At 39.8% G+C, this 470,804-nt stretch overlaps 18 protein-coding genes, 2 long non-coding RNA genes, 1 other non-coding gene and 1 pseudogene across 40 annotated transcripts in view; 10 read left to right on the plus strand and 12 right to left on the minus strand.

Moving 5' to 3' along the window:
* The window catches only part of LOC132152903 (ly6/PLAUR domain-containing protein 6B-like), a 19,731-nt gene extending 15,102 nt beyond the window's left edge, over positions 1–4,629 (minus strand). Inside the window, exon 1 of one of the 3 annotated variants that reach the window (XM_059561876.1) lies at positions 4,474–4,629. In XM_059561876.1, coding sequence (XP_059417859.1) covers positions 4,474–4,510 — 37 coding nt within the window. In that variant the 5' untranslated portion in view covers positions 4,511–4,629. The remainder of the gene's footprint in view (positions 1–4,473) is intronic. The other 2 variants (XM_059561879.1, XM_059561881.1) reach the window with 2 other exon arrangements.
* A 19,393-nt stretch (positions 4,630–24,022) lies between these two features.
* LOC132152887 (cyclin-T2-like) lies at positions 24,023–34,369 on the minus strand. Of its 2 annotated transcripts, XM_059561828.1 has the most exons (10): positions 34,187–34,363; positions 31,518–31,599; positions 30,582–30,710; positions 29,172–29,232; positions 28,585–28,647; positions 28,321–28,366; positions 25,859–26,022; positions 25,685–25,755; positions 24,529–25,597; positions 24,023–24,436 (listed from the first exon to the last, which is right to left on the minus strand). In XM_059561828.1, the coding sequence occupies exons 1-10, from the start codon at positions 34,342–34,344 to the stop codon at positions 24,369–24,371; spliced, it is 1,911 nt and encodes a 636-aa protein (XP_059417811.1). In that variant the 5' UTR covers positions 34,345–34,363; the 3' UTR covers positions 24,023–24,368. The 2 variants fall into 2 exon arrangements, 1 of the variants encoding a protein (XP_059417811.1); XR_009436594.1 differs by lacking the exons at positions 24,023–24,436; positions 24,529–25,597; positions 25,685–25,755 and having other exon boundaries at positions 25,889–26,022; positions 27,949–28,366; positions 34,187–34,369.
* A 397-nt stretch (positions 34,370–34,766) lies between these two features.
* Positions 34,767–38,932, minus strand: acmsd (aminocarboxymuconate semialdehyde decarboxylase). The gene is made up of 10 exons (XM_059561864.1): positions 38,794–38,932; positions 38,176–38,220; positions 36,971–37,067; positions 36,725–36,774; positions 36,276–36,512; positions 36,037–36,130; positions 35,771–35,866; positions 35,448–35,620; positions 35,152–35,250; positions 34,767–35,043 (listed from the first exon to the last, which is right to left on the minus strand). The coding sequence occupies exons 1-10, from the start codon at positions 38,848–38,850 to the stop codon at positions 34,981–34,983; spliced, it is 1,011 nt and encodes a 336-aa protein (XP_059417847.1). The 5' UTR covers positions 38,851–38,932; the 3' UTR covers positions 34,767–34,980.
* Positions 38,933–40,292: 1,360 nt separating this feature from the next.
* On the plus strand, positions 40,293–68,431 carry LOC132152898 (transmembrane protein 163a). Its single transcript, XM_059561868.1, has 8 exons — positions 40,293–40,649; positions 44,451–44,570; positions 58,606–58,649; positions 60,595–60,686; positions 61,605–61,701; positions 65,775–65,886; positions 66,770–66,911; positions 67,019–68,431. Exons 1-8 carry the CDS (start codon positions 40,460–40,462, stop codon positions 67,077–67,079), a joined length of 858 nt encoding a protein of 285 aa, XP_059417851.1. The 5' UTR covers positions 40,293–40,459; the 3' UTR covers positions 67,080–68,431.
* On the minus strand, positions 53,937–294,754 carry LOC132152888 (zona pellucida sperm-binding protein 4-like). Of its 11 annotated transcripts, none has more exons than XM_059561838.1 (11): positions 294,571–294,753; positions 294,478–294,519; positions 294,057–294,255; positions 293,794–293,981; positions 293,622–293,719; positions 293,395–293,552; positions 293,132–293,324; positions 292,912–293,059; positions 292,757–292,829; positions 292,586–292,680; positions 53,937–53,947 (listed from the first exon to the last, which is right to left on the minus strand). In XM_059561838.1, the coding sequence occupies exons 1-10, from the start codon at positions 294,721–294,723 to the stop codon at positions 292,604–292,606; spliced, it is 1,329 nt and encodes a 442-aa protein (XP_059417821.1). In that variant the 5' UTR covers positions 294,724–294,753; the 3' UTR covers positions 53,937–53,947; positions 292,586–292,603. The 11 variants fall into 11 exon arrangements, with proteins under 11 accessions (XP_059417821.1, XP_059417819.1, XP_059417816.1 ...); XM_059561836.1 differs by having other exon boundaries at positions 294,057–294,393; XM_059561833.1 differs by having other exon boundaries at positions 294,057–294,423.
* LOC132152904 (ADP-ribosylation factor-like protein 4C) lies at positions 90,919–92,517 on the minus strand. The gene has a single exon (XM_059561884.1). The coding sequence runs from the start codon at positions 92,147–92,149 to the stop codon at positions 91,571–91,573; it is 579 nt and encodes a 192-aa protein (XP_059417867.1). The 5' UTR covers positions 92,150–92,517; the 3' UTR covers positions 90,919–91,570.
* LOC132152886 (SH3 domain-binding protein 4-like) lies at positions 102,727–131,161 on the minus strand. The gene is made up of 5 exons (XM_059561827.1): positions 131,035–131,161; positions 128,339–128,550; positions 125,906–128,247; positions 107,303–107,491; positions 102,727–103,510 (listed from the first exon to the last, which is right to left on the minus strand). Exons 2-5 carry the CDS (start codon positions 128,457–128,459, stop codon positions 103,286–103,288), a joined length of 2,877 nt encoding a protein of 958 aa, XP_059417810.1. The 5' UTR covers positions 128,460–128,550; positions 131,035–131,161; the 3' UTR covers positions 102,727–103,285.
* Positions 135,859–146,856, plus strand: LOC132152894 (zona pellucida sperm-binding protein 4-like; annotated as a pseudogene).
* LOC132152884 (contactin-associated protein-like 5) lies at positions 204,322–277,460 on the plus strand. The gene is made up of 24 exons (XM_059561824.1): positions 204,322–204,539; positions 225,002–225,112; positions 226,273–226,466; positions 234,155–234,302; positions 237,414–237,617; positions 237,818–238,002; positions 239,825–239,968; positions 241,263–241,536; positions 245,029–245,172; positions 247,362–247,533; positions 252,580–252,686; positions 253,155–253,274; positions 254,056–254,256; positions 260,003–260,159; positions 261,088–261,215; positions 261,399–261,569; positions 267,971–268,189; positions 268,353–268,592; positions 270,053–270,277; positions 272,201–272,334; positions 273,779–273,863; positions 274,396–274,599; positions 275,537–275,611; positions 276,060–277,460. Exons 1-24 carry the CDS (start codon positions 204,458–204,460, stop codon positions 276,254–276,256), a joined length of 3,921 nt encoding a protein of 1,306 aa, XP_059417807.1. The 5' UTR covers positions 204,322–204,457; the 3' UTR covers positions 276,257–277,460.
* Positions 281,075–282,042, plus strand: LOC132152896 (taste receptor type 2 member 60-like). The gene has a single exon (XM_059561865.1). The coding sequence runs from the start codon at positions 281,120–281,122 to the stop codon at positions 282,014–282,016; it is 897 nt and encodes a 298-aa protein (XP_059417848.1). The 5' UTR covers positions 281,075–281,119; the 3' UTR covers positions 282,017–282,042.
* Positions 294,755–322,428: 27,674 nt separating the features above from the next.
* LOC132152908 (glycophorin-C-like) lies at positions 322,429–344,790 on the plus strand. The gene is made up of 4 exons (XM_059561888.1): positions 322,429–322,664; positions 325,272–325,427; positions 342,793–342,822; positions 344,244–344,790. The coding sequence occupies exons 2-4, from the start codon at positions 325,343–325,345 to the stop codon at positions 344,438–344,440; spliced, it is 312 nt and encodes a 103-aa protein (XP_059417871.1). The 5' UTR covers positions 322,429–322,664; positions 325,272–325,342; the 3' UTR covers positions 344,441–344,790.
* Positions 344,791–346,676: 1,886 nt separating this feature from the next.
* LOC132152433 (uncharacterized) lies at positions 346,677–349,217 on the plus strand. Its single transcript, XR_009436506.1, has 2 exons — positions 346,677–347,456; positions 348,974–349,217. It is a non-coding gene; the product is annotated as an uncharacterized LOC132152433 (long non-coding RNA).
* A 16,403-nt stretch (positions 349,218–365,620) lies between these two features.
* On the minus strand, positions 365,621–367,132 carry LOC132152434 (uncharacterized). Its single transcript, XR_009436507.1, has 3 exons — positions 367,046–367,132; positions 366,577–366,685; positions 365,621–365,849 (listed from the first exon to the last, which is right to left on the minus strand). It is a non-coding gene; the product is annotated as an uncharacterized LOC132152434 (long non-coding RNA).
* Positions 367,133–382,972: 15,840 nt separating this feature from the next.
* Positions 382,973–398,819, plus strand: LOC132152435 (fas apoptotic inhibitory molecule 1-like). The gene is made up of 6 exons (XM_059561201.1): positions 382,973–382,985; positions 383,600–383,730; positions 384,227–384,455; positions 394,539–394,588; positions 397,891–398,575; positions 398,630–398,819. The coding sequence occupies exons 2-5, from the start codon at positions 383,617–383,619 to the stop codon at positions 398,044–398,046; spliced, it is 549 nt and encodes a 182-aa protein (XP_059417184.1). The 5' UTR covers positions 382,973–382,985; positions 383,600–383,616; the 3' UTR covers positions 398,047–398,575; positions 398,630–398,819.
* Positions 398,820–400,860: 2,041 nt separating this feature from the next.
* LOC132152910 (protein mono-ADP-ribosyltransferase PARP9-like) lies at positions 400,861–407,368 on the minus strand. 2 transcript variants are annotated; one of them, XM_059561890.1, is made up of 9 exons: positions 407,062–407,278; positions 405,039–405,956; positions 404,571–404,795; positions 404,266–404,481; positions 404,031–404,100; positions 403,327–403,872; positions 403,069–403,193; positions 401,833–401,989; positions 400,861–401,745 (listed from the first exon to the last, which is right to left on the minus strand). In XM_059561890.1, the coding sequence occupies exons 2-9, from the start codon at positions 405,927–405,929 to the stop codon at positions 401,459–401,461; spliced, it is 2,517 nt and encodes an 838-aa protein (XP_059417873.1). In that variant the 5' UTR covers positions 405,930–405,956; positions 407,062–407,278; the 3' UTR covers positions 400,861–401,458. The 2 variants fall into 2 exon arrangements, with proteins under 2 accessions (XP_059417873.1, XP_059417874.1); XM_059561891.1 differs by lacking the exon at positions 405,039–405,956 and having other exon boundaries at positions 407,062–407,368.
* On the plus strand, positions 407,296–418,421 carry LOC132152913 (protein mono-ADP-ribosyltransferase PARP14-like). The gene is made up of 17 exons (XM_059561895.1): positions 407,296–407,473; positions 407,709–407,809; positions 407,891–407,924; positions 410,294–410,527; positions 410,658–410,885; positions 410,968–413,237; positions 413,480–413,713; positions 413,801–414,022; positions 414,154–414,232; positions 414,409–414,555; positions 414,710–414,772; positions 414,918–415,094; positions 415,840–416,046; positions 416,229–416,894; positions 417,042–417,184; positions 417,565–417,739; positions 417,852–418,421. Exons 1-17 carry the CDS (start codon positions 407,296–407,298, stop codon positions 418,130–418,132), a joined length of 5,439 nt encoding a protein of 1,812 aa, XP_059417878.1. The 3' UTR covers positions 418,133–418,421.
* Positions 418,422–418,741: 320 nt separating this feature from the next.
* On the minus strand, positions 418,742–430,767 carry LOC132152909 (extended synaptotagmin-3-like). The gene is made up of 23 exons (XM_059561889.1): positions 430,088–430,767; positions 429,257–429,298; positions 428,982–429,116; positions 427,507–427,583; positions 427,302–427,371; positions 426,530–426,619; positions 426,338–426,393; positions 425,665–425,785; positions 425,374–425,550; positions 425,204–425,286; positions 425,071–425,119; positions 424,815–424,904; positions 424,535–424,597; positions 424,337–424,396; positions 421,967–422,044; positions 421,749–421,835; positions 421,438–421,587; positions 420,432–420,838; positions 420,250–420,348; positions 420,026–420,157; positions 419,829–419,934; positions 419,679–419,728; positions 418,742–419,113 (listed from the first exon to the last, which is right to left on the minus strand). The coding sequence occupies exons 1-23, from the start codon at positions 430,403–430,405 to the stop codon at positions 419,074–419,076; spliced, it is 2,580 nt and encodes an 859-aa protein (XP_059417872.1). The 5' UTR covers positions 430,406–430,767; the 3' UTR covers positions 418,742–419,073.
* Positions 430,768–431,879: 1,112 nt separating this feature from the next.
* Positions 431,880–431,992, minus strand: trnal-caa (transfer RNA leucine (anticodon CAA)). Its single transcript has 2 exons — positions 431,955–431,992; positions 431,880–431,925 (listed from the first exon to the last, which is right to left on the minus strand). It is a non-coding gene; the product is annotated as a tRNA-Leu (tRNA).
* Positions 431,993–432,346: 354 nt separating this feature from the next.
* LOC132152912 (dehydrogenase/reductase SDR family member 12-like) lies at positions 432,347–435,488 on the plus strand. The gene is made up of 10 exons (XM_059561894.1): positions 432,347–432,501; positions 432,609–432,742; positions 433,039–433,121; positions 433,221–433,313; positions 433,666–433,747; positions 433,993–434,054; positions 434,349–434,453; positions 434,575–434,665; positions 434,774–434,911; positions 435,048–435,488. The coding sequence occupies exons 1-10, from the start codon at positions 432,446–432,448 to the stop codon at positions 435,158–435,160; spliced, it is 957 nt and encodes a 318-aa protein (XP_059417877.1). The 5' UTR covers positions 432,347–432,445; the 3' UTR covers positions 435,161–435,488.
* A 121-nt stretch (positions 435,489–435,609) lies between these two features.
* Positions 435,610–444,309, minus strand: LOC132152911 (WD repeat and FYVE domain-containing protein 2). Its single transcript, XM_059561892.1, has 12 exons — positions 443,929–444,309; positions 442,221–442,288; positions 441,832–441,905; positions 441,658–441,712; positions 439,135–439,285; positions 438,317–438,429; positions 437,687–437,813; positions 437,483–437,588; positions 437,257–437,358; positions 436,565–436,695; positions 436,380–436,488; positions 435,610–436,291 (listed from the first exon to the last, which is right to left on the minus strand). The coding sequence occupies exons 1-12, from the start codon at positions 444,063–444,065 to the stop codon at positions 436,262–436,264; spliced, it is 1,203 nt and encodes a 400-aa protein (XP_059417875.1). The 5' UTR covers positions 444,066–444,309; the 3' UTR covers positions 435,610–436,261.
* A 1,834-nt stretch (positions 444,310–446,143) lies between these two features.
* On the plus strand, positions 446,144–457,659 carry LOC132152914 (integrator complex subunit 6-like). 6 transcript variants are annotated; one of them, XM_059561896.1, is made up of 18 exons: positions 446,144–446,279; positions 446,365–446,442; positions 446,850–446,999; positions 450,447–450,536; positions 451,063–451,246; positions 452,238–452,363; positions 452,847–452,995; positions 453,149–453,301; positions 453,433–453,565; positions 453,797–453,891; positions 453,997–454,107; positions 454,192–454,407; positions 454,762–454,888; positions 455,075–455,217; positions 455,307–455,478; positions 455,654–455,992; positions 456,344–456,437; positions 457,187–457,659. In XM_059561896.1, the coding sequence occupies exons 1-18, from the start codon at positions 446,169–446,171 to the stop codon at positions 457,278–457,280; spliced, it is 2,565 nt and encodes an 854-aa protein (XP_059417879.1). In that variant the 5' UTR covers positions 446,144–446,168; the 3' UTR covers positions 457,281–457,659. The 6 variants fall into 6 exon arrangements, 4 of the variants coding, with proteins under 4 accessions (XP_059417879.1, XP_059417880.1, XP_059417881.1 ...); XM_059561897.1 differs by having other exon boundaries at positions 455,660–455,992; XM_059561898.1 differs by lacking the exons at positions 446,144–446,279; positions 446,365–446,442 and adding an exon at positions 450,032–450,101 and having other exon boundaries at positions 446,873–446,999.
* Positions 457,660–459,369: 1,710 nt separating this feature from the next.
* Positions 459,370–462,897, minus strand: LOC132152436 (probable serpin E3). Its single transcript, XM_059561202.1, has 6 exons — positions 462,633–462,897; positions 462,254–462,487; positions 461,018–461,245; positions 460,728–460,926; positions 460,551–460,608; positions 459,370–459,449 (listed from the first exon to the last, which is right to left on the minus strand). The coding sequence occupies exons 1-6, from the start codon at positions 462,895–462,897 to the stop codon at positions 459,432–459,434; spliced, it is 1,002 nt and encodes a 333-aa protein (XP_059417185.1). The 3' UTR covers positions 459,370–459,431.
* Positions 462,898–470,804: the final 7,907 nt, after the last annotated feature.

The raw sequence follows: 470,804 nt of genomic DNA on the forward strand, positions 1-470,804 counted from the left end.
TTGAAAAGAAATGTCAGGATGGTACAACATTTCTTATTATAAGCCTCATTAAATATGAATGATTTGTTTGTTTGGGGGGCAGAATATGTAAATAATAATAATTATAATAATAATTAAACAATATATTTTTCAATATTTTAAAATATAGAATATTTGTTTAAATATAAAAGAAAATTATAAGAGTATTTAAATAACACAAATAAATTATTCAAATATTCAAAGCACAAGGAAACTATTTTATTGCTGTTTTCTGTCTACACAAAGAAATGCATAAATGTGTTACAAATGCCACAAGCTAAATTACACACAAGGTTTTTACAAAGATTAAATGAGTGACTGAGAACCCTTCAGTCTTTGGGTTTAGTGATGCGTTCTACAAACCAGGGTTTGAATGACAGGACGTGACCAGTTCATCTCTATCTTGTGGGCTCCTCAACACACTGTTAATGACAGTCTGACTCTTGATTGCACAGATACATGGCAGCTGACAGCGGAATCTGATCCCTGGGTAAAACTGAGCTTTCACTGACAGACTAATGGAAGCTCTCTTGTAGCCAGAGACGGAGCCTCAATGATATCTAGAGGAGCTGAGGGCCACATCAAAGACAACAATCCTGCCTGTGATCTGCAAGTGTCCTCCAGTTCTACATGAGAGCAGAGATGAGTGACGGCTGAGGTAGGAAGGGGGGAGGGGCCAATTTTTTCTTTTAAAGGGGTAATTCACAGCTGGAAAGATGGGCTTTTAATAATACTTGGCTATCTATGCAGTAGAAATGAAAAAGAAAACAGGCAAAATGGGCTATGATGTTCCATTTTGCCAAAAACTTAATTTCAACTTTAATTAATTAATTTGATTTTGGTATTTGTGCATTTGTGACATCCAGATGACTTTTGCTGACAAATCAACAGGTATATCTGGGTTCAATGGATTTTTTTTCTAAAGCAATGCTTATGAAAGGTGTTCAAACACCCAAGTAAAAACTAAAAATAGTTGTCAACCAAGCTAAACATCCAATCGTTTCTGATATTGCTTAAATAACTAAACTACTATAATTGTCAGGTTGGGACTATAATGCCACATATGTTGTAATTTTATAAATGATAAAAAAAAAGTAAATATAAATTCGTAAAATACAATTGGCAAAAAACATACATACATTATATATATATATATATATATATATATACATACATACATTTTCACTTCTTCAGTTTTATTATTTATTTACTGTTAAAAAAAATGTAGCCTATTATATTAACAAGTCTATATAATTTGCATGTTGTGGATAATGCCATTTTGATTTAAAATACAGCTTTAATGAACTGAATTTTCCCCGGGCAAATAACGATGTCAATTGCAATGTTCAGTTATTTTTTTTGTAGCCAAGACCTATAGATATGTATATAAACCTATGTTATAAAATAACATCGTGCTGAGTGCTCGTTAAAAAAAATGTGTGACAACTAGCCCCGGTCTTCTTTATTCTTCTCGTCTGAAGATGTGACAGGGAACTCTGCTGAAGTTTCTCAGCTGAAGGAAGTTCTTGTTCAAGAGTGATCATTAGATCCAAGTCGGTTGGGTAAAAGATTTACACTATCATAATGTAAAGGTGTCTAACGTGAAATAGTAACACTGTGTTGACATCTTGTTCATGAGTTTGGTGTTGGCAAAGAGATTTTGAGCGTTTGTCCCATAGAGTTTAACTGCAGAGGTGGAAAGTAACGAATTACATTTACTCGCGTTACTGTAATTGAGTAGCTTTTTTGTGTACTTCTACTTTTTTAAGTATTTTTTTTAATCTGTAATTTTACTTTTACTTAAGTATATTTTGTTTGAAGTATTGTACTTCGTTACATTTTAAAACACATTAATTACTGAGTAAAAAAAAAAATCGCTCCCTGGAAGGTATGGCAAACTGGCGCTAAAATCACAAGAAAGATGCAGACGGACAAAACAGGCGTTAGTGGTGCAGACACCGCTGAAAACGAAACCCCGTCATATTCTGAAGTTGAACTCAAGGAAATGAAGTGAACCCCTGGCCATATGTATGCTCTATTATGCTGTGTATGCTGTGCTTGCCTAGGGAGACCAAACTAGCAGTTTATAAAATCTCGACAAGACATCAACCCCACGTAAGCATATAGAGGTGAGCTAAATAATTGCGTCATTGCATTGGTGGTTAAAATGATGCTTTGACATTTTAGCAAGAGGTTTTGCACAAATTAGCCAAAAAGACTGGTGCGGAGTGTGCGATATATATTGTCTGCGATAATATCATAATTGTTGTTTTAATGATGTACGCGCGCATTTAGAGTGTTCTTTCACTGTGTGATTCAGTCTGTTGAAATGCATTTAGAATGAAATCAATCAAAATCATTTAGAATCAAAATCACACAAAGAATACTGTCTTTTCCTCTAAAAATCATAATCACACACACACATATATATATATACATATATATATATATATATATATATATATATATATATATATATATATATATAGATCAGTGGGGATTTCTTTAAGACTGCAAGGGAAGCTCAGCTTCCCCTCTAATGTAAAAAAAACCCAACGGTCAAATATGTACTATTGTGTATTATGTATTGTGTTAATCAGCTACATGTCGGCTGACTCGATTTTCTTCTCATACATTCCCGTAGCGTCACAGTGCATTTCCCTGTTGAAGCCGAGCGTCCATTGACTTCGATGGAGCTGCTTTGAACAGTTTTTTTCAGTGCTCCGAAGCTAGACGGTCATTGGATAAATGCTGCGATTATGTCCCGCCCACGGACGCTCAGCGTCTCTGGAGGTGAATGAAGACTGGGCTTCCGCGTGATGATTGGAGGATCTGTCGATCTCCTTTTGACTGACAGCGGTCTGCACCATAAGAAGTCGGCGAAGCTGTTTCACGCTCAGTCCCATGATCGCGGATTTCTCAAGTGTATTCGAAAGACAAACTGCGGCAATATTTCTTGATATTTGTAAAATGCAGAACCACCACAAAATTAAATTGGTAACTAAGACAGATTTAAAATGTGCGCGCACACACACACACACACACACACACACACACACACTATAGCCATCTAGTGGTTAAAGTGATTTATTACATGTATGAAAGTTAGAAATCTGGGTCTTTTATGAAGTGAATTTTACCTGAAATGCTTTTTTCTTTTTTTGTAAAAAAAGCCTATTTAAATAAATATTTATTTATTTATAGAAATGTAAAAGATTTAAATCCTCCAAAAACTGTACAAAGTTTAGTAAAAACATAAATGAACAGAGTAAAATTATATTTGTAAAAAATTTAAGTATTTTACTATTACAAAATGAAATGTTATTGTCTGGGGTCAAAAAGACCCCGAGTGTCACTACAAATGAAGACCATCAGAGGGTTATAATGTAAGCCGAAATGAGCTTCCCCTCTTTGAAAGACCAGCAGCCGCCACTGATATATATATATATATATATATATATATTTTTTTTTTTTTTTTTTACAACAGGACAGTAAACTAAGAGACTTGCGTTTTAGACACCATATTGCCATTGTTTTTGCTCTATTTCTACAACAAAAATTTATTCCAAACACAGCCACCAAAGCAAAATTTTGCATCTCTGAGCAACATGACAGTGTTTCGTTTCTGAATGAATCAACTGTTTAAATGATTTGGTTCAATCGCAATGACTCACTTATTAACAGTGACTTGCTGACACATACTGGCCATTTTAATTTCACATTTAAAGTATCTTTTGTTTTTTTTGTTTTTTATAATTAAGTTTTTATAATTTCAAATGAGTATTCAACATTTTATGTCTGGCATATCAAAACATTATTCATGCATTTGTAACTGCAGGTTAAATGCATTCTTGTCCTGCACTAAACAGTGTAATACATCTAAATGCCACGTCCGATGAAGCTTTTGCATTTCCTCTGTATTGAAAAGATGAGTTTGTTGATACTGATTTGCCAGATAACAGCCCAAATGTTTTATTATTCTAAATAACTGATTCCTTTAATTAAAAACAACTAGTTTGAGATTAATAGACCTATCCCAGGGGTGTCAAACTCAGTTCCTGGAGGGCCATAGCCCTAACCCTGCTCCAGCACACATATCATGTAGTTTTCAAATAAACCTAAATGATTAGATTAGCTGGATCAGGTGTGTTTAATTAGGGTTAAATCTAAACTGTGCAGGACTGTGGCCCTCCAGGAACTGAGTTTGACACCCTTGGTCTGTCCCATTTTTGACTCCCTCCCACTGGTTAAAATGTAACTAAGTAATTTTTACTCTGAGTAAATTTTAAATGAGCTACTTTTTACTTTTACTTGAGTGGATTTTTTAGACTGGTACTTTTACTTATACTTAAGTAAAATTTCATTAATGTAATGGTACTTTTACTTGAGTAGAATATTTTTGTACTCTTTCCACCTCTGTTTAACTGTAACTTAAAGAGCTCAAAGCATACTCACCGTTGACGTGTGTGATTTCATTTACATGTACAGACATGAAATCACATCTCCCTGTAGCTCAGTAAGTGAAGATCACCCGCATCCCCTCTGCGGCGATCACAGTCATCTATAAAATAGCGAATTTGCTACTGTGGTTTTTCGCGTCTCACAAACACAAATGTCACTGATTGGTCGAATGTTCCCGACGTCAGGATTCCGTTTCTTTTTTCTTTTGAGTCGAATCATCTAACGTAGTGAACCAGTTGAATAATTTCACATATAAAGCGGTTCCAGAATCTGACTCATTCATTCACCGTATATTTGACATGTTTGATTTGTGATTTGAATCACTGGATTGGTACCAGATTAGTGACCGGGATACTTTAACACTCTGAAAAACTTAATTAAAACGCAACAAAAATAATGTAGTATCTGCAACATATGGATTTATTAGAACATTTTAGACCATATTGAAATATGCTCACAAGGATCTCATGATCACATTTAATTTGAATCTATTTACCGGTTCTTTGAAACGAATTGTTCAAAAGAATCGATTCACAGAAAAGGTGGACTTGCTTTTATCCTGTTCTTAGCTGACACCACTCAAAACTATCTCCACACACCAACATAGGTTTTTATAATGTTGTCCATGTTCATTTTTTCCTCAAAGCAAATTACAAGAAAGTAAAACTGTTTGCCAAGAGAAGACAAAATTGCTGCAAGATACATTAGTAAACCTTTATTTATTCCACATCAACATCTGATAAATGAGTGTCACACTTATCCATAACACATGCTTTAAGCATGATCTTGAAACAAACATTAGAAAACTTTTCATATCCTTGTTGTGGCACTTCATTTGAAGTTCATTCCGTGTTTTTTAATATCTCATTATTAAATGCATTAGCTGCTGAGGTAAAGTTATAGCACATTTTATAAAAAATTTTGAAACGCTGATTAACAAGAACGTGAAGACAAACTCAGTTTAAAGAGGTCTCTGTGTACAGCGATAATCACAATAGAGCTGTAGCCTACATGGGAAAAAAACAGTACAGAGAGAAAGATACAAGAACACTAGGCCTTGTTAGGTTATGTGGTTTATGTGACGACTGGGTAAAGGAGGAGCTGGAAACAAGTGAGAGTTAAACAATTTAATGAATATGAAACAGACAAACAAGGGTATAACACGATGCTGGGACGACAACAATCCAAGATGGCGGTGAAGGCAGCAGGAGAGGATGGCACAGGAACTGCGGGAAATCGAGCCGAAGGTAAGTCGTGATGCTTTGTGGAAGTGCGGAGAGTGGATGAGATTCCGGGGGAAGACACGGACATCCAACGCAAACAACACAGAAGCAAGAGACAGAGATGAGACATGAAACAACGTTCTCACAAACACAAGACGTGAGACAAGCCAATATATAGGGAGTGTGTAATGAGTGACAGCTGCTGCTGATGACAATTAACGGAGACGCCCACAAACTAATCAGTGCAGACGCGAAACACACAGACTTCACCACAAAGTGCAAAACCCAGAGATCACGGTTTACCAACCGTGACAGTACCCCCCCCCCCCTAAAAACTCCTCTTGGAGTTCCCAGAAGGGCCTACCTGCTGATTGTAACCATCAATAAGGGAGTGATCCAATATGTCCCTAGCAGGTACCCAACTCCTCTCCTCCGGACCGTAACCTTCCCAGTCCACCAGGTACTGAAATCCTCGTCGCCTCCGTCTCGAGTCCAGAATACGATTAACCGAATAAGTCGGTTCCCCATCTACGAGACGTGGCGGCAGCTGAAACGGAGTAGGCGGATTAATACGTGCATAAAACACGGGTTTAATTTTGGATACATGAAAGGCAGGGTGTATCCTCCTGTACGCTGGAGGTAGTTTGAGGCGGACTGTCACCGGACTAATGATCTTGGTGATAGTAAACGGGCCAATAAATTTGGGAGCTAATTTATTAGATACGGAACGCAGAGGAATTTTACTGGTAGAAAGCCACACCTTTTGACCCAAGATGTAAACGGGAGGCTTTGACCGGTGGTGATCGGCCTTGGCCTTAGTGCGCTCCCTCATCCGGAGCAGAGTCTCGCGGGCTCTGGTCCAGGTGCGGTGGCACCTCTGGACAAACGCGTGAGCGGAGGGGACAGCGACTTCAGATTCCAGACTGGGAAAAACTGGTGGCTGGTAACCTAAACTGCACTGGAATGGAGAACCGAGTAGCTGACACTGGTAACGAACTGTGAGCGTACTCCACCATAGAGAGTTGTTGACTCCAGGAAGAAGGATTCTTGGAGACCAAACATCGCAACGTCCTCTCTAAATCTTGGATGGCTCGCTCAGACTGTCCGTTACTTTGGGGATGATAACCCGAAGACAAGCTAACTGACGCTCCTAGCAATTTACAAAACTCTTTCCAAAATTTGGATATAAATTGAGATCCCCTGTCAGAAACCACATCTACCGGGAGGCCATGAAGCCGAAAGACGTGATCTAGGACAGTGACCGTGGTTTCCTTGGTTGTCGGTAATTTGGGCAAGGGAATGAAATCTGCCACCTTCGAGAACTGGTCCACTACGACTTCGGACCTTAACCCCTCCAGCACAAATAAACGGTTCGATGGACAACCGGGCAGAGGCGTTACCCCTTGTAAGGCCGTCTTGACCTTCGACTCGACCTCCCATACGAGACCACTAATTTCTCAGGTAAAATACACTCGGGAGTCACCAGGCGGGCTGAGGGATCAAAAAGACGTGATAAAGAATCGGGTTGAAGTTTTTGCAACCCGGGCGGCACGATAAAGTAAAATCAAAGCGACCGAAAAAAAGTGCCCACCGAGCCTGCCTGGAATTGAGTCTTTTGGCAGTTGTAATGTATTCTAATTTCTTATGATCGGTCCAAACAATGAAAGGTACCCCTGAGCCTTCCAGCCAGTGACGCCACTCCTCTAAAGCTAATTTGACTGCCAACAACTCTCTGTTACCAATGTCATAATTGCGTTCAGCAGGAGATAATCGATGGGAAAAAAAAGCGCAAGGATGTACCTTATTGTCCGAGACAGCACGTTGGGACAACACTGCTCCTCTACCCCCACCTCTGACGCATCGACCTCCACCACAAACTGCCGTGTGGGATCAGGGGCCACAAGGATGGGAGCCGAAACGAAGCGGCTTTCGAGGTTAGTGAACGCAGTCTCAGCTGCGTCCGACCACCTGAACGGAGTACTGGGAGAGGTCAAGGCTGTCAGAGGTGAGGCTAGTTGGCTGAAATTGCGAATGAAACGCCGATAGAAATTGGCGAACCCCAGAAACCACTGTAGGGCCTTACGGGAATCTGAAGATGGCCAATCTATCACAGCCTTAACTTTGTCAGGGTCCATACGTATTTCCTCGGACGAGACAATATACCCTAGGAAGGGAACATGTGAATGGAATACGCATTTCTCCGCCTTGACAAAAAGCCCATTCTCAAGTAACCTCTGGAGCACTCGTCTGACGTGTTGAACGTGTTCCTGGAGAGATGAAGAAAAAATCAGTATGTCATCCAGGTAAACATATATAAACTGATCTACCATATTTCTCAACACGTCATTAACGAGTGCTTGGAAAACCCCTGGCAAGTTGGAGAGCCCGAACGGCATCACCAAGTATTCAAAGTGCCCTCTGGGGGTATTAAAGGCGGTTTTCCATTCATCCCCCTTCCTGATGCGGACCAAATGATAAGCATTACGTAAATCCAATTTTGTGAATACGGATGCTCCCTGTAACCTCTCGAAAGCTGAAGACATGAGTGGTAACGGATAAGTTATCGTAATGTTGTTCAGCTCTCGGTAATCAATACAAGGTCGCAGAGAACCATCCTTCTTACCCACAAAAAAGAATCCCGCCCCCGCTGGAGAAGAGGAAGGACGGATGAACCCAAATGCTAAGGAATCAGAAATGTATTTCTCCATGGCCTCCCTCTCAGGAATAGAAAGAGAGTATAACTTGCCTTTAGGCGGAGACTTACCTGGCACTAAATCTATGGCACAGTCGTAGGGACGATGCGGAGGAAGAGAAGCAGCACGGGACTTACTGAACACCTCCTTCAGGTCCAGATACTCTGCGGGCACGTTTGGCAAAACCATGTTCTCCTTCTGAAAGACAGAAACCGGGACAACAGGAAAAGCAGAAACCAGACAGGACTCATGACAACTTTCACTCCACAATGTGACTGTGTTGGAACCCCACTCCACTCGTGGATTATGTTTTATTAACCAGGGGTGACCTAACACAATGGGAGCTACAGGGGAGTCCATGAGGAAAAAGGATATGGTTTCACAATGATTGCCAGAGGTGAGCAGAGTGATGGGTTCTGTGTAGTGTGTGACGTGAGGCAGTTCCTGGCCGTTGAGTGCGGTGACATGGATGAGAAGAGACACAGGCCGGACAGGAATGTTCAGGTGACATGCAAGGAGTGAGTCGATGAAATTACCTTCGGCTCCGGAGTCCAGAAGGGCGTGACAGTCGTGAGTGTGATTCTCCCACCGCAGTTTCACCGGAAGGAGTCGATGATGTTGTTGAGGACTTCCCAGCGGAGATCCCACCTGGTAGTAGCCTCAAGTTTACTACCGGGCTGGCTCTTTTACCGGGCAGGTGAAGATGGTATGTCCTGAGCCTCCACAGTACAGGCATAGTCCTTGGGAGATCCGCCGTTCCCTCTCCCTCCGGGACAGCCGAGCTCTACCCACTTGCATGGGTTCGTGGTCGTTCTCTCGACTCGAGCGCCCCCTGTCCGGAGAGATGGTATGGCGCTTAGGACTGGTCTGACGACCCAGGCGATTAATCCGGGCATCAACTCGTAAGACTCGTAAGTCAATAAGACCGTTGAGTTTGGGGGGGAGCTCGAGGAGTTAGATCTCCTTTTGAACACGGTCGGCCAGCCCATTCAGGAATCGATCCCACTGCGCCGCCTCGTTCCACTGGCACGCGGCTGCCAGGGTGCGGAATTGAATGGAGTAATCCGTGACCGAAGAGGTTCACTGATGTAAGTCTGAGAGCTGGTGAGCGGCTTCCCTGCCAGCCCCTTCTCGATCTAATACCCTCCTCATTTCCTCCGAGAGGGAGTGGAACGAGGCGCAACACGGATGTTGATTTTCCCACACCGCCGTCCCCCATAGGGCGGCCTTGCCCGACAGTAGAGTGGGCGTGAACGCCGAAAGAGTAGAGTGAGCGTGAACGCAGAAAAGTTCTGCAGAAAGCTGGCTCACCAGAGTAGTTTTCTGGCACCGGAAGTCGCGGCTCTGGCCGGAGGTGGTCCTGGGGGGTCTCCCGAGGGACGGGCAGCGCAGGCGGTGCGATGGACACAGTGGGAGAAGTGAGCTGATGGATCTGCTGGGTGAGCTCGGACACCTGTGCCACCAACGCTTGGATAGCGCATCCGGTGTTAGAGATACTCTCCTGCTGCTGATCCATGCGTTTGACACTGTGGTGCATAAAGTCTGTTAGAGTGTTGGTGCTCGCTGTTTCCATGATGGTGAGAACGTTCTGTGACGTTCTGATATGCTTTATATCAGATTATTTTTTAAATAGGAAAAACAAATTATTGCAGTGATGAAGGAAGTTCTTTCAATAGTACAGGTTCTCAAATAGAAACTAACTTGAATTTCTGTGAATGTATTGGTGTTTTTCTTCCTCAATTCACAACATCCAAAGAAAGAGTGCAAGAAAGTGTTCACATTACTTACCATGGAGGTGATAAGTCTTTACACTAAACTGATTAAGAATTGGTTTTCACCATATTAACATTTTCATGTACTGATGTCACTTCATTACAGCTGATAACAAAAACAATGCTAAGTATAGATGCAGAAGTATAGACCGGAGACAATTAACACCAGACAAGTTATTAGGCAACATTTTTGTATTAAGATTGTAAATAGCTATGGCATGGTAGCATACTTTACCTGATGAAACAATATTTGTGATTCTTTACAAATATATGATATCTCCTTCTTGAAGGTTTTATTTTTTATTTTTAAAGAATTCTCCGTTCATATTATAATGATATAAAGAAAAATAAATAATTATATGAAAATAAATTAAGAACCATCAGCTGTAAAACCTCTCCACATTTGCATTCTTTAACTTAAGCTGTCATCTCTTTGACTTTGGCTTTCTTTAAGGATTGCATTTCATGCCCTTCAAAACAGGTCAGTTTAATAACAAGAATATAGAAACGATTCCTGATTTTCCCACTAATGTGGTATTAATACTAAGATTTTACAGTTGTTGTTTGCTCCACAGCACATTGCAGTATAAATTTTCAAAGCACCCATATCTGCATAACAACGTCTACGCATAACAACCTGGATCTACTGTGAGGGACTAAAAAATATTATACTAAAGACAACAGGCAAATAAAATAAACTAAATTCCAATACCTAATATAAAAATAAATAAATAAATGCATATAAAAAATTACATCCAGCAACAGGATTATCAGTTGTTATAAACTGTGACAGATTAAGCTTGAAGCAATGTGTGTGTTCCTAAGCTACATTCCTAACTCATGTCACTGCATGTTCTCAATGGTCATTAAGACTGAAGGAATTAGTGCCAATTAAAAGAACCACAGAAAGATCTTAATGTTACTCCTGAGGGTGTAAAAACTTCTGGTGACAACTTTTCATCCATCCAGCCTTCCTGCTATGGAAACTAACCTGGCATGTCTAATGACAGACGAGCTGAATTACTGTAATCAGAATGTGATAAAAACACTGAAGACTTCTTTAAATACAAAATGACTCGGGGCAAAAAAAAAAAAAAGGTGCAATGAAATAGCATTTCAATCATTTTAAAAGACAACATATTTTAATCATAGTTTGTTGGTCTGGGTTTGTTTATTCATAGGTGAGTCCACAAATCTCCACTTGGGCATGGAGGTCATAGTAAGGACAAGAAGTGAACCTGAAAAGTCTTAGTATAAGATGACAGCAGTTCATTTCCCCCACACACTGAATAGAATGGACTGCACTGGAAAAAGACGTCTTCTTGTTGCCACACATAGCTGGAAAGGAAAGAATGTGCAGACTGATATTGACCACAAATTTTTTGTCCCCTGTTTGAAGTTTAAAGAGTTAGACATGCTGTATCGGGTGGAAACCTGTCAGAAAAAAATATTAGCAAAGAACATTCCACTACCCTAAACATTATATAATTGACAAACAGTTTTTCTTTTAACCCAGAACATGAAGAAATCTTCAGACTGGGTAAATGAACGTGACTGAAATAGATCCATAAACTTTGACAACATTTCAGAGGATGCCAGATGGCACTAGACACTGTCCACTATGCATTCGAGCACAAGTCTTTTGTAGCTATTATAACCATGTTGTTCCATCTTTGTCAAACAGTTGGCACAGTAACTAATGTTACACCACAACTTTCCGTCTAAAGTTATTTGTGCTTCCCAGATGCATCAAATGCTGGAAACCTATATAGCAGCATTTTTCAGCAATGACTCATTAATCTCAACATTAAGCCAAAAAGAATCATGCAAGCTTGTTTCAACGTCAAATTTAATCAGAAAAACACATGCATCTGAAGGAACATGACATGGCTCCATGACTTAACCCTATCATATTTGATACATTATCAAAACTGAAAAACCTGTTGCAAACAATCTTTTACATGCCTTCTGTCATCCGAGTGATAGTTTATACTTTTATAAATAAAAAAGTAAAAACCAAACTTTTAGTTGTAAAAATGTCCACCTTCAGTTTGTGATATACGTCTTTTTGCTGTGAAATCTTTACTGATTTTTATAAAGTAAATGTAAGAATAACTTCTATATTGTTAGTAATACTGAAGCTACTAAAAATCCTGTTAAAATGTGAGCATTTGTCAAATAATACATATTATTGGGAGATATAGAATGACAACTGATATGTATACGCATTTTATATCATATGAACCATAAAAGCCTGATGTACCAAATATGATTATATTTCTGAATAGTATTACGTTTGCCAGTAGTTTCAGGGTTAAAATGAAGCAATACATATTGCTGTGACAGAAAACGTTTAACTTACAGATAGAATGTAAAGTAAATTACTATCTGCACATACATATATGGAATATGCATACTATATTTGAGACATGCAGCAATACATGAAAGGGTTTGGTCATCAGGTAACAGGAGACTGAGTATGTGATGACCTCTACTGGATTTAATGCAACATTGAGATCTGAAGATGAAGCAGCTCTGACCGATCTGTGCGCTGTGTTTCATCCTGGCCTGGTTCTTGGCTCAGATGACCTCTTTGATGTGGTCCACCTCCTGTTGGTACTTCTTACGGTCTCTCATGGCACTTTCTTTGGCCTCTCTCAGAGCAGACTCCAGGATCTTCACACGCTCAGCAGTTGCACGTAAGCGTTTTTCCAGTTTGGGCAGCTCACATCTTAAGTCTGCATTATCACATACCAGCTATGGAAATTACAAAATATATAGACAGAATTACTAATACCATATTATATTATATTATACATTATAATTCATATTAACTTATAAATAATAATTTATATGTAATTTCTGTGAAAAGTAAAAAAAAAAAAAAAAAAAATCCTAAAAACCTGCTTGTGAGCTTCTCCAGGTTGTTCTCAGGGGAAATTATTTTCTGTTTTTGTGCCAGACTTCCCCCTGATTCATCAGTGTCCAACTCTACACTTTACAAAACAGAAATGTCTTTTTTTTTCCACAGTGGCCAATTACACTGTATTTATTTGAACCATTTTAAAAGCAGTAAAAAAATGTATAACTATTACTGCAGATATCACCATACTTCCTCAGTTGATTTCCCAGGAAAAAGTGTTTTTTGTTTTCTAAAATGATGTTTAAATATGCAAAAGAGGCATTATAAAATTTAATTAGCTCTAATTTGCATTAACTTTCCAGAACTGAAATCAGAACACTGGATAAAACCATGTTCACTTTGTTTTGTTTTGTGGACATATTAGAGTTTTTACAGAGGATAAATTTGTACAACATTATATTCCTAAAAACGTGGCAGCATTTTGATTTCTTGCTGTTGACTGTATTTACAGATTTATGGATTGATAAAAAATACTTAACATCTGTAAAAAACTTTTACTTATATGTCAACAAAATAAAACAAGAATTTTATTCAGAATTTAGATTGGAATGAATCTACTAATGAATGGAGATCTTTGGCTTAGTGCATTAGAAAATAGCCTTTAATGATACGCAATGAAATTCATATATACAGACACACATAAATAAAGTGTAACAAAATAAATGCTTTTATATGTGTTTTGGCTATGTTCTATCCACTAGTCTAGAAGACGACGTTTTATTGAAGAAAAATTAGACAAAAATCTCAGTATTGGCAAGTACATGAAAAAACAATGCTTTTGCATGTAGTGTCTTGCTTTAATGTGTTTCCTTTTTCCCATTATTGTCTAGTTTTGCATCATTAGAAGCAATAACTGGAAGCTGTTGGTAAGAGAATACTAGCACATTGGCACTCAGATGACATAAGTATTATCATAAAAGAGGTTTTGTATACTCACTCGTCCAATGCGATTATTGATGTCCTGAATTATGATTAATTATAATAATTATGATTATTGAATATCCCGTATTTTTACACTCTGTGTTAACTCAGAACACGCAACTATCGGTGTCTGTGAAGTGGCTTGCACTTGGGTTTCTAGACCTCCAGTAAAGCAGGTGGCAGTATACAGTAGCTTAGGCTACCATCGAAGAAGAAGACAGTTGCAGCGGCGCCAGCGGGCGGGAGGAAGATGGAGAAAGTAGCGGGAAGTGAACTTTTTTTTTTTTTTTTTTTATTCAACAAACTCATATACAAACAATATGGCTTACATTCTTTTCAACATTCCACAGGAGCAGGTGCAACAACAAAAAAAAAAAAAAAAAAAAAAAAAAAAAAAATGAATTGAATTAAAATAAATAATAAAATAAAATGCGGGAAGTGAACTTCGAGAGTAGAGTAGATGAGTGTGATGTGCGATGATGGATCAGGACGCCGAATGCCAAAATCACTGAATTAATCACCAATTAAAACCGAGGACATTATGCCGATATTTGAGTAAATGGGAGTCCACCTTCCACTACTGGACAAGCAGCCATGTAGGTCCAAATTATGGCTACTGCAAAATTTGTCGTTGTCAGGAAAAACGACGTTTCGCAGCACAAAATTATTATTAATATGAAATTATTATTAATATTACCTTGTTCATAAATAAATCACTTTTAACATATCAATTGGTCTGTCATTCTTTAATATATATTGTGTGGTTATAAACTCTTTAGACTGTTAATGATTAGTGCTTTTTTTAAGTTTGTGGATAAGAATCGTGTAAAAAAAAATCCCCTATTTTGGGGATGGATTCTGGGAAATCTCCCTTATTTTCACTGTTCAATGTTGAAAGCTATATGCTCTTGGTTCATGTCAAATTAATTTTGATAAATAAGTCACACCTGACTATAAGTCGCAGGACCAGCCAAACTATGGAAAAAAGTGCGACTTATAGTCCGGAAAATACAGTATATGACTTTTTAATATGAGCAGTTGACTCACAGAAGCTTCTGCAGCCTCTCGTCCTTCTTCTGTACCTCCTGTTTCAGATTTTCAGTCAGACATGAGCTGCTTCTGTTCAAGAGCCTGGTTCACACTGACAGAAGGGAATTACTGAATGAATCAAACTATTTTGATAAGTTCATTCATTTGGAGTAATGCCAATCAAAAGCAGATGTATTAAATGTCTCAAAATAAATATTAGATATAAAACAATTATAGAACTGACAAGAAGTATTCAGGAATATAGTACTTACTACTCCTTCAGCTCATCCAAGATCCTCTGTTTCTCTTCGATCTCATCTCACAGACGTGAGAGCTGCTTCTGATGAGCCTCTCTGGCTTTCCATCTGCTGTTCCAGGGCTTTCTAGATGCAGCTGCACATGGGATTTACATATTGAATATAAATGGCACTTCTAGGGCAAATTGGCTTGGAATTTGATTCATATAACAATAGGTTAACAAGTTTGGGTGAGCCACTGGCATGAGTTTTGAGAGGGTTATCTGAGTGTTCCTGATCATTACCTTCATCTCCTCAGCGTCCTGTATCCTGCTCATGTGTTCCTTTTCCTTATCCAGGACTGACACCTCATGCATCTTCTCTGCATTAACCAAAATAATCATAAAACTTTCAGAAGATTTTAACATGTATGATAAAATCACTGTGAATAAAACATCCATCCATCCATCCATCCATCCATCTTCTTCCGCTTCTTCCGGGTCGCGGGGGCAGCAGTCTAAGCAGAGAACCCCAGACTTCCCTCTCCCTAGACACTTCCTTCAGCTCTTCTGGGGGGACACCGAGGCGTTCCCAGGCCAGCCGGGAGACATAGTCTCTCCAGCGTGTCCTAGGTCTTCCCCGGGGTCTCCTCCCAGTGGGACGCGCCCGGAACACCTTCCCGGGAAGGCGTCCAGGAGGCATCCGGAACAGATGCCCGAGCCACCTCAGCTGACCCCTCTCGATGTGGAGGAGCAGCGGCTCTACTCTGAGCTCCTCCCGGGTGACTGAGCTTCTCACCCTATCTCTAAGGGATCGCCCAGCCACCCTGCGGAGAAAGCTCATTTCGGCCGCCTGTATCCGGGATCTTGTCCTTTCGGTCATGACCCAAAGCTCATGACCATAGGTGAGAGTAGGAACGTAGATTGACCGGTAAATCGAGAGCTTCGCCTTGCGGCTCAGCTCTTTCTTCACCACGACAGACCGGTACATCAATCGCATTACTGCAGAAGCTGCACCGATCCGTCTGTCAATCTCCCGTTCCATCCTTCCCTCACTCGTGAACAAGACCCCAAGATACTTAAACTCCTCCACTTGAGGCAGGGACTCTCCACCAACCTGAAGTGGGCAAGCCACCCTTTTCCGACTGAGGACCATGGCCTCGGATTTCGAGGTGCTGATTCTCATCCCAGCCGCTTCACACTCGGCTGCAAACCGTCCCAGTGCATGCTGAAGGTCCTGGCTTGATGAGGCCAACACGACAACATCATCCGCAAAGAGCAGAGACGAAATCGTGTTGTCACCAAACCTGACCCCCTCCGGCCCCTGGCTGCGCCTAGAAATTCTGTCCATAAAAATCATGAACAGAACCGGCGACAAAGGGCAGCCCTGCCGGAGTCCAACACGCACCGGGAACAAGTCTGACTTACTGCTGGCAATACGAACCAAGCTCCTGCTCCGGTCGTACAGGGACCGGATAGCCCTTAGCAAAGGGCCCCGGACCCCATACTCCCGGAGCACCCTCCACAGGCCGCCGCGAGGGACACAGTCGAATGCCTTCTCCAAATCCACAAAGCACATGTGGACTGGTTGGGCAAACTCCCATGAACCCCTCCAGCACCCTGTAGAGGGTATAGAGCTGGTCCAGTGTTCCACGGCCTGGACGAAAACCACACTGTTCCTCCTGAATCCGAGGTTCTACTATCGGCCGGATTCTCCTCTCCAGTACCCTGGCATAGACTTTCCCAGCGAGGCTGAGAAGTGTGATCCCCTGTAGTTGGAACACACCCTCCGGTCCCCCTTCTTAAAAAGAGGGACCACCACCCCGGTCTGCCATCCCAGAGGCACCGTCCCCGACTGCCACGCGATGCTGCAGAGGCGTGTCAGCCAAGACAGCCCCACAACATCCAGAGACTTGAGGTACTCAGGGCGGATCTCATCCACCCCCGGTGCCTTGCCACCGAGGAGTTTCTTGACTACCTCGGTGACTTCAGCTTGGGTGATGGACGAGTCCACATCTGAGCCCTCAGCCTCTGCTTCCTCAATGGAAGACGTGACAGCGGGATTGAGGAGATCCTCGAAGTATTCCTTCCACCGTCCAACGACATCCCCAGTTGAGGTCAACAGCTCCCCACCTTTACTGTAAACAGCGTTGGTAGGGCACTGCTTCCCTCTCCTGAGGTGCCGGACGGTTTGCCAGAATCTCTTCGAGGCTGACCGATAGTCCTTCTCCATGGCCTCACCGAACTCCTCCCAGGCCCGAGTTTTTGCCTCCACAACCACCCGGGCTGTAGTCCGCTTGGCCTACCGGTACCTGTCAGCTGCCTCAGGAGTCCCACAAGCCAACCAGGCCCGATAGGACTCCTTCTTCAGCTTGACGGCATCCCTTACTTCCGGTGTCCACCACCGGGTTCGGGGATTGCCACCTCGACAGGCACCGGAAACCTTACGGCCACAGCTCCGAGCGGCCGCTTCGACAATGGAGGTGGAGAACATGGTCCCACACTCAATATCTCCAGCCTCCCTCGGGATCCGGTCGAAGCTCTGCCGGAGGTGGGAGTTGAAGATCTCTCTGACAGGAGACTCGGCCAAACGTTCCCAGCAGACCCTCACAGTACGTTTGGGTCTGCCGAGTCTGTCCAGCTTCCTCCCCCGCCATCGGATCCAACTCACCACCAGGTGGTGATCGGTTGACAGCTCCGCCCCTCTCTTCACCCGAGTGTCCAAGACATACGGCCGGAGGTCGGATGAAACGACCACAAAGTCGATCATCGACCTACGGCCTAGGGTGTCCTGGTGCCACGTGTACTGATGGACACCCTTATGCTTGAACATGGTGTTCGTTATGGACAAGCTGTAACTAGCACAGAAGTCCAATAACTGAACACCGCTCGGGTTCAGATCAGGGGGGCCGTTCCTCCCAATCACGCCCCTCCAGGTGTCACTGTCGTTGCCCACGTGGGCGTTGAAGTCCCCCAGTAAAACGACGGAGTCCCCAGTCGTAGCACTTTCCAGCACCCCTCCCAGAGACTCCAAGAAGGCCGGGTACTCTGCACTGCCGTTCGGCCCGTAGGCACAAACGACAGTGAGAGACCTATCCCCGACCCGAAGGCGCAGGGAAGCGACCCTCTCGTTCACCGGGGTAAACTCCAACACATGGCAGCTGAGCTGGGGGGCTGTAAGCAAACCCACACCAGCCCGCCGCCTCTCACCATGGGCAACTCCAGAGTGGTGAAGAGTCCATCCTCTCTCGAGGAGTGTGGTTCCAGAGCCCAAGCTGTGCGTAGAGGTGAGCCCGACTATAGCTAGTCGGAACCTCTCAACCTCACGCACAATCTCGGGCTCCTTCCCCGCCAGTGAGGTGACGTTCCACGTCCCTAGAGCTAGTTTCCGTGTCCAGGGATCGGGCTGTCGAGGCCCCCGCCTTCGACTGCCGCCCGATTGTCTAAGCACCGGCCCCTTACGGTCCCTCCTGTAGGTGGTGAGCCCACGGGAAGGCGGCCCCACGTCGCTCCTTCGGGCTGAGCCCGGCCGGACCCCGTGGGGAGAGGCCCGGCCACAAGGCGCTCGAATACGAGCCCCAACCCCGGGCCTGGCTCCAGGGTGGGGCCCCGGCTGCGCCATACCGGGCGACGTCACAGTCCTTAGATTTAGTCTTCTCATAAGGGGGTTCTGAACCGCTCTTAGTCTGACCCGTCGCCTAGGACCTGTTTGCCTTGGGAGACCCTACCAAGCACATGTTGTGCTTGTTTGAATTCAAATATACTGTAATATAATATCACAGTATTCTGTGGCAACAAATTGATAGTAACAATTCTGTCAACAAATGAATTCCCAAATTGCTTAGCACATCCGGCACACTCAATGTGTGAATTTGCTCATTTGTTTTAATTGACCCATTCAGTGGACTATTATAGTGGAGTAATGTAGGGAATAGTGAATGAGGTTACAGAAGGCAATTTCTCAAGTCATTGAATCATTTACTCAGCTGATTAGTTTAAAATGTCTGATTTAGTTTTTTACAGCACAACAGCACTCACTCCAAAATTGCAACATAATTTTGCTTGCACTTCATTTGTAATTATTTTCGCTGCCAGAGCAAAAATATACAAAGTAACTGCCAATATTGTCCACAAAATTTAGGTTAATCAATATTAACTTACTGAAATGTTGTATAAAAGCTATATCACACTTGCATACTTGATGTTTGGTAATGTCAGCATGGAACTCTCTCTTGTTTGATTGCTTAAATATCATAAACCTATAAGGTTTTATACACCTACAGTAGTTCATTATAATTTGAATGATCATTCTGATACACTGCTTTTAACATAGGCAATTTTGAAACAGGTGATACAATTCCTGCTGAAAAGAGGAGCCGATGCTACGCTGTGTAACTATAGCAGCCAGACAGCTCTTCAGACGTACCCCATCAGAGGCAGCTCTCACTAACAGCCTGGAGGGGAGACCGCTGCTGTCTACAGGACCTGATGGTGAGCAGCTCAGTCTTCAACTTCACTTGCCATTTGACTATTTTAAATATGGTTTCAAGATTTGGTTCACACAAAGCAGACTAGACTCAAGTTCTCTTGAAGAATTTATATTGGTCACCTATCATGCGAGGGAGGGATATTTTTACACTCACCTCAGGCAATGACTGGAGTAAATTACAACAAACAAAGCTTAAATTGTGTGTTATAGGCCCAGACTGACTGATGATGGACTGACTCCCCTGATGCTGGCTGTAAGGGATGTGGATCTGTTTGAAGAACTGGAGGTTCTATTACCTATTGTAAGGAATCGAATTTCAGTTGGATTTGTTATGGAAATGAAAAATATAAACAACAAATTTAAATGTAATGTATTTGGAAAATGTAGAATTGTAAACAGTAAAATTTAATTTAAGACGAATGGTAATTTAATATGCTAATGTAAATGGTAATTTTGTATTGTATTTTGGAGACTTTATTCTTGTGTCTGGATGTGAGTCCTTCTGTACACCCCAGCTGCTCTCTTACAAGTGGCTGTTGCACACCAACAAAAAGCACAAAAACATGATGGCATAAACTAAATAAAATTATAAACAAGTCTCAGTGAGATTGAAAGGCAAAGCCAATTAAATGTAGATGATTTGGTCTGAAATGTTTTGATTAAGCCCTTTTTGGTGTTTCATTTGGCTGAGCCTTGGTCACAGGCATCACAGCTGGCTAACGATGGTGTTTTTGATTGAATAGACCCCCTCCAGATGGACAGTAGTCAACAGGTGAATTAGTCGTGTTATTCTGTGAAAGGTTATTGTAACCTTGCAACTATTTTGTTAGGCACAAAAGGATCATGCAGACATCCACCAAGGTGAGTCAACATCTAGACTTTTTGAAAATTAAAAATTTATTGTTAATCTTAGAAGACAGAATGTAGTATCAGAGGTACAAATGCAGGATCATTCCAGAATGACATACTGTAGACTCTGAAACAGACACTCTCTATTTCTCTCTCTCTCTCTCTCTCACACACACACACACACACACAGAGAGAGAGAGAGAGAGCAGTCTCAGACTCTCAGCCCATCCCTCAGAGAATCCATGACAATAGGAGGGGTGTCTGACTCTGCTTTTTGGGCTCCTTTTCAAATGAGTCAGACTTCACAGAGTCGTCCACAGAGAACCTCTGACACTCACAGATAATGATTTTGCAAGACTTTTAAAGTGGACTGACTTTGTAAAAGGTACTTTCTGCATATTGCATATTTTGTTTACATGTTGTGTATATATAATTTGGTGTCTTTAAATTTTTGTAAAAAAAAAATTAAGGACAATTTACAATAAAAATAAAGCAGCAGTTTTAAAATTTATTTTAAAATGTTTATTCCTGCGACAAAGTTGAATTTTAAGTAGTCATTACTCCAAACCTTTACGATCAATGCTGAAAATGGGCATGTCACGCTTTGTTTTTTATAGAAAACAATGTAATAATAATAATAATAATAGAAACTAACTTTTGAGAAATTGTATACATCCTGGCTGAATAGCATTAATTTATTTGAAAAAAAACAACAAAAAAACAACAACAATCCATATATATATATATATATATATATATATATATATATATATATGTATATGTGTGTGTTTATGGGATAGCAGGGATGGAGTCTGAAATCCGCAGGAAGCGGGGCTGGCTGACACTATGTACAAGTCAAGTACATTAGAATGAATTTCTTAATTTTGAAGGCGAGTTCTGTTTGACCTCTGTGCTATCTTCCTTTTCAGTCTTGAGTGTTTCAACGTCTCTTCTCTTGAGTGAGATCAACCCCTCTGCCAAAGACCTCAGCAGGTCATATGTGAGAGGTCCATCACCAACCTCCTCTAGAAGCCTCTGGTTCAAAGGTGACGCCGTTCCGTCACTTGTATTATATGGGCCATCACAGTGACTTTCTGTTGTTCATAAGGGTGTGTCCTCAGGTGAACTACATTACTCTAACGAATATTGCTTAGATGATGCTATCACATGGACAAAAGGAGAGGTTCTGGGTAAAGGAGCTTATGGAACGGTAGGTATTTTAAAAGTCATTTTAAAGTACTATTCTTAGCTATGGTATAAACAATCATGATTTTCAAAATGTTTTTCAAACATAACCAATTACAAAGCTATTTTAATTCATGTGTATTGTGGGTTAACCAGTCAAGGTCAGCTGATTGCAGTAAAACAGGTGGCATTTGATGCTTCAACTTCAGAGATCACAGAAAAAAAGGAGTATGAACACCTGGAGAGGGAAGTGGATCTTCTTAAGACCCTTCATTACACTAACATTGTCGGTTTCTAGGGCACAGCTCTCTGTTAAAATATGCTGTAAGCATCTTCATGGAGTATGTTCCAAGTGGGTCTATCTCAAATATCCTCAGCCGTTTCAGACCCTTGCCAGAGAAGGTCTTCGTTCTATACACTCAACAAATTCTGGAAAGTGTTGCCTTTCTTCATGCTAACAGGGTCATCCATAGAGATCTGAAGGGGAACAACATTATGCTTATGCCCAATGTAGTGGTCAAGCTAATGGTTGACTTTGGTTGTGATTGCCATCTTAGCTGTCTTCAGACTTCAACTAGAAGAGTGATGTTCTGAAGTCTGTGTATGGTATTCCATTCTGGATGGCGCCAGAGGTCATAAGTGAGTCTTGGAAGAAAATCAGACATCTGGAGCTTTGACTGCACTGTGTTTGAAATGGCCACAGAAAAGCCACCCCTCGCACACATGAACAGGATGGCAGCACTATTTTTTACATTGGGACTCAAAAGGGCTCAATGCCATCTCTGTCTGATGACTTCTCTACAAATGCAAAGGGCTTCGTCAAGGCTTGCCTAACTAGGTAATTTGCTTTTACTCAAAAATGAAATGTTATTTTGTGCTAATGAGCTTTTTTTAATCCATTGTATATTTTTGTAAAATCTCCACAGATTATTTTAGGTGTTTTGTAACAGTCCAACATTTTTCCTCCTTGCAGAGATCCAAAGCAATGGCCTTCAGTAGAGGAACTGTTAGAACATCCATTCATCTTTCATCACAGCCAAGCCTACAGTAGGCCAATGAACTGAAAACTCGATTCACCAAATCAAAAGGTGACTTTTAAAAACCATGATACAAAGCTAACTGACATTGTGACCCAACATAATTTAACATGGGAAAAAAAATCTAATAAAATAAAAGTGAAGATCTTTAAATCGTTATTTGACAAATGTGCCAATAAGTTCTTAACACAATAAATGATCACATGAAGACTGAGGTTAAGGTAGTGGAAACCATGGAATTTATTATTAAATCTAAATAAAACTGGCAAAAGACAAAAAAATATAATAAAAATAAGTGCCAGGGTTTGCACTTGCCTAATCCAACTGCTATTCAGTGATCCAAAGTAAAATCATGGTGTGTACAATGCTGGCCTTATTTTCCAATAGCTTCACACTAAAAAAGAATAAAAATCAAATGATCAAAACCATTCATCCATGTTCAGAAATAATGTTAAGAGCCTGTGAAAGCCCAGATCTATTTGGGTCAGCACTGTGATAATGAAATCAATCTTCTTTTACCCACCTATATTTCTGGTCGTTTTTTACTGACTTGCACAAATAGGCTACTGCTTCAAGCCATGAAATATATAAAATGCACTTCACAGCGTTATGTAAACTTCATAGAACTATACTTTATGAGGTACAACCCTTGGCATCCAGCTTAAGTTCATCTTGCAGGACAAAAAAGGTACAAATTGCATGGCCTCTGACAACATGCCAGGTAACTGGCAGGGTGTGGATTGCCTGCTAGTTCACCCTCTCCTGACAGCAACATGGAACACCAGTTCTAGAGCATAATACTGGAAGGCTGCGCTAGAGATGCCAATGATAGATTCTAACACTGAGTCACAAAATCCCCCCCTACCCCCATATTGAGATATATATATTTTACAAGCAGCTCCAAACCTGAGAAGTTATGGTACAGCTTTTAACATACGATAATGTATGTACATTTTCTTCACAATCTGTAAACAACTATCTTGTCCCTTTCATTATAAACATGCAGCTCATTTAGAAGGTATCAGATGAGGGGAAAGGAAACAAAGAAACATTCAAGGAACTATGGAACTTAAATCTTGATTCTGCATTCTTTCTACTAACTTTGTTTAACAAATGAGAGGAGCGTCAGTCATTTTAAAGAGTGCTTTCAGTCCAACAAATTTTCATTGTTGCAAAAATGTTTAGCATGAAAAGGTTTTTTTTCCCACTATATTGGCCCTGACATTCCTATACTGGCTCACGCATACATATAGATTGCTAGTGAAGGAATACTGAGGAAAGCAGCATTTATACAGAGATGGCGAGACTGAACCGAACTGCCAGAAGATCGGGAAGCATTTTTATTTTCTTTCTCTTAATGTTCACATTCCTGTTTTTTCCTCTTCCTAAACATGAAATATATGCTTGATTTTTTATATTTTATCCTCTTTCCTATCAGTTCAGGAGTCCATTCCTTGGGCACTTAATAGCGAATCAAGCATGTCAAAAGTATCTTAGTAGATGATGTTTTGGCCATTAGATAGGCTGGCGCCCTCAGGGCCATGGCTCTCCACTGGTTTCCTGTCCAGTTTCACTAGGGTGCTGAGATGTCCGTAGCCCACCTGGTATGTGACAGGGGGAGGGGGAAGGGAAGGTTAAAAACAGAGCTGTGAGACGACACACTGCTGAACAGAGGAACAATTAGAGGAACTACCTGCACCGCCTTTGGAGCTTTTATTCTTTTTGGGGTGGTGATTGTGGCTGGCGTCGGGGTTCACCCGCTTGCGTGAGTAACTGGAAGCAGAGCTTGTGCCATCACCACTGGAACCTACTGGGCTCCGAAGGGCCGAACCAGATGCGGGTACCTCAAGGTTGCTCCGGCCATTGCCGCTATGCGTGTGAGTGTGTGAGTGGCTGTGTTTGTGATGGTGACGATGGGCTGAGTGGTCTCTGTGTTTCTCCTTGCTCACAAGCGGGCTGGAATGTTTGCTCTTTGCAGCACCCTCAACTGAGGAGCTGTGTCGTTCAGAGGACACCTTTATTTTCATTTTTAGCTCCTCCTTACTTGATCCGTCCTTTTCGCTCTGGGAGGGGACCGGAAGACGCAGTTTTAAAGAGCTCCCTTTCTCGCGTTTGTCCTGCCCAGAGATGGGCAGCTTCATCTTCAGGGGAGAGGCAGTGGTGGCTCCTGCTCCCTGCTGCCCGTGAGACAGTTGGGGAAGGTGTTTCCGGTGATCTATCGGTGTTGGAGCGCCATAGACCTCCGTCTCCACGTTCTGCTGCTCTTGCCTGCGTTTCTGCACTGCCAGCTCAGCAGCTTGTTTCTCCCTGTACTTGTCCAGAGACATCTTCTGTGTGGGTGCTGCAGGTGGTGGATAGGTCGAGGCCTGGTGCTTCGCCCCGCCGCTAGCCTTATGTTCGTGTTTGGCAGAGTTGAACTCTGCACATTTGTCAGGCCGGTGTGGATGCATAGAACTGTGTGGGGGAAATTGTTTGAAGGAACACTGGTCTGAGTGTACTTGGTCCTGAGGCCAGTCACTGGGGGCAGTGTAAGTGTATGAAGTTCCCTGCATGTTGGCAACGGAATCAAGAGAAAGACTGCTGTTTGAGTTGCTTGGCAGGGTCACTGGGAAAGACGTAGAGGCTTTGGAGAATGCTGTATTTGTAGAAACCCCAGGAAGGGCATCCATCAAGGACATGTCCTGGGTTAATGAAGATCCTGCTAAAGAGCTGCTGTCTGAGGCCTGACCATCTGATTTGGGCTTCTTAGCAGCTTGCGTAGCCTAGAAATAAACACAGCATTATGTGTTATCCAAATTAAACAATCTAAAGACACCAAAATGCATGACTCATCTAGTTTAATAACTTACCCTCCAGTTATGAATTCTCTTCAACCTGCTGGGTGTCTTCTCTAATGTCTGCAGAAACTCATGGGTCAGTTCTACAACAAAATTTGAATGAACATAAATTACGGGTGAGTTACACAACAAATAGGGCAAAATGAGCCAAATGATATATGTTCATTTAAGGGAATGCTCATTTACCATCAAGAAGTTCAAGTGTAACTGAGCTGTCCACATACTCCCACCAGTGCTTTCCATCGGGGGAAACAGGGATCTCCCAGTTGGACCTCTTGCAGGTCCGGTGAATGCAGGCGCAGGCGATAACTGTGGGCTTGTACTGCAAGCAGAATGTGGTGAGGCGCAGACTGCAAGAGCAGCATGAGGAGGAAGAAAAAAAGACAACAAAGAAAGCACAAAACGATCAGTCACTGAGCGGACAGAAGGCAGTGTTAAGCATCTAGAGAAAATTAAGGAAGCATTGAAGCCACTAAGATATTCCCCAATTGTGAGTAACACTTCCAAAATGTACCTGCACAGTTCATAATCTCCTTGATTTAGCACCATGCAATTAAGGTAGACCGTATTTTACAAAGGGTAAAAACTGAATGGCAAAAGACAACATGAGAAGGGATGAGTCAATCAAAAATTTGAAAAAGTCAGAAAAAAAGAAATTCAAGCAGAACTTCCTAAACTTGTTATCCATATAAACATAAACAGATCAGCTTAAGAGGAAATGGTCAGCTGAAATGCAGTCAGCCAATTCTGATCAGCAGCTGATCAATTTTATAACCTTTACATTTGAAGTTTAGAATTGCAGTAGAAAGTAAATAAATTCTATAAAATTACTTTTACATTGTGGAATAAAATCTGTGCAAGCGAAAAAATAATGGATTAGTTACTCATAATCAAGGGTAAACTTGACCCTATTGACATAATACTGTACATTCAATAACAGGTGTAAAAGCCTGCAGTCAACAGAATTAAAGGGAACAGTAAAGCAAACAAACATATGGTTACCATCCGTATTTACCACATTGCAAGCCCATGTTATGAAAAACAAAGCAGGGCTGACTGTTAGGCCTCATCAAGTGCGTATTCTTCAATCTTTGTAAAATTGCCTACATCTCTAAAAACAATTTTAGTATTTTGATGTGGAAGGTAGTTACTTGTTTTGCTAGGAAAAAAGGAAATAAAAGGAAATGCATCTAAACTGCATCAGTAATCTCCGAAGTAGCCATGAGAAATCAAAGATTCCTCTACCAAAATGCTAACAATCTTTTAGTGAGCTTTTAACAGTCTTACATTGAACAAAGTAGTGTTTTACTGACATTCGAGACAAATAACAATAAACTGAAGCCTCAGTCAAAGCTGGATGGTAACCCTGTGCTACAGAACAGAATCAATGTTTGGACATGGGGTAAGAGGAGCCTTTAAATCCTAATGGAACAAACAAATGATGACTGCAAGATTCATTAATTGCATTAAAGGTGATGGCTATAAAAGACCTAAAAAAACAGCCTCTACTTTTATTCAAAAAAAAAAAAAAAAAAAAAAAAGCAAGGAAAATACACAAGGGAATAAAAATTAGAAGATCATACATCGTCGGACACATTGGCCATACAAAACTGTGCTTTATCAATCAAGTTTTGTAATTCAGTTACAAAACCTGAAAAAGTCCACATTCTCTGGGTAACATGCTCTTAAGAAAGACAACAAAAAAAAACAATCCTCAATGGTCACATTATATGCAGACCATGTGCCACTCTAGTCCCATGTTCAGACATTGCATACAATGCTGCAGTATTCTTATGCAAACAAGGGGCCAAACACCAATGACAGGTAACCTGATTTAAGAATAATTAAGACAATAACTACACAATGAGGGAGAACAAACACAGAAAAAAAATCCTCTATTTGATTAAATTACAATGATGACTGCACCCTTTAAGGACCTTTTGTTACACACCTGATACTAACAATTTTTCAGGATTATAATGGGTATAAAAATACATAGCCAAATGAAACAACTATTTCAATAAAAAAACAGGTCCTTAATGGGTTTATTTGCATTAAAACAAAGGCATTTTACAATGAAAGCATGGCAGATGTCTGTATCTCAAAATCAAGTCAGGCAGTCAATGACAAAAAATAAAAAATGAAAATAAAAGCTACAACAACAAAAAAAAAAGTACTTATAAATAGTTTTTAATACGAAAGACCAAAACAAAGGTTCAATTGTCACTTTGAGAATAACAAGTCATAGCAAAAAACAAAGGGGTCTGGGTACTTACCGTGAGGACTTCTATGTAATGTTTACATCTGTGTAATCTTTAGCTGCTATTCAGGCTACCAAAGTGTCTTTTTTAGACAAATGCACTTCTGTAACCGAGCAAACGTGAGGTTCAAGAGCACCACTACACTTCACATTGTGCATTCAACCCCTCTGTGCCAACAATGATCCCTCGTACAATACACCGCACTGCAACCGGGGCCGGTGCCACCGAACCCCCTCCCCACCCTGCTCTGAGGGCATGTTTGAGAGATGGGGGGTGTCCCAGTAGCCACCGGTGCAAGGAGGGTGTTGGACACTGGTAGGGTAACCTGCAGTAAAGGAAGCTATAGTGTGCAGTCACAGTGCAACAAATGAGGTTCTTGATAACAACCTGTCGGTAGCCATGACATAGGAAGTCTGTGCCAGATCCCTGCTTGCTGTGAAAGTAAACAAAGAGAGAATGGGAGAATGAGAATGAGTCAAGCTATACAATAGGAATGAGACCCCAGTAACGCTCAATACAGTGAGATTTACCTCTCTAAAAACTGCATGCTTAGCCATAATTCAAAAGCCAATAGTTTGATTCAAAGATTAAGTAAGCACTTTTTTTGTATCTAAAGTTGATTGCAGTAAGCATATGAAGGAAAAGCTATACCTCGCACTAGCTGGGAACATTTCACCACATCAGTGTGTGGATGTTCAATTGTTATTTCAAAGCCTGCAATATAGAGCACATGAATTTCATTCACAGCTGAATCAAACTGCTTTCAACACCTGTGTATAATGAAAGATAATCATGCATTAGTTAGAACAAAGCCTTTAAATGATGCAGAATTATGAGATGATAACCATGTATCATGTGGCAAAATAACATCCCAGATTAACTGAAAATCAATTTGGTTTCTTTGCAACGGTTAAAAAAAAGTGAAATCACTGCTTTCATCCACCACTTAGGGTGTGCAGATCAGTAAAAACGTAATGACTTCAAATGGAAAAAAGAAAGCAGGATCTGCACACACTGTATACTTACTGTATTATTTTTATTATACAAAAAGCACAAATGGATCATCATATGTCTGCACGCTGGGAACAAGGTTTAAAATCACCATTATGGTCATGATTATGTAAGTTTTCAGGCAAATTCTCTGAGTGGAAATGCTTTTTTGATTTTTTTCAGAATTGAACCACTGTCAGCAAGTTGACTATTATTCAGTTGAAAGAAACCTCCTCCCATAGACTTACCTAAAGTCTGCAGCACTATGGTTTCAAGTATCACCAGCTCTTGAGCTTGCTGGAGGTATGCCTGAAGTTCAATAGACAATCATTACATGAGGCTTGTAATGTGTCTTTCTTTATTTTCAACCCATAAACTGAATTATCTGCACCCTTCCAATTACAACGTTAATTGTTTGCCACCAAACACGTTTGATCTTCCTTTAACCACAATTGATTAGGTTTCAATAAAAATATCTTCATTTCTTTGAAGATGAACAAACTTTTGGAACAACATGAGTAAATAATGAAAAAATAGTAAATAAATAAATATATATATATATATATATATATATATATATATATTTATTAGGGGTGTAACGGTACGTATATCTGTACCGGACCGTTTCGGTACAGGGCTTTCGGTACGGTGCACGTGTGTACCGAATGACCAAATTCAATATTGTGTGTACGGAACATAGGTACATTTTCGTGTTTCAAAACAAACATATTAAGTGCCGGAAGTCTCCGCGCGTTCAGCCCAAATCCCGCCCTGCAGCTGATTCTAAGGCCGGATACACACTGGCTGCGTGGCGTGAGCGTGGCGTTTCTGCTGAGTGTCAGTTGCGTGACGGCTGCTTCGCGTTTTCTGTGTCTTTACACACCAGAATCGTGCCTGACGCGGCTCTGGCGCTGCTGCTACTGTAGGTGACATAGAGGGAGACCGCCGACAGACCAGGATCTTGTCTTCACGACAACAATATCTATACTTCATGTTGAGCATAAATATAAAGCCTACTGATAAAGGAAACCGTCAACAGTATTGACGGCAAAATAGACTATGTTTGACAGGCGCAATATGCCAGTGTGTCACCAGCCTAAGGTTTTCAAAAGGCATCACGCGAGTGTGAACATCACTACAACTAGGAAAAAAACGATGCAATTCAAACGCAGCTCCCGTCGGCATTTAAACATACCTTTGCTCTTAATTCCGATCGGTCCAACGCAATAATGAAATCTGAGGAATTGGTAATGCTGCACTGTAATCATAGTTATTTATATTTTTCATAATATTTTTTTATATGATATTGGTTTGAGACTGATAGTATTTTATTTAGTGGAGAACTTTGCAGCAGTATTTTATTTCTTATTCTTTTTTTATTTTAGATATATTTTCTTAAAAAGTATAAAAAAAAAAAAAAGTGTAAACAAATTGTTAAACTATAAAAATAAGTTTATAGTAATAAACAACCTGCAGTTTAATGTTTGCATTTCTTTCCCTTACTGTACCGAAAATGAACCGAACCGTGGCTTTAAAACCGAGGTACGTACCGAACGTACGTACCGAACCGTGATTTTTGGCATAAATTACTCAATGTGATGAAAAGGTTGAGGAAAATGAAGAAGAAAATTAAAACAATAATAATACCCAGGACTCACATTACTCTTTGTATCCAGTGGAGGCTCCTGGGGGTTTAAACAGGCATGAGCTACTTTAATGACATGTTCGAGTTTCCGTGGTTGCTCTTCAACTTTTGCAGCCAGAAATAATGCTGTTGGGGAGATGGTCTAGAGATGAAAGACATTTTTTTACTGTAATGTCAAAAGATGCAAGCCTACTTTAAAAGTTTTTTTTTTAACTCAAAAACTAAAATTCTGTCATAATTTACTCGCTCTTATGTCATTCCAAACCAACAAGTTTTTCATTCATTTTTGAAACACAAGTGAAGATACTTCTAATGAAACCTGAGAGATTTCTTTTAAAATTTATTAAGATCATAAAAAAAACTATATGATTTGAGCAGTTTAGTCTTCTGAAGAGACTGAAGAGAATAAAAATATTTAATTTAGGCTTTTATTCACATAGAAACACTGATCGAAGCACATACATCAGATATGGTAAAAGGAAGCTCGAACATGACTGCCTGACTTGCGAAAACCAATGAGGTTTGTTCTCACGTGTTTTGGGTGAATGGACTTTCAATGGATGGACAGAAATCTCTATAGGTCTCATTAAAAATATGTTCACTCATTTTTCATTCAAAGATAAACGAAAGTCTTAAAAGAGTTTGGAATGACATGAGGGTGAGTAACTGATGACAGAATTGTACATTTTGGTTAAAGTGTCCCTTTAAAACATCAACATCACCAGAACAGATGAAAAATGTTCTCACAGCTGGGTAGACCAGTTATTATCAGGTTCATTGCTGTGGTTAACAGTGTTCTATGATTTATCTATTTCGCCTTCATTTTGGAAACTGTATTACCAGTTTAACTGCATTAACACTCCAGGTGAAACACACAGGCTCATGAATATTCATATGGTTGAAAAGGGTATATGTAATGGATGCAAGCAGTGCAGATGGAAACACTTACATTTCTCTGGAACTTGGAGAAAGTGTGGTACATATAAAATCTGTGCATGTAAACAATGGCAGTATTTATTGTGAGTTGAGAACTGATGTTTACGGTTAAGGAAAATGTAAGATTACATAACTTAAACCATATTACAGTCCTAATTACGTATTCGCGTTCCGTAGTGAGACAATTTACCCGAAATACCGATATATATATACATATTATATAAAAGTTAAAACAATTACATAATTCATATCTTGACAGGGTTTTTAATATTTACGGTAACCGGCGCACGCCGTCAGATACGCGGGAGCTGCGTGCTGTCCATAGACAGTAAAAGAAATGGACACAGCGACCCCATTGGAACTCAATTAAGACAAGTGAAGCCCATGTTTAGCACTTCCGTTACCCAAACTAAGCTTGATGACGTCAGCAACCTGTCTGACAGATGTAAATCTTCTAGTATCTTGCAGAGACGGCGAGCTTGAGCGGGGAGTTCTTTGGCGTGAGTGAGCAGGAGCAAGTATAGAGGGTTTTCACGACGCATCATCAACCCGGAAGTCGGCCATTTTGGAGGCACTGAACGTAAACAGTGCCATTGAACTGAATGGACTCGCAAATTTGGCTGATTATTGCTTCCGAAAAATGGTCAAGTTTTGGTCTGTACTCATTGGTCGCACCGAGAAAAAACATTTCTAGTTCTATAGACTGTCGAAAGTTAAAGAGAAGAGTGCAAAAAACTGATGAAAGATGGCGTTTGAGGTAGAGAGAGGCACAGCATCAGCCACATGTGTAAATGAAGCATTATCTATGGCTACATTTTTGACGTAAAATAGTTAACTATGGGTACATACACACTGTCAATCCGATTATCTTTGTATCCATTTGGAATATTATCTAAAATGATGTCCACGCTGTATTGCAACTGTTTAGGTCCGATTTGTGTGTCCGCGCAGCTCTTTGACAACACGGCAATGATGTTGCGTTGATGGAGGGGTATTGCATTTGCAATATAAATGTTTTCTTATTTAAATTTGACGCGTCTTTGCATTGACTTAACATTGAAATCACTCGCGCCTGACGCGCTATTCGCGTCCGGTCTGAACGCACCTTTCAGTGCGTGTCCTGTCCACTACAGCGGCAAAAAGTCCGCTCAGTGCGCATGGCATCGCTGTAACGTCTCCGCTTTGGGGTGTGTCTGTTGCGAGTGTGTTTAATCTAAGTTTTTTTTTCAACACACGGACAGTGGTTAAGGCGGCTCTGGCCGCGCTGGACTAAGTTACTGCGTCTCGAGCTGCAGAACTGTAGGAGGCTGGTAAGTTACTGTTTTCACAACTCTTTTTCCGCGCCGGTTTCAAAATACTTTTCAAAAATAATAATTTTCTGCTCGTCCGGCACTTTGCAACAACACAGCCTTGTTTCGGCAGCGACTTTCAGCATGTTTCCCTATAACAATGTCTGATGTTTACATTTTACGTGGCGTGAGAAAGTCACATAAACCACGCGAAAGAGCGTTCAGACTGGTGGATTTCCTGATATGTGATTTGAATAGGATATTAAACCACATATGGATGTATAGCTTGAAACGGATTTCATGTGCTTTTTTTTGGACTGACAATCTGAACGTAAGTTAGTCAATGTCGGGATATGAAATAAAAGTAAGGACTAGTTAGAGAAGCTAGCTCGTTCAGATCTTTACCACATATTACCTTAAGTTTGTCAAAATGTTGAGCTCTTTCCTGCTTTAAGTCCTTCTCTATATGATTTTGCAGCTTCCATGTGTTGTTCCCGTGGTTTAGACATCAGAAATTAGTGTAACAATGTGTTCAGTAGTACATAAACAGTGCAATCCATGCCATTGTTTACATCCGAGTACCTCCAATATGGCCGCGCATCCGGGTAACTGACCAAATCGTGACGTAGGTGAAAACCCTCTATTCTGATTAATTATTTTGTATAGTATTTTAAAATGTAACGCCAGTACGCCATATTAAGTTAATTGCCTGCGAGCTTCTCCTCCTGTCTGTACGGTAATGCGACAGAGAGTCGAGTGGTTATGACGCAATCGTTAGCCTATTTTTACAAAAACTGTTTCTACGGGGCCATAATGTAACATAGAAGGTAATGGAGCCCTTCATACATTGTCGTGTATCTTTAGAAATAAATAATGGACAAACGGAATCTTTAAACGCATCAGATGTAAAGTTATTCGCTGTCAAAGTGACGCCAAAATGAATGGGAGTCAATGGGAATGCTAACGCAAGTGAAGTTCTGCTACAAGATCGCGGCATGTGGCCGACTTCAACTCCCGGTCGACTTCCTTGCCGCCTGGTGCTGTCACACACGCCCGAGTGACTTCAACATACACAACATAAAACCATGGCACATCCAGCTCATTATTATGTTATATATATATATAGACAGACTAGCTAGATAGCTCGTACATATACCAATTGCACGTTAATCATTTGTAGAACATTAACATTAATCAGCAAGCGCCTGTGCGAGACATGTGCGCGCTGCTAACATGCGGGGGTTTAATTGACAACCTCAAATAATTTCAGCCGAGTTCACAGTTCTTACAGATATTAGTGGTACGCAAAAGTTATAGAAATTGTGAAGGCAACACAAACAATCACAGAGAGACAGAAACGGGCCTGTTGTTGATAGGTGCGTCTAAAGGATACACATATAGTCTCTGGCCCATGTCCTGAATAAGATTCGCGGCTTGCTGTCGATACAACAGCTCTTTGTCTGGCTCCACTCCGCTGCGGCGGGACGGGGTGTTTTCGAGCTGTTCCCGGGTAAAAAACCATTTGGACGATGATCCCCGGCACTCCGCCATTACCGTCCAGCAGATGAACAGAGAACGAGCGTCACGCAGTTTCACATACGTCACGCACGTGCGGAGCCACGTTCTTGACGTACGTCCTACAATATGGTTCTGCTGGGAACTGTAGTTTAATTTCGCTCATAGCTTTCCTCGCTTATATTGTTTAGTATGAAGGAGAATTTTAGAATGTTATGCGTGTACAAATACTAGTTGGTTTGAGTAATACTTTAATGTTTTATTGAAATCCTTTTGAGTTAATTATTAAAAGCAAACATCATATTTTTGTATCACCTGGCAGATGTTTATTTGTAGGTGTATGAATAAAATATAGCATATTCTTTGTGGTTTAACAAATTATTTTAATGCCATAATTTATTTTAAACAACTATTTGTAACCATTTAACAAACCTTTTCTTTTTTTAATGGGAAAGAAAACAGAAAACATTTTTTTTTTGAGAACTGTAGATCTGATTGTCTAACACAAGATTCAAAATTAGAATCGGAAAATAAAATGCAAATAGACCGAAGGGTGTCATCCTTAATTGAATATAAATCAATAATAATGATAATAATAAAAAGTACAAATCAAGTAAGGTTTAGTTCTCATGATCCAGTTCTCTGATAACTTGTGACACACTGAGTGATCAGTCACTCAAACTGTTTTCTTGACAGTCCTAAAAATTCCAGAGCATTCCCAGCAAGCAGTTTATCCTAAACAAAAGAGTAAAATGATGATAAGCTGTAAAGTGACGAGCACAGTGTATTTGCAATTTGATGTTTAAAATAAATCCTGTGTTCAGATAGATAGATAGATCTTACCTTTAGCAAACTATCAAACTCATCCATGGATTCAATCAGTGCACCTGGCTCCAGTTCCCCAAGTGGAAATGGGTAATCTGTGCCTAACATCACTTTATCCTGCAAAAATCACAATACCAAAAATTAAAAGGACATATTTGAAAAATCTCAGAGATGTATGTACATTGCTGCACAATTTTTATTACCAGAACAGAAAGGTCCTGCACATGAAACATCTAGATTTGCTATTTCATCACTTAGAGTTCACTTAGGTAGCTCTTTATATATACTTTTGATATACAAATTAAAATAACTACCTTTCCTATTACTTCCATGAGTAACTTCAGTGAAAGTGGATCATGCACTAGAGAATCGGTATAGAAAGATCCTGAGTATTTGCGTGGGTTGATCTGGTTGTCGGTCGCACAAAGATCAGGTCGCACTTTAAAGCCATGCTCAATTCTGCCGATAGTGTATGGGAAAGCACCACCTAGAACCCAAAGTGTGATACCACATCCCTCAAGACAAATCCCCCCACATCCCTCAAAAAAATAATTATATTTCAAGGTTTTCTCTAAAGTTGTATTGCTCTCCACAAAATACTAAATTTATTATCTAAAAATAATATGAATATTTTTACCTCCATGAGCAAAGCAGACTTTAAGTTTGGGAAATCTTTCAAAAATACCTCCAAAAATCATGGAACAAATTGCCATTGTAGTTTCTGCTGGCATACCTGTCAAAAAGTGGAGTCAAACAAAGATTATGACATACTGTACTATACAAATTTTCCAGAGCAAAAAAAATGCAATCAGATGTGTGTGCGTTTTAATTTACTAATCAGAATCTGAAATTAAATATATAAAGCTGTTGGACATCACATGCAAGACACTCAGTCAGACCCACCAACTAACCAGGGCAGCCAGTATTTTGCCATTCTACCATCTGTTTGCATGTCCCATGGATGCACAAATATTGAGCAGTTGAGTTCCTCAGCGGCCTGTAGTAAGAGGCAAAATATTGATAATAATATTTCTGGTTTAAAATGCCTTACAAACTAAGACAAAGCTGAATGACTACTTGACAAAGAGACCAAATACTTTAGTGTGACTGTGGGATGGTTTACTAAAAACAAATGGACTTACAGCATAAACAGGATATAGCTCTGGAGCATTGAGGTCCCATGTGTTTATATGAGAGCCAATTTGCACTCCAGGGAATCCGAGCTGATTCACACACCGTCTCATCTCCTGTACTGCCAGATCAGGGGCCTGCATGGGCAGAGTACCCAGCCCAACGAAACGCTTTGGATATTGCTTCACTGTAGCAGCCAGATCATCATTCAATATCCCACACAGGTCCAGAGTGTCATGGGGTTTGGCCTTTAGAAATGCAGTGGAACATCAAAAAGAATATAGAAGTAAAAGTGGTGAGTGTCTATATATAGCACCGTAAGGTATTAGTACCAGTATACCTTAAGGTCCCTAAAGTGTATATATTAGAACCATTTGACCACCACAATGTAAAACTGTCCCTTTTATTTCTGAGAGTGTATCACTTAAATTCTCATTTTAATTTTCATGTTACACCTTACCCAGTAACTGAACATCACAGGCACAGTGGAAAGAGCCTGTACTGTCACTCCTGAAAAATGAAAACAAATCTCTGTAATAAATATATAACAATGAAATAAAATTGAACTGGTCTGCAGATAATATACAAATAATTTAAATAAGAATTTTAAATGTAAAACTTGTTTATTTATTAGATTAATGAGTATCTGAAAACAAAACCACAAAACATTTTCCTTGAGAAATAGCTACTGATTTACTGTTTTTACCATGTTTGTCCATATCCCGGATCCGAGCCTCCGCATCCCAGCAGTTCTCCTGAATAACTCTGAACAATTTTCCATCCTTCATCATTTTAGCTTCACCCTGGTACACAGAAACCCATGTTTTGTTTTGTTTTTTAAATGAAAAATGCAGCCACATGACAAATTGTGTTTTCAGCCACTTGGTGGCAGTGGAGAGCAAGGTCAAATACATACAGTTACTCGATGGAGTGGACCTTAGATCGAAAGGAGGTGCAAAGTTTTTAGCATGACAAGCACATTTTACATCAGCAATCAATGTTCATCTGCAGTTCAGAGAATATGAATTTAATTTCAGAGTGGTAAATTATGATGAAAATATTTGTTACAATTATCTTTATTGCAGTCATTCAGTCTATCTTCTTGTTTACTTATTATACGGTACATTATGTATTAGGCACAGCTGAAGTCTGTGTGGGTGTGTTTATATATGCAGCAGCCCTATCGTTGTGCTCAAGGTGAACATTTCAGTCTGATATTTTACTGAAGCTAAACCCCATGTGGAGCTCTACAGCTGCTCAGACAGGGAGTGTAGGGAAGGCCTGCTGTCCTCTTTTTCCACACACACAAGAGCTCCTGAGTATCCTGACGATATTCTCAAGAATGTGTGCTTTCTTAGAAGTCTTGCTCATTTGGTTTGAAAAGAAAAGCAGTGGAGCCTGACGAAGAATTAATGCAAAAAACTGGGCTGCTACAGTGACTCACAGCAAAATGTTTTAATGAGCAGTGTATGTTTGAGTGTTTCTGTTGTAGAGTTCTTCCTGTTGCACCAAAGAACAGAATAAGCTGAGCATCTGAGTAGACCAGAAACCACCTGAGACACCAGCTGAAGCGCAGTACAGAACAATCCAATTACTCTAAAGGACTGCAGGTATAAATGGGCTAGCAGGTGCTTTAGCATCCTCCTGCTCTGAGTGGAGGATCAGATCTGTCTCTGCTGCCCGCTCATTCCTCATGGGGGTCGTAACATACTCTCACACACTCACGCTTTCTCTCTGGAAGAGCTTGTGAGAGATCATGCCAGCTACTGTAGATCTAATGCCAAGCATGCAGAACCCTTTCCGCCCAGCTGGGGTTCTTCCACCATCGTCACACTAAATTGCAGACTCAGCTGATTTTCTCCATGAGCAATGATCAGGTGTGTAAAGGGTGTATTAGATTGTTAAACTTACTTTGCAGTGATGGTGGAGCTGAATGAATCCGCCATATCCATATCTCTGTGAAACATAAAGAGAACGCTAAGGTGAATTTTAAGATGTAATTTTACATTATAATATTACACTTTTACTATGGCAATATAAATAAATACATTTATATACTTTAATGTTAAACAAACTTATTTTATTTGCATGCTAAGACACAAGAAATGATTGATAGAGTCTTCCACAGCTCGCTCAGATAAGCAAGCAATAAAGGTCAGGATTGGTGATCAAACCCTTTCATTAATGTTTAACAGATGTACACATTTTAAGAGTAAACCTGAAGTATAGTGTCTTGTTGAACACTTTTAGCACTGAAAAGTGCATTTTTGGTTTAGCTGTTAACATCTACATCTGATAATCTAAAATTGGACACGCAGATATTTTCTGTATATTAAATGCTGGGGAAAAGAGTACAAATGTACAGATGACCAAAATACATCAAAATCCAATTTCCTAGCCTGTTTATAGAAGCAAGGCAATGTCCAAGTGAAACAATGTAAAAATGCTGACAAATATGAACCAGGTAATCTTGGGGTACCTATGATGACACATTATTTAAAGAAAACTTTCAAACCTTAAGCAACCTACCTGTTTCAGGTCGGGCCATTCCTTTGGTAAAATATGATTATGAATATCAATCTTCATGCTGCTGACATTAAGAGCTCAAATAGTTGCCCCGAAGATTTGACAGACTTGTACATGTAATGTTCACCCCTCCTGCAGTTGTTAATGTTCAGCAGTGTGTGAAACAGAAAACAAACATTCCAACCCCGTCCTGTCTTTTGAAATGGCCCAATGAAAACCCCCTGAGAAGAGGCACACCAAGCAGTATTAGCTTTTTTTGTGACTAGTCTGCATGAATTCGTATACATTTTTTATGAATTGACTGAACAAAAGAACGTATTTTTAACTTATGCAATGGCAGACTTTTGGTTAAAACCATTCGTAAAAAATAATAAACGCAAAAATAAGGTCTAAAAATGTATAAGAAGAGACCGCTGCTGGTAATAAATATTTTGATGGGTGTTTCAACGAATTCAGGAAATATCTGCCTTGTCGCCTCTATTTACTTCACATCCTGCACAACAGTGTCCTCTAGCGGTTACTGCAGGCAGGGCGCCAGGCGCTACAGGCAGGAATCTTAAAATATGTAAACTAAAAATAGAGATAAATCAGTTAACGTAACAGAAAAATTTTACTTTTAAGAAAACGGTTTAATTAAAATTTATTTAGTCTATGCACATCTCTTTTCGTTTGAGAAAGAGAGAGAGAGAGAGAGAGAGAGAGAGAGCATAAGGGGCATCATTAATTGGGCTGGTTCAATTCTTAGTCAAAAAAATAATAAAATCAAAAATTTTCGTAAGACCGACCCTCGTAGGCTATGCGTAGATAAACCTGCGCGCAGCCGTGAATTTCAGTTTGCTTTATCTCTATATAGAAAGAAGTAATAAGCTGGTGAAATGGGTTTACTTGTAGAAATAACAAGTTATGTTATGTGCGATAATGATGGAACGCCAAAAATCTCTCGAACCATGCTGCTGATCTCTCGGAGCGGGTTTCTTGAGGAAATGGAAACCCCGGACAGGATCATGAGCCAAAAAGATTTCAGAAAGGTTTTTAGCAGGGGATGAAAACGTACCGTGGCTTAATTCGTTATATTTGATTGTTTTGGAGTTTAATCAATAGCCAATAAGCGCGGCCACTTTAATGAAATTTCAATTTCGGGCAAAAAAAGGCCACTTTCCATTATCAGTAGTTTAGAGATATGACCCTTCACACAGATACTACTTTCAAAACCAAGCAGCTTTCTTTTGGTTTACTCATATATGCGACCAAACCCATTTTGGGTTAAATTTGTCATCTGACTGAAGGTTGGAGACAGCTATTTGTGAAATGACTTTGACACCTGACAAGATCGTTTCTCAAGGTAACGAGGATCTACTACTACCTAAGATCAGATGATCTGCAAAAGTCAAGATATGTTGAAACTAGAAAGCGACACTATCGACTCATCCCCATGTCAAATTACAGTTTGGTTGGCTGCAGTTCTTGCGCTCGGATTGGAGTTGTTCTTGGTGGGAGGGTGGAGTTGGGTGGGGGTCCGTTGCTGATGCTGGGCAGATTGCGTTTATCTCCGCATCTCTGCTCCGCTATCCTTAATGCTGCCACTGGATGGCTGCGCGTCGCGGTTCGACGTGAGATATCATATATTGAGGGCTTCATCTGATTTCAGAAAAGAAGAAAGCAAACAAACATGACAGATAGTACCACTTCTGATCCATGCCCTGTTCCCAATCCGACTATTGTGGACCCGTCGGCTGTGCGAAACGGACAATGCGCCGTTGCCCAGGATCCGAACCTACCCAAAAGAGGGAGCCAGGACGATCCTTTCAATGTGGACCGGGACCAGGAGATGAAAATCACAGATAGCGTTGAGGGCCAAGGTAAACACACCTCATCTCTTTAACATACAACAGATCTAGCTGTACTTTTCCTATAGTTGTTTCAGAAATGCACTTAAAACACAATGGAATTCTTCAAAGTAATTTATTTGGGGTATGTTGAGAATAAGACTAAAATGCAGGAGAAGGTTGCAGTTCAGTGGCGCACGCAGGCGCTCTAGAAGCTATTAATAATTCAGGTGAGCACAAAACACTCAGTTTGAGTTAAGAAACAGACCAGAGACTAAACAGCCTTTTTTGAGTTGCACATTTTTAGGAGTAGGCTATAATTTAACAAAATACATTTAGATTTTAGATGAATAGATGGATATTGTTTATTATATAAAATATTTTGTCTCAATGGAGCAGCTTCATTTGTTTCATTCAGTTTCGTTACGTCGCTCTCTGTATGTCGCATTGATTCTGCTTCACCACAGAGCGGTGTTTCATGTTTGGAAAAAAAAACCCCCAAAAAGATTGTTTTGTGATTATGCGAAGGTATCACATATTGTTTATATGTTATTATCATAAACATTGTTAATATATAAAGTCAACGTTGTTGTCAGCAGTCTGACTCTGTTTGCGTGTATTCGGAGCGATTTTCTCCAGTCTATTACCATTGCAATAGTGTGTCTATGTGTGTGTGTGTGTGTGTGTGTGTGCATGTTTTTGTGACATATCAGGACACAACTTTGTATAATGACATGGGTATGACACAGGTATTACAAGGAGAGGGTGACTTATGAGGATATAACCCATGTCCCCATTTTTCAAAACGCTTATAAACCATACAGAATTAGTTTTTTTGAGAAAGTAAAAATGCACTAAGTTTCCTTTGAGGGTTAGGGTTAGGTGTAGGGTTGGTGTAGGGCGATATAATATACAGTTTGTACAGTATAAAAACCATTATGCCTATGGGATGTCCCCACTTTTCACAAAAACAAACGTGTGTGTGTGTTTTATTTGAATATGTGGCAATTATTGGACAATCTTTTTCAATTGCAGTCGACTTAGACATTCGTAAGCTCTTATTAACCTGCACATGATTGCAAAACAAGACTCTAACCATTTGGAGGGAACAGATGTTATAGTTTACAATCTGGCCATCTATGATGGTTATGCCCCCACTATAAAAGACCAGAAACTCTGTGTCTGCTAGTACTCAAACTGAATCTCCAGGTGAGCTGTTTAGAGAAGCATCTGATCTCATATCAGCACTTCTGCTCTAGAAGCAGCATTCTCTGCACCTGCTGGATCTGAGTGTGGCTGTATGCTGTAGCACCCTCTTGTGCAATCAGTTTGAGCCGCTGAATAATTCATAAGACCCTTCAGTTCTCCACTGGTGAAATTGTGGGGGTATTAGAATGAGACTAAACTCAAATTAACGATGTAGCAGAAACAGGAGTTTTAGTTAAAAGTAGCAGTCTGTTGTTTACATTCTGAGTGCTTGGATTATTTATTTATTTAGAAAATTCATGATAGTCTACTATTTTGGTATAATGTACTTCAGATAAACCCAACCCTAACTGGCACATAAAATAATACAGTCTGTGGTTAGATATTTTACATAGCTTAAACACTCTTTTCCTAAGCGAGCGGCTTTTAGACAAAATCTACAATACAGACCAAACTTTATCAAAGGTCGGTTTTCTCAAGAATTGCAGTTACTTAACCAGCAGTGTCAGCCAACATAATGGACAGATAGTTTAGAATAAAACTGGCATTGTCGGCCTTCAGTAAATTCTTGGCACATAAAGCAAGCAAGTATAAACTTCAGGCCACCCTGGCCAATTGGCACTGCTGTCTTTGACTTTTAAAGAAAAAAAAACAAAAGGGTAGTTGCAGTTGATTATTAAACAAAATAAAGCATTTTTATATATATATTAATTGAATTTGGACATGCAGCTGCCTTGTCCCAAATAATGCATATGTTTTTAAAGAGAAACATATCCTGTATTTCTAAGTTATATCATTATTGCCAAAGTGGCTTAATTCCACTTACAGCTTTTCCTACAAGTTAAATAAAAGCCAAATCTTTTAGTCTATGTTCTTTAAGCCATTAAGAGGAATGTTTCTCTCACTTTCATGCAAACCCTATTAAGCATGGAAGAAATGCTGGGTCATGTGGATGTCCTGCTTCCACATGATTAGCAGACAGACGGAGTGGGGGCAAGACATTTATGTTGAGTTTCGGCTCATTTTATGTGCCTATAGTCTAGAGTTTGCATGGTAAAAGTACAAACTGAGCAAACTCACTGTGTGTAAAGGTTTTTGTAACAGATCTGGATGAACAAAGTTCAGCTTGACTGGAGTGTGTTTTTGTTCAGAAATGAAATAGTTTGGAACTTATGGGTTACATTTGTGTAAGAGCAAATCATGCTCACGATCCTGACCGATGAAATAAATCATGTGAGTGGCCACATTCCCCAGCTCTGTTTTCAGCTCTTGCAATCACACTGACTGACCACCTATTGACTCTGTGCTCATTATAACCCTCAGCATGTGACTTCCACAGGCCGACAGATCAGTTTGGTGAGCGTGGGGGAAGATATACGTACACAGCCACCCACTGTCACCATGACATAGCTGCCATTCATTTTAAACAGATGACAGAGACATATTTGAATTTCACGTCTTTGGCAAACACAGCACAATTTGAACATTGCTTGGATGCTACACAATAGACACTCAACAGGTTCTGCTGATTCTGTTCATCTAGTCTTGTTCATAATTACACTTGTGGATTTAATTTGTGACCTGTGGTGTAGAATTTATCTCCAATAATGCCTTGATGAAGACTCTGTTGAGGGACACCCATATAGTCTCCTCTGTCAAGGATGTTTCTACCTCAGAGTGAAATATTAAATGGTTTAAAAAAGTTGGGGTCAGTTAGATTTTTTTTTCAATTTATTCAGCAAAGATGCATTAAATTGATCAAAAGTGACAGTAAAAACATTTATAATATTACAAAAGGTTTTCTGTTTTGAATAAAGGCTGTTCTTTTGAACATCCATTTTATAAAAGAATCCTGAAAAAAAAGTGTTATGGTTTCCACAAAAATATTAAGAATCACAACTGTTTTTAACATTGGTGATAATTAGTAATGTCTCTTTAGCAGTAAATCAGCAAATTAGAATGATTTTTGAAGGATCATGTGACACTGAAGACTGGAGGAATGATGCTGAAAATTCAGCTTTGCATTCTAAAATAAATTTTAAAGCATATATAAAAAGTTAACTTAAATTGTAATATATTTTGTGATATTAGACTTTTTGTGTATTTTTGATCAAATGAACACCTTTGTGAGCATAAAATACCTATGTCAAAAACAAAAACAAACTTTTGAATGATACTGTACATTGTGTGGAAAGTCAAACGGCAAGATATAAATTTATTTTGATATATAAAGTCACAAATACATTTTAATATGTTTAATTTACTCTTCGTTTCTTTTTTATTTCACTCTGAGGTGGAGTTTCCAATAGCTTAATATCTCCTAGGGCTGCTAGCTAACAGCTTTTAAAGTCATATCCTTTGTGACTCAACATAATTTATTAGTGGCACCTAAATCTTGTTGAAACCATTTTGATCTGCTAATTAAACACATGTCAATGCCCCTCTGCCAGTGTAGATTCATTTCTGCTCATCTTTGTGTCTGACAAATCTTTAACATTGCTACCCACCTCAGGCTCAATGCCTGTAATGGTCTTGTGAGTAAATAATCAGCTCTTGTTGTCTGTTCTCCTAGTGCACTTGATTTAATTGTATGGCCTTTGACCAGTGTTTTATTTACTCTTTTGACAGGTCTCTTGGAGAGCAGCATGCGCCTGAAGCCTCATGAAGCTCAGAGTTACAGGAAGAAAGCTTTGTGGGTGTCCTGGATCTCCATTGTGGTGACGCTCATCCTGGCTGTGGCAGGCTTCAGTAAGTTCACGGTGATGCTTTTCCTGGCTGTGACAGGCAGGCAGCCTTCCGGATGTTCAGTTGGTTTAGGTTAGAAGTCGTCTTAATCACACATAGACCGCCAACAGTCTGTTCACTAACTGCCTGGTGCATATTACACACAAAACTGGAAAATACTACTTTCTCAGTCTGGCAAGGTTCAGTCTGATTGGCTGACTGAATAATGATTACTCTGATTACACATTTTCTGTACAACCGTTTGCAGTAATTCCTCACAGTTACATTTCATTCTATTACTGTGCTATATAGAAGTTAAGATAAATTAAATGATCCCTAACTGGCACATTACATTTCAGTTAAATCTCTTCCTATCTAACTGGGCCGTTGTTGGCTTAAATAAGCTGCAATGTGGACCAGACCTTATGCTGTTGAGTCAAAGCCCTGGCTAGCTTCAACTGCCATCCATGAGGATGGGCAGCTAGTTTAGACTAGTTAAGACTTTTGGTAAATTCAAGTTTAGGCTAAAACTGGCCAATGTGATCAAGTGTAGGCTGTCAGAATAGTTGGCACTACGGAGTTGTAGTTTTTAAATATTTTGGGTTTTAATAGTGGTTGAGGTGGTTTTGGTACAGGAAACTTTTATTCCATTATATTAATAATGTTAGTTAGAAGACAAAAATTTTCATGATAAAGTTTTCATGGAGCAGAGGTTTATGCTTCCATATATATATATATATATATATATATATATATATATTAGAAAATATATGCAACTGGTAGACCCAACAAAACTGAACAGAAAGGACATGGACTTATACAGGCACAATAATGTGAGAAACACAGGTGTATGGAATGACAAGGGACATGGAACACATGGGGAAGAGACAGACCTGGAATCAAATTAACAAACCACAGGAGACAGAAACTGGGTCACAGGGGCAAAAACTCACAGACACGTCTTTTAGTATGTATCTTTGATTTTAGTAAATATATTCAATAATGGTCTGCATTGATTCTTTTTAAAATTCAAATTTAATTATAATGAAAATTCAGATTAATTATAATTATTTCAATTATGGCAATATATTATTATTATATCATTATTAATGAATTTTTTAATGATAATATCTTGCACACTATTTTTCACATGCCTTATAGATATATAGCTGCCTTTAAAACATAGAAAGGGTGACATTCTCAGTGGGATCCTTGGCATTAAAACATTCTTTACTTTAGCCTCTTAACTCCTCATGAGACTGAGGAAAAATGCAGATAATGAATGTTGCTCATTTTAAAGGGGGTGTACCATTTGTGCAGCAGAAGCTCATTTAAAATATCAAAGCTCACTGTCATCTATACAGTTGATCTGAGAACTTACAAGCAACCTTGTTTTTTTATGCTTTTTCTGTCTTCACACTCTTGATTTAGAGGTAACTCTAACCCTAGGAAAAAAATAAATGTGGTTTCAATATATCATATTGAAACAGTATAGAATATGAAGATAATGCCTTTTTGCACATGCACAAAGATGAAGCAAAGGAGTAAATGAAAAGAGTTTACAGGATGTTTCAGATTTTGCATGCCAGATGATGATGACCCCCAAGTCTTAGTTCCTGCCAAGGTTTCTTGCTGATTCTAATCATCTTAATTTTTGCCTTTGTCTCAATCATTAAAGGTTGCAAGGCATTATTCTATGTAAAGCTGCTTTGGTATAAAACCATATGTATCTTGTGAAAAGAGCAGGTAAGATTGAATTGAGAAGGAACTGTTTGAGATTGTAAGCTGAGAGAAATGAAGATGTATACCATGGCCCTGTAATGAAGGCAAAGAGCAATTTCTCATCCCAGAGGGACTGTAGCTTTAAGTTTTTATATTTATCACCTCTACCTTTCAAACACACACACATGAAACCGTACTTAAACATGCATTGTCATTTTATCATCCCTGTCTATTTTTAATCTTTATGTCATAACATGATGATTAACAGAGAAAAGGAAGTTGGCAGACGAAGCAGACAGTGTGTTTATCACGAGTTGTCTTTAGTAATAAAGTGTATGCTTGTCAGACATTTGACATGAAAATACTCACTGTGTCATCAACGACTGTGAACTTTGCAAAAGATGCTTTGAATTTAACATTGGCTGTAACTTCAGTTTGTACCAGTTGATTTTCTCTGCCTTCATACCCTTAATTTATGTAAAACCCATGGCACAGCTGTCCACGAGCAGTCTGAATGTCTCATGCTGAAACAGAATGTATAGTGTGTCCTCTGTGTTTTGTAATATGTAATGATGCAGCAGTCACTACACTGTCGCTCTTATATTGTTCACTCAGTCACACTTACACTGTAAAGAATCGTTCTTCACCGAACAGACATCATGATTCTCGTGATGCCAGCGGTGCGGGGCTTGTGACCGTCTTTGGATTCTGAGCAGATGAACAACCAGCTTTGTTTCTGTGGTTAGGAATACTTCTCATTTTTTCTTTCTTTTTTTTCAGATATTTCATGCAAGAGTTTGTTGAGAAATCATATGATATGCTGGATCTGAAAACATTCTCACTGAAACTCATAGGAAAATATATGATAAAAAAATATGTTTAGGCAATGCATCTTATTTGAAAAGCTCAGAGATTTGAAAAATGAAAATTCTGTCATCATGTACTCACTCTCATGTCTTATCCAATTTCTATGATTTTCTGACTCCCATGGAACACAAAAGAATTTGACTGATGTGAGCACTGGAGCTTTCAAGCTTCAAAAAATGATGCACAAGCACCATAACAGTATCATAAATGTGGTCTGTCTTATATATTCAGAGTCATCCTAAACTATACGATAGCTTTGTGTGATGAACAGACTGTAGTTTCAAAGTTGTTATTCAGTGATAACCATATTGAGGTATGTTGTTGATCATTGAATCAGTGAAATTACCTTGAGAACTGAATTTTTGTGATTTGGATAGACGATTCATTGACCAGATCTGACGCACAAGAAAGATATTTGTCTTGAATTGGATATTTCTACTTCTTTTAAGTAAACTTCTCTTTACTGAGACATGCTTCTCAGTAAGTTATGGCAAAATCTGAGTGATTTCATCTTTTTTTTAAGGAAAGGATTAAATAAGATATTTTGTTCTCTCAAATAATGTTAAATAACACTAATTGAAACAATTCTACAGCAGCATAAAGCCCCTTGTTCTCCTTAAATGTCTCATTTGTTCTCATATATTTCTAAAGAGAGCTGAAAAACTCTTATCTAGGGCAGTATTTGTGTGAAGATTTGATTCTTGCTTTGTACTTATTTTAGATTTGGTGGAATATATAAGATGTTTCTCATTAGGAAACTGTATTCTCCAATCCAGTCTTGTTCAGTAGTTCAGCTGAATAGACTAGCATGAAAATTCATTGATAACAAGCCTTTAACATGTGATATGTGTGCAAGCCTTTACTTGCCTGTATATTTGACATAAAGGATTATTAATGCTAAGTAATGCATTTTTTGGCAGTTACAGATGAAATGTAATTTTTTGCGCAGTTTCTTCAGTCAGACACTGCATAATCAGATGCTGCGAAAAAGATTTATGTTGTCAAAGATACATTTGTGCTATCGATATGGCCAGGTAACTTTGCATAAGATGGATGTTATATGAGCAAAATTGACTTAATTACATTTTACAATGTAATGCACTGATCAGCAAAAGAGTTTGACGTTTTATTTCTGCTTTCATCAGTCATTGTCATGAGTAGTGGTTAGATATCTCTGTCCGGCAGTGGTTTCACAATAAGGACCTGTAAGATACCAATGCTTCTTGTAGATGTGGTTTTCTTGCACTGGCTATAGATTTTCTTCTCATTGCATTGAGTGTGTTGATTTTATATGATTTTTAGAAGATTAAATATTTGACAACATTTCCAGCAACTTTTTTTTGTAGTTGTTGATGTTAGAGATATTGACGTTTTGGTTAAGAAAATTTGATTTTAGTTGCCTGAACTACTTTGCAAATATCTGATGCATGACTCAGAATATTATTGTAAGCCCAAAAATATATGGTCACAACCCACAGCTAGTAAAAATGTTTTCTTGTTCAGTTTTGAGACTTTGAGTTTTTTTTTTTAAATATATATATATTTTTTTTAACCCTGGCATTTATTTGATCAACAATATAGTAAAACAGTAATATTGTCAAAATATTCTTACAATTTTAAATAACTTTATATTATAAAAAATAATTATTTAAATAATTATATAATATATAATATCTGTTTTATTATCTTAATTTCTTATTAATTTATTTTATAAATTCTTACTGACTCCAATGTTTTGAATGGTAGTGTAAATAACTTCAATGTGCCTTGCAGTACTTTACAATGACTTTTAAGTCAATCCAGTATTTGTACTGAGAAACAGATCTGTATCTGTGAAGCTTTTCAGTCACTTAGGTCAGTGTGGAAAATAAGGATGTTCATTTGCACTGTATTTCTTAGGACTTATCCTATTGTCCTGTTATTAATCTTATTATTCTGTTATACCATTTACTTTCATGATTAGCAGGCATGGTAATTAAATACTTATCCATTTATTCCTGAGTTCAACAATGCAGACAGCAGAATGTGTGTTTGTCGGAAAGCTTGACAGAGCTAGCAGAATAACTTAAGGTGGAAAGAGCTTAATGAAGGGTCAGTACTGTTATAATTCAGCTGGTGATGTGATACATGCTTTGTGTTTTAAACAGCTTGTAGGGTTTAGTAATGGCATAGCAACATTAGTATTTTGCATTTAGTTTCAGGTGAAGTGCAACAGCACTGCACAAATGAAATCTGGATTTTTACACTAGCTAAATGCCAGAAATGTGCTCAGAGAACAATTGCCTTTTATGCAAATGATCTCTTTTGTTCCTTCAGTGTCACCTTCCTCATACCGCAGTGGCTGCATTCACTATATTCACACATCACATTGGCTGTACAAAAAAACAATAACGAGTTATTTATTTCGTATTGTGAAATTTTATTGTGATTTTTAAAGCATTGTTCCTTAAGGTGAAACACTATAAAAGGATTTAAAAAATCATCACAAATAGACGGTAGTGTCATAAAAGTATTTTATACAATTCATATGCTATATTTCAAATCTTCTAAAAATTCTTTAAAAATCAATTTTAGTTTCCCTTGGATAAATTTCAACAAACAGGTTGAGCTATTCTTGTAAATAAATATATATTTTTAATTACATTTTTTTGTTATTTGTATAAATGACTCAGTTAAGAGGCAGGCAGGGAGGAAATTCAGAATTAAAGTACCTGAATTAAAGTACACTCACATCAATTTATCATTCCTGAACATGTGGTATGAATGTGTGTAGTTGGGTGTGCAACTGAGTTTTTAATGATTTTACATAAAGAACTGGATTCATAGTCCAAAATCAGACAACACTGGTGGAATGTGGCACTCATGGGAAATCAGTATTCCAGTTTTCAAATCATGATATGTGGCATAATAACTAGATCCTTGAGACATCTATTTTAATTCAGGGCTTCCAATGTGCATCCATGTTGCTTGCTACCAAAATAATACTGAAAGTGAGAAGTGATAGTGATGAGTCATTAGCCTGCCATTTCAGACTTTTTAGTGAACTGAACTAACATGTGGTGCTTCATCACTGCAGCAGTCGCCGTGCTTTTCAACCTCATCAGCATCTTCAGTTCAGTTTTATTACTTACACAGATAATAGATCCTATTAAATATATCATTACGTTAATGTTACATTTCAAATGGGATTCCAGGCAACATCAGATCCAAATTTAGCATTGTTTAATTGAACTGACATTTAGCAAACTGAGGCCAAGTTCTCCAGATCCACTCACCAATATAGTAAGTGTTAATTAATGGTTATGAAAATTGTGTGTGTGAAATATAATATCGCCCACTTGAGTTCAGTATCTTTACACTGGGACTGTCTTAATCAGCCACATGCTGACATGCACCATAGCTATAACTTTCTCAGTATAATGGTTTATATCCACACACACAAGTGCCAAAAGACAGAAGATTTATTCACTGCGGTTGAACTTTATTCCCAGCTGTCTGTCTTTATTCCTTTCCTATAGACGGGCATCTTATATCAAGTTCAACCAAGCATTTAGAAGAACATTTTCAGTTCAGATACACTGCGATGAGTACTTCAACTAAATTTAATCCCTGTTGGTTTCTTCAGTTCTCTAAAATTATCTGACACTTTTTCACTTGTGAATCATCACTGAGATGTGACATCACCTTTAAAAGACCGTGGTTGGTGACATTTTAAGTGTGGAAACACATTTCACCTAAAGTCGCTCCTCATTTTCTGCACATACTGAATGTTCTTCTCTCACCTTATCAATGTGCTGTGCTGCCTGAGGCTATTTTGACCATGTTGTCATAAGATGATGATCATTTATTGTTTTGTCCTAGTCATTCCCGTGTTGTTAGCTGAGTATATAATGTTTTTTCATTCCTCTCCATGACCTGCTTGAAGCATTAAGGTTTGGCTAAATGGGTTCCATGTATTTTACTGGCACTGTAACCTGAGCAGAGCTTTGCTGACGTCTGCCGTTCTTCTCCATTAGGAACCTGTCTAAACACATTAAGTGTCGGTATTGAGTTCTCCTTCCAGTCCATTTAGGCAGGACCGACATCACAAAATTGTTCTCTAATAATGGAACCAGTGTCCTGCTGGTGTTTATGGGACACATCATCAGTCACTCTGAAACTGCAGTTTTCCTTTCTATCTACCTGTCTGTGTGTCTATCTGTCAGTCTGAAATAATATGATTTTTCTACTGAGTTTCTTTATAAAATTAGCAATACTCACTTCTTTCAGTGTTGTTTATGGAAATATAATTTGTCTTCTGAGTTTCTTTATAAACATTGCAATACTTTGCACTCTTGTCCTTTTTTTCTTTCTTTCTTTCTTTCTGCATTTCATTCTGAAATATATTTAATCTATTGAATTTTCATTCTTTCCAAAGGGAATTTTTTTTTTTTTTTTGTTACAAAAATTGCTATCTCCTTCCCTCCTTCAGGTCTCTATTGATGCGTTAAGGTGTTTGTTGATGGAATGCAGAGTGTGGTGGTCCATTTGTTAAATATGAATAAAATATTAGGTTTTAAATTAATTTCTCTGCCTGCTCTTATGGGGCTTTTACTAAGTTCAGAGTTATTGCGCAACAGCAACAACTGATATTCATAATGCTCCAATGTGAGCCCTCAAAAGATATGCTAATGCTGTGTATATATAAGTTTAGAGAATAGCTGTTTATCCACCAACAATGTTCCTACTATTGTCAAGATTCAGTGGTATCAGTCGGCGCATATACTTCCGCTGTATGTTCTTCTGGTCTGTGTGTTCTCAATGTCTTGCTCAAAGGTGGTAAAATCACCTAGTGTGCTGCTGCTGTCCATGGTCCTGAATTCCCATTTTGGCTATTACAGTTTAGAAAGCCTGGATTGAGGTTGAATGATGCTATTTCTGAGTAATGCTGCATATAAATTGTATACAGCTGGAAAAAGGCCAAGTTCAAGAACAATTTCAGTTTAGAGCATTTTAGTAGACTGTGAAAAAAATAAGTTATTTTGCACTGGAAAAAAATGTTGGTTAAATATAACTGGATATGCCATGTAGGAATGCATGAATGGACACCATATTTAACACTAGGGCAATACAGCCTGTTTCATCTGAACTCCTGTGCTGTTCATGTTAAAATATGGACAGTACAGCTGCTGCTCTGGTTAGCTGTTGCCAAGACATGTGTTCATGTACAGCAAACAGATACACGCTGAGCAGGTGTTTCTAAAGCATGTCAGCTCAACAGGTCAGCTTTCAACCTATGCCTCAGTCTGCAGGCAACTGTAATGCAGAGGAAAAATGATGTTAAAGCTAAAAAATTGTAATGTTTGAGTACTGTTTTTAATATGCAGCCAGGGTTTGTAGGATGATTCAGCTTGAGAAGTGTAAACGCTGTAGCTTCTGTGGCACTTTTAACATTACTCTGCAAATTCTGTCCAGCTTGACCAAAGACTTTAGAAATACCAAGAAGGTGCATTATATTACTATCAATAGGAGAAAGTGCAATATGGCAGAATGACAGAAGGGCAGAAGTGCATCACTCCAACTGCTGTTAGAAGCTCTAGTTGCCATATAAGCAGTAAGTGACCTTAGACGGGTGCTTAGGAATTCACATGCACTTTGGTTGGACCAGCTTGAAATATAATCAGATTTTTTAACACTATTTGAGAATAGGAAACAATGTTTATGGGTGGTTCGTGTCATCTTATTTACATGTGAGTGTGGCAAGCAGTCTTTGAGATTTCAGGATTTCCCCACTGAAATAAATAGGACCTTGTCTTGCATGCTCAAAATTATTCCCCCAAAGCATTGCAAATATGGCCGCAAAGTGAACAGAGTTTCCTTTAAAGGGACTTTGGCTCGACACAGCAACATTGGCTCAACCTAAGACATGAGTTTGGAGGTGGGGCTACTTGTTTGTTTGTCCAGTGGCAGACGGGGAGTGTTCAGAACATCCGTTTGATAACATTCGTTATTTTTGTATTATTGTATTTGGTGACGTTATTTGGTTCAGATTTTACACACTTTAACTTTAAGCATAACTGATTGTTAGATTCCTAAAAACTCCTACAATTCACCATGAAGATTTTCAAGTCAAAATATGTTATCGTTTTTAATAAAAAATCATTTATTTTGAAATATAGTTATAAGGTTATTAAATATTTATCTAGTGAAGTAATTATAGTTTCCACTGTGCCACAGTCTAATAGACTCTTCTAAAATACACCAGAGAGACCTTTGAGTAATACAAAGTCATTATACCGACAAATCTGGTCTTTTCTGGTTAAACATTTTCTGTCTTTTTTATTTTATTTCAGCCACATGCAATAAAAATCATAAGCTTCTGTTGTGAAGTATTAAATAACTAAAATGTAAATATTTTCCTGCTTTTTCCCCCCAGAAATATTTACATTTATTGCATGTACTGAGCGACATTAATTTTTATTTTCTGTCCTGCAGAATTGATTCAGCTATTCAGTCAGCCGAACGCCATAGGATGTTTATGTAAACGTGAGCACTGACTGGGAATCAGATGTGTCTTTGGGCATGTCAATGCCCAATGTTTAAATGCCTTGAAACATGCATACAAACCATGAAACTTCCTTAGAAGCATTGTCAGTCTGGCATGTCCTGAAGCCTGTATCAGTATATATTTGATAGCGTTCTGCAGCAGAATGCAGGTGCAGCCCTCTCTCTGTTAACAGCGAAACAGCAGCCAAGCAAATCTGCTCGACCAGCCATATTGGCTTGGAGTCTCTGGTCTCAAGGGGCTCCTGGAAGCCGAGCTCAGACGTGAGCTGCATGTGCTGTGAGTGTGACCTCAATAAATCAACCTAGATTAGGTCTCTGGAACCTGGATGCGGTACCACAGAGATTCTGAGGGTGAGTCCCACAGGAGGGAATACCTGGAACCTGTGAATAACTCTGGGAATAAATGGAATTCCTTCTTGGTATTAGGCATAAAAGAGATTTATATCCAACTTGTTAAAATAATGGAATGGACGCATTTTCTTTGGAATGTACTATTGCATGAAATTTATTTTTTCCTTTAAATGCATCCAATAAAAATGTTGGGAGGATTCTATTTTGTTTGTTGTCACAGGTCTATATAACATCTCCACATTATAAGAGCATCATTTATAATCTAATCTAATAGTCATAATCTAATACTCCTTTAAACCCTTGTTTTGTACAGGCCATCAAAGTCCTTTGAAATGTATCCATCTATTCACATTATTTAATTACTTAAAGTAAATCAAAAGTGCCATATAAAATTCAAATTTGGTATTATAAGTAAAGTAAAGTGTTTTGTTTGTTTTATACTCTTGTAAATGGAAAACACAAACAAATATGCTTGCACTTTTTGCACATTTTTTATGCTAAAAATCTTTAGAGATGTATGGAAGTATTTTGTGTGCAGCTGTGTGCAAGGCATCGTGTAAATTCTTGTGTGGATAAACACATCAATTTTAAAGTCACACTTTTCCACCAGCACACAGCTGAAAAACTAATTTGAGAAAACAGTCAAGTCACTGGGTCAATGAGTCACTGATATACTGCTTCACTATTCCATATGTTTTTTGTTCTTTGACTAAGTTCTTAGCAGTACAATTATTCTACTGAAGTCCAATAATGGCGTGAAAAACAGCTTACTTTATGAAGTGCCTTATTTCTTCTGGAATTATAATAATGCAAATGTGTTTTTTCATTTAATATTTTTTTCTTTCTTTCTAAGACTGTGGAAGTCTGTGATTGGTCGATTTATTTGTTTTTTTTGTGGTGAGAACGAGTTTCTGGAAATCAGGTTGTGTGGAAAAAATAATATTTTTAAAAACGTTGTTAGACCCTTAAGGTGCACATTTAAACTTTTTTTTATCCAATGTTAGTCTTACCCACAGAGCATATGGCTTCAGCTCCCTTGTAAGTCTTGCACTGTATGATGATCATATTTCACATAAAGCCTAATCTCCACCATTTTTCTGAATTAAATTCCCCAAATTTAATGGCAGTGCTGGTGAGCGGCACTGAGTGTTGGGAGTGCAGTAAACTCCACTATGCATGTGGCAAATAGCCCAGCCCTGGAGGTTGTGAATTATTAAAGACAACATTTTGCAGCAGAGCTGAGGAAGAGCATTGTTGTAATAGCTAATGTTCCCTAATGTGGCCGCTAAATAAGGTTGAGGAGTTTGCATTAATGTGCATTGGAATTGGCGATTAAGTCCATTTCATAAACACACAGACTCTCTTATGAGGTAAATGTTGATTATTCACATACGCGGGATGACTTAGTCATTATCCTGGCACTAAGATATTAAGAGCATGTTATTGATATTCACTTAAGCCTATTGACTCTTTTAAAGTGACGTTTTCTGTGGCGCTCCTAAAATTGATTTCAAATAGATTACAGTAGAATTAACAAGACACTGACTATTGATTTACCCAGTAAATATACTGGATTTGCACTCCAGAAAATGGATGGAAGATACTTTTCATTTCATAACCACAGATTAGCTGCACTACACCACAAATAAAGCACTAAAAAGGGAATCCAGGGACTACCGGTGACATCTCAAGTCACAGAATTAAATAAACACTGAAGTTCTAGTGTATATTTGTGACAGTTCAAAGCTTTTAAAGAGTTTTTTTTTTTTTTTTTTTTTTTTGAAATCTGATTAACAGGAAGCAGCAAATTCTTCTTTCTATTTCACTGACGTCTCTGTCCTTCTTTAAAATTCATAGCACACACAGTCTTACAAGAGGATGACATTCTCAGTCAGCTCTGCTCCTGTGAGACGGATATTAGTGTGATGAAAAGCAGGAGCGGTGGCCATTATCGGCCCGAAGCTCTCAGAGAGGGGTTCTCCCACTATTCCTCATTTATTACAAAGAGGAATTTAAAACGTAATTGTCATTCTGTTCAGATCAAATCAGTATATATTTGTTTTGGAGCAATTAAAATTATATTTTAATAGTTTATTAACCAGTGTAGGATTAATGTTTTTGAATTATATAAAATTGTCAATCTAATTAAATGAATAGTCCTCATCATTAGTATCATTATGGACTCACTCTCATGTCAGTTGAAACCAATGTGGCTTTCTTCTGTGGAACACAAAGTTTGACGAATTGCCTTTTTTATTTAATGAATGGGTACATTTATGGGGACTTTGAAGCTTCAAAGAGTGTAACAAGTATAAGATGATCATACAAGTGTTGTCCATACAATTCTGGAGCTATTAAAGTCATTTTAGGTTTGTGTGATAAACAGACTGTAATTCAGTAAGATTCAGTGAGTTCAACTAAACATATTCAGACAAGTTTTATTAATTGGATTAGTTGATTCATTGAAAATAAAAAAAATAAAAAGACTAATTTAAAAGAATGATGTGAGAAACTGCAATGGACAAAGTGGTGGCTTTAGAAACAACCAAGTTAGAGACAATTTCAGCAATATTTCACATGCATGAAGAGATGTAAAAAGTGCCAAACACACAGAAGTTACATTCAAAACAAGCAATGTTCTATTGGTCAAAACAGCTAATCTGTGTAACCATTTTGAGCTTGTTGCGAAAGCTGTGTGGGGAAATCATTTGCCCTCAGGTTAAGTTCCCTTTTTCCACAGTGTTTTCGTTTTGTGTTCTGATTTGGAAACTTGAAGTATGCATACATTTCCCAATTTAAAACTTGCTGTTTGTCAAAAGATCTGGACCAACCTTTACTTCCCACCTCCAGTTTCCACCTGAGCCTTTAAAACATATGCAAAACAAATGAGAGTATACTGTGTATACCTGAACACCACATCCATATGTTCTTATGGAACATGTAATTTCAAAACCATGTATTTACTGTACATCAGCAGAAAAAAATGATTTTTCTTGATAATACTAATACGGATGTAATGCAGGACTGGAGATGTTCACACTCATTTTGACCTACTTCCTCAGGCCTGTTTCCTCTGCTGTAACTACACCCACTGGGCTCTTTGATCCTCACATTCATTCCTATGTGCATGGTTTTTTTCTGGAATATTTCATATGCATAGGAAGAATGTGGATTTTATCTTTCTCAGATAGACTTGTATTTATTTTATTTTTTTTAATTTGCTCATTTTGGCAAGTTCAGAAAAGCCATCAGCCAACAACTGCACATATAATTATTAAACATGTCCGTATATTCATTCTAGTATTATGACCCCCTCAGCCATAGTTTTGGGCCACTGTTGATCTGCTAAATGCAGAAATTAAATTTTAGATGTACTTGTTTCGTTGTGCAAGTAGCTTTTTTGCCACATTTTTATTGCCCGAGAGATAAACTGAAGAGATAGAATGTGATGGAAACACAATCTTGGCCAAACTTGGACCTGGTCCGGTCTCACCACTGATTAACACTTGTACTGACCACAATGCCATCACTATGAACATCCTCAGTAGTTTTTATCATTTGATTTAATAAACAAAACATCTTTTGTTTTCCATGCATAACAATAGGTGTTCTTCTGTTTCAAGGGCAGTGCATTGTGCAGTGCACAAGCCCTCTGTTGCTATGACACGTGGTGGTCGAGTCTGTCTTTAAAGTTGGAGATCAATAGAACAGTGAGAGTTCTCCATTCAAGAAGCAGGCAGCAAATAGAGCCTCTCAAATGCAAGCTCATGCTTTATAAAATGGACAGTCTCACATCTCTACAAAGCTTTGTCAAAAAAAGTCAAAAAACAGTGGGCAGCCTTTTTCAATTCACATTTTAATAGATGCAAATAGAGGGGTGAGTTGACCGTGGATTCTGTTACTGATAAATGTAATATGGGATTTGACAATTGCACTTTCATCTGATAACAATAGCTGGCATTGTACAACAGACCTGAGCTTTGAATGACCCATTAGTTTGGACTCAGAGCTGAACGTGTACAGGAGGCACTTCCTGTCTGTGTGAAACTCACTGATGTTTCACAAAAGGAACAATCCCCTCACCAGACTTTCCAAGAGCAGTTTGTCTGTTGCCCTCTGTTGACTGTCTATGATTTTGTCTGTTCAAAAGACATTATGTTTTATTCCATTTATAATGTTTTTATACCTTTCCTGTCCCAGCTACATTATATTATAGTATATTGCTATTTTATTTATTACCATTGTTTGTTTTTTGTGTGACTCCTTTTCCCTTAACCATACTGTGGTGTAGAATAGAATAATACATATTATATAATACAGATGATATTTATGTGTTCAATACCTATAATGTATCAAAAAACAATGGTGATATGGTGTTATTTTTTAATTTAATGTTCAGAATGATAGACGTAGTAGTGACTGTAGTTCAGAAATATCCATCAGAAGCTGCTTTACATTGGTCAGCGCTGTAAATTCTGTACTGTGTATTATTTGTAATGCAATATATAAATACAGCTAATATATAAATACATCTTTCTCTCTTCTTCTCTGTTGTTTTGTTCTCCCCCTTTAGCTGTATCCTTCATGAGACACAGTGCATCAGCTTTTGGATTTGCCGTAAGTATAATCTTCAGTGTTAATGAATTACATGTTATTTTTAGGCAAAGATGTCTGGAAAAGTGTGTATTTGTTTCTGCTTAATGTTCACTCGTCAAGCTATGTGTAAATATTATAGAAATGGTGTCCGTTTTATATTATCCATAAACCTAATGTAAGATATGAAAGATGGTTGCTAATGACCAGAGGTGGGTAGTAACGAGTTACATTTACTTCGTTAAATTTACTTGAGTAATTTTTTGGGGTAACTAATACTTTTCGGAGTATATTTAAAGATGGGTACTTTATACTCTTACTTGAGTAAATTTTTGGGGGAAAATCTGTACTTTTACTTCGTTACTGTGGGCGACGCTCCTCTCGTTACTTTATCTTAATGCAATAAATGTTATAAATGCTTCAGTTTATTCCAAACGCGCCGTCTACTTTTCTCTGGGCAATGAGCGATGCCCAGTCGCGAATGATTCATTATTTTGAGTCAACTCTGTTCAAAGGCTTGATCAAACCAATTGGCAAACGAGTGAATTGGTTCATGAATCAGTTGAATGAGTCGTTCAGTTCCCTGCCGCACGCGCTGAGCGTCTGAAGTGGTTCACTCTGAGTTTTAACGTTTAAGAACAGAAAGAGCGTTGAAAACGTGGCTGGAACTGCACTGAATTGAAAGCAAATCTGCAAAGGCTATTATTTGCTAGCGATGGAGATCCTTATTAGATGAACACTGCGTGTGCTGTCTACTGTTTAACAGGTAATAACTTGGGCTACATTCGATTACAGTACACGATACCACTGTGACATTAGTTTGTTGTACGTGTGTGGCTTATAACAGAGGGGAGTCAAGTTGAATGCAGCTTCCAAAAGACAAAAAATAGCCAATTAAGATTTTATTAATTTTAATACAATCACACCGGTGCGAGTACGTTCAGCAAGTCGTATCATCACAGCTAAATTCAGATCTGTGATTGCTTGCTGGCGCTGAGCCAGAGATAGACGCGTTTTTACAGCGCTGCGCATTATAACCAATCACACATGATTCTTTTGAGCTTATTAAAGCATTGGCCAATCAGAGGTGTTCCGATGAGTCATCGCTAAAATGCCGGTGCTTCCTTCACTCGCTCGCTGACTGAATACCTCTTTCTGGCGAATTCTCTCGTCAGAAACAACAAAGTGCAGATGTTTAATTAAGATATTGATTTCACAGTGTTAACAGTTTCAGTGATTTTAATGGGAGTTTCTGAGAGTGATAGAACTCTAGACTGTGAGTGAAAATGATCTTTAATAATGTAAATGTTATTTGCTCTCTTTCTGAACAATGAAAGATTAGTAGCAATATTTATATCACATTAACTTTCAATGTTAAATTCACATTTAATATAAAGTCAGTCGTATTAAAAATATGTTATGGCATGACACCTATATCTGTTACTTAAGTAAACAGACAGGGTTTTATGATAAATTACATAAATTGGAGTAAAGGCTGATGAAATATATATATTTATACACGCACACATACATTACATACATTTTATCTATATATCTAAATAAAAATAGGCTCAGTATATATGACCCAAAGTAACTAGTAACTAACTACTTGAGTAGATTTTTTATCCGATACTCTTTTACTCTTACTCAAGTAACTATTCAGACTAGTACTTTTACTTGAGTAAATATTTCTAGAAGTACTTTTACTTTTATTTGAGTACAGTTTTTGGGTACTCTACCCACCTCTGCTAATGACACTGGGAACAAAAAGATGATGAGCTGCTTAAAAGGATATTTTTATGACGCAGGTTTTGTTTTTGATTTATTACATTTACCTTCATTACATTCATGTGCTCAAGGCAGCACTGGGAGTGTTTTATTAGTATTAATGTATCACTGGACCTCAGTTTGTGACTTAGTGAGATAATCACCATTTCTATAGCACTGATGATTCACTGTTGTTTTTCAGTTTGACGCGACGTTAGATGTTCTTTCCTCCATTATAGTGCTGTGGCGCTATAGCAACGCGGCAGCGGTGCACTCTGCCCATAGAGAATACATGTAAGTAAACAAAAGATGAGCTGTCTGTGGTATGTAGGGCACTGCTTGGTACAAAAAAACCTTCAGCAAATCACCAACAAGGATGAATAATGCTTCCTTTGTGACCAACATAAAAAAATATATATTCCACACATTTTGAAATATAAGTCAACATTTCACTGTCAGTCCTATTCTCAGTAAAGCTAGTACATTTGGGATTGTGGTGGAGCATGGTAGAACACAAAATCTTTTCTCTTTCGACTGTTTCCTACCAACATTTAGTGCGACATGTTTTTAAGTCTGAACATGTTCGATTTATCAGGTTTGTTGAGTGATCTGCCATGTTTCTGGCTTTCACCTTGACTGTCTCAATTCGAGACGTATTATGTTGATAAAGGCCTTGGCTGCTGGTTTCATCCTCAGTCTGTGGGGGCTTGCGAATCTCATTTCTCTGGTCGATGTGTCAGAAAGGGAGATTTATAGTGCAATACTAGAGAGGAATTGCAGGTCTCTGTAGGTGTACTGGTGGCCGCTTGTCATACAGGGAATCTGAACATGTATTGTGGGCAAATTTCATAATTTTCAGAGTGGATAAGGTTTCTGCAGGTTTCATATGAAAAACAAATAATTTCTTAATCTAACGAGGCCAGTGTTCCCCAGGTGCAATTAAACCGTAACATTGTAAAATATTATTACAATTTAAAATGACTTTTATCTATTTGAATATATTTTGAAATGGGATTTATTTTTGTGATGGATTTTCAGTTACTCTAGTCTTCAGTGTCTTCATTGTCAGCTTTTTTTTTATCTTACTGACCCCAATCATTAGAATGATAAAGTAACTTAAATCATATGAAGTCAAAAACATATAAAACCACCTGAGATTTGATTAAATGGGTTATTTTATCAGCATATGTTTTCTGCATTCTCCATCAACAGAGCATGTGTGATCCTGGGAGTGATTTTCATCTTGTCGTCTATGTGTATTTTGGGGAAGGCCATCCATGATCTGGCCACCAAACTTCTTCCTGAAGTGGTAAGTTCAATGGCAGTGTATCATATTCATAATTTTAAGGTAAAATTTCCTTGTAGTGAATATAATAAATGGTGAATTAGACAAATAGACATGGCGTTCACAGTCATCTTCACACCTTAAAAATCATATGCAAAATAAAGGACCTATTTCTACCTTATTTGACTCGTAAAAATGGCTTTAGGTTACCTGACAACCTTAATAATTAATTAATTAATCAAAGACCACTCTAAAGAGCTGCATGATAATTGTTTCAGAGGTGGTGATTAATGGTATTGCGACTTTACTCTCATCTATTTTACGCCTCTGATAATTCTCTGAGTGCTGATACATCCCTGCTGTGATATTACTGAACATTATTTTTTATGATCCTTTATCAACAAAATGTTAACTGATATACTGATCTGGAGAGTGAAACATGTAAGGATAGCAGAAACAATGAAAGAGAGAAAAAAATGGCTATACTAATGGCACACCTTCTCATTCAAAGAGTTTTTTTTTTATTTTCATGACTATGAAAATTGTAGATTCACACTGAAGGCATCAAAACTGAATTAACACATGTGGAATTATATATGGAATTATATACTGTGACGAGTCAGCTGCCTCCTCCCTGATTGTCACTGGCACCCCGTCCTAAATCGCTGCCCTTCACCAGGCTCCCGACTGGAGTGGGTGTGTGAGAGGAGGGGCGCTGGACGAGTCAGGGCTGGCGGCGTGTGATGGGGCACACCTGAAGGAAATGGAGCCTCATCACCGCCGCTGTTTAAAAGCCCAACGCGCCTCTCCTCGGGAGACTGGTCTCTTTCCCGTGCATGCACACTGGTGTCCTCGTGGGTCCAGGAAGGGTGCGTTGAGGGACTCCAGTGCCACCAGAGACGTGAGCTGCCGGACCCGCGATCCGGATGGGAACCGCACCCGTTTACACGGCCGTCGGGCCAGGATGCCGGGCCATCCATCCCCTGCCAGCACCGCGGCCAACGAGAGTGATGCGGCCGCTAGAGGAAGCCGCCGCCCGTCGGGCCCCGGACTGAAGAGGGGAGCGGTGCAGCCGCCGGACTCCGCCCCTTACCTGGACCCTTCCTCCATGAACACTGCCCGACCCACACGAACCCCGCAGCACGACGAGGACACCAGATTCCCTGTTTATTTTGGACACTCTTCCCCTTTGGCCACTTTTATCCCCTGTTTTATTTAATTTTCTGTTAATAAAAGCCTCTCCGAGGCCTGACGCCACGCCCACTGTGTCTGTCTTGTGCTCCTCCCGCCACAATACATAACAAAAAAAGTGTGAAACAACTGAAAATATGTCATATTCTAGGTTCTTCAAAGTAGCCACCTTTTGCTTTGATTACTGCTTTGCACACTCTTGGCATTCTCTTGATGAGCTTCAAGAGGTAGTCACCTGAAATGGTCTTCCAACAGTCTTGAAGGAGTTCCCAAAGATGCTTAGCACTTGTTGGCCCTTTTGCCTTCTGTCTGCGGTCCAGCTCACCCCTAAACCATCTCGATTGGGTTCAAGTCCGGTGACTGTGGAGGCCAGGTCATCTGGCGCAGCACCCCATCACTCTCCTTCTTGGTCAAATAGCCCTTGATGCCTTCAGTGTGACTCTACAATTTTCATAGTCATGAAAATAAAGAAAACTCTTTGAATGAGAAGGTGTGTCCAAACTTTTGGTCTGTACTGTATATATATATATATATATATATATATATATATATATATATTAGGGATGCAACAATGCAGTTAGTCCACGGTTCAATAAATACTGTTTTTTTCCCAGTTCGGTTCAGTTCTGATGACTTGGCATCGGAGTGTTTTTTCTTTCTTTTTTTTTCAATTTAAAATGCGATTTTTTTAATAAAGTAACAATAAAAAAAACTTAATTTTACACTTCTGTACACTGGAGAATCGGAAATAGGATGGATTAGCCATTATGGAGAGTTATAAAAACATGCAATGTATGTTTTATTTATACTGGAAGCTGGAGGTGCCCTCGCACAAAAACTCCAGATCTGCATCACCACAGAGTATGAGCATCACAGAAGTAATAGAACCAGTGATGTTTCAGGAAAACCCTAATATTGACAAAGAAATTCAGCTATCCTTGTAACTGAACAAAAAGAAGGTAGAAATGTTTTGAATGATGACACATAAAGACAATAAACACTCGACTTCGTCAATATGGTTTATCTGTGTTCTTCAAGCCATCTTAGGTATTTTCATAATAATTAAGTATATTTGTAATCCATTGCTAATCGGCATAGCCTTTTTTACAGTATAGAATATATTTTCTGTCTCATTCTGTCATAAGAAGCCACATCAGATCACAAAAGGTGTTTGTTATAAAAGTTATTTCAGACATTCGACTGATGTAGTGGAGTATGTTTTGTATGTTCTCTTTTGTTGGACGACAGGTGTAAAAACGCTTCTCATTGCAAGTCATAACAGCAGAAGATGTTTCTGCATGTGTTGTTTTTTCAAATGCACGTTATAAGCAGGGAGACATTTCTTCATCTCAGCGCGTGAACTCACGGACACACACACACACAGGTTTGTTTTTGTGAAAAGTGGGGAAATCCCATAGGCGTAATGGTTTTTATACTGTAGAAACTGTATATTCTATCGCCATTCACCAACCCTACCCCTAAACCTAACCCTCACAGGAAACTTTCTGTGCATTTTTACTTTCTCAAAAAAACTAATTCTCTATGATTTACAAGCGTTTTGAAAAATGGGGTCATGGGTTATGTCATTATACAGAGTTGTGTCCTGATATGTCACAAAAACAAGAGCACACACACACACACACACACACACACACACACACACACACACACACAGACACACACACACACACACACACACACACACACACACACACACACACACACACACACACACACACACACAGAGAGAGCCAATTCAGAGAGAGAGAAATAAAAAAACAAGTTCATTCAAGCCTTGTTTTACCCCATAAGTGCTAATGAAACATCACTGCAGCAGCTTTTAATGATGGATTTCTGCTGGCCGTAAGACATCTGTTCTGTCGGCAATCTACTGTTGCATTAGAATGGATGATTCAGAAGTGAGCTTCCACCTTCTTTAATGTGCATTTTTTCCATTATGTCGGCCTGCAGTTCCACATTCATTAGACCTGGACTCTTCATGTCAGCACCCATCACTCTGAATCTCTAAGGTGGCCTTACTGAAAACTGTGTGGTCCAATTAATCCAAATTGTCAGTCTTAACTAGCCAGTCTACAGCTTAAAAGATGAAAGTCTGAATTGAAACACATTCTTAGACTCTCAGCTGTTCCTCAGAGATGAAGATCTCTGGACAAACTGTCTCATTAGAAATGTAGTAGAAGTGCTTCTGGATGTTGTGTGGGTGGAAAGCAGACATTCTTAGTTTGGAGAGAAAAGAGAAAAGCAAGAGAAACAGAACCAGCGGTAGTTCATCAATGATGCACCAGAAAATGTCCACAGGACTGATACTAGTCGTTTATGCATTTTTATTATTTGTAAAAGCTATTTATGTACCTCTTGTTTTCCCTTTTCTTGGTGCTTCGTTTGGAGATCTGCTTTCATTTGTCTTCGTCTTGTCATGTCTTTTTATCGTGAATCTTTGTGATAAAGCTTTTGTGATCAGTTTCATTGACCATGCATGTTTACATATTTTCAGATAAATGTCCATATTCTGATACACACGTGTTCATTTTCCACAGCTATTAGAATAGTTCTGTTAACTTGTTATTTTTGTTTGTTTACTTGCGAGAAGCCATCATGTTTGTGTGAGTCTTCATATCTAGTCTTTGTATATAATCTAGTCTAATCTTCTTATCATGCTTATTCGATTACTTTTTAAATATTAAGTTGGCTACTTTTCACTTGTGCTTAAAATGAACTGCACTTCATTTGTATTGCCTCAAGAGCCGACTAGACATAACTGAAAGACCCACTGATATTGCTATACATTTATCCATCTGTTACTTTCACAGGCCTTTAAGGGTTCTGCATCATTTCTACTGTGAACAGTTCTTCTTTCTGTCTGTAACTGTCTGTCTCTCTGCCAGGACGACTTCCTGTTCAGCGTTTCTATCGTCAGTGGCATCATGTGTGCCATTCTTGCTGTTGCCAAGTTCATGCTGGGAAGGATTTTGACCAGCAGGGCCCTAATCACTGATGGTATGACACACACACACACACACACACACACACACACACATTTGCACATACCATGTTACTGTTTTCGATTAAGTTTATATTATTAGCTCACAACATCATGGTGCCACATGCCTCTGTGATTTTGAATATATTCATTGAATATAATATTTTTACAGTCGCAAAAAAAAAAAAAAAAAATTAAATCCTGTTTTTTTGAGTGATAATTGAGTGAATGAAGAGTGCTCTCTTCCACACTCAATACCCATGGCTGAAGTGCCCTTGAGCAACCCCCAAATGCTCCCTGGGCGCTGGGAGAAATAGCTGCCCACTGCTCCGGGTGTGTGTTCATGTTGTTTGTGTGTGTTCCCTACTCACTGCTGTGTGTGTGCACTTGGATGGGTTAAATGCAGAGCACCAGTTCCGAGTATGGGTTAACATGCTTGGCAAATGTCACGACTTTCACTTTCACTATTTTCACTGCGTGATGAGTCTTAAAAAAGAAAGAAAGAAACGTTTCCTAGCGATTAAAAAAAAAAAATCACATTGTAATATTTTGAATGACCTTTTATTTTTATATTTTCAGTTTTCATTTAAATTTTGATTATTGCAATTTTCTTATGCTATTTTGTTTCTATTTAGTTTTCATTCTTTTTTTATTTCATTTGATTTTAGTTATAGTAATTTTATATATAAGTTATTTGCCAAGGCAACATTTCTCATTTTTATTCAAGTTAATTTAAATAATTACTTTTTCACCAATTTTTCAGCTTTATTTCAATTAATGAAATAATTAGTTAACAGTAACGACACTGCTGTTTAGAAACCTTAAATGAAGGTGTCATGAAGATAACATTTATAATAACACATAAAATGTAACTGCTTTGTTTATTTATTTTTTCTGAAGGCTTTAATTCTATGGTTGGAGGCATCATGGGTTTTTCCATCCTCATCAGTGCTGAGGTGTTTAGAAATCATCCCACCATCTGGTACCTGGACGGAACCACTGGGGTCCTGATTGGACTCATCATTCTAGCTTATGGGGTCAAGTAAGTGCATTCACTGAGAAAATACTGATGCTTTCTCCAAAAGACATTAATCATTCGCACTAAAATGTCTCTGATGTGAATCTTTCCATTCTTCATTTCTCCTGCAGGCTGTTGATCGACATGGTACCACGAGTAAGACAAACTCGAAACTATGAGCGCTTTGAATAATGCTGGTTTAGAAGAACAAAAAAGTCATCATATGGATCCAGTTATCCCTCTTAGCTCCTGCTGCTCTCTCGACTCAAATGATACCCAAATACATCCAGGAATGATGTCTGCTGGCAGCCAATTCAGCATCATGTATTGTAGAATCACCACTCCGACCAGCTCCTGATGTCCTATTTCACTCAGCACAACATTTAACAGAAGGAAGGAGGAAGAAGAATGAGCTGGTCAGTGGATCGTGTCATTCCTGGCACTCAAGATATCATCTTGGATGGAGTCACTGGTTTTAAGCAGAGATCAGCATTTACTGGTCACATCCATGAAATTCTACAATGCCACATTTTATGTTTTTTTTTCTTCTTTCTCTTAAATTATGGAGGAAAACATGAATTTATACTATATTATACTCTGTTTAATGAAAAATCACGTGAATGTGTATTTGAAACCACATGCCTATAATTCGTTTAGGTCAGTTTTACAGATCATCCTTCTGTTACATCATGTCATCCCACCTGTTGTCCTCCAAAAGGATTTAATTATATTGTATGTTTATATTTTAGTGTATAATAGAGCTAGAGACCAGCAGTGTAGAGGTAACACTCGTTTCAGTAAAGAAAGCACACAGAAATGTCCTGAATTAGGCACAATTACACTAAAGGTTAAAGACCACAGTTCAGGGTCAGTAAGATAATTATGAAATATCAATATTGAAAAATAGCTTCAGAATTGACAGAAATGGCCCATAATCCATCAGTGATCTGTCATACACACTAAGATCTTATGAATCAATAGTCAAAATGACTAATCAGCACAAACCCCCTCAAAATTATGGATGTAAGGGTTTTTGAAAGGTTATAGCTTCCTGATGTTGAACCATTTCTAGCACCACAACCAGGAACAAGACAAAAACTGAATTACAGAAATATTCCTGAATCTATCTATTCTTGTCTTTACTACTTGTCTTTTTTGCTTGAACTGCATACTTTGTAATTCAATGCAAAATATCTCAATTAATGTTTTTGCAGCACTGTTGTATTTATTTTTAAGCAATCAATTAATCTGACCTTTGCTGTGCGATGATCCACTGTGTTTAGCCAGTGATTTCCGTGGCATGCATTGCTGTGTCTGTTTGCCACTTGCTAATGAATTTATCAGATATTCTTTTCGTGCCAAGACTGAATGAGATTAGAATGGCCTGAAGTAACGTCTGACGTAGAAATGATTGATTTGGGCTCCAGCAAACAGAATGAATTACTGTTGTATTATGGAGGGTCTGTGAGGCAGGGCAGCTTATTACACAATGAAAAGCAAATTATTGGAAAAACAAAGCAGATTTTAGTTTTATATGATACTGTTTAACAAAACTAATCTAGAATATAATGAGTTTTTCACCTTTCATTTGTTTCTCCACGGAGACATTAATCCAAATCTTTGTCATTTGTGACCTACAAATCTACACTGCTGTTCAAAAATTTTGGGGTCAGTAAGATTTTGTGTATGTGTGTGTGTGTGTGTGTGTGTGTGTGTGTGTGTGTGTAAAATAACAATAATAATAAATAAAAGTACTTTTACTTGGGTGCACTAATTTGATCAAAATAACAAAAGCTGTTTTTATTTTTATTTCTTTATAAATGCTTTTCTTTTGAACTTTCTATTCATCAAAGGGTCACAGTTTTTACAAAAATATTAAGCAGAACTTTTCAACATTGAAAATAGTAATAATAATAATAATCATAATAATAATAATAAATGTTAGAATGTCAGTATATTAGAGTGATTTCTGAAGGATCATGTGACACTGAAGACTGAAGTAATGATGTTGAAAATTCAGCGTAATGTTTAATTAGATAACAGATATTTTAAATGATAATAATAATTTGCAGTATTACTGTTTTTACTGCATTTGTGATCAAATAGATTCAGCCTAAATTGAGCACAAGAGACTTCTTTCAAAAACATAAAAAAATCTTACCAACCCCAACCTTGTGAATAGTAATGTATTTTAAATTCCTTTTATCCATATGTAAAAAATAAAAAGGCATATTAATTTGAATTAACATGAATTATTAATTCACACATTTTACACGACTCCCTAAGCATAGAGATAAGTTTTAAAATTTAATGCTTTCTTACAAAATGCAGTTTGTCACTGACAATTCCAAGTACACCAACTATCATTCTCACAGGTTTTTTTAATTAATTATTTTATTTTTATTGTCTCATATAATTAGGATCTAAATGTAACTGAATGTAAAAGCTCAGCTACTGCACACCTACTGATGTACAGGGGCGCCGTAACCGGGTGTTGGGGGGGTTGGAGGTTAGGATGAATCCAAGGGGCCCACGAGGGAGAAGGGGTCCAGAAACCATAGCGGCGCCCCTGCTGATGCATGCATCTCACTGATATTACCAGACAATCACGAGTCGAACAATAACTGCAGCACAGACTCCCAAAGCCTTTTGTCTACTGCTCAATGTGATCTCATCTGAAGAGGGAAACTTTACAGCAGATCATGTTGTTTTTTATTTATTTCTGATTTGTGCTCAGGTGATGCCATTGGAGTGTTTGTGTCACAATAAAATAGGATCATTCCATTTACGTATCAGTGCATTATAACCTGAATATTTTTTCAAATTCAGTGTTCCATAATCCTATATAAACTGTACTGACTAGACTTTATTTGTATAGACTGCCCACGGTAACTGATATTTCAATGTGCCGAATTAATGCTGTATTATTATTATTTTTTAAATCTGGTATCGAGTACTTGTATTATTCAGATGTCAGGTCACAACTGCCAGATAGGCAGGTTGTTTGTTATGAGTCAGTTGCTTTATTCATTCCTTTTCATCAGGAATATTGTGCTAGTTTTGTAAATCTAAGCATGTGTTAGACTGTAATGTACCACCAGCTGACACATAGGAGAACATAGCTGTCTGTTCATAGACTTCAGTGACTGTAGTTGCTTGTACACACAATGGGTGAAATTGTTACATGTGCTTAGTTGAGGTTGTGACGATTGTACAAATCAGTCTATTCCAAAGACAAACTGACAGCTGGAACCTGTTATAGTTAGCTCAGGCTTGAAGTCTGTACTTATGGTGTAGTTTAGTCTTAAGCAATACTCACTGCTAGGCTTTGCATGAAAAACCACCACATACATACAAAACGCTGCACAAACACTGAAACACAAGCACACGCATGCACAAGCAAATGCACACGCAACACATTTCTAATGTCTGGCACATAGACGAGGTTCTGAATGTACATTTATTTCAATAGTGATACTGATCTTTATTTCTGTAGAACATGTGAAATATGGCTTGACTTAAAGGTTGTATGAAAAATAAAATCTCATAAGAAAATGCTGCTTGGTAATGTCTAATTGTCCATCATTTTAAATTGTGTACTGTGCTACTTACTATTTAGTAGGTCTACTATTTATCAGTTTGACATATTTGTTGTAACATTACTGTTACATTAACAGCTGTACAGTCTAAATGTTAATGAATATCCGAGAAGCCCTGATAAATATCATTTGTTAGACATTAAGGATGAAGCATAAACATGTTAAGGTTACAGCATGTGGTTACAGAAACTAAATCTACCTTAGGAAAAATACAAAATGTGTGACAACTTGCCCCATCCCATTTCAACAACAGAATCAGTGCTTTTTCTTCCGTCTTGATTTATTTCTGAAGGAGGTGTTCTGCACATTTTATTTATGTCCACTAGATGGCGAGCTGTTAACAGATAGTTACATACAGTACACTGATAATTCAACAGGACACAGTTGAACCATACAGAAATGTATAGGTTAATAATTACAAATAGGTTATTGTACTATTTTATTCCTTTTATTAAGTAATACAATTACACGTTGACGGGTTTGTAATTAAGGGCTTTTTGTGGTGATTTTATGTTCAATAAGTATACTTTTTGAAAGTTTTTAGATGCAGTTTGGCGGAAAAGTGAATGTGTGTAATACTTCATATGACCAGTAGGGGGCAGAAAATAGATATGATTTGTTTCTCACACGTGACCTCTTCAGGAAAACATTAGCAACACTATGGTGTTTTGATACCTATTTGATGGTGCAGATAATCTCAGTGTCAGACATGTTTTAAAATACATCTAACGATGATTTACAGTTAGATCTGTTGTCAGTCACATAAGTATAAGTACATCATTTTCTATACATCATCAGATTCACTGTAATTTCAGTCTTATCTAATAAACAGAACTTGTGAAAACTACCATCTGTGACTTGGCTTACAGAGCACTTTCACGAGAAACTCTGACTGCGAGACACAGGAGTCAGACTGTGCTGAATGAACAGATTTCACACTTGATGGAGGCACAGAGTCAAACTCAAGCTTGGAGTCATGGTGACAGACAGAACAAAACAGCCGAAAGGCAACTGGAAGTGGGGTTCAGAGGGGAGTCGAGCTTTCAAATGTTGCCCCAAAGCCGGAGGGAATGGCTGGAATCTCCTGATCCATTCCACCCCCGCAAGACCCGCCTCAAGAATAAATCCCAGACTGACATGTTTGAAATGACATTTACAGCTGTTCAGTGTTGTTTTTGGACTCTGAGTCTTTAATGCAAAATGGACATATCCAGATTCCATCAGATTCCATGAATGAATGCAAACCAGAAAGAAAGAATGTCTCTTCCGTACAGCATGCTTTTGAATCTAAATGAAAAGGTGGTTCACATTTCTCATTTCAGCATGTTCCCAGTCTGGTCAGGCTGCTCCAGTAACTCAGAGCATGTTCGATACTCTCCTCGCCTCCGAGGTGTATGAACCTTAAAGCAGGGGTGAAGCTTTGTTCACTGAATGGAGCAGCATTCCAGAGGTGATGTGAGCATACCACAATACAAGATCATATGAGCTACAGCTCACAGCTGCAGATCTTAATATCCTCGACCTTGCTTTGGCCTCCATGGCCAAGGACCAACAGAGTATTAAATTCTAAATGCAGGGTCTTGTATGAAATAAAACTGTGTTTAATTCTCAAATGTATTCATTCTTACTGTATTACATTAATCTGGTTTATGCCAGTGTGTCAATCATTCCATGACATTCTATTATTCCATGATAATCTAAAATAAAGGGATAAATAATGACAGTTCTTGTGTTTTGAGCTCTCAAGTGATATACCTTTACTGCATGTGGCAATGTGTTTATTTAAATTTTTGTATTTTTTATTTTGTTTTTATTTCAGTTATATTATATTGGCCAAATGCCAAGCCAACATTTTAATTTAATTATTTTAAGTAAAAAAATTTCATATATATATATATATATATATATATATATATATATATATATATATATATATATATATATATATATATATATATATATATATATATATATATATATATATATTATTATTTAGTGATTATTAAATGACCTATTTTTTGACTATTTAGTTTACACTGATACACTCTGAATAACTTATTTATAAGATATGATATATTTATATTTATATGAATAACATAATATTTTGTGGTTATTAAAGCATTGTGTAAAAATCTACTGAAATCTTTATACATATGCATAAATATATACATTCAAAAAAAACATGCCTTCTTTTTATTTGGACTTTTTGAGAGAAGTTCAAGAATTAATTCAAAATGAAAACTTAATAGGTCTGTTTTATTAGTTGTGGCTAATAAATTCATTATCTGTTTTGGACAAACACTCATTCTTTATTAATTAAAAAAAAATGTATCATGATAAAATGATTACAATCAGTATAGAATTAATAAATAATATTTAATGGGTTTGTATGATTGTACAATCAGTTTTGCAGGTCTTCACAACTTCTTTTGTTTTGCAACTGTAATTTGATATTCAGTAAGCATTCATGTTTATGTTTTAGCGCAGTGACTAAGATCAGTTCATGCTTTAGTAAGTGCTTAGTCTTTGCTGCCACTTACCCTCTAGTGAGGTGTTGTGTTCTTTGTCAAAAGTAGGTCAAGTCATCCATCTTATTTACCAAACAATCAAACAATGATAAAAAATAATGCATCATGGGACTAGACCACAGACGGAAGACAGGACTGTATCTAATCAAAGGCCTGCAGGGTCAGGCTAATGGAAACTGGTGTTGTGCTGCACCAAATGTATACATATTAATGTGTTAGAGTGGTCCAGACACATGAACAAACACAGAAATGTTTCTAACACCCATCAGTGACACTGATTGATTGAGACCTCAGGATTTGCTGCTTATGGAATGTTTGTATCAGCCAATGCTAGACAGGAGGTGGGGGGGGGGGCAGCTGTTGCCATGACAACAGCCATAAGCTTGGCGTATGGAGGGGGAGGGAGAAAGCAGGCATCTAATAAATGCCAATGAGTGGTGGATGGAGACATCTACAATGTTGGCAGATGGACTCAATTTAAATAGGGAACATTCACAGATATGAACCCGAGAACCGAGAATATTTTGAGAACTGTCAGAATTCTGAATCTGTTTGGCTTTACTGTCAGAAAAATGATCCTGGATGCAGAGGAAGACACAAGCGATGCTGAAAAGAAAAGAAATATTACTGGCAGATATGTAAAGCTTTTCTGCTGAAGTATTTAGAGAAATGTTTGAGAAGTTTCTGTTCAGCTTTAATGTAAAATAAAAGTACCTGAAAGCAAGTGAGGGAAAAAACACACATTCAGACAGCATCTGAATATACTGTACATACTTACATACAAAAACCAGTATTTGAGTAGTATGTCCAAATTTTAAAGCATTCATAAACCAGGTGCCAAAAAGTACCCAGATGACCTACTACTATTGATGAGTTTCTGATATGCGTATGCAATGGATAATTTAATATCTCATAAGGCCAGGGGGTTTGTGAATGGTAGTTAAACAACCCAACTGATGCTGTATAGGTCACATGACAATGACGAACGTAGTAGCGGAGAGCGGGGTAAGTTGTCACATGGGTAAGTTGTCACACTGTTCATAACTCGAAAACTTGAGGCTCTATCTCAAAAATCAAATAGCCACTTAGTGTGACTTCTTCTTCTATAGTCAATTTTCTGTTCAAATGTGGTTAAGATCATTCTAATCTGAGTTTAGCTAAATTTTCTTATTTTTTAGCTTAAAGGCAGGGTAGGTAATACATGTATAAACAACTTTCTTCCAAATTTGCAGAGGTGGAAAGAGTACAAAAATATTCTACTCAAGTAAAAGTACCATTACATTAATGAAATTTTACTTAAGTACAAGTAAAAGTACCAGTCTAAAAATCTACTCAAGTAAAAGTAAAAAGTAGCTCATTTAAAATTTACTCAGAGTAAAAATTACTTAGTTACATTTTAACAGTGGGAGGGAGTCATAAATGGGACAGGCCAAGAGTGTCAAACTCAGTTCCTGGAGGGCCACAGTCCTGCACAGTTTAGATATAACCCTAATTAAACACACCTGATCCAGCTAATCTAATCATTTAGGTTTATTTGAAAACTACATGATATGTGTGCTGGAGCAGGGTTAGAACTAAACTCTGCAGGGCTATGGCCCTCCAGGAACTGAGTTTGACACCCCTGGGATAGGTCTATTAATCTCAAACTAGTTGTTTTTAATTAAAGGAATCAGTTATTTAGAATAATAAAACATTTGGGCTGTTACCAGACAAATCAGTATCAACAAACTCATCTTTTAATGCAGAGGAAATGCAGAAGATTCATTGGAAGTGGCATTTAGATGTATTACACTGTTTAGTAGGCTACAGGACAAGAATGCATTTAACCTGCAGTTACAAATGCATGAATAATGTTTTGATATACAAGACATAAAATGTTGAATACTCATTTGAAATGATAAGAATTTAATTATTTAAAAAAATCAAAAGATACTTTAAATGTGAAATTAAAATGGCCAGTATGTGTCAGCAAGTCACTGTTAATAAGTGAGTCATTGCGATTGAACCGAATCATTTAAACAGTTGATTCATTCAGGAACGAAACACTGTCACGTTGCTCAGAGACGCAAAACTGTGCTTTGGTGGCTGTGTTTGGAATTATTTTCTGTTGTAGAAATAGAGCTAAAAAAGGCAATATAATGTCTAAAACGCAAGTCTCTTAATTAACTTGTTTACTGAACTGTTATATATATGTATGCATGTATATATTCATGATGATTTTTGGAGGAAAAGATGGCATTCTTTGTGTGATTTTGATTTAATATATGAAATTATATAAATATGTGAATTTTCTGCCCCTATATCTTCAATTTTGTGATCATTCTAAATGCATTTTAGGAGACTGAATCACACAGTGAAAGAACGCACTATAAATGCGCGCGCACATCATTAAAACAAAAATAGCACACTCCTCACCACGGTCTTTTTAGCTAATTTGTGCAAAACCTCTTGCTAAAATGTCAAAGCTTCATTTTAACCACCAATGCAACGATGCAATTATTTAGCTTACCTCTACATTCTTGCGAAGGGTTGATGTCTTGTTGAGATTTTATAAGCTGCTAGTTTGGTCTTCCTAAGCAAGTACAGCTTACACTGCATAATAGAGCATACATATGGCCAGGGGTTCACTTCATTTCCTTCGAGTTCAACTTCAGAATATGACGGGGTTTCGTTTTCAGCGGTGTCTGCACCACTAACGCCTGTTTTGTCCGTCTGCATCTTTCTTGTGATTTTAGCGCCAGTTTGCCCTCCTGCCCATTATTTACTGCCGTAGTTTCCAGGGAGCGATTTTTTTTTTTTTTTACTCAGTAATTAATGTGTTTTAAAATGTAGCGAAGTACAATACTTCAAACTAAATATACTTAAGTAAAAGTAAAATTACAGATTTAAAAAATTACTTTAAAAAGTATTAGTACACAAAAAAGCTACTCAATTACAGTAACGCGAGTAAATGTAATTCGTTACTTTCCACCTCTGCAAATTTGTTTAAACTTTCTATATATATCAATGCATAATTAAAATGTAAGTACTCTGATAAAAAGAGTATAAAAATCGAGTGACTCTAGACCGTTTAATCTGTATTAAACACAGCTCATTATTTCCATTTCGGGACGAAACATAGGATTGGCTTAGGCGACTGTCACTCTCTCGCAACCATGGCAACCACCCTTTTGCTACACATGACCTGCCCACTTGCGCGCGCACGTTTGATTTGAGGAATTCAACAGGCAGTGGCACAGATCCTAGGAATACCAAAACAATGGCAGAGAAACAGCAAGCAAAATTCACAGTACCAGCCTATGCAGTTAGTGAAGGCAAACTAGGCAAAAAAAGGAAGACAGTAACAGTACAAGAAAAGGCAATGAACAAAAAGTCTTTGGATAAACCAAGAAATAAAACGCGAGTTTATATCGGCGTGGCTTTCCAGCGGTGGCGAGAACTGAGGGAACTCAATGGGCTGAAAAGTGACTCCTTGATGGCTTTATTTCTGCTGGACAGGTAAATCTTTCTTTTTGTATTTTGATCATACATATTTTTTTGTTTATTTTTTCATGAAGCATGCGTCATTAGCACACGTAGCTGCATAATATAGCTAACATAACATTACTTAGCGAGCCGTAGTAGAGACGATAAATAATCTATAGGAGCCCAGAAGGGAGGGGGTGGAGTGAATGGAAATAATGAGCTGTCTTTAAAACAGTCGTGAGAGGTCTACAGACACTCGATTTTTATACTTTCTTTTTCAGAGTACTTATATTTTAATTATGTATTGATATATAAATAAAGTTTAAACAAATTTGGAAAAAAAGTTTTTAATACATTTTTTTACCTACCCTGCCTTTAAAGAGTAAAAAAAAAATCACTCTAACTTTTATGCAATACAACTTTGTTAGGTATGAATGTTAAAAATTATTATTTTGCACAAAATAGAGGAGACAATAACATGTCTTTTGATACTTTAGCTGACGTGCTATATTGAGCTAACCTTGAGATTTAGCCAACTTTAGCACACAAGTCAGTTAGGGGCAAGTTGTCTCAATGACTTTGGGGCAAGTCGTCACATATGACAACTTGCCCCAGTACTAAAAAAAACACATAGAACATGCTCAAAAAACATTGAGATGTATTTCTGGAAACTGGTTTTGCACCATCTTATGTCACAGATCGACCCATTCAGAACCCTGCCCTGCCAGGTCCCAGCAGCAGATCTGTTCTGTCTAGCATTCCCAGTTATGCTTCTGCTATCACCAGCTCACCCTTACCCAGCAATGCTATTGCTATTGCTATTGCGGACTACCAACTCCAGAGCAATTCTTAGAAATAGAAAAGCAACTAGAAATAGAAAAGAATAAAGCTGAATCTAGCTAAAAGCGGTTTCAAAATTGTTGTATGTGAGTCCAAATCTGGACCTACTAAAAACAAGGCAGTTAAAAGAAGAAAAATAATAGAAGAGTCATCATCAGATGATGAAGAGTGCTTCTGCCTCGACTTTGTGGAGCCTTTTTCAAACATTCGTCCAAAAGAGACCTGGGTAAAATGTGTAAAAATCAACAAATGGGCCCATGATGCTTGCACTTCAGTCCAGGCAATTTACAGGGAATCTGTTTTGTTCAGAGGTTAAACATGTTAAGTTAAGCGAGTTATCTGCAGTATTTCATTCAGTTATCATTGATCTATGTGCAAGCCAGAGAACGAAAGGAGAATAACAGACAATATACTATATTACATTAACTTCACAATATAACAAATAACAGCATTAACATAGATTAAGTACACATTCACATTCAGATGCACATTCAATCACGGACAAGGGAGAACTGAACAGACCGGGTATTTAAACACACAGAAGGTAATGAGGGAACTGGAGACAGGTGGGGAATAATCAATTACCAAAACTAGAACAGGAAGATGACCAAATAAGGAGACAGACAGTCCATGAACGTAACAATATGTGCCCAAGACTTCATTCTTTCATTTGGCATGACATGTATATCATTGTGATGTACGGTGCTCATTAAATGTTAGACAGTTTGAAAAGTGTGACAACTTACCCCACTCTCCCCTACTTCTGAATTACTTTAATAATGCACAAATTCATATTATATCATAGCATATATTTTTAATGATTGTGAAGTAAATACTTTTTAAAAAAAAAAGTCATTTAAGACTTTACAAGTAAAATACTGAATCATTCACATAAACAATTCGTTCAAGAACACTGATTAATCCTGCCATTCCTCAAGTGTGATTGGTTAGCTGACCAAAAAGTGACAGTGATGAGTGCTGTATTTCAGCCAAAGTTTAAAATTCTTCAACTCCAGGAGCCGAGAAGAATAATGCCTAGCGCTCGGTGAAATAAATGCTCAGCACCTCACCACACTACTGGCTACCATTGAAAACAATTGAAAAAAAATTATAAATAAATGCTAGCCTCAGGATAAAACGCTTTGGTGGACACACTGCCTAACTATCAATACTGTGTCTAAAATGTATGAAACTCAGTATTAACTTTATAAACACAATATCAGACTCATAATCAGCACGTCTAATATTGTAGTTGCTCTTGTCAAGTGATAATGCTTAATTGTATTACTTACAAAGTTGTTCCATGTTTCCATGTTTTAGAATAAAATTCCAGCATGGTCAAATTAAAACAATTCAATTTACCGAATTGCAAATGCACCAGTGCCATAAAATTATATAGATAAAGGCACAAGAGGTGGTGTGTGGAGGTGTCATGAAGGAATAGGATTACAGATCTGGCCTTACGTACACCTCTGGGGATGTTAATGTGTAAACTTCATCATTAAGTAAATGTTACACCAGCGTCAAGCATTTCAGTCTAACCTAGAAAACAATTAAAAGAAAGTGGAAGTGGAATGTAATAATGCTTTCTATGTGAATGGCCGATAGAGTATGTGTAGCTATTGGTTGCAAAGCACTGTTTACAAACAAAATAAAATGGAAGGAAGACACGGAGATTCAAGTAATTAAATGAATGGCAAACACCCAAAAGATTCCAGTCTGATTTTACAGGCAGAATTCCTTTGAACAGAGAACAGGTGTGGGGAGTCTGGATTATACGCAATAAATACACATACTTTTGTGTGTTACGACATGCCATTGAAATTACTGCGTCAATGGTGCAACGAACAGATAATTGACTATAGAGGCTGTCCAAACTTACTCATATTCAAGACAAACCAGTTGATACAATCCTGCCAGGACTGAAACATGAGAATTTATGTGACTGTGAGTTTGTGTGCAAGCTAACAAGAACTGGAATGGAAAAAAATACAAAGAGGTCACAAATAGTTTATCTGTTCTGCTGGGGATTTGTAGAACAGCTTGTGTGGATTTATCACTTAGTATGTCTTCTTGTCTTTAATCTTTTCCATCTCTTTCAAAATATTTTTAGCTTCAACGTGTCATTTAGGGATTATCAGATTTATCAGTTATACTTCTCTGTAAATATACCTGCTATTTTTGGATAGTCAACAGGTTGAGTTAAATCAGGCATTATCATTTAGTCCTTGCTTTAGAAAGGTTTACAGTAAAGAGGAGCTGTGGGCTTGATGTGATTATGGTTGGATCTCCTGCTGTAACATGATCTCATAAACCACATTCTGATGTGGTTTACAAATCCATATCCTTATCTTTTATGTAAATCTGACAACATTTAATATACATATTATATATGTAAAAAAAGGTTAAACTGTTAACCTAATTTTACCAAATAGTGGTAAATTATAATTAAAACAACTGTAAAGTTAGCCAGCTATTTAATAAGCTGTTTTCTGATTTAAAAGGGCAAATCTTTTCAGAAATCATACATCATGAATCACAGTAGTGCACTTAGTTACTGTTTTCTACATTAAATGAAATGCCAGCTGTGTGCCTTTCAGGTTTGTTTGTCAAATGTAAACAACACATGTGTTCATGAAAGTCAAGCTCTTAATATTGCTACACCCTGTCATTGAGAAACACCCAGCACGCTTGTTCAGACTGGATAATGTTTGACTCAGAACACAAACATTGCAGGAGCAAGCTAAGACATGTCCGAGTGCTCTCACAATTTCACTGCAATGACGTGAATCTATTTTACAAATAGTATTTACATTTTACATGGTCAAAATATGTAACGTTCTCTGTATTTTATTCGTATTTTAAGCATTTTTATTTCATTGAGAACATGTAGCCCAGTGCATGCCAAAATAAAGAAAAAGCTAATTAACCTATAGCAGCCCAGAAGACATGCAGTCAAAGCTTGTCTGGATTTATGTTCTCCAGCTGGGGCCCCCTCAGGACCACCTCTGACCCTCCGGTCCCACAAAGACCAGGGCTGAAGTCTCAGTGAGGCTGTCCGTATGTGGGAATTGCTTCCTGAGAGGGAGTGGATGAAAAAAAAGAAGAACAAAGAAAAGAACAAAGAACTTTTTGTTTTAATTCCTAAAACCACCCCTCATTTGATCGAATGTAGCAAGATGCTGTTTCTCTGATGTCTAATGTGGTTTTTTTTCTCAGGGATATTGGTGTAGATTTTAGTTTAGGAAGAGTGTTTCCTGACTTTTCCAAGCTTAGTCACTATTACAAGCCCTCCCCAATATAATAAGGACAGAAATATTAAATAACTCTTTAATTCCTTAAGTTGCATTGCATTGCATTGAGTTTGAGTTCCTGCAAAACTGGCAGAATCTCCTACCTTCCTGATCACTTCCACCCCCACCACCTCCCAGCTTACATCAGGGTGAAGTTGTTCTTTTATTACTGACTAATAGTCTCTCAGCCATGAATCAACCTTTGTACAAGGAGTCTCTGTCTCTGTCTACTTTTCACTCTTGCTGTTTTTGTAGTTGTGCAAAGAAAGGCCATTCTACCTTCTTCAGAAGGAACAATGAATGGCTCGGTCCTTTCCTTCATGAGGAATGTTTGGCAGCAGTCAGCAGCTTTAGATTTTTATTTATTTGATGCTGGATAAATGCCTTTCAGTCCTTTGATTCAATTTGAATGTTCTGTTTAGCTTAACTCACTAATATGTCCAACCAAGTTGTTTAAACTTAGAAATATATTTCAGTAAATGTTAGTGTGACGAGTGGGGCGGGGCCCGAGGGACATGGGAGCGAGGCCGGGGGAGTGATTGGAGATGAACTACACCTGTTCGTCCCACCGGTCTCGAGGCCCATGGAGGAGATGGAAGGATATAAAACTGGAGCGACGACAGTGAAGGACGAGAGAGGACCAGGCCTGGGCTTTTAGTTGTGTTTTGGTTTTTATTTTATGCGCACCAGTCGTCCGTGAGGGGCTGGTGCGCTGTTTTGTGTTTATTTTGTTATTAAAATGTTTTTGATTGTCCGCCGGTTCCCGCCTCCTTCTTCCGGATGAATATGAAGGTTGATATCGTTACAGTTAGCAAATTCTTTCATCAGTTCATACACCATGATATTCATCAACAAATATTAGGTTTATTGGAATTTTTTATATTTTCTATCTGAATAGATACTGTTAACCAATAGTAAGTTTTGAATCAATTGCACAATGTCGAAATCTTTAAAGTACACAGATTAGTCACAATACCTGCATCAGTAATAATCCACCGACTCATGCTATTGATTTAGCAATGCAGCAGCCTAACGCTCTCACTATTTTACACAGAATATGCTAAATAAATTTCAGAGTCATCAAAAAGTGTGGATGAATGGTCAGCATTTGACTAATGGCATTTAAGATGCCAAATGAATCACATTCCCACACACACAATTATGTCATAGCTAAAGATAACGAATGATGAATAATTTGTTTATCTTTAAATGATGAAAAAAAAACATATCCACAGTGGGGGAGAAAAAATATTTGGAAAAACATTTAGAATTCCCAGCCCAGATATTTTTGAGCCAAATAGATTGTTCATTTAAAAAAATGTTTCAGAAATATGTAGATTGTACTTTTTAATTGAAGAGGTAATTAAAAGAAAATGTTGTTGCATGATCACTTCATTTAAGAATATGTATACTTTTTTCATAAAATAAATACAATAAAAAAATCTAATGACAGGAATATGCATGAATCTTAACACATTGTAAGCTATACACACTCAGAAAAAAGGTACAAAAGCTGTCATTGGGGATACCCTTTCAAAAGGTATACCTTTGTATCTTATTTATCCCTTAAGGATACATTACATATTAGAACCTAAAGTGTACATATTAGTGCGTAAATTAAAACCTAAATAATACACATCCGTAACTTCTAAAAGAGTAGAACCCCAGTGAAAGCTTTTGTATCTTTTTGTCTGAGAGTGTAGGAATAAGACAGTGTGTCTTTATTGGTCTGAAACATAATCTTTGATGTAAAACACTTACATTGTTTTTCTTTGTGTAAAGAAACAACTTCAATCTGTTCAGCTTGGAGCAGAAGAAACAACTGTCGACTGTGACCAACAAAACAGGGAAATCATATAAGAGTCAATAGATCTGTGTGAAGATGTAATCTGCGCTCATGGAAGCAAGATGGCATGACCACATTAGACCTTTCCTGACAGAACAGCCACTAGAAGAGTGGCAGAATACTATATAGCAACTTTTTTTGCTGAAGAAAAGTTGAAAGTAGTGTAAACGGAAGCATGTGGTGACATATTATAAACTTAGGAAAATCATATTGAGGAAATAAATAGGAATTTAATTTTGACAGTCAAATTTTGACATGAAAAACTTTCAGTCAGTTGCAAAACAAAGGAAGTGTTAATTTCCAAGTCTGTCCAACCACATGTATTTAATTTATAATACAGAGATGTTTTAGGAAGAAGATGATAATAAAATAGATTATGTTTTTACTTGTCTTGTCTTATTTTAGTTTGTTGAACATAGACTGAGTGTTATCTGTAGCTTCAGAAGAAGTACAGAGTTTCACATTCAAGGCGTTCTTGTGAAGAGTTTCCCCCATGCACTGAAACCCTATGATTCTCTCAAGACAGCTGGAGTGTGACCAGATGGACCGGTTGCCATGTCAACCTCTTGATTCCCTCTCACTTTTGTGAAAGTGGGTTGATCATAAACAAAGCTGTATGTCATTACGAGATCCTTCTGCCTCTCTCTCACATTTCAGCAGAAGGGAATCATGTTGGTCAAAAAGAACAAATGCCACTCATGGGTCAGTCACCTACATGGGCCACTTATAAAAAAAAATAAAAAAAAAGATTTTTGTGTTCTGCAAAGGTGAATTAAAATGATCAAGTAACAGTAAAGCCATTCATATTGTTACAAAAGATTTTGAGATTTTTTTTTAAACTGATAATAATTCATAAAAAATATATATATTTAATATGTTTTTTTAAACATTGATAATAACAGTAAAAATCATGATATTAGTATTATTTCTGAAGGATATGTGTAATGCTGCTGCTTTTTAAATAAATAAATTACATTTTTAAATAGAATATTTAGGAATATTACTGTTTTACTGTATTAACTGAATACATGCAGCCTTGGTGAGCATATGATATGCATTTTAAAAATAAATTTTAGGGTTAATTCTTTTAGTGTTTTTCTTTTTTGTTTTTTTTTACCAGTGCCAAACTTATGAACAGTAGTATGTTGATGAAACATGCCACGGTTCAACTTTTTTAATTTATTTTTTTCGTCCTGTAGATGTGGAAATGCAAGGAATAGTAAGCCAGAAGCAGCTTTTAAAGGTGTGAGTGCTGACGTCACACCTTCAGAGACACTCATATTGAGAAACGTTAGCACATCCTGTATCTGTAATAAGCTGATCTTTTTTCTTTTTTTTTTGGACGGTTTTTAAAACAAAGAGTTGAGACCTATGTGAATCTCCACACATACTTTGTGTTCTAGTGTTCTTAGCCTGAGTGATTTTAAATATTTTATGCTGTGGATGAAGAAATCTCAGATCATCTTTATTACTAACAGCACCTCTCCTCCCCTTTAAAACAATCAAAGGCTTCTGTATCAAAGTGTCTTGCCTTGCACACTTGCACAGCTTTTTATTCAATTTGCACCATGCTGTGAGGTCATGTGGAAGAATTTAGATGAAGACAATGAGGCAGACTGATCCTGCGCAGTCATTAATCATGCATTTAAAACTGATTTTGTGGAGATGTGACGCTTTATGGCTCCATGCCAGTCTAGAACTGGTCACCAAACATTTAGTTTAAGTTCTTGCTTATCATGCATACTTACGTTTTATCAGCAGAAGTGGTTATAAATTAGGCAACTTTCGTTCCAACAAGGTTCCATAGGTTATATGGTATGCACTATTTATTTATTAGGTGTCTGTGAAGAGGTTTTGAAATCTTTAGATTTTGAAAAGGGTGACAGAGCTGTGGGATTCTCAGAAGAACACTGTGCTCAGCAGTTCAGCCCACACACTGCTACAAGTAAGCATGACATGTCATGGAGTCAACACTTTTGAAGAAGAACAAGCAATGACTATAATGTTTTCTTTTTCTCTCCAGTGTTGAATTCTGTCTTATCATTTCCAGTCACACTGTGATCCCAACTATGGTATGGTATGGTATGGTAAGGTCCAATAATGGTTAGAATTTAAAAATGGAGCCTATACATAAAAACTTTCATGTTCTGTTCTGGGCATTTTGACCAAGAGAAGAGACACACACACCTTGTTATACCTGATACGTTTTTCTTTAAGTTGAGCTTAGTCTAGCTTAATGTCAGCTTCTGTTATTCATCCTGTCATGAAAAAAAAAAGAAAAAAAAAAGAGTCACATATGGCAATAAAGTACCCAGAATTAGTCCTTTACATTTAAATAGAAAAACAACAAAAAGTGAAGTACTGAATTTCATTACTGAACATTTTGTTACATAAACAGACCAAGAAAAATAATTTTTTTTTATGCAGTCTTAAAATAAAATTCAATTCATTTCAGACCTTTAAACCACTTACACAATAAATGTAAATGAAAATCCTGATTTGATGTTTCAAATTTGTCTCTGTCATTTTATTTATTTCATTTTGTTTATTCTTTAAAGCTGATGTTTTTTTTAATTTAACGAATGATTATATTCATCATATTTTAGATGATATTTTTCCAGGATGTCGTGTTGTGTCTTTCCTGCATGCATTAGTGTGACTTATGCATTTAGAGCTGGTTTACTCAACCATGTGTAGACTAATAGAACTTTAACCTTTGACCTGTGACACTTTTCACAAAAAGGCTTCGCCGAGCAAATAGTGCTGCTTGGCCAAATAGTGCAGATCTCTGACCATCCTTAAACTCAACTCAAATCCAGACTTTATAGTTCCAAAAAGAAGCTGAAAACAGGCACTGAACACTAACATAAGACATTTAACTCTGAATGACTTTGATGAGCTGAGGGAAAGACAACCAAAAGAGCCTGCTAATAAGAGGAAGCCATGATGATCATTATGGATTATACATAACAATTTATACTTGTCTACTCAAAATATTAAGGTGATCGCACTGCAGTATACTAGAGATACTAGATACAAGATTCTTTTAGATAAAAAAAATATATATATATATATATATGTATATATATAATTTTTTTATATCTAAAAGAATCTTGTACATATCGTGTACGTATACTAGATATAATATATATAATATATTATATATATTTTTTATATATATATATATATATAATTTTTTTTTTTTTTTATCTAAAAGAATCTTGTACATGTCGTGTACGTAGATGTAACATACAGGCTTGCATCACCCCAACTAGACAATGGTGGTTTTGTTGGGAAATCTAACACACTGGTGTTTGCGAAACAGCATGGACCTCACAGTAAGGCTTTAGACTGTCTGTCAAAGAATACTAAAATAACATGTATCATGTTTGCCCAAAAAATATTTTTGATACAAAGCATTTGATCACTAAAATAATGCATTTGTAGACTATATACCAGGGTAATCATTTAATAACAACCAGGACCAGCACAACTTCTAGCTGGATTCGATTGGTTTAGTTTCCCACATTCATAATGAGTTTCTATTTATGAATGAAAGAGGTGAAAGGAAGTTCTTGTTATACAGTGGAACAATCAACTTTTAAGGGCATATATGTATACATTTGTCCAGCCTAGAGTTCAGAAATACAGTGTGGAAAATGCTATTTTAGTGTACAGAAAATGTGCTTCAAAAAATGAACTGAAAATTTTGTGTTGCTGAGTTATATTCAGTAGAACAGGGGCACACGAGGAACAAGAGAGTCAGATAGGATTGGACAGAGAAAGAGAGAGAGGGAACAATGGAGAGCAGGGCAACAGAAAGTTGCTCCATTTCCATCTGAAAGAAATTCTCCAGGTTGGGCCGCCGAAAACTGAAGCACATCAGTGGCCATCTCACGTTCTCAAGGAAAGTGGACATGGCATCGAAATGTCTCCTAATCAAGGAATGTAGCAGAAGAAAACAAGACACAAAGTCTTCATAGAAATTGTCACTGATCAGTTCATGAGATAAGATTTAAGATAATGCTCTTCAGTATTAACTGCTGAAACTAATAGAGGCCTACAGATTCTCTTCAATTAAAATTCAATATACATATTCAATACGTTAAGTTTAATCGACAGAATTTGTGGCAAATTGTTGATTACAACAAGCTATATATTTGACCAGCAAAAACGCACTGTTGCAGTGAAGCACTTGCAATGGAAATAATTGGGAAGGTTATAATTTTGTCAAAGTACTTACATTAATCCTATTGCAAAAACTGTTTCGTTTGAGCTGAAAAGATGGGCTCATAAATTTTTTTGGTGATTTTAAACTTTTAGGCATTAAACCATGGTGACAAAATATCAAAGCTGGATAAAACGACATATAGAATTTTTTTTTTCTTTTTTTCTGCTTAAATCCTGTTAACATGCATTGTTTATATTTCGTGGCTAAAAAGACAGTATTTTAATCTTTACAGATTGGCCCCATGCACTCAGTGCCTCACAGCTGTAACCCAGATTTTTTTTTTCTTTTAAAGAAAAGGAGGGATGTTATATGTTTGTTTTTTTTTTTGCAGTAATTAATATTATGCCAAAAGTGATGTTGATTTAGCTTAGGGCTGAAATGTACCTTTATCAATTTTTTCACTTTTTCAATCAATTCAGCTTAATCACCTGATACTATAGTGTCCCAAAGTTATAGTCAGCCTCATTGCAATACGCACAAACAATTAAATTATTCTATAATGGCCTAAAAAGATATTACGTCTATTACGTTAGAAGAGGTGGGTGTGGGATGTAACCCAGATTTCTCTTCAGAACAAAAAGTCTGCTGGGTGTAGCTGCTGTTTCACACTTATCAAATATCCATTTGTGGTTTCTGTTACAATGGTACAAAGTCAAGACATAAGAGACAGAAGCTTTACAAAAGCTTGTTATGCCTGAAGCATGTACATAAGCTAATATTTCATATTCAGCTTTCTGAATAAAGAATAAAGCCATGTATCATGGATAGTTTCTTCATTGCTCTGTTTTCCTGAGAGTTGTGTGGATCTCCAGTGGTTCAGTACTGCTCATGGGTTGCACTGGTCTGCTGATGTCAAACGCCTGTTTGTTTATTCTGAGTCTGACAGATGCCCTTTGTCATTAGATTAAAGACCTAATTAATTTGTCTCTTTGTGACTGCTGGTGCAATGTGATTTAGATTGTTTACACAATTTGTTTCTCATAGATTAATTATGCTGTATTTTGTGGTGTGGGGTTTGGAGGAGTGTTCCAGAAGCCTCTCTCTGTGCTACCAACAGTGAGCAGGAGAGCAACATGTTAATCAAGCCAAGCCAAACGAAGCGTCCTTGCTAAGCAAAATTTTTCATTTTAATTATTCTTTAAAAAATTATTACTGAGCCCAAACTTCTGAAAGTTGGTAATAACTTAGATGTTACACAATATATGTGATTTAAAGGCATTGAAGTTCGGTTTTTTTATATAGTTTTTTTTTTTCAGATAATCTGATACATTTGTCTCTTATGGTATTGGATAATAAATAAGCACTGTACAACCTCTACACAGAATCAGACACTACCGCCCCTGCATGTGCAGCCAAGCATGCTGGGAAAAGAGGGTGACCTGACCCTAAATCCAGTGGGAGACTCCCACCTGCAGAGCTTAAGAAGGTAAAGGACATAATAAGTGGTTTGAAATCTTTTTTGTTTAAGGATTGTTAATGCTTGATCAGACTTTTTGATACTGTTTTCTGTAGCTCTACTGACACTGTACTGACATTCAGTTAAAACCATGATAAAACATGTAATTTAGAGACTGTTAGATTGAGTGTTTTTGCACATACTTGCTTTTATAATGCTTTTATAATGCTAAATGCCAATAACGCTTCTTGATACTTGAATTATGGTGATACAGGCCTGATGGTTGTGGCTCTCATTCTGTACTTCTCTCTCCCATGAGAGGGAGGACAGACATTGATCTGCAGCCATTTACTGAAGGTTTCTTCTTTCTGTTGGGCTATATTCCCTCAAGGATCCTGGAGATTTCCAGCCACAAACCCCTGTCCAAAGCACAGACACTCAGCCATTATGCGTCTCTGTCCCCATCCCCCTCTCTAGGGAAATGTAAACAGCTTTCCCCTCCTCCGTAGATCTCTCACTCACATCTCACACTTTTCTTTCTTTCAAGCACCTCCAGTCTAAGCACAATTTACACATATGGGGCAGAAGTATGCGTTTGATTGACAAGAGGACTAAGTGCTAAATGGGCAGCTTAATATGCATTTTTTATACACATACTAGCATACTATATATATATATACACCTTCTCATTCAAAGATTTTTCTTTATTTTCATGACTATGAAAATTGTAGAGTCACACTGAAGGCATCAAGGGCTATTTGACCAAGAAGGAGAGTGATGGGGTGCTGCGCCAGATGACCTGGCCTCCACAGTCACCGGACCTGAACCCAATCGAGATGGTTTAGGGGTGAGCTGGACCGCAGACAGAAGGCAAAAGGGCCAACAAGTGCTAAGCATCTCTCGGGGAACTCCTTCAAGATTGTTGGAAGACCATTTCAGGTGACTACCTCTTGAAGCTCATCAAGAGAATGCCAAGAGTGTGCAAAGCAGTAATCAAAGCAAAAGGTGGCTACTTTGAAGAACCTAGAATATGACATATTTTCAGTTGTTTCACACTTTTTTGTTATGTATATAATTCCATATATAATTCCACATGTGTTAATTCATAGTTTTGATGCCTTCAGTGTGAATCTACAATTTTCATAGTCATGAAAATGAAGAAAATTCTTTGAATGAGAAGGTGTGTCCAAACTTTTGGTCTGTACTGTAGCCTATATATGCAAGACAATAAGATCCAACAGAAGTTGCAGCTGAGAACAAAGACCATCAGCATGTTCCACATGTGAAGGACCACACACTTAGAAACACCCTCCTTAAAGCATACACACATTCAGAAAATCTCAAAAGTTCTTAAACAATCTTTAGCTTTCTTTTGATTTGGACAGGGTTTGACATGCATTTTTATTTAATTTTGTTTTAAACCATATTCAGAACAATTGTTTGTTCTGGCAACAGTTTTAGTTAACATTCAGAATAGAAATGTGAGAGTGTGTGGCATTTTGCTTATTTTTGTCACCGTTCCAGTCTTTGTTAGAGGAAAGTCCTATATGGTTTAATCATGTGTGACCAAGACAGTAGCTATTAAGAATACATATTGCCTGAAATCTCTGCGAAGGTTCTGTTAACTGGGTTTTTGCTGACCTGTTTCTGTCTTTATGAAGGTGTGTTTAATCCTAATTGACTTGAATATATACATTGCATTTAAAATACTATAAATTTTTGAGTAAATATTCCTCACATCCACATCATAGATTCTTTTAAATATGTCATATGCTGGATATTGTTAATTCACTATGAATATATAACATGGTACTGAACTTTAACTGCGAAAGTTAGTTGTTAGGTTAGTCTTTATTAGACAAGACAAATGTATAGATTGCCTTGATGACCTCATTATGGCATCATCTTCTGCTGTCCATTTGGAGGTGCTCAGGGAATTGCCTTCTGTCTCCACAAAAGCCCCATGTGAAATCTGATCTTCATCAAAGTTTCATGTATAGTGAGGCTCTTATCACCTCGCATATCAAATCAAGACAAATTACTCTTACCAACTACCCCCTTTAATAAGGTATTTAATTTTTTTTTTCAGTTTGTTACAAAAAGGCATCATTAAACTTATTTTTTAAAATATTTTTTAGTGTGACTTTAGTTTGATGTTTGAGTGTAATGAATAAAGACCACATTCAAAAAACAAACACATATAATGTTATCATATGTAATTATTTCCTGGAAATTTGGTCAAATTCAAAAATTTCAGGCAAGCCCACAACCTTTCACTATAATTGCGGTTGTAAGTGACCAGACAGGTTTTTTAAATGGGGGTTTTGTATTGACTGACCATCTCTCTCCTCTTGGGATGAAACCCTAGAGTTATATGGGATAGAAAGACACCATTGTCAGCATGGCTGGAAAGGGGGCTTATTAACTTAAGCTTAAATAACAAAGATGGCATGGCTATCCAAACACAACATTTTTGCACAAAAAGTTAATTTAATATATATGTTTTTGTAGGAAACCATAAAATGAATGTAGATAAAATTGCATGAGTTTTTTCAATTCAATTGTGCTTAAGGTAAAACACCCAAGCTAGCTCAATTGAAAAGTTATCAGTCGGTTGCTTTATGGCTTCTTTCAGTGTTTACAGAAAGCTTGGTAGACTCAAAACTACCTCCCCTTTAACAGAACCTGAAAAAGCCCAAATGATTAGTTCTTACTTGTAAAATTTTCCAATGATCCTAGAACACTGGTGAGAGATTCATCCATGATACAGCTGCAATCACCATAAATACCTTTAACCCTCATATCTTCGTGATAAAGAACATGAGATAAGATGTTTGCAATAACACACATTTTAATTGACAAAATATTTCAGGATTCATTTCGACTTTGTAATACACTGACAGTCTATTATCTGATCTACAGTTTTGTACACTACTATCTGGTAAGAAAAAAAAAGTGCTTAGAAGTGGACCGTGTCCCAGGCAATGCCCAGTCCATCACTTGAGTTCTTCAGAGTTCCTGTGAATCTAGATGTCTTCACGAGACTTCATACCCAGTGAAGTTACAGTAATTTTGTGAATTACAAGGTCCTCACACCCCAATTTCATTCTGGGATTTTGAAGCTACAGTTCTTGACAATGTCCTCAGCAGTTATCTCGATGTTCCATAAGATTCAAAATAAGATATCATGCATTCAATGACATCTTACAGCATTTTTCACAGTGCTTCAGTAGAGAACTCCTTCAAACTGATGACAAGACTATGCAAATTAATGGCAGCTTAATAGGGGACCAGCCCTTTTAACAAATTGTTTCCATTTAGTTTTTTCCATTTTGGTTGCCATCAAGATTACATGCAACATAAATCCAGCTCAACAACAAACAACAACCGTTCAGATGCATGTCAGCAGTGCAACATTGACATGGCAAATCCAGTGACTCAGGCCATAAGCAATGGGAAAAGGCAAGTGGAGGCTTTGTAGAGAGTTATCGCTTTTTCTTCTGTTTGAGGCTTTTTCGTCGTTTGACTATCATTTCGTACAGTTTGTCCATGCCTTCATGAAGCCCATCGCCTATGATGGCACAGGCCGGTTGGATGTGGTAGGTGGTGGCAGGCGTGAGCTCCTGGAGCGCCAGCTGCTTCTCTATATCCGCCACAGACAGAGATCTCGGCAGGTCCTGTTTATTAGCTATTACTAAGAGCGGCGTTCCTTGGTTTTCAGCGAATTTGGTCACTTTATGCAGCTCCGTCTTGGCCTCCTCCAGTCGATCCACGTCTACAGAGTCCACCACATAAATAATGCCATCCGTGCACCTACTGTAAGATTTCCACAAGGGCCGGAGTTTCTCCTGCCCACCAACGTCCCAGAAATGACAGCTTAATCCTTTGGCCGTGCCGTTACTCAATTTGATTTTTTCCGTGTTGAATCCTATTGTAGGCACAGTGTTGACAAACTCGTTGAATTTCAGCCTATAAAGGACGGTTGTTTTCCCTGCAGAGTCCAAGCCAAGCATCACTATATGGAGGGACTGAAACGCAGATATGTTGGAGAAACTGTTCCCCATTTTGATCTCCTCGTTAGTAGGGGTATAACCAATGCAGCCCCCGTCGGCACCAGCGACTCGACCAAATTCAGACTGGATGTGATGGAGCGATCATTGCAGTGCGCGTGAGATCTGCTCGGTAAACACTCCTCTATGAGCGGAGAGTCTCTGCAGTAACCGCTCACATCAATATTCCCACCACAAACTGCTGGAAATTCCTTCTGACTGCTCAGCGTTCAGTCTCTCCCGGCGCTCGTCCACATCAGTGATGAATGAATGTGATCAGAGATCTCTTTTAGGCATGAGCGCGCTTACTCAAGCGGTCGATGATGGACACAAGCGAGCGAGTATATGGTAATGAATGGAAGCAAGCAGCTGCTCATCACACTGGAGAAACTCCGCCCGCATTTCGTGTGAAACTGAAAAAACAAACCCCTCTTATGGCAAACTAGCTATTCCTTAAACTAAAAAGTTGTTGCCCTGCCTATCTTTTTATTTTTCAATAATAAAGCCAATTATCACTTAACAATTAAATATTCGTTTTGTGTCCACTTTAAAAACCTTCGCCATATAGTGAAACAAATATATTATCATATTTCATATATAACTACAAAGCTATATGGGATTTCATTCAAAGAGTTTTTTGTTGTTGTTGTATTCTTAAAACTAACTAACCAAAAGTACAAACAATATTAAGTTTTAGAGTATTACTTTAGCTAAAGTATTTTTATCAAAAAAAAAAAAAAAAGGTTTATTTTCCCACAAAAATTAGTTGTTTCATCAATGTTCAATAAAAACATATACATTTTGTACCATCATGCACTATGGGAGTAGTGAAAAGAATGTGTTCCTTTATTAGCCCCATTGCACCCTTGCTGATTAGTGTAGTTGATCAACCATTCAGCATTAAAAGTTGTATCAACATTGAAACAACAACTGACATTTCAACCGTGTTTTAAAGTTGAAGGTCAGTCACATGGAGGCTGGGGATAGTTTTGAAATTATTGCTAGTGGGCTTTGCCTATAGTGATTTAGTAAAATAATAGTATAGTTTAACGGATTAAATGTTAAAATGGCTTTCCACACAGCTCCCCTCAGAGTTCTCTAGTTTTCTTGGAAGATGGGAGGCATTCGTCCAGAAACTAGGGTGCGTCAACGAAATTTGTCTTTTAACACGTTAAAAAAAAAAAAAAAAAAAAAAAAAAAACCTTTTTAGACACGCATTTTCACACCTTCCTGAAATCATCAAGCTGCTAATATTTACACTTCTCATCTGAAATCCTTAAAAAAACATAGTAACTGCGTGTCTAAGGCAGTTTGGTAAATCGTCTGACTGAAATCTTTTCTCAAACATTATATTTCTCATTTAATTTCAGTCATCTCTGGCTTACTTTGTGGCTATTTTTTGATATATATCGCCACCTGGCGTCCATAGTACATACACATTTTTTTCTTCTATATCCAGTTTTTACTATAGGAAAAGTAATTTAAGTACTTTAGGTGAACTTTTATTGACAAATCATTATGCCTAAGTAGTCCAAACCAATGATCAGTGCTGTTACTATTAAACATAGGAGTACTGAGGTAAATAGGCCTATCACATATTGAAAAGTTACACGAATTTACTCAGCTACACCTTCAAGAACTTCAAAAGTGCAAATATGAACTTCTAGCTATCAAAAAGTTTCAAAGTTGAACTTAAAGGTTCTATAATGATCCACTGGTTATTTGGCAGTTATTTTTAGAACCTTTGTTGTGGTAAAAGGTTCATATTAGAACCTAGCTTAAGGTGTTTTGATGAACCTTTTCTAAGATGTACTGTAAAGACTAGACTGAGTACACCATTTGCTTGTTACATTAGTAAATGACTATTTAATTTACTATTAATGTTTTTAAATTATACTCCGTATTATTGAATTTACTTTTATTCAGGTGATGTCAGATGCAGTTGTGACCTCCATCTGTTTAACCAAAATGTTTAGGCGTTGAGTTGATATATATTAATCAAAAACTCACAGACGTCTGTAGTGATATTGTAGTTGTATAGAAACTAACCACTAGGTGTCAGTATTATACTTGCCTGTAGTATACAGAGACAGAGAGTTAGACCATCACATGTGTTGTTGCTGTTCCTGCTCGCAACCTGAAAGTGAATTAAAAGATAAGTTTAATTACAAACAGTTTCTTCATTGAAATAAGAAACATTACATGGTACCAGGAGTGGTCATGGAAAGTGTTAAACCGCCTGACGCTGTAAACTGGACTGGAAACATTAATCACGAATGGCGAATGTTCAAACAGAGATTCACGCTGTACTTGCAAGCAGTGGGCTTGGATGAAGCGTCGGATGCACGCAAGATTGCATTGCTTCTCACCGTCGCGGGACCTCAGTCAATAGAAGTGTTTAACACACTCGTGTTTGCACAGGCCGAGGACAAAGGCAAATATGACGTGGTGATGGAAAAGTTTGATGTACACTGCACACCAAGAAAAAACGAGACTTTTGAGAGGTATGTTTTTCGCTCTCGTCTACAACAACAAGGAGAGACGTTTGACAGTTTCTTAGTTGATTTAAAGTTGAAAGCTAAAACATGCAATTTCGGACTGTTGCAAGATTCAATGGTTCGTGACCAAATTGTGTTCGGCATCAATGATAAAAAAGTGAGAGAGAGGCTTTTGAGAGAGACGGAGCTAACCTTGAATGAAGCAGTGCGGATATGTCATGCCAGTGAGATAGCTATTCAGCATGCTAAAACCTTTAGTGAACACACAAAGATGAGTGGGAGTGACAATTCAGCCGTAGCTGCAGTAACAGAGAACATGCAGCAAAGCGGAATGAGTAAACTGAAACAGCAGAAAGAACTGTTTAACTGTAAGAGATGTGGCAAAAGACACCTGCCAAAGCAGTGCCCAGCTTATGGCAAAGTCTGTGCTAAATGTAAAGGGCAGAATCATTTTGCCAAACAATGCTTTTCAAAAGGTGGACAAAGTCAAAGAGAGCGTGTGCATGCAGTGGAAGAAACATTTCTCAGTGACACATTCTTCGTTGGAATGGTGCAGAAGGCCGATATCAGTCAAGAAAGAACAGAACAGGCTGATGTGAATAGTGTTGCACGGGACAGGTGGATGACTGCTCTGGAAATAAATGGAGTAACAGTATCACTCAAGCTAGACACAGGAGCAAAAGCCAATCTGATTTCAGAGTATGATGTCAGAGCAATGAAAATCAAGCCGCGCATAAGTCAGAAAACTGTGCAACTCAAAGCCTATAATGGCCAGAACATTCCAACAAAGGGAACATGTACTCTCAGAGTAAAAGTTAAAAACAGAGAACATTGCCTCATGTTTGTGGTTGTTCCAGATGGCCATGATTCTGTGTTGGGAGATAAGGCATGTGAAGATCTGGGTCTGGTAAGAAGAATATACACCATAAATAATGGAGAAACACAGAACACTGTGGAACAAATCGTGAAACAGTTTCCAGACATCTTTGAAGGGTTTGGAGTATTACCATTCACCTACAAAATACAGTTGAAAAAAGATGCACAGCCAGTAGTTCACGCACCCAGAAGGGTTCCAGCACCACTTCGTGAAAAGCTGAGGCAAGAGCTGGATAAAATGACAACAATGGGAGTCATAGAAAAAGTGGAAGAGCCTACGGAGTGGGTTAATTCAATAGTGTGTGTGAAGAAAGCCAATGGTGATTTACATATTTGTATGGATCCAAAGGATTTAAATGCACACATACAGAGAGAACATTATCAGATTCCGACACGGGAGGAAATTATAAGTGAGATGGCAGGTGCTAAGTTTTTTACGAAGCTGGATGCATCTCAGGGCTTTTGGCAGCTGAAACTACATGAGGACAGCACAAAGTATTGCACATTCAACACGCCCTTTGGCCGCTACTCCTTCTTGAGGATGCCATTTGGAATTTCCTCAGCTCCTGAAGTATTCCACAGGGCTATGGAACAAGTAATCGAAGGCATCGAGGGTGTGCGTGTTTATGTGGATGACATTGTATTGTGGGGATCCACAATAGAACAGCACAACAAGAGGCTCATGGACGTCCTACAGCGTGTAAGGAAGTATGGGCTCAAGTTAAATAGGAACAAGTGTCAGTTTGGAGCGAAGGAAATCACGTTCCTTCGAGATAAGCTGTCAGAAAGGGGTGTGGAACCAGACAAGAGTAAAATACAGGCAATACTCGAAATGCCCAGACCCACAGACAGAAAAGCTGTATTGAGAGTGATGGGAATGATCAATTTCGTCGGGAAGTTCATACCTAACCTGTCTTCAAAAACTGTTTATTTGAGAGAACTGTTGTGCGATAAAGGCGAGTTCAGATGGACAGCCGATCATGAACAAGAATGGGGAAGACTGAAGACTCTCCTCACCACAGAGCCTGTCCTGAGTTTCTTTGACCCGACAAAGAAGACAAAGATCTCGACAGATGCATCCAAAGATGGAATGGGTGCAGTTCTACTGCAGGCAGATGGAGAGAATTGGAGGCCAGTCGCATATGCCTCGAGAACGATGACTCCGACGGAACGTCGCTATGCACAGATTGAAAAAGAGTGCCTGGGCTTAGTGTATGGATTGGAGAAATTTCACGGCTATGTGTACGGCTTACCGACATTTGTGGCAGAGACAGATCACAAACCATTAATTGCCATCATTAAAAAGAACTTGAACCAAATGTCTCCAAGAATCCAGCGACTGATGATGCGACTGCAGAGGTATGATATGGAGCTAATGTACACTCAAGGGAAGCATCTAGTTCTGGCGGACGCACTGTCCAGAGCTGTGGAACAGAGTGGAAAAAGTGAAAGTTCCACAGAGGCTGATGTGACTCAGCATGTGAACATGGTAGCTGAAGCTCTTCCAGTCACAGACACAAAACTCAAACAGATTGCAGTGGAGACTGGAAAAGATAAATGTCTGCAATTGGTCATCACACATCTGAATGAAGGTTGGCCTAGAGGAAAATGTGCTCAGTACTACAACATCAGAACAGAGTTGAGTGTTGTTAAGGGATGTCTGCTGAGACAAGGCAGGATCATTATCCCTCAGTCACTGCGACAGGAGATGTTAAAAAAACTGCACGAGGGACACCTTGGGGCCGAGAAATGTAAAAGAAGGGCTAGAACTGCAATCTACTGGCCCGGAATAAACGCAGACATAGACAAGATGGTGTCAACCTGTGATACGTGCTTGAAGCATCATGCTAAGCAACAAAAGGAGCCAATGATCATCACTGATCCACCGGATGAACCATGGCAGAAAGTTGGAACTGACTTATTCTTTCTGGACGGACGAAACTATTTGCTGGTGATAGACTACCTGTCAAATTACCCAGAGATTGCGTTGCTGTCCAATACATCTTCTGCTTGTGTGATAACACACATGAAATCCATCTTTGCGAGACACGGCATTCCGCAGGTGGTTTGCAGTGATAATGGGCCATGCTACAGTGGAAGGGACTTCCAGAAGTTTGCTGAGGAATATGGGTTTCAACACGTGACATCGAGCCCATTATATCCACAGTCTAACGGAAAGGCAGAGAAAGGTGTTCACATTGTGAAACTACTACTCAAGAAAGCAGTGGACAGTCAATCAGATCCTTATTTAGCTCTGCTGAATTACCGTGCTTCTCCACTAGAACACGGTGTGTCTCCTGCTGAAATACTGATGGGGCGCAGATTACAAACCACACTTCCGTGCTTAGCAACACAAAACAAGAGGAAGTACCTGAAAAGAAAACAAAAGCACCTGAAACTGAGACAAAAAGCGAATTATGACAAGGCATCAAAAGGCCTAGAACCACTCTCAAATAATGACACAGTAAGACTTGAGGATTCCAATACCTGGACTAAAAGAGCCACAGTCCTGGAGGAGGTGAAGCCAAGGTCTTACACTGTGAGGACAGAAGATGGTCAGATCCTGAGAAGAAACAGGAGAAGTCTGCTAAAAACAAAAGAGACAGTAGAGAATACACATACAGGTGACACTGACTGTGCAGAGTCAACATCTGAAACACTTCCAGTAGTGCATCACAATGAGCAAGCTAAAGAAATGCATTCACCTGTGCTGAGAAGATCCAATCGCACAGTAAAGCCTCCTGATAGACTGAACCTATGAATATGGCTTAAACAGATCAGAAGCATTAGAAGGTTCATAAATGAAAAGATAAAAGAACATGTAATCCGTTGATTATTGTTACTGTGATTGTAAAGCAAATAATTCTGGAGATTATTATTTGATACTATACATCCTGTATAATGTGTACAGTGCTTACTTAGTGGTTAGATAATCTAGAAGTCATTTGTTGTAATAACTTATTCTTTATGTCTAATGGAAAGGGGATGTAGTGATAGTGTAGTTGTATAGAAACTAACCACTAGGTGTCAGTATTATACTTGCCTGTAGTATACAGTAGTGATGCGCGGGTCGGCTTTTTTTCCAACCCGCGGGTCCCGCATTTATGAAATTATTTGGCCCGCACCGCACCGCACCACTGTATCTATTTTTACAACCCGCCCCGCCCCGCCCCGCCCCGCCCCGGCGACCATTAAATAGACATGCATTGTAATGGAAATGAAAACAGCCTTTATTACAGCCTGAAAGTGCAGAAACATCGCCCTGTTAACTGACAACAACAGACGATTAAGTATGAATGAATGAAATGAACCATTTATCAGGTCATGTGATAACATTTTTTAAACATTTACAAAGCAGCGTTTGTAATCATCTAATAGGCTGGCCAACAATTTACAACCTAGTACGCTACATATAACCAATGAACTTTTGATTATTTAGCACATGGAAATGTTCATTTGGCGTTTTTGCGTTCGCTGTGCAAAAAAAGAATGGCATCCACTGTACCGGGGTTTAATCTATTTCTCCTAGACTCCAGCACCCGGCCAGCAGAGCTGAATGTGCGCTCGCTTGATGCGCTTGTGGCCGGGATACAGAGTATCATTTTTGACAGCTTGGAAAGCACAGGAAAGGCGATTGACTGGGACTGCCAGAAGCTAAGAATGTCCTCTCCGTCCCAGCAGAACTGTCCCTCAATGTAGCGCTGAACCTCGTCTTTCTCGGCGGCAACTTCACTTTCATCCTCCCACTCACTAAACGCATCTCTTTTTCTTATGACTCGCTCGGCTTCGTCAACTAAAAATAAAATATAACAATATTTAACCTTTAAAACATGCATTAGACCACTATAGCTAAAAAGCCTATTTGCTGGTGTTACAATACTCACCTCGAGGCATCGGCTCTGGCTCCCTCAGACTTGCTGGAGGTGTAAGCGGCGCACTGTTAAATTCCCTGACAAGTTTTCTGGCCTGGTCGTACACAGCGTTTCTTTCCTCCGCTTGAAACATCTTCAGGGACTTAAAACGGGGACAAAGAAACGTTCCAAGCTTGTGGGTGACGCTGATGGACATTTTCTCGTTTAGCAGCTGCGTTGCCTGAGCCCGAATATAAACCATGTACTCCGGATCACCGTATTGGGGCTCGCAGTGTTTCTTCAGTTTAAAAAACCAAAGCACGACCAGCTGAATAGTTGGATACGTATTACCCTCCAACTCTTCACTCGCAGTTCTAAAAGGCAGCAAAAACTCAGTAACTGTGTTTAACACATCCAGCTGAATGCCATCCATTCTGTGGAGCTGATCTTTATCCTGCAAGGCCTGTTGGATTTCACGATACTGTTTACTGACTGACTGCATCATTGCAACTTTACTGTTCCAACGGGTTTCGCATTCCTGTGTCACAGTGTGAGGGAGTTGTACTACAGTCCCGGATTTTTTCAGGTATGTTACAAGGCTTTTGCACTTTGCAATGACATCATTCACGTCGCGCATATATGTTGGGTGTTCTCTTTTACATCAAATGTGTGTTTGAGAACGATGTTAATGACATGGGCTGTGCACGGCACCCACTTGTAGCTGCGAAGGGCAGCTTTTATGTTTGCGCCCTGGTCACTTAAAAACATTACTTTTGATATGCCGGCAGGTTCAATACCAAAGTCATGCAGCTCCTTAATAATTTGCTCGTGGATGTTGTGCGCTGTCTTTTTGAGAGTAGAGTCAAATTCAGCTGTGCTTATGACACGGCTCTCCAATTTCCAGTCGTCATTAATGAAGTGACCAGTAAACGCCGTGTATGATCGTTTGTTGAACTCATCAGTCCACATGTCAGTGGTAATAGCTATGCCACAATCCAGAGCTTTATTTATCTTCTTTGAGAGGATTTCTTTTTTTTCTTTAGCGGTCGCTTTGGCTCTGTCGCAAACAGTTTGCCTGTGAGGGAGTACACTGCTGGCATCCACACGTCCGTAACGTGAACCAATGTTAATTAGACACTGGGCTACGGAATGAAATCCATCTCCAGATACTATGTCGAAGGGCCGCAGGTCTCGACAGCACAATTCAACACAAGCGTCTGTGACCTCGGACTTGACGTGCTGGTACTACTTTACTTTTGAGGAAAGCGGTAATATTTTGAGACGTGCCACTGTCGTCCTTTTTCTTAGACCCCCCACAAACATGTCTTGACAGGCTGGAAGTGCCCGTTTTGTGGCTCTCGTGTTTATATATTTTTTCACACGAGTTGCACTTCACGTAGCCGATACTGCTGTTGTCTCCTGCTGCAACTATTTCTGAGAACTGGTCCCAAACATTAGATTTAGCAGCCTGACCTTCTTTTTTTTAATGATGTAGGCTATATTCCCGACCTCAATTTCTCCCTCACCTCGTCTTCCATCTCCACTTTTATTTTTTCCTTTTTTTGTAGCTGGCGGTGGGAGGCTGGGAGCTGTTTGGCGCGCCGCTTTCGTGACGTGTCACGTGACGCCTGGGCAGTGGGGGCACATCACGCAATTTACGTTGCGGCGACCTTCATATTGTAACCTTATCAAATAACCTAATAGAATATTAAAATAGATATTCGCAAATATTTAATAAAGGCTGACATTTTTTTATTTTGTTTTTAATGACCCGCCCCAACCCGCCCCGCAAATAAAGTGACAATTTCTTTACCCGCCCCAACCCGGGGTCCGCGGGTTATGAGACGACCCGCGCATCACTAGTATACAGAGACAGAGAGTTAGACCATCACATGTGTTGTTGCTGTTTCTGCTCGCAACCTGAAAGTGAATTAAAAGATAAGTTTAATTACAAACAGTTTCTTCATTGAAATAAGAAACATTACAACGTCTTATCATATGACTATCGTTAATGCGAGGTTTCTAGATATTATACAATCATCATTTGCTAACTTTGTCAAAAAAATATATGTTATATTGGGATGTTTAGAGGGACTTTCTTTACACTGAGTAAAACGTTGTCCTTTATATTAACTGTTTGTCCACTAGGTGACAGATGTGTTATTGAAATTTTAGAGGAGAAATGACTGGGAATGATTATTGGCCTTATTTAGTTTCCCCTTGATTTATTTAGGCAGTAAAAATGACTCAGAATGCAACATTCAGTCATTGACTGCTCTAATTGAAATCTTAAAATTTATAGACTATTTCAGAACACTATTCTTTTTTTAGCATTAGCATGGAGAGAAAGAAAAATGAAGCATTGTGCTGAGGCAAGCCATTTGTCTTTGTCTTCTTCAAAACAACTGAGGAGAAAAAATGTAAGCACTCACTGACCCGAGAAAGAACACAGTTTATTTAAGGCATATCACAGCAAACACAGACACATTGATACACACACACTTGCTTGACTGTATCTTTGGAAAAACAGTTAAAAACTGTATAAAATCAACATAGTTGGCGGCAATATTAACATTATATTTTACACAAACACACACACTTGTCAGTAGTTGTGGGATCCCACAAAGAGTGAGAGAGGGCACTGATGAAAGGCTTGTGATATGAAAAATGCTGCCTGCATGCCTGTGTCTAGGGTAAGATGTAAGCATATTTTTGTAAGACCCACAGGGATGACTGTTTACACTGGTCATAATTTTTGTTGGAAGATCCTGTCAAGCAGTGAGAAATATTATGCTGGAGTGATAAGAGTGGAATTCGCACATAGCAAGTAGGTTTGTAAAACTCTAATTGGGCACAGCAAGAATATTGAATATTTAACTTAAAATAATGTTCAGTGTTGCACTTTGACTGCAACCAGTTTAATATATTATATTGGAGTCAGTTTTGTCATACAAATTCATCCTATCAACGTATCAAGGATATGATATCTACACATCTACAAAGTGTTCAGCCGATAAATTTGCGTTGGATTTATATGGGCCATCACTTGCAACAACAAATTAAATGTTATGATTATAATGTGCATGGGGGGGGGGGGGGTAAAACAAAATAAAAATAAGAACAGACAAATAATAATAATAAATAATAAAACGACTTGTTATACACCATGCATGTGCTGTTTGGAATTAGCATCACAATCAAATGGATTTTAATTTTTTACTTTGATCTTTAGTAACTAAAGTGCTGGAATGATATCTTCGTATATATTTGGCACATATGAATGTAGTAATTATTTTAATTTCGGTAAGCTGAAGATTAGATGCTTTAGTTATAGGACCTGTGCTGATGGAAGTATTTGAGTTTTTTTTTTTTATGTACAGGTGAACTAAAGTGATATCATTATATATTACTTAATAATAATTCTGGTGTGTCTCTTTATTAAGACGATAAGGTTTTATTTGTCCATTATACTTTTCAGTTTAACATTTACTCTCACTTATAAAAACATTAGGTAACTTATATCTGAAAAACATAAACAGCAGACACTTAGAGCAAAGTGAAACAGGCAGTTTAGCATACAGTGGCATTACAAAATAATACTTAAAACAAAAGAGAAAGGTTGTTACATTATTACTGAAAAAAAGGATATTTTGTACAAAATGTACAAGTATAAAATCATGATGATATGCAATGATTAAAAAAAATTCTGAACAATCATATCTTATTTTACATTAGCGTTTTACACGAGATAGAGACCTTTGCTTGTCTTATAACATCAGCAATACACTTTTAAGTAATTTGGTTCAATTTACTGTGCAACAACACCACAGCTAACAAATCTATTGTGCAAAGTGCTTTTAACAATATAAATCAGGTGAAACCAGGTGTATCTGGGTCTTGTAAAAGTCAGGAGATGTAGGCAGTCTTTATATGGCACAGTCATCTTGAGAGCACGGGCTGAAAGCATTGCTCCGTAGGAGATCCAGACAGTTGACAAGCACGAGGGTGCCTGTGATGTGCCTCCAGTGCTTGGTGATGGGGTTCTTCATTTTGTCCAATCCAGTGTGAAGTTCCTGAATAACATCCCTGTAACTGTCCCCAATCTGGGCTGCCCATGTGACCAGGAAGTCAAAGGCAGGTTTCCACATGGCCTTTACAAAACAGAAAAGTATGAATTCATTTCAGTTTGACATGTAAACCTGCATGATTGTGACATTAAGATACCCTGAATTTTGTTCCCTAAAAAGACATTTATACACAATCTGTATGCTCTCCTTTAGAGTGGATGTGTACAAATACCATAAATCCGTAAGTCCAAGAGGAAGCTCATAATCTCATCAATTATTGGTAGAACATTTAGGTTCCTCTTCTGAGCTGGACACAAACACTATAGAATGACTTGTGGGTTTCCTGTAATAGGGCTGGGCGATATGGACAAAAAGTCATATCCCGATATATTTAGGCTGAATATCGATATACGATATATATCCCGATATTTTTTCCGCAAAGTGAGAGCAAATGTTCTGTCAAAGCCAAATATGACGTCACAAGTAGTTTTATTGAAACCGGCCATTTCAGTGAACAGTTGCTTCACCTGGTTCATAATTAAATGCTCAGCTGTTCAAATAACAATAAAATTAAAAAAAAAAAATAATACTGTATAACAATAGGACAGGAGTACCTTTTTTGAAATCAAAGCTCCATAAGGTGCACATTTAAATAAAAAAAATATCTTAAAAATAGCCTATAAAATAGGCTATTAAAATAGGCCAATCTTTTTCCTAAATAAATATATTTAAATGAGAAAAGTACAATATAAAATCTTTTTAGTTTTACAACTATAATGGCTTATTAAAATCAAAACAGATTTTATTCTCCTTTCTAACAAATCCACAGATGCAAATAACGAACATCACAAAAGAATATGACAAACCCTAGTAACTTAAGGGCAGCATTTACATATAAAGAAAGAACAAAAAGTAACTTGACAGTTCATTTTCAATAGCCTCCCTCTTGGTTGGTGCAGTGGTGGTGGCTGTGCGCTTCTTGAAGAAGCTTGCCAGTCTCTTAGCTTTTGGTGCTACTGCTGCTTCTCCATCTGCAGGCTCAGGCACAGTGGGCACACATAGGCAAGGCGGTTGACAGCTGCTCTGATCAGCCAGTAGCGTCTCCACCTCCAAGACAGCTCTGTCCTTTAATGCATCGACTTTTTCACTTGGGATGTAGGTGGCCCTGAACCGAGGATCCACAAATGAAGCCATCTCCAAAAGGTCAGTAGTGGCTGGGTCAGAATATTTGCTGTTGAGGTACTCAACAATGCTGGTCTTGATCGATTTACAAAGCTCTCACCCTCTTCACATGCCAGGAGACTTTCGTTAAAAAGGTGCAGCACAGGTTTCACATATGATAGAGTGACGTACTCCTCACCTGATTAAGCATCAGTAAAGTCCTGGAGAGGTTTCAGGACCTTTTGGACTGCTTCTAGGACCTCTAAGTCCTGCCAGGTAGGGACAAGATGCCTGGTCTTTTTGTCATTAGACAGGACTTTGGCCAGTGCTCCTTCCTGCTCCAGGACTCTCTCTATCATCTGCTGCCTGGATCCCCAGCGTGTGGCAGACTCGGTTATGAGTTGGTGACTTGGCAAACCCAGCTGAATCTGGACTTCAGCAAGATGTCTCCTTTTCTTCCAGCTGTACGAAAAACAGCTTACAATTCTTTTGCACAAAGAAATGGCCCGGGTGACACGCTTGTCATTCATGCCATGTCCTGTCAGAATCATAAATAACTATTAAACAAATGTGCTTATGCGAGAAATTTGACTCTGGTTTCACTTTAACACATTCATACAACTAATCCAAAATCAAGCTTTAGAAATATTCTACATTAATATTATTTTCTTGTTTCATAGTTTATTTTTTTAATCAACACCAGTACTAATCATAAATATCAAATATTATATTTTTTTCTGAATTTTAATCATGTAAGTGATTTTTATGTATTATTATTTTTGTATAATTTATAAATGATGACTCTACTGTATGTACATTTACTCGTGTTCCGTTCTTGTTGTTGTTTCTTAGTATTTAATATTAATGCTATTTTTTAATGCTACATCATATTTCTACTCCACTAAAAACTCCACAATGTCTAGGCATATGTGTCAACATTAGTTTCTAGTTACTTTGCAGTTTGCTATTTTCAATCCAGAGAAAAAACTATAGTCTATCATAATAGCTAAATATATATGTTACCTTGATGATAACAACAGGCTAACCAGCATTTTAAAGACATAATTACCTCACCTTTACCAGCTGTAACATTAAAGTGGTAAATACATCAATGCATCACTAATTCTTATCCAATAACGGAAACCTAATAAAAATGGTTCTGAAATCTACCATTCTGTATTGTAAATGATTTTACATTTAGCACTTTAAGTTTTGTGTTTTATTAATCTATTTAACCTATATTTAACAATACATACTGCATTTCAACGGACACCTGGCCAAGACAGCAGCATAAAACACAAAGTTGCAGACAGACACACAAAGGAAAATAAGGAAAAACTAACATTTTAATGTTTTTGATTAAAGTAAAATATCTGAATACTCCTTACAACACTGCACTCACCAATAGCCAAGTGCAGTCTGTGACCGAAGCACTGCATCCTCAGCCACTCGTTCAGCTCAACCGCTTTGACGATGTTGCTCCCGTTGTCGGTTGTTATAGCAACCAGATACTTTTCTTGGAGTTTCCAGCTTGCAATTGCGTCCTGCAGGGCCTCAGCTATGTGCTCACCGGTGTGGTCCTGGGGGAAATAACTTGTTTGCAGACACGCTGTTTTCATCTCCCAGTCTTGAATGAAGTGAACTGTCATGCTCATGTAAGGCTCACACGTCCTGCTCGACCACATATCGCTGGTCAACGCAAAATGGGTCACGTTAGCGAGCCGGTCAGCAAGGCTCTGTCTGATTTCAGTGTACATTTGTGGCAGTGCTTCTCGTGCAAAGTAGTTGCGACTGGGAAGCTCATATCTCGGGTCCATAGTTTTCAGTAGCCTTTGGAATCCGATTTGTGCCACAGTTGCAACGGGGACCATATCTTTAGCAATGTGGTAGGACACCGCTTTAGTTATATTACACCACTTGACACTTTTCTTTTCATAAGGCACATTGCGGGAAAATGAAGTTTGCAGTGAGCTTTGTTTCGGGGCTGGAGCTTTTTCGGGTTGTCGATGGCTTGCGGCTGGGGCTTCTGCAGCGCGCAGTTTCAAAGACTCTTCGTACTGCAGTTTGTGCCACTGTTTTAGGTGGTGAAAAAGATTTGTAGTGCTTCCACCCCTGGCTGTAACTTGTTTATTGCACTCCCTACAAATAACGTGATGTTGTTGCTCATCTGATACTTTGAATCCGAACCATCTCCAAATTACTGAGCCACTGCTTTTTCTTTTACTAACCAATTCCTCCGTGCGCTCCGCAGACGTAGTTGCTTCCTCCATGTTTGTTGAAGAGTGGTTCTGTGCCTGCACCCCCCCCCCCCTCGAAGAGGAGGGGCGCTGGCGCGGGGAGCAGCGCAAATTTGAACTATATCGATTTATGCGATATGGTCTAATTCCATATCGCGTCTAAAAATATATCGATATATTTTTTATATCGATATATCGCCCAGCCCTATCCTGTAATTGAAGCTCAAAATCCAGTTTTTAAATTTTACAAGTGTCAGTTACTGTCTCTCGCACTCATCTCACTTGGATTTTTTTCTTTATCCATTTTTATAATTTAGAGGATTTAACATTCCATATCTATATGGTCAATATTTTGCTTAACTTGATGTTTACCTTCTCTGTGTTTTGTTTACACAGTTGTCTGTACTGTCACTGCTCTACAATCTAAGCCAGGTCATAAGCATAAGCATCATAATAATGCTTTCAGTGTTTGTTTTACCTCACTATCCAGTTGTCCCCTGCTGTCTCTGTGTGGAGCTTCATATGCTTCCATCTGGTGCTGGGACAATTTAGCGAGTCTCTCAGCAAGCTCCCTCCAGCGACCCGCCACCTCCACCGCTGTAGTCAACAGCACAAAGTCCACAACCAGCCGTGCCACCAGGCCCTGACAGTCCATCTTTAGAAGAGCCTGAATGACAGATATACAGTTACACCATGAGTTTATGATCACCAAGCCACTATGCAAAGTTTATATCTCTGCTTTATGTAACTGTGTTAGTAGTCAAAAATTTAATAATGCTACGTTTGAATCCCCACATGCCAGTTTTGTAATGTAAAAAATTATAGATAATGATTACTAATAATTCCTACTCAGAAGTATGACTTCAGGGAGAGGTCTAACCATATCTAATACTGGTTATAGTTTGGGATGCACAAAATATGGGATTTGTTTTATTTTATTGGTAGATATTGGCTTTTTTATGGATGTTTAATGTTTAATCTTTCACATGGTTTCCCTGACTGTGCCTTTATATGAGTCAGAATGCATGAAAGGAATTTAGAACCACTGCATTATAATCACTATCCAAACAAAGATGCTACATGTAGCATTAGCAGATTTGATTGCAATTAGATTGTATAATTTCACAATTTAGAGCAAAAACAAAATCATCTGACCATAGCTTTGTGAAATTATGCTACATAAAACAACTACACAAAACAAAAACAGCAGGCAGGCTGCCCGAGAATGCAAAATCACTCTCTGACAGCCGGTGGTGCTAATGGAACAGCAGAGAATGAGTGTTTCCTTGATTGTAAACAAATCAGCACTACTCTAATAAATACTACTTTATTATTTTTTATAGGGAGGCCAGTTGAAAAGAAACACCATCTAAACTTTTCTGAAGACAGACAGTTCACCTCAAAGATAAATTCATATAAACCCTCACACCTAATTCAGAATTTAGGATTTTCATGCAATATTTTGCACATTACTCTGAATGGTACAGGATGGCTGAAGCGAAACTGACGTTTTAGTGCAGTGTCGAGATCCTGAAGCATAGAAGATTCGAAACACTGCCGACAGGTGGCAAAATAGAAATCTCATAATGTAACAAATGTGACACATTGTGGCTTGATTTCTTTTATTAATGTTTACTTTTTATGAGAAAAATAACCTAGAATTATTCACAAAGAGGAACTTAAAGGTTACAAAAAGAAACGTTAAAAACTCAACATATTATAAAAAAAATATAAAAATAATAATAATAATAATAAGAATTTTTTTTTTTTATTGCTCTTACAATGATATGGACACACTTTTTTGTTTGACATAAACAAAGTAGTTCATAATTCGTAAATCGTTGTCAAGGGAGAGCAACACGTGAAAGTGACCACTAGGTTTCACAGTGGAGACGAATGTTTCAAAGCCTCGACACAATACAGCACATTTGCTTCAACTGTTTCAGTGATTCATGAATCCTCGCTCTGCACATTATTTGCTTCTCAAAATGATTCAATGTTTGAGCGTTCGAGACAACACACGCTGTTGACACCTGTTGGTCAAAACTGTGTAAATGCAACAAAAACTCATGTCAAACATGCATAAAAACAGCTTTTATGAACCCAATGCAAATGCTTTTAGAAAGTATAATATATTACATGCAATTAAAAGTGTGGTGTTCTGTGAAAAAAAAAATGATCTGAGGCCGCCGATGATCTTTACACGTTAACAGTTGCTTAAGCACTTGTAGCCGTTTAAAAAAAAATGTGAAATTCAAACCGGTTTATACCACGTATATCGCTCAGCACTAGTTTTTCATAATGTAAGTTATAATGTTATCATGCCAAAATTATCTTGTAACATTTAAAACTATTGGTTTTTAGTTTAAAGTGTTTTAGCCTAATTTAGAGAATTGGGAAGAATTTAAGAATTAAAATTTTTACCATTTGTTGGCTATTAACATCAGCTATAACTAGGGCTGGGCGATATATCTAACGATATGATCATGTGCATCTAGTCAGTAAATCTGGTTTTGTGATTACAGTTAAATCGCCATCACCTGCTTTTAAATGGAGTGGCATTTAATAGACAGAGCCGTAGATCACTGACAATACGCAATATCACGTTCATTATCGAAGGCGATTCATCTGGGATAATGAACGCGATATTTCGTAGCTTGTCAGTGATCTATGGCTCTGTCTATTAAATGCCATCCATCCATCCATCCATCTTCTACCGCTTATCCGGGGCCGGGTCGCGGGGGCAGCAGTCTAAGCAGAGAACCCCAGACTTCCCTCTCCCTAGACACTTCCTCCAGCTCTTCTGGGGGGACACCGAGGCGTTCCCAGGCCAGCCGGGAGACATAGTCTCTCCAGCGTGTCCTAGGTCTCCCCCGGGGTCTCCTCCCAGTGGGATGTGCCCGGAACACCTTCCCGGGAAGGCGTCCAGGAGGCATCCGGAACAGATGCCCGAGCCACCTCAACTGACCCCTCTCGATGTGGAGGAGCAGCGGCTCTACTCTGAGCTCCTCCCGGGTGACTGAGCTTCTCACCCTATCTCTAAGGGATCGCCCAGCCACCCTGCGGAGAAAGCACATTTCGGCCGCCTGTATCCGGGATCTTGTCCTTTCGGTCATGACCCAAAGCTCATGACCATAGGTGAGAGTAGGAACGTAGATCCTACGTACGTAGAGCCTTGCGGCTCAGCTCTTTCTTCACCACGACAGACCGGTACATCGACCGCATTACTGCAGAAGCTGCACCGATCCGTCTGTCAATCTCCCGTTCCATCCTTCCCTCACTCGTGAACAAGACCCCAAGATACTTAAACTCCTCCACTTGAGGCAGGAACTCTCCACCAACCTGAAGTGGGCAAGCCACCCTTTTCCGACTGAGGACCATGGCCTCGGATTTGGAGGTGCTGATTCTCATCCCAGCCGCTTCACACTCGGCTGCAAACCGTCCCAGTGCATGCTGAAGGTCCTGGCCTGATGAGGCCAACACGACAACATCATCCGCAAAGAGCAGAGACGAAATCGTGTTGTCACCAAACCTGACCCCCTCCGGCCCCTGGCTGCGCCTAGAAATTCTGTCCATAAAAATCATGAACAGAACCGGCGACAAAGGGCAGCCCTGCCGGAGTCCAACACGCACCGGGAACAAGTCTGACTTACAGTTGGCCATACGAACCAAGCTCCTGCTCCGTTCGTACAGGGACCGGATAGCCCTTAGCAAAGGGCCCCGGACCCCATACTCCCGGAGAACCCTCCACAGGCCGCCGCGAGGGACACAGTCGAATGCCTTCTCCAAATCCACAAAGCACATGTGGACTGGTTGGGCATACTCCCATGAACCCTCCAGCACCCTGTAGAGGGTATAGAGCTGGTCCAGTGTTCCACGGCCTGGACGAAAACCACACTGTTCCTCCTGAATCCGAGGTTCTACTATCGGCCGGATTCTCCTCTCCAGTACCCTGGCATAGACTTTCCCAGGGAGGCTGAGAAGTGTGATCCCCCTGTAGTTGGAACACACCCTCCGGTCCCCCTTCTTAAAAAGAGGGACCACCACCCCGGTCTGCCATCCCAGAGGCACCGTCCCCGACTGCCACGCGATGCTGCAGAGGCGTGTCAGCCAAGACAGCCCCACAACATCCAGAGACTTGAGGTACTCAGGGCGGATCTCATCCACCCCCGGTGCCTTGCCACCGAGGAGTTTCTTGACTACCTCGGTGACTTCAGCTTGGGTTATGGACGAGTCCACATCTGAGCCCTCAGCCTCTGCTTCCTCAATGGAAGACGTGACAGCGGGATTGAGGAGATCCTCGAAGTATTCCTTCCACCGTCCAACGACATCCCCAGTTGAGGTCAACAGCTCCCCACCTCTACTGTAAACAGCGTTGGTAGGGCACTGCTTCCCTCTCCTGAGGCGCCGGACGGTTTGCCAGAATCTCTTCGAGGCTGACTGATAGTCCTTCTCCATGGCCTCACCGAACTCCTCCCAGGCCCGAGTTTTTGCCTCCACAACCACCCGGGCTGTAGTTTGCTTGGCCTGCCGGTACCTGTCAGCTGCCTCTGGAGTCCCACAAGCCAACCAGGCCCGATAGGACTCCTTCTTCAGCTTGACGGCATCCCTTACTTCCGGTGTCCACCACCGGGTTCGGGGATTGCCGCCTCGACAGGCACCGGAAACCTTACGGCCACAGCTCCGAGCGGCCGCTTCGACAATGGAGGTGGAGAACATGGTCCACTCGGACTCAATATCTCCAGCCTCCCTCGGGATCCGGTCGAAGCTCTGCCGGAGGTGGGAGTTGAAGATCTCTCTGACAGGAGACTCGGCCAAACGTTCCCAGCAGACCCTCACAGTACGTTTGGGTCTGCCGAGTCTGTCCAGCTTCCTCCCCCGCCATCGGATCCAACTCACCACCAGGTGGTGATCGGTTGACAGCTCCGCCCCTCTCTTCACCCGAGTGTCCAAGACATACGGCCGGAGGTCTGATGAAACGACCACAAAGTCGATCATCGACCTACGGCCTAGGGTGTCCTGGTGCCACGTGTACTGATGGACACCCTTATGCTTGAACATGGTGTTCGTTATGGACAAGCTGTAACTAGCACAGAAGTCCAATAACTGAACACCGCTCGGGTTCAGATCAGGGGGGCCGTTCCTCCCAATCACGCCCCTCCAGGTGTCACTGTCGTTGCCCACGTGGGCGTTGAAGTCCCCCAGTAAAACGACGGAGTCCCCAGTCGAAGCACTTTCCAGCACCCCTCCCAGAGACTCCAAGAAGGCTGGGTACTCTGCATTGCCGTTCGGCCCGTAGGCACAAACGACAGTGAGAGACCTATCCCCGACCCGAAGGCGCAGGGAAGCGACCCTCTCGTTCACCGGGGTAAACTCCAACACATGGCAGCTGAGCTGGGGGGCTATAAGCAAACCCACACCAGCCCGCCGCCTCTCACCTTGGGCAACTCCAGAGTGGTGAAGAGTCCATCCTCTCTCGAGGAGTGTGGTACCAGAGCCCAAGCTGTGCGTAGAGGTAAGTCCGACTATCGCTAGTCGGAACCTCTCTACCTCACGCACAATCTCGGGCTCCTTCCCCGCCAGTGAGGTGACGTTCCACGTCCCTAGAGCTAGTTTCCGTGTCCAGGGATCGGGCTGTCGAGGCCCCCGCCTTCGACTGCCACCCGATTGTCTAAGCACCGGCCCCTTACGGTCCCTCCTGTAGGTGGTGAGCCCACGGGAAGGCGGCCCCACGTCGCTCCTTCGGGCTGAGCCCGGCCGGACCCCGTGGGGGGAGGCCCGGCCACCAGGCGCTCGCATACGAGCCCCAACCCCGGGCCTGGCTCCAGGGTGGGGCCCCGGCTGCGCCATACCGGGCGACGTCACGGTCCTTTGATTTATTCTTCTCATAAGGGGTTTTGAACCGCTCTTAGTCTGACCCGTCGCCTAGGACCTGTTTGCCTTGGGAGACCCTACCAGGGGCATATAGCCCCGGACAACATAGCTCCTAGGGTCATTCGGGTACTCAAACCCCTCCACCACGTTAAGGTGGCAGTTCAAGGAGGGGCTATTAAATGCCGCTCCAATTAAAAGCAGGTGATGGCGAATTAGCGGTAATCAGGGAACCAGATTTACTGACTAGATGCGCGTGATCATATCGTTAGATATATCGCCCAGCCCTAGCTATAACATAAAATAGTTAGCAGTATATCAGCCACAGCTATAATTTTAATACACGTGTATCCCTAGTTTCAATGCATTTACACCAGATTTGCTTCAAATGCCCAAAATATATGACACTGAAATTTTAGCTAACAGACTTCAAATCAAATCTTAATTAAATCAAATTGATAGTTTGTAAAGTTGTGTATATTGTTGATATTTGCCTTCACAATCTCACACTAAAAATACTGCCCCCCCCCCCCCCCCCCCCAAGTGGTTGCTAAGTAAAGCCTGTTCTTAGTAAACTTGAACAAGAGTACACCACAACACAAACTACAAAACGTACTCGGTTACTAACGTAACCTCGGTTCCCTGAAATACGGGAAAGAGTACTGCGTCGAAGACGCATATGGGAAAAACTCCTTTTTTCTCCTGAACTGAAGCCTTATTCAATCACGCAGTGAAACTGCACGGCCATTGGATAGTGCAGTGTTATTAAAACAAACCAATGGCTTGGCAGTTATGGAATGCCAGAGCTGCCAATTTTAAAAATAAATAAATACATAAATAAATATACAAATAAATGTAATACGTATAAATAAATACATTAATATATAAATAAATATACATAGAAAAGCAAAAAAAACGAAAATAAATAATTATTTATACATTTATTTCGATATTTATGTATATATTTATTTTTTCCATATTTATTTATTTATTCTTTTATTTATTTATACATTTATTCATTTCTACATTTATTTATTTATACATTTAATTATTTTTACATTTATTTATTTATACATTTATTTATTTCTTCATTTATTTCTTCCTACATTTCTTCCTGCGTAGGGTAATGAGGAGGGCGTGGTTTACCTCAGACATAGCGATCGAGCTCAGAGTAAGCGAAGGCGAAGGGTTGAGGCCACAGTGATGCCTATTGTGTGGCGAAATACAATTAGTATAGCTCACTGACGTTGATACGGTCTGAGACTGCGAGGTATATGGTCAAAATCCTAAATCTTACTGTGTGACATGGATAGGCTACTCTTTATTCCGGACATGGCCGTAGAACATCGTTTGGTCTGGATTTGTAAAATGTCCTGGGCTAACAAACATGAAACAGGGACTCTGCAGTGCTTAATTTGTAAATTGCGAGGTCCTGGAACAAAGCGGGGTAACGGATGCCGGATGCATGTGATTACAGGAGGGAGAGGTGACGGAGCACTCGCGCAGTCACATTGGTCAGCAGTTTAAGTGATTGACTGCATGCATCAGTTGCTTTTAGGGTCTGTATGTTCATGAATAACATGGGAATGCCATGAAATTTTAAAACAACAATTTCCAGGCCTAAAAACGTTTTGAAAAAGTTGTGGAATTTTATTTTACAAATCTCTGTATAATAGAGTCCTAAATTTCGGTGGGGGACTGTGTAGCTGTTGCATGGTTTTAATAATTCTCGCAGCTTTCAAGTTTATAATGAGGAAAATTCCTGCATTTATTCAACATAGCTTGTAGGTTTGAATAATAAAATTAATCCACGCAAAATGTAAGATTAAATAATTCATTCGAAACAAGTCTTCGAATCCATGAACGCTTCTCATCAGCGCATCTCGTCTGCACAGTGACCTGCAGCACGCGCTGACACAAGACTTCACTCGCATCTCGGGACAGCTGACAGAACAGTCACTTGATTAATCGGGTCATTGTTGCATTGTCACAAAAATGTATAATTTGCACACATTTTTCAGTATTTTAAGCCATATGGTACTCGCGCGCTCCGAAGGCTGTATTATGTGCCCTCACAGTCACATCCAAAGTTCACGCGTATAAAGCCGCCTCGCGAGTAGCCTATTATATGAGTTATTTTTCGTAGTTTGTTGAGCTTAAGCAATCAAATACACACAATATGATGTCTGTTGTGGGTGTTGACAAACAAAACAATTTCATGGCACACTCTACTTAAACACATGGGGAAAAAAATAAAGAAAAGGGGAAAAAAATCAATAATTAAACAACACTGCGTCGTCAGTGTTGGTATTGTATCGGACACTTGCACTTAACATGAGGCTATATGAAAAACAAGCTCAAATGGAGTAAACAGGTTTTTGCTGGCGAATGAGGAGATCGCATCTGAGGCAAGTGCATCGCATTATATGCTTATAAGCATCACTGTGGCCTCAACCCTTCGCCTTCGCTTACTCTGAGCTCGATTGCTATGTCTGAGGTAAACCACGCCCTCCTCATTACCCTACGCAGGAAGAAATGTAGGAAGAAATAAATGAAGAAATAAATAAATGTATAAATAAATAAATGTAAAAATAAATAAATGTAGAAATGAATAAATGTATAAATAAATAAAAGAATAAATAAATAAATATGGAAAAAAATAAATATATACATAAATATGGAAATAAATGTATAAATAATTATTTATTTTCGTTTTTATGCTTTTCTATGTATATTTATTTATATATTTATGTATTTATTTATTCTTATTTACATTTATTTGTATATTTATTCATGTATTTATTTATTTTTAAAATTGGCAGCTCTGGCATTCCATAGGCAGTGGTGCTGCACGAACCTATGGCAGCGAAGCCCGCCAAAGCCCACCAAAATGGGCGGGGAATCTGGCTATATATTGGCCGCTTCGCCACAGGAATTCAGGTTACTTCGACTGAAGCGACGACTGAGTCGTGCAGCCTTTTAGCATGGCAAGGAACGCAGTACTCGTTCCCGTATTTCAGGGAACCGAGGTTATGTTAGTATCCGAGTACGTTCCCTTTCAATACTTCACTCGTACTGCGTCGAAGACGCATATGGGAAATCCAGTTCAATCACGCCATGCTCAGAAGGGGGGACGAGCAACGCAATCATACTTGATCTGTGAAACCAAGATATGACAACAGCAACTAGGAGCAGAATAAGCTCAATGAGGTTACGTCTGGCCTAGCCTGATCATCCCGTGTTCGTATCGCCTCAGTACCAGAGGGACCAAGTGCATACGAGTAGAGTTTGAGTCTTGGGCAAAGAATGGCCAAGAGCATGCAAATGAGGAACAAAAAAGGTGACCTTCACACAGAAAGTATCCTAGCATGAAGTGCCGGGACGTCTAGATTATAAAATCTTGCAAATGTGGACGGCGAGTTCCAACCAGCCGCCGCACAAATTTCTGCGATAATCACACCGCTAGACCATGCCCAGGACGAAGATACTGCTCTCGTCGAATGGGCTCTTACTCCAATTGGGCTTTGCAGGCCCAGAGAAGAGTAGGCTAGCTGGATTGCATCAACAATCCACTTTGAAAGCCTTTGCTTTGAGACCGGCAACCCTCTGGTGCGGTTTCTAAAGCATATGAAGAGCTGCTCTGATCGCCTTATTGGCGCAGAACGCTCTATGTAGACTTTTAGAGCCCTCACTGGGCAAAGCAGATTCAGCTCTGGATCATCCTCTGTGTTTTGTAATGCAGAGAGAGTGACCACTTGTGCTCTAAAAGGTGTGGAGAGAACCTTTGTCACATAGCCATGCCATGGTTTCAGGATGACCTTCGAGTCGTTAGACCCGAATTCTAGGCAATTAGGGCTTATCGAGAGTGCTTGCAAATCGCCCACGCGCTTAACAGACGCTAGGGCCAACAGCAGAGCGCTCTTTAGCGACAGGGCCTTAAGGCCTATGGACTGTAGCGGTTCAAAGGGGGCCCCCTTTGAACCGCTACAGTCCATAGGGCTCTCAGTACCGTGGGCAGGTCCCATGAAGGGACGGTGGGAGGGCAAGGCGGATGAAGCCTTCTGGCACCTCTCATAAATCGGATGACTAAGTCGTTTCTGCCCACCGACTGGCCTGCTATAAGGGCATGTGACGCCGCTATAGTCGCTACGTAGACCTTGAGCGTGGAGGGGGATTGTCCCTTCTCCAAGAGCTCTTGCAAAAATGACAGTATCACTGATACGTCACAGGAGGTCGGGTTTTCACCATGGTCTGAGCATAATGTGGAGAACACAGACCATTTGGAGGCATAGAGGCGTCTTGAAGACGGAGCTCTAGCCTGTGAAATTGTGTCTAGCACACGCTCAGGGAGTCCCGCGGGTTCCCGTCGAGCGACCAAAGGTGCAGAGACCACCTCTCTGGGTGTGGATGCCAAATCGTTCCGTCCGCCTGAGAAAGGAGGTCCCGTCTCAGAGGAACGGGCCATGGGGCCGCAGTCAGCATCTGTGACAGGTCGGCTATCCAGTGCTGATTTTCCCAGAGTGGGGCTACAAGAAGAACCCTGCATCTCTGGACCCTGACCCGCCTGATTACTTGGGGAATCAGAGGAACCGGAGGAAAAGCGTAAAGAAGACGGTTGGGCCAGTCCTGGGACAACGCATCCTCGATCTTGGAAAAATATGTTGGCCAATGAGAGTTGTCTTTTGAGGCAAAGAGGTCTATTTTCGCTTTGCCAAAGACCTCCCATATCTTCTGAACTGTCTGCGGGTGGAGCCTCCACTCTTCTGAGGATACTCTGCTTCTTGACAGCATATCCGCGCCCTTGTTCAGTTTGCCTGGAAGATGCACTGCTCTCAGGGACCCCAAGTTGCTCTGGGTCCATTCCAGCAGTCGCGACGTTAGTCTGAAGAGAAGGGTCGATGACAGCCCACCTTGGTGATTTATGTAAGAGACCACTGTCATGCTGTCTGATCTGACCAGCATGTGGTGGCTCCTTAGCTCTGGCAGTCTTGTTGAACTGCAATCATCTCGAGGCAGTTGATGTGAAGCCTGCTCTCCTCTTTCGACCATTGGCCGAAAGCGGGTTTCCCCTCGCACAGTGCGCCCCAACCCTTGTTGGATGCGTCTGTGGAGATCACTTTCCTTCTGCAAACCATATCAAGCGGAACACCCCGTTCTATCCATTGCATGTTCCTACAAGGGGTCAGGGCCGAAATGCAGTCCTGACTCACCTTGATATTCAGGCGTCCATGACACCACACATGAGGTGGAACATGTGGTTTCAGCCAATATTGGAGAGGGCGCATACGTAGCAGCCCGAGCTCCAGCACCGGCGATGCTGCTGCCATAAGACCCAGCAACTTCTGGAATGTCTTTAGGGGTCGAGAAGCACCTATTTTGAAGGAGGCCACAAGTCGCTGTAGAACCGCGGCGCGCTCCTTCACCATTGTTGCCCTCATCGTAACTGAGTCTAACACTGTTCCCAGAAACGATATCCATTGGCTGGGGGACAGCGAACTCTTGGCAAAATTCACCCTGAGCCCCAGGCATTCCAGATGGCTGAGGAGCAAAGTTCTGTAACCCAATGCCTCCCCCTCTGACTGAGCTAGAACTAGCCAGTCGTCGAGGTAATTGAGAATGCGGATTCCCTTCTGCCTGAGAGGGGAGAGAGCCGCATCCATGCACTTTGTAAACGTGCGAGGCGCCAGAGACAGCCCAAAGGGGAGGACCTTGGATTGGTAAGCCACACCCTCGAAGGCAAATCTCAAGAATGGCCTGTGACGGGGGCTATCTGGATGTGAAAGTAAGCGTCTTTCAGATCCAGCAAAAAGAACCAATCCCCTGAGCGTATTTGTGAGAGGATTTGTTTCAACATGATCATTCTGAAGCGCCATCTCATGAGGGCACGGTTCACATGTCTTAAATCGAGGATGGGGCGCAGCCCGCCATCCTTCTTGGGAACTAGGAAGTAACGGCTGTAAAACCCTGAGTCGCGGTGTGCTGGGGGAACGATTTCTATAGCTCCCTTCACCAGCAGATTTTCCACTTCGGCACGAAGAACGTGAGCGTTCTCGTTGTGCACCGAAGTGGTGACCACCCCGCGAAAGCGTCGTGCGAACTGAAGGGAATAGCCGTGTTTTATTATTCCCATGACCCAATCTGATACCCCGGGAATGGCTTGCCATTGTGAGGCCCGGGTGGACAGGGGTTGTATTAACTCGAGTGTTTGTCCACCGTGGGGGGACATAGCACTCGTGAGTGTTATGTGAAGAAAACTGCTCTTTTTGTGAAGGAGCGTGTTTTTTATTTTGTGCACTATAACAGCGCTTTGCTGTCTGGGCGCTAAAAAGGGCCCATTGTTTGCAGCAAGAACAACTTCGTCGACACCTGGAGATGGACGGCAAAACACACGCGGCAGTTTGGGGGGTGGTCCGGCCGCAGCGAGACTTAGCCCCCTCCTCTTTCTTTCCTGTAGATCAGGATGATGGCGGTGGCGCAGGGTCCAGCACTATCTTGGGCCAGGGTCCCATGAGTGGCCGAGCGAGAACGGTGTCGAGGCTCGGGTTTCACAGGCTGGGCCGCGGTGGTAGCAGCGGGCACTTGCTTGGGAGGCTGACGAGTCGGCACCTGTCTGGGGCGACTGGCAGCAGCAGATGAAGCGCGTTTTGGCAGGAGGTGGCGCATCGCTTGGGACGACTTCTGTGCCTCTGTGAAGTGTTCGGCGAACCCCTCGATCGCTGGGCCAAAGAGGCCCGCTGGGGGAGATCGGCGCATCCAGGAACTGGGCTCTGTCAGCATCCTTGATCTCCGTGAGGTTAAGCCACAAGTGGCGCTCCAGGACGACCAGGTTAGCCATTGAGCGCCCAATGGCCTGGGCAGTGCACTTGGTAGCACGTAGTGCTAAGTCTGTTGCACTCCTCAGCTCCCTGAGCGTGGCGACATCCGGGCCAGACTCATCAGTGGGGGCGAGAAGTTTGGCCTGGAAGACTTGTAGCACTGCCATGGAGTGGAGCGCCGTGGCTGCTTGCCCTGCCGATGAGTAGACACGTCCTGCGAGCGCCGACGTCGTACGGCAGGGTTTGGACAGATGGTTGGCCTTGGCTTTCCATCCAATAGCCGCTGGCGGGCAGAGATGCACGGCCACAGACTTGTCCAGCAGCGGCAATCGCTCGTATCCTCTTTCTTCAGCGCCGTCAATTGAGGTGAGGGCGGATGAAGATGAAGTATGCAAGCGCACCGAGTAGGGGGCATGCCACGATTTTGTGCGCTTGTCGTGGACCTCCGGGAAGAACGGGGCAGTTCGCTGATGAGGGGCTTGCTGGCGCGCCGGCAGAAACCATTCATCCAGACGGCTACGGGCTGGTTCCTCTGGAGGAGACCATTCCAGACCCAGCTCATCCACTGCCCTGGAGAGAACGCGGATAAGCTCGGCGTCCATCCCGAGTTTCGGGGGGCTGGGTTCAGATAACATAGAAGGGCAGGGTCTGGCGAGCCCGACACCTCCTCAGCGTCTGAAGCAGCTAGAGACATGCTGTCCTCTAGCAGTTCTTCCTCAGTCCCTCCAAGCAAAACCAGATCACTCGCGGCAGCAGAGGGACACTGGTCTGGCTGAACAAAGAGGACTGGGGAAACCCCTCTGGGTGGAGAACACGAGGCACGCGGGGGCTGAGCCAGCGTGAGCTCGTTTTCATCCTGCTGCTTTAATCCTCTGCCCCACCTTTTCTTCCTTGCCGGCTCGCGAGAGGAAGAAAACGGGAGGGCGCGAGGAGCGAGATCGCTCTCTGAAAAGAAAGCGATTCGCTAGTGCAGAGAGGCGATATTCATGTTCTCGCAATGAGAACAGGAATTCCCCGCGAGTGCTGTGTCAGCGTGGGGTTTCCCCAAGCATGCAACACACTCGCTGTGCCCGTCATCAGCGTGCAGAGGGGCTCTGCACGAGCTGCAATGACGAGACGGCATTTGCAACAACGCCGTAGAAAGGCTCTTTTAGAGAAATTTGCTCTTTTAATCTCTCTCTCTCTCGCCGGATGGCCGCAGGGAAGCGATGTATCTGCAACGGGGACCGGCAGTCACGTTCCAGTGCGAGGCGTGTCAACGGCGAGCAGTTCAGCGGAGATCAGCGAAGTGATGTGATGTCGTCGCTAAACGAGAAAAAAATCTGAATTCCTGTGGCGAAGCGGTCAATATATAGCCAGATTCCCTGCCCATTTTGGCGGGCTTTGCTGCCATAGGTTCGTGCAGCACCACTGCCAAGCCATTGGTTTGTTTTAATAACACTGCACGATCATATGGCCGTGCAGTTTCACTGCGTGATTAAATAAGGCTTCAGTTCAGGAGAAAAAATTTGTTTTTCCCATATGCGTCTTCGATGCAGTACGAGTGAAGTATTGAAAGGGAACTGAGATAGTGTCAGTGGTTTTCTAAGCAACACCCCAGTAAATTCATACAAGAGCAAGTCATCAAGCTGGGCATATGTGGCGATATGCAGGAAACGACGTGTATGCTCCTGTAAGCACAATATAATGAGAGTGACTCTGGGCCCCTTGGACAAGGGAAATGTTAGGGAAGAATATCTGGCCATTCTGTTGGCAAGAGTTCTGTGTTATTAATGTGACCTGCTTTTCTCCCCTGAGAGAATGGCGAGACATTTAAAAAACTGAATAAGGATTTAAGTTCACTGTGCCTTGTGAATATATGACGTTCAATGAGTATATGATGTTCACTGATCTACAAAATGTCTGAAACTGTTATGTGATGATGACAAGATGCGACATTTATACTTGCTTGCTATATACAAGAAATAAATTAATCAATCTTTATACACATGCCATCATTTTCAAATATAAATTAATAAAAAATGCAGGCATTCTTAATAAGCTCAAATATGTTATAGTGCACACGCACACAAAAGTTACACACCCTGAACCTACTAATCTCTGATTCCAGTTCCATAGCTAGGAATGTTTGGAATGACAGGAAGTCTGCTTAGAGGGGGAGGAACACAGCGCTGATGCCCCAGAAGACCTATTAAAGGTCTGGCTCCAAACAGTGCAATGAAATAGCGGGAGTCTTGGATGGCTTCCCTCTAATCAAAAATGCTAGATCTAAAAACAAACAAGAAGGTATGTTTTTGACTTGTACATTTAAAGCAGTGCTAAAAGAATCATGATCAGTAAGATTTTCACTCTTCTCCTGACCTGTAGCACAAGCATTGATGGTGCCACTGTGTGAAAAAGAAGCATATTGTGTGTGAATGTATCACACTGTGTACACATTGATTGTGTGCATTAGCCAAAGAAAGATAAGGCCTTCAATATACACGTTTCCTGAGGTGTCTCACCCCTGACCCCTGTCACAGTCAGGAACTTATTAAGTAAATCCTTCAGAGACATGGAAGTAATAGAAAGCCAAACAAAACCTAAACCATGCTCATAGACCTGCTCAGACTTTTGACAGAATCCTGAAAACCAAGTGGGGCAAGCAGAACTACTGTAGAAGCTTCAAGTTCATCTATTAATGAAATTAGCAGTAGTGTTTCTGTTATCATTTTAAAATCCAATAAGAAAGGCAAATTATTATTTTAATGCTGTTGTGATCATTTCACTATTTTGCCCACAAATATGCCAAAGCTGGTTCCATTGTTATGCTCTCTTCATTGTTCACCTCAGTACATTTCTATTAATATGCTTCATCAGTAACAAGATATCTGAAAATAAAATAAAAATAAAAAATGCAGCAAAACAAACAATTTCAAAGAAGAGGCTTTTTAATTGAGGTCCATTATAATTTTTTTTGACTAAAATGTTTTTGACAAAATCAACAAGTGCGCATGCAAAAAAAAAAAAAATGTGCAGATGCACAAAAAAAGCAAATGTTTGACTTTCCTCAGTGCTTTGAGGCTCTTGTCTCCAGGATTTTTTTTTAATTTCTTGTGACTAACGACACATTTGTTTTGCATAATGTACCTAGTAAACCTGGCTAAATTTGGTACAGAAAAGTTAATTTGCAGATTTAAAGTTCTAAAGTTATTCATTAATTTCACCTATAAAAAGTCTTTGGTATACCTCAGTTATACTATTATGTAACCACACATTAAAAGGTATTTAGCTTTATATTACTAATTTACATTTATGCACTTGGTAGACACCTTTATCCGAAGCAACTTGCAGTAAATTCAGGCTACAAGTTTCTGTGAACTCTAATTTACCAGATTTCTTAGTGTCATGATCTACCATGTTGATCTACATAATTTAAACTGTAATTTATTACACCCAAAGCCTGCATGAGCAAATCAGTTTATCTGAGATTAAATCTTTAAATTCATAAAACATAACTTGTGAATTAGTCACTGTACACAAACATTTGCTTAGCTTTTGATTTATCACTGTTGAGATCTCCTGAGACATAACCACAGCAAGATGCAGCTTACATTATTAAGACAGTTGAGCACAAAATTATTTATTCTTAACATGTTTTTCTCTTGAATTCCTCTTCTTTAACATCTGATTTTATGATAGTGCTTATAATTCATTATCTTCCCTTCTTGCCTGTCCCTCGTGATTTCCTTTTATATAAGCTGACCATTTAGTCTTCTGTTTATAAACTATTGTCAGAAATCACTGACAGTTTATACAGGGAAGCTCTTCTGCTCTAACAATAGGCTAAAGGAAATGGGAGGATACTAACGAATAAAAAAAAAATAAAAAAAACACCTTAACATGACAGTATTACAACTGGAATAAAAATGCAAACATCTGCACAATTTAGATTCTCCTTCAATGCGATCACTTCTTCCAGCATTTTCACTCTCGGGTCTGTTGACACGTTTGAGATGGTCACAGATGACCCTTCCTAATTTTACTTCATAAAGAACATGTGTACATTAATTTAGCTTGCTTTACTTCAGTGATATGATGCTCTTAAACACATTATGTAAAAGGAGCAGTTTACGTGATGTATGCAGTCTTGTCAATATCATCATTTTATTCACACTCACACTCAAATAAGGTGTTTTGAGCAGATGTTGTTTCAGCTCATTTTATTACCTAAACTTGTCATCCGTGGTTTAAATACAGTACTGTGAAAAAGTCTTATGCCACTAGTATTTTCACCAACAATGTTTTATTATTATTTCTATCTTTTGCTGTAGTGTGTCAGTAGTAAATATCAGTTTACATTTCCATTAACATTATATATTTTTTTGCCATTATTATAATAATCTAGTAGTGAGATGTTTGTTTGCATAAGGAGTCTGACAACAGCCAGTGCTCCACACAGAGATCTGATCTCACCTTCATCCAGTCTGTCTGGAATAACATGAAGAAAAAGAACAGAGACAAACTAAATTTAGTAGAACTGTGGCAATGTATCTAAGATATTTCAAGAAACCTACCTGCAAAGCTACCTGAAAAACAATGTGCGTGCACCTAGGACAAAAGCTTTTTTTAACGCATAGTGTGGTCACACCAAAAGTTTATTTAATTTAGTTAAGTTAATAGAAGTTAATTAATAAAATATATTTATGGTATTACGGAGCAGCTGTGGCCTAATGGTTAGAGAATTTGACTTTTAACCTGGAGGTTGGAGGTTCAAGTCTCAGTACTGGCAGGAGTTGTAGGTTGGGGGAGTGAATGATCAGTGTTATTCCCGAGCGCCAACCTCCCGCTCTCTCTCGTGAAGCCAACAAGGAAGTGACTAAAACTGTAATTTTGAAGGGGGTGATTTTTTTTTATAACTCATCCTTTTAAATTATATTAAGCCTTAAAATTCTGCATAATTAAGGACGTGGCCACTTGAGTGACTGTCGCGCTAGGTGGGCGTGGCTTCAGCAGCCAGCTCCTGCCTTTTCACCCATTTTCGATTGTCCGGGAGAGTCGCGTGGTGACGTGCTGCCAAGATGGCAATGGCTCGCTCTGCACACTTTGAGCTTCAAATACACTCTTCAGGAGTCTACGGGTGACGTCACGGACACTACGTCCATGTTTTTATACAGTCTATGGTTATTCCACCCTCAATACCCATGGCTGAAGTGCCCTTGAGCAAAATTGCGCTCCGGTTGTGTGTCCACAGTGTTTGTGTGTTCCCTACTCCTGTGTGTATGCACTTGGATGGGTTAAATGCAGAGCACCAATTCTGAGTATGGGTTACCATGCTTGGCAAATGTCATGATTTTCACATTGTTTTTGACAGCATCCTCACTTTACAGCATTTTTACACAAGTGCCTAAAACTTTGCACAGTACTGTAGCTTGTGTCTTGGAGACATTACCAAAGTTCTTCTGGATTGAGTCTGTCTCAGTTTGTTCTGTTTCTTCATGTTATTTTAGACAGGATGGATGAAGGTGAGATCAGATCTCGGTGTGGAGCACTGGCTGTTGTCAGACTTTGTGCAAACAAGAATCTAACTGGATTATTACATTTAATGGCAGAAATAATGTTTGGAAATGTAAACTAATATTTCCTACTGACACACTACAGCAAAATAGAAATAACTGACTTAAAACCATTTTTTGTTGGTTAAAAAAAACTAGTGGCCTAAGACTTTTGTACAGTACTGTATATGATTTAAATATGTGATTTTTATATAGATAATCTTCAGTGTGAGCTATTTAGATAATCTTCGGTGTCAGCTCTCTCTTATACAGAGAGGTTTCTTTTAGGTGATTGTTGCAGAATGACTGATGCATCATAGAGCAGATTTATTTAAGTGTTTGTAAAATAAGTAGCTAAAATGCAATTTGATATTTCACTGGGAAACATCCTACTTCAGGTTCCTGTTTACAAAGTTTTAACATCATGCTTTATTGAAACAGTGGCACAGAGGGGTTCATGCAGGTGACAGCCAGACAAACCTGCATATTATCCACCATCGTAATATAGACCAAGTGAGAGAGATAAGGTTTTGTTTGAGAGATTGAATGTCAGGGGTCAGGATAACATGCTAAAGTGGGTAGCAGGTAGTGTTCTGCAAATAAGGTGGCACTTTAAAATCTTTAGCACTTGGTCTTTGCTTTGAGTCTCCAGTCTCAAAATATTATGAAATAGTCATATTGGTCATTTATTAGTTATCAAACATTACATGAAAATTATTATCGTCTTGTCAATTTTAAGAAAACCTCCAATAAATTAATCAAACAAACACGCTTTATACCTTTTTTAATTAGTTTCTATAAAGGTTTTCTCAGTACACAACTAAGTTTAATTGAAAGATCGACCTCCATGTCAAAGCTTACCTTCATGAGCTCCTTCTGGAAAGACTTCCTCTCATTGCCCTCAGCTGCATTGCAGTCTTCCTTAAGTTTCTCAAGAACAGAAGCCACCTTTTCAGGCTCACTTTCTGGCTCTGTCCGACAGAAATGTGTCAGAGGCAGATTGACGTAACCCAAAGTGTCAGCAAACACTCTCCAACTTGCCATGTTTTCCATCAGTATTGTCTGCACTGATGCGTAGATGTACGTCAGGCACAAGCAGGGCTTTAGGATCTGCTCTAATAGGATTGTAGTTGTAAGATCAGGCCCTTTGAAATGAACAGGTTTCACTTTTCCCATGATTAGAATGTTTTTTGCATGCACCAACCCAATTCTTCCATGATAGTATCCGATGTACCATTCTTTGGTCCATAGATGTCCTTTAAGTTTTATTTTTTCCTCACTCAAAAGTGCCATTACATCACCTTTAAGATACTCTAGCAAATATAGGCTTTTGGAGTGTCTCGCAACAGTTTTCAGGAACTTAGCAAATTTTAGGTTTTTGACTAGTCTGTCCTGAAACACAGGGTACTTTGTAGTCGCTGCAAGAGGAGACAGTATGATTTTGTTTACTTCCTTTCTCTTTATGAAGCGCCTTTGAACGGAGCTTCTTGTAATTGTTTTTGGTGGTGCAGTTGGGGTCTGAACGCAAAACTGGGCCAAGATACAGTCCTTATCATCCTTGACCTGAATACGCAAAGTAAAGTCTGAAATGTCAGTTGAATCACGTGCTGCGATCAAGTAGATGAGGCGAGCCACTTTGCCAAGTTTGATCTGAAATCCCCTCACGGTTCTTGCATCTTCATTGGCTCTCACATCAAAATTGGACATGTTCGAATACATGTCAACCTGAAGGTCTTGAGGTTTTGTTAGTACAAACTGGTGTTTCCCCCAGAGCTGGAGGACGACAGGTGGAGTTGACTGTAAGTGCTTTTTTACATCGCTCACTACCAACGTCTTTGGGGCACAGTCATGGCCAAAAATGGCCACTACTGTGCTGAATGATGGGTGGATGTGCTTTGGCCCATATACTCCAAGAGTGACCTTTTTTACGACATGTTCCCAGACTGTGCTGTATGGGGCCACCGTTTGTGTTTGGGCAACTACAGAGACATACATGCAAGGCTCTAAATTGTCCAGAGTTACTTGAACTGTGTCTCCATACATGTATACATGTGGAATCGGGACATACGGACCTTCCTTGAAGTTGCTTCTCACACACACCACCTCTGTGGTTTTGCGGCTCTCTATCTTTACTACAACAGACACCTTCATCTCTAAAGTGACCCGGGTCTTGGTTTCCAAGTTACTGAGTTTTACTTCTACCACTGGACTTACGGTAGTACATCTATCATTGTTAAGCTCCAACGGTGGATCCAGAAGGGCCTTCAGTGATATCTGTTGAGTCTCACCTGGTGTAACGTGACCCTCAGGAATATATATACTGATACTGGTATTTGGTAGCTGCACAGCACCACCAGAACTGTCCAGTTTGCACACAATATCGGTCTCTATTGGCTGGGTTTGCCCCCAACCTGGGTTTTGTTCAATGGAGTCCAGATCTTGGCAGGATCGTGTAAGTTTACGGTGATTTAGCCATGCCGTTTTGAAATCCTCTCTACTTTGAAAATGCTCAGGTTTAGGAGACTTCAAGCCACCAAAAAAACTCAAGGAACCTTGATTCGCATCAGACAGGGACTGCAGGACAGACAGTTCTGACATGCTGTAGCAACGCTTACTCCTAAAAAATGGATTGTCCCTGCGAAAATTTGGGCAAGGGCTAATATTGTTTGTGTCAAATAGCCCACTTTCAAAGACATTAATATTAATAGTGCAGCTGGTGTTTGAGATGGGAGGTGAGAGATTATCTAAACACAAAGCATTTGCAGAATTCTGGTTGCTATTTTGGTCAGGGGAACCTTGCAGCGTGCCATTTAGGAAAGGGTTAGTTGACATCCGTTTATTAACAAAAGGATGGTCATTTCTAGATTCTGTGGTTTTGATGGACCCTGTCCACTCCCCCGAGATATCCATTTCTTTCACTCCCTCAGAAATGTCACTTAGGCTGTCAACCATGCCGCTATCACTGAACGTTGAATCTCGATAATTGATCAGCTGAACGTAAGCAGCTGGGATATATCCCATCTCTTTACTGTTGTGTGCATACCACCACTCTTCACCCGATGTGTCTATAACATAAAGACAGTCTCCCTTTGAGAATTTGAGTGTGGTAAAGCTGGATGGACAGTAATCCTTAATGGCAATCACTTCCCTGACAGCTCCAAATGAAGCAGTAGCATCCAGTCGTAAGGCACTAGCTGAAGGCACTGTAAAAAAAAAAAAAAAAAAATAAGTGAAAGAGGTTAAAACTAAAAGCTAACACTATGCTGACTGTGAGGTAAAAATAAGAAAGGAAACCTTTAACATCTGTAAGGGTGGCCTCTGGCACTCCTTCACTGAGATCAATAAGTGCACCCTCAGATCTGCAGCGAGGGAGCACAGTGTTGTTGTTTGCTGATCGAATGCGATGGGCAGCCATGGTGTGTATTTCTACCAAACTCCACTTCTTGTCTCAAGTTTCTCTTCCCATGTTTGTTTCAGTATTAGAAATTAATGGCCTTCCATAACATCTGTCACAAAGTAAAGGTGAAAGAACATTATAAGTTTGCTTTTTTATTTTGGCAGAATATAGTATTTAAGGAAATTTGATATTGTTTGCACAATTAAAAAACAGATGAACCAGGAGTTCAAGAAAATGAAAAGAAAAAACTGCATAAGAATATTCATAAGTTTAATTCTTGAAAAAAATCTTTAGTTCTCAAATATTTTCTAAAAAAACATTAATTTTTTTCTAATACAATTTTGTATCAGTCCTTTTCTGAAATGATCAGAACAAGCATTCATCAACAAGGATTATATGCTGTTGGCAGTGATGACTTTATATATTCTTTTCCATTCAGTGTTAATCAGTAATTTAATTACAGTAAGATTGTAAAGTATCTTGTACAACTCTTTCCATATTGGTTTATATCAGACGTATAAGGCAAACTTCAATTTTATGGCCTCGTCCCACTTATCCTAAACCTAAGAGAACCTACACTTTGCCACAACTTGTCTTGAAGTAAGGCTAATAAGGGCAGAAATATTTGCTCTTGTCCAGACACGTCTACGTTATTCATGATATCCTCTTGCACATAAACAGAGAATAAAAGGCCCTGGTCTCTATGAAGGGTTGCACAAAATTGCCCATATAGCCTGAAATCAAAGTCGCTACATTTGTTCCTCTTTTATGTTAATTATTATACTTCTATTTATTTTATTTTTGTGCAGTAACATATCTTATCAAATGATTGCTTCAAAAATTGTGCAAAGTGTTTAAATTATTCATTTATTAATAGAAGTTCCATCTGAGCCGCTTTGCAGTATGCAAGCTTAAGGATCAAACGTTGCTGGCTTTTAGTAATCAAGAGTAGGATAGTGTTTGAGTGGAACTCGGCATCCTCTTTTCTGATCATTTACTATAAAGGCTCTACAGCAATACACATCAATGGTTTCCATGGCTACCACCTTGGGGAAGAAAGCACACACAGTGAATTGCCTTTAGAGAAAATGCCCACCTGTAGTCTACTGGGAATGTCTCATGCACAACAGTCTGACATATTATAAAACTACTAACTACAAAAGCAAAGCCACTTAGGCTGCCTTATTGATAAGGGTTACAGTTTTATATGCAATGTTATGAGACAGTTCACACAGATGTACATCATCAGGAGCAAATATCTATCTATCTATCTATCTATCTATCTATCTATCTATCTATCTATCTATCTATCTATCTAGCAAATATATATAGCAAATGGGTAGCAGTCATGTTCTGCTCTGTAAATAACTATATAAAAGATATTACTAGAAATGTATATGGAGTAAACATTATTATCATTATTATTTCATAAATGGACAAAATGTTTCTGAAAATAGTATGGTACCTGTATTACAGTATTTATAGTATGTGTACAGTATTTATAGGGCTCCAGCATCTGCTCTGTGAAAAACTCATTGTACCACCTTTTTTTTCCAGAAATACAGAGGCAGAGCCTGTAAAATAAGGATGTGCTACATTTCCCAAAACTTCCATTGCACAATCATATTTCGGCAAACACCTTCAGGGTATGACAGAACATACCGGTCTATGACATCAAAAGAATCCCAGTGTAAACTGTTAAATTAATTGCTAATGTCATAGACCTTTATGCATCATTGGACATTTTCAGGACTGAACTTGCCTTACGAGCATACATAGTTTTGAAGCATGACGACTGCTTTTTGGTGACATGGCTTTATACAATATTTAAACTATATGAACTGCTAAAATACTACAGTAATGCTTAATCATGAGCAAAATAAATGAATAATAATAATAATAAAAACCTAAAAAAAAAAAAAACTTTTTGAAGTATGGTACATTCCAGATGGAGCTCAAAACATCTGCACCACGTTTTAAAGTTTTTCCCATATATCTAAATAATATAGGCCAATGTAGATGACTTGTGAGGAGAAATTAGGAAGAAAATCTTGTTCAGCCTGTTTAATTAAACATTAATTATGCGGAGCACTTAGTAGTTTGACATGAGAGGATTCCTGAAGGTTTGAGTCCTGATACTAATACAATTTTTATCGGTTACAGTTACATTGGTCAGTCTAAATTAGGGCGCAAAGGACATTTTCTGATTTCCCTTTATGAAGTTTTCAAGGGCTAAATGCAGGTTTTAAACTTTGAAACAGTGAGTTCAGATTCTTTGTAAGATAAGATACTGTCCTCGGTGGCTGGATGAACAAGTTGAAACGTATTGTGAAATTCCAGTCAACAGATGAAGACATTCAGAAGACCTACAGACTCACACAGTCTCCCATTTCTAGCAAGTTTCAAGTGTCAAACACGGCGAAACTGGGCAAATAATTCGAGCTAAAGTTTCAGAAACAGCAGTTGTGAGTTCAGCAAGAAAAGTGGCAACTCGGTGGCAGATAGCGACGCGAACAGAGCTAACGTTACATCCCACTAATCGATGAAAGCCGGATGGAAGAGATAAAAGCCAAAACATATAAATTATACTTACTTTTTGGAAGATGCGGTCAGTTTCTTGAGTATGGACCGTTATGTGCAGCTGTCGTGAGCGCGCGTCTCGGTTGTGCAGGAACATACTATTGGTACAGTAGGAGAAGCTGCGTGACGTCATCATCCAGGAGGCGTCCCGGACAGAAAACATGGACAATCCCTCTTTACTGCTTTTCAACTGCCATGATAATTTACACGACAAGATTGAGTGTGTTAAGGTACATCTATACCTCATTATCCCATAGTGTTAATGTACTTAAATGTTTGTAGTTGTAGGCATTTTATCTCACTTTCTTTTTTGAAGATACACGTTGCATTTATTAGATCAAGTTGCATTGAAAAATCCATTTTGAAAAGTTTGATTTCATTTTAAGTAGGCCTTGTGTAGAGGGAGCTTTCTGAATTTCGACCGCATTCTTAATACGTTGGCAGTCAGTAACTACAAAAGTTGTGTGACAGTCAAATCAGACGTAATCCAAGTTCAACCGTTTTGAGGACTGTCTAAATATAAATATTTGGCGGCACCTGTTGGGGATTTAACATATAACAAAGCGGTTTGTGCCTTACCGCAAATGAGGCCTAAAATTTGAATTTAAACGCAGCTAACTGACATGTCATTAAACATACACCAGAACGACCACACACAGGAACAGTTTCTTCCCTCAGGCAATCCATCTTATGAACAGCTGATAATAACTGTGGAACACACTACACTATGTATATTTATAATTATATACACATACACTTATTTATCTAACACACATACTTAGCGTACACTTAAATTCTTTGCACATAATATAGGCCTACATGTACATACATAAATGCTCATTGTAATATACCTGCCATACATTGTCAATTTGTATATTGTCATTCCTTACCTACATATTTGTATTTTTTATTCCTTATTGTGTTTTTTGTTCTGTCGCTGTTATGTTGCACTGCAGACTTCTGTCACGAAAACTAATTCCTCGTACGTGTGAACATACCTGGCAATAAAGCTCATTCTGATTCTGATCATTCCATCCCTCACAGCCTCGTTTTTATTCCTGTCAGAAATTAAATATGCCGCTACTCTACTAAGATTTATGGTTTTTAAACTTCCTCTACATTATACAGTAGTTTTTTCTTCATTTCTTGTAGCTTGTCACTCCTCAGCAGAATGCCAAGCTGAAGGATTTTTTTTTTAATTGTACAAAGATTCATTACATTCATATTGATATTTTATATAATATCATTTCCAGTTGTCCTCTATGCAAATTATAAATTTCTTAACAAAAGTTCCAATTAGCTAAGTAAATTTGTTTGATCCATATCATTCATAATTAGCAACATGCTTTTATGGTGTGGTGATTTTTCTCATACAGTATATTGTAAGTAGGTTATAAAAAAAATCTCCAATGATTGATTCTTTTGCCAAATTTACACTATAAAGGAGGCACAGAAGTGCTTCTGAAGTGGTATTTAGGTATCTATATGCAGACTGTAGAATTTTATCAAAAATATTGTCTGCCTCACTGAAGAGTCCGAAGCAACAGTTTGTCATGAAGTGCACACAAACAAGGAGATCCAAAAGCAGTGTTTTATTAGGGTAATCCAGAATCATAAATCAGCCAGGCAAAGGTCAAAATCCAGAAAAGCAGTCCAAAACAAGAAACATGGCAAAAACCAGGGAACACGAAAATAACGGGTGACATTAACCAAGGACTCCATGACAATGACTGAAACAAACATGGTATATATAGACAGGTGCAAACAATGTGAGTGGGAACAGCTGTGTGCAATGAAGTGATTAGTCCATAAGGCTTGTGAGAAATGCAGTACTGAAGTGGGGTGAGGATATGGGGAAGTCAGACCTTAGTGGACACCCAGGGATACACAGACCAGACACTGTGACACAGTTTTCCCATCATTCACCTTGCTCATTCTGTGTTTGTCCCTCACCAGTGTCCCATTGACACTCGTAAGGTTTTGTCAGAGAACGGTTTGATAATCGGCGGTATGTTCATGCTGCCTGTGTTCCTGCACCGACCCCTGTCTGAGATCTGCTCACTTGTGGAGAAACTCAAGTACTGCGATGCTCTGGCTACCAAGAGCGTCCAAATCCACAGCCCACCTGCTAAACCCAACTGCACCACCTGGTTAGGAGGTGAGCAAAGAAAGGCACGGCCGAGGCTTTGAGACTTCTGTCCTCTGCATTGGACGAGAAGAGTTTTATAAAGCAGTAGTGACAATGAAGATTTGCTGAAAATGTGCTCACCATCGGCCCATCCAAGATTAGGATGAGTTTGTTACTTCATCAGGTTTGTAGAAATGTAGCATTGCATCAGTGTATCGGCAATGGATGCCCTGCATGAATGGGTGTCGCCAGAATGAGAGTAAAAACATCACAATAATCCACAGAGGTAAAAACATCACAATAATCCACACCACTCCAGTCCAATCCATCAGTTCACATCTGGACAAGACAAAAACTAAAGCGTTAAGACATATTTAACTTCAAACTATTGCTTCTGGCTAAAATAGGAGTTCATAATCCCAGTTAAATGTGCCATAGAATGCATTGATACAATATTTTAAATGATATCTACATAAAAGGTATGTGGCTTGAGTAAGGGAAAAAATTCTCCAGAAATGGTTTTGCATGTCCATTTTCAAACCTAGGATTTGTTCCTAGAATTATTTGGAAGGGTCATGAATAATAATGTTGGGCTCTGCTCTGATTGGCTGTTTCACGGCACAAATCTTTTCTGTCCAGCGTGAACGATGGAGAGATTAGGCATCCAACCTGATATGTCTGAGCCTGTATCAAACAAAGATAGAGATTTTAAGAGATTTTGAAAGAATGTTTAGCATCCGAATGAAAGAGGCTTGAGAGTTGTCTGTGAAGATGTGGACGCAGCCTCTGTGTTGCTGTTATAAGCATTTTTGCACTTATCTTTTCCACTTTTTTTGACACTTTAGAAAGTTCATGGAGAAGGACGTTGCAGTTTAGGGTCAGCGATATCTTTATCTATCTTAATTGCTAAATATTTGAAAACATTTCTGTTTATTTTTTATTTATTTATCAGTTTTAATAGCAATATCTGGCAACATTGCATTGATGTGCAGGTCTGGCTGGCCTAGAACATGGGCTGGAAAACGTTATGCAAATGTTGGGGGTGTAAACATTAATGATCCCTATGGTGTTATGTTTGGATTCGCCTCTTTTTCAGTGGACTATTGCAGCACAAGATTTTCAATGGTGTTTGAGGCTCATGATATTTCACGATCATTTTCATGTACATAACTCTTATTCAACTATGCCAAGGTAAATACAGTTTTCCATTCTCTGGTACCTTTAACAGAAATATGTTCAAATATCATTTTGCAAGCTTTTCCATGAAGTTATTAAAATTTTATTTTTGAATGTTCACTGGACGTCCAGCTTTTTTAAAAAAAAATCATAATTATGTTATTAATAACTCACCCTCATGTTGTTCCAACCCCGTAAGACCTCCGTTTATTTTTGGAACACAGTTTAAGATATTTTAGATTTAGTCCGAGAGCTCTCAGTCCCTCCATTGAAACTGTGTGTTCGGTATACTGTCAATGTCCAGAAAGGTACATCATCAAAGTAGTCCATGTGACATCAGAGGGTCAGTTAGAATTTTTTGAAGCATCGAAAATAAATTTTGATCCAAAAATAGCAAAAACGACGAATTTTTTCATCATTGTCTTCTCTTCCGTGTCTGTTGTGAGAGAATTCAAAACAAAGCAGTTTGTGATATCCGGTTCTCGAACGAATCATTCGATGTAACCAGATCTTTTTGACACAGTTCACCAAATCGAACTGAATCGTTTTAAATGGTTCACGTCTCCAATATGCATTAATCCACAAATGACTTAAGCTGTTAACTTTTTTAATGTGACACTCCCTCTGGGTTAAAACAAACCAATATCCCAGAGTAATTCATTTACTCAAACAGTACACTGACTGAACTGCTGTGAAGAGAGAACTGAAGATGAATACCGAGCCGAGCCAGATAAACGGAGGACATGAGGGTGAGTTATTAATAACATAATTATGATTTTTCGATGAACTAACCCTTTAAGTGTCAACTGATTTAGTCTTGTTAACTCAGATTGCTCTTTTCTTTTTCTTTCTTTTTTCATTTTGCAGTCATGTTTTACTAAAAGTTCGAGGTCTGATCTTAAAGAATAAAAGATTGTTAGGGTTTCTCTTTAACAATGTTTTTTTTTTTTTTGTGGTTTCAGTAAACTTGCGAACAAACTTCTATGGATTCTATGGAATTATTTCCCCCAAGGAATCAAAAAGGTCAATTTGGAGAAAAAAAGTCAGCAACCTTGAGATATTAGCGAACTGTGAGATAGATCAGTCGTGACATAAATAGTCAAAATGAATTTTTTTTTCTTCTCTATTTATTTATTTATTTTTTAATTCTGTGGTGGATATTTGTAAGAGCACACTTGTCTGCGGGGAGTGGTAAGGACAATGGCCCCAAAGAAAAACATCTATTTTTGGCAAGTTCCAGTAAACATTGGACTTGAACCATTTTTATTTGTTGTCAATATGACATTGGACTCAAGAAACACCATGTTAACAGAATTTGAGAACCAATTACAATCAGATAAGATAGTAAGATTTTTCTAATTCAGTTTGTGCATTTATGTTCAAAATAGGAAAAATATGAATTCTATCTTGAGATCCATTGAGAATCACCCAGCTGCATAAGCTCCCCTTTCTGCAACTCAGGAGATCCATGAGTGTTAATGAAGAGGGAGGGACTATCGTTAATTAGCTGAAATCTGTAGAATACAAAAAGACCTAAGGGCAGTATCTCTACATTGTGTTTAACTGTTAAACAATGGCTGGAAGTTGGTGTTTGGTTCAGATTTTGCTGGTTTGTGCTTTCTGTCATGCTGTTCCACACTGGAGTAAATCGCTTCAGGATGTTCAATCTCTGATGACCCAGCAGTTTCCGCTTCAGAAGCCAGTTCAACAACCAAGTAACCAGCAGGTTCCTCAGCAGTTTCCGCTTCAGAAGCCGGTTCAACAACCACCTTACCAGCAGTTTCCGCTTCAGAAGCCGGTTCAACAACCAACTAACCAGCAGTTTCAGCTTCAGAAGCCAGTTCAGCAACCTAAACCTCAGTTTCTGCTTCAGAAGCCAGTTCAACAACCTGAACCGCAGTTTCCACTTCAGAAGCCAGTAGTGCAGGCAGATCCCCTTGATAAATGTGCTGTAGCTGATTCTGAGCAGATCCAATGTGGTCTACCTGGGATCAGTAGTGCTGAGTGTGAAGCTATTAACTGCTGCTTTAACGCACAGCAGTGTTTCTATGGGAGGGCGGGTAACTGTTCTCAATCTTATTCTGTGTTAAACTGATTCTCTGCATTAACCTGCTCTTGTACCTTGTTCTAGTAACTGTCCAGTGTATTAGAGATGGTCAGTTTGTGGTAGTGGTGTCTAGAGATGTTACTCTGCCTCGACTGAGTCTGGATTCGGTTCATCTACTGGGTGGAAACGACCCACCTTGTGCTCCTGTGGGGTCCACACCTTCCTTTGCCATATACCAGTTCCCTGTGACCGCATGTGGCACAAGTGTGATGGTGAGCAGCTGCTACTGGTTTTATTCTGCATTTGCTTATGATGGACTGGATTCTGCCACCGTTTCCGTTCACAGGAGGACGGCGGATATGTGGTGTATGAAAACTGAATGACCTCGTCCTATGAAGTGGGGATTGGACCATATGGTTCCATCACAAGGGACCGTCATTTTGAGTAGGTGATCGATGACTTGGTGTGAACATTAGTCTCTAATAAATGCTACAAGCTCGCTGTGTGTTGTCCAGGTTCCTCTTCCAGTGTAGATACTCTGAAACTTCTGTGGAAGGTCTGGTTGTTGAGGTCAACTCTGTTCCTCCACCTCTACCAGTAGCTGCTCCTGGGCCTCTCCGGGTGGAGCTCAGACTTGCCAATGTGTAACTAAAGGCTGTGCTGAAGGTAAGGTCTTGTCCTGTGTCTGCCTAAAGCCTTTCAAACTTGAGGCAGGTTAAACCCCAGTGTTCCTCAGGGGATGAGGCCTACACGTCCTACTACAGTGACGCTGATTATCCCATCACAAAAGTCCTGCGAGAGCCTGTGTATGTTGAGGTGCACATTATGGAGCGGACTGACCCCAACATTGTCCTGGCGCTGGGACGTTGTTGGACTACTTCAACCCCCAGTCCACTCAGTCTCCCCCAGTGGGACCTTCTGATCGATGGGGGAGTGTACAGCCCATCTTTATCCCGCTAGTCTGCTGGGAGACCCTTTCTAACCTTCTCTTTTGTCTTCAGATGCCCTTACCAGGACGACCGTTATCTGACCACACTGGTTCCAGTGACTGGATCATCTGGTCTTCAGTTCCCAACCCACTACAAGCGCTTTGTTGTGAAGATGTTCACATTTGTAGATCCAGCTTCACTGGCTGCTCTGCAGGAAACCGTATGCCCCCCCTTTACTTGAACATTTGTATTTACTACTTGTGGGTTCTATGACTTGAGCCTCTTTCTTCCCTGTCAGATATTCATCCATTGCAGTACAGAGGTGTGCCATCCATCATCTGGCTCTTGCGACCAAAGCTGCACCAGGAAACGTGAGTTCTCGCTTTCTCTTGACAAGAGGAACTGAGCATTTTAGAAGTGTTCTCCCTTCTAACACTTCTCTTTCAGGAAGAGATACTAGTATCAAGGCTGTCTCTGGGGAGCAGACTGTGGTTTCTAATGGAGCAGTTACTCTGGTCATGTAAATCTATATATATATATATTTTTTTTTTTAATAAACTTTTTGCAGAACCCCGAGGTATCTTGTCTATTGGTCTTGTTCTGCAGAATCTGATATTAAACACCCGTCTTGTCAGGTTTTTTTTTTTTTTTCTTCCTCCCTATCAAACCAAGGTTCCATAACCTTTTGTAAGATTGTGCATTCTGAGTCCTTTATCCATCCTCCAGTTGCTAACCTTGAGCAGAACAAGGTTCCCCTTTTTAAAGGGTTAATTGTAAACCGGATATTTAACCCATCCAAGTGCACCTACACATTTTGCGGGGGAGCAATTGGTGGTCTGGTGTCTTGCTCAGGGCACCTCGGCTGTGGGTGAGCTGATTTCCCACCCAATTCCCGCTGGGACTGAGACTTGAATCCGTTAGCTTTAGGTTACAAGTCTGACTAGTCAACCATTGGGCTGAGACTCAACCACCACAACTTGTGGGTCATATTCGACGCATCTGTCAGTCATCCTAGTACTATCTGCCTGTAGTGGGAAAGATTTGGTTGCAAGCTGGGCAGTTGGAGGATGGAGTCCGACTTGTGACCTAAAGGTTTAATACTCCATACCAGTAGTGAATGTAGGTTAGGGGTTGAATGAACCATGCTCCCTTCCACTTTCAATACACCCAGTTGCTCCCCAGGCACGACAGTGACTGGTTGCAAACTGCACTGGGTGTGTTCACTGCTTCTAATGTGCATGCAGTAACTTGGAAGTGTTAAAATTGGAGGACCATTTCAAGTATGGGTTGCCATACTTTGCCTTTGCTGTCTGGTCAGTGTTGGTTTTTAGAGTAGGTTTTTTTTTTTTTTTTTTTTTTTTTTTAGCATTTCTTTCCCACTTCACACAAAGTGATTATTGGCAAGTAAAAGGATTCCTTAGCATGTTTAGCTGAGAGGAGAAAATCCTGGTGGAGCCAATCCTTCTGACAAGAAACCAATTACAATACATTTTAATAAATTTGAGGCGTTTTTATTTCCTCATGCGTAAAAGGCTAACCTGCACCCTGGGGCATAATATTTTGGGCTATACCGAAGGCAATGTTGGAAAATATGACTCGAGAGTAAAAAAAAAAAAAAGTGGTTTGCTGAAAAAAAAGTACTAGACACCAGCAGGAGCTGGTGATGAAAATTTCAACAATTCAAAGTTTTATTGGAGTATACTGTATGGAAGAAAGCGTATTGAAGTTTATTTTTATTAATGCACATAGTAGGCTATATATTATAGTCTAAATAGTAATATATTTAAAATACATTAACAACTGTAATTTTGGAGAACTCACTTAAGTTGAAATTAAAATCAGTTATTTTACATGTGCTTTAGTATATTGATAAATACATAAAAATAATTGTACTTATTTAGAATACAATAACAATTAAAAATGTTTAAGTAATACTTAGACATTATCATAGAGTGCATTTTTTTTAAATTGCACTTAAGTATGTTAAGACTTATTGTGATTAAAGTGTAATCTTTTTAAGTTCACTTACAGTAAGTGGCCTTTAATTTAAACTATATGATATTTGTATGATTGGAAGTACACAAGTACATTTTGAATACAGTTAAGCACACTTTTTCACAAGGGTAATGCTGCTCAGAAGTGGCATAAATGCATTTACAACTGTGCTGTATATTTTGATACTTGAGATTGAGGCGTGTCTGAACGTGTTAAGTTACACTTAATTTTTGGGTAGGCACAGACCAGCGGTTTAACTCGGCTGTGAAAAGACACCTTCAGACACGGTTTTCATTTATGGGCATGTTTAGCTCTGTATGGTGTCTCCAAAACCAGGGTCGTTTAGCTCTGCTCCTGGAGATCTACCTAGATAATACTCAGTGGTTGAATTGTAAAAAAAAATGGGGAATCCTGTGATTACAAATTTGTCTTTTTATTTATTAGTTTTTATTTAACAAACAAACATAAAAAGCTTTATTAAATGATCTATGGTTTGTACGAGCTGTTTTCCTTGTGTCAAAAGTTTTAAGTTGTTTTGGGGGGGACGGGGTCATCTTCACAATGTAGGTTAAACCAATGCCTGTGGCCTACATGCACGAACACGAGCACGCACACACACACACACACACACACACACACACACACACACACACACACAATCTCTGTGTGTCTGTGTGCCAAATCACCTAAATGATGCCCCTTGTGTGGCATGTTGACAAAATTTTTTTTGGTGTATTATTTTGTCAATAACGATAATTAATATTTTCCTGAGTGATGGTTTGGGATTTCCTGGCAATTCGTACATATTTTACAAGGTGGCTTATTCGTCCGAATTCGTACGACCACACTCGTACAAATTCACACGATTTTTGCCAAATCGTACGTATTTTACGAGTTGCACAATTTGTATGAATTTGTACGAATGACCTACACCTAACCCCGCCCCTAAACCTAACCAACATTGGGGATTAGACAAATCATATAAAATCGTACGAGTGGTCGTACAAATTCCTACAAATAAGCCACCTCCTAAAATACGTACGAATTGGTCGTGAGATAGCGTTGTTTGAGCCTGTCATGGATAAAGAAATATAATTTTAAAACCACCAATAGGTGGCGACAAGTATCTGTTAAATGAATGATTCATTGAATTCTTCAAGCAAACGATTCTTTCAAAACTGCTGATTCATGTAGAGTCGACGCAAGTTGACTGTGAATGGATCACCGAATAATTGGCTCACTTGATTCTTTCAAAAAGGGATTCATTCATGAAAGAAACACATGCTCTGAGACACATGGCAGATCTGCTCCAGCTTTGTTTGGAAGTATTTTATGTTTGCTATTCAGTAAAAAAAGACTAAATGTGTCTAAAATGTAAATCACTCACTTAACTTACTGTCTTTTGAACGGCTGTATAGAAATCGTTTAACATTTGCGATCACGCACACGTTCTAAGATTAACTAGCCTATGCTAACGATAAAAAAAAACAAAAAAACTCACAGGCATATTTATCTTTCATTATTTTAATCAGAGGGATTCTAACATTATAATAGACTTCATCATGAAAATAGTGCTTTTGGAGATGTTTTTTTCACACTTCATAACAGTGGGATATGGCAAAATTAATTTTTTGGGCAGACCTGGGCAAAGGTGAGCCCATCCCCAATCCCCCCTAAAAAAAACGCCCATCTTATTTTCTCCTCCAACCTTAAAATCATCCTTCTTCGCTGTTCTTCCCTTTTTTGTTTACCCTTTCGCTGCCTACGCCCCTGAATTCATAATGTATATTAGAAAAGGGCGATCATTAGCCTACTGAATGGGACACATAGTTCTCTTCTTTCTGAAGAACATGAGAAGTTGCTCATTATAAATGATTATACGTAGATAATATTAATAATTAATTTGTCTGATAAGTTAAACAGTACACTCACTGAACTGCTGTGAAGAGAGAACTGAAGATGAACACCGAGCCGAGCCAGATAACGAACAAAAGATTGACTCTTCTAGAGTCAAGAACCGTTTCTGTCAGACGTGTCCGATTCGAGAACCGAGGAGCTGATGATACTGGGCATGTGTGATTCAGCGTGAAGCAGACTGACACACAGAGCGTCTGAACCGAACTGATTCTTTTGGTGAATGATTCTGAACTGATTCTGTGCTAATGTTATGAGCGCGGGTAAACCGAGGCTTGAATGAAGGGCAATCATCGCCAATGACGTCATTACGTCGAGCGCAAAAGAACCCGTGAACTGTTTTCTTCAACCGGTTTATTGAATCGAACTGTCCGAAAGAACTACTGGTGATCCAAAAACCGATGAGTCAATCTTTTGTTCATTATCTGGCTCGGCTCTGTGTTCATCTTCAGTTTTCTTTTCAGCAGTTCGGTCAGTGTACTATTTGAGTAAATTAATTACACTGGGATATTGGTTTGTTTTAACTCAGAGGGAGTGTCAGCCACATTAAAAAAGTTAACAGCTTAAGTCATTTGTGGATTAATGTGTATTGGAGACGCGAACCGTTTAAAACGATTCAGTTCGATTTGGTGAACTGGTTCAAAAAGATCCGGTTACATCGAATGATTCGTTCGTGAACCGGATATCACAAACTGCTTTGTTTTGAACTCTCTCACAACAGACATGGAAGAGAAGACAATGATGAATAAAGATGTAGTTTTTGCTATTTTTGGACCAAAATGTATTTTCGATGCTTCAAAAAATTCTAACTGACCCTCTGATGTCACATGGACTACTTTGATGATGTTTTTCTTACCTTTCTGGACATGGACAGTATACCGTACACACAGTTTCAATGGAGGGACTGAGAGCTCTCGCACTACATCTAAAACAGTAAAAACTGTTAAAATAGTGTATCTTAAACAGTGTTCCAAAGATAAACGGAGGTCTCACGGGTTTGGAACGACATGAGGGTGAGTTATTAATAACATAATTATGATTTTTCAATGAACTAACCCTTTAAGTGTCAACTAATTTAGTCATGTTAACTCAGATTACTCTTTTCTTTTTCTTTCTTTTTTCATTTTGCAGTCATGTTTTACTAAAGAAAGTTCAAGGTCTGATCATAAAGAATAAAAGGTTGTTAGGGTTTCTCTTTAACAATGTTTTTTTTTTTTTTGTGTAGTTTCAATAAACTTGCGAACAAACTTCTATGGATTCTATGGAATTATTTCCCCCAAGGAATCAAAAAGCTCAATTTGGAGAAAAAAAGTCAGCAACCTTGAGATTTTAGCAAACTGTGAGATAGATCAGTCGTGACATAAATAGTCAAAATGAAAAATTTTTTCTTCTCTATTTATTTATTTTATTCTGTGGTGGTAATAAGCTTCCATATACTTAAAATCATTTACTGCTTAATATAGGGTTTTCCTCATATTTGTAAGAGCACACTTGTCAGCTGGGAGTGGTAAGGACAATGCAGAGCCGGCCCTAGACCTTTGGGGGCCCTAAGCAAAATTCGGTTGGAGGCCCCTTTGACCATTTTAAGTAAGGCCTAAAGAAAAGCAATGACTACCTTATAACTATACTGTACATATTATATCTACCATGTTATTTTTAAATTTTTTAGTCTATTAAATTATGTTTAAATTATTCTATGTATGCTGTATGTTAATTATCTTTTTTACGCTGTTGGTCCTGAGTAAGTATTTTGTTCTTATGTGGCAACATGTACAGAATGACAATAAAAGACCTTGAGTTCTTGAGTTGAGTTCCATGTTTGATGTCTAAAACGAAAATTATGATACCACTGAGCTGAATGGCAGTGCAGTTTAACGAACACACACTGATGAACTTGCTGAATAAGACTGATAAAGTGATTTTCACTGACCTTCAAAGAAAATTTTTTAATTGACACCAGAGTTTAAGAGGCACAAACAACAGCCTATATATAATTTAAATGAAATCGAGCAAATAGAATAACATTTAAATAAAATATTATATATAATAATAAATAGAACATTTAAATGTTTGAATTTTTCAAATAAACAAAATTAACAATAACATCTAAAACACCACAAACAAGATTAATAGTAACAATAATAAGAATTAGGTAATATTTCAATAGAACTATTAAAATCCATATTTGTGCAGAATGATGTGCTCAAAGCAACATGGAGTCACAGTGTGCAGCGCTGCGCTGCTCAAGTGCGCATTTAAAAGTTCACGGCACAAAGCGAAGAAATGTCGAGCGCACAAATCCTAATGTATATCTGTCCAACAGTTTATTGATCATTTGTTTCTTCAGTTTTAAATTCCAGTTATTGTGCGTTTGATGCCGATTCATAGTCCTTGTGATGTGTGTGATCTAACAGGCAGACGGTAGCGAGTCGTTTAAAAACAGCAACAAACATAAAATACAAATACACAAAATAAAGTCATTTTATGCAAATCCACAGACCTTTCTAGATCTAGAGATCAAGCATTATAATGTAAATATATCATATGATATATTGGAGAGAGTTTTACCGTGCACGAGACGCGCCCTTTTTGAATAACGTTTATGAATGGAGAATGATTGACGAGGAAAAACGAGTTTCCGTAAACTTTAATTTAATGATGTAAATAGTTGGCCTGTCGTGATATTCGATAAATCAATTAATCGCACTATTAAAAAATGAGCTCGATAATTTTTTCGGCCGCGATAATTTCTTTTTTCAATTTTTATTTAAGAAATGTAACATGTCACGATGTGTGGTCAGTCTGGAGCGCAGCCTGTGGACAGCCCGTGGCAGACACACCCTTTCCGATGGCAAAGTTGTCCCAGGAATAAAGAGATAACGACTTCACTTGTCTCCATTGAATCCAATGGGGTCGCTGTGTCCATTTCTTTTACTGTCTACGCGCCCAGTGAGTTCACACACACACTTTCTTTCCAAAGCGCTCGGGCAGTTGCGCTCAGGGGCGGACTGGCCATCTGGATGAGTGAGTCGATTGCGCGGCCGTGGCCGAGTTCAAACCGAGTTGGAGTGTTTTGCCCTCCCTCCCTGTTTAGTTTGGTCTACTCCACTGCGTATCTTGAAACACACCCCCTTTAACGTCGTCTATTTTACAGAGAGAGAGAGAGAGACAGATTTATCCGGTACAGCGAATTTCTCTGAGCAGCAGGCCACTGTATACGTTCACTTAAAACATAACCGACTGTGTTTACGAGAATACTTGCAGAAACAATTATTTTTAGAGTGACTCTAGGGGGCCCTCTGCTGGCTACGGGGCCCTTTGCAATTGCAAGGGTCGCTTAGTGGCTTGGCCGGCTCTGGGACAATGGCACCAAAGAAAAACATCTACTTTTGGAAAGTTCCAGTAAACATTGGACTTGAACCATTCTTATTTTTTGTCAATTTGACATTGGACTCAAGAAACACCATGTTAACAGAATTTGAGAACCAATTACAATCAGATAAGATAGTAAGATTTTTTTAAATTAAGTTTGTGCATTTATGTTCAAAATAGGAAAAATATGAATTCTATCTTGAGATCCATTGAGAATCACCAAGCTGCATAAGCTCCCCTTTCTGCAACTCAGGAGATCCATGAGTGTTAATGAAGAGGGAGGGACTATCGTTAATTAGCTGAAATCTGTAGAATACAAAAAGACCAAAGGGCAGTATTTCCACATTGTGTTTAGCTGTTAAACAATGGCTGGAAGTTGGTGTTTGGTTCAGATTTTGCTGGTTTGTGCTTTCTGTCATGCTGTTCCACACTGGAGTAAATCGCTTCAGGATGTTCAATCTCTGATGACCCAGCAGTTTCTGCTTCAGAAGCCAGTTCAACAACCAAGTAACCAGCAGGTTCCTCAGCAGTTTCAGCTTCAGAAGCCGGTTCAACAACCTAAACCTCAATTTCCGCTTCAGAAGCCAGTAGTGCAGGCAGATCCCCTTGATAAATGTGCTGTAGCTGATTCTGAGCAGATCCAATGTGGTCTACCGGGGATCAGTAGTGCTGAGTGTGAAGCTATCAACTGCTGCTTTAACGCACAGCAGTGTTTCTATGGGAGGGCGGGTAACTGTTCTCAATCTTATTCTGTTCTATTCTGTGTTAAACTGATTCTCTGCATTAACCTGCTCTTGTACCTTGTTCTAGTAACTGTCCAGTGTATTAGAGATGGTCAGTTTGTGGTAGTGGTGTCTAGAGACGTTACTCTGCCTCGACTGAGTCTGGATTCGGTTCATCTACTGGGTGGAAACGACCCACCTTGTGCTCCTGTGGGGTCCACACCTTCCTTTGCCATATACCAGTTCCCTGTGACCGCATGTGGCACGAGTGTGATGGTTAGCAGCTGCTACTGGTTTTATTCTGCATTTGCTTATGATGGACTGGATTCTGCCACTGTTTCTGTTCACAGGATGATGGCGGATATGTGGTGTATGAAAACTGAATGACCTCATCTTATGAAGTGGGGATTGAACCATATGATTCCATCACAAGGGACCGTCATTTTGAGTAGGTGATCTATGACTTTGTGTGAACATTAGTCCCTGATAAATGCTACAAGCTCGCTGTGTGTTGTCCAGGTTCCTCTTCCAGTGTAGATACTCTGAAACTTCTGTGGAAGCTCTGGTTGTTGAGGTCAACTTCGTTCCTCCACCTCTACCAGTAGCTGCTCCTGGGCCTCTCCGGGTGGAGCTCAGACTGGCCAATGGCCAATGTGTAACTAAAGGCTGTGCTGAAGGTAAGGTCTTGTCCTGTGTCTGCCTAAAGCCTTTCAAACTTGAGGCAGGTTAAACCCCAGTGTTCCTCAGGGGATGAGGCCTACACGTCCTACTACAGTGACGCTGATTATCCCATCACAAAAGTCCTGCGAGAGCCTGTGTATGTTGAGGTGCACATTATGGAGAGGACTGACCCCAACGTTGTTCTAATGCTGGGACGTTGTTGGACGACTTCAACCCCCAGTCCACTCAGTCTCCCCCAGTGGGACCTTCTGATCGATGGGTGAGTGTACAGCCGATCTTTATCCCATTAGTCTGCTGGGAGACCCTTTCTAACCTTCTCTTTTGTCTTCAGATGCCCTTACCAGGACGACCGTTATCTGACCACACTGGTTCCAGTGACTGGATCATCTGGTCTTCAGTTCCCAACCCACTACAAGCGCTTTTGTTGTGAAGATGTTTACATTTGTAGACCCAGCCTCACTGGCTGCTCTGCAGGAAACTGTATGCCCCCCCCCCCCCTTTACTTGAACATTTGTATTTACTACTTGTGGGTTCTATGACTTGAGCCTCTTTCTTCCCTGTCAGATATTCATCCATTGCAGTACAGAGGTGTGCCATCCATCATCTGGCTCTTGTGAGCAAAGCTGCACCAGGAAACGTGAGTTCTCGCTTTCTCTTGACAAGAGGAACTGAGCATTTTAGAAGTGTTCTCACTTCTAACACTTCTCTTTCAGGAAGAGATACTCGTATCAAGGCTGTCTCTGGGGAGCAGACTGTGGTTTCTAGTGGAGCAGTTACTCTGGTCATGTGAATCTATTTTTTTTAGTAAACTTTTTGCAGAACCCCAAGATATCTTGTGTATTGGTCTTGTTCTGCAGAATCTGATATTAAACGCCCGTCTTGTCAGGTTTTTTTTAATTTTTCTTCCTCCCTATCAAACCAAGGTTCCACAACCTTTTGTAAGATTGTGCATTCTGAGTCCTTTATCCATCCTCCAGTTGCTAACCTTGAGCAGAACAAGGTTCCCCTTTTTAAAGGGTTAATTGTAAACAGGATGTTTAACCCATCCAAGTGCACCTACACATTTTGCGGGGGAGCAATGGGTGGTCTGGTGTCTTGCTCGGGGCACCTCAGCTGTGTTGCATCTCAATTACTTGCCCCAAATTTGACAATAATTTGTCAATAATTTTTCTAGCTTTGTTAATGTTGAAAGCTGTTCTGTGAAAGAGTTGGTTGGCTGGTTGGTTATCTTGCTTGGGACTTGTGGCACAGAATGTTTTATGACTTCCTGTTTCCTTTCTGAGGAATTCGGCTCATGTTTGAACCACAGTCCTAATAGACTCTTTAATTTGTCTGATACGGGTCAGATCCGCTACACATACGTAACCTAGAAATTCACTTTCATTCGGTCACGTTCGACGTTACGAATGGGGTCCCTTACAAAACGCCACATGGCTGTCTTCCAGCGACCCGTGTGAGGGATAGCACCCTGTCGTAAGGCCAGCACGAGTGAGGGCCTATAGCTTACACCGAATACACTGGGTAGCATATTACGTATGATAGCAGGCTGCCTGCCCGTGGGAGAACTTACAGAAGGCAGGTATCCACCAAGGTGGTGATACATAAGAACTCTGAGGTACCCAGCCCGCAGGGTGGAAGTTTCAATGACAGAGCTAGTAAGGGGCTTGCCAAGGGAAAGACACATGCTGCGGAGAGACTTACTGTGGACACACATACGTGGGATTGCCCAGAAAAGGGGAATCACAACACATGGAGGCACCTAGTCCCACACAGGGCTGACCAAAGGGCATGTACGCAAGTGTTGGACATTAACAGTGCTGGAGGAATACAGGGTCCTGACTGAGGAACTCACCTGAGGGGAATAGCACACGCATCCAGTCCGCGGAGTGGAATGGCGCAGCAAGCGGATTGACACAGAGCGGGTCCTTACTGGCCCGAAGGGGTGAGTACACGGGAGGACACTGGCTCTACACAGAGATTATAAAATCTCCCAAATGTGTTAGGTGTCGCCCAGCCCACAGCTCTACAGATGTCTGTTAGCGAGGCGCCAGCGCCCAGGAGGAAGCTACACTCCTAGTTGAGTGAGCTCTCACCCCTAGTGGGCATGGCAGGTCTTGAGCCTGATAAGCCAGGACAATAGCATCCACTATCCAGTGGGATAACCTCTGCTTGGAGACAGCCTTTCCCTTCTGCTGGCCTCCGTAACAGACAAAGAGCTGGTCTGAGGTCCTAAGGCACTGAGGGCCAGGGCTGGGTCTGCCTCCTCCAGGGGCAGCACTTGCAAGTTCACCACCTGATCCCTAAAAGGAGTGGTGGGAACTTTGGGCACATACCCAGGCCGGGGTCTCAAGATAATGTGAGAGTTAGCCGGCCCGAATTCCAGGCACGCTTCGTCAACTGAAAATGCCTGCAGGTCCCCGACCCTCTTCACCGAAGCCAAAGCCGTCAGGAGTGCAGTTTTCAAAGATAAAAACTTTAGCTCTACTGAGACCAAAGGTTCGAAGGGAGCCCTCTGCAGTGCCGATAGAACCACTGCGAGGTCCCAATAGGGGACTTGCTGAGGGCGAGGCGGATTGAGCCTCCTTGCTCCTCTCAGAAACCTGATGATCAGATTGTGCCTTTCAAGAGACTTACCTTCAACAGGGTCATGGTGAGCCGAAATGGCGGACACATAGACCTTGTGGGTGGAAGGAGACAGCGTTCGTTCCAACCCCTCCTGAAGAAAGGAAAGCACTGACCCGATTGGACATTTCCAGGGGTCCTCACGCCGTGAAGAACACAAATTGATGAAGAGGTTCCACTTCAAAGCATAGGCGTGTCGGGTGGACACGGCTCTAGCTGAAGTGATGGTAGCTACCACCTGTGGTGGCAAGGTACCTAAACCTTCCATGACCCATCCAGAACCCACACATGTAGGTTCCACAGATTGGGATGTGGGTGCCAGAGGGTGCCCCGTCTCTGAGAAAGAAGGTCCTTCCTCAGAGGAATTGGCCAGGGAGGGGCTGTTGCGAGGAGTACAAGTTTGGGGATACAGGTCCGGCCGGGCCAAAAAGGCGCAACCATGAGGACCTGCTCCTCGTTCTCCCTGATCTTGCACAACGTCTGTGCAAGAAGGCTCACTGGTGGACACGCATACTTGTGCAGGCCCAGCGGCCAGCTGTGTGCCAGGGCGTCCGTGCCGAGAGTGCCCTCCGTCAGGGAGTAAAACAACTGGCAGTGGGAATTTTCTGGAGAGGCAAACAGGTCTACCTGAGCGTCTCCGAAGCGTTCCCAAATCAGCTGAACCGACTCGGGGTGGAGTCTCCATTGCCCGGGGCGAGACTGCTGCCGTGAGAGCTAGTCGGCTGCACGATTGAGCCTGCCCGGAATGTGAATGGCACGAAGCGACCTCAGATGTCCAGGAGCCCGACGCAGCATGCCCATTGCACATGGCACCCCAGCCCATGGCAGAGGCATCTGTTGACACAACAACATGTCTGGACACCGGTTCTAGGGGCATGCCGGCCCGTAGAAACGAGGGGTCCAACCACGGGGTGAAGTTTCAGCGGCAGGCCGGAGTGATGGTCACTCGGAGTGTGCCCTGTTGCCATGCCCATCTTGGGACTCAGTCGTGAAGCCAGTGCTGAAGCGGTCTCATATAGAGTAACCCGAGCGGTATGACCGCCGCCGCGGACGACATATGCCCCAGGAGCCTCTGAAGCAGTTTCAGTGGAACCGCTCGCTTGCCCTCGAATTGTCTCAGGCAATTCAGCAGTGACTGCGCACGCTCGTTTGTAAGCTGTGCGAACATGGCGACCGAGTCTATTTCCATACCGAGAAAAGAGATCCTCTGCACATGGGAGAGCTTGCTCTTTTCCCAGTTGACCTGAAGACCCAGTCGGGCAAGGTGTCTGAGCACCAGATCCCTGTGCTCGCACAACTGCTCTCAAGAGTGAGCTATGATCAGCCAGTCGTCGAGTTGGTTGAGGATACGGTCACCTTGTTCCCTGAGAGGAGCCAGGGCTCCCTCCGCGCCTTTCGTAAAGACGCGGGGAGACAGGGCCAACCCAAATGGGAGAACCTTGTACTGATATGCCTGCCCCTCGAAAGCAAACCGAAGAAACAGTCTGTGTCGAGGAAGAATGGAGACATGAAAGTACTCAAGAGACTCCCTCATGTCTGCCAGGTTCAGCCATAGTTGGCACTCCTGGACCACCAAAGTGGACATCACCTGACCCAAGGAGCATGCAGTGACCTTCGTCGCCCGGAGAGCGAGGTCGGTAGCAGTACGCGCCTCCTGCAAAACCCCTGGGTCAGCACTGCCCTTGTGCAGCTGCCGGAGCAGCTTGGCCTGATAGACCTGAAGTGAGGCCATGGCATGCAGGGCAGAAGCGGCCTGTCCCGCAGCTATGTATGCCTTGGCCACAAGCGTGGATGAGAACTTACAGGCCTTGGAGGGCAGCTTGGGACCACCACGCCAAGTGGAGGCGCTCTGTGGACACAGTGGACACAGAGATGTCAGGAGCCTGAGAGGTTCCAGCAAACTCATCCGGAAACTCAACCGGCTGTGGCGTATGTGAGGGGGGGGTGGCACGAGGAGGTTGGCTCGTCGGGGAAGCCCACACAGTAACCCTCAGATCACCCTGGCCACCAGCTGAAGTAGCCCTCTTACGAGAAGAAGAGCTAGAACAGGGTGTGGCAGAAGGGACTCTATACCTTTTAAGGTAATCAAGTCTCGATCTCAACGCCGAGATGGTCATGTCCCTGCAATGAGAACATGAGCCATCCACGAACGCAGTCTCAGCGGGCTGGAAGCCCAGACACATGACAAAGCGATCGTGGCCGTCACGAGGAGCGATGTAACGACCGCACCCAGAAACACACGGGCGAAATGACATCTTTAAAAAGACGCAAATCGGCCCGTATCTCTTTTGTGAAAGGAAATAGCTCTTTCAGAGGTGTTGAAGCGCTCAGGAGAACGCGGGAGCTGTCGCAGGAAACCCAGACGAACCGCTGAATCGCGTCATCACACCAACACCAGTGACTCTTGCTTGTAGCACTCCGGTGAAAGCAGCAAGTGATGTGCTCGGCTCCGAAGCGAAAGCTTGAATGCGAGTTGCTAGCACTGCTCCTTATATACTCGCTCTACGGGGCGGAGCTCGCGATGCAAATCCCGCAGACCAAGGTACTTTGTGTACCATTGGCTCGTTTTGTACCACTCGAAGGTGATTGGGCTCTCGGGCGAGATCCCATTCATAACGTCGAACGTGACCTACTGAAAGGGAACTATGGTTTGTACGAGCTGTTTTCCTTGTGTCAAAAGTTTTAAGTTGTTTTGGGGGGGACGGGGTCGTCTTCACAATGTAGGTTAAACCAATGCCTGTGATCTGCATGCACGTACACGAGCACGCACATGCGCGCACACACACAATCTCTGTGTGTCTGTGTGCCAAATCACCTAAATCATGCCCCTTGTGTGGCATGTTGACAAAATGATATACTTTTGGGTGTATTTTTTTTGTCAATAACGATAATTTATATTTTCCTGAGTGATGGTATATCAGATATTCCGTAGATATTCCGATACCCTTTTTCTTTTCCCGATACCAGGGCTCAGGGTATCGGCCGATACCGAGTACTGATCCGATACCTGGGTGTGTATCTGTATATACAGCTGTATATACTACTAGCCCTGTGTAAATTGCTAGAATAATTTTATGGTGTGCTTCAGACTAATCCCTTAATAAAACATGAACAAATACATGGTGAACTACTGTATTTATTAATTACAGTATTTTTATTATCTGACATATTTTTTATTTTCATAAGCAAAAAAAAATACTTCAAATGCAGCCAAAAATCTAACAACGCAAACTAAAAAAGGTATTTTAGTTTTACAAAATAACTGTATAAAAACTGCAACAAATAAGTCTAGGAATATTAAAAAAATAATATATTAATCAGATAATCTCTTTACAACAAAACAAGCAACCGTCTGGGCATATTTATTTTTATTAATAGAGATGTATTATTATTACTACATAGAGACATAGCTAAATCTACTGAAGGCTACAACAGTAGCTTAATTTATTGTCAATTTACTCACGTTAACATTTATTTTGATGGGTTGCCATGAAGATCTTTGAGTGTCTGTGTTTAAGATATGACAGTTTTCTCAAATGAAATGGTAAATTCTCATGAAGTGATGTTTTATGGGTTTGTGTTTTCATATAGTGACACATGGCAGAGACTACAAAACAGCGAGCTCCCGCGCATCTGCGCCGGTCACCCACAGAGATGTAGAATTTGCCGGAGTAATATTTAAATAGTATTTTGCAGTTTAATATTCACAGACACTAGTATATATACGGCTACAGTCTGGAGCCCTGCGCTTCGACTAACATGGAAACGACTGAACACAGCTGCGGGTAAAGAATATACTCGGGAGTCGGTAACTTACTACCGGTACTACAGAGTCGATGGTATCATCACATTTTTTATTTTTCAGCACCGACTTGGTAGTGAAGTGCCAGTACTTGTGGCATCCCTAGTCGCCGTTTTACTGTCTGGTTGGTCCAGTCTGAAATACTGCTCAACAGCGGACATACTGCCAACCACTGATCTATAATATAGAAGCGGCTGTCTGTTGGCAGTTTAGAACGCGATGAGCGATCCAGTCATATACAGATCAGTGGTGCTAACGCGTTTTCATTTCTTCTTCGCTGCTCTAAACAGGGGTTGCTTGTGGCAAGACAGCACAACTTCCTGTGTTTGCAATGCATTCTGAGCAGCGAAGAAGAACCGTGCAGCGGTTAGGCAAAGCTAGCGGTCATAACTTAGGTCTTGTTTAAGAAAATGGTATCGGATCGGTATATGGGTGCATGTACTTGCCGATGCCAGAATTTGTTGTGGTATCGGTGATATTTCCGATACTAGTATCGGAATCGGAACAACTCTACATATTTTACAAGGGGGCTTATTCGTACGACCACACTCGTACAAATTCATACGATTTTTGCCAAATCGTACGTATTTTACCATTTGCCCAATTTGTATGAATTTGTACGAATGACCTACACCTAACCCCGCCCCTAAACCTAACCGACACTGGGGAATAGACAAATCATAAAATCATAAAATCATACGAGTGGTCGTACAAATTCCTACGAATAAGCCACCTCGTAAAATATGTACGAATTGCTCATGAGATAGCGTTGTTTGAGCCTGTCATGGATAAAGAAATATACAGTCGTGGCCAAAAAAAGCAATATACAGTCGTGGCCAAAAGTTGCTGCTTAAAGGGTTAGTTCACCCAGATAGCAAAATTATGTAATTAATAACTTACCCTCATGTTGTTTCAAACCCGTAAGACCTCCGTTTATCTTTGGAACACAGTTTAAGATATTTTAGATTTAGTCCGAGAGCTCTCAGTCCCTCCATTGAAGCTGTGTGTACGGTATACTGTCCATGTCCAGAAAGGTAAGAAAAACATTATCAAAGTAGTCCATGTGACATCAGATGGTCAGTTAGAGTTTTTTGAAGCATCGAAAATACATTTTGGTCCAAAAATAGCAAAAACGACGAATTTATTCAGCATTGTCTTCTCTTCCAGGTCTGTTGTGTGAGAGCGTTAAAAAAAAAAGCAGTCTGGATATCCGGTTCGCGAACGAATCATTTAGTTCTGAATCGTTTTAAACGGTTTACATCTCTAATACGCATTAATCCACAAATGACTTAAGCTGTTAATTTTTTTTAATGTGGCTGACACTCCCTCTGAGTTCAAACAAACCAATATCCCGGAGTAATGCATGCACTCAAACCGTACACTGACTGAACTGCTGTGAAGAGAGAACTGAAGATGAACACAGAGCCAAAGAGATGTTCCAAAGATAAATGGAGGTCTTACGGGTTTGGAACAACATGAGGGTAAGTTATTAATTACATAATTTTGCTATCTGGGTGAACTAACCCTTTAAGTTTTTATAATAGCAATTTGCATGTACTCCAGAATGTTATGAAGGGTGATCAGATCCAAAAAAACCTTTACACTGCATTTCATTGCTGTCATTAAAGGACCTGCTGAGATCATTTCAGTAATCGTCTTGTTAACTCAGGTGAGAATGTTGACGAGCACAAGGCTGGAGATCATAATGTCAGGCTGATTGGGTTAGAATGGCAGACTTGACGTGTTAAAAGGAGGGTGATGCTTGAAATCATTGTTCTTCCATTGTTAACCATGGTGACCTGCAAAGAAACGCGTGCAGCCATCATTGTGTTGCATAAAAATGGCTTCACAGGCAATGATATTGTGGCTACTAAGATTGCACCTAAATCAACAATTTATAAGATCATCAAGAACTTCAAGGAAAGATGTTCAATAATTGGCTCACTTGATTCTTTCAAAAAGGGATTCATTCATGAAAGAAACACATGCTCTGAGACACACGGCAGATCTGCTCCAGCTTTGTTTGGAAGCATTTTATTTTTGCTAAACAGTAAAAAAAGACTAAATGTGTCTAAAATGTAAATCACTCACTTAACTTACTGTCTATTGAACGGCTGTATAGAAATCGTTTAACATTTGCGATCACGCACACATTCTGAGATTAACTAGCCTATGCTAACGATTAAAAAAACAACAACAACTCACAGGCATATTTATCTTTCATTATTTTAATCATAGAGGTGTAGCAGGCCCCGCCTCCGGAGGCCCGTCAGACAGATTACTGTAACCTGTAAAAACAGGATAAAATGAAAAGACCGGGAGAGTCATGTCTGCTCCTTCACAGCTCCTCTGTTGGTATCTTTATTCAGTGCAAAATCAATTTCAGATACATACAATTGTTTTTTAAAGCTTTGCTTTACATTCTGTTGTGTCTCTTTTAGACAGCACTTTAATGTCACTGTCATCACAATAAAATCATATTACCATTTTTCTTGTCTTCCGTTTACACTTTTGTTGACACCTGAATACTCTATATACACTTTATACACATCAAAACTAATATTTATAAACACAATATAACTTAGAATTAGATTTACTCAGTATATGTATATTTATAGTGTAAAAGTATTTTTTAACCCACAGTCTACTTACAATATATATTTACAATGTATAATATTTTTATGTTGTAAATATTAACAGAATTTACTACTTTTTTCCCCTCACAGGCGAGTATCTATAATGAAAGAAAAAATACAGTGTGCTTTTCTAATCTTCCCTCAGTGCCCGGTCACATGACCGCCACGTATGTATTCTTATTATAAGGTGCTGAGAGCTGCAGAGAGGGTGATCTGCCAAGCTTCAGCAATACAAGCTTCTAAGGTGTCAACAGTCACACACATTGTGCGGGAGGAGATTGGGACAGAGGATGTTTTCCTTCCTGGGGAGCACATTGAGGAGACCCAGTTTGGCATTGACAACCATCAGTCTGATATGTTGTCATTGGTTGTGTATGTTTTTCTAAAGATTAGGCTCCACCATGTTGCCAAACTTTCCTCTCTTGAACTACAGAAAGGGAGCATGAGAAAGAAGCTCTGCAAAACAGTCCTCTTTCAGAGGTTTTAGTGTGTGTGTGTGTGTGAGTGTATGAGAAAGAGAGAGAGAGAGAAAAGGGTGTGTGTGTGTGTGTGTGTGTGTGTGTGTGAGAGAGATAGAGGGAGGGAGAAGAGTGTGTGTGTGTGTATGTGTGATGGAGAGAGAGGGAGGGAGGGAGGGAGGGAGGGAGGGAGGGAGAAGTGTGTGTGTGTCTGTGAGAGAGAGCGAGAGAGAGAGAGAGAGAGAACCAGAGAGAGTGTATGTGTCACAAGTTATAATAAATTGTTTCTTCAACTTAAATTATTGTTTCTTCAACAATAAATTATTTTACTGGAACTATCTGTTTCTGCTATCATATTTATAGTGTGTGATTTATAAATATCCTACCTCACATATTTAGATTTTGGGCGTCTGGTCACTTATATCTTATATCAGAATATAATATGTAACTAAGCCTATTATGAATATTAAAATACGTTGAACCATGTGTCCTGTATCATAGCTGCATGAATGACCTTTGCAGCTAAAAAACCTGCGTCAAAATCAGTTAGGTACTCAGTGAGATATGATTAATTTAATGCGCTGACAGCTCATTGCACCTGGCAAACAAGTTACACTGAGTGGAGCTGGCGACCGGTCCAAGATGGCGGCTCCACGGCTCGTTCGTGCCAATAGGCAGTAGCGTTCGATGGGGCGTCTACCTATATGATGTCTATGTGTAAACCAATATACGTACGTTAATTTGCACACTGCATAAAAAATAAGGTGATTGTTGAACTTATAACAATATACAGATTTCAGTGGGGGAAAAAAACACAACCGTATACATACTTTGTGTGTAGCTATCACAGATTCTAACATTATAATAGACTTGTTTATATAGAATATAATAGAATGTTTTTTTTTCACACTTCATAACAGTGGGATAGGCTATGACAAAAAAAAAAAAAATTGACCTGGCAGACCTGGGCAAAGGTGAGCCCATCCCAAATCCCCCCTAAAAAACGCCAATCTTATTTTCTCCTCCAACCTTAAAATCATCATACTTCGCTGTTTTACTCTTTTTTTGTTTACCCTTTCGCTGCATACGCCCCTGGATTCATAATATTTATTAGAAAAGGGCGATCATTAGCCTACTGAATGGGACGCACCCCTTCTCTCTCTCTCTCTCCCTCTCTCTCAGTAGCCTATCGTCCCTCGTCCTCGCAGTCACACATAGGATTGTCCTTGAACTGTAATCAGGTAAATATCATACCTTAGTTCTCTTCTTTCTGAAGAAAATGAAAAGTTGCTCATTATAAATGGTTATACGCAGATAATATTAATAATTATTTGTCTGATAAGTAAAACATAACACACAACATTATTAATATAAAGGGGATGGTAAGGGGGATTGTGGTTTTACAGAGGGGATGCTTTTTGCCATTTTCTTCAACCAGGGGGATGTCACATGTCGAGCCCCGAAAATACTACACACCATGCTCAAACGCTAAGTTGATTTTGTTGTGTTTGAATTCACGTGAAACTAAAAACTTCAGGATTATTAAACAGGATCTGCAGCCCTGCTTAATAATAAACTATCAAGTTGCACAGATAGGTACGACCACAAGATGTCATCCAAAACGAGCTAATATGATTTTTTTGCCTTTGTCATTGAACTCTTTTTTCTCTCTCTCGTTGTATGCAAAAATAAAAGTTAAATAAATTAAATTAAAATTAAATTAAATACAAGTTCTTGTTATGCTGTTGGACAGTCTTTTATGTTATGATGATATTAGATATGTGCATTTCGGACACTGGAATGTGTTGGATTATTTGAAATATGACCTTAACATTAATAGAATACATGAAATTGATCACATTTAGTTGACACACTGGGCAGCTCACTTTCCCTGTAATGAATTTCCCATAAGCCAATTGAAGTGAAATCATGTATGGGAAAGTGAAAAAAACAAACAAAAACTATTGAATATGTCTGTTCTGTTCAATATTTGATCTGAATGGTCATTTTAATTATTATATGTTTTTCTCATTTGTCAGACTAAAGTTGAGCCAGCTTCTTGATCTAAAGTTAGGATGTTTTTTCCCCCTAATAATTTTCATATCTTATTCTAAAACTTAATTTATTGTTATTATTATTATTATTATTTAAATCCTTGTTACTGAATTTGATTAGTTTGACCATGCTTTAAATGAGTAGTAAACCAAAATATAACCGATGTCAACTTAATTTAATCAAATAATTTAGCCAGTAAAACCTGAAAAGTTTGGGACCTGAAGGTATCCTGGCCACTGGCATATCTCTTGAAACAGACATACTCTTTCTGCTTTTCTTTTTAAGGGCTCAATTAATGTGCTCATTTAAAATGAATGAGCATTGATTTTGTGCAGCTGCTCTGATAATTTGAAACACTCTTTGTGAAGCCTTTATTTCACATGCTTACCTTGTCAAGCTTTTGTTGCCCTGCAAGACCGACTAGAAGAAAGCAGATCAATGCTCACTGAATATACATTATGAAATTTGAAGTCATTGCTGTCAGTTATTTAAAAAAAAAAAAAAAAAAAAAAAAAAAAAAAAAAAAAAAAAAGAGACCCTTCACAGATGTGATAAACCACTGGGCCTAGTATGATAACAACTGTTGCGGGAGGAGCACAAGACAGACAGCGGCCGCATCACTCTCGTTGGCCGCGGCGCTGGCAGGGGATGGATGGCCCGGCATCCTGGCCCGACGGCCGTGTAAACGGGTGCGGTTCCCATCCGGATCGCGGGTCCGGCAGCTCACGTCTCTAGTGGCGCGGGAGTCCCTCAACGCACCCTTCCTGGACCCACGAGGACACCAGTGTGAATGCACGAAGAAGAGACCGGTCTCCCGAGGAGAGGCGCGTTGGGCTTTTAAATAGCGGCGGTGATGAGGCTCCATTTCCTTCAGATGTGCCCCATCACACGCCGCCAGCCCTGACTAGTCCAGCGCCCCTCCTCCCACACACCCACTCCAGTCGGGAGCCTGGTGAAGTGCGGCGATTAAGGACAGGGTGCCGGTGACAATCAGGGAGGAGGCAGCTGACTCGTCACACAACCCATATGTATTTCTCTCTCTATAAAGTGGAAATATATTGATCTGAGATCAATGAATCTCAATGAATGATCGCTGAAGCCGTCAAAAGTCAAATGCAGGTTTGGCTCCTATACTCCCTGACGAGTGTCGTTAGAAGTGCTCTGTGAGAGAAAGCCTTTTGATGAACAGCAATGACTGTTGGATTATTTTGAACTCTGAACCAGAATCTTGAAAAGCATATCAACAGTGACAAAAGAATAAAAGAAAAACAGTTTGACATTTAGAGAAACAGAAACATATTCATAACTTCAGAAAAATGTGCTCCATTTCTGATAACATCTGTTGAAAGGAGAATTTTGTCAAAGTAATGAAAGAAAGACTTTAAATATGTACTGCCGAAAAGCATTTGTGGAATGCACCGCAATTATGTGGGTAGTCAAATTGCCAGTGGGATTTGATTCACAAGACCAGAGACCTGAACATTTATCAGCCATTTACAGAGACAGTAGTGAAATTGCATAGTGAGGTGGACTCTATTTGCTATTATCATCGGTTAGGTTTTAGTATTACTGTATGTCAGAGCAGGGTGCTTGTAATCGAAAAGAAGTGCTGGTTTCTTCTGCCCATGGTTTAATAATCATAGAGCTTATTAACTTGATGCACTAATGTATATCTGTTGGCAGTAATACTCACATTATTAAATTGCACATGCACCTCCTTTCCTTTCCTTTCCTTTCCTTTCCTTTCCTTTCCTTTCCTTTCCTTTCCTTTCCTTTCCTTTCCTTTCCTTTCCTTTCCTTTCCTTTCCTTTCCTTTCCTTTCCTTTCCTTATCTTTCCTTTCCTTTCCTTTCCTTTCCTTTCCTGTGGGCTTAGAAAGGAAGTGATTTTCCTCACCAGATGTTAGAAATGATTCTAATCCCAATTGCTCCAATGTTGTTAATCTCTGGGGCTCTATTGTTCTCAGATGTTTGCTGCAACCATAAACGGCACCATCTGATTCATCCTTCTAGGACCAGTTCATTAGATAAACCAAGAGTACTGCTCAGTTGGAACAAACACTGTGGACAAACAGCACTAGTGAAACTGCTCAGACAGGAATACAAAGAGATTGATTATTACATGCTACCTTTGTGAGCAGCTGGATGTGGATGAAGGGTGGATGTATAAAAACAACTTCCTGGATGTATAAAGACAACTTCAAATATTAGTTCAGGAAACTTTGACAGAGTATTTTAGCATGTTATTTGTCAGCATCCACTGAATAATGTAGGCTACTTGCACAAACAGAGGAACAGCAGCAAGTTCCGGATGGTTTCATTTATAAAAACCTGTGCTCAGTTCTTTACCTCGGTTTCTCAGAACACTGAAAGGCCTATATGCATCCTTTACTTAGCAAACTTGCTGGTGTTGCTGCCACTGTATGAAGCACACACAAACATTTCTGTTGCTACTGTTGTAATTGCTTGCGTGTTTGCTTATTACTGTTGTACAGCTCTTAGTTTTACATACTGATGCATGTTGAGGGATGTTACAGGTGCTGCTTATATCATCTGTTTCTAATGAAACCTTCAAATGTTTAAGGGTATTTAGAGCTGACAGTTCATCTTTTATTTTTTTGCTTCACAGCTGATTAAAGCCCTATAATTTCTCCCCATATCCCAGTAATTTCTCCTCGGAAACTGAACTCAACTGTAACTCAAGCCTGGCTTATTTTTAGACATTGACCTCCACTGTGCAAGGAGTCTGTAGCAAACAAAATGATTCCTGCCCCTGGGGGCGGTCTGGGTAAATGTTGCTTCCTCTGAGCTGGAGATCTCAGCTTGATATTTAGCTCTCACCTGCAGCCTTCAGTAGATGAGTAATAAAGCTCACTGCCAGACCTGTTTTACATCATAACTCAGGTGCCGGAGGAATGAGGGGGCTGAAATCTTCATGAATTTTACACAAGGCACTGTAAAACTACTTTCTTTAGCGGAAAATGCATGCAGGAAGAATTAGTACGATTTTCTCATATAATGATATAAAGATATCCCTGTGGCTTCATAAGTGAGATTTATGGCTAAACAGCTAAATGTAATATGACAATCATGATTCCTGTTTCAGTAATAATAATAAATCCTCCCACACAGGCACTGCAATCCACCCCTAAAATCTTTTTTTTCCCCCACTCTTTTTGCAGTGTATTTGGACAGTGAAGCGGTTTTTGTTGGTTTGGCTCTGAACTCCAGCAGAGTGGATTTGAAATAAATCAATGCTGGAGTAACGGTAAAGTACAGCCTGTCAAATTTACAAGGTATTTACTGCTACAAACTGTGAACGTGGAAAACTTGCAGTCAGAGGCCATGTCCTCAGATGCAGACAGACTGCATATGAAGTAGCACTGAGGTGATCCAGGAGCAGTGCTAAAGGTGTGAAACTGTTCTGTCAGGAGAGTACAGAAGTGAGATAAGTGGTGAAATAGCACTTTCTCAATCAGGCTTCTGTTATATATATATATATATATATATATATATATATATATATATATATATATATATATATATATATATATATATATTAATGGTGGGCATAGATTAATTTTTTAAATCTAGATTAATCTCACTGTGATCTTGAAATTAATCTAGATTAATCTAGATTAAAATGGCTCATTCGAATTCTGCCGAAGTCATTCAGAATATGTGTGTTACCCAAATAAAATTGACTAACAGTAAGTCTTTGAGAAGGGGTTTATCAAGCTAGGTGGTGCATTAGAAAAGGGGCTCATCTCCTGTTTCCAAAATGCATCACAAAGCGCTTGAAAAAGCTGTAAACTAATTCCACATTGCACAAGGTGCAAACAACCTTACGCCTGTTTCACACATACTCTGTCTGCAGTGCGTATGCCTTGCATATTTTTTTACGCACCCAAGTTAACGGATTCCAGTTGCGTTCCAGGAGCGTTGCGTCTGCAGCAGTGCAGACATCGTTTACGTACCGAGTAGCGGACTGCAAACGCGTCCTGTGTGAAAGCACATCGAGTCCATGCTGCACCACATACGTAACGCACACGGACTGCATACGCACTGCAGACGGAGTATGTGTGAAACAGGCGTGAGCAAGGCCGTAGCTGGGGTCAGCGGGGACCCGGTTAAGATTGTACCAGTGGGCCCTGTTTGAAATTGTTTAATTTGTATGTTCGTTTATTTTTATTTATTTGTGCTATTTACACAATGTTTAAGTTTTTTTCAAGTTTGTAGGTGTCAAGGTACAGAAACCAAATAATTAAATGTAAAATAGCACTGGATAGTCTTCAATGTAAAAATGAAATATACAATCAAACCTACATTTATTCAGACACCTTCAACATTTCTCACATTATTACAGTTTTGCTATATACATCAAAAATGATATTTGGTGTCTGAATAATTTTTGGTTTGACTGTTAAAACTACAAAGTAATTCAGTCAAGAGCAGTGAGTGATTTTCTTTCATTTTCTTGGATTAACATTACAGCAGCCAGCAGCTATATTAGGCGCGGTCACTTTAAGAGACGATGAACGCATCCAATATAATACACATCCCATTTTTTCCTCAACTGTTTACTTTCACTTAAGAAATAACTGACAGTTTTTTTCGAGCATAATTTCCAAGGTGGATATTTTGACATATTTTGTATGTATTTGTCAGCACAAGAGCAAAAATAAGCAAATTCGATGTTCAAGTGTTTTGAGACGCCTTTCTCTGCGTGAGCCCTGAACACCAGAACACTGCGAGTACTGAATTGGGCTCTTTCACATCTTTTTGTTTGTTCAAACTGCGATTTGTATTTGTACTGTCCTGAGCATCTTTTTAGGCTGGCCTCAGCCAGTCGGTTATATAAAATATCATGGTGAAAGTCATCATAGCTTGCTTAGTATAGACCCAGCTCCCAACCAAACTTTGAGAATAGATTAACGGCGATATTTTTTTTATCGCCCGAAGAATCTGTGTTAACGACGATAACGGCCCACCACTAATAATATATATATATATATATATATATATATATATATATATATATATATATATATATATATATATATATATATATATATATATATATGTGTGTGTGTATAATATATACATATATATATATATATATATATATATGTGTGTGTGTATAATATATACATATATATATATATATATATATATATATATATATATGTATGTATGTATGTATGTATGTATGTATGTATGTATGTACAGAACTGTATTACTAAGCGAATTATATGTGGCTTCATATTCATTTTAGGGTACATAATTGTGCACATAATAAGGTATAGAGATATAAAACCTAAATAGTGTAGCTACCGTTTGGTGCATTTAAGTATGTGAAGTATATGCAAAGTGGACTGGAGAGTGCTCTACCAAATTAACTGGCGGCGGGCTAGGGTGAGCTGCAGGTAGTGGTGGTCTTGGCTTGGGAAAGGCCAGCGGATTCTCTTGACCAGTGTTGCCAGATTGGAAATGTCCAAGTATCGTACCAGAAGTAAAAAATTATCGTATCTGGAAGAAAATGATCGTACACGAGTCAAAAGAGTTATTTATCTATTCTAAACCAACAACATTTTGACACGACCTGCAAATTACCACAATAGATAACAAGGCGTATTGTTGGACGGAAGCAGTGAGACAATATACTATCCCATTATTTTCAGTGACTGTCTGCATCGCGGCGCATATTAAAACATATTAAAATGATTTTTACACTTGCTTTGTCGCGTCCAGTGAAGAAGGAATTTAGTTGTTGCTACGTGGTGCACATCGGAATCCTGCGTGTTGCCAGATGTTGAAGGGATTCTTGCTGTCATGGACCGCAACTATTGCTCATTGGCTTTAAAGCAGGGCACTCTGCTGCATTCTTAACACATCCTGAGGTGCACACGAACGCATTTAGAGTGTCTGTAATGAGCAGATTTCGTGTATGAGTAAAGAAGCCCTATGACTGCAACTACGCTCATTTAAATTTTCATAGAATTCTGAAATTATCGTACATTACGGAATTTTTTTCATTATTGATCGTACATCGTACAGAGGTAAAACTTATCGTACAAATCCGATAATTATCGTACGTCTGCCACACTGCTCTTGACTGAGGACGAGGGTGGAGCTTTGGAGGATACGTGGGTAATTGGGGTTGGGCAGGTGGTCTGAGCCATTGGCATCGCATGTGGGGGCTCCTGGTGTAAGGGGAGTTGGCGAGACACGGCGTGCTTCTGAGGGGGCTGAGAGGTTCCTTATCTTCAACTTCAACTTCGATCAGGGGAAAATCTGAAGATCACAGCTGATCATCAAGATAGGAAGATCACAGCGGATCATCTCATCATCCAGTCCCAGCAGAAAGCACGCACCAAGACTGGCACCGTGCCAGGTCAGCTGGTTAACTGCCTAAATGAAATCCTCCACATACTGCTCCAACCTCCGACCGGTCTGCTGCAAACCCCACAGCTTATCCTCAGCCATCATCATTTAATGGTCCGATCTTCGGTCACACTTCACTTGAGCAGGGGACGAGGAGACAAGGAATTCTTCAAATAACACATATTTTATTGCTCCTAACACAAAGGGAACACTGGTTACACAGAATGACATTCAAGACCAGACACTGGACTAAACACAGGGAACACTATATACACAGAACAGGAAAATAGGAATACAAGACATACCTGGGATCAATAGAAATTACACGGGGAACACCTGGAATGAAATAAAATCATCACAATGGGGACAGGAACACACACCAAACATGGAATACTTCTGACAATAGTTAGGAACTGTGAACACATTTTTCCTTATATATATATGTTTATATCAGTGCATTTTTTACCCATTGTTTGGTACAAAAACAGCATTAAAGTCAATTAATTATTTATTAAATTATTTATTTATTGGTCCTTCAAATTTGTTAACATTTTCAAATTTTGATTAACCTCTGATGGGTTTCATCCAAAGGTGGAAGTCTGCATATGCTGCATTTATTGCTATTTCTTGGCTTTGGAGACCAGCCTCTTATTAAAGCAGATATACAAAAATATAAGCTCCTTCATTGATTTAACAACAAATGGGTTATACTTTTCAGTAATATTAAAAGGGTTAGCCATTATGAACTAACAATGAACAATTTTATTTATTTATTAATCTCTTAATACCACTGTTTATATTTTCTCGTTTGATCATAGTACAGTACATTATGTGACATTATTAACATTAACCTACATTGATAAATGCTGTAAAGATAAAAATAATTTTTATTTCATGTTATAATAAAAATGCTTTAAAAGTAGTATTTGTTTTTTCATGTTTATACAACTTTTCCAATAACTGACCTTAACATACATAACCTTATTGTAAACTCATAAAAAAATAACCTCAAAACAGTAATTGATATGCTTATTTGTCCATCTGTCCACGCATTGTCAAAACGGCTTGTCGTGCGTGCTTGCAAGGATGCTGGAGCCTTTAGTTGAAAAACTAACTAAAATAAAATTATAGTCAACGTAAATTAGTTTTTATAGCCACCAAGCACTCATCACATGATTTGGTCATTTGTAGCATCTGACTCAAGGATGTTAATAAGAATGGATGTAAATGGGCCTTTGTGGAGGATGTCCAGTCAGTAATGCTGCCCTGACCATGATTCAGGACGTATTTGTTCAGTCAGATGGGAAATGTTCTTTTGCAAGACAATATGTTCTGTTAAGCATTTTACAAAATCAAACCTATTTGTAGCACAGGGCTTTGTTTGCATCATGAAGGGATGTTTTATTTCTTAATGGTCTTCTCATATCATATATGGTAATTCTCAAATCCAGGAGGACAGCAAATTAGTGACAGGCTGAATTCTGTGAACAATGCTATCACCCCTGAGATTGTGCCTATTTTTCAGTCACACATTTCCTAACAATTAGTTAAAGCACTCTGATTCTCTAAAGAAGGGAGAATTCATTTAAAGCTCCAGCATGATCTCTTTGATTAATTGTTATGAGAGGCAGCAGATGCATGAAAATCCCATATTCATTCTACTGGGCAGATGGGGGTTATTTTTAGACCAGACAGCTGCTGGGACAAAATCAAACCCACCAAAGTGTCAGTATTCAGTGACACTGAGCAATATATCCTTCAAAATGATAGTTTACACCAAAAGCATGACATCTGACACCATGTAGATCCGTGCTTATTAACTGACAGGATCTGCCCCCCATCAGATCCATGACTGAGTAATTGTCTACTCTGTTTCAGTCATATGTAGATGGCTGAAACAAACAGAAAGTAATTAGATGGATATGAATAGCCAATTCGACAGACCTGTTATAGTAACAGCAACATGATTGTGTATTCTACCTGAGATTACACTAATTTGATTTATTTATTTTTTAATAATTAGATTTTTACAAAAAATGATTGTTTATTATGTATGCAAATCCTATAGCTGAATATGTTTTAATTTGTGAGTAGTAGTATACATATGTTTAAATATGCATAAAACTATATAATATAAATATTTTGTAACATTTTAAATGTCTTTACTTTCAAAAACGTCTAATTAAATGAAAGTATTAACTACTACTTATTTTTGTATACTTAAACCAGAAATATGGATGGTTTTTACCTATTTTAAACATTAATAATGTGGAATGTAAAGTTATATTTTTATTTTATTTATAACCCCCCCCCCCCCCCCCGTATTAATAATGTATAAAATGTTTATATAATTTATATTCTATATATATATATATTTTTTTTAGCAAGTTGTTCAGTCTGTTCAGTCTATACGAGACTTTCAGTTGTTAAAAAGCATTGTAAATCATAAATGGCTTTTTCATAAAAAGTTTTTTTTTTTTCTCAGAAGTTTATGATGCAAACTGGTTAAACGTGTTAGTGTATTATAAACATAAAAATATAATCTAAAATCATTATTGTCTGAAAGAAAATCATTATTTGAGGCTTAAGTTGGTCCTTTTCCTGAAATGTGTGAATGTGTGTCTCACAGGGAGGTATGCCACAGAAGATACATGAATAAGCAGAGACGGGTGATAAAAAGTGTCTGCAGGAGTTAAGTCAACTAAGATGGAGCCAGGAGGCAGCCATGTCTGACCTGTTGTCAGATGTATGGAGAGGACAGCCGAGTCATTCAGGCTATTCCCAGGGAAGCCGTGACAGATTCAGATACCATTTCCAATCCATCTATTTTATCTCCATTGTTTTGGTCCATGGGTTCTACATCAGTACCACTCACACAAAACATCTTTATGGCGTCTATTACCCAAACATTGCCAAGAAGGAGGCAAAGAAGAACAGATAAAATGGTGTGAAAAACAGGTTACAACAGAGGAAGGTATTATGATAAATGAGAATATATTGTTAAGGGGAGTGCAGCGCTTGTTTGAATGTTCATGCTTTTGCAGTACCAAATCTAAAGTTAAAACTGTTTATAATTTGTAAATGTTTATAAATGTTTACTAATCATTATTACCTTCATGAGCAGTCATTATAACAGCAAAAAGTGTCCCGGATGACTGAATTCACCCTATTTACTCACCTTCACAAATCATTTATTAATAATTTCTTATTAATCATCATGTCTTTGCTGGTTGAGACTATTCATCATTTGTAAATGTTTACAAACATTTAATAATTATTTAGTACCTTTATAGGCATGAGACTTTAAGTTACTGTAATAACATGTAAAGGGTGGTTAGTTAAGTTTAGCTAAATGCTTGCTAAAGACATAACACACATTTTAATTTGGGTTTAAAACATGTTTTTACTGCCTCAACACTTATATCAGTATACTACTGTATATCATCACACAGGACGTGCCTTGAATCATACATCGACAGCAGAAAGAAAGTACCTGTTCACTTATCAAAATATTGTAGTATATGTATGTAGTATAAACAGACTGATCAGTGTTTCCTTAGTAATCGAATTGTTAACCCCTTTACCAACCTTTAAACCTATTATATTAGTAAACATTAATAAGCACATTATGTCACGTTTCTAGCTATTTGAATTTAGACTAACTAATGACCCATTAAGCATTATGTAATGTTACTTAATGATTTATTAATGAAAGTTATTATAAAGTGTTACCTTTGCTTTAGTTTAATACATTCTTGTTCACACCATTCACATTTTCACCATTTTGTTGATATTCAGTCTGTAGCAGTTGTTAAAACATTCTTCAGGAATGAATGCCAGTGCTACATGTAGTTCTGAATATTGTCTTTGCCAGACGTATGACTTAATTTCTTGTGCATAAGAAAACATTTGAATTTGTTATTAGTGATTAACGGGGGTATTAACAACTTGGAATGTAAACTTACATCACATCTGTTCTTGCACTAGAGTCACATTTCTCATAGTTATCAAGCATATTGCAGAAAAACAATTACTAAAATAATAATAAATATTATAAAATTATTACTTTGGAAGCTTACTGGGTTTATTCATTAACCAAAGCTGTTTGTCTCTCAGTCAGTGAGTGTGTTATATTTAAGGTCAGTGAAGTATGAATCAGCAAAATTAAGTCTGTTCATAGAACACCACCACCTGGCAGATCTGTCATCTAAAGAAGTGCTGAGATGGAGGATACAGACTACTGAGAATGTTTGCTTTACAGCTGCGTTAGTGGATTATCAGTGATATTACAGAGCTGGAGCAGATGACCTTTAATAGATCATTCAACTGATATACTTTTCATGAAGGGGAAGCAAAATGTCATTGGCTATCAAATGTTAAAAAGTATAGATACAGAATAATGAATGAATACTTTTATTCAACAAGGATGCATTGAAATCGTTCAAACTTACTGTAAAACATTTATAATGTATTGACCACAAACTTGGAAAGGTATGATCAACTTTTAAAATGATATGTATTTTTTAGATAAACAACATGTAATCTCTTTGTTTTTCATCATACAAAGTGTTGTCAATCATCTTGCATAGCTGTGTATGAACATTAGATGAGATCAACACAACTCAGGTGTCTTTAAGCAAGCAAACAGACCAAATTAATAAATCAATAGAAATGGTCTGGGCGATTTCTGTCTCAACGTCTCGGTGTGTTCCTTGTGCTGAATACACTTGTCATAACGCGATGGCCTCGTAATGTATTGGGCCCCTTGTCTGACAACACTTCACCCAAAATAAACTAAGCCCAAGAGGCACAATCCATCTCACTGAAATGGTACAATGAACTGTCTGTGTACCGTAATTTCACTCCAAACTAGCAGGGTTTCTTCATGCTCAAATGACAGAGAGATGAAGTCATACATCACTTCAATCTGATCAGAATGTGTGTGCGTGTGTGTGTGTGTGTGTGTTTGTCTGTGTCTGTGTCTGTGTGTGTGTGCGTGCGTGCGTGTGTGTGTGTGTGTGTGTGTGTGTACAGGTTTTTTTATGTGGAGATTTGAAACATGAATACACACCAAACTCATGGGGACTTGTTTGTTTGTTTGTTTGTTTGTTTATCGTACGGAATTAGATTTTTTTTTTTTAAGTTTGCAAATATGTTTTCCGTGAAGGGTAGGTTTAGGTGTAGAGTTTGTGTAGGGTGATAAAAAATACAATTTGTTAAGCATAAAACCCAGTACACCTATGGGGAGTCTCAAGGTGCACCAGATTGTGTGCGTGTTTGTGCAGTGGTGTAATGTAACAAAGTAATAATACTTTGTTACAGTACTTAAGTATTTTTTGGGAGAATTTGTACTTTACTTGAGTTTTTATATTTCTTTCAACTTTCACTTTTACTCACTTCATTTCCTAATTAAAATGTGTACTTTTACTATTTGTTACATACTACAAAATAAATTTGGAAGAACACAGATTGCAAGAAAGCAGGTTTGACGAATCAGGGGTCTGGTGCTTGCAAGTAGACTCCTAAAAAACACCTTTACTCATGTGCAAACAAGTGCTCGCACAACTGCGGTTGATTTTATTTTCCACTCAATTCGAGGCTTGGCTGTGCAATATACAGTATATCGTCTGCGATAATAATGTAAGTGGTATTTTAATGATGTGCGATCTGACAGTAGTATAGTATATCACAAAAACACACAGAGAGTGCACGCAAACATTACGTGATTTAGTCTATTAAAATGCATTAAGAATCATAAAAATTCAAGGCATTCATAATTGTGGTGGCAAAATGCCTCTGTATGTCTTTTATATTTATATAATTTAATAGATGTAATCTATGTCACGCGAAGAGTGCCATTTTTCTCCAAATATCAGTATGTTAACAAATTATTTTATACAATTTTAATAAAGTTAGCATTAAGTGACTCAGCTTTTAGACACAAAGCTAGTTTTTGCTCAATTTTATGAAAATAGTTCCAAACAAAAATCACAACACTGTTTTTTGTGCCTGAGCAACACACATGAAGGTGTTGAACGAATCTGTTGACTGAATGATTCAGTGATTCACTCATTAACACAATCAAATGCTTCATTCCTGAATGAATCAGCCATTTGAATGAATCAATTCTCTGCCACCTGGCAGTATTAAGTTCACGTTTCAACTATTTTTTTTTTTCAAGTTTGAAATAATTTCAAATATCAGTATTCAACATTTTATGTTTAAAACAAAACATTATTTATCCATTTGTAACTGCAAGTTAAATGCATCCATGTCCCCTCTGAGCTTCATTAAACCATGTGTAAATACATCTAAATGCCACTTCAGATGCAGATTTCAGAAATATTTTCTTATTTTGGAATGAAAGAGATGAAGTGGCTCTTATGCTAACCCAAAGATACAAAATGCAAGAGGTTTAAAACTGAATGCTACTTAGATTGTGTATAAACTAGTGGTGGGCCGTTATCGGCGTTAACGTGCTGCGTTTACGTGAGACTCTTATCTTACTCTTGACTTTCACCTTGATATTTTATATAACCGACTGGCTGAGGCCAGCCTAAATAGTAGTGATGGGATTTATGGCTCTTTGAGGGGATCCGGATCTTCACGATCCGTTCCTTTCAAAGAGCCGTTCAAAAGAATTGCTCTTTTGGCTCTTTTTAAATATTTAGTCTGTTTTAAGAAGCCAGCTTGGGGGCATCTCAGTTTATCCTGGAAATAATCAATGTGAAGAATGATTAGGTGAGATTTGTAGTCATATAATTAAAACTCAGATATCACACACCAATATCTAAGTTTGAATTATTCTGAAATATTGATTATTACCTCATTTGTCATGTATGGACTATATTCCATAGGGTTGCACAAATCCCTCTGCTTAGACAGTGACATCACTATTTTGGATTTCCCTCTAGTGCAAAGTGTGTGTTTGTGTAAAGCTACGTTGACTTATGTTAATCATACAATACCTACTGTCAGCCGTGTCCCGGGCACCTATCAGCGTCACCCTGGCAATGGAGGAGATCCACCTGCACACAATCACCGTGGGCTGATTGGTCCCAGCTGAAGACGCTCAAAGGGCGACTACAAAAGCTGCACCCGGGAAGACACGGGTGAGAAAGCTCTCCAGAAGATCGCCAGCTAATGTTGTGTGTCTTATCTCTCCAGAAAGCGAGTGACCGACCAGCCCGCCACCTGAGCACCGGACCCCGATTCCCCTTGCACTCAGCCGGCCGGCAAACAGGATCACGCAGCACTGAGGACGAGCACCGGACACTTCTGGCACCTTCACGTTCACATCCACTAATAAATACATCCTCCGGGGCTTTAAACTTTCACTACAGCCTGCCATGTGATTCTTCAGCCCGCGACACTACTCACAAATAAACATCAAAAACAAAGCCGGCGGCAATGAATTTCTGTGCAAAACAGCTTTTACTACAAACACTTCCACACAAGAACATTGTTATCACACAAGAACATTTTGATAGAAAACAAAAAAATATTTAAAGTAGATAAAATTAGAATAAATAAAATGGAAATGTCTACATACTACATACTACATACTATTACTACTGTAAACTTTGCAGACATCAGCCCCTTCAAGTCAATGAACAATAACAAAGTGGGCTGCAATGAATGTCTGTGCAAAACAGCTTTTTTCAACGCTCCTACCCAATGACAGAGGCACGCAGGGTTTTTTTCCACTGGAGTACTCACGTGAAGGATGCGTGCACAACTAATAACTAACTAATAACTACTAATAACAACTAATAACTAATAACCGTTCTATCTGCCGAGGGAACATACTGCTATATTACTCATTTCTGTGTATATTCCCACGTTCAACATCATCAGCAACAGGAACGATGCACTAAATGAACTGTACCAGCACATCAGTGAGCAGCAGACAGCACACCCCGATGCTTTTCTCATCATAGCTGGGGATTTCAACCATGCTGACCTAAAGAGTGTGTTTCCAAAAATACACCAACACATTAACTTTCCAACACGAGGTAATAACATTTTGGACTTTGTTTACACCACACAGAGAGGAGCTTACAAAGCCCTCCCCCTCCCCCACCTCGGAGCCTCAGACCACATCACTGTCATGCTAATGCCTGCATACAGACCACTCATTAAGTCGCCAAACCAGTTTTCAAAAAGATTAAAGTGTGGCCAGAAGAATCATCATAGGTTCATCAAGACTGCTTCAACACAACTGACTGGGACATGTTTAAGCAGGCTGCCACATCCAATAACACCACTGACCTCCAGGAGTACTCAGAGACTGTCACTGCCTACATCAACAAGTGTATTGATGATGTAACGGTCACAAAAACCATCACTGTCCGGGCCAACCAGAAGCCATGGATGACAGGGGAGGTCTATAGACTCCTGAAGACACGGAACACTGCCTTCAGAGCTGGAGATGGGGTGGGCCTGAGAACAGCTAGGGCCAACCTGTCCCGTGGCATCAGAGAGGCTAAGAGACAGCACTCCAGGAGGATAGCTCATCAATTCAGTGACAGCAGAGACACTAGGAACCTGTGGCAGGGGATACAGACCATTACGGACTACTAGCCCCAACCCAACCTGTGACAGCAACATCTCTCTACTGAACGAGCTGAACACCTTCTTCACTCGCTTTGAGCAACAAAACAGCACCACTGCACAGAAGACTCCACCTCCTCCCGGCGACCAGGTGATGATGCGGACCTCAGACAGCGTGAGGAGATCCTTCAGCAGGATCAATGCACGCAAAGCTCTGCGTCCTTTTCATCATCTCACTGAGTCAGGCTGTTGTTCCCACAACCATCATTCCAGTTCCGAAGGGGCCATCTCCATCCTGCTTCAATGACTACCATCCTGTTGCACTTACCCCCATCCTCATGAAGTGCTTTGAATGGCTAGTCATGCACCACATCAAGTTTAACCTCCCCCCCTCCCTGGACCCCTTCCAGTTTGCATATCGGTCCAACCGGTCGACCGATGATGCCATCGCCACTACCCTCCACTCAGCACTCACACATCTGGACAAAAAGGACTCATATGTCAGAATACTGTTCATAGACTTCAGTTCAGCATTCAGCACAATCATCCCTCAACAGCTCATTTACAAACTGATTCAGCTGGGGCTCAACACTTCACTGTGCAACTGGCTGTTGGACTTTCTGACTGGAAGACCTCAGGCAGTACGGGTCGGCAGCAAACACATCCAGCACCATCACACTGAACACTGGGGCCCCCCAAGGATATGTGCTGAGCCCCCTCCTCTTCACTCTACTGACCCATGACTGCACACCTTCACACAATTCCAACCTCTTTATTAAGTTTGCAGATGACACGACTGTGGTGGGTCTCATTAGCAACAAAGATGAGACAAACTACAGGAGTGAGGTGAGCCGCCTGGCCAAGTGGTGCAGTGACAACAATCTCTCTCTGAACGAGAGATTGAATGAGAGCCAGAGCCCCGGCCCCCATCATGTACACCTTCTACAGAGGCACCATCAAGAGCATCCTAACGAGCTGCATCACTGTGTGGTATGGCGCTTGCAACGCGTCCTGCTGAAAGACTCTGCAACGCATAGTGAGAGCAGCTGAGAAGATCATTGGTGTCTCCCTCCCCTCCCTCCAGGACATTTATGGAACCCGTCTCACCCGCAAAGCCTTCTGCATCACAGGACATCCCACTCACCCATCACACAGCTTCTTCAGTCTGCTACCATCAGGGAGGAGACTGCGGAGTCTCCAGGCCAGGACCAGCAGACTGAAGGACAGCTTCATCCACCAGGCTGTCAGGAAGCTGAACTCCCTCCCGAACTTGCCCCCCCCTCCCCTCTTCTGCCCCAGGCACCACTGAACTATGAACCCCCCCCCCCCCCCACACACACACACTAATTATATGATGGCATGCACTAGTCACTTTGTGCAGCATTGGTCTGCTCACTACCTCATTCAGCATGGAACTAACATCATTCCACTACCTCATCAGTCAGTTAAATAAAATAACTGCTCTTGAGCCCTTTGTCACTTGTCACTTTAATCAGACTTAATAAGGTATTTTTAATAAGGGATGTTTTTGCACTAAAAATCTTTTATCTGCACTGTTGTTTAACTTCATTGATTTGCACTATATCTGTCATTTGCCTTGCGCTGCTTTATTTAACTTTATTTTTAATTTTATTATAAGCCCTTTATTTATTTATTTATTTTTTTACATTCCCTTATTGTATAGTTGTATCTACATTTTATATTTGATCTAGATTTTAAGGCTTTAATGTTAATTTTATCTGTATGCACCAGGGTCTGAGAGTAACGCAATTTCGATTCTCTGTATGTATGTACTGTACATGTGGAAATTGACATTAAAGCAGACTTGAATCTTGAATCTTGAAAATCATCACGCTATAAAGGGTTGGCCTGCGCTGGGTGCGCCCCTCCCCCTATAACTGTTCTGTCTCGTGGAGGAGCTCATTTGTGTGCATCTGTGTGAAACACGCATAGGAAAAAAGAACCACAGAAAGAACGGCTCCCCTCCAGCCAAGTCCGCGCTACAGTCTGCAGCGAAGGATGTCTACCTCCAGCTGCGACTCGGCTCCCATCGTTCATGTTTATGACCCATTCAAAAGAATCGGTTCCTTCGCGAACGTCACAACTAGATGCTCAGGACAGTTGACGGGCCACTGCTGCGCATCGTCAGGAAAGCTTATCTTTTGCACGTGTTTTTAAGCCTTACAGCTTGTCGATTTAAACATTAAAGCATCCAAAAACAAAACGCGGAAAAGCTGAACAGAGTAGCCGGTTACTCGCACGCTGTGTTCGGTGCGCACGAGAGAGATCTAGAGCCGCGTATCACGGACAGCAACACTGAACCGAGCTCTATTCTGCGAAGTTCTCCTCGAAGTCACCTGAACGAACAAATACAAATCGCAGTTTGAACAAACAAAAAGATGTGAAAGAGCCTAATTCAGTACTCGCAGTGTTCTGGTGTTCAGGGCTCACGCAGAGAAAGGCGTCTCAAAACGCTTGAGCACCGAATTTGCTTATTTTTAGCTCTTGTGCCGACAAATACATACAAAATATGTCAAAATATCCACCTTGGAAACTATGCTCGAAATAACTGTCAGTTATTTCTTAAGTGAAAGTAAACAGTTGAGGAAATAATGGTATGTGTATTATATTGGGTGCCTAATTTAGCGGCTGGCTGCTGTAATGTTAATCCAAGAAAATGAAAATGAAAATCACTCACTGCTCTTGACTGAATTACTTTGTAGTTTTAACAGTCAAACCAAAAATTATTCAAACACCAGATATCATTTTTGATATAGCAAAACTGTAATAATGTGAGAAATGTTGAAGGTGTCTGAATAAATGTAGGTTTGATTGTATATTTCATTTTTACATTGAAGACTATCCAGTGCTATTTTACATTTAATTATTTGGTTTCTGTACCTTGACACCTACAAACTTGAAAAAAACTTAAACATTGTGTAAATAGCACAAATAAATAAAAATAAACGAACATACAAATTAAACAATTTCAAACAGGGCCCACTGGTACAACCTTCACCGGGTCCCCGCTGACCCCAGCTACGGCCTTGCTCACGCCTGTTTCACACATACTCCGTCTGCAGTGCGTATGCAGTCCGTGTGCGTTACGTATGTGGTGCAGCATGGACTCGATGTGCTTTCACACAGGACACGTTTGCATTTCGCTACTCGGTACGTAAACGATCGCTGCACTGCTGCAGACGCAACGTTCCTGGAACGCAACTGGAATCCGTTAACATGTGTGCGTAAAAAATATGCAAGGCATACACACTGCAAACGGAGTATGTGTGAAACAGGCGTAAGGTTGTTTGCACCTTGTGCAATGTGGAATTAGTTTACAGCTTTTTCAAGCACTTTGTGATGCATTTTGGAAACAGGGGATGAGCCCCTTTTCTAATGCACCACCTAGCTTGATAAACCCCTTCTCAAAGACTTACTGTTTGTCAATTTTATTTGGGTAACACACATATTCTGAATGCCTTCGGCAGAATTCGAATGAGCCATTTTAATCTAGATTAATCTAGATTAATCTAGATTAATTTCAAGATCACAGTGAGATTAATCTAGATTAAAAAAATTAATCTATGCCCACCACTAGTATAAACATTATTTTAATATGTATTTTCTCCTTTCTCATTTACTTGTAATTTTACTTTCAATACTTAAGTACGTTTAATAAATAATAATAATAAAATACTTAATACTTAAGTACAATAAAGGCCTACTTTAAAAATTTTACTCAAGTTGTATTATAAATTGTAAAAGTCATTTTACCAAAGAAAATTCTACCAAAGTCATTTTCTAGTTAGAAATCTGTACTTTTACTTAAGTGTTGCTTTCAGATCATGTAAAAGTAGGTTCACTATAAGTGAATACATTAATGGGATATTTCACTCAAAGATGATAATTCAGTCATCATTTACTCACCCTCATGTCATTCCAAATCTATGAAACACATAACAAGGTATTTCAAAAATTGTCTCAGTGTTTTTGTTAATACAGTGAAAGTCAAATAAAAGGTGAGTATTTTATGAACTATTCCTTAATTGTACAATAGAACCTTGTCGTAGAGTGTGATTTTTAATTGGCAAAATTCTTAAATTATTTATTTTCCTGTGTCTTAGTTTAGATGAGATTCTGCTCTCTTCTGACTACTCGAAAAAGTCTTCATGGTAGCAGTGATTTGTAATTAAAGAACAAGAAATGGATGGGTGTCACTTTCTATTTTTGTGTGAGGAGTGTAATTGAACCAGGCAGCCAGAAAAAAACCCCATTATGGCCAGAGCTCAAAGTAATGGATATTTGTCACATACTTTGATCTAGTTGTGCCAAGTGACCTTGCCGTTTAATGTTACCCCTTCTTGTTTAGTTGGCACTGATTGGTTTGTGGATTTGTGTTCAACATCACACTTATTTCAGTAATACATTTTGACGATTACTGCTGTTTGACAATGGCAGTAGCACTATATTTAGTGCAATGTAAGTTAATATTGATTGATTATTTTCCTGCAGAAAAATAATTAATTACCGGATGCCATTTCTATAGAATTCCACTTATAAAGTAAATTAAACTAATTCACTGTAAGAAATGCTAAAAGGATAATAATTTGTTATCTTTCACTTGCTTAAGGTCCATGAGGCGGATATCAGTCATAAGTGCCTAGTCTTGAACCTATAGAAAAGTGCCTTGAGTGGTTCGCTTGACTGAAAGTGGTTCAGCGGTTTAGCCTCGAGCTAAAAAAAAATTATATTATACCTTTAAATCAATCTAAAACAGACCAGTCTGTCAAAATCTAAAGTGAAGTTTAAGACCAAAACTGGATTCACAAACTACAGGGCAACTTCTTCAGGCCCCAAAGTGATTCTGTTACTGGGAGAGAGACGAGAGCAGTTTCTTGGTTCAGGTACTAGTGGGATAAATTATGCATGAGCAGCTGTCCTCTCTGGCCCTTGGATCTTTCACAGCTGTGTTTGAACACCATTTATTGTTGCTTTTTCTCGGTGCCACACACAGATCATTGCATGTTGTAATGGCAATCGGAAAGGACAGCGCATGCTCTGAAAGAGGGTTTTCATGTCTTGCGGGTGATCTGATTCAACGTTTCACACCTCTGCCTCCTATAACTGGAAAGGTCAGCTTGTAGACATGCCCTAAATTCACTATATTCAATAGCCCATTGGGAAATATCAATGACACCACTAATGTAGATGAGGCTTGCAGCAAACATGCCTTCACTAGTGACTTTGGCATTTTTCTCTCATTATGGGCTCATGTCATGTCTTGGCTAACTCGCTCACTGACATTTCCTCAACACACGAGAGAACCGAGGGTTGATTCCACACAAATAATTATTATGCTGTGCATAATAGCACCAAAATAACAAAAAAATTAAAACTATGCTCAGTTGCATTGTGATCTCCATGCATTTTCCATGTGTGTTTTTGATGATGTAAGGTGCCTGCAAACGCAACTGGGTTCGAGACAACTATTGAGTGTGAAAGCAGACCAACATTGCAGGCGGCGCCATGAACAATCGCGCTCGGGCTCGGACCGCAGCAAACAAGCCCAGTGTAAAAGCCCTCTGTGTGTGTGTGTGGTGAGTCCTTTTAACCAGTGCAGGTGGAATCAGAGACATCTTGTGATTAGATGATTGGTGACAATGCGCAGGTGAGAAGCAGAAGGGATGATGGGAAATGAAGTTCAGACTAGCTGACAGAACTGGTGACATGTATATGTATGTATATATACTGTATGTATATGTATGTATATACTCCTTTATTTTAAATTCAAACAACAAATTCACAGTTTAAAAACAAACCCTCTGAAGACTCATTTTCCCTTCTCAGTTCTCAAGTTTGTCCTTGTTCTCTGTGCACATGTGGTTGTTGTTGCTTTTAATCATGTGGGAACTTGTCATCCAGATGCTGTGTGGTGCTCAGTGGTGACACGGAGATGTTCTTGGCACAGCTGGAACTGTGCCTCTCTATGGACTCAACCAATGAACCGATTTAAAGAAAGTGACTCAAAATGAGAAAAGCAGAAGAGAACAAACCTGAGGGACTGTTCAGAACCAGCATTAGCTGTTTTTTTGGTACAACCAGCAACATTGTCCTGGGCATTGTAGTTAGGGAAACCACTAAGTGATTTGCGCAGCCTAGTGTACATGTGACAGGTGGAAACTATAAAAACTTTCCCCCAGACAGTGTTAATTCAAGTGAAGAACATTCTTCTGTATTAATTGTTGATTTGTGTTTTATTATAGTTGTCACGGTTCGTGAACGCACCGTCTCCAGCTGTAGTCTGGTTATGTCATGTTGATTGGTTCATGTGGGTGTGGCCACTGATCGCCTGATCAGCGGCAGGTGCATCTCATCCCCACCGCCTTTATAACGCCCTGTCTTTCGTCTCTTGTTTGTCAGATCGTTGTTTGAGGTCCTCCGTGTTAGATGTCTGGTTCTCGTGTTCCTGTCCTGCTTTGTCTCCTGTTTTGGTTTGCCCTGGATTGTTCCCTTCGTACACGGATTATCATCACCTCTATCGGATCTACCACCACCGTCATCTGTACCAGCGCACTCAACGCACCTACTCACCAGTCTGTGCTGCCATCCAGATTCCTGCGTCACTCTCCGACCCTCCATCAGCACGTCATTTACAATAAACACTGTTTACTTGCTTTTGCCTCCTGTCTCACTTACCTAGCGTCACAGAACGATCTGACCTACAACATGGAGGCAGCGAGTAACCAACCTTCATCTCTCGAAGCTTTCCTCAGCGCCAGTGTTCGGAGGATGGACTCCCAGGAGCGGACTCTTAACGACACTGGTCGCGCGGTCCAGGCTTTAGTGACGCAGGTGTCCGAGCTCACCCAACAGTTCCAGCTATTACGAGCCCCCACTGCGCCACTCACACCGCCTGTTCCACCAGCACCATCGGAGGCCCCCTCCCAGCCGAAACCACGCCTCCCTATTCCGGAGGCTTACTCAGGTGAACCCGATTATTGTAGAGCGTTCCTTAACCGGTGTGATATGCATTTTGCCCTCCAGCCTAGGACGTTCGCCACTGAGAGGGCCAAGGTGGCGTTCGTCCTGACCCTGCTCTCTGGGAGGGCGGCACTGTGGGGAACAGCGGTGTGGGAGAACCAGGACCCATGCTGCGCCTCGTTCCAGGCCCTCTCCGTCGAGATGAGACGGGTCTTTGATCGGGCCGCCGCAGGACGGGAGGCGGCCAGGAGGCTGGCGGAGCTGCGCCAGCACGAAAGATCCGTCTCGGACTACTCCATCGAGTTCCGGACACTGGCGGCGGAGTGCCATTGGAACGAGGAGGCGCAGTGGGACATGTTCCTGCATGGGCTGGCTGACCGCGTCCAGAGGGAGATCTACGCCCTGGACCTTCCCCCGTCGTTCAATGGGCTCATTGAGCTGGCCCTTCGGGTCGACGCACGTCTGGCACGGATGGAGAGGAGGGGGCTAATCAACACCCCATCCAGGGGACCGGCAGACGTGCGGTTCAGCGGCGGGGACGTGGCCAGCCCCGTCTACGATCACGAGCCCATGCAGGTAGGGCGAGCTCGGCTTTCCCGGGAGGAGAAGGAGAGGCGGAGGTCCCTGGGCCTTTGCCTTTACTGCGGGGGAGCCGGACACCAAGCCCACGCCTGTCCGGTAAAAGGCCAGGCCCGGTAGTACGTATGAGGCTACTATCGGGTGGGATCTCCGCCGAGAAGACCTCATCATCATCATCATCACCATCATCTTCCACGCTCCTCCCGGTATGGCTGCGGTGGTCAGCACAGACACATCACTGTCAGGCACTACTGGATTCCGGGGCAGAAGGTAACTTCATGGACAGCACATTAGCTCACAAGCTCCACATCCCCCTCAAACCCCTTCCGCACCACATCACGGTGCACGCCCTCACTGGCCAGCAACTTCCTACCATATCATACATCACTGAGGACATCACACTCATCACGTCTGGCAATCACTCCGAAACCATCTCCTTTCACATCCTTGACTCTCCCCTGGCACCCATTGTCCTCGGACACCCTTGGCTCCTCCTCCATAACCCTAGCATTGACTGGCTCTCTAACTCTGTTTTGTCTTGGTCCAAAAGATGTCATGAGTCTTGTCTAGTGTCTGCCTGTCCGTCTGTGTCTGTGTCTGTGTTGCAGGAGGAGGCGGTGGATTTGTCTAACGTGCCCGCTGAGTACCTCCATCTGAAGGAAGTGTTCAGTAAGTCTCGGGCTGCTTCTCTTCCTCCGCATCGTCCTTACGACTGTGCCATAGATTTACTGTCAGGTAAGTCTCCGCCTAAGGGCAAACTCTATTCACTTTCGGTTCCAGAGAGGGAGGCTATGGAGAAATATATTTCTGATTCTCTAGCTTCTAAATTCATCCGCCCTTCCTCTTCTCCTGCGGGGGCGGGGTTCTTTTTTGTGGGAAAGAAGGACGGGTCTCTGCGACCTTGTATTGATTACCGGGGACTGAACAACATCACGGTAAAGAATACTTATCCTTTGCCGTTGATGTCTTCGGCCTTCGAGAGGTTGCAGGGAGCGTCAATTTTCACAAAACTGGACTTACGCAATGCGTATCATTTGGTTCGGATCAGGGAGGGGGATGAATGGAAGACCGCTTTTAACACCCCCAGAGGGCACTTTGAATACTTGGTTATGCCGTTTGGGCTCTCCAACTCCCCAGCGGTCTTCCAGGCACTTGTTAACGACGTGCTGCGAGATATGATCGATCAGTTCATTTATGTCTACCTGGACGACATATTGATTTTTTCTTCTTCTCTCCAGGAACATGTGCAGCACGTCCAACGAGTGCTTCAGAGGTTGCTAGAGAATGGGCTTTTTGTCAAGGCGGAGAAATGCGAATTTCATGCACAGTCAATTCCATTTTTGGGGTATATCGTGTCGACTGAGGGAATACGCATGGATCCCGAGAAAGTTAAGGCTGTGGTAGAATGGCCAAGCCCAGATTCCCGTAAGGCCCTACAGAGGTTTCTGGGGTTCGCTAACTTCTACCGGCGTTTTATTCGCAACTTCAGTCAACTAGCCGCACCTCTGACCGCCTTGACCTCCGCCAAGACGGCGTTCAGGTGGTCGGACACAGCTGAGGCTGTGTTCGCCAAACTGAAGAGCCGTTTCAGCTCAGCCCCTATTCTGATTATTCTGGTATTCTGATTACCCCGGACCCTACGCGTCAGTTCGTGGTGGAGGTCGACGCATCAGAGGTGGGGGTAGGAGCGGTGTTATCTCAACGTTCTCCCTTAGACGACAAGGTCCATCCTTGCGCGTATTTTTCATATCGTTTATCTCCGGCAGAACGAAATTATGATATTGGTAACCGAGAATTGTTGGCAGTTAAGATGGCATTAGAGGAATGGCGACACTGGTTAGAGGGATCGGGGGTTCCTTTTATAGTATGGACTGACCACAAGAATTTAGAGTACATTAGCACCGCTAAGAGGTTGAACTCCAGGCAGGCTCGGTGGGCACTTTTTTTCGGACGTTTTGACTTTACTATCTCGTACCGCCCGGGTTCCAAGAATATCAAACCCGATTCTTTGTCGCGTATTTTTGACCATTCCGAACGCCCGTCCACTCCCGAGAGTATTTTTCCGAAGACATTAGTGGTCTCCACTCTCACATGGGAGATCGAATCGAAGGTCAGAACGGCCTTAGAAGGGGTAACGCCTCCGCCCGGGTGCCCACCGAACCGTTTATTTGTGCCGGAGGGATTAAGGTCCAACGTTATCCAGTGGGGACATTGCTCGAATGTAGCTTGCCATCCAGGGGTTAACCGTACTAGATTTTTAGTCAAGCAACGATTCTGGTGGCCACTTATGGCTCGCGACATTCACAGTTTTGTTTTGGCTTGCTCGGTTTGTGCCACTGGTAAGACTTCCAATCGGCCCCCTGATGGGTTACTCCAACCGCTGCCGGTTCCTTCGAGACCCTGGTCCCACATCGCTCTAGATTTTATTACCGCCCTCCCACCCTCCCAGGGAAACACGGTGGTTTTAACCGTGGTGGACCGGTTCTCGAAGGCGGCCCATTTTATTCCCTTGCCCAAATTACCCTCAGCCAAGGAGACAGCGTTGACCGTCGTAGACCACGTCTTTCGGTTACATGGCCTCCCGATAGACGTGGTTTCCGACAGGGGACCCCAATTTGTGGCTAAATTTTGGCAAGAATTCTGTAGACTACTGGGAGCGACTGTAAGTCTGTCCTCAGGGTTTCACCCCCAGAGCAATGGGCAAACCGAGAGAGCCAACCAAGATTTGGAAAGGGTGTTGCGATGTTTGGTCTCCAAGAATCCTTCCTCCTGGAGCCAACAATTGTCTATGGTGGAGTACGCCCACAATACCTTACCAGTATCAGCTACGGGCCTATCTCCTTTTGAGTGTAGTGTAGGTTACCAGCCACCTATTTTTCCCAGTATGGAATCCGAAGTTGCGGTCCCCTCCGCTCACGCCTTCGTCCAGAGGTGCCACCGCACTTGGACCAGAGCCCGTGAGACTCTACTCCAAGCGGGGGCGCGCACCAAGGCCAAGGCCGATCGCCACCGGTCTAGGCCTCCCGTATACGTCGTGGGTCAAAGGGTGTGGCTTTCAACCAAGAATATTCCTCTCCGTTCCGTATCTAATAAATTGGCTCCCAAATTTATTGGCCCGTTTACTGTCACCAAAATCATTAGTCCGGTGGCAGTCCGCCTTAAACTCCCTCCTACGTACAGGAGAATTCATCCCGCCTTTCATGTGTCCAAAATTAAGCCCGTATTTCATTCTCCCATTAATCCGCCTACCCCGGTTCCTCCCCCGCCGCGTCTCGTAGATGGGGAGACCACCTATTTGGTAAATCGCATTCTGGACTCTAGAAGGAGGGGACGCGGATTTCAGTACTTGGTGGACTGGGAGGGTTACGGTCCGGAGGAGAGAAGTTGGGTACCTGCCAGGGACATCCTGGATCACTCCCTTATCGATGATTACAATCGACAGGTAAGAGATTCTGGGGACGCCAGGAGGCGTCCTTAGGAGGAGGGGTACTGTCACGGTTCGTGAACGCACCGTCTCCAGCTGTAGTCTGGTTATGTCATGTTGATTGGTTCATGTGGGTGTGGCCACTGATCGCCTGATCAGCGGCAGGTGCATCTCATCCCCACCGCCTTTATAACGCCCTGTCTTTCGTCTCTTGTTTGTCAGATCGTTGTTTGAGGTCCTCCGTGTTAGATGTCTGGTTCTCGTGTTCCTGTCCTGCTTTGTCTCCTGTTTTGGTTTGCCCTGGATTGTTCCCTTCGTACACGGATTATCATCACCTCTATCGGATCTACCACCACCGTCATCTGTACCAGCGCACTCAACGCACCTACTCACCAGTCTGTGCTGCCATCCAGATTCCTGCGTCACTCTCCGACCCTCCATCAGCACGTCATTTACAATAAACACTGTTTACTTGCTTTTGCCTCCTGTCTCACTTACCTAGCGTCACAATAGTATTATGGTATTTGTATTATAGGGATCATACACAATTTTTTTTGTTTTGGAGTTTGGAACAGCTTGACTTCCCGGAAAAATTGCACAACCATGGTCTATATATATATAATCAGGGGTGCACAGCCTGGTCCTCACACTGCACATAGTGTGACCAATTAAATATAACTATACAAAACAAATTAATAATAGTGATAATATTATTCCACTTATTTTTTTTAGTAAAACAATAAACAAAATAATAAAGTGTGATAATACTATTATATTTTAAAATAAAAAGGGAGAATTAAATACAAATATGGTTATTTTATAACTTCAAAATAATTTTTTTTTTTTTTAATAAAAATTGTATGAATTTTCTTACTTTTCAAACTTAAAATCAGCAGGCTTTTAATTTGGCGGGTTGCCAGTAAGTAAGTATATGCGTTTAGCGCTGCCAATTGAAGATCATCAGTGAATTAAATGTTTTGCATTGTGCTTTGAAAATGGCAGCGGGTAGCCTAGATTTGTGCTTTCAATTAGAATAGAAATCTTAGACAGTACAGTTTTTCAATCTAAAATGGTATTTTTATGGTGCATTAACAACTGTCAAACATGTCGGTACACAAATGCGCTGTCAGAACTTATTTCTACATTGCATTTTTTATTTTGGTCGCGAATGCGGACCTGCAAACCACTTATGTGCACCCATATAATGTTTTATTCTTCTTCCCTGTAAACATGTAGCTGACAAAAGTTTGGCTTTATATATAGCCTATGCTTCACTATATAGGCAGTAGGACTCTTAGAATAGAAATGATGATAAATATATTAGCCTAATGGATAGAATTTGCAGGAAAATAACAACAACATTTGCAACAAACAAAACAATTTCAGTCTGCTAATATCAAACTTAAATGAGACATCCGAATGCAACACCCTGCTGACCTCTCTATGTGATCTACATTATGACAAATTAATTACTCTATATTATGTTATTTTGGGTTAACATTACTCACACCACAGCAGACATCACAAATGCTCCTGCATTGCTCTGTTTGAATATGAGGCAACAACTACACAAATTGATTGATTCATCTCCTAAAGGTCATTTTCCTCCATTTCCTTTTACGCAGAACTAAATATGGTAATTAACCATAACATTAGCGCTGTCTTTCTGATGGCACACTTTCAAATGCTACATCTCATTATCCTGTGGATCTGAACAGACATTTGAGGTATTACTGTGCTGAGCAAGTGAGCAGTAATAGCACTGCAGACCCTCTCATCTGCTAATGGACTATCTCGTGTATCCTAATGCTACTATTATCAGTGTGATGTGTACCGATGCTCATACTGTTGGGTGAATTAGTCTGATCTATATGATGGCTTAGTTTGTTCTTTTGTTCAAAGATGGCTAATTGCTGAAGGAGATCTTCACTACTGAAGTACTGAAAGGTTTTCATGAACTTGATAAATTAAGTTAATGATTGGTGCCTTAGCATGTTCTCCTGTTTGTGGCAACATGCTGTTTTCCGCTGTCACGGATGTTTAGTGACCAAAACATCTGTACTTTACACCAGCATGTAAAAATAGGACTGAACGTGAACTCACAAGAGACAGCTCAGTCTTTGTTTTGCCCAAACTTCTCCCTGTGTCCCCTATCATCAAGGCAGCAGGCAGATGTGTGCTGCAGCTGGTAGATGGTCCAGGGAGGACCACCATGTTCAGTGTTACCATGGGCCATCCTTAATCACAGCCATTGCCATCCATTCGAAGCAGAGAACACAGCAGCACACTCACCTCCCAGTGCTTAAATGGACACAAGAGAACAACCTGCAGTTTCTCCATTAGCAGTCTGCTGTACACAACTTCACACACTTGCTGTGGCCTGGCTGTAATCTAGACAACTGTACTATTTGACTTAAATCTTGCTTAAGAAAATTGAAATTCTAAAGCTATCCTTTATAAGTTTATTTCTAGATTCTTATTTCTAGAAAAATCAACAAATAAATAACATTACAATAAATAAAAAAAACAAACAAAGAAAAAAACCTTGGGGCTGGATGACCCAGACTTCTTTTTTTTAGGCTGCTGGCTAATCTTTGCTGAATGCAAAGAACAGATTTGCGTTCTCTTTCATACCCATCTTTGACACTCCATTTACCACAATTTAACTTCAGAGTTGGGTGTGTTGAATGAGTTCACACGTGTTTGCTGTGTCAAATGAAAAAAAAAAAAAATTATCTCCAAACACTGAGTTCTTACCCATTCCCAAAAGTAAGGAGTTCTCTCTTATTAGATTTTAAAACTAGTTGCAATAATTGTACACTATGGTAAAACATGGATGAACTGTATTATTTATCTGTTTATTTATTTATTTATTAAAACATAAACACACACACACACACACACACACACACACACACACACACACACACACACACACACACACACACACACACACACACACACACACACACACACACATATATTGTTCCAGCATATTATATTAACTAGATTCTAACAATTTTGTAAATAGCAAATTTAGAGCATAAGCATTACTAGTAATTCTGGTTTATAAAAAAAATAAAAAAATGTTTATAAATAAATAAACAAAAAAAAAAAAAAAAAAAAAAATATATATATATATATATATATATACAGGTGACAGAGAGACATCTGGTGATTTTACCCCCTCATGGCTAACCTTCGCTTACACAAATTTCTTCCAGGGTGACTTGAAGCCTCAGGGCAGAATAAAAAGCATTTATATTCCATTCACAAGCACAGAGCAGCTTAAAGGGCTGTTGTTTTGCCCAGGGGGGTGCATATGCCAAAACAAGACACTTCGAGCCCTTACAATATGTCTTGAGCACATATTGCTAAATTAATGGTGAAACCCTTGCACTGCATTGTACATTGTACAGTCACTCTGAGCGGGGTGACCTCACAAAGCAAGACAAGGTTAATTACAGGAGCTCAGAGTTCAACCACCTCTACATTGATGCAGGGGCACCTTTTGAGTTTTAGTCCTTTCGTTGCTTTTCTGAAGTGCTCAAGGTCAAGTAATGCTTTTTAAAATCTGTTCATCAAACTTGTGAATGTTTGTTTTCTTTTCAACAGATAAATGACAATAAATGCATGAGTAAAACGTTTTACTCACAGGTTTTATTTGTCATTATTTAGTAAACTGAACATAAAAATAATCATGAATGTATGGTTATTTTACATATATTACATATTATACACTCTGGTGAGTGACTGAATGTTTGATGTGCCTTCGTAATGGTTGACATGTCCAGTATCAGCAGCTTTAGTGATGATTGACCTGCCAGGCAGCACTTTGCCTTTCCAGTTACAGCCAATTTTTACTCCCTTTACAGCAGGATCAAACACTCAATCTTTACCGCTCTTGCCCTTGGGAATATATAATGCAGAACAGTATTTAGTGCAAAATTTCCTTTTAAAATAGAAGATGTTTTGCCTTCTTTCAAAAGCCAAGCCTACACAGTAAGACCAAATGAATCATGCGCGCTTCTCCTAAGTGAACAGTGTCAATCAGCTACCTGTCAAACCTCAACAAAGTGTGTGGAAAATTAATTAGGGTTAATTAATCTTATACATGAACAGATGGGCTCTAGACTGAATACCACAATTTTCTCATTTAATCTATCTTTGGATTCTGTTGATAAAATGTCCATCATATGTCCATCAGCTGCGGTAGGTCTGGAGAAAAGCCTGCAGTCTCTGGCTTTATTAATAAGGCTCACCAAGGTAGGCTTTGAGGCCAACCTGAGCTCTCTGGAGACAGGAAGAACAGGCACAGAGTAAAAACACAGAGAATGGTGTGCAGTGAGTAGCCGATTTTAAAATAGTTTGCCTAAAAATTTCTTTCATAATTTATTCATCACTCATCTTGTTCCAAACCTGTATGACTTTTTTCTTTGGATAAAATATGATATTTTGTTTATAATGAAAGTGGGATCTAAAAAAAACTAAACACAGAGACATTTTTTAAAATCTGTTTAAAATAAGATTTTTAGACTAAAATTTAGAATTTAATTTGAACATAATATAATAATCTGAAGTTTACACAAATAAAAGTTTGAATCTGAGTGTGTTTACTTAAAGGATTACTTAATTACAACATTACATCGCCGTGGGAATAACACTCCAGTAAAAAAAGTCCATCCCTTGTTGTCCTCTCACATCAAAATCCACCAGCATATTAGTTTAGAACTGTTTTGGACTATATTCGCTTGTAAACAGTACTTGATCTGTGCATATTGCTCTCCCGATTCAAATGAGATTAGTTTTTCGCTGAATAATGCCATACTATGGATATTTAACTGGACTCATTTTTAGCTGAAAGCAATGCAGTTAATGTCTTGATGATGAATTAGTTTCTTACAAACATGAAGCGTTTCACTTCACATAATATTAATTGAGGGACTGGAGTCATGCCATTTACTTGTGGATTACTGTGATATTTTATTTTGATCAGCTGTCTGAACTCTCATTCTAAGCACCATTCACTGTAGAGGATCCATTGGTGAGCAAGTGATGCTGAATTTCTCTTAATCTGTTCCAAAAAAAAAAAAAACACATCTATTACTTGGACGACCTGAGGGGGAGTACATTCTCATTTTTGGATGAACTGTAGCTTTAACAATTTAGCTCTCAATGAACCACAAACACATGTGCAACTGATTATGAATATTGTCTAAATTTCAAGAGTTCTGTGTTGTGTGTGCATATTCAGAAAAGGGCAAATCTAATGTCATGTTTTCTTTCAGTTAATAAGCTCAAGCTATATTACTAAATACGCTTCTGGAGTATGTTTTGTTGCTTTAAAAGCATCTTGTGGTGCTGACAGCTCTGTTGAGAAAGGTGTCTGAGACTTATTGATCCTCCTGTGGCCTCTCAAAGTCATTCAGAGTCACTCTGCTCCAGGCCTGACAAGCCAAGCGAAGGATAGTGAAATTCTCTTTTAATTGCACTCTGTGGTTGGAAACAGAAGAGTGAAAGTGTTGTGGGAAGGTGGTCAGGGCTTTTATTTAGGAGATAAACCTTACAGAAGAAAAGGTCATAGAGTCCTTGCTAGTGACAAATGTTGGAGCTGTTGAAGGTACTGAGTAGTGCACATTTACAGAATTATGCTGTACTTCATTTAAAAACTGATGGTTTTGTTTATAGTTAAGACAAATTATTGCGCAATTACTACAATATTTTTTAATTATATCATTAAGGTATCATTATTGAGGGAAATTGGGGCGAGATCTGTTACAATTAAAGTTGAACGTAAATAATTTTGCATAAATAGGCTACTAATTTCCCAAGGGATCTAGTCTGTCGATCAGTGACGGTTCAGCTGGTTATCTTGAACCATGTGTTATTGTTTGGGAAATATCTCAACTTCAAAAACCAATAATGTGTAAGCATTGCGTTACATGGCTTCTTATTTCCTCCTCTCTCTTTCTTTCTGTGTCTGTGTCAGTTTTTTTTCTGTGGGTCTTCTTTTTTTCAAAGATATCTATTCTGTCTTGCATTTATTTTAGTGATTTTAGTCAAACTATTAATAACGATTAATCGCATCTAAAATAAAAGTTTTTGTTTACATAATATGTCTGTGTACTGTATATATGTATTATGTATATATAAATACACAATCATACTGTACTTATATATATTTACAAAATATTGACATGTATTTATAATCATGTATAATTTTTATTATATATAAATATTAATATTTTATATATAAACAAAATATATTTTTCTTAAATATATTCATGCTTGCGTATGTAATTGTATATACATAATAAATATACACAGTACACAAACATATATTATGTATACCAAAACTTTTATTTTGGATGCAATTAATTGTTTGACAGCACTAATCTGTTTATTATGACATGTCAATTTGTATCTTATTATTGTATCTGGTGTTGGTTATATTTTATAATCTTGCTTTTCTGTACTGTTTAATTTCTCATCATGTGACATCGCAAATATTGCTATAAGGTCACATTTTAATGCAAATGAGCTTTGTGGTGAAATATATATACGTCTAGCTACTATAAGGGGAAAAACATAATTGTAATTCTATTGTAAACTGCAGGTAATGACTCACTGTGTCTTCTGTACAGAATCTCTATATTTTTCATCAGTGTCATTTAGTCTGAAGTTTACTGTGGTACTGTTGTGTTGCCAGTGTAGATAAAGACTATATTACAGTTAGTCAAAATATAATGATTATTATTCAAATGTATTATTTAGTATAATATATTTTGTCAACAAAATTATTGATAATCATCCATCTGTGCTGCTGTGTAACTAAATAGTATTTAAAAAAAGGCCATCAATAATTTGTACAATTCGTATGCCATAATTCCACCATTTGAAAATATTCTAAAGTGCCTTTGAAGTATTTATGGTATTGTGTTATCTTTGAGTATGCCATGCTGATATATACCTGACATTTAGCAACTAGGTCAGTGCAAACTTCTTTTAGACTATTTGCAAGAAATGCATTTATGTTCACATTGCTGTAAATAGATGCTCTAAGGAGTGTATTTTTATCAAAATGTCTTGCATAAAATGTGCCTTTGCATCCTGAAGCAGTGTAAAGGGCAACAGAGTTCAGCTTGGATGAATATAGATAATAAAGGTTTTAATAAAATTCTTCAGCAAGTTAAGAAGAAAGATTCTTTGAAAAGAAATGTTCTTTTGTAACAGTTTTCCATACCATGTTATTGACAGAAAATTATCTTTTTCCTCTATAACATAAAAAGCTGATCCCCATGACAACAGTGGCGGTGACAACTCAGCAGATATAATACATCTGAATTTGATTTAAATTACCCATATTCATACTGTTTAACAAGTAAGTTTCAAAACAAACAGAAAGTATGCGATTTTTAACACAGCTAGTGTCTCTGTGCCTAAATATCTACATTGGACATCAAGATTATTTCTTTCTTTCTTTCATTCTGAAATGATAAAAATGCTTTAATCACAGTCATTCACATTCAATTCTTTAGATGAATTTATCCAAGTTTATGTGTAATGAATAAAAACACTGGGATGGTAGTGTCAGATTCTTCCCTTGGCTAGTAAAGACCCAAACCTGCTTACATATGCACATTGTGCTCTAGACTGCCGAGACATCAGCCGCTGCCTCTGATATGGGAGCAGTCAGTGGATATTTAGGGTCCTTTGGCAGGCACTTACATGTTTATGAGCTGTCCTGGGCTCTCAGCATTTTTTTATGCCACCATGCAATAATGTCACATCTTATTAATAAATAATACAGCTTCACTGATGCACAAACTTTTATATGAACCAACAGTTTTTAGGTAACAGAATTTAGGTCTAATTACAAATAAATTGTGTTTTGGTATTACCATGTGCCACACATTACATTACTCTGAAATCATTAGATTCATATAAAAATATAATTAGCATAAAGTCAATATTTTGTGCGTAATATTAAGCCATTATCCCCATTGTTTCTTGTTTTAAACATAATTATGAGCAAATTGATTATCAAGACAATTTGGATAGTCTTAGGCTTTTCTCTGAACTAGTCTTCCAGTTTAAACTGCTCGTGAGTAATAAGACATTGAGTTGTGTATGGAAATCGTCCCCTGTGAGGATCAGTTATGTTAATGAAGGGATGTTGTAAGATCAAGACAAAAGGCCGCAGACAAGATGGAAATAAATCCGGCTCAGGCTGGGTATTATGACAAATCTCCTGGTGAATGGGAGCCAGCTGCGCAATACATCAGAGAAGATGATTAGTGGAATGTTTCAAATCGGAATTCAATTGAAGATACCAAAACTCTAAATCTATCTCTCTTTTTTCTTTTTGCTGTCCTTGAAACAGATGAGGTGCCAAACAGTTGCAATGAGACCATCAAAGAAACATTTAGCTCTCTCATTGTCCCTGTTGGAAGGAAGGTGACCATCAGTGGTTTTTCATCAACAGTGAGAAATTCATATTTAAAATGTGCCTTTATGTGTTTTATGTTCCCGCATACAGTGCAGAGTATAGGCAGATTTTTATGTAATCCTGCCTACATTTACTATTTTCAGGTTCTGTATGTTGGCAGACAGCAGCTAAGTGTCTGTAACAGTACTAAATCAATAACAAGTCGGTTCTTGTCTCTGACTCCTGTCAATTATAAGCACACACATATTCTGGTGATTGACAGTTGCCTTTTTAAAATGATCCAGTGACACTTGGCCAAATATGGAATTTAATATTTTGGAGATACATTAAACATTTTCTCCTCGGTAAAGGGCCGGTCACAGTGCACTTTTCATTTTATTGTCTTCCATTCATACGCAAATGAATGCAGAAGGCCAAAAATACAAGGTCATGCGAATTTCACTGCGTTCAAAATTCAAGTCTGGTGAGCTCTGCCCTGCCACATCACATGTGAAGACCTGTAACCTAGAGAAAATTGATATGTCACAGCGAGATCTCATAACTGTATTAAAAGAACAAAAATTTTAAATCTGCAGGATTGCAGTGTTGCATTTAAGTGGAGTAGATTGCATATGTAAAATTTTTGATATGTTGAATAAAAACAACAGAGTGTGACTTATTATATATTACCACCATTGCAATGTCTGTGGAGATTTCTCATGCTCAAAGTCTAGTGTGAACGTGGCTTTAGCACCATTTTATGGATCCCCTAAAAAGGGATCCTCAAATCTGGCCCACGAGATCCACTTTCCTGCAGGGTTTAGCTCTAACCCTAATCAAACACACCTAAGCGTGCTAATCAGTGTCTTCAGGATCATTAGAAAATCACAGGTAGGTGAGTTTGATCAAGGTTGGAGCTAAACTCTGCAGCACATTGGCCCTCCAGGACAAGATTTGAGGAACCCTGCCCTAAAGGAACTTGGTGAAAATGGTAAAAAGAATGTTACAGAAAATACCAGATACATTTGTATTTCAGTGGGGGGGGGGGGGGGGGGGGGGGTTGTTCCCTTTAGAAACTTTGTATTTGTTCACAAAATTTTTGCATTCCTCAATGCGTGTTCCTCAATTTGCATTCTTCATTCACTTGCAAAAGTTTAGCGTTCCTCAAATAAATTTCACATTCAATCTCAAAGAATGCAAAAGCATATATTTTGGTTGAACATAAACAAACACTATTTTTACACTAATCATTAGTTCTGTTGTTTTTAAATAATATCTCTCTTATTTTAAGTTTCTGAATGCTGAATAGACTATATAGAATGTAAATGTGGGCAGTCATCTGGGCCTGCGTTCAAATGTATTTATCTGTTTTTGGAAATTTAAGTTTTTTATACCTTGATCTTTTTCCCCACTGGAATTAAATGTCTGAAAGTTCAGAAAGTTCCAGCATATTTCCATGATACTGTACACTCAACTGTACACACTACTGTACACACTACTGTACACTTTGTTTGTATAACCCCTCATGGATGACTAAAGTCCAGGCCTGGTCCTCTCTCGTCCTTTACTCTCGTTACTCCTCCTTTTATTCTTCCAGAGCTCCTCCGTGGGGCATGAGACCGGTGTGTGGTGCAGGTCTCACCCGTTATCATTCACTCCACTGGCCTCTCTCCATTCCCATGGCTCTCGGTCCCGTCCCACTCTTCACAGAAACAAAATCTGCCAGCATCATATTCACTTCTCTTGTCATGTAGCATGGCATGTCGTATTAGAGCTTTATTGACCATCTGTCAGTGCAGGCCTCAGTTGTCACAGGCTGTGTCTGTGTTTGACTGACAGCTCCTCTGTTGTGGTGTTTGTGTAACAGCGGTCTGTCTTGACACCCATCTGTGATCTGAGAATTTAAAAAGATCACGAACCCTCATTGATGTGCAGAACTCAAACTACTCCACAAAATAAATGATGAAGGCCAACACTGTTATGTAACAGTGCTTCAATACAGAACCTGGTCATCGGTCATTTTGAGTCGAACACTCATCCAGTAATGAAAAATGAATGATTTGAGATTCTGCTACTCTGATGTGAATAATGTGTGCATTGTGTATGGTGGTAGATTTAGGTGTGCTTATGGATTTCAGGGACCAGGTTAGTTCACTGTGCTGGTCTTTTATTTCCACATACTGTATATGGACCATTTTTTCACTCATTGAGTCAGTTAAAGAGTTTTTAGGGCATAGGTTTACATTTTAGAGCCTCAAGATGTTGTTTTTACACATATATTGTATTATGGAATCATTCAGAATTTAATCACAAAATGCTGTATAAGAACTGTACAAGAACTTGGATGTTTCATTTAGTGTAAAAAAGGTAGTGGACAAATGCCTGCTTATATTTCTTCTTTACAAGAGCAGCTGTAGCAGGAAACTACGCCCTAGGCATTATGGTGTCTTGAATCAATTTGTGCATTTCAGTAAAGATCAACATTGTCTAAAACTAAATCTAGACACATCCTAATTAAAATGCCCCTTAGAGCAGCAGAAATAACTTACTGTTTGTAAACATATGTGTACAGTCATCCTGTGGAAGTATATGATAACATGGCTAATTGTTTGAGGGCATTTGTTTGGTTTAGCATCACTAACAGCCTCACAGTTACAGCAATTAAATATTACACATTCATGCATATCAGTAACAGCTTTCTCCCACTCAGCACTCATTTGAATAATATACTTGCTCAACAAGCCAATTAGAACTTCCATGTTAAAATTTTGTCTTTATTGCCTAAATATTAACTAATAATGTAATGTAAGAATATAAAGAGATGTGAACTATTCTTAAGTCAAAATCCACATATAAACATGACATAAACAATTTTTAAGATGTGGATTGGCCTCTTAAAGAACTACAAAAAAACAACAACAAAAAAAAAGATTAATGCATGAAATATAAAATGGACCTTGGGTTTTATACTTGTAGAACACACACACACACACACACACACATACACACACACACACACACACACACACACACACACACACACACACACACACACACACACACACACACACACACACACACACACAGTAAGCCAGAGAGAGTAAGCATGCTTTGGTGCTGCTACTGTAGCATTTTGAATCCCAGATCTGTCATTGTGGACAGGAACAATGAATATTAATTATATTGCCTCTGCCAATAATCTAGGGCAGTTTGAAAACTACTTTAGACAAGACTGTGCCTCAGGAGACATTGGACAATGAGGTCTACTGACCTAAAGAGTGCATGTTCAATAGAAATTTAGTTAGTGACATTATAAAAATAAAATTGTATGTGTGCAATGCTGAGCTAAACTAAAAGCGTTTGACAAGTTGTCATGAATTTACTGGCTTTCTTGGAGAGATGATTTGGATTACAAATGCTAATGCTGGTAATAAAAAGCAGAATGCATTCATTCCCTTTCACAATTCTGCATCTGGATGCACTTATAAATCCACTCAGCAGGCTTAGAAAATATCAAGATGCTTAATGAAGTGGGTTCTCATCAGAGTTTTTAACAGGCAAATCTGTTGTAGTATTTACAGTGTGTACTGTAGCATATATAGAGTTTCTTCAACTTTCTTCAAAACATGCTTGATTTTTTTATTTTTTTTATTCAAATGTACTAGTTTATTTGATTTGTCTATTAATGATGTTCAACAGTGGATGCAGTATACACAATTCAGTGTAAAGATCTCAAAATGATGATTGAAATGATAGAAAACTATTTGTTCACATTGTAAATATTTAAATATGTGTTTAGTTTACTCTTTGTTTAGATTATAACAATTAAAATGTAATGTTAATTTTTTTTTTTATAATGGATTATAATATTTTAGGATTTAATGTAAAACAGTCATTTTAATAGTGTACGAGACATCTGTACAATCTATAGATATTCATCTCTGGATCTCCGGATTGAATAAGTAGGCCTCTGTAAAATATGTGATTTATTATTTTTATTCCAAGGTTAAACAGTATAATTGTTGACTTTGTGATTAAAATCTAGATTATGTTTTTTTTATACGTTGTTGTTAGTTTATTTAAAATGCAGACAGATGTAAGAACCAATAATAATATTTATGCAATGAGTTGGCATCGTTTAGCTAAATTAAACTGTTATTGGAGCATCTGTTAGTACCATTTAGTGACATGCAGTCCATGTAGTTAAGTTAGTGCAGTAGAAACACCTACTGCTCTGGTACACAACACTTTATACTCAAAGCACAATCACTGCATTCAAACAGCTGTCAGCAGCATGATTTATGTCTCCCATCACGTCGAGATAACAGTCATTTCACATCACACTTACCACACTGACATCGTTCAGGTCTATAAAGTCTCAGTTTTCCCTCCAGCCTTCACTTGTGTGGTTTCATTCCCAAAATGGCTGCAGGTAATTTATCCATTACAGTCAGTCACCCACAACACACACCTGACTCAGCAAATGTCTCTTGACGAATCTAGCTAGCGGCATTTTACGCTTGCCACATCCAGATTGGCTAATAGTGGCCAGAGAGGTGCTGTCAGGATTTCGGCCTCTCAATGAAAGGCTAAATTGTTGCTCTCTTAAGGTTTAAATGAACTTGAAACTGGTATCACTACCATGCCTTTACAGCATCATCTTACTGTACTTACCATATAGGGGAATAACAGAGTGGTAAAATAAACATTATTCTCAAGGTCAGGCCAAAACAACATTTATAGTGTTAATGTTAATAACAATGGATGTTAATGGGACACTGTGCTGGAGGATAAAACCCTTGGGAGTCTTGGATGTGCCCCATATGCCCTGTCAGTAACCCTGCACTGCTTTCTCTTCCCCAAGTGGCAATGAAGCCCAAGAACGAATGGTAATTCTTAAATGGTGTTTGTGAATTGGTTGTTGGTGGGCCTTGAAGCTAAAGACAAATTATGAAGTATGTAGAGGATCTTATTCAGTTCTTTTCTGGGCAAAGTTGTAGCTAGTGAACCATTATGATTATTTAGTTAATTTTAAACTGTAATTCCTCCAGCATTTTCCATCACAGAGATTCACCCAGTGAATGCTGAATTGTTCTGAAATGGCAAAACAGAAAAGCAAAACTGACTCTATAAGAGCTGATCTGAGTAAAGAATCATGCAGGATTCAGAGAAGTACTGCTTTTTTTGTTCATTTGTTCACTGGTGCTGGATTTTTAATCATTTTGTATTTGAATTTTTCTGAGAATAAATAGTTTATTATTATTATTATTATTATTATTATTATTATTGTTGTTATTATCATCATCTATTCACACTCTGCACTCTCAAGATAATCATGGTAATTAGATAAGAAGTCAGTCACACAAGTCTTGTGAGATCCCGAGGGGGAAGTTCAATCATATTAATCATATTGCAGAACCTGATTAAGAGGCTGGTGAACTGTGGGTTGTGGGAAGCAAGATAATTGTATAATACAACCTCCAGGTCAAACAAAACAACATTAAATTATGCCGCCGCTGCTGCTGTTGCTGTTTCAGATAACAACAATTTTTGTTTATGTATTTTTCAATTAGGACTTTATAGTTTAATAATCTCAAAAGAAACATGGATACAGTGCATACTTTTGCAAGCACCCATGAAAGTCACTGTCATTCATGACTTCATAGTCACATCTGACTGAAATTAATGCACAGTGACACCTGCAGCAACTTGCTAATCTTTCTCAGAGGAGAATGAAGTGTGAAAACACTAATGTAATGCTGTCCTGTATGATGTTATGGTTGCCTTTAGCAATGATCTCTTTCTTAGCATGGTAAAACTGATCCAATATATTTCTTTACAGTTTTACATATAAATAAAGCCATTTGTCACATTGCAGACACTGATAGCCCTTCACGTTCAAAGGGGAGCCCTCTCTCTGAGGTGTTTAGATTTCCCATCTGGCTCTTCTGGGTGATGGCTGTGTACTGCAGGAACAGCTGGCAGCCCACCTGTCCCCCCGCCCCCAACTCAACTTCTGTGAGAGACGAGAATAGAGAAATGAACAGTGCTTTGCCTTATAAAATTTTTTTTATATTTCAAAACAAATGGAAGCCTTTCACATATGTATCTTAGCGGGTGGATGAAAAAGATGGATGCTAGATTTTAGAATGGCAGTTTTGTTGAGTCAGAATATAAAGAATACAATTACATGTATTTAAATAATATCCACATTTACAAGAAGTGTTTAAAGTCTTCCAGGGTATTTGTACAGAACAAAAAAACTAAACACTGCATTACAACCATTTCAAGTTTTGGCCTTGTGAACAGTCCTTTTTGGTTTACTGTAACAGTCCTATCTGAAACTATCTATATTATTATATATAAAAAAAAAAAAAAAAAACATGGCATATAAAATTATTTTTAATATTTTGTACAAAACTTCAATAAGTTAAAAACATTTCTAAACAATTTTTTTCAGGCTTTAAATGCTCTCTTAAGTTGGTGTTGCAAGCATCAGTCCAAAAGAAGTTAAATAAAAAAACGGCATAAAAAAAGTGTCTTACACGGCCCTGGGGGATGAACAAAGGCCTTCTGTGGAGCATTGATGCATTTTTTTAAGAAAAATATCCATTTTCAAAATGTAATCAGTTCCGGACAGATGACGTATGTTTCCCAATTTTTCTGTCTTTCACAGGTATCAAGGGTAGTTAATCAAAAAATGAAAATTCTGTCATTATTTACTCTTCCTGTTGGTTCAAACTCCCATGCTGTTATTTTTCTTTAGAAAATAAACATAGCCTGTATTTTTAAGAATTGTTGCAGCTCTTGCCATAAAATAAACCCTAGAAAATTCATACATGTTTGGAATGATATGAGGAGGAGTGGAATATGTCATGGAATACATCATTTACTGAACCATTTAGTTTCATCTAGAAATGAAATGTTGCTGCAGTGTTGCTCAAGGCATGTGATAGTCGATTTGAGACTTTTTGTGGAAACAAAACTATGCAAAGTAACTGGCTATTCTAGGAACTATTTTGGCTGTTTACTTGCCTCGACTGATTACTAGCTTCACTGTGGCTGAATCGCAGTCGTGACTCGTGATAATATTTGGGATAATAGCACTCTTTCTCATGCAATATTTATGCTATTGCTCAATTACCATATAATTTACTTTTCTTGCAGGATAAGTAATGTGAATGTTTAATTTACTTTATGGTAGATTTGTCATTTAATGGCAGCATTAGTCAGCGCATATTAGCTAGGGTCAATCTTTTCTACAGATATAATTACATTAGAAAAGCAATAAGACACAGTGATGATTCTGGATGCCAGGTTTCCATAGAGTCTTTCTTTTGTTGGGGCAGCTAAAGATTAGATATTTTCTTTAATCTGAGGACAGAGGAGAGAGAGAGAAAGACAACTCAAAGACATCTCTTTTGTTAGTTAATTCCAACTAATTACTTATTTCTGCAATGGGATTAGATAGCACACAGAACTCTTTAAATAATGATTTATGATCTTAAATGACAGAAAATAATGACTCTGAGGGCTTTTGTTTTGCTAAAAACCTACATATAAAGAAATAAACAGCATAAACATTTAGAAGTATAATTAATACAATGCACACTTAAAAAATATGAAATCTCCAATAAATAGTCTAAAAAAAACGAATGTTTTGTTCATTTAGATGTATATACTGTAATTTAAATATATATATTTTTTATGTAAGTTCAATTCTTCAAGTAAATTAGGGACTTTTATTTTTAATGAGGAAAAAAGTACTCACCTGAGTTCACCTTTAAATATATGACCACAAAAATGTTCCTGATAATTCACAAATTCAAGTGAACTCTCCACCAGAGGCATCAGTGACTGTCTCTGAAAAACCTGAGAACACCACAATCTCCTGACCATTCATAATATTTAGTGTCAGCCTGTAACAAATGTGTCTCCGCTCTGAAATAGCAAATGCATTTCAGCATTGTTTGAGCATTACTTCTTCCTCACCCTGACACTGGCCGTCTCGTGTGATGCTATCTGTCAGTAACTGCTATTTCAGAAATGATGGGTGTCACTGGAGTTGCTATAAATCAAACTGATGAGTCCTTGCCTGAAATTTGCCAGTGAGAGTTTGATTTCTCTCCTTTTTTTTCAACCTAGAGATACAAGTGAAGAATGACTGGATTACATTAGTCAACAAGCTTATCCTCTCCTAATGGATTCAGTTTGTTTAGTGTGTAGTGTGAATATATGTCCATTCATGCAACAAACACACAGTGTCAGATGGAATTCAATCTAATGCACAAGAGCCTGAGGTAACTTGTGATGAAGGTAATTACAGGAGAACGATTTTTTCTTTTTTCATCACTAACATATGGAAATATGACTGTAGTACTACATTAAATACAACAACAATAATAATCAATAATCAGTCTTGAAAAATTGAGAAATGGTTCGGCTTAAATGTTTAAATCTGTGTTTTTTATTATTTATATATTATTTATTAATATTTTGAATTAGCTTTAATTTTCATACTTTATGCTTTGATTTTAGTTTTAGTGATTTCTTTGTGTTCTGTTGTATTTTTTCTGTTAGTTTTTTAATATTTCTATGTGTCTTTAATATATTTTTATTTCAGTTTTAGTTATCGTAAGTTTTATTTTTTATTCTTTTTTTTTTTCTTTTTTTTACATTTAAGTTTTTACGTAATATGTCTTAAATTGTTTAATATGAAGATATTAAGTGTTTTTTTTTCCAGAACAAAACAATGTACATTTCAAAATAGCAAAACAAATTCTAAGACCTGAAACACGCTGTTACACATTCTGACTCTTTAAAGGTAGATAGATACAGACAGCTGTCTCATGAAGGAAATGTACTCTTTGGAGTAATGTCTGTAGTTCAGAGGCTCACACATACCTGACTCAGTGCTGACAGGGCCAGTGAAGGTGAAGACTCGTCTGGAGAGGTGTGAGTAATGAAGCAGCTCGTGTCTGACATTGTGCCGAGAATGAAGGAGACCAGAGCAGACAAAATCCGACCCTTGCAATGGATTCCAGAGATGATTTGAGGAGCCTTTTTTTTTTTTTATGTTTGACTTTTTAACAAATATAACAGTATATGAATCAAATGTTGGTTTGGTATATGTAAGTGCTTTGTATTGATCTTTAAATGTTTATATAATTAACACTGTAGAATTTATTCTTTATATATTTTGACGATTTCTGCAGAAGCATAAGCTTTTTTTAATGCATAATGTTAAGCCATAGTACACTATTTGAATCTATCAAACCAGATTCTCAACCTCTGAATTCTATATTTCCAGGAATAAATGGCATATGGAAAGTACCCAAGAGCTCAAGATCATTGGACATGGGATAGGATTGATATACAGCATTCATATTCTTCATTGTGGTGAGATTGTATCTGTTTTTGAGTGTGATATAAGAGATCTTGAAATATTTAATATCCTGCAACCTTTGAGACTTTACAATAAACAATATATTTTTAATGGTTTTCCATCTTTAGGACAGATATGTTTAACCAAAAATCAGATTTTTATGACTAAAAGAAAGTGTTAAAAATGGCCTTAATGGCCTAATTTAATAGCAATTTAGTACAGACTAATAACTTGACATCCGACAAGACAAAGCTCAGGGTAAGACCTTAAGGGAGAGTCTATTGAGCTGCTAGATAAATGGGAACTGAATGCATTTATGCAGATGGTGAGAATAATACTATCAGTAGAAGGCAGGGCACCTGTATCACTTTTTTTTAAACATTATGCACATGAATAAATACTTTAAAGCTCAATACAACTTATACTACTAAAGTGGTTTTGCACATAGATTAGGTTATTTTTTATATTTATTAAATGTTGTATAATGATTCAGTAATACATTTTCTAGAAACCCTTGTTACATTGAAAATCTATTTCCATCACAACCACTGGAAAAGAAAACAAGAACTAGCATGCATAGCTGAAAAGTCCTCATATGGTGATCTGATATAGAGTGTATAATACTAGCATCCTTGTGGAGGTGAGATTGTGAATCTTTTTGCACTAATTAGACCACAAGCATATTTATTGCACACAATTGATGCTTAACAATGCATTAAGTATTGATCCATGTAACATGGAGTGTAAATATAGAATAAAACTGATACAACTCATGAATAAGATCAATTCATTGCAAACTGCAAGGGAAAAACACCCTGGGTGGACATGCATTTACTTAAGCAAACTGTTTCATGAGAAATATGTTCTATTCTCATTATCTGATAGCATCATGCATGGTGTTTGCTAATAGTTACTGTTAATTAATAAGTAATTGCTGGGGAGATATTGAAGTGCTGGTGACTTCACTCCTCTTTTAATGCTTCATAATGCAGATCTTTTGTATTTTGACCCATGAGAAAATGAACATCTGATCTGAGAGGGTCATACTTTAAATATTAATCCCATTGTCACTGCATTCTGTCCCTTGTGAAGCCTGTTTATATTCTCTTATGTGATAACAGGCTTATCACTCATCCCAGAGGGAGTACTGACCGCAGCATTAAGCCATCGGACTGTTGCACAAACACACTTATCATCCAACTGTCTACCACCGGCTTTGAACTTCCTTTGCAATGTTTTCATTGAGTTGTCCACATTTTTTCTCATGAGTATGAGTCTGTATTGGTGACACTGTATTGAACAAGAATCTTGAACATCTGTGGTGATTTAGTTTCAGTCACTGGTTAGTTTAAGGTTGTTTAACCCACCTAATATTGTTCTGGCCAGTGATGCGTGATTTGAGCAGGTAAGACTAAATTACCAATTGAAATGTAATTGATTTCATTTACATTTATGCTTTTGGCAGACACCCTTTTCCTCCAAACCAACTTAAAATGAATTTAGGGTTTACATTTTATCTGTTCATGTATTCTAGGGTAAACAAACCCATGACCTTGTTGTTGCTAGTGTCATGCTCTACTCATTGTGCTACACAGTTAAATGAGATAACAAAGCTGGTTTTATTAAAGGTTGATACTTGACTTTAAATGTATCAGGTACTAAAGAAAAACTTTTCATGTATTGATTAATGAAATTTTAACAACATTTTTTTTTTACTACTTCCTGTTCATTCTTTCCATGTAAATCATTTAGTCCTCACTAAGGATAATGGAGCAGCATTTGAGTGAGTAAGTGGGCAGGTGTTGTCATCCCATTTAAAGCCTATGGGTGTCACCAGCTGTCTAGTAAAGTAAGATGGATGAGACCCAAAAGGGTTTACAACCACCAGTCTAAGAAAAAATATATATTAATAAATAAATTGTGCTCATACAATTACTAAAAAGATAGCAGCACAGGATGAGAAACACTTTGAAAAAAAAATAAAAATACAAAAATAAATCAGTATATATATATATATATATATATATATATATATATATATATATATATATATATATATATATATATATGCAGAACATGCAACATTATTCAGACTTTTGAGTGGTCAGTGACACTGATGGTCAACTTCATTAATGTTTAAGGTATTACAAGTTATTACAAACTGTCCTCAAATCAGGTTTGTCAATCATAATCAAATGAAGTGGAGTTTGGCCACTAAAATTAATACTTATTAGCATCCATAAATCACATTTTCACAAATATTGTCTTGATTATTGATTATTCAGAACTGTATTTAAATGGTTTACATGTCCAGCACATAGCCTTTGGCAGTCTTTCCTCCATGCTTTATAAACCACTTGGAAAAATGTCAACTATAAAGTAAAGGTACATTAACTAAGCTTAATTCATTAAGCTTGTAGCTTTGTGTTGGAACATGGGACATTTCTAGCTGGTCTAAGGTAAACATTAACTGTACTTAGCTTGTCTTATATAAAAATTTAATTAAAGCGTCTGCTAAATGAATAAATTAAGAGGTCTAACCAAGTCATTAGCTGGTTATGTATACTAGCTCAACCAGCTGTTTATACTAGCTAAAGATGGTCAAGCTGGAACATGATTGCTGGTCAGCCAGCTAATAACTCACTTGCCAACCAAAAAATGACCATCTTTGGCCATCTTAGAACAGCTGGAAACCAGCTACCACGTTCTTAATCATCTACAACAGTCTGGTCGGTGGAGCTGTCCATGGTGTTGAAAGCTTGTCGGCTCACAATTCACTGATTTAATCACTATGCCCTGATGAATATGCCACATACAGTTTTCCATATCGTTCGCCTCTATTACTTCATAACAACTGTAAATGTCATATGGGACTGACTTCAGATGCATTTGGAACTCAACCAGTGTTTGTTTTGGAAAACGAGGGGCGCGTGGCAAAGGAGGGAGCGCGTTGTTTGTGTGTGTGCGCGTTGGAGGGATGATGATGACAGCGTTTGGGGAGCAGTGGGTGTCTTTAAGAGCTTCTCTCTGCTGCTCACTGGTGTCAGGATAGAGAGGCAAGAGCCACTGAAATACTCGCGAGAACACAGATAGGCGCGAATCGTATTGGAAATACGTTAATTTTCATACACATTTCGGATATACTGCCATCGGTAAATCTGGACAACATGCAGTTGCCAAAGTCACGGGCTTTTCCTGTCAGTTTGACGCTGCTCTCCGTCCTCAGCTCGACAATGTGCGCCAGTCACTGTAAGTATCTGCAGTGCCGTTCAATATTGTATTAAAAGTTGAGTTTTGTTTTCTTTAGGTGCGTTTTTATTAGACCAAGTGGTTTCATACAGATGCTAAACAATCGGAGATCTTGAAATCAATTCAATTGTTGAAAGAGTGCGGGGGATTTAAAGACGACTCCTGCTAATGTAAACTTTTACTGCATCAGATGAACCCGTAACAATTCACGATGAATGATTATCATGAGTGGAGATAGTGGAGCAGGTGTGAGAGATTGAGCATTTCAAATTCGATCGCTGTATCAAATTGAGGCTTAAAAAGCATTCATTGAGACTAATATCCTTTCTCGATTAGGTATCTAGAGAAGTCAGAGCGATGTTGTATGATTTTATTTCAACGTCTGGTAACTCATTCTTCTTCTTCTTTGTTTTGCTATTATTTAATTATTTATTTTTAGGTGTGTGTCTCAAACTTTGGTATAATATTTGCATAAGTGTCTGCTGCAAAACAGTTTACAAATCTACTAAGCTGCCTAAATTAATATCAAGTACAGAGAGAGCTGTTGTGAAAATCTGTGCATGGGAATGTCTGAAAGGCTGTGACGCTAATGAAGGAAGGATTTTTTTTTTTTTTTTAAGTTTTTTTGTTCATAATTATATAATTCCCCACTACCAGCCTCATTTTGTTGAAAATATTTTATAGGAAACATTTTAAATCACAAGATCAAGGAAAATTGTAAACAAATATAGAAATATGTAAAACGTAGAAAACTAATTGTAAATGCATAGGTAAGTGTGTTAGTCATATACTGTCCCATTTTGTTACAATCCTCTCCATCTGTTCAGACATATTTATAGTTATTTTATTGTGTATGTCAGATCTGTATATAAGAGAACCTGCTGATTTAAATACACCATTCCTGTCATTTGACGTTCATTAATCAATGGCATGATCTTGAATTAAAATACCTGGTGTGAAATTATTCTTTCTTACCTCACAATAAGTGTTGTCTGCTCTTTAGTCTCGTCTATGCTATGTTAATGTTGTACTTATAGTTATGTGTGCCAAAAAGTCAGATTTACACTTTTGATTTCCATTGTCATTCCAACACACTTCATTATATTTTCCTTACTCCCGTTGATTGTCATTTCTCTGTATGAAGCTTGTGCGTCTAAAGCATTCTCACTCTTAGTCGGTGCATCCTCAGCTATGATTATGTGAATCAGTTACATATTCTGTATTATTAACATGAGAAACATGCGATGGGACGTATCTGTAGGTTTCACTAGACATCTGTCATTTTTATGTGTTATGAGTCATTCATGGTTTTGCTCTGCATGAGATGTGCTTTGTGGACCGGGATCAGATGAAGTGAATCCTCACTGAGGACGTGCAAAGAATATTCTCATATTTACCAAAGGGGTACCAGAATAAAGCTGGAGATCCATCATGCCCTTGTCATCTGTGTCAGGTAACAGATATAATGGTTGCTTCTGTCTCCCTAAGGAGTCTCTGGCTCTGCTCTCAAAGAGGGATAACAAGGGGATGTCCTTTCAGATCTGGTGTCCCTGGAAGAACAACTACATCCCTTTTACTGTGACCACTGGGACAGTGGAGGGTCCCAACATGACACAAGATGAAAGCCTTGTTTCACCTGGCTAGGGCAAACAGTGGGTCAGGGCCCAGGGGCTCAGTGTTTTCTGACATCGTCTTTGGACATGATTGTATTAAAAATGTCAAGCACTTTTTACTATAAAAATAGATCAATGTAGAGATACAGAATGATTGATTTAAGACATAGAGAACTGTTGATTTACAATTTCTGTAAGTCATGTTTGTGAATGCACAAGAGACTTGCATGCATGTTTTAGCTACCTCAGTATCTTTCGAACACACTGTGCCAAATTTCACACCAGCTGGCCAGTTAGTGAGAAGAATAGTCAAATAACCCCTTCAAGGACAGTAAACCAGACACTGACATTGCAGCACTGGTTGCCATGTATGTATTTGCTTTTACTCGCTTAAAAATAAGGCGCTGAGGAAGAATCCTTGATTGATGTCTTATAATAACAATTTCTTGGTTCCCCAAAGAACCTTTCTCGAAAGGGTATGTGTCCGGTCACTGAACTTCCATTAATTCATCACCAGGGGTCATCGTCCACAACACAGACTCTCACACTACACAGTACACCCTAGACTACATTTCCCATGCTCCATTCCACCAATCACATTCATCTGATAATAATCACACCATGCACCTGAGACCAATCAAACACACACACACAGCACAATCATCAGACACGCTTTATAAGCACTGGACTTCCCCTCACACACTGCAGAGTATTGTTCTGCACATATCCATCTCTTAGCGATAACTGCGATACGTAAGCCTTTTCCGTGTTAGTTTCTAGTTTTCATAGTCTTGTCTCTGTCAAGTCCCACACATGCCCTAGGATTACTCTTGTGTCTTGCGCTCTATATACCTGTTTGCCAGTGTTTGACCCATGCCTGTTATGACCATATCTCTGTCCAATAAGAGCTCACATATAGATCCGCACATCTCATCAGCGCCAACGTTACAGTATGTATAAGTGTGGCAAACCATTTCTTACAACTTTTTTTTGCAAAAGGAAGCTTACATACACTATTAAAACACTATTAAAAATAAAAGTTTCATTTTAAATTCCCCAAAGATTCCCAGTCAGTTTATTTAACAGATCTTAAAGAACTTTATGTAAAGAATTTTTTTTTTTTAATCTGAAGAACCTTTTGTGCCATGGAAAGGTTCCATGGACGTTCTTTGGAACTCATGATTTAACTTAAGATTTTTAATGCTTCATAGAGCTACATACACCCTAACAAAGAATCTATTCATTTTTTAAAGGAGTATTTTGGTTTGAAATGTATTAAATCTGTAAAGTTTCAATAAAGTCTAGATGAAACGAAAGTAGTGAAGGACTTATTCTTCCATATTTTGATTATCAAGGGAAATAAATGATTGAAAAAAAAATAAGCTGGCGTTCTATCCATCGGTTGTTGATTGCATGAAGACAGCTCTGAATGTGAGTTTGTGGTTGATTTTAAGAAAGGGGCGGGGTTTAAGGAGACTCAATGACTGGAGAAGTCTGCCATACATTACCATAAAACTGGCTGAGTGATGACATTTTGATTGAAAATGTATATATATATATATATATATATATATATATATATGCATAGATAAATTGTTCACAATTGTATTTTAGAAAATCATGTGAATTTTCACTTAATATCATCTTTAAGAGTGTATGCTGTTGTTTTTGTTAGACCAAGACTGAATATAGACTGAATCATAATGCGCTGTCAGTCAGTCCATCTATAATGCCTGAAGCTTAAAGTTCTTTCTAGATTTCTGTCTTTGAAGTTTAACTTCAAGTTTGAAGTGCAAAATGGGTGCATTGACCCAAACAGGACACCGATATTTATTCAGTTTGAATGCATGTCAGAGTGCTCTTGTGGTACAGAAGGACTGTTTTAACATTCTAAATACAACTCCCCTCTCAGTGGGGGAGAACAGAGCCTTGTTGGGCATTAGCATGATAGAGTCATTTATTTCAACTTTCTTATGAGGTCAAACACAGGAGGCTTTTTAAGGGAGCTCTCCCGTGGAGCTGACCAGATTTCCTGTGGGCATTGAAGGGGAGAGAATCTTTGAGGATTTTTTTCTTTTCTGTTTCCAGTATAATAGTTTGGCACTAGAGTTACAGTAGATGAGACATGACTGATTCATATTTTCTTTCAAATATTAATGCATAACCAACTTGCTTCTGTTATAATGTATATAAAAAATGACTAATTTGCACTGAAACACCTTGGAAAGTGATAAAAAGGAAGATAGAGAGAGTGTCATTTACACTACAGTGTGCAATATAAATCGCCTTGAAAGGCTAGAGGCGGTGAAGAGCATGGACAGTGTTGTCCATATTGTTAACTTGACTTCTGTGGATGTCAGAGCATGAAAATATTGATTAATCAAGGCTTTACTCAGCCTAAATCACTGCATCCCCTGCTTAAAATCTGCAGAGACAGATACATAAAACATAATGAAACAGATTCTTGCTGAATTTCTGATGCTGACAAACTAGGTATGGCAATTTTTTTTTGTACTGCAAGTTAGTGGATAGTCAGCAGATTCTGTCGATATTCTGTTTACAATCTTATGAAGACACAATTCATTAACCTGTGTTTGTCCTGAAATGCTGACATCGACTCGTGTGCTCTGTCTGCAGTCATTGTCTGATGATCTTAGACAATAACAGCATCCTTATTGGTTCTCCTATGCCTAAATCATAGAGTAGATTATTGCGGACCGACATATTCTTGTAGATCATGCATCTATTATCTATATCTGATCTGAGATGAGCTGTGTCCGGTGGAGCTATGACCTTTCTGGTCATTCAGCCAGTTATATAAGAGTCATTGTAAAACATACGCTGTCTCATTCACTCATTTGTTCTGATTAGATGAACAACATTTTTGGATCATGAATTTAATCAGATATTAAAATTCAGTTGCAGATATAGCACACATATAGTTCTACCTTTGTTCTTTGTGTAATAATCCATCATGATGTTTCTCTTCCTCTTCTTCCCTCAGTGTAAACATAAATATATAACAGCTAGTTTCTCTGGAGTCAGAGCAGAGTCTGTTCTCTCGTTCTTTTTAAAATATGGCTCATGAGCGACTAAGATAATGTTTACAGCATTAGAGTGTGTAATTTTTAGTCAAGGAAAGTTAAACAATATGTTTAAAGTCCATGCCAGGAAAGAAAAAGGTCAAATGTTATTTTATATTCTTACTTAAATGTAAAGTTAAAATAGCTACTTTAATATGATATGAAACACTTTTAGAGTGATGCTTTGAAAATTGTTTTAATTGTCAGTTTGAGATGAGCACAAACAAGGAACCAGAACACAACTGTGGCCTCTCATTACTTGTTTGCTTTCGTCTGATCTCTTTTGATGATAGAATCTGGAAAATGATCAGTCCTAAATTAATGAAGCTTTTGAACACAGGCTTTACTTGAGCTATTGGCAGGACAAACACTGTTGCTGGTCTAGTTTCATTTATTTGAAAATAATTTATGAGAAATGCACATTAAATGGTTGTTTGCATTGCTTTACATCTTGCATTCTCTATTCTTCCATTCATTATTTGTCTCTAGTGAGCTCTCAGTATAAATTATGTATCTCAAATCTTCATGCAGTTGCCACTCCAATAAATGTTCTTATTTTATCAGCCATGATAATGCATGCAATCAAACTTCCTTCATGTGGATTCAATATTCCTCTCCAATTAAAACGTGATTCTTATGAAGATAAGACATGTAGACATGAGTATGTACTATAACCTTTCAGAGTTAAGTTAGATAGTATTTCATTTGATTTCTTTGACTATAGAGCCTCAGTTTATCTGCAGCACAGGAAGAATAGAACAGAAATGTAATGCAACAATGGCTCCATCTGGATGTTAATCCTGAAGCTTTTCTCTGAATATTTTAAAATCCCTAAAAAATAAGGTTGTTGTGTTTTTTCAACCACACTTGTTTTCCCATGTTCTTTTTCACTACATTTAGTCCATCAGAATGCATATGTGATACAATTATATTTATGCGTTTGAAAGTCACTTATTCCAAATTGCCTCACATTCAAGGTAGGCACACCAACATTTTTGATGTCTTGATAAATATTTCATATACTACAGTCGTGGCCAAATGTTTTGAGAATTACATAAATATTAGTTTTCAAAAAGTTTGCTGCTAAACTGCTTTAAGATCTTTGTTTCAGTTCTTTCTGTGATGTACTGAAATATAATTACAAGCACTTCATACGTTTCAAAGGCTTTTATCGACAATTACATGACATTTATGCAAAGAGTCTTTTTTTTTGTAGTGTTGGCCCTTCTTTTTCAGGACCTCTGCAATTCGACTGGGCATGCTCTCAATCAACTTCTGGGCCAAATCCTGACTGATAGCAACCCATTCTTTCATAATCACCTCTTGGAGTTTGTCAGAATTAGTGGGTTTTTGTTTGTCCACCCGCCTCGAGGATTGACCACAAGTTCTCAATGGGATTAAGATCTGGGGAGTTTCCAGGCCATGGACCCAAAAATTTCAACATTCTGGTCCCCGAGCCACTTAGTTATCACTTTTGCCTTATGGCACGGTGCTCCATCGTGCTGGAAAATGCATTGTTCTTCACCAAACTGTTGTTGGATTGTTGGAAGAAGTTGCTGTTGGAGGGTTTTTTGGTACCATTCTTCATTCATGGCTGTGTTTTTGGGCAGAATTGTGAGTGAGCCCACTCCCTTGGAAGAGAAGCAACCCCACACATGAATGGTGTCAGGATGCTTTACTGTTGGCATGACACAGGACTAATGGTAGCGCTCACCTTTTCTTCTCCGGAAAAACCTTTTTCCAGATGCCCCAAACAATTGGAAAGGGGCTTCATCAGAGAGAAGTGGCTTCTTTGCTGCCCTTCTTGACACCAGGCCATCTTCCAAAAGTCTTCGCCTCACTGTGCGTGCAGATGCGCTCACACCTGCCTGCTGCCATTCCTGAGCAAGCTCTGCACTGGTGGCACTCCGATCCCGCAGCTGAATCCTCTTTAGGAGACCATCCTGGCGCTTGTTGGACTTTCTTGGACGCCCTGAAGCCTTCTTTACAAGAATTGAACCTCTTTCCTTGAAGTTTTTGATGATCCTATTAATTGTTGATTTAAGTACAATCTTAGTAGCCACAATATCCTTGCCTGTGAAGCCATTTTTATGCGACGCAATGATGGCTGCACGCGTTTCTTTGCAGGTCACCATGGTTAACAATGGAAGAACAATGATTTCAAGCATCACCCTCCTTTTAACACGTCAAGTCTGCCATTCTAACCCAATCAGCCTGACATAATGATCTCCAGCCTTGAGCTCGTCAACATTCTCACCTGAGTTAACAAGACGATTACTGAAATGATCTCAGCAGGTCCTTTAATGACAGCAATGAAATGCAGTGGAAAGGTTTTTTTGGGATTAAGTTAATTTTCATGGCAAAGAAGGACTATGCAATTCATCTAATCACCCTACACCCTACATATTCTGGAGTATATGCAAATTGCTATTATTAAAACTTAAGCAGCAACTTTTTCAATTTCCAATATTTATGTAATTCTCAAAACTTTTGGCCACGGCTATACTGTTCAGAAGTGTAGAGCTGCAAGATTTTTAATGATTTTGAACAAAAGACGTCTCTCTCTTTTTTTTCTTTTTTCTTTTTACATTGTAAACTATTATTCTAATTTAAAATAACAGTTTTCTTCTTCAATATTATTTTGAAATGTAATTTCTACCTGTGATGACAAAACTGATTTTTCAGCAGCCATTACTCTAACTTGAAAACAGTTGTGTTGCTTATTTGTGTTGATTTTTTATTTGTATTTATTTATTTATTTTTTAATTATTATTCTTTGGTAAGTAGAAAGTTCAAAAGAACACCATTTAAGTAGAAATATCTGTCAGGGTTCGGGGCTAATCACCTGCCTTTTGGGGTTGTGAATGTGTGTTTGGATGGTTTGACAGCTCACTGCGTCTGCCTGTTTGATTTGAGTTTTCCATGCCCTCCTTGTTTCTCCGTTGTTAACCTTAATTGTTCGCCACCTGTTCTCAATGCTTTTCTAATTTTTTCCCTTTATAATTCCCTGTGTTTCTCTGTTCATGGCCAGACTGTTGTAACTCTTACCAATAGCTTGAGCTGGTCTGTGTTCTCACCTCACCTTGTCTTGTCTTGGCTTCAGGCTCCAGTGTCTTTTGCTTTTTTGCTCTGCCTCTTGTTCTCACGAATGCAGTACTCCAAGAAGATTCCAGCGCTCATGCCTCTGGTATTCGCCTGTCGAACGAGCTAAACTGTGGAACGATACTCATCTGCCTTGTCTTATCTGCTTTCAATAAAGCTCAGTGTAAGACCGCAACTGAATCCAGCCCGTTTCTCCTGACAATATCTGTATAAATTAAAATGAATTTTACTGTCACTTTTGACCAGTGTTACACATCCCTGCACATAAATATTCATTTATTTTAAAAAAAGAAAGAAAAACAAACAAACTAAAAAATATAACTGACCTCAGATTTTTGAACAGCAGTGTATTTAATTATTTGAATAATATTATATGCAATTTTAAGTGATTGTATTGAAGTGTAATATAAATAAGTGTGTTCTATCTCCATGTAGGCGTTTGGAGAGGGAGAGATGCTGCTGTTTTAAACAGTGTGCTTATGCAATATCTAAAGTATTTAGCATATGCCACTTCTGTGCTGCTCTCTCTTGATCTCTATCGCTGTACCAAATGCCCAGTGGGATGATTTTAAAAATACTTTTTTGCCAGTTTCACTCCCTGAACCTCATGAGAGTGTAAAAAAAAAAACAAACAAAAAAAAACACGTTTTTCTAGGAGGGTCTTTTATCCTATGCTCCTTAGTGTTAAGATAACCAAAACATCTTTTTTGAAAAGAAAAGAGTCCCGTGTCCCATTCCAAATTATTTAAACTCTCCCTGTTAAAACCTCATTCCATCCTGGAATCCAAAGTATGTTACTCTGAAGTTCTTAAACTGGGATGTGGTAACATTATCATGCTCTTTGAAGGCTCACACTGAAACACAGAGATTTAAAGGCCAGACATCAGCAAAAGTAAAACATGCTCATCTTTTTTTCTTGCTTTTTTTCCTTCCGTCATGAACCAAATGCTTGGCAACCTTGTGACATTTCTGTGAGCCAGCTGGGGGGCAAAGCGTGTGCCCTACCATCTGGGGTGATTGGTTGGAAGCAGCCCAGCTGTCATTGTCCTGTAACAGAAGACAAGCTTCCCCTGATGTGATATTAACCAGAAGTTCACAAGACAATAACCTCAGGCATTTCCTCACTATGTCCAACATAACAGGTTAATGATGGTCTAGCCCTGGGACTGGTGTCAAGATCCACTATTTCAGACTAGAAAATGTAGAAATCAAGGAATTAAGTCACCTAGCCATTGACCAACCACTTCTTCAAAAATGTCTGGCATTTTGTGCCATTGGAGACATTTTGACTATCTGTTTTTACTATCATGATCTGTGGTCAATGGTTCATGTCTGTGCTTAATGCTGCTCTGTATTTTTCTTCTTGCACTATGATGCTTGATGTTGCATTCTAGCCGTCATTTTCATGCTTTCATGCTTTCAGGTTTTCATGCTCAATGTTTATTGAAAAAAAAGGTAGATCTTGCCATCAAAAAAAGGTTCATGCTTCATAACAGAAGGCTGTATTGAGATCTGCCATGAATACTTGAGCTACTTGATCTTTCTGTGTTGCAAGACACCTCATTCCATTCATTTCTTTTTCAGAGCTTCTTTAGAAGCATGCCAGTAAACTTATTTTAATCTCATATACCAAAACATCTCAAAAATCCATCTTTTCAACATCCATTTCATCATGTTCTGCATTGTAACACAGTTATCATTTCTAATCATCTTTTGTCTTTTAGATTCCAAACACAACACACCTACCTGAGACATCTGGTTTTGTTCTGGCTGAGGTACAGTAGATGCAAGAAGCAGAAATCTTTTTGCTGGGAGACAGAAAGCAATTTGTTGACATTATTGACTCAGATCTCTTTGTAGAGCAATGTTTGTTTTGGTGAAGTGCAGGCTGCCTAATTAGGGACCGAGTGATGCCAGTCTCCCGTATAGCTTGGAGGCCATGGAATAACAGCTGTTCAAAAGCTATTAGGAGGAAATGCTGACCAATAATGCTGAAAAATGAGTGCTGGCAGAGTAGCCAACACAAAATACATCTTGCAGCCTAGGAAAGTGGGGAAATTGACAAGAGACATTCATCAAAATCTATTTAATTTACAAAAATATCATGTTTTAATTTATTTAGCAATGTCAGACAGTATGTTCATTTTTGGGCCATCTGACAAGCCGAGAAAGTCTAATTGAAGACATTTCGTTTAGTAATGAATTATTCTGAGATTATCACAGTAAGGCCAGGCATACTCAGAGGCATCAAGCCTATTCAAACCGACATGCCCCCACAGAGTTTGATTCTAATGGATTTCAAAAAATAAATATTTTTACATGATTGAAGGTGCAAAATTAAAAGTAACCCAAAGTTGTTGCCTTTGAATTTTGCTGTTTTGATGCCAAAATGCTTAAGTGATTCATGCAGATTTTGTGTGGGATGGTTAGGGAATCTGTCCAAAATGTTATAAAATATTAATCTGACAACATACTGAATATTTTTAGAATTTAATGGTATACGTGTTATTTTTCAGTTTAAATGTCACACTCACACTAGGGAATCTGTGTTGCAGGTGACTCACATTAAGGACTACAGAGAACAGCCTCTGTTGCTGTTGCACTGCCAGACACCTATGCATAGATGAAAATGCAGCATGCTATCTGGTAGTGATGTTCACTGGCAGTCTAGTTCATTTCATTATAAAAAAGTATATTATTATCAGGATTTGAATCCAACCCCCATGCACACTATAAAATGACACCACAAGACTATCATGACTCACAGTCTCACAAAGAAGTGCCAGATATGTCACTGAAGCCCCCTCAAAAAACCAGTAGGTGCATAATGCCCCAGGGCATATTCCATAGAAAACAATTATTCATTGTCTTACGAAGATTACTGTATCTAATTACGGATGAAAAATTGCACAAAAGATGTTAAAAAGCTTTTATAAGATCTTTTTATGATATAATGTGTTGTACTGGGGCTTTGGGGAGCGTTCAACCTATCCACTTATATAAAAAACATCCTCTCCTGTGTAAAATACTTGGTCATGCTGGCTGGCTGCCTTTAATTATGAGCAGTTGTGCACTCAGGGTGTAACATGCTGTTTTACATCCTTTGCTTGAGTCTCATTAACAGCTTGGGTGATGATAAAAATTTACTCAGCTAAGTTTCCTGGTGGGTGATCTTCTCCTGATTAATTTAGAAATTATCTTGACCAAGTGGTCCCTACACTTTTCTGGCAAATATCCACAGAATTAGCATGAACCTCTTTTATTTTAAGTTGCTATATGGCTACCTACTGTGGTTTTTCACATAATATGCAATGCATTGAGCTCTTTGGACTGTGCTTTGTCAATATCTTGATGATATGATATGATTTTAGTCAATCGAAGTTGTCATTGACTAAGTTTACAGGCCTGGATACATTTTCTACTTAAAATCATTGGAGAGAATAACGTATGAAAGGAAATGAGTGGTGCTCCTATTAGGCTTCATGATGCATATCTGTCACAGAATATATTCCATCCCAGTCTAAAAGAGAAGGTCAAGTTCTCATATGGTTTTTCTTTGCAACAGTATTTTCATGCTAACTGCTGGGCCAGCAAACCCTGTGTGCATGCAGAGCTACTGCTTTAGGACGTTGCTCACGTTTTCAAAAGTGACCACACAAGCCACTTATGACAGTCTCCACACTGCTGCTGAAAATAAAAAATCTCAGAGCAGTTTGGAGCTTTTTTTAGATAAGCAACACTGTTTACTTTCTGGCAAAAGCTTGCACAAGCTGTTACTGGAATAAGACAATGTCTATTACTGGCGCTGGCTGGTTAGGCTGGCTATTGTTGCAGGTAGACCCTCTCTGCAGCAATGCCAAAACCAGCATGAAAGTGGCCAAAACGTAAGGCCCCAAAGCATTTTCACTTTTAGAATGAGAGAACTGAGAGACCTGTTTCATCCAAAACAAAATCAGACTAACCAATGAGATAAGCTTTTGATCACATTTCCTGAGCTGCTGTGGCTGTGTAATCCACCTCGTTGATGGCACTAATGCTATATGGAGACACCAGCAGCGGAGTCCTTGCCTGGTCACTATGGAAAGTCTGCTAATATTTGTGCATATATGTATGCATATAAAATTGATGTTCATAAATATATTCCTGCAGTGGTTCTCTTTTACTTGCATAATGCACACACAAAAAGGAAATATGTTTCTCAAATGCAAACATACTTTCCCCTGCATTTTATGGACTTAATTTCAAAACTATTAAAATACATGAATTATGTAATATGCTGATGTACCACCTATATTTTATTATACTTGGTATGTACTTATAATTTACAATGTTCATTATTTATTTATATGATTATACCTTGTGTACTATCATGGGATCGCAGTTATGTTTTGCAATTAGTTTCAACTACACTTGTAAAATGTAGACTACCGTTCAAAAGTTTGAGGTTGATACGATTGTTTAATGTTTTTGAAAGAAGACTGTTATGCTTACCAAGGCTGCATTTATTATTCCAAAAATACAGCAATGTTGTGAAATATTACAATTTCATTTAACTTTCTATTAGAATATATTTTAATGTGTAATTTATTTATGTGATTGAAAGCTGACTTTTCTGCAGCCATTACTCCAATCTTTGGTGTCACATGATCCTTCAGAAATCACTCTAATATGCTGATTTTCTGGAAATTTCTTCTTATTATCAGTATTAAAAAAACATTATGTTGTAATATTTTTGAGAACACTGATCATTTTTTTTTTCTTTGTCATGTCATTCTTTGATGAATATGACATTTAAAAGACGGCATTTATTTAAATTTGAAATCTTTTGCAACATTATAATGTTTTGAGTGTCACTTTTGGTCAATTTAATGCATACTAGCATAGTGATAGCAATGGCTGAGAGAGAATACAGCCTGCTGAGATTGTAGAAAAAAACACTGAGCTCAGATAGACTGTCAGTATAACTTTCTCACTTGCCAGCAGTGTAAGTCTCAGTTGTAGGCTACACTAGAACTACACAAGCATTCAGTATTATTAGGGACTAAATACTGTCTTGCATAATTTTTTAAACCTCAACAAATTTGCGTTTTTAGCCTTAGCATTGTGCGTTGACCTCTTGATTACACTGAATGCTTTCAAAGGTCAAAAGACATTTAGATGCAGTCAGACACTTTATGACATGCTGGCAACCACAAGTGTCCTCGTTAATCTGCTGACAATTGTGAAATATAATTAAAGCAGCCAGCATCTGTTTGGGCTGCAGTCTGTGACAGTGGGAGTCGATGGCTTTAAAGATGGATGGATCGCTCTAGATTGATGCTGATAAAATCAGATACTGAGAGCTTTCGTTTCCCAGCATGTGTCGGAGTGAGAAAGCTATTTATGCTTATTATTGAGAGCAGGATAATACAATTACATTGATACCAAATACATATTAACACAAAGGGCCAGTTTTTGACAATTAATCTTTTGCTAACACAAATGCACAGACTGAGGAACAAAAACAAAAGCCACTTGAGCTAAATGAAAATGGTCATTCTTTGAGAAAAGAAATGATGAGAAATGAGAGCAAAGGTCGGGAGAGACACTGAATTACCAGCTAACATGTAAATCTAAACAAAACTATTAACTGCAAGGGCCTGATTTGAATTAAAGAGTGTGCGATTCACATACTATGTTCACATGAAATTTGGAAGTCAGTGTATTTTTCTCTGGTGGTTTCAAGTAAACATCCATGCATTCAAGACATGCACACACTGATTAAACCATTAGAATGCTGTTAAACGTGTTCACATATTGAGAAAATTGCTGTAATATGGAAAATTCTTGGTAGTAAAACATGATTACAATACAGATTTTTGCCCATATTGCACTCTGTGTTCTGGTGGTTTATTTGATGTACAATATGCATGTCTCATTGCATTCAGAAGTCAAAACCAATGAGAAACCATACACACTTTCTAGATATTTTCTAATAACAATCTATGATGTAGCACCCACCTCAACAGTCATATTTGTCTCTCTGATATGTTAAGTTAGAAATCTGAGTCATTCTGTTGAACCAGTCCGTTTGTACGTTTTTTAGGAAATTAACAGATACACAAAACTGAGTCACTGATTTCAGTCACTGTATCATGTACTATTGTTTGGATACATATTAGGGTGTTTTGTTTTATTTAGAAGCTTTTAAAATAACCTTACTTTTTGAATAAATGCTCAAACAAAGTGTAGTGCTGTAATATGAATTACATTTCTCACAACTAATGAAACTTTTTAATTATGATGTAGAGAGAAATGAGAGGAATAGAGATCAGTCAGGAAGAATGAATGGGTTAAATCATAAAGGGCTTGAATGGTGCTGTTAGAGCGTGTGTTAGTGTGATCAACATAATCCCAGAGGAGCTATGATGCATTACGGCTGATGTGTGATAGACACGCCGGGAGAATAAGACACTCAGATGTATGAAAACAGCTTGATCCTTTTCATTTGGGAGTTAAATCAGTATTACAGGCATCTGTTCACATACATGATATGAGTGCAGTCAGGTCACGCAGAGGGTTTTTGCAGTAATATGGAATGATATTTTACCTCATCTGCACTCAACCCCTGTTTCTTCATTGAGATGAAAACATTGTTCAGCTCCCTCCAGCCTGTCATGGACACAATTTGAAACCAAACGAATCTGCTAAATGAACATAGCTCTCGACTCACAGATGGCTGGAATGCAGTGATTATTGTAATCGCTTGGTGGCCAGTTTTCACTGTCCTCACATGCTCTACAGCAGATTAGAGCTTCTTGCTGTGCACTGGCGTGGAGACGAGGAACAATGGGGAGAGCAAAAGAGTCCAAGCAGATCTGCACCCCTGCCTTATCCTGGATCAGCGGCCTGTGAGTGCTGACACGCTCAGATTGCTGTACTCTTAATCTGTCACTCCATGCTGGAGGCACAGTATTCTTAAATGCAGCTCAATGAGCACACAGGGAGAACCATGCACGGCCGCCACAGGCTTTCTCTAAAAGGATCTGTAATCGACCTTATAAGTTGTTGCAGTAATGCGAAAGGAAATTCCTTTCCTTTCATCAAAAGATTCTGATTTGTTCAATCATTTGCACTAAATTCCAGAATAACATGGATCTGCATAAGTGTATATGTCAGTATTTATGCCTGAGTTACCATAGTATTCTGCTTTGGTATTGAAAATTGTGCAATTTCGCTGGTCTCTAAACTTTAGATGTCATAGCAACCTTATTTAAAAAATATATATTATATATATATTGCTATCTTTAAATAAATTACTCATATACATTTTTGGTCATGTGGCCCACTCATAATCGTGTTAAATATTTGTGATTACAATATTGACCAAAATAATCGAGATTATGATTTTTGCCATAATCGAGCAGCCCCAATGTAAATATGAATTGGATTGATGGGAATGAAGTCTGGTTACACATTGTCATGCAAACTACTGCAGCACACACACAGTCTGATCGGGTCCAGAGACAAGATAGCACAGAACGTATCAAATGCGTAAGCTGGCACAAACCACAAAACAGAATGCTATATTGTATAGCAAAATGGGTGAGATTAGGAGGAAAAACGTCTAAGGTTACGTATGTAACCCTTGTTCCTCGAAGGTAAGAGACGCTGCGTCGATGACGCTTTGGGGAATGCCTCCAGTGTGACGTCTCTGAATAACGTGTGTAATCAGTCAAATGGATGGGCAAGACATCATAGGCGGGTGATGTCAGAGACCAGGAAGCATAAAAGCACGAGCAGCGAAGCCGGCAGCCAGCCTCAATGGATGAAGCAAGCACCAGCCAGAGATGCCGGAAGTGTGGCACTGCGACACAGTGTCTCGTTCCCTCGAGGAACCAGGGTTACATACGTAACCTTAGACATTCCTCTTCAGGAACTCAAGCTGCATCGATGATGCTTTGGGGAACGAGAATGCCCATGCCGCCAGACTTTCAAATCTCTGCCTAGTGTGGAAGAGTCTTGACCCCCAAGAGAGGGGAGATCAGAGGACTCGAGGCTTAGGATAGCATCCTGATCACCGCTCAGCATAAGCTTCTTCTGGCCGGAGGCCTCAGCCTCAGTGAACCATGAAGGAACATGTAACCAGAGCGTTTCTGCCCACTGACTGGCCACAGAGAGGGGAGCGGTAGGCCGCCATGGCCACCACGTAGACCTTCAAGGTGGAGTGGGTCAACCCTGAGTAGAGCCTGCAAGAACTCCAGCACTGTACCAACTGGGCAGTTAACTGGGTCGAGCTGGCGGTCTCCGTACCAAGAAGTGAAAAGCTTCCACTTCAAGGCATACAGTTTCCACGTTGAGGGAGCTCTGGATTGGAGAACGGTCTCAACACTCGGTGGAGAGACCGGAAGCTAAGAATTGTGCCTCCTCAGAGACCACACCAGGAACAATACCCGGCCCGGCCAGAACGGGGCTACTAACAGCAGCCGGACTCCGTCCCAGGGCACTCTTGCTAGAACTCCCGGGAGCAGAGCAGTCAGGGGAAAAACATACAGATGAAGCCTCTGCCACGTCTGTACCATGGTGTCCAGCCCCAGTGGAGCTGGATGAGTCACAGGAAGCCAGAGGGGACAGTGCAATGTCTCTCGAGTTGCAAACAGATCCACCCGAGTCTGGCCAACCTTTCCAACTCTGCTTCATCACCTCGGTGTGAAGCTGCCATTGCCCGGACCTCGGCACCTGCCTCAACAGGATGTCTGCTCCCATATTAAGTTGCCCAGGAGTTCACCCTGGGACCACACAAGGATCTGGTACGCTAGTTTGTATAAATGGCGTGAGCGCAGAACTCCTTGGCGGTTGATGTAAGACACCACTGCTGTGTTGTCGGTGCGCAGCAACACATGGTGACCTCTTAGGTCTGGGAGAAAGTAATGTAGTGCTTGAAGCATGGCCAGCATCCTCGGGCAGATGATATGCCATGTCGGATGGCAGCCATTCCCCAGACCATGGGAAGGGTGGCAACTCATGACCGCACCCCAGCCGGTGAGGGATGCATCAATCGCTAGCATATGCAGAGACAAGGAGCTCCCAGCACCGGGCCCTAATATAAGAACCAAGGTTTTCTCCATATTTCTAAGGCACGTAGGCACCACCGCGTGACCTTTAGCATGCGAAGTGGGTTTCCCCTCGGGGAGAACCCCTTGGTCTTAAGCCACCACTCTAAGGGTCTCATGTACAGCAGGCCAATAGCATTCACATTGGACGCAGCTGCCATCAGACCCAGCAATCTCCGAGACTACTTGACAGTGAGTGACCGGCCTTATCTCACTCTCGCGACTGCAGTGTGGATCAACTCGATCCAAGCAGGTGACATACGTGCCTGCATCATGGTCGAATCCTACACCCCGCCTAGATAAGTGGTTCTTTATACTTGAGAAAGCACACTTTTCTTGGCTTTAAGTCTTAACCCCAGCTCTTCATTTGAGCGAGAACGACACCTCGATGCCGAACCGTCGTCTGCTCTGATTGAGCTAATTTCAACCATTCGTTAATGTGGTTGAGTTGTGAAAGTGTGGGGCGAGAGTGCAAGGCCAGAGGAAGATCCGTATTGGTAGGCTTTTGCCCCCAAAAGCAAACCTCAGGAACCTCCGATGAAGAAGGATGGAGATAAGTGCATCTTTTTGATAGATTGTGACACACCAGTCCTCGGACTTGGCCTGTGCAAGCGTGCTGAACTTCAGTCCCCTGACTGAACGGTTCAAAAAGTGCAGATCTTAAAAAGAACACAACACCTCATCCTTCCTCAGAAACAGTGAAGTACCGGCTGTAGGACCTGTGCCTCAGCAGCAGCGCAACTGCAACAGCAAGCTCGCATGCATGGACACACTCCTCGGAGCGTGCCCGGCGAGACAGCATGCAGCAGCAGCGAGCTTCCAAACCCCCGAGAGCGGGCGCCGGATCTGGTGGTTAAGGAAGAAGATAGGCACTTGCCCATCTACATTCCTTCCAGCGGATCCGAAAGCAAAACCCGCAAGCACAACCACCGCTCCGCCTCGGCGAAAGCGGGGCTGGCACCACGAGAAACGCCAGTGAACGCTCCCTCCTCAAAGAGAGCCTTCTGAGAGTGAAGCAAAACGCTCGCATCGCAGCCGTCAACTCCCTCGAGAGCTGACACTGCACGCTTCACTCTCAAGCAGACAACACACGAGCTGCGTGTGTCCCTACCTTTTTTTTTTTGCTGGCAGAAAAAAAACACACAGCCTGAACGCTGCCTGCTCTCACCCAAAACTTCTCTTGATTGAAGCTTTGACAAATGGAGTTTATCAGTGGACAAACGACACTAAATATTTACTGATTACAAACGTTATTCAGAGACGTCACGCTGGAGGAGTTCCCCAAAGCGTCATTGACGCAGCTCGAGTTCCTGAAGAGGAACTGTTAGACAGACTTGGTATTAGAAACAGCACTGTTGAGTAGAAAAGATTTGACATTTTCCGACGTTTCAGTATGGATGAGAAACTTTTAGAAAACACTTGAAAACGCTAATGTGGATGGAAAGCGTTTTAAAACAAAAACTCAAATGTATCCGGATAAATGTAGAAGTAGCGACCTGCACCATACATAATTAAAAACCCTTAAAAAATGATTATGAGTAAATCTCATGCAAGTGTACACCATTCTCTTCACAATAGATCAATTTGTTTCTTAATGTGTAAAACTTTTTCAATTAGCACCAAATTAACTGAATGCACCTTAATTGCTTACTGTGTATGGAGACTATAATAGCCATTGTGACGAGTGGGGCGGGGCCGAGGGACATGGGAGCGAGGCCGGGGGAGTGATTGGAGATGAACTACACCTGTTCGACCCACCGGTCTCGAGGCCCATGGAGGAGATGGAAGGATATAAAACTGGAGCGACGACAGTGAAGGACAAGAGAGGACCAGGCCTGGGCTTTTAGTTGTGTTTTGGTTTTTATTTGCGCGCACCAGTCGTCCGTGAGGGGCTGGTGCGCTGTTTTGTGTTTATTTTGAAATTAAATGTTATTTGATTGTCCGCCGGTTCCCGCCTCCTTCTTCCCGATGATTATTAGAGTTTATATCGTTACAGTTTTATATCCTTCCATCTCCTCCATGGGCCTCGAGACCGGTGGGTCGAACAGGTGTAGTTCATCTCCAATCACTCCCCCGGCCTCGCTCCCATGTCCCTCGGCCACGCCCCACTCGTCACAGCCATCTTTATAATAAATGCCAAAAACAGTTTGTTCCTGTTAAATGTCAATGTCGTGCCTTACTTAAAACTCAAATTCCCATAAATGGATGAACGTTTATTACTTTCATCTGATGGAATTCATGCTAACTCAGATTTGTAGAGTCTGCTTGAAGAAGAGTTTTTCATTCCTTAATGATTAACGTTTCATGGCAGCCTTCACAAAAGTGGTTTTGTTGTCTAATTTTTATATATATATTTTTGGTTTCATCACTGGGAACCTGCAAAAGTCAAGAGTGTTTGAACATAAGTATATGACAAGAAGAGATTCAGACACTGCAGCGACTTCACATATGTATGAAGGTCAAAAGTGGTTAGCGCTTAGCAGGAGGGTAATAGCTGAACATATGTCACCTAAATTTAAAAAGAGGGGTTATCTGGAGCATGCAGCATTTGTCTGTGGTGTTTTTTTAAGTGCTTATTCATATTCAGAATGAATAGATCAGAACCTGTGAGCTTAGAGCAAGTGATGATTGTCATTTCATAATGTTCATAGCTATCAGTTTTGGGCCCCATTTTAAGCCTTTAACTCTGGCTTGTAACTTTGGATGGCAAACATAAAGTATAGCAGAATGTTTTTAAATGGAAATGTCTTCGTGGAATACAACTGGTAGGGAGCAGACCGAGAAATCCCATGTGTAATTATTGGTATTCAGTTACCCCTTCATATCTCTTTCTTCCTGCCTCAAGGCCTTTGCTTGCAATGCAAAATAAATTCACATAATATCATAATATATCGCATAACCTTTTCTATCAAACAGCAAAGTCAAGACCCCTACTGAGTTTTAACCCTAATTATGACACTTTACCAAAGTATAGCAGTATATTTTGCTGTTACCATAGAGACAACCTTCAGAGGTTGCTTTCTTAACCCAGAAACCTATTTTTCTCTCCATCTCATTTTTAAGCCTCTGACCATGAAGACATTAGTATTATTATTATTATTTATCATTACAAACATTATACAAGATTTAAAACAAGTAAAACCATGTCAATGCCAAACTTTCATGTGTGCATTTGTTCAATTATTTTCAAATAACTGCTAAACTTAATTTCAACTCAGATCTGTATGTTGATTTTATTTTATTTTATTTTATTTGTTCTTCAGGTAATAGAATGTTGCAAAATCTGAAATTATTAAGAAAAAAGTTCTCTCAGTTACTCAAACTCTCAAAATGTTGCAACTTGGTTTGATATGAACAAAAGAGGTGCATAAATGTGGATTTGCCATGAAATAATTTTCCACACTATCGGGATTATTTGAAGGTACCATTATTAGTGAAGATATCTCACCTGTGTGATGGACGATCTGAACAGAAAAAGATTTGTCTGAGGAAAATCTGCTACACATACGTAAGTAGAGGGATTTGTTTTCACATTAGCTAATATTTGTCTGTTTTATTATTGTGTTATCCAGATAGCTGTGATGGATCTCTGGCATCTCTTCTGCCTGCAACTTCCTTTCAGAGCTCTTCAAATTTCTCGGACAGTCGGGCTGCGCACTTTGCCAAATTAAACAAAAGAGATGGTAAGTTCTACTTTGCATGTTAATTCATTCATGTGTGTCAGTTAATGAGACAATATAAATTACACTTGGGAAATTTAAGCCTTCTTAGTGTTATGGGAGCCTTTTATTTATGAACTCTTTTAACCTTTAATAGACTATATGTATGTGAGTTTGTAACAGTGTCATTCTTTTATATTTGTAAATATTTACACAGTACTGTTCAAAAGTTTTGGGTCTGTAAAAAAATAATAGTTTTATGTGACACTAATGTGACACTGACAATTGGAGCAATGGCTGTTTAAAATTCAGCTTTACCATCAGAGAATTAAAATTAATTTATTAAAATAGAAAACAGTTATTTTACATTGTGATAATATTTCAGATTAAATAAATGCAGAACAAAAAGAAAAGAAAAACCTAAACTATCTAACCAACCCCAAACTTTTGAACAGTAGTGTACATGTTCATTTTGTGTAAGGTTTGTTTAAGGTTATATCATAAAACTATTATTAATTTATTTCATGCCAAAAACGACAAGAAAGAAAACCACAACTCCATCTACAGAAAATTGAAGGTTTGATACATTATTAAGCTTTCACTTTTGCCCTATATCTGCATGTCTCTGAGCTATTTATAAATGTGACCAACCTTAACCGCATGCATCTTTAACAAACTAAATGATTACTTTCTCTAGGGGGTCTGTTCAAATACTGCATTTTTCAAGTGAGAGGTCCCCGGTTTAAGATTCTTCTCTGATCTGCTCCCGTGGTGTCCGTAGTGCTTGAGTAATGATCTTCTCTGCCTGAGTCAGACCAATTTCTCCATGCAGTGAGCTGGAGGATTGTGGAGGCAGAAATGCATCTTTAGAGCATAGGCGCTGGCAGCCCTCTCTGATCCAAAGTGAATGTTGTACATGTTAAGCAAGGTCAAGAGGTTGAAGCTTCTTGGCCTGTTTTGGAGTGGAGGCCGTCTACTGATTGACAGCAGCTTACACTATGAATATAAAACCAACTAGAAGCCAAATTGAAATTAAGTTTTGATAGTTTCATGTACTTGCTCAAATGAAAGCCGGTGCCAATTTCCTCTCCCATGATTTTTTCTTTCAGCAAGGACATCATATGACACTCAAAATCGAATAATGATTTGATAAACATTGACAGAGGTCTTATGGGGTTCTCTAGGAGGAGGTGGGTGGAGCCCAGAGTTGATGGACAAGTCACCCTGGCTACAAGTTGACCTCCAGGACCGAGTGGAGGTGACAGCGGTGGCCACGCAAGGTCGTCACGGTAGCATGGATTGGGTCAGTGCCTACATGCTCCTGTACAGTGACACCGGACGCGTCTGGAAGCAGTACATGTTAGAGGACATTGTTGGGGTAAGTGTGTGTATTTTTGTACCATTTCACCCTGTTGGGGCTTATTTTACAAAAATAACTGGCTGTCTGTGCATTATCCCACTTATTACATGGCTGCTTATCTTATATATAAAGAAATGCAAATGAAATATTGATTTCGGTCTAAATTATTTTATTATGTAGGAGGAAATAGACTGTAGAGTGATGAGATACAACAAACTAGCACAGCTATAGGAAATAGACTGTCTGGGGCAACTGTAAATTATACAGTTTAGCGGTCATTATGCAAAATTATTACACAGTGCACTAGAATACTCCATTCTGATTCGTCATTTGCAGCATTCTGCAGTTGAATATTTTTTGTGGAATGATCTTTAAACTGTTTATTTTACCATTGTCCCTGACAACCAATTTCCTACAATGGGCTAGTTCAATGCTTCTCATATCACTCTGCAGTCTCTTTCTTCTCACATAATCATATCATTTCAACTCAAATCAATATTTTGTGTCAATTTATTTATTTATTTGGTGAGAAGTGGTATAATGTACATTCACCCGGTCATTAGGGCAAAATAAACCCCTTCAGGGTGATACAAGAGTCTTTTGCTTTGTGTCAGGGTTCTGATCACCCTGTTTGGATTCAATTTCCAAAAAGCATGTGAAAGTAAGGTCATTATCCTTTCGATAATATCTTTTAGCAGCTGAATATTTACTGATTTAGTTGATTACGCATCACATATGGTGCTGCAGAGGAAAATGAGAGTCTTGTTTTTAACATCTTTAGTGCAGCTTATTTTCATGCACTGAAAAGTTCTGATCCCATTAACTGAACTCTGAATTCAGTTACGAACATATGAATTGCTGCTAGCAATTTCTGAGATTCCTGAAATAGATTGTTCTAATGATGTTGAACCTGCCACAGCCTTTCAATAATTGCCGGTGTTTGAAGAGATCTTGATGCTGCTCCACCAACACATCTATTGTCTTTGTCCTCAGGCTTGGCCTCTACGCTTAGAATGCTTGTACACAGAATTTTCATTATCCCCTGTTGCTGCTTTGTAATTATATACAATGATGAGACTGCTGCTTCATTAAAGATATAATGGCATTAACAGAGTGTGTTTAATGAAAAGAGAAGATTACAGTCGAGTAAGATGTAATTAGCCTTTAATATGGAGGAAATGTGTTGATCAGAAGTGTAAAGGTAACACACTCAGCAGTGTGAAGTGATGTGGGAATAGTAATGTCTGGAGACTCTCTCAGCTTTATTGCTATTCGAACAAAACTTTTATTTGATACACAATAGGCTCATTATAAAGCTCTGAATGTTTGACATGATGTGCAATAAGAAATGGTTTAAATTCACTTTCATTCTGAGTCATGCTTTGCTCTCATGTGTAAAGGATTGATTTAGTAATCTTTATATAAATGCTTCTGAAGTACCAGTCGATTGCGTTTATTTATATTCTGTTTATTTTTATTCTGGTGTCATTTACCAGGTTTAGGGGATTGATCCTTGGCCTTTTACATAAGGACATATCGATTCATCATATAGGCTGAAAGAAATTCACAAAATATAAGCAACAAATAGAAATATATTCCCATAAGTGAGGTTTTGAAAATATACAGACATTTTCATCAATGGTAATTATGATTATGTGTAGTGTAGACATCCATATAGTGAGTTGCAACACCAGCATTTGCTGCAGTGCAATGTTTAGCTTTAAATCTTATACATTCTGTAAAATCTATATATTTTCACAACAAATGAAATAAATACTGTTCTTTTTAATTTACTATTCATCAAAGAATCTTGGGGGGAAAGTATTAGAGTATCCACAAAAACATTAAGCAATACAACAGATTTCAGCATTAATAATAGTAAGAAATGTTTCTTGAGGAGCAAATTAGCATGTTATGAATTCTGAAGGATCATGTGAAACGAAGGACTGGGGTAATAGCTGCTGATAATTCAGCTTTGCATATCAAAATGTATAAAAACAGAAAACACCTATTTTAATTTTGTTATAATATTTCACAATGATGGGATTACTGTGTTTTTGATCAAACAAATGCAACACTTGTGACCATTCTGAAAGAATATTTGTTTTAAATTATATTTGTTTTAAATATTTGTTTTAAAAACATAAAAAAGATCCCAAACTTTTGAACAGTAATATATGTTTGATGTTCCAGCTGCCCTGACTTAATTTTTACTTAGGTATGATGACATAATATTCCCATAGTTTTTATTATTATTATTGTGAAAACCCATTATGCAAAGATGGTACACTAGGCTGATATTTTTCCCAGCAGCAAAGGCAGATCGAACAGACGTTTACAGTCATCAGATCCTCATCGCTCCTGTATTAGCAGTACTGAATGCATATTTAAAATGCAATACAAGACACTTTTTATAAACCGTATAAATATAATATAAATGTAAAACTGCATATCTTTCTTTCTTTCTTTCTTTGAAGCAATTTTAAAGAATAAAAGAGTATTAGACAGCCTCCTTCACAAGAGTAGCACGTTCACAGTGTTAAAGTGAAAAGGTTTGGAAAAGAAGGTGTATACTAAATGAAAAGAATGACTTGTCAATAAAAAGAATAAGAAAAAAAGCACTCTTAATTTGTTGTCAAGATGGTGTTTTTACTTAATGAGCATTGTGTCTGAATCTGCTGGGGAAAGCTACCAAATGTTTTGGGCTAAGAGGGTGGCCCATCCGCAGAGCTTGTTTCCCTCCACTGTATGTCAGAGGTCTTCCTGTAGGAAGGTGTGAATGGGCTTCCCGAAGTGGCAGATAATTGCTCTCTCCAGTCAGGACTGCTGCTGCTGCTGAGTGTGTTGATGTGTAATAGCGTTTGCTGTGAGACAGAAGAGGATAGAGAGCAAGGAGCAAGTACCTTTTGTAAAAGCATACATTTATTGTATCTTTAATCAATAACCAATCAACAATAACAGTCAGTTTTATGCATTAGACAGGTGTTGATTTTTGGTTAAACGTTTGAGATACGAACAGCACATGTCACATTACATCTATGTCTTAATATTATGGCACTGGTGACCTGAAGACAGGCTAGGATTTCAAAAGCAGAAATAGCTGTTGACATGTATCTTGCTGGAGTTTCACTGACACATTTCATTCTTTGTCTTCATCTTGTATTGCCATCATCTCCTGGCAGGGAAACAGGATTCGTCTACGTTGACAGAAAATTGCTGACTGCATAAGCTTTGTAGGGGCCTCACCACGGTCATTTCTTTCATCTTATAGCCTGTGGGGCTTCGAGCTATTGAGCTGTGTTAATGCCGTCCTTTGTCATTTTCTTTTCACAGACTGTGTGTGTGTGTGAGTGAAGTGTCCTAGTGTATCTGGGATGCGAAAATGATAGACAGAGAATTAACGGGAAGGATCTGCTCTCTATAATGACAGGAAAATTTTAATTTGTATTTTCTTTTTTATTGTATCTTTCTTTCATTTTCTCTTTTTTCACCATCTTTTTTTAATTTTAATTTTCTTTCTCTGTCCTTTTTTATTTTGTTATTCTCTTCTTCTTTCATTTTCTTCTGACAGATTTCAAGCTTGGATTCTCACCATCAATGTATAAAGCCTGCTTCACACCACACACATTATTTTCATTGGTCATTGTAATGATAAAAGACTTCCTAGTCATCGGGAAGAAGGAGGCGGGAACCGGCGGACAATCAAAAACATTTTAATAACAAAATAAACACAAAAACAGCGTACCAGCCCCTCACGGACGACTGGTGCGCGCAAAATAAAAATCAACACACAACTAAAAGCCCAGGCCTGGTCCTCTCTCGTCCTTCACTGTCGTCGCTCCAGTTTTATATCCTTCCATCTCCTACGTGGGACTCGAGACCGGCGGTGGGCCGCAGGTGCCACTGATTTGCCCAATCACTGCCGGCCTCACTCGTGTTCCCACGTCCCTCGGCCCCGCCCCACTCGCCACATACCCACGAGACTGCGCTCTACTCCCCCCCCCTCCCTCCGGGGTGGACCGCTCACGGGAACCTGCGGGAACCTGGGGGTAGGACAGACGAGGCGAGAGAAAAGGAGATGGAAGGAGGAGCGACAGAGACGAGAGAGGGGAGAGAAAAAATAAAAAATAAAAATTCCGGTTCCCAGACGCACTGCTGCTCGGCCCTCCACCGGCTGGGCGATCTCCTCCGCGGTGCCTGGCGGTGGCACTGGACGGCTCTCGGCAGACGGCATGACACCCCTCCGCCGCCCGGTGGCCGGCGACGGCTCCTCCGGTTTTGGTCAGCCGGCAGGAGTCCCCCGTTCCCTGCTCCTCCAGATTCCTTCACGGAGGCAGCAGGCTCCGGCCCCCTGGCGAACGGCGCCGACTCCTCCGCTCCCTCATGGAGGCAGCCGCCCCTCCATATCGTGGGCGGTCGGCAGCGAGCTCGCCCGTCCCCGGCAACTCGCTCCAGCCCACCGCCTCGAGCGTCCATGGCGCTGCTGCTCGGCATCCTCCTCGCCAGCTCGATGGCACCGCGGATTCACCACAGCGGCGAGGGATCTTCAGCAGCGCGTCCCTCCTTCTCCTGGGTTTCGGCACCACTGTAATGATAAAAGACTTCCTAGTCATCGGGAAGAAGGAGGCGGGAACCGGCGGACAATCAAAAACATTTTAATAACAAAATAAACAGAAAAACAGCGCACCAGCCCCTCACGGACGACTGGTGCACGCAAAATAAAAATCAACACACAACTAAAAGCCCAGGCCTGGTCCTCTCTCGTCCTTCACTGTCGTCGCTCCAGTTTTATATCCTTCCATCTCCTACGTGGGCCTCGAGACCGGCGGTGGGCCGCAGGTGCCACTGATTTGCCCAATCACTGCCGGCCTCACTCGTGTTCCCACGTCCCTCGGCCCCGCCCCACTCGCCACAGTCATATTAACAGCTTACAGTATTCACAGTGTGAACAAAATTATCTATTTTTATCTATGCTAAAAATCATTAGGATATTAAGTAAAGACTAGGTCATTGTGTTAGCAGCACAAAAGGTCATGAGTTCAATTCCCAGGGGATACACATACTGATAAAAAAACAAAGTTATAGCCTGAATGCACTGTAAGTTGCTTTAGATAAAAGTGTCTGCTTAATGTAATATAGTTATACTGAAAATATTAGTCTTTCAGTTTGAACTAGTGCATTTTAGTTTAGTTTACGGAAATTATGCATTTTACAAACAATATTGACATTTAAAGACACTTGTAATTTCTGTTCAATGCTTTTGTATGCAGCAATAAAATAATCTTAATTTCAGACCTTTCTCAGCAAAGATATGCTAATAATAGGGAATATTTGTTTAATTAATTAGCATATTATGTAATTATTTATTATTTATTAGATTTTATTTTTAATTGATTGACAGACGTAAATAACACTATTTTGCTTGTCAGTACATCTTCTTATGGTTCTCAAGCACTAATCACATGACATTGATAATGGGTATTTAAATCAACCCATTTCTTTCTATGTCCCTCTTTCTCACCCTCCATCTCTCCTCCGTACCTCTCAGGTTTCACATTACACAGAGGCTTGAGCAGCCCCATAGCCAATCAATAGAAGGACCAGTGTTTTTGTTAGATTAGCTTCCTTAAAGCATTAGCCTGGTGGCCCATTTGCCATAAAATATAACTAATGTAAAAGTCTGTGATGCATTCAGCCATAGCAGGCAAGAATTAGAATCGCAGAAGTGTGTTTGCTAAAAAAACACCTAGTGAATGATGATGAATGATGAAATCATCACTTGCCAGGCCTTTAGATCTCTTTAGATATTTTATCTGTTTTCTGCTTCACTGAATGACTGTAAATAAAACATGTATGACGTCTCCTAGTGCAGGCAATGCAGAGAGGGAAGGAAGAGACTTCTTGTCTGTCGTCTGGGGACAGTTTTGCTGTCTTCGCTCTCATTTAAAGATGGTCACAGAGGCACCGAGGTGCTGTCTATTTCTGACACCCTCGGGCCCTTGCTTCTCCAGCGACAGAGTGCAATTCATGCTTAGAGTAGGTCAGTAGAAGCTTGATTCCACACTTGGGCAATGAAAAAAACGATTTCTGTTGATACAAAGTTGTAAAACATTCATCATGTGTTATTTTAAAATTATACTATCGAATCCCAAAATATTTTATTTAATTTAAAAAAGTTTTTAATAGTTTTAGTTTCAGTTATATAACTTTGCAATAATAACTTTGGTTTGCTATTTGAATGAACTGTTTCCAGTCTTTTATAAGAGACATGGCATGCACCGACAAGCGTTTTCCTGTCAGATAACAAATACAAAACACCCCTCAATTGATCTTGTGTTGGCTGAGTGCCTCACTGAGTGCTCAAATTTGAGTGTCAATGAAAAGCTGTTGATGTAATAACAATGTGCTCATTTTGCTATTGATGTTTTTAATAATGGAAAAAAAATACCTTAACTGCTTTACAAAAGGAAGTAAATGTATCATAAGAAACTATAGAACTTGAACTTGATATGAAAATATTGATGATCAGTGCAAAAAAAAGAAATAAAAACTTGCATAAAATGCATAAATGAGATTAAAACAACTAGAAATTAAATAAAATAAAAACTGAGTAAGAGTAACAGCTCACCCCCCCAAAAAAAGAAAAGAAAAAATAAAATTCTGTCATCACTTTAAAAACACCATTCCATTTTACAAAAATCTAGCTGATATTTAATCTCACAATGAAAATATATGTGTGTGGACAAAAAATAAAAAAATAAATAAAATTTAAAAAAAAAATTGGATGGACTAATCCTTTAAGGGTGTAATCGTTAAAGTAGATCTTCCACAAACTCCAATGCATTGCTCTTGCTTATTTACAAATGTGCTATCCTTAGTACTTTTGGCTAGCACAGTCCTTCTTCTTCCAAGTATGTCTGCAGGCAAAACAAAATAAATGTCAGATTGTTGTTTTTGCTAGCATCATAACAGCATTTCTGGGCTGTGAGTGGCTCACCGGGGGAGGTGATGATAATGTTGATGTTATTTATCTCAAAGGGACATAGACAAGTCTATCTTTGAAAAAAAGTTGATGTTTTCTTTTTGTGATTCATCCGTAACCATGTGGCGTTTTGGCCATCGGTTCTCATGTTCCATGCAAGTCTCAACTGTGAAGTGACTCGGATGCAATTTACTGTCAGATTATGAGTGCTAGCAGATGAAAATGATTTAACATTTACATAAACTGTTATGACCTTCAAAACAAATAATGCTCTTTGCATTCAACTGGATTGGCGTATTCATAAATAGCATTCCATCTGCAGAAAATGTCTGATCAACAGGAATGTTTTAAAATATTATAGGGCACTTTCCAATAATGTGGTGCAAAATAGGACTTGAAAATGTGATTTTACTTGGTAGTTTTTATCAATTGTTTATTTGAAACCCCTGGTTTGTGGGATTTGTTTTCTAATAACAATCAAAAATAAAAATAAATGGCCTGATAATTAATACTGATAATTTTATAAAAATTAATTTAAAAAATAATTATTTTTAAACTAATTAGCTTTATTACCTTTAATAATCACATTCTACCTAATACATCTAATACTTCTCACAATGAAAACATGGATTTGTGCCTCCGATGCTTCAGAGAACTACTGAGACAACAAAGTGTACCATATTCATGAAAAGTGAAAACTATTTTCTTTTTTGTGTGTTTGCAGAGGTTGGTGGGTAACGTGAATCCAGACAGCGTGGTCCACCATAAACTCAGCCAGTCTATCAGAACCCGGTTCCTCCGCTTTGTTCCTCTGGATTGGAGCCCCAGCGGTCGGGTGGGCCTTAGAGTGGCTGTGTATGGCTGTGCTTACCGTGAGTCAGAGTATTTCATGATTAAAACATAATATTACAAATGTCAAGCAGGCATTTTACTTTCTGAGATATAACAGTTACATGTCTTGCATTTATTTTTAGTGATAAGCAGTATTTCTGTGATCAGCTTTATAGTTGAAGTTCAGACGTACATAAAAAGGTGTGGATTTTCACTCAGAAATTGCTAGTATATTTCACAATTAATTAGTAAGAAACAGCGAGAAATGCACTGAATTAAACATTCAATTTAAGTAGAAAAGTTGAAAAGCTGAAATAGCTTTTTCATTTAAAATATATTCCAATATTTTTCGTGGTAGCACTTTAGGTGCCAATTCTCACTATTAACTAGTTGCTTGTTAGCATGCATATTACTAGCATATTGACTGTGTTTCCCCTTTTTATTAAGTACATATTAATGCCTTATCCTCCATGATCATATTCATATTCCCTTAATCCTACCCAGTACCTAAACTTTAATAACTACCGTACTTACTATTAATAAGCAGTAATTATGAGTTTATTGAGACAAAATTCATAGATAATAGTTATATTAATTGTGAGAATAGGACCTTAAAATAAAGTTTTATTTATACCATTTTTTTACAATGTAGATTTCCATATTATGCAGTTAAAATGTTTTTTATCATTCCATGAGAGATCTGTAAGAACAGAAAAGAAAAGAAAAGAGTTGCATAAGAAGGATTACAGAAACATCCTACAGTAGATCCGATAACAGTTCACAGAGCACATTTCCACAGTCTTGGTAACAGGGACAATAAAATACTTGTGACACAGTATGTAAGGTGATAACATTACCTATAATTCTTGCTGCTGATCTTCACATGCCCTCTGCCATTTGTCCTTTTCTAGTCACATAGCGTTGACACAGATAATTCATTGCATGACAGCAGCAGTTTCACTCTGTTTTCCTTAAAATGAAGGTCGTTTGATGACTTTCTTTGATGATACTTTTCAAAAACTGAACAAAGATGTCCAAATATCATACACTTATCAGACTGTGTTAGCTAGAGGAACAAAAAGTCCCTTTAATGATATCAAAATCCTTAAAATGGATCAATTGTTGAATTACAAAGCATTTATAAAACAGTCCCTCAGTTAGCGCCTTCATTATTCCATGGCATGATCCATGTATTAAACCCGAATGAATGTGTGCTTTGCACATAAATGCTGCATGAAGAATTTCATTTCAGATGTCTGTGCTAATCAACCACAGACACTTAAAGAATTCACATGCAAATTGCATGACAAATCTGAACCAGTTTTTATATGATGAATCTATAAGCACTGACTAACATAAACTGGATCTTGAGTGCCGAATATAACCTTGAAAGAAGAGCATAAATGCTATTTTAATTATATATGATTTGATGGCTAGTGCTCACTGGTAGTGCGGTGATTGCACTTAACAGCTCAGACTGAACCACATATCACATAATAAGCAAAATACTAATGCTAATCAGCCAACTGCTGTGACATTTGAGAACTCAAGCTGAACCTGAGAATGGCGCAATACTAGATAAGTGCCATTATCACGACTGCAAGATTGCTATGCCCACACTACGTCCCTCATAGCTCACAGCATCCGTATTTGACCAAACGGAGCAGTTGCTTATTATCATCAAAAATAGGTCATTATTCAATGCTGGAATTTATGCAGGCTTTTCTGCTTTGCTTCACTAAACCGAAAAAGGAGAAACACTCATTCTTTCATTCATTTTTCTGTAGGCTTTAGGGTTTTACATCATTATGAGTGCCAGCATACAGTAATGAACTGGAACACCAATAAACAGATTTCTGCAAAACAACTCTGGAGACATGCATGAGAGTTTGTGTTCTTGATCCTTAATATATTTAGACTGTTTTGGTTTATCTAAAGCCATATTTTAAAAGACAAAAAAGTAAAATGTTTAAACTTTTGTCTTGAAACACTGGGTCGCTCTGGCTCCATTGCTCAAATGGGTAATGAGGAATTGAGACTTAATAATGCTACTGTATAAGATGATCTTTATACTTCATTCATCATTTTAATACAATCACACCGGTGCGAGTAGGTTCAGCAAGTCATATCATCAGCTGCTGATTTCAGATCTGTGATTGCTTGCTGGCGCTGAGCCAGAGATAGATGAGTTTTTACAGCACTGCGCATTATAACCAATCACACACTATAAATGCACAATATAAATGCAATGGCCAATCAGAGGTGTCCCGATGAGTCATCGCTAAAATGCCGGTGCTTCCTTCACTCGCTCGTTGACTGAATACCTCTTTCTGGCAAATTCTCTCGTCAGAAACAACAAAGTGCAGATGTGTGTACGAATCTATAATTAAGATATTGATTTCCCAGTGTTAACAGTTTCAGTGATTTTAATGGGAGTTTCTGAGAGTGATTGAACTCTAGACTGATGATCTTTAATAATGTAAATGTTATTTGCTCTCTTTCTGAACAATGAAAGATTAGTAGCAATATTTATATCACATTAACTTTCAATGTTAAATTCACATTTAATATAAAGTCAGTCGTATTAAAAATATGTTATGGCATGACACCTATATCTGTTACTTAAGTAAACAGACAGGGTTTTATAATAAATTACATAAATTGGAGTAAAGGCTGATGAAATATATATATATATTTATAGACACACACACATACATTACATACATTTTATCTATATATCTAAATAAAAATAGGCTCAGTATATATGACCCAAAGTAACTTGTAACTAACTACTTGAGTAGATTTTTTATCCGATACTCTTTTACTCTTACTCAAGTAACTATTCAGACTAGTACTTTTACTTGAGTAAATATTTCTAGAAGTACTTTTACTTTTATTTGAGTACAGTTTTTGGGTACTCTACCCACCTCTGGTCAGTTTGTAAATATGTTGTTTCCTAAAATGTTACCAACAACAAATTCAAGGCACCTGCAAATCATGATTTTTATTATTGTAAGAAATATGAAATAACTCTCCAATTATTCTGTTCTTCTTTGTAGCATTATTTTTATTTGTATTTATTTTTTTTACATTTTGAGTGAAATTGAAATATCTTCAGTAGGTGTTTCATACAAAATCTCATGTGTTTATAGGATCGTATGTGGCTGATTTTAATGGCAGAAGCTCTTTGCTCTACCGATTCAACCAGAAGTCTATGAGCACAGTGAAAGATGTTATATCATTGCGATTTAAGAGTCGACAGGCAGAAGGTGTTTTACTGCATGGGGAAGGTCAGCGAGGAGATTATATCACTCTGGAGCTTCATCATGGCAGACTGGCCTTGCATCTAAACCTGGGTGAGTTACAGTACTGGGGGAAGTTAGCAACTTCAAAGGTTTAAAGTATTCATTATTTAACCATAGTTACTTTGGAGTGGAGACAGACTATTGATGGAATTCATAGAGTCTATTATTAAAGAAAATATTAATACATATGCTAATGAATATATGTTGTGCTAGTAGCATATGACTCATGAGGTACCTCTTCTAACTGGCAGATGACAGCAGGGTGAGATCCAGCAATGCTCGTATGGTGGTCACTCTAGGAAGTCTCTTGGATGATCTGCACTGGCACTCTGTAATGATCGAACGCTTTAACAAGCAGGTCAACTTCACTTTGGACAGACACACTCAGCACTTCAAGACCAAGGGTGATGGAGACTCTCTAGAGGTCGACTATGAGGTTGGTCTCTGGGACCCTGTAATTTTCTCTTTTTTTAAATGACTTTGAGGTGGCAGACTCTATACCTGTGGAATTTGTCTGATGGAGACACAGTTGTATGCAGCTGAAAGTTGGCCTTTTAAATGGTCTGTAGTCCTTGAGATAATAAAATAAAATAAAATAAAATAAAATAAAATAAAATAAAATAAAATAAAATAAAATAAAATAAAATAAAATAAAATAAAATAAAATAAAATGTTAAGTGTGTCATGATCCTTCTGAAATTATTCTGATATGTGGATTTAATGCTCATAATAACACTTTTTTTTCTTTTCTTTTTTCTTTTACTTTTTTTTATCACTAACTATGTTTAAAACAGTTGGACTGCTTAATATTTTTGTGGAATCCATTTTTTATTTTTTTTTAGGATTCTTTGATAAATGAAACATAAAGAAAATAACTGAATTCATTTGAAATAGTAAAGACATTTAAATTGTTACAAAAGTATTCTGTCACTTTTGATAAATTTAATACATCCTGGCTGTTATATATATATATATATATATATAAGATTCTCCAACCAACAGATGAAAATCAGGTGTTTGAGGTAATATAACTAGCACAGACAAAAAAAGATTCAATGTACATTATTGCATTATTCTCTTCATTACACAGTTTTAGTTTTCAGGGGGGCTAGGAAAAGTAAGTACTAATTTTTAAAGACCCATGAGACGCTGAATTTCAAAACCAAAAAACAAAAATTAATTATTGATCACTGAGGGGAAATTTCGACTTCATAAATGCACTGTGATGGAGTATCTTCCTCCCCTCGTTTCCCCAGATCTTCAGTGGCTGTCCCTGAGCCAGACTTACAATAGAAGTCAAAGGCTAACTGGAGCACAGCAGATGAGGTGCACCTGAAGTTAATAGCACTATAACAGCAACAGTTCACCTCACCAATGGAGACACAACTGTTCTATGTATGAGTTGTACAAGGTCTCCTCCAGATCCCAGAATGGCATGACATACAGTAGCTTGGCTACCACTGCGACGTTGACCACCTGGCCACAGACTGACCTTTATTTGCCACAGAAGCAAGGACTCCGTTGCCTTGTCAAGCTTCCTAATTTCATAATCATCTTGTTCATTTATATATTTATTTTTAAATGTAAGCCCCAGTGATCCTACTGTTTTTGAATGGAAACTTACTAGTGTCTTCTCTATAAAAGCACATGACTGGACTGGATGTTCCCAGTGTCTTTTCAAAGAAAGTATTGTGGACAGATGTGCTGTGTAGAAAGCAAATTTTTGCCAAAAGAATTATTAAAAATGTTCCAAGAAAGAAAAACATTCAAAATAGTTTGAAACTGCCCTCTGGCTGTGCAGCACAACAGAGAAACTGATGGAAAAATTAATTCTGGACTGTGTCCATAAAATTTATACAACCATGTCAGATTCTCCATACGTTGAGATGGAGCTTAACATAAAAAGAGGCTTGAACAGCATAACAATGATCCTTCACGGAATATACAACTAAATGGCTGAGTTTGAAGAAATTTCATATTTGGAAAAGCCAAGTCAAGTCCTGACCTTAAACCCATTGAAATGTTGTGGCATGATCTGAAACAAATCATGCAAGACAATCCAGAATACCAAAGACAAAGGCATTTTGTTAACCATAACGGTGTGCTAAGCTAGTCTCAAGAAAATGTTCAGAAGCAGTATTTAATTTTATGGGAGCCTGATAGATAGAAATACAAAGCAAGCACATTTGATATTGATTTTTCTTTATGATTATATATGTTTAAAATGAGATATTTGTTTTATTCATTCTCTAAATCAGCTAAGCTTTGGCGGGATCCCACTGCCAGGTAAACCAGGAACTTTCATTCGACGTAACTTTCATGGCTGCATGGAGAACCTCTACTACAATGGAGTGAATGTCATCGATCTAGCGAAACGGAGAAAACCTCAAATATACAGTGTGGTAAGCAGTTTTATTATGAGAAGTGGGATCTGAACTTGTGATGTTGTGATCCTCTCACTCAAATGCTGTATGTATTATAACATGTTCAAACATATTATTACTCCTGCCACTTCGGTATCAGCAGGAATCTTTTTAAAGGTTCACACATTAGCTTTTTTCAGTTTCTTTTCTAAGCAATTTCAAAAATCATATTTTTCTGTCACATTTGAGTTCTCTCTTACTGCTAAACAGCTGCTTGTTAGGAATGATCTCATCACATATGTATTTTTCCCTAAATCAAAATGACAAAACAACCATGACTCAATCACTTCAGAGGAGGGATGACTGGCATTCAGTCTAGCACTGTAAAATACAAACATGTGCTCGTGTTACACAGCTTAGGGCTGTCAGGTTGGAGAAGGTCTGCTGAGGCCTCAGTTCAGCAGACTGGTGTCTGTACAGCCCTGTGGCACAGGGATCAATGAGGTGTTCACCTCACACTGCAGTAACCTTTTCACGCCTACGTGAGCTTCTGTCCTGCGGATGTGCTCTCTGTGCTTCTGTTGCTCTCCGTGGAGCTGTGCTGGTGACATTTATCCAACCCGCCTTCTGCCTTTGTGAGTTTAGCCTGTTTGGCTCTTAGCCTCTCCAGTTCTCTTGTAACCCTTCAGCTTGTTTCTTCTTTTCCACTTTTTTTATTCTCTGACATAATTTCCTGTGCTACCAGCTTTCTCGTTGCATCTCGTTGCATACTCATATTTTTAGTAAGGTTTTCAACTGCAGTTCATATGCACAATGACTTGAATATATATTTTCTATGATGAGCCTGTTTTAATATCTGTACAGGATTTAAATTCTTTGTAATTTATTTGTATAATAATGTTTATTGTAATTGTATTGTAACAATAAGTGCATAATTACAACAATTAAAATATTTGAACAATACTTGCTTTGCTGCTCATGAATATATTAATAGTAAAACTGCAATGAAATTTACAGTGAAACATTATATATAAATATATAGACTAACATGTATTCAAGATGAAAAGAAAAATGTTATTACATTTTACATGATAATTACACAAAAAGACAAAATGAAATTTTGAAAAAAAGGAAAACATTTTTGAAATCATCAAATACAAATTCTAAGTAGAAGTAGTGAGTTTTTTTAGAATGTAGCACATTTTAAACGGTTTATTTTTTATTTTATTTATTTATTTATTTTACGAGATATGCATTTCTTTATTGTGATCGCCATTTGGTCATTCCCTGCTTGCATGTAAGCCAATGCTTTGGCATTCTCCTTCTCTCACAGGGCAACGTGACCTTTTCCTGCTCGGAACCACAGCTGGTGGCCGCCACATTTCAGAGTTCCAGCAGCAGCTTTCTGTTGCTGCCAGCACCTGCACCGATGCTGGAGGACCTTTCAGTGGGCCTGCAGTTTCGCACATGGAACCCTGATGGCCTGCTGCTGTCCAGTCCACTGATCTCTGATCAGGAACCACGTTACCTGATTTTGCAGATCAGCAGTGGGCGCCTCCATCTCACACACCAGGCATCAGCGCTGAAGATGTCAGAAGTGTCAGCTGGTGAGGAGACCCTTTCTGCTCTTCAGTACAGTAGCTTGACTTTAAATGCCAGTTCTCTCAAATATACAGTTCAGATAGTTGCACTGGGGGTGATTGGTGAACAAACCCTGCTAAAGAACAATGTTAAACCAGTCTAGGTTTGTTTGCTGGTTTTAGTCAGTTCTCCAATCATAAGCAACATAAGCAAGTTCAGTGATTCAGTGTATAGTTCCATTAGTTCCAAAGAACATTTGCAAAGTTGTGTGGTTGAAGTTCATCTCTTAACCAGTGGGAAGAATATAGTTTTTGGTTAGTAGGACATAAACCTAAATAGACCATGGTCATGTCATAAAATTCTTGCAATTTTGGAAAACAGTCATGACAAGCTAGGTAATTTCTCCAACATAGCATTGTACTATGGTAGTTAAGCAGCAAGTTACATTGTTGTACAGATAACACATTCCCATGGCTCTGGCTGGTCTATTGGATGGTTGTAGAAAGGTTTAGGCTTTTCTAAACAAGCTAAAAAAGCAGCTTGGCCAGGCTGGGAGACCAGTTTAAACCAGCTAAGACCAGAAAGGCAGTTTTTTTCATTAAGGTGGGTATAATTAAATTAGACTTTATTCTTTAAATTCTAGGGAGTCCAGGTTAAGAAGAAAGAGACCACTAGGGTCCAACTACTACAATAAATACAACAATTGCTCATGTGAAATGAAACCTGCCTATGCCACTCTGATATAACACAAGGAGAATTATTGAAATTAGATTAAGGCACACAAGTTTGTTGCACTAGTATGGACCAGAGACATGAGCGACATTCAAATTTAAAGTATCTTTATTGAGTCACATCACATAACAACAGATCAGTAATACATAACAGAAGGCCATATCCTCAGATCTTACCATAAAATATTTTAGGAGAATTCACACCATCAATCGTATAATCCTATCCATCGATAAAACACAAAACCACAATAAAAAAAACTCTAAATCTAAAAAAAATTTAATTAAACATACATGGCTGAGGGCTGAAGGCCAAGAATACCGTCAATCAATCTTCAGAAGAAAACAAACCTTACTCACACCCAAGTCTGTGCTCTATAGTGCAACACCGCACACAGTTTTCAACCCACCACCAGCATATGAAATGGACTGAGAGAAACCTCCTGCCCTGAAGCCCTCAGCTCCTGAAAGCTAAACACACACACACGCGCCCATGCATGCACCCAACACACACACACACACACACACACACACACACACACACACACTGGTAAGCAAATGATTATAAGTACAAATCTTTACAGACAGACCTATATAACATAATACACTGACCCACACAAAACTCCCATGCAAAGAAAACTAATATAAAATTGCACAAAGATCTAGATGGGCTACTCTAAAGATTACTCAAATAAAAATGATCTTTCCCACTAATAGTAATAAATTCAGAAAAGAAAGCAAACAGACAAACAAAAACTGTCAGTTCAGTAGTATTTCAGACAATCTGACCTCAATCGTGATACAAAAGCCACAAACAATGGTTGTATCAAAATTTTACAAAAGAAAGAACACAATCAAATTACAGAAAATCTAACACAATCTAAGACAAAAACAATAGCACAAATGGCATGGAACACAAAACGAATGAGTGTGTATTCCACACGACTCCACACAACCACACTCAATGCACTAAATTGGGCAGAGAAGTCTAGCACGCTGAACAATCAAACTTCTTTATTGTTTGGTTACGTTTGAGTCCTGAAGCCTCTGGCTAACTCCATTGCATATGCCTGAAATAAGCAGAGAGAATCAGCATTACATAATTGCAAACAACAAGAGTGAAACTGCAACAATCGATCCATTATTAGAAGAAGGAACAACCCCTGGGATAATCAGAATTGACTGTAACACAAAAATATATTTATACATAATACAATAAATAAGCTTTCAATTTATGTATGGTTTGTTAGGATCAGACATTATTTCGCCGGATACAACTTTTGAATATCTGCAAATTCACCTTTAAAGTTGTCCAAATGAAGATCTTAGCAATGCATATTACTAATCAAAAATTAAGTTTTGATATATTTACATTAGGCAATTTACAAAATATATTTTTGGAACATGGTCTTTACTTAATATCCTAATGATTTTTGGCATAAAAAACACTTCATAATCTTGACCCATACAATGTTTTTGGGCTATTGTTAAAAATATACCCCAGCGACTTAAGACTGGTTTTGTGGTCCAGGGTCACATTTATCGGTGGGCGATTGCTTTCAATTGCCCTAACTTCCATTCATTCAAAATCAGGGGAACTGAGTATCTGGTCACACACAAACTGGGTAAAAACAGTAGTCAACAAACCCAGTCACTTTTGTTGCTCATGTAATCATGTAATTCATATGGCATATAGTCTTTTTGACATTCATTCTTTAGCTCAACAATTTAACATGGATCAGGGCAAGTTATAAAGGTATAAAACTCTAGCCACTGAAATGACTGCTTTGAAGAAGTCTAATTGGAAATGCTGCTCAGTTTCAGCAATTATGTGCGCATAGCTATCAAGGGTATAAACGTCTGTCTTTTTCAGCTCAGCCAGCCTGGCAATGCAGACACTTCCTATTACTTACACAGCACAGAATTGCATGGTTTTTGTCCGGTCCTCTTTCACACCACTAAGATGTGTGAACATAACAAAAGCATTTGTATAAAAGTCAGCACTTACAGCTTATCTTGTCACCCACAAAGGCAATAATGGCATTTTTATTTTTTGTTCAGCATTCTGGACAAAAGATGAAAGGAAACATACATGCTGGTCTAAACAAGATTAGTGTCTCAGACAGACAGTTGTGTGTTTCAGTCTAGTGAGGAAACCTGATGTTCGACAACAATCGACACGCAGCAGGGGGAAGGAGGGCGCTCTCTGTCTGTTGTGCAGGGCCAGTCTGTGTTAGAGCGGCTGTTTTATCCTACCTGAAACCAATTTTTTGGGGTCTAACTCATGTCATAGAAGTGTTGGCTGAGATAGAGAGTGTTGTAATTACCGGAGCAGAAGAAGTGAAGCGCTTGAGCTCAAACAACAAACAGATGGCTGGCACTGGGGAGACTGTAGACACACAGCAGCCGAACACAGCTTGGGTGCCCTTCACATGTAATGGCCAAAATTAATTAAATCAAACCTCAAAGAGAAATTTTCTTTTGGGGACAGGGGTAGAGGAGGGCAGTTTTTTTGCCAGGAGATATATATATATATATATTATTATTTTTATTTTTTTGGGCACTCTGTGCCAGAAACAGAAACTTTTTCTGTTTCATCATGGCTTTGCATTGTGTGAGATTTGATGGTCCACATGATGAGTGTTGTCTTGGATGACTTAACAGTATGTTTGCAGTTTGTTTGAGATCGTAATAATATGGTTTATATATGACCTTCTGTTTGTTGCACTAAAATGTGTTTAATGTTCATATATGTTTATTTAAACAGTATGTGGCATTTTTGATTAACAGGTCAGAGGGTGAATGATGGTTTGTGGCATTCTGTGAGTCTCAACACTAGAGGTCTGCAGATCATCATGATCCTGGACAGTGAGCCTGCCTCCACCATCCAGCTCAAGAGCTACTTTCAACCAAAAGACAAACACTATTTTGGAGGTAAAATAAAGTGCAAGTATTTTCTGAAAGGACTAAAAGATCATTTCAGTTACAGTTGGGGTCAGATTAGCTATTTGTGGGGAGTTGTGGCCTAATGGTTAGAGAGTCTGACTTCAAACCCAAAATTACCGGCAGGGATTTTAGGTTGGGGGAGTGAATGACCACCGCTCTCTTCCGCCCTCAATACTACGACTGAGGTGAGACCCTTGAGCAAAGCACTGAACCCCCAACTGCTCCCCAGGTGCTATAGCAAAAAATGGCTGCCCACTGCTCCTGGTGTGTGTTCACGGTGTGTGTAAGTGTGTGTGTTTTCACTACTCAATGTTGTGTGTGTGTACTTGGAGGGGATAAATGCAGAGCACAATTTCCGAGTTTGGGACACCATATTTGACTACACCTCACTTCACTTTCACTCACATCTTTGCATTCAAAACTTTGAGTATGCAACTCTGTTGTTCAGTTGCCACTAATTAACAAAATATAAAAGATCACAAAGTTAATATTTAAAATAAAATACAATATATAATATAAATCAGCATGTACTATACCATGATAGTATTTATTAATAATTTTGAATTAGCTTTTATTTTTATACTTTCAGTTTTTAAGTTTTAATTTTGTTATGAGCTTTTGTCAGTTATATCAAACATTGTTTATTTTTTTTTTTTTTCATTTACAATTATTGTATTTCAGTTTTAGTTTTACAGTTTTTTTCGATTGCTAAATGACAGTGGGCACAACTGGAGTCACATGTGCAAAACTCTAACTACAGTCGGCACAGCAGCAGTTCATGTGGACCAAACTCTAGTTCGTTTTCCATTGCTTGAACACAGTTTTCAAAACTCTACACACTTATCCCACGACTTTAACCACAACCTGCACAACACTGTGGATGTACAGCACTTTGTTCAAATGCTAACACACTGCTGTCCAAACTGTGAACCACACATTCAAAACAGAATAGATTTCAGCCTTCTGCCTTTCAAACACTGCTGATTGCAATTTCAGGATTAGCCCTGAAAATTATTTGTTCGAATTACAGTATATACTTTTAGTTTCTAACTTTTTTTCTCATTACTGTAATTCTGTAAATTACTACAAACTATTGAAGCAAACTGCTAATTTTCATTTACCTTAAAGAATTATGTTCTAAAAATGTAAATAGATCATGTGAAAGAATGTCACTCTTTTCTTTGAAGAAAATATGACTTTGTATGAAGTCATTGAAATTGTTCAAACTGTAAAGATGAAAAGTGAGTATTTTCTGTATTGGTGTTTGATGCTAGTGTTTTTACTCTCAGTGTGTTCTGAGTGACAGTGTGTGTTATCTCAGTGAGGGTTGTGTGTAGTGTTTGGCTGCACTGAGCCTGTTTTGAGCCGTGTGTTAAGAGTTGTGTTGCTTGTGTGTGTACAGTATATATATATATATATATATATATATATATATATATATATATATATATATATATATATATATATATATATATGTGTGTATACAGTGTATATATGTATCTGACATGTCAATCAACAAATTTCAACAAATTACTAATATATATATACAGTATATATATATATGTATCTATGTATATATATGTATATATATATATATTAGTAATTTGTTGATTGACATGTCAATGAAGCAATAGAATGTGCTGGAGGCCTTCAAAGTAAAATTGGACCCACTTTATATTAAGTGGCCTTAACTGCTATGTACTTAAATTTAAATTATTAATTTGGTACAGTGCACTTATTGTGTACATACATGTTTTTACATTGTACTTATATTTGAAAAATATCTGCACGTAATTACATCTGTAATTAATTTCTGTAATTACATGTATAATTACACGGTTGACCCATCCCTCACACCTTAACACACCCTTAAACTTACCCATATCACCAAATCTGTCCCTAACCTTACCTGTTTCCCACCTCAATAGCAGCAAAACAAATTAACAATACAATATGAACACAATAAGTACATGTATTCATTTTTTGAGGTAAGTACATAAGAGTTAAGGCCACTTAATATAAAGTGGGACCGTAAAATTGGGAGTATATAAATTACATGTTTTGTGTGTGTGTGTGTGTGTGTGTGTTAGTTTGATCATTGAAACACTTTTTTTTTTCTTCAAATTTTATTGTTTTTATAACATCCATATCAGGTGTATTTTCATCAATTCTTTCAGGATGTCCTGTATCCCAGAACGACTCAAGCTGCCTGAATCCCACGATGGCCTTTCAAGGCTGCGTCCGGCTCATCCGTGTCAACAACCAACCTGTTGATCTTCTCTCAGTCCAGCAAGGTCATCTAGGAAGCTACAATCAGCTACAGTTTGACTTGTGTGGCATTCGTGACAGGTGTGGTTTTCCTCATTGAGCTGAATATATGCCCGATCCTTATTTCTGTTGCTGTTTTACATTTTGCAACCACAAAAATATTGACTGGATTTTATTTTATTTATGACACCTAAGAAACTTGAAAATGTCAGAGCTGTTCTTTGTCATTAAGGCCCCAGGTCGTGCTGGCTGAGCTGGACTATCAGCAGAGCCCTGATTAGAACTGGAGAAAGTTCATTTGTACTTTAATTTAGGTTTGCGGCCAACTAACAAGCTCAGTGCTTTATTTTGTACTCCTCCTCATTAGCACATACTGGAATCAGAGGCCTCGTCGACCCAGAACTGTTTGACCCCTGCTGTCCCCTAGATCTAAATTGGTCCTATTTTGAAGGGGTCAAATGATGCAATTTAAAGTTTTCCTTTTAGTTTTTGGAGTGTGTGTAACACAGTTCAGATATTCTGCCATTTACAATGCACTGGATAGCTGGCCAATCAGAGCACACCTCACTTTTCAGAACGATGAGCTTTGTAAAAATCGACGTGTTTCAGAAAAGCATATAGAGGAGCAACAATAATGTACAGTATGTGGAAAATAATGTGTTTTTTGAACCTAAACTGCATGAACACATTTCATTACAACAAATACACAAACTAATGTTCTTTTTAGCAACGTCATATGGCCCTTTAAGGAAGAGAGATTTCTACTCTGGTCTCCTTATTTACTTTCTTTTGAGTAAATAAGATAAACGCCAATGATGGGTAATGATATCTTCAGTTTTACATCTGTTGGAGACTAAGAGGATGTACACTATTGTTAACAAGTTTTTTGTTTGTTTGTTGATCATTATGAAAGAAGTCTCTTATGCTCACCAAGGCTGCATTCATTTGAACAAAAATACAGTAAAACAGTAATACTATGAAATATTCTTACAATTTAAAATAACTTAAAAATAAATAAATATATATATACACACACACACACATATATATATATATATATATATATATATATATATATATATATATATATATATATATATATATATATATATATATATATATATATATAATTTCTATTATAACAAAGTATTTTAAAATGCATTGGTAATACATGATTAGTGTTAATTATCAGTTATTTTTGTATTGTATTTTATTTATTTACATGTTTTAACCTGTTTTATGTGTCCTTGCTGAATATTGGCATTTAATTCTTAAAAAAAAATTATTGACCTTACACTTCTGAACTGTAGTGTCAACTGTAGTGTTACCTACAATATTCATTATAATTATTCTAAAAGATTCTTAAACCTAAGTTATTTTTAAAATCAAATTGCTGAATAAAACAATAGTTCACCCAAAAATTACACGATCACAACACACAACAGAACTTGAATTGTTCTGAAAGGATAAGGATACTGAACTGCAGCCTACAGAATTTACACACAGTTAATGCATTATGGGAAATGAAGAGTACCTCCACCTTGGACACAAAAAAATATTTATTACATATTATGGAATAAATAAATTAAAAATACAAATGTCTGTAGGTGGTATTTAAAATTCATATACTATCTGCATGTTTTGGAATTTTAATTCTACTTCCTTACATTCAAATTGCAGTTCTACATACTGTTTGCTACCTCAAGTCGAATTCAGAAACAAGCATGAAGCTATCCTTTAATTCTAGTATATATTGCACTATTCAGAAGCACCCAATTGCTCCACTTTAACTGGCTCACAGTATTGGCTTTTATTCAGTCTCTCAGTGTGTTTTTATTTAGCGGCAGGGACATGTCCCACTGGCTTGTCTGTACAGCGGGATTTTATTAATAGTGAACTTGTATGAACATGACAAGCCCCTAAATCAGTGGCAAGTTTAAATCATTCATGAGCAGCTGCCATAGTCTGAGGGACTCCGCTGTGAGCTATGTGACAGTTTTTGTGAGCCTGCCATCAGAGGGCGAATGCTCCCGGCTGCAAGACTGAACCTTTCCTCCGTCTCTGTCCCCTCTGTACACAGCCTCAGACTGTGTCTCTGATAATAAAGTGCTAAAATAGCTGACCCCTGGAATGTTTTGCCCACTTTGGGGTTTTGGATACTGTCAAAGAGAGCTTAAACATGGAGACAAATTTGTTTTTTTGTCTAGCACTTACATTTTCAAACATAATAAAGCCTCAGTGGAAGACATCCATTTCCTTATTTTAATGATGTAGTCCTTATTTTTTCCGAAGTTTTTGACACATGGGAAACAGTTTCATGTGAGATATCTGCAAATGAGCTACACGGTTTATCAGAAATAGTTTGGCTATTACATAAAAACAGTGTTGAGGAATTACTAATTAAAAATAACAATATTATAGTTTTGTGTCAGTTATAAATAGTATCAAAGTATTGTATTTGTATATATTTATAAAGAAGTTTCCTTCCTCACCCTTCCTAATACCTGCAGTGTACTGTCTTAGTAATGTGCAGTTTATTACAGGGGGTTTTATAATTATTTTTAATAATGGGAATAACTTTAATTATTCTACTGACATGAGTTTTTAGAGTTAACAGATATGCTGTTTATTTAATAAGATTAGGGTTAGGGTTGTTAGAATGTTGGAGCCTTTTAAAGTTTGTGTGTGTATATATATATATATATATAGAGAGAGAGAGAGAGAGAGAGAGAGAGAGAGCGAGAGAGAGAGAGACAGAGAGCGAGAGAGAGAGAGAGAGAGAGATTACTATACTGTGTGAAAAAATATTAAATTATAAATTAATATTATTAATTTATAACTTAATATTTTTTCACACAGTGTAGTAATCTAATTTTAGAGAATCTAAAAGAAAAGTCTTTACTGATAATTACCCATAATTTTTTAACAGTATATATATATATGTGGTGGGCATAGATTATTCTTTTTAATCTAGATTAATCTCACTGTAATCTTGGAATTATTATTAAATATAGATTAAAATGGCTCATTTGAATTCTGCCAAAGGCATTCAGAATATGTGTGCTACCCAAATATAATAATGACTAAAAGTAAGTCTTTTAGAACGGGTTTCTCAAGCCAGGTGGTGCATTAGACCAGGGGCTCATCTCCTGTTTCCAAAATGCATCACAAAGTGCTTGAGAAAGCTGTAAACTAATTACACATTGCACAAGGTGCAAACAACCTTAAGCCTGTTTCACACATAATCTGTCTGCAGTGCGTATGCGTTGCATATTTTTTAACACAGGTTCGAAGACTCGTTGTCGCCCCCTACAGTGCAATTCGGCTATGTATACATCCGCGCTAAAAAATCAAGGTGAAAGTCATCATAGCTCGCCTAGTCTAGACCCAGCTCCCAACCCAACTTTGAGAATAGATTAACGGCGATATTTTTTATCGCCCGATAAGAGTCTCCTGTTAACGCAGCACGTTAACACTGATAATGGCCCACCTCTAATATGTATATATATACACTGTATATAGACTTTTTATTTCACAAGGGTATCATCATGTTTGGGGGTCCTTATTGGTGTCAGTTTCAAAATCCCAAAAGAACCTCAATGTTTCTTCTTGATAATAAGGTTATTCATTCTTATGTCACGATTATGATTTTATTTCCTTAAATTTTTATGTATGTGCTAGTTCTCTTTTGATTTATGTCACTATATTACAGTTAGGTCTTTATATTGCTATAATATTAATGCTGTTCTAAATTTTTTATGTTTCTGAAGTACTAAAGTGACTGTTATGTGATTTAATCGGACTTATATGACCAGTTAAAATCACTAATGTAGATCGGTTGTGCATCATTCATTGAAAACACACAGTGTGTCCTGTTTTTTTCCAAGTTACAAACCTTACAACAAATTTTCAGGTCATCGACCTTTACTTTAGACAATGTCCCTTTACCAAAAACTTCGATCACTAAGAGCTTTTTATTGCTGCAGAGCAGTTGCACATTGGTTGGCATAATTTTATGGTCCAGCAAAACCTTTTTTCAAGCATGACTAGAAATAGCACAGACGTAATGAAATCATCACCTGAAACAGTATGCAGCCTGCAGATGACTCTCCCTGTAGTGGTTAATGGCTGTTTGAATGGCCGATTTTATGTGGAAGCCTCGTAAAGTGGGCTCTTCAGAGACCAGGCATGCAAACTGATCTCTGTGAAATAATATATAGAGGCCTAAAAGGCTGTAATTGTGAAAGTTAAGCAGACAAATTAATGTGCTATTAATCAACACATCTCCAGCAAGCATATCAGTTTTTTGTATGTCTGTGTGTTAGTTTAAAGGGTTGGTATTACAGACTTTTCTGCACTGAAGAAATCAAAAGGCTCATCTAGCACTGTTATTGAGAAAAACAGATGGATGAAATGAGCTGAAATTTGCTGAATCATCCTAAATCCTAAACATTTTGTATATTAATATACACATATTTCTTCAGTATTCTATACAGGATTAAGATTGCATTTCTTGTTATCCAGTACTACACTAAATGCCTCTGTTGCATAAGCTTTTAGCTTTAGTTTATTTTGTTCTAACATTTGTAAGAGGTTCCCTTTGTTACAGTTTATGAACCATCATGGCTTTGTGCTTTTCATAGAAAAGCAAATAAATTCTTGAAAAGGAAATTATTTTTCTGCCGGCAAGCGCCAGTCACATCAGCCCTGTCTCGGATGCTCCCCTCACACAAATTCACATATTAATTTTACCCTTTCTAAATTAGATCCAGCTGCACTAGATATAAAATGTTCTGTCAAAAGTCCAATGATTCTCTTGATTTAACAGACTGTTTGATGCCATCTGAGCAGTGAGGCCACATTACAGTCTATTTCAATGCTAGCAACAGACAACTTAAATGTATGCTGACATACTCATTCAGTCTCAGAAAACTGATTTTCACTTGAGATGGACATGTAGTCTGTTCTCTGTCATCTTAGGGGCTTTAATTTCAAATAAACCTATTAGTTGCTGAATTCCTTATATTCTGTTTCAAATTACTTTGTAATCCTTGGTCAGACTTGGTTTGTTCTCTTTTTTACTGTATATTTGAACTAAATATTTGCATATCTCTTTTTATGTGACAGGTGTCTGTATAATTTTTGTGAGCATGGCAGCCGGTGTTCCCAGACGTGGTCTTCTTTCTCCTGTGATTGCACTGGTACAGGATACAGTGGAGCTACGTGCCATAACTGTAGGTCTGCGCAATGGATTCCTACATTTCAAACACACTTACTGTACATTTATTATGTCAGCCGTACACACAAGGGATGGTTATATTTGTAGCACCTAAGTTTTAGACTTTTTAAACTAAATAGTAATTTACATTATTTCACTGTCAAAGTTCCCTTATGGATATTTGAATTTACAAGGTTACGCTTTGAAAACACGCACACAGTATAAAAACTAACATGACATAAAGTGGTTGCATTATGAAATACCTATCAATTTATTTGTATTTTTTTTTTTTTTTTTTTTTTTTTTGCAGATCTGAGTTTTTTGGCCCAATGTCTGTTTTTAACAGGAATCATCTTTACATAATGTTTGTTAAAAGTACAGACATCTAGACAGCACTGTTTCGTACAGAAGATCTAAACTAGCCTAGATCTTGTTTGTGAAAGGAGCTTTGATGAAATCTTGTATTCCCTGTTTGTATTTTTAGCCGTCTATGAAGCATCATGTGAACACTACAGGCTTGCTGGAAGCACTTCTGGATATTTCTCTATAGATCCTGATGGAAGTGGCCCTCTTGATCCTATTCAGGTCTACTGTAATATTACAGGTCAGTTATTTATTTATTTCCCCAGCTCAAATGTTAGATTTGACCAAACTGTTTCCATTTGCACTGTTTTCAAACTCAGTGATACCACTTTGTTCATTCTTGAAGTGAACTTCTGCCTGCATATTAGTGATTAGATTCAGTGTTTTTGACTGCCACCTTGGACTTGAGAATGCGAGTACAGATTGACGCATCCTGTGTCCGATCTGAATGCATATCACTGGAGGATAGACTTGAATGTGCTGAATTCAGTACGCTGACTTTTGTGGGGAAACAGCTGATCCCTTTATCGATTGGCATCCTGTCTGCTAATATTCAATGTGTTTCCTATTAAACATTCGTTTTGGAGTGAGCTATATTTGGGAATTACAACAAACATGGTTTTATAAGAGAAGTCACCAGTAATTTTGTTTTTATTTATATTTAATTTTATTTTATTTTTATGGTTTCCACAAAGAATGATTGACTAATGTGCAACTGAAAGCCATTTGATGATTTAGAATCAGAGTTAATAATAAATAATGTTTAAATCTAAAGCGTGATTTTGCAGTGAATCTGGTTAATTTCTGATATTTTTGTTTTGGGTAGTGGAAGTTCTGAGTGGCCAGTAACTTCATTTATTAGGGGGAAAAAAGTATTTTTTTCTATTTTATTTATTTTATTTTATTTTGTTATTTATAGCCCTGTTCCTTAATTTATGATAACTTTACCTCACTGTATTTGTTGGAAAGACATTCTATCTCCCATTTCTGAAATGGTAAAAAGACATTATCAAATGTTTTAGGGGACAAAGTGTGGACAGTGGTTCATCACAACAGCTCGAATGCAATCAGAGTACGAGGCTCTACACTGCAGAAGCCATATGTCGGATGGTTTAATTATAGTGCCTCATCTGAACAGCTGAAGGCCCTGGTCTCTCTGTCAGAACACTGTGAGCAAAGAATCGCCTACCACTGCAGAAGGTCACGGCTGTTTAACCCCTTGGGTAAGTACTGGCCTTAGCCTCTCAGTCTTTAGGTATGTTTCAATGCTGTAAGAACAATCAATGCTAGATTTACTAGACTGATTTTTTTTTTCAGGTGCTAATAGCAAAAATATTTTCCTCTTTTTATTTCTTTTGAATTATGATGAATTCTGAAATATGAAATTGGCGGAAATCAGACATGTCACTTTTGAAGAGAATTTTACATGCAGACATTCTGGTCTGTCAAAGCATCATGACAGTAAATACATTTTTTAAATAAAGTGTGATACTGCTGGAGATAATTTTATTTTGTAGATAATGGAAGGGAGAAAGAGATTTTGAAAAGCTGTTATTTCAGTTTTGGCAGCTCTTGGAGAGAGTCATGTGCAGTTTTCCTCAGTTTATGAAAAATTGATGTAGCTTCGTTCCGCTGAGGTAGATATCATGTCACTGCAGACTATAAACAAGATTATTATTCCCTACACATTTTGTATCATAAAAAAATTGTTTTTTACCTTTCTGTCTCTCTCTTCTGGTCCAGCTGGCATGAAAAAATAGCATAATTATTTTTATTGCTTTTTGAAATACTAGTTTCCTCTCTGTCCCTCTTGCTATTAAAAGTGTGATATCTTTGTTATAAATCAGGTAATTAGTCAAATGTCTTGGTCACTTATTTATATATGAATTAGCACTTTCTAGCATTTTCATAATTGTATGAATTAGACCAACTCATACAATTATATGAGTTGAACATGCGATATAAATGAACTTCTTTTTTTCTTTTTTTTCTTTTTTAATGGGGCTATGTTGGCAGTTATCAATATTATTTTTATTTTTATTATTATTATTATTATTATTAAGTAATTTCCACACTAGTAAAAAAAAAAAAGATAATTTTTAGATCTTAAAGACTTTTTTTTTTGTTTTCCATCATGGTTATTTAACACGGATCAGTATGCGTTAAATTATTTTTAGAGCTGTTGTCTAGTTTGACAGAGTGTTTTCCTTTCAATTTAGAGGTGAGAGTAAATAATTATCATGGCATCACAGTGTAAAGTCTCTCACTCACTCACTTACAGTCAGAAGCCAGGTCTTTTGAAATACAAAGGTTTTGATCAAATGCTGAAATTTACAAGAAAAATGCCGAATGTAGTTTTAATTTAAGCTGCAGACTTCTTACATTACATTTACATTTACATTTACATTTAATCATTTAGCAGATGCTTTTATCCAAAGCGACTTACAAATGAGAACAATAGAAGCAGTCAGGTCAACAAGAGAACAACAACAGTATACAAGTGCCATGACAAGTCTCAGTTAGTCTAGTATGGAACGCATAGGTAGGTTTTTTTTTTTTTTTTTTTTTTTTTTTTATAAAATTAAAAGACAAGAAAAGGAAAAGTGCTAGTGTTAGTTGGTTAAGTGCAGGCGAAAAAAATGAGTCTTTAGCTGTTTCTTGAAAATGAGTAAAGACTCCGCTGTACGAATTGAGATTGGGAGGTCATTCCACCAGCTGGGCACAGTCCAGGAAAAGGTCCGTGAGAGTGATTTTGAACTTCTTTGGGATGGTACCACAAGGCGTCGATCACTTGCAAAGCGCAAACTTCTGGAGGGCACATAAGATTTAACCAATGAGTTTAGGTAAGTTGGTGCCGTGCCAGTGGTCGTCTTGTAGGCTAGCATCAGTACCTTGAATTTGATGCGAGCAGCTACTGGTAGCCAGTGTAACCTGATGAGGAGAGAAGTAACGTGAGCTTTTTTTGGCTCATTGAAGACAACCCTCGCTGCTGCATTCTGGATCAATTGCAGAGGCTTGACAGTACATGCAGGAAGGCCCGCCAGGAGAGCATTACAATAGTCCAGTCTGGAGAGGACAAGAGCTTGAACAAGAAGTTGGGTTGCTTGCTCTGACAGGAAGGGTCTAATCTTCCTAATGTTGTATAAGGCAAACCTGCAGGACCGGGTAGTTGTAGCAATGTGGTCTGTGAAGCTTAACTGATGATCCATCACAAATCCTAGGTTTCTAGCTGACCTCGAAGGAGTAATAGTTGATGAGCCCAGCTGTATAGGGAAGTTGTGATGAAGCAATGGGTTAGCTGGAATCACCAGGAGTTCTGTCTTCGTAAGGTTAAGCTGAAGGTGATGGTCATTCATCCAGCTAGAGATGTCACTCAGACAGGCTGAAATGCGAGCAGCTACCGTCGGGTCATCTGGTTGGAATGAGAGGTAGAGTTGGGTGTCATCAGCGTAGCAGTGATAAGAAAAGCCATGCTTCTGAATGACAGATCCTAATGATGTCATGTAGATGGAGAAGAGAAGTGGTCCAAGTACTGAGCCTTGAGGAACCCCAGTAGCAAGGTGGTGTGACTTTGAAACATCACCCCTCCAAGACACACTGAAGGATCTGTCAGAGAGGTAGGACTTAACCCACAGGAGTGCTGTTCCAGAGATGCCCATCTTTCTGAGGGTGGACAGGAGAATCTGGTGATTAACAGTGTCAAAAGCAGCAGAAAGGTCCAGTAAGATGAGTACTGAGGATTTTGAAGCTGCTCTTGCTAGTCGCAGGGCTTCAGTAACCGAGAGCAGAGCAGTCTCAGTTGAGTGGCCACTTTTGAAGCCAGATTGGTTGCTGTCCAGGAGGTTGTTCTGTACAAGGAACATAGAAAACTGGTTGAACACAGCTCGTTTAAGTGTCTTTGCAATGAATGGAAGAAGGGATACCGGTCTGTAGTTTTCAAGAAGCGCTGGATTTAGAGATGGTTTCTTGAGCAGTGGGCTTACCCGAGCCTGCTTGAATGCTGAGGGAAATAATCCAGACTGAAGAGAGGAGTTGATAACGTGAGTAAGCGAAGGTATGACTGAAGAAGAGATCGCTTGAAGGAGGTGAGTGGGGATCGGATCAAGTGGACAAGTAGTAGGATGATTGGACAGGAGAAGTTTGGAGACGTCCATCTCTGAGAGTGGGGAGAAGGAGGAGAAAGAATGTGCGTCGGTCATTGTGAAGTTGTCCTCAGTCTGCGGTGTGGAGAATTGGTCACTGATGGATCTTGTCTTATTTGTGAAGAAAACTGCAAAGTCGTCCGCTGTAAGAGTCGATGGAGGAGGTGGTGGCGGCGGATTAAGAAGAGAAGAGAAAGTCTTGAAGAGTGTCCGAGCGTCACAACAGCTGTTAATTTTGTTGTGGTAGTATGATGTTTTAGCTGTGAAGACATTTGCATAGAAGGAAGAGTGGAGAGACTGGTACACACTGAGGTCTGTAGAGTTTCTTGATTTCTGCCATTTCCTCTCTGCAGCCCTGAGTTTAGAGCGATGTTCACGGAGAACCTCAGACAGCCAGGGGGCAGATGGGGCGGTGCGTGCTGGTCTAGACAACAGTGGGCAAAAGTTGTCCAAGCAAGATGTTAAAGTGGAGCAAAGAGTGTCCGTAGCGCTGTTCGTGTCCAGAGCAGAGAATTGAGAGAGTGCAGGAAGCGAGGATGAAACCACAGAAGATAGGCGAGATGGAGAGAGTGAGCGTAGGTTCCGTCGAAAGGTGACCTGCGTTGGAGTGTGAGGCACTAGTAAGTGCTAGGTTAGCAGTAATGAGGAAGTGGTCTGAGGTGTGCAGTGGAGCAACTGAAGAGTTGTCCACAGAGCAACAGCGCGTGTAGATGAGGTCCAGTTGGTCGCCTGATTTGTGAGTCGCTGTAGTAGACACTAGCTTGAGATCAAATGAGGTAAGCAGAGTTTTGAAGTCAGCAGCCTGGGGTTTATCTAGGTGGATGTTGAAGTCACCAAGCAGTACCAGAGGAGTACCATCTTCAGGAAAGTTTGATAGCAGCACATCCAACTCCTCCAAGAAGTTTCCCAGTTGACCTGGGGGACAATAAATGACCACAAAGTGGATTTTAACAGGGTGGGTTACAGTAATGGCATGTGAGTCAAATGAACCAGTACCTGTAGGTGATGGCAGAAGATCAAATTTCCATTCTTTTGATATAAGGAGACCTGTCCCTCCACCCCTCCCAGTGGTACGAGGAGTGTGGGAACAAGTGAAATTAGTGGAGAGGGCTGCAGGGGTGGCAGTATCTTCAGGTTTGATCCAAGTCTCTGTCATTGCCATGAGGTTGAGACCGGAATGAGTAGCAAGAGAAGAAATAAAGTCTGCTTTGTTAACTGCAGACTGGCAGTTCCAGAGACCAACTGGAATAGAGAGCGTAGTAGTAGTAGAGGTCAGAGGGACAGGCCGTAGGTTTGTCAGACAGGCCTTCCTGTGACGTACATAGCGTGCTCTCCGAGTGTTAGTAGTGATAGTAGAGATCTGAAACCACATAGTGACTACAAGTGTAAGAGATATTTGAGAACAAGGTATACAAAAAGTAAAGAAAGAGGGAAAAAAAAGCAATACTCAAGTGCCCTGTCGGTGTCCTTGCTCGGTGGAGTCGCGCTGGTAGAGTCGGTTGTCTTTACGAGGAGGGCTCACACGAGGAGGGCTCACATGAGGGCTGCCGCGACCGCGGTGAAACTTAGCGCTTTTGTATTTGCCTGATTACCTGTGATTGAAGTCAGCTGGCCACGCCTCACTATTTAGCAGATCGAAACCAGGCAGTCCCGCGATAGGCAAACGCAAAACCAAGCGCCACTTTCAGCACGTATTAACCAGGGTAAGACACACACAATTTAAACCAAAAACATTCCTAGCAATGACGATCACACACTAGTCTGATGAGAAAACAAGGCAAAACACTCACAAGCTGCTGTCCTTCTCTGTAGCTCGACTGTTTCTTCTGACAAGTGCTTTCTAAACAGCTAATTAAGTACTTACACTGGCTTTGGCCACGCCTCACTATTTAGCAGATCGAAACAGGCAGTCCCGCGATAGGCAAACGCAAAACCAAGCACCACTTTCAGCACGTATTAACCAGGGTAAGACACACACAATTTAAACCAAAAACTTTCCTAGCAATGACGATCACACACTAGTCTGATGAGAAAACAAGGCAAAACACTCACAAGCTGCTGTCCTTCTCTGTAGCTCGACTGTTTCTTCTTTCTTGTAGTTCATCAGCTAGCAGAGAATAAATTAATAACCATGTTTTTATTTTCAGTCTGGCAGTCATTCCAGTCTAAAACCATAATTATTGCCCAGATTAAATTCCACTTGGCATTAATATGCATTGCAGATTTATTGGAAGTCATTATTAACACACCTTATCACAAGTGTTTTGATTTAGTGTGCTAAATTAAGCTGTCAATTTAAAGATATGTCACACAAATCAAAAGTATCATATTTCCCAGGAAGTCACTATCATTACTGAATAAGTAATTACAGTCATAGAGAAGTGAAATCGATATATCATGTGTTAAATTCCATATATACTGTATCAGTCCAATATATACTGTATGAAGTATGCTTTACAAGAAAATGCTAATTAAATTTTTCTAGATCAAAATTTCATGTTTAATTCAGTGCATTACTTTATAGCATTTCTTCATAATGTACAACTAGCAATTTCTGAGTGAAAATGGTTTCTACATGTTTTTTTTTTCAGCGTAACAGTGAATAAAAAAGCTTTATGATGTCAATGTGTTGATTTTATGTATGCATGCTATTATTAGACATCTGCATATGAATTTATGTCTCTATACCCCATAATATTTAAATATTTACCTGTCACAATAATGGGTGTGAAACTCTGTTATTTTTGGTTTTAATATGTACTGACTTGTCTTGATGAAGATAAGATTAAAATGGGCTTTAGATTGAATAAGTCTGGTGTTGTTGCAGACGGCACCCCTTTATCCTGGTGGGTGGACCGCAGAGGAGAGAAGAGGACCTACTGGGGTGGATTCCAGCCAGGGGTGCAGCAGTGCTCCTGCGGTCTGGAGGAGAACTGTGCTGACATGAACTACTTCTGCAACTGTGATGCAGACAGAGTGTCATGGTAACAAGGCAAATGCAACTCATTACGTCTGTTAGATTACGGAGATGAACCTTACTTTTACTAACACTGGGTTTATTCACAAATAATAGTACACAAGTTGCATTATTATGTGCGCTGACAAGGCTCAAAACCAGATGAAATGCAGTAAACACCTTTTATATAACCTTGACTACTTTTATGCATAATTTATACCTAATCTATGAGTAAGATTTATTGTAGGGTCACTAAATTATTAAAGGTAAATTCATAATTTACAATATATTATATGTACTAAAAATACTGTATACTGTATAAATACATGTTTGCTGCATGAAATATTTTGTTTTAAAAATATTTTTGAAAGTGTTTTTATAAATAAATACAAATGTTTACCAAAGCTGCATTAATTTGATTAAAATGACAGTAAATATTATTAAAATTAAAATAACTATTTTCGTTTTTAATATCTTAAAAAAAGAAATATATATATATATTCCTATGATGGCAAAGCTGCATTTTCTGTAGTTATTACTTCAGTCTTCAGTGCCACGTGATCCTTTGGAAATCATATGCTGATTCGGTGATCAAGAAACTATTATTATTAACAGGGTTGAATAGAAGTTTCAAAAGAACACCATTATTTAAAATATATATATATGTATTTATGTATGTATGTGTGTGTATATATATATATATATATATATATATATATATATATATATATATGTTTGCCTTTACTGAGGTTTAATTAATTGAATACATTCTTGCTAAATAAAAATAATAAATTCTTTCAATAAATACAAAATAAAATCTTACTGTCCACAAACTTTTGAATGGTAGTGTATACTGTATCTAATATATCCATTTTTGTTCAAATTCTATGTCATGTTGCATTATACTGTACATCTGTTGTTAGAGGTCTGTTTTGAATATGTGCTTTTGTTTACAGGGAGAATGATACTGGCGTCCTCTCATATAAGGAGCACTTGCCGGTGCGGGAGATTGTGGTTGGTGATACTTACAGACTGGGCTCTGAAGCCATGTTTGTCGTGGGACCCCTGCAGTGCTCTGATGACAGTACGTGAACTGATCTCTTCTGCTGTTGTCATACATGACAGAGATGGATGTTTGAAAGAGACTTAAGAGAGAAGGAGCAAGAGAAAAAAGAAAACAAGCAGACAGAAAGCAGATAATTCAGTGTATAAAAGGAATATGTAAACTGTCAAATATATGGCATTTATCTTTCTTTCTCTCTGTTAGAGTTCCTGTGGAATGCTGTATCTTTTTATCAAGCGGCTTCATATCTTCAGTTCACAGCTGTCCAGGTGGAGCTTTCCCTCGATGTCTCCTTCTACTTCAAGACTGCTTCCCCCTCCGGGGTATTCCTGGAAAACATGGGCATTCAAGACTTTATCAGGGTTGAGCTGAGCTGTGAGTCCCAGCACATATATAAGAATGTGGCAATGTCAGTGTAATGAATTAAAACTCCATAATCTTCGGGAAGAAGGAGGCGGGAACCTGCGGACAATCAAATGGAACTTTAATAATAAAATAAACACAAAACAGCGCATCAGCCCCTCACGGACGACTGATGCGCACAAAATAAAAGCAAAACATAAAATAAAGCCCAGGCCTGGTCCTCTCTCGTCCTTCACTGTCGTCGCTCCCGTTTTATATCCTTCCATCTCCTCTGTGGGACTCGAGACCGGTGGTGGGTCGCAGGTGTCGCGGATTTCCCAATCACTCCACCGTCCTCGCTCGTGTTCCCACATCCCTCGGCCCCGCCCCACTCGTCACATACCCCCATCGCCCCCTCACAGCCCGGGGGGTACCCTCGAGACTGTGCTCTACCCCCCCCCCCTCCCTCCGGGGGGGACCGCTCACGGGGACCTGCGGGAACCTGGGGGTAGGACAGACGAGGCGAGAGAAAAGGAGATGGAAGGAGGAGCGACAGAGACGAGAGAGGGGAGAGAAAAAAAATAATAAAATTCCGGTTCCCAGATGCACTGCTGCTCGGCCCTCCACCAGCTGGGTGTTCTCCTCCGCGGTGCCTGGCGGTGGCACTGGACGGCCCTCGGGGGACGGCACGACACTCCTCCGCCGCCCGGTGGACGGTGACGGCTCCTCCGGTTTTGGGCAGCCGGCAGGAGTCCCCCATTCCCTGCTCCTCCCCATTCAGGCGGTCGGCAGCAGGCTACGGCTCTCTGGCGAATGGCGCCGACTCCTCTGCTCCCTCACGGACGGCAGCCGCCCCTCCAAATCGCGGGCAGCCGGCAGCAAACTTGTCCGTCCCCGGCAACTCACTCCAGCCCACCGCCTCGAGCGTCCATGGCGGCATCCTCCTCGCCTGCTCGATGGCCCCGCGGATTCACCACAGCGGCGAGGGATCTTCAGCAGCATGTCCCTCCTTCTCCCGGGTTTCGGCACCACTGTAATGAATTAAAACTCCATAATCTTCGGGAAGAAGAAGGCGGGAAACTGCAGACAATCAAATGGAACTTTAATAATAAAATAAACACAAAACAGCGCATCAGCCCCTCACGGACGACTGATGCGCACAAAATAAAAGCAAAACATAAACTAAAGCCCAGGCCTGGTCCTCTCACGTCCTTCACTGTCGTCGCTCCCGTTTTATATCCTTCCATCTCCTCTGTTGGACTCGAGACCGGTGGTGGGTCGCAGGTGTCGCGGATTTCCCAATCACTCCACCGGCCTCGCTCGTGTTCCCACATCCCTTGGCCCCGCCCCACTCGTCACAGTCAGATTTAGGTTTCCATAAGAAATCTAATTGAACAATATATGATATAAAGTAAAAAACTAAGAAAACATTTTAAACTTTCGAATTATAATCCATCCAATTTTGTTTTGTATAGGCTAACTTGAGTACCACTTTAAAATATTATCAGTTTCTTAAAATTAGTTAACGCAATAGGTATAATGAATTAACAATGAAGAAAATGGTTTCATCATGCATTTAGTTTAATTTAAAATTTGAATTTATCAGTATACTATTTTTCGTTGTTAATTCATGTTTGTTCATAATACATAAAATAACTGTTCTTTTATACTTAACTTGAAATGTTAAACATTTATTGATATTCACTGCTGTTCAAAGGTGTGAGGTTGGTAAGACTTTTTTTTATGTTTTTGAAAAAAGTATCTTATGCCCACCAAGGCTACATTTATTTGATCAAAATTAATAAATAAATAAATAAATAATCTATCTTAATATATTAAATCTTAAAATTTTAATTCAAGTCAAGTCAAGTTGTACTTTATTGTCATTCCGCTATATGTGTGGACATTCTTGGGGACTTTAATAAAGCCAATCTCTCCCGTGAACTGCCAAAATACAGACAGCATGTTACTTGTCCCACAAGAGACAGTAATATATTGGATCACTGTTACACAACAATAAAGGATGCATTTCACTCTGTTCCACGAGCAGCTTTGGGACGTTCTGATCACCTTCTGGTTCATCTTATACCGACCTACAGGCAGAAACTAAAATCAGCTAAACCTGTATTAAGGACTGTAAAAAGATGGACTAATGAAGCAGAGCAGGATTTACAATCTTGTTTTGACCTCACTGATTGGAGTGTTTTTGAAGCTGCTTCCACCGATCTGGACGAACTCACAGAGACCGTAACATCATATATCAGTTTCTGTGAGGATATGTGTATTCCTACCAAGACTCAACTAAATTACAACAATGACAAACCGTGGTTCACTGCAAAACTCAGACAGCTCCGTCAGGCCAAAGAAGATGCTTACGTGAAGGGGGACAATGTCTTGTATAAACAGGCTAAATACACACTGGAAAAGGAGATCAAAGTGGCAAAGAGGAATTATTCTGAAAAAATAAGGACTCAGTTCACTTCGAACGACTCAGCATCAGTGTGGAAAAGTCTAAAGAAGATCACCAATTACAAGACACCACCCCCCAGCACTGTGGAAAATCAACGACTGGCAGACGATCTGAACGAGTTTTACTGCAGGTTTGAAAGAACACCCATCACCTGCCCTGAACACCTCTCCACACAACCGTTCACACCAATAACAACTCCTGCAACCAACCCTGAATGCCTCTCCAAACAAACGTTCACACCATTCACAGCTCCTGCAACCCATCCTGATCACCTCTCCAATCAACCGCTCTCACCATTCACAACTCCTGCAACCAACCCTGAATGCCTCTCCAAACAACTGTTCACACCACTCACAACTCCTGCAACCCACCCTGAACACCTCTCCAATCAAGCGCTCTCACCATTCACACCTCCTGCATCCCCCCTCTCCCCCACACCTGCAATACAGATCAGCGAGGATGCGGTGCGCCAGGTCTTCAGGAAGCAGAAAAGGAAAAAAGCACCAGGCCCAGATTGCGTTACACCAGCCTGTCTGAAATCCTGTGCTGACCAGCTGGCCCCCATCTTCACAAAGATCTTCAACAGATCGCTGGAGCTGTGCGAAGTCCCTTCATGCTTCAAACGCTCCACCATCATCCCCATCCCAAAGAAATCCAAAATTACAGGACTAAATGACTACAGGCCTGTGGCTCTAACGTCTGTAGTCATGAAGTCATTTGAAAAACTGGTGCTGGCCCACCTGAAGGACATCACTGGACCCTTGCTGGATCCTCTTCAGTTTGCCTACAGAGCAAACAGGTCTGTGGACGATGCAGTAAACATCGGACTGCATTATGTTCTGCAACACCTAGACAGACCGGGGACTTATGTGAGGATCCTGTTTGTGGACTTCAGCTCTGCCTTCAACACGATCATCCCAAACCTCCTCCTGTCCAAACTAACTCAGCTCTCCGTGCCCACCTTCGTCTGTCAGTGGATCAACAGCTTCCTGACAGACAGGCAGCAGCTAGTGAGGCTGGGAAAATACACATCCAGCACCCGTACAATCAGCACCGGAGCTCCCCAGGGCTGCGTTCTCTCCCCACTGCTCTTCTCCCTGTACACTTATGACTGCACATCTAAGGACCCCTCTGTCAAGCTCCTGAAGTTTGCAGATGACACCACACTCATCGGCCTCATTCAGGACGGTGACGAGTCTGCTTACAGACAGGAGGTTAAAGAGCTGGCTGTCTGGTGCACTCTCAACAACCTGGAGCTTAACACGCTCAAAACAGTGGAGATGATTGTGGACTTCAGGAGAAACCCCCCTGCACTCCCCCCACTCACCATCATGAACAGCACTGTGACTGCAGTGGAGTCATTCAGGTTCCTGGGCACCACTATCTCTCAGGACCTGAAGTGGGACATTCACATTGACTCCATTGTGAAAAAGGCCCAGCAGAGGTTGTACTTCCTTCGCCAGCTGAGGAAGTTTAACCTGCCACAGGATCTGCTGAAACAGTTCTACTCCACCATCATCGAATCCATCCTCTGCACTTCAGTAACTGTCTGGTTCAGCTCAGCTTCTAAATCTGACCTCAGAAGACTACAGAGGGTAGTCCGGACTGCTGAGCGAATTATCGGTACAACCCTCCCATCTATTCAAGAACTGTACTTATCCAGAGTGAGCAAAAGGGCTGTCAAAATCACTCTGGACCCCTCACATCCAGCACACTCCCTCTTTGAACTGTTGCCATCCGGTCGACGCTACAGAGCACTGAGCACCAGAACGACCAGACACAGGAACAGTTTCTTCCCTCAGGCAATCCATCTTATGAACAGCTGATAATAACTGTGGGACACACTACACTATTTATATTTATATACACTACACTTTTTATCCAACACACATACTTAGCGTACACGTAAATCTTTTGCACATAATATACATGTACATACATGGAACACACTACACTACTTATATTTATATTTATATACACATACACTTATTTATCCAACACACATACTTAGCGTACACGTAAATCTTTTGCACATAATATACATGTACATACATGGAACACACTATACTACTTATATTTATATTTATATACACATACACTTATTTATCCAAACACACATACTTAGCGTACAGTTAAAATTTTTCCACATAATATACATGTACATACATAAATGCTCATTTTAATATACCTGCCATACATTGTCAATTTGTATATTGTCAATCCTTACCCACCTATTTGTATTTTTTTGTATTTTTTATTCCTTATTGTGTTTTTTGTTCTGTCGCTGTTATGTTGCACTGCGGAGCTCTGTCACGAAAACAAATTCCTCGTATGTGTGAACATACCTGGCAATAAAGCTCATTCTGATTCTGAAAGAAATGTTGTGCCTCACAGGACAACTGTGCTACATAAATACAGACATACAACAATTGAGTAAAACAGTATAAATCTATACCTAATTAACCTACTGACAGATTTTTACTTTAAATATGCTATATATAAATGTTTACTTATACATCAACTAAAAAGAATATACTATAAATACATTTTTACCTATACATAGACTGAAAACATATATAGACTATACAAATGTTTCACATAATACTGTACATCTGCAAAGAGATACATCGTAAGTCAAACAGCTGGCTGGGGAACAGTGCAAGATGATTTGTAGTACATGAGCATGTAAACACATATTTTTGGGATTATGTAAATACAGCAGTGTATGTGTGAAAAGTGTCTAGTGGGCATAGAGGAGAATTGCACAAAATAGATTTGAATTACAAAAAACAAACAAACACAGATTGTTTCTGACAGTTTTTCTGTGATGTGGAAAGGTTGGGTGGGGGGTGTTTGGGGCATGGAGGAGGTGAGGTGGTTCATGGAGGTAAGGGTTTTTTTGGGGTTTCAGAGGAGGGTGGGGTGATTTGAGTTCAGGACTCTCACAGCCTGGGGGAGCAGTCTGTTGAGCAGTCTGGTTGAGCTCTGATGCTCCGGTACCGTCTTCCTGATGGTAGGAGCTGGATGAGACTGTGGAAGGGATGGGTGGGGTACTTCACGAAACTGTTTGCTTTGCTAGAGCATCGTGTGAGGAAAATACCCAGGATGGAGGGGAGAGGGGCAGTGTGCTGACCAGCTGCATCACTGTCTGGGATGGGAACTATAGTGCAGCAGACTGCAAGACCCTTCAGCAGACAGTGAACACAGATGAAAAGATCATCGGTGCCCCTCTCCCCTCCATCCTGCACTATAGTTCCAATCCCAGACAGTGATGCAGCTGGTCAGCACACTCTCAATAGTTCCCCTATATAATGTGGTGAGGATAGGTGGAGGAAGACTTGCTCTTTTCAGCCGGGAGAAAAAGTGTAGGCAATTTTGTACCTTCTTGGAGAGTGACATAGTGTTGGTGGTCCAGGTGAGATCTTCTGTGATGTGCACCCCCAGGAATTTAGTGCTAGTCAGCTTTGCCACTTCCTCTCTGTAATGCATTTCATCTTTGTTGCTGATGAGACCTACCACAGTTGTATTATCCACAAACTTGATGATGTGGTTGGAACTGAACTTGGCAGTGAAGAGCAGTGGGCTGAGCATACAGCCTTGTGGAGCACCTGTGCTTTCATTTATTTGTGTGATGGCAAAGTTGTAAGTTAAGAAGTCATTACTCCAGTCTTAAGTGTCACACTATCCTTCAGAAATCATTCCGATATGTGAATTTGCCGTTCAAGAAACCTTTTGAATGGTGGTGTATGTATAAACTACATTAACCAAGATAATAAATGTAAAATGATTTTTCACTTTCAGTTCATGTTATCTGTTGCAACTAAAGTTAACATATAGAACCTAACTGTAACTTGTATGAACAACTTGTTTTTTATCTATGATTTTTTTGCTTTAATCCTAGCAGTTTCAGAAGTGTTGGTTTTCACTTGTTCAGTCTGTTTTCCTCATGTTCCTGTTCACCCAGCTCCCTCAGCTGTGACTTTCTCCTTTAATGTGGGCGATGGGCCAGTAGTCCTGACCGTGAAATCTCCTGTGCCACTGAACGATAGGCAGTGGCATTGGGTTCGAGTCGAGCGCAATGTGAAAGAAGCATGCCTGCAGGTCGACCAGCTGCCCCTGCGGATCATAGAAACCCCACCTGATGGACACATTCGCCTTCAGCTTGGAAGCCAGCTGTTTGTTGGTAAATTAAACCTTTTGAAAGTGTACTGCAGAGTTGTATTTGTTTATACCTTTTTATTCCTTCCAATAGTAGATTTTTTCTATTATCTTTTCATGCATCTGCCTCTGAAAAGTATTTCTGATTACTCCTTTTTCCCCGCATAATTACCTCTCTCATCTCTCAGGGGGCACAGCCACAAGGCAAAGAGGCTTCTTTGGATGTATTCGAGAATTTAACATGAATGGAGTGAATTTCGACTTGGAGGAACGGGCCAAAATGACACCAGGAGTGAGTTCAGGGTGTGCGGGTCATTGTAGCAGCTCAGCCGGGCTCTGCCACAATCGTGGGAAATGCATTGAGAAAAGCATTGGTTACATGTGCGACTGCACTAACTCTGCTTATGGAGGACCCTCTTGCACGGAAGGTAATATTTTACATTTAACTAGTGACGTCAATAAATAACTGTTAAATCAACTAATGCACTGAAAATGAATAATATTAATAAAAGAAAGCACTTCAAAAGTCTATTCATACCGTAATAACTAATAAGATATTTGATTTGAGAATCTATATTTTACTTAGACTAGATGAATTACTTTGTCTCAGACATGATGAAACTGCCATGTAATATGTAACATGAATTCATGGATGACTTAGTGATGTCTATGTCTTTGCATAATGTACTGTAAAAATAATGTAGCCATATGTCAGTGGGCAAGCGCTGCCAGTCTTTGAATAACTCTGCTCTATCAAAGGCTCTCTGATGCTGTGTTGGAGAGCTTTGATGTTGCCTGTATGAGCACTGAAGGCACAGAAGTCTCGGAGGCGTATGTGTTGAGTGGGATTTTTGAACATCTTGATGTACAGAATCTAAAACAAAGCTACTTTTTACATAAGTTTACAAAGGCTGCCCTTCCATTATGATAGAACAACAAAGTACTGTATTAATGACTTATCTTAACCTTGCTATGTTTGAATTTGCTGCTCTCCTTGTGTGGGTGGAATGTTCTAGCATCTTTTTAATGAAAGATATGCCATACTGGCAGACATACTTGAAATCATACCTTGGATTTATTTAAATTTCCAGAAATATAGTGTTATACTTTCGGTCTGTAAACAATCTACACATTTGTATTCATGAAGACATCAGAAAGTCAGATGTGCATTAAGCTGCCTTTCTTTAGTTTGATCTGATGAGCGGATCAAAGGCACTGAGGATGAGATGAGAAAGTCTGACTTTTCTGTTCTCTCGCTTCAGTCTGTCTGTCTGATAGTCTGTGTCTAATAGTGTCTGCACATTATTCAAATAGAGACAGAAGAAAATGTAATTATATATGTCAAATAGCTTATTTTGATTCTTGCTGCAATAATCATTGTATACTGGGAGTGTTTAATATCTAAAAAAAAAATCTCTCTATGTGCTCTTTGTCTGTCTGTCTTTCTCCTGTTTTACTTGAAAATGTATCACATTGCGGGGAAAAAATGGTTTGCAAATAGGGATTCTTGATGACTTCAGTGCTCAGCCCAGAGGACAAATCTTCAAACTTCAAACAAAACTAAAACGTTTTAACTTTTACACAAGGATTTATTAAGCCAAAATTTAGTTTGTCTTCACAGATTTTCTCAATTATTTCACTATTTTACAATCACATTTCTGAATACTTAGGTCAGGTTTTCAAAACTCTTCACACAGTTCTCCTGATCAACTTTCATTTCAGCACTTCATACATGTTTCTAATCAAGTCATTTTTCCATAACACAAGCAAAGGTTGTCACCCAACAAACACACTGTCACTCATAAAAAAAATGGCCTAAAAGTGCTTAAACAACACGTAGGAAATCAGGTATACTGACAATATCCATCTGGTCTTTTTATGTCCACAGAGGTGTCCATGTCCTTTGAAAGAGGAGCATCGGTCACCTACATTTTTCAAGAGCCATTCTCCGTCATACAGAACAGGTCGGCAGCAGTGCTGTCTGTTCCTTCTCAGTACAGCAAGACCAGAGACAACATTGCACTGAGTTTCCAGACCACACAGAGTCCTGCCATGCTGCTAACAGTTAGCACCCTCAGTCAGCAGTATGTGGCCATCATCTTAGCACGGAACGGTGAGACAGCTGTGCAAGCGTATATCATTCTCAATGCTGGATAAGTTTGTTTATGAAAGGTTTATATGTCTATAATAGGGATATTGCAGTCCTAAATTAATTACTGTTATTTGGAATACTGTACTGCAAGATTAAATTTAAAGAAACATAAAATGTTATAGTCCGCTGATTGAGTTCTTCTCAAATTAGATTTAGTCCACTAGGCCATTGATTAACCCTGCTCATTTGTTCTTAAACTGTCAGTTGTACAGCCTTGTAGATCACTAGAAGGTGTTAGAATCGTAGTAAATCACAATTAGCAAGCAAAACATTAAGAGCCAAACTGGATCAGACATTGTCACATAACCAAAGCTGTTAATTTCATTCTGTTCTTCAGGTCCACATTAAAACTCAAAAGCATAGTTCACTCAAAAATGAAAATTCTGTCATCTTTCATTCATTCATTCAAAAAATAAATAATAATAATAATCATAATAATAAAAATGGGCAACTGAACTAAAAAATTAAGCTAAAATTTAAATGCAAACTAACCATTTAAAAATAAAGATATTACTTTGCAATATTGACTATATAATCCAAATAGTTTCTATAACATTAAAAATACTCTATAAAAATACACATATATATATATAAATTTCATATGCCAAGTCTTTTCAATTCAGATGATAGTTTTGTGTCAAGCACAGGCTCAAAAATTATGCTCTAGATTTTAAGTCTCCTTTTTGAGATTTAAAAGTTTAATAACACTTTATTTTAAGGTGTCCGTGTTACACTTTAAATGTACTTACTATTATAATACAGTTAATTTTGCATTATTACATGCAACTAACCCAAACCCAAACCCAAATCCTAACCCTAACCATACAGTAGGTACATGTAGTTATTTAATATTACTCATTATTTATATGTACAATTACACTGTAACAAGGACGCCTTAAAATAAAGCAGAAAAAAAAATAACCGAAAGTTCTAATATTCATATGTGACCCAACATGATTGTTTATGAGAACCAATTACAAATGGCATCATTGGCGTTAATGAAACCTTTTGATGCTTCACATATGGATATACTGTACAATAACATGAAACGTATATACATTTACAGAATTTCCTCACAGAAAATCTAGAGTAAAATTTAGAATGTAGTACAGAAATCATATGGACTGCTGATACTTTTTGTTATTTTTGGTCACCATTTATTTTTATTGCACCAAACCTAGAAGCATGAGCTTTGCACTGTGCTAAGGTTTGTGTTCCATGGAAGAAAGAAAACCATACGTGTTTGGAACCAAAGGCTGAGAAAATGCTGAAAGAGCTGTGTTTTTAACATCAGTCATGCCTTCACCCAGTTTACCAAAATATGGATTTTTATTGTTTTTTTGTGTTGAGTGCAGTAATCCTTGGCGCACAAAGAAAGTCAAGAGATGTCTCAAATATAACTGTAACAACTTTGTGAAGGAATTTGAGCATGACCAGCACCTTGACCCTTTTTCTGCACTATATTTGTGTAGGAGGGACAAATAAATGTGTACTGACATATTCAATACAGAGTAAAGTCTAGAGGCTGCCAGGGAATTAATATTTATACATTTTTTAGAACAGCTGCTAAGGTCCTACATAGTCTATATATAAAGACGTTGTCTCATAGACTTATGCAAGACTCTTCTTGGGAGCTGGAGCTGTGAAGTCCATCTGCTGTGCTCTGTAAGAACGCTACAGGATGACTCACAATTATATTGGAACATACATAATTCACCATGACTGGGGTTACATGGATTTAATTTTTGATTGACTAATCTAAGTACAAAATGGATAATAAAATGGATTTTGCAATGATTTACAACATGCTTACAACAACATCTCTGACTAGAGCTATAAGTAACTTTTGCCAAATGTGCTAATGCATTGATCTGTTCCTCTTAGGGAGTTTACAGATCTGGTACCAACTGCATAAGGAAAAGAGACCGGATGTGTTCAGCCCCATCTTCAGCAACCTGGCAGACGGACGGCTGCATAGAGTTCACATCCAGCGGGAGGGAAAGGATGTCTTTGTTCAGGTGTTATTTTTTATTTTTCAAAGCATAAAGTTTTCATGTTATGGTCAGCACATGTAACATCACAAAACACATTACATCACTGGAACGTAGTCAATTGAATATTTTTTTAAAGGGTAAATAAACCCCTGGTCGGAGCCTGACTCCACCCACTGGCAATATTTGAAAAATGCTGAAAAGTGGGCAGAGCACAGCGGAGATAGAGGGGATGAACCGAGGGCAGGGCTGAGTGCGTGGGGCATGAACCTGAGACCCGCAGTGACGGATTAATTGACAGCTGCTGTCAGAGTCGCTAAAATGGAGAGTGACTGTAGTGACGCAAATAGCTTTGCAACAGAGCGTTCATCTGAAGTAGAGGACTTTCCTCCCCCACCTTCACCTGAAGTGGAGGATGTCGAGGTGTCTGTAGCCTGAGCCATATCAATTCAAGCCACTGGCTTAAACTGCGGTCTTAACTCCCGCACCGCGTCGCTTTTCAGCGTGAGCTGTGTGGAGAAGCCCCTTTCCACCTCCATTGCGTTGGAGAAGCAATCCCGTGTAAAATGCAGTTTGCACACTGCAGATCTAGGCTGGAACTCGCGGTCTTCCAGGCCAAATGCATGCAACCACTGGTGCCTAATTTGTGTCTGCTGGAAAACTATGCAGTCCAGCAGTGCTGTCGCAACCAGCAACACTACACCTATGTACCATCCTGACCACTGTACTAAATACAGATATATCTACGCCAACTTGAAGCTATCCTTACTGATGCAATACTATGCTCCCAAATTACTATGCTTCTAACAATACTAACGTTACACTAACAACTATGCTAATTAATAAACAAAATAATCTAAATAACTATATAAATGCTATGCTAAATAGATGCTATAATAGTCTATCCTGGTCGTTTTCAATACTCACAATTCCAACTCCTGACTCACAGTCATTTTGACGGAACAAGATGGTTTTATACTGCCAAGGGCGTGGTAGCTCGTACAGAGGGGCGTGGTGAGCTGGAAACTGCTTACGTCACCTGCCACCGCTTACGTCACTTGCCCCCGCAACATCCAATAGGAAAAATCAACTGCAGTAGCCACCGTTCAACCTGAAGAGGGCAGCACTCAGACGTTTTTACACCATATAGTGTAGAATTAAAACACTTTATACTCAAATGTCAAAAAAGTTACTCGAATCAATGAACAGCACTAATAAAGCCCATTCTTACAGATCATTAACTAAAAAAAGTTGGTTTAGGGTTTAGTTACTCTTTAAATACTGCATTTGTTTGAAACTTTAAAACAATACGCAAAGATGTACTGATAGTTCTGAAAGAGTCTGTTTATAAAAGTTCTATAGTACATTGCTTTTTGATTCACCTATAATGCAGTTCTTGAATAAATAGAAAGTGCATCACATAATGGGTGATTTCTCCTGTATTCATTCAATTGCTCTTGATTTTTCTTAGGTTGACCATGAAAATAAGAAGTACACCCTTTCATATGATGCCTCATTTAACTCTATGAAGTCACTGACCTTGGGAAAAGTCACAGGTAATACAACTAATTGATCCTATTTAAAAAGACACTAACTGAATCCTTTGGTAGGTCGACAAGAGGCAAAGAAGGCATTTATCACATTAGCTGCAATGTGGATTGAAAAATGTCTGCATTCATACTCATGTTTATGTTATTTTGCTCTTTACTCGTGTGAAGTCCTCCCCCTACATAACACCATGACTTTTCAGAAATTGCCATATTGCTTGATGAGCCTGATATTTCCCCTTTCCTGACATTAGTCAAGGGTGATTCAACAATGAAATGAAAGCTGACTGTTTGAAACTTTTTATCTTTTTTCACTCGCTCAGAGTGTCTAGCAGTCACGAAGCACATGTATTAATGGTGAATCAGCAGGATTGTTCCTGTGTCTGAAATAGTCAGGGATTTGAAAATAGTTCTTGCCTGTCTATAATTGTAATAATCATAATAGCTGGAAGCAATGTTTTTGATGAGTAATTACTGTTAATGTGTGTGACAGAAACGATCTCGGGCATATATCCATTTATTATTTTCCTTTTCCAAACAGGAAGTGATGTATTGGAGGAAGAGGTAGCTCATGCTGGGTCCAAAGGCTTCATTGGCTGCTTCTCATCTGTCCAGTACAATCATGTTGCTCCACTGAAGGCAGCATTATTGAACCAAGGGAGCTCTCTAGTCAGCATACGAGGACATTTACTGGAATCAAATTGCGGAGCATTAGCTGACCTTTCAACCTCTGTATCTCGTTTAGGTAGTTCTTGGAAATGAATACAAAAGTCATTAATCTGTTAAGATGAGAATTTAAAGCTTTTGCATAGCATTTAACTGGTGTACAATTTCAGGAATATTTTCGCTATTGAATGTTGTCAGACATATCATATCCATAATTTAAATAACAATTTAAAAGGAATAGGCATCACAATATATCTTAGGTTGGAAACATATCCCAGTTGCCTCATAATTCACCGAGGTAAACAGTGGGTCACAAGTCTGCTTTAATGAAATGACACATTTATTGCACACATCTGGTGTGCTTTTTGTGTTTTGAATTGCTCATGTGGCTTTATAGTTATTGTAGGCATAATAAAGACATCCTGTGGCTGGGTTAGTTATGAGAAAAATAGATGTAATTTATAAAGCGAACTCTTAAGAAATAGTTGCAGTGAGCATGGTCCAAGTCTCATTTCATATCAAATAAATGTGATGTTAGATTTATTTTATTATATCTGACATTATTTATCTTTTCAATGATTTCTTAAAAAAATTTTTACTGAGCATTTATGCTAATTTTCTGCAAATTGGTTTATACTACATAATAATAATAATAATAATAATAATAATAACATAAAATAAACAGGACATGCCTGATGCATGATATTCTTTGTGAGAGAAATGAGATCTGTGCAGAATTTTAAAAAACAGTTTACATAGAGTTGCCAAGCAACCATAGCACTAATCTACCATGTAACTAAATTTAATAGATATAGACATAAAAATAACTTTTCACCATCGAATGTTTCAGATATTTTTCAAAGAAGAAATAATTAAATGAAAATGAAGTAAAATCGGCACAGTAAAAAACAAGAGGGTTGGACCCTTAAAATGTAAAACTGCATCTTACCAACACATCTCTTTACAGTGTAAACTGTGTTGTATTTCAGTGTGATGTATGTGCCACCTTTCTATAGATCATGGAGAGGAGGTGGGAAAAGATAACGAGCATCGCGAAGACAACAGCCAGCCTGATTCAGCTGTAATCGGAGGTTTGTTTTACCACCTCAGTCTGCTTCATTGTTTCATTTGTAAAAGTCACTGAAGTATGAAATGAGCTTTCACTATCAAACATATTGTTTATGTTCATTTTTCCTTTTTGCTTTATTTATTTCCGAAATGGGTAATGACTTTGTATTGGTAATTTGTTGTGTGCAGTAACTTATTGTAATAAAATCTCCATTGGAACTGTCACAAGGGACTGTTGACCATTATTTATTTGTTGGCAGCATAAATTTTCCATTAAAGTAGAAAGAGAGAGTTTGTAGAATGTGTGAGACTGTGGGAATGTTGCATTCACTATTTAATTTTTTGCATGCTTTGACCAAATTTTGGTTTGTTCCATTGTGCCTTTTATAAATGCAAGAACGCATTCTGTGTGAACGGCCACATTTCCAATTCAAAACACTTTTTAAGTTGAGTGTCCATTCTGATTCGCAGGTGTTGTGACAGCTGTGGTCTTCGGTACCCTCTGTGTGATGGCAGTGATGACTCGTTTCCTTTACCTGCATCGACAAGCTCAAAGAACTGCAAGACTCCAAGAAAAGGAACACCAACGTAGCCTTGAAGCTGCTTACAGGGCAGAGTTTCACCTTCACAACTCCATGAGAGACAGCATGCAAGAGTACTACATCTGATGGACAATTCTGTAGCTTCAGTTCAGCTATCAGTTCCTCCCATGTCTCCTTCAGCAAACGTGTTGTGAGGCCCTTTCTATCCAGTAAGGATGGTTAGTTTGAGATTTCCTCACTTTTGGAGCAGTGGAATCTTCTCATCCGTGTAAGTAGTAGCTTGTAGTTTGCTCCAAGTGTTGGATTAATCAGCATTAGGTTATTTATGGGATATGAGTGGTGTGTTAGGAGGTGTTTGTATTAATTCAGTAATATGCCCTCTGGATAGAAACTGAAATGGAGAGCATTATCCTTAGTGCATGAATGCAGATGCAGATTCTGAAGTGTTAATCATACTGTTAACAAAACAGATCAAAGAAAACACACATATTTTAAGCCTGTGAAATATTGTAGGTTGCAAGAAACTAACAGTGGAAAAATTATGTGAGAAAGTCCAGGGAAACTATTTAAATAGTATAATATTTCAGGTCGAGGACAGTAGCCTGTCCAAACATGGTTTATAATTTTATGATAATCTGCCTCGTAGCCAAGAATGAAATTTGTCCATGTGTAAACATGCAGGACTATTTTAAATTGCCCTTAGGAAATTATTTTAGTTTCATGAAGAAGCTGCTAACGGAGACCAGACTCAGACAGTAAAGTGACTTAATTGAAAACATTTGCAGAAATATTGTAAAGTTGAACATGATGCTTTCTAATGTAAGATTATCTGTCTATGTTATGATGTGTTATATCTGCCATATTGATAATGAACAAATTCTAGGTCAATCAATAATGATCCAATTTCATTGGTTGAATGTTTCAACCAATCATTTTCCTTTCTGCCCTTAGAACAACTTTTAGCAAAAGTATTTTTTTAAGTAATGCTTTTATTCCATAAGGATGCATTAAGTTGATCAAAATTGACAGTAAAGAGTTATGTTAATATTTTTATTTCAAATAAGTGCTGTTTTTTAATCTCTTATTTTTCAACTAATCCTAAAAAAAGTATCACAGTTTCCGCAAACATGTTAAGCAGCACAACTGTTTTCAACATTGATATGAATAATAAATGTGTTTGAGCAGAAAATAATGGAAATAAATGACATTTATTAAAATATATTAAAACAGTTATTATAAATTGTAATCACGTTTCACAATATTACTGTTTTTGCTGTATTTTTGTTCCAAAAAATGCAGCCTTGGTAAGCATAGAAGACTTCTTTAAAAAAAAAAATCTTACCGAGTAGTGTGAGTTTAGATTGACTTGAGACAAAGTTGTTTTAGTTACGTAGATACAGTATGTGTCTATTTTTTTCACAGTATGAGTTTTCTCCGGTGTTTAACCTTGCTGTGTTACACAAGCAGGGTGAATCACAAACACAGATGTGAACTGGAGTGAAACTGGTGTAGTAGGCTATCCTCCTCCCCCTGAGACAAGCTGAGCCCCTTTACATCTGCTATTATCATCTGTTTCTGGAGGACCAACATTAACATGCAGTGATGCAGAAGTGAAGTTTGACGAAAATACATTGAGCATTCCACAAGAAATCAGAGACCATTCCCTTTGAAAACCAATCACCTTCGAGAGCAGAGATCAGATCACCCGAGACAGATGATCATATCAGGAGTCTTTGTCGTCCCTGTCTAAAATCGTAAATGCCACTGAATCTCCCTCATCAGTTCACAGTATCTAAATAACAAGGAAAACACTAGACATCCTTCAGTGATCTAGATAACTAAGAATCTTCACAGACAATTCTGAGTAGGTTGTAACTGTAGCAGGTAGTGCTTTAATATTTGCCTGTAGCACAAAATCAGTATTGACTCTGAACAAAAGATTTGCTTGCTCTTTATTTTACAGTATGTGCACTTACCTAAGAAAGTACTGGGTAATGTAAGGTAACTACATGGTTCAGGATAGATTCAGGGTTAGTTGCTAGTTATTACCCAGTTATTGTACTATAAGTAGTACATGTTATGTACATGCAGAACATCACTGTAAAATAAAGTGCTACCAAAGAGTTTGTGTACTTATACATTTTTAACTGTGGTTGTTGAAAATTAACCAATTCCTGGAAAGTCTATCAAATGAAGACTACAAGTGTTTACTGTTCTTTACAAGATAATCTTCGTACAATAAGTGGCATTGTATTATTCACTTTTTTTTCAGTTGATCTTTTGTTCTTTTCCTCAGCTTACACAAAGATAGTTGTATTATGTAGGACTGGACTGACAGATCTTTCTCTTTCTCTTTGGAAACTGAAGTGTCCTTTGATATATTTCTCTTTTAAACTATTTTGTACCTCTATTGATATTAATTATTTTAGGGGCTGTTTTGTATGAATGTAAATGTACAGCTATATTGTAAATATGTGTTTAATAAAAAAATACACTTTTTTTCATTATTGTGCTACATTTTTGAGCAAGTAATCATTACTACAATTTCATTTAGTGGCTGTCACAGTATAATTACTTTAATTGCTTTATTTATTCACTATTCATTTTCTTTATTCACATAATGAGAGATAATGTTTTTCTCCTTGTAACGATAAAAACCTTTGTATTCATCCGGAAGAAGGAGGCGGGAACCGGCGGACAATCAAATGAAACTTTAATAATTCAAATAAACACAAAACAGCGCACCAGCCCCTCACGGACGACTGGTGCGCATAAAATGAAACCAAAACACAACTAAAATCCCAGGCTTGGTCCTCTCTCGTCCTTCACTGTCGTCGCTCCAGTTTTATATCCTTCCATCTCCTCCGTGGGCCTCGAGACCGGCGGGTCGAACAGGTGTAGCTCATCTCCAATCACTCCACCGGCCTCGCTCCCATGTCCCTCGGCCCCGCCCCACTCGTCACATACCCCCATCGCCCCTCGCAGGCCGGGGGGTACTCCCGAGACTGCGCTCTACTCCCCCCCCCCCTCCTCCGGGGGGGACCGCTCACGGGGACCTGCGGGAACCTGGGGGTAGGACAGGCGAGGCGAGAGAAAAGGAGATGGAAGGAGGAGCGACAGAGACGAGAGAGGGGAGAGAGGAGAAAAAAAAAATCCGGTTCCCAGACGCACTGCTGCTCGGCCCTCCACCAGCTGGGTGATCTCCTCCGCAGTGCCTGGCGGTGGCACTGGACGGCCCTCGGCGGACGGCACGACACTCCTCCTCCGGTTTTGGGCAGCCGGCAGGAGTCCCCCGTTCCCTGCTCCTCCCCGTTCCGGCGGATGGCAGCAGGCTCCGGCCACCTGGCGAACGGCGCAGACTCCTCCGCTCCCTCACGGACGGCAGCCGCCCCTCCCTATCGTGGGCGGCCGGTAGCGAGCTCGCCCGTCCCCGGCAACTCGCTCCAGCCCACCGCCTCGAGCGTCCATGGCGGCACACTCCTCGCCTGCTCGTTGGCACCGCGGATTCACCACAGCGGCGAGGGATCTTCAGCAGCGCGTCCCTCCTTCTCCCGGGTTTCGGCACCACTGTAATGATAAAAGACTTCCTAGTCATCGGGAAGAAGGAGGCGGGAACCGGCGGACAATCAAACAACATTTTAATAAAGGAAAATAAACACAAAACAGCGCACCAGCCCCTCACGGACGACTGGTGCGCGCAAATAAAAACCAAAACACAACTAAAAGCCCAGGCCTGGTCCTCTCTCGTCCTTCACTGTCGTCGCTCCAGTTTTATATCCTTCCATCTCCTCCGTGGGCCTCGAGACCGGCGGGTCGAACAGGTGTAGCTCATCTCCAATCACTCCACCGGCCTCGCTCCCATGTCCCTCGGCCCCGCCCCACTCGTCACACTCCTTTTTTCACAGAATAAATTAAATAGTTTATCAAAGATTTACCATTTTTTTCCATGAGTAATTTGAATGATCTTTGTGCATGTTTATTTAACCCAATGCGATTGTCTTTTACATACTGTATGAAGATTCATTCAAACCATAATACAGTATGCCCTATCGTGACCAATGCAAATTTGACAAAGTTTTGCATTACCTTGGTTAATAGTTAATTAAGCATTTTGACACAGGAGAACAGATGCATCATGCATATGCAAAACTGAACAATGAGTAACAATGATGAACACTGTCTTGATGTATTACAGTGATGAACACTGTCATTTACGCTTTCTGAAAAAAAAAATAAGTGCTTACTTGATCAAAACTCCCCACTCTGCTGCTGTGTTGTGGGTGGCTTGGCTTACAGGATTTTACTATAGAGTTGCTAGAGTGATTTGGGTGGTTACTTTTTGCGCACCAGAAAGATAATGTTCTCATGTCTGTAGAATATGGCTAGGGTTCCTTTATTCAGTCTAAAGTTTAATAAAGTCTAATGTTTTATTGTTGCCAGCCTGGCAGAAATCATAAGTATACTAACCTAATAGGTTATACTTAGACTTCCCTATGAAAAAATCCCTATGTCTAGTGATGGATTTGTTCATTACAAACACACAGCTTTTCACTTTACAAGATGTTAGTTGATGAACTGGAGTCATGTGGCTTACTTGTAGATTATTGTCATGGTTTTATCCTGTAGGGACCCATTCAGGTTGAGCAAGTGATGTTACCACATTTTTCCAAATATGTTCCGATTAAGAAACAAACTCATCTACATCTTAGATGGCCTGAGGGTGAGTACATTTTCATCAAATTTCTATTTTAATGTGAACTATTAATGTAAGAGTGGAGTCTTAAATATAAAACTCTTTAAATCTATAAATTTACAGTATGCAATACTTTATAAGAATGTTTTAGGAATGGGGACATTTAATTTACTAGCCTATTTTACTTTGACCTTATATCATTTATTGGTTGTAATAAAAGCCTGGCTGTATCAGGAAGAGCAGGGCATTTGCAGGATTGTCAGCACAGACACAACTGATTCAAGGCGACAGTGAAGATGGAGCCATGGCTATATGCTTTGCTCTCCAGTCCCATTTGCCTCACAGCAACCTTTTTCAACATCATCTTCTTTTTTTGCCTACTGAGACCAGTCGCTGGAGTGATGCTTCGCAATCCACTGCGCATCTTGTTAATTGTTGTGTTATTTAATACAACATTTCAACAACTGGTGACTGCGCTGACCATTATTATGCTTCTTTTCGATTCACCTTTCTGGCTTGAACCACTAACCAGAGCTTTGATTTATCAGTTTTTCTGTGCCAACTTCTCATGCAATGCCTGGATCAGCATTTTCTACTACATTTCAATTGTTCCTCAGCAACATCCCATTTTTATCTGGATTAAGAGGAATATTAACGCCATATTATATGTCAGCCTTGTTCTGAATCAAATAGTGCTTCTTATTTCTTTGTCTATTGGAACAGCAGTGTATTTTTTGGTTGGGTCTGTCCCAAACAATTTCACCTCACTTGAACTGAATAAAACATCACCAGCTGACCAGGATTTATTTAAAGTATCTAATTTCACATATTTGCTATATTGCGCCTGTTCACTCTTCACATTATTATTCTCTTGGGGCAAAATCTTTGTTTATCTGTGTGAGCATTTGAAAAAGATTGGACAGTGCAGTGAATCTTTTTCCCTGCCCAAGCAGAAGAGCCATATGCGGGTCACAGTAACAGGCATGGTACAAACGGCCATATTCCTTCCTAGCAGCCTATGGACTATAGCAGTTGCTTTCATCTACTTCAAAATGGCTGATCCCAACAAATTTATCACAATGACATTCTGCTCAATGTCCAGCTTGGGAAATCTAATGTGTTTTGGATACTCCCAGTCTGTGTTTCGTCATGGAATTGTAAGTGTATTTAACAAACTAAAGAGAGACAAATGAGACGAATGCCATGTCTTAGGATTCTTGACATTTCTAATGTATTTTCATTCTATCTGATATAAGCAAATGTATGTTTTGAATATGTTGGCTCTAACCTACAGTATATATATATATATATATATATATATATATATATATATATATATATATATATATATATATATATATTTTTTTTTTTATGAAACATTTTTGTGAACAGCAAGCCAAACTGTAAGAAAATCTAGAAAACAAGTCCAGACATTGTATGTGGTGTGTCCCACAGTCGTGGCATGTTTGACAAATACTGCTGTGCTTCACTCTGATTTGTCAGGACTGCCAGTAGAGGACAGATGCCACTTTATTTGCATCTGAAAGATCTCTTTTATGGTACCTTTACTGTGTAGCATATCCTGCAAATGACAACCTATGGATTCAGTCTAACCATTCAATTTGATTGAAACAGCCAAATCCATGTCTTTCCCTTCAAAGAGAGGATAATTTGCACTCACTACATCTGCTTTATGCCTCATTAAAGGGATAGTTCACCCAAAAATGAAAGTTTGATGTTTATCTGCTTACCCTCAGGGCATCTAAGATATAGGTGACTTTGTTTCTTCAGTAGAACACAAATTGAGACTTTTTAAACTGAAACCATTGCAGTCTGTCAGTCATGTAATGTAAGTGAATTACCGCCACCTATCTATCAAATGGAGCATTGACACTCTATCTACAACCTCAATTAGGAGTGTCAATAGTACATTTGAGAGATAGGTGGCGGTAAAGCACATATAAGTCTGCGATCAGCCGTAAAGCAAGAAGAAGAAGAAGAAGACGCGCCTGCTGTTGTTTAGAGGTAAAAAACAATATAAATACTGTTCAGTTTCTTGCACAGACTGATCGTTTTGTGACTTCACACATCAATGTATCGTCACGAGTCGCAGGGTTTAATTGGGTTTTGTTTGTGTATCTGTTTTTGACTCTCAAAGCCGTGATTCCCATACACTTACATTATATGACTGACAGACTGCAATGGTTTGAGTTAAAAATCTTCATTTGTGTTCTACTGAAGAATCTTGGAATCACCTTCATCTTGGATGTCCTGGGGGTAAGCAGATATACATTAGATTTTCATTTTTGGGTGAACTATCCCCACATGTTTTGCCAAATAGTCTGTGATATACACAATCTTTTTTTAAATTGAGGAAGAAAATTTTGGGTTAAATAAAGCTCCATAACAATGTATGTGTGTAAAGATGTTCACAGCATTAACTATAGCATGATAAAATGTGGAAGTCACTTGATTCTCAACGCACTGTTCGATTGGAGCTATTCCAAACAAACTGTCATGTGAGATTTATGTTCAAATTATTTACAGTGAAACATTGAATGTTTGTCAAACCAGTTCTGTACATATGACTTCTTAGGTTTTACCCCCCAGGAGTTCGTTACAATAGTGTGCAGCCATGACTTTATTTATAGTAAGCTATTTACATATCTCACACTGAGACTGTATTCATCTGGTTCGAGGTCTATGCAGTGTGTAATAGGAAGCTGTGACTGACATTATATAGCACACAATATGTGACTGTTTTGCCACAGACTAGGCTGCTGGAGCAGATTTGAACATGTCATAAAATGTAACTTCACATTCTTGTAAAGCTATTTGAAAAGTTTTCATTGCACTTGACTGGGCACATTGTTTTGTTTTTATGGTTGACAGCTTCAGATTATTGAATCCTTTGCCATTTGCTAACATTTTTTTCATCATTATAAAAGCAATTAAAAATCCAAATGCATTATGCTCATAAATTATGCTATCATTTTTGTTTTACATTTCAGAAGAACAAACAGTGAATGGTCCCATTTTTGCAAATTCAGAAAATGTACCTTCTCTAAAATTGTCTAACATTTGAACTCCTAAGTTGCCAAGGTGATCAGCATTTCTTTTTGTATTTGAAAAAAATGTTGTATTTGAAGATGCCTCAATTTTACACACTTCTGGTTATTAAATAAATACTGTAGCTTGAAGGACAATTTTGGCCTTTTGTTCCTCATTATCTGCCTTATCCCTTCTCAATGACAATCCAATAAAACTCTGTAATTATTCCCTCTGGGGGCTAACACTGAGTAAATAATTTAAACACCAAATATAATTTGGTGAACAGGAAATACTGTAGTCTCTCAGTCAGTCATATATATATATATATATGAAATGTTGCTGAACTGTGGATGTGTTGAAATGGATATTGTTTAATGGAAGAAAAAATAATAATATGAAAAATAATTTGCACACCTGCTATGAAGCAGCTGAAGAGCACATTTAGCTTTATCATGATCTGTCCTTTGAGACCAACAATAGCACCCCACAATAAAACTGTCAGTGATCACAATGATTACTGTTCTCTCTCCTGAAGAATATCTTTATCTAATTTAACATGAGTCAGTGGCCACTAAGGAGTGAACAACCACAGCAGGTAATTATCTCTGAATGTAGATCAAGGGAAGATGCGGATAGTTTGGTAGTAATCTGCTTTTGATGAATTTGGCTCAACCCATGCTCAGCAGTGTTTAGATTTGTTGGAACATATGCAATGATGGCTCATTTACAATAAGATATGCATTCAGAAAAAAAGGGGGTACATTTTCATTCCATACTGACTTTAAACACATGGTCAGAAAGCACAGAAGTGTGTGCAACAGCATTTATGTTAGGTATTCATGAAGAAGTCACTGACACAAAACATTTTGTATAAAGTACATGTAAAGTATATTACAGCAAACAGAACTGTGAAGCCATTGCCAACCAATGTGATGGAAAATCAATCAAATGATTCCATACAAAAACTCGTCAGTTGTGAGGTATGAAAACCACTAAACTGCATATTTGTGTCCCAGGTAAACAATCTCCTGAGTAGCAATTCTAGTTTCATTCTCTCATATCACTGATATCTAATAATGTGTCAGATGGTGAAAGCTCAATAAATGTGAGCTTTCAGGTTGTTATAAATCACTGAAAATAAATATAGGCCCAAAACAAGCGGCTTGTTTGTGGCTTGTTACAAGCCACAAATTAGGGATTGTGTTTCAGATTGAATCGCCCATAAATGCAGGTGTGCAGTGATCAGAACATCCACAGGACACAATAAATGGATTAAGAGAGAGACTGGTAGAAAATGGCTCAGTGGTATGATGCATATGCTATCATTTGTTCTACTGCCTGGAGAGAAAAATGGTGAGGATAAATTAATTTCCCCCACATTAGAAAATTGTCATTGCCAAAGCTGGTGAATAGAAATGACATTTTTCATATAATAGCACAAGCAAAGCAACAGTTTCATATGAACCAGATAACCAATTATTTTATACATTCTACATATGCAATTTAAATTTGAAGATTTGAAGACTCTAGAGTCTAGAGTCTAGACTGAATCTAAAAATTGATGGCAGAATTAAAAGAATAATTACCTAAAGGAACTTTCATTTGCCTCATGTGGTGTAATTTCCAGCTGGCTTACTGCAAAGTGTTTCTGCAGTAGACAAATTACAAGAGTTAAAATGATCTGTATGCAACAGCTCTTTCTCTGATTTTCAAGACTATAACGGCATAGCTTTATAAAAGTGTTGTCTGCAGCTGTGTGGTCTCACATAACCAGAACTTTAGACCCACTTAGACAGGAAGAGCAGTTTGATTGTTATTTAAAGCAATCAATCACAGTTTGTATTGCTTATACATGCTGTTTATGGATGGAGTTTTCTGAGTGATAATATATGCAATAGCCTATAATTACTAATTTTATATTTTTTTTTGTTAATTATATAATTAATTATATAAACCTTAGTTAGTTTGTGGTTGGTATATTTTTAAAAGTCTACTATATGCCCGCCAAAGCTTGCATTTATTTTATTAAAAATAAAGTAAAAACAGTAATATTTGGCAATATTACAATTTAAAATGTCTGTTTTTACAATTTCAAAATTTAATTTATTAGTAATTTACTTATTAGTAAATTTATTTAGTAATTTATTCATGTGAAAAACAGCTGAATTTTCAGGGGTCATTACTCTACTCCTCAGTGTTACATGATCCTTCAGAAATCATTCTAATATGCATTTTTATTATCATAAATGTTGGAAACAGTAGAACTGCATAATATTTTTATGGAAACTGATTGTTTTTTTTTTTTTGTTTTTTTTTTGTGTGTTTTTTTTAGGATTCACTGATGAATAGTAGAAGAATAGCAATTTGAAATAGAGTTTTTTTTTAAACATTATAAATGACTTCACTGTCACTTTTGGTCAATTTAAAGCATTCCTTGCTGAATAAATGAGTTTAACAAGAAAATAAAGTCTTACTGACCCAAACCTTTGAGCATTATAGTGTATGTGTATAGCACATTATACTAATCATCATCATCACCATCATCAATTGATTATGATCTGCAGACTGTGTATCTGTCATTGCACCTAATGGAGTAAGGCTTTACAAAGAGTTGATGTATCTGAGTCTTTCTGTCGAACCAGCTTTTGAGGCACATAATAACTCAGTGAATATTAGCAAAAGTGTTTTCATTGTTACTGCACATTAAGCATTGACATTATTGCATTATTAAATAAGACCCTACTGTATCATCAAGGCAGAGGGATTTTAATTCACACGAGAGCTCCATGCAAGCATGTGATGAGCCTGTGAGTGACAGTCAATCACTCTTTAATCAGTGATGGTCCACCGAGTGTCAAGGCTTTAAAATGACCACCTCTTAGCGGAGTTTATCAAGCGTGACTCTCACGCTGTAGCCCTAATTCTGCTCAGATTTCATGTAGAGAGATGTCCTCATTTGTCACTAAAGCAGCGAATGGCAGCAGCTCCAAATACAGAATCCAGATAAAGAGACACCGTTTCAACACACAGAACACAATGGACATGTATTTTAAATGATATTTTTTCCCTCCATGTATGCTCATGTTGATTCCCTTTCTACAGCAAACCATTTCAGACAATCCACCTGGGAATCTCTAAGAGCAGTTTTCCTAGTATCTAGAGGTATGTTTATATGGAAATTTGCTGACCCATATAATCAGATAACAGACTCCAAGCAAGGAACATCCCAATGGTCAGCACTTACAGCATTAAATAGTTTTGTGTCAGCAAATATGAAGGAAATAAAGGCGAACAGAAAAAGGTCATCTGTTTTTCAGCATGAACTACCACCTGGGAGCCCATTTGAATGGATGAAAAGCCCCCTTACGTGCATAAATGTTTTGATCAGGAGCATCTCAATGGCTATAATTAAGAATAAAAAGAAATATATTGTATATCCTCGTGTTTTATGAGGAGATTTCACTTTTTAAAGACATTCAATGTAGTCAGATATTAACACTGATTTGATCTTCTGAATTATTAATAGGTTAATAATGTATATTAATATGTGAAGGTTAGTAATAATAATGATAAGAAATATTTAACAAAAAAAAAAAGTCTATTGCTTCAAGAATTTGCAAAAAAAAAAAAATTCACTGAGATTTTGCCCAGTTAGTTCATTAAATGCTTAAAAAATGGAAATAAAGTCATGAGAACAGTCAATGTCTTTCATGTTCTGACATATCCTTATAATATGCATCACTATAGCAGGCTTACAAAGTATTCTCAGCAGAAGTGAACCAAACATTTCAACAGTATGTTTCTCTGGGTCGACAGGTACCATTATGCAATGAAACAGCAAATCGTTCTCAAGGTCTCATACTGAGAGTCAATTTATGAAGTATATTTGGAGGTAATGCTAGAGGGAAAATCCACGCGGCCCTTTTTCAGGCTCAAGAGCTTACATGTAAACACACTCTGATTGAGACAGCGTTCTGCAGACGTCCCTGCAGTGCCAGTAAAAGGTAAATATGGTGTACAGTAAAGAAGTTAAAACAACATGAGAGCCCAAGTTCCAAACCTTCCTAAAGTGAGAGATGTTCTGAAAAATATAGAGTTCTGTTGTTGTTTGAGTTTTGAGAGATAACAACAGGAGGACATTCGCACAGGGATATAATAAGCCACATTGATGTCACATCAGAGCAGCCAGAGGGACAGAGAAAATGCATCACTATGTTGTGCTGCAGTTACAGGTTTAATAGATGAGCAGGGGAATTGTTTGCTTAGATTTAGTATTTTTCAAAGGACTATAAGGACAGGGTTGTGGCTTGAATTCATGGGGCTTGAAACAACATTTTTATGGATCTGAACACAACTCATATAAAGGCATACATACTGGGCACCAATCCCCATACCCCGCCCCTTCCATTACAGAGCCCAGGACAATGTTACATGGGTGTAAACATCACAGCAGCAGGCTTTGATATTGTTGGAAGTAAATGACAGCTGTCTAATAGAGTCTCCATCTGTTGTTCCACTGCAAACAACTGAGGTTTTATCATACAGAATCATACTACAGAAACGTATCTTACCGCAGCACTGCAGTGAATTTATCATTTTTAGCTAGGCATATTTTAAGTAAGGCACCATGCAAAAAATATTCAACATGCAGTACCAAGTTTGCCTCTCTTTTTTAAAATCTATATTTAATAATCCCCTAAAATGATCTTCAAGATATTTATAGGCAGTTAAACCTTAAATAGCAAGATGTACCTGAACACATAACTGTACTTGGATTAAACAAGCCCAGAGTCATTAAATAATCACTTTGTGTTTACAATATGAGACCTGCAGCACAGTGTTTTCCCTCTGACTCATTCTCCTCTTTTCTCATCTCATTTTAAACAGTCAGAAGGGATATACTGAATAAATGTTTTTTAAAAGCTTGCAACTTAAAAAAAAAAAAAAAACTTGTGAAGTTACAAATTCTGTTGTAAACATCATTAGATTAAAATAACTGCACCTATATTTGTAATATTTTTGTTTAAAAGTGAATGACTATAATTATGGCAACATTTATTTTAATGTGAATCATTAATGCAAAAAATATAGGCTAGTAGCCTGTGTGTAATCAGAGCTTCATATACAAATGACAATGGACATTTTTTGACCGTCTGACCTCGCCTTTAGTTCATGTATATATGTGGGGAGAGAAAAATGATGCCTTAAGAGGGGCACAAGAATATGTCCCACTACAACCCTCAAAGATTTTACTACAGAAACAGAAAGCTTACTCAAAAAAGACAGTTGCTTACACTGGCACCTAAACAAACACAAAGGGTTTTAAAGCTTCAAAAGCAAAACAGAAAGTGTTGCTTTTATTGCTCAAAAATTAATAAGATTTTATTTTATTTTTTTGGTGTGTCTAACACAGTGTCCAATTTTGGAATGGTGAATGTTTTAGCCCCAAAAAAAAACATTACATTTCTGGGCTGCAGTTGAAGCACCGAGTGCTTATCTCACAGAGCTTTAGAAATAGCCAGACAGAGACTTTCTGAAAGGAAGAAGTACACTTTACAAATTGGAATTATTTTTTTACTTACTCTGCAGTGAGAATTTTAAGCTCCATTATGAAAAATGCATTAGTAAGCTTCACAAAAAAACCCATCAGATTTTCTGATGTACCTGCACATTAGCTGTTGTCTGGTCTTAGTTGTGGTAACTCTGTCATTCTGTTCTAACACAGACACTCTGAAACCTTTTAATGCAAAGCTGATTTGCCTCCCATTTCTAAAAATGGTGTAAGGTATCTTGCCCTTTCCTTTTAACAAAGCTGATACAAAGACCATGTTTAACTGAGATTGCAAGAGTGATTTCAGTGTCTTTGAAAAATCACAATTCTACAGTATCTGTTGACATCTCACATCAACTATCAACATATAGTTATGTTCTATTATACCTTTTATCAGATACAACAATCATATTTTAGATGCTGAACACACATGGCTCACAGTTGCAGCAGAGAAAATCTCTCTTAGGTGAGTTAAAGCTGAATAGTCATTATATCATGCTGGATGTCACATGTGAATTCAGTGTGAATAGTTAGTGCTGTGATTTTTTACTGCACCTCAAGAGGGAAATTACTTTGTCAGTGAAAGGAAATCTGAGGTCAGGATGTCCTGCACAAAGTTAAACGGTACCTGAAAGTACTAATGAAAGGTTTCACCCTCCCTTCAGTCTGCAGAACATGCTCAGTATTTGTCCCTCTGAGTGAGCACAGAAAGGATTTTTTTTAACCCATATTGGGTGCAGTCTAGTGTGCAAAACAATCAGAATCTTAGTCTGGGAAAAAGAGGACTTGAAAAATAATTTCTTCTGCACTGATAACCCAAGAAAAGACTCTTGCCACTAGGTGGTCTTTGGTGTCAACCAAAGAGAGCGGTTTACCCCAGTTTTTACACACTGTTAGGGGGAAATTTCTGATTACTGATCCATACAGAGAGGCAAAGAACCGAGGGTATCTCTGCAAGGTCACACCTATTCGTGCCATGTCAGAGAGAACAAACACATGCTGTAATTGATTTGACTGCATCCCATGTGACTAAACTGAAGCTCACAGGTCTGAAGATTTATAACCCAGTGTGTTTGTCACTCACTGGATAATTGTGTTTGATAGTAAATGAACAGAAAGATTTGGACACATGGTAAGTCTGAACAGTCATGTAGACAAAATACATTTTATTGGCAGCTAAAATTACTGTATTTCCAAATTCAGATGGGAGGGCAGGAAGTGAAAAGCAGAATGGATGAGATGGAGGAAAATCCGTACGGTTCTGGTTTAGACACTATTACAAGAAAAATGTATAAACCGAAAATCACAACATATGTTGGATGTGATCCTCATGTTATAAAAGAGTGATTTTTCAACTGAACCTGCCCTATAACGTTATACAGTAGGATAAACTAACCCTGATTGCAAACAAGCTATTTCGAAAGTGATTCCCGCATTTATAAGAGGCATGTGGGATATTTGTCACTCTTGAAACTTCGCTGCATGTACAGGGTACTGTATGTGGCCGTTGATCCTGTTAGCAGCACGTAAATCAAAACTTTCATTCAAATTCTGAATTGATCATATCCTAGAAAGCGAGCAACAGCGCTTCCATATAATCACTAACAAGCGGTCACTCACTTCAATTTATTGCAATCTCACAATGTTCTGTTGTAATCTGTGAAGCTCTCCAAACTGCACATATAATATCTTATTTACATCGCGTCTGTGTGTGGCATTTAGCATTGAGTGCATTCTGACTGTCTCAAGCTGAATGAGTGAGATTAGACAGACCTTTGTCTATTTATATATTTCTTATATCTTAATATATTATTATATTAATTTACACACATTCATTTTCTGACTAGGCTTCTCCCGACCATAGACGCAGGTTTACAGGCCATTTCAGACAATTTCCAAAACATTAAATAAAAGTGCGCACATCCATAAAATGTGCATCAAACAGCTACAAGGGGTTATTGAAGGACTCCTATAGTGAATCCATACGTTACGTCAGAAAAAAAAAAAAAAAAAAAAAAAAAAAAAAAACACTTTTCTATCACTTCCACTATCAGTCATTAAAATTAAGAAAGAATACCGATCATTGCCTTTTTTTTGTTAAGCAACGTTGGTTGGCCAATGTTTAGTTCCCACTTAGTGCTGGCCCTGCCCTCATCATCGCTTTATATAAAGAGGAATAGTCCTCACGAGAACTCAGTGTATGAATAACAGTGGGTTTGTACTTACCATTTGTGCAACAGGATGCAGCATTTAATACACACTAATTGTTTTCCTTGAAGACTCCACAAACTGGTCATGATGTGATGGCCCCAACCCATAAGGGACGCATCCGTCACATCCATAACGACTCCTTTCTGAAGGAAATGAAGTCTCATCCACAGGCTGAGAGCGCAAAAGCCACTGCACATCATAATCCTGCTGAGCGTATGACAAAGAGGTGAAATATTTTGTATATATATATTTCGTCCCCTTGGAATTATAAGGTTCTATGACACTTGTCAAAATTGAGTTATTCACATTCCTATTCGGTCTCCAAGTATTTAATTTATGTGATATTTTTAATGTTGTGTACATTATAGGACTTTATTTAAAAAAAAAAAAAAAAAAAAAAAAAAATTCCAAACAATCGAATGGAACACTAAAACTTTGAAGCTCATTATCTCAACTACTCGGAATGCAGATAGAACCTTATAATTCCAAGGGGACATCTTGATCCACCACTGAAAAATGGCTGCATGTGGAGCAGTCCCAACTGAGCTGCAGGGGACATCAGGGTATCTTGCCCAACAGTCTGAAGCATAAACCTACGTGGACTAGACATCCTGTCCTGACTCAGACAAGCCCTTAATGATTGCTCATATCTGACCAAAGCGGAAACAATTCAGATTTTCCAACACTGCCTTCAGTATAGCCCAAAATATTACGCCCCAGGGTGCAGGTTATCCTTTTACACACAAAGAAATCAATGCCTCAAATTTATTGAAATATGTATTGGAATTGGTTTCTTGTAAGAAGGATTGGCTCTACCAGGAGGTTTTCCACTCAGCTAAACATGCTAAGGAATCATGCTAAGGAATCATTTTACTTGCCACCATCCCCAACCTGCCAAGACGAGCATTTAATACCAGATTCTGCAGAACAATACCAATAGACAAGATACCTCGGGGTTCTGCAAAGTTTACATGACCAGAGTAACCGCTCCACTAGAAACCACAGTCTGCTCCCCAGAGACAGCCTTGATACGAGTATCTCTTCCTGAAAGAGAAGGGTTAGAAGTGAGAACACTTCTAAAGTGCTCAGTTCCTCTCGTCAAGAGAAAGCGAGAACTCACGTTTCCTGGTGCAGCTTTGCTCACAAGAGCCAGATGAGGGATGGCACACCTCTGTACTGCAATGGATGAATATCTGACAGGGAAGAAAGAGGCTCAAGTCATAGAACCCACAAGTAGTAAATACAAATGTTCAAGTAAAGGGGGGAGGGGCATACGGTTTCCTGCAGAGCAGCCAGTGAGGCTGGGTCTACAAATGTAAACATCTTCACAACAAAGCGCTTGTAGTGGGTTGGGAACTGAAGACCAGATGATCCAGTCACTGGAACCAGTGTGGTCAGATAACGGTCGTCCTGGTAAGGGCATCTGAAGACAAAAGAGAAGGTTAGAAAGGGTTTCCCAGCAGACTAACGGGATAAAGATCAGCTGTACACTCACCCATCGATCAGAAGGTCCCACTGGGGGAGACTGAGTGGACTGGGGGTTGAAGTAGTCCAACAACGTCCCAGCATCAGGACAATGTTGGGGTCAGTCCTCTCCATAATGTGCACCTCAACATACACAGGCTCTCGCAGGACTTTTGTGATGGGATAATCAGCGTCACTGTAGTAGGACGTGTAGGCCTCATCCCCTGAGGAACACTGGGGTTTAACCTGCCTCAAGTTTGAAAGGCTTTAGGCAGACACAGGACAAGACCTTACCTTCAGCACAGCCTTTGGTGACACATTGGCCATTGGCTAGTCTGAGCTCCACCCAGAGAGGCCCAGGAGCAGCTACTGGTAGAGGTGGAAGAACAGAGTTGACCTCAACAACCAGAGCTTCCACAGATGTTTCAGAGTATCTACACTGGAAGAGGAACCTGGACAACACAGCGAGCTTGTAGCATTTATCAGGGACTAATGTTCACACCAAGTCATAGATCACCTACTCAAAATGACTGTCCCTTGTGATGGAACCATATGGTCCAATCCCCACTTCATAGGACGAGGTCATTCGGTTTTCATACACCACATATCCGCCGTCCTCCTGTGAACAGAAACAGTGGCAGAATCCAGTCCATCATAAGCAAATGCAGAATAAAACCAGTAGCAGCTGCTCACCATCACACTCGTGCCACATGCGGTCACAGGGAACTGGTATATGGCAAAGGAAGGTGTGGACCCCACAGGAGCACAAGGTGGGTCGTTTCCACCCAGTAGATGAACCGAATCCAGACTCAGTCGAGGCAGAGTAACATCTCTAGACACCACTACTACAAACTGACCATCTCTAATACACTGGACAGTTACTAGAACAAGGTACAAGAGCAGGTTAATGCAGAGAATCAGTTTAACACGAACAGAATAAGATTGAGAACACTTACCCGCCCTCCCATAGAAACACTGCTGTGCTTTAAAGCAGCAGTTGATAGCTTCACACTCAGCACCACTGATCCCAGGTAGACCACATTGGATCTGCTCAGAATCAGCTACAGCACATTTATCAAGGGGATCTGCCTGCACTGCTGGCTTCTGAAGCGGAAACTGTGGTTTAGGTTGTTGAACCGGCTTCTGAAGTGGAAACTGGTGAGGAAACTGCTGGTTAGTTGGTTGTTGAACTGGCTTCTGAAGCGGAAACTGCTGGCTAGTTGGTTGTTGAACTGGCTTCTGAAGCGGAAACTGCTGGCTAGTTGGTTGTTGAACTGGCTTCTGAAGCGGAAACTGCTGGCTAGTTGGTTGTTGAACTGGCTTCTGAAGCAGAAACTGCTGGTCAGTTGGTTGTTGAAGTGGAAACTGCTGAGGAACCTGCTGGTTACTTGGTTGTTGAACCGGCTTCTGAAGCAGAAACTGAGGTTTAGGTTGTTGAACCGGCTTCTGAAGCGGAAACTGCTGAGGAACCTGCTGGTTACTTGGTTGTTGAACTGGCTTCTGAAGCGGAAACTGCTGGGTCATCAGAGATTGAACATCCTGAAGCGATTTACTCCAGTGTGGAACAGCATGACAGAAAGCACAAACCAACAAAATCTGAACCAAACACCAACTTCCAGCCATTGTTTAACAGCTAAACACAATGTGGAAATAATTCCCTTTGGTCTTTTGTATTCTACAGATTTCAGCTAATTAACGATAGTCCCTCCCTCTTCATTAACACTCATGGATCTCATGAGTTGCAGAAAGGGGAGCTTATGCAGCTGGGTGATTCTCATTGGATCTCAAGATAGAATTCATATTTTTCCTATTTTGAACATAAATGCTGAAACTGAATTTGAAAAATCTTACTATCTTATCTGATTGTAATTGGATTGTAATTGATTGTAATTAACATGGTGTTTCTTGAGTCCAATGTCATATTGACAACAAATAAGAATGGTTCAAGTCCACTGTTTACTGGAACTTGCCAAAAGTAGATGTTCTTCTTTGGTGCCATAATCCTTACCACTCACCGCAGACAAGTGTGCTCTTACAAATATGAGGAAAACACTATATTAAGCAGTAAATGATTTTAAGTATATGGAAGCTTATTTCCACCACAGAATTAAAAAAATAAATAAATAGAGAAGAAAAAAAAATTCATTTTGACTATTTATGTCACGACTGATCTATCTCACAGTTCGCTAATATCTCAAGGTTGCTGACTTTTTTTCTCCAAATTGACCTTTTTAATTCCTTGGGGGAAATAATTCCATAGAATCCATAGAAGTTTGTCAGCAAGTTTATTGAAACCACAAAAAAAAAAAAAAAAAAAACATTGTTAAAGAGAAACGTCTCAAGGTTACTTATGTAACCCTGGTTCCTTGAAGGAACGAGACGCTGCGTCAAGCTCTTTGGGGAACGTCCCTGACGAGACCGACTCTGAATATCGTGTGCAATCTGTCCATCGGAAGGGCGTGATGTCACGGGCGGGGTGACGTAGCGACCAGGAAGCTATACAAGCACATGCCGTGCAGCTGGCTTCAGCTTCGAATAGGGAAGCAAGCGCTGGCAGGGGTGCCGGGAGTATGGCTATGCGACGCAGCGTCTCGTTCCTTCAAGGAACCAGGGTTACATACGTAACCTTGAGACGTTCCTGTTCAGGAACTCGAGCTGAGTCAAGCGCTTTGGGGAACGATGTGCCCACGCTGCCAGACTTCCAAGTCCCTGCCTAGTGTGTATCCGAAGAGCATAGCTAAGGCGAGAGAACAGAAGAGCCCGGAGTGGCTCGCATGTCAAGGTCGTAAAATCTGACGAATGTAGAGGGCGTGGACCACCCCGCAACGTTGCAGATGTCCAAGAGGGACACACCTGCTGAGAAGGCCTTAGAGGCCGCCATACCCCGAGTAGAGTGAGCCTTGGCTTCCAAAGGAAGGGGAAGACCAGAGGACTCATAGGAGATGTTGATAGCCTCGACTATCCAATGACTTAGGGTCTGCTTGGAGGCAGGAGAACCCTTTTTAGGAGGACCGTGGCAAACAAGCAATTGGTCGGATTTTCTCCACAGGGCAGCTCTGTGGACGTATGCGTCCAGTGCTCGCACTGTACACATACAATTTAGCTTTTCCTGGTCTGGCTCCCGAAAGGGAGGAGGACAGAAGGCCTGCAGGACGATAGGTTGTGATGTAACAGAGGGAACCTTCGGAACATAACCCGCTCGAGGGTATAAGAATGCTTTGGCCATACCAGGGGCAAAGTCTAGATAAGTAGGGGCCACCGTAAGGGCCTGAAGATCTCCAACTCTCTTTAGTGAGGTGATTGCCAGTAACAGGACAGTTTTAAGTGTCAGATGTCTATCTGAGATATCTTGTATTGGCTTGAATGGAGCTTTACAAAGAGCTTCTAAAACCACAACCAAATCCCAGGGGGGAACACGGGATCGTACTGGAGGTCTCAGCCTCAGCGCACCGCGGAGAAAATGTGTAACTAGGGGTTGTCTACCCACTGACTGATCATTGAAAGGGACATGGTAAGCAGCTATGGCCGTCACGTACACCTTTACCATACCATAGTACAATAGCTCCAGTCCCAGAGGAGCTGGATGAACTAGAGAGAACCAGAAGGGGCATTGCGATGTCTCCTGAGTCGCAAAGAGGTCCACCTGGGCTGTGCCAAACACTCTCCAAATCTGCTTCACCACCTCGGGGTGAAGTTTCCATTCGGCCCCTGCCTCGACAGTATGTCTGCTCCCACATTCAATCTCCCAGGAATATACACTTCTCTGAGCGAGAGGAGTTTGCCCTGGGACCACAGAAGGATCTGGTGTGCCAGCTTGTACAAGGGGCGTGAACGCAGACCCCCCTGGTGATTGATATAAGAGACCACTGATGTGTTGTCGGTGCGCACCAACACATGGTGACCTCTCAGGTCTGGGAGGAAATGTTTCAATGCTCTATAGACTACTAGCATCTCTAGGCAATTGATGTGCCATGTCAGATGGCGACCACTCCACAGACCGCGGGCAGGGTGGCCACTCATGACCGCACCCCAACCGGTGAGGGACGCGTCTGTCGCTAGCGTTACACGGCGACAAGGAGCTCCCAGCACCGGGCCCTGATTCAGGAACCAAGGTTTCTTCCACATGTCTAAGGCACGAAGGCATCGCCGCGTGACCTTGATAACTCAAAGTGGATTTCCCCTCGGGGAAAAGCCCTTGGACTTGAGCCACCACTGTAGGGGTCTCATGTACAGCAGGCCAAAAGGTATCACGTTGGACGCAGCTGCCATCAGACCTAACAATCTCTGGAATTGTTTGACAGTGAGTGACTGGCCTTCTTTGACTCTCTCGACTGATTTGAGGATCGACTCGATCCGACCAGGAGACAGACGTGCCTGCATCGTGGTCGAATTCCACACTACGCCTAGATAGGTGGTTCTCTGAACTGGAGAAAGTACACTCTTCTTGGCGTTTAGTCTCAAACCCAGCTCCCCCATATGTGCGAGAATGACATCTCGATGTCGAACCGCCATCTGCTCTGATTTAGCTAGAATCAACCAATCGTCGATATAATTTAGAATGCGGATACCCTGCATACGGAGGGATACCAGAGCCGAATCTACACATTTCGTGAACGTGCGGGGTGAGAGTGCGAGGCCAAAGGGAAGTACTCGATATTGATAAGCTTTGCCCCCAAAAGCGAACCTCAGAAACTTCCTGTGTTGTGGAAGGATGGATATGTGGAAGTATGTGTCTTTGAGATCTATTGTGACAAACCAGTCCTCGGATCTGATTTCAGCTACAACCTGCTTGACAGTGAGCATTTTGAACTTCAGTGGCATAACTGAGCGGTTCAGGTGACGTAAGTCTAAGATCGGACGCAACCCCCCATCCTTCTTTGGAACTATGAAATACCGGCTGTAAAACCCGGATTCCCTGTCTAGAGGAGGGACCACCTCGATGGCCTCCTTCCTTAAGAGGGTATTCACTTCTTGTTCCATAACCAGAGCCTGCCGGGGGCCGACTACTGTCGGTGTAACCCCGTTGAACTTCGGTGGTGGATGGACCGAACTGAATGCAGTAGCCTTTTTCTATTGTACGCAGGACCCAATGAGATACATTTGGCAGTAGTTTCCACGCTGCTAAATAATCTACTAAGGGAATCAGTCTCTCGAGACTGACCTCTGGTATAAGAGGCCCCCGAAGGGGCGGCGAGCATCCCAGCTCCGCTACGCTCGCGGGCGGAAATAACTGGGAGCAGCACTCGCTGGAGGCTGCTGCGCCCTGAAACTCTGGCAAGGTTGGCAGACCGACCTCCTGAGGGCACTGAGGTGAGGCGGGCACCGTATAATGAGGTGGACCGCGCTCTACCCCAGTAGGGGCTACCCTCTGAATCCTGGCGTCAGGATCTTTCCGTCGAGGACTTCCGGGCTTCGATAACAGATCTTAAATCAGGCTTAGCCCTGGAAGCCCGCGACTCAGAGCGTCGCTGAGGCCCTCGGTCCCTTCGTGGGGGAGCACGAGCGGCGACACTCTGTCTCTGCGTTTCCCGGTATGAGGACCCGGTATGTGGCGTGGTCATCTCCCGCCCAGATGCACCATGAGAGCGACGAGGGAGGAAATTCTGGAATGTCACCGGCTGTTTATGTGCCTCCTGGAACCTGTCAACGACAGTATTGACTGTGTCGCCAAACAGGCCAGAAGGCTGAAGCGGGGCGTCCAGGAGGCAGACCCTGTCTCGTTCTTTTATCTCTGACAGGGTCAGCCACAAATGCCTCTCCGCGGCCACTAAGGCTGCCATAGACCGTCCAATTGCCCGAGCGGTCTCTTTAGTGGCGCGGAGGGAGAGATCAGCGGTCTTTCTAAGTTCTTCGACATCTTCAGACTTAATCCCCTCTCCCTCGTCAATATCTCCCAGCAGGTCAGCTTGATAAGCTTGAAGGACTGCCATAGTATGAAGGCAAGCCCCAGCCTGACCTGCTGCCACATAACCTTTGTGGTTGCCTCGGCCGCAGAAACCGTTCATCTAGTTTGCTTCTCTGCTGCTCAGAATGTTTTCAGCAGGCCATTCGATTTTTTATTTATCTACTGCACGTGTAACCACCTCCAAAAGCTCCTCATACTGGGGCGACAGGGGTGGCGAATCCCCAGCAACCGTCTCCACATCGACCTCCTCGGAGGAATAGAGGTGAAGAGTTGATCCCTCACCCTGGGGGGAAGAAACCGACGAGCGTGCCAGGGTTTGGGGCGCCGGATCTGGCAGATGAGGAAGGAGATAAGGACTGGCCCGTCTCCATTCCCTCTGACAGATCCACCTGCAAACCCCACGAGTGCAGCAGCCGTTCTGCCACGGCAGAAGGGGGGCCAGCACCACGGGGAACGCTGGTGAAGGCTCCCTCCTCGAAGAGAGCCCTCCGGGATCGAAGCGTCCGCATTGGCAATCGTTCACAATGCGGGCAGTCGGCCCCCTCAAGAGCCGACTCAGCGTGCTTCGATCCCAGGCAAGCCACGCACAAACTGTGTGTATCCCCACTCGTAATGTAGCGAGGGCAGGGAGGAACACACAATCTATAACGTGGCTTGGAATCGCCCTTAATATGTTTGGTCTTTGCTTTTACTTTTGGCATATTGAGCTGTTTTAGCGATCTTATAATGGCTAAGGGACAGACAACAATAAATAGGACCAACGGGACAGACTTTTGACATGCACACACAGAGCGCTTGCTGACAGACGCGAAGCTGAAGCCAGCTGCACGGCACGTGCTTTTATAGCTTCCTGTTCGTTACGTCACCCCGCCTGTGACGTCACGCCCTTCCGATGGACAGATTGCACACGATATTCAGAGTCGGTCTCGTCTGGGACGTTCCCCAAAGCGCTTGACACAGCTCAAGTTCCTGAAAAGGAACTCTAACAACCTTTTATTCTTTATGATCAGACATGACTGCAAAATTAAAAAAGAAAGAAAAAGAAAAGAGCAATCTGAGTTAACATGACTAAATCAGTTGACACTTAAAGGGTAAGTTCATCGAAAAATCATAATTATGTTATTAATAACTCACCATCATGTCGTTCCAAACCCGTGAGACCCGTTTATCTTTGGAACACTGTTTAAGATATTTTAGATTTAGTCCGAGAGCTCTCAGTCCCTCCATTGAAACTGTGTGTACGGTATACTGTCCATGTCCAGAAAGGTAAGAAAAACATCATCAAAGTACTCCATGTGACATCAGAGGGTCAGTTAGAAATTTTTGAAGCATTGAAAATACATTTTGGTCCAAAAATAGCAAAAACTACGACTTTATTCATCATTGTCTTCTCTTCCATGTCTGTCGTGAGAGAGTTCAAAACAAAGCAGTTTGTGATATCCAATTCGCGAACGAATAATTCGATGTAACCGGATCTTTTTGAACCAGTTCACTAAATCGAACTGAATCATTTTAAACGGTTCGCGTCTCCAATACGTATTAATCCACAAATGACTTAAGCTGTTAACTTTTTTAATGTAGCTGACACTCCCTCTGAGTTTTGAGTTAAAATTACATTACATTTAGCTGACGCTTTTATCCAAAGCGACTTACAATTGCTATATATGTCAGAGGTCGCACACCTCTGGAGCAACTAGGGGTTAAGTGTCTTGCTCAGGGACACACTGGTGTCTTACAGTGGATTCGAACCCTGGTCTCTCACACCAAAGGCATGTGTTTTATCCACTGCGCCAACACCACCCCACAAAACCAAGCCAAAACAAACCAATATCCCAGAGTAATTCATTTACTCAAACAGTACACTGACTGAACTACTGAAGAGAGAACTGAAGATGAACACCGAGCCAAGCCAGATAATGAACAAAAGATTGACTCATCGGTTTTCGGATCACCAGTAGTTCTTTCGGACAGTTCGATTCAATAAACCGGTTGAAGAAAACAGTTTTCATTGGCGTTAATTGCCCTTAATTTAAGCCTCGGTTTACCAGCGCTGATAACATAGCACAGAATCAGTTCAGAATCATTCACCAAAAGAATCAGTTCGGTTCAGACACTCTGTGTGTCAGTCTGCTTCACGCTGAATCACACATGCCCAGTATCATCAGCTCCTCGGTTCTCGAATCGGACACGTCTGACAGAAACTGTTCTGACTTGAGAAGAGTCAATATTTTGTTCGTTATCTGGCTCGGCTCTGTGTTCATCTTCAGTTCTCTCTTCACAGCAGTTCAGTCAGTGTACTGTTTGAGTAAATGAATTACTCTGGAATATTGGTTTGTTTTAACTCAGAGGGAGTGTCAGCGACATTAAAAAAGTTAACAGCTTAAGTCATTTGTGGATTAATGCATATTGGAGACGCGAACCATTTAAAACGATTCAGTTCGATTTGGTGAACTGTTTCAAAAAGATCCGGTTACATCGAATGATTAATTATCATTGAGCAGGATATCACAAACTGCTTTGTTTTGAACTCTCTCACAACAGACACGGAAGAGAAGACAATGATGAATAAATTCATAGTTTTTGCTATTTTTGGATCAAAATGGATTTTCGATGCTTCAAAAAATTCTAACTGACCCTTTGATGTCACATGGACTACTTTGATGATGTTTTTCTTACCTTTCTGGACATGGACAGTATACCGTAAACACAGTTTCAATGGAGGGACTGAGAGCTCTCTGACTAAATCTAAAATATCTTAAACTGTGTTCCAAAGATAAACGGAGGTCTCACAGGTTTGGAACGACATGAGGGTGAGTTATTAATAACATAATAATGATTTTTCGATGAACTAACCCTTTAACATTCTCATAACCAGGAAAAAACATTAAAAAAAAGCTGGACGTCCAATGAACATTCAAAAATAAAAATTGTATAACTTCATGGAAAAGCTTGCAAAATGATATTTGAACATATTTCTGTTAAAGGTGCCACAGAATGGAAAACTGTATTTACCTTGGCATAGTTGAATAGGAGTTATGTACATGAAAATGATCGTGAAATATTGTGACCCTCAAACACCACTGAAAATCTCGTGCTCCAATAGTCCACTGAAAAAGAGGCGAATCCAAACATAACACCGACTGTGACGTTACAGTAGGGATCATTAATGTTTACACCCCCAACATTTGCATAACGTTTACCAGTCCATGTTCTAGGCCAGCCAGACCTGCAAATCGATGCAATGTTGCCAGATATTGCTATTAAAACTGATAAATAAATAAAAAATAAACAGAAATGTTTTCAAATATTTAGCAATTAAGATAGATAAAGATATTGCTGACCCTAAACTGCAACGTCCTACTCTATTAACTTTCTAAAGTGTCAAAAAAAGTAGAAAAGATAAGTGCAAAAATGCTTATAACAGCAACACAGAGGCTGCGTCCACATCTTCACCGACAACTCTCTCAAGCCTCGTTCATTCGGACGCTAAACATTCTTTCAAAATCTCTTAAAATCTCTATCTTTGTCTGATACAGGCTCAGACATATCAGGTTGGATGCCTAATCTCTCCATCGTTCACGCTGGACAGAAAAGATTTGTGCCGTGAAACAGCCAATCAGAGCAGAGCTCAACATTATTATTCATGACCCTTCCAAATAATTCTAGGAACAAATCCTAGGTTTGTAAATGGACATGTAAAACCGACTAGAGGTCTCACTTCCCCATGTTCTCACCCCACTTCAGTAATGCATTTCTCACAAGCCTTTATCTGGACTAATCACTTCATTGCACACAGCTGTTCCCACTCACATTGTTTGCACCTGTCTATATATACACTGTTTGTTTCTGTCATTGTCATGGAGTCCTTGGTTAATGTCACCCGGTATTTTCATGTTCCCTGGTTTTTGTCGTGCTTCTTGTTTTGGACTGCTTTTCTGGATTTTGACCTTTGCCTGGCTGATTTATGATTCTGGATTACCCTAATAAAACTGCTTTTGGATCTTCTTGTTTGTGTGCACTTCGTGAGAGAAGGACTCCATCATGCCCAGATCCAGCAGTGTGGGATTTCGAATCCGTTCCCCAGCCACCATGGAGGTGCGGGGGGGGGGGGGGGGGACTCTTGAATTTAACCACCCTCCGTCAAAGCGGGAGTGAGGTGGGTGGTCTGGCTCAATTGTTTTGGACCATGGCATTAGGGCTGGGGTGATGGCCGACTCTATGCCTGTGTCTCCAGACAAGATGGCCGCCCGTGGACTCACCAGAGTCGAGTCAGGTCCTCGTGGACTCTCCAGAGTCTTGTCAGGTCCCCGTGGACTCTCCAGAGTTGAGTCAGGTCCCCGTTGATTTCCCAGAGTCGAGTCAGATCACCATTGACCGTCCAGAGTCAGGTCAAGTCACCATTGACCATTCAGGGTCAGGTCAAGTCACCATTAACACCCATGAGTCAAGTAAAACCACAGTTAAACCTCATGAGTCAAGTCAAGTCACCGTTGATCTCCGTGAACAAAGTCAGGTCACCGTTGATCTCCATGAACAGGGTCAAGTCACGGTTGGTCTTTATGAGCCCAGTCAGATCACTACCGTTCTTCCATAACTTCATCACGTCTCAGTAGATTTTCCAGAGTTTCGTCACATCCTGTCTGTTGCACCCAGCAATGCTCTCTCAGTCCGTTTTATTGCTGTCAAGGAGACTGTTACGACGGTGGAACCTCAAGAGGTGGCGGCTACTACTGCAGAACCTTCGTAGGCCATCTACCCTCTCGTCATGGCTATGGAGGCTGCTTATGAACTCATTGCCTGTCCTGATATGGCCATGGAGGCCATCTACCATCTCATCATGGCCACGGAGGCCGCCATTAACCTGTTCATGTTCTTTATTTCAGTCCTACCTTACCAGACTTGCTTTCCTGGGCCATCGACTCTGCTGTGGTGGTACTCTGCTCCGCCCGGATGGGCTTCTGTCTCATCTGCTCAGCTGTGGTGGTCCTCTGCTCCGCCCTGGTGGGTTTCTGTCTAATCTGCTCAGCTGTGGTGGTCCTCTGCTCTGCCCTGGTGGGCTTCTGTCTTGTCTGCTCGGCTGTGGTGGTCCTCTGCTCCAGCCTGGTGGGCTTCAGTCCCGTCTGCTCGGCTGTGGTGGGCTCCAGTTCCACCTGCGCCACCCCGGTGGGCTCCAGTTCCACCTGTGCCGCCCTGGTGGGTTCCAGTTCCACCTGCTCCACCCTGGATTCCTGCTCTGTCAGCACTGCCCTGGGCCCCTGAACTTTCTGATCCGTCCTGGCCCCCTGAACTTTCTGATACGCCCTGGCCCCCTGAACTGTCTAATCCACCCTGGCTACCTGCTAAACCATCACTTCCTGTCCTTATTCCCCTCTATGGATCTGACCCTCGGTTCATCCCCCTGATACTCCACCATTCCACCTCCCTCCTGGTATCTTTGTTGTTGTGTTTTGTGTTTTCAGAGGAGCATCTGGAAGCTGCTCCTTGGGGGGGGTGGGGGGTAATGTCACAGTGTCTGGTCTGTGTATCCCTGGGTGTCCACTAGAGGTCTCACGTCCCCTATCTGGACTAATCACTTACACTCAGTTCCCACTCACATTGTTTGCACCTGTCTAAATATACCCTGTTTGTTTCTGTCATTGTCATGGAGTCCTTGGTTAATGTCACCCGGTATTTTCGTGTTCCCTGGTTTTTGCCGTGTTATTTGTTTTGGACTGCTTTTCTGGATTTTGACCTTTGCCTGGTTGATTTATGATTCTGGATTACCCTAATAAAATACTGCTTTTGGATCTTCTTGTTTGTGTGCACTTCGTGACAAACTGTTGCTTCTGTCTCTTCAGTGAGGCAGAAAATATTTTTGATAAAATTCTATACTGTGATGCAACCTTTGTGAAAAAGAAGTGTGCTTAATTGTAGTAAAGGTGTACTTGTTGTGTACTTCCAATCTTAAATATCTTAAGTATACTTTTTCAAAAGTGCATTGGCAGATAATATCATATAGTTTAAATTAAAGGCCACTTAAGTGTACTTAAAGAGATTACACTTTAATCCCAATAGGTTTTAACATACTTAAGTGCACTTTATAAAAATGCACTTTATGATAATGTCTAATTAAGTATTACTTAAACATACATTTTACATAATTATGATGTTATTGTATTTTAAATAATTACAATTATTTTTATATATTTATTAATATACTAAAGGACATGTAAAATAATTGATTTTAATTTCAACTTAAGTGTGTTCTCCAAAATAACAGTTGTTAATGTATTTTAAATGTATTACTATTTAGATTATAATACATAGCCTAATATGTGCATTAATGAAGTTAATAAAAATAAACTTCAATACACTTTCTTATACTGTATACTGCAATAAAACTTTGAATTGTTGAAATTTTCATCACCAACTCCTGCTCTATGAATTCTATAAATTTAAATTACATTTTCTATGTAATATTTTCTAAAATTACTGTATTTGTATGTAATAGTACCATAATTTACATCTGTGTACAGAATACTTTCAATATCATTATGTTGTTCTTAGTCACTTAAACACACATTTAAGTGCATTAATTGCAAGAAAAATTTTAACGAATCTAAACCAAATTAATTTGGATTCAAATAGCCTACATTTGGTTTCTAATATAGGCTTTAATGCACTGTAAAAATGACTTTTGGTTAGGTGAATGAGTCTAACCAACGAACTAGAACAACTTGAACTTGACTAGAAAATGGAAAGCTTGAAATAATGCATAACCACCATAGACTGTATAATAACATGGACGTATTCTTATGTCATATATAACTGATGTTCCACAAAACAACCAACTTTAAAACACTTTTTTCAAAATCAGATGGTCAAATCAGTTTTCTCTCAGGTACATCGCCGTGTAAGCTTCACAGTGAACATTACTTCACTCTCATCAACGTAGTCCATATCAACAACAAAAATATATCTTGACTCCATATAGTGGTTATTTTGGGAAAATCACAGGTATTTTGAGCAGTAGGATTATAAAAATATGTGCTAATATTATAGAAAATTAAATTAAGTAGCCTATATAAAATTGCAAAATAAATCTCAGTACTTTTTTACTTGAGTACATAAAAATCGAGTACTTTTGTACTTTCACTCGAGTAAAATTGAAAAAGGAGTACTTTTACTGGAGTAATATTTTATATACTTATCTGCACTTTTACTCAAGTACTTGATTTGTATACTTCGTCCACCACTGCTCATGACTAAAACAGCAGATTGTGTGTTTTTATTGATTTTATTGTAGTTATTGAATGTATCATAATAATAGCATTTGATTAAAATCTTTTAATGTTCTGCAACTGTTATGGCTCGATGTTTACAACTGTCAGAACAGAAAAGGAATAAAAAGAAAATAATGCACACAACCTTACATGTATATTTTTATAGAAACATTTTCTAGGATCATTATGGTTTATAAACCACACTGACGGAGTCATACACAGCTTAGTGTGGCCCTGGACCAGGCAGATTTCATTTTCATTCCAGCAGCCAGTGTCTGGAGTGTGTGCTGGCACTCGTGTGTTGGCTGCGGTTGTCCATCACTGAGCCAAAACAAACATCATAGATTTCCAGTCATCTGCCTTTAGCCCTTTGACTTTTTGATGAATCTTTGGGAGTGTGAGAGGGAGACTATAACATTAAATGGATTTAGAGCAGGCAAGGATTTAAGTGAATGAACTGAATGAAAAAAAAAAATGGACAGGGAAAATGTAGAAGGAAGACAAACACTCGTTTCTACTGAGGCATGCTATTCCAAATATTTCTACCAGAAAGACTCGGGAGATAAAATGTACGAAGCATACATTTATTGACAACTCCGCAAGCATTATTATAAATTTCTTTGGCGGAAGGCCCCGTCCATAGTTCGTAATCCGAGGGTAGCGGACCAGCATTTCCTGCCTGAAGACGAAGGCAGGGGCGCAGCCGACCCCCCTGGAAGGTAAGGACAGGACCATCCTGGTGGTGGTGGGGAGGGTGGAGGTTATTTCTCGCGTCGGCATCTGCGAACTCAAACATGTGTAAGTACCGATCTTTTATACCAAGGTATAAAGACGTGATTGGATGATGATGAAGGTAATTAGTAAAAGAAAACAGGTAAAGAAACAGATTCCCTCCCAAAATAGAAAATGAGCCAGATCAGCAAGACCATTAAAAAAAAAAAAAAATGTTCACTCAATGTTAAGCGAAGATCTCGATAGACTATAATATGTGAAGGCCAAGATAGGCCGAATTTCATGAACAGTAATTGGACAAAAATGGACCTCATGGTAGGAGTTATGCAAGGTGCCACACAGTGCATGTAATGTGAAGACCGCAACAGCCAAGTAAGACAGAAGTCGATAGGTATGAGAGACAGAATGTGATCTGTAATACCAAGGTATAAAGACGTGATTGGATGATGATGATGAAGGTAATTAGTAAAAGAAAACAGGTAAAGAAACAGATTCCCTCCCAAAATAGAAAATGAGCCAGATCAGCAAGACCATTGAAAAAAAAAAAAATTTTCACTCAATGTTAAGCGAAGATCTCGATAGACTATAATATGTGAAGGCCAAGATAGGCCGAATTTCATGAACAGTAATTGGACAAAAATGGACCTCATGGTAGGAGTTATGCAAGGTGCCACACAGTGCATGTAATGTGAAGGCCGCAACAGCCAAGTAAGACAGAAGTCGATAGGTATGAGAGACAGAATGTGATCTGTAATCGAAATCTAAACATTTATTTCCACTCTGTAATGCATTGTTTTCTGATAACGTCAGTTGACAGCATGTGCAGAAAATCCTTAAACACACCCCTCCAGCCATTAGTTTGCTATGAGTGAGACGGAGACCAGGAGTGCAAACAAAACCATGCCCGCTAATTAATATTCGGTTTAACTGGAGATATGTCACTACTCTGAAATAAAGTCAGCAGCAACTTCCGTGTCACGTGGACTTTAAGATGCCTGCTGAGCATTGAGCCGAATCTTACCTACGACTCAAATGAAAGGATCCATATATACGTCAGCTTGATGGATCCAGTGTTCATAATAGCGCCAGTCCAAGAGTAAGCCATGTAAAGATGAGATTAGAGCAACGGTTCTCTGCATCTGCAGCCATAGAATCCCATTCCAGTACGAAGCATTCAGGAATAGACGCAAATGAACAATGACGGATTAAACAAAGATTAAAGCATAGGATTAAGACAACAAATATCTTAAGTGTGCTAGACAAAGCATATTTTTACGGAAATTAATAATGCGAACAACAATCTTTATCGGTATAAAAGATTGTAGCTTTTATTACGAGCCTTAAATGCCTCATTACGAAAGAGTTATTCAAAACATTGCATGCAATATGATCAACATCTTAATTATGCAGTGCGAGTCTGCTAGATAAACAAGCACGAAACGCCCAGTGCTTTATCTTGAACGTGTGCGTATAAAACCTTGCAGAGAATAAAATTAATGCCCAAGCGCCACGAGTGCATAGAACAAAAATTATACTTATAATGCTGTAGACTGATGAAGTGATGGAGGCGAGATGCCAAAAGAGACCGGCAGCCTTGATTCTGTCTGCTGGTCTGGAGAGACTTCATTCGTGCATGTTCACGTGAGCGTACAGATGAAATTTTTGTTGATTGAGACAGTGGCGCCCCAAGAAAATGTTAACAGGGGTGGCCAAATGAGGCCACAGTAAATTTTGGGGTGGCACATTAAAATAAAGAAAAAAAAAAAGTTTTGCAATATAGACAAAAAGTTATATCTGTGAGTTCTTGGATTTTATCGATAACGATAATTACACTATTTTGCTGAGTGTTATTGTGCTGATATCTTATTTTTAATTGTGCTGACACCTGATTTTTTTTTTTTTTACCTTTACAACATTGTTTCTAAAAGTGTGTACCATATTTTAGGTCAAATACTTGCATTTGGGCTGTTACCAAGCAAATGCAATCAGTATCAACAAAATTGATCTTTGCAATGCAGATAAAACAGAAGCTGCATCTGAAGTGCTATTCAGATGTTTTTACACACTGTTTAATGTAGCACCGTGGAACATGGAATACTTTAACCTGCAGTTACAAATGAATAAATAATGTTTTGATATTTTAAAGATAAAACATTGAAAACTGATGTTTGAAATTATTTAAAAAATGAAAAGGTTCCATAAAATGTGAAATTAAAACCGCCAATAGGTGGCAGCGAGTCACTGTTAATAAGTGAGTCATTGCGATTGAACCGAATCATTTAAACGGTTGATTCATTCAGGAACGAAACACTTTAATGTTGCTCATAGACGCAAAACTGTGGCTGCAGCAGCTGCTGCACTTTTTTTCACTTCTTAAACTATTGTGAATTTACATTCTGCATTTAAATTAATAGTACCCACTGCAAATAATCCTAGGGGTGGCCACAGGGGTGGCCAGAGTTTATACAGGGGTGGCCGTGGCCACCCCTTGGGGGCGCCCCTGGATTGAGACCCAAGCAGCGCTGATGCGACATCTCGGAAAGCACCGGTGTTGCCAAGAGCGGGTTGCTTTTCCTGTCCGGGGTTTGAGGTGACCCCAATAATGTCATATTTAGCCCCTAGAATGTGAATTCTACCGGGAAACCACTTTTGAACGCGATTGGGCTAGTTTTTAGTAGTAATTGGCGGTTTTGAGAAAATCTGGCAACCCTGGAAAGCACACGGAACTCCGCCAATGTTTCACATCCTCTGCCGAGAAAAGCTGAAGCCTGTATATCATCCGACACGAACGAACGCAGATAGTCACCGCGACACAGAGCAAAGCCAACGATCCTGTGTGCATCTTGAGAGGAACGTCAAACTCGCGATAGTTTGCAGGACACAAACTTAACTATAGCGAGTAAATCAATAAACGCGACAGCTTGAGCAAGGAACAATCGCGTCGGCATCTGCGGTTGTTATCGCGTCGGCATCTGCAAACTCAAACATGTGTAAGTACCAATCTTTTATACCAAAGTATAAAGACGTGATTGGATAATGATGAAGGTAATTAGTGACAAAGTGATTGAGTCTTCCTGGCAGAACTTAGGCTAAAGCTTTCATTTCTAGCATTTGTAGTCTTCATAATCCTTAATCTAATAATTATGCCCTATAAGTCTTATTATTTGCATTGACAATGGTAATGTTAACGAACAGCCAGCTGTTTAGGTATTGTTTTAGCAAATTTGCATTTATTTTGGTTTAATTTTGGTAGATAATGGCCACTTTTCATAATTTAGTCAGTTCAGTCATAGAAATTATGTAGTCCATGCCTACATTTTTTTCTTATTAGATGTCATATTCTACTTGACAGTATATCGACAGTGGGCTGAAAATGGGCTGACAATTATATTAACTTTAAATATTTTAAATTTAACTTTATAGTAACTTATAATAACTTTAAATAAATAATATTAACCGGATAGTTTGCCCCAGATTCTTATAAAATTTTGTAGTTTGGAATGACATGACAATAGTGATAACAGATGAAAATGATAACAGAAATTTCATGTTGGGGTGAACTAACCATTTTCTATTTTAGTGATTTTTTTTTTAATACGCCTATTTTAGAGTTAGTAAAAATAAAAGTTAGGCTGGTAAAACAGTTGCAAGCACCTCATGTTTCTTTGATGAGATACCAGTGCGCCCCCTATTGGGAGCATCATCACAGTAAAGTGTTACATTGGTACTGTTGGTGGTTTTTAGTGATTTATATTGACCGTTGAGATTCTATCAATGCTGGGAAACAGAAAAGCTGAGTGTAGGTGAAATCCAGTTCTGGAGTCTTAAGTTAATACTTCATTATAGTCCTAGGTTGTTATCGCTGATGGACCGACTTGCTCTGGTTGACTGTGTTCATCTCCTGATTTTTTATACTCATGTCTGTCAGCTATTTAATGGTTTGAGACTCTTCTTGTTTTACCTGCGCAGACTTTATATTGTCAGCAGTGTGTGTACTGTATATGATACTTTGGTTGCTATTTTTAATGAACAGCTTTTGATCATGGTACTGTCACAGTGTCTGGTTTGTGTTCCCTGGGTAACCACTTGATGTCCTCCTTCCCCACGGTGTCTGTCACTTCCTGAACCACTTTCCCCACGTTCTCTGTCTTATCATTGCACTCAGCTGTTACTGGTCATCAATCATTGCACTCAGCCAATTCCCCATTAGCTTTGCCATTTCCCTGTGTATTTATACCCTGTCTGTTTAAGTATGTGTCACGGAGTCCTTGTAGTATTCACAACCATTCTAAGTCTTGTTCCTGCCCGTGTGTTTTATGTCTGTTTATGTTGATTGGCTATTTTGGTTTTGACCCCTGCCTGGACTGGAATTTCGATTTGGATTACCCCTAAATAAAGACATACCTGCATTTGGATCTCTCTCTGTGTTTTACTGGATCGCGATCGTGACAGAAGGACTCCGTCGCACACTAAATCCAGCGGTATGTCTGTTGATGTTTCTTCCCCAGCCACCGAACGGGAGAGAGGGAATCAGTTTGAGGGAACCCGCCTGGTCGTGTTTCGCGAGACCAGGGGAGGTCGCAGAGGAGTGAGTGGTCGAGAGGAGGTTCAGCATCGCTCTCCACCATGGCCCCCCTTCTACCCGGGACTCGTATGGGATGGATCGGAGCCGCCGTCTCACCAAGGCGGAGGGAGAAGGGATAGGAAGCGCACGTCTGCCGAGCCAGCGCCACTGCACAAGATGGCTGCCATCCCAGCGCCACGAGGCAAGATGGAGGCCAGCCCAGTGCCACGAGGCAGGATGGACGCCAGCCCAGCGCCACAGCACCAGGTGGTCGCCAGCCCAGGGCCACGATGCAAGATGGCCGCCAGCCCAGCGCCACTGCCCAAGATGGCCGCCGCCGAGCCTGTTCAGTTCACGTCTGTCAAGCCTGTGTCTTCGGACAAGGTGGCCACTGAAACACTTTTGGATTATTTCTTTATGCTGTCCAAAATCCTAAAGATTCCCAGGAGAGTTCACGTCACTTCTGCTGAGCCAGCGCCACAGTACAAGACGGCCGCCAGCCCAGCGCCACTGCACAAGGTGGCCGCCAGCCCAGAGCCACTGCAGAGGATGGTCGCCACAGTTGACCCTCCAGAGTCGAGTCAGGTTCCCGTTGACCCTCCAGAGTCGAGTCAGGTTCCCGTTGACCCTCCAGAGTCGAGTCAGGTTCCCGTTGACCCTCCAGAGTCGAGTCAGGTTCCCGTTGACCCTCCAGAGTCAAGTCAGGTTCCCGTTGACCCTCCAGAGTCGAGTCAGGTTCCAGTTGACCCTCCAGAGTCGAGTCAGGTTCCAGTTGACTCTCCAGAGTCGAGCCAGGTGCTCGTGGACCCTCCAGAGTCAGGGTTAGTCAGCATTGACCTTCCAGAGTCAGGGCTAGTCACCGATGACCTTTCAGAGTCGGGGCTAGTCACCGATGACCTTCCAGAGTCGGGGCTAGTCACCGATGACCTTCCAGAGTCGGGGCTAGTCACCGATGACCTTCCAGAGTCGGGGCTAGTCACCGATGACCTTCCAGAGTCGGGGCTAGTCACCGATGACCTTCCAGAGTCGGGGCTAGTCACCGATGACCTTCCAGAGTCGGGGCTAGTTACTGTTGACCTTCCAGAGTCAGGGCTAGTCACCGTTGACCTTCCAGAGTCAGGGCTAGTCACCGTTGACCTTCCAGAGTATGGGCTAGTCACCGTTGACCTTCCAGAGTCGGGGCTAGTCACCGTTGACCTTCCAGAGTCGGGGCTAGTCACGTTGACCTTTCAGAGTCGGGGCTAGTCACCGTTGACCTTCCAGAGTATGGGCTAGTCACCGTTGACCTTCCAGAGTCGGGGCTAGTTACCGTTGACCTTCCAGAGTCAGGGCTAATCACCGTTGACCCTCCAGAGTCAGGACTAGTCACCGTTGACCCTCCAGAGTCGGGGCTAGTCACCGTTGACCCTCCAGAGTCGGGGCTAGTCACTGATGACCTTCCAGAGTCGGGGCTAGTCACCGATGACCTTCCAGAGTCGGGGCTAGTCACCGATGACCTTCCAGAGTCGGGGCTAGTCACCGATGACCTTCCAGAGTCGGGGCTAGTCACCGATGACCTTCCAGAGTCGGGGCTAGTCACCGATGACCTTTCCAGAGTTGGGGCTAGTCACCGTTGACACTCCGGAGTCAAGCCAAGTCACCGGTGAAATTCATGAACAAAGGCAAGTCACCAATGATCTTCATGGGCAAGGTCCAGTCACCAGTATTCTTCATGAACAAGGTCAAGTCACCATTGATCTTCATGGGCAAGGTCAAGTCACCAGTGTTCTTCATGGGCAAGGTCAAGTCACCGACTATCTTCATGGGCAAGGTCAAGTCACTGACTATCTTCATGGACAGAGGCAAGTCACCATTGATCTTCATGAACAAATGCAAGTCACCATTGATCTTTATGAACAAATACAAGTCACCAATGATCTTCATGAACAAAGGCAAGTCACCATTGATCTTCATGAACAAATGCAAGTCACCAATGATCTTCATGAACAAATGCAAGTCACCAATGATCTTCATGAACAAATGCAAGTCACCAATGATCTTAATGAGTAGAGTCAGGCCACCAATGATCTTCATGAGCAGAGTCAAGTCAGCATTGATCTTCTGGAAACCAGTCTAAACACCATGGGATTACCAGAGTCTCTCCACATCTCTGTGGAACTACCAGAGCCTCCCCACGTCTCTGCTGAACTACCAGAGCCTTTCCATGTCTCTGCTGAACTACTAGAGCCTCTCCTCGTCTCGGCTGAACTACCAGAGTCTCTCCTCGCCTCTGCGGAACTTCCAGAGCCTCGTCACGTGTCAGCCGAACTCTCTGAGCGCTCGACTGATCCTGGGGCGCTTCTGTCTCGACCACAAGGATGTGGTGGTCTTCTGCTCCGCCCTGGTGGGCTTCTGTCTCGACCACACGGATATGGTGGTCTTCTGCTCCACCCTGGAATCCTGCCCGGTCGGCACTGTCCTGGGTCCCTGAACGCCCTCACCCACCCATATCTCCTGTTGTGTTGTTGTTGTTGTTTTTTTGTTCACTTCCTCTCTCTGTTCCCCTCTGTGAGCCTGGCCCTCCGTCCCTCCCCCTGATCCTCAGCCGGTCCACCTCCCTCCTGGGCTACAGAAGGAATTTTACTGTCCTTGATTGAAACCATCAAACCAATGTCAAGAGAGGAAGTTTGTTTACACAGCCAATTAAAATAGATTTTCCTCTCAAGGTTGTTTGTTGTGGAGGGAGGGGGTAATGCAAATTTAAAAAGTATAAAATGCAATCAAAATGCTACATTTGTTGAAATGCTGTTGGTTTTTTTTTTTTTTTTGCTGTTGAAATGCATATGCTGATTTACTAATTCAATTTCTTAATCAAAATACATCAGATATTGTGTATTGATAATTGCTGAGAAAATCCCTTTACCCCTTTTGTTGATGATTTGAAATATAGTTTTTAAATGTGAGTGTGGAAAGCAGTTTTTGATTTCCAGATTTCCGCATTCAAATTGATAGGAGTTGGTCTTGGATGTCCAAAGTACCGGCCTGGAGGTGTTGCAGATGAGTGAGCAGACTTTCCAGGAATTGTGTTGTTATACACCTAGTCCCATGCATGTTTTAAGATGCTTAAGTTAAAGGGGCTGTATGTATCTTTTTTCTTTTCTATCTTTTTTTTTTTTCTTTTTTTTTACCCATCTAAAAAGCTCTATGATCAGAGTCAAATTGCTGAAGCGTGTCCTAAATCTGGCAACCCGCGTGAGTGTTGAGTCAGAAGAGGATAGGCGGGAGAAACAACACTCTCTAATATTTTCAGATGTTACAAATTGTACTGAAGACATCAGACTATTTGTTTCTAAAATAAACTTTAAGTTCAGGTCATTACCTACAGTACAAGTAAACACTGCTATTATGTTTGTCATTTAAAATAATCAACACATTGTTGCAAATTGAAGTGCTAATGTAATTTCTTGCACAATTTCTCTCTGTCTCTGTGTCAGGAGGCTGTAATGTTCTCACTGGCTGCCAATCAGAGGTCTGTCTAAATTATCTTGCCTTAGAGGATGAGGGATCTTATTCTCTGTAATTACTGCAAACAACCATCTCACTACTGGAAGAGAATGACTGTTGCAAAAGCATAGCAAAAGCCAAGAGACACCCAAAGATTAGTGGGGAGTTTTGTGGGGACATATCATTGAAAGAAATGTTTGTAATCTAGTGTTTTATTTAAAAGGCAAAGCTACCCACAAGACTGGATTGATTATCCAAACAACCAACAGCGCTTGCTGAGAGAAGTTTTGAATATGTATTTATTTTGTGTGTCATGTATCAGGAGATTTGACTGATTTATCTTGTAATTAGCACAACAAACTGACTGAATCTATTAACACATTTGTTATCTGTTTAAAAATGTAAACTGACATACAGATGCCATACAGGTTAAGGTAATAGCCTATTTCAAGTAAAAACCCTCTCTTTTACTCACTGTTATGTTTTACCATATGTTTGATTTTATTCATTCATTATTTTATTTTATTTTTTCCTTATGATGAAGGTAAATGTTGGCCATGGATGTACCTGGTCCTCTAAGCACAAATACTGTTTTGACTTCAAAACACATTTATATATAGTAAACAATGTAAGTGAATATAACCAGCTTGCATCACACTACCAGCTACATATGTGGCTTTTTTAGTAAACTTGCTCTGTAGCTCACCTGGTATACAGCATTGCACTTGTGATCAGGGGCGCTGCACAAAATCCCGGGACCTAGTCCTAATGTCCTAATCCCCCCACCCCACCCAAAATATCCAGGTTGTGTGACATTCATGAGCTATAGAGAGCAGAGCAGACAGCTCCTAATGCTTTTGATTCACGTGTCCCGTATGAACGGCGCATATGGTTAATGCAAGAAAATAATAAAGATTTTGGAACAAATGACAGTAAGTACATGATGGCATTGAATTTATTTTTGTGTATGTGATATATCTTCAAAAGGGGCCCAGTTTTCAGTTAAACCTTGAAATATCCCAGCAACAACTAACAACAATAACAATGTAAAACACCGTGCGCACAGGGATCACACACCAATAAACCTGAAGCAACGCCCAGGATTTACAGTGCGCAGTCACCCGCGGGACTCACAGAGAGTCCAGGACAGGAAAGGGGGGGGCCCTCCGTCCCATATCTAGTAGCCCCGTAGATGCGGCAATATAACATCACACAGTCGAGGCAAGGCCTGACCAATGCGGCAATGCGGGTCTTACGCAATACTGCCCATATAACAGTCGGCAGCGCATAATGCTCACAAACTCAGAATTCCCATCAGGGCCCTGATTCGGCTATACCGACAGCAGCCTTGCTTGCAAGGCGGGAACCTCCAGGTTATAGAACCTGATAAATGCAGACGGCGAGGCCCAACCTGCCGCCATACATATATCCTGCAAGGAGATCCCAGTAGACCAGGCACCACGACGAGGCGACGCCCCTTGTGGAGTGTGCTCTGACACCCAGTGGGCACTGAAGGCCACTGGAAGCGTAAGCTAACGCTATGGCGTCAACTATCCATCTGGATAGAGTCTGTCTCGAAACAGCCATTCCCTTGGAACGTCCACTGAACGAGACAAACAGCTGCTCAGTCTGTTGAAAGACAGCGGAGCGAGACACATAAGCTCTTAACACCCTAACAGGGCAAAGAAGACTCGAGTCTCCATTCTCTCCTGACACCGACAGGGCAGACAGGGCAATAACCTGAGCCCGAAACGGCGTGTTGAGGGACTTCGGCACATAACCGTGCCTAGGTTTGAGTATGACCCTTGAGTCATTAGGCCCAAACTCCAAGCACGACAAGCTCACAGAGAGCGTGTGCAGGTCACCCACACGCTTCACTGAAGCGAGAGCCAACAAGAATACTGTCCTGAACGACAGATGCTGGAGTGTAAGCGATTGGATAGGCTCAGAAGGCGCGCCGTCATGGAACGTGAGTCCAGAACTAAACCCAAAACAGTATCGTCTGACTGGGGTTCAGCAACTCTTCGTCCAGATGACACTGAGGCCGAGTTTCTCGAGGTGATCGAGTAAAACGGCCCTGTGCTCCACGAGCTCCGCTCGTGATTGAGCCAGAATCAGCCAGTCGTCCAAATAGTTCAGCACTCGCATGCCTGAGAGGAGCGAGCGCTGCGTCCATGCACCTCGTAAAAGTACGAGGAGCTACGGACAAGCCGAACGGCAGGACTGCAAACTGGTATGCCTGGCCCTCGAAGGCGAATCTCAAATATCGCCTGTGACTTGACGCCATCTGTATTTGAAAATACGCGTCCTTCAGATCTATTGACATGAACCAGTCTCCTCTGCGAATATGCGCGAGGAGCTTCCTGGTCATAAGCATTCTGAAACTGCGTTTCACCAATGCCTTGTTCAGCTGTCTTAGATCCAGTATGGGCCTGAGACCCCCGTCTCTCTTGGGCACTAGAAAGCATCTGCTGTACAGCCCCCCCTCGCTTTGAGCTTGAGACACAGGCTCTACAGCCCCTCTGCTCAACAGTTTTGATATTTCGGCCCGAAGTATGCGTGCTGCTTCTGCTTTGACCGTGGTTTCGACGCGCGCAAAAAGCGCTGAGGGCGTCGAAAAAACTGTAGCGAGTAGCCTCTCCTTATAATGCCTTGCACCCAATCCGAAACCCCTGGAAGCGCTGAACATGCATCTGCATGAATGGCTAAGGGCTGGATGCGAAGCGCGCTCTGTTGACTGAGCAACGGCGGCGCTTCTGTGTGCTGTAACATGGGCGTTACGCCTGTGGCATTTGAGGCGGGGAGCACGCTGATCACAGCGGGCAGATCGCTCCTCCTCGACCCCGTCCCGGCGCTTAACCGATTGAGGGAGGGCTGAGCGGGTCCCGTGGGACTCGTGATGTCTGCGAGTAACTGTGGGCTGCAAGTGTGCACATTTACTGCTTTCGACTCGCTGTCCGCCTGGGCAGAGCGTACGTGCACGGGTTTCGTTTTTACAGAAACCACGCGCCGTGTGTGACATAGTGTTTGTGGGCACTGAGGAGTGGGCACGTTTACTATGTGGAGCGCGTGACCGATCTGAGTCGATCTTATAGGCGCGAGCCCTGTGTGCAGGGCTGTGCTTACATGCAGAGATGGGCACTGAGGAGTGGGCATCGTCACTACATTTATAGCACCATCGGCCGTGGCCGGACGAACGTGCACGGGTTTCGTTTTTACAGAAACCACATGACGCGTGTGACATAGTGATTGTGGGCACTGAGGAGTGGGCACGTTTACTATGCAGTGCGCGCGATCGACTTGAATCGCTTTTATGGGCGCGAGCCCTGAGTGAAGGGCTGTGCTTATATGTGGAGATGGGCACTGAGCAGTGGGCATCGTCACTACATTTATAGCACCATCGGCCATGGCCGGACGAACGTGCACGGGTTTCGTTTTTACAGAAACCACATGACGCGTGTGACATAGTGATTGTGGGCACTGAGGAGTGGGCACGTTTACTATGCAGTGCGCGCGATCGACTTGAATCGCTTTTATGGGCACGAGCCCTGTGTGAAGGGCTGTGCTTATATGTGGAGATGGGCACTGAGCAGTTGGCATCGTCACCACATTTATAGCATCATCAGCCGTGGCCGGAACACCAGAAATTACACCTCCTTCGAGAAATATCTGGGCAGCCGTGATAACGGTTTTTGTGTGCAGGCAAGCGGGCAACCGTACAGGCTTGCGCATTGCAAAAGACGCTGAAACAGTCACAATCCCTGGAACTGAAACAGCAGCGCTTAGGTGAGAGTTCGGCCGCGGCGACTCGTACACCGGCGCTTTCCTAGGACAGCTTTGGGGCTCCCGGCCTCACCATAATCCTCTGCCGCAGTCCCTGCGGCGCGGGGCGACGGCCGGTAGAGCGAGAACGGGGGTTTCGAGCTGCGTTGCTGAAGCTGTTGTGATAACGGCTTTTGTTTCTGAGACAGTCACAATTCCTGGAACTGAAACAGCGGCGCGCTTGGGTGAGAGCTCGGCCACAGCAGAACTCGTACACCGGCGCTTCGATGAAGCAGCTATCGTGTGAAGTGCAGACGCAGCCTGCTCAGCAGCAGAAAAGATTCGCGCGAGCAGAGGTGACGTCATGCAGCAGGCTTCAGATGGCAACACCGCTTTCGTCCGCCATCCAGCAGAGGGCGGACAAAAGTGCGTCGCTATCGCCTGTTCCACCGGCGGAAGTGACTGGTATTTCCTGTTTTTAGCATCGTCCAGTGTGGAGAATGCTAGTGAGACAGGCAAACGAGTTCGCGCTGAATATGGAGCGTTCCAAGCCTTTGCCAACTCTTCGTGAAGCTCAGGAAGAAATGAGGCGGGCTTTGAGAAGTACGCTCATCCGAAAGGAAAATACCATCCAGCCGGGAACAAGAGGAGGGGCGCCGGTGCAGACCACTCGAGGCCGAGACTCGTCGCGGCCAGCGTGAGCACTCGTCTCGGCTCCTTCTCGATGTCAGCTCGTTTGCTGGGCTTCTGAGCAGAAGGCGCGAGATCATCGGAGCTCGCCCTGCCCTCTGGAAGCGGCGCTTTTACGGTGCCTCAGCGCAGCGGAGAATGCAGGCTCAGAGAAAAAGGCCAAGCGAGTCCTCAGAGTCACCATGGCAACAGCTCGCAGTGAGGGCATCCGCCGTCAGCGAGCGCGAGCGCTGCATGATCTTCACCCAGGTAGGAGACACAGATAACGTACCGGTATCCCTCGCTGAGTGGGGTTCTGACGAGCCGCAGGAAGGCATCTTAAAAAAGACGCAAGCTCTTTTACGAGTGTGTGTCGCAGGGCGAACACACACACACGCATAAAGAACAGCTGGATATAACAGAATTGAAAGGATATAGGCGCCGGACAGCGCAGCAGGAACGGCAGTGGAAGGCGGCAAAGGCCAGCAGCTTCAGAATGGCTCGTCCCGCCGATATGCTTCTCAGACGGCGCTTGCTTCCTCCGTGATCCAGCGATGCGTGAGCTTAGCTGAAGAGATGAAAAATCAGGTGAGTCAGCCTTTTCGAGCTCCTTTTATAGGGTTGGGCCACACCCGTTTCGGCGGGAAGTGGCGTGATGGGCGCGAAGCGTCCTAATTGGTCTGATATTGCATCAGCCTGCGCTCGATAGGCTGTGCACTTGCTGCAGAGCAGCCAATGAGCGAGCGAGCCGTCTCGCCTATGGCTGTGTACTGCTGCAAATGCGCTTTACAAAAATTCAAAATTAAGGATAATTTTTTTGCTTCAGTATTTCGTGAAAAGAGACTTTTCACGTAGCCTCTTAGCTAAGACGCAGTACAAGAGAACTCTCGTAAGAGAACCCATCAAATCACTCTCTCAACAAATAAGAATATGGTGACATGTATTTCATTTGGAAACCAAGGTCCTATAGTCTGGAGGAAGGCTGGAGAAGCTCATAGCACAAGCTGCTTGAAGTCCAGTGTTAAGTTTCCACAGTCTGTGATGATTTGGGGTGCAATGTCATCTGCTGGTGTTGGTCCATTGTGTTTTTTGAAAACCAAAGTCACTGCACCCGTTTACCAAGAAATTTTGGAGCACTTCATTCTTCACTTCACTTCCGTCTGCTGACCAGCTTTTTGAATATGCTGATTTCATAGAATCTATGGGGTATTGTCAAGAGGAAAATGAGAAACAAGAGACCAAAAAATTCAGATGAACTGAAGGCCAAAGAAAACCTGTCAAAGAAACCTGGGCTTCCATACCACCTCAGCAGTGTCACAAACTGATCACCTCCATATCACGCTGAACTGAGGCAGTAATTAAAGCAAAATGAGCCCCTACCAAGTATTGAGTACATGTACAGTAAATTTACATACTTTCCAGAAGGCCAACAATTCACTAAAATGTTTTTTATTTTATTTTTTTTTGGTCTTATGAAGTATTCTAATTTGTTGAGATCGTGAATTGGTGGGTTTTTGTTAAATGTGCGCCAAAATCATCACAATTAAAAAAACCAAAGGCTTAAACTACTTCAGTCTGTGTGCATTTAATTTATTTAATACAGTTTCACAATTTGAGTTGAACTACTGAAATAAATGAACTTTTCCACAACATTCCAATTTACTGAGATGCACCTGTATATCTATCTATTTGCAAACCACATTATCCTCTGCAGTGTTGCCAGGTTCTTGAGCCTATCCCAGCATCTTGAGCTTATCCCACACCCTCAATGTATGGTCAGTAGGATATTATATATTTAATTTAATAGCATTAAATTAAACTAACTACTTGGCATGTCCTAGGTGTTGCAGTTTGATGAATAATTAAAGCCCTTATTATGTATTGTCACACCGTGTTTAACTAGCTGAAATAATCACGTTTAAATTTAATTGCTTCATTCAAAGTACATTAAAGTTAGAGTCTGATGTATATACCATCATTAAAAATAAAGACCCCTCTAAAATTAAAATCCGAAACAAATCAAGATGAAAGGACTAAATGAAGAGTTCATTGCTGTGAAATAGGTGGCGGTGATCAATAGACACACTTACAGGCGAAACGTGATGCACACCCAGAATCAAGTTTGGCTGAGTATCATAATTCAGTTGCTGGTAGATGTAACACAATTGTGTTCAAAAGTTGAAAAAATATTCGGACAGATTAGATTTGCACATTTGCACATATATATTCTACTACAAATTATTTGCTGAACCAAACAGCTTTTTAAATATTTTAAATGGAACAATTTTAAATGGCTGTGCAGGATAACACACCCGAATTCACACATACAAGGAAACCTGCATGCAGATTCAGGGACAGATGGCTAGTGCTACAGTCACTGTCTGATGAATTGTAGCTTATTTTTCGAGGCATGAACATGAGCAGGTGTGAATGGATGCATTCATGAAGTCTATTCCTTTATCCACTGCTTTTGTTTGCCTGGCTTCTCTAGAGCTGATACAATAGCTGGACAACCAAAACTGCAGTTGCTCCATGTAGACAAATGTATTGATTAAATAGAAGAGCAGCATCCGTGCTTAATATTACAATATTTGGGCATGCAGAAGGATTTTAGAAATTGGTCAACACAATCTCATGGCCTAAAATCTATGTTTTGCCAAATCAATGGCGTATGGATTTTATTTTTATTTTTATTTATTTTTTATTTTTTTGGATGGTCCTATTTCGTTTTAGTCCTAAATTAGTTATTTCACAACTGCATATAGTATTTCACAATTGCACCATTTCCCTTGCATAACTGTTGCTGTTTGTGTCTGTCTTTGGCCAAGCTGTCTTCCCCCTTCCCCTGAGTTCAGTCTGACAACAGCTGTGTGTTATTCCAGAGGAGGAGTCTGTGTGCTTGTGCTTTATTCAGGAGGAGGAGTCTGCCCAGCCATTGGTCGTTCACAACAATCTATCAGTAAAACAGAATGTTAGGGGTGGGGTGGGCTGAAAGTTCACGTACTATACATTTAACGGATCTAAACACAGACCTCTGATATAATTCATGATAATATTTCCATCCCGTTAGAAAGTGAAACAACAACTCAGTCTGAGCAGAGGAAGTATTTCTGTTCCTAGAAAAAGGACAGCAGAACAGCTTGCAGGCTGTGGGAGAACTTGTTGCAGAACTGTTGAAGAAAAGTTGGTGAGTTAGAATTTACTTCTGTCTTTAAAGCTTGCTGTCATAAATTGTGCTACTTTGTAGATTTAAATGTAAATTAAAGCATGGTACATTAATGTTAAAATTTTTTTTTTTTTTTTTTATAGTAACAAGTACTATTCTTTAATTGCCAAAGAGGTTTTCTATACTATTTAAATCTTTCCAACTTTTCTCCCATCAGAATAAATGTTTACTTTATATTTAAAACTGTGACTTTCATTTGTATCTAAAAGAGTGTGTGGTCCTTCAGAGGGTTGTGTGTAGTTTAAAGGTGTTGAGGGACAGAGATGAAACATGCCAGGTCAGCAAATAACTGTAATGTAAATAACTGTTTTAAGTGACATCTGCGCTGCTAATTTAAGCTGCACACATACTACACTGAGAAGTATATTTCACAATATTAAAATAGATCTTTCCCTAGTTTATTTATAGTAGACTCTTTGACAACTCTTTGAATTATACAGTATTTATCTTATAGGGTAGTTCGCACAAAAATTAAAATTATGTCATCATTTACTAAACCTCCTGTAATTCCAAATCCAAATTCCAAACATTCTTTTATAAAAACACTAGAAAACATTTTGGGAAAAAAACATTGACTTTGGTTGTATGGATGAAGAAAAAAAATGTATCAGAATTAAATATATATATTTTTTTATTTTATGTTCCTCAGAAGAAAGAAAGTCCTACAGGTTTAGATCACATAAAATGTGATATAATTGTCATTATCTTTTTAAACCTTTTATTTTTGTATAAATCAATCAGTATTATTACCCAAAATCAAAACATGTTTATATATTTCACGAGGTGCCAAACAGGATTGTCTTGACTCCTTCACATATATGTTGGGGACCTGTTGACTGCTTTTTCCTCACCAATATCATATGTAGACACTATTGATAGTTAAATTAATCTCAGGGTTTTGAGATCATAAAAAAACAGTTTTCTTTTGAATTTGTGCTTGAATTTGTCAATACATATTTTAGTAGAGACTAAGACGTGTGATACTGAAATGACCTTTAAACAGTTAGATTGAAATTGCTTTGCTACTCATGCAGGGACTAGTATGCCCCGTTGCCTGGGGCTTGTGTAAAAGCTTCAACCGTAAATATTAGAGTAAAAGCCAGTCATGCTGATACACAAAGCTTATATTTGAGCACAGCTAAAAATTTGAAAATGGAAACAAGCTAAAAATGTATTTATTTGTACCGAGTCGTGATGAGGGAAGTAAATAAAAGTGATCTTGAATTAGAGAGTGAGAGGGAGAACTTGTTTTCCATCATCACATATAACATTTATGAGAGCTCCTCCTGCAGCTGCAGGCATAAACATTGACACAGTCAAACACGTTTATAAATTAGTGGCTTTGTCAAACCCATCTCTTAAAAATGACAGCATCCAAACTGCAAAAAGTTTCCAGCCCTTGTGTCCTGGAAATATTACAAACTGTAAAAACATGTTTATGTCAGTGTATGATACTTTTATATACTGTTCAGGAAGGAAGTGCAGGGTGTGGACTCTGTGTGCTGATGATTGAAGGAAATAGTGTGAATGTTTCCTTTGTTTCACAGTGAGTGATAAGGCTCAGGGTCTTTAAAGGCCTCTTCCTTTGTTTAGTAACTGCCAGAAAAGTCAACAAAGGCTAAATAAGGCCAATGGAGTTTAACTGAATGTGTCACACAGCACTATATTGTGTAGACATCAACATCTACAGCAGATCTACAGCTGAGTAGAGCACCTAAACATATAATTTAGAGCTGACCATCTGGGTGAAGACAATGACTTCCTAATTTGATTTGATTCTGATTCATAAGCTCCCAATTCAGTTCAACTGCATTCTGAATATTTCAGTTGCTATATTAACAGAGCTGTTTAAATGATTAAATGAACGTATATTGTAGGGGTGGTGAGCCAGTATCCACCACTGACTCACTGACATCTGCAAGATGATAGGTTTATGCATCCACTTTAAAAAGCATAGATTAACTTTGCTGATTTACAGTGATGTACATGAAACATAACAATAGCAACTTTAAAATTCATCTCTGATTTTCCCCTTCAAATTATTTTAATATGCTCCTCTGATCTAGTCAAATGCCAGTAGGAAGTTATGAACCCCCAGTTGTGTCATAAAACAGCTTTTTTCAGAAATTTGGTAGGAACTTCATGACATAGATTCATAAAATAGCTTGAAAGCCACACAAGCCTCAGATTGACATTGCTGGCTAGAGATGTGGCGTCTTGTCACAGTTTCTTTATATGGTCTAAAACACTGTGCTTGGGAGTCAGGTGTTGGTTACGTTATAGAGATATTTAATCTGAAATCACCTACAATTAGTCAGTATCAGCCAAAGTAAAACTTGCTAAATAAACATGCTAATTAATGTCTTAATGTTAATCTAAACAAGCAGTGCAGCTTTTGTAAATAATGGTTAACATTAGAAAACCCAGTGCACATATTTTTCAGTATTCACATTGGATTTGGATCATGTGCCTTATTTTGGACCATTAAAGACACTCCTGTTATTTCCTCACCCTGTTTCCTGAGAGCCCACTGGAGTGAAGCAATTGCAACTCTCTCTTTTTCTACAGACATCTCATCGTCCCTGAGAACACTCTCCCACAGGTGTCCCCGTCAATCTCACCGCCAAATATTTCTTCACATGTCTGTAATGGCCAACTCCACAGCACAGGCACCTAGCGTAGACTCTACTGAAAGTAAATCTGAAACACCACCCATATCTTTTCGTAAGTATTTTGTAGTTTTGTGCTGAATGAGTGTCTGCGCAAGCTGTGAAAACAAAGTTATCAAATGGGTGTGTTTAGATGTGGATTGGTGACATTTAGAAGAGTAGACTGCTCTGAATTTCACACATCATGTGGAACAGAAAATAAGCATGTGTGGTTTGTGTGTGTTGGCAATGGCATGTGTGGCATCGGATGTGTGTTTTATGTGTGTGTGATATTTTTGGCAAGGTATGATATTTGAGTGTAGTGCACATTATCCAATATGTATATACAGTACAGACCAAAAGTTTGGACACACCTTCTCATTCAAAGAGTTTTCTTCATTTTCATGACTATGAAAATTGTAGATTCACACTGAAGGCATCAAAACTATGAATTAACACATGTGGAATTATATATGGAATTATATACAGTACATAACAAAAAAGTGTGAAACAACTGAAAATATGTCATATTCTATGTTCTTCAAAGTAGCCACCTTTTGCTTTGATTACTGCTTTGCACACTCTTGGCATTCTCTTGATGAGCTTCAAGAGGTAGTCACCTGAAATGGTCTTCCAACAGTCTTGAAGGAGTTCCCGAGAGATGCTTAGCACTTGTTGGCCCTTTTGCCTTCTGTCTGCGGTCCAGCTCACCCCTAAACCATCTCAATTGGGTTCAGGTCCGGTGACTGTGGAGGCCAGGTCATCTGGCGCAGCACCCCATCCACTCTCCTTCTTGGTCAAATAGCCCTTGATGCCTTCAGTGTGACTCTACAATTTTCATAGTCATGAAAATAAAGAAAACTCTTTGAATGAGAAGGTGTGTCCAAACTTTTGGTCTGTACTGTATATATATACGAACTCCATCGCACACCTGTAAGTGATAGGTGCGTAGAAAATTAAGACCAGGTGGGTCGTGTCAACATAATAAGGAAATCCGCACACTATCTTAACTTGCAAAATACAATTTTAATCACACCAACGTTTCGGTCACACGACCTTCATCAGGAGTATACAAATGTTCAAATTCATCTCTTTTAAGATAAACAAATGACCAATTAACATGTTATGTCAAAGCTGAATTCCCATTGTTCCAGTCTTCAGTGTCACGTGATCCTTTGGATATCACTCAAATAAGCACATTTGGTGCTCAAGAAACATTGCTAATTATCAGTGTTGAAAACAGTTGTGCTGATTATTATTTTTGTGGAAACCATTAAACGATCCAAGATGGCGCCGCACATGGCTGCTTCAGTGCTTGGCTCTCCAGTGTTTGTACTGTTTTTGTTCGTTTTCCCTGTTTTTTGTTTAACAAACACGATCAGTTTCACCAGGGATGAACTGCTGAACATTCGGCAGAACACACCACATGATATTTTTCCGGATTTCTATTATACAGACGTTTTACTGAACATTGTTATCGGAGGAGCAGCGGCGCTGATCAAGCGCTTCAAGACGCGCAGACGGGGAAAGCGAGCGGGAGCGCTCGTCAGACTCAGGAAGCGCGGATTTCGAATGCCGTTGCCTAGCATCCATCTCGCAAATCTCCGCTCTCTACCCAACAAAACGGACGAACTCCTTCTGCTCTCTCGGACAAATAAGGATTTCTCTCACTCTGCTGCTCTGTGTTTCACGGAAACCTGGCTGAATGACGCCATACCGGACAGCGCACTCCATCTGCCAGGCTTTCAGCTGTTCAGAGCGGACCGCGAAGCAGAATCAACGGGGAAATCGCGCGGCGGCGGGACATGCTTTTACATCAATGAACGGTGGTGTACAGATGTAACTGTGTTAAAGAAGATGTGCTGTCCTGATCTAGAAACGCAGTTTATCAACTGCAAGCCATTCTATTCGCCGCGGGAGTTTCACTCGTTCATTCTGGTTAGTGTTTACATCCCTCCTCAAGCGCAAGTAAGTCTGGCTTTACAGAAACTCGCTGATCAGATCACAGACACAGAACAACAACACCCGGACTCTGTTTTAATCATTCTTGGGGACTTTAATAAAGCCAATCTCTCCCGTGAACTGCCAAAATACAGACAGCATGTTACCTGTCCCACCAGAGACAGTAATATACTGGATCACTGTTACACCACAATAAAGGATGCATATCTCTCTGTTCCACGAGCAGCTTTGGGACGTTCTGATCACTGTCTGGTTCATCTTATACCGACCTACAAGCAGAAACTTAAATCTGCTAAACCTGTAGTAAAGACTGTGAAGAGATGGACCAGCGATACAGAGCAGGATTTACAATCTTGTTTTGACATCACAGACTGGAGCGTTTTTGAAGCTGCTACCACCGATCTGGACGAACTCACAGAGACCGTAACATCCTATATTAGTTTCTGTGAGGATATATGCATTCCTACCAGGACTTATTTAACATTCAACAATGATAAGCCATGGTTTACAGTAAAACTCAGACACCTTCGTCAGGCCAAAGAGGATGCCTACAGAAATGGGGACAGGGTCTTGTACAATCAGGCCAGGAACACACTGAACAAAGAGATTAGAGCGGCTAAAAAGACCTACGCTAAAAAGTTGGAAGACCAGTTTACTTCCAACGACTCTACTTCAGTTTGGAGAGGACTGAGAGCCATCACAAACTACAAGACACCATCCCCTTGCACTGAGGCTAATCAACGACTTGCTAACGACCTGAATGAGTTTTATTGTAGATTTGAAACACCCACTCTGACCATCTCCCTACACAACCATTAACACCTCCTGCAATCCCCCTCTCCATACCTCCTGCTCTTCAAATCTGTGAAGATGATGTGCGCCAGGTCTTCAAGAAAAACAAAAGAAGAAAAGCACCAGGCCCAGATGGCGTTACACCAGCCTGTCTGAAAACCTGTGCTGACCAGCTGGCCCCCATCTTTTCACAGATCTTCAACAGATCTCTGGAGTTGTGTGAAGTGCCTTCCTGCTTCAAACGCTCAACCATAATCCCCATTCCAAAGAAACCCAAGATAACAGGACTTAACGACTACAGACCTGTGGCTCTAACGTCTGTCGTCATGAAGTCGTTTGAAAAACTGGTTCTGGCTTATCTGAAGGACATCACTGGACCCTTACTGGACCCCCTGCAGTTTGCGTACCGAGCAAACAGGTCCGTGGATGATGCAATCAACATGGCATTGCACTTCATCCTGCAACATCTGGACAAAACAGGGACTTATGTGAGGATCCTGTTTGTGGACTTTAGTTCGGCTTTCAACACCATCATCCCAACAACCCTCCAGACCAAACTGACCCAGCTCTCTGTCCCTAGCTCTATCTGTCAGTGGATCACCAGCTTTCTGACAGATAGGCAACAGTTAGTGAGACTGGGGAAATTCATGTCAAACAGCTGCTCCACCAACACTGGTGCCCCTCAGGGATGTGTTCTCTCCCCTCTGCTCTTCTCCCTGTACACCAACGACTGCACCTCTAAAGACCCCTCTGTCAAGCTCCTGAAGTTTGCAGACGACACTACAGTCATCGGCCTCATCCAGGACGGTGTCGAGTCTGCTTACAGACAGGAGGTTGAGCAGCTGGCTGTCTGGTGCAGTCTTATCAACCTGGAGCTGAACACGCTCAAAACAGTGGAGATGACTGTGGACTTTAGGAGAAACCCCCCTGCACTTTCCCCACTCACCATCATGAACAGCACTGTGACTGCAGTGGAGTCATTCAGATTCCTGGGAACCACCATCTCTCAGGACCTGAAGTGGGACAATCACATTGGCTCCATTGTGAAAAAAGCCCAACAAAGGTTGTACTTCCTTCGCCAGCTGAGGAAGTTTAACCTGCCACAGGAGCTGCTGAAACAGTTCTACTCAGCCGTCATTGAGTCAGTCCTGTGTACTTCAATTACTGTCTGGTTTGGTTCAGCTACAAAATCAGATATCAGAAGACTACAGAGAACTGTTCGGACTGCTGAAAGGATTATTGGTGCTCCCCTGCCCACCCTCCAAGAACTGTACACATCCAGAGTGAGGAAAAGGACTCAGAAAATCACTCTGGATCCCTCACATCCAAGTCACCCCATCTTTGAACTTTTGCCATCTGGCCGGCGCCTCAGAGCCGCAAATACAAGAACAGCAAGGCACAAGAATAGTTTCTTCCCCCAGGCAATCTACCTCATGAACAGTTAAATGTTTCCCACTTAAACTTATGCAAAAATGTGCAATATCCTTATATTTATTTGTTACCCCTCCATCCTAGAACATTCCCGCATCTCACTCAATCCTATTCCATTATCATTTATAGCACAATTGTTTATACACTTATTTATTTGCCAATTTGTAAATCTCCAGTAAATTTTTTTTTTTTTTTTTTTTTTTTTTTTTGTCTGTGTGTTGTTGTCTCTGTTTACTGGAAGCTTATGTCACTAAAACAAATTCCTTGTATGCGCAAGCATACTTGGCAATAAAGCTCTTTCTGATTCTGATTCTGATTCTGATACTTTTTTTTAATGCATTGCTGAATGAATGTATCTATGAATACTTTAAAAAGGGATAGAAAAAAAGTATAAATATACATTTTCATTCAACAATGCACTAAATTGACCAAATCTTACTGACCCCAACATTTGAACAGTATATTAATAATACCTCTGTTATGTGCTCCTGTCTGTCATGTACAGTATGTAAATATCATTAGTATGTGTGGTATCACAAGAAAGTATAGTGAAACAATTGAAATATCAAACAATTTTGTGGACCTTTGGTTGTTCCCAAAACTGTTGTGTTGTACTAGGTTTCTAAGTGCTGGCATACCAGAGTTTTGTTTGACAGTGGGTGATGGCAGCGTGGTACAACTCTGAATGTAAGATATGGAATATGTTTACTAGATCATGAACAACCAGCTGTGAAAACATAGCCCACAGCATAACAAGCACATAATATTCAAAATACAGCAAGGCTCTTGATAATCAACAGAAATCAGTATAAGTACACTTTGCAAATAATTCACCATGAATGAATTGTACAAGCTGATAGAGTCCTTTGTTTACACATGATTTTTTCTTTGTATTAGCACCTGAAATAATTATGCAAACATACCCCCCAAAAAATTAGTGCTGAGTTGACTCTAAGGTAAAATTTCTGATCTTACAGGCCAGTTTTGGGTTGTTGGGCTTGCAGCAGACTACTATGATCTGGCAAGTTTTATGAATGAGGTGAAACTGAGGCTTATTTACATAGAAAAGAGGTGTGTTAGTGTCTAGACATACCTGATGCTAAAAAAGGGATGAGAGAAAACATGCAAAAAGCTATTGAAAATTATATATCATATGACATTATATATCATAATCCATATGAATAATGTTCTGAACAAGGTCCAACATTTAAATGTAGCCTTCCTTCTAATAAATAAGCTAGAATTTGAATTGCATTGTCCAGGCCCACAGGATGTTAAAGTTAAAAGACATCACAACATCATTGAGGTTGTGTAATTATGCCTGTTTATCCCCTGTAAAAAAAAAAAATTGCCCTAAAACCAGAATAAAGTGTATCAGAAAATGCTGTAGTCCATTAAAAGTTACATAGTGGTAAACCTATAATTACAGTTTAACATATTTAATCATATTTAACATAATTATGTCTAATAATAATATTAATGGGCAGCTGTGGCCTAATGGTTAGAGAGTAGGTGGGGGAGTGAATGTACAGCGCTGTCTTCCATCCTCAATACCTCGACTGAGGTGCCCTTCAGCAAAGCAACAATCCCCCAACTGCTCCCCGGGCAATGGAGCAAAAATGGCTGCTCCGGGTGTGTGTTCACAGTGTGTGTGTGTGTGTGTGCGTGTGTGTGTGCGTGTGTGTGTGTGTGTGTGTGTGTGTGTGTGTGTTCACTACTCACTGCTCTGTGTGTGTACATGGATGGGTTAAATACAGAGCACAAATTTAGAGTATGGGTTACCATACCTGGCAAATGTCACGACTCACTTTTCACTTAATACATAGCTAAATTAAATTAGGGACCTAATTTTACAGGTTCAACTTCCAGATAAAGGCAACAAGATCTGAGGCTGGCATTTCCTGGCATTCATTATTCCCCATTAATCTTTATACATTTTTATAGGTGGCATTTCAAAGGTTGAATATTCATTCTTATGTTTCTGGAAATACCCAGTATGTTGTGATATTTTAAATGACAATTCATTCAGAAGAAAGTTTTAAAAACTGAACCTCACAGATATTGTATAGCACTTGAAATTCACTCTGCATCTTTCTGTCATTTGATTTGATTCTATGCTGTCTGTTAACATTTTGAAAACTGAGTTGAAAAAAAGTTGAAAAAACAGAAAAGACTGAAAAACAAACAAACTTTGAAAAAAAGTGACTATTAGAATTTGATTCATGAAAGCCTCAGGAAAAATGTTTGAGCTCAAAGTGATGACAGTGCTGTTTGCCACTATCCCCAACATCTTTTGATATACTTTTCTGTTTTCAAAAAAAAAAAAAAAGATTCTGTGTGCACTGAGATGAAGTCATGGCACAGATCGGTAACCAGTTTCAAGGTTGTATTTTAGATCACAGTCTTAGGATCAGTTTTCAAAGGAGCCAGCAGGTCATCACCTGTTGTGTGTTGGCATAGTGTTGAGTTTAAATAAACATTCAAAAGTTGGGCATAAGCTGAGTGTAAAGACGGATGAGGATAATACAATCTTGATGCTAACTGATGACTTACTGATGTGACAGATTAAGTTTTTACTTTTTAACATTTTGAAGTAGAGATTAAATAGATCTCAAAGAGGTAAAATGGCTCAAACAATCGAGGGAGAACCAATGCATGAGAAGAGATAGAACAAATAAAGGAAATAGGACAATACTTTGCTTTGTTCTTGGTGAAGGATGAAACAAAGTTGTAACCAGAGGGGTTATAGATTTTTTTCCAGCTACAGGACAAACACTGAGTAAGTGTGTGTATGTGTTCCTCAGAGCAACAAAACAGTAAGCCAAAATGTTGATTTATCTTCTGTTCTGAAAGCCCTCTCAACCAAGACCCCAGTATGTGGTGGAAAACATAGCAAACAAAACGCTTGTTGGTCTGTATCCCGCCACAGTACAACAGCTGCATGTGCATTCACCTTGCATTGGCACTTACACCATGACATTGTTTTTAACTGGGAACTTTTAAATGAAGGGCAGTCTGCGCACCTGTGTTTGTAGCTGTAATGGACCAGCAGAGGTTACTGAACTAGTCACTGACTGTGTTTTATCTTACATTATATCAGGTACAAATGTTTAATAGTAATAAGAAGAAAAACATTAATTCAGTAATATTTAATAATTATTTAATTTTTAATCATGATGATTTTAGTTATTGGTTTTATAGTTTTTATGGCCTTTGGAATTTTGTAACTGTGTACAAAATTGCACACATTTAATTTTTTTATCTTTTTACATCACTATTACATAAATTATCTATTTCTATACTCAGCATTAAAAAAACTGATCCTGATTAAAAAATACTGAAATATGAAATCTCGAAAACCAAAACAAAATAGATTTATTGGCTACAACAAGGTTGTTGTATTCTAAATGAAAATGTTAATAAATGCCATCTACAATCTGTTTAAACCATTTACACTTTGAATAAATTCATTTGACAAACAATGACATGAAAAATGTGAAAACATGACAAAAAAAGTATTTCAGCGAAAATATTTTCTTTTCTTTAAGTAGACACTGATGCAATGAGTTCATTTAGCTGCTTTCTTCAGTTACTATGAGTCTTTTGAATGAGAATGAGATCAAGAGACACTGAGCAGTATTAAGAATCTAGCTTAAAAAGAGTTTGTATCTTTGCTGCATTATTTATCAGTTTCCTGTATGCGATATGTGTATTGTCTGTCCACAGGAATGTTGGAAAATCAGCAGCAGGCCCTTTATATTACTACTGACGGACACAGGCATTGTTCTCAACCAGCTGTCTATAATCAACCTCAGTGTGCCTGCAGTCACTTGACTGGCTCATGAGACCACATGCCCATTAGTAAAATCATTGAGAAGGCTTTTTCTCCCAGAGAATCACTGACTCTCAGCTTGATTGATGGAATCTGAGAGTGTGGTGGAGAGAAGAGAGGGAGAGGTATTCTTTCGAGGCGAGATGCATGACATATGGTAGGGGGAGATATGAACGGTTACCACTTGAGCCTCAAATCCCAGGCAGATGTGACCTCAGGCCATGAAGGAAAGAGAGAGATGGAGAGAAACACCAGATTGTTTGAGGAAATCAGTTGCAGAATAGCAGAGAGAGGGGAATAATCTTTAACTAAGACTCCCACAGGACTGAATGTGTGTGAGTGTAAGTGTGTGTGTGTGTGTGTGTGTGTGTGTGTGTGTGTGTGTGTGTGTGTGTGTGTGTGTGTGTGTGTGTGTGTAAGTGTGTGTGTGTGTGTGTGTGTGTGTGTGTGTGTGTGTGTGTGTGTGTGTGTGTGTATACCATATTCAGAATCTCATGACTTGCCCCACAAACAAGTGCGCTTGAACTCAGCGCTGTGGTCATGATGAGCCTCAGAGCATTAGCAAAATGAAGCCAGTGAGCTGATAATAGACTTATGGTTTCTGTTTAAAGATTGTATTGGGGATAGACGCAATTACATATGTATTAAGTTTGACCAAAAAAAAAATTATACGATATGTTGCAACTGACAGAAATCTTTTGGGAGGATATACAGTAGGTGTTATGAGCAGCCAGAAAAGGCAACTTCACTCAAACCATAAGCCTAAACATTTTTTTTTTACCTCGCAATTCTTTATGAGAAGGAGAGGCAGAAAAATTATGCTGTTGCAGCTATGCTGCTGCTTCACTTATACTCTCTGCTGATGCTTGTGGTGTGAAACGGCTCATCCTTTACCTCCAGGACAGACGGATGAAGACGGTAATGTCATGTCTGTACTTATAAACTTGCAATGAAAAGTCTGAAAACTTAAAACCCTTTATGTACTCTCAGGTTTAGGTCCCTGTGGATATTTCCACATTCCTCTTATCTTCATAGATGTGCACTCTGTTGCCTCCAGTCCTTTTTCTCAATTTGATTTTTCCTCCCCCTCAGCAACACAATCTGATTTCTGGGCCACTGAATAACTGTATCTGTGGCCAAGTGACCTCAGGGTCATTTGCAATTTCCTTCTCTTACATATTTTTCTGCGATTCTCAATCTATTTCTCAAACTTTCGCCACTCGCAAAGATTAGATGTCCTAGCCCCAAAGATGATAGACTGACCTTCTCAATGGCAAGTGTCGTCTATAGAAATGAATATCATAATAATAATTATACTGCTTTGATTATGGCACATGCCATTGTGAGGCATATCCAGATGAAGAATGAAGCCATCCAGGCAGCAGAGGCCATTCAGATTCATTGTGTCGCTGCTCAAAAGAATATGTTGGATTCGCGCTTTGATGTCCGTGTAGTTTCTCAAGGGCGATTCACACCAGCTTATGTAAGGGTTAAGAGTCAAGAGTTTTGAGACACTGACAAAGCCAAACGACCTGTTATGACCAGAGTAAAAATACAGACATGCTAGCACAATGAAAAACTGTAATGATATTTCTAGATGTTGGTGTACAATATAAATGACTGTTTCTGGTCATTTACAGACAAGAGTTTATGGAAAGGAAGTGAGAGTGTTACAGAAGTAAAGAGAGATGTGTGGCTGTGTAATGGTGTGGAAGAGTGAGCTTCCCGTGTTTTTAGTTGCACAGCTGTTGGGGTGGACCCACTTTCAAACCAGCACTCTTTCATGAATCTAGTGCACACTGTACCTACAAACATTAAAATCAAACTGTTTTGGGTTTTGATGGAATAGTATGTAAACGCTTAACTGTCGCTGTCACTACAATATATGCAATTTAATCATTTTATTTAAAAAAAAAAAAAAAGGTGTTATAAAATATTATTTCACTCATTATGACCTTTTTATTTGACCTCCACCAATTAATTTCAATAGTGATGATAATAAGATGTAAGCAAAGTCAGCATATTAGAATGTTTTCTGAAGGAACGCTGAAGACTTGAGGAATGACGGCTGAAAATTCAGCTTTGGCATCACAGGAATAAATTACATTTTAAAAATGTATTTAAATAAAAAATCAGGTTATTTAAAATTGTAATCAAATTTCACAATATTTCTGTATTCTACTGTAGTTTTAATAAATAAAAGCTGCATTGGTGAGCTGAAGAGGCTTCTTTTAAAAACATAAAAAACAACAACATTTTATTGCAGTTTGCATTTCCATACAAGGAAATGCACCACTATAACTCTTGTGTAATATACAAATGTCATTCATATGTAACTCTTCTGCTGTGTTCACCTTGTTTTGGTCATTTCAAAACCCCTATGAGTTTCTTTACGAATGCAATGAATGTTGCAGAAAGACATTTTGCAGAATGACTTCAGAAGCCTTTTTTTGTTTGTTTGTTTTGTATTTTTATATACCAATTCTCGTTCACACAAAAGGCTACAATAATACTTACTGTATCTCTAAAGTTGTAATAATCGTTATTTTGTAGTTGAAAAAAATTCCAGCTGATCAGAATCCATCCAACTTTAAAAAGCTTGGTCATATAAAGCAGATGACGAAACTGCAGCACACACTTATAACAAACAGACCAATTGATGGATGTTAATGTAGTTATTGTTATATTTATCTTTATATACTGAGTATAGAAATCACATAATTAAAATAATCACGTTGTTGCTTTGCGGCCTGAAATGAAGATGGACACAGTTTTTTTTTTAGCCGGCTGTACCGTATTTACTCAGTGCAACTTTTAAAATCCAAGTGAAAGGTATAAAACCAACATGTCTGAAAAATAAAAAAAAAACTGAATCAGTGACTTGGAAAAAGGATCACAATGTCAGTATTTTGTTGAACCACCTTTAGTTTCTGTCTCTCTGGACTTTGCAGTATTTGCCCACTATTCTTTGCAGAACTGCTCAAGTTCAGTTAAATTTGATGGTGAGCGTTTGTGGACTATAAGGCCCTGCAAGGACATTCACCTCTTTCTCCTTCAAACACTGTGTGCTCAGTGTGCTTTGGGTCATTCTTGTCATGTTGGAAGATAAAACATTATCCCTTTGACAACTTTCTGGCAGAGGGCAACAATTTTTTCTCAACATTTTGCCACATCCATTTTTCCTTTTATCATGACAAGTTCTCCTGTCCCTGCTGCAGAGAAACATCACATAACAGGATATGACCAACATTTGGATGGTGAGCTAAATTGGATTTCCGCAAGACATATTGTTTGATGTCGAGGCCAAATATTTCAATTTTAGTCTTATCTGCCTCAGAATCTTCAAGGTGTGTTTTAGGCAAAGCTCGGTCATGTCTGCATGAGGCCTTTCTTGAGGAGTGGCTTTTTTCTTGCAACCCTCCCATACAAGCCACATTTGTGGAGAATTTGTGATATTATTGTCACATGCACACAATGACCATTTATGACTTTTTGTCATAAAGTCCTGCATCTCCTTCAGAGTTGCTGAAGATCTCTTGTCACCTCTCTGACCAGTTTTCTTCTGGCTCTTTAATCCAGTTTGAAGCAACGTCCTGATACAGGGGTGGTCTGGGTTGTACCAAATACCTTCCACTTCTTAATAACATACTTCACTGTGCTTCTAGGCATTTATGAAGCCTTTGACATTTTTTTGTATCCATCTCGACATGTGCCTGTCAACAACTTTATCCCAGAGATTTGTTTAAAGTGTCTTGCCTCCCATAGTTGATTGTTTGCTTCAGTTGCACTACCAAGGACTGAAATGCTCCAGGAAATTAATTTTCATGCTGAGCTGATCAAAATGACCACAACTGATTACAGTAAAACGTCAAATAGCTTTGTGTACCAAGGTGATAAGTTTGTGTAAGAAGGTGATTAGCTACACCTGATTGAGTTTACAAGCCATTTTTAGGAGGGTGGTGATCCTTTTTGGTGGTGATTTTATTTTTTCGACATGTTGGATAAAACAAAAAGAGTCTGTCTTGATTTCAGGCTGAAAGCAACAAAATTTGATTATTTTAAGTGTGGGGGGGGGGGGTGATGCTTTTCTATATCCACTGTAGTTATTGTTCTTGTTGTGAAAAGGGCATTATGCGATATGGTTAAGGGGTGGGGTTACAGGGTTTAAAAACTATACCAATATGATATATTTGTGTTATACTGTTTGTTGTTATATAATCCTCAAGAGAGTTGAGAATTTCAACGGGGCTGTGTTGAGGTTGGGCAGGATCAAATTTTCTACAGCACCAGTTCCCTTATGAGACTGCCCAGCTCAATAACAGAAATCTTTCCCTCTCTCCCCTCCTCAATGTAAAAACACAAGTTTTCAGCATGCTTCCCACCCCCTATCTTCCTCTAAGTCATACTGAAATCTCATTCCATTAGTTTTCCTTCCCTGTCTTCTGTTCTCAGCTCATTTTTCTGTTAGGAATGGACAGAGATGTGGTTTTCTCATTCTGTCTCCTCCATCTTAGCCCAGAACAGTTATGAATTTAGGGTTATAATCATCATTGAGCTCTTGTGTGATATATGCTTGCCCCTGTGCTGTCCTAATGGCTGCCTAATCTGTGCTCAGTAAGCTGTATGTGTAACATTCCCACTGGACTCAACTGAACAACCTTGCATAAAGGACTGTGGGAATGAATTCTCATTCTTACCTCCTCTGAGGAGCAGAAAATGTGTAAAACAGTGTAAAATCCATTAGGAATTTTTGCAGGATACGTCATAGACTTTCACCTATGTGGTGGCCTTATTCTTCCTCACTGTGACTTCTGCACCACAGAACAATATATCTAATTAAAATATGTTGATTAACTAGGACTGAGCATTTGTATGGTTTGTTAGAGGTTCATTATAGGCTAAGGCTTCTCTGCAGCTCCCTCAGGTTATAATCTACTGTAAATGTCCTCACTGGCAATGGGTAATTTAAGGGGAAGCTGCTTAGCTTTTAATGCTTCTTCACATAGTGGGATTTGGGCTTACATTTTACAACCAGTTGGTTTAAAGCTGAAGTGTGTAATTTGTTCAATTTAAAAATATATTTTACTATCATATTCACTGGCAACTATAAGAGAGCCATTCATGGATTGATTCTCACTGAAAATATAAATCTCTGTTATATCTTTTAATATCTCTGTCAGATATATATATATATATATATATATATATATATATATATATATATATATATATATATATATATATATATATATATATATATATATATATATAGCTGCCTCCTCCCTGATTGTCACCGGCACCCCGTCCTAAATTGCCGCCCTTCACCAGGCTCCCGACTGGAGTGGGTGTGTGAGAGGAGCGGCGCTGGTCGAGTCAGGGCTGGCGGCGTGTGATGGGGCACACCTGAAAGAAATGAAGCCTCATCACCGCCGCTGTTTAAAAGCCCAACGCGCCTCTCCTCGGGAGACTGGTCTCTTTCCCGTGCATGCACACTGGTGTCCTCGTGGGTCCAGGAAGGGTGCGTTGAGGGACTCCCGCGCTACCAGAGATGTGAGCTGCCGGACCCGCGATCCGGATGGGAACCGCACCCGTTTACACGGCCGTCGGGCCAGGATGCCGGGCCGTCCATCCCCTGCCAACGAGAGTGATGCGGCCGCTAGAGGAAGCCGCCGCCCCTCGGGCCCCGGATTGAAGAGGGGAGTGCGTGCAGCCGCCGGACTCCGCCCCTTACCTGGACCCTTCCTCCATGAACACTGCCCGACCCACACAAACCCAACAGCACGACGAGGACACCAGATTCCCTGTTTATTTTGGACACTCTTCCCCTTTGGCCACCTTTATTCCCTATTTTATTTGATTTTTCTGTTAATAAAAGCCTCTCCGAGGCCTGACGCTACGCCCACTGTGTCTGTCTAGTGCTCCTCCCGCCACAGTGGTAAAGAATGCGGGCAAGGCGGAGCCTAGACAGCGCAGTTGGGAAACATCTGGTGACGTCACTCCCTCTCGCTTGCAAACGTTCGTGAGAACCCGGACTGGGACGGAGGAAAACCAGGGACAGCCTCCCAGCCACAAAAGGGGTAAGTGACTTCTCTGTTATGGTCATTTTACCCTGTGGTTGGTTGAGGCTGTCACTAAAACCCGGTTTCTCTGTCCCTGTTCCGGCGCGCTGCGAGAGGGAGGACCGCCCGGAGAGGTTGAGGATGGTAGCACTCCCTGTCTGTCTTGTGCTCCTCCTGCCACAATATATATATATATATATATATATATAAATATATATATATATGAGTGAGAGAGAGACAAAGAGAGTTAGAGGAAAGGAGTGTCTAAAAGCAAGTTTAGTGAGGCGTTTAGTGGCTGTTAGTTTGGTGCAGGCAGTTGGCCACAGTCGAGTGCTTTCCTGACAGACATCAGAGCTGTTAATTCTCTACATGAAACATGAAAGCCTGCCCTGACTCTATCACTTCAGAGATGAAACAACAATCTCTCTTCCTGCAGTTTTGACAATGTACTATAGAGCCTGCTTGGGGAGGCGATGGGCCTTTTGTGGCACATTTAGTGAAATTAAAAGGAGCGGCAGAATCAGTATGCAAACTTATAGATTCTGGATTACAAGAGGAAGTGGTAGTTTTGGTGTCTTAAAAGTCTGATAAAGTTCTTTGGGAATAAAACAATTTCTAGTACATTGCATGTCTAGAAGTAGACTATTAAGGACTACTTTTAACCTAGTTATCCAATAAGTGTGAGGCTAACGGATGAGAGCCAGATCATTGGTTGTCCCCAGGAATGAAATGTTCAGTTGTCCAATTTGTGGAAATTTGGACAGATGTACAGTTTGGACGCTGGGCAGAGAAACAATGAGAAATTTGCATTAATTCAAGCTGGAAAGTTATCAGCTTAATGCGTTTCCCATCCAAGAACTGAAGGGAGTGGAATTCATTCTGGCTCTTGGTTTTGCTGCCCATCCTATTGGGAGACAATTACCAGAGCGCTTCAAAAGCTGGCTATGGGCAAGATTAGCTCCATTTCCGGGAAGGTGATCAAAGCAAATGTCTTGCTGCTGGATCTGCTCTGCCCTGGGTCTGTGTGGCAGAAGAGACAGAGAGGGTGGAATGCCTTTGGCCCTCATCATCTTTCAGGCCCAACCCATCGGCTTTTATGGCAGGCTGTAAAAAAAAGGGTTAGAAAAAAAAGAAGCTGTTCTTCAGATCTGGCCACGCAGCACAGATGTCCTCCTCCATGTCACAGCGGCTGGCAGATTTCACTAACGAGGAGACGGACTCCCTCGTGTTTGCATGGCAGATATAGCAGAGATTTAATCCATCCTGGGGTGCTGTGGCTCTTCACTAAGTGTGACTAGAAAGATCTTTTGTATCAGGCTTAAAGGGTTACTTCACCCGAGAATGAAAATTTGTCCAACTTCTACTCACCCTCGAAGCATCCTAGGTGTATGTGACTTTCTTCTTTCAGAATAATCTGATTTTAGTTATATTAAATATTATTCCTTGCTCTTGGAAAGACTTTCAATGGGAGTAAGCGGTTGTTTGTTGTCAAGTGTTCAGAAGACGTGAAATAAAGTGTGCAAATCTGTAATAAAACGTCCCTTACACGGCTCCGGGGAGGGGGGGGGGTGAATAAAGCCCCCTATGGCGAATTAATTAATTGTTATGCCCGCCAGGTCTTTGAGCCAGTCATGTGACTGAAAACTATGAATAGTGAGTTGTGGCAAGACCATTATTTTTGCAATTCAGTTTGGGGAAGCCAGTGGTGCAGAAATTCCACACTCCAGATTTTAGTCCTAAATAGATTTGCCTCTCTATTCACTTAATGGAAATGTGACCTGTGAGATATGAAAACAACAGTGTTTAGCCCCTTTTGAATGTTTCAACTTTCTCAACCGTCCTAACAGCTAAAGCACATGTCTGCATTCTTGCACTAAGTTGCACTAGGTCATTTTTCTGTTCATGTTGCTTGTCCTTGGTCTAGTGATGTGCATTACAGAAGCAAATGTTTTCAATTACCAATGTTAATATAGAAATCTTGCATTTGCATTTATGACAATAGGAACGTTTCCAATAACAGGGGGAATACTAAGAAAATGAATAGAATTTAGCTGGTCACGTGATGATAAAATCAGCTTGTATTGGTTGCTCATACAACTCATGTTACTGTATATGATTTTAAACATAGGCCTATTTAAACATTTAATTGTCAGTGTTCTGATGTAATGGAAGTAGTGAACGACAGATCTTTTTTTAGTGCTGCGAAGTACATCTGAGTGAAATGGATCATTGAAAAATAAAAAAAAGGGTATGACAGAGACCCTACTCTATTAAAGAGATATATTTCATCAATAGTCTTCCTAGTTTTTATGAAGTTATGAGGAAAGATGCTGCGGAGAGAAAACCTTGGTGGAGCTGGAAGCACTTGATTGATTTATAAATAATTCACTGGCTGAGAGCCTCTGTCTTTTTTGTTGTCTTTCCTTTTTTAATTTTTTTTATAACTATACCTTTTCTAGAGAACTAATTATTGAACTCATAAGGCGATATTAAATATCACATGAGAGGATGTTATACATGCAAACACACCTTCATACCTTTCACATTAACCAAATCTGAATTTTCCGTGTCTCCTTGATTACTCCAAATATAATCACGCTGTTAACACCGTATCACAATGAGCTTTTAATCACAATGTAACAGGTTATTAGACACTGATGAGGGAGCTTAATTTGTTCATGTTTTGGGGCATCTGCTTGGTCAAACCTGCATGATCCTTTATGTTTAAAAATAGTTTTGGGGTCTCACTAGATCCATCTCCTTTTTGAAAGCAACATGTTTAATTTGTTTGACCTGTCATTCAGTGAAAGTCAAGGCAAGGCTGCAGATGTTGCCTTTGCAATAATTCATGATTATCTTCAATCACTTTCTTTAACGAGCTTTTTGTCCCCATGGTGACGGAGAGAATGAGTCTCAATATGACAGGGGAGACAGATGTCTATAAAAACAAAGCATCATGAAAGATTCACGTGTTTTATTAAAACATAGAAAGAAGGTCAACAATACGTGTTTTGTGAAAAGGATCAGTGAGGCGGGAAGGATCGTGTTGTAGAGTTGCATGGCGGCACTGCAGCACTGCTAAAAAAAAACATTTATCTTCACAACGTTTTAGCACTCATTTTGAAGAAATCTAACAGAGATAACTTTGATAACATCTTAAATTTGATCAAATATAAATACATTCTTGCTTAAAATAAACAGAGGCTCATAGCAACAATACTAGAACTGGCACTGTATTACAAAATGGACAAAATGATATGTGATATGACCATTCTTATATATATATATATATAAAAAAAAAAACTCAGTTTGTCATATAGCACAACCAATATTGCTTCATTAAAATATTTTCTTCTTGTCTTTAGAGGGACCATATTTTGAAGCCATAGTTGCAGGTAAGTGTAACAGCTCACAGACTTTCACATATCTAACATGCCTTAATCTCACCTACAATGTAAAACTGTGCATATTTTGTCCTAAGTCAATATTTCTACCTAATTTGACCCTTTAAAAATGACTTTTGTCAGGGCTGCATTTCATGAGAGCATTGTAAAGCCTAGATTGTTCTTAGAGACCATTGCTATCAATGGTTTCTGTGATCTACTTAAGTATACGATTTAGGGTTTAGAGGTTTAGGTCTAGGCACAACTGTTTTTTAGCTAGTCACCTGACCTGTAAATGTCATGTGACTGTTTAGCCTGGAGTCAAAGAAAAATTCTGTAATAGATTGCAAAACAGGAACACGGACGGTCCAAAACCTTTCACTAACAGCCATTCTAAACAGCGATATAAAGGCATTAAGCAGAGGGATATATGCATTTTAATTTCTAAATATCAAGTCCATTTAAAACTCTCCAGAACAAAACTGGGCACTGGTGGAATATCTTCTATATGATAATGACATATGTTACTTATTCAAAGTGCATGGCTGTCAGTGGTGAAAAATGCTTTTTGCCTCCAGAGTGTGTAGTTAGCACTTTGATGATGGTCAGAGAGGCTTGGAAGATTTCTGTACAAATGAGAGGTAATTATTACGCAAGATGTTTCCTGGCCTCAAAAGATCTTTGGCTGAGCAAAAAAAGAAAAAAAGTACCACAGTGGTCTCACTTTAGCTCATTTACACATGAATAATCAGTGTGTGGGTTTGTTCTCATGCACTGAAGTAATTGGAATCAGTAAACCTCAGCAGGGTTCTTGTTATTGCATCTCCCTGTCCTCTCGCTTTAATATAGTTGTTGGACATGATTTAAATCAAATCATTAAATTCCCACTTGAATATAGCTAAAGATAAGTGGGGTCGACAATAAAATGACAAAAACTAGTTATGGACCAAGGCATAGACTAATTAATCAGCCAACATTTGACTATTTAAACATAATTGGCTAACCGGGCGAATGCCTTTTTCTATCCCATTATCAGAGTTTTTATCAATATTTTGACTTAGTTTTAAAATTACTTCCATTTTTTTCTGCTTAAATTTTTATTTTAGTTAAAGTTTTAGTCATTTTGTTGTTTGTTTGCTTTTTTAAACATGTCTATATAGCTTTTATCTATTATATATTATTTTTATATATTAATTGTAGTTATTTTAACATTAAGTTCAACTTTTGTGTCATGTTGTTGACTAATACAAAAATAAACAAACAAACAAACCCCCAAAAAATCCTTTTAAAATCCTTATCTGTATCGACCACTGACAAAAACCCATACAGCCACTGAACTCCAAACAGTGTAGTCGTTCAGTCTCACCTAATAGCTGCATCCCATGGGCTATCTCCTAATATATTCCGTCTTTCTCTGTGTCTGTGTGTTCTAGTTGTCATTGCTGTGGTAGTTCTGGTCCTGATCCTCCTCCTGGCCGTCATTCTGAGATATATGTACAAGCACAAGGGCACATATCATACCAATGAAGCCAAGGGCACAGAGTTCGCAGAGACAGCAGACGCTGCTCTGCGTGGAGACCCTGCCCTGCAGGACGCCATGGATGAGAGCAAGAAAGAGTATTTTATATGAAAAACAATAGCTGGCCCTTTATTCACATCATAAACTCCTAGGCTCACATGATGCCTCAATCCTGTTTGCTGGAGCAGTGAAGTAACTGACTGAGCTCCCACGCAAGCAGAAACTAACAAGAAGAGTATTCAGAAATTCCGCTATATTTTAATATCTGGGATCATTTATATTTATTTGTTCCTGAAAAAGAGATAACAGTGAGCATACATGAAAAAAAATATGCTGCACTCCTTGTAAGGCTGAGAGTCTGAACAAACATCAGCTCAAGAGATTGAGATGATATTCAGACGAAGGGAAGGAAAGTCTTTGATCTTATTAGACAAGATATGAATGTGAATGATAGGTGATATTTCAGGACATTTAAATGTAAAATTTAAAGAACACTGTAAAAAACAAAATCAAGAATGTGAAATTAATTGGTCTCATATCTATATTTTGTATACTGTATATGACATTAATAAGAATCAGGGGTCAGATTCTTCTTTCTAAGTAAGAAGTTAAATTCAAAACAGTTTGTTCACTTTCTTAAGAGCATCTTATTTTTTAAAGATGAAAAGATCTCTGGTGTGTCTGATTGTATGGCAGTTCTTGCTAAAGACTCGCTGATCAACTCAATGTAAAACACCTCAAAAGCATATTTTTGATCTGCCTGCAAATTAATGTAATGATTGTAATACACATTTTCTTCCTGACTGACTTTACAGGATTTCAGTACTCAATCTCACATTGCCATGTATTTACTGAGCCGGTCTCAAAATTGCACTCCATCTTTCTTGCACTAGGACATATAGCTCATTAAGCATATAAGAATATATACATATGAAATAGGAAGGAAAATAATCCAATAGGAAAAACAGTGGAAGAATAGCCATTGGGTTATTAGAGGCAGAAATATGTCTTATCCTTATTATTTACATACATTTAGGGGAGAGCGGGGTCGAAAGTAACGTGGGACGAAAGTAACAAAGCGATTTTCTCAGAGCCTATTACTGCATTTGCATTCCCAGCTATGACGGTATATTCAGCATTCAATCCTTGATGGAGCTGAGAAATATCACGTGATTTCCTCATCATTTTCCGCAGTTAGGTCGGTAAAACTATTTTCGAGTACAAAAAGTAAATTATGGAAGCGCTAATTTTTTTAAATTAGTTGTGTTGTTTTTTTTGTTTCATGTGTCACAGTAATGATCAATCTACAGGTTATTTAGTGCTTTAACACATCCTAAAGTTTGCATTATCAAAGTTTTTTAGTATAAAAGTAAATCAGGTTTAAATGCCAGGAGTCCCTGTCGGGACGAAAGTAACAGTTGTTACTTTTGTCCCGATACAGTGACAAGAAGTATTTATTTTGTTCCGGTACATGCTATTCTGTGAATTTCTGTCTCTTGCATCATTTATTAAAATGTTTATGTCATATTATACCAAAAGAATGTCTGAGTGAGGGTCAGAAAGACAAACAGTGGTCTGGTTTTATCCAGATGTTTATGAGAGAGCGTTTCTGGACATAGAGGAACATCTGGGCAGCTCTTACCTCGCATTTACCTTAGTTATATTTAGGTTTTAGCCATACCTTAGCTTTTACACCCCCAGCTATGAATTTGCAGTGTTTCCAGATGTTTTAATGCACATTTTGAATTTATGCATAAAAACAACTGGATGGAAACATGAATAGGCCTACTGTTACATTATGTTTAGAATTTATATTATGCCAATGTAATTTAATTATTATATTGTTCATTCTGTTGAAAAAATGTTTTATAAAAATACACTGAAATAAAAAAATAAAAAAATAAAGTTTGTACAGTCGGGTTTTGAGACATTTGATGAAACTTAAATTTAAAATAAAAATATAAATATGTAATTTAATATTTTTTTTACAAAAATAAAAGACAGAATATGTTTGCAGTTACATATTAACAAGGTCATAGTCAGGTATACTTAATAAAAATAAGAGTAACAGAAAATAAATCTAGCTTATATTGTTGTGTTACTTTTAACCCACCTGTGTGTTACTTTCGTCCCAACCGATGGGGTCAAAAGTAACAATGTGCAACTTATGTTCAAATTGAAATTATACTGAAGCCTTTCTACATTTCTACAAAATACCACCTGGTATTGATAGACCACACTTATGAGTTATTGACCACAGCAGAAATATATCTCTGTCTACAACATTATCTTTTAAAATGATGTTTTTCTGAAAAATGGTACTTTCGCCCCTGCTCTCCCCTACATGTAGTCATTTAGCAGACGCTTTTATCAAAAGCAACTTATAAATGAGGACAATGAAAGCAATCAAAATCAACAAAAGAGCAATGATATACAAGTGCTATAACAAGTCAGCTTAAATGCAGTACACATAGCAAGGGCTTTTAAATAATATGATAAAAATAAAAGTGACTTTGTGATTCTTTGGGATGGCACAATCAAGCAACGTTCACTTGCAGAATGCAAGCTTCTAGAGGGCACATAAGTCTGAAGTCATGAATTTAGGTAAAGGAGTGCAGAGCCAGTGGTGGTTTTGTATGCAAACATCAATGCCTTGAATTTTATGCGAGCAGCTATTGGTAGCCAGTGCAAATTGATAAAAAGAGGTGTGACATGTATTCTTTTCGGCTCATTAAAAATTAATCTTGCTGCCGTGTTCTGGATTAATTGTAAAGGTTTGATAGAACTGCTGGAAGACCTGCCAAGAGGGCATTGCAATAATCCAGCCTGGACAAAACAAGAGCTTGAACAAGGAGTTGTGCAGCATTTTCTGAAAGAAAGGGCCTGATCTTCTTGATGTTGAATAAAGCAAATCTGCAGGATCGGACAGTTTTAGCAATGTGGTCTGTGAAAAATTTTGCTGATCATCAATCAGAACTCCAAGGCTTCTGGCTGTTTTTGAATGAGTTATGGCTGATGTGCCATACACTCTCACCTAAAGGGTGCATATTAGTACCTTTTGAAGGAGTACCACCCCAGTGATGGCTTTTGTGCCTTTATTTTTGAGATTGTAGTTGTTAAAGGGTTAGTTCACCCAGATAGCAAATTTATGTAATTAATAACTTACCCTGATGTTGTTTCAAACCCGTAAAACCTCAGTTTATCTTTGGAACACAGTTTAAGATATTTTAGATTTAGTCCGAGAGCTCTCAGTCCCTCCATTGAAGCTGTGTGTACGGTATACTGTCCATGTCCAGAAAGGTAAGAAAAACATCATCAAAGTAGTCCATGTGACATCAGAGGGTCAGTTAGAATTTTTTGAAGCATCGAAAATACATTTTGGTCCAAAAATAACAAAAACTACGACTTTATTCAGCATTGTCTTCTCTTCCGTGTCTGTTGTGAGAGAGAGTTCAAAACAAAGCAGCTGGATATCCGGTTCACTAACGAATCATTCAGTTCACCAAATCGAACTGAATCGTTTTAAACGGTTTACATCTCTAATACGCATGAATCCACAAATGACTTAAGCTGTTAACTTTTTTAATGTGGCTGACACTCCCTCTGAGTTCAAACAAACCAATATCCCGGAGTAATGCATGCTCTCAAACAGTACACTGACTGAACTGCTGTGAAGAGAGAAATGAAGATGAACACCGAGCCGAGCCAGATAACAAACAATAGACTGACTCGTTCACGATTCAAGAACCGGTTGCATCGGTTTTCGGATCACCAGTAGTTCTTTCTTTTGCGGTCGACGTAATGGTGTCATTTGCGATGATTGCTCTTGATTCAAGCCTTCGGTTTACCCGCGCTCATAACACTAGCGCAGAATCAGTTCAGAATCAATCACCAAAAGAATCAGTTCAGTTCAGACGCCCTGTGTGTCGGTCTGCTTCACGCTGAATCACATATGCGCAGTATCATCAGCTCCTCGGTTCACGAATCGGACGCGTCTGACAGAAACGGTTCTTGACTCGTGAACAAGTCAATGTTTTGTTCGTTATCTGGCTCGGCTCGGTGTTCATCTTCAGTTCTCTCTTCAGCAGTTCAGTCAGTGTACTGTTTGAGTACATGAATTACTCTGGGATATTGGTTTGTTTGAACTCAGAGGGAGTGTCAGCCACATTAAAAAAGTTAACAGCTTAAGTCATTTGTGGATTAATGCGTATTAGAGAGGGGAACCGTTTAAAACGATTCAGTTCGATTTGGTGAACTGAATGATTCGTTCGCGAACCGGATATCCAGCTGCTTTGATTTGAACTCTCTCACACAACAGACACGGAAGAGAAGACAATGCTGAATAAAGTCATCGTTTTTGCTATTTTTGGACCAAAATGTATTTTCGATGCTTCAAAAAATTCTAACTGACCCTCTGATGTCACATGGAGTACTTTGATGATGTTTTTCTTACCTTTCTGGACATGGACAGTATACCGTGCATACATTTTCAATGGAGGGACTGAGAGCTCTCGGACTAAATCTAAAATATCTTAAACTGTGTTCCAAAGATAAACGGAGGTTTTACGGGTTTGAAACAACATGAGGGTAAGTTATTAATTACATAAATTTGCTATCTGGGTGAACTAACCCTTTAACCATGAGCATTATACTTTGGTGATTCTAAATATAACAGTTTCTTCTGCTTGTGAAAAAAAAAGATTGTTGTAAGAATATCTATGATGTAATTGTTAGACTGAACTAATAAAATATTTGCTTGTAATTATAAGCAGTAGAGTTAGTCAGTGGAGTAAATAAATTAGAAAAATATATGCTTCAGATGCCTTAATTTTTTTTTTCATATATGTTAATGCTTTAGCAACAAATAAAATGAATTATATTTCTTGTTGTTCTAGTTGCCTTTTTTCAGTTTCCCAATGTTATCGAAGGAAGGAAGGAGAGAAAGTGTACACTAAAAAATGAAAAGTTTCATCATATACTCAAGCTTGTATGACTTTCTTATTTATAGCAGATTATTCTAAGCTGCTCTTCACAATGAATTAAAAGTAAACCGTGACCATAGCTGTCAAACAAGATTTTCAGTGAATAATAGTTACATTTAGGTCTGTTCCACACATAGTGTTTTCAAATGGTTTAGAAGACTTGAAATAAAGTGTGTGAGTCATATACTTTTATGATGCTTTTATAGTGCTGCTTTTGCTCAAATCTTCTTTTATTTTCCACAGAAAAACAAAAAAATAGTCATTCAGGTTTGGAACGACGTGACGGTGAGTAAATGATGACAAAAGTTTAATTTGTGCATGAACTATTTCCTTTAAGCTTACAGCAACTGGCAGTAAAGAGAGCTCCTGCTGTGCTCAGTTTAGTGATTTTTGGATCAAACAACCAGGCTTTGGGCCATTGATAGTTTCAGTTCCTCTTCATGGAGGAGTAATTATTACAGGTGTTGCGTTTTTGCGTCTCCTGGGAAACCAGAATGTGCAAATAAAATACTGAAATATTATCTCATGCAAACACTTTGTGTGGTATTGGGACATGGAGTGCTATAAATATGATTTGAGTTGATGTGTACTGTGATAAATCACTTTTCAATGAGATCTGTTCTGGACGATTTTTACCAAAAAATGCACGCATTATTCAAAGGCCAGTACAGATGCTGATGCAACAAAATGAAAATGCCAGACGCTTTGGAGGTGAGCTACACCACGAGAATCCACACGAGTGAGAGATATTTTTCTTTTGATTAATTTTTTGCTTCAAGGATGGAGGCTGAAAATAAGCCCTGAGCACCAAATCTCATCTCACCTTCTCACCCCTCTTCCTACATCCAGCGCTCTTGATTAATGACACCTCACCACTAAAGGTTTCTGCTGTGCTTTTTTAACATCTGAAAGGACAGTTTTGTGTTATAACTAGACTTTCTGTCATCACTTATATTTTGATAATCAACACTGACACCTCTATGATTAATCATCCACAAGCAGGAGTGAAATGTGCATGAGGACACAATTATCACCTCCCACAATGCTCCAACACCAATGTTTATTTCCTGCAGTCACGTCTCTTCATCATTCCTTAACTGTTTCTGAAAACATTTGAAACTTTAAACATGTTCCCAGAGGTTTGACATTATTTTGAGTTTGAGTTATGAGTACATTTCTAGCAAATTTTCATTCTGGTGTTAACGGGTCCTTTAATATACACTTGGCTGTCATTTTCTAGTGAAACCTGTTAACAAATTTTAGACAAGACAGAAATTATCTATTGCAGTGAGCAGTATGTCAATACAGCATTTATTTTTTTATTTTATTTTTTTTTCTTAGTTGTGCGGAAGTCGAGCAGACATGAAATAAGACATGGATTTGTCAACAAAACAATGCATAAGTGAACAGAGAATTGAAACTACGTCAGCACATCAGTTTTCCACTTTTCAAGCAAAACCCTCTTCTGTGACATTTCTGATGATTGAGTATTGAGAATCCCTCTTCACAAAATGCAGTACCTCTTGCCAAGCACAAATTGCTTTTGTAACATTTTGATTTTACTAAAATAACACTGGAGGGGAATGCAGTTGCAAGATTCAAGACTGTTCCCAACTGAGTTTAAAGCTTGACAGGCTGTTTAATTTAAAAGTGCTGAATATCAAAGTGACCGCTTCAATACAGAGGCTTTTGATATCATCAGCTGCTTTCCCAGTTCGTCTTTTTCAAGAGTTTGTAAAATGTATTTTATTTTATTTACTTTTTACCACAAGGGCACTTCCACAAAATACCATTTAAACAAACAAAATATATTATATATCATATATATATTAAGCATCACAACTGTGTTATTAGCATTAATATTAATAAGAAATGTTTTATGCAAATCAGCATAATGTTTTACAAAAGAAATTCATTTTTTTTTTAAATATTGATGTTTTGCTGTATTTTTGTTCAAATAAATGCAGCCTTGGTAAGCAAGCAGCTTTTTCCAACAACAAAATGTATTACTTTTCAGAAAAAAAAATGAAAAGAAAATCGACTACTTTCTACTTTTCTTGCTGCCATTAGCCAATGTGCATCGTTTTAGCAGATATTTGACTTAAATTAAAAATACCATGTTATTTTACAGGGTACTAATGACAAACAAGCATTGTAGTTATTCAGTACCCTCTTGGTCTCTAAAGCGCACTTGAATCTTGTTCATTAGACATGACGTTAAGGTGCCTTGGAAGTCTTGAGATTTGTAAGACTAAATGTTGCCATGATGAAACACTGTATGTCTTTACAAACCAGTATGAGAGCGAGAGGAAGAGTAGATGAGAGGTGAAGTACACTATGATTTCCATTAACCTACTTTCCTCTAATCTCATTCTGAATTCAGCCACCGGTGCTCTGGGATCACACTCTTTCCTCTCTGACATAATGCTTGAAACAACAGCATCTCCAGCCCCAGCACTGCTGAGACTCCATCCAGCTGTGTGTCACTGGCAGGGTCAGAGCTGTGGCACAGAAGGCTGACATCTGTCCTTAGTGGGGTGGATTGAGGGAGCTGCTCTGCACAACTGGAAATCCAGCAGATATACTTAGAGCAGGAGGACAAGGTTGTTCATCTTGAAAATGACTGTGACTCTGGTCAACCTGGATGCCCTCTGCAGCTCCACAGGAGACTGTGGCCTGGCTCTGTTTACTGAACTCGCTTAAATCCACAGCCAAGGTGCTCTGACTCCTCCTCTGTCAGAGGACTTTACTCACGCAGGCTGGTGGAGAGCTGCTTATCGCACATGAATTACACTTGAATTCACTTATTTTTAAAAATCTAATTTATGTCAAATCAAGCTGTAAATTTTGCAAATTATGCAAAAAGTGTGAAAATATTTCTAGCCTTCATCCCCCATTGCATCTGTTTCCTGTCACAAGATGTTTATGACAGAGATACACAACTCAAGTCATACGATTGATCCCTGTCAGTGCAAACAATCTGCTGCACATGACAGTCATCTTCAGTGTGCAGATATTTGCTTTAAATCACAGTAATGATGCCAGTGGCTGTGCTTCTCTGACAGTCTTTTATGATCTTTTCAGAAACAAATCAAGGCAGAAAATACTTAGAAATAGCCAATGGTCCTTAAAGGACACTTTCGTGGTGCCATTTGTAAATGCCTGATGAAATTTCCATATAGAGTCAGCATTCTATGACAGTGTTAACTCTCTTAAGGAAACAAGCTGCTCACCACAGATCATTAGACAGTACAGGGGATGTATGAAATAACATAAACACAATATGAAAAAGGAAACCATTTGTAACCAAGACTCCCAGGCTATTTCCTACATCCGGAGAGGTTTGCGACTGGACAAAGGATGTTAGCTGTTAATGTGGTGAGGGATCTGTACTAGTGTGGGCAGTCATCTTGGCAAAGTCATTACATCTGACGTTTGCTCAGCCAAGTAATATGAGGTTTTTACAGGATCAGGTACATGATATGTTCCTAACACTGTTACATCTTGATATTCCAATACCATAGTGTTGGTGCCCTCATAAAAATCCCATTAAATGCTTTTAAGAATTTAGAATTTGGTTTTATAAGCTGAGAAACGAACAGATTTCCACCTTGAAAAACTAGGCATTTGTTCTTGAAGAATGGTGCTAGGTTTCACTGCACTAAGAACTTTTGGGTTCTCTTACGAGAGCTCTCTCGTACTGCGTCTTAGCTAAGACGCTACGGGAAAAGTCTCTTTTCACGAAATACTGAAGCAAAAAATTATCCTTAATTTTGTATTTTTGTAAAGCGCATTTGCAGCAGTACACAGCCATAGGCGAGACGGCTCGCTCGCTCATTGGCTTGTTCTGCGGCAACTGCACAGCCTATCGAGCGCAGGCTGATGCAACATCAGACCAATAAGGGCGCTTCGCGCCCTTCTTGCCACTTCCCGCCGAAACGGGTGTGGCCCAACCTATAAAAGGAGCTCGAAAAGGCTGACTCACCTGATTTTTCATCTCTTCAGCGAAGCTCACGCATCGCTGGATCACGAGGAAGCAAGCGCCGTCTGGAAGAGCATATCAGCAGGACGAGCCATCTTGAAGCCGCTGGCACCGCCGCCTTCCACTGCCGTTCCTGCTGCGCTATCCGGCGCCCATATCCTTTATAATCCTTGTTCTGTGATATTCTGTGTGTGTGTTCGCCCTGCGACGCACATTCACAAAAGAGCTGCGTCTTTTTAAAGATGCCTTCGTGCGGCTCGTGCAGAACCCCGCTCAGCGAAGGAGATCGTCATGTCATCTGCGTCTCCTGTCTGGGTGAAGACCATGCAGCGCTCGCGCTCGCTGATGGCGGATGTCCTCATTGCGAGTTGATGCCTATGGTGACTCTGAGGACTCGCCTGGCATCCTTCTCGAAGCCTGCATCATCCGCTGCGCCGCAGCGCCGTAAGAAGCGCCGCTCGCAGCGCCTACCAGAACCGCCTCCAGCTCGGCCGAGCTCGCCGGTTCCCTCCGCTTCGCCGGTCTCCCCTGCATCGCTTCCCGATGCTCAGCGTCCGCTGCTTGCCGACGCGTCATCGGAGGAAGTGGATCTCAGGCCCGCGTCGGAGGAAGAAGACACGTGCTCTCTGCTTGCTTCGGGCAGTGAGGGTTGGGCGAGCTCCGTGGATCTCGCGCCCGCTGCTCAGAGGCTGAGGAGCTGATGCGTGTACTCTCGTTGGCCGCGGCGAGCCTCGGCCTCGAGTGGTCTGCACCAGCGCCCCCTTCACGTTCCCGGCTGGATGGTAGCTATCTTCCGGATGAGCGCTCTTCCTCAAGCTCAAAACACTCCCCTTTTCTTCCTGAGCTTCACGAAGAAGTGGCGAAGGCTTGGGACGCTCCATTCTCTGCGAGAATCCACTCATCTGTTTCGTCAGCATTCTCCACACTGGACGGTGCTAAGAACAGAGGCTACCTGTCACTTCCGCCGGTGGAACAGGCTATAGCAGCGCACCTTTGCCCGCCCTCTGCTGGATGGCGGACTAAGGCGGCGTTGCCATCCGAAGCCTGCCACATGACGTCATCGCTGCTTGCACGGATATTCTCTGCTGCTGGGCAGGCTGCGTCTGCGTTACACACCATGGCGACGCTACAGGTTTTCCAGGGCGATCTTCTCCGCAAGCTGGATGAGATGGGACCTGAAGCGATCTGTCTCGCGGATCTGAGGAGTGCTTCGGATCTCTCCCTCCGCGCTACTAAGTCCGCTGCACAGGCCATGGGACGGGTTATGGCTTCCGCTACGGTGGCTGAGAGGCATTTGTGGCTGACGCTTTCTGACATCAAGGAGTCTGAGCGCGCTGCGTTTCTTGACGCTCTGCTAACTCCTGCCGGCCTCTTTGGATCTTCCGTCAACGAGTTTGTGGAGAGATTCGCCGAGTACCAGAAAGCTTCACAGGCGTTCAAGCACTTCTTGCCGAAGCGCTCCAGTTCTGCAGCTAGCCGCTCTAGACCGGCCCCACAGAGCTCTCAGTCACGCCCACCGCCTCCTGCTGCGCCATCACGACAGCGTCAGCAACGCAGCTCGGGACCCCGTTCTCGCTCTTCGAGCCGTCGCCCCGCGCCGCGGGAGTCGCGGCAGAGGATTGCGGTGAAGCCAGAAGCCCCGAAAGCATCCTAGCACTGCTGGGAAAGCGCCGGTGTTCGAGTTCCGCTGCGGCCGAGCTCTCACCCAAGCGCGCCGCTGTTGCAGTTCCAAGAGTTGCGACTGCCTCAGTGTCTTCTGCAATGCGCAAGCCTGCACGAGTGCCCGCTTGCCTGCACACAAAAGCCGTTATCACGGCTACCCAGATGTTTCACAAAAACAGTGTTTTTTCTGGTGTTCCGGCCACGGCCGATGGTGCTATAAATGTTGTGACGATGCCCACTCCTCAGTGCCCATCTCCACATGTAAGCACAGCCCTACACACAGGGCCTGCGCTCATAATGTCGACTCAAGTCGGTCGCGCACACTACATAGTAAACGTGCCCACCCCTCAGTGCCCACAATTACTATGTCACACGCGTCATGTGGTTTCTGTAAAAACGAAACCCGTGCACGCTCGTCCGGCCACGGCCGATGGTGCTTTAAATGCAGTGACGATGCCCACTACCCAGTGCCCATCCCCGCATGTAAGCACAGCCCTGCACACAGGGCTGGCGCACATAAGATCGACACAGATCGGTCGAGCGCGCCGCATAGTAAACGTGCCCACTTCCCAGTGCCCACATACACTATGTCACTTACGGCGCGGAGCTTCTGTAAAAACGAGGCCCGTGCACGTACATTCTGCACAGGCAGACGGCGAGTTGGAAGTGGTAAAAGTGCACACATGCAGCCCACGGTTACTCGCAGATATATTGAGTCCCACGGGACCCGCTCAGCCTCCCTCCAGTCGGTTAAGCGCCGGAACGGGGTCGAGGATGAGCGATCTGCCCGCTGTGATCAGCGCGCTCCCCGCCTCAGATGCGCAGCACACTCGAGCGCCGCCGTTGCCCAGTCAACAGAGCGCGTGTCACATCCAGCCCTTAGCCATTCATGCAGATGCATGGTCAGCGCTTCCAGGGGTTTCGGATTGGGTGCTAGGCATTATAAAGAGAGGCTTCTCGCTACAGTTTTCTCGGCGCCCACCGCGCTTCTCAGCGCGCGTCGAAACTACGGTCAAAACAGAAGTAGCACACATACTTCGGGCCGAAATATCAAAACTGTTGAGCAAAGGGGCTGTAGAGCCTGTGTCTCAAGCTCAAAGCGAGGGGGGGCTGTACAGCAGATACTTTCTGGTGCCCAAGAGAGACGGGGGTCTCAGGCCCATACTGGATCTAAGACAGCTGAACAAGGCATTGATGAAACGCAGTTTCAAAATGCTCACGACCAGGAAGCTCCTCGCGCAGATTCGCGGAGGGGACTGGTTCATGTCAATAGATCTGAAGGACGCGTATTTTCAAATACAGATAGCGTCAAACCACAGGCGGTTTTTGAGATTCGCCTTCGAGGGCCAGGCATACCAGTTTGCAGTCCTGCCATTCGGCTTGTCCGTAGCTCCTCGTACGTTTACGAGGTGCATGGATGCAGCGCTCGCTCCTCTCAGACTCAGAGGCATACGAGTGCTGAATTATTTGGACGACTGGCTGGTTCTGGCCCGATCACGAGCGGAGCTCGTGGACCACAGGGCCGTTTTACTCGATCACCTCGAGAAGCTCGGCCTCAGTGTCAATTGGGCGAAGAGTTCGCTGAACCCCAGTCAGACGATCCTGTTTCTGGGTATAGTTCTGAACTCGTGTTCCATGACGGCGCGACTGTCACCACAGCGCACGATGGGCATTCAGCGCGCAGCGAGTTCTTTCCGCTGCGGCGCGACTGTGTCGCTCAAACACTGTCAAAAGATGCTGGGTCTCATGGCCTCAGCATCTCCGGTTCTGCGGCTGGGCCTGCTCCGCATGCGCCCCCTGCAGTTCTGGCTGAAGGCTCGGGTGCCGCGCAGAGCGTGGGCGTCTGGCCGGCTGCATTTCAAGGTCGATCAGAGCTGTGTTGCAGCTCTAGCACCTTGGACAGCGAACTGCTGGTACCGATCAGGTGTAAGCCTGGGGACTTTCCCGAGTGTGAAAATGGTGTAGACAGACGCCTCCACTTCGGGATGGGGAGCGCTGATCGAAGGCACACCGTCCTTTGGCCTATGGTCAGAACGGGAAAAGCTCCATCATATCAACTGCCTGGAAATGCTGGCAGTGGAGAACGCGCTGACGCGCTTTTGTCCCCATATCAAGGATCACCACGTCGTAGTCCGTTCGGACAACATGTCCGTGGTGTCCTACATAAATCGCCAGGGCGGTCTCGGGTCCCGAAACCTGTACAGGCTGACGGAACGCCTCCTGATTTGGGCTCAACGCAACGTGCGCTCGCTGAGAGCAGTGCATGTGCCTGGACTGCAGAATCTGGGTCCAGACAGGCTGTCCAGAGGCAATGTCCCTACGGGCGAATGGTCTCTACACCCGCAAACAGTTCGGCTGTTGTGGGAGAGATTTGGCATGGCGGAGGTGGACCTCTTTGCGTCCCACGAAAACGCTCACTGCCCCGCATTCTTTTCCAAGAACGAAAGCGCGCTGTCACGGAAGTGGCCGTGCTGCCCGCTTTATGCGTTCCCTCCCGTCTCCCTCCTTCCGCAGGTGATAGAACGGGTGAGAGAAACGAGATGTTCAATACTGCTTGTGGCACCTCTTTGGAAGAACCAACCATGGTTCCCAGATTTGATGCAATTAGCAGATGTCGCCCCATGGCCGGTACCGTTGAGGAGAGATCTCCTCTCGCAGGCCAGGGGCTCGATTTGGCACCCTCAACCGGAGTTGTGGTCCCTCCATGTATGGGCACTCAACGGTTACCCGCTGATCTCGCAGTGGGAGTGCTAAATACCATCACTCAGGCTAGAGCTCCGTCGACACGACGTCTGTATGCCTCGAAGTGGTTGGTGTTCTCCAGCTGGTGCACAGCTCGAGGTTATTCACCCCTTAGTTGTGAGGTGACGGAGGTCCTCTCCTTCCTACAGGAGCTGTTGGATAAGGGCAGAGCCCCATCCACGCTCAAAGTTTATGTGGCGGCCATCGCGGCGTTTTCTGAAACGGCGTCCGGTCAGTCAATAGGAAGGAACGATTTAGTCATCCGGTTCCTCAGAGGAGCTAGGAGGCTGAATCCTCCCAGACCTCCGTCAGTCCCTATGTGGGACCTCGCGGCAGTTTTGGAGGCCTTAAAGGGTCCCCCTTTTGAGCCTATCCAATCGGTTAGCCTTCAGCATCTGTCGTTCAAGACAGTATTCTTGTTGGCTCTCGCTTCTGTGAAGCGTGTGGGTGATTTGCACGCGCTCTCGGTGAGCCAGTCGTGCTTGGAGTTTGGGCCCAATGACTCAAGGGTCATACTCAAACCTAGGCACGGTTATGTGCCGAAATCCCTCAACACACCGTTTCGGGCTCAGGTTATTGCCCTGTCTGCCCTGCCGGTGTCAGGGGAGGATGGAGACTCGAGTCTTCTTTGCCCTGTCAGGGTTTTAAGAGCTTATGTGTCTCGCTCTGCTGCCTTTCGGCAGACGGAGCAGCTATTTATCTCGTTCGGTGGACGTTCCAAAGGAATGGCTGTTTCGAGACAGACTCTATCCAGATGGATAGTTGACGCCATAGCGTTAGCTTACGCTTCCAGGGGCCTTCAGTGCCCGTTGGGCGTCAGAGCACACTCCACAAGAGGCGTCGCCTCGTCGTGGGCGTGGTCTACTGGGATCTCCTTGCAGGATATATGTATGGCGGCGGGTTGGGCCTCGCCGTCTACATTTATCAGGTTCTATAACCTGGAGGTTCCCGCCTTGCAAGCAAGGCTGCTGTCGGTATAGAAGAATCAGGGCCCTGAGGGAAATTCTGAATTCATGAGCGCTATGCGCTGCCGACTGTTATATGGGCAGTATTGCGTAAGACCCGCATTGCCACATTTGTCAGGCCTTGCCTCGGCTGTGTGATGTCATATTGCCGCATCTACGGATGCTGCTAGATATGGGACGGAGGGCTTTCCCCCTTTTCTGTCCCGGACTCTCTGTGAGTCCCTCAGGTGACTGTGCACTGTAAATCCTGGGCGTTGCTTCAGGTTTATCGGTGTGTGATCCCTGCGCGCACGGCGTTTTACATCGGGTTCCCGTAGCGCCTTAGCTAAGACGCAGTACGAGAGAGCTCTCGTAAGAGAACGTACTCGGTTACTAAACGTAACCTCGGTTCTCTCTAGAAGAGCGAACGAGTACTGCGTTCTCTGCCGTGCGTACGATTCACTCTGGTTCGCTTCGGCGATGAAATAAAACAGGTGAGTCAGCCTTTTCGAGCTCCTTTTATAGGTTGGGCCACACCCGTTTCGGCGGGAAGTGGCAAGAAGGGCGCGAAGCGCCCTTATTGGTCTGATGTTGCATCAGCCTGCGCTCGATAGGCTGTGCAGTTGCCACAGAACAAGCCAATGAGCGAGCGAGCCGTCTCGCCTATGGCTGTGTACTGCTGCAAATGCGCTTTACAAAAAATAATTTTTTGCTTCAGTATTTCGTGAAAAGAGACTTTTCCCGTAGCGTCTTAGCTAAGACGCAGTACTCGTTCGCTCTTCTAGAGAGAACCGAGGTTACGTTTAGTAACCGAGTACGTTTGTATGACAGTGTTTTAAGTACTAAAGCTATTTTTAAAGAGAAAGCTCTTTTTTAAAATGAAAATTCTGTAACGAAAATTAATCATTCCATTACCCTCATGTCATTCCAAAGATATTATAATAATGTTGGTAACTAAACAATTTAGTTACTCTTCACTTGTATTGTATGACAAAAATGACATTTATATATTATTTTGTGTTTCAGAGAAAATAGATGCCACTATTTTAGCACAAAAAAAAGCATGTGCTAAAAATGCTTAAAAAGTTCTGTGCTCTATTTATATTACGTCAGTGTCATATTTTTTTTATCACAAACAGGCTTTATATGTAAAGTTAGCTCATTATTAAAGTTAGCTCATTATGCTGTAGATTAGACCTTTAAAACAAGAATCCCTCTTTACTTGGTCCACAATTTGTTTACATATGTTTCCTGTTGATCATGGCAGCAATAATTCATATATAAATATATAGGAATAAAACCCTCTGTAAACCTTCAGAATACGAATGGGAATTAATCTGTAAATTTTACATGTAAGTGCTTCTAAAGTGGGATTTCTGCATGAGATTAATTTTGAGAAAACAGGCTTTAAATATATGTATTGCAACTGAAATCTACAGACACAAAGATTAAGTGCAATAAAATAAACACTTAAAAGTGTATTTCGGATGTTTTCTTTCCACTAGCCTGTAACAACACTTTATGAAAACCAAATAGGCCAAAATCTCAAAATTGACCAATGAAAAGGTGTTTATGCTTGTTGCCTGAATGGCCAAGATCCATTCTCAGTGAAGTTTCCCCATAATATTTGATCTTGTCTTGAAAAATTGTGGAATTATATCTAATTCCTAATGGACTAAAGTCCATTACAGCCTCTTAACATATACAGTAGCTCCAGTATCCAACCTCTGAATCACTCTGCATGAATCGCTTTAATCTCTCCAAGCACACAAAGTGCAGTAAAACCATCTTAGTTTCAAGCAGAGGATAAATTCTGAGAAAGGAAATGTGTGCAGTTGGCTTAAACCTGATGAGTCAGCCATGGTCATCTTATGCGGTGTGTTTAAGAGGGCCATTACACATGGGCTACAAATCCCCATAAGGCACAATTACCTGAATGAGCTGATTTATCTCAAGTCATCACAGCCTATTATTCCTTGAAACCAAGAGTGCTGGCCAGGAAAGACAGCCGCCTTATAGAAAAGACCAGGAGATTTGTTTGTTTATTGGGAAAGTAGTACTGTATCAGTAATGGAAGTGGCCGCTCTGGACATTCAGCTCTGTGTGAATACTTCATAAATATTGCTCTAAACAAACTCATGCTCATGCTCATTTAAGTGCTCGTTTGCCTTTTTGGACAGCGTTATTGTGGCAATATTGTGGCAAAAATTGATATGTCTTCACAGCATTTTACACTTTGCTCACCTGCAAGTGAATTTAATGAGGCCATTAGAGTGAAGAGCTGACATCTCTGTTGTGAAGAGAGGTATTCATGGCAGTAAGATGAAAATGCTGTATCACAGCAATTATTTGTAACTTTCTGATATTGCTTGTGTGAAGCCTGGCATCAAACTAAAGTAATCAGTAAAAGTCGGTAAGCGTTCATTAGTTTGCTTCTGGTTCAACATCTCAGCATCACGGCTGAAAAACAGGCTGAAATGACACCAGAAAAAGGCATTTTATTATATGAATTAATTGTCGTGCAGAGATTTGTAAATATTTAATCAGCTCCAGTGGGGAAGTAAAAATATTGTTTTCATTTTAAAGAGTGAACAAGCACACTGTTCTAGTCACATAAATTAAATGTCCTTAACATAGTTGCAAACATTGTGTCTACAGCAACCTCACACTGACCTCGGTCACGACAGGTGCATCATGCTGCTTTTGCCTTGAATTTCAAATGGAGAAATTTACATACATATCTGAATACTCATTGGGGGGAAAAAACGAAAAGCTGATGGGTGTAACTTGCATCAACAATAAAAGAATCATGTTCACAAGTCCTGTATCGCAACACTCTGAATAATTGCTAGAGGTAGATACATTTTCAACAAAGGCAAGGAGGGAATTGAAGAACAGACTGGGGTATAAGATTTTTTTTTCCTTCTGTTTTTTTTCTTTGACAGGAATTAGACAAAACACAGGGCTCGAATGGTCCTTTGTTTCACGGTGGGCAAATGCTCTACCTTTTTCAGTATTCATTATCCTTCAAAACAAATAGCTCCTTTACGCGAACGTCCCCCATTTGTTTAAGACAATATCGTGTAATTAAAATCTAATCAGAGAAAGCAGGGAAGCCATGAATATTTAAATCTGTTTGGCTTCTGAATCTTAATGAAATGGTAATTTATGATGGCTCCGGGCGTAATTCAAGCCAGAGAGCATATTAGTTGGATTTCCAGAGATTCCCTCAAGAAACTTCCACTTTTTTTCCCCACTGAGTGTGCTTAACACATGGAAATAAGATTAAAACATCTATTTAAAGCCCAGACAATTCAAATGTATGTGAAAGTACTTGTTAATGGTAACTGAAGTATATATGCTTGTTTTTAATTCCAGTGACTTTAAGGTCTGTTAAAAAACTCAGCCAAGATTGATTTGATATGAAAGCGCCTCAACGTGCACAGTTTTTGACAAATGCTTTATCTGATAAAAGATGAGGTGAGAATACCTGATAGAGAATAAAAGCTGTTTTCATCATGGCAGCTTAGCGCCCATGTAACGCTGTAGAAAATATCAAGACTGACTCCTAACATGAGAGATATGAGAAGCCGCTGAGACACATCAAAGTGAGTTTTCTGATGCTAGACTCTGACAAGCCTTCCTCAGAGGTGATAACATAACCTAGACTGACCATTAAAGCAATTACTGAGAGGCTAGTTTGTATGTTGTCATGAGTTGCTCATTTGAATTAGCATGTTTTAGAGGAACTTTCTACTTAGGCTACATTATTTTCACTCCGATAAATGTGCTTTAGAGATTTTACCATATTTGTTAAAACAAAAACAAAAAGACATCCTCAGATCCTTAGACATCCTCAGATTTTTCTCAGATTGAGAGTGTAACAGAAATTCAAATATAAGTCATGATCGATTTGACAAGATTAGACATGAGTAATCAAAGCAGCAAATAATTTTTCTCCTCGCATGTTAATGATTCATTTAAAACGATGTGAAATCTGATTAAAGTCGCATGAGGAAAAACTCAAAGAGTTGTCAAAAGAGACCCCATTCTGATGGTCTGTCTGTAAAATCGTGGCCCCAGGTTTTCAAACAGTGTGAACACTTCTCTTTAGAGATGCACAAAAGGTCTTGGACTTTCAGGTGTGTCAGATCTCAGCCCGAGATGGGCTATTATCATATCTTCCAGCAAATTCATACTATCAAATAATATAATTACACTGAGAACATTTGGGTAAGGATACAGAATAAATGTGACCTTGGGCTCTTCCTTAAATTCTGAAGAGTATTTTAAAACATAATATTGTTTGTGTCATGTTTTATGGGAATGGTTATAGTCAATGGCAAGGTTAAATAATATCAGATATTCAGAATAATGTATTGATTTATCATTACATTTAATCTAATGCCAGTGAGAAATCATTGATTTTACTTTCATACTCTGTTCAAGTTCGGGGTCTGTAAGATTTTATTCGCAAAAATACAGTAAAAAGAGTAATAGTGGGAAATATTATGATTAAAAGGTGTTTTTATTATTTTAATACATTTTAAAATGTAATATATTCCTATGATGGCAAACTTGTTACTCCAGTCTTCAGTTTCACATGATCCTGAAAATATATGCTGATTTAATAAACTGCAGAATAAACAGTTATTATTATTAAAGTTGAAAACAGTTGCAGAGTTTATTATTTTTGTGGAAAATGTGATGCTTTTTTTTCACGATTCTTCTATGAATAGGATTTTAGAAAAGAACAGCATTTCTTTTTTAAATAGTAAAGACATTTATGTTACAACAGATTTCTATTACTCTTGATCAATTTAATGCATCATTTGTGAATTAAATGTATTAAAAAAATTAATAAAAAAAATACTGACTCCAAACTTTTGAACTGTAAAATCATACACTCTGAGAAAACGAATGTAAATTAATGTAGAATATAACCAGAAGTCAAAGCAATAACTATTATCTCTCAGGTTCTGTTTATTTTGCTTTGTCATTGGTGTTATTCAGAGTTCATTTAACTTCCATTCATGTTGCTTCGGGCCATTGCTGTGTGTCCATTGTCTGTCAACACTTCTACAATAGCTTTATTTATCTTTCCATCCTCCTCATTTAGCAGACCACCCCTCCAAGCTGCCTGATAACACAACCAATAACTGACAACTCAGATAGCAATGTGGCAGTCTCTTCATCAGCAGCAGCACTATATACAGAGATCCAGCATCTTCACTGCAATCAACCATTTGAAATCAGCCTCCTTAAACCCCTTTTGAAAATGCATTAACATAGTTTAATTCAAATGTAGCACTTTGCAAATGTTGTGCACTTTTCTAACCACTTTAAATTTAGCCCTATTTGCCTTGCCAAGTCATTACTAGACCTGCACTGCAGCATCTACCAAAAGAAAACACATAATAACAGCCATAGGATCTATGGGTATGAAATATTTATGTGTCAAAATAAAAACCTCATGAACACAGATATACAAGACACAGCTGAAGGAGAAAAGGAAAGAGTTCTGTTCTGTGAGACATGAATCCATAAGAGACTATGAGACTGGCTTCTTTAAGCTGGAAGGTACAACAGTGCCCTCCTCTGAGAAAAGCAAGACAAGTACTGTAGAAAGTAAAGGGTCATTCTTCCAATAATTAATATTGTCATCATTTACTTAATTTACGAACCCATACCAACTTTTTTTTTTTTCTGTGAAATACAACAGATGTTAGGAAGAATGGGAACTGACAGCCTCAGTCGCCATTCACTTTCATTGCATGTTTTTTCCACAGAATAAATGTGAATTGTAAGTCACGTTACCTTGTTTTGAATTCCACAGTAGAAAGAAAATCATAGGCTACATGTTTGGCACGACATGGAGGTTAATAAAAGATGACAGAACCTTCATTTTTGGGTGAATGATTCCTATTAATAGGGCTAGTGGTAAACACAAAGCAATATAAACAGCCCAACTATGTAAAGAGCCCTCTGGTGTTTGTAATGACAAACGTGTAAAGGTGAAACAACAGAAACAATAAAGAATAGCAGTGAACGCAAACAGACCTCAATGATAGTGTTAGTTATTTTAAAGGGAAATAGACTTGTACTTACAGTCGTGCTGGATTTCCTTGGTCACTAATTTTGGGGTCTTAATTTTCTCCATTAAATAGTTTTTTTCTTGGCTTTATAGGAAAATACACTCTCAACGCATTAATCAGTATTAAATGAATGTAAATTTATGGAATCCCGTTGCCTTTTATAGAGGAACTCCGAGGTTTTGCAAATATAGATGAAAGCTGAGGGAATCTGAAGGCCGGCGTTGTTTAAACAGCCACTTTTATTTTAGCGTCATTGGAGATTTTGGTGAATAATCACCCATAAAGGCCAGAATATGAGAAATGACAGTAATATGAGAGGCACTCAGGAACAAAGGAGCAGCGGCGCGAGGCAGAACTATTCCCGGATCCGCGGGCCGCTCCTTTACCGGCAGCGAAAACCCGCCGCAGACACATATCATCTCCTCTCATCTCTGAGTGACGAGAAACGACTGGTTTCAGGTGTCTAATGAGCTGTGGTCAGTTCGCATTGTGCCATTTCTCAAAAAAAGAAAAAAGAAAGAGGAGGTATATTAATTGGGGTGTTTAGTGACCGTCTCACCGCAATAATACAAAATGTTGAACAGATGTTTTTGTTCGTCCTTACAGAATACTTCCTTAGATTATACATTTGTTGCACCATTTTTCCTTTTCTGATATAAATGTAATAATAATTTTAGTGATTTATTACAAGACTTGTAAGACAGAGCTGTACTCGTCTCATATCTTAAGTTTGAATAGTCAGTCATGGCTAAAGTTGATCTAAAATGTATAAAAATTCATGCCCAGGGGGCCTAACGCAACCATAACTTTGGAACCAGAGTTTACTTTGACCTCAATAAGATCACATCCAAGAACAACAATGACTCAAAGAGAAAGGAAATGAGTTTAACATATACAATAAAGGTTTCAATAGCAATGTACAATGATATCTTCAGCTACATAAGAGCAGAATATATCTTTCCCCACAAGACATGGGCGAACGGCTGAAATACCACAAGGAAACGGTCTTTCAGATGTCCTTCCCTCCAGCGACAACAGCGATTCTCACTTCAGCCAGATGCCTTTGTCCCCGACGTCTTCATTATAGCCTTCAGCGTATTTCTTTCCTGGGAGCTAGATTTTCATGTCACACGTTTGGTTCTTTAAAGCCCCGGTGTGCAATGGCAACATTTTACCATGACCTTTAAAGAAATCCACTGAAAATAAAATATAGTAAAAGACTAGACATGTAATCTATATTCATGAGCTCCACTTCCACATGTTCTCTCAGCTGAGGTAAAGCTCCATGTTTTAGTGCAAGGACTGACAAGGTGGTGATGAGATGAGCAGATGAAAAATCTCATCGCTCCTCAAGATCAATATAACAGCAACAGTAATCATTAATGGCCATACAAAGCTCTTCTGTCACCCACTTCAGAAGTCATTCTGTCTCCTGATTTTGTAATGCCACTGACATCACTGAATGTCCTCAGGTGACACTCCTGCTTTTCAAAAACACTCAATCATTATGCAGGCACTTGTTGGGACATTGTTTGGGCTCCTGGACACACAATAACTTGTACACAATAACTCTGACAAAAACATAATTTAAGGTGGATCAATCATCACTGAGACACCTAGAGCATCACTGCTCCATTTATTATAATAAATGAAGTTAATACCACCTGCCACTACTGATAAAATAAGAAGAATAGCTAAAAGAGTTAGCTATAGCTATATGTCAGACATAGTTGCACATGGCCAAAATTAGGTCTTAAGCACATGCATCCCATTACATGAGGATTGTGATCAGTCTTTACATTTAGTAGCACAGTTTCAGTGGAGGGCACATACCACATACCGATTTGAAAGCATAGTAGGCAGCATCAAACTCATGAGCACCGACTGTGACTTCTGGAAGATATCTGGGGATGCAGGTCATGTTGGCTACTCTTTGTTTGTCCTCCACCCTAATGAATAGAGGAAAAAGAGAAAAGGCACATTTGCTTTTATTTTTCTTTGAACCACTAGATGGCACAAAAACTTTACCACAGAACCTTTAAATGTCTGCTTTTCACTGTACACATGCTCATTTTTCTGAAGGTACAGACAGCAATGCAAAGTTTGTTTCTGCACTGATTTTATCTAATATTCAAGGGAGGGGGGGTTATGTTCAGAGTACTTAGGACTAAAGCAAGTATGGATGATGTCAAGAAAATGTATTCATGTGGCCAACCAGAACTAAATGACAGATAATAATTCCAGCTAGCCCAAGGTACAGTCTACAGAAGTAAATAAAATAGTCAAATGTAAATAAATCAAGCTCTCACAGCATTCACATATGGTGGAAAGTGACGTCATCTTGCTCCAGCCAAGGACCCTTCTCAAACTTGAGGTACTCTATATCCTCCACAACCTGAAAAGTATGGGTGAACTATCCCTTTTAACTCCTGAAACATTGGTGTATTTTTGAAGCACTGCTGTCTCTTTGTATACGATATGAAGATAGTTTTCTCAAAATAAGTTAAAATGCTCATGAAGTGAGTCAGAGCAGTTCTAGAGATTATGTTTATGTGTTCATGTTCTCATTGAGGCAGCAGAGGTTGAAAACACTGCTAGCATCAGTAGGCTTGTGTAGTAAATGAAACTGCATGTCTGCGTCATTAATTTCCACGAGGGGCGAACTGGGAAAAAATGTATAAACGTAGGCCAGGAAATCTCACACTCATACTCCCACAACATATTCTGAAACATTGACAACCCTATTTTTTGTATGGACTTCACATAAAACGTTTTTTAATATGTTTTTTAATTGTTTTTTTTTAATGTTTTTTAAATAGATTGGGGACATGCAAAATAATTAAAAGTTCTCTCCTGAACTGCACATTCACTTCCATTTTTCTTTTCATTCTCTTCATTTTGCCCTGATATCTATTCCTCTCATGACTTTAATACTCAAGATTTAACAAAACTATACTTTCTTAATTGCCTACATGTCAAAATTAGTACATCACTACAATATCTTTATATAAAAATCCTAATACTTAACATGAGTCATGTTTTTACCTAAAAATGTACCATGTTTATGTAACCAATTTTTTATTTTTGGCAAATTAATTACCATTTGTCTTTATTTTTACTACAAATTCCATGGTTAAACTATGGTTAGTGTAGCAAAAACCATGGTTAATTTGTGGTAACCATGGCATACCATACATTCGTTTTTGTAAGAATTGTGTTGCTGTCTGCCCTATAGCTTCCCTTAAACATATTATAAAATATGAATATTTTTCTGCTAAATTATTACTGTAACATTACAATAGATAATGATGTCCTTTTAAAGTATTTTGAGTAATGGTGAACAGTGGGCTGCTGCTGCTTATCTAAGTAAACAAAGGCAAAACTACAATAGCATATTTACATCTGAAACTGACCTGGACTCGAAACCCTGAACAGTAGTTTTGCTTTTCTGCTCCACCTGTGCGCTTTCACAGTGCACTCCGTTCTCTCTCTCTCTCTCTCTCGCATTGATTACTCTGAGTCTAATACAACAATTATATTAAAATAGCGGGTCAAATCAGCTGCCAGTCCACCGGGAATTGTCCTGGTTCTCCTGATGTCCACTCCGTGCCTGATTTCCACAGACACGCAGAACGTGCAGGATTCATATATTATCTTTTTGCGCTTAATATTCACAGACACTAGTCCACAGGGCCGTGCAGAGACCTTTGTAGGGGCAGGTGCTAAAAGTATAAAAGGGGCACATGGAACAAGGCTTTAAATAGCGCGGTTCAAAATAGCAATACAGCAATATATTGTGATGCATTCCTTGTCAATTCGCGTATCGATATGGATGATTATGTATTGATACGGCAGCAAATGTTGTGATGCAGTTTTGAAAAAGAAACAGATTAGATACAGAATAACTCTGGGATTAGAAACTGAAATGTCTTAAATTGTCCCAACCTGATGGCTTTTTCTTCTCTGTTCTACAGAATAATTAAGAACAGCGGTTATATTAAAAACTATAGAAAACGCTTGTGCCTCTACATTTTCCTCTTTCTCACCAGCCTCTGTCTCCTGGCTTGCTGTTCCCTGCTCTCTTTCTGTCACTTGTGCCTCTACATTTCCCTCTTTTTCTTCCTCCATCTCCATCTCCTCATTTGATCTATTACTTTCCACTCTCTGTCCATCTAGGAACAAGGCTCAATTTACTAAGTCATGCTACGAAAGCACTGTATAACTGATATAGGCTTATGTTTTATTTATTTTTCCTTTTTATTCAAAACAATTCGAAACGTGCTTAATATATCCGGAAATATCTCGATTCTCAAACGTGTAAGTAAACGCGTTTTGCACCTTTATAGATTGTTATTTGATCAATATATGGAAAAGTAGTGTAATCTATTAACTACACATAATACCCCGACTTTGTACTTAAGTGCCATATCATGCCATAAAATATTTTCAATATGACTGAATTTGCATTTAATGTAAATTTTAATAACAATATTGTTAATTACTTATTTTAACACTTTCATTTTACAGAAAGTAAAGAAAATGTACATTATCAAAGAACATTTTCATTCAGTCTAGCCAGAGTTCAGGCACTCTCAAAAACTCCCATTAAAATCACTGAAGCACTTTACATTACATTATGCACATCTGCACTTTTGTTGTTTCTGATGAGAGAATTTGCTAAATAATTCAGTCAGCGAGCAAGTGAACAAAACACCGCGTTTCAGTGATGACTCTTCTGCATGTCTCCGATTGGCCATTGCATTCATAAGCGCAACAGAATCGTTTCTGATTGGTTATCATGAAGCGTTATACGAACGCGTCTGTCTCTGGCTCAGCGCCAGCCAGCGAACACAGATTTGAATTTAGCATTGAATTTAGAAGCTGCATTTAATTAGATTTAATTAGATTTCACTTGGCTCAGAAATCTTTGAATGGGCATGACGCCTCTGCCCTCGATGCCTGTGAAACGATTCTCCCTCAAACAGCACGCTAACGTTACTTCTACACTACAGGCTACACACCGCAATATAAACAACATATCTGCATGTTCTCGCATCGCGTCGTTCTTGTAAAATAATAATAAGTAAATAAATATCAAAATCACTTCGCTGAGAATGAAACACCACTTACCAGCTGCCGCGGTGTTGAAAATATCCTCTGGCAATTAAAAAATGCGCAGCGGCGTGACGAATCTTCCCAGTCGGATGAGGTCATTGTCGTCAGGTGAAAGGTCATCATGTGGGTCATCTTATTGACGGCTAAATTATTATTCAGAAATTATTATGGAATCAGATTTGTGCCAAATAAAACGAACGCAACTTTGCAAAAACGAACAAAAAATATACATTGATAAATGAGAAAAACACTCTGAAAATAAAAACAATAAACTAAATAGCAAAAAAGTAACAGCGTCTTCAAATAAACTGCTTTTATTCCTTGTTGATTCCACTTTCCGCTTCACGTTTGCTGAACGCAGTTTTGAATGCGCTGCCAGTGTTTTCGTTTTCGCTTTCCAAGTTTTTGTTTGCGCTTCACAGATTTACGTTCGCCATTCTGACACAAACCTCTCGTGCGGGCTTAACAGCGGCTCGCTCTGATTGGCTCGTGAGATTTTGATCGGTGGCTCATTGAACCTGGAAGTAGTGTTTTAGTGGCGCGGGCGCATGTTGGGAGATGTAATGGCAATAAGAGGATATTAAAGAACATTAATGATAAAACACGGATATTTTCCACATCGGAAGAAGTACAGTGTAGGCTTATTCGAGATGAGTAATCTGGAGGCTCACAGAGCGTCGTCAACATCCTCCTCGGCAGGACATTCGAGGCAGCCTGACGTAAGTTTGTTGTAACTAATATAATAAATAGAGAAATTGAGATATAAGTGTTATTCCTGTGCAGAATGCAACAGTTGGTCTTTATTTAGATTGTTCGTTACTTATATGAACTTAACTGCGTTTCTCAAAAGCATTGCGAGCTAAGAATGTTACGTTAGAGATCATTGTTGCCAAAGTAAGTTAAGTTATAACGTTACTTGGGCATATTTTTTAGGTTTAAAATGGATATGTGAAACGTCTCCGGTTACTCACGTAACCTTAGTCCCCTGAGAGGAGGGAACGAGACATTACGTATGGGGAAATCCATTTCCTCGAATTATGAAGTCTGATTGAATAACTCTTTTGCTTGCAAATAGCCAATGGCGCCCTCGCCCTCACCTGATTGGCTGACAGCCATCAATATATGTGACGCCAAAAACATCAGAATCTTCGACTGAACGAGAGTTATGAGGCTGGAAGGTTTTCCACACGGCAGGTTACGTAATGTCTCGTTCCCTCCTCTCAGGGAACTAAGGTTACGTGAGTAACCGGAGACGTTGCCTTATCGAGTCGGTCCCTCGACATTACGTATGGGGAACAATAAAACCCCCGCTGTGTGGGAAATACTGTCCGGCCCAGCTCGCATCGAGCCACAGAAGAGCATAAGCACTAGTTCTTACAGCGCATTAGCTCTAGGTCGGGGACCGGACCTGGTTGAAACACCTCTTGGCACAGAGCCAAATCAGCTCCTACACCATCGTAATCCAGTGCACCTAGATAAGCAGCACTGGTGTGATATGGGGAAAATGCAGCAATATGTTGGTGCTTGGGAATACACTGCTGGCTTATAATGCGGGCATAATAAAGGGGCCACATTAGATAGTGAATGAATACCTCAACCGCAGCTATTACTAAAATAACTGACGTTGTCTATATCAGGGGTTTTCAAACTGTGGGTCGCGACCCACTCGTGGGTCACGGAATGGAACAAGGTGGGTCGCACAAAGTCACTTGGCTGCAGCTAATTTTGCGTTTCAATGACACACAGACACTAACACAGTTCAGTCTAGGGCTGCACGAATGTGACGAGTGGGGCGGGGCCTAGTGCCATGGGAACAGAGCTAGGCCGGTGGAGTGATTGGGAAATGAGCAACACTCACCGGTCTCAAGAACCACGGAGGAGATCGGAAAGATACAAAAGAGGAGCGATGACAGTGAAGGACGAGAGAGGACCAGGCCTGGGTTTTATTTTGTGTTTGTTTTTTATTTGTGCACGGCAGTCATCCGAGAGGGGCTGTCGCGCTGTTTTGTGTTTATTTGGTTATTAAAACTTTGTTTGATTGTCCGCCGGTTCCCACCTCTTTCCACGAAGGAGTCATCGAGGCGGTGGGCTGGAGTGAGTTCGCCCCCCCCCCCCCCCGGCAACTCACTCCAGCCCACCACATCGAGCACCCTCGGCGGCAGACTCCTTCGCCCTGCTCGATGGCACTGCGGATTCACCCCAGCGGCGAAGGATCTTCGGCAGCGCGCCCCTCCTTCCTCCCTGGCTTCGGCACCAGTGTAAAACATTAAAATCTTCACAATCACAGGAAGAAGGAGGCGGGAACTGGGAACCCACTCATCACAACGATATAGCCCACCAACATTAATAATGAACTGCAATATCCTTAGTGTGATTTTCAAATTGCAATTAAGTCCGTGTGCGTTGCGTGTTTTGAAGGTCTCAGAGCAATGTCATTAAAAGGTTCAATCGGTCTTTTTTTACCTATTTCACAATTATTTTAATCTCCAAACTGTTTTAGATAGTTCTGCTTTGCTTCTTATGCTTTTCTAAAAAAGTGTTGGATTGTGCTCCGTTCTCGCCGACACACACGGAAGGATCATGAATGCAACAAAACACAGCAGCGCAGATCACACTTCACTGGAGTGAGCCTGCTTCACGTTTTTATGGACACTACATATTTTAACGCCAGTAAACAAAAATTAAAACTTGTAAATTTGTAGTGAAATTTTCAGTTGTACTCTAAAATAAAATGGTTATTTTTCTTAAATACTTAATTTCTGTCATAAAAATTTTAAGTAAGATTAGGTTTAAAGTAATTTCACTCGTTGTTTTTTTTTTTTTTTTAATATTTTGGTGGGTCGTGAAATATATTACACTTGTCTAGGTGGGTCGTGGAATGGAAAAGTTTGGGAACCACTGGTCTATATGACCTGGTCGAAACCATGGCTAGGGCACACACCAGGTGAGGCGTGCCCATAGCCTAGTCCAATGACTGCTCAACTCCCTCCTCCTGCACTGACAGCACATGTGATGCAAACGAGGGAATGTACAAATTATAGAATCTTGCAAACGTGTTGTGAGACGACCAGCCCGCTGCGAAACAAATGTCCTGAATAGACATGCCTTTCGCCCAACCCCATGATGACGCCAAACTCCTTGTGGAGTGGGCGTGCACCTCGATTGGGCAGGCGGTTCCCCGGGAAGCATAAGCTAGTCGCACAGCCTCCACTATCCAGTGTGATAGCCTCTGCTTCGACAGCGCGCTGCCCTTCTTGGCACCCGCGTAGCAGACGAAAAGCTGCTCTTAAGTTCGAAACTGGCTAGTTCTGTTCACATATGCACGCAGGGCACGCACAGGGCACAAAGCCGTTGAGAGTACTTTAGGCGAATAGCCGCTTTTGGGTAAAAGTCTGACCATACAATCGTCTGGTCCAAACTGCATACACGCGCTGTTCACTGATAGGGCATGCAAGTCTCCCACTCGTTTCCCGCAAGCTAGCGCGAGCAGTAGCGCCGTCTTAAATGAGAGCACTTTAAGGTCGCTAAACTCGGCTGGTTCAAAAGGTTTGTCGGACAGCGCACTAAGCACTAACGACAGGTCCCAGACCAGCATCTAACGAAGGCGGGGTGGATTAAGCCGCCTAGCTCCCCGAAGAAAGCTCGTTATCAGGGGGTGCCTCCCCACTGAATGGCCGTCTAGCAAGTCACGAAAAACGGCGATAGCGGCCACGTAGACTTTCACTGTAGATGGGGAACTGCCAGCATCCAGACGTTCCTGTAGGAAGGTCAGAATAATGGAGATATCGCAACTCCTGGGGTCCTCATTTTTGTCAACACACCAGTTAGCAAATACTTTCCACTTCAGAGTGTATAAACGCCTCGTCGAAGGGGCTCTAGCCTCTGCTATTGTCTGCAGCACTCGCTGATATACTCCACGCTGATCTGCCACACATGCAGGTCCCAAAGCTCTGGGTTGGGGTGCCATATGGTGCCCCTCGCCTGGGATAAGAGGTCCCTTCTCGGCGGGATCCGCCACGGGGGAAGCCGCGACATGTTCACCAGTTCCGGGAACCACGGCTGGTTGGGCCATTTGGGTGCTACCAGGATCAATGCACATCTCTGCTCCCTGATCTTTTGCAGCACCAGCGGCATTAACTTGACTGGGGGAAAACCATACTTCGGCGACAGCACGTCTCCCCCCAGGGGGGATGCTGTCAGCGAGAAGTACAAAGGGCAGTGGGCGTTCTCTTGCGACGCAAAGAGGTCGATCTCCGCTTTGCCAAACAGATTCCAGATCATAGTTATCGTTTGCGGATGGAGCCTCCATTCTCCTTGTACAATGACGTCCCTGGACAACATGTCCACGCCGCAATTCAAACTGCCCAGTACGTGCACTGCTCGAATCGACAGAAGTACCCTGTCCGTCCATAACAGCAGCTGTCTCGCTAATCCCTGCAGGGATTGCGAACGCAAACCTCCCTGGCGATTGATGTACGCCACCACCGCCGTGTTGTCCGTTCTGATGAGAACATGACGGTGTTTCACAAACGGAAGGAAACTCTGCAGAGCTAGATGAACCGCTTCCATCTCCAAGCAGTTTATATGCCAGCGCGTCTGGTCCCCTGTCCACGTACCGAATGCTGGTCTGCCATCGCATAGGGCTCCCCAGCCTGACTGTAGTGATCACTACACATCTGACCACTCTGCCCATTGCAGCACCCTGCTCGAATATGGTCGTGCCAAACCAAGGCGCCAGAGTCTTGAGACATGAACGCGTTATGACAAGGCGTTCCGTTCCCGCTCTCCACGCCCGCGGCTTCACTCAGCTCTGTAACCAGTGTTGAAGCGGTCTCATGTGCAACAAGCCCAGTCTGCAGACGGAGGCTGCGGCCGCCATCAGACCGAACAACCTCTGAAACGTTCTTAAGGGGATAGCTCTGCCTTGAACGAAGAGGGCTAGTGTATTGTGAATCAGCTTCGCGATCATAGTGCGCGAGTCCAGTATCATACCCAGGAATGTGATATATTGGCGTGGCTGCAGTGTGCTCTTCTGAAGGTTCACAGTCAGATGGGTGAGGAGTCTGTGTTTGTGTTCCTCGAGAGCGCTTCTCGACCATGCGATGGCTAACCAGTCGTCGAGATAGTTCAGTATGCGCATTCCACTGAGCTTCAGGGGAGCGAGCGCTGTATTCATGCACATTGTAAATACGCGGGGAGCCAAAGCGAGCCCAAACGGCAACACTTTGAACTGGTACCCCACACCCTCGAATGCAAAACGCAGGAAGCGCCTGTGATGTGGGGCTATCTGGATGTGGAAGTATGCATCCTTTAGATCCACTGCAATTAAATAATCGTCGGGCTGAATGTGCGCGAGGATCTGCTTCACAGTTATCATCTTGAACATGCATTTCGCGAGCGCTTTGTTCAGTAATCTCAGGTCTTAGATGGGGCGCATACCTCCGTCCTTTTTCGCAACTAGAAAATAACGGCTGTAGAACCCGGAATTTCTCCGTTCCTCGGGCACTATCTCTACTGCTTGTTTGGCCAGGAGAGAGGATATTTCTGCTCGTAGCAGCGGGGCGCTCTGTTCTGATACTTCTGTCATAATCACATCCCCGAAGCGAGGTGGTCTGCGAGCGAACTGGAGCATATAGCCGCGTTTTATTGTGTTGATCACCCAATAAGATGCCGCGGGGAGCGTCGCCCACACGCTCAGATGACTCAATACAGGAGGTATTAATGCATGCTGCGGCGGGGGCTGCGCGCCAGCTACCGGGGAAGCATTGACCGCTATATGAATGGCAGGTGACTCGGCTCGGGAACGCGCGCCTGGTATATCCCGCCGGGCGCTGCGCTGAAGAACACCTGGACCTCGCTGCATGGGGGGCTTGAGACCGTTTCGGCAGTAGATGAGGCATCATCTTAGACTGCTTGACTGCCTCTTTTCGGCATCGCGCATGCCGGACAGCGTCAGCCACAGATGGCGATGCAGGACCACAAGGCTGCTCATATTGCAGCCGATTCCCTGCGCGACCTTCTTCGACGCCGCGAGAGCGAGATCCGCCACCGTGCGCAGCTTCCTGAGCGACTCTGGGTCCGGGCTTCCCTCATCCAGGGACCCCAGGAGCCGAGTTTGGAAGACCTGTAGAATTGCCATCGTGAGGAGGGCAGATGCTGCATGTCCAGCCAATATGTACGCCTTCTCTGCGATGTGAGCAGTAGCTCGACATGGCCTAGAAGGCAAAGAGGCGGTTTTCCAGCCGGGAGAAGACGCCAGGTGGGCCGCGATAGCATCCTCGACGGGAGGCGGTCGCGCGTATCCTAATTTCTCCGCCCCTTCCACCATCGTCAGCAGCTGGGTCCCCTGTGCATGGGCTCGGGCTGAGTAAGGGGAGCGCCATGATCGAGTGAGTTCCTCATGGACCTCAGAGAAAAAGTGCGCGGGTCTCTGCGGGGCTTCAGCCTGGCAGCCTGCGCCGAGGAAGGAACCGTCCATCCATCTCTTAGACGGCAGCTCCTTGGGGGCTGTCCACTCCAATTCCATATCTGCCACCGCCTCCGTGAGGATCGCCATAAGCTCCGCATCCAGCGATGTGGGGGTGGCTTCAGACGGGGCCTCGGACCACGCTCCCGGGTCTGAGCCATCAATATGTGATTCGGACGTGATTCGGACGAGGCAGCGTCCTCGCCCGGGTCAGAGCGGTAGGATGACCTAGCAGCTCCGGATGTTTTTAACCTCTGTTTTAACCTCTGTTTTTGTCCTCCCCTGCCTAATTCCCCTGTAGCCACCAGCTTTCCACCTGATCGAGGTTAGGTGGACGGTCTCTCACATAACAGTCTCCTTCTGGACCTATGATGTTTTGGTTGGTTCTATGTTCATAGCAACCGCCTTACTGACGGTCCGGACCAGAAGGGGGCGCCCCGCAGCGGGACTCCAGTACAGGAGGGTGGGTGAGTACGTAACCCTTGCTCTACCTGTTTATGGACGTTATGTTGCTGGTGGTTATATGTCTACTAACAATGTCTGTGAGTTTCCTTTACAGTAGCTAGGTGGCCAAAGAATTGGCACAGCACTGCAGGGAATTCCATAGATGTCCGGCCAGGTCACCCTGAGGGGCCGCCTGGCCGCTTGGCGCATCCGGGGAGGTGGTGGTTACGGCAAGAAGCTCTGTATTTACTGCCTCAGGTGATGCTCCCCTCGCCTAGAAAAGAGGGTTGGAGCTCACCGCTCCCGTACGATTCAGCGCCTCTGCGATGCTTGGGAACCTCTCTGTACACACGCTTGCCTGTGTACTTTCTCAAAACCACATAGTGGTCAGTGTGCACGTTGACGCTTTGCGCACTGTCTGAAATCCACGTAAAGTGGTAAGTGTGCACGCATGACTTTGCGCACTTTCTAAAATCCTGTACGGTAGGGGTTACGCGCTTCGCTTCGTTCCCTTTCTTGTGATGATTAGCCCTGGGTTCCATGGGCTTCATTCAACCAGTGTGTATTTGTTATACACCTCAAGCATCGCTTCCCTTAACATGAGGGGCTGGGTGGACTCCCACATACTGTGGTTATCAGGTGGTAGGCTTCATCAGGCCTCCCCGATGGTGAGCTCCCACATACTGTGGTTGCCAGGTAGTAGGCCTCACCAGGCCTCCCTGGAGATTTAGCTCCCACATACGGTGCGTCTCCACTAAATAGCATATTGTGGTTTTCAGATAGTAGGCTTCACCAGGTCTCTCTGAAGGTGAGCTCCCACGTTCGGTGGTCGCCAGGTAGTAGGCCTCACCAGGCCTACCTGGAGATTTAGCTCCCACATACTATGCGTTTCCACGGAATAGCATATTGTGGCTTTTTCAGATAGTAGGCTTCACCAGGTCTCTCTGAAGACGAGCTCCCACATACTGTGGTTGCCAGGTAGTAGGCCTCACCAGGCCTCCCTGGAGATTTAGCTCCCACATACTATGCGTTTCTACGGAATAGCACATTGTGGTTTTCAGATAGTAGGCTTCATCAGGTCTCTCTGAAGACGAACTCCCACATACTGTGGTTGCCAGGTAGTAGGCCTCACCAGGCCTCCCTGGAGATTTAGCTCCCACATATTGTGCGTTCCACTAAATAGCACATTGTGGTTTTCAGATAGTAGGCTTCATCAGGTCTCTCTGAATACGAGCTCCCACATGCTGTGGTTGCCAGGTAGTAGGCCTCACTAGGCCTCCCTGGAGATTTAGCTCCCACATACTGTGCGTTTCCTAAAAAGCGAGCTCCCGCGATTTGTGGTTGTCAGGTAGTAGGCCTCACCAGGCCTCCCTGGAGTTGAGTTCCATATTGCTTTCAGTTTCCACTGAGGTGGTTATCTGGTAACAGATAGTAGGCCTCTCTAGGCCTCTCTGTAGGTGAACTCCCACATATTGTGGTTATCAGGTAGCAGGCTTCACAGGCCTCTCTGAATGTGAGCTCCCACATACTGTGGTTGTCAGGTAACCTTTCAGTACACACGCTTGCCTGTGTACTTTCTCAAATCCACATGGTGGTCAGTGTGCACGTTAACGCTTTGCGCACTGTCTGAAATCCACGTAAAGTGGTAAGTGTGCACGCAAGACTCTGCGCACTTTTTGAAATCCACGTAAAGTGGTAAGTGTGCACGCAAGACTCTGCGCACTTTCTAAAATCCTGTATGGTAAGGGTTACGCGCTCCGCTTCGTTCCCTTTCTTGGGATGATTCGCCCCGGTGTTCCTTGGGCTTCATCCAACCAGCGTGTATTTGTTATACAGCTCAAGCATCGCTTCCCTTAACATGAGGGGCTGGGTGGACTCCCACATATTGTGCCTGTCAGGTGGTAGGCTTCATCAGGCCTCCCTGATGGTGAGCTCCCACATACTGTGGTTGCCAGGTAGTAGGCCTCACCAGGCCTACCTGGAGATTTAGCTCCCACATACTGTGCGTTTCCTAAAAAGCGAGCTCCCGCGATTTGTGGTTGTCAGGTAGTAGGCCTCACCAGGCCTCCCTGGAGTTGAGTTCCATATTGCTTTCAGTTTCCACTGAGGTGGTTATCTGGTAACAGATAGTAGGCCTCTCTAGGCCTCTCTGTAGGTGAACTCCCACATATTGTGGTTATCAGGTAGCAGGCTTCACAGGCCTCTCTGAATGTGAGCTCCCACATACTGTGGTTGTCAGGAAACCTTTCAGTACACACGCTTGCCTGTGTACTTTCTCAAATCCACATGGTGGTCAGTGTGCACGTTAACGCTTTGCGCACTGTCTGAAATCCACGTAAAGTGGTAAGTGTGCACGCAAGACTCTGCGCCCTTTCTAAAATCCTGTATGGTAAGGGTTACGCGCTCCGCTTCGTTCCCTTTCTCTGGATGATTCGCCCCGGTGTTCCTTGGGCTTCATCCAACCGGTGTGTACTTATTGTACACCCCCAAGCCCCCTCAACTTGGGGGGGCTGTGTGGGCAATTCTCGGGTAGTTCAGCAGCGCTCCCCTTTTCTGAAAGGGTCACCTATGAGCATGCTGCTCGGAGCTCGGAGTCTTCCTCTCTTGGGAGACTGATTCCCGGTTCTTCAGAGTGCTCCAGTACCACATACTGTTTGAGACGCTCTGTGAGAGCAGGCATCCTGCTGAGGCAGGGGCTGAGGCCTCCAATTGCTCTGCTCCCGGGCCATTCTTCTACGAGCTGCTCTGACAGAGTCCCACGAGAACCCCTCCTTAGAACAGTATTTTAAATCCATGTTATGGTAAGTGTGCACGGGAGTCTTTGCGCACTTTCTAAAATCCACATTGTGGTAAGTTCGCACGCTAGTCTCTGCGTTCTTTCTAAAATCCCTAGATGGTAAGGGCTTCGCGCTGCTGCTTCGTGCCCTTTCTTGAGTTGGTTTAAGCCCCGTTCATCTTGGGCACCACTCCACCTAGGTATCCTCGGATACCTATCTAGAACAGGGCGCCGCTACTAGAGTGCTGTGGGGACAGCCCTTTCGGCAGGTTTTTGCGAAAGCTAGCAGTAGCCCCTGTGTGACAGGCAAAGACTTGGTAGAGGAAAGTGCCAGGCTCTTAGCCGTATCCCTTTAAAGGAATCTTTGTGATTCCAAGCCTTTAGCTCTACCCCGGGCCAGGGCCCTACAGGATAAGTTGGGTATGTAGCTTAGGCCTTTGGCCGTAAGGGATAATGTCATAAGGCAGCCGTCAGACCGTCCCAGGGGCGACTCCCGGTGAAGAGAAAAGCGGTAGAGTTGGTACTTAGTGTTTGCCATGATTCTGGTCTGCACTCCCCTCAGCATGGCGGCGTGGGTATACTGTTCCCCATAGTGTCCCCTCAGAGGACGCAGTTCGAAGTTCCCTTGAAAGGGAACGTCTCAGGTTACGAATTTAACCATGGTTCCCTGAGAGGGAATGAGACACTGCGTCCTCTAGCTCCCTGCCATGCTTCGGACGCAAGCTTCACGAAGAAGATATTGACGGGTCCTACGGGCGCGTATTTATAGTCGCGCTGGTAGTGACGTCAGAGGCTGTCGCCGGCCAACACGTTGGCGTTTTTCAAAGTATGCTTCAGACACGGGTCACGACGAGGTGTTCCCCATAGTGTCCCCTCAGAGGACGCAGTGTCTCGTTCCCTCTCAGGGAACCATGGTTACATTCGTAACCTGAGACGTTTCTGTTACATCATCAAGTTGTTCTGAGGTTTTGGATATGCTAAGGAATTTGGATACATCTTTTGTGTTAGAAGTGATGGTTCTTCCATACTTGTAACAAGAAGTAGAATTTACAATTTTGGCTATATGAATTTTGCAAAGAACTAAATAATGATCTGAAATATCATCACTTGGCTGAATAATTTCAACACCATCAACATCAATTTGATGTTGATATTTATTTAAAAATATGTATTTAAGACATTTAATTATATTATATAGTACAATAATCATTCAAGACATTTGAAAACTTACAATTAGTTTATAACTAACTGCTGCTTTACAGAAGTTTACAGATAAGGTTAACATTAGAACAAGTGGTATTAACAAAGCCGTTTCTTTACCTTTTTCCTCTCTCCATTTCCTGTACATTAAAGTACCTGTCAAAGTTTGGAAACATTTAATGATTTTGAAATAATTCACTTATGCTCACTAAGGGTAAATTTATTTAAAAGTACAGTAAAAACAAATATTGTGGCACATTTAAATTTCAAATAAGTTTTCTATTTTAATCATGTAAAAAAACTTGGACACTGTCGCGAGCGCTGCCCCTGACTCGTGCTGGTTTGGCCAGTGAATGGTTAAGCACCTCTATGATGTTATGTATAGCTAATGCAGCATCAGCACCAAGGTTTGAGCCTTGCTGCAGAATAAAGATCAGTCTGAGATCTTTGCTAAAAAAAATCTCACGCAAATAATACGCAACATCCTTGAATATATTAGGTATCATCACCTTGGAATTATAAGGTTCTCGTTCACATTTTTGTCCAAATTAATTTATTCACATTTGTATTTCATGACAACTTATTTACATTATGTGATTTTTAGGTTATAGCTACAAAGGAGTATGGTGTACATAATCTTTGAAGTTCAATATCTCTAAGCTGATCAGAAAATTACAATTCCAAGGTCGCAAAATGTTGGGTTATAAAGAGCAATCAGGGTAACGGACTGAATCAAACTTCATAACATAATACAAATACAAAACATAATAGCACTGCAGATATGTAAATAACAAACCTATCATGACAAACACTTACCAATCTAAATAAAGACCAACTGTTGCATTCTGCACAGGAATATCACTTGTTATATCTCGATTTCTCTATTTATTATATTAGTTACAACAAACTTACCTCAGGCTGCCTCGAATGTTCTGACGAGGAGGATGTTGACGACGCTCTGTGAGCCTCCCGATTACTCATCTCGAATAAGCCTATACTTAAAAAACTATAAAATATCCGTGTTTTATCATTAATGTTCTTTAATATCCTCTTATTGCCAATACATCTCCCACCATGCGCCCGCGCCACTAAAACACTACTTCCAGGTTCAATGAGCCGCCGATCAAAATCTCACGAGCCAATCAGAGCGAACCGCTGTTAAGCCCGCCCTCACGAGAGGTTTGTGTCAGAATGGCGAACGTAAATCTGCGAAGTGCAAACAAAAACTTGGAAAGCGAAAACGAAAACACTGGCAGCGCATTCAAAACTGCGTTCAGCAAACGTGAAGCTGAAAGTGAAATCAACAAAGAATGCAGTTTATTTGAAGATGCTGTTACTTTTTTGCTATTTAGTTTATTGTTTTTATTTTCATAGTGTTTTTCTCATTTATCAATGTATATTTTTTGTTCGTTTTCGCAAAAGTTGCGTTCGTTTTATTTGGCACAAATCTGATTCCATACGTTATGACAAAAAAAGAATTAGAGGAAATTTTTGCTTTGACAAATGGGCACTTTGGGCACCAAGGGGCAAAGGGGCAGGTGCTCAAGCACCCAACGCCCCCCCCCCCCCCTGCTAGTCCATATCATGTTTTGATTCAAGTGTACTGACCTACTTTTTATTTTGGCTATTTGTCCAAAATTTGGCATATTCCGTCCGCGTTAGGCTATAGGAATTCCATTTTTATGACTGGGTTCTACGAACCAGTCTGTGTTTTCCGCATTGAAATTATAGGGCTGTGTGTCTCAGTGCAATTTGGGAAATAAATCAATTAAATCTGTATGTGGATGTGTGTAAATATTCATAAGTAACTGTAATTTAATTACTTTTTTTTCTTAGTAATTGTAACTAATAATTAAATTACGTAACGCCGTTACATGTAACTAGTTACTCCCCTACATTGAACCTGCACCGGGGCCCCGCAAAACCCCAGCTATTTCCCTGCGTTTATATGTGCATTGATTTTTAAAGTTGAGTGAATGTGTGGCATTCGTTCCATGGGCTCTGTTTGTATTGCCAGCAGATGTCAGTAGAGTCTACTGTAGTATCTAAACTGAAAAAAAACGGGGACAGAAGAAGAATAGGCGGTTGCCATAGTAACAGATGTTAGCTGGAGCAAATGTGTTGTTGGCTAATTTCGGAGCTACCTGTGTTGATGCTGTTGGCGTCAGTTGTGTTAATATTTTCTGCCTTTAGGAAAAGCTAATCAAATATACACAAACGCGTTTTATTTCTGCTCTGAATCGGATCGGTAACTACATATCTTTATTATTGTCTTTACTGCTCTGACTCTTGTGTTTTGAATGACTGACAGCTTCAGGTTCACAGATTTGATGGCTCTGACACATCGTCAACCACCCGTTTTGTCAAGATTTCTTGAAATATTCTTACCATAGAAAATCTTGTAACCAGTCATTTTCAGGCCACAATGATTTTCCCCTTCTCTGTATATGGACAATGCTGTCGGTGTTTTTAGTATTATTATCATCATAGGAAATGTTTAGCATTTATTGGTTATGAAACAAGACGGACAGACGTTCTATCTTTTCATGTCGCTAAAAACCCAGTAATATTGGTTTGTAAATTTAACAGATCATTCATCTTTTCTTTCAGATTCACAGCAGTAAATTAAGTACAAATGTCTACTTCTATACAGAATATTTTTCTTTATATACAGTGTGTGTGTGTGTGTGTGTGTGTCTGTATATATATATATATATTCTTTAATCCTTTCATCTATTTGTACACTATACTCATCATCTCTGCTCTGCTAAAAAAAATATTTAAGACTATTCTAATGTTTACTATTATTACTGGCTATTATGAGAAATTCAGTCATATTTGTTTTGATAAATTTTTCTTGAGGCACTGGAAGACAGAAGATGTCAGGAGATCTTGTAGCTGTGTGGGACGTGGCTTTGAGTGATGGTGTGCACAGGATTGAATTTGAACATGGCACAACCACAGGCAAGCGGGTCATTTACATTGATGGAAAGGTGAGAATCTTAGTACAAATAGCTGGCACTCAGGCTAATACTTGTTGAAGTTCAGTCATACTTGTATAAAATACTAATGACCATTTATTTAAAAATAAATAAATAATCCAAAGCTGGAAGAAAATTAAGAAGCTGCAGTTTGTTCCCATTTGTAATATTAGAATGTAATAAAGAAAATCTGTGTAGAAAATGAGTTGCCAATTATAGACAATTATATATTGAATATATTTAGACCAAAACTAGGATGAAAATAAATGAAAATGTTGCAGTTAGTTTATGAAAATCAATGTAGAAAATCACTAGATAGGGACAATGGTCAGTTATGCAGTTTTGAATCTGTATTATTCCAGAACTGTATATTTATTTATTTATTTATCTAGTTGATGATCTTGACTAATAACTATATTGAACTAGAAATATGTGACATGAGTATTTTCATTATAATGATGGGAAAATAAGTGCTGATGCCTCACAGGTATGTTCATAACTTTCCCAGGAAGTCATTAAGAGAGATTGGATGTTCAAACTGGTTGGAAAAGAGACTTTTCATGTGGGTGATACAAATACAAAAGCCACTATTAACATAGATGCAGTGAGTGGCTTTGCATACGAGTACACTCTCGAGATTAACGGACAGAGCCTGAAGAAGTATATGGAGAATCGCTCCAAAGTTACCAGCACATGGCTCCTCAACCTTGATGGCATCGACTGCAGAGTGGTTCTGGGTAAGAAATACCTGGTCACAAGTTGCTCAAATGAATATGTGATTTGATTGGTCTATGATGAATTTTTTTTCTTGTTCCTCCAACAATACTGGTTCCTGCATTTTATTAGAATGTAGAATCCAAAAGCAAGGATTCATTTTGTGTTCATTGTTGTAAGTGGATAACAATGAACACAAAAGGTACACAATCCATTATTTTCCCCTGCAGTACAGCAGCTCTCTGACCTGCCTCACAGCAGCAGTGATTAACGATGGGATCTCTTACGAGAGTTCTCTCGTACTGCGTCTTAGCTAAGACGCTACGGGAAAAGTCTCTTTTCACGAAATACTGAAGCAAAAAATAATCCTTAATTTTTAATTTTTGTAAAGCGCATTTGCAGCAGCACACAGCCATAGGCGAGACGGCTCACTCGCTCATTGGCTGCTCTGCGGCAACTGCACAAGCCTATCGCTTCGCGCCCTTCATGCCACTTCCTGCCGAAACGGGTGTGGCCCAACCCTATAAAAGGAGCTCGAAAAGGCTGACTCACCTGATTTTTCATCTCTTCAGCGAAGCTCACGCATCGTTGGATCACAAAGGAAGCAAGCGCCATCTGATAAGCATCTCAGCGGGACGAGCCACTTCTGAAGCTGCTGGCCTTCGCCGCCTTCCACTGCCATTCCTGCTGCGCTCTCCGGCGCCTATATCCTTTTATATCCTGTGTGTGTTCGCCCTGCGACGCACACTCGTAAAAGAGCAGCGTCTTTTTAAAAATGCCCTCGTGCGGCTCGTGCAGAGCCCCGCTCAGCGAAGGAGACCGTCACGTCATCTGTGTCTCCCGCCTGGGTGAGGATCATGCAGCGCTCGCGCTCGCTGACGGCGGCTGCCCTCACTGCGAGCTACTGCCGATGGTGACTCTGAGGACTCGCCTGGCATTCTTCTCCAAGCCTGCATCCTCCGCTGCGCCACAGCGCCGTAAAAAGCGCCGCTCCCAGCGTTTACCGGAACCGCCTCCAGCTCAACCGAGCTCGCCGGTTCTCCTCGCTTCACCGGCCTCCCCTGCATCACTTCCCGATGGTCAGCGCCCGCTGTCTGCTGCCGCGTCCTCCGAGGAAGTGGATCTCAGGGCCGCGTCGGAGGAAGAGGACACGTGCTCTCTGCTAGCTTCGGGCAGTGAGGGTTGGGCGAGCTCCGCGGATCTCGCGCCTTCTGCTCAGAGGCCCAGCAGACGGGCTGATATCGAGAAAGAGCTGATGCGAGTGCTCACGCTGGCCGCGGCGAGCCTCGGCCTCGAGTGGTCTGCACCAGCGCCCCCCTCTCGTTCCCGGCTGAATGGTAGCTTTCTCCCGGATGAGCGTATTTCTCTCAGCTCGAAGCACGCCCCGTTTCTTCCGGAGCTTTATGAAGAAGTGGCGAAAGCTTGGAACGCTCCGTTCTCAGCGAGAACTCGTTTGTCTGTTTCGCCAGCATTCTCCACACTGGACGATGCTAAAAACAGAGGCTACCAGTCACTTCCGCCGGTGGAACAGGCTATAGCAACGCACCTTTGCCCGCCCTCTGCTGGACGGTGGACGAAAGCGGCCTTGCCATCGAAAGCCTGCCGCATGACGTCATCGCTGCTCTCACGGATCTTCTCCGCTGCTGGCAGGCTGCGTCTGCGCTACACACCATGGCCACGCTGCAGATCTTCCAGGGCGATCTCCTCCGCAAGCTGGATGAGATGGGACCTGAAGCGATCTGTCTCGCGGATCTGAGGAGTGCTTTGGATCTCTCCCTCCGCGCTACAAAATCCGCTGCACAGGCCATGGGACGGGTTATGGCTTCCGCTACGGTGGCTGAGAGACATTTGTGGCTAACGCTTTCGGACATGGTGGAGTCTGAGCGCACTGCGTTCCTCGACGCCCCGCTGACTCCTGCTGGCCTCTTCGGATCGTCTGTCAACGAGTTTGTCGAGAGATTCGTCGAGGATCAGAAAGCGTCACAAGCGTTTAAGCATTTCTTGCCAAAGTGCTCCGGTTCTGCAGCGAGCCGCGCTAGACCGGCCCCACAAAGCTCTCAGTCACGCCCACGTCTCCAGCTGCTTCATCGCGACAGCGTCAGCAACGCAGCTCGGGACCCCGTTCTCGCTCTTCCAGCCGTCACCCCGCGCCGCGGGAGTCACGGCTGAGGATTACGGTGCAGCCAGCAAGGGCTCGCGCCCATAAGATCGACTCGATCGACTCGCTACATAGTAAATGTGCACACTCCTCAGTGCCTACAAACACTATGTCACACACGGCGCGTGGTTTCTGTAAAAACGAAACCCGTGCACATATGCTCTGCCCAGGCAGTCAGCGAATCGAAAGCGATAAATGTGCACGCTTGCAGCCCACAGTTAGTCGCAGACATCACGAGTCCCACGGGACCCGCTCAACCCTCCCTCAATCGGTTAAGCACCGGAACGGGGTCGAGGAGGAGCGATCTGCCCATGGTGCAGCGCACTGAAGCGCCGCCGTTGCCCGGTCAACAGAGCGCGCTTCGCATCCAGCCCTTAGCCATTCATGCAGATGCATGGTCAGCGCTTCCAGGGGTTTCGGATTGGGTGCTAGGCATTATAAAGAGAGGCTACTCGCTACAGTTTTTTCGACGCCCTCCGCGCTTTTTAGCGCGCGTCAAAACTGCGGTCAAAACAGAAGTAGCACACATACTTCGGGCCGAAATATCAAAACTGTTGAGCAAAGGGGCTGTAGAGCCTGTGTCTCCAGCTCAATGTGAGGGGGGGGCTGTACAGCAGATACTTTCTAGTGCCCAAGAAAGACGGGGGTCTCAGGCCCATACTGGATCTAAGACAGCTGAACAAGGCATTGGTGAAACGCAGTTTCAGAATGCTTACGACCAGAAAACTCCTCGCGCATATTCGCAGAGGAGACTGGTTCATGTCAATAGATCTGAAGGACGCATATTTTCAAATACAGATAGCGTCAAGTCACAGGCGATATTTGAGATTCGCCTTCGAGGGCCAGGCATACCAGTTTACAGTCCTGCCGTTCGGCTTGTCCGTAGCCCCTCGCACGTTTACGAGGTGCATGGACGCAGCGCTCGCTCCTCTCAGACTCAGAGTCGTGCGAGTGCTGAACTATTTGGACGACTGGCTGATTCTGGCTCAATCTCGAGCGGAGCTCGTGGAACACGGGGCCATTTTACTCGATCACCTCGAGAAACTTGGTCTCAGTGTCAACTGGACGAAGAGTTCGATGAACTCTAGTCAGACGATACTGTTTTTGGGTATAGCTTTGGACTCAAGTTCCATGACGGCGCGGCTGTCACCACAGCGCGCGTTGGGCATTCAGCACACAGCAAGTTCTCTCCGCTGCGGCGCGACCGTTTCGCTCAGAGAATTTCAGAGGATGCTGGGTCTCATGGCCTCAGCATCTCCAGTTCTTCAGTTGGGCCTGCTCCGCATGTGCCCCCTGCAGTTCTGGCTGAAAGCGCGGGTACCTGGTCGGCTGCATCTCAGGGTCAATCAGAGCTGCGTTACAGCCCTGAAACCCTGGATAGCGAACGACTGGTACCAATCAGGTGTAAGCCTGGGGACTTCCTCGAAAGTGAAGATGGTGTCGACGGACGCCTCCACTTCGGGATGGGGAGCGCTGCTCGAGGGCAGACCGTCCTTTGGCCTGTGGTCAGAACGGGAAAAGCTCCAACATATCAACTGTCTGGAAATGCTGGCAGTGGAGAACGCGTTGACGCGCTTTTGTCCCCGAATCAAGGGGCACCACGTCTTAGTCCGTTCGGACAACATGTCTGTGGTGTCCTACATAAATCGCCAGGGCGGTCTCAGGTCCCGAAACCTGTGCAGGTTGGCGGAACGCCTCCTGGTTTGGGCTCAGCGCAACTTGCGCTCGCTGAGGGCAGTTCATGTACCTGGGCTACAGAATCTGGGTCCAGACAGGCTGTCCAGAAACAACATTCCCACGGGCGAATGGTCTCTACACCCGCGCAAACAGTCCGGCTGTTGTGGGAGAGATTTGGCAGGGCGGAGGTGGACCTCTTCGCGTCCCACGAAAACGCTCACTGCCCCGCGTTCTTTTCCAAGAACGAAAGCGCGCTGTCACGGAGATGGCCGTGCTGCCCGCTTTATGCTTTTCCCCCCCGTCTCCCTCCTTCCGCAGGTGATAGAACGGGTGAGAGAAACGAGATGTTCAATACTGCTTGTAGCACCATTTTGGAAGAACCAACCATGGTTCCCAGATTTGATGCAGTTAGCAGACACCGCCCCGTGGCCAGTGCCGTTGAGGAGGGGCCTCCTCTCGCAGGCCAGGGGCTCGATTTGGCACCCTCAACCGGAGTTGTGGTCCCTCCATGTGTGGGCGCTCAACGGTTACCCGCTGATCTCTCAGTGGGAGTGCTAAATACCATCACTCAGGCTAGAGCCCCGTCGACACGACGGCTGTATGCTTCGAAGTGGTCGGTGTTCTCCAGCTAGTGCACAGCTCGGGGATGTTCACCCCTTAGTTGTGAGGTGACGGAGGTTCTCTCCTTCCTGCAGGAGCTGTTGGATGAGGGCAGAGCCCCATCCATGCTCAAAGTTTATGTGGCGGCCATCGCAGCGTTTTCTGAGACAGCGCTCGGTCAGTCAATAGGAAGGAACGATTTGGTCATCCGCTTCCTTAGAGGAGCTAGGAGGCTGAATCCTCCCAGACCCCCGTCAGTCCCTATATGGGACCTCGCAACGGTTTTGGAGGCCATGAAGGGACCCCCTTTTGAGCCTATCCAAACGATTAGCCTCCAGCATCTGTCGTTCAAGACAGTGTTCTTTTTGGATCTCGCTTCAGTGAAGCGTGTGGGTGACCTGCACGCGCTCTCTGTGAGCCAGTCGTGCTTGGAGTTTGGGCCTAATGACTCAAGGGTCATACTCAAACCTAGGCACGGTTATGTGCCGAAATCCCTCAACACGCCGTTTTGGGCTCAGGTTATTGCCCTCTGCCCTGTCGGTGTCAGGAGGGGATGGAGACTCGAGTCTTCTTTGCCCTGTTAGGGCTTTAAGAGCTTATGTGTCTCGCTCCATTGTCTTTAGACAGACTGAGCAGCTGTTTGTCTCGTTCAGTGGATGTTCCAAGGGAATGGGTGTTTCGAGACAGACTCTATCCAGATGGATAGTTGACACCATAGCGTTAGTTTACGCTTCCAGGGGCCTTCAGTGCCCACTGGGTGTCAGAGCACACTCCACAAGGGGCGTTGCCTCGTCGTGGGCATGGTCTACGGGGATCTCCTTGCAGGATATATGTATGGCGGCAGGTTGGGCCTCGCCGTCTACATTTATCAGGTTCTATAACCTGGAGGTTCCCGCCTTGCAAGCAAGGCTGCTGTCGGTATAGTCGAATCAGGTCCCTGATTGGAACTCTGAGATCGCGAGCGTTATTCGCTGCCGACTGTTATATGGGCAGTATTGCGTAAGACCCGCATGGCCACATTGGTCAGGCCTTGCCTCGACTGTGTGATGTCATATTGCCGCATCTACGGGTGCGGCTAGATATGGGACGGAGGGTCCCCCCCCCCCCCCCCCTCCTGTCCTGGACTCTCTGTGAGTCCCTCGGGTGACTGTGCACTGTAAATCCTGGGCGTTGCTTCCAGGTTTATTGGTGTGTGATCCCTGCGCGCACAGCGCTTTACATGGGGTTCCCGTAACGTCTTAGCTAAGACGCAGTACGAGAGAACTCTCGTAAGAGAACGTACTCGGTTACTAACGTAACCTCGGTTCTCTCTAGAAGAAGAACTGCGTTCTCTGCCGTGCGTACGATTCACTCTGGTTCGCTTCGGTGATGAAATAAATCAGGTGAGTCAGCCTTTTCGAGCTCCTTTTATAGGGTTGGGCCACACCCGTTTCGGCGGGAAGTGGCATGAAGGGCGCGAAGCGCCCTTATTGGTCTGATGTTGCATCAGCCTGCGCTCGATAGGCTGTGCAGTTGCCGCAGAGCAGCCAATGAGCGAGCGAGCCGTCTCGCCTATGGCTGTGTGCTGCTGCAAATGCGCTTTACAAAAATTCAAAAGTAAGGATAATTTTTTTGCTTCAGTATTTCGTGAAAAGAAACTTTTCCCGTAGCGTCTTAGCTAAGACGCAGTACTCGTTCCCTCTTCTAGAGAGAACCGAGGTTACGTTAGTAACCGAGTACGTTACTTAACGTAAACCTGGGTTCTTTGATAACAGAGTTAGGTATTTCACTATGGCAATCGCTTTGGGCGTGACCAACTGTGGAAGCTCCTATGACACCACGTCTCTCTTTGACAGACAGGTCGATCTCTGACCAGGCTCCATCCCACCAATATCAGTCAGGTTGACCCCTGCCAAAATCATTATAGAGACATTTCTTCCCATACCTGTGCAAGAAGGGAAGTGCTGGTGAAACACTTCATTATGTTATCAAAGAACCCAGGTTTACGTTAAGTAACCCATCGTTCTTTTTCTAACTTCACTCGTTGTTTCACTATGGGAGATATAGCCACCTCCATAACAATTAAATAGGCATGGAACAACTGGCTCCCAGCACTGCATGTACTAAGGAAGGCTCAGACACAACCAGTCTATAGAACCGCACAAAAGTATGTGGTGTTCAACTTGCTGCTGAACAAATACCTTGAATTGAAATCCCTTTAAGAAAGGCCCATGTTGTAGCCATCCCCCGGGTGAAGTGGGCTCTCAAGCCCTTAGGCAGTTGAAGACCCTTGCAAATATATGCTAAAGATATAGCCTCTATGATCCAATGAGACAGCTGTTGGCAAGAAAATGGCTTCCCCTTGTGAGGAGTAGATCATGACACAAACAGCTGGCAATAAGTCCTAAAACCTGCTTTTCTTTTTACATACATGTATGTTACATAATGTAACATACATGTATGTACATAATACATACATGTATGTTACATATATGTTTAAATATCAACACGAGGCACAGGTGTTTTTATATCGCTGTATTTCTGAAGGAAGACTTGCATGTTATATGCGTGTGAGCGTACCAGCTCTGCTTTGTTTACAGCTGTTACTGGGGAAACCTCTATTTCTCGTGCTTTATGTCTATGCTTTAAAACATCTCCTGCTGGCAAAGAATGAATTTGCATTTTCATTAAGTCTGCCCTGATCCACGCAGCAAACATATTTTGTTTGTTATCAAAAAATATCTACTCTACAGGGACTTGGCTGTTGTTATTGATTCTAATTGGAAGTCTACCGGAAGTTAAGTTAGGTCCACAAAAGCGCGCATGCACAGTAACGTTTGTTTATGTTGTTGCTGTTGAAACGTCTATATGTAGAACTGCTCTGAGCAAGTTCATAGTGAGCTGTACACAGTGGGTGATACACAGTCCGCCATTGCTGCACTGACGAGAATGTCTCTCAAGTGCTTTAGGTGTTCTGTAGCTGGATGTATGAATCCACATAGCTCTCTCCGTTTACTCCTGAAATCTGAGCCGCTAAAAACAAGGTGGATTAATTTTATTTTTGAAGAAGATGCTCCCTCAACTCTACTGAAATTTGTTTATGTCTGTGCGTATCATTTACACTGTACTGCTTTGTGAATGAGAGTCAGGTTAAGTAGTTTTTGCACAAAAGTTTCACCTGAAGGATGGAGCAATGGCAATTTTTTGTGATCCAGCTACACTTCCAAAAGAAGTATCACGTGTTAGTTTTCCAAATTGCCTTTCTGAAAGACCTTGGCACTCTATAAGGCTAATGTTGCTAAATGTGCTTTTTAACTGATGCTGCCTTCACGTGCTACCAGAATGATCGTGAATATGAAAATGGGAGTTAAAATTGCATATGAAAGCAATGTGAAGACAAAAATTATACGTTTTGGCTCATACCCTGTCAATTTTAACAGGCAATAAGAAAATTATCTGTAAAGTATTTTGTGTTCCCATACACACTCTGGGGACATCAGATACTTATTTTACATATTGTGAATAGGGGTATAATAGGTCCCCTTTAAGAGAGAGAAACGTAAGACCAATTCCCTCCAATGGCTCAAAGGGGTGTTGAGAAAGGGCTTCCATGACGATGGATAAATTAAGCTCAGAGGAGGGAATGCGTAAAGAAGGACGTCTGGCCATGGGTGGGCTAGAGCATTCAAACCCAGTGGTACATTTTCATCTGCTAGAGAGAAATACATAGGACGTTGAGCACTTTCTGGCGACCATACCACTGCCATATCTGGACCACCAACTGGGGATGGATTTTCCACTACCCATTCAGTGGATTTCCCCTGGATAATAAATCTGCTCCTCTGTTTAAAATCCCTCGAATGTAAGTTGCCCTGAGGGATAAAAGCCTTGTTTCGCTCCACACAATCAGCCTCTTCGACCGCTGGTGCAGTTGAAGGGAGCGTGTAACCCCCTGTCGACTGATGTAAGCAACCATTGTGGAATTTCGGGCTTCACTAACACATGCTGCCCTCCGATAAAGCTCAGAAAATGTTTCAGTGCTAACCACACAGCTAGCAACTCTAGATAATTTATGTGTATGTAAATTAGCTGCTGAGGCCACATGCTGTTCACAGCTCTTCCCATTAGAGTCGCTCCCTAGCCCTTCAAGGACGTCCCATCTTCATGGTTTCTCTCGATGACACGAGATATATGCTCAGAGAACATAAACCGCACTAGTGGTACAAAACACACAGGTCTGTTAAGAGCAATACTTTTAATATGGACAATTTTTTTTTACACCAACAATATACTATAGGCGTTATACTTACAGAACTCGGGTGATTTTTCAAACTTGATATGCTGTTGTGTTAGGCCAGTTTCAAATTCAACATTTTTGTCTTCTATTCCAGATGAACTGAATCATGAAGTTCACTCATGGGCGATTCATATTCAAAGGCGAATCTCAAAATTGAAGATCGAATGCCAACCCACCAGACGAATAATCAAATATTCGGTGTTGATTACTACGCAAGGTTCAAAGCTTAAAAAATGGTATTCGGATCAGCCCAACAATTTTGTCCCAGAGTGCTGGGTTTGGCACTTCTGAGTCCATCTGTCACCCCAGCTCCTCCAAAATCTTCACTTGATATGCAGACAATAAAGTCAATGCGTTCAGCAAGCACACGGACTGCCCCGGGAATTTATACATCCTCTGATATATCGAAGTGTTCAACCACTCCATTTTACTGTCAACTTGCGAAGCCGAGTCGTTGGTGCTAGGAGGTCTAGACTTTTGGGCAGGGAAGAGGGACTTGTCTTCCTCCTCTTTGTCGTCCATGTCTAAATCAAAGAGATCAGAGTTAGCATCACCCTCTATGTCCTTGTCCCCGAGGTCCCCCTCCTCCTGCGTGAGCAGGCCCTCAAACAACAGAGGTGGGGTGGAGCCTTGTCACAGGTCGACCTGTTTGTCAAAGACAGATGTGGTGTCATAAAAGCATCCGCAGTTGGTCACGCCCAAAGCGATTCCCATAGTGAAACACAAATGGAAGTTAGAAAAATAACATTAGATTAAATGTTAAAGAAGGTTAAAAAAAAAACAAAAAAATATTACAAATCTCTTTAAATAATTAGTGCTTTACAATAAGAGGAGTTTCTCTTGTAATAAAAACACAAACTTCATTGGGGCTCTAGTGAGCAAATGGACATCAGGCTTTAGTGAACATTAGCAATTTTATTAGGTCTCGCCAATACAGCATATGACTCAGTTAAATAACACTTTTAACTATCAAACAGAAGCTTCCAAGGACTTTCCAGACCTTTGATTTTGTGTGTTTATATGGCTTATATCTCAGTGGTGTAGCAGCAAGTAGTGTGCGATAGGACACATTTTTTTAAGATTAGCTACTATGTTCAATTCATCAATCACAGGTCCTGCTGAAATTGACAGTATAAAGTTTGACTAAAATATCAACTTCTATTTTCGATAGGAGTGATGAGACAACAGGTTGATATATAGAGAAACTCCCCATTTTTCTGATGAAAAATTCAGTATTGTGCATTTAATTCTTCCCAGTTGGATTTATACTGTCTATTTCAGGGCACTGAAGGTGAGTCAGTGAGACTAGTATTGTGATTTATATTGTTGTTTTTCATCTTCATCACTCCTGCAACCTGCTAATTGATCACTCATAAACTCTTCCATCCTTAACAGAGAAAGATACCATGGATATATGGTGTAATGGGCAGAAAATGGAAACAGCTGTAAGTCCAGCAGTTACTATGTTCACTATTATATTATACTATACTAACTTGTTTTTCTTTTCTTTTTTTTTGTAATGCTGCTATTTGTTACCATAAGTTAATACATGAATATCATGAACTAAATTAACAATATTTTGAAGCATTTAATTTATGAAAAAAAAGTTTATAAATATGAGCCTAAACCTCTAAATGTAAAAATAATTTTTCATTGTTAGTTCAAGATACCTAAAGCATTAAGTAATGATTTGAACCTTAATGTAAAGTCTGATATATAATTTTGTTGTTGTTTAATTTTTTCTTATGTCAGAAATAATCCCCAGGTTAATACCTTAGGTCACGGCAATCTGTAGCACCTCTCAATAAACTTCTTGCTCTTTGTGTAAAAATGAGTGTGACTACAGTAAACGGTAGCTGAAGAAATTTAATTCAGTTTTAGTTTAACGGGGCTCTAGACTAACTTTTGCACAGGTTGCACTGGTGCGCCTTTCTTAGGTGCACCAGCACAAAAGTTAGTTGCACCCAAATTTCCGACCGCTTCACATTTAACACCGCAGCAATATTGACTTGTAGCCTAAATTATTAACTAACAAGCTGGTCAACATAAAGTTCTTTATTTGAAGCACAATTCTACAAGAAAGGTAACTTACCGAAAAAGTGATGATGGTTAAAGTGCTTCACTGAGCTGAAATTTTTACTTAAAACATCTCAAGATAAATGAAATAAAATTAAAATCTAAATGAAGTGTTTTAAGGGCTTCAGATTGAACATCTCATGGCTCAATGTCTTATGGACTATCTTCCATTGCAGTCGCATGCCCCTCGGATGGCCAACTCCTGTAGTTTGGCCTTCTTGATCTTTGACCTTGGCTAAACCAGCTGGCCACACTCTCTCTAGCATCAAAATCTTCCACACTTGGCCCCTCTACACTGATTCTTATCGGATCTTCCACTGTGTCAGAATGAAGGGATGCTCTAGTGTCTGATTTGAACACCTAAACAGTCCCTAAACAGCTCATACTACATAATAGTTTCAACTATTAATATAGTTCAGTTTTGTATGTAATAGCAAAGTGATTATATTTGGTTTCGTTTTTTATTAAGTTAATTTAGAAAAATGTTTGGAGCATTTTTTGTTTGTTAGATATAAGTGTTTATTTGTTTCATTTTTAATTATTTTAAGTAATGACCAAGTGGCTAGCGACAGACAGTGAGCCTATGTTTGATCAAATTAGCCTTCTCAAATCATCATGACTTGCGTAAAATAATATCTATAGATATAAAACAGTTCAAGAATATAACAATGTTTAAATGTTAAACCTAGATAAATGTGCGCTATATCCAATAGTTTGTGCAGAGACGCTTTGCAGGACATGGAGACACCAGCGGCATTTTTTTCAGTGGATACACCATAATCTTTGCTCATAAGGAAAGAGTAATACATCATTCGTAACTGCAAAGGGTCTACTTTAATTTGTGTGCACTCCCAATATCAACGAAACGTTGTGCTTTTATAAAATAAAGAAAACAAACATGATGCATTCTCTGCTCTCTCATCTTGAACAAGAGCGCTTCACAAAAAATTAACCGAAACTCAGTGAAAACATGCCTCACAGACATGATAAATATATCTATAGAAAGAGTTAAATGACTTCCGTATTTTTCGGACTATAAGTCGCACCTGAGTATAAGTCGCATCAGTCCAAAAATACGTCATAATGAGGAAAAAAACATATAAGTCGCACTGGACTATAAGTCGAATTCATTTAGAACCAAGAGAAAACATTACCGTCTACAACTGCGAGAGGGCGCTCTATGTCTTCAGTGTAGACTACAGGAGCACTGAGCAGCATAGAGCACCCTGTCGCGACTGTAGATGGTAATGTTTTCTCTTGATTCATTTTTAGTTCATTTCTCTTGGTTCATGTCAAATTAATGTTGATAAATAAGTCGCACCTGACTATAAGTCGCAGGACCAGCCAAACTATGAAAAAAAGTGCGACTTATAGTCCGGAAAATACGGTACTTAACAAAATAAAACAAGTCAAAAAACTCAATTATAATCATAATCTGTAAAGATGCACTTCTCTCTATAAGGCTCCGTCCACACGGAGATGCGTTTTGCTGTATACGCATACATCCGACGTTTTGGGAGAGTGAAACCATTATTTTTTAAAACCGGGTCCCAGATTGGATAAATTTGAAAAAGCTGCCTTTGCGTTTTCGTGCGGAGAGCGAATACGTTTATTTTCTGAAACACTGACTTCATCAGCCCATCTCTTTCCCCTAGTCAGAAACTAGTACATCACGTAGCAGCAACAAAAACATGAACAAACACTGAACGATTGTATTTTTATTAACTAACATTAACACAGATTAATAAATGTATTGTTCCATGTTCGTTTGTATACTGCACGCAAGGTTTATGCGCAGTCCAAGTCTTCTTCTTTTCATTTTTAGTGTATCTCTGTGGCAGAATTACAGCGCCATGCTGGTCTGGCATGTATACTACATCGTTTTGTGTCAGTTTTGTGGTTTCGTGTGGATGCAGATATTTCTTGAGATGAGGGAAAAAAACAGTTTTGATAGTGAAAGCTCTGGCTTCGTGTGGACGTAGCCTAAAGGCATGTCTAATGAGGAGATGGCGAGTCAGGATCGGAAACTTCAACCTTGTGACACAGACTCGGAATACACTGGTTTATTAGTAAATCATTCAAATATCTCCTTACTATTTCCCCCTGTCACATTAATGGTAATTACTTTTGCTGGTGCTTTGCGGCAAGCCTAAGTCTATTGCGTGTATTTGCGCTGCGTGTATTTGCAGCTGCGCTGTAGGCATGAACCATACTGCTGCTGGAAGGACAATGAACACTGTCGAGTCACTCTTGACAGTCGCGGTAGCATAGTCTTGTGTTGTTTCCACCTAATCACTAATCACTAATTGATGGATGTGTAAAAATATAAAAGTAAGGAGAAGTCTAAAACAGACGGGAGCCCCTCACACCTGAATTATGACATAAAAATTGTCCCGGAGCCAGTTTTAGGGGCGTTGGAAATTACCAATAATGAAATAAACAAAATAAAACTGTAAATCTATCATGTGATGCAGGTTAGATTAAGTCCCCTAACACAATCAACAGGGCAAAGATAAAAATAAAAAAGTGGATAGTTTAGAGTTTTTTGTCACTAACATTAGACAATGTCATACAGATGTTGTCACAGCCCTACTGAACATACCAGTTCCACAACATATGTGACCATCATTCATTCAAAAAAACATTCCTCTCTCTTGTTGTTTTCCCTCAGGGTGAGTTTGTTGATGAAGGCACAGAGACGCATTTCTCTCTGGGCGACCATGACTGCTGCATTAAGGCTATGAGCAGCGGCAAGAGACAAGATGGCATCATTCACACGCTGCTGGTGGATGGCATGGAAATCTCAGAGTCAGAGGGATCTGTGTGAATGAGTGTGTGAGTGTGTTTGGATTATCCATTATCCATTGAATTATACGTCATGAGAAGTGAATATACAGTCAGGTCCATATATATTTGTACATGGCACAATTTTTATTTAGCCGTTGACCAAAACATATTCAAGTTACAGGTATATAATGAATATGGGCAAAGTGCAAACTCTCAGCTTTAATTTGGGTGTATTGTCATAAAAATTGGAGGGAAGGTTCTTTGATGTGTACCACCTTTTTCAAGGGACCATAAATATTTGGACAGTTGACTCAAAAGCCATTTCATGGGCAGGTGTGGGCTATTGCTTCACTATTTCTACAACAGTTAAGAAAAGTAAAAGCAAGGTGAAAGGTCTGGAGTTGATTCTAAGTGTTCCATTTTCATTTCTAAGATGTTGCTGTGTACCTACATCATGCAGTCAAAGGAGCTCTCCATTCAAGATAAACAGACAATTGTTAGGCTTCAAGAACAAAACAAATCCATCAGAGAGATAGCAGGAACATTCAGAGTGACCAAATCAACAGTTTGTTACATTTAGAGAAAAAAAAAGAACGCATTGGTGGGCTCAGCAACATAAAAAGGCCTGGACGTCTATGCAGGACGACAGTTGTGGATGATCAGAGGATCCTCTCCATGGTAAAGAAAAGCCCTTTCACAACATCCAGCCAAGTGACTAACACTCTCCCAGGTGTAGGCGTGCCACTTTCTAAGTCTACAATAAAAAAAAAGACTTCAAATGAGCAAATACAGAGGATTCATCACAAGGTGCAAACAAGCCCAGACCACTTCTGGCAAAAAAACATTCTTTGGACGGATGAAATTAAAATCAACCTATACCTGAATGACACAAATACAAAAGTATGGAGAAGGCTTGGAACAGCTCATGATCCTAACATGGTGGAGGATGTGTGATGGCCTGAGCATGCATAGCTTCAAGTGGCACTGAGTTACTGGTGTGTATTCATGATGTGACAGAAGCAGCCGGATGAATTCTAATGTTTATAGGGATATACTGTCTGCCCAGATTCAGCCAAATGCAGCAAAGTTGATTGGATCGCACTTCAGAGTACAGCAAAAGCAACCCCAGGAGTTTGTGAAGGTAAAAAAGTGGAATATTCCTCATTGCTGCCTCATTGCATATTCTGCCATGGCCAAGTCAATCTCCTGATCTCAGCCCGACTCAGCATGCATTTTACTTTCTGAAGACAAAATTAAATAAAGACCCACAAACAACAACTGAAGTCAGCTGCAGTAAAGTCCTGGCAAAGCATCAAAAAGGAGTAAACCCAGTCTTTGGTGATGTCCATGAGTTCCAGACTTAAGCCAATCATTGCCTGCAAAGGATTCTCAACAAAATATAAAAAAATCATTCTATTTATGATTATATTTATTTGTCTAAATACTTTTGAGCCCATGAAAATGGAGGGACTGTGTATTCAAATGGTTGTAATTCCTAAGCATTTTATATTTTTGTTCAATCCTTTGAATTAAAGCTCAAAGTGCACTTCAGTTTCATCCTGGTTGATTCATTTTAATTATATTCTGGTGGCATAAAGAGCTAAAATTATGAAAATTATGTCAGTGTCCAAATATATATGGTCCTCACTGTATGGACATTGAGACATTTGTGACTACAGATCAGCTGGTTCAGTAATGTAACTTTTTTAGGCATAAGAGACAGATGTGTCTTACAAACACATAGTTTAGTTGTATTGCTACCTCACATAGTATAATTGGATAATTTTTTTAACACTATAAATTTGTTAATTTCTGAAATTTTAGGACCTTTACTGGATAGTTTGATGAAGGCTATGTCAAGTATAGACAATTTTTTTATTCTTATGTATCGTGTGTTATTGTGTGGTAGCACAATCATGTTCTCAAAAGCATAGAGTGGTCTAAATGTGAATTAAATGTAAACATGTACTTGTTTAGAGTATTCAGTCTAGAATCTGATCCGATCTGACCAGCCAGTGACTCATTAATAGGGTCAGACTACAGCAATAACATTATATTGGAAATGTACTTTTTTGTGGCTTTGTGTTTTGAGATGCTTTGGTTCAAGGCCTTGTGACAAGCAAGATTACTCTTTTGTATCATTAAGGTTTCATGTGTCTGGTGTAATTCAAGGTGATGTGATGTGTTAGACCTCTGTTGGCATCAACTTTCTACTGAAAAAATTATATGTGAAATAATTCATCATGACATTCTATATGGAACAGTGTTGAGGCTAAACTGAAAAATTATCTGAATCAAGCTATATGTGACCGTAGACAACAAAACTTAAAGGTTATCCAAATAAGATCTTAGCAATGCATATTACTAATCAAAAATTACGTTTTGATATATTTACGGTAAGAAATTTACCAAATATCTTCATTGAACATGATCTTTACTTAATATCCTAATGATTTTTGGCATAAAAGAAAAATCAATAATTTTGACACATACAATGTTTTTTTGGCTATTGCTACTGTAAAAATATACCCCAGCAACTTAAGACTGGTTTTGTGCTTCAGGGTCACATATTTCCTTAAAATTTCAAAGTTTCTTTTTGCTTAGTGGAATGAAAATTGTAATTGTATTTTGATATTAAGGCTTAATTTTTAAAATGGTGGTATCAGTATTGCAATCTCAGTATATGTGCTGTTAAAATCTTAATTTGACCCTGATGTTTTTTTATCTTATTTTATGTAGAGCAACAATGTTAAATATGCCTTGTTATATTTCTGTAATAAATATTTTATAGTCTATGAAAAGCAGTTTATACAGCTCACAATATTGGACAGATAAATTTCATCATGACAGAAACTTTTGTTGAATTTTGGCATTTATTTGAGTCAAAACATTGTAATTAAAATCACATCACATACATAGGAAGGCCTTCATTACTGATAAAATAAACAGTTAATTTGTATGGCATTAGATAAGGAATCAGTTTAAACAAAAACCTAACAGAAAACCCTCATGTGCGTTCTGTTGTAATCCGCTAATAACTATGAACTTATTACAAGAAAACAAGTGCTATTTTAATCTAACCCCAATGGTTTTAAATGTTTTTATATTAAAAACTAAATTTCAAGTAACTATGTTAAAAGTAACAAGCAACAGTAGAGTAATTCAGGTAAGACCTGCCAGGATTAGAAAGAAGCAGTTCAAAGCAAGTTAGATAAAGGTTTAGCACATAAAAAAAAAAAAAAAAACAACACTGGCATCTATTATCATCACTCATCCAGTAATGTGATTTAGACTAATTATTACAAAGACCTTTATTCCTTATTTGTGTAGTTCAGTTTTATTTGTGTGATAACTTTGTTTTAGAAGCTGATGTTTTTAAAATCTAAATTCCAATCAAAAATGTGGCTTGATTGATTCCAGTGTGCTATGTTATTTCATATTGCTTTGTGTAACTACACATTGGTTGATCTGGCACATATGATCAGGTATTCAGGTAGAGCTTGTTGACTGCTGAAGATTATATGTGTCTGTCCCATGTCAGACAAGCTATCAAAACGATCCAAAGGGTCTGCACTTAAGGGAGGGGGCAAAATCATTTGTGGAGAACCAATCGTATGTGTCCCAGTGAGGACCTGGGCCTGAATGATATAGATGAACTGCTCATGTTCCTGCTCCTTCCACAGCTTCAGGGCTCCATCCACTGTACTGCTGAAGTATATTCCACAGCCATACTTTTGCTCTAGAAATCAAGGATAAAGAATAAGAAATGTCTTCAGAAAAGAACACAAAAACCTAATTATTCTTAATGACTTCACATTTGTGTTACCTTCAGGAGGGGCAAACTCTTTCTGAAAGCCTACTCTGCAGATGAGATCACAGAACTGAGCTGACACACGCTGGTAGAGGCGCTTCGGGTTGTCTTTCACTCTCTGCATGTTCATTTTGAACAGCTGCTGTAGCGGAGTGTTCTCTAGCTTCTCCACCTGTAACGACCAGTGCAACCACATGCCTTAACATATTTTTAGTATCACAGCATCATGCTAAACTTCCTCATTGCTGCCTTTTATGTTATAGTTGAACAGAGATGAAGACAAAAAGCAAATAAAAATTACATGGACTACATTACGTTTGTTTAACTTACTGCTCTATAGAAACATGAAGAAAGCCTACACTGACGTACTCTAAGAAAAAAAAAAATAATAATAATAAATATCTATATATATATATCTATATATATATAGGGGTGCACATAAGTGGTCCGCAGGTCAGCATGCGTGACCTAAATAAAATAAAAAAATGCGTAATTTCAGAAAAATCCTGTCATACATGCACAAACTGACAGTCACCACTTATAAGCTTCAACTAAATATTGTAGAAACTTAATTTTCTGTAAAGTTGCTTTGTAACGATTTTTATTGTAAAAAAGCGCTATACAAATAAACTTGGAATTGAATTGAATTAAATTAATATAAATATGTTCTGACAGCGCATTTGCATACCGACATGGTTGACAGCTGTTAATGCACAATTACCATTTTAGATCACAAACTGTACTATATAAGTTTTATTTTCAACCTGAAAGCATAAATCTAGGCTATGCCTACCGTTTCAAAGCACAATACAAAACTGTGACATTCATCCACATGCTCTTTAATCGCTTTTTTCCAAAGCGACTTAAAATTGGGGAATACATAAAGCGATTCTTCTTAAAGAGGCAAACAAAGTAGTAGTAAATATTAGCATTTCATTTTTAAGTTTATTTACTATAAAATAAATAATTTTTGTATTATTATATATAAATAATTTGTATTTAATTCTAGGACTGCTTTTTATTTTTAATAATATTATCACACTATTATTTAGTTTATTTACTATTATTTATTTATTTTTTAAAACTAATAATATTATAACTATTATTCATTCATTTTTTTATAGTTGCATTTAATGGGTCACGCTATATGCAGTGTGAAGACCAAACCAAATCTCCAGGTTCTCTTATGAGAACCAGGCTGAAAAAATTATGTGCACACACATATATATTGTGACTGTGATCGCAGCTTACCTTTCTAATACAGAGCCCACAAGCACCGATTGCATTCCTTGTATCTTTTTCAACAAAATTATTCCTGATCACAGGTTCTCTTGAATAAAATGAATTGTTAAAGGACTTGACAGGAGCCAACAGGCCTATGTTGTAAATGAGAAAAGATTACATCAGGTCATCCAAATGTTACGATACATGAACTTAACATCAGCACTAAGAAACCTATTAATCTTATTAGACTACAATTTATTTATAGTTTTTAGTATTTGTACATACATGTCCTTTCCACATTGCTGCTTATACCATAGTCATCAACCAAAATCATGGATATCAAGTTGACTTTGTGGTTATTGAACACATAGTTTTCCATCCGTGCTAGATAAGCTTTCTCCAAAACTGCGCTGAATTCAGGTGTTTGTATCCAAGGAACATCTTTACAGCTCCAGCGAACCACAGAATACAGAATGTCACGTTCTTCAGCTTGGGCGAATTCCTCCTGGGCCTTACAAAGCATGGACTCCACCTCAATTGCTGCACAACTGACATCTGAAGGGTTTCCAGTGATGGTTATTCCACCATTACCATTCCTGAAGAACTCCTTGATGTGAACATGAAACTTTGTTTGGAGTGAGAGGAGGTTTTTATGGTCTCTTTGGTCAAGATATATGACATGGTTATTCTTTATTACCATGTTATCTGATGGGCCTAGCATTTCAAATGCCCATGATTTTGCTTCTATCAGAGCTTCGCTGGAGTTCCCGGAGATTAACTCAACAGTGGGCATTTCATTTGCCATTGTTTCTTTGGCTGCAGAACCAAAGCCTGAAAACATTTGAGTGTGGTAAAAACATTTATCTCAGTAGTTTTCATGAGTATCTATATATTATTGCAATCCAGACAAAAGTGTAAAACTATGAAAGCAGGAACATTTTTAGTAAATATTAATATTTCATATATACTTCATTATATATTTTTCTTACTTGTCATGTCATTGCGTACTTCTGGGGACATTGCCTCTCCTTTCCTCTTTTTCATCTCTTTTCCGAAAGCCTAAATATTACAGTGAAATCAAATTGCTTTTGTGCATTATTAATTTTAAAAACTGTGCTTCATAAAATATTTATGCAGTGGATGAGAATAAAACACAATGAATATAAAAATACTAAATTAAGGCTCAAACACTTAAAAGCAGAGTATATAATTAGCATACATCACCTCCATCATTTCATTGTCCTTTGTAAACACAACAAAATTTACATCTAGTTTCTTCTTTGTGTTCTGTTTTGCAAATTCTTCCACAGCCTCGGTCATAATTTTGGCAACCTCCCATTTCTTAAAGCCCAGATTACCAGTACCAATAGCTGGGAAAGATATGGACTTGTAATCTGAAGCAGCTTTCTTCAGACAATCCCATACCACACTGTAAAGAGTCTACAGACAACAACAAAAAGACATACTGTTGGAGAGACAGTTGGGACAGACCAGATTGTGTGTTGAATTACTGATAAATATCTATCTACCTGTTCAGCCTTAGACTCAGACCGATACTTGCATACAGTATGAAAAACCGCTGAGCAATCCAGATTATATCCTTTTGTCACATAGACTCTTGTCATGTTTAGGATAGTGTTTTTACTGTTAATCTCATCTTGAATCTTGCTGCCAGCTTTTTTCAGAATTGCTTGTGAAATCAACCCCTGGGTCAAATCACAGTTTGATGCTATGGTATTTACAATAACGTCAACCTGGTGATTGAAGCAGAGTGAAAAGAAACAGATGAAAAATCAATGTAAAACAGTTTTTTCCCACCATTTTTCCAATTTTCATTTGTTCCTACAATTCCATGGTTTATATCAAACAAACATTTTTAGAACTTACTCAAAATTATACAAAACCATTGTGATCTTATAAATCTGATTGAACTTCAGAGCTTTGTAATTGATCACTCTTCTTTTTTTCTATGAGTACTAGACATCTTTCATTCTTACCTTTTCGTCTTCAATAGACCCTTTTTTAAGGCACAGTGTTATGTTCCTAAACTGCAAACTGCTGCATGAAGAGGAAGTCATGGTCTGGTTTTGGCCTTTCACAGCCCCACTGTATGAAGCAGAGGTGCTGGTTGGATATAAAATCATCCTAGTGGCTCTCTCCATTTCTTGGACTGTGGGTTCATCATTATTGACCAGATGGATTTCTACATTCTTGCCTTGAAACCTTCCCTTTTCATGGAACTGTTTTATAGTATCAACAATAATGTCTGCACAGCAATTTCTCGGAAAATTGAAAAGGCCAGAACTTAGAGCAGGAATCGCAACAGAGGTAATGTTTTGACTTACAACTATTTGTAGGATACTAATGACAGTATTTTTTAACAAGGGTGTAGCTTGAGCAACCTGTTTGTGGGTTGGATTTTGAGACAATTTAGGACCCACAGCATGTATAATATGTCTACATGGGAGTTTTCCAGCAGGAGTGAGTACAGCTTCACCTGTTTTTACTCTTCCAAATTGCTGTATAATATCATCACTCCATTTCTGGATCATTGGTCCCCCACACTCACTCAGGGCTTGTGCAAGACCTCCACCATGACTTAGCTTCTCATTAGCTGCATTGACAACAGCCTCCACTTTATGACGTGTAAGATCATCTTTCCAGACTGATACTTCAACTCTGCTGGACAGCTTTTTGGAGTACCTCATCTCAGCACTCCAGTCACCACTTGTGTTTCTACCAAAGGAACCAGCCTCTTCCACATTGTGAAAAATAGCTGTGCAATTAAATTTCTCTTTAACAGCATGGCAAAAGGCAGTTTTACACTTTCCTAGAATGGCTGCCTGTCCTGTAAGCAGTGACATGAAATCCTGTTCTTTGTTACCCATGACTCGTTGCTTCCTCAGGACACAGACCTTTGTGGAAGTAAAGTATTGATCATTATACAAAAATATTTGACCACAGATCCATTAGTCAAAACATCATATTGGAATCTATACCGGATTTCTATTGTAATTTCTTAATACTAAAGCATACTAAAAAAAAAATAAGATGCTAACAGGTTAAATGATTAGTTTGTATTTATTTTTTATAGTCCTACTGAAAATTGTGTAATGATTATCAAATCCCTAATAGCTGTATTGGAATAACATCTTACTAATGGAGAGTTCAAGGACATGACACTAAGAAAAATGTTTCAATATCCTAAAATAATTTTTTTGAAATTCCTTTTAATGGCCTAGTGGCTTTTATTCATTTTGGTAATTTGAATTATTTTGTAAAGGTTCTTGACTTTGTTTTGTTCTAATACTAAGAAAAGTATTCTAATAAGCTTGCCTCCTTAAAGTGAATTGCTTGTAAGTCTCTGCATAAAAAATAAATGTAAAAACATGTCTGCTAAATGGTAACATTAACAAACATTAATAAATAACTAATGTAAACAAATGATATATTGTTAAGTGTAACCTAAAATTCTCCAGTCAACATTAACATAAATAAATAAAAGATTCAGTGAAAGTAAATGGTGACTGAGGCAGAAGAAAGATCTGAAGAAAGATGTCAAACAGGTTTATCCATTTTACCGTAACAAAACTGGACAATTCCCCATCCCCCAAAAATTGATTAACAACACACTAAAAACAAAGCAAGTAAAACTAACCTATCATATAGTTTAAGTTTGCATTGGTGTAAAGCATTTTATTCAAGGAAGCGTTAAAGATCGTGTTTGTAATGTTGAATAACGTCTTCATTGAATAACATACGACACAGGAAATCCTGATCGCTAAGAACTAAAGTTCCACAGTAAAATGTAGCCTGGTAGGCTAGCCTTGTTTTTTTAAATTACAAACAAATCTTACATTGGATTTAACAAACTTCTGCTAAGACAGGCACGTCGATGACTGCCGAAAATCACATTAAAAAGTTTGTTAAATTTGAAATCGAAAGCAAAACAGTTCTGCGACATTAATGCATTTATGCACATTATAGCTACTAAATAATTACGAGAATCGGTTCACTCACCTTTTTATTTTCTATTCTCCAATACGTCCTTAGTTTTACCAAAACAGAGATGGTTTTAAAGTTTCGAAAAGAAGAAACTTAAGCTATATAAACGGATCTCTGCTTGAAGCTGAAACTGTTTTTATGTTGTGCAAAAACCCCGCCTAATGCATGACCATTTACAGAGAAATTAAAAGTGAAAGTTAAGTCTTTACACTGAGCTCAAGAAACACCTCAGTCACAGGACAGGCGGACATGGCTACTGATGAGTTCCCATTCGCTCTCTATGTGGAGGGCAAGTGGGACCCCCACACTCCCAAACTAAAAAACAAACTTATAATCTATTTCCAAAGTAAGAAATCCGACGGAGGCGACTGTGAGGTGGAGTACGCTGGAGGACAGACAGCAACTGTTCGATTCAAATCAAAGGAAGGTAAATGCCTTAACTTCTAACCTTATACTAGGCTACATCATGTATAGCCTAAAGCGTGAAAATAAAGATGCATAATATTAGAAGTTTATTAACTATAGCTAGTTTAAACATGTTATGATTTACGGTGGGAGGAGCCAAAGAAAGGAAACTGTTCAAATTTGTTTGCATAAAAGGTGCAAATGAAAATTAGCCTAATACGTTTTTTTCACTCATGTAGTTCTTGTGTATTTAACAGTGAGACAGCGGGTTCTAAAAAAACAAACGCATGAGCTAAAGATTGGTCAAAAAACACTGAAAATCACCGTGAATCTTCCGCCATCAGAGGCTGTTCCTCAGGTGAGTATGCAAAATAACAACAGAGTAACGTGGATGGCTCATATTTAAACTTGGAGTAAAAACTCAACTTTGTTTCATTAGGAATCAACCTCTTCGGCCAGCATTATCACAGCGGGTAAGTCATCCGGCTTCTACTGCTCTCTGCTGGATACTTTGTTACGCCACACCTAGCCCCGTTAGTTAACCTAATAGTTGTTCACCATCATTAAAAGTTAACTGAACCTGGACAATTGTAAATTGATTAAATATGCCATGGCCAAAGCCAATCACAAATCCCCACTAAAATCAGACGACCTATCTTTTTCTAGATTATGACATTACAATGAAAACTGGTTGTTGTCATCCTGAAAATCCAAACCAACAAACAAAGTGCAGATCTTTTTGGTCCCAAGTCATTGGCCCTCAGTTGATTCACTTATATTTAATTTAGTAATTTTCAGATGTTTTGCTCACTTCAAAGAAATGTAAAAAGTAGATTGGTAGAATGTTATGTTTATATGGGATTATCAAAATGGCATAAATGTCTTATTTGCTATTCACCTTTTTCCGTCAATGCGGAAGTAAGCCTATGGGAGAGAATTCCAGTTCATTAGCCGCTATAGGTAAATAACGAGGAGAATAACAAAGTGCAGTAAATGGTAAAACTGATTGCACTACAAACCAATGTGCTCATAATTAAGATAATACATTTAAAAAATATATGATAAGGCACAACAACTTTTGATATCAAGCAGCAAAGCGAACTGTTTGTTCAGCTGAAAATAGCTGGACGGAGTGGATGCAGATGAGAGCGGAAGCCAGACCCATAGGATTTATAAATGGGCATGCTCATTTTTATGACAAGAAAAGGTGGATAAACATCTATTCTGTGGCTACATATTTTTTTTTTTAGGTTTTGACATCAAGCTAAAAACTCATCCACACTCTGCCATCTTTCTTGTGTGACACCAATGTTGTAGTTGAAAGAAGATTGTTCCAGCTGCGTTTGTATGAAAGTCCTCGGCGTGATATGAGGTTCTTCAGGACAGACACAGAAACCCCCAAACCTCTCAAAGCTTTGGGGCTGGCAGGCTTGCCGCATTAGTGTTCGTTGGACTTGCCGCATTAGTGTTCGTTGGACTTGCCACATTAACGTTCATTGGGCTTGCCACATTAGCGGGCAGGGAGCTTTGTTGAGCCGCAGATGGCAGCGGGCATGGTTGAGCCGCAGATGGCGGGCCTGACTTGGGAATGGCCAGCAGAAAAAACAACAGGAAAAAAAAAACAGGGAGAAAAGGCACCGTTTACTTTTGTTTTTGGTAGCCTGTTCTGTCACATTACACAGGGTCGAGGAGCAAGGAGACGCTGGAGGTTTCGCTAAAAACAGCCTAAAAAATCTCTACTTTTCATTTTCCATTGGCCTTAATACACAATGTAACTACAGAGGAGTCAAGTTTTAAATAGGAAAAATATCATCATTCCACATCTGCAGATTATTGACATTTAGTACAATAATAATGAGTTATTTTCTCTTCATTAGTACTGTACGTCACCCACAACAGGTATTCACAGATGAGTTTAGCAACAGGTTTTCGGGCCAGTCAATTTCGGTCTCATTTCTGAGCAAGATGCTTAAGGTCTAATCAGATTCAATGATCTATGCTAAGCTAAGCTAAAAGTGCTACCGCCAGACCCAGAGATCGGCTGAATGGATTAAAAAATGGTAAAACTCAACTCTTTAACTCTAGGGGAGTTTGAAAATGACCCTATTTTCAAAAATAGTGGAGTTTTCCTTTAAGAACATTAGAGTGCCGTTTACTCACACAGCTCTTACCAGCTGGCCTTCATTACAATGGCATGATCAGAATCAAGTATGCTAGGTGTAATAAAATGATTTGAAGATATGTATACATACTTTGTAAATGATATGTATACTTTGAAAAAGAACATCTTTACATCGCTACCACACACTCACCTCGCAAATGCCTTGAATATTTTCTTGCACTTAATTATTTTGTCCACAATGCAATAACACCGACCAAGACCATTATTTCAGATTTTAAACAGAAATGGAGGAGGCGAAATGAAAATAGGCACCTGCATTGATCAGCACTTGTGTGACTGGGTCAAAAGATACCCACAACTTAAACAAACTTTAAACAAACACAAAGACATTTTTTTATCGGTCATAACATCTGGATAGAAATAGCACTTAATTAACACAATAGACACTTGACAAATATTAAATATCCTACTGCATATGTTAAATGCTGTGCATCCACACACTCCATCAAATGTGTGTTCTTTTTACATCAAAACTAAAGTATACCTTTGGTTTTATTATGGTCATTTACATGATAACCTAGCACAAACATGATACCCAAGCTTAATACATGTTAAGTGTTAAATTATAATACTGAAATTAATTCAAATTGAAGTAATGCTACATATATTTGTATCAGCGTAGTTAAAATATTTCAAAGTGAATATTGTTTTTACATTCAGGTGAACCACAGAACAAAGACAAAAAAGATGAAAAGGTTGAGTCACTTGAGGAAACAGAAGAAGATACAACGCCTAAATCAGCTGTAATTGAAAACATCCAAAAGAGTGGTCGAGAGTTTCTGACAATGCTGGTGGAAAATGTGCTGAAAGGGTCTTCTGCTGAGTCAGATGACTTCAGCATTGAAATAATACCAGAAAGTAACTGTGCTGTGGTGGCATTTTCCAAAAGCAAGTGTAAGTCATGGGTTGTATCTCACAACACAATGTACTCTTCAGATGTAAATCCAAAATACTAACCTTATACTAAAGTCTTAGTGGTGATCACCATGCTCTTATTTCCTGTTACTTATATTTCATTCCATAGATGCAGAACATTTCTTTGTATCCTCTCCAAGCAATGGAATTTTTAAGAAGAAAAACATGGAAGTCAGATTGCTTGAAATTACTTCAAAGGTGAAAGCTGAAGGCCTACCTCCAAACTCAAACTCTGACTTAATCATGCTGTATTTTGACAAATTTGCAGAAGTAGATGATGACGGGGTAACATTTGAAACAGATCAGTCAGCAATAATAACTTTTAAAAATCCTGAAGGTACATGTAGTAGTTATATTTGATTTATTATTTTATTTTAATTTTGACAAGTGCATAAACTGATCAATGTGTGCTTTTTCAGATGTGCAAAAAGTCCTCAAAGAGCAACATCAGCTTAAAAAACAGCCTTTCAAAGTACTTCCATACTATGAAACTCTACAAACAGCTCTATATGGAAAAGACAGACCCACCCTGAGACTTCCAGAGGCATTTATTGAGAAGATTGATATAACTGTATGGCATCACTTAAAGGAAAACAGGAAATCTCTGGATATAGTCACGCAAGATATGTCCAGTCATTTTTGTGAGATGGATTTTCAGACCTCAGCAGTGAAGGTCAGTCCTTCTCCATCCCTACTTAACAACGGTTTGAAGACAAGAAAACTCCTTCAGACATGGAGAGAAAATGCCCTCTCTCTGTTTTCATCATTGATGTCTAAGTTTAAATCCACTGAGTTCTGCATTCAGAAGGATGCGTGGACAGAGATACAACACGAAATCCAAAATGCAATAGTGGGAGAGGCTGTCACACTGGTTCCCTATGTGGATGAAGGAACAATAACTGTAGCCGGCCTGAAAGAAGATATGAACAGGATTGAGGGAATTCTGACAGAAACCGTTGAGAGAATCACCCAAAGAATCCAAAGGGAGAAGGGCAGTGAGACGGGTGAAATTAGTATGACTCCATCCATTCACAATCTTGTTCTCCCTGATGGTTTGGAGCAGGAAATTTGTGACAAATTTCCAGAATTGAACATCACATACCATGTGCACAGCCAAAAGTTAACTTTCTATGGTCTAAAACATGAGGTGCTGGAAACAAAGAATAATATACTGCAGACTGTTCTTAATTTGATCCATAAACCAATTGAGCTCCACCAGTCTGTTTTAGATTTTCTGCTCACCAAGGATGTAGAGGAAATGACCAACAATTTGTTTTTTAACAAAGGAATCAATGTGGCATTAGAAGCTGATGGAAAGAGGGTTTCGCTTGTTGGGAAAACAGACAATGCCTTGAGTGTTGGTGAGAAGCAAATGCAGACAGATCTGGGTCATCTGAGCTTCAGTGTAGAAGATCCCAGTGTTCTAGGAAGATCCGACTGGCATGACCTAGTCTCTCACATAAAAAACACTGTCACAGATGTCACAGTACAGACAACTGTAAACCAGGTGGTGATTTCTGGCTTTGTGGATTCCATTAACGATGTTGAAAAAGTGTTATATAACTTTGTTCAAGAAAACTCTCACTTTGAGAAAACTCTGAAGTCTCACAAGACTGTTGTCACATTCATAAAGGATCATAAAAAGCATGATTGGTTTGGAGAGGTGAAAGGTAATGTGAACGTGGACTTCAAAGGTGAAGAAATTGTGATCAGTGGCTCAAGGCTTCATGTCTCTAAATGTGTGCTTCTGTTTGAGGACTTGCTAAGATCTGTGAATCATTGCACCATGAAAATAGTTAAACCAGGTGCAAAGAAGTTTTTCAAAGAGAAAGAGTTAATGTGTGTTACATGTGCCAAGACAAATATGAATTGTTTGGTTGAGTTATTAGATAAGTATGACCATCCACATGGCACAGTTCAATCACTGATAATAAAACCTGTGTATCATTATAAAACACATGAAGGAATGGATATTACAGTACATAAAGCTGACATGTGCTTGTTTCAAGTGGATGCAGTGGTCTGTGGATGCAAAGATAACCTACTACTGGATGGAGGTTTATTAAAGGCCCTCTCAGATGCTGCTGGTCCTAAATTTAAGATTGACTGTGACCAGATTGTCAAAAGACGGAAGCTGACAATAGGTGATGCTGTTCTCCTCGATGCTGGAGGGCAGCTACGGTGTAAGCATGTCATTTTAGCAATAGGACCACATTATAACTCTTCCAGACCTCAGGAGTCAGAAAAGCTCCTGAAAAAAATTGTGAAAAAGAGTCTGAATTTGGCAGATCAAGAAAGCTTCCAGTCTTTGGCAATCCCAGCCATTAGCTCTGGTGCATTTGGTTTCCCACTGGACTTTTGTGCAGAAACCATTGTGAAAGCTATAAAAGAGTTCTGTGATTTTGTTGAATGGGACAATACACTGAAGAAGATTCACCTAGTTGACAATAATGATAAAACAGTTCAAGCTTTAGAAGCAGCAGTGAAGAAGGTTTATGGGGTCAGTGCACTTACACACAGCGTGGCATCTGGAAGCAGTTCAAGCTGCCAGCTGCAAAACCAAAAGCAGGCAAGCTCTTCTCCAAGCCAACACCAGACTGCCACACTCTTTCAAGGAGCATCACAAAGTTTTCAGACAAAAGAAGGTTTAACCATCACCCTTATGAAAGGAAACATTGAGGACACAACAGTGAGTTCAGTGTTAATATACGTAATTTTATTTGGTTTCTTACTTTTTTGCTGAAGCTCATTTTCTATTTGAAATGCCAAAATGTCTAGAGATGTACTTGAGAGGGTTTTATTTATATTTGTTTTTCTCCAAAAGTTTCAAAGGTCCCTCCGCCTTTTTCATTTTGAATTCATTTTAAAGTAGAATGTTGGAATGTGATTTAAGCTGACCATCCATCTGTAATTATCTGCTTTTTTGTATAGATGGACATAGTTGTGAATACTCTCAGCAGTGACCTTAATCTCAGCGTGGGAGCTATTTCAAATGCCCTTCTCAAAGCAGCTGGTCCTCAGCTTCAGGTTCTGCTCAATCAGCAAGTCACAGGCTCTGCGAATATTGGAGATGTCTTTGAAACAGCAGGTGCAAACCTGAAGAACAAACTGGTGTTCCATGCTGTTGTACCACACTGGAATCAGGGGCAAGGAAATGATCAGAAGGTAATACGCATTGGTTGATTTTTGGTGATTCGTATAGTTAAAAAAAAAAATCTGTTTTATAGAAATGTTTTAATTCTCTTTGAGCAGGTGCTGGAGGATATCATGGATAAGTGTTTAAATCTGGCAGAGCAACGTCAGCAGGGCTCCATTTTATTTTCTGCCATTGGCACAGGAAACTTGGGATTTCCAAAGCCACTGGTGGTCTGCACTATGCTGGACTCAGCCCTCAAGTTTAGCAGTAAAAGAAGTTCAAAGCATGTGAAGGAAGTGGTAGTTGTTCTTCACCCCAAAGACACACAAACCATTCAGGTATAAGATGTATGATGTCATATCAGTCTTTTTAGATCCATGTGCAATTCCACATCTGCAGATTTTTGAAATTTAGTACAATATTAATGAGTTATTTTCTCTTCATTAATACTGTACGTCACCCACAACAGGTATTCACAGATGAGTTTAGCAAAAGGTTTTCGGGCCAGTCTGCCTCAGCAAGTAACCCCACACAGCCACAGAGCACAGGTGCCCAAAACTTTTTCTTTTCCAACACAAACACTTTTTCTTATCCAACCGTTTGTGCAATCACTTATAACTAACTGATCTCACTGTCAATGTAGTGGATGAATGAATTCAGTCGATTTCCCTTGATTATGATACATTTCCTTAATGTTATGTTGTGTTTTACAATGAAATTGCAGGCCCCTTCTCAAAGGTCATAACAAAATCTGGGATTCATGAGACTACTGTGAGAGGAGTAACACTTCAGGTCCTGAATGGTGATATTACTTTAGAGAAAACTGATGTCATTGTGAATTCCAGCAATAAAGAGTTTACACTTAAAGCAGGTAAAGTTACTAATTCTGAATTAGTAGAAGACTGTTAATGCTTTTTATTACTCATGACTTTGCCTAGAATTGCTTGATGCTTCATTTTATAAGATAATTATAATATTTGAGTTGAAACAGAGAAAATAAACTACTTTTGTCTCAAATGGTTAAGGTGTCTCAAAGGCCATTTTGGATAAGGCTGGTCCAAACGTAGAAGCTGAATGCCAGCAACTCGGTGAGAATCATGCTTTCTTTCCTAGACTAAAATATTTAATAATAATGAAATAATAATTAAAAATTAATTAAATCATTTAATAATCTTTTCACATGCTCTTAAAACTTTAGCACATCTTATAATTCTAGTTTATGTGTGTTGCCAGGGACCCAGACTAACAGTGGACTCATAATGACTCAAGCAGGAAATTTACAGTGTAAAAAGATCATCCACATTTCAGCACAAAACAATGCTGCTGTGATCCAAAAACAGATTAAAAAGGCACTGGAAATGTGTGCCAAGGAAAAGTTAACCTCCATTGCATTCCCAGCTATTGGTACAGGTGAGAACAAACTCAACATGACAAAAAAAATAAAGAAAAAAACAGGATAGTGTTGTCAATCTCAATGTTAAAAAGACAGTCCTTACATATGAATGCAATTTGTAGTTATGTTTGTTTTTCTGTTCATTTGTTTTTCCTTCTGGGGCATCAGTGAGCATTTGAACCTTCTGTAATAGTTGCATATGAGTCCCTCAGTTGTCCTCAGTGTGAAAACATTAATCTCAAAATCAAACAGTCATTGTTGGGAAGGGTTCAAATACACAAACATGCTGGAAAACCGAAGAATTTGTTGGAGCTGATGGATTTTTCTGTAGAACAGTAGGCAGTTTAACTTTTCAGGACAAACAAGGGACTATTGAACAACTATCACAAAAAGAAAAAAGGGAGAAATGTTGATCCAGGTAACAACACGGTATTAAGAATCAAGTGTATGTAATCTTTTGAATGGGGTCAGTTTTATAAAGTCAACTATTATTTTCTCTTGTGGACTACATGTAATCGTCTTTTATGTGAAATATTTTATTCAGGTCAGTAAAAAAAAAACCATAATCTCAAATTGTGGATTAGCATTATAAATAAATAAATGGTTATTATAATGTACTGTACATTATATTCGTTTTTGTATTAATTAATTTACTGTACATTCATTTTGGCCTAATTTAAACATTATGTTTATATTTTCAATGGAAAACTTTTATTATAAACATGAACATGGATTTTAGTCATGTGACTTTCTTTTTCCTAGGACAAGGAGGGTTGTCTCCGGGTCAAGTTGCAGACTCCATGTTGGATGGTATCCTGGACATGATAAGAAAAACTCCTCAGTCCACTCTCAAGCTGATCAGACTGGTTGTGTTCCAGGCCCAGATGCTCCCTGAATTCCACAAAAGCATGCAGAATCAAGAAACTGGACCTGCCAAACAAGAGCAGAGTACCTGGTCAAAAATCAAAGGTATGATATCATTCCACCTAATGTTCTATACCAAATTTATAGAAGTATAGTCTTTCATTCGTCCATTAGCATTCAATAATAAAACAGAATAGTTCAGGAATGCATTCTCATGAGGTCATTTACAACAAAGATATAAAATTGACTGAATATATTTCTCTATTCCAATTTTATGCGTTACACAGCATATGCTGCTAATGTTAAATCCTTCTTCACTGGATCATGGGAGAAAGAAATAAAACAACATGGTGGCAAAGACTTTGTCATTGAAGGTGTGCAAGTAGATCCAGTATTTTTTTCTATCTGTGGACCGTCACAAGCAGATGTGGACAAAACAAAGCGTTTCTTAGAGGACATGATCAATCAGGAACAAGTGTTCGAGTCCATCACAGACACAGCGATACTTACCTTATCAGAGAAAGACCAACAGAGAATCCAGGACCTGCAAAGCACTATAGATGTGACTATAAGGCTGGAATACAAAGCGAATAAAGGTTCAGAAGAAACCCCAGGAAAGGCCACACTTATAATACAAGGTCTCAGCCGAGATGTTCTAAAAGTCATTCATGAAATCCAAGACATGCTCAAAGCAGCCAAAGAGGAAGAAACACTACAAAAAGAAATTGAATATACAAATGAGCTTGTTGATTGGCAGTATGAACAAGGTGGGCAATATAAGAATTTTGATCAGCGTACAAATTTTGAGTTGGAAAAGGCTCTTGGTAGACAAGCTGTAGACATCAGAATTTCCTTCCAAGGCCAAACTTACCGAGTCACACTGCCTGAGGGTCCCGCAGTGTGCACCACTGGTGGAAACCAGATGAAAGTCAGACGCATTGACAAACTGAAAGGTATGTAAATGTAGTATCATTTATCTATAAGAAAAACTAAACAAATATATAAAAATTAATTAAAATGAATAAATTATTATACTTCACTAGAATTAATGTTGTAGATTTGACCATCATATTAAATAACTAGATGTTTTTCTCCATTAGCTACTGAAGATATTCCACAGCACTGGGATGCAATGGCGCATAATGAGTTGTGCAAAAAGTTTAATTTGCAACCAACCAGCCCAGAATATAAAGAAGTAACTGGGCTCTTCCAAGCATCTTGTCCTAAAAACAATGTCTTGAAGGTATGCGTTTCATTTTATTGTATGGTATTGTAAATAAATCAGCATATAAGAATGATTTTATGAAAGGATCATGTGATACTGAAGACTACAGTACTGACTGACGAAAATCCGGCTTTACATTACAAGAATAAGTTATATTTTAAAGTATTTTAAATTGCAATATAATTTCACAATATTAAACTAAATTTTTTGTCTATATTTTTGACCAAATAAATGCAGGCTTGCTGAGCATAAGAAACTTCTATTAAAAAAAATGGAGTTGAATTGCGTAATCTCAAATTCTGGATTAGCATTAGCATACAGGACTGAACATTACTAATTAAAATGCCTTTCTCTCCTATCCATTATGGGATTGTTAATTTTTAATAATTTTTTTGTAGATTGAACGAATCCAGAATCCTGGCATGTGGAGGAACTACCAGAATAACAAAAGAGTCATGGAAAAAAAGAACGGCCATCAAAATAATGAGAAAAGACTCTTTCATGGAACTAGTGAGCTGACTATCAATCACATCGAAAAGAGTGGCTTTAATCGCAGCTATGCAGGAAAAAATGGTAAAGCATTTTCTACAATCACTTTAACATTTAAACTTAACATTCCATCATTATATTTGATTTGTAGTGTTATATTTATGTGTTGTTGATTTCTTAATGTTTCTTGTTACAGCTACAGTATATGGAAAAGGCACTTACTTTGCACTCAATGCAAGCTACTCTTCATCTAACACATACTCAGTGCCTAATGCTCAGGGACATAAACACATGTACCTCTGCAGAGTCCTTACGGGTGATTATACTCCAGGAAATTCAACAATGATTGTGCCACCAGCCAAAAATGCCAACTGTGACCCATACGACACGGTTGTGGACAACCCTACTACACCGACCATTTTTGTAGTATTCAGAGATGATAATGCGTATCCTGAATATTTAATCACTTTCACTTAGTTTCTGAAGATCAATCATTTTAAACCGTGAGAACAAGGATTCGATCGCATTAGATAAAAATCAAGAATGTTTACTATAGTACCCATAACTACTTATTGAATCATTACATTTTGAAAGGGCTTCAATTACGAAAACTCCACGTGCCTTATAATGAAATAATTTTCTGCTGTTTCTATTGTTTACAAAATTGTTAATCCTGGTGATGTTTTCACTAGATATGCACAAACACCACATTCTTCAGGCAATGTGAACAAACTGCTATTCAAATAAATATCTTCAAAACTTCAAATTCTTTTATTTTAAATTCTTACACAACATAAAACTGATACTTTTGGCATTCAAAAAAGTGAAGTTAAGGCTCACTCAACAAGTATGTTTGCTATTTCACATCTTAGTTAGAAATATCAAAATAAATCAGTTACATTTCTCATTTGTCCAGTAAGTAGACATATTAAATGGAAAAATAGATCTTGTGAATCTTGAATTCCAAAATAACAACCAAAAATAATACTTGGTGTTTTAGGTTTTAAACTCATATTTGTCTTTATACTTGTCTTCATACTGTAAATTTATAAAGAAAAACTCCAAATCCAAATTATACACACTTGAACAGAAAGACTGACACATTTTGAAAGCAAGATAACCTTCTGTCATGTCAAGAATCACTACATCTCTCTCTCTCACTCACACACACACACACACACACACACAAATCTAATGAATGTAAGAAAACTGACAGTATGGCATGAGGTCAGTAACAGCAATGAGACACAAAACGTTGAGGGAATTAGGAATTATGTATTCAAATCACCAAGTCAGTGTCAAAGTGCTTAGTCTGTCTCATCGAAGTAGCTTTTAGCAGCTTTCAGCAGGTAAAAATAAAATTATGAGCAAATAAAAAATTAGCTCTGTTATTTTGTGACTAGCTGACCTCAGTTCTCCTAGTTTGTCTTCTTTAACCCAGGGAGAGTGAGTTCATACCTGTTTAATTAAAGAGAAAAAAAGTTACACATAAACATATACCATCCGCACACCTAAACGTTATTAATGCACATTTCAGCTGTGTAACAGAGTACATTAGTGCCTGCCCAGTTTTTTCAGTGGGTAGGTTATGGAAGTATTTTTTCTGTTTAATTTTTCCCATAAGGATTTTTAAAAAGGTATTAAAGCAATATAAGCCATGAACCAAACCAACCAGCCAACCAACATTCCCTGTGTTTCGTGGGAGTGGGCATTCCCTGCAAGCTCTTTTAGTGCAATTTGCTGGCCGTGGCTCTCTGACTGGTGGAATTTTTTCACAGCATCTTTGCTAATTTAGTTTTTCACCATAAATTTCACTGTTAAACATGATTTTGAATAAGAAGAAATAATGCAAACAGATGGCTTCAACAAAAGCATACACCATCAATAAACAAGCTCGAAGCTCACAACAGTCTTTAAAGCTTCATTTTCCTGTGGAGAAAATTAGTTTTTTTCTTCCAGAATCCAACTGTGGCACTCTCAAAGTCACAAAAAAATCTTAGCTGACCACATTTGCGGTCCTTACCATTCTGTGACACCCTTGATGAGATCCATTTCAGACATATCAATCAAAACCTTTTGAAAAAGAAAGGAAATAATTTTTTTAAGTGACAGTCAGGAAATGTTGACAAATGATTGACAAATCCATGTCAATCCCTGTTCTTTATCTACGTACCATTCCAATCTCCTTACGCTCTCTTTTGTGAAGCATTTTATTGTTCTTTACGGCAACATCCAAATTTCTTGTTCTCGCTTCCTCCAATGACACAGCAAACTCAAATCTGATGAAGAGTTATGTTAGGAATCTTTGAAACATTTCCAACAAAGATAACAAAATACCTGGGTTTTCAAAAGGTGAAAATATGCTCTAACGTCTCATTGAAGACAGGGTTCACGGTCTTCTTTTTAACTAAAGTGCGCCTGCGGTGCTTCCACGTCTGATCAGGCAGCAGATACATGCGGACGTAAGTATCAGAGCTGCTCTCGCTGCAGGAGAACAGATCCCTAAGTAGAATAAATCATAGTTCTTATGATTCTTTGATCTGGGATAGTTACAATGATTACAAGATAAATAAAAAGAGGGATAGGCATCTTACTTGCAGCTGCTGACGATCACAATGAGCCGCTTCCTTAAGGTGGCATAACGCAATGTGAGATGAATCTGTCCAAAGCTACCCTGATGATTCAAGATGGCCCTTCAATAAACATAAACTCATTGGTTAAATCTGGAGTTTTTTGTAGGACACAGCATTTGTAAGCAGCACCAGACTGTACCTACTCTGGATAAAAACCATTGTCCGTTAGATCGAGACGAGAAGAAATGATTGAGTTCTCCGACAACAGGCTTTGGGAATCGTAGCGATGCATTTGACTGGAAGTGGAGGGGCTTGAACGCAGCTGTTCTGAGCCCACGATAGTGCTTCGTCGGTAGGGTGTATACTCCGCTTGGAGTTCATTATAGGAGCTGACCGAAGAAGGCATAGGGGCAGGAACTGTCTGTGTTCTGGAGAGTGGGACAAATGAAACTGGCACTTTTTCTTTCAGGACGCTCTGTACAGGTTGAGCTGGAACCGGAGCTGGAGCTGGTGTTTGGGGCTCAGGGCGAGTTTGGGTAGATGAGTCTTTTTCCTCAGCCGGAGCTGGTGGAGTGGCAACATTTGGTTTCCTTTTCTCCAACGTAAGAATCTAATTGAGATGACGGGTATAATGTCATTGTTAACCATTATCCCAGCAAATATTACAACATTATAGGCATTATTATAGTAATTTGTGTCTTGATACATAAAGGAACACTTAAATATATACAAACAATAATAAGATCAGGGGTTCTAAACTGGTTGGCTGTGACTCAAACCTGGGACACAGATCTGTTCTGATTGGGTTGTGGATGGCAGGATAGCAAAATAAACAGACTTATGAACTTTTAAAATATGGGAGAACAAATATGATTGTGACACTTCACAAAAGGTTAGGTTTGTTAAAATTAGTTAATGCATTAGGTATAATGAACAAACCATTTTTACCATTTATGAATCTAGGTTATAAATATACTACTGTTCTTTAACTCATATTCATTATAAAAATATTAAATTAATGAAAATTGTAAAGTTTTATTATGAATCTAAGTTAATAAATGCTGTAAAGTTCATTGTTATTTAATGATAACTAATGCATTTAACATTAAGTTAAAGTATAAAGACTTTTTTTATGACAGTTTTAGTTGGAGCTTGTGAAATCCAGGTGCTGAAGAAAATAAAACCAGCTGCTGCAGTTCACTCACTCACCCTGAGAACAGCTTTCATCTTGATCTGGCTGTTGGTTCCGGAGCGCTCAAGCAGAAAGCGCTTGTCCAGGGTCATGTCAGGTGCATTGAGCAGCCAGACCAATGGCAGAGAGAGTTTGCCCAGCGAGGATTTCTTCTCGTGTTCTTTTACCTAAGGCCACAGGGTAAACGAAAGAGAGACATTAGTTTCTATTTATTATATAATTATACTATGAGTTTGTTATAGTTAGCAAACCTTGTGTATGGAAGAACAAGAACAATTAGTTTTTCTTTAATATTGTAAAATGGGTTATGGTTTTAAGACTGGTTTACCTCAACATTCAACACTTGGTTATTCACACTGTGCACAAAGAATGTGAAGCATTCATCAAAAGTTGGGTCTTTTGAGGCAAACACAACCTGGCAGAACAAATACAAACACAGAAAACAAATACAAAACACTCCAGCTTTTAAATTTTTGATTCATTGAGTTTGAAAACTGGGAAACAGAGCGGATTTGCTTTAGAATTACATTACAAAAAGTTACATACCTTGCTTTTTTGACTTTTTTTTGACTGATCAATGAAAAACTCCACATATGAGTTCGGATCATTAGTTCTTCTGGTAAGCTGCAGATGGAAATAAAGTGTATTAAGGTCGTAGACACATTTTGATAATGTATATTCTAGATAACCTTTAGATGTGGTTCCCAAATTTTTAACTCCCAAAATTTGTCATGGTCATGACTTTTCCTTGACCTTTCCAATCATTTGTGATTACTGGATGAAAAAATCTAAAGCATCAAAAAAAAAAACTAGCACAGATTTATATTAAATGTCAGGTACAAATCCTTGGAAATTATATATTTAAACAATTATGCGTATTCGCACAGAAATGTCTCCAGTGAGACAAAAAGAACTGATTGCAATGCAGTTCACATATGATTTAGCTAGTGGTGCAAAAAAAAAAACACACATTATGAGTCATTCTGGCAGTTGCAAAAAAAAAACTTTTAATTTTGACTGAGAATGTGTGCAGGAAATGTTTTTCATTTATATGTCATGACCAGCAGATTGCTTCACTTATGGGTCTGTGATCCACGGACATTGAGGTGATATTAGGATTATGAAACTACAACGCTATAAAAAAAAAAGACCAAAAAAAAAAAGTCCTAATGTTTCACCTTTTAATTTGCATGATGTATGTGCAGTTAACGTGATCATTTTCATAGTTGAACCAGTGGAAGAAACCAGTTGAACAGGTTGCTACAATTACAGAGAAGCAGGAAACTAAATCCTGTGCCTTGACTTTATCCTGCTTACAGCTGAAACGCTTTGATATAATCTCTGGAATGTTCTATATTCAGTGCAAGATGGCCTGAGGCAGCATTCCAAACGCATGAGATGAAGAAGAGTGAAATACCTAGATGTCTAGCTTTTTGACGAAACAACAGAAAAAGTAAGAATTTTTTTTCACCTTTTTTTTGAGGAAGCCTAATAAACAAACTTTCCAGAAAGGCTTAGAGGAATAAATCACTCAAACATTATAATTCAGTCTTCATTTACTCACTGTCGTGAAAGGGCTAAATTAATTTACATTTCAGATTTCTTCCCACACAAACCTATCATATGGCATCAGAAGACTACTTTTAGTACTGTATGTGGTATTTTGATGGTGTTTATAGTGGTGTGCACAGGGCAGGGGCCAGGGGGGGCCTCAAACCCCTGCCACTTTAAATCGCAGATGCTAAATCCGATCTAGGTGCTCTCGGACCGAGGGGCATGGCTGGACTGGCCATTGGGGATACCGGCATTTGCCCGGTGGGCCGACGTGCTTTTTGGGCCGATATCTCATACTTTTTTTTTTTTTTTTTAAACGGCCCATAAAATTTGTACATCGGCCGCCCATTCGTTTTGTTTTGCTTAATTGGCGGCGCTGGGTTTGTGCCGGTGTAATGCATTGGTCAAAGTCAGTGTTAGTTTTTTTTTCTGACAGACCAGCCCATGAAACACGTAGATCAGCGGCCCATTGGCTCTTTTCTTGATTGACACTGGGCTGGCCCAATCACAACTTTAAACGAGTGAGCGAGCGGCAGCAGTGTCAGTGTGTATCTGTAAAAAAAGATGGAGAAGAAACGCAAGGAATGTGCAGATAAATAGCGTGAAAAAATAGAACCAGGCCCTTAAAGCAGACACTGTAAACTGTGTCAAAATATATCTTTATTTTTTTGTGCATTTGTTTTACAAAATATGGCTATTACTGTCATCGGATTAATATTATAACTATTATGTATAGGTGTAATGTAAATAGACACTGTAACTAAAAGAGGTTTGAATTTTTCTTTGTTTAATTTGCACACTGAATATGGGTTGGAGCTTTTAATTTTGAACTCTCAAAGTGCACCAGATTAATGAATTTAACATTAAAATGCACAAAACTTTCTCACCGGGGGGGGGGGGGCATGCCCCCCAACCCCCCTAGAAGGACCGAGGACACACCACCATAGTTTTAACAAAAATCCTGTAAGAAACACTGGTATTGCTATGCCAGAGCCGCTTATAGCTTGTTTTAGGATTCACCGCTGTGGAGTATAGTTCAACTGTATTAATAAATATAAACTTTTGACTTATTTCATCTGTTAACTCTCACTCGTTCCTATACTCACTCATTACATGGCATTAGTGGTTTTAATAAATAGGAGTTGGTATGCATATAATTAAGGGCGTGCAAAGATGGGTGGTGTTTATGATCATATAGTGGGCCGGTCTGGGCAAAAATGCCCGGGCCGATTTTTTGTCCCAGTCCAGCCCTGCCGAGGGGGAACTACCCCACCCACCAATCACAATTTCTAGTGAGGAGGATTTCATTATGTGCTTCATTCTTTCCACATAAGATCAAGGACAATATCAGCCATTTCTTACCCGAGCTACTTTGGGTGGTTTTCCATGCTTTTCATTATGGGTGAATTCACGATGGTCTTTCTAAATGCAAAGAAAAATGGTAAGAAAGAAAGAAAAAAGAAGGAAAAAGGAGATATATCATAAAATAACACTTGGTCTTACATGCTGTGTTTGTGTTATAATAGGCGGGCAGTCTTTTAGATGTACATGTATACTCACAGGCAGATTAGAGGCACTGTCCAGGTATACTGCCAACATGGCACAAGCGAGCCCATCACTGGTCTGAAAGGTGAAATTAAATTTAAAAAAAATGCATTAAAACACCTTTATATTTCATCCAGTTTAATTTTTACAGCTTAATATAATGTTTACATCAGGGGAAAAAACTAAAACACATTTTATTAGAAAATACAGCACTTACATCACAGCAGGTATTTTAACCATCTAGCACAGTATCTCAATTATCAACACTATTATAATGCATGAAATACAAGCTTACCTCCTGCAGTAGTGCTTGGTTTGTGTGCAAAGAAAACCATTGCAATTTCATATGTATCTGACCAGACTCTATGTCCTCCAGGGTGAACCACTGAAATTCAAAGACAGAACTTGGTGAACAACTACAAAAATTATACAAGTTTTATATTATATCGAAGTATATTTTAGCACTTTTCAATCTACAGAGAAATTCCAATAAATTCTTTGTTCAGCTACAAGTTCAGGCGCACAACATTTCTGATCTTTCTAAAGCTCACCTCATCTATCTCTCTGTCTTTTTTCACATCCCCACAATCCAGACTGAACCTGTGGCAGACAATTAAACATCACACACAAAATCACATACAACAGGCAAAATAACAGCCATGATCTGAGCATACTCCTCATTACCTGCCCAAAAAGTCATCAGCATCTTTGTCTTCATCATAAAGTTCCACCTCCAACTCCTGCCCAGGAGCTTCATGAATGACAAACTATTTAAAAAACAGATATTAAAGAGATCTCGATTTCCCCATGTGAATTGACTTTATCCAGATAGACTGAGGACTTCTTAAATTTACCTCATAAACTTCATTCCAGCGTGGATTCAAATTTTCTTTGATGGTCTTCGTTTTGAATTGCTTGTTTCCGACCCTCAGCACAGTATATGGATCTGACTTGCCCTTTACAAGTCCCATCATGTGCGTGTCTTTGGCTACAAGATCACGGGCCTCCAAAACATGGACCCGTACAATACCCTAAGGATGTTCACATAGTATAACTTATTCTGCATTTTCAAAACAAACAAAAAGTTTTTCTTTTTTTTCTTTTTATAGATTTTGGCATTGGGAATCAATTATCCCAAGTCTTACTCGAGGAAGAGGAAACTTCATTTGATCAACCTTGATTTGATCAATCAAAGGGAAGCACATACGATTGGGCAGAACCATGAGAGAGGCGATGATATCCACAATGGCTGATTCTGACAGATGACTAGAGAGTAAACAGATTTAGTTTTACTTGTCAATAAACACTAAGTATCACGTTTGATTAATTCATTGAGATAAAGGAATCAGATATCCCTGGTTTTCTAAATGGCAATTACATCTGTAGGTGAAAGATTTTTACAGGTAAAATCTGTCCTGGGTGAAAGGATATATGGGTATATGACCGATTATTATAGAGATTAATCAATTAATCATAATTTCATATGTTATAAGATATTTAATATTCATGGAAAATGAGGAACAAAGACAGGCTTAACATTGTGTCAGCAACACTAAGTTTTTCTTTCTAACTTAAGCGGAAAAGGACATCTTTAATCTTCAATAATCCTGTACTATTTATTCCTCCCTGTACTGGAGGCTTTAACGTTATACACATTTGACTATATGTAAACTTGTATGACAACATTTCATGTCCTCAAGCAGTTTTGAACAGGGATGGCTAACTGGCTAGTTGTTTGGTAAACAACCAAATACAATAAATGTGCATTTCAACCGTTTATTAAGTGACAATCAAAATACTTCAAATCAATGTACATACCTTAGTCCTGGACCATCCAAAACGTTAGTCATTCCAGTCCAATTGACTTGCAGAGCCTGGAAATTTAATTTAAAATGTTCATGTTTTGCTAATGAATTCATGACACTTTTGTTATTTTTATTTTTATTTTAAACTAGCCAATTGCATGTAATATCCAAAGCATAGACTGTATAAAAACAGGTCCATACTCACGGGTCGACGAATGAAGAACATGGTGACTCCACCTACAATTGGTGCCTGGCCAATCAGAGGCTCGAGAATTACTCGTAGCATTCCCTGAAGCTGAAAGAAAAAAATAAACACATTCATAGTTCTTGTTTATTACATTTTTTAATAGATTAACTTTGCTGTGCTGTGGGGACTCAGTAATGGTCAGTAAGTTGATTTATTTTATTTCATTTTATTATTAAATTTTTTTTAAGGAAATTAATACTTTTTTTTCAGCAGGGATGCATTACGCTGATTTAAGTGACAGTAAAGACATTTATAATGTTACAAAAGATTTATATTTGAAATAAATGCTGTTCTTTTGAACATTCTGTCAGAATTCTAAAAAAGAAAAGAAAATCACTGTTTCCATGAAAATATCAAGCATCTTTTCTTTAACATTGATAATAATATGAAATGCTTCTTTAGCACTAAACCAACAAATTATAATGATTTCTGAAGGACAGTGTGACACTCAAATCTGCTTAAAATGCAGCTTTGCCATCACAGAAATAAATTACAGTTGTTTTAAATCGCAATAATATTTCACAATATTACAACTTTCATTGTATATTTGAGTGAATAAATACAGCCGTGGTGAGCATGAGCCTTTAAAGACTTCAGTCAGACCCCAAACTTTTAAACAGTATTGTGAAAATCATAAACATGACCTTGCCTGATATAAAAGGCGACTCTTAAATATCAGCTGAAGAAAATACCATCTATTGTCATTAAATTCAATTATTCCTTCACTAACCTGAAGGCCTTTGACTCCAACTTTGATGGCTGATCTAACATCTGCATCAATGTCTACATCAGCTTCATAACTACAAGAGATTAAAGGAAAGGGAGCATTAAAAAATTTCAGGAACATATATGACAGCAAATCCACACATTATATCAGTTGTATATGGGGTAGCAAATAATCTGGTGTCAAAATTAAGTTCTATGTCACAGCTCACGTAATGTTGAGGTCAAGGATGACCTCTCTTGTTTCCAGCTCATGTGTGTACACTCGTACCCCTGTAATAGTTGGAGCCTGAAATGCAAATACACAGTTGTAAGCTCTTATTTGACTGCTGAAATATTTATAATAGTAGGCTACTATATTCTATTGGCAGTTAAGGGCGCCGAGCATCAATTACAAAATCATACTGTAACGATATCAACCTTCATATTCATCCGGAAGAAGGAGGCGGGAACCGGCGGACAATCAAAAACATTTTAATAACAAAATAAACACAAAACAGCGCACCAGCCCCTCACGGACGACTGGTGCGCATAAAATAAAAACCACAACACAACTAAAAGCCCAGGCCTGGTCCTCTCTCGTCCTTCACTGTCGTCGCTCCAGTTTTATATCCTTCCATCTCCTCCATGGGCCTCGAGACCGGTGGGACGAACAGGTGTAGTTCATCTCCAATCACTCCCCCGGCCTCGCTCCCATGTCCCTCGGCCCCGCCCCACTCGTCACATACCCCCATCGCCCCTCGCAGGCCGGGGGGTACTCCCGAGACTGCGCTCTACTCCCCCCCCCCCCCCCCTCCCTCCCTCCGGGGGGGCCGCTCCCGGGGACCTGCGGGAACCTGGGGGTAGGACAGGCGAGGCGAGAGAAAAGGAGATGGAAGGAGGAGCGACAGAGACGAGAGAGGAAAAAAAAAAAAAAAAAAATTCCGGTTCCCAGACGCACCGCTGCTCGGCCCTCCACCAGCTGGGTGATCTCCTCCGCGGTGCCTGGCGGTGGCACTGGACGGCCCTCGGCGGACGGCACGACACTCCTCCGCCGCCCGGTGGACGGCGACGGCTCCTCCGGTTTTGGGCAGCCGGCAGGAGTCCCCCGTTCCCTGCTCCTCCCCGTTCCGGCGGAGGCAGCAGGCTCCGGCCACCTGGCGAACGGCGCCGACTCCTCCGCTCCCTCACGGACGGCAGCCGTCTCTCCACATCGTGGGCGGCCGGTAGCGAGCTCGCCCGTCCCCGGCAACTCGCTCCAGTCCACCGCCTCGAGCGTCCATGGCGGCACACTCCTCGCCAGCTCGATGGCACCGCGGATTCACCACAGCGGCGAGGGATCTTCAGCAGCGCGTCCCTCCTTCTCCCGGGCTTCGGCACCACTGTAACGATAAAACCTTTCATATTCATCCGGAAGAAGGAGGCGGGAACCGGCGGACAATCAACAACATTTTAATAACAAAATAAACACAAAACAGCGCACCAGCCCCTCACGGACGACTGGTGCGCATAAAATAAAAACCAAAACACAACTAAAAGCCCAGGCCTGGTCCTCTCTCGTCCTTCACTGTCGTCGCTCCAGTTTTATATCCTTCCATCTCCTCCATGGGCCTCGAGACCGGTGGGACGAACAGGTGTAGTTCATCTCCAATCACTCCCCCGGCCTCGCTCCCATGTCCCTCGGCCCCGCCCCACTCGTCACACATACCTTCTGTCCCATGTGGACTTTTGTAAAGGTGAAGGTCTTCAGATAGGGGTTGGACAATCTTACAGATGGCTGAATGTTTTCAACGAGAAGCTTTTCCATGTACATGCCAAAGAACGGCCATGCTTGCTGAAGAATCTACAAACAAGCACATTTATTATAGCCATGCATTAGAAGTGAAAATAATGAAACAGTACAATTTAAACTCCCACAGGCAGACACATTTATGATATTTGCCAGCATATGGCAGATGCAAATCAACATTTGAGAAATCTCACCTTGTTGATCCAAGCAGCCTTCTCAACATCTGTGAAGTGAATCTATCAGGGACAAAATAAAGAAAGAAAGAACAGAGACAAATAATTCATATTTCACCACAAAATTAAAGTTCACTTGTCTAGAAATCAAAAACACTTTCCTGCAATTTGCTTAAATATAATTCACAGCATATTAAATTCCATATAATTCTGTTTTCCTTTCAGCTTTTTATGAACTACGAATTAGATCAACACCTTAAAATTTCAGAGGGCTCAAGGGGCATTTTTTATTTTATTTTATGGTGTCATGATATCTGTGGCATGTAATCTATTATATCTAAATCAACTGAAGATATGTGTTTCCCAGAAGAAAGATCGTCATACAGGTTTGGGTGATTATTGATTTCAGAATTTTATTTTTAGGACAATTACCCCTTCAGGGTTATACTGGAGTTTGTAAACATGGAAATCTTGAGAATTGTAGCAACATAAAAATGGCTTACTATACAATTTAACTTTGCAGTTCAAATAATCAACATCGTCCATTTTATCTAGACATTAGTACCACATTAAAGGTCTGGGTATTTTAATTAAGAAAATCAAGCTGACACCTTTGTGTGTGATGTTCCCAAAGCAATATAACAAGAAGCATCACCTCTTACAATTCATTACCATCTAGTATTGTTTGAATATTAAGTATCTATATAATCAAGTAGCCTACAGTAGAGTGTTTTCCCAGCAACATACTAACTGGTTTACATCTTTGCAACTTCTTAAAATACATGTTGCACAGATCACTTAATTTAACTAATTATTCCAGGTCAATAAAGATGCCAAAAAAAGACCGCTCACCCAAGCTGGCATGTTCATGGCTTTGAGTTCATTCCTGATCACGTCCTTCTCGTTTTCCAAAAAGTCTATAGCTGTATCGATCCTCTGATCTTTCCACCTGCGGTTGTTTTTCCACATGGTCCACATGAGTATGCTCAGAAGAATCCAGCTGATGCTGAGTCCTAGAGAGCCGGTCAGATACACAGGATAGCACAGGACAATCGCTCTCGTTATGAACATCATGAACTCCATGATCAGCTGACTGACATCGTTTACACTGAGTCCTGGATCACCAGTAGAGATGGAGGGCTCTTGACCCCCACTGACTGCTGCACTCATTGTGACTCTGGAGCCTGGTTATTGATTTAAACGTAGAAGTAGATACTGAACTATCTGAGATCACATCCAACGGTCGAAAGAGTAAACAAGACGTTTCTCGTGACGCGCTCAGCATCCCCGGTGGTGACCCGGCGTGTTTAGTTCATCTCCATTAAACCGACTGTGTGTTTGTGGAGACTCCCTGGCAGTTTTGGTGAACTTCCGTGTTTTCTATTGGGTTTTTAGCCAGCCTGAAGACACGCCTAAATTCCTCCCTTTTTATGTTATTTCTTACCTAAATGATTGCAAACTGAAAGCGATCTGTTCATGGAAGTAGCGCATATGAAGACGAAGTCGCATTAAATAGCGGCTGAGGCAGAGTAAGTGGCCGGGGTTTATTGCAGAGCGATTTTTTTCTCTTAGATGAATTTAGTTTTTGAGTGTGATTTTAAAGAAACGCGCTTTAACAGAAAGAAGAAAAAATAATCAACATTATAATAGCTTTAAATTTTTTAATTGTATCTTTATTTAGCTAAAACAACAAGAAGAAGAAGAAGAAGACTATGCGTTCGTTAAAACTATAGTTTGGCCTAGTTTTAAAGTTATTCTTTATTTAGCTAGTTTAATATTTTCCTTTAGATGTAAAATATGTTGATATCTATGTGCACAGTCCGATTTTTCTATCTTTATAGCAAAAAATATTTTAATTTTTGTCAGACCAAACATTTAAGAGACTATATAATAAAATAAATAAAAAATTGGTAGGCTAATGTATAAATTAAAACCATTATATTTATTTCGTGACGTGCAGATAGTTTTAACATTAATATTCATTATTGTTATTTTTTATTATTATTATTATTATTAATATTATAGGGTAAATTAAAGTAGATTTTTTTTCAATATATGTCTTTGCTGTTTGTACAAATTTAATTGCCATTGTTTGTCTCGCGCCATCTCGAGGGGTTTCAAAGCCATTGCAGTCCAATACAAGAACATACTTTTATCAGGTACTTTATGTACATACTGATGAATTTACGGATAATAGCTTGACCTGGCTTGGAAGTGGAGTTGTATTTGTGTAACTGTAGGCTATTACTTATTATTGTAAGACATTCACAAAAACTGCATGTCTCTCAAAACTGATGAAAGAACAGGAGAAAGACCATTAACATTATATCCCAATGAAATATGGATAATAAAAACACTTGAAACAGGATATATATATATTATTGGAAATTTTGGGAAAGGTGGGGTTTAAAGTGGGATACATTTGCAGTGCAATGAGAAAGAAATTAGCCTACTGATATTCCGGACACTTAAATGCTGAATCTCTTAATTATAAAACATTATTCTAATTTTTTTTAACCTTACTTTGATTATAATTTGTTTTACCTCACCTTGCCTGTCTTTGGTGCATTGTACAGTTTAAACCACAATAAGACACATATTATGTAGAAATAGACACCCAGTGTCAATGAACAGTAAAAAATCTTGTCAGAAGTGGGATTCGAACCCACGCCTCCATTCGGAGACCAGAAGACCCATGTTAGATTGGGAAGGTTTTAACCTTGAGTCTGGCGCCTTAGACCACTCGGCCATCCTGACAACTTAAAATCTACAGAAAATATTCGTTAATGGCTGTTCATGACAGAAACATGCGCGTCAGTGCGAATTTTAAAAAAATACTTAGTCTAGTACACTCGACTTTCCTAAGTAAAACACGACACCAGTATATGGTAGAATCCGAATCAAATTATTTCAAATTTTCATTTATTTTCATTTATGTTTTAGAAGCTATTTAAAATAAGTGCACAGAACTACGGTTTTAACCATAGACTGTAAAAGAAAGGTTTTAACTAGGCAAAGAGCGCGTTTATCGTTTTATGATATGCGCATGCGTATTTTAACCCGCGCTTACAACACATGCAACACGTGATCTGTTACTAAACTCCACAGGGGCGTGGCTCTGATTTCCAACGTGCTAGTGTGTTATGACACCGCTCTTGGGTGTAAACCGTAGACTGTATTAAAACAGTGCAAACGAGTGAAATCGTAACGATGTCTCTTTACCGAAACACAGTTTGGTTCCTGAAGGGTCTACAAGAATATACGAAGTAAGTCAGCTTGCCTAACACTTTGATAGACGCAAACCATAAACGGTCACTTGCCATCGAAAGTTTCTACAGTGCACCGCAGTTAAAATGTCATTAACCCTCACCAGGGGCGGTTATGAGTCCGCGGCGAGGAGCTTCGTCGAGGCGGATCTGGAGGTGAGTGTGAGCGGCCGCTCGTTCATCATCACCGGAGCGAACAGCGGCATCGGGAAAGCCGCCGCCTGCGAAATCGCCAAAAGAGGTGAGAAAAACAGGGCTTTGTTCATTCAGAACAGAGACTTCTGCTTTATACAATGAGAAATTATCCTTCCGTCATTCCTGACACTTAAGTGCCGACTCTCTAAATTATAAAACATTAGTGCACAAATTTTGTCGTTTAATGAATGGTCAACTTGGAAGGTCTTGTACATTCCATCAGAACCCTGTTATGACATTTAGGTAACCCACAAAAGGGACGCAACAGTGACTCCTCCTGGCGAATGAGTTGCAATGCTGATAAAAACAGTAAGTTGATTCATTCACACGGTTTATCTGCAGGTGGGACAGTACATCTCGTGTGCAGAAATGAAGATCGTGCAAATGAGGCAAGAAAAGACGTTGTGGAACAAAGTAAAAATGAGGTATATTTTCAGAAGTACATTTATTCATGCTTGATATCATTATTTCACATGCTTCTGGTTCTGAGCTCTAGTCTAAGTTGGTCTCCCGTTTGCTTTCAGAATGTCCACGTTCACTTAGTAGACATGTCCAACCCAAGGAAAGTGTGGGAGTTTGCTAATGGATTCTCTCAGAATCACAATCTACATGTTCTGGTAAATGTATTCCCATTTTAAGTTACATCAACCTACAATAATAAGATGAAACAATAAGCCGCGAGAGGCTGTGCAAGTAAAATCACGGCATAATCATTGATTATATACAATAACAGTCATTTATTCTTCATCATTCTATATTATTCTAAATAATTTAAAAAGAAACCGATGTTTCATCTTCCCCCAAGTAATATATTTCATTAGTAACATGGCACATTTAAGATGGCATGTATAGTCATGTCTGTTTATGGTCATTTTACAACTGCTTTTATGGTGATGTACATTGTTATGCTGTCTCTGCTTGTATTGTTCAGCACTTTGTGTTTTATCTCCACGTGATTTATTACCGTAGATCAATAATGCAGGTTGCATGGTCAATCAGAGAGAACTGACTGAGGATGACCTGGAGAAAAACTTTGCGACAAACACACTAGGTAGGAAAGTTAATTCATGTTTCTCTGATCTGATGTTGATGATATGTTAAGATTTTTCAAACATGGACAACAAAGTATGAGCTTTTACTGCAATATTTTAGTTTTGCCTGTTTTATAATATTGGGTTACAAAGGTCAGAGTCCACCCCTTTGGTAGAGAATGTTTTTAGTGTCATCTCTTAAAATCAAGGGATAAGAAGAGATAAGAGTGACCATGGCGGCTCACTCATCTTGTGTGTTTTACAGGGACATATATACTGACAACAGCACTGATTCCTACACTGAAGAAGTCTGAGAATCCCAGAGTGGTGGGTGTGAAGAAATGTAAACACGTGCTGTTTGCAAAAAGGGACAGTGCCACCATATATTTCTGTGTTTCCAAACACATTTACACTCACACGTTGCATGGCTTTAGTGACACATTTATGACTCAAAACATCCCCAAAACTTTATTATTATTGTTATATTATTTTAAAATAAATCTTTTTTTTTTTTTTTTTTTCAATCATAATTTGTATTAGTAGTGAAAGTAGTTAATTATTTTATTAATGTTTTTGTTTATTTTATTTATATTAATAATTTTTTTTTCGCTTTTATTACAGATCACTGTGTCATCTGGTGGGATGCTGGTTCAGAAGTTAAATGTAGAGGACCTTCAGTTTGAGAAAGGCTCTTTTGAGGGCACCATGGCCTATGCACAGAACAAGGTACTACCATAAACAACTCACAATACAAATTAGTCCAAACATTGCAATTTTTGGCATTTTGTTTTTGATGTTTTTAGTAAAGATGCAGGAGTTATTCATTGTTAACTGTGACCTTTCTCAGAGGCAACAAGTGATCATGACCGAGCAATGGGCAGCTCAGCACAAAGACGTCCATTTCTCCTCCATGCACCCCGGCTGGGCAGACACCCCAGGTGGGCAGTGTGTGTACTGTACAGCTGCGAGTAAATCTCTTGATCGATACAAGAATTTAGCAATCTCAGTCAATGAGATATTGTTTTGTGTTTTTGTTCCATCTACAGCGGTGCGGTCATCCATGCCAGATTTCTATGCAAAAATGAAGAATAAACTCCGTACTGAAGCTCAAGGGGCCGACACAGTGGTGTGGCTGGCCATATCAGAGACTGCCAGCAGACAGCCCAGCGGCCTCTTCTTCCAAGGTCAGACATCTTTAAAATGTGAACGTGTCTCTGTAAAATAATGAAATAACGAACACATCTCTGCATAGCAGACTAAAGCTGTCTTGAACATGTAACTGACCTTTGACCCCTGTTTCTCAAACTGATTTATCTGCAGACAGGAAAGCGGTTTCCACACATCTGCCTCTGGCCTCCTCCAGGTCTTCTCCAGATGAAGACCAGAAGCTGATGAGCAAGTTGGAGGAGCTCGCTGTGAAATTCAAGTGTTAATCGGTTTGGTTCTAGATCAAATCCAAAGAAGCCATCATTCCACACACAGAATATTATATTCATTCTTCATAACGCTGAGAACTGCAGAGACGTGAAAAGCTCATGAATACTATGACAAAAAGACTAACCAAAACAACCTCAAATCTTTAAAATATTTTAAACCTATTGTTTATTCTTCAAACAAATACTCTCTTAACCATTTTTTATTATACTAGACAACTTTTGCAATATGTAGACAGCTGATTATTTTATTCTTAAATGTAAAACTGCTATTAAAAAAAAAAAGACATCAGTACTCAACAGCTAAGAACAAGCTATACAGCACTACCAATAATCAAATGTCCACTTGCTTGTTTTATCATAAAGCAAAATTGTGTCAGACAAATAATGTTGAATTGTGTTTTAACCACATTTTCTGATCCAATGAAAGAATGAAATACCAATGAATGTTTCTTTAAGTAATGAGATGTCTATAAAACACCAGCTTTAATAAGATCAAATGCAATAATATTACAACTAAGCATTGAATTTTACCCTGTGTAAACAAATACATTTGCGATTATGTGTATGTTAAATCTTCCAATTAAATTGACTGGTATTAAAATACCAGTAAAACTAAGTGCTTAGATTTAAAGAGTCCAACAGATGTCAAGCAGGGAATAGCGGAGACTGTTTTCCAATGCCAACACCGCTGATTGAAGTGCAGTTGAATATAAAACAGTTCCAGCATGCTTTGATGCAATGTCACGAGGATTCATTTGTGTTTGGGATAAGATATGAGATGATGCTGGAATAAGTGCAAAGAGTTTCACAGACAACATTAACAACACTGTTTTATGTCAATATAAACGACCTGAAATAAGCAGATTTAGACTGGACAATATTTACATATTTGTTCCCATAATCCACGTGCACATGCACAAATACATACAAATGCACATGCTCAGTTCAATGTCATGATATCCTTGAGTTTGTCCTCCATGAGATGCAGCTGCCCATGGAAAGTGACCTGAACGCTGAACGTTCTCCACAAACATATGGTTCTGGGTTCAGGTTCAGCACTGATTCTAAGTTCCTGCTTGCAGACGATACACAGGATTCTCATGATACCACTGGAGTCATGTCCCACAGCTGAATATAAACACACCACAGATATTAAAACTAGTTTGATCTCTTTATCAAACAGTACACTCACATTTGAGTGAGAAGAGTTACTGACCTTGATGATTTTGTCTGTCCCGGAGGTGAGCAGCCAGCCCCTGTTGGGTTCATACTGCATGTGTATGATGCTGTGCTTACTGTCATGAAATGTTGCAGTGGGCGCCCGTCTGGACAAAAAGAAAGCTTTAGGAGATTCTACTATTTAAGAGACTCAAAACATTGAAGAATCCAAATTTGACTTACTCGTCATCTGTAATAGAGTCGTGACAGTTGTCACAAACCCGCACCTCAAACTCAAATCCCATTAGAGGAATAGTGGAGCGTTTAGAGGAGCACTTTCCACACACGGCCTGGCCACACTTCCTACAGTGATGCTGGGAAAAAGCAAAATCAAGCTGCTTTAGCTTTATATGATATTAAAGTGTGGGCTGAGGACTAAAAGGACTGCAAACCTTCTGAAAATAATTCTTAATACATTTACAGTTTTCGTATAAATATATTTTACGGTAAGATTAAAAAAAAAATTCAGATATATTTTAAAAATTAATTCAATGTGCACTACCGAAGAAAAGTTTGGGTCAGTTAGATCAGTTGGGGTAATGGATGCTGGAAATTAAGCTTTGTCAGCAAAGAAAAAAAATTACAGTTTAAATAATAATGTAATAGAAAACAGTATTTTTTTTAACTGAAAAATGATTTTAATATTACCATTATTCTGTGTTTTTAATTAAATAAATGCAGCCTTGGTGAGCATGACATCTTTTAAAAAAGTCTTATCTTGGTGAGCATGACTCTAATAAAAGTCTTATCTTACACTAAATTTATGTTGTTTTAAAGATGTTTAGATTTTACTGTAAAACAAGACAAAATATGAATAGTTGATTAGAATTTTAATTATTTTTGCAGTGCAACATTAATGCTTTAGTGCTCTGTACCTGTCGCAGGCCAATTTTCTTACTGTCCCACATCTGTTTAAAATTCCAGAAGAACGGCTGTTCACACTTCTGACACGAGTCACTGTCAAGCCACTCAGGAGTCTGAGGCACAGAACAGATGAGGAAATGCAGAAACTATGTAACTAACATAAATACCACATGACCTGCTGACTGAGGGAATCCCTTATGTACTAGTTGCTTCATCCTCGCTCTAGATCTCGCTCACCTCTTGTCGTGTGACGTCCATGTTCCAGATAACTATTCCTCCATCTGAGCCACAGGAAATGAGTTGACGGGTATGAGAAGCGTAACACAAACCCTGCACTTTATCACTGTCACACACACACAAACATTCAAACATTAGGACCTGACAAGCATGCTTTGTTTATTCTGATATCTTTAAAACATGACGACAATTCATCTGTCCTACTTGTGTCCCTGCAGCTCAAAAGCTGTTCCTTTACGGCCTCCAATGTCCCACATGATGATTGAATGATCAGAACTTCCAGAGAATAAAACCCTTTTTACAGGATCCCAACACAGGGCTGTGACATTACCTGTACACATAAACACACATTAAAAGATTCAGGGTCAGGTACGGAATGGAATACTTGTTTCCATTATACTGTATTTTGTGGATGTATGCATGTATCCTGTGTTTATAAGCACTTAAAGGCTGCTAGGGGGGAAATTATAGTATTGTCATCCAAGCCACCAGGGGATGCCATCCACACTAGAATGACCCTTGGTACATTGAAGACTTGTTTGTTGGTTAATTTGCTTGTTTGTGCTGACCAGCCGCTTTCCCTTCTTGTTTTCTATTTGCTTATTGCAAGGATGTTTGGTTTTATGCTACCACTTTTAGTTTTTTATTTTATTTTTTTAACTGAGAAGCCTCATTAAGTATTTATTTTATTTGCCCACTTCAAGGGCCCAAATTCATGTGTGAATCTCAATAGATCACCTAATGGCAAACTGTATCTGGGCTAATGGTGAAGAGTTTATTTTACTGTTATTTGTGGTGTGCTGTTTGTAAGTTGTAATGTGCTGTTGTAAGCACCTGTGTGGCCTTTAAAGGTGGTGACCAGGCTGCAGTTGTCCTGCTCCAGCTTTAGGATTGTCACTTGACCCGAATGATCTCCAACGAAGGCATGTCTGGTCTCCACATCAAATCTTACACAGATTGTCAAGAAGCCAATGCTACAAAACTTCTGAACTCCTCCTCCTGAATCTATTTACACAATTACAGTAAGATGCACCAAAAATGTATTTTTTTTTTTGGCAACAAGGCACCTCTTAATATTTAAGCCGGACCAATATTGATACCGAAGCATAATTTTTGCCCATTGTGAAGTCACTAGATTACAATACATTTATAAACCACATTCCTGCTTTCCTACAGCATTTAAAAGTTCACCCAAAAATGAAAATTTGGTCATCATTTACCCTCATGTTCTTTCAAACCTTTGAACCAAAACACAGTTGATTTCCATTGTATGAACAGAAATACATAAATAAATACAAGACACATTTCTCAAAATAACTTTTCGAAAAAAGTCATTCAGGTCTGGAATGACATGAGGGTAAGTAAATGACAGAATGTTCATTATCCTTTTATCTAGTTACATTTGTAATATAAATTATACATAGCTAACATTTAAGTTAATTATTGGAATTCTTTTTGTTACGATTTATATATATATATATATATATATATATATATACATATATATATATATATTAAAGCAAAAGTAAATTCAGTCAAATTGAGGCAAAGCAATCTGAAAATACTGCTAGTGACAATGACTGATTTGTGACTATATTGCACATAAACTTGGAGGTTTTCAGAGATGTTTCAGATTAGGAGTGAATGGATACTGTAGTCCAGATACCCATGCTGTGGTCCGGTATGTGCCCAGCTGCTGTCCGCTCTCGGAGCAGTGCCACGTAAAGCTCTTATCCTGACCTGTGCTTAGAACCCACTCCATCTCTAAGACAAACAGCACCACAGTAACACCACCCTGATGAGCTAACACAAACAAGAGACAAGACACAATGAGCAAAGCTGGGAGGGATCACTTTACCACATTCAAAAACTCAACCAATTATGCTCTCACTTAAATAAATAAGGTAGCAGAAAGTCAAACAATCACAGAGGTTGGATTTCAGTAACAAAAGAGCAAACAACAGGACTGACTCCATATCGGTCTTGTTTATCTTCATTGGAAGCATTACGTAAGTCATGTCTTTTAAAGAAGGTTAGATAGCCATATATATATACAGTACAGACCAAAAGTTTGGACACACCTTCTCATTCAAAGAGTTTTCTTTATTTTCATGACTATGAAAATTGTAGAGTCACACTGAATGCATCAAAACTATTAATTAACACATGTGGAATTATATATGGAATTATATACATAACAAAAAAGTGTGAAACAACTGAAAATATGTCATATTGTAGGTTCTTCAAAGTAGCAACCTTTTGCTTTGATTACTGCTTTGGACACTCTTGGCATTCTCTTGATGAGCTTCAAGAGGTAGTCACCTGAAATGGTTTTCACTTCACAGGTGTGCCCTGTCAGGTTTAATAAGTGTGATTTCTTGCCTTATAAATGGTGTTGGGACCATCAGTTGTGTTGTGCAGAAGTCAGGTGAATACACAGCTGATAGTCCTACTGAATAGACTGTTAGAATTTGTATTATGGCAAGAAAAAAGCAGCTAAGTACAGGAAAACGAGTGGCCATCATTACTTTAAGAAATGAAGGTCAGTCAGTCCGAAAAATTGGGAAAACTTTGAAAGTGTCCCCAAGTGCAGTCACAAAAACCATCAAGTGCTACAAAGAAACTCGCTCGCATGTGGACTGCCCCAGGAAAGGAAGACCAAGAGTCACCTCTGCTGCAGAGGATAAGTTCATCCGAGTCACCAGCCTCAGAAATCGCAGGTTAAAAGCAGCTCATATTAGAGACCAGGTCAATGGCACCCGGAGTTCTAGCAGCAGACACATCTCTAGAACAACTGTTAAGAGGAGACTGTGTGAATCAGGCCTTCATGGTAGAATATCTGCTAGGAAACCACTGCTAAAGAAAGGCAACTAGCAGAAGAGACTTGTTTGGGCTAAAGAACACAAGGAATGGACATTAGACCAGTGGCAATCTGTGCTTTGGTCTGATGAGTTCAAATTTGAGATCTTTGGTTCCAACCACCGTGTCTTTATGCGACGCAGAAAAGGTGAACGGATGGACTCTACATGCCTGGTTCCCACCGGGAAGCATGGAGGAGGAGGTGTGATGGTGTGGGGGTGCTTTGTTGGTGACACTGTTGGGGATTTATTCAAAATTAAAGGCATACTGAACCAGCATGGCTACCACAGCATCTTGCAGCGGCATGCTATTCCATCTGGTTTGTGTTTAGTTGGACCATTTATTTTTCAACCGGACAATGACCCCAAACACACCTCCAGGCTGTGTAAGGGCTATTTGACCAAGAAGGAGAGTGATGGGGTGCTGCGCCAGATGACCTGGCCTCCACAGTCACCGAACCTGAACCCAATTGAGATGGCTTAGGGGTGAGCTGGACCACAGACAGAAGGCAAAAGGGCCAACAAGTGCTAAGCATCTCTCAGGGAACTCTTTCAAGACTGTTGGAAGATGATTTCAGGTGACTACCTCTTGAAGCTCATCAAGAGAATGCCAAGAGTGTGCAAAGCAGTAATCAAAGCAAAAGGTGGCTACTTTGAAGAACCTAGAATGACATATTTTCAGTTGTTTCACACTTTTTTTGTTACGTATATAATTCCACATGTTTATTCATAGTTTTGATGCCTTCAGTGTGAATCTACAATTTTCATAGTCCTAAAAATAAACCAAACTCCTTGAATGAGAAGGTGTGTCCAAACTTTTGGTCTGTACTGTGTGTGTATATATATTAGTTCTAAACTAGTTAGATTCACTCCAATGTCTAGTACAACCAAAAATATTATGTATAAGGAAAGTTCTCCTGCATTCTAAAAATAGTTCATCCATGTGACGAAATTCCCAAATTTACTCTCCACTAATTAGGGCCTTATGTATATAATAAAAATGCCAAATTATTTTTTTTTTCTGAAATTTATTTGAATTTTAACACACATTAGCCATTGTCATGCAAAAAACTTTTTTTTATTTACTTAAAATAGAAAGCTAAAAAAAGTTTTCCCACATTTTCCTAAAATTTTAAATGAAGTTTCGATTAATTTGATTCAAAACTTTTCCAAGGACATCAACCAATTAAAATTTTCTCGGAGTAGAAATATTTCAAATGACAAAGATAGATAGATTGTGAATCTTGAACATGTTAATATGATTTATGTAATTTGAGAAAACTAACTTAATAGTGTGAGACTGTATTTGTGGCTCACCCTGGTATGTTCGTGCAGGAGTCATTTTGTTGTAGTCCTCCGATAAGACAAACTCCTGATAAGAGGAACACCTGGCTTAAAGAAGCTTAGCAATGTCTCTGAGAACCTACTAATGACATATTACTACTTAGAAAACAGGAGTGTGTGTGTACGAATAATGTTTAATTAACATACCGTTACAGTGCCATTTTCCAACCCTACAGAGATCCTCCTTGTCTCTGGGTTAAATGACATACATGAACACGCCACTGCAACATAAGACAAAGACAGTGAGTTTGAGAACCTATCCAACAAAATCCACTGATCAGCATTTGACTATAAACAAACACCCTGAACTGAGAGCCAGTGACCTCTAGACCAGTTAACTAGAAAGCAAACAAAAAATGAGACATTACTGAGAAATGAAACTCCTGTCTGAATGGGAAAACAAACTGAAGTTCTTGCCCATACTGGTTTCACTTCACCCTTTTGCATTTGTAGTAAAATTCCTGAAGTTGTGTGGTTGCATGTCCCATAATGCTCTCAGAAAGCTGCACAGGATCAGTGTTGGATTGAGGACTCACCTGGCATTGTGTGATAGACACTGGGCCAGTACTGACCACTGTCCCTCTTCAACCACACGCGGATTGTCCTAAAACAAATTCAAATAAATACGTAAATATAATAAACAATAATCTTGATTAGAAAATTTACATGTATTTACCAGATCGTTTCTTACCAAAGTGACATGCAACACAGTGCACAAATTACCAGGACACACATCTAAGAATACTTGTCGTTCGGTAAGATAAATCCTAATCACCTTATCGCCAGATATAATAAGACCTCAAACTAAATTTGGTTGCCAAATTTAAAACACAGCCAGGTTCAGGGTAGTCAAAATCATAGGGCTGGGACAAAATGCTAGGCCATATGTATTATGGAATATATGAATGTTAAGTGAAGGAACACACATTTAAAATTACGACTTTCAAATAATTGTTGGGGCTGTTAAAAAATTATAATAATTTAACACTTAATTTTAATTTTTATTTTTTTTTCTACATTAAAACACCTTAACAAATGTATATTTATATGATAGGTAAAAATATATGTGCAACTGTGCACATAGAGAGATATTTCTGTACAGCAGTCTTTGCTCGCTCACACTTTCACCACAACAAGTATTTGCAATTTTATATTGTATATTTCCCCACAGTACTGCATAAATATGTTGGCAGTTCTCCTCCTCTCTGAATGGTGCTGGAACTCGTCATGGGTCGTGTAGTTATGGACGATGACGTGAACTCTCGTGCTCTTTCTGGGTGTTTATTTGCATGAACAGAAATAATGTGTGCTTGCAAAGCCAATCATATTTGGCTCATTACTTCAAATGACAACAGGTTCATTTCTTCTTTATTAAGGCTGCGAGCCTACAAATTTACCAAGAGACTCGTTATCTTCACAATAATTCACAGACTGTACAGTAACGTGACCCCATATCACCGAGCTGCATTGAAAACTAAACAGAAAAACCATAACAATAATAAAACTTAATTCTGAGTCTCAATAAAATACCCTAATTTTATTTTGCATTTATTATTTTGTAAACGAGATTGACTTAAATGTTCCCCATTCACGACCAACATTTTTTCGTTCATTCGCGAATGAGTCTTGTTCAGCCTCTATCAGATTTAAATCAGCGACTTTTTCTCAGTAAAGGGCGTATTTGTTCAGTAGGTTAATAATGAAATACTTATCAGTGCGGACCTGAATGCTTTCTGTTCGTTTCGTCAGTTTTTGAAGACAGGAAAAGGTAGTCACGCGGTTCAAAGCGTACGATTGAGTGAACTAAATTGATTCGTTCACCCTAAGTTACATGTTTACTTTAAAAACATCGATTTGTTCACAAGATCCGCAGGCAATGCTCACTTTACAGTACGCAGCTACGCACAAACAAAATTAATTGATAGCAGCGGCTTAAATGATCCGTGTTTGAATATTAAAGCCTCTTTATTATTATCCTCCAGTTGCACTCTCTATGTGATGATAACTGGGGATTAATGTAGGCTACTTGGTCCTCCGAACATCGTTTATTAAAAAAAAAAAGAAAAAAAAAGAGGATAAATGTGCTCATCGACTGTCACTGTGCATGTCACATGTAGGCTATTTTATATCAAAATGTATTTATTAATGTGCCAGTGCTTCTTATAACATTTCTCTACGCGTGAGGTGTTTTGAATATATTCTGCATTGCAATTGTTGTGGTTTTGTAACCGTAGGTGCGCTGACCTGTCTTGAGAAATGCTGATAACCCCGTCCTCTTTGGGGATGATCACAGCCGTGTTCACCACATCTTGGAAACCCTCGATCTTACTCAACAGCACGGGCTTTCGTGTCTGCGGACGGGGATGAATCTCTGCTGCCATTGCGCTGTAGTGTCTGCGTCACCTGGATCCTCTCACGGTGAGCGCAGGTCGATTAATAGTCCTGCAGGCGGTCAGAGATGCTGCAGGTCAGCTGATTACCTCTCACAGCCTGTACTGGGGACATTCACACACGATCTCTATGTCATGCTACCTAAAGACATGCGCGTGTTCTCCTCTCACTCTCGACGTACACAGACGATCCGACTTTTGGAAGAATCGCAGATGCATGCGTTTGCATTGTGCAGCGTTGACTCCGACGAATACCACATTTGTAGAAGCGGAAGTTGAACGTCATTTATTTTTCAATTTCATTGACATTTGTACAATGGGTCATTGCACCAAATCCTGTACAGTTGTGCATTTTGTTCAATGAAAACAATAAAATTAAACTTTTATGTTAGTTTGTCAAGTCTAGGCTATATGTTTTTTTTCGTCTACATTTTAATGACAACTTTATTCTCAACGATAAAACCACAAAGTCTAAATTGTTCAATTTATATTTAGGCCTTATCATGTGCAGACATGCATCACAGAACTATTGTAGTTTCTCTCAACTCTACAAGAAAGCCAAACTAAATGTCTGCATCCCTTATATTTTCTTTTTCCTTTAGCCTATTAGTTTTATATCCTTTGCTAGTTTTAAAATATATAATGTTGCAGTTTATATGACCAATAGACTTGTGATTTATGCACATACTCTGCTGTGGTTTTTATAACTAAGTTCCTCATATTAATTGGGAAAGTTACATGCCAGAGTGTTGATATCTATAGACCAGCTGACACATAATGCTAACTGGTAAACTATCAAATGGCAATTGGTCTTTTCCAGGTGCATTTTCTGTATATGTTTTCAAGGGCTGGTTACAACTCCTGTGAATCGTATAGGATTTAGAATTACTTGCACAGGACCTGCACAGTGATGTTGTTTTGGTTGCTTTTTTTATATATCCTCCTTTAGAACTTCTAACTTTTGATATCTTATAACTGTAGAGAAGATCAGTTGTGCAGTTGTGTATTGTGCAGTAAAAGAGTCTTTTATGCCAAGTAAACGTGTAAAGAGGACAAGATGAACAACCTAAATATTAATGCATGATCTAATGCAAGTTTGTTTCTTTATGAAAATAATATTTGCTTTCTAAGATAAATCTACTGTAACTCTGATAAATGGACAAGTGATTTGAAAAGGGCATAAATATAAACTGCACTTTCTGATTTAACTATCATTAAACTACTTTGTTATTAGTGCACTGTGGTTATGTGATGTGAGATACATGAGACGTATCAATGAAAATAGTGTCAAGACTCCTCTCATTTTCTCTCACTCTCTCATGTAGAATTTGAGAACGAAAGGTGTTTTCATTACATTTTTATACTATTTTTGACCAAATGTCAGATTCATAAAAACAAATTTACTAAAAACACAACTTTATGGTTTTGTTGATCTAAGTAAGGCTGCACAGTAGGGTGTACCCTTATACTGTTTATATATTTGGCACTTTTTGATGTTTTATTTATTTATTTTTAAGCCTAGTTATCTTGTCTTTTTTCATTTTTTTCCTGTTTTAATTTTCTATGTAATGTAGATTTGAATGTAAGTGTATAATGTTGATGTTTTTTTTCAATAAAAACATTTTTTTTTTTTTACAATATGCTAATCCCTCATTTTCAGGTGCCAATCAGTTGAGGCGTTTTGACGCACGGTACTCGGGCAGCGCTCAGGGGGCGGAGTCAAGCGCTGAACGCCGAATAAAACCACTGCAGCCCGCGAGCAGCGCTCAGAGTGAGGAGAGTCATGGACGTGAACTAAGCAGAAAGTTGTCATGATAAAAGTTAGGCATTTATTTCAAATTACAGCAACAACACCCGTTTCCCTTGTAAATCAAACAACCTTTCCCCCCAGGGTCTGAGGTTTGCTTAAGTTTACAAGGCATCGCTCTGTCAACACTAACTAACGTTACAGTTACACTCTGACAGAAAGAATGCGCGAGTCAGTTAGCATTAGCCGGCTAGCAGCGTGCTGACAGGAAGCGAACAAAAGATTGCTCTGCCTTTGTCCGCTTGCACTGACATTCGGTCCATGTAGAAGGAGTGATTACCAACACAATGCCTGTGTTACTTTTCCTGATAGACACGTCCGCCTCCATGAACCAGCGCTCCCATCTAGGCACTAGCTATCTGGACATAGCGAAGGGCGCAGTTGAGACTTTCCTGAAGGTAAATCAACACACATCTCTGCTCCACACTCTCACTTTACTGAAATCCTACAGAAAACTGTCTTTTCTTTCGCTTTTCTCCACAGCTAAGGAGCAGAGATCCGGCCAGCAGGGGAGACAGATATATGTTAGTGAGTTTCGAGGAAGCACCGGCTGGAATCAAGGTAACGTTACAAAAACACTTTTATTTCTGTCCAAACCTGATTTATTTCACTCCAGACAATCACAGTGCTCGGCTCGTCTGTTTGGGTTTCTAAACACCACGGCTGAATTTGTAGTGTGAACACATTCTGTCCAGCATGAATTTGTGTGTTTAAATATGGCCGACATTTTGTTCAGTGTGGCAGCAGAGAGCTCTTCGTGTGTGTGTGTGTGTGTGTGTGTGTGGAAAGAGATATGTGAGGCTGACCTAACTTGTCCCACCCAAAGAGTGGGAGCAAGAGAGATGACTCTTCACTGCCCTCTACATTAATACCCCAAAGAAACTTTCAGATCATTCTGTCTATCTGACGAATTTTGATGTATCTCTTAAAAGGCATTACTAATCATTTTCTCTGTTTTGGTATTTCAGGCTGGATGGAAGGACAGTCATGCCACTTTTATGACTGAGCTGAGGAACCTGCAAGCAGTTGGACTGACATCGATCGGCCAGTCTTTAAGGACCGCTTTTGATTTGCTCAATCTCAATAGATTAGTTTCGGGGATAGACAACTATGGACAGGTATGTTATAAACCAGGGACTGGTATAAAGTCTATGGCCTAGACCCATGAGCCCATCGCCAACATCTCACAGTTAAATAAGCACCCAATAGGCTCACACTGTGCCAACACAATCCCAAGACCCCCTGGTGACACACAGTAGTAATAAGTAAACTACGTCTTGGATGCCAATAAGGGTAATGACTTACTGAAGAAGCAGGTTGTGTAGTAGGACACTGGTTATGATTTGTATGCGTGCTCTAGTTGAAAATTCTTCCAGCTCTTTGTTTTTATTCTCTGGAGTTTTGTAAAGGACCGTTCTTGTATTTCTGCATGGTGAGCTGTGAAAGTACAAATGATTCAACATTACCTCTCATGGATGTAACTATAATAGTATATTATGGAGGTTATTTGTGACATCGATCACACATGGTAAATTAACTTTTATTATTAATTTAGGAGGAATTTTAACATTCACTTTTACATTTTATTTTTTAATAATTGTTTTATTATTATTATTATTAGGGCTGGGGATATAAATCGATGTATCGTGAATAGAGAAACGATTCAGCATCGATTCTGAAATTTCCTGAATGCTTCGCAATTCTTTCTCAAGTCGATTCTGAGATTAGTTTTGAACAGCAGAAGGCACTGCAGTCTTTAGAAACAGCTGTACACTGCTTGTTTCCAAATCCTTATACACACTGAACCTAAAATAATCATTCATAAAATTTGAAAAGGTTGAAGTGAATTACAAGAGTGTTCACAGTTGGCTGTTTACATTAATCTGGCATCATAGAAGCATTCTGTGAAATTACAGATTCAGCTGAATGCACAAGAACACTTCATCGCTCTTCTTTATGAGCGATTGATTGTGTGGATAAAAACTAGATTTGAGTGCCATCTGCTGTTAAAAGTATAAGCTCAGAATCGATTCCAGAGAGAATTGCGATTAGTGATGTCCGATTCGTGAACGAATCGTTCAATTTAACCGGTTCTTCTTATCAAACTGAATCGTTTGAAACGTTTTGCATCTCCAATAAGCATTAATCCACAAATGAATTAAGCTGTTAACTTTTTTTAACGTGACTGACACTCCCTCTGAGTCAGAATAAACCAATATCCCGGAGTAATTCATTTACTCAAACAGTACACTGACCCACAGAGCATCTGAACCGAACTGATTCTTTTGGTGATTGATTCTGAACTGATTCTGTGCTAATGTTATGAGCGCGGGTAAACCGAGGGCTTGAATGAAGGGCAATCTTGCGAAACGTTAGTTCATTTAATAACAAATACATCGCAATGGATTATGTATAGTAAGTGGATCATGGTTTCTGCGCTGATGACACCTAATTTATTTATATCTTCAAGACTTAAATCCTCATATGCACATTATTGCTGTTACTGTATTTGGGTGCGTTGTTGCAAAACTTAATTGTAAACTTTTCATGATTATGAGGTTTTTAACTGACTAAAGTTATGATTACTGACTTTATATATTTGAATGTATGATAGACGTGACGCCATTACGTCATCGCCTAAGATGTCATTACGTTGAACGTAAAAGAACCGGTGAACCGGTTTTTTCAACCGATTTATGATTGGCTAACAGTTGTGTATGTTTGACAGCCTGTGTCCTTCATAGATGGATACTGCTTTGATTTATGTTGAATTAGAGCCATCTTTATTGTGTGATTCTGTGTAGACCTGCGTTTGCTTCTCTTGTTATTTACACTAAATGTGTGAATCGGTGGGCGGGGCTAAACAGGAAGTCATGTAGAAGCAGGTGTTGATCTTCATCATAGGCAGTGTTTAGCCACACTATTACCTCATAAAGTGGCACTTTCCACAACCTGTCACTTTAGCAAATTGGCTTCAATCTTAGCTGTCAGACACACAGGTTTGAGTTCGGAAACTTGCAGGATGTTTTTATAGTACAGTGACCTCTTATTTGTCAAAGGATCAAGGGAAGTTTGATTTCTCAGTTCATGACCCCTTTAAAGAAGAGTACTATAGTACTGAAAAGCAATAAAAGTTTTTCAGTTAGAGTAGGGTTGGGATGGTGAGAATTTTCTCATCGGTTAATAGAACTCGGGGGGCGAGTTCATTGAGGTTTTCTCTTTTCTTTAATTTTCTTTTAAATAGCTTGTAAATACCCATGCACATTTAATTTATCTACATATATATATATATATCTTGATGTAAAAAAAAAAAAAGAAATTACAGTTTTAATAAAGTAAAAATCAGAACGTATTGTGGAACCAAATAAATAAGAAATGAAAAAATACAAATATTTACAAAATCACTTCAGATAAATGTCAAAAGCCAGCAAGCTTTTCAATTTTTCAAAATCTTGCCAATCAGCTATGCACTTTTGCATTTAGTTTCGTAACTAAATCTTAAACTAAAACCTCCATCGTCTCACCTCGCTCTTCTTGTCAGCCAGCTTGACTGTCCTCAATTGTTAAATGAAATTTGACTCCTGCTGCTGATCTGTTGTTCGAAACGCTGCACTGAGCAGCCGCGTTCAGTTTTTAATTGTAGTGTCTTTTCTCTAACTGAACTAAATTATTTTTATTATTCTAGAAAAAGATTAAAAAGGGGAGAGGGGTGTCACGGTGGGTAAGTGACGTAACCGGTGTAACACCGTCAACACAGACTATCGCAAGCCTAAGTTGGTGTTTTCAGATTATTTTCATATAAAAATGACACACAGTTGCTTCAAACAATGGTTTAAACATCAATGTAAATTGTGATAATTGTGATTTAATTATCACAATTAAGATTTCAAGGGAATAATGAGCTATGATTTTTGTCATAATCGTGCAGCCCTAATTAAATGTTATGATTTAAGCACATTATTGTGTGGCTGTAAGGGCATTGCTTTGGTGTTCTGGGTGTTTGTTTATTTGCCCAAGTCTATGCTATTCGCAGACATTATTATCTTCATTTGACAGCAGATATTGATTTATATTGAATTATATCACCTGTCATGTAACTTAATTTTTTCACAGCCCTGGTTCTGTTTCCATTCACATTTACTGCTGTTAGGTGGATTTCGCAGGTGAAATCCAGTCATTGCAATAGGAATCCACATGATCAGGAATTTTTCAGAAATTTTGTGAGTTTTTATTGTGAATACTTAGTAATGGGTCTTTCTTGGTTTCTGGTTTACATATTTGTTTCAGAAATTACTCGTCCATAATACTGCACTGTGCTAAAGATATAATTAAGTGTAATCATTGACAAAACAGTGCATTTAAATGATTGGTTATGCATTATTTTATCAGTGCATATGTGCCAAATTTTCGGTTTGTGTAATAAAGCAGTGTAACTACCGTATTGTTAACATCAAATACAGTGAGTGTATTTCAAGCTAAACCTTTCTCTAATGAGCTCCATTGGTGGTGCTCAGTCTTTTTATGGTTCTTGTTTTATAATGATTATATTGTCTTGTCTTTTGCAGGGTAGGAACCCTTTTTTCTTGGAGCCTGCTATCATTGTGGCCATAACGGATGGCAGCAAGCTGACCAGCAGTTGTGGTGTACAAGACGAGGTGGGTCGTGTGTCAGTATGGGCCGGACTTTGAGGATTTCCTCTGTGATGGCCGTCCTGTCTAGTCATGGGTTTCCCATTTAGTTTTTGTACTTGCTATTTCCTGCTTGCTCTTTCCACTTAAACTTTTCCTCTTGATAAAGTTCACTCCTTCCTTTCCATTGTTCTCTTTGACCGTATAAAACATTTTAGAATTGATCATGTTAATGTAAAAAATCTTGTGATGTAACTTGTTTGCTGTTTTTTTTATTGTATTTGTTACACTTGTATTTTTTTTAAATAGTTTTTGCCATGAGAATAGCCTTTGATGTTCACATAGCATTAAATATATTCTATGCTATCTTTGACAGTATGACTTGCAGGTCTGTAAAAGTAACTGTCTGTAGCTGATAAAATATGCAATAGTTTTAGTAATAGTTAATTAATTAATAGTTAATCAATTGTCTCCTATAGAATTTTTTTCCTGCAGGGATTTTTCCATTTCTGTGTTGACATGTGAATTAATTATTTCTATTTCTCTGCTCCAGTTACATTTGCCCCTGACAACACCGTTACCTGGCAGTGAGCTGACCAAAGAGCCCTTCCGATGGGACCAGCGACTCTTCTCTTTAATACTCCGCATTCCAGGCCACACCCCTCCTGGCCCTGAACCAATGGGTGGAGTTCCACTTGACCCGTCCCCTATTACACCCATGTGCGAGGTCACTGGGGGTGTGTATGCATTTGAACATTTTATAAGTGAAAATTTGGTACTAAAAGACATTTGTGAAATAGAAAAGCTTTTGAATGTGTTGGAAGTGAGCTCAAATGAAGTCTGCATGTATTTAGTGGTTCTAGTGCTAGATGTTTTTTTTTTTTGTTGTAATGAACAACTGTCTGACATTCAAACTCTCTGTTGAGGTTTTTGAGAAAAAGAGGGAAAATTTATGTTGCTGATGTCTTTTAATGATTGGTATAAAGTATAAGAACTAAAACGTATAGCACTGGTCTGATGGCAGCGTTTTCGAGTAAACACTAATGATGATTCTCTCTGAAGTCATGAGCTGCTAAAAGGCTACAACAGTTCTTGAGTCACCAATACACCGAACTTTGGAAACATGTCTGCACAGAACTGATGAGCTGCTGATACAAGCATGTGTTGACTGAACAAGTGGGCAAAATTTAGTTTATAAAAAGTAAAACCTAGTTTATTTTTTAGACGTGTAAATCATCTGCATTCACAATGAATGGGTGCTTTAATAATAGCATTGCATATACGTCACATGATCCTCTGAAGTCAGGGGAGTTTGGTTATATGTGTTGAGAGAGAATCGTTCATGAGCAAATATGTTTTAAGATCACAAGATTTTTTTTCTACCTCGTCTTTTTTTGTGCATTTTAAATAAAAATTTGAATTGGATATTTATAGGTTTGAGGTTATGGAGTCAATTTAGGCCGCTCTTTAAAAAGCTCTACATTCCCAGCTGAGTAAATGTGAGGTCGTACCTGTCGGGGGGTGTTTTAAGTGCCGTCAAAAGGTGTTTTGAATTGCTGATTTGTGGTTAAGGGCAGATTATGCTGGACTCTTGTGTGTGTGCGCTGACTAATGCAGCTGTGTAATAGATACGAACTGAACTTCACTATAGAGAGAGGAACGACGTCTGTCCTCTCATGCTGATAAAATAAATGTCTTTTAACGTTGTTTTTTCTCCTGTGTGTTTAGGCCGATCATACAGCGTATTTTCCCAGAGAATGCTAAACCAGTGTCTGGAGTCTCTGGTGCAGAAAATCCAGAGTGGTGTGGTCATAAATTTTGAGAAGACTGGACCTGATCCTCCACCTACTGAAGGTAAAGGACGTTTTTTGTAATTATATTTTCAGTATTTTTTTTAGTAAAGTGCATATTAATATTTAAACAGCTATTTATTAATTTTGGCTGTGACCAATATAGGTGGGGTGGATAGATGAATACTTCATAAATCCAATGTCGAAAATTGCATTTTTTAGTATTCAAACATTATTCAGCTACAGAAAACGTTATGTAATTTAATACAGTAAAAACACTTATATTGAGATTACAATTGAAAAAGCTTTCCATCTTAATATTTTTTGTAAATGTTAACTTATTCCTGTGACTATTAAAGCTGAATTTTCAGCTTTTTGTAACCATTTCTACATCTTTGTCATGTTTGATCAATTTAATTTCTTAATGAAAAAAGAAATTATTATTACTTTCCAAAAAAAAACCTTATTGATCCCAGATTTAAATGGTAGTGTGCTTTGCAAAAAACATGGCCATTAATAATGACACAACTTTCTTTGTTTTACCCAGATGGCCCAATAGAAATGAAGTATGGACCTCAATCATGGCACAGCTGTCATAAGATGATCTTTGTCCGACCCAACCCTAAAACTGGTGTTCCTGTTGGTCACTGGCCTATCCCAGAGTCCTTTTGGCCTGACCAGAACTCTCCTACTTTGGTATGAATAAACTTTTCAGTATGCTCTACCATCTGTTCAGTCTGTTTTATATCTAATGTAATGTGCATATGCTCTGTTGGTGTTTCTAGCGTAATAAAAACTTGTAATCCTTGTAAGTGTACTGTCTGCTCATTTGACTCTGTCCCTGTGCAGCCTCCACGTGCAGCTCACCCGCAGGTGAAGATTTCATGTGTTGATTCAGAGCCCATGGTGGTGGATAAAGTGCCCTTTGACAAGTACGAGCTAGAGCCTTCTCCGCTCACTCAGTACATACTGGAGAGGAAATCACCGCACACCTGCTGGCAGGTACTGCTCGTATCAGTCTTTAAGCACAGTTAAACTTGTCAGACAACAGATAGGCTGAATGTTCTCTAAGCCTGCGCTAACCTGCACTCCGGCTATGGCTGAATGTTAATCGCCATTTCATTCTCTCTCAGGTTTTTGTGTGTAACAGTGCTAAATATGGAGAACTCGGGCAGCCGTTTGGTTATCTGAAGGCCAGCACAGCTCTTAACTGTGTCAACCTGTTTGTCATGCCCTATAACTACCCTGTGGTGCTGCCTTTGCTTGGTAAGCTTCATTACTAAGGTCTGGTTTATCATATGGAGGTATGAAAGGAATTATTCGTATAAAGAATTGGTTTAGTTATTCTCTAGTTCTGCTTGCTTTTAAAATCTTGGCAAGTAAAAAAGGAGTTTTTTAGATGTTTTATTCCACCAAACTAGAACAAAACTAGCCACTATTTTTCTTTGAATGTGAATGGACATAATATTGTCATATATTACTGTTTATCATTTATAGATGACTTGATTACTGTGCATAAGTTCAAGCCTCCAGCAAAGTGGCGACAATCTTTTGAAAACTATCTTAAAACAGTCCCTCCCTACTATATCACTGTAAGTAATGGAATCAGTAATTCATTCTAACATTACAACAGTGTGATGGTATCTTCTGCAATGCATTCAGGTTATTTCATTTTTTTTTTCATCCTGATTCACCAGGCCCTGCGGAAAGCACTAAGAATGATGGGAGCTCCAAACCTGTTGGCTGACAACATGGAGTATGGACTTAGCTATAGTGTTGTGTCTCATCTCAAAAAGCTCAGTCAGCAGGTATGATCTAACATCGCTTGTTTCTATAGTGTTTATTCTTAAAAGTGCTTTATTAAGTTTTGTATTATATTGTGTATATTACAGGCAAAGATAGAGGCAGACAGAGTTTGTGCATTAGTAGGAAAAAAGGCGGCACTAGAAGGCGGGATTAAACTTAGCTGCAGAAGCTCCGCCCTCTCTCTGGCACACAGGAAAGATTTTACGCAGCTACTGCAATGTATCATGGGAGATGGACCAGCTCTGCCAATGGAGACAAACACCAAGGAGTTTGCTGGCTTTCAACTAGCTGCTCTGAATAAAGTATGTATATATTCACCACTGTAAATACAGTACACCTTATGGATGGTTCGTACCGTTTTCATGTGGTCAAAACTAGGAGATCCACAAAGAATACACACGTACAGGACATCACTCAGTTTAAATTGAGTCAGAGTGAGATTAATATTGCAATGCTTTTTTATTTTTTATTATTATTATTATTTTGAGGGCTGGAATTGAATGCAAGTGTTTTACATATGGCACATTTGCAGTTTAGAATCATGTTTTGTGTCTGACCAGCTATTCCAACAGTACTGAGCAAATGATTCATGGTCCGTTCTCACCAAATTAGATAATTTATCTGGCATTCTCCTGTTTCCTTCCATGCTCACACAGGCATTAAAACCACAAGGACTGCGGAACCCTTATGATATCCCCAGATCTCATCTGCTGGACCAGCTGAGCCGCATGAGGCGGAACCTTCTGCACGCCAGCATCTGCATTCTGAAAGGACAAGATCAAGGTAACACTGACAGCCACGAATGGTTATTGATGTTCTTAGAGCAGTTTCCTAAATATCTGGGTGATTTGCTCAGTCAGATTTAGCTTCTGATTTCCAAAAAGAATCGTGAGCCTTTTAACTGACAAGGTTATGCTCATGATGCTATTAACATGGTACATTTTGAACTTAATTTATATATTTTTCTAGATCAGATGCATAGTGTTCCTATAGCTCAGATGGGCAACTATCAGGACTACTTGAAGCATTGCCCATCCCCTTTAAGAGAAGCGGATCCCGATCAGCCTAAACGTTTGCACACCTTTGGTAACCCCTTCAAATTGGACAAGAAGGTACCTTTAGATCCATGGCTTTCAAAAACAAGCAGTATAAAGGTTTGACTTTCAGACAAATAACTGTTTTTCTCTTCTCTCCATGTTAGGCGATGATGGTAGATGAGGCAGATGAATTTGTTACTGGCACTCAAAGCAAAGGCAAACGTCCTGGAGAATCCAGTAGTCCTGCTGGAGTAGGGGCCCCTAAACGCAGGCGCTGTATGTCTCCGCTGCTTCGGCTAGGACGGGCATACATGCCTCCTAAAACACCACCCAGATGTAAGTAACCAGCACACACATGCAGAAAACCCTTTAGTTGCCGGTCTGGGAATCATTCCTTTTAATTCTGGTTTCTTATAAAAATTAAAATCCTCTCATTTACTCGCCCTGATTCTGTCCCATTTGTCACGACTGAAACTTTTGAAGCTCCAGTTTTATGCATGTTTCAACACAGCTCAAGATAGTGATCACACAGAATCGGCTGATCACATCGCCAACCATGTCGAGGCAAACTGCAACTCAGACATGGAGCCGAGTCCTGTGCCTGAGTCTGAACCGATCCAGCAGAGGAACCACCTTCAGCTGGATGAGGATGAGGACCAGCAGGACAGAGTGCAGGAGAACGGCCAGTCCAGCGATAGTGAGTTGTCTCTGGGCAGCGAGGGTGAAGAGGAGGCTCCACACCGCTACCCTTCCCCCTGCCAGCTGAAGAAGATCCTAAACCAAGAGAGCCAGGAACTGAACTCTGAACTCCGAGCGCTCATCACCAAGGAGATCAGGAAGCCTGGCAGACGTGAGTAACAGCGTACACATATATGTGCATATATCTGCTACTTGACTCTCATTTCCTCTCCTGATGCTCTTTACTGGATGGTATCCAATAAGTGAAGGAGGGGTGACCTCCACCAAACGCTTTGTCTTGGGCCTTGTGAAATCAGCTGGCCAAGCTTGCTTCATGTCCAAATCTGTAATATTACAGTTGGTTTCCATTTATTTTTTTTTATTTTTTTTTTCATAGTAATGAAAATTCCAGACTTTAGGAAATACATTTGTTCCTGTGGTTATCCAGGTTTTTTTTTGTCATTGCTCATAACACCATACATCAAATCTTTCTTCTCCCCAATGTCCTTTTGTCTTAATGCAGGTTATGAGAAAATCTTTTACCTCCTTAAGCAAATCCAGGGCAGTTTGGAAACTCGTCTAATCTTCCTGCAGAGCATAATTAAAGAGGCTGCCAGGTAAACTTCAGATTTCAGTGCAGATTTTTAAAATTAGATGCTAACTTTACATACTGGTATTTGAATGAAGGTTAAAGCCCCAAGTATACTTCCTTTTCACAGCTCTAGTCTAAAAAATGTTTTTTTGTCAACTTCTGAAGAGAAAAGAACACTGACACTGGACAAGAATCAAACTTCTTTAATTGCATTTGTGTGCTATCAAATGGAATATACTTCAGTGCGTGCTCAGCAGTACATGTATGAGCATTCTAAACCAAAGTATACTTAATGTCTTAATGTGCAAACCCAAAATTACACTTTATTTTTTTTTCCTATGTTTTCATAAGCAATGCTCCAATTACCGCATTTTCCGGACTATAAGTAGCACTTTTTTTCTTAGTTTGGCTGGTCCTGCTACTTATAGTCAGGTGCGACTTATTTATCAAAATTTATTTGACATTTACTGAGAGAAATGAACTAAGAGACATAAACCAAGGGAAAACATTACCGTCTAGAGCCAGGAGAGGGCGCTCTATGCTGCTCAGTTCTCCCGTAGTCTACACTGAAGACATAGAGCGCCCTCTCGCGGCTGTAGATGGTAATGTTTTCTCTTGGTTCTAAATAAATGCGACTTATAGTCCAGTGCGACTTATGTTTTTTTTTTCCTCATGACGTATTTTTGGACTGATGCGACTTATACTCAGGTGCGACTTATAGTCCGAAAAATATACGGTAAATTACATGCATCGTGTGTGTGTGTGTGTGTGCAGGTTTAAGAAGAGGGTCTTGATTGAACAGCTGGAGAACTTCTTAGAGGAGATTCACTTAAGAGCCAACAGCATGAATCATCTGGACGGTTTCTGAGCACTCCATCTGTCCTGCTTGAAGGACTAGTATCTGCACTATTTATGTAATGTAATTGGGGACTTGTGTGTCTCCAGTCTTTATCAGTATTGAAGCTGATTTATCAATCAGGACTTGATGGGATGTTGCTAAACCTCAGGACCAGGGAAAATGGGAAAAGTTGCTTTTTCTATAACAAATGGTCATAAGCACGCACAGCTTTTTCTATCCTTTTTTTTTTTTTTGTTTAAGGCATTTTTCCCATCTAATTGTGCCAAAGAGAACTGGTTGAATGGCACTGGCATCCTCCTCAAGCATTTGCATTTTTGTATTTCCTCCATAGTTCCCTGTGACATTTTGACACGTGGAATTGATCACTAATATAAACGTTTTACTTTCAGCTGCTTCATTCAGTGTCAGAAAAGACAGACGATTTACTGGAATCACTTTTATTAGGTTGGATCCCCCTAATAAAGCAACTAGAAATCGGCAATATTCTATCTACACCATTTAAAAGACGAGTTACCAAGCCATTCTTTACTGTTGGAGGTTTGAGTGACTTTGAGGTTTTATAATTAAAGTAAACTTGCACACTCAAAGTCATTTGTTGTTTTGTAAAATAGCTCATCTCAGGAATGATGTTGATGTAAAAGATTTGGCAGCAGAGGAACAGATTTCTGGAATTTTTGTTTTCCCAATATTATTTAAAAAAAAGCTTTTTCTCCTTTCACAAAGGTTACACAAGGTTTTTTTTATTATTTTTCTAGAAAAACAAATTTGCCACTTAGACTTTTATTTGTAAAGCACCCATCATTATTAACCATGGATTCAAGCAACTGTTTTGCCTTCAGCAAAAGATGTTCTGTACGATGTCATGTGGTTTTCAGACCACGTAATCATGACAAACCTGTGAGAAAAAGGACTTTATCGCTTCTCTGAACTATTCTTTCTTTTGACTAAAAATTGCAAATGACTGTTCTGAACAGTTTTGAATTTGGTTTACTGAAGCAACAACCAGATGTAATGAAACCCCGAAATGATGTAAAGTTAATATTTACTCATTCAGGACTGAGTTAAGAGCCACTTATTCATTGACATGAGATGTTGCTGCTAATGTATTCCTACATTACTGCCAAATATTCCGTATCCTTCAGCTTTTTTTTTTTATCTGTGTTTGTGCATCTTACCCTCTTTTAACCCTTCACCAGGGACCAAATCTTTTCCCAAAATGTTATTGATAAATACAAAGGGTTTCTTTAAAAATTTTATTATGTTGTGTATATATATATGTACATGGTGACATTGAAAATGTTATTTAAAAGAATGTTTTGGTGGAAAGCCTTTTTGTATGTATTTGAATAAAGTCTATTTTACACTGTATATACTCATGTAAATAAATTAAATTTTTCTGTCATTTTCTCAGTGGCACAATGTCATTAAAATTATTGCAAATCTTCCCATGTTCATTGTTTTCCATTCACTTAAACCCATTATTTTGCAGGGGTTAAGATGTGAAAAGTGACTCTCTATATGATATATATATATATATATATATATATATATATATATATATATATTGCTAACGACTGAACTTAAGAGAGTTCACCCAAAATTTTTAATTTCTATCATTAATTTTAATGTCATGTCATTCCAACTTTGGAACCTAAATTAAGATATTTTTGATGAAATCAACAATTTCTTCTCTGCCATGTGAGTCTTTGCCACGTGTTCAGGAGAGTACCACGACACGAGCGCTGGATGTTCTACGTCAGAACATCAGCAGCACCACACGCATGTGTGTACTAAACAAGATTCTTAATTCTGAGCTCCATGAAATCACTAACTGATGGTAACCAAACATTTCCATCAGAATTGAGAACATTTATTAAGGGCAGAGGGGGAAAATGACAACAGACGCTTTGAAGTGCAAAAACCTTGATGTAATAAAATTTTATTTACAGATATGTACAAAAGTCTTGTCCCTCTTCCTGAAGCATCAGTGGACCCTCCTAACGGTCCTCCGATATCCCTCTGACCCCCCCACCCATGAGGGAGGAGGGGTGCGTTAAGTTGGCAAAATAATGCAGATGTGTCCTGTGTGTGTGTATCATTTGAAGCAGTTGTGATTGCATGTATCATCTCAAGACATCTCGGCTGGATTCAGAACTCGACCTATAAACAGCAATGAACCTGTGGAATAAAAACCTACACATTAAACTGACTCTGTCACACAACAGATGTCATGCAGATCTGTATGCTTTCATGTACATTATTAACATAGTTTGTAATTACTTTATTAGGGAGATTTCTGCTCAATTCCTTAAATGCAATTTCCCTCTCTCCCTTGAGGTACACAAACATTTGCATTCTTTTTTTTTTAAATTCATACTTTTATTCAGCAAGGATTTATTAAATTAGACCTTCATAATGCTATTCATAATGTAACAAAATATTTTTTTCACATAAATTTGACCTTTTTTCAAATTTCTTTTGAACTTTATCAAAGAATAATGAAATAAATTATGATTTAAACAAAATCAGCAAATTAGCACATTCAGATGTTTTCTGAAGGATAATGTGACACTGAAGAGCAGAGTAATGGCTGCTTCGCCAGCACAGAGATAAATTACATTTTAAAACATATCAAGATAGAAAATCGTTTTAAATGAACCTTTTAAATAGTAATAATATTTGACAATATCCCTGTTTTGACTGTGGTTCTAAGAGACTTTTGTCGAAAGCATTAAAGAATCTTACTAACCTAAAATGTTTGGACTGTATAGGCTATGTACAATTAAATGTGTCTGTGTAGGGTAATTTCAAGAATGCATGTTATCAATTATACTAATTTAAACAATTATAGTTCTAGTGTTTACCTGTACTGATCTGTCGTAAGATAAAGAGAAATGGCCGATCTGCTTTAAAAACTGCTGAGCGCGATCTTTTCAATAGCACCATTGCTAAAAAGAAAGATAGAGGAAGAAAGCTCAGTCATTATTTCCCAGACACACACACTGCAACATTTCTCTTATTTTCAACTTCCACATGATTTTTTCAGCTAGCAAAACATGACATATACCTGTAGCTGAAGCTGCTTTAGTCCCTTCCTCTGTCACTTCTATTCTTGCCTCATGGAAAGCCTCTGATACAAAAAGCCCTTCCCCATCTGTCAACATATCAAACAGAAGGCTTAAACTTCACCGAGTGAATCATTTATTTAACTGATGGGATGTGTGATTATTTCTCAGCATCTATGACTGGTATAAACTGTTTCGGGTTTAACTTTCCTACCTGAGATGCCTCTAAGATCAGCAGCTGAGGGACTGAAGACGTCAGAGATACCGAGAGACTGTAAAACAGGCTTCAAATTGAACCTGCTCTGCATCTTAAACCTAAAATACATGTATAAATACTATTCATTTTAAATTCCGTTTGCATATAATAATATTTCACAAGTAATGCTGTTACCTGGGCAGAAATATATCTATCTTAGTGCGTCTTAATCCAGTATCCCACAGTCCCACAGCACGGGCAGTGAGCTGCTTTTCCAGCTGGGACAGAGGGGTTTTTCGGTCACTAGGTAAGGCCACCAGTAGCCTGAGTGAGCGATCCAGGTAGGGAAGCTCCAACACTGTGTACGCATGCTTTGAAGGCAGGCGGAAATGCCCTAAGACAGGTGGACAGGTAATATATACTTTTTAAACCTCCACTATGCTCTTAGCAGAACAAATAGGCTTCCATCTTGTTCCTCCCCTTACCATTATTGACTTCGGTTGACTGGTACATCATCGGGACTTTGACTGTTCTGCCGTCTGAGAGGCTGAAGGGCAAGTTTTGAGTGTCAGTGAAGAGGAATTGTTTCTGCCAGGCACCTTGAAATACCACTGTGCTCAGAAGAGCCATGTGCAGTAAACTGTGGCTGGAGGCCTCTTCCTGGGCCTCACTGGACTGAAGCTGCTCTTCTCTTGTCTGGAGATGCTCATCAGCTTTAGAAATAAATCGTACACTTAATTGTACACTACAGTAATATATCTTTCCAGGCAATATATCTGACTTGTAACTATACGAGTTTCATGTGTTTTATCATGATAAAACAATTTAAATGGACTGAAAAATATTTGGTGTAGAAACAATTTTCACAAAAAGGATTAAAAAAAAAAAATTGCATGTGACATAAAAATAACATTTTGAATTAGGAAGAATGAAACTGTATTTTCTCGTTAAAAAAAAAAAAAAAAAATATATATATATATATATATACATATATATACAGGTACTTGTTCATTTAAAACTTTTTTTTTGTGGAAATCAATATTAATTTTAAATCATGTATATTTACATATTTGCCAGTCATAACTCTATTTCAATTCAAAACAATATTATTTAGATAATATATTTACATAATTAGTCAATTATATTTAAATTCGAATCAGTATTTACTCTAACATAAAATAAATATACAAAGTTATATTTTAAATTCATAAATTCGAATCAATGTTTAATTTGACATATGCTAACATAATTATATTTTAAACTCACACTTATATTTTAGTTTAAATCAATATCTAATTTGGCACAAAACAGATTTACATAATTGTATTTTAAAGACAAAATTATATTTCAGTTTGAATCAATATTTAATTCATAATCATACAATTTTATTTGTCATCTTTTTAAATTTTAATCGATATAACATTTTTACATAGTATATATTTACAAAATTGTTTTAAATTCATCCTTAAATTTAAATTAAAATCAACATTTATTTTTACATAATTATATTTTAAAGTCATAATCATATGTAAATTCAAATCAGTATTTAATTTTACATTGTATGTACAATATGTACATAATTAACATTATAAAAATGTATGTTTATGTATATTTATGTGTATATTTGTAGACCATATCCATCACTTAAAATGACATCGTTGACTATCTAAATCTAAATGATAAATATCTAGTGGTTTTAGAGAAAGTCAATACAAGCTCACCTTTACTCTGGGAACTTGTCCATTGCTGTAGCCGACTACGAGTGTGGTTTGGATTACTGAAGTTTACACTTAGTAGACTACTGTTACCCCATTCCAAGGCATGCTGGGTAAATTCTGGCAGGAGTTTCACACCGCTCTGGACAAATAAGGCATTGGCAAGCAGAAGCCGCACCCCCTCGCTGGATTTATCCAGGTCTCCTTGTGGCCGAGACAGAATGTCCTGCACTCGAGCATCTGCGAGGAGACCATTGTACTATGATTTGTATCATCATAACCGTAATGTTAACTTTTCAAGCACTGGACAGTGACAGGTAGGCATGTTCTCAGACATGGCTATTAAGGACAACAACATACAGGTGTGTCACTAGTTTCCTCTTACCGTTCATGTCATATCCCAGAGTTCCCTCAAGTTGTGCTAGAGTGTTTCCCCTGGCTCCGAGCTGCAGAAGACCCAGACACAACGAGACACTGGCTGGAGACACGATCAGGTTGGAGTTGTTCTCCGTCTCTGTGAGTGTTTGGTAGAGGCTGACGCCAAACTGTGTGTGTAGATCATTGAGGCTGTTGCCCAAGCTACTGTTGCCATGACAGCGCTCCAGCAGCCACAGACAGATGAACACGGAGGTCACAGACAGCTGATGCATGATCAACAAATCAAAATCTGCAAACACTAAATTATTAGGAAAGCTTCTTCTAGAACAGCTCAAAAATCAACTTTCACTTAAAAAGTTTGAATCTCTCTCTCTCTCTTGGTTAAAGTTCATTTTTAAGATTAGCATCTTAATTGCACTGATGCATAGCTGCAATTCTGAATGAATGTAAAAAAATTAAAGTATAATTTTCCACAATATTTAAATTCTGTCATCATTTACTCACCCTCATGTCTTTCCAAATCACTCCTGTATGACTTTCTTTCTTCTGTGGAACACAAAAGAAGATATTTTGAAGCATGTTTGTAACCAAATAGTTGTTGTGTCCATTGATTTCCATTGTGTGTATAAAAAAAAAAAAAAAAAAAACATTGAGACAATTATCAAAATATCTTCTTTTATGTTTATCAGATGTCATGTTTGAAACAATGATGACAGAATTTTGGGGTGAACTATGCCACAGCATCCATATATCCACCTTTGCAATTATTTACACACTGTAAATCACATTTAAAATGTTAACACAAAAAAATTTAACTTCTGAACAGAAATCCTTACTACATTTATATATTGTTATTGAACACAATATATGCATTTAATTAAAATATAAAGTATAATAATAATAATAAAAAATGAATCATGAATCATAAAAATGTATGACTGAACTCCAATATTTAAGAGCTTCTGACCTGTGGCTCGTCCTCTGGATTCCTCGAGTGTCCTCTGCTCCTGATGTTCAGCTCCACTGTCACTGACACTCACGCGCTCGCCCTGATCCTCCACGCCAGGACAACTGACTGAAAGAGTTGTCGATCATGAGACCTTGTTTAAAGGGAGAGCTTCGTGTTCGTGGTCCCCGGCGGCGATGTCCGTACCACTCGGTCAGAATTCCTGCCTCCCGCCCGGCACTATAAGGAGCCAGGCAGAGGGAGGCATGCGCTCGAGCAGCAAATCCGCACTCCGCAAGTGCAGCCCCCCCCCCCCCCCCCCCCCACATACTGTGTTAGAGAGAGGAAGTCATTACACAAGCAGCTTGTTCTTGTGATAGAGCGAGCAAATGCCATCCCAGCTATAACACAGGGCAACATGCTGCATCAGCATTTCTGCATGAGATGCCATTTAATAATTAATATTCCCATGTGATCAAAGCCAAGGTGTGAACTTTACCAAACTGTTAACATCCGCATGTGCTTATTCAAATGCCTAGCCAACTCTTTTTGCAATTTTAAAATATTCCCATTTATTTCTGGGTTGTTTCAGACAACAAAATGTCCAAGACATGCCACTACCTTCAAAGGTTTTTTGATCGATTGGTTGATTGATTGAATAAATAAATGAATTAAGGCAAATATTTAGTCTTCGGTGTCACAAGATCCTACGGAAATTATTCTAAAATATTGATTTAGTACTCAATATTTTTATTTGTTATTATTATAATCACAGTTGATGGATGTGCTACTTAATATTTTTAAAGGGAAACCAGGATTCTTTTCACACTGTCAAAGTCAGATCTTCATCGTAATTGAAGTTTCCGTAAATGACCCTAATGGATTGAAGAAAGATTTTTTCCCATGGTAAACGGCAAGCGGGAAATGATCAGTAAGCATCAGGTATTTGGATCGTGCCCATCAGATGGCATGTTAATTAGTAGAACCAACTTGGCAGCAGTCAGTGGAGAAGACAGATTTTTTAATTCCAATTTTCCGTCCATGGCATTTAAATTTTTAAGATGGGAAATGATGATGGGAAAGTCACGGTCACTTGAGCAAGGACAACGAACCCAAAGGAATGCCGCCCAAAATAAACAACTCTTTCATTTTGAGTTCAGATATTTAAAAGTTGGTATAAACATACTTAGAATACTGAAGGTTTTCTTAATGGGTCAAATGTTGATGGACTAAAACATTAAAAGATTTGGACACGATTTAGTCCCCGTTACAATTGGACAGTTCTAAGTGGAGCCTGGACATACTACTGCAGGTTCAGGATTAAAGGGTTAGTTCACCCAGATAGCAAATTTATGTAATTAATAACTTATCCTCATGTTGTTTCTAACCCGTAAGACCTCCGTTTATCTTCAGAACACAGTTTAAGATATTTTAGATTTAGTCCGAGAGCTCTCAGTCCCTCCATTGAAGCTGTGTGTACGGTATACTGTCCATGTCCAGAAAGGTGAGAAAAACATCATCAAAGTAGTCCATGTGACATCAGAGGGTCAGTTAGAATTTTTTGAAGCATCGAAAATACATTTTGGTCCACAAATAGCAAAAACGACGACTTTATTCAGCATGGTCTTCTCTTCCTTGTCTGTTGTGAGAGAGAGTTCAAATCAAAGCAGCTGGATATCCGGTTCGCGAACGAATCATTCAGTTCACCAAATCGAACTGAATCGTTTTAAACGGTTCGCATCTCTAATACACATTAATCCACAAATGACTTAAGCTGTTAACTTTTTTAATGTGGCTGACACTCACTCTGAGTTCAAACAAACCAATATCCCAGAGTAATTCATGCACTCAAACAGTACACTGACTGAACTGCTGTGAAGAGAGAACTGAAGATGAACACCGAGCCGAGCCAGATAACGAACAAAACATTGACTTGTTCACGAGTCAAGAACCGTTTCTGTCAGATGCGTCCGATTTGTGAACCGAGGAGCTGATGATACTGCGCATGTGTGATTCAGCGTGAAGCAGACCGACACACAGAGCGCATGAACCGAACTGATTCTTTTGGTGATTGATTCTGAACTGATTCTGTGCTAGTGTTATGAGTGCGGGTAAACCGAAGGCTTGAATCAAGAGCAATCATCGCAAATGACGCCATTACGTAGAGCGCAAAAGAACCGGTGAACCGTTTTCTTCAACCGGTTTATTGAATCGAACTGTCCGAAAGAAGTACTGGTGATCCGAAAACCGATGCAACCGGTTCTTCACTCGTGAACGAGTCAGTCTATTGTTCGCTATCTGGCTCGGCTCGGTGTTCATCTTCAGTTCTCTCTTCACAGCAGTTCAGTCAGTGTACTGTTTGAGAGCATGCATTACTCCGGGATATTGGTTTGTTTGAACTCAGAGGGAGTGTCAGCCACATTAAAAAAGTTAACAGCTTAAGTCATTTGAGGATTAATGCGTATTAGAGATGCGAACCCTTTAAAACGATTCAGTTCGATTTGGTGAACTGAATGATTCGTTCGCGAACCGGATATCCAGCTGCTTTGTTTTGAACTCTCTCTCACAACAGACACGGAAGAGAAGACAATGCTGAATAAAGTCATCGTTTTTGCTATTTTTGGACCAAAATGTATTTTCGATGCTTCAAAAAATTCTAACTGACCCTCTGATGTCACATGGACTACTTTGATGATGTTTTTCTTACCTTTCTGGACATGGACAGTATACAGTACACATAGTTTCAATGGAGGGACTGAGAGCTCTCGGACTAAATCTAAAATATATTAAACTGTGTTCCAAAGATAAACGGAGGTCTTACGGGTTTGAAACAACATGAGGGTAAGTTATTAATTACATAAATTTGCTATCTGGGTGAACTAACCCTTTAAATTCTGCCAATTAATTATGTAGGGGGTTGCAATTTAATATGTGACCAGTCTTAAGTCGCTGGGGTATATTTTTTGCAATAGCAAAAAAAACAACAACAACATTGATCGTTTTTTTCTTTTATGCCAAAAATCAAGTAAAGATCATGTTGCATGAAGATATTTTGTACATTTTCTACTGTAAATATATTTGAAATTTTGAAATAGTTGTATCTCGGCCAAATATTGTCCTAATAAACCATACATCAATTAAAAGCTTATTTATTCAGCTTTCAGATTATTTATAAATCTCAATTTAGAAAAATGTACACTTAAGACACATATATTAGTGTTAAGGTGGTGACGGTGGTTTTATTACTATTATTATTATAATACTTTAATAGCAGTAGTTATTATTATTAAACAGAGTGAATACTAATGCTAATACCTGCTAATACTATGCATCATTACTGTTATAAATATTAATACGTGTATATTAATACACATTAATAGTATAAGTTAGTATTATTATAGGCTGAGCAGTATTAATGCTATAGTATATAGTAATAATTGTTATTTTTAAATGAATTACTACAAATAATAATAATTATAATTATTATTATTCAGCAACATTAGTTATATTGGTCACTTCAGTTTAGACCCATTCTCATCAACTAATTATAAACTATGACTTTTACCTCAATAAACCCCTAATTTGCTGTGCAACAGACAGTAAGGTAGTTGTTAAGGGCTAGAATTAAGGGATCTAAATATGGTCATGCAGAATAAAAACTTAATATGTGCTTTATAAGTACTAATAAACAACCAATATGATAGTAATTTGCATGGTACTTAAAGCATTACCGTAATATTGCTTAACCCTATAATAATGTTACACTTACAACTATTCATATTTTGTATATATTATATGTATTCTGTAATAATTCATATACACATGGATTAATATTTATAACAATACTAATAATTATGTATAATGATAATTAGGGGCCAAGCACCGAAGGTGCGTAGGCACCTATTGTAATCGTTGGCATTATTATTATTCTTCTTCCGCCACAAGTCTATGGCAGCCCATAGAATTGATTGCAGGAAAGTTGTATAATTAGGCACACTGATAGAGGACAGTCCCAACATTAACTATAGCAAATTTGAAGTCTCTAACTCCTACTCTTTAGCGCCACCACTTGTCCAAACTTTCAATGTTTGTATGCTAATAACTTTTGAACCGTAAGCCAGAAAATGGAAATTCTTTTTTCCTCTGAATCCTTGGCTCATGCCAAGTCGAATGAAAAATCGCAAGGTTTAGTTTTTTCGCTATTTTAAATTTTTCGAACTCGTCCTAGACGGTTAGTCCGATTGCCACTAAAATTGGCTCAGATCATCTTCAGACCATGCAGGCAAAAAGTTATGGAATTCAAGTTGATTCATCCAACCGTTCTCGAATGACACGTGAACAAATTTGACGAAAAGCACGCAAAAATACACTTGAGGCTATATCTCGGCAACGGTTTGGCATATTGAGACCAAACTTGGTGTGTGTTATAGTAACCATGGCCTGAGACTACCTGCAGTGTTTTGACGCAGCGCCACCTAGTGGTAAGGAGATATGAAAAAGGCATATTTTGGCTTATAACTTCTGAATGGTTTGGCCAAAATCACAAAACTCGGCCATTTTGAATTATGTTTTAAAATGCTGTATTTTTTTTAACGCAGCATTGTATCGTTACGAAAATAATTTCAAAAATATTCGTCTCCGTGCCCTGAAGGTACTCCAAAAGTTTGGTGGCAGCGCCACCTTGTGGTCAAGAGTTATAATGAAATATCACAAAAATGCTAATAACATTTGAATAAATTAGACTATTTAAATGAAAATCGTCTCTCTATATTCTGTGGGTCATGCCGAGAGCATCGATACCAATTATACAAAAATTGGCCATACTTCCTGTCCGCCATTTTGATCAATGTTGAAAACCTACTTTTTCGAACTCCTCCTAGACCGTTAGTCCGATTTTCACCAAATTTGACGTGGATCATCTTCAGACCATGCTGACAAAAAGTTATGGATTTCGTGTCGATATACGAAACGGTTCTCATTTAGCGCATCAACGAATTTGCTGGAAGGGTGCCAAAATGCATTTGAGGCTGTATCTCAGCAACGCTTTGACATATTTGCACCAAACTTTGTATGTGTCATCGGCACCTCACTTTGACCATGCCACATAAATTTGATAACAGCGCCACCTATTGGTCAAGAGTAATGAACCATTCATTAACTATGAATAATTACACTTATAAAAATGCTAATAACTTTTTAATGCATTAGCCTATTGTAATGAAACTGGATTCAATATATTCCCTGGCTTATGCCGACAACATAGATACCAAAAATGCCAGTTTAAGCAGAACTTCCTGTCCGCCATTTTGATTTATGTTGAAAACCTACTTTTTCAAACTCCTCATCAACCATAGGTCCGATTTTCACCAAATTTGAGTCAAATGATCTTCAGACTGTGCTGACAAAATGTTATGGATTTTGTGTCGATAGACAAAACCGTTTTTGCATACAACAGCGACGAATTTGAGGCACAATGCCAAAATGACACTTGAGGCTGTATCTCTGCAATGCTTTGGCATATTGACACCAAACTTTGTGTGTGTCATTGACAAGTCACACAGAGTGCACCAAATTGATTTGATAACAGCGCCACTTATTGGTCAAACTTGATAAGCCAAGTAATCATGCTAGTAGAGATTGTATTAATGTTTTTTAGCCATTTTAATTACAATAATCCTAAAATTGCTTTAATTGCTCATTGTTACACTTCGTGTGATGCTTCAAGCGACGCTTAGCTACTTAACTTTCTGCTGGAGTGCTTGGCCCCGTAATTGCTGCTTGCAGCTATATTTATTATTATTGTTGTTGTTCTTCTTCTTTTGCTTTTTTGATTGTTCTGGCATTGTAACCCAGTATGTTTAATCTACAGCTGCTTCACAGGAAGTGACTTCATTAGAACTGATTTATGTTCTAGCAGGGAACCAGTGCTCGGTGTGATTCTCCCCTCCTGCTCTGTTTCTGTAGCTCGATGACTGCTGGACCGGATTAACAGAATCGGAGCGCAGCAGCACTGAGAGCCCGTATCGCCGTATCGGTGTGCCAGGAACGCTCATGGATTAGTTGGGAATGGGTTGGAAGTGTTCTTACTTTACAATGAAGTATAAGACGTAAATAGCAGTTGTCATGAACCTAGAGTTTTATTTAATACCATTAACTCTGTGTTGAATCCATGCACCTCTGATCCGACAGAGGTTTCAGTTAGTACATGTGAGAAATTTCTTGGTTATTTTACTGACAAAGTAGCAGCTGTCAGGCAAAACTGCAGTGCTAATTTTAACGTGTTTGTACCTGCTGCTCCGGTGCTTTCTGCTGTTTTTGAGGATTTTAAGCCAGTTTCACTTACACTGCTCTCTGAGGTAGTGCAGCACATGAAACCCACCAACTGTCCTTTAGACATTGTCCCAGCCAGGATAGTGAAAGAAGTTTTTAATACCGCCATTGGGTCAAGTTTACTCACTTTAATTAATTTGTGTCTTAGTCTAGGTTGTGTCCCAGCTGCATTTAAACATGCTGTGGTCAGGCCCCTACTTAAGAAACCAAATCTTGACCCTTCAGTGTTATCTAACTTTAGACCAGTTTCTCATCTGCCTTTTCTGTCAAAGGTTTTGGAAAAAGTTGTTTTTATACAGTTACAAGCCTTTATGCAGAAAAATTCTGTCCTCGAAAAATTTCAGTCTGGTTTTAGATCACGTCACAGTACCGAGTCTGCACTGCTAAGAGTACATAATGATATTGCCTTGTCTGTGGATGCCGGGAGTCCTGCTGTGTTAGTGCTTTTGGACCTCACAGCAGCGTTCGATACGGTGGACCATGCAGTCCTCCTCTCTTGTCTTGAGCATTGTGTGGGCATTCGAGGTTTGGCACTTCAATGGTTTAGCTCCTATTTAGCAGATAGGAGCTTCTCTGTTATTATTGGTGAATGCTCCTCGTCGGCTGCTCCTTTTTCTTGTGGGGTCCCCCAGGGTTCAATTCTTGGCCCAATCTTGTTTTCTTTATATATGTTGCCGTTAGGGAGTATTATAGGAAAGCACAATCTATCCTTTCACTGTTATGCTGATGACTTGCAGATTTATTTGCCTTTAAAACCGAATGATAATGTCGCACTAGACTCCCTACTTAGTTGTATCGATGATATTAGGATGTGGTTGTCACAAAATGTTCTTAGTTTAAATAATGAAAAAACGGAGTGTATCATCTTCGGCAACCCAAACGGTTCAGCGGTGAGTTTGGGGG

This window comes from Carassius carassius, chromosome 11, assembly GCF_963082965.1.
Source record: "Carassius carassius chromosome 11, fCarCar2.1, whole genome shotgun sequence".
Taxonomy (NCBI): Eukaryota; Metazoa; Chordata; class Actinopteri; order Cypriniformes; family Cyprinidae; genus Carassius; species Carassius carassius.

Bases quoted from the DNA above. Each gene is read 5' to 3' on its own strand.
- LOC132152887 (XM_059561828.1), bottom strand. From the start codon at position 34,344: ATGGCGGAGTGCCGGGGATCATCGTCCAAATGGTTTTTTACCCGGGAA. The intron at 25,756-25,858 runs GTAAATGAGCAT...ATTTTGTTGTAG, and splicing joins TACACTTGAACTTCTTGATG to AACTGACCCATGAGTTTCTG. The intron at 24,437-24,528 runs GTAGTTCCTCTA...GTCACATACCAG, and splicing joins AAGCTCCAAAGGCGGTGCAG to GTGGGCTACGGACATCTCAG.
- acmsd (XM_059561864.1), bottom strand. From the start codon at position 38,850: ATGAAGATTGATATTCATAATCATATTTTACCAAAGGAATGGCCCGAC. The intron at 36,775-36,970 runs GTAAAAACAGTA...TTCATTTTTCAG, and splicing joins CCGGGATATGGACAAACATG to GAGTGACAGTACAGGCTCTT. The intron at 35,621-35,770 runs GTAAAAATATTC...TTTGGGTTCTAG, and splicing joins AGTCTGCTTTGCTCATGGAG to GTGGTGCTTTCCCATACACT.
- LOC132152898 (XM_059561868.1), top strand. From the start codon at position 40,460: ATGACAGATAGTACCACTTCTGATCCATGCCCTGTTCCCAATCCGACT. The intron at 60,687-61,604 runs GTAAGTAAACAA...CTCCATCAACAG, and splicing joins TCTGCCCATAGAGAATACAT to AGCATGTGTGATCCTGGGAG. The intron at 61,702-65,774 runs GTAAGTTCAATG...TCTCTCTGCCAG, and splicing joins CCAAACTTCTTCCTGAAGTG to GACGACTTCCTGTTCAGCGT.
- LOC132152904 (XM_059561884.1), bottom strand. From the start codon at position 92,149: ATGGGGAACAGTTTCTCCAACATATCTGCGTTTCAGTCCCTCCATATA.
- LOC132152886 (XM_059561827.1), bottom strand. From the start codon at position 128,459: ATGGCTGCCCATCGCATTCGATCAGCAAACAACAACACTGTGCTCCCT. The intron at 107,492-125,905 runs GTAAGCTTTGAC...TCTGTCATTCAG, and splicing joins TCCAGAAGGAGCTCATGAAG to GCTCTTCTAAAGATGGACTG. The intron at 103,511-107,302 runs GTAAAACAAACA...TGTTTTGTAAAG, and splicing joins GGGGACAACTGGATAGTGAG to GCCATGTGGAAACCTGCCTT.
- LOC132152884 (XM_059561824.1), top strand. From the start codon at position 204,458: ATGCAGTTGCCAAAGTCACGGGCTTTTCCTGTCAGTTTGACGCTGCTC. The intron at 237,618-237,817 runs GTGAGTTACAGT...TCTAACTGGCAG, and splicing joins GGCCTTGCATCTAAACCTGG to ATGACAGCAGGGTGAGATCC. The intron at 238,003-239,824 runs GTTGGTCTCTGG...TCTCTAAATCAG, and splicing joins CTCTAGAGGTCGACTATGAG to CTAAGCTTTGGCGGGATCCC.
- LOC132152896 (XM_059561865.1), top strand. From the start codon at position 281,120: ATGGAGCCATGGCTATATGCTTTGCTCTCCAGTCCCATTTGCCTCACA.
- LOC132152888 (XM_059561829.1), bottom strand. From the start codon at position 294,723: ATGGCTGGAAGTTGGTGTTTGGTTCAGATTTTGTTGGTTTGTGCTTTC. The intron at 293,982-294,056 runs GTAAGTGTTCTC...ACCTTGTTCTAG, and splicing joins GTGTTTCTATGGGAGGGCGG to TAACTGTCCAGTGTATTAGA. The intron at 293,325-293,394 runs GTAAGGTCTTGT...AGTGTTCCTCAG, and splicing joins CACCAAAGGCTGTGCTGAAG to GGGATGAGGCCTACACGTCC.
- LOC132152908 (XM_059561888.1), top strand. From the start codon at position 325,343: ATGTCTGTAATGGCCAACTCCACAGCACAGGCACCTAGCGTAGACTCT. The intron at 325,428-342,792 runs GTAAGTATTTTG...TCTTGTCTTTAG, and splicing joins AACACCACCCATATCTTTTC to AGGGACCATATTTTGAAGCC. The intron at 342,823-344,243 runs GTAAGTGTAACA...TGTGTGTTCTAG, and splicing joins TTTTGAAGCCATAGTTGCAG to TTGTCATTGCTGTGGTAGTT.
- LOC132152435 (XM_059561201.1), top strand. From the start codon at position 383,617: ATGTCAGGAGATCTTGTAGCTGTGTGGGACGTGGCTTTGAGTGATGGT. The intron at 383,731-384,226 runs GTGAGAATCTTA...TAACTTTCCCAG, and splicing joins TCATTTACATTGATGGAAAG to GAAGTCATTAAGAGAGATTG. The intron at 394,589-397,890 runs GTAAGTCCAGCA...GTTTTCCCTCAG, and splicing joins GGCAGAAAATGGAAACAGCT to GGTGAGTTTGTTGATGAAGG.
- LOC132152910 (XM_059561890.1), bottom strand. From the start codon at position 405,929: ATGGGTAACAAAGAACAGGATTTCATGTCACTGCTTACAGGACAGGCA. The intron at 404,482-404,570 runs GTAGATAGATAT...TGTTGTCTGTAG, and splicing joins CTGAGTCTAAGGCTGAACAG to ACTCTTTACAGTGTGGTATG. The intron at 401,990-403,068 runs GTAAGCTGCGAT...TGGTCGTTACAG, and splicing joins GTGGGCTCTGTATTAGAAAG to GTGGAGAAGCTAGAGAACAC.
- LOC132152913 (XM_059561895.1), top strand. From the start codon at position 407,296: ATGGCTACTGATGAGTTCCCATTCGCTCTCTATGTGGAGGGCAAGTGG. The intron at 413,238-413,479 runs GTGAGTTCAGTG...TTTTTTGTATAG, and splicing joins GAAACATTGAGGACACAACA to ATGGACATAGTTGTGAATAC. The intron at 415,095-415,839 runs GTGAGAACAAAC...TCTTTTTCCTAG, and splicing joins ATTCCCAGCTATTGGTACAG to GACAAGGAGGGTTGTCTCCG.
- LOC132152909 (XM_059561889.1), bottom strand. From the start codon at position 430,405: ATGAGTGCAGCAGTCAGTGGGGGTCAAGAGCCCTCCATCTCTACTGGT. The intron at 425,551-425,664 runs GTAAGACTTGGG...GAACATCCTTAG, and splicing joins TGAAGTTTCCTCTTCCTCGA to GGTATTGTACGGGTCCATGT. The intron at 425,120-425,203 runs GTAATGAGGAGT...TGTCTGCCACAG, and splicing joins GCTGATGACTTTTTGGGCAG to GTTCAGTCTGGATTGTGGGG.
- LOC132152912 (XM_059561894.1), top strand. From the start codon at position 432,446: ATGTCTCTTTACCGAAACACAGTTTGGTTCCTGAAGGGTCTACAAGAA. The intron at 432,743-433,038 runs GTGAGAAAAACA...GTTTATCTGCAG, and splicing joins CTGCGAAATCGCCAAAAGAG to GTGGGACAGTACATCTCGTG. The intron at 434,055-434,348 runs GTGGGTGTGAAG...CTTTTATTACAG, and splicing joins AGTCTGAGAATCCCAGAGTG to ATCACTGTGTCATCTGGTGG.
- LOC132152911 (XM_059561892.1), bottom strand. From the start codon at position 444,065: ATGGCAGCAGAGATTCATCCCCGTCCGCAGACACGAAAGCCCGTGCTG. The intron at 442,289-443,928 runs GTCAGCGCACCT...AATTTGTTTTAG, and splicing joins ATCAGCATTTCTCAAGACAG to GACAATCCGCGTGTGGTTGA. The intron at 436,489-436,564 runs GTAAGTCAAATT...CTTTTTGTCCAG, and splicing joins GACTCTATTACAGATGACGA to ACGGGCGCCCACTGCAACAT.
- LOC132152914 (XM_059561896.1), top strand. From the start codon at position 446,169: ATGCCTGTGTTACTTTTCCTGATAGACACGTCCGCCTCCATGAACCAG. The intron at 452,364-452,846 runs GTAAAGGACGTT...TGTTTTACCCAG, and splicing joins TGATCCTCCACCTACTGAAG to ATGGCCCAATAGAAATGAAG. The intron at 455,479-455,653 runs GTAAGTAACCAG...GTTTCAACACAG, and splicing joins TCCTAAAACACCACCCAGAT to CTCAAGATAGTGATCACACA.
- LOC132152436 (XM_059561202.1), bottom strand. From the start codon at position 462,897: ATGCATCAGCTGTCTGTGACCTCCGTGTTCATCTGTCTGTGGCTGCTG. The intron at 460,927-461,017 runs GTAAGGGGAGGA...CACCTGTCTTAG, and splicing joins GTCAACCGAAGTCAATAATG to GGCATTTCCGCCTGCCTTCA. The intron at 460,609-460,727 runs GTAACAGCATTA...CCTGTTTTACAG, and splicing joins ATAGATATATTTCTGCCCAG to TCTCTCGGTATCTCTGACGT.